Raw genomic sequence first — 539,660 nt, forward strand, 5'->3', positions numbered from 1 at the left:
TTTTCCCAAGAGGTCTTATGCTCTTTCAGAAATGAACCAACTGTGTCAAATACAACACGTGCAGTAGTTGTTGCTTCAAGAGGTTTGCAAAAAATAAACTCATCTTAAAAATCACCATCATTAATATACCTCACATAAACCAGTAACTGTGAACAGTTTGCAACGTCTGTAGATTCATCAAGGGGATGCTAAATATTGGAAGTGGGGCAGATTTAACTTCCTGGATTACCTGATCAAGAATATCAGCAGGCATGTCATCTATTCTTCTGCAGACAGTGTTGTTAGATAAGGAAATTGTACTCAATTTTGTAACAAATTTGTCTCTGATCATAATGTGAACAATGTCTTGGACTGCTGGCAACAGTAAATCTTCAGCAATGGTGTGAGGTTTCATCTGGAAATATGAAGTTTCAATGGCTGCTATGTTTTGTTTGTGGTACTTGCCACCAATGTCAAGTCTGGCTTTCTTGAGTCCATCAGCTTTGCTTCTGAAATAGTTAGTATCCTTTCTGGCAAAGCTCAGATGCTTGCTATCAAAATGTTATTTTAGTTTGTTCAGCTTCATATATTCAGCTCATAGAACTTCCCTACTGTAATTTTTTAGGTAAAACCATACTGTACAAAACCCTCACTATATTTTCTTTTATTAGCATTCTGCTCTAGATGATTCATTGTCATGGAATGGTTCACTAATGAAAATAATATAGAACAATAGCTTTAATAATACAAAAGATGATACATGGGATAGTTCAGTCAATACAGTTCATTAAAGTTTCCTGTGATTTACCATTCTCTGTGCTTTTTACATACCTGTTACTATCACAAGGGGGCAGTATTCCCATCAACCACAGCTGAATATAAAGAACAATCAGCATCCAGATTAAGTTCCCATGGTGAAGATATATATATATATTTGCAGTAGTTGATGATTTTACATTTACCCAGTAATTATAATTCATGAAGTGTCATTTTACCTCCAATACTGCTGCTTTCAATACAGCAGCTGCTTTCTACACAGTAGCTGCTCTCTACACATGTGTGATTGGTCCACATAAGTACATTATGGCACCAGCCCTGTCACATACACCTGTATTTGTATGGGATGTGTGTGATGGGGTTGGCGCGATGATGTTATCACGCCAGATACTCATATGTAGGCGTATCTTCATGTGGGCAGACCCACCTGGAGATGGGTAGAGGAGCAGTGTCTCAGTTTCTAAGACCACCGGAAATATGTTTTCCGATGGTCTTAGGCAACCCCTGTAAAAGGGTGGTTTGACTCCCAAAGGGGTTGTGACCCTCAGGCTGAGAACCACTGCGTTGAAGAGTTCTTCTGTAGCACATTTGTCCAACGCATTGTCATTTTCTTCCTTGACTACGGCTTCCATGTGCACTGATTGGGGATCCAAGTAAAACAGAATCCTTAACCACTTTGAATTTTTCTCAGCTTTACCTTCTTTAGCTGACTTTGAAATGTTCTGGTCAGTTCTTTTATTTAATCATTTTTCCCATTCTCTTTAGTTAGTCTATATTCAAGCGTAAGCTTCAGAGTACCTTCTGACATTCATTTTGGTCTTTTTAATGACCCCTTCCTCCTTCATGTATGTTATTCTCGATGTCATTCCACAACTTGTCTGGTTTTTAGTCATTAGTGTTCGGTGCATCAAGTCTGTTCTTGAGACAGTCTCTAACTTCAGTGGAATAGACTAATGGTTGTATTTTGGCTCTCGTGGACATGTTTTAACTTTCTTCAACTTCAATGTGAGCCTACATCAGAGCAATTGATGGTCTGTTCCGCTGTCAGTCACTGGCCTTGTTTTGGCTGATGCTGAGCTTCTCCATCATGTCTTCCCACATATGCACTCACTGATTCCTATGCTCTCCATCTAGCAAGGATCACACATGTAATAGCTGCATGTTGTTGAAAAATGATCATTTGCAATGATGAAATCACTGATACTAAAAAACCTATCCTGTGATTGTCAGCTTCATTTCTATCAACAACGCCCTATTTTTCCATCTACTGGTCATTCCTCTTTGTTTCTGACTTTCACATTGCAGTCATCAGTAATTATCTTTTTTTTTTACTTTTAAGTACTTCTATTTTTTTCTTTTATAAATCATTTTATTGGGGGCTCATACAACTCTTATCACAATCCACATATCCATCCATTGTGTCAAGCACATTTGTACACTTATTGTCCTCATCATTCTCAAAACATTTGCTTTCTACTTGAGGCTCTTCATTTTCCCCCTCTCCCCTCATAAAACCTTAATAATTTATCACTTTTTTCGTCATGTCTTACACTGTCCGACGTCTCCCTTCACCCACTTTTCTGTTGTCCGTCCCCCAGGGAGTGTGCTATATGAAGATTTCTGTAATCGGTTCTCCCTTTCTACCCCACCTTCCCTCCACCCTCCCGGTATCGCCACTGGTCACAAAGGGATCATCTGTCCTGGATTCCCTGTTTCCAGTTCCATCTGTACCAGTGTACATCCTCTGGTCTAGCTGGATTTGTAAGGTAGAATTGGGATTATGATAGTTATGGGAGGGGGGTGAGGAAGCATTTAGGAACTAGAGGAAAGTTGTATGTTTCATCGTTGCTACACTGCACCCTGACTGGCTCATCTCCTCTCCGTAACCTTCTGTAATCAATAATTATCATGCCTGAATGTAACATCCATTTCAGCCTGAAGAAGTTGGTAGAATGCATCACTTTCTTCATCATTGGTGTTAATATTTGGTGCATAAATTAGAAACCTTACAGTAGCTACTGAAAATACCTTTCACTTACAGGGACCCATTGCAGTGCTTTAAACAAGGGAGTGAAGTCATGCAAACAGGACTTTCCACAAACGACGTTCACTTCTGTTTGGAGGACACATTAGAGTAGGGTCTCAACATGTGGTTTCTGGGCCAGCAGCAGCAGCATCACGTAAGAATGTCAGCTGATCTATCCCAGACCTCCTGAATCAGACACTGTAGCAAGCTATGTGATACGCTCGAGTTTAAGAACCAGTATACTAAAGCCATACCAACACAGGTTACAGGTGCTTACATATATGAATGTGAAATCATTCCTCTAGGTCCTCTTTTGTTCTCAAAGCCTTTCTACATGCCAGAATCCACCAGCAATGCAGTTTAACTAGTTTTTAATCGGGACAGCGTGGCTTACTGGTAGAATTCTTGCCTTTCATGTAGGAGATTCAGGTTCAATTCCTGGACAGTGTACCTCATACACAGCTTTCATATATCTGCTAGTGGAAGCTTGTGTGTTACTACGAAATGAGCTTCACAGAGTTTCCAGACTAAAGAGAAACACTTGATGACCTACCTACAACCATTAGCTAAGGCCTTCCTGGAGAGCACAACGGTCCAATCCCTAGTCAACCACGGGGACGCTGCAGGGACGGGCAGCATTTTCTTCCAGTGCCCATGGGGTCATCGGGAATTGGGAACCGAGTTGACCGCACAACCACCACCACTGTGAGGCACTGTTCCAGGACCCTGGCGAGACGAAGCCCAAGGTCCAATGTCATGAGTTGGCAGAACAAGTTTACACCGGGTTTGGTGTGAGGCCCAACCCCAGACAGTTTTCAAATAGCTGCCCCCAAGTTAGGAGGGTGTAGAAATAAAGTGCCGATGTTCCCGGAGAAGGGCTGGGGGTGCTGGATGACCAGGAGCTTAGAAATTAAGGGGGGACACATTGGGAAGGAAAGTCCAGGAGTTACGAGGAACAATAGGAGGAGGAGGACTGTCGCCACAACAAGGCATCTCTTCTGCTTTCTCAGAGGTTGCCACTGCGTGGGTTACTCATCTCTTTCGCTCCTCTCTCCACCTTTCCCCCTTTTTCCTTTCCTCGCCCTCTTCCTTCTTCCCACTTCTGAGCATTCCTCAGCTTCCTGGGGACCCTTTGGTCAAGAACACAATACTTAATAACATGTTAAACACAATTTCTGGTGGGAGTTTACAAAGGAGAAAAGGAAAAAATGAAACAAAATGGGGCTGGTTCCCATAGCACTGCTCCCCATCCCCGGTGTGACAGATCATTTAACATTAGTAAGTTGCTTTCATGTACACAGCAGTACAGGGTACAGATTTCCTCTACCTCTTCTGCTTTATAACAGCGTTGCATACAGCCCAGAACATTCAAGGAAGTTCCTGGAATGCTGAGGGCCCAAGCCCATGCTGACCATTCAAAGTGGGTCATTCCACAGTGTCTTCCTCCCAGGTCCTAAGGATCTATCCTGAGCAGCATCTCTTGGGGAGTCAACTCCAGACTAATGTTTCCAGGGAGCTATGATAGGACAAAAGCATTTTTTCTCGAGTTGACCTAGCCTAGATATGGCAAAAATGGTTTGCACTCACCTACTAACCAAAAAGTTAGAGGTTCAAATCCACCTAGCAGGGCCATAGAAAGAAGCTTGGTCTTCTTATAGTCAAGAAAACCCTGCAGGACATTTCTACTTTGTAACCATAGGGGACGCCATGAGTTGGAATTGACTCGAAGGCAATGCATTGGTTGGTTGGTTGGATGGTTGGTTGGTTGGTTTTGTTCTTGGCAATAAGCTAATCCTTCAAATAAGGGGATTTGGAGAACATTGGAGAATGTGTTGTCACTGGAAGCGTCTGTCCTCTCTCCCACGGGAAGGCATGACTACCTTCTTAGACCAGTAAAGGGGAAAAAATACAAGGAGGACAAAACTTAAGTTAACCTGTTGTATAGTCTAAGGTAAAGTTTATCTTTCTGCATAAAATGAGCATGTTACCCCCTTTACTTTCAGAGACTACTTTTCCAAAGTTCTCATTCTTCTGATGTGTTTTGGAGCCATAGATGTAGCCTTTTACCCAGAAGCACCTCTGGTAGGTTCAGTCAGCACAAACCCCTCAAGCAATTTCTCACAAATGGCCAAAATGTAACTGCATTGTTCCTGATGGTTGAAGGTGACAGGTCGTGGCTAGAGGGCTTTGATGTATGCACAAGACTTTTCCTGAGGCAATCATGACACTCAGGGATTTTTTTCTAAATCATCTTATTGGGGCTCATGCAGCTCTTATCACAATATAGTATATGTCCATTGTGGTCAAGCACATTTGTACATTTGTTGCCATCATCATTTCCAAAACATTTGCTTTCTACTTGAGCCCTTGATATCAGCTCCTCTTCTCCCCACCTTTCCTTCCCCACCCTCCCTCTCTCACGAACTTTTGATAAATTTATAAATTGTTATTCTTTTTTCATATCTTATACTGACTGATGTCTCCCTTAACCTACTTTTCTGTTGTGCATCCCCCAGGGAGGGGGTTATATGTAGATCACTGTGATCGGTTCCCCCTTCCTCCCCTGACCTTCCCCTTCCCCTCCTGGTATCACTCCTCTAATTATTGGTCCTGAGGGGTTTATCTGTCCAGGATTCCCTGTGTTTCCAGCTCTTATCTGTACTCTTGTACATGCTCTGGTCTAGTCGGATTAGTAAGGTGGAATTGGGGTCATGATAGTGGCGGGGGAGGGGAGTATTAAAGAAGTAGAGGACAGTTGTATGTTTCATTGGTGCTACACTGCCCCCTGACTGGCTTGTCTATTCCTCGTGATCCTTCTGTAAAGGGATGTCCAATTGTCTACAGATGGGCTTTGGGTCTCCACTCTATACTCCCCTTCATTCACAGTGATATAATTTTTTTGTTCTGGATCTTTGATACCTGATACTTAATCCCATCAACACCTCAGGATCACACAGGCTGGTGTGCTGCCTCCATGTAGGCATTGTTGCTTCCCAGTCAGATGGCCGCTTGTTTGTCTTCAAGCCTTTAAGACTCCAGACACTATATCTTTTGCTAGCTGGCTACCATCAGCTTTCTTCACAACATTTGCTATGCACCCATTTTGTCTTCAGTGGTTGTGTCAGAAGGTGAGCATCATGGAATGCTGGGTTATTAAAACTAAGTGCTCATGCACTGAGGGAGGACTTGGGTAGAGGCCTAATACCCATCTGCTGCCTTGATACTCAACATATAAATATATGTACATAGATGTATTTCCCTATCATTGTATATAAATATGTTTACATATGTACATGCCTGTATTTAGACCTCTATAAATACGCTCTGCTTCCTAGTTCTTTCCTCTATTTCCTTGTACTTTCCTCATCCCACTATCATGTTCGACCTTCATTCAGATTTCAGTAATTCCTCTCGGTTACATTGCCCTTGATCAAGCCCTACCAGGCATCCTATGCCCTCCTCCTCATAGATTTTAGATCACGTGTTCTCTTGTCCCTGGGTTTGTTAACACCCACTTCATTTCCCTGCCTCCCCTGTATCATGTGCCCCTGGAACCATCAGTCCCGTTGTTTTCTCTTCCAGATTGTTTATCCCACCTATCTTAACTAGATAAACAAGCAGAGACAATAATAAGCACAAAAACAAGACAAAGCAAAGCAAAACAACAACAAACAAAAGAAAAGCCTATAAATAGTTCCAGGTCTGTTGACCTTTAGCATGTTTTCTGGTTATGTCTGATGGGTGCCATACACTGGCCCCAAAGTCTATTTTTGGTATTTTCTGGGGATGTCATTGCTTTGTTCCCCTTGCTACTCTGCGGCACGTCCTTAGGGTTTTGCCCCAGTGTCGTGGGCTCAGATCAGGCACAATTCCCACACTGTGCCCCAGTGCTTTCCCTCTTAGTGATGTGGGTCAGTGAGGGACATCTCACGGTGGGGCCAGCCCTACGGTTCTCTCTGAGCAGGAATATCAGCCTCGCGGCTTGGTGGGCCAGGATGTGTTCCACTCTCTTTCCCTCCCTCTTCATTTGCTCCTGTGTGCTCTGATCAGACCCGCACCTCTCCCTGAGCTGTAGCTTCAGTGCTGTCTTCTGTAGTGCATTCTTCTCAGAGGGGAGGGACGGTGTCCACGTAGTTCAGATTAGGGCCGGCCCCAGACACTTATGGATTTTAAAGATTAACTTCATTCCTTTGTAGTCACACAGGTTACACATTCAAGTGAAGTTCTACACAGCAACTCATGCACCTTTCAGCCCAGGCTGTAATAAACACATCATACATCTTCACAAAAGTTATGTCCACCACAGATTCTAAGAAATCCCTGCCTGGAAGACTGGTTGGGTACAGAGAGAACTTTTCAGCTTTAAGTGCTCCCTCTTAGTTTTCTACACGTAAAGAAGCCCCAGATGAGGCCTAGAGCCAAAGGACTTAGCCCAAAGTGACGCCAGGTAAGAAGTATCGCCCAGATGACAATGTGATGGTCAGCTCCATACAAGCCATTGCCCGGTTGCCTTAAGGTCAATTCCAACTCATGGTGACCCCAAGTGGGTCAGAGTAGAACCGTCCTCTATTGGGTTTTGATAACTCATGTTTTAGAAGGAGATTCTCAGGACTTTCTTCCAAGGTACCTCTGGGTGGACTTGAAACTTCAGGGTTTTTTCCTAGCTCTCAAACTGCTCGCTCCAGCCAGGGAGTCCATGCAACTGGCTGCCTATTCTGCAACGTCATGAGATCAAAGAGAAGGATGCAAAGGAAAGCCTTCCTGGACCTGCCCACACAGGTCTCCACAGATTTCAGCTAGGCCATCCCGAGGCAAGTTGCCCTTCCTCTGTCAAGATTCACTTATCATTGCCAGAGCTTTTCCGTACTGTCTTCGCATTAGACCAAAAGCTTCATGAAGACAAGCTACAGTTAGGCAGATAGTCATAGCGCAGAGTGGGTGCTGTCCAGCCCATGAGCCATATGAGGCCCATGAACTCATCAGTACCAGCTAACATGACATGGCCTCACCACAGAGACACAATTCTATCCATCACGCCTAGGGTGAGTCAATTACTCACATGTGACTAGTATGACCTGAAAATTATGCTAGACATACCCAAATGGCCTTTGGCAGAAAAAGAAGGTCCCTCACCCTTATGTTGGATGGATGGATGGATGGATGGATGGATGGATGGATGGATGAATGATAAAACAACTCTCAAACAAGGTTTTAGAGGTCTCTAGATCAATAGAGCCTCAATATAATGGGAAGCGATTAGAGAAGGGGTCAGGAAATCCAGAGCTACCTGGCTTGGGGAAATGTTGGGAGGTAAGGGAGATGAAACTGGAAGGTGGGTCAGGTTTGGGCAAGAGTGCTCTAAGAAGCTGGATTCTGGTCATTGTTTAGAATACGGGCCCCCGATAGCTCGCTGAGCAGAAAAGGTACCCAGCGAAGACAACACCAGTGACATAAATACCAGCAAGTCCCTCTCCACTAGCATTCAAGCTGCAGTATAAAATATCTGCATTACATTTATTTCTGTGCAAAGACATTTAACTTGGGGTGAAATGGGCAAACTTTCATTCCCATGGTTCCCTCCAGTAAATTAACCTTAACACCTCGTAAGGAATGGAAAGATTTTGCAATCGACCGTGAAAAGGTGGATGATTCCCAGAGGTGCTGCTTTAAGCTTGAAGGTCATTGCTCTGGGCCTCGGTTACTTGGTGGCCTGGGCACTGATGCAGAGCAATACGTGCAGCTGTGTGGGCGTAGGCCTTTGGTACAACATGCACGAGGCTTCCTGGGAGGTCCGCACGTCGTTCGCTGTAGCGGTGTGTGACTAATCCCCAGGGTCCGCTTGCGGATGTCTGGTTGCTAACACCGGTGTCTTCTCCACACAGGTTGAGGTCTTTCTCAGACCAGGAAAAAAAAAAGGAAGGAAAACTAACTTTCTATCCTTCCTTCTGGAGGTGGGAGAGAAGGAAGGTGGATGCTCTCTGTGTGGTCGGCTTTGAGTCAAGTAAACTCTAGCATGGCCATGCTCAGAAACAACAGGAAGACGATGCAAGGAAATAACAGCAGATAAGATGCCTTGCAGGGATTTGGGTGCACACACACACATGTACTCACAGACACCCTGTGTGTCCAACACTGTCAGCTGTCTCCAAGTTCAGGGACGTTCTGGGAAGTGAGGGCAGGGAAGCAGCCGTGCAAATCCCTCTTCACTTGTGGAAGTACGTGTTGACACATGCTCCTTCACGTGGCCTTTTGCCTTGGTTGTTTGGGTAAACAGCTTGAGAGATTTTCCTCTAAATCTTGAGGAAAACATTTGCCCTCGTTTCTAACCCCTGGGGGAGTTTTGACTGGCCCTGTGCTGCAGCCTGCCCTGTAATTGGGTCTACACCTTGCAGAGATAGGTCAATACCCCCATGCATGTGAAGCAACTGTGGGCGATGCAGAAGAGATGCCGCAGCCCACTAGGAAGCATCTATCTACAGCCTACCTTGAAGGGATGGACCCATTTGTGGCCACTACTGGGAGGGCTGGTGTCATAAAAGTCATTAAGAGGTGTGTACATAGAAGGAGTCTTCCCAAAGTTCATGGGAAGTTTGAAGTAAAAAATAAAGGAACTTCTCCATGGACTTTTAGGAGGCCTCGCGTATATACACGCAGCAGGTCCCACACATTCTTCAGACACAGGAAGAAGAAAGGTCGGCTTGGAAGAAAGGTCAGACACAGGAAGAAGAAAGGTCAGCTTGGAAGAGGGCTGGTGGTGACAGAAGGCAAGGTCAAGAGGAGCCTGTCCTGAGGGGCCAAGATGAGGCTAGTTGAGCCCCAAGGATCTGAGAGTGCGGCCCCCACACTGACGAACTTTGCCCATGTCCTTCCTAATCTAGATCTGGGTCGCAGCCTGCTGATCCCGACTTATCCCCTATTCCTTCATCATCCTCTTCACCGTGAGTATGGGTTGTGAGCTCTAAGAGAAGCTGCAGCCAATGGCCAAGTTCAAATGGAGGAGAGAGGGGTGCTGAGGGGCAGCAGTGACCTGTCAGAGAAAGGACGTCACAGCATGGTGGGAAAGGGAGGCATTTGACCGCTGTCTCACAGGAATTGGCCTTAGGCTGATTCTTAATTTGGAAGTGACTTATACAAACAGCCTTAGGCTGAGTCTTAATTCGGAATGTAACCAGAAAGCTGTGAGTTTAGCGGCAGTGGGCCCCTGGTTCGGGTCCTGGCTTTGCCCTTCACCTGGTACGGGGGTCCCCAACCTAGGGCCTGTTAGAGATCTGGCCGACTGCAGCATTTGTCACTGTTCAAGTTTATTGCTCGTTTGTTTTCATTTCCGGACCCCCTTCTTATGAGTCCACGTGCTCCAGACAGTGTTGCCGAGTATAACTTGCTGATGTTCTCATTCCTGGATGTCCCCGGCATCTGGAACACTGCGCCTTCCTGGGAGGAAGTGATGGGAAATTGCCTAAAGCGAGTGTGGAAAACATTGATGTGAACACGCTCCGTGGACTTGATAGGCGAGATCAGTGGGAAAATCGAAGATGGCCAAGTAAATAAAAGCTACCTAAAATCATGTACATAGAATTCAGAGCTCGATAGCGCCAATGTGGAACAGCTGATAGATCGCTGGGAAGGGGAAAGAAAACTGATCGATCGGGACTTTGGAAAAGCAGTGCAATGCTGAAGAGGAAACAAATAGCAATGAGGGAGGAGGAAAGATGTCAAAAAATCAAGTGTTTCCAGGGAGAGGGCGAGCCAAAGTTCTTTCCAGACAAAATCAGGGGCTTGAGGTACTTGAAAGCGTGGTCCCAACTTGGAGAAGCCGCGAGGTCCTTGCAGAGTAGATGAATGAAAAAAGAAGACTGCACAGAGAACTGGCACTAATTTTCCGACTAGAAACGCCGTTCCCATGGCGAGGGATAATCCAAGCGGTCCCGAAACTCCCACAGAGGAGTGGTCGCCACAACTCACAAAATGCCGATGCTGTCTTCTTGGTTGTTGGTAAAAATATTGTGATTGTGAATTTGTTGCTTCTAGATGTATTACATTTTGCTGTGAATTTATATGTCATGTTTTCAATCCTCAAAGACAAAGATCGGATTTACAAGGAGAGTGCTAACAAAAGGCAATGATAAGAATAGCTAAAACCGAGATGCTCGACTCGGGTTCAAACTGACTTTTGAGCCGTCGGAATGAGCCAGAAGCAAATCCACTTCCCTCTCCAGAAAGTGGGGGGAATAACACCTTTCAGGGCTTTGCAAGGGTACAGGGAGGGACGGTGTCTCGGGGCCCTCTATAAGCTGAAAATGGGCTATTTGGGGACACACAAAATTTGCAGCCACCAAAAAAGCTATGTTTTTATCACAAGGAAGTTGTCTTTTGTCATCCAGTCTTCTGTCCTTCCATCAAGTTTGAATAAAGGCATTTTCTCAGACTGGCAAAAACACGGGTTCGAGTGACCGCTTTTAATTGACTTTTTGGCATGTTCGAAGCTCTGAAAGCACTGAATAGTTCAAAAGCATTCAGGGGAAATATAAATTTGAGTCCCTTCACTCAGGTGGATGATTCTTTAAGGTTATAAGAAAACATGTGAATTCTCAAATAACCGAGAGGATACTGTAAAGAACTGTCGTCTCCGTTTATTCCTGAAGAGATGCCAGTCAGGGGTTCCTTGGTAGCCAGATGTAGCCTCTAGGCTTCCTACTACTTCCTCAGTTCTCCCAAGAACTGTAATTAGCTCACTCTCTCCAGCTTTATTTTATATGCAAGTGGAACAGATATTTTCCCTGTAGCCAGTTTTTCTTGCACCCTAGATTTCCAAATGCCACTGCCTGCATTGTGTGCAGTCTGAAGCACCTTCAGCAGCTCAGTACTTGCCCCCGGAGCCTCGAGATTCAGCCCCACCTGCTCACGTCCTGAAGACGAGGGCTAGCCCGCCAGGAGATTCAAAAGCAGAGGGTACCCAAGTGGCCTTGGCTTTTCTTTCCAGTTCACGAGAACAGCCACCTCCTCTTTCATCCAACTAAGAGCTGAGGGGCTGCTCCCGTTTTCCTTCCATTCGTGGAGAGAATGCATCCGGGCGTGAGCAAGCCCTCTGTGGCAGGGAGGAGAGTCGCGCACACACGGGTCCACCCAAAGATTAAACAATTAACCAATTTAAGGCAGACAACGTGGACATTTTCAGTCCCAAAATTGCCGTGAAAAACAACAACAAAAAACCCTCTGGGACTCAAAATAGGACGTGCATCCTGGAGGAGCTGAGTTTTAAAGGGTGAAAGGGGTGGCGTTGGTGAGGAGATGGCAACCGTAAGACCTTTGAAGCCCCACAGGCCACACGTGGTTACAGCAGGGATCATACTCAGTCGTGGCTTCCCAGAAAGGACTTCTGCCTAGCCAGGCCCTCTGTGGCAAACACTGTCGGGGTGGGGTGGCAGGGGGGGGGGGAGCAGAAGTTGGAACTTCAGTTCTCCCTCCAGCCTGAAGGAAATGCAATTCTTCTCCATTCAGGTTCATAAGAGGTTTGGGGTTTAAGTGTTTGGGGGCTACAGCCGGAAGCCATCAGCCGCTCTGAGGTGATCTCCATCACCCAACTAGAGGTGGGGGGCGGAGGGTGGCCGGCCAGAGACTCAGCATCCATGTATGTAATCTCAGAATCTTACACGGGGAGGAGCTGTATTTTTAACTCTCACTTAGTGGAGAAATGCCTCTCCTGTCTATGTCCGCCAATAACCCATTCCCTACTTCACGAGGCAGCTCCTTCCTTCGGTGGCAACTTCAATGACGAGCAAGTTCTTCTGACACGATTTGCCTCTGCTGAGCCTCGCTTGCCATTTTTAGCTCAGCCCCCATGTGTCACTGCTCACAATCAATGCACTTGTGAAGACCACTGTCTCTTGCTGCCAAAGCCTGGTCTACTCAGGGGTAAGCGACTCATACCTGTTAACTCTCCCTCACATCTGGAGGGGTTCCCACACCCCTCCTGAGACTGTCTACTCTCTTCGGACCTTTTCCTGTGTCAGAATCCCTCTGTAGATACTCTGAACACATTCAGAACTGAGCACATTCCCAGAGGGGAGGTCTCATCTAGGGAGGAATCCTGGCAGTGAAGATGCTACCCTAATCTGTGGTGCAGTTAATTCTCCTTCTGTCTTTCATTGATGTCCTTTCTCTCCATGATCATGTGTCTCCTCCAAAATGATTGGGTGGGGTTATGCAAATAAGGTGCTTGTGAACCACCAAGGGGATTGGACAGCTTGCTAATAATGCAGATAAGGTCCATAGAAGCCTGCGATTAAAATGAAACAAACTCTGTCATCTAGTTGGCTCCAACTCGCAGCAACGCTAGAAGACAGAGTAGACCTGCCCTTGTGGATCTCCGAGACTATGACTCCGTACGAGGGTAGAGACCTTACATTCTCCCCTCGCAAGGTTGGCATTAGGTCCTGTCGAGTGGGTTCTGATAGGTAGTGACCCTGTGTACAGCAGAACGAAACACTGCGTGGTCCTCTGCCATCCTGACAATTGTTAAGTTTGACCTCATTGAGGTGGCCATGGTGTCCATCCAGCTTGTCGAAGGCCTTCCTCCTTTTCCATGCCCTGTTACTTACCAAACATGATGACCCTCTCCAGGGACTGATCTCTCCTGACAACACATCCAAAGAATGTGAGATGAAGCCTCACCAGCCTCGCCTCTAAGGAGCACTTTGCCTGTGCTTCTTCTAAGGCAGCTTTGTTTGTTCTTTCGACAGTCTATGGGATTTTCACGATTCTTCTCCAACACAGCAATTCACATGCGTCGATTCTTCTTTGGTCTTCCTTATTCAATGTCTAACTTTCACATGCATGTTAGGCAGCTGAAAATACCATGGCTTGAGTCAGGCACGCCTCAGTCCCCAAAGTCACATCCTTGCTTTTCAACACTCTAGAAAGGTCCTGTGCAGCGGATTTATGCAGTACAATGCGTTCTTTGATCTCTCGACTGCTGCTTCCAAGAGAATGGATTGTGAATCCAAGCAAGAGAAAATCCTTCACAACTTCTATCTGTTCCCCATTTGCCATGATGTTACCTATTGGTCCAGTTGTGAAGATTGTGGTCTTCTCAACAGTGAGTTATAATTCATGCAACCCTTGATGTTCATCAGCAAGTGCTTCAAGTCCTCCTCACTTTCAGCAAACAAGGCTGTGTCATCTGCACACTGCAGGTTGTTCATAAGCCTTCCTCCCACCCTGATGCTGCAGTGTTCTTCAAATAATCCAGCTTCTCTGATGATTTGCTCACCTGCAGGGATGGGATCATGCAAATAAGGTCTGGGGAAGCCTCCTTAAGCCTGCGCAGCACGACCATCCTCCACAAGGTGCTGGCATGTTCTCTTCCATGGGGGCCGATCTCGGGTCATTTCTGACTCCAAGGCCCAGTCTCCTCACATTTGCCTTCCCTGTGACGCCTCTGAGGATATCTAGGTGGTACAAGCACTAGAGGAAAGGACTGGTGAACCACTTCTGTAAAGAAAACAGCCAAGAACACCATGGGATTGGGCTGCCCTGTAACAGATGGGATCCTGTAGACAGGAATTCTCAGTTTGGGGAATCCCTGCAAAACCCCCACGAGTTTCTCTTTTCTTGGGCTATCAGCAGAGCACCTGAAAAATCATCACTCCTTCCACTGACTTGACATTACTTGTCTGGCCACTAGTGGTGGGTCTTTTCCAAGAGTTCTCTTCTTCAATTAATTGAGTGTCCAAACCAGCGCGGCCTTTCGCTTTTGCTCTCAGCAGGGTAAACCCGATAGATGGCCACTGTTCTTCCTTTGGTTTGAAGACTGCCTTCAGAACACCCTGCCTCCATTATATGGAGCGGGTGCTCGGGCAGCCCAGACTCTGGCTTTTGGAGATGAAGCCGATGAACAGGTAGGGCCCTGCAGACTCGCTGCCTATAGAAACTGATCCTATGAGGTGTGAGTCTGCTCTTCTTTTGTATTCCCAGCGGTGCCTCAGATCAACTGTGACGTCAAAGCTGGGAAGATCGTTGATGCCGAGTTCATGGTGAAATGCCCAGCGGGATGCCAAGACCCCAAGTACCACGTGTACGGCACTGATGTGTACGCATCCTACTCCAGCGTGTGTGGTGCTGCAGTCCACAGGTGGGTCCCACAGAGCTACTTCAGGTCCACAGCCAGACTCTCCTGGCAGAGGGTGGAGAGGTAGCAAACAAAAGTTGACACAGTGAAGTGAGCATGCGGTGTTTCCACTGTCCACTCCTCTCTGGATGGGTGCCCAGAAGCTGTGCATGGCCTGGATCGTCCTTCACAGCATCCACAGAAAGGCTTGTTCACTTTGATGGGGGACGGAGGCGAATCCATGCCTTCACTGTGTGACAAGGAGACCTATGGTGTTTCGTATCTGTGTGTGCTGATCTATGCAAATACATGTACCTAAATACACGTGCATGCCCTTTACACAAGAGTCTGAGTTGAGCAAGGAAAACCTGGGGATGTGATTATGGGAGGTGGAAGGAATGTCGCAGCTCTGGCAAGGGTGTGGAGAGGAATGGGACCAGAGAAAGCGGTAGGAGGGCGGTAGGAGGGCAGTGGGGGGCACTGCTGGCTGGGATCTGGGAATGAAGACTGGAGTCATGGTATACTTCAGATAAAGTCACTGTCCAAGTGAAGTGAGGTAAAAGAGACCTTCACAAAATCATTACACCTCTTTGTAGTCAAAAGGCTGGGAAGCGCATCTGATTATAAGGCTGCTCTTGATGAACCAGCGAGTGCTCCTGTGTTCTCTCTATTTTACTCTCACAGAAGTGTCCTGTGCAGTAACAACTCCTACTATCCACACTGGAAGAGGAGGGGAGATTGAATAACCTTTCTAGATCCAGAGTATTAAACAGTATCAGAATGGGAACTCAATCCAAAGTCCTGCTTACTCCAGGGCCTGCACCTCTAACTCCTGTATCCTCACCCCCTTGAGGCGTGCCTCTGACTCCACCCTGGGGACCCAGGAGAAGGTGGCTGGACTCTCAGGAGGCTGCTGCCTTTTCCTTTTCTTTCCCTGCACCTTGGTCAGTGGCTTGTTCACCTGGACTTGTGCCAGTGACCGAGGAGGAGGTGTAAGGCTCAGTCCCTTTCAAAAGGACGAACGTCAGCAGCCTCTCTGAAATGTGGAGAATGGATGAAAAAATAAAATACAAAAAAGGTGAAAAATAAATATGTAAAATAAGGTCTGAGCATCACTAGTCCATTCTACAGACCTCCCCCCTCCTCCTCAAACCCCACAGGGACAAAGAGCTCACTGGCTCACCAACGGCAGCAGAAATCCTTAAGCTCTATTAAAGAGGAATAACGGAATATTAAAGAAACATGAGCGCACATACGATTTCCCAAGGCCAATCTCAATTAAAAATATTTATCTTTCACGCTGAGATCAATTTCATGCAAAAACGAAATAGGTGTCCAAGTCGATACCCACACATACGTGTACATGCCCTTTACACAAAATAGCCTCTCTCCTACTGTACACAGATGCATGTTCCCCACACCCTCTCAGGCACGCGTTCACACCTAGCCAGTTCCACCCACACAGTCATCACCATTGAGTCCATGTGGGCTCTCGAGTACAGGAGCTGACATCTGCTTCCCAGCATGAGCCCCCTTAAGATCACCTGTGCTTTTCCGCTTGTGATCCAAGACGGATGCCAGACGCTTCCTCTGGCGCTTGCTAGCTGTCCCTTGTCTTTCCATGTTTTCTGTGCAGGACAGAGACACGGGGATAAGTCTGCCCTTGCCCAAGATGTCAGCATGATGATGATGGCAATCACCCACCCCGTGACCCTTTCCCTCCAGCAGCATCACCCCTCTAGTGCTGTCAGGGCCCCATAGGGAATGGAATGAAACATCTGTTGCTAGAACGTATGTCCTGCCTTCCAGTCAAGAACCCTAATAACTCTGTACATAAGAACATAGTGCTTGGGTTCAGTGTAGCACCAGAGGACGGGTGGGGATGTTGACTTTGAAGCCATCAAAGTTGGGAAAGGTTTTATGACAGATCGAGACACGCTGCAGAAGGAAATAAGGGTACGGACAGGACTCAAGAACCCAGGGTTGGAGTGGAGGAAGAAGGATAGAGGGTCCTAGAAAGAGTCTGAATGCTTCCTGAATTACTGACTAATAGAGTGGGGGATTCTATCTGGGAAGAAGTATCACTGTCCACAGGGAGGATGATAGGGACATCTTATAGCAGCAGTTCTCAACCTTTGGGGGTTGAATGACCCTTTCACAGGGGTCTCCTGATTCATAACAGTAGAAAAATTACAGTTATGAAGTAGCAACAAAAATAAATGTTAAGGTTGGGGGTCACTACAACATTAGGAACTGTCTTAAAGGGTCGCAGCATTAGGAAGGTTGAGAACCACTGTCTTATAGGAAAATAGGTAAGCATTTCAGATACTATCAGTTTTGGTTTCCAAAAAGCAGGTTTTCAAATGACTAAGGAGACCAAGAAGCTTGACAAGAAAGCACCTGAGACACCTGTACTTTTTTCCTGACAGGACTCCCCGAACCTGGGAACAGGAGGTAGCATACTTTGCTTAGAACGTTGAATTCATGTAGATGAAATTATTTGATAGTCATACAATATACCATGCTCTGATGTTTAATAATGGGTGATTCCTTTTGGTTCTTCCAAACCAAAGAAACAATGAACGGAACAAAACAAAAAGAAACAATGAACATATTTGAGGTATCACATTTTCACTCGATATTATAACATGGCCAGGACCTGACTGAGAAATAGAACAACAGTTTCTCATATGCAAGTTCAAGTTGAAGCTGCAGAATAGGAAAACAAGTCAGTGAGACCCAAAATACAATCTGGAACATATCCGAACTAGATTTAGAGACTAACTCAAGCGCAGATTTGATACACTGAACGCTAATGACCAAAGATTAGACATGTGAGGGAGACAATCAACATCATACAGAAAGAAAGCAAAGGTCATTTGAAAGACAGGAAAGAAAGAAGAGTCCAAAGTGGATGTCAGAAGAGACCCTGCAGCTTGCTGTAGAATGTAGACTAGCTAAAGAGAGTGAAATAAATGATCATGTAAGAGGGCTGAACAGAAAACATCAAAGGGTACTTCAGGAAGACAAAGTAAAGAATTATAAGTTAGAAAGCCGAGAGGGAAAAACACACTCAGCATATCTCAAACAAGAAGAACTAAAGGGAAAAGTCAAGCTCTGAGTTGCAATATTAAATAATGCTTTGATACATGAAGCATCAAAAGAAGAGAGAAGAAACACACAGACCCGCTAAACTAAAAAGAATTGGTCAATGTCCAACCACTTCAAGAGCTAGCATATGATCCAGAGCCAATGAAGGTACTGGTGAAAAACCAGGGTCCAGAAATGAGCAAAATGCCAATAAAAGTGATGGAGGACAGAGCTAGGAGTCAAAGGGCATTCATGGAGGTCTAGACAAAGACATGTACATGCAAATATATATATATGAGGATGGGGAAATAGATCTATGTGTCTATATTTATGGTTTAGTATTAAGGTGCTCTACTCAAGCACTCCCTCAATGCATAAATACTTTCTTTTATTAAATTGGCACTCTACGATGCTCGCCCTCCAGACACAACTGCTGAAGCCAAAGCGGGTGAACAAGTAAATGTGGTGAAGAAAGCTGATGGTGCCTGGCTATCAAAAGAGATAGTGTCTGGGGTCTTAAAGGCTTGAAGGTGAACAAGCGGCCATCTAGCTCAGAAGCAACAAAGCCCACATGGAAGAAGCACACCAGCCTGAGTGATCACGTGGTCCCAAAGGGATCAGTTATCAGGCATCAAAGAACAAAAAATCATATCACTGGCTGCACACCTCCATGATACGATCGCCGAAGACAAACGGGTGCATAAGCAAATGTGGTGAAGAAAGCTGATGGTGCCCGCCTATCAAAAGAGATAGTGTCGGCCTTGGACTCAGCTTCAGGCTGTGGGTAGTGGCGCGCTCACCCCCCAGGTCTCTGAGGAGATCCGATTACCCTCTTTTCTATTGCCCTGAGTGGTGGGTGGGGGTGGGTAAGGTTCTTCTGGAAGAAGTGCCCCCTTAAAGGGACAGGAGCCTTTGCTGGGGTCCTACCTAGTCTGAGAACCTTGTGTGGGGCCCGGGGGGGGGGGGAAGGGTCGCTGTATTTACAGAGGCGAAACATTCCCCAGGGACCCGGGTGAGTGGGTGCGCAGACCAGGGGGCGGAGCACAAAGGTGACATTTGGAAAGTTCTTCATTTGGTCATAATTCAGTGTTTGATGGCACTAGCCTGAAAAAAAGGTTATTGGACCACGAAAAAATTACTTGAACCTTCAAAAAAAAGAGATAGTGTCTGGGGTCTTAAAAGCTTGAAGGTGAACAAGCGGCCATCTAGCTCAGAAGCAACAAAGCCTACATAGAAGAAGCACACCAGCCTGTGCGATCACGAGGTGCCAAAGGGACCAGGTATAAGGCATCATGCAAAAATATATATATATATACCATAGTGAATGAAGGGGGAAGTGCAGAGTGGAGACCCAAAGCCCATTTGTCGGCCACTGGAGATCCCCTCACAGAGGGGTTTAGGAGAGGAGATGGGTCAGTCAGAGTGCGATGTAGTGCCGATGAAGAACACAGCTTTCCCCCAGATCCTGGATGCTTCCTCCCCCCAACTACCATGATCCAAATTCTACCTTGCAGTACTGGATAGGGCAGAGGTTGTACACTGGTGCATATGGGAGCTGGAGGCACAGGGAATCCAAGGTGGATGATACCTTCAGGATCAGGGGTGTGAGGGGCAATACTGGGAGAGTGGAGGGTGAGTGGGTTGGAAAGGGGGAACCGATTACAAGGATCCACATGTGACCTCCTCCCTGGGAGATGGATGGCAGAGAAAGGCGTGGGGGGAGACTCCGGACAGGGCAAGATATGACAAAATAACAATCTATAAATTATCAAGGGCTCATGAGAGAGGGGGAAGGGAGGGGGGAAAAAAGAGGACTTGATGCAAAGGGCTTAGGTGGAGAGTTAATGCTCTGAAAATGATGAGGGCAAAGAATGTACAGATGTGCTTTATACAATTGATGTATGTATATGTATGGATGGTGATAAGAGTTGTATGAGTCCCTAGTAAAATGTAAAAAAAAAGTGTTTCAACACTGGACGCAATGCTGAAAACACGCACGAGGGCATGCCAATATGTCCAGAAGACTGCTACCTGGCCAATCAGCTGGAAGAGATCTATATGTGTGACCATTCCAAAGAAAGATGACTCAACAGAATGCTCAGACTCTCTAACAATATCCTTAATATCACATGCAAGTAAAATTTTTCTGATGATTCCACAAATGACTGCAGCAGTACATTGACAGGGAGCTGCCAGAAAGTATGCAAGATTCAGAAGAGGACACGCAATGATGGATGGGAATCAGGCTGACACCAGGTGGGTCTCGCCTGAAAGTAGAGAATACCAGAGAGATGTTTACTCGTGTTTATTAACTATGCAAAAGCATTTGACTGTGTGCAGCATAGCCAATTATAGATTAAAATGGGGGGGGTGATTCCAGAACACTTAATTGTACTCATGAGGAACCTATCCATAGACCAAGAGGATTATTTGAACAGAACAAGGATATCATATGGTATGAAATCAGGAAAGGAAATGTGTGTGTCAAAGTTGGATGCTTTCAGCATACTTATTCAATCTGTACGCTTAGTCAATGATCCCCAAAGCTGGATTATATGAAGAAGAATTCAGCATCAGAATTGGAGGAGAGTTCATGTATTAGACCGGAATGTCTAAAGAAAGAAATTCACCGATATTCATATAGATATAAGAAGGAGCTTTATATCAAGAAGTAATTGTATGTTAAGAAAATATCCCAGCCCGGTCCAGATCAAGTTCATAAGCCCGATATTAGCCCATACATCTGATACTACTCCACAAATCCCTCTTCAGACTCACACGCACATGCAATGATGCCAAAATCCAGAAAGATCACAGGCCAGTGGATGCAAAGTCTTGTGGATCCAGTAGTGGTGGAAGCATCTCCAGCACTCTCACATGTCTCAGCATGGCTCCATTTGGCTTGTCACTAGGAAGGAGAAACAGACATAGAGTGTGTGGTCTGCTCCCAGGGAGTAAGAGAGGAAATTCCCAGAATCCTCATGAGAAGGCCACGCCCACAGGAGGCATTATCAGGCTGTGACCTGATTGACAGACTAGACTCCACCCCTACACTTCTTGATCAAGGTGACATGAGATTACCTAACTACCCCACAGTTCATTAACAACCTTTAGGATGCAGGAGGCACAACCTTGCTTGCTGAAAGCAGAAGCACGTGTTGATTGCTGATGGATCACCTTGCTGACGCAAGGTTAGAGCCTTCAGTATGGATTACGACTCAATGTCAAGAAAACCCATGTAAAGAAACCCAAATGCATGCAACTGGACAGTGTCTTGATAAACAGCAGAAAGATGAAAATGGTCAGGATTTCATCTTACTTAGATCCACAATCAACATTCATGGAAGAAGCACTCAAGAAATCAAACGATGGACTAATCCAGGAGGAAGTGATGCTGGAGGCCACTGTGGGCTTCAGCACTGGGCAGGGAGGGCCCTTTAAGGAATGCAAGAAGTAGATGTGTGGTTTTGCTCGGTCAGGATGTGTGTTATTGTGGGTAGGTGTCGTCGGGTCAGTTCGCACTCACAGTGACCCTGTGTACAGCAGGAGGACACACTGCCAGCTCCTGTGCCATCCTCCATCGTTGTTCTGTTGGTGCCCTGGTTGCAGCCACCGTGTCAATCCATCCCGTCAAGGACCTTCCTCTTTTTCAGCTGTGCTTTCGCTTTACCGAGCATGATGTCCTTTTCCAGGGACTGGTTTCTGCTGATAATATGTTCAACGTACATGGACAAGCAGGACTTATAGGACAAAGGAGATCACACTGACGTACATGCTCCATAGTCCCATGGCTCTGAGCCCCCTCCTGTCAGAGGGATGGTACTAGGGCCTCTCTCAGGTCCTCTCCCTCCACAGGCATCATCTACCTCCTGGGGAGACCCTGGTGGGAGTCTCCCTTGCACTATATCTCCTGAAGTTCACCGCCCACTGCCCTCTCCAGGGCCCGTTCTTCTCCAGGATGATCTAAGAGGATGCACGTTCGCCAGCCAAACCACCCACAAAATGAGACTTCGCTCTGCCCCAACAGGAAAATCCCACGGGAACCCCACAGGTCGACATCTGTCCCTTTTCCAGAGCTCAAGTTTTCCAACTTACACAACCCTCACCAGATACCAGCCTCTGGTCCAGCTTAAGAGTTCTGTTGACCACCATTCCTTGAAGCCTGAGGAGCTCAGCATGACCCACCCTCCCCAATCAGAGCGGGAACTAGAGTGCTTCTGTCCACAACTCTTAAACGACGCACACACACGCACACACACGCACACATATACCTCCACAGGTGCAGGTCACCAGGGAATATAATTGCAGGGTCAAAATAATTACAAGTAACGGGAATCTGCGTCTTTCATATAAATGTGTGTATGTTCAGGCCAGTGGTGTGCTAGTAGAGTAACAACCAGCTCTCCCAAACGTTCATGGAAAAGATGAATTAAAAGATAATGGGTTCTCTGCTTGTCGGTTCCTTTTCACAACCATTTAGAAGGGTTCTTGTATGTGCATATTTTTGTGTGCATATATACCATTTCCCCGAAAACAAGAGTGTCATATTATTTTTGCTCCCAAAGATGCGCTAGGTCTTATTTTCAGGGGATGTCTTATTTTTCCATGAAGAAGAATACGGTACACATTTATTGTGTATTGTTTTATTAAAAGAGATCTCGCACTTCCTGTCTGCTCTGGCTGTGCTGTGGCCAACAGTGAGCTGCGCAGCGGCACCCACCGCTACGGTCCATTGTCCAGAGTTACGGTAGCTGCACGGGGCCTTATTTTGGGGGAGGTCTTATTTTCGGAGGGATGCCTTATATTTCAGTGCGAGGCAAAACTCTAAGTAGGTCTTATTTTGGGGGATGTCTTACTTTCAGGGAAACAGGCTATATATCAAGCTGAATTTCGAATTATATGCTGAACTGTTAAATAGGAGATTTTTATATATATACATACATATAGATGTAAATAAAGAAGGGAAAGTGGGTCCTGCTTTGCCAGCTTCTGTGGCACACAGGGGGAGAAAGGCAAAACTTTCTTCTCCCATCAAGAGTTCCCATCTCACAATCCCACAAGGGCCGTTCGATGCTGGCCTGAAGGATCATGATGCGTCAGCAGTGGCTCAAAGGCAGTGAGTGAGTAGTAAAGGACGCCTGGTGGCACCTCATGTCAGCATTGGACTGCTAATTGAAAGGTCAGCTTCGCCCAGAGAGAACGATGTCTGCTCCCGTGAAGATTTAGTATTGGAAGCCCTCTACAGGGTCTCTGTGGGTCGGAATCGGGTCAATGGCAGTGGGTTGGGTTTGGGTTTATTTGGTGGTAGGAATAATCAATCAATGTCAAGCTACCAAGGCGAAGCCCACCACTGGTACCACTCAAAGTTTAAGCCCTGGCTCTGCGAAGCTGGTGCTCAAAGTCCCCGCACCCCACTGGCAGACCTTCTTATACGAAAACAGAAACTATTGTCCTTTGAACACAAGAAATGTTGTCCCACCTAGGTGGGGGCCATTAACTGAGGAAGCCGGTTAGGAAATAATACAAGACCACAAAATCGGAGTGTCCACTGTGAGAAGATTCTCCAGTGTCGAGGGGGCGGTCACAGAGGGCTGGCAGAGGGCCTGTGTGTGACAAGGGACTGGGATCTGAGTGACACTTGAAGGCTGTGCCAACTCTCTGTGCAAGTTCTCCTGGGTGAACAGCAGCGGCAGGAGAGGTGGGCTAACTGGAATCCTGGGCCCTGCAGGGGAGTGGGACCAAGGCCACTGGAGATGGAGAATTGCAGGGAATTAAATGTATGTGGAGCCTCCACTGGAGAGCGGCGACACTGCAAAGCCCTCAGGAAGTAATGAGCAGTTACCACCAGAGGTGCCTGTGTTTTTTGAGCCCTAGGAGACAGCTGTGAATGAGTGGGACCGACACACGATTCGAGTCAATAAGATCTGTTTTCAAATCCCCGCTCTGCAATTTAGCAGCTCTACAGTCCTGGATGAATCATCTGAGAGCACTTTCTATGAAATGGGAATAACAATAATCCTTCCGCTCTGCAACTCGGAGATGTGCTGGGAGGCCCCCTTGAACTGCTGCAAGTGGGAATGCTTTTAAAGCAGTTAAGTGCTGTGTATGTCGAGACTTGTCATCGCCATCTTTCCTGCCATGTCATGGGAAGTTGAGTGTTGAAGATGTCGACTCACTGTGAAGGTGGGACGGTGGGATATAACAACCTTTGTTGCTAGGGGCGAGAAAGAAAGTGTTTTACATACTCTTTTAGCCCCTGAGCCATAAATTACCGAGATTCAAAGGAGTTATTTTAAGCACTAAGGTAATGAAATGATGAAAGTTATATTTAGAAAGTTATATTTATATTTAGAAAGGAGTCCCTGAAAAACACAAAGGGGAAGAAGGGGGTAAATCTCTTTAGAACATATCCCATCACACCAGGATGGGGAATCGTGTACAGTGCTGGACATGGAAGAAACTATTTCCATTCTGCAGGGGGCTCGTGTTCAGTGAGTTTAAGTTATCTATGTACCTTTCCTCCTGAGCCCCAGATAAAAGGAATAGAAACATTTTGCTTTCAAAATTGCTACCCTACCTTTCGAAATAACTGGAGTCATTGTGTGACTTTACAATACCAAATTGGAAATTGTGAAGAGAGCACTTTTACTTAAAAGTAACTGAGATTCCTAAAAACAAAAACAGATAAACAGAATTATCATCTAAATCGGCAATTCTCCTCTTCGAAACGTGCCCAAAAGACTTGAAAAAACAGACTTACATAGAGACTTGTTCCCCAGTGTCAAAATGTAGAGACAGACCAACTGTCAATAGACACAATGTGATAGCTCATCATAAACTATTGCTCAGCCAGAAAGAGAAACAGAATTCTGATGTGTGCTACATGAGAGATAAATCTTGACACCATTATGATAGGTTAAATTAACCAGACAAAAAGGACAAATATTTACAAATTCAAACCAATCCTAATCTGCATCTCACCACACTTCTTCAAAGAAATAGAAAAACTTCACCAACTTTATATGGAAAAGAAAGAACCCAGAAAAAATAAAACCCTATGAAAAAAAATTTTTTAAGTAAGAGAACTTTCACTCTTAAACTTTAAAACCTATTATATAGCCGTAGTAATCAACACAGCCTAGTACTGGAACAATGATAGATATGAGGGGGTACCCCCCCCCCAAAATTAAAATTTGTTTCAAAGCTATGTATTTAAATTTTTTAACAAAATAACTTTTATCACCTTCAAAATACTCTCCATTACACTTCATGCATTTGTCAAATCTGTGATTCCATTCTTGGAAACATTTTTAAAACTCATCTGTTTGAATGGCTGATGGCACCTCCTCATTTTTTTCTTCACTTCTTCCACATCGTCAAATTGCTGTCCTTTCATGTCCCTCTTCACTTGCAAAAACAAAAATAAATCACCCTGAGTGAGGTCAGGGGAGTAAGGTACATGGGGCAAGAGAGGAATGCTAGTTTTTGCACCAAAAAAAAAGGCTCACTGAGATGGCTGCGTGAGCACGTGCATTCTCGTTGTGGCAAAACCAGTCCCCCATCTGCCACGAATCAGGCCATTTTTGTTGCACACTGTTATGCAATCTTTTCAGAACCTCTAACTAGAAAGCTAGATAAACAATCTGGCCTGGTAGAAGGAACTCCAAATGCATTGTGTCCCTCACATCACAAAAACAAATGAGCATCGTCTTGATCTTTGATTTCACTTGACAAGCTTTTGGAAAGCAAGGTGATGAAGGTGTCTTTAACTGGCTTGATGGTTGTTTGCTTTGGGGTTGATGTTTGCTATAAGAATAGACCGTGTCTCATCACCAGTCATGACCTTAGGAAAAAGAGTCTGGTCACTTCAGAGTTGTTCTTTCAAAGCACAGCATGTTTCCAATCGAGACTCTTTTTCCTGGTTAGAGAGACCTGAGACACAAATTTCACAATGACCCTTCTCATTCCCAAATCTTCCGTTAAAATTCTCTGAACTGAGCTCCATCGTCCAGATAACTTCCCCATCTCTTCAACGGTCTGTTGTCGTTGGTCTTCGAGCACAAGTGCACACATTTTGTCAACATTTTTGTTCATTCGGGAAGTTGACAGATGTCCAGAATGAGGTGTGTCACCAATCAACATGTCCTTTTTTTGAAATGAGAAAACCACTGGTACACTTGAGTCTTTCCCATAGCGCTGTCCTTGTAAGCTGTGTTCAACATCACAACAGTGTCTGTGGCATTTTCCCTGAGCAGAAAACAAAATTTCACACCCACATGCAGTTCTCTTAAATCGGCCATCACAAAAAATGAGGTTTGAGGGAAACTGCTTTAAAAAAAAATTCACTGTGACCAGAGAGAACTTTCCCAGGCAATGCCACTGGGTGCGCTAACTCAGAGCCAATTGCTGGATGCTCGTCTAGCAGGAAAAATGGATTCTACGAAAGCTCTGCCCAGAAAGCTTTTTTCCATTTTTCAGGGGATACCCCCTCATATGAAGACCAATGGATTAGAATTAAGAACCCAGAAATACAACCAGGTGCCTTTAGACACCTAATCTTTGATAAAGGACTAAAACATATTAAATGAACAAGAGATAGCCTTTTCAACAAATGGTGCTGGAAAAACTGGATCTTCACCTGTAAAAGAATAAAGCAAGACCTAACACGATGTACAAAAATGAACTCAAGATGGATCAAAGACTTAAATATAAACCACACAATTATATACACCGACAATGAAAAAATGGGGACAAACTGTGGACTCCAACACAAGGTATAAAGATACTACTGAACATAATGAAGTATATCCACACAATAGAAGACAAAAATAAATACCTGGGACCTGCTAAAAATACTACATTTATGCACATCAAAGGACATCATCAGTTAAAAAGAACCCACAGCTTAGGGTGCAGGAAATAATAAGAATACATCAGATAGAGAGCTAATCTCAAAAATCTATTGACAACTACAGTGTCTTAACAAGAAAAGGAACGCAATCAAGAAATGGGCACAGGACCTGAATAGACAATTTACCAAAGACGACATCCAGGCCAGACAACAACCATAAGAAGAAATGTTCAAGTTCATTAGTAATAAGAGAAATGCCAATTAAAACTATAAGGTCCTCACACCTCACATGATCATTTTTATCAAAATTCAGTGAAACAGAACATAATAAATGCTGGAGAGGATTCAGAGGGACAGGACCGCTCTGACATTGCTGGTGGGGCTGGAGACTTGTCCAACCACTATGGGAATCAGTGTGGCAATTCCTTAAACAGATGCAAATACAAATGCCTTATGATCCAGTAGAAAAAGCATGGGAACAACCAAAACCCGTTATAGAGGAATGGATAATCAAACTCTGGCACGGTCATACAATGACTATTATGCACGCACTAAAAACAACCACAAGAGATGGACAGAACCAGAGAACATTGTGCTTAGCAAACTTAAGTCAATCTTACAAAGATAAATATTTAATGTCACCCTTGTTATAAGGAAAAATAAGAGAAGACACGTGGTTTTTGTACCAAAAGAGAAGACTTTGATGATGACCCGGAGGCCAGGGACAGGGCTGGGACCAGAGAGAGGGGAGGGATGGGATATTGAGGAGGGAGGGGAGAAAGGTGGAGGGAGTGGAGAGAGAGAGCTACATTTACAGAGAGCTTAACGGGAGATCGCTGCTGGTTTCAATTGTTGAGAGAAACTGTGTAACTACATAAAGTGTGTGCCTTTAAAAACCATAATAATAAAAATATAGATAAATAAACCCCTAACAACAATAATAAAATCCCTCCAGATTCCTAAATACTGGTCTGAGTGGTTAAAGGGGGTGGGGGTGGGGGCTGCAAAACTGAAATGGACTCGGGGTCTTTAGTGACAAACAAGTTCATTTCCAAAATAGGAAAAGAAAAATGTTCTAGGATCCTGCTTACATGAAATATTGCAAATCGGCAGGTGCGTAGAGAGCAGTCTAGTCACGCTTGTCGGGGCGCAGGCGAGGAGGAAACGGAAGGTGGGCCCTGAAGAGGTAGCGTATTTCTGTTAAGAGTGATGAAAACCTGGGAGAGAGAGAGAAGGGTAGGTGGCACGCAGGGTAACCGCAAGGACGCTGAAGTGAGCGGGTTAAAAAAATGGTTGAAATGGCAGATGCTTCTGGTATATGTCGTTCACTGCAACAAAAATAGCTTCCAATACAATTTCTAAGCAAAATAACTTTTTTAAATAAAGCTCGTGGGGGATGAGGAAACCAAGAGAATGATATTTGAGGCACGGAGACAGACAGCGAGATTCCTGGCTGATTGGAAAGGCATTTGACCTGGGAGCCCTGGTGTCAGCTGTGTCCCTGGAGGCGGCTGCAGGCTCGATGAGCCTTTTCTTAAGCTCACTGCCTCCTTTATCTCTAGGTAAAGATGAAGGCTGGTTCGCTGGCTTATTGATCATATCAAACAATATTGTTCTCTTCATTCTTAACCTTGTTTTCTCTCTCTCTTCCTAGTGGTGTGCTCGATCATTCTGGAGGGAAAATACTTGTTCGGAAAGTGGCTGGACAGTCGGGCTATAAAGGGAGTTATTCCAACGGTGTGCAGTCATTGTCCCTTCCCCGATGGAGAGCGTCCTTTGTCGTCTCAGGTAGTCCCACCTTCTAGAGAAACACGTTAAGCTCAGTTTGGGTTAAGTGACCTCACAGGACAAAATGTGTGGCAGTGTTGGTTCACGGCCCTCCTGGGTGCATAAAGATTGGAAGCACTCATTTTTCTGATAATTAGGATCATAGAGGAATGAATTGGAATTGTCAGTGACAAATCGCCTCAAGACCAAACCTGGAAATATGAGGGGGCTGCAAAAAGTTCGTGGAAAAATTCCATTATCTTTTAGTTACTTTTTCCCTGGAACTTTCTGAAGCCCCTCACACGAGGCGAAGTTGAAAAAGCATTGCTACCATGACTCCAGGTCATGCACACGTAGATGTTTTCCAAACAAAACATCTTTAACATAACCCTGCGGTCAGTGGGGGCTGCAGACACGTTGGCTCAGGGCTACACTCGTCCTGGTCAAGTAGGGAGCCTTCCAGAGCAAAGTCCAGTCCAAGCAGGGGCTGCTTCCGTTCAAGCCAGAGGAGGTCAACTCAAGAGTTTCCGGGCACTCTAAGGGGATCATCTTGGGAGACCTTCTCAAGAGACATCTGACGATCACGGGGGCTTACTCTGAAGAACTTTTAAGAAAATGGAAAATTGGAGTTCAGCTGAAAGCTCCTCATACTTTTGATGCGTCCACACTCGCCTGCCAGCGCAACCCAATGCCTTCAATGTCCCTCTAACCCTATCTTTTCCTCGCCCTAGCGTCTAGCTAAAGTTTACACCTCTTTTTTTTTCTTTTTTTACATTTTATTAGGGACTCATACAACTCTTATCACAATCCATACATATACATACATCAATTGTATAAAGCACATCCATACATTCCCTGCCCCAATCATTCTCAAAGCATTTGCTCTCCACTTAAGCCCTTTGCATCAGGTCCTCTTTTTATATCCCCTCCCTCCCTGCTACCCCTTCCCTCGTGTGCCCTTGGTAATTTATACATCGTTATTTTGTCATATCTTGCCCTATCCGGAGTCTCCCTTCACACCCTTCTCTGCTGTCCCTCTCCCAGGGAAGAGGTCACATGTGGATCCCTGTAATCAGTTCCCCCTTTCCAACCCACTCACCCTCCACTCTCCCAGCATCGCCCCTCACACCCTAGGTCCTGAAGGTATCATCTACCCTGGATTCCCTGTGCCTCCAGCTCCCATATGCACCAGTGTACAACCTCTGCCCTATCCAGCCCTGCAAGGTAGAATTTGGATCATGGTAGTTGGGGGGAAGAAGCATCCAGGATCTGGGGGAAAGCTGTGTTCTTCATCGGTAGTACCTCACACCCTGACTGACCCATCTCCTCTCCTAAACCCCTCTATGAGGGGATCTCCATTGGCCGACACTTGGGCCTTGGGTCTCCACTCTGCACTTCCCCCTTCATTCAATATATATATATATATATATATATATATATATATATATATATATATATATATATATATATATATATACACACACACATATATACATATATATATTTATACCTCTTTTTTTAACGTTTAAAAATGTATTATTCGTTGGGAGTTAATACCTATCATCCCATGGTTCAATCACGTCAAGCACAGGTGCACCATCGCTGCCACACTCCGTTTCCGAACATTCTTTTCCTTCCTGGACTCCTGGACGTCGTCTCCCTCCTCCCCCACCCACCACTGTTCACCTGTCCCCTGAAACCCTTATTCACCTTGCTGTCCCTGTAGGTTTATCAATCCTGGGTCTCATACACCAAAACACAGAAAAATCGATAACACAGCTCCGTGTGGGTGGGCTCCAATGACGTAACACCTCTGAGATACACCCTGATAAGAACAGAAAGCTTAGGCCTTGACCCTCCTATCTGCTGCAAGAAAACTCTGTGCAACATTAATCGAGATTCCAGCCAATTTTGCTGACATTCCAACAAGAGGAGATGTGTGATTCTCCTGAGAAGAAACCAGCTGCAGAAGGCCCTTTGAAACCAGGAAGGGAAGCGATCGGAATAGAGCAGGTCTTCCAATCTGGGGGGTTTTCCCATGCGCGTAGGCATCCCCACGCGCCATTGTTCCCCGAGCATCGCAGCTGCAATGCGACTGCAAGCAGACTTTTTCGAATTTTCTCAATTTGAGCAGTCCACATCGTTCTTCCTACCTGCCAGATTCTACCCTCCCACGGTGCAAATTTATCTGGTTTCTGTGTAAGTGTGTGTGGGGACAACACCACGGCATACGGATCTTTGCCTGTGATACCAAGCTCAGAACGAGGCCTTAGAAAATGCTAATGTCTAGAATAGGAATCTGTTGAGCACTGGAAGGAAGAAGGAGCATTTCCACATAGATCCTTATGAACTAAGTCCTGGCTAAAGTACAAGTGTCTCACTCTTTAAGTGCCTGCCTGCAAGTCTGGAATCCCAACTGAAGTCTGAAAAACAAATAATTTCATGAGCGTAGAGACATTCTGGGTTTTTCAAATGAAAATCAATTGCTGAGATTATTTCCTATAAAGTTCAACTCCCATCTCTCACCTCATTCCAATTAGAGATATGTAACCAACCATCCTGTCTGCCAATGAAAATAAACATTTGTGTTCCTCACATGGCTGGGGAGCACGGGGGCACCTCGGGGCCACTGAGGCACACGGCCCCGTTACACAGTGGCTGCTGGCCACCCAGTTTAATTGGAGTGTGCCAGAATCCTACTCGGAAGGCTCCCGCGCCCCCATGGCCTCCCTCCAGGGTCCTAGTTCCAATTGTTGCATGTCACTGAGCTCCCTCCATCGATGGCCGTAGCGAGCTGGGAAAACGGGAAAAGAACGCTGTCTGTTCTTTGGTCAGGGTGATCTGGCCCTGATGCAGGGACGGCTTCATCCTGCCACGTGTTTCAATTAGTGAGCTCACCTCCCTGTTCCTTCTGAATAGAAACAGTGTCATGGGATTCCAGTCAGGAGAAGAAGGACAAACACAGGGAAATGATGTCAGTGCTTTGCCCTGGTGATGAAGCGCGGCTGTGGGGACTTCGATGGATGTGTAACAGCCTCTAGTGCCGCAGGCTTGGGCCTGAGCCACGAGCCTGCTCCTCAGATAGGTCTGCAGAGGGTACCAATGGTGGGCACTGGACTATGTACCCTAACGGGTGGTAGTACTCAGGAGCCACCCTGAGTTGGGAGTCTCCATGGCAACAATGGAATCAGCTCCCCGGGTCATTTTAATGAGATGACAGGGACAAGCCCCCTCGTTGTCCCCATCCCTGCTTTGAATAGAGAGAAAGGAGCCCTGGTGACAACGTGGGTTACTCCTTGGGCTACAGTAGCAAGGTCAGCAGTTCAAAACCATCAGATGCTTCTCAGGAGAAAAATAAGACTTTCTATTCCCATAAAGATTTACAGTCTCAGAAACCCGATGGGGGCAGTTCTGCTCTGTGCTACAGGGTCACTATGAGTTGGAATCAACTCGATGGCAGTGAGTTCCATTTTCCCCAAAATAAAAATTGTGTCCCTCTTTGGTGATGTCGAAGGAGCCCTGGTACACTAGTGGGCTAGGAGTTGGGTCGCTATCCTGCAAGGTACCCTCAAACCCCAAAGAAAAGATGGGCTTTTCTGTGCCCATCAAGAGCTACTGTCTCGGAAACCCAAACAGGCAGTTCTGTAGGGCCCCTAGGAGTGGACATCGCCTTGATGGCACTGGGTTAGGTGATATATAGTTTTCAAACATTTTAGCTCCCTGCCCACTCCCCCACTAGCCTCTTAGAACTTGGTGTAAGGAGTTGAGTCATGTCATGGCCCATATTTTCTGAGTGAAGGAGCGGATCGAGAGCAGCAGGGACTGAGTCAGTTCATGGACGGCAAAATAGAAACAGAAACCTACATTTTCCTACTTCCAGTCCCAGACCCTACAACCTTGTTGCTCTGTCTGCTTCATGACTCTACTGCCAATAGGCTGTTCGGCAAAATCAGGGACCAGGTTCTGTTCCACAACCCTCCGCCCCCATGCCTCAGCTCCTCCCTGTCTCCCCTCAGGTCCCATCCTGTAACGGCATTGCCCCAGTGGACAGCGGAAATGCATATTCAACAGGGAGTGATTCCCCTCCTGTGGACTGGAACGATATCCATGTGTTCACTAAATATGATTTACTGCAAGCCATGAGGTGACCCCGGTGTGCTAGGGGGGGCAGTGCCTCCCAGGGCTGTCTTCTCGATGCTGAGTGTGCACTGGACAGAGGTGGACAGAGCCCAACAGTTTTTCATCAACAGTTGGAACAAACTTTGTTTCATCTCGTGGACGGCAAGCCCCAACACGTAGCACCACTTCTCTGGCTTCCTTGCTCTCTTAGCAATGGCTGTTTTTCTAAACAAGAATGACAGCCCTTTCTTCTGAGGCTCCTCAGGGGGATTCAAACCTCCGACTTCTCCATCAGCAGCCAAGCGGGTTAGCTGCTGCACCCGGGGTCTCCCCAGACGCCAAACTCCTCACCAAACAAATCAGCGCATCTCATTGCTGTGCTGTCCAGCACAGGGCAGTCCCGTCGTGACTTCCAGGCCAGGTGTGCCCCACAGTGTTTCTTGGCTGGCATCAAGACAGAAGCAGATCACTGGGATCTTTCTCCCACTGGGTGGGTTCAAACCAGCCACCTTTGGGTTCACAGCCAATTGCACCCTTCTGGTAAGCTCTAATCCAGGCCCCGAGAATCCAGCAGGGAACAAGTCAGGCTAACCACCTCACTGCCGAGGGCCTTGCCTACATCTTCTCCTTTCAAAACAAAGGTGATATCTCAGGCGACGTTTCAGGGCTAGAGGAAGATTTTGCAGACAGTAGGCTTCTCGGGCAACGCTTCCGGCCTGTCAGACTCGGTTGCCCCTTTAATCAGCCTTGACTACCTGCTAACTCTTTTTTCAATGCCTCCATTATTTCTCATGCTATGCATTACCATTCCTCCCACCTCTCGCTTTCTCTCTGGGGGCGTAACAAAGGTTATTATCCAGGCGAATCTATCTTGACTCCCTCCAGATTGCCTCAGCGTCACCGAATCCAAATAGCGCACACAGGATCAGAGAAAGACGCAGGTGGCCCTCCACCCCGTAGAGCCCCCTACCGCCATCGTTACAGGCCATGCCCAGGGACAAAAGCTCCATCACCTGAAAGCCGGGAGAAGCACTTTAGATTCACCTGGAGACTGCATGAGCTGTGCAAAGCCACACAGATGAGCATCTTAGCGGACGCAGCCTCGTGATGAGTAAAATAAAGGTGGCTGATCTTAGGCCGTTCTGAATCCCAGGGGTTATTGATTCCATTAGAATCTTAAAATGCGAGGACTCTGGGAAGGCAAAGCACCGCTCCGACTTTCTTACCATAATCAACAATTCAGCACGAGGGAGACTGGTGCGACTGAACTCAAGAGCGAGAGATTGCAAGGAGGGAGTCCACGGATCCATCTAAAATTTCTCGCTGTCGGAATAAATCATGTTCTTTCTTTTTTGCAGAAGGTAAACCCACAAAGGGTGTTACCTACCCATCGGCTCTTACATATTCATCAGCTAGAAGCCCCGCTGCCAAAGCAGGCAAGTACTGACGTGCGATGCCATCTCAATCCTGAGCGTTCGTGAACATTCAGTCTTACGTGGCCGGAGAGAGTGCAGAAATGAACATCTTCACTGGCCGGGCGCCTCCGGCTCCCGTGGTGCCGGGCCAGACTCCAGGAACGTGGGAACAGAAATCAGTGGGATCCAGAGGCTAGGGCTGGAGCGTGCCGGCTTCATCTTTGTTGTTTTTCCAATTTGGCGATTGACTCTGCCTTGGTGTCCTTTCGGTTGGGACAGACCGCTGCCTTGAACTTTATGGTAGGGTTTTTGTAGATGAGGACGCGACTGGAAGTGTGTGTGTCTGCCAAAAGGCAAAGGGCTGTCTCTACTTCGCTACGAAATGAAGGGAAGCTGAGGAGAGGATGTGGTCCGTGTGATAACGGCATTCCCTCCCAGGCCAACAGCTAAGCTGCATCACCCAGGCCAAAACCCACACCACCTGTGGGTTGCTGGTGCCGACACGGTTTTTATGGGACTCACAAAAGGGGGTGCAGGCAGACCTCGGGCAAGGCCAATGTCTTTGTTGTAGATTTCGGTGCAGAGGTGAGAACCGAGCTATGTTGTGTCTGTGGGGGTCCCATGGTTTCCCTCGTGGTCCAGAAGTGGGCGTTTGCTTTCTCATGGGATGTTGTGTGACTTTCTAGCACTTTGATGGGTCGATTTTTCGGGGGGAGGGGGTCAGAAACTAGTCATCTACTCTGGGGGCCTGGTGGTTATGCATGGGGCTGCTAACTGCAAAGTCAGCAGTTCCAAACCACCAGCCACTCCAAGGGAGAAAGATGAGGCTTTCTACTCCTGTAAAATGTTGCCGTCTCAGAAACCCACAGGGGTGGTTCTCCCCGCCTACAGGGTAGCTCTGAGTAGGAATCAGCTCGGTGTCAGTGAGTCCGGTTTTGAGTCTTGGACTTAGAACTACCTGGACCTGTTCCAGCTTACCTGCAAGACGGGCCCCTCTCGTCCTAGTGAATGACTCTCTTGAAGCACCCTACCTCTGGCTTGAGGCAGACAAAGTATGTAGGAAGAGAATGAAGCTCTCTCACCCTGAATTCTGCACGCCCCCCAAAGGGGCTCCTCTTTCTTCCGCTGGCTGAGCAGGTTGAGGGGAGGCGATGGCTGGGCCCCAATCAACGGGAATGGATGCTCTGCAAACTCTGGGGAGAGGGTCTGAGCTCGTTCGCAGGCAGTTCAGGGGACAGTGAGATGAGTTTCTTTATTCGGCCTTTTGCTTTGGTTCTTTGAGAAACAGCTTGAGAGTTGTTGTTTTTTTCTTTCCCATAAGCTCTGGGGAGCTACCTTTGCCTTAGTTTTCTACCCAGAGTTGTTGTTATTTTTGTCCCGGATGATTGACACATTCTGGGGAACCGCTAAACAACTTGGCTTGGTGCTTTTTGTCCGGCCCTGAGCAGCAGCCTGCCATGCGATGGTATGCACCTTGCTGGGATTGGTCAATAAGCCATGCAAATGAGGAGTCTGTGGCATATTGAGAGGGGCTCAGTCAATTCAGTTCACAGTCCTTTCGGGAGTGCCAAGCCTTGAGGTGGACAGCCTGTGTCCTTAAGCCGCCAGCCCCTCAGAGTTTGAGAAACCGAAGTGGGCAGAGAAGGGCGGAAGAAGAGAGGAGAAGCGGGAACGGGGAAGAGACAAGGAAGCCCCTCAAACCGCTGTAACTCGTCAGGAACTGGAACTGAAGACCCAGATGGGCCCTGAAGGGACTCAGTGGCAGAGCCTGGGGGGCCACACATCAAAGCTAAGGCTAGCCTGTGCTGGGTGGGGAAGGGCTGGGCACGGAGGACTCTGTCTTCCAGAGGCTGAGAGAGCTGTCCTGCCCTGAAGAAGAGAGACTTTGCCTATACACTTCCTGGCCCAGGTAGCCTGTTGATTCTGATTTCAAGTTGGACCCTGTTCCTTCATAAGACACTCAGCTCCAAGGGTGGTCTGCGGTTTCGGTGAGTTCCTTGCCATGCAGGATCAAACCCAGCAGAGACATGGAGAGTGCTGTGGGTGCCAGGATTGGTGAGAAAAGATTGGCAAGTGGAGGTTGTCTGATCTCCCCGTCCTGGGGATCAGCCTTGGGATGATCTTGACTCACATGATTCCCCCTGAAGTTAGACTGGTTCTGATGCTCGTGTTATTGCTACCACCATTGTATATTGGGAAACCCCTGCACATTCAGAAGAGGGGCACTGGGGCCTTCTGACTTTGTCTTTGAACCTTAGCTGGATGCTGGGCCAATAGGAAGAGCTTCCCATGGTCTCCTGTGACTATGGCTACCAACTTTCTCTGTGCTGGGAACTATGCTAAACAGCAACCTGGAGACCAAATACAGACAAGGAAGCTAACTCTTAGGTTTATAACGTGCCAAAGGGCATGGGTCTACAGGGCCCAAATAACACTCAAGCTGTGATGCATCACCCGAGAGCATCCACTAAAGTGGAGGGTGAGGTGTGGCAGAGATAGAAAATAAAGCAAAACACAATGCCACTGAGTCAACAGAGAACTGCACCCATGAGCTTTTCCAATTGTTACGAAGCAGACTGCCATCTCCTACAGGACAGGATAGACGTGCCCTGCGAGTTCCCGGGGCTTTCACTGCTTACGGGAGTAGAAAGCGCCTCTTTCTCCTGAGGAGCAGCTGGTGGTTTCAAACTGCCCACCTTGCAGATCGCAGCTCAACGCTGCGTAACCTGAGAGAGGTCCTACAAAAGAGAAGAGGCTCCGAGACAGAGAAGACAGCAGAGTTCGCAGAGCCAGCAGTTCGTTTGATGCTGCAGCTGCCAGCCAAGAAAGGTCTGGAGGCCCCCAGAAGCTGGACGAGATAAAAACAGGGCCTCCCCTGGAGCCTTTGGCGAGAGCATGGCCCTGCCAACACAGTGGATGGGGACCCCAAGCCTCCATAGCTATGAGACAATACATTTCTGCTCCTCTGAGCCACCAACGTGTGGTACTTTGTGACAGCAGCTTAAGAAACCAAAGCACGAGGGGCCTCGCCAATCTTCAAGCTAGAGTCTCACCGAGGAGCAAGTTTTCACCAATTCCAATGGAAAACCTCCAGCAAGCATCCAACACACACACACACACACACACACACACCCCGCTATTACTACTCTGCCTTAAATGTTGAGATCCCTTTAGAGAAGGCGGGCCAGCAGCTGTCAGGATTCAGTAGGTCCCTGGACAATCAATGCTTCCTGGTCTCCCCCAGAATGTGCATTAACAGGTAAATTAAGTCCATATGACCCCCAAAACATGACAACTCTCTTCCAGGGGAAATCATTCAGCTAAAGAAATCTGTGTGGTGCCCCTTGTCCGCTCCGCGGAAGACAGGCATTACCTGAGCTGTGACCGCTGCTCTCACAGAAGTTAGCAGCCGCCAGGCAACAGCTGGCATTTGGTTAGAGCCTAAAGCTTCTCCTTCCTGAATAAAAATAGACACCATATTTTTACACAAGCAACACACCTGGTATATACTCGCCCACCTCTTGCAATCCCTACATGTTCCTTTCACAAGCATAGAATACCAATATATTTTCACAGGTTGATGGCTTCCATTTCAATTTGCTTTCCTGTCCAATGGATTCAGTCTCTGTCTTGGTGCATGTTGGGTTCTCACAGTAGACCCTTGCCAGCCCACCTACCCTGGAGTGTGTAAGGCACCCCCTCCTCTCGGGTTTCTCCCCTACAATGCAAACCACTTTCCCCAGAGCAGGAGGAAATCACTTGTCTGCCCGGAAATTGCCCTCACCAGGGTGCTGGCCCCAGCCTAGAAGGGCCCTGTGTTTGTGCACCCTGGCTGGAGGTTGGGCCATTCAGGTGAGTGAGGCCTTGCACACTACACATGCACGTGCGTGCACACACACACACACACGCTACTACCAGCAGGCTGGCCACCCCTCTCAGGCCGTGTGAACCTCCCACCTGCAAAGAGATGTGCGAACTCAAGGTGGATCTGCGAACTGAGGGGTGCAAAGGTAGTCCAGAGACCTTGGTCTGACTGGATGCTCCGGGACCCCCATAGAGGTGAGAGCAGTGGGTGCTCATGCCAGCATCACCCTGCTGTCCAGCTCCACACGGGGCTGGCTCTGCAGGGTCAAGGTCAGCAGGGATGATGACCTCACCCACTGTAGGAGCAGCCGGCGCTCAGGCCAGCACAGCCCTCTGCCTAACCCTCTTGGGTGAGGTCCCTGGGCACACATCAGCTGCAAGGATATCACACACACACACACACACACACACACACACACACACACACACACACACACTCATTCACTCCAGTGACACGGCAACGTGCCCCAGAGCAAGCATACAGGCTGTTTCTTCTTTTCTGCTGGCCAGGGGGCTTCAGAATGACACTGCTGACCCCTTTGCCAGGGCTCACACCTTTCTTTCCTTCTTTCTTTTTTAAAATCATTTTATTGGGGGCTCATACAACTCTTATCAAAATCCATACACCCATCCATCGTGTCAAGCACATTTGTACATTTGTTGCCATGATCATTTTCAAAACATTTTCTTTCTACTTGAGCCCTTGGTATCAGCTTCTCATTTTCCCCTGCCTCCCCCACCTTCCCTCCCTCATGAACCCTTGATAATTTATAAATTATTATTTATTCATGTCTTACACTGACCAGTGGCTCCCTTTACCCACTTAGCTTATGCCTTTATTATACAAATATGAGCAGCAGTAACATTTTCAGACTGTTGAATGAGGCCAAAATGCCCTTCCGGAATGTCATGTGACAAATGGCGTTTATGAGGGGTGTGCTATGCCCAACCCCCCCTTTGACATCCATGGTTCAATCATTTCCAGCTGCGATCTATATGTAGTCTTTATGTAAATGAGCACACTGTCCACAAAAATTATTTTTAAAGTTTTAAGTTGGTTTGAAGAAATTCATAATCCCCTGGCGCCACTACAAGAAGGTGGACACATGTTGTTGGCAATTAGATCCCGACACGGTGATCCTGCACGTGTGTCAGGGTATGCTCCACAGCGGTTTCACTGAAAGCAAATGATTTGAGAATGATGAGGGCAACAAATTTACAAATGTGTTTGACACAATGGATGTATGTGTGGATTGTGATGAGTTTTACTAGCCCCCAGTAAAATGATTTAATTATTTTAAAAAAAGAATGCCAGTCTCAGAAACCCACAGGGGCAGTTCCACCCTGTCCTCTAGGGCAGTGAGTTGTTTTGCTTTGGTTTGGTTTTGTCAGGGCAGGTGATACCAGAAAGGACTTGTAGGTCAGATCTTTGTGCAGTGATTCAGCAGAAACGTCTTATTTTTTGTAGTAAAAAGAACCACACGGTTACTTCTAACAACAAAAAAAGCATGTTTTTGCCAACCAACACTAGACGGAAGAGGCTAAAGTTCTATGCTGATTTCCTTTTTGAACCTTCTGCTGTGCTCAGGCCCCAGCCGTCGTTATCACGCAGCTACGAGACGCCGGGAATCGCAGTTTCAGCCGCTCAGTTTACAAGCCTGCCCTGTTGCCTCTGTTGCGAAGCTGCTGTTTGGATAGTCCATGGGGTGCCAAGTTCCCCGGTGTTCCGGCTAACCTAGTGTGGTGGTTAGGATTTGAGACCCTACAGCAGTTCGTTTTCTGGGACATGACATGTAAAGGGAAATCACAAAAGCATTTCCCTCGGATACAAATGAGGCTGTCACTGATAATGTAACTCACGGTAGAAAAAGTGTATAACACAAATGGATTGCTGATGTCCATATTCTCTAAGAAATATTACATTAAGCAATTCAGAGCTATCTCGCATACTACTCTGTGATCAGGATGGACAAGAAACGTCTCTAAGGATCCGTACCGCGGGTACAGAGGAGGTGCGTGAGGGTGGGGGTGGGTGGCACTGGGTGAACCAAGCCTAGGGATGTCACCGGAATGGTCCCCAGCCAACTCGGTGACAACTGGTTTACCAAATGCCAGGCATGGTGCGGGCTGTAGACACGATCTTTAATTATGACAGCAGGCTGCCAAACAGGTGCTCCATCCCATTTTACTTTGAAAGCTCTGAAAGCTTTAGTGCCCAGGCTGGCAAAGGGTGGTACCAGGACACAGGCCTGCCACCGACTGTGGTTCTTAAATCAGACTGTATCCCCAGACCAACCTCTATGAGAGAGAGCCTGGCCTTTGCATGTTAACACGGCCCTCTGATTCTGAGGATGAGTCAGGTGTGCTAGCCTCTGACCCACCTGCTGCTGCTGCTGCTGCTGCTGCCGAGAAGGTGGCTGCTTAAGCGGCTCCTGACCACGTCCAACAAAGTACTGCGCTCAGAGCCTGAGGGAAGTGCCATAATTTTGGCCTGTGAAAATCTCTGAAGTGAGGCCATATGCCCATGGCTCTGAGATGATATAAAGAAACTGCTGGACTGACTTCAAATTGTTTGAGGAGAACTTCGCCCCGTGAATCACATCAAGGGTGTTATGTTCCAGAAAGATCCGGGAGCACGCGGAGTGGAGGGGTTTTCTGTCTCCCCTTTTACAGACAGTCTTAATCCATCACCAAGGAGAGAAGGCAGACAGAGCAACTCGTGGAAGCCTGGGGAAGACCAGAGAGGGGGCTTACGTTGGTCAAATCGATGATGTGCTTGAAAGCCTCGTGTTTTAAGCAAATAGCCCTACGGTGCCCCCCAGGATATTGAACCTGCTCTCTACCAAAGCGATCTTAGTAAAGGCAGGCTGGGTAGTCAAAAGCCTCAGAATGCATCACTGACATGAGAAAAAGACCAGTCAGATGGCCATTATCTAGAAAGCTAAAGCTAGAGGGGACAAAGATATCTAGTGTCTGCAAGTAGAAGCTTTTGTGCTTCGTATGCTGCGGTTTAATAATCTGCAAGTCGAATGTGTAATCGGCTTATTTATATATTGCTCTGCGAGTTAATAATTATAGCCCATTTCATAAAACCCACCAATGAGTGCAAAATGGCTTTGCCCCGTGTGGCGTAGGTTGAACCGGGGCCTGCGGCTCCCCAAAGAGGCATTAATGCCTCGTAGCATTTACTACACAGTACGACAGAGGAGAACTTTGGAGAAATTAGAAACTTCCCTAGGACTTGTTAGGCAAGCTCAATCCCTTTAAAGCCATGGAAATGTCATAAATCACACAGGTTCGGCTTTGCCGGAGGATGGTGCGAGAACTAGCTAAACCCTGGAGGTTGCTGGCAGCTCTGTAGTAATTGGTCTGACACAGTCCCCGGGCAGAGGTGAAAGCATCCTACTTGCTCGCAAGAAACAGGGTAAAGGAGGGAGCTGCTTCCTGCCTCAACTAATACTGCTAGCTCCAGGAGAGGCTGGAAGGGCTGAAGTCCAGTCCAGCCCATTCCCAGGGCTCAGTCTGCTGAGCTTCCTGGCAGTTCTGTAAGCCATACGCAGGGCACAGGGCCAGTGGGGGGAGTGGGGAAGTGCCAGGGCCAGGCAGGGCATCTGCACGCGTTTGGCTGGGAGGCCTTCCTAGGGCAGGGGTTCTGTCACGGTGCTCCAAGGTCCAGGAAGACAGTGCCCAGAGAGGCAGGGCCTTCTTCCCTCAGATACCAGCTCGCTGGGCCCACCCTTCCAAGGACCAAAACCACACCAGCCCTCGATGGCGTTACGGCAGGAGCTAGAATGCTGTGGTTGCTTGAAAAATGAGCCCCGAGAGATTTCTAGGTCTCGATCCCTGAGACCCACGAACGCCACCATGAGTGACAAAGGGGGCAAGAGGCTCTTTGCAGATGTGATTAATTAAGGATCTTGAGACAGAGGGATCGGCCAAGAAGACCACTGCAATGGTCCTTATCAGAGGGAGGCAGGAGGAGATCTTCACACACACACAGAAAATGCACAGTAACACACCCCTCCACACACACACACACACACACACACACACACACACCACACCACCCCCCCAGAAGCTGTTGAGTGGATTCGAGCTCATGGCAACTCTGTGTGTGTCCAAGTACTGGGCTCTGTAGGGTTTCCATGGCTAATTGTCCAGGAGCATAGACCCACCATTCTGAGGTTGCCCCCCAGCTAGACGCAAACCGCCAACCTTGTGGTGAGCAACCAGAGAACATTAGCCATTTGCCCCACCCAGACTAGGCCATTTTTGACCCAAACAGTAGAAACCCTATGGTGATGGAATACTGGTTTGGAGTTCTGTCAGATTAACTTGACAATGGATCCTGGGTCTCGTCTGGGTGATAGTTCTGAGCCGTGGTTTGAATAGGTGACTGTTCATTCATTTGGGTTGCTTCCTGGGGGTATGGCCCCATCCAGATGGGTTTTTGCTTTAGGGCAGGAACCACAGGTAGTCATCAGGATTTCATCCCACCCTACTCCTCCCCCCAGTGCCAAGCACAGATCTTTGCCCTTAGGTGGTGCTGGGGGCTAGGCAGAGTCAATGGTTCCAACCCACCAGCCGCTCCTTGGGCGAAAGATAGGGCTGGCTATAGAGCAATGGTTCTCAACCTTCCTCATGCTGCGACCCTTTCATACAGGTCCTCATGTGCTGGTGCCCCCAACCATAACATTATTTTCATTGCTACTTCACCACTGTCATTTTGCTACTTATGCATCGTCATGTAAATATCTGATAGGCAGGATGTATTTTCATTGTTACAATCAAACATAATTAAAGCAGAGTGATGAATCACAAAAACAATATAGAATTATATATTGTGAAATATTTATTTCTAATGACAAATTAAATTTTGTCTTGAAGCATGGTGTAGCATGGTTTGTTAACAGTCTTCACACCGGGTGCTCATATATGGGCATATCTGCATTTGGGCAGACCCACTTGGAGAAGGATAGAGGAGCGGTGTCTTGGTTCCTAAGACCATTGGAAATATGTGTTTTCTGATGGTCTTAGGTGACCCCTGTGAAAGGCCGGTCTACCCTCCAAGGGGTCGCGACCCGCAGGTTGAGAACCACTGCGCTACAGGGCATGGGCAGGAGTCCAGGGCAGTGGGTTTGGTTTGGGGTTTGGCATTCAAAACACAGGTCATTTGATTTTATTTCTAGCCCTGGTAGATCCCGTCAGCCGTTCTGTGACCCTAGTGTAATCCCGTTTCCTTACAGGTGAGACAACCGCACAGCCAGTCACCCCGACGCAGGTACCGACCGCCACTCCAGCTGAGACCGCCCCCACCCCCTTGCTCAAGCCACCCGAGCCTACTGCCTCAGCCACAAACGGCCCCAGACCACAGCCCCTGGGCCACAGGAGCCGAGAGCCAGGTCAGTGGGTACCCTGCGTGCTGTGTGCTGACACGGTGGAGCTTTTAGAGAAACATCTCGCTGGCAAGAGTGTAGGCAGCACCCTCCTCCCACCCTTGGAGGTGGGTGACTGGCGGGGAGGGGGGGGGGGGCACCTGAAGGCTGGGCCAGGGTGTGAGGCTGGTGTCCTCCCAGACTCCAGAGGTAAAGTTAAGCCTGAGACCCAGGACCCAGAGCCCCAGAGGGGAGCTAGGCACGCAAAAGGAGATCCTGGAAACCCAGAAGGTAAGGCTGCTGTTAGGGACCTTTCGAAGGAGGGATGTTACATAAGATGCTCCCGCTGTTAAACCCCCATTTGTCGCAGGGCTCACATCGAGCAGGAGTGGATTTCTCCAGAACCTGGTGTTTTGTTTTGCTTTGCTTTGCTTTGCTTGTTAAGTGACAAATGGCACCGGAAGTCTTCAAATATTAAAAATAAACAAAACCAGAAGAAGCCCTTTCCGAAATCCTACTTCGTTAAAATGATGAGCCCTCGTCTAATGGTTTCTGTCTTATCATTTGTCTCCATTTCTTAAATCGCAAAGTCCCATTTGTGCCATTGATCAAGTCTGCAGCAACCCGTCAGAGCTCATGGGATACCCCAATCTCAAGTTTCCAATTTCGAAGCTACCCGCGAGGTCTTCTGGGAAGGATGTAGAAAATCCCACAGTAAATTCCACGATTGGTAGCCCCGCTCATTATTTTCGAAATATTTCCCACGTGATCTCTGCATTACTTTTTTTTTAATTGAGGAGAAAATACGCAGGATTTGAGCCTTTCTGCCTCAGCTCCCTTCCCTGCCAACACCGGCCAGCCAACGAAGTCTCCATGATACCTCACAAATCTACAAGAATACCTCCCATGTGCCGGACATGTTAGTCTGCTCCAACCTCCTAACAACCCTTCAAAGTATACATATGACTTCTAATGTGGTCAAGCTACTGCACTGATACGGCGATCAGGTAGTAGACTGGTGTAGAAGAGCCTGGACAGAGTTTGGGGTTCTTCTCACCCAGTGGGTACCAGGCTCCCCCACAAGAGGCCTCCCTACCAGAAACCAACACCCCAGTCACCAGTGGAGTGTCACAGCCTCAAGGACCCAGCCATCAGAGAAAGATGGAGGAGGGGCAAATTAGAAGGTACCTGCAGTAGGCAGCACACGCTTCATTAATAACAACAAATAACATAATGCAGGTGTCAGACTGCGTGCAATTAAATTAATCCGACGAGATGGGATTTCTAAATATGATCCCATTTCACAGAGGACTCGTGGCAGAAACTATAATACAAAGGACCAAATCAAAATTACCATAAATATAAATGTATTTGGTTTGCTGAATGATATCACACACTCCTTTGCCATGCGATTCCTGGTTAATCCAGGCTAGTATGCATTTTTTTTAATTCTGATAAATACATCGGCAACAAAACATTTGCTGTTCCCAAAGTCTTCACAAGCACAGGTGAGTGGCATTAATTAGTCCCCTCATGTTGTTCAACCAAAGAACACCATCCCCTTCACACAACTCAGGTGAACATTGCCATCACATCGCACCTGGCAGCCAAGGAGACGAGTGAAGGGGGATTCTGGGTGGCCAGGTTACCAAGGGCTCTATAGGCAGAAGTTTCCTTTCACTTTGGGCTGCTAATCACAAAGTCGACTGCTAGCACTCACTAGTTGAGGCTTACTGCATCCATAAATTGCACCCACAGGGGCAATTCTACTCTCTCCATAGGGTCCCTGTGAGTCAGCATTGACTCAGTGGCATTGAGTTTTTGAGCTTGTTTCAGACTTTTAGAAGAACCCATGATTCTCTCCAAGATTTTTGCGTTTCTGAGCACGTCTCTGAAAGTTGCCTTCTCTTGTCTCTAGAGGATGTCAATTTCCATGTAACACCTATAATTAAACATGTGGTCTATTTGCTTGCTACACTGGGGGCTTTGAAATCCTCTTACACGTGGGGCCCGAGCTTGTGGAAAACCTCAAGAAACGTCAAGGAGGGGCTCCCACTCTGGCAAAGCTGCGTTATTGCTGGCGTGGGGACAGGGGCTTTGGACAGCAGCCTCCCGGCCGGCAAGCATTCCCTCTTCATCCCTGTCCAGCCCTGGCTTCCACCATGACCCGTGGGCTGCTGGCAAACACTCAGAGCAGGCTCTCCAGGCAGCACACACAGCGGTTGCTATGAAAGGAGCCAAAATGGGGACGGGAGGGACTTTTTAAGACCCGTGTGGCCTGCTCAAAGGGTTTTGTGCAGGCCTGGAGAGACGTGAGGACTGAGGTTCAGATACCTGTGTCTGCGTTGAATGCCAGCTTCACACACCATACGGTTGATCCCTGGCAAGTGGATCCCTCGCTGCTGCGGGAGCATATTCGCTGGCGTTGTGGGAGTGAGTCGCCAGAGCCAATTGTAGAACATTTACATCACCTGCAAAAGAAACCCTCCTCCCCATTAGCAATCACCATTTCTTCCCCACCCAACTTCCAGCCCCCATTCAACTGCTTTCACAAAGACCTAGGTCTTAACATGGGGGCCCTGGTGGTGTAGTGGGTAAGTGTTTGGCTACTAACCACCAGGTCAGAAGTTCAAAACGACTGGCCACTCTGCATGAGAAAGATGAGGGAGACTTTCCATTCCAGGACAGTCTCCAAAACAAGCAGGGACAGTTCTGCCCTCTCAATAAGGTCACGATGTGTTGCAATCACTTGGTGATGGTGAGGTTTTGGGGAGTCTTGACATATAACTATAGATTTCTTTTGTTATTTCAGCCCAACTACATTAAATGTTTGGTACTTAACTAACTTCTTTTTTTTCTTTCAAATGAGCTCAAAATATACTGCCAAATAAAGAGAACAATGTTCCCACTGGTGACAGACAAGTGAGTTGCAATTACTGCATTTATTAAGGTATTTTTCTATGACAGTAGTGAAAATGTTCTATAAATGGATGGAATTTGTGAGCAAAATCTACCTCATCTATCCATTGAGCACAATTATCAAGTGCTTACTCTGGTGTCAGGCACCATTCCAGGGAAGTAAGCTACATTAGGGACGCATTCCCCTAAGACCCCCACTTCAGATATCTGGCTGGAAGAGGCACGACACGTGTTTGGCATGTAGGGTCCATCTTCGTTCTACGCCGGGGTAAAGAGATACCTGTCGGGACCCAGCGTGGGTGGAAGTTGTTCACGGGAAAGTCAGAGTGTGTCGCAGGAAGAGACAGAGCTTCCCCCAGGCGTGAGCTGGAGCTGGTCTTCCATGGAAAGACCCCCCAAGAAAAAATGGGGCTGGACCCCAAGGCCACTCGGTGGCCCTTTGAGGCAACAAATAAGACAGAGAAGAACAAATCAAGATTAAGGGTGCGATAGCCAAGACTCAGAGCCACAGAGACCTCCCTGAGGGGCTGGAATAAGATTGTTCTTCATGGGAGGCACCAACGACCACAATGGCCACGGAGCTGAATCCCCATCAACGATGGCAGCCTGGAGGGCCAGAAAGGTGTCTAGGTAGTTGTATGAGCCCCTAATAAAATGATTAAAAATAAATAAATAAAAGATGCCTAGGCAAGAGTTCTGCCATCCTTATTTCCTAAACATTGACTTGGTAAGAGTTCTGGAAACGGTCCAGGTACAGAGCCAGCTGCAACTACCATGAGCTTAGAAGGTGGGGCAGCTTTACCCAGCCTTAGTTTCCTAGTCAAGTTCATTTCAGAGAGTGCCAGGGCTGACTAACAGACAACCTAACAGATAAATGGACCCGCCACCCAGAATAGGTCATCTGAGCGTCGCCTAGCAGCTTGGTGTGCGGTGACTCTGGTCTTCTCCCTACCCCCCACCATACTCTCCAACCCAAGGCAGTTAAGTAAGGTGAAACTTGGGACTGAATGCGAGACCGCCATCTCTAGTTGCCATTCTTCCACAGAGTTCCCCTTCTCAACCACAGAGATCTCATTGTGAGAGTGCGTCTTCCTTAGGGTGTCTGGGAGAAAACAATCAGACAAACATTGCTAAAGAACCAAAGGGAACGGTCATGATCAGTGAAAGCGCCTTGGCCCATTAAAGGTGCCAAGAGAGGTTCAACTTAACCCGGAATCAAATCAATGCAAATGAAACTATGAAGATTTCACTTTTCGCCAATTCAGATTGGAAAATGATACCGCATCATGCTGGCAAGACCCAGAATTCTCACATCCAGAAATATATCCTAGATCATTAGGAGCCAAAGATAAAAAAAAAAAAACAGAAAGAATGGGTACAGATGTGGTTCATAATAGAAAAATCCATAGAGGTAGTTTGTCCAGGGTTATAAGAACGGGTCATGAAATGACCGTACCAGTTGCTGCTGGGTTGACCTCAGCTCAAGGCGGCCCTGTATGTGTCAAAGTGCATTGGGGCTCCCCACGGTTTTCTGCTTTCGGAAGCAGGTCACCAGGGTCTTTTTTCCACACCTCCCCTCGGGATGCACTTAAACCTACCATGTTTCTAATAGCAGTCAAGTGCCTCAACCATTTGTAGCACCCAGAAACTCCAAAGAAATAACTGTGCAGCCCCTGAAATTCTAATGAATATGTGCACTTGGAAGAGTGGCCAGTAACAAAGTCACTAAGTCACAGCTGGCTTGGGCCCCGGTCTCATTGTAGTGATTGTGTATTAAACACGAGAATGTGTGCACAGAAAAGGGATACAAAAACGGAGACCAAAAGGATGTGCTTGTAACTGCTCGGTGTACTGCAGTTCACCCAAGCTTAATAACAAGGTCAGCAGTTTGAAACCACCAGCTGCTCTGCAGGAGAAAGCCGAGGCTTTCTGCTCCTGTCAAGATTTACGCTCTTGGACATCAAAAGAGGCAGTTCCACTCTACCTCAACGGGTCACTCTGAGTCAGAATCAACTCCAGGCAGTGACGTTGTTGTTGTTGTTGTTGTTTTGGTTCTATTGCTGTTCTTTCAACTGCTGGATAGAGGGGTTGCAGGCGATTTCTGATTGCTCCCCCTATCTACTTCCCCCCCACACACACACACACTGATCGTGTGTTTCAGTATAATTAGAGAAAACCTAAAACTATGTCTGTGTGCAAAGAATTGAGGCAAAGTCACAGGGGAACCATCATTTGATCGTAGATTAGACAATACTGAGAAATTGATATTCCCACGACCTCGCATCTCTCCTCCACAAAAGTCAGTTCTTTCTCGTGACTGGTTTCCACATGGCCCCCTTCCTCCAAAGGGGGCTTAGTGTTTATCCTTACAGAATCCCTATCGCCCTTCCTCCTTTTAAAAATCTTGCTGTGGAGAAACTGCCCAATAAATAATGATTGCTGGCGTGTATTTGGTTGTCTCACCGGGTGAGTAAGGCTAGCCCTTTGTGTGCCTTTAAAGACGACTGAAAGCCAGTGGTGCTGCCGTCCACGTCGTGCTAACACCGTTTAAGCAACTTGCTAAGTGTTAGGTGACGTTTCTATTGAAGGATTTCTGTAACCTCGTCAGCAGCACTGTGGAGAATTATCGTAAGAATAATGAAGTGTACAGAAACATGGCATTGTGGTGAAAGCTACGGACTGACAGTCGTGGAATACAAAGATTTTTTTACCTGGAATTTTCATGCAGTCTACTAAGTCCACTTCCCCACCCCCCTCCCCACCCCACGACCCCCATCGCAACATCTCCTCTGGGAAAGTTCAGACCGCCCAAGGACGAAGCTTCACCTTGCTTCTGACCTTGGCAATGTCTTGCTAGATTGGATCATGGAAAGCATGAGAACAGTTAGACAAGCATTCGTGTTCTGACCAGTCAAATGTTCTTGCAGATCTCTGGTCCACAGCCCCCTTCAGAAGCAGCCCAAACAGCCCCCGTGCCAACGCAGGTAAGGACCTGAACTCACCTTTCCAGCTACCAGATGAAGCCTCGGCTTATTTGCGTGGGCTTTGTGTTTCCAAGTAGCCATCTGACTTGAAAGTGGACAGAAAGCATTAAGCCATTCAGGCCGAGCAAAGGACCTGCCCTTACAGAGTCCGACCTGTCTAGAAATGTGTAAGGAAAGTAGAGAAGGTGTTAAATAAGCAAAGCTTTCACTGAATCTCAATTCCTTAAGGTGAGTTTGTGGGGTAGAATTCCTAGGCATTCGTAACCAGGCTCTTAAAATCTGGAAAGGGATGCCACCCCTAGGGTTTGCCCTGGAGGAACCTGACTCGGAGAGGGGAGGAGAATGGTAGCAGGGCCGGGAACAGGCAGAGCTGGCTTTGCTGGGGAGAAATAGGCCCTCGCTCCTCCAGGAGCGCTCCTGACCTTCCCTGGCTCTCCTTTCCGGATTTCTCGAGAACCGGAAGTGCAGGGGGATGAAACAAATGTCCCTTCTCTGGAACATGGTCAAGGCCTGCAGACAGTAAAGGGCAAGCGTAAGCAGGGTTGGGCCTGCACCACACACTGTGCGGTGGGTCTGCCCCGTGCTCAGACTGCTGGTGGTGGTAGCTGCTATCGAGCCACTGCGGGTCAGGATGATGGGCTCTACGTGTGCTCATTGGCTGACTTTTCAGAAGTGCATCGCCAGCTCTTTATTCTTTCTTTTCTTTACATACATCCTTTTGTTGGGGGCTCTTACAGCCCTTATAACAATCCATACATTAATTGTATCAAGCACATTTATACATATGTTGCCATCATTGTTTCCAAAACATTTTTTTGACTCCGCAGTTAGGTTTATTACTCATTCTCATCATGGAACAACATGTGATCAATGTAATTCTATCTTGCTTAAATGTCATATTTCTTAGACTGGGGGCACAGTGGTTACACATTGGGCTGTGATCGGCACAGTCTGCAGTTCGAAACCACCAGCCTCCGATAAAGAGGGAGAAAGAGGAGGCTTTCCTCTCCCTTAAAGAGTTACAATTTCGGAAACCCACAGGGACAGCACTTGTGCCTTGTGCTACAGGGTCACATAAGGTAACTTATTCTGCCTTATGTTGTGAGTCGGCGTCAACTCAGTGGCAATGAGTTTGGATGTTTCCGAAACATTTTCTTTCTATTTGAGCCCTTGTTATCAGCTCCTCTTTTTTTTCTTCCTCCCCCACCCTCCACCCTCATGAATGCTTGATAAATTATAGATTATTATTATTTTCATATCTTACACCTTCCCCTGTCTCCCTTCACCCACGTTTCTGTTGATTGCCCTGCCTGGAAGGAAAGTATAAGTCAATCATTGCAATCAGTCCCCCTTTCTCTCTCTTCTCCCCCCATACTCCCCCTACCCTCATGGTATCACTACTATTACTGTTCCGGAGGGGTTTATCTGTCCTGGATTCCATGTGTCAAGAGATCTTATCTGTACCAGTGTACATGCTCTAGTCTAGCCAGGTTTGTAAGGTAGAACTGGGGTCATGATAGTGGGGTGGGGGTGGGGAGGAAGCATTAAAAAACTAAAGAAATGTATGTTTCATTGGTACCCTGGATGGCTCCATTCCTTGTGATCCTTCTGTGAGGGGATGTCCAATTGTTTACAGATTGTTTGTTGCTTGGGTCTTCTGATACCTGATTTGTCAACACCTCATGATCATAGAGGCTGGTGTGCTTCTTCTATGTGGGCTTCGTTGCTTCCCTGCTAGTTGACTGCTTGATAAGTGGACTGTTTAACTTCAATCCTTTAAAACCCTAGATGCTATATCTTCTCATAGCTGGGTACTATCCCTTTTTCCTCACCACATTTGCTTATGCACCCATTTTGACTTCAGCAATCTTGTCGGGAAAGTGAGCATCACAGAATGCCAGGTTATTAGAACAAAATGTTCTTGTGTTGAGGGAGGACTTGAGTAGAGGCCTAGTGTCTGTCTGCTACCTTGATACCGTGTTAGTCTGTGTAGACTAGAGAAACAAATTCATAGACACTCATATGTGTATAATAAAGAGCTGTATATAAGGAGTAATTGTACATTAAGAAAACATCTCAGCCCAGTCCAGATCAAGTCCATAAATCAGACCTATATGTCTGATACCAATCTGTAAAGTCCTCTTCAGACTCACACAACATATGTTATGACGCCAAATGCAGGAAGATCACTGTCCAGTGGGTGGGAAGTCTTGTGGATCCAGTGGAGTTGTAAGCGTCTCAGCACTGGCAGGGGTCTTTATGTGGCTGCTCCAGCTCAGGGAACTAGCGTAGTTCCATGTGTCTCGTCAGTAGAGAGTCTCTCAGGGAGTGAATGTGTGTTCTGCCTCCAACGAGCTATTTTATCTCCTTAGCACCTCCAAATGAGGTCATCAAGCTGCAACCTGATTGACAGGTTAAACTCTACTCCTTCACTCTTAGGTCTCAAATTGACAATAGATCATGTAACTATCATGATACTTAACATATATGTACATAGACTTATATCCCTCTTGTTATAAATTAATATATTTACATATATACATGCCCATATTTATACTTCTATAAATGCCTTTTGCCTCCTAGTTCTTTCCTCTTTTTCCACTATCATGTTTGACCTTTATTTGTCTCTGAGTAACTCCTGTAGGCCATATTGCACTTGATCAAACCCCAAGGAGTCAAGGAGTTCTGGGTTTCTCCCTACTGATGAATGCTCATCTGATCTCCTTGTGGTTAAAGACTCCTAGATCTTCCTAAAACCAAACACCAATTTAGCGCAACTGGTCAAAAATGTCTGCCCTGAATGCTGCGCTATTTTAAGGACTATCTATCTGGTAGCAAAATGACTAAACATCGAGAGACTAGATACGAACCCTAGGGGTTTATATTAACGGGAAGGAGCAGCTCAGAAAGGGAGCGTTGAGAATGAGTGTACATCTCGAAGGAGGCAATCAGTAGCACTAAACTGTAGGAGTAGCAAGGGAGGATGAACTGGTGTGTGCTTGTCTGTATATATTCTCAAAAATAAGAACAGAATGATTGTTTTAAGAATTTAATGGGACAAAAGAAAGAAAAATAGTGGGAATAACCAGGGGTAGGAACTACCAAAGACGAACAGACCAATAAAGAGAGTCAAGGCAGACAGACATTTGATCCTGAATCTAGGCTGTTCTCTGTCCTTGTTTGGAATGAATTAGGTGCAAGTCAAAGGTAGTTGGTATTTTAATTCTCTGGGTTCTTTGTGGACACACTTTAAACAAATGAACAATGTATTGTCTTGATGCATATATTAAGAACGTTTAAAGTCTACACATAGGCAAAAAATAAAGAATCAACAATGGCAACACAAGAGAAAAAAATCCCTAGACATCAGGTTCTGTTTGCTTTGACACTAGATCTGGGGCAGGAGCTCCGTGGGGTCCCCTGGACCGGCCTAGCAGCTTCCACTCTCTTCCCAGGTGCATGTGTGCCAATGGACATGCTGTTGTCCCAGACAAAAGCGCTTACACCTCAGAAGTCGGTCAGGGCATGGGCTCTGGGGTCATCTGAGACCTCAGCAGGCCCATGGGACGACTCAAATGGCCAAGCAATGGACACTGTCTCCTTTCGTCCCCTCGGCCAGCCTTTCTGCCTCCTCTGCAAGCCCCCAAAGTGGACCCAACCACAGGGAGACCAGCTGATTGCCAAGGAAAACCTGAACTAGGGTCACTGTCCTCAGGAAGCAAAGTAAGAGAAGAAAGCAACTTGCTGGCTGCATGTAAATCCGCTGACCCTACGTACCATATTTTTACATAAAGAACACATGCACTGCACGGCTCTTTTACAAACCATGCAACCCCTCGCGTGCACTATGTGTGATATATGTGTGCATACGTGTTATTAACATGGGCATATTATATGGGAACATTTGGTCATCCCTTCAGGAATCCAGAGTCAAGATTCCTTGTGAGCTGCTTTCCAGAACTTTCTGGTGTGATGTCAGCTCAGATGCTTAAGGGACCACTGCCACTCAGGGCAGCTTGAGAGGCTCCTGCCTGAGAGGCCGGCACATCCACCTTGCCCATCACAGGCTCACTCACGTCTGGCATCAAGTGCAGATACCCAGCATCCCACACAAGTCAGGCACGACGAAGGAGCTGAGGCGTGTGGCAGCAACAAGGAAAATCGCCTGATCTCGGGTCCTGTTGGTTACTGCCTGACAACCTAGGTTTGTTACTAGGTTGTATTCAGCATTTAGTGACATTGCCCTTCTTTCTAGCCGTAACCATACCTCTGGGAGTCTTCGTTTCTTCTCCATGATCCTAAGGACTATCCCCTGTCTTGTTCACCCAGACAGGCGCTCCCAGCACTTTCTAAATCCTACCCACTTCTGCTGCTCCCGTCCCCTCCTCCCTCATTGCTGCTCCTCCTGTAAAGATGTACAGTCACTTCTGCAACGCTGAGTGCCTCCGGCCCTCCCCATCCACTCTCACAGCGCCTTCGTCTTGGGAGGACTCTCCTAGCCAGACGGTGCTAAACTTAGACTAGTCATGGGGTGTGCAGACATCCACCGATTATCCAGTCATCACCAGTTGATGCCAACTCTGGGTGAGCTCATGCATGCGAGCGAAACTACTCCATGGGGCGTTCAGGGCGATGACAATCTCAGAAGCAGATCAACAGGCCTTTGTGTTGGTGAACTTCTGGGTGAGGACTGAGCCATATGTCCCACCCAGGGATTTTGGTTGGCTCTGGATATAGATACAAGAGAAGAGCTCCTAGAGATGGCAGAAAGCCAATGTTCACCCTGTGTAAAGGACTAAAGGCAAATAGGACCATTAGAAAATCTTAGATATGGTTCAAAGAGTTCCCACGTCGATGGATGGGGCCATCGACTGGTGGTTATATATATATATATATATGTGTGTGTGTTTAAAATATCAGGAAAGTCACCAATTCCTCACCTATAACATTATCAGACCATAGACTTGCAAAGGGTTGTGTAAATTCTCATCTATTTAATCTCTTATGTCTAACACTATAGCTGGTAAGTTTGTCTGGTAAGGAATTTCCCAAAGCCTTCATTTTGTCCATCGTGCAAATGGGTAATGCCCTTAGCTGCTAACCAAAAGGTTGGAGATTCAAGTCCATCCAGAAGGGGGATTGGGAAAAGGGAGGCGATCTAAGACCCCCAACTCAGCAATGGAAAAGCCTATGGAGCATGGTTTACTTTGAGACATGTAGGTGGGAGAGAAACAGAGTTGGCTCAACAGCACTCATTTCCACTTGGTAGACAACATCACTAGACTTACTCATCTAGAACTTCAACCCACTATACCCAAATTGTCCACACTAGTGGTCCTGATTCTGTCCATAAGGCTTTCCATGGCTAATTCCTCAGAGTGGACAACCTATTCCTTCTGTGTAATCTCTTCTTAATCTGGAAACTCTGCCCAAACCCGACCCTTCTGGCATCTGAAATACCAGTGACATAACTTCCAGCATCTCAGCAACACACAAGCCACCACAGTATGACAAAATGACAGACAAGTGGTGCTGGACGTTGTGTGGTTCTCGTGTACAGAGGTTAGCTATGAGTCAGAACTGACTCTAGGATACTTAGCAACAACAACACAGTGGTCCCGATGCCCTGCACTGGGGATCTCTGTTGCACAAGGCCTCTTTGAAGCATGAAAGAGAAAGGTCACTTTGAAGACCAAGGGCACCTAGACCAAGCCATGGCATTTTCAATTGCCTCTGATGCGTGGGGAAGTGGGACATTGAATATAAAAGACTGAAGTCATATCCATTCATTTGCATCGTGGTACTGATAAAGGATACTAAAAATACTTCTTTGGGGACTTCCAAAAAAATAAACAAGTATGGCTTGGAAGAGGTCAAGTCAGAATTCTCCTTCGAAGTGAAGGTGGTGAGACTGCCTCACCTACTTTGGACAGAAGATGTCCCTAGAAAGGGACACCTTGCTTGGGAAAGTAGAGGGGCAGTGGAAAAGAGGAAGATCCTCCACAAGGCAGCCTGACACAGAGGCTGCTCAGATATAACAATTGTGAGGATGGCATAAGACCGGGTAGTGCTACATTCTGTCATACATAGGGTCGCTATGAGTCAGGACAGACTTGCCGTCACCTAACACCAACAGTGGTCCTCAGGAGGCCTGGGGGTGCAAGGTCAATGGTTCAAACCCACTTGCCGTGCCTTGAGAAAAAGAAGGAGGCTGTCTGCTTTCATGAAGATTTAGTCTTGAAAATCCTAAACATCAGTTCTACTCTGTCCTATAGCATCGCTTTGGGTCCTACTGAACTCAATGGCAATGGATTTGGGTTTGGGGTTTTTGTTTAGTGGTTCTTAGAGTGTCTTCCCAGGCCTCTTTTCGGACTGCCTCTCAGTCTTATCCACATCTCAAACTCACTGCCATCCAGTCCAGTCCGACTCATAGAGACCCTTACAGGACACAGTAAATCTGCCCCTGTGGGTTTCTGAGACAGTAGCTCTTACAGGAGTTGAAAGTTTCATCTTTCTCCCATCTTTCAAACTGCTGACCTTGTGGTTAGCCTGGGGCCAGATAAGTAGCCCACTACACCACCAGGGCTCCTTTCCCAGAGCTTGTCTGCCAGGGTCTGAGGTTCACCTCGGTCACACCCTCTGCACAGGTTTCTTGGCGTCAGTCTCTTCATCTGTACCATGAGCTCCTCGTGGCATCTACCTCGCAGGGTCAATGGCATAGTACTTGCTTGACCCAGAGTACGTTCTCAGTGACCGTTGGTGGTTCTGCTTTTTTTGCCATGGAAATTGTTCAGAACCAGCATTTCTTTTGACCCTCATCTCTGTGAAATGGCCAAGCAAGGATAATCACAAAGTAATTCGACTTTCTTTTTGCAGCATGTCTCATACTTTAGCATGTCTCATGGTGTTGTTGGGTAAGCATCGGGCTGCTAACCACAAGATCAGTGGTTCAAACCCACCAGCCGCTCTGCAGAAAGAAGACATAGCTACCTGCTCCTGTAAAGATGTGTAGCTTCAGAAACCCTGTGTAGGGTCGGTATGAGTAAGAAATCCACCGAGCCAGGGCACGGTTTGATTTGGGATCTACATTTTGAGAGGATTGTATAGACATTTGTTTCATTGGGGCTTCCTGGGATACTGAGGCAAAGTAGAGAGCACCGTGATGATCTATCTCAGTGTCACAGAGGGAAACACTGAGGGTCAGAGAAGGTGGGTGAGCCATCCTGGTCACCCAGCTGGAGATTAATAGACCCGGGACCAGTCTTCTGCCTTGTATGTATTTCCCCACACCACCCCATACTTCCCGACAATGGAATACAAGTGTTCTTGAATGTGCCCTTCCTATTACGACCAAGTCTAAGAAACACCAAGCCTCAACTGTGCACATATTTTCAACCTTGGCTTTTGGAGGAAAGTGATTAGGTCTGAGTGTGTCACACACAAAATGAAAGTGACACAAATAGAAGGACAGGAGGAAGAGGCTTGGAATTCCTGGATGTCAGGTCCTCGTTTCTTTTCGACTGAAGTATCAGAGCATCCAGGATTCCAGTTCTTCCGAACACTCCAGGGTGCTGAAACCCCAGGGTACAAACAGAGTGATGACCCCACCCCACCCCACCCTATCCCCACCCCTGCCAGCATGTCATTTGTTTAGGGTACAGAGCAATGTGCACAGCTTGACCAGTAAGTAGCAATCAAGTCATAAGGCTAAAAACACAAGATGCTTACACACATAAATCACAAATATTTTGCACTCAGGGACCAGCTTGCCCACACTGCTAACATTGTTCACAGAGAAATTGAGATCCACTAGCGGGTGGGCACGTGACGCACCCCAGACAATGCAAATGATTAATGCCTGAGCCAGACTAAACTCAAATCTCACCATTAATCTGAATGTGCAAGAGCAAGATTGTCTTTTTCTCCCCAAGAGCCGCGCATCTTAATCATGTGATGAAGAATATGTTAATTTTGGAAGCCAGCAAAGCTGATAGCCTTTGAGAAATGAGCATCGTTCATGCCCTGGGTCCTCTGAGCATAATGAAGAATCAAGACGGAAACTCAGGGCCCTTGTGATGTCCTTAGGACTCGTTGAAACATTTTCGTGCTAAATCTGAGTTCTCCCAGCCATGATGTCCCTAAAAGGATCGGGGATTTTGAATAGGAGGTGCTCCCTCTCTCCCACCCCTTGAAGATCATCAGCACTAGTTTCTTGTGATGATCTTAAACAGGTCGCTGCAAACAGGCTCCCGGTCGCCAGAGGTTTTTATTTATTGGCTTTTATTTCTTCCGATGGCAATGTTGTGGTGCCAATTCCCGCTGTGAGTGGCCTTAAAGAGACCCCCAAAGCTGGGATTCGACTCACACGAACAGCCTCTCTAAACACGAAGCCTTCATTCCTCGTTTCCTCTTGTCCTGGCGGGGGGCGAAGGACAGTGGCATTGGAGTTTGAGACTCTGGTGTTTGACTTACTTGGACTGCCCTCTTCCCCTCCATTCTACGCCCAGCCCCCAGCATCTGGTCTTCCTCCTCGTGGCCCACCCTGGCTCACTGACTTGGTCATCAGAGAGTTGGCTGTGAAGCTGCCTGTGCGGGCCACGGTGATGATTTATATGCGTGAGACAGGATTGCCTGACCCCAAGGTGTTCTAAGTTGTGCAGAGGGATCCTTGACAGTGGCAACGTGTATAATCTTCTCAGATAAGTAAACTGCAGCCCAAATAAGATAAGCCAATGGGGCCGAACGGGTTTTCTCCCACTCTGCCAGTCATACCCAGAGGGGTACTGTGTCTTTTGTAGGCTGACAGTAAATAGTCATGTCCGTGTCTTTTTCTGAGGAGGGGAGCAGTGTGCAGGAGTGGCCGGTTACTCTGGGAGGCAAAGCTGAGCTGGGTGTGAGTCCGCATGTCCCTTCCCCTCAGGCTCAGGCCAGATACTTCCCGTGCTTGTGAGTCACCCAAGTCTTACTGCTCTCCCCAGGATTCGTCCCAAAGGAAGAATCAAGCACACAGACCGTGGAGCCACTACCCCAGGGAGAGCCAAGTAAGTTCCCTGAAAACCAGAACCAGGGTGACTCTGACCTCCGTTCCATCCACCCTCACATCCTACCCAAGCCCACCGCTCTACTACATAGATCTATTGCTCTTTTCTCGGTCACCTTGTTCTAAGGGGAAAGGGACACTTTTGATGTGTGTGTGTGTGTGTGTGTGTGTGTGTGTCCGATTCATAAAACATCACTACAGCTGAAAGTGAAGGGGAACCGATGCATGCATGGATGAGATGACAGTCTTCCCTACAGGTGACACCGCGACAACAGAAAACAAGAATCCTCCAACACCAGGACAAACGGACAAAATATTGACCTTTTCAAAGATTCCATGTGACTCGGACCCTCAATCAATACCCCCGGAACCAGCACTCAGAGCTCCGACGAGGTACCAGTGGGGATGTCTGCGGCACAAGCTCTTCGCAGAGTGGTCAAGAGCAAAGATGCCACTTTGTAGACCGGGGTAGGGAATCACCTCATGTACATGGCAAAAGCGCGTGCCTTTGAATTAGGGGGCTGGCAAAGAACATTCAGTACACCACAGGCTTCCCGAACGACTAGCAAATCTCTTGTCAGAAGTACAGGAAAAACTCGCCCAAGAAGCAAGAACCCTGAACCTTTATTTTACCTGCTAGGGACATGTTCTGAGGAGGCGCCGGGCCCCGAAGAAGGACATCCAACCTCAGAGAGGGTCGGTGAGATGAAATGTATTGACCCACAGTGACCGCAACAATGGACTCCATTGTCAGGGTGGCCCAGGACCAACAGGGTTTCCTTCCCGGGTCCATGTCGTCGCTCCGAGTCAGAATCACCTCGACGGCCCGTAACAACGCCAGGGCAGAGCACGAGGCAGCAGGAGACAATGCGGGAAGACACGTAGGGGCAGGCACAGTGCTCAGTAAGAAAGGACGGTCACCAGCGCCAGGGTGTGAAATAGGACATGGAGAGAAATGGGGCCGATTCAAGCGACCTGGAGAAGAAAGGCTTGCAGGCTGGAGAGGAGGGTGAAAGCCGGGACCAGGTGAAGATCCTCGAGCATGGGGGCGCTCGTATTGGGAAGCAGCCTGGGCCCACAGAGCCCGTGGCTGTCTGGCAGCTCTCGTCCGGCATCGCCATCTAACTGCTGGGCGCTGTCCCGGGGTGACTTGTGCACCCAGGAAGACCTATTCCGTCGTCAGGCTGTCGCTATGAATGTGGCTAGATTTGGAAAGCGTGTCTTTGCAGAGACAAAGAGCTCAGTCAGCGTGCGGTCGGACTGGAGTTAGGGAGCCCTTCTGAGCGCTGCTGGCATCTGGATAAGAAGAGGAGAATAAACAGAAAGAGACGCAGGCGGAAGAGTCTCAAGTGAAGATGAGGCCGGGATTGGAGGGAGGCGGCCACAGGACGAGAGCTGTCCGGACGACAAAATAGAAGCGGTAAGAAAGCCTGTCCCCTAGCACTTTCAGAACGGACGTGGCCCTGTTGACACCGAGTCCAGACTTTCAGCTTCCTGGACGGTGAGAGAAGCCGCCTCGCTGGTTCTAAGCCCCCTTGTTGTTCTTGTTGGTAGGTGTCATCAAGTCCGATTCTACCCCCAGCGACCCCAAGCACAGCACCCCAAAACACAGCCTGGCCCTGCGCCTCTTCACAACGATTCTGTTGCTTGAGCCCATGGCTGCCTCCCCTGTGTCAGTCCATCACATTTAGGGTCTTCCTTCTTCCCGCTGCCCCTCCACTCTGCCGAGCACGATGTCCTTCTCCAGGGACTGGTCTCTCCTGACAACACGTCCAAAGTCTGTGAGATGAAGTCTCAGCCTCCTTGCCTCTAAGGAGCACTCTGGCCGTACTTTTTCCAAGACAGGGTTGTTTGTCCTTTGGGCCGTCCCTGGCAGTTAGAGTATTCTTTGCCAGCACCACAATTCAAACGTCTGGATTCTTCTCAGGTCGTCCTTGTTTGTCTCACTGGTTCCACAGCTCTGGGAAACGGATTCAGTTGTCCACTCAGTAGGGAAAGCCCCGCTGGAAATGGAGAGCTGAGACACAGTGTGATACAAGTGGACCGTGAGACCATGGAAAGGGAAGATAGGCAGGTAGTAGAAACTCAAAACCTCATTCCCATTGAATTGATGCCGACTCGCAGCCACCCTCTAGAACTGGGTTAGAACTGCCCCTGTGGGTTTCCGAGACTGTAACTCTTGGCAGAAGTAGAAAGTAATCCCAGAGGAAGAAGACAGAGGCCTGGAGCCTGAAGAATGTCAACACTAGGTAGGTGGGACAAATGATCCTGGAAGACACCATAAAAGAGGGTTCAGAGAAAACTAGGAAAACCAGAAAGGTGCCGGTCCCCACGAGCTCAGGGGAAGTACTCACAGACACCCCCAGAAGTCACTACAAGTCAGCCGACAACGGGCTGTTAGCCTCCACCCTGCTGCCTGTGAGAGTCCCCGGAAGAGTTTTTTTTAATTAGAAATGCCTAATTTCTGCCATCCTATACACAAGGTTTTCGGAAGCTGCTTCTTCCAAAGTGGGCAGGCAATTCCTTCTTTGTAGTAGTCAGTTCTTAGGCTGGAAGCTCCACTGAAACCTGTTCACAGTGGCTGACCCTGCCGGCATGTGAAATACCAGTGGCACTGCTTCCAGCATCAGAACAACACACAAACACACAAGCCACCACCGTACAACCTGACAGCCAGAATTGTGGTGCTGGTGTACAGGATTGAAAGTACGTGGACTGACTGCTAAAAGGACAAACAGATCTGTCTCGGAAGAAGTACGGCCAGAGGGCTCCTTAGAGGCCAGGAGGGTGCACGTTTGTCTTACAGTGAGACCAGATCTGACACACTCAGACATGTTGTCAGAGAGGCCCATCCCTGAGGGAGGAGTTTGATAAAGTAGAGGGGCAGTGAACAGAGGGAGGCTCCCAACGAGATGGGTGGACAATGTGGCTGCACCCAAGGGCCCCAGCATAGGAATAGTTGTGAGGACGGCGCAGGACGTGCCGTGTGTCTGTTGTCCCTGCGGTCGCTGTGGGTCAGACAGGACTCGATGACCCCAAACGACCACAGTTGTTTGCACCACGCACCTGCTGAGTTACTCAGACCTTGCTCTCCCGAGTCTGAAGTACGGGAGGACCGTGGGCTTCCCCTGGGAGCTTGGTAGAAAGGAAGCTCCCAGGCCCCAACCCCAAGCTGGTGAATCCAGGCAGGCACTGCAAAGGGCTGCCCAGGAGGTGCACAGGGCAGGCACGCCGCCCTCTTGGTTAAAGCTGCTTAAGGGACTGGGCTGGGTGGGAGTGTCTGAGAAATTAGCAGGGCCTACAGTGCTGGCTGGTAGTGCCGGGCCGCCCTGCGCTGATGTCTGGAATTGGCCCAGGTTACAGAAAACAAAGCCATTGAGACACGTGGTAGATCGATTGCTGTTGCCCTTCACCTTACCCTTTCTCCCTCATCTTCTATCCTCTGCCCTCTGTGACCTGAAAACACAGCTCCTGCGGAACGTATGCAACGTAGCTCAGTTCAGTGGGGGGGAGGGGGCTGCTGGCTTCAGATCTGCGTGTTTGCCCCTCAGTGGCCCCTCCCCAGACCGTGATTGTCAATGCATTCTGAGAAAAAGGGACAGGTGGGGTGGGTGGTGGGAGCCCCAGCGACCCCCACACCAGCCACCAGCCTAGGAAGAAAAGCGAGCTCAGCAATTGGAGGAAGGCCTCACTGTCTTAAAAGCTAACCACGAAATGAACGCCTGGATCCTAAACACAGTTCAAGAAACACGGGAAAAAGACGCTGCCTGTGAGGACCCAAGCAGAAGCAACAACATCCCTACCTTTTCTTTTTTGTTTCCCCAATCCCCTTTGGCCTTTACCCTAATTAACATTGTTCTTTAGCAAAAAGTTGTTTTCCTTTTTAAAGGCGACATCTGGAGGGCAAGCCCCTCTGCAGCGGTGCCCCTCGAACTTCCACGCGCACAGCCTCGCCCTCACCTGGATCTTGTTCAAACGCAGCTCGGGTTCTGTAGGTCTGGGTGGAGGGGCCGTCGACCTGGCTGGTCCACCTGGGCCGGGCGGCGGCTAGCCTCGAAGAGCACCACTGCCACCTGCCGGGCACAACTGACACGGCAAGCCGGGCCTGGGACCCAGTGCGTGTGCCCCTGGAGGACCACCTGGCGGAGTCAGCCCTCTGCGGAGATGCCCGCACCACAGCCGCAGCAGCGCCGGCGGCTTCTCTTCCCCTTTGTCTTTCCGTGGCATCTTCACAGTGCCCTTCCGGATTTTATTGGCTTCGTTCACTCCCCAGCTCGGATCCGGGAAGGGGGAGGTCGGTGGGGGCTTAGAATTAGAAGCTTGCAAGATCTGCTGATGAGCGCAGTTAGAAACACGTGTCCTGAGTGCGGCGGGAGGGGAGGGGGAGCGGCCAGGTGCTCCATCTCCCAGGGGCTGCAAAGCCGCTCCCTCACCTTTGCCAGGCAGTAAAGCACCTTCTCAGGTGGGACTCGTCTCTTGAATTGACCGATTCTGCGGTATTTCTTATCAATAAGTAATTCTCAGCAAGTCTCTGGCCTAAAACCTGGTGAACACGTGTCCATCTCTTGCTTTTGTTTATTAAAGGAAAAAAACAAAAATCACCCCTTCCTAAGGAGGCCTGCTCCTCTTGAGAATGGGTCAACTCAAATTGCACATGTGCAATGCCTGCGGGTGAGGAAAAGGGGGGGGGCGGGGCAAGGGGCAACCTGGTGACAGGGTAGGAGATCCAGGCTTGTCTGGTGCTTGTCCCCCCACTCCCTGAGGGTTGTGAGAGCCACCTGCCTCTTTTTTTACCCCAGCCCCCAAATTTCTAACTTGGCTCTCTCTTCTTTTTCCTCCAAACAATACCATTTTGAAATGTTTGCCTCTCAAGTGGAAACTGTTAAATAATTCATTGTCTTAGGTCTTGTGAATCAAACAGATGGACGGCTTACGAAAAGAGCGCCTTCTGATCAATGTTGAATAATCCGTTTGCTCTTACACGGAGATGCCATGAGTTCAAGAAGCAGAAGCCATGAAAAGGCTTTCTCTTCCCACCATATTTCCTATTAGCCTTCAATGGGTTAACTATAATGTGCAACACTCTTCCTCCCCGCCCCCACTTCTACCATAACCAACACTTATTCCCCAAGAGCCAGAAACCCCTTAGAAGATGGGGCCAAGTGCTGCCGGTGGTACCAAATTCAAAAGAAAGACAGGGGGCGAGAGGGCGGAGGTCTAAGATAGTGCCAACCAACAGGTACTGACATCGTCTAAGCCATGTGTGGAGGGACTCCTTGTTTCCACACCAGGAAAAGGAGGAGGAAGATGCGCTCTCCTTGTGCAATTCCACCACTCGGCAGCACTAGCCTCAAAGACTCTTTGCTACCTCTGTCCAGATCCCGCATATTCCAAAGAAGGTGGCTCGCAAAAGGCCATAGAGCCAGTGTCTCTATCGTGGTGGTGTCACCCAGCCCTGAGTCCACACAGAGTCTAAGCCTGGGAACATGTTCTGACCTTCCCAAGCTTGACTGGGCCATGCTGCGCCCGGAACCTGTCCTTGTGGCTGATCCCGAGAATTCACACGCAGCCCAGGAAGCCAGTGCTAGCCCGAGACTCTGGGACCATCGGAATGCCAGTCGGGGGTGTGGGTGAAGACCCAAAAGCGCGCGTGAATGCCCCGAGGGATCCAATGGGAGTGAGTGAGACTAACGGCGCCCTTGTCCGTCCCTCAGGCTGCAAGGTTGACTTGTCGTTTGTTATCGATGGGAGTTCGCGCATTGGCAATCGCCGATTCCAGATCCAGAAGCAGTTCCTAGCTGCCGTGGCCCAGGCTCTGGACCTGGGCCCTGCCGGTCCGCTGATGGGTGTTGTTCAGTACGGGTAAGTGGTTCATCCCGAGAGACGTTGCTCCCTTGGTTCCGTCCCATAAGCAACAGACCACACACTCTAGAACACAGGTGGGTGTTCTTCCTTCATGCAGAGGAAACTGAAGCGAGCTAGATGCCCTTTGAGGCTTCCAGAGAGAACCCATGGCCAGCGAGAGAGTCAATGCTAACACTTATAGACCTTTATTTAAAAACTTTTAAAAATCTCATTGGATTGGTTCTGACCCATATGACCATACAGGTCAGAGTAGAACAGTCCCAGGGAATTCCCTAGGCTGTGCTCTTTCTGGGACCAAACGGCCCCATCGTTCTCTCTCAAAGCAACTGGCGAACTTGAAGGAAGCCCTGGCCTTTGGTTAGTGGCCAAGTGCCTAACCACTGCACGAGCAGGGAAAGGACAAGCCATTGAACACTTGTAGGCGTTTGCACCTGTGGTTGGTAGAGAGGGTAGTTATTTGCGTGGGCATCAGGAGAACTGGGTTCAAATCCTAGCCCTGAGTCTAACACATGCCATGGCCTTGGACCAGGCCTTGCCCTCTATGATCAACACTTTCTCATCTACAGACAGAGAAGATTCAACCCCCTTTTGACCCTGACTGTAAAAACGATAACAAGTGTTTGAGGGGCTGTCCCATTTATAGATGAAAGGCCTCAGACACCCAGGGGGCTCTCTGACCGTTTTCTTTGGAATCCACTCCCTCTGCCAAAAGACGGGAAGCTTCAGTTGGCCACATAGCCACAGGCCTCTGTGCGGGCACTGGAGGCGTTCGCCAGGCCATGGGCAAGACTGGATGGGGAACGGGGTGGCTTGACAAGCAGCTGTCTGTGCCACGGACTGTCTCAGTTCATTTATTATTTTGTTTCTGGAAATTGGGGTCTTGTGTTGACATCCAGTTTTAACCTTCTTTTCTCCTACTTGGAAGTTTGAATTGATCTTATTACAGATATTAATAGGTTTCTTCCCCAAATGGCTATACAGATATTGGCAGGTAATTCAGGCAGGTGCAGGGTTATGAACAAAATCCCTTGCTACCGGTATCTTGAGGAATTTGTAAGTAAAAGAGAAAAGACTTTGAAGGCAATTTAGAATTGTTCATATGTAGCCTTGGGTTAGCAATGTGCTGCTCACGAGCGGTTAACATAACACTGCCACCAAGTCAATGATGAGTCCTTAGTGGCCCCCTGGGGGTAACCGTTTACGGGAACAGAGAGTCCAGTCTTTCTCCCTCAGAGCTGCTGGTGGTTTCAAACTGCCAAACATGCAGCTCACAACTCAATGCATAACCACTACGCCACCAGGGCTGCCAGCACTCAGAGGGAGAAAGAGGTATCTTTCTACTCTTGCAGAGAGGTACCATCTTGGAACCCCACAGGGACAGTTCTACTCTGCCTAAAGGGCTCTCTAGGAGTTGGACACAGCCTGATGACAGTGAGGGGGGCGGGGGTATGGTGTTGTTTAAATACCAGAAAAGAAGCCTTGGGGTGCTGTTGGGTAAGCATGGGACTGCTCACCGCAAGGTGGAAGTTCAAATCCCCCGGCTGCTCCTCAGGAGAAAGAAGGCAGTTTGGAATGTGTGTCTCTCCTGCAGTCCTGTCAATGCTCCCACCTTGCGAACCAAGTTCCTGAACAGACGAGAATGACCCTGTGGGCTTGGCTGCGCTGTCGTCCACGGGAAACAGATGGCCAGACTTGCTCTCCACACGGCTGCCGGTTGAGCGTGAACCGCCATGTTTTAGGTTAGGAGTTGAGAGCAAACCGTTCACACCATCCAGGAAGCCCTGCTGGTGTGGTGGTTACACATTGGGCTGATAACCACAAGGTCAGCAGTTCAAAACCACCACTTTGCAGGAGGAAGACAGCCTTAGAAACCCACAAGAGAGAAGGAAAGAGCGAGAACGAAAGAAACCCACGAGGGCAGTTCTACCCTGTCCTATAGGGTCACTATGAATTGGAACTCGATGGCAGTGGGTATTTGAGTTGTCAAGAGAAATAAACATCAAAATAAATAAAAGGGGGTGTTTCCCTAGGAGCTTAGAATATTTTTCATTTAGAACTAAATTCCAGGGACACAGCATTTTGTGGTGAAGAAAGTTAATAGATTATTCTGGTGAGGAAATTTAATAGATTAGTTTACAGACCCTGTAGATCGCCAAAGAGTCAATGCATAAAAAATAACCAATTGCGGAAAATGCTAACTCAATGTCAAATTATCTACCTTGAGGATTTTGATTTGAACTAGGAAAAAATATGTCATTGTTTTCTAGTTTTCAAAATGTCAGCCATTTTTACTCCTGTTAATTTTTTTAAAGACCTCAAACTGCTAGCAGCCTCTCTGGGAACGAAATCCTGGTGCTTGAGGACCAGTCGTCTCTGGTCAGTTTTATTTGGGGCTTCCAGCTGGGCGTGCTATCTTGTATTACAAGTAGCCATTCTGGAAGCTTGTGTACACCGAAGTGGATAGCATAATATGAAAATACGGTGATAAATATGTCACGGAAAAGAGAAATGGCGTGAGACTAGTGTTGTGTGCAGATGAGAGCATGGATTCAAGAGCAAATGTGCCAGGAAAGGACAGGCGATTCGGTAAAGACTGTCCCCGCCCCAGAGCGACAGCAACCCACTCTCTGGTATGAGGCCCGAAGCGGGAAGATTTCACCTTGGAGCTAGTACTCCGTCCACTTTCTAAGAATTCTTTTGCCAACCCAGCCAGGGTCCTTACTAATTTGAAGTGCTTCGGAGAAGAGAGAGAGAGAGAGAGAGAGAGAAAGTATTTTCCTTCTTTTGGGGCCCCTACAAGCTAATCCCTCCTGTGTGTGTGTGTGTGTGTGTGTGTGTGTGTGTGTTTCCCTTCATTTGGGGTCCCTACAAGCTAACCCCTCCCCTGTGGCCTCCTCTGACAACAGGGTAGCATGGAAAGCCCAATGATATGGGCACAGGACATCTGAGTTCTTCCCTGGCTCTGCCCTGTGACCTTAAGCTGGTCACTTCACCTCTCCCCAGAAGTGCAGTCGCGTGTAAAGGGGGCTGGACTGGATGCCGGGCTCGGTGTCCCCTAACTCAGTGGCAGACTCTGCATCCCCCTAAATGGACACAAGGCTAATAGACTAGGTGAGCCCCCCCTCCTTCTCCCCCACTCCCAACTTTCCTTCTGCCTCGGGGTTCCAATCCAGCTGATGACAGGCGAAGGCCCACACGCAGGTCATCCATCCATCTGTTGGGAATCAAACAGCCCCGAGGGCAGCGTCCGTGAAGCGCGAGGTTGGAGGGGAGACGTGCTTGTCCCGCAGAAACTGCTGTGGATGCCGGCTGCCCGGAGCCCTTCCCTGGCTGCGTCTCACCAGTCCTCTCTGTGTCCAGAGGTGAGATGAGCTATTTGTGGGGACTGGGCAGGAAAGGGCCAAGGTGCAGCAGCAGATGGCGTCTGGGAAAGGAGAAGCAGAGAGGACAGGTGCTTACTGGGTCGGGGACAGGGTCGGGGCCAGGTGTGTAAGACAATGCCCTGTCGTCCTGATCTGCACCATCTTCACAGTACTGCTTGGCTGTGTTGTGGGCACTGTGAATTCAAGTGTCTTCTAACCTAAGCAGCTTCCGCTTCCAGCCCTCTGTTGGACAAGGTTCTGTTTTGATGCGGGCGCGGGGGTGGGGGGGCGAGTGTGCTTCCAGGAGCTAATCTGTCATGTGCCTCTTCCTAGTCTGTCTCCGTCTGGGAGCTCCCCCGAAGGCTGCCCACCATAGGTGACCCAGCCACTCTTTGAAATAGAGTTTCCAGTCTCATGCTCCAGTGAGGGAGTGAGGCCATACAGAGAAACTTCCCAGCCCACCCCACCCCATCAAGAATGGGCACATGAAGGTGGGGCTTAGTGTGGGAAGAACCCAGCCAAGGGCCACAGGTTCAAAACCAGAATTCCCGCTTCCCCTCCTGCGGCTGCCCTCAATGGCCACTGATCCACCCACCACCCTGTGCCACCGGAAGGGCCCCTTCCTGGTTTTCCTCAGGAGGTACAGGCAGCCTAGCATTTAAAAGACCCATACTAAATGTTAAGGGGAAGTAAAAAGGAAATACAATTTTAAAATAGATGATGTTTTCATCTGGTTTACAAAATGCACTGTTCACTGCCCATCCTGACTACTAAGTGTCCTAGTCAGGGGGCAAGGACAGAGTCAGCCTTGCTCAAGTGCAAGGAGGTGTATGAGGAGGGGGTGCACACAGAGCTGACCCCACCTCCTTATTCTTCCCCTCCTCCTCCTCTCCCGGCTCTTCTTCCATCTCCACCCCTCTCTTCCCATCAGACCAGTGTCCTCTGGGCTCCTGCTCCTTCATCACTTTGTCTGGCCCTGAGGAGTGTCCATGTCTTTCCCAGACCAGCAGAACAGCTTCAACCGCTGTGGCCGTAGGAGCACTCTCCCAACAAGCCCACCTCTGCGAAAGCGGAGACTCATGACCCACCAAGCTGCCAGCCATTCAGCACCTATGACAGCAGCGTGCCTGCCGCCAGCCTCACACACCTACACCACGAGGGGCAGCCTCCATGCAGACTCAGACAGGCCGAGTGACTTTCCCAAGAACACACAGCTCAATGCAGGGCCCCCAGGGAGAGGGCAATACTGTTCTCGGGGTCATCGCCAGGGATCCCGTGGAATTGATTTCCAAGCTGAAAGAGGCTGCTGAGGATTTGGTTTCCCTGCCAAGAGCACACTGGGTCACTGAAGCCTTCCTGCAGAACGGAACGCAGTGCTTGTAGGAAAGGCTCAGGATGGAGCCCTGTCCCGCGTGCAGAGGTAAAGCTGCCCAGCCCACAGGCACCTCCCTGCACTCCGCACCCAGGGGAGCCCCAAAAGCAGAGCGCTCAGCCGCGGGAGCCCAAGGCAGAGCGCGCCAAGACTTAGGACCCTTAAAGCATTAAAGCATTCTCCAAGAGGCTCCCGCTCATCTGAGAGGTCATCACTCGGGACCTGCAGAATCAGGATCTGATTGTCACCAGATCCCAGGTGACCAGAGGCAGGGTTGCATGTGGGGAGCCCTGTGGCCCAGACGCCCACTTTGGCTCCCTCTCTGGGCTCTCTTACATGCTGATAGGTTGCTGGCTCTGGGATCAGCAGACTCCGGGTCTGTGGTTCCTCGCACAGGAAGAGGGGTTTGCTTGTTGGCAGGTAGGAGGGATTCAGGTTTCTAACTACACACATTTCTCACCTTAAAGAGAAGTCATAGCAGCCCCATGTCAACAAAGTAGGGTAGTTGACGTGGAGCCTCGGGGTGGCTTTGAATCGCCAACCTTGGGCATTATAATAGTTGAACACTGAGCCCTTTGCACCCACAAACTCGAGGGGTCTCCAGAAGTCAGAATCAGCACAACTACTGCTCACAACAAGAAGTTGGATTATAAGGCCATGCACCACCCCCCCATTCCCCCCACCACCACCATCTCTGGACTTTGGAAACGTGAGGACAGCTGGCACATCCCTGACAAGGACACTTACGTTGTGCGTAAGCTCAGACTCATGCTGAGCCCCTCAGCGATTGGTCCAGGCTACTGTGCACTGGGCTGTCCATAGCGGCCTCTGCCCTGTGGGGTCAGGGCCAGCATCCTTTCCAGTCAGAGCCAGGCGTTATCCTCAAGGGATGAGGCTGCCAGGCAGCTGACGCCTGGTGGCCTGTTCTTAGAGAGTGACTTGGAAATACTGTGACCCACCTTCCCTGCAAGAGCCACACCAGGACTCTGACCAACAGTCCAACCCTGGGCCAGACAGCAGGGAGAGATTCCGCGGTAGGGTCAGCAAAAGCCAACTCTAGCTTTCTCCCTGCTTCCATTTGGGAGCAAACACCTTGATATCAGTCTAGAATGGTCCTTGGGATGCCCAGGATGCTCCAGGAGGCCTGGCAACCCTAGAACATCCTCCTGGTCTCTCTCATAGATGACGTCTGTGAGTCACAGTCTAGCCGCAATGAACGGAAAACACTAACTACGGGCACTGATTGATGGTAGCCTTAGGTGATGACTTGTGGAAGATAAAAACCGTTTTTTAAAAAATAGTCTTGCTGCAGGGACTAGGAGGGGAGCCCTGGTGGTGTAGTGGTTACACATTGAGTTGCAATCTTCATGATCGACAGTTCAAAACCACCAGCAGCTCCAAGATAGAAAGACTGGGCTTTGTACTCCCATGAACAGTTAGTCTCGGAACCCCATGGTGGGGGGGGGGGATCGCTAGGGGGTCAGCACTGGCTCGATGGCAGGGAGTTTGGTTTGAGTGTGCGGGAAGCGAATATTGTATATTTTTCTGCCAGCTCACAAAGACATGAGCTGGGTTCATTCCATGTGACTGAAAGTGTTATAAGATAAAAAAAATCTGAGAGAGGGATAAAAAGGAGGAGCTGATGCAGGGGCTTACGTGGAGAGCAAATGTTTTGAGCATGATGAGGGCAATGAATGTACAGATGTGCTTTACACAATGGATGTATGTATGGATTGTGATAAGAGTTTTATGAGCCCCTAATAAAATGATTTTTAAAAATCTGACTTTCACCAGAAATTAGTAATGAATGGACCTCCGAAATCCTCTAGAATCCAGGGCTTTCCAAACTTTCCTGAGGAACAGAATTGCCTGCTATCCTGATTTTAAGGGGGTGGTGGAGCCAAAATCTATTCCAGAGCCTTAAGTATGCTCTTGAGGAACCTGAGCAGAGCCTTGCGAGGCAGTCACTAAAACAGAACAGGTGGATGCTGCGTGGAAGGAAACCAGGAAGAGTGCCCTCTCAACATATGTGTTCAAGCTTGTATGCTCAACAAATAAACCAAGAAACCAGGCGATACGAAGGACTACGTGGCGTCAGAATTGGAGGAAGGCAAATTAACAACCTGTGACATGTGGGTATCATAGCCTTGCTTGCTGAAAAGGAAGAAGACTTGAAGTACTTATTGATGAAAATCAAAGACGACAGCCTTCGATCTGAATCACATGTCAGCGTAAGGAAATTCCAAGCCCTCACAATCGGACCAATAAACAACAGCGCCCGAAACAGAAAAGTTGACGGTGCCAAGGACTTGATTGTTTCTTGGACCCACTGTCAATGCCCGTGGAAGCAGCAGTCGCAAAATTAAATGACACGTCACCCTGGGCACATATGCAGTGAAAGACCTCAGGAAGTGTTGAAAAGCAAGCAGGTCACTTTGAGGAAAAAGGTACACCTGAGCCAAGCCATGGTGTTTTCAGTGGCCTCATGTATGCACGAAAGTCGAGCAATGGACAAGGAAGAGCAGCGAAGAATTGATGCCTTTGAGTCCTGGTGTTGGCGAAGAATATTAAATATGCCATGGACTGTCAGAGAGTCAACAAATCTGTGTTGGAAGTACAGCCAGAATACGCCTTAGAAGCAACCTAGCTTTGGACTGGCCCTCCGGCAGGACTAGAGCATCCTGCTGGGTAAAGTAGACCAAAACCATAACCATCCAGTTGATTCCAGCTCACAGTGACCTTAAAGTACCTTATAGAACTGCCTCTGTTGGGTTTCCAAAACTGTCCATCTTCGCAAGAGTGGAAAGCCTCGTCTTCCTCCTGCAGAGCCACCTGGTGGTTCCAACCGCTGACCTTGCAGTTCACAGGCTGGCGTGGCACCCACTGCACCTCCGGGGCTCATGAGTATGTGTTTGGGAGAGTGGAAGATGTATTCCACCCAAAGGCAGAGGACCAGGCGGTACTTTGTTCTGTTGTAGGCATCGTCATCAACTCAATGACACCTAACAACAAAGGCAACAGGCCAGGTCTAAGGAATCATAATTTCTTCCAGGGAGAGGTTTGGTCACCTGTAACAGGTGATGCCAGTGACTTTTATTATCAAGCAGATCCTGGAAACCCTGACGATCTGCCCGACTCTCTTGCCCCAGTCCCCCCACGCCATCTTTGGAATCACCTGTTGTGTCCACATAGACATGGACACCTCAGACCCCTCTCTGACTCGCGGTCTTCTTGCTTCTTAAACGCTTACAGAGTAGCCATTTCCTATCACACAAATGTTCCCTTTTTGCATAAAGCCAAAGTCGGGCTCCCTGCAATTCATTAATACTAGCTCTTTTTCCAAACACAGAACAAGTTTATATTTTTTCCTGGAACTGTAAGGCTGTCTGTTTAGCCTCACCTCTTGCTTTCAAAGGAAACCTTGCTTTTAAAAACTGTGTTTCCATTTAATTTGTAATAAAATTATAAATGAAAAGTTTGCTTACAGGAAACTGTAGTGGCATAACTCTTTGAAGTGTGGAAATACCCTCCTTCGGTGAGAAGCACCCGATGAGGGTCTTAGGCCACCAGCCCATATCTCCTGGACAAGGACCCATGTAGCTATTTCCTCTGGGACCAAGTCTAAAGGCTTGCCATTCATCATTCATGTCTATGACTTAATTAAATTATCATTGGGCAAATATTTATTAAGTGTTTGCCACGTCCCAGCATTCTGCCATTTGCTGGGGCTGCTGACGTAAAATGCCATCTGACTGGTTTTATTTCAATGGCTTGTGAATCCCTTGGTGGGTGAGTGCCATGGCTGCGCCTCTAGTCCTAATTTTCGCCACTGGAAAGGGTCTCTGAGGTTCCCTGATCCAACCTTTCCATCTGTTTTAGAAATAAATAAAGGTGATAGAGAGTCCCTTCTTCAGGGCTTTCTGACCTTGTAAAGGGAAGCCACATTTTAAAAAGAAATAACATGAAATAAAATTAAAAGCAGCTATTCATTAGGTCTATGAATGACTACCTGTTTGCCTCAAAGGTGGATTCATATTCCTCTGGCGTAACGCACCTCTATGATGCAATTGTCTAGTGTGCCTTCAAGAGCTGGACAAGGGGAAGAAGAGAGGAGAACCGAGGCACCTGGAATGGTGATGCTGGTGAAGGACATTGACTGGGCCACGCGCCGTCAGAAGAGTTGTGGCCCCGTCATCGGAGAAGGGATAAAACCAGAATGCTCCATTGAAGTGAGAGCGAGGAGACTCCACCTTGCTCCCTTGGGACGTGTCATCAAGGACGGCCCATGGCTAGAAAAAGACATCCCGTTCAGTGGAGTTCAGAGCAGAAACAAAGACAACCTTGAAGAAGCTGGATGGGCCCAATCGCTTCCCACAGGTCGCAGAGCACAGAGATGCCACCAGACTAAGCAGTCGCTCTTTCTGTTGGGCGGAAGGCCCTGTGGGTGGCAGCTGGTTCGACAGTAGCTCACCAGAGGAGCATGAAGTGACCCAGGCAGAGGAAGCAGTGGTGCGGCGCTCAGGGGCCAAGTACTCAACTCCAAGAACGCTCCAAGACCATGGACATGGACACGTTCTTCCACTTACGTCTCCTACAGTAGCTTCTTACTCCCTGTCTGCTAGGCACCAGGAGTAGGAACGCGGGGTCTGGCGCGTGTTCTCAGGCAGAGTCTCTATAGTCTGGGACGGAGTCGGTCCCCAAAGTGAGCAGCGTTAGCACAGCGACCTGCACAGGACCCTGGCGAAGCTCTCTGCATTCAACCAGCTGACAGGGCAGATGTTCCACAGGAAACCTTCTTTCCCGTGAAAACTTTGAAAGGAAGCTTTAGTTAGCTAGATATACATAAATAGATACATTGAAACTATTTGTTGATGAGCCACCTTTAACTGATGATGAGCTATAAATCCTCAATAGTCATCAGACTCAGGAAATCTTGCAAAACAAGATCTAGCCTACAAATCATATCCAAATGTAGCTATATATTTTTAATGAATGTAAAATATTACAGTTAATGAAGTATATATATATATAATATTATGTTTTGGCAGACAATGATATAGTTGCTATTTTCGGTATTGGCTTTGCCCTGATGCTAACACCGAATGGTAGCCCTCTTCAGAAAAAGGGCACATGGTCACACGCCCCAGGGCAGGTCTGTGAGCAGAGGAGTCGCTGGAGTCCTGGTGACTCTGCCCTCTGGACACACTGGGAACCTATGAGGCAGGTTGTCGTCTGCCGAGAACCAGGGAGAAGACCAGCTAGGAAGCTCCCTCGGCAGCTTCGGAGAGAGACAATGAACGCTCACTGGTGGCCTCTCGGCTTCTCTTTCCACTAGGGGGAGCTGGGGAAGACACAAGAGAAACCAGAGAAGTAAGCCTGGTCTGGCCGGTGATTGATGAGGCTGGAGTCAAGAATGCACACTGCTTTTAGCACTCAGGTCCCTAAGTGGCTAAGGACATGACTAGTACTTGTCTTTATGAAAGTTATGTAGGCATTATTACAGTGGTTTGGTTTTTCCCATCCCTCACACATTAGCTTCCTGTGTATGCTAGGCATGTTATATGCATGTGCATAATATGCCTCTGGGCACATGATATGTGGAAAATACAGCAGTTCAAAGGTTGGTGGCTTGAAGTCACCCAGAGGTGCATTGGAAGAATGGCTGGGCAATTTGCTACTGAAGGTCACAGGCTTGAAACCTCGACGGGGCAATTCTCCTCTGCAGACATGGTGTCACCATGCACCAGAATCGATCCGAAGGTCGTGGACAACACTGAGGGTGGCTTGAAGAGTCAAAAGAGGGAAGACCAGAGGAAGTGATTCACTGTGCGGTGCAGGTGGAGGATAAATGACCTCCGTTTGGGGACTCCCAAACTTGACGTGTCTGCGTGACCCCCCTGGGTGCCACAAAGTGCCGTGGACATGGATGGGCACTATCTGGTGCATCTTGGGTGTTCAAGAGAGAGGACCAGACGTGTCCTGGCATGCAAGTGGTCCCTGAGCTCAGAGCGGGTGGGATTTCCGGGCGAAGTGCATACCTGAAGAAGAGCCGCATGATGGAGGCAGCACCGTAGGAACCCCCAGCATTTAGAGGAAGAGAGACACGTGAGAATGAAAATTCCTTGTTTTGCCAGACTGTAGGGGCCAGAGGAGTCCTGGGGGTGCCATAGATTAAGCATTGGAGTGCTAACCTTAAGGGCCGAAGTTCAAGCACACCAGCCATTCCAAGGGAGCAAGCGGAGGCTGTCTGCTCCCATAAAGATGTACAGCCTTGGAAACCCTAGGGCCAGTTCTACTCCAGCCAACAGGGTGCTTGGATCAGCTTTGGGTCGGCGCAAGTACGGTGGGGAAGAAAAGGCTGAATCAGGCACCGAGGTCGTTAGTGAAGCTGGAGTTGGGGGAGGTGGAGGCAGGATTTAAGCTTTCCAGACAATGAAAAGGGTGAGCAAGGGGACAAACCTGGGGAGGGGGGAGACCATCGCAGTTCATGTGACTAGATTATAGAATATGGTGGGGGAGGCAGAGAAGGAAAGGGAATGAGTGAGAACACATTCAAATGATAAATTGGGATGAAATGCCCAAATGACTTTGACATTGAAGTGGGAAGAGTAACCATGAGAGCCACTGACATCTTTTTTGAGCAAAGGAATTTGTGTGGTCAGGGCTAAATTTGAGGCAGAGCTCCTTAGGTGATGTACTTGAAACCGGCATTGTATTATATCACAGAGCCTCTGGTGATAGAGCCTCTGAGAAGTAATAGGGACAGGAGCTCGGGGTTGCCATAGAGACAGTGAGGCAGGAATAAAAGCAAGGGATGGAGAGGGTCTTCCTCACAGGTGGTTCTAGTGCAGTCAGGAAAGATGGGATCCAGGCCATGAGTGCGGTCGCTGGGCTGAGAGTGGGTCGTCGATGGGCATTGATCTGTAACATGTAAATGCACAGGCCCTTCAGTCACATGGGAACGAAAAGGCAGAGGCTGCCGACGGTGCTCGGTCTCTGTGTGACTCCTCCTCCCCGTCATCTGCTCTCTGACTGTGACTGCTGCGGCTGCCAGCTAATCTAAAATGCTCAGCTGTCTCGTCTGCATGGGCTGCTTTTAGGCTAGTCCTAGCCACAGACATATGTGGATTAAGACTCCTTGTAAAACAACAACCCCACTGCTCACCGCTGGACCAATCGGGACAGCGTGATGAATGGAGAAAGGGTGGCAGATGTCAAGGATTTTTGTCTTGGATCCACAATCAGCGCTCATGGAAGGCATTGAGAAGAGACTGAAAGGTGGCATGTATTCGATACGTGGGTTGTGCAAGACCTCTTTATAGTGTTGGGAAGCAGGGGTGTTCCTCTGAGGACTAAGGTGCCCTGAGCCAAGCCATGGGATTGTTCGTTGCCTCCTATGCATGTGAAAGTTGGGTCTTGAATAAAGAAGACCGAAGAAGAATTGATGTGTCTGAGTCGTGGTGCTGGAGAAGAATATCAGAAGTCCCATGGACTGCTAAAAGGACAAACGGGTCTGTCTGGGAAGAAGCTCCTTAGGGGCAGCATGGTAAGACTTCTTTACATCCTGCAGACATGCTGGCGGGAGGGCATCATGCTTGGTAACGTGGAGGGGGCAGCGTGGAAAAGGAAGACCCTCTACAGGCTGGATGGCACAGTGGCTGCAGCAATGGGCTCAGGCCTGGGAATGATGGTGAGGATGGCCCAGGAATGGGCAGTGTTTCGTTCTGCCGTGCAGAGGGTCTCTGTGGGTCGGAAGGGACTCGATGGCACCTCACCACGATACATAGAACCTGGTCTCAGAGTAATACAAACCTAAAGGTTGGCAGTTTGAACCCACCCAGGAATAGGAGCATGGAAGCAAGGCCTGGCAACCTGCTTACATAAATACGACAGACTAGAAACCCCCCTGGGTGCTGGGCAGCAGTCTGAGTCCGACCTGGGCAGTGTGATTGGCAGGGGGGGTGGGGCTTGGAACTCGGCTTTCATCTGGTGGACTGGATCCAGCTAAGATTTGATTGGGGTGGGGGTGGGTTTTGTGTGTGTGTGTGTGTGTGTGTATGTGTGTGTGTGTGTGTGTGTGTGTGTGTGTGTGTGTTTGTTTCAGCCTTTCCTGTCTTCCCTCCTCGCTTCTCTGGAAGCATGCCTTTGGTCATGCTGCTTCCATTTTTGTCCCAAAACGAGTTCCTCGAATGTACTCATAAACTGACGGGCTGCATGCAGCCCGTCCTTCAAGCCTCTTTACATTTCCTCTTCAAACTTAGATCACCTTGAGACGGCAGGAAAGACTACAGATACAGCGAGGGGGTGCTGGCTGGGAGGGAGGTGCCTGGGAAGCAGGTCATTTCTCCAGCTTATTTGCTCCAGCCCCTCCCCAGGCCGGGGGCAGTGGTTTTTCCCTGGTAGAATTTTGACCTTCCATGCTGGAGACTGGAGTTCAACTCGCAGCCAGTTCGCCTCATTCACAGCCAACAATCATGTGTCAGGGGAGCCAGGTGTGCTGCCAAATGCTGAACAGACATCAGCAGAGCATCTAGACCAGCGGTTCTCAACCTGTGGGTTGCTACCCTTTTGGGGGTGGAATAGCCCTTTCACAGGGGTCACCCAATTCACCACAGTAGCAAAATTAGTGATGAAGTAGCAACGAAAATAATGTTGTGGTTGGGGGTCACCGCCACATGAGGAACTGTCTGAAAGGGTGGCGGCATGAGGAAGGTTGAGAACTGCTGATCTAGACTAAAGCAGGCTGGGAAGGAAAGAATAGAGGCCAACTTCCGAAAACCAGCCACAGAAAATCCCAGGGGTCAGTCCTCAACACATCATGGGGCCAGCCCAGGCCCAGGCAGTGTTTCATTCCATCATGCATGTGTTTTCCATGTGTCGGGGGCCAAGATGACAGCAGCTAAGACGTCACCCACTCATCTTGTTCAGCCCTTGATAGACATGGATCCTCAGGCTAAGATCTGATGGTCTCGCCTGGTGTCAGGAGCCACAGGCTAAGGAAGACGAGGTGTTGCCTTGCCCTTGGCAATTCCAGTTCTAAGGGGAACACAGGCAATAGCTGGCAGCAGAAATTGTCCTCCTACAGAGCAGGGTCTGGGACAATCCAGGACGCGGGGCACTCAATAGGCAGGAACCTCATGTTTGCAAAGTCCCTCTTGATGGCCGTCCTGATGACTAACAGTACATTGGGCACTACATTTGTTTTTATCTAACTGAGGAAACTGAGGCTCAGAAAAGTGAAGGGACTTCCCCCGGGGCCGCACAGCTAAGAAGTGGCACCGTCAGAATTAGAACCCCCTGCTGCTGAGTTCTAAGTGCGCTGTCGTCTCTCAGTGCATACGATGAGGGAGACGCTGTTCTCCTCCTTCCTCCGTTAGGTCTGACAACCCGAAGCCACGCTGTTCATTCCGATTCATGGTGACCCTCAAGGACAGAGGAGAATTGCCCCGTTGGGTTTCCAGGGCTGTAAATCTTGAGAGAGGCAGACTGCCTCATCTTTCTCCCTCGGCACGGCTCGTAGGCATTTTTCAAGCCAGTTAGACTATGAAGCAGCTTCTATTCTATGTGTACACAAAAGAATTGACGATTGTTTTCATTTTTCTCCAAAAGTTGTAATTTCCCAGCTAATTTTTATTTCTTCCACTGGCTTCCAGAGATAACCCTGCGACCCAATTTAACCTCAAGGCTCACATGAATTCCAGAGATGTGAAAGCAGCCATCGAGAAAATGACCCCAAGAGGAGGGCTTTCTAATGTAGGTATGTGATCAGAACTCCGACGATTCTGTGTGCCGTGGTGGTTCTCTTTCTGTGCGGGTGTCTTGGGACATTCAGTATGTTTTTCTAGTGAGTTGCTGTCACGTTAATCCTGACTCATGAAACACAGCCCCATCTCCATGATGGGCTGGGGACTGAGCTCTTGTCAGCCATAGGGTTTCCATTGACTGATTTTCAGAAATACCCCTTCTTCCTAGTTCATCTTGGTCTGGAAGCTCTGCTAAAGCCTACTCTGCATTGTAACAACACATAAGCCTTCACTGTCCAGAAATCTAACCAGAATCTCATTCTGTAATTCTACCACTGTGTCGCCACTGCCCTCTAACACACTTGCAGTGTTACACGATCAACTTGAGACTATTAAGAGTGAAAGGGTGGAGTCTAGCCTGTCAATCAGATTGCAGCTTGATGATCTTAGTTAGAGGCCCAACAGAGATAAATAACTCACTGGAGGCCAGACACACTCACTTCCTGCAAGACATTCCTATTCGCAAGCCACATGGAGCTACGCTGATGCAGCCAGAGCCCTGGAGCTGGAGGAGCCACATGGAGACCCACGCCAGCACTGAGATGCTTCCACCATCACTGGTTCCACAAGACTCCACCCACTGGTCTGTGATCTTCCTGCATTCGGCATCATTGCATGGCTGTGTGAGTCTAAAGAGGAATTTATAGACTGGTATCAGACACATGGACTAATATCAGACTTATGATCTGGATGGGGCTGGGATGTTTTCTTAATGTACAACTGTTCTTTGATATAATGTTCTCTCTCACACGTAAATGAGTGTCTGTGAATTTGTTTCTCTAACACAACACTCTATGATGTCATGGTGGTGGTGGTGGTCATTAGGTGATGTCATGTTGCTTTCTACTCAGAATGGCCCCCTGTGACAGGGTAGGACTGTGCCATTGAGTTGTGTAGGCTGTAAATCCTTACAGGAGCAGGTTAGCAGGTCTTTCTTCCGCAGAATGTCAGGATGGTTTTGAACCACCGACCCCTCTGGTAACAGCCATGCATGTCATGGTTGCTCCGCCAGGGCTCTTTAACATTCTCTATGGGAGGGGAGAATAATAACCCATGAGAAATGACTCCTGTCGATACCCGTCTGCTCCCGAGAGTGTTGGCATCAGGACCACTGTAAGACCTGCTGAAGAGCCGCAGCCCCGCCTGGCTTTGGTGGGTGGCAGCATCTTCGGGACAAGCAGCACTGCTGTTGTGGCTCTTCCTGAGGGGCCCACAGCTGTCAGTTGTTGAGCTTTATGTTTGTCACCAGCTTCATCCGAGAAGCTGCCCAGTGTCCCTGGAGAGCCCTGCTCCCATCAAGTCCTGTTGCAGCACTGGCTGTGCATGGCGGCAATGCTCTGTTTCAGGTCGGGTCTTGGGGGTGACCAGAAGCCCACGATCTAGCCTCCGCAGAGCATATCCACACATTCCATCTGTTGGTTCACCCAGAAGTGACTAAGCGTTAGGAACCCACTCCAACTCAAGGCTGCCCAAGGGCCCATGCTGTTGAATTAACTTACAAATGATGCCTCCACGTTAGGGGTGCTGGAGGGGCTGATTGCCCCCTTGTCAAAGAATGGGTTCTTACCCTCAGAGTCCAGGGAAATGCAGATGTAAGTCACAGGTCCCACAGAGGTGAGACTAGAACTATCGGTGGGAGGCCATCCTGGAAGTTACCATCACACTGATGAATCCCCTCCGGGATTCAATGTACACCTCTGCAGTGACCGGGGTGTTCATCTCTGGCCAATAGAGGGCCTGCGCATCTTCATAATGTCAAATGACCGCTGGCCAGGCCCTCAGATCAATAGTCTCACGTCACCAACATGATTTCTGATTTGCCTTTGCCATCAGATCGAGCCTTACATCAGGGAGTTCCGGTGGGGCGCACAGGGAAAGACTTCAGAAGGCTTTCATTCTCTGACTAGAGTAATGGCGGGCCATAACCTAAGCAGATGTTCTCACTCCTGTCTTGATCAAGGTTTGCGTTCAGAAACAGAATCGACTCCAGCTGGCTTAAGCAGAAAGAGATTTATTTTAGAGCCCGAGTTTCCAGAGTGACTGAGATGCCTAAAGAAACAGCTTCTGAGCTAAGCTCTCAGAGAAGGCTTCCAAAAGCTCCCTGTAGAACCGGGACTTCCAAAGAAGCTGCTGCCTCTTGCAAGACCAGGAAGTCCTGTTCTCAACCCTTGCCAGCTCCTGAGCCTCGCTACCGCCAAGTCAGGAACCTGCCTTAGCTACGAAGTCACAGTGATCCGAGACCGCTGCTACAGCTGCCAGCTCCAGACCCGTCCCCTGCCTACTTCTTTTCACACCTACCAGTCAGGACTCCACATTCTTCCACCGCAACACCAGGCAAGCCAAACGCGGGCATCTCGCGAACACTCCTGCAGAGAAGTCCAAGACGCTACAGCTACCTTGTCAGCAGAACGAGCTGAAGCACGGATGTAGGCTCTGCCTTGCTTTGTCCTTCCAAATCACACGTGTGTGCATCTGTACACGGAATTAAAACAAGCCTATGAATGCTAGCTGCAAGGGAGTCTAGACAATGTGGTTTTCATACTCCCAGCTTTTGTTCTCAAGACCCACTGCCAGGTGCTTGGTGTATGCATTAGACATTCATCCATCATGGTCCTTCCACCTACTTCAGGGGTAGAGGGGTTGGTGGGGGGGTGAGCCTACATTTCCCTGTGCTCCGATACTGAGCCAGAGGGGATTGCTTGGTGCCCTGGGCCTTAAAGAAAATGATCCCTTCAGGAGATGAGTCAGTCATGGTGCGACGTAGCACCGATAAAGAATACAGCTTTCCTGCAGTTCCTAAATGCGTCCTCCCCCCGCCCCTCCCACTACCATGATCTGAATTCTACCTTGCAAGTCTGGATGGAGCAGAGAATGTACACTGGTGCAGATAGGAGCTGGAGGCACAGGGAATCCAGGGTGGATGATTCCTTCAGGACCAGGGGTGTGAGGGGTGATACTGGGAGGGTAGACGGTGAGTGGGTTGGAAAGGGGGAACTGATTACAAGGATCTACATGTGACCTCCTCCCTGGGGGACGGACAACAGAAAAGGGGGTGAAGGGAGACACCAGATAGGGCAAGATATGACAAAATAATAATTTATAAATTATCAAGGGCTCATGAGGAAGGGGGGAACAGGGAGGGAGGGGGAAAAAGAGGACCTGATGCAAAGGCCTTAAGTGGAGAGCAAATGCTTTGAAAATGATTAGGGCAAAGAATGTACAGATGCGCTTTATACAATTGATGTATGTATATGTATGGATTGTGATAAGAGTTGTGTGAAAGAAAATGATCCCTTCTCTGAGAAAGCCACTATCAGGGGCCAAGGTTTCTCGTTGGCAGCCAGGCTCTCTGTCACCAGTTCACACAGGTTCTCAGAGAGAGACATTTCTCTGACGGACCAGACTAGACTATCCTGGCCAACAGAGGCAGCGTGCGGACCCAAACCAGAAACGCAGAGTGTAATGACAGGAATCCTAACATCAGAAGAAGGGGAATCTTAATTGTATTTATTTATTTAGATTGAGGATTTCTTTGAGACCCTGGTGAAAGCGAAGGTCCTTCTACCCAGATACATACTTAGACACTGAAAGCATTGTGTATAATTCCTGGATGAGCAGATGCTCTGACCTGGCTCTCTCAGGCTCCCTCCATGCCCCGGGTCCACAGAGCCTGATGACGCTAAGGGAGCCAATTGTCCCAGTTTGCAAGGACAGAGACGTTTCAGTGCTAAAATTAGGCAAGTCCCAGTCACACCAGGACAGGAAGCTGCCCTAGTTAACTGAAATTTCCCTGAGGCCTTGGAAGCAGTGGGAAGTATACCCATGGGAAGGGTGTGTTGGAAGGCTTTGAAACACCACATAAGCAGTGCATTCAACTGAAGCAAAGTGTTGCTGTTGAACTTGAGGTCCCGTGGACTACCCGGGGCCGCACAGCCCACGCACAGCCCATGCACCTGGGGCGAGAGCACAGTCTCCCAGCTCTTGTGGACCCAGCTCTTCCCTGGTCAGACAGACATGTATACTTGATTCAGCACTGCAGTTGTGAGAAGAGACCACGGGCATCGACATAGCAGCCCCCGCTCCAGGCTCCCTCAGGCTGCAGTGCCCAGAGGCTAGGGTTTCGCCAAGGCAATCCCTCCCACCCCGTGGCCTTTGGAACAATGTGGGACTGACCACCTTCGGGGCTTAAGATGTGTGTCAGGCCGGATTAACCAGGAGACACTAATCCAGTGACACCTATATGTGTAAGAAAAAGCTTTAATCAAGAAGTAATTCTATATTGAGAGAACATCCAACTCAAATCCATACGTCGACACTAGTCCAGACTCACACAGTCTCATGCAATGATGCAGAATGTAGGAAGAGCACAGGTTGGGGAGTGCAAAGTCTTGTGGATCCAATGGTGTTTTGGGGCATCTCCATGGACTCTGGCAGCAACCAGGGTCAGCCAGCAGGAAGATAAAGGCAGGGGGGGGGGAGGTTCCCAGGACCCTCCTATGAGATGGTCACGCTCACATGGTCGTGACCTAAATGACAGGCTAAACTCCTCTCCTATACTTTGATATATCTTCAAGTTGACAGGAAATTATGTTAACTGCCACAAGATGGTTCCAGTCAACAGGCAGAGAAGGGTTCTTTGGTCCCTGCCTGCGCAAGTCACGTTCACGTGCTTGCTTTCTGGTCACCTCGATGTTGTTTTTTTAAAGAGACCATTAGAAGCCTTTAATGAACTCTTAAAATGAAACGAGGACTGGAGTGAATGCGTGTGGTTTCTTGGACGTCTTTGTGCTATAGTCAGCTCCTTCCCCATCTGGGTGGCAGGAGTGGGCCCCACCGCCTGGCTGGGTCACAGCTGTTCTGCCCCTGAAAAAGGGAGGCAGCAGACAGAGAGGCCGAAAGTACCTCAAGCTCACACATGAGTCTCCAGGCCAGCCACACTGCGGATCTGCACCGGTTAATAGAAAGAGTGCATAATGGCAATTCATGGACCGCCCAGTCCCACAGGTCCACACCTTAGCCATGAGATTGATGTCCCACCAGAGTCTCTGTGTGGCCATGTGTTGGTGCCTGGTCTGCATTTTCTGTATGGTCTCCTGTCCCCCAGCTTCCCCTCCGGCCCCAGGGAAGCAGAGTAACCTGAAAAGAGGTCAGAAGGTTAGAATTCTGCATGCTCAGGATGATGTAATTGAAGGAGAAGCAGCAGATAGAAGCAAGCCCAGTCACAACCCATCAGAATCCTACAGAAGCAGGGCAGCGAGGTCCATGCGCACAGGTTGGGCCCTACAGTTCCAAACAGTGTCACTTCTAGCACGTTTCCTCTTTCTCCCAGGCCGAGCGCTCTCCTTTGTGACCAAGCACTTCTTCTCAAAGGCCAATGGGAACCGGCACGGCGCTCCCAACGTGGCTGTGGTAATGGTGGACGGCTGGCCTACAGACAAAGTGGAGGAAGCTTCCAGACTTGCAAGAGAGTCAGGCATCAACATTTTCTTCATCACCATTGAAGGCGCCGTGGAAAATGAGAAGCAATACGTGATGGAGCCCAACTTTGCCAACAAGGTACGGATTTGCCCAGGGTCCGCTCTGCCTCCGGGGTCTTTGCACTTTGAAGAGCTGTACCACATTCAAAGTGGGGTTTCTCCTTCCTCCAAACATGGAATCCCTGTGTCGTGAAAGTGACTATCTACTTCCGGAAAAGCAGTCACTGAAAAGTCCTACGGAGTTCTACTCTGACCACATAGGATCACCAAGGGATGGGGTCAGATGACACTGGGTTGTGTTTGCCCACTTCTAGGCAGATAGGCCTCTGGCCACAGAGGTCAGGCTGGACCTGGAGTAACCTCTTCAAGCAAAGCTCCGTGCCCTCGTGGTAAATCAAGGCCAAGTGCTTTGGGAGCGTATTCCTCTCCCAGGCCCAGGGGAGCTAGGGTAGCACCCCTTCCCCACCAACACACACCCTCACAGTGGTAAACAGAAAGGGGTGGTTACGCTACTCCACAGCATTCAAATGCCACTCCCGGGTTCACTACAGATGCCTCTCAGGAGATGGGACCAGAACAGGTAGGACTGCGGCTTCCCACGCCCGCAGCATCAACGAGCTCAGCTTGTGTGCTTTCCAGGAGGCCACGCATTAACTTCCCCCGAAGAAAAAGTCCCAGCCTAAGAAAGGGAGGAAACCTCAGAGGTTCATCTTGGAGGCCCTTCCAGCTTTCATTGTCTCCATTTGCAAACTGAAGAGTGCTCAGCACCTCACACCCTATCCAACTACTGATGCCTCCTATCCATCCTCTTCCCCACCACTTCCTTCTGTCAGTCTTGAACCCTAACCGCCACTTCCTCAGGGCTCTGGGCTTGGCCCTCTGTTCTTCTCACTTGGCTTTCTCACCTCCCCCCACCCCACTTCTCTGGGTGTTCCTATTTTCACTTAAGAGATGGTGCCTACACCCTACACAGAGCCACCCCAGAATGCCTCATCAGCTGCTGAACCCTGAAATTCCTTCTTACACCCCTCTGCTCTTCCCAAGACCAATACTGGCCATTCCAGACTAGACATCTGGCTTCTTTCCCCAGTTCAATTCCAACTTCACAGTGACGGCCAACTTGGGTTTAGGAAGGGCTCCTCCCAGCTGATGGCCTCCTTCCTCCAAATCCATCCTGGTTTCCCATGGCACTCTGACCCAGGCCCGGGCCAACCCACTGGTCCCCTCCCTTCATGCCCACAGGCCCCACTCTCTCCCCCCATGACTTGCTTCAGCTGCTCGATGGGCAGCCTTCCCCATCCATTAGCTAGAACTCCGCTCTGCCTGCAGTGCCCATCTCAACACCATCTTGGCCACATAAAGTTGCCTGGACCCATTCAGTAGGTTTTCACAAGCCCACTGGAAAAGCGTTTCCGAGGAATGTTCTAATCAGCGGTTCTCAACTTGTGGGTCGTGACCCTTTGGGGGTTGAACGACCCTTTCCCAGGGGTCGCCTGATTCATAACAGTAGCAAAATTAGAGTTATGAAGTAGCAACAAAAATAATGTTATGGTTGGGGGGTCAACACCACATGAGGAACTGCATGAAAGGGTCACAGCCTTAGGGAGGTTGAGGATCACTCATCTGGTTTTCCACGGGGTTCCGGGGTGGCTCAGGTTCACCTATAGTCACAGGGCTTGGATTCTCTGTCTGCCTTGTGAGAGAGGCCAGCCCAGGAAGAACATGAGGAACCCAGCTACTTCCAGGAGCACCCCAAACAGGTTTCTCGCTGCTGATTTGCAAGTGCCGAAGGGAAGCATTGGTTGTGGTTGGGGATGAGGAGGAGACAGCACGTGGCTGGAGGGAATTTTTCCAGAGCAGCCCTGTAGCCCGCAGGGAGGGGTCCCCTCTGTGTGGAGGGCCACTAGTACTGCTCTCCATGCTCCTGGCGAGATTGCCGCAATAACCCCCCACCTCGACCCCGCTTATGACCTTGTCATAAGGGAATTAAACAGAGCCTCGGTCAGGAAGACACGGGAACTCAAATCTGCCTGCCTTAAAAACCTGAGCCCTGCCCTCTGGACAGCCCTGCCTGAAGGCAAAGGATTATGTGTTGACTTGACCCAGGCTTGTTCCAGATGGGGTGGAATGGAACCCTCTCCCCCAGGGGTGCCCACCTCTGTCCCCTGGTGGCTGGCCGCCAGTCCCAGGGTGAGGCAGGCCCAGCTGGGAAGCTGCAGTCTGCGATTGTCATCACCCTGTGGATTTGGGTATCAGGTGGCTTTTCACCAAGCCCCAGCTGAGGGAGTCCTGGGAGGGGGCTCTGCCCTGGTGAGTGCCTGATGGGGTGAACTGAGATGGAAAGGGGGTATTCGGAAACTCCAGGTTGAAAACAAGAGGACTGTGTGCTTCTTGGGCTGCCCTGGTTGTCCAGAGCTGGCAGCAGGCGGGCGTTGTCGTCCCAGGCCTGGTGATGGTCTTAGCCCCCTGTGTCTCCCCAGGCTGTGTGCAGAACGAACGGCTTCTACTCCCTCAAAGTGCAGAGCTGGTTCAGTCTGCACAAGACCGTGCAGCCCCTGGTAAAGCGGGTCTGCGACGCTGACCGGCTGGCCTGCAGCAAGACCTGCTTCAACTCGGCCGACATCGGCTTCGTCATCGACGGCTCCAGCAGCGTGGGCACCAGCAACTTCTACACAGTCCTCCAGTTCGTGGGCAACCTGAGCAAAGCGTTCGAGATCTCCGACACAGACACACGCATCGGGGCTGTGCAGTACACCTACGAGCAGCGGCTGGAGTTCGGGTTTGACCGGTACCGCAGCAAGCCCGACGTCCTGAACGCCATCAAGAGGGTGGGGTACTGGAGTGGAGGGACCAGCACGGGGGCGGCCATCAACTTCGCCTTGGAGCAGCTCTTCACCAAGTCCAAGGCCAACAAAAGGAAGCTCATGATCCTCATCACAGATGGGAGGTCCTATGACGATGTCCGGATACCAGCCCTGGCCGCCCACCAAAAGGGTAAGCTGGTGTCTCTGGGGCACCTAAGCCAATGGGATAAGGGAGGCGCTGCTGTTTTATGAGGGCCCTTGAGGGGGCAAACAGCTCATGCACTCGGCTGCCAACTGAAAGGTTGGACGTTCCAATCCACCAGAGACACTTGGAAGAAAGGCCTGGTGGTTTATGTGTAAACCATCAGCTTTCGAAAATCCTCTAGAACACAGCTCTATTCTAACACCCACAGGGTCTCTGGGAGTTGAAATAGACTCAAAGGTGATGATTGGCTTGAGGGCCACTTAGGATGATGTGCGAAACCATAGAGACATTAGGGGTACCACTCAGCCCAGCAAGGCACCCTGAACCATGACGACGGGGCGGACCAGTGGGGAGCAAGTTCATCTCCCAATGGGACATCAAAAGCCTATGGGTTGCCTGACACCCTACAGGAGCCCTGGGGACACAGGGGGGTAAGCGTTGGGCTACTAACCTCAAGGTGAGTGATTCAAACCCACCAACTGCTTCCTGATAGAAGGATGAGGCTCTTGGCTCCTATACAGATTTACAGACTCAGAATCCCCATGGAGAAGTTAACTCTGTCCTATAGCGTCTCCTATGAGTCGGAATCAATCCATAGGAGTGGGTTTATATCCTATAGGAGCTCCAGCAGCACAATGATGAAGCAACCAACCAAAAGGTTGACAGTTCAAACTCACTGCCATCGAGTCAACGCTGACTCATTGTGACCCCCTGCAGGACAAGGCAGAGCTGCCCCTGTGAGTTGCAAGACAACAACTCTCGATGGGAGTAGAAAGTCTTGTCTTTCTCCCAGGGAGCGGCTGGTAGTTGAGAACTGCCAACCTTGTAGCTAGCAGCCCAACTCCGCCACAGCCTTCTGTGAAGATTTAAAACTTTCAAGGCCTATAAGCCTCCCGGGCCAGTCTACTCTGTCCTATAGGGTTGTATGAATCTGAATTGCCTTGTTGCAAGGGTTTCAGTTAGTTTACCTCCTACATCCTGAGTCCTTTCACACGGAAGTGCGATGCTTTAAACAAGAATTTGATTCATACTAAAGAGTGTCCAATTGTGTTAGTCCACCTTAATGAAAAATACTACTTGTTAATAAGTGACTGTTATAAAAGATGCTGGGTCTGGATGACAACACTAAAAGAATTATTTTCAAAAACATTTCAAAGAAACATTTTCATATACAAATGCCTAAGAGGGCATCAGAAAGTTGGAAACTATGATAAATGAGCAAGACCTTTTTGAAATTTGTTTATAAAAAGTCACATGCATGTCCTTTGTGCAGACTCTACATAAGGTCACGGGGATTTGTTTGTTTCTTTCTTTCTGAAGCATCATAACATGCGAGCCCCATGTGACCCTAATCATAGTGTTGATGATAAAAGGACGGTGAGCGGTGCGTGCGTGGAGGCCAAGGGCCTACAGGACTTGCTTTCGCTCTTCTTCTCTGCCTGCATTTCATCTGGGCTATTTTGCAGCATTGTCTATATTACAAGTGGCTTGAAATTCATCCTGAAAGGAGGGGGCGTGAAATAAACCAGCCATCGTGCATCAGCAATGACCGTTTCTGGCACCCTGGATAACAAAACTCGGGTGCAGGCGGATGCTTCCTGTGGGCACATTCAGTTGAGTGGGGTGTCCTATGGCCACATGCCAACAGTCTCCACACCCCTTGGGCTCCCACCAGCAGTGTGATTGTGGTTGAGGACGCAGAAGCAAGCTGCCCAAAGTCCTAACATGAGTGGGGTTGGGTGCACGGGCCGGTTCTCGACAGCAAGCACTGGTCACTCCTGCTTTCCCCACACACCTACCTCTGCCTCATGGTCAGCTCTCCCGACACTTATTTTTCTAACTGGACCTCCTTTGGGATGCGCCCTCGGCCTGTCCCTGGCATGACCGGCAGGAGAATTAAAGGTAGAGAGCCTTGTCCAGGGAGCTATCAGCGATGTCATGATCTGGGAAAACCTGCAAGTCATGGGACCATTGGGTACAAATTTCCTGGAGCCAGGTTCCTGCTCCACCGACCACTAAGACTTGTCTGAAAGCCAGGGAGCATTCTGTCCCTGGGATCGTGGAAGTGGGGGCTGACAGCCGTCTGTCAGAATGGCCTGTCGAAGGCAGGCAGACACAAAGACCTGGAAGCTGCATTTCTAACCCTGCTTATGTTGTCTTTACTGGGGACAGCCTTGTCATCTCTGAGCCGAACAGCAGCCTGTCAGTCTGAGTCTACCCTGCAGTGAAGCCATCCCCAGCTCCCAAGCCTCATGGCAGCATTGTACAGCTACAGACCGGCCCTTCCCAATCTTGACCATGTTCGGAGGAAAGCCACTGGCGACGAGAAAAGTGGCTGGGGGATGGAATGCCGCTCACGGGCCACAGCTGAAAGCAGCTTTGCCCAGAAGCGTGTGGGCAGGTCTGGCTCTGCAGTCAACAGGAGAAATGCTGGAGTGTGGGAGGCATGTCCCGTGCCCAGTGGAGGCCATACCAGGCTCTGTCCTCTGCGTGAGCTGGAGTCAGAGGCAGGCTTTTGTTGACCAGTGGCCCCCGCTCAAATCCAGAACCATCCACTAAGAATGGATGCCTAAGCTGAGAAGCCCGGCCTCTCTGCCCTCCCTGTGACATCTATGGGGCCCTCCCTCCCGCCCTTTGCCTATTTTACAGTCCAGCACCTTCATTCCCATTGTCCTCTCTCCCATCCACACCAAGACACATTCAGGTCCCACCCCCACCCCCATCCTGAAAAATTCTCCTTAACCCCAAGGTGGTGTTGCTTTGGTTACCACCTGCCTCCTCCTCTTCACGGCCAAAGGACTAGCTGTACCTGCTGGGTATCTAAGGAGTCCTGCTGATATAGTGCTTACACATCGGGCTGTGATCCCCAAGGTCATCAGTTCAAAACCACTAGCAGCTCCATGGAATAAAAGACATGTTTTTTACTCCCTTCAAGAGTTACAGTCTCAGAAACCCACAGGGGCATTTCTACCTGGCCCTATAGGGTGTGAACTCGATGGCAGGGAGTTTGGTTTTTGGTTTGGCTAGGTGATGCGAGTGGTTTGCAATCGACTGCCAATCTCAAAGGCCATTGGTTCGAGCCCACCTAGTCTCTCCTTGGAAGAAAAGCTTGGCTTTACTGCTTGTGCAAAGAGTGCCCCGGAAGCCCGGTGAAGCAGTTCTACTCTGAAACACATGGGGGCGCCCTGCGTGGCAACTGACAACATGCCTGCCCTCTCCACATCTTCTTCACCTTCTCCTCCCAGCAGTTCCCTTGTTTTTGTCTCCACCGACCGACCACCTCTCCTGCCAAACTGCTCCGACCAAGGCCTGGGGTTGCAGTTTTTTTGCTTGTTTTCTTCCCTTCCTTCGTTGCTGTGGTTGTTAGGTACCATCAAGTCGGTTCTGATCCCATAGCCACCCCATGCACAGCAGAACACAGCCCTGCTTGGTCCTGTGCCATCCTCACAATTACCCCTTTGCTTTGCGCCCACTGTTGCAGCCACGGTCCATCACATTGTGGACCTTCCTCCTTTTTGATACCCTTTGACTTGACCGAGCATGATGTCCTTCTACAGGGACTGATCGCTCCAGAAACGATGTCCAAAATATGTAAGATAAAGTCTCACCGTCCTTGCCTCTCAGGAGCACTCTGGCTGTGCTTCTTCCAAGTCAGATCGGTTTGTCCTGCTAGCAGTCCAGGGTACTTCACATATTCTGCACCAGCACCTCAGTTCAAATGCATCGACTCTTCTTTGGTCTTCTTTATTTCAACGTCCTTTCCTTCAGTTTCTTTTAAATCCAGCAAAGACTTTTTTGATCTCCTCCTTTGTGCCCTCCCTGCAGCCTGTAGCCCTGCTGGCCACCCCTCACTGGAAGTGGTGGGGCAGGGGCTGCCTGGGCCACCAGCCCCCGGGGTACCTATGCAGGGTTCCTGCCCTGGAGGGGAGATTGGACACTGGTTTTGAAACCAAAGTAGATTTTCCAGCTCCTGTCAACCCTGTGAGGCAGAGTAGAGCTGCCCGGGACAATTTCCACCGCTGTAATCTGTACTACGGCGGACTGCCACGTCTTTCTGATGTGACCCATGGACCTTGTGGTTAGCAACCAAGCACTTCACCACTGCGCCCCAGTGACTTCTGGAGTCACCCTCAAACCCAAGGCGATTCTATTCCATTGTGGTCATTAGGCAGTTGTTGAACTGATTTCACTGAGACTAGCTGGGACCTGTCCCTAAGGGGTCCTCCCCGCTGCCTGCTCTAGGGGGTGGAATTCTTGTCCTGTGCTGACCCTCATCTGTCAGCTTCCCCTCCCCCACAGTGAGACTCTGAACCACGGGAGGCCGCAGGCTACCCGTTTTGTTCCTGCTGGCTCCTCCGTGAGCCGGTGCCTGAGTGGTGCAGGGGTGAGTGGATGGATGCAGGGATAAAGAATCGTACTGGAGCATGATTCTGGAGGCCCGTAGGGAAGCCTTTGGACATCTTTGGCTACACTTGTAGCCAGCGGCCCACCAAGCAAAGGAAGGCACTGCCTGCTTGGCAGTGCCCTTTCCTGAGGTCCCTTTGCCCTTGTCCCCGCAGGAATAATCACCTACGCGATTGGCGTTGCCTGGGCCGCGCAGGACGAGCTGGACGTCATCGCCACCCACCCTGCCAGGGACCACGCCTTCTTTGTGGACGAGTTCGACAACCTCTACAAATCCGTCCCCCGGATCCTCCAGAACATCTGTACAGAGTTCAACTCCCAGCCGAGAAACTGAGCTCCGCGCAGGTTGAGCACCAGCAGAGGCTGCCCCACCGAGTGTCCCCTGGACACCGCCCCCTTCCCGGCCACTCACCCTAGGTAGAGAGCCAGACGCGAGGCTGGAGGGCCAGGGGGTGCAGAGGCTCCCTCATTCTTCTTGGGTGAGGCCTCCTAGCCAGCGCTTTTCAAACTTCACACCCTGGAGTTAGAAAGAGGCCCGTCAATGTGTAGAAGCCCCATTTCAATGACACCCAATTGGGGGGGGTCTTCTGATGGTTGCTTTCAGAATAAATGCTGGGGGTAGAGTGCAGCACTCTGGCAAGTTTGCTTACGCAGAGCTTGTGTGACTTTTTCCTTGACTCGTAGAACTCTGTATGCGATCATCTTATGGGAGCTGCCTAATGAAATGTTTCCCAGGATCGCCTGTACTCCTGAGGGCGCTCCACCGGGTGGGAGGGGCACCCACCGTGTGTCCACCTCCACAGGGCCACAGAAAAGGTAGCGGCAGCAGAACCTCTCCTGACCCGCCTCCCTGTGCGCTTGCCTCGGTGCCCCTTGAGCTTGCCATGGGTTCGTCAACTTGAGCGTGTTTGGAGGTTGTAGCCCACCCAGATGTGCCTTGGTGCGCTGCCGGCATAGTGGTTAGGCTGCTAGCCACTAGGTCGGCAGTTCGAAACCACCAGCCCCTCCAAGGGAGCAAAGCAAGCCTTGGCTTTCTATCTACTCAGGTTAAGAGTTACCGTCACAGAAACCCACCGAGGGCAAGTCTGCCCTGTGCTATCAGTTGGCTCTGAGTCGGCATTGCCTCGAAGGCAGTGAGCTTAGTTTGGTTTTGGGAGATGCGCCTTGAAAGAGAGGCCTGGTGGTCTTCAGAAAGTGCAGCCGGTGTGAACCTGGTGGAGCACCTTTCTGGAACGCACAGGTGGTCGCCCTGCGTCATAGCCTACGCCACAGCCTCTGCTCATGGTCGCTGTCATCTGAACCCCAGGGGACTCACCACAGCACAGCACAGCACTCCAGGGCAGCTGGGGGGGAGGCCCTGAGGATGAAGCGGAGCGGTTTGAAAGGGGTGCTTTCTGTATCAGCTGCACATGTAGGGGATGTTGTGGACATTGCCCCCCAGGCTCCATCCTAGCACCGTCTCATCTGAGTTGCTAGGTCATGAAGCCTGGGGTTCGTGTTTTTCCAAACCCTCCCTGCGATTTTGAGAACCATGAACTACCCCACCCCGACCCCGAGGGTTGTTGGCGCTGAGATCTTTTCCGGGAGAGTTGCCCTTGGTGCCTGTTGTCCAGAGTCCCATCAGCTTAGCTTTTGCTTATTTGTTTGTTTTTATTCATTAACAGAATATTATGAGTGAAAATGGCCAGAAGGCGAGCCAGGATGGGTTTGCTTGCCCGCCAGCTTCTGCCCAGGGCGCACGTGAGCTACAGCACATGCGCAGTGGGGAAGCACTCCGAGAGTCACCGAAAGGATGCCCTGGAAAGTTTTCTTTTGTGAAAATGGACGTTGAAGGAGGCTCTTCTGCATGGAGGTGCTCACAGGGACCCCAGGAGTGCAGAGTAGAACCGTTGCAGGGGTTTCGAGGACCAAGAGCTTTCAGAAGCCGATCTCCAGGATGCACTTGAGGTCCCACTGACTGGGTTTAAACCACCGTCGTCCGGTTAGCAGCTAGGCACGTCAGCATTTGTGCTACTCGCAGACTACCCCCGACCCCCTCAATCAATACTTGAGATAAAATGTTTGTGTAAAGAACTGGAATTGAGGAGGGCATTCATCTGAAAGGCCTTTCCCTGAGTCTACCAAGCCATTCAGTACCCGGAGAGAGAGAGTATACTATCGATTTAAAACATCACAGCAACCAACAGTGTTAGCAATTTCAGATTGATTAGCCATAAAATCTACTTTGAAGGTAATTGCCAATAGTTTGGTTCAAAAACATCAGTATAGGAAAGCCATTTTTAAAGAGGAAATTCTTCAAAAATACCACACTATTAAGAATAGACACAGCTAGGAAACTCATTAAATAAATCCTAAGAATTATTGTGCCTATGTTTTTTAATGGACAGATTATATATTATATATGTATGTGTGTGTATATATATATATATATACATATATATAAACTCACTGATATCAAGTCAGTCCCAACACATAGTGACCCAACGGTTTTCAAGGCTTTGTAAATCTTTACGGGAACAGACAGCCTCATTTTTCTCCCATGGAACAGAGGGTGTATTTGATTTTCTGACCTTTTGATTAGCAATCCAATACTTACTCAACTTCGCCAAGTGTGATTCAGGTAAGTTATGTTCATTTGTTATTATTTTTTATTTTTGTGGAAAATCCTTTTATAGGGACTCATTTGTCATTAATTCAAAGAACCCGTGTAACTCAATGCTTCACTACCCACTGAAAGGTCAGCAGTTCAAATCCACCTGCCACCCTGTGGGAGAAAGAGGGGACAGTTGGCTTCCATGAAGACCACAGCTGGAAACCCTGTGGGACTACTCTGCTCCACAGTATTGCTATGAATCAGGTCTACTTCATGACAGTGGGTGTGGTTTCCTGTTTGGGGGTTATTAATTCACCAGTAGGTAAACAGGACCCTAAATAATACCATTTTAAGTATTTCAATGCCTCTTTTCACTTGAATTGTGTTGTTGAAGAAGAATATTGAAAGGACCATAGACTGCTAAAAGCACAAACCCATCTGTATGGGAAGAAGTAAGGCCAGAGTGCTCCTTAGAGGCAAGGATGGCAAGACCTGGTCTTACGTCCTTTGGACATGTTGTCAGGAGAGACCAGTCCTGGAGAGTGTGGTGTTTGGTAAAGTGGAGGAGCAGAGAAACAGAGGAAGGCCCTCGACAAGATGGCCTGACACAGTGGTTGCATCAATGGGCTCTGGCAGACAGAGGAGCAACTATGAGGATGGGGCAGGACCTTGCCGTGTTTCCTTCTACTGTGCATAGGTCGCTATGGGTCAGAGCCGACTCAATGGTCCCAAATAACATTTCACTCATAAAATTAACTGGATCTGGGAAATAACTTCTGTGGTAGCCCTAGAGATAGGTCTGCAGCTTTGAAGAGGTATGTTGTCTTCAAACAGGTCCATTGTCTGGTGCCCTCCACAGATACATCTGTGTATGCCGTGTGGGGGAAAGGATCACAGGGAGTGAGGTGGTGGAACTGCCCAGAGGCTCTCAGAGCATCCTCAGCCTTGTGTGACGCTCCATCACAAAGGCAGTGCCGGGAGTGAGGGGAGAGAGGAGAACTGAGGGGAGAGAGGAGAACAGTGAGCCAAGTACCCTTCTCGTCTGGGGAGTGAGAGAAAGTGACTGGAGGTTGGTAGGAGGCATCGGAGGACCTGGGGATGTGGGAAGAAGAAGGAAGAAGGAAGGGAGAGAGTGAGGACTGAGCAAAGCGTTCCAGTCCTGAACTGTGTGAGGGGAATGTCAGGTGATGATTCATTGTATGTCTCCACCTGGAGAGGCTCGGATGCCTGTTGGTTGCTGTGAAAGTATTTTGTGATGGGATTCACGTCCCAAACTGTTGGCTCAACACCCAAGTGGGTGGGCCTTGTCCAATCAGTTGGGAAAGTTGAAGAACAAAACGCAGGTTTCCTGGAGCAGGAACTCTGATTCAAGTCTCTGCTGTAGACACCCGGGCAGCTTCCCACCTGCCACTTGGACTACAGATCCCAGACTTGTTAATTGTCACCACCAAATGAGTCAGTTCTTTAAATACACACATGCAATCATGCATATATCATGTGTGTGTGTGTATTCTATTGGTTCCGTTTCCCTAGAGAACCCTGATGAATTCTGGTTGGAAGGCAGCAGCAAGAGACCATCAGATGTCAGTAAGGTGAAGGGGCAGGGGCTTCTGGGAGTATGCTGACAGTAGGTAGAGAGGATTTCTCTGAGACACCTGAGGTGGGGTGAGGTAGGGTCTGGGTCACATGGAGCAGTGCCGTTTAGGGATGAGAGTCCAGCTGATGTTAGGCCCGCCACCTCACTCGCTATGCCAACACAGATCTGGAAATCACCTTAGAGACAGCCTACGTCAACCATTCAAGTTGCAAAAGAGGAAAGTGAAGCAGCTACAGAGAAATCAACTGGAATTCAGATCTCAAATCTTGCAGCCTTTTACTGACTCAACTACTGGGCTCCACTCCCTCTGCACAGCGTCCTCGCTCTCACTCTGTCCTCTCTCTTCTCTTTGCTTCTCACTCTCGCCTCTTGCTCTCAGCCCTGCAGACTCTTCAGCCAGTTGACTAAGACGACTCTTGCCCTTCATTTCATCCAAAGGCTTCCCCACACCCTTTCTCCCCAGTGGCGTCTGGAACACAGACCAGGAGCCCTGGGCCTGCTTCTCTGGGCACCGTGATGTCTAAACTCTGTCTCTATTGATATGCCCTCCTTACAGGGCTAAGGTCCTCCTGAAAGGGTTCTTCGCTAAGGCGCAGCCTGTTGCCACAAAGCTTTGCTAGAAATTTCTAGTCCAATGGACAGCGGGTCCACATGGTTTTTGTTTCTCTGAGGTCTTTAAAGCCTTCGAAGCAGACATTTTTCCAAGCAAATTGCCCAACATCTATCTCCCAGGGGGCAGTGTGGATTTATGAAGAGGACAAGTTTCCTGCTTCCAAAGATCATCCAGCCAAAAAGAGGTGCTTCCATATAATTAGAATTGCGCTTTTAAATCAAAATCCTAATACCGCTCTCCCCCTAAACTTCCCCGTTGTCAAGTTGATCCCCACCTGAACCATAGCAACCCTGTAGGACAGAGTAGAATTTCCAGGGCTGTAAATCTACTTGGAAACGGGCTGGCACAGCTTGAGCGACTGCGGGGCTCAGATGGCTGAGCTTTTGGTTAATAGCTGGGTGTGTAACCACTGTTGCCACCAGGGCCCCTCCCCTTAGATTGCCAAAATGCAAATGTCGTTAAGTAGGAGATATGCTTGAAAGCTCAGCTTTAATTACTTTGAGGAATTCACAGTCCAATGGGAAACGGCATACAAATGAGCAATTAAAATGGGATAATTACTATCATGGGATGAGACAAGTGCCTGCCTGGAGATTGCAACAACCTCCTGGAAAACGAAACTAGAACAAACAAAACTATCAAGATAAAGCTTGACGATCGGCAAATGCTTGCTGTGCACCAGGCGGCTTGTCTGTTAGCTCACTCACCTCATGGAAAGATACTATTCTTCTTTGGCAGCTCATGCAGCTGGGGCATAAAGGTCAGGTCGTTTGTCCTAGGGGCTGCCCAGATGTGCCAGGCAAACTCACTGTCATCATGCTGACTCACAGTACCCACAGCAACCCTGCAGAACAGGGTCGAACTGCTCCTGAGGGAAAGGGAAGTCGAAAGCTGTGCCTTTCTCCCAAAGAGCCGCTGGTAGTTACAAACTGCTGACCTTGCAGTTTGCTTCCCCGCATGGAGCCCACCAGATCACCAGGGCCAGGAACCCAGCCCAGACCACCTGACTCCAGGGTCTGACCCTCGGCCACTCCCCAGCCAAGAAGGACGGTGTGTGAAGTTGACAGACTGGTGCTCGTTAGTAAGCTGGGATTTTAAACTCTGCATCTAGTTCCGCACGATGCACATTCAAACAAACCAAAAAGACCTCAGTAACATCCACTTGACTTGACTCATACATCTTTTGATATATATCTTTTGATAGCCGGGCACCATCTGCTTTCTTCACCACATTTGCTTATGCACTCATTTTGTCTTCAGTGATAGTGTCGGGAAGATGAGTATCAAAGAGTGACAGGTTAATTAGAACAAAGTGTTCTTGTGTCTTGGGAGGTCGTGAGTAGAGCCCCAAAGTCTGTCTGCTATCTTAATATATTTAACATATACATATATGTACATTGACATATACATATGTACATTCACCAAGACTGGGTGGCTTCAAACCATCAACACCTCAGTTAGTAGTCAAGTGCGGACCATTTGCACAAACCAGAGACCTCAAAGCACTGTGAGTCTTTCAAATATGCAGTGTAGACAGAGTCTGTCAAAGGCCCAGTGTAACCTCCACTTCTGCCCAGCATCCCTGATTCCTGATTCTGTGGACAGCCATTCTGTCCTCACTTAGGATGAGAGACATGGTCCTCTATATAGATCCCTGAGTACAGTGGACTCCCCTGTCCCCCTGCTAAACTCCTACTCATTCTTCAAGTCTTGGTCTCCGTGCCGCCGCCTCTCAGAGTCTTCCCTAACTTGCTCCAGATCAACAGGTTCTCTGGACACAGAATTACCACCCACTCATCTCCAGAGTCCTCCATGGTCCCTTCTCATCAGCAGCAAGCACAACCTCCGCACGCCTTCAAGGACGCAGCATGCAGGGAATGACCACTCTGAGTTGTAATGTTGAGAGAAAGTCTCTCCCCCTGCCCCACCCCAGGCTGATCCAGCCTTCAATGCCCTTCTGAGGTTCATGACCATAGGTTACAAGCTGCATTTCCCCTTTCTGTGAACGTTGCTGACTGTGTTAGTCTGGCTAGACTAGAGAAACAAATCCATGGACACACGTGTGTAATAAAAAGATGTACATACAAGAGCAATTGAACATTGAGAAAACCCAGTCCAGATCAACTCCATAAGTCTGATACTAGCCCATATTTCCAATATCAACCTATAAAGTCTACTTCAGACTCACGAAACACATGCAATGATGCCGAATGTAGAAGATCAAAGGCCAGTGGGTAGAAAGTCTTTGGATCCAGTGCCATTGGAAACATCTCAGTCTATGTCTGTTGTCAGCTGCTATCTCTCCCAGGGTGTGAGCAGAGAGTCTCCCACCTCCAAAGAGGATGTACCACATTTGTCAGAATTCCCAGGAGGCCATGCCCACACAGATGCCTCATTGGTTATGATCTGATTGACAAGCTAGACTCCACCCCTACACTCTTAATCCTCAAACTGACCATTATACATCTACCACACTGACTTTCCATCAACAAACATGCTTTAAGTCCCCATGATGTGTCAGACATTCTGATAAGCAGTGCGGTTCAAAGATGAGTAAGACCTGGTCCCTGGCTGAGGAGCTTCTGGGCTAGTGGGAGAGAGATACTCACAGAAAGATATAATAATGACAACACCTGCTCAATGTACAGATGGCAAACCGGCGTGCAAAGGCTTGCTGGGCTGGGTTTTCTGGGCAGCGCCCATGGTCACGGGGTAAAGAACAATGAGAAAGAGGTCTGGCAGTGTGAATTATCATGGAGTCACAAACCAGCACGATGGAGAAAGGACAAGAGCGTGCGGCGCAGACAGCACAGTCAACAATGAGCCCAGACAGAGAGGCAGGACCAGGCCACCGGAAGCTGAATGGGGGTCAGGTTTTCTTATCTTCAGCTCACAGTGGCTCGTGCTTGACAGGGACCACCAGCTGTCTATTGGTTTGTCACACAGTGATGGCTTGCTTGCTGCTATGAAGCTGGAAGCTCTGCCACCAGGATTTTCACATCTCAGCAAGGTCACCCAGGGTGGACAGGTGTCAGCAGCACTTCCACACTGAAACCCACTAGGGAGACAGACCCGGAGACCCGCTTCCCTGACATGAACCATTGAAAACCCAGGGGGTCACAACAGACTGCTGTCTGATGGAGTGCCGGAGGATGCGCCCCAGGCTGGCCACAGCCACCCTCCTGCACAAACCAGCCAGGGCGCAGATGCGCCAGACCAGGAATGTTCATACTGAGGGGCACGGGTTGCCAGGAGTCAAAGCCAACTAACACCGCCACAGGCCAAGGGAACAGAGGATGGCTGGAATGAAACTGCATAGTCGGGACAGCAGCAGTGTCTCGGCATTGGGAGCGGTGTCAGGACAGGAAACCAGGTAGCCTTGCCCCACTTCCACCCTCTCCAAAAGGGTCTCCCTCTGGAGCTAAGGAGCAGCTCTGGAGCCAGGGAACAGACGGGACCCAAGAGGCGGCCACCTTCAGCCCAGGCCACCAGCAGACCCAGCTGATGGCTACTGTGAGGAACTGGCATTTCAATCTTCCGATCTGATTTTGGACAGTGAGGTTGTCCTTTGAAGTTCTTCAAAGCATCCCGCTGTCCTGAACAAACGCTGCTGAGTGTCCGCCCATGTTCCTGCATTTGGGAAATGCAAGCTGGAACGCCCCTCAACCCGCTCGGTAGTCTCTCTGGGCTTGCAGTTCTCAACTTGTGGGTCGAGACCCCTTGGAGTTGGACGGCCTTTCATAGGGGTCGCCGGTTCATCACAGTAGCAACATGACAGTGATGAAGTAGCAACAACACTGATTTTATGGTTGGGGGGGGAGGGTCACCACAGCATGAGGAACTGTGTGAAAGGGTCATGGCATGAGGAAGGTTGGGAACCACTGGCTTAGACACTTCACCCCAGGTAGCTGGTGGCCATAGCACTCTGGCTCCTGTTCGCTTCTCTGGGCCCCAGGGGCTGCAAGATGTGGCTTATGTGCACACCCTGCAAGCATCCCGCACAGACTGTAGGGGCAGGTGTGACACGTCTGCGGCACACTCCTGTGTTGGCATGAGGGCACGAGGAACAAGAGCCATCCCTGGGGAAAGCAAGCACTGCTGAAAGAGCATACCCCCACAGGGGTGGCATTTTGTTTGTTTCTGAAAGCCCTTTCCTTTCAAACCACAGAACTCCAGCCCTCCAATCCAAACAGGAGCTGTGGGCGGTAAACTGCCCAAATAAGCAAATCTCATCCCCAGCTTGGCAGCTAAGACTCTCGTATTAAATAAATAAATAAATAAATAAAAACCACGGAAACTCCAGTTGAATAGCTCCTTTTTGCCGCAGCTCTGGGTCACATGGGGGTCAGGTGAGCGGGGTGTGTTCAGGTTGACAGTAAATTGGCATCTGGGCTCTCAACAAAGAGCCTTTACACACAAACCCCAAGCGTCAGGAAGCCATGGAAACGGTGGCGCAAAGAGCAAAACAAGACCCCCAACCAAGTCCACTGTCACTGGTCTGACATCTTCAGCACATCCTGTATCTTGGTATTAAGGGTATCGATTCACCCTCCCCCCAATTACCCTAACAATGCCCTTGCCATCCTAGCAAGAGGCCCCAACAGAACTGCTGTGTCGCAATTTCAAACCCCAGAGAACAGACAGGAGTCGAAAAGTAGAGAGTGTCTGAGTTAGGCACCAAGGAACCTAAATGAGCAGATGGAGTTTTCTAAAGGGTAACGTGGTGGTGGAACTTGGTTTTCTCCTAGGATAACTGCCGTCGTGAGCCAGGAACACTGTAGGGCGGGATTGTTCCAGCTCTTGTGACTTTAGTGTGGGGCCAGGTGCACCCAAGTGCACTTACTCTCTTGGGTGGAAAACTGGCCCTTTCCTCTAGATCCCACCTAGACAATCAGCCAAAGTCTCCAGAACTGGGCAGCCCCACCAGCAGGCCTGCTGTGGCAGGGCCTCACGCTTGGTCCCCAGCAGGTCTGGGACACCCAGAGGAGAGGCCCTGTAGTGCCCACTCTGCCCTGCTCAGGCAGTGTGACAGGCCTTTTTAGTGCTGAAGGGTGCTCTATTAGCCTTAAGTCCAAAGGCACTCAGCTCTTGCTCCCAATAAAGTGCCCAGAGGCATCCTACTCTGCAAGCAAGCCGCCTGGCCAAAGGCACTCGATTTGATTTGCTCCATAGGCCTGGAAGGTCACCACTCTGCGCCCTGGTTCTGCTGTTGCCACTCCTCTGCCAATCCTTTGGTGTCATGTCTTTCTGTCCCTGAATTGATGACGGATCTCAGAGTCCCAAGAGTGTGCGACACTCCTGGACCTTCATTCCTGAAGGCATATAATGAATAAAGACAAGACTCCAAAGCCGAGAGAGAGAGAGAGAGAGAGAGAGAGAGAGAGGCTAAAATTGATGTCTGCCATAGGAGACAGATGGGGTAGTGTCAACTTTCAAAGTTTGTACTTATCTATGTGGTCCCTGAATGGCTTGAGCTGTTGGCAGTCAGCCGTTTGTCTAAAGGTTGGTAGTTCAAATCCACAGACTTGCCAAAAAGGACCCGATGGTCTGCTTTCATAAATATTACAGCCAAGAAAAAAAACAATGGCATAATTTTATCCTGTATCACCTGGGGTTACCATAAATTGGAATCAATTGTTTGGTGTATTGGGTAAAGAATCCTCCTTCCATGTAGGAGAACCAGGTTCAATTCCCAGCCAATGCCCTTCATGCACAGGCACCCACCATCTGCCAGTGGTGGTTTGTAGGTTACTAAGATGCCAAACAACTTCAGTAGAGCTTCCAAGCGAGGCAGACTGTGAAGAAAAGCCTGGAAATCTACTTTTAAAATCAGGCCATGGAAACTCGATGGATCAGTGCTAGGCTGGGTTATCTAGAGAAACAAAGGCAGCGACACCGCATGTCTGAGGAAGAGCTTTCGATTGAGAAGTCATTTTAGATGCGGGAAAGTGAAGCGAGATGCAGGAAGATCACAGGATGACGGGGACGAAGTCACACGGAGGCAAGTTAGGCGGGACCATGGCAAGGCACCGACAGCTCCCAGGGTCAGCAACCCACAGAGCGTCAGCAAGCAGGGAGGTGTGAAGGGGCTGTATCTCTCTCATGAAAAGGCCGCACCATCCCCACACTTCCTACAGGTCGACTTAAAATCTGACCACCCAGGATGTTAGCAGTAAGTGGCACAGGCCTGGCAAACATTGTTCTTTCGTGCACACGGTGGCTGTGAGTCAGGCGCCTAATAACGGAAACCACACCAACGTGGTCTGAGGAGCAGAAGGCAGGGTCTCCAGGAAACAGACTTGGAGAATTCAAAGGACGCTTTGTTAGCTTGTTCTTCTGAGAATACCATTGCCTGCAAAATTCTCCAAAATAAGTCTCTTCATTTTCTGGGAAATATTAGTAATGGAGAAAATTAGTTTTGCTTTCATGTAACTTGTTTTCTAAATCACCTGGGAACATTCACATTATTACTTTCGAAACCTCATCTTTTTAAAGTGTTGCTCTTGGTTCCCAGGTCCAGAATTCTCCCTGGTAAAGTTTTCCTCCTCCGTCTACCATCATTCTCTTGGTTGCCTTTAAATTTTATTTATTTATTTATTGACATTACTTTTTTAATTTAAATCATTTTATTTGTGGCTCATACAGCTCTTACCACAAACCACCCATCCATCCATTGGGTCAAGCACATTTGTTCATATGTTGCCATCATCATTTTCAAAACATTTTCTTTCTACTTGAGCCCTTGGTTTATCAGCTCACTTCCCCCTCCCCACTCCCTCATGAACCCTTGATAATTCTTTTTTTTTTTTAATGACTTACACCAACCACTGCCTCCCTTTACTCACTTTTCTGTTGTCCGTCCCCCTGGGAGGGGGTTATATGTAGATCATTATGATCAGTTCCCTCTTTCTCCCCTTCCTCTCCTGGTATCACTACTCTCATTATTGGTCCTGAAGGGTGCCTTCACATTTTATTATACCAAATAAATCCATGATGATAATCCTACATCCATTATCACTACCTCCATTTTTATGGAGGGGGGAAGAAGAGACCCCAGGTTAAATAACCTGATCTAAGGTTGTGGAAAAGCAAGGATGTTACTTTGAGAACAAAAGGTGCGCCTGACCCAAGCCATGGTGTTTTCAGCCACCTCACATGCACGTGAAAGTTGGACTTTGAATAAGGAAGACCGCATAAGAATCAATGCATTCGATTCCTGGTGTTGGTGTAGGGATACTGAACGTACCATGGGCTTCCAAAAGAACAAGATGGACGCCACAGTGCTCCTAGGGGCCAGGATGGCGAAAATTCTCATGTAAATTGAACACGTATCAGGAGAGACTAGCCCTGGAGGAGGAGACCCTGCTTGGTAAAGTGGAAGGGCAGCGGAGAGAGGAAGATGCTCAACAGATGAACTGACACAGTGACTGCACCAGTGGGCTCGGACATGAGAACAATTTTAAGGATGAGGCAGGCCTGGGTAGTGGTTCTTTCCGTTACGCACAGGTCGCTGTGAGTCAGAACCAATTCAACTGCTCTGAACAAGATCATATATCTGATAAATAGCAATTTCAAAACCATCTGTGTTTCCAAAAACTCATTAAATATACACATATGTATGCTAAGCCATCTATATATTTTCTTTGAGGATTTTAAAAAACTCATTTAAAAATGGACTCTTTTCTTTCCTAATACTGAATTTTAAGAGTTCTTTATATATTACGTGGAAAAGTCCTTCATCGGATGTAAAAAATTTGCAAATTTCTTGTTATATTAATTTCTTAATAATCTTTTGAGAAATATTCTTATATTTTACAAAATCTAATATATACCAATGGCTTTTGTTTCTCTTAATACAAATTATGCCTTGGGAGTTGTATGTAATAAATAGTTTATTAATCTAAGGTCCCTAAGATTTCTTATTTCTTTCTATATGTTTTACATTTAAATATAGCATCTAATTTAAGATAATTTTTACGTATGGTGCTAAGTGGAAGCCAAGTGTCATTTGAGGCATATGGATATTCAGTTGTTCCAACACCATTGGTTAAAAAACCTATCCTCTCTCCATTGAATTGCCTTTATACCTTAATTAAAAAATCAATTGACTATATAACTCACTGCTGTAGAGTCAGTTCTGACTCAAAGCGACCCTAGATAAGGTGTCTGAGACTAAATATTTACAAGAGCAGCCAGTCTCTCCTTCTCCTGTGGAGCGACTGATGGGTTTGAACCCACAGACCTTTCCTTGCAACCTAACGTCTAACCCATAGAGCCACCCGGGCATATTTTTGGATTCTGTTCTCTTTCTCTGCTCTGTATCTGTATCTCTTCACCATTATTCTTTAACTTCACAGCAAATATTGAAGTAAGGCGGTATCAATCCATTTTGCTCTTTCACTCTGGCTCTTACCATCCTAGTGTCCTTGCCTTCTAGTCTCAAGGTGAGCACCCACTTGTGGACTTTGAAAGTAAAAGATGCTGTGATTCGTATTGCACGTGTGTTGCCTCTAAATCGACGTGGAAGTAATTACCGTTTTAACAGCACTGGGACTTCTCATCCAAGAACGAATTACCCATTTGCTTAAGTCTTTTCTTTTAATTGGCATTTTCTAGTTTTCAATGTACAAATCTGACACCTACTTTATGAGCTGGATATTGCTGTCTGGTAAGTGTCCAGCTGCGAACAGCAAGGCTGGCGTTTCAAACCCACTACCCTAGTCAGTCAGCAGGAAAAATCTGAAGCCATCGCTCCTGCAAAGATTTATAGTCTCTGCCGACAAAAAGGATCACTAAGGATTGGAACTGACATGATGGCAGGGCGTTGGAAATACATATTTCATGGTTTGGGAACTATTTTACACAATATTTTTGAACAATGATTTCTAACTAATCACCAAGTATAAGTATGATTACTGTTATATTGACCTTTCACTGTAACCTTGCTGGTTTGACAGGTTTTATTTATTTGATAGATTTGGGAAGGATTAATTTTTTGATGTAGACATTGTGTCCTCTGTGAATAGGGTTTTTATTTTCTTTGTTTCGAATCTGTATGTCCTTATTTCTTGTTCCTGCCTTGTGTTCTTTCCAACCTGTGTCTCTCTGTCTCTCTGTCCGTCTACTGGCATGATGTTTGTTTTCTATTTGTTCCACACATTTTCCTTACATTTCCCTCTTTGGGAGATTGTGGGTAATCTATTATTCCATGTATCGTCTTTTTTGGCCCTTTTCAAGAGTAGTTGTTTAATAGGAAACCTCTCCACCTTATCACATAGGAGCCCTGGGAGGGTAGTGGTTACAAGTTGGATGATCAGCATGGTTAGTAGTTTGAAACCACCAGCTGCTTTGCAGGCGAGACGGGGCTTTCTACTCCTGTAAACAGTCTCAGAAACCCATGGGGGGAACTGTGAGTCAGTCTTGACTCGATGGCAGTGAGTTTGGTTTTGATTTATACCTTATCACAATGTGTCTTCATCTACACGACTTCATCTTCAGTAAGGGAACCTTTCAATGTATGCTTCCATTCCACCTTTTGTTATTGTGGCCATCTATTTTACATCTACATTTATTTTATCTTTCTATATATTCTTATTGTTTGGACTGTCAATTATCTTTGAAACCAATTTTAAAAAAGGAAAAGTAACTTTGAATCATCCCTATTTACTACCTGTTTTAGCACCTTCCAGGAGTCCTGTAGCAGTGGTTACATGTTGGGCTGCTAACCAGAGGGTCAGCAGTTCAAAACCACCAGCCATCTCCAAGGGAGAAAGACAAGGCTTTGTACTTTTGTCAAGAGGTACAGTCTTGGAGGGCTGACACGCCAGAGGACTCGGGTCTCAGCATCCCGGTTACTTAACTCTCTCTGCCAGCGACTGTGAAAGTCATGACTTTCAGCGGAAAGGCTTTTCTTGTGTGAAAAATGAGCTTTTGCCCCATCATTCTCTTGAATCATCAGAAAAAAATGTCTAGCTCAACCAGGACAAGATGAACTTTTCCACCCTGAGCAACATCCAGGGCCCGTTTGCGCCCCGCAAGCTGCAGATGGAGCTCCCGGCAGTGTGGCAAGTCCAGCGCCTTCCCTTTCTGGCCAGATCCAGCCTCTCACTAGACAGCCGGAGGGGTGGCGATGAGACCCTGGCCTTCCAAGCCATCCTCAACGACCCTGTGCTGAGCAAGACCCTGGGGCAGCCGCACTGCAGGGTGCAGCACCAGCTGCATTCAGAGTGGGAAAAGGAAGCCCCCAGGAGCTGTTTTCCCCTGTCCTATATTGTTACGATGAGTAGGAACACGGGCGACGGACAGGAGGGGTTTGGGGGTTGGGTTTCGAGTCTGCGATCTTTGTATGGAGCCGGTTTCCGTCTGGTATCATGTTCCTTCTACCTGAAGGGCTTCCTTAACAAATTTGCTACTGCTTATATTTAGCTTTTCTATGTCTGAGAAAAGAATCTTTATTTTTCCTTTGTTTTGACAAATATTTCCCCACCCCACCCCCAGGGGCTAGCATGAATGCAGTTCCCCACTACCAATTATGCAGTCCAGTTTCCCACACTTGGGAAAATCGCAGGGATCAGCACACCCGCAGTGCAATGGGTGAGCCTCTCGCCCCGGGAAAACCACCTTCATGATCCGGTGTCTCCCCTGCCAGGTAAGTATGTTTTGACAAATATTTTTATTGAGTATTGCTAACTGGGTAAATTTTCGGCTTTGTTTTCTTTCAGGACTGTCAAGTTGCTAGCTGACTACCTGTTGGCTGTTTTCTAAGTAAAAATCAGATGTTATTTTTATCTTTGTTCCTCTGTATATGATGTTTATTATTCCTCCTAAGAGGTCATTTTTAATCTCAGGTACATTTTTCTCTGCAAAAATGTGGTTTGTATCCTCTCCTCTATCATCCATCTCTCTCTTGCACATGCACGTGCATTCTCAAACACACAACCTCACGTCCGCGACCACATCTATCAGTTCTAGCGCTTGTGTTCCATTTGGATCATTTTCAATCTATTCATTTCCTCCTCGTTTGGGATGCTTGATCATTGGGACTTGTAATATTGTGAATTTTACCTAGCTGAATATTGCTAGCTATTTCTGGGTGACACTTTGTTCCGGGTCACAGTTAAGTCACTTGGAAATTCTTGGATCTTTCTAAATCTTACGTTTAAGCTTTGTAAGACAGGTCCAGAGAAATCTTTAGTCTGGGACTGTTTCCCTTAGTTACCAGGCAACAATACTCTCCTGAATCCTCTATTTGTTAGGATTGTCCACTGTGCTTTGAGGTGATGGAACTATTCCTGGCCCTGTGTCTCACTGGAGAATTCTCCCACCTTCCGCCTTGGGGAAACTGCCCTCACCTCTGCTTATGCTTATTGGTGTTCTGCTAAAGGCTTCAGGAGGGGCCAGGTTGGCTCGTCAGAGTTCTCTTGTATTCTACCCGAAAAACCCTTGACTGCAGGGATTCTTCAAACTCCAACCTCCGACTCCTCAGCTCACAAAGACCTCTAGGCCAGTGGTTCTCAACCTGTGGGTCGTGACCCCTGGCGGAGGGGGTGGGTGGGTGGAATGACATATTCAGAGGTCACCCGATCCATAACAGTAGCAAAATTAGTTATGAAGTAGCAATGAAAATAATATGGTGGGGTCACCACAACATGAGGAACTGTATGAAAGGGTCGTGGCATTAGGAAGGTTGAGAACCACTGATTCTGACTAATAGCGACCCTATAGAACAGAGTAGACCTGCCTCTATGGGCTTCTGAAGCTGAAGAGAAGAAAGTCTCATCTTTCTCTGTGGAGCAGCTGCTGGTGGGTTTGAACAACTGGCCTTGTGATTAGCAGCCCAATGCACTACACCATCAACTATAGAATGAATGATTATTCTACATATTATATAGAATGATTAAATGCTGTATAATGGATTGTTATACAGCAGTGAAAAAGAACGATCTGTGACTGCATGCAACATGTGAATGAATCTCCCAAACATATATATATTGTGGATATACGCATACATAGAGAAGGGAATGTTGATCATAAGAAGAAGCCAGATATAAAAAAATACTGTATGATTTGATTGACAGGGACAAAGCTAACTGGTGGTGCTAAAGCCAGAAATGCAGTTTACCTTCACTGGGAGGCAGGAGGCGGCCAGTATCTGCAGTGAAGTCACTGGAGGGTTACAGTCTTCCCTTCTTTTCTGATTGCCTGTATATGCCCAAGGGTTCATGAAAACTCATCAACCTTACAAAAAGTTTGAGGAAAAAAGGAATTAAAATTAATGCAAGATTTACCAACGTTTGGAACCCCCTTCATCTGTAAACTTTCCTGTATATTAGACCCACTGCCATTTCTGACTCATAGCAACCCTGCATCGGGCTGCAGAGAGACTGTAAGTCTTCACAGGCATACAGTCTCATCTTTCTCCTGAGAAGTGCCTACTGGGTTTGAACTGTCAGCCTTGTGGTTAACAACAAATGCCCATCCCACAGCACCGCCAGTGCTCCTGGTATTTATGTTACGCTTGAATAAGTTTTTAGACAGTTACACTTGCTTCATAAAAAGAATCGGGGAGCTTGCTACCTTTTTCTAGTTTATCACTCACTGCTAATGAGCTGATTCTGACTCATAGTAGCCAATGGCAGAGAAGAACAGAGTAGCATGGGAAGTTGTGTCTCTCTGTGGCTGTAATACTTTGGGAGTAGAAAAACTCTTTCTCCAAGTGGCGGGTGGTTTCGAACTACTGACCTTGTAGTTAGCGGTCTAGTGCAAAACCCATTACTCCACCAGGGTTCCTTACTAGTTTAAATTTTTTCTTTTAAATAAGAGCTTCCTGAAATTAATTTTTAAAGGTGAGTTCGACTTTGGTGAACTTTCATAACCAAATCGACCCTTTCCTGCTAGTTCATAAAAAGGAATAGAACCAGTCAGTTTTGAGAAAACCCAATGAAGATGCCTTCAATGGGTTCAGGTGTTGCCCTCTCCTATCACAAGACTCCTGGCGGGCCTTGCTGGCCCTGGCTTGGCTGCTTTAAATTGTTGAGAAGGACCCAGGCTCCTACATTTCTTTTCTTCTCATATTTATTGGGTTTTCATCTCGTGGTTAGTCTCAAATGGCTTTCACAAAGCCAGTTAGTGTATCCAATATTTAGAATAAGGTGGAAAGCAGGGAGAGGACTAACCGGGACAGTTCTCCTTTCACGGGAGAAGGGAAACTTTCCAGAGGTTTTTTTGAGGGCACTCTCCTCAGAGCCCATTGGCCAGACCATTGGCCTCCTCTACATTTAAAGGATGTTGAGAAAATGAGTGTCTCCCACGTGAGCTAGAGTGAGCCAATGTGGTCACAACTGCCATGAAGAGGCATCTGTGTAGTCACTAATTTATGTTTTGCATTTATCTGATCTCCTCCTACACTGAAGATAAAAGGTAATGTTTATCATTTATAAACAGTGACTGAGTCCTTAATAGCTTCCCTCTCAAATCACCTCTGAACGCATTCCTCCCCAGGCTATCGTAACTCTAATCTTCTTATTTATTTTCCACTTTGGATTCACTTCCTAGACAGAGCCTGAGTTGGCCCCTAAGGTCATGCCTGTGTTCTGTCCATGGGTGCAGGGTTCTTACCTCCCCAAGGGGCTTCCCTGTCACACCTTAGGGAAGGCAGACTTGTTTTTTCCTGAAGAGACTGAAAAAACTGGAAAATATATAAAACATACCTTTAGGCATACATCTTTTGGATCAACTGGTACCATAATAACTCTCATGTGAAGAACAGACTTTTTTTGCTCTTTCAAAATTAAAAACCAATTGCTGTTTCTATGACGAGGCCTCTAAACAAAGTAAACTTTTGAAACAGGAAATAAATACAAGACTTTTCAGATATTCACCAACACATAGTCAGACCCAGAGAATACTCCCTGAGAGGGAGGCAAGTCATTAGCAGAGCTTGTCACCAAGAGAGGGTGGCCAGGACTCACTGAGGAGCAACCTGGCAGTCTAGAGCCATGGTTCTCAACCTTCCTCATGCCGTGACCCTTTAATACAGGGCCTCATGTGGTGGTGTCCCCAACCACAAAATTATTTTCATTGCTACTTCATCACTGTCATTTTGCTACTGCTATGAATCGAGTGAACTCTGTGAAAGGGGCATTCGACCACCAAAGGGGTTGGGACCCACAGGTTGAGAACTGCTGCTCTAGACCGTATCCTTTGATGAACATGTATAAAAAGAGCTGACTGGGCCCTTTGTTATGAATAATTTTACCTTTAGTAGATTCTGCCAATCAATTGGCAAAGCGTTTGAATCAATGTACACCTTCATGCCAGTGGGTGTGTTCTATTCCCCAATCCTTGTCAAACCTAAGTAATTTTTGCATCTAATAAGAAGAGTCCATATGCAAACACAATGGACTAATGGCAGTTATGAATATGCGTGCTAGGGTTCTAAATACTTACCTGGCAGGGGAGACACCGCATCACGAAGGTGGCTTTCCCAGGGCGAGCCTCACCCATTGCACTCCGGATGTGCTGACCCCCGCGATGTCCCCAAATGTGGGAAACTCGACTGCATAATCTGTGGTAGTGGGGGACTGCGTTCGCGCTGTCCCCTGGGGGAAAAAAGACTAGCGACTGGACCCCAGATCGAGGAGACGAGAAGAATATATGCTGACCAAGTGGACTTTATTTCAGAGATGGGAGAAGGCGCAGGGTCCAGAACCCTGTTCATGTAATTCAGCTAGTCAGCCGCTAACGGAGACACCAGGCCCATATCCCACAGTCAAATGAAGTCGTCCTTCCTCGGTATATTTACACAAAACAGAAGAGAACTTATTTACATAAGATACACAGTATTGCCCAAATTGCAACACAAATATTCCAAACACCCCCCAAACCCTTTCAATTAAATGCAGCTTTATTGCTCAATACTTTATTAGAAGATCTAGACAATAAGGATTCTTGGAAAGACTCTTTCCAGCCCTGAAAAAGACACGCGCTTTGTCTGTCGCTGTCAGCATTCTATTTTGATAAAACCCCAACAGACTCTGGGGCAAAACTGACAGAATGACTGAGAAAATTTCGTAAGGATAAACGATAAATGTGGCGTCTGCACGACAGATACAGCAGAAAGGAGAGGGTTTCTTCTTGCTGTAAGCTCCTGAACATGGACGTGGGGAAGAAACCCATTCACAATAATGACCACATGGCTAAGAAATAGGAATACATTTCCTAAAAGAGGCCTAAGAGTTTAATGAAGGAAACTCTTAAAACTTCTGAAACTTTTAAAGAAGATCTGTATAAACAAATTGCCACACTCTTAGATGGGAATTTCAAATTTCCCCAAAGTAATATGCAAATTTAACAGCATCCAAATAAGTCCCCCATAGGGCTGGTTTTCTGAAATCAGAGAAAATGATCACAAAATTCAAATGCCTGCGAGCAGCTAAGGAAGGTGGCAGACAGAGCAGTGGGCAGGGGTAGGTCTGGTGGGATGGGAAAGAGCATGCCTCACTATTCTCAAGCTACTGTGAGCACACATTAGAAACCCACCACCATTGAGTCCACGTGACACTGTCAAGCAGAAATAAACAAAACAGAGTATGAGCTTGAGAAATCCATCCGACTGCGATGGAATTGTAACCCACAGTGACGCTGGTGGGTCAGCTCACTGGGAAAGGACGGTGTTTGCTAACTGATGAGAATTGGTAACCCGTTTGGAAGAAAATCTTGGCACAGTGGGTCCATGTCCTCCATTCTACATAAAAACAAACTTCCAATTGTGTGAAGACGGAAAAGTTTCTTTAAAAATGTTGAGGTCTTTCTCGAAGGTTCTATATGCCACCCAGCGGGTGGAGCCTATTCTTAATCCGGACAGGATACTTTGAAATGTTTAGTTATAAATATCTGTATTTTATAAAATATCATATATATTTATAGTCAAAACAGCCTATATGTACCCTAGTTTTAGTTTATATAATACACAAAGGGTTCTTACAAAGTGGTTTTTAAAAAAGAGAAAGTGTCGACATCACGGAAGGATCTTCGTGGTGGGCCGGATTCTAAGACGGCCCCCACAGCCTTCCCCCTTTGGTATCCCTCCCCTGACGCTATCTGACAAGGCACAGGCATGCAGCCGACGCCCTCAGTGAGACTGATGGGCAGCCTCAACGTTGGGACCCTGGCTGGACCAGCCTGATACAGGCACCGAAACGCTTTGACCGCAGCCCATTTTCTCTGGGTGGTAGTGGAAGGGAAAGCAGAAAGATCTGAAGTTCGAGAAGAATTTGAAGCGCCCTTACTAGCTGTGCAGGAGCCCCCGTGGAATGGCAGGTTAAGCAGGGGAGACTACTAGCTGCAAGGTTGGAGGTTGAAATCCAACAGCTGCTCCTTGAAAGATGAGGTTGTTTAATCCTGTAACGATTTCATCTCGGAAACCACATCAGGGAGCAGTTCGACTCTGTCCTGTCGGTTTGCTGAGATGGAACCAACTTGATGGCAGTGGGTTTGGGGATGCTAACTTTGATGACGATACCAGGACTTGACAGCGGCTTTAAGAGTAAGCAACTCTCTACTGACAACCAGGCAGGAAACAAGGCCCTTCATTCGACTATCAAGTACAGAATTCTCACAACCACAACCATGAGCTGGGAAATCCAATCCTCCCCACAGCCTCCAAATAAGAGCCCAGTCTGGCTGGACCCTAAGGAGCCCTGGAGGCAGTGTGGGTTAGGTGTTGGGACCACAAGACCAACAGTTCACACCCACCCACTGCTCTGCAGGAGAAAACTGAGGCTGCCCGATCCTGTAAAGACTTACAGACTCAGAAACCCAGAGTCAGAACAGACTTGATGGCAGTGGGTTGTTTTTGGTTGATCCTTAGTTGAGAAACCCAATTTAGCCCACTTGGTGTTCTGATCTACAGAATTAGGAGGTAATAAATGGGGGCTGTTTGAGGTGGCTAAAACTGTCTTGTAATGCAGCCATAGACAATTAACACAACAGGCAATTCAGGTAGGAACCAAGACCTGTACATTCCTAAGGCAGAGAAGGCAGATGTATTGAGCGCTTACTTCTCACTCACTCTTTTCCTCCTGTTTTTTCTATTGCTAATGAGCATAAGCAGGAGCCCCCCCCCCCCCCCCCCCCCCCGCCATCTCCCAGCTTCTAGGAAACCCTATGGGGCAGTTCCATTGTCTTACAAGTCAGAATCAGCAATAGGAAACCAAGTGGGCACCATAGGAAGGTTTTCAGTTGTGTTGTGAACATTTACTTGTGGAAACGGACATTTACTGTTTCTGCTATTAAACACGCATACACATCTCCCTAATCCTCCCTGAGGGAATCATGGAACATCTTTCATTACTTCACTTATGTGCCCTTATGTGTGGCTTTTTAAAAAACTCAATATATTAATTTAAAAAAACTGTTGGCCCTCGAACGACACAGGTTTGAACTGTGTGGGACCCACTAAGACCTGACTTTTTTCCCCCTGTTGCTACTGCAGGGAGCTCAAGTATCTACTTCAATGCGGTGACCCTGATCATCTCCCCAGCAACGGCTGCCCCCTTCACTCCTTTCCCCCTCAACTGCAGAGGGGACCTGCCGAGAAGTGGAATGAAAGCTGCACTCTATCAGGTCAGGGAGTTGGTCGGTTTGTTGCTGGGTGCCAGTACCTGGACCCCTCAAAAGGCACTCCAAAAGTGGAATATTTTGTTTCCCATCTTTTCTTAGCGGCACCCGATTCCATTGTAAACTAAAAGTCATTTTCTCCTGAAACCTCTTCTAGAAGCCATCAGAAGTGTGAGAATCACATAAGAAGTCTGAGGTCAGGGAACCAGTAACAGTGGTTTGATGCGTATGACAGGTGTGAGATGCTGACAGGTGTGTTGTATTACCTCAAAGCCACTTACTTGGGCAGCTCAATTATCCTCAAATCATAGATGAGAAATAGATGTTAGCTTGTCCATAGTCTCAGAGATGGTGTCCTGTGTCCAGGTGTAGTTCCTGCTCAATGTATTCATCGCTCCAGCTCATTCATCTCTGCTGTGCTGCTCTTAGAGGAACCATGTGATAAAAACCATCTAATAAGAGACCATTGCTGTTATATCATAGGAGGGTAAGTCAGAGTATTGCTATGAAGCAGAAACCTTTATTTAAGAAAAATACCCAAATGTGAACCTATTGCTCCTCCACGTAGCCTCCGAGGTCTCTACACTTCTGAAGGTGTAGCGATGTTTCTTTCCATCTCACCTGCCTTGATAAACGTATGTGGTCGTTTCCTCCGTGTGAAAACAGCAGTTTTGGGAGCAGGACTCGGCGTTCCTTGAGCTGTGTAAATGAAAAGCTGGAAGCGACAAAACTAGGGCTGTCGGAGGAATGAATGAATCACTCGAGTGGATTTGGATACAGGGCAGAATAGACCTGCCCAGTGGACCACCTCATCTTTCTCTCACAGGGCATCTGGTGGTTCAACCTACTGACCTTGCTGCTAGCAGTCCGATGGGCAACCCACTGTCACCAGGGATCCGGGGGGGAGGGGGTACTTTCCCAATATAATTCTTATAGGACAGCCTTGGCTGCCCTTGAAGAATAAGCAGGTGCATGGCCCTCATGTGGGGTGGGAGGCAGGGCTTCTTCTTGTGGCCACTTATCTGGTCTTTCTCTCAAGGATGCAGTTTTCAATTTACTTAAGACTACTTCTTATAAGGTCCTATGATCATCCTATTAAGATGGCCTATTAAGATCTCACCATTGGAAGCCCACGCCCACACTTCTCTGCCTTGAATTTAACTGTCCACTTTGATGAGATTGTGCGAAGGCACCCTGACAAGGCTAGGGTCAGTGCATTACTGAGCGAGCTTGTCTGCAGCCATTCGCTGATCAGAGGCCTGCTTCGACACATTCTGTTTGGAATAAATCTGCACCAGTATGGACTGCAACTCGAAGAGCAGTACTTTTCACTTGCCCTCGTATGTTTACTATATTGAGTGTGTGAATTCATACGCACATAATTCATTAATGCTTTCATCTGTTAAGTGTAAATAGTTTGCCTCTACCTTTCTGTTTACCCCTAAAATGATTAAAGTGTTCGGGCAAAGCCACTGAACCCACCCAAGTCCTGGTGGAGTGGTGGCAGCAAGTGAAGCCAACACAGTCCATGGATTTCCACCAGTGAGAAGTTCCTCTTCCTCCTTGGAGAAAAGAACCAGAACCCAAACCCACTGCCCCAGAGCTTCTGAGACTGGACTTCTTTATCGAAGTAGGTGGCTGGAGGGCTTGAGTCACTGGCTCACGAGCAGCCCGTCATGTAATCCACAGCACCACCAGGACTCCTTTGGAGAGGGGAGCGAAGTCATAAACAGCAGGACCCTTTGAGCAAAAGGAAGCTGACCTAGACGGGGCCTAGACCATCAAGGTAGATCCCTGGAGGGATCTCAGGACTGGTTAAGCGCAAGGCCACCTACCAACGAGAGGCCCCCTCAGCTCCAAAGCAGGCCATACTACATGTGCACCAAGGACAGGACACTACTATGCACATTCTGTTGCCAACTGCAAGCTGTCCAAATCCCTCTGCAGTCAGGGCACAAGCCTGAGTCTTGGGATCAGTTCCACAGATCTACATGCCTTTGAGCATGCCCTCACAGGTTTGATGAGCTGGGTAAGTTTCAAGTTTTAAAAATGAGCCGACTGATCAGCTGTCAAATATTTATGGAGTAGCTTCTACTTGGAAATGTATCATAAAAAAAAAAAAGAAAGTTATCACGAAAGATGCTCAGGGAACACAAGGAAAACCACCATGGCCCCGCCTCAAGGATTGTAGACAGACAGAAGAAAACGATGAACCATAAACAGTTTTATTTTGGTTGGTAGGTGACAGGAGAGTGGTATTAAATATGCAAAACTGGGGTCTTGGAGGGAGAATCAAAACATTCGCAATAAAACTCACCACCGGCTGCTCCTAGGTTCAAAACACCCCTGGTTTTGAAAATACATAAACTTGAAAAATGCATCATCATTCTTATCGTCCCAAAGACTCTAAAAATCACACGAAGTAAGACCTTTACGTACTTGCAGATCTCACAGAGTGAAGGCAGGAAAGGGCCCAGATCCACCGTCAAGGTCAAACGTAAAACCGAGGCTGCCTCCAGAGACCAACAGTGGTTCCAATTCCCTTGAGCTGGAGCCCCCTGAGCATCTTACCACAATGAGAAAGAAGGAACCAATTTTTCTTGCCTATCAGGCAGACATCGAACCAGTAAAAGTCAAAGTGTTTTCAAGTTGGGAGATCCTTGTGACCCTAAGGTATACAGGGAATCTGAATAGATATTTAAAGTGTCCAAGTAAATGCATTTAGTTATTAAATGCTATTTAATGAAATTTGCATACTTTTCTAATCTGTGAATAGTAACTGGCAATATCTACCCTTAACTGTGATTTTCCACTTGTTAGCAGAGAAGCTCTTTCTAACATCGTTCACATGGAATACATGCTACCACGAAATGTTGCCTTCATCTCAACACGTATCAAATGTACAGGGCTCCGTGAGCCATGTATACTTCTGCCTCTCTAGTCAGTGAAATGCTGAGACGCCCCCCCCTGGGAAGGCAACCCTACATGGGAGCCGAGGATTGAGGGAAGGGAAGGGTGTTATTGGTAATCAACTGTCAAGATATGAGAGTAGAGATTTGGGGTCTTCTAAAATATACACTTCTACTGAATGAAGTCCGTCCTTCCAGACAGGATAATCTGAAATATGTAGATTCAAAAGCCTGTCGTGAAAGTGACAATCCCTTAAGCTCATTTGAAAAAGCTGAGTCAAAACCGGTAAAATGAACCTGTAAACATGATTTTTCCCCATGAGACTATCACTCAGCCACCTTGGGATTTCTTTCTTACGCCTCATCTTCATTCTGACATAATCGGATGATATAACAGACCTAAACCTCTATCAACACACAGAGTTCCCTGAATTAGAAAAGTACTTTTGTCCAGTCCAATACTTTATTTACCGGTGGGGCTGTAGGGTACAACTCTTTAATTGATGGGCCAATGACAGAGTTGGCAGGGGGAGATCTAGCTTTTTAGAGGACAGAAAGATCTCAGAGGTCACCTTTCCAGTTCACGGAAAACGGTGGCTGATGAGCCCAGGTACCACGTCGGGTGCTTTCCTTTCCTGGTGTGGCACATTTTCCACAAAGCCTCACCCAAGTTACTCAACATCCAGTGCCAACTTTCTGATAAAAATTATTTTTCTAAAAAAAAATTCATAGTTTTATGAAAAAATAATTTCCTTGGTCTCACTTCCAAGAGGCAGTGGTTGGATGCTAATAGTGTACTTTTCTCATTTGTGAATGATGGGCTCCCCTACAACCTTTATTTGATTCTCTATGAGGTCATTTGAAATCTTTAGTTTGAGAGCCTGGGACGTACATCGTGCCTCTTCTGAGGGCGCACAGATGGATACTAACGCTAAGACTCTAGTGCCATTGAACAGATGTTCTCCTGTGGGCTTTCCCTTGCCTCACTGGGTGAATGACCCTCCAGTGGGGCATCCGGGAGAAGGTGATGTGAAGGTAGCATCTGGACCAATGCACATGTAAGGTGAGTAGCTGAGTCAACCAGGTCAAGACTTTCCTGTGAAGTAGGCCCTTAGTAGGATACTGCATATTTTGTTCACTTAAATAAATCAGACAGTCTTTCAAATGTGACTAAAATCACCATTGCCTTTAGACTAATGCCAAGTAGGAATCAGGAGCTAAGAGTTTTATAGGATTTAAGAGATACTTAAAATGATTTGGCTGTATGAGCTCTTAATAAAATGATTTTAAAAACAAGGAAAAAATGATTTGGCTGTTTCATATTTTGATTGGTTTCGAAAAGCACATAAAAAATTTCTTTTAAATGGCATTTCAGAAAATGTAGATTCCATTCTTCAGAAGTGTAGCCTACATGTCTCTCTCTCTCTCATTAGAGTGTCCTGTTCATTGTAGCTGACAGGTGGAACCAAGTAACAAGCAGAGGGTTTGTCACTGTTTAAGGGTGCTTCCAGAATCCAGGTTTTGCTGAGGATACCCTAAGCACAGGACAATTCTGGGACCCCTCAAATCCTCAGTGGTCTTGGGGAACCCAAGGCAGGCCAGAATATCCAAGAGCACAGCTCTGAACCTTGGCTGATCTTAGACGGTCCATCGATCCAAGAATAACTTCCGGAGTCCTCTTGGCCTTCTGAACAGGGTCATGAGGGCGCTTCACGATGTTTGTGGAAAGAGTCCATTTTCTTTTAATTCCATTTTCTCCATGAGCTCTCTGAACTTCCCTCATAGGCTAAAATAACTCAAGTAAAAATGTCTCAGTTTTCACCAAGAGGCATTTCTGATACTATCAAAAAACGTGTGTCCACGCTTTGGAATGCAACACTCACCCATAGCAGCATATAAACCACCCGAGAAGAGACGGATTCCAGGTCAGCAGAGGAAGCTCCTTTCAGAGCCCATGTTGCATGGTGGCTTCAGATTGGAGGAAAGAAGAGGTGGGTTCTAGGCAGAGAAACTTGCTATGAAGAAGGCTTACGCTTGTCTGTGGAACAGCCAGATAGACTAACAGAGTAAAAGCACAGTAAATCTGTATGTGTGTGCAACACTTACAATTCTTTAACCGAAACACTTGAAAATATGAAACCGATCTGTCTCTAAAACTATCACTGATCCAATCTTATACCAGCCCCAAACCAACCTACTGTCATCAAGTTGATTCTGGCTCACAGTGGCTCCTACCTGGGGTTTCCCAGGCTCCACATCTTTGCAGAACCAGATCGCCCCAACCCTGTCAGATGGAGCACTTGGTGGGTTTAAACCGCTGACCGTGCAGTTAGCAGCCCGTTGCTTACCAGACCGCGCCACCATGGCTCTGGCTTTCCAAAGATCCCAACACTCCTTTTAACAGTAAACGCCCACTTTGCTTTAAATTGTTAATTATAGGGAGCTTACATCTACTTTGTTGACACAAAGACCTTTTTATCCAGCTGTTCCCTTCTACTCTGGCCCACCCCCACCCCATCTCACACACACCGAACCAGGTTATTGCAACCCTTTCATTACCCATGGTACGTATCGTAGCCACCTGTATTTTTCATCTCTGGAGTTGAGTGAGAAGCTGCTACCCCATTTACAGTGTAAGCCACTTCTGTAACGGCGCGAATCTGAAGAACCAGCCTCATGCCCTAACCTGACATTATAGGCCCCTCTGGACATCGTATCCAACTAACAGTATCAAAACCCTTATTGATGGGGGTGTGGGGAAGAGAGAGAGACGCCTTCTAGTACTGAACACATGGTTTCAACCAAAAATTCAGGGCAGAAAAGAAGTTGGTTTTGAATTGATTTCACTGCAAATCCACAGCTAGATTTCAAATCTGACAAATATTCCAATTCATGACACACCTATAGCACATCATCTATATTTGTACATTTTATTTAAAAACAAACAATACACTTTGAGCCACCAAAAAATGGATATCTTAATTAGCTTATCCAGACCCTGAATTTACAAAAGAAACTTCTTGCACCACAAAAATTAGCATTTGGATTAATTTACATTAGTTGACGACTAAATTTTAAAATACCTGAAAGATCAAACCATCTGGCCCAGGGCTCACCTACGTGGGTGGAGAAGGCGGGGGTGAGGAAAACGAGGTTCTTTAGGAAGGGAAACTGATGAAGTCCTAGGGTCCATTCTAGTACAATGAAGTCCGGAAGGCAGGAAATTATCAGGAGATTTCAGTATTACAAAGCGGTTCTTCCTAAGAGCAGGTTCTAAAGACCACAGAGTTGGAATGGGGACAGAGGAAGTAGCCTCATCTGGACCAGAAAGAAAGCATGTGGAGAAGGGGGGCTGCAATGCTTTACTCAAAAGAAGCAAACATCAGCTAAAGAATGAAATGAAAGGAGGAAAGGAGGGAGGGAGGGCATGTGGTAGATCCAAGCTTTTCTGATTGTGAGAATACCGAATTTAGCAGCTCTCTACAAGTCAATTAAAAATACCATTCTCCGAGACATTTTCAGAGAGGAGCTAACACACAACCAGGGAAAAATCATTCTACTTTAACAAGGCACTCACTGGTTCACAGCCTGTTATAGACCCAGGCAGACATTAGAGTTACTCTAAATTAAATGGAACGTTCTCATTTGCATCAGAGGGATAACAAACACGTGGTCCCAGTTAAATCAAACCTAAAGCTTGACTAGCAGAGATCCAGCACATTCCGACCCCTCAGCACCACTTCAGGAATACTGCTAGTGGAACCCAGAGGGCCTCTATTGGACCGCACATTTGCATTTTCAGATTTAAAAAAAGGTAGAACAAATGCAAAGGATCGGTTAAATACATTGTCATTCTGATGTCCTGTACAGACATAAAGACCCGTTGGATGAGGGTATGGCCAATTGACAAGCTTTGAATGGCAAGAGTAAAATGATTACAATGACTGGCTAATGACATAGGCTTGTTTTTAAGCACAGGTATGTGCATTTTCTCAACCTTCCCCTAAAGGGGAACTTTAGGGATGAATACATTTCATACATGTAATTTCTGTCAGCTATTACTTAGTAAAACCTGAATCCCAGTGTCAAACATTAAAGTACTACGATTATATAAATTACTAAACAAGTAACAGAGTAGTGGAGTAACCTCTGAGTAAATAAAATGAAGGGTTATGCACGTAATAGTTTTGAAATCGATTTCAATGGATACACTGCAGGAAATTATACCTAGAGCTCCTTTTCCATGCAAAAATTTTGGCTCTTTGTTGAAATTGTCACATAGACACACAACAATTTGAGATTAACTACCTTCACTATCAACAGTGATGGTTAATTTTAAGCAATCCTTTCCAAGGGAAACCAAAATTAATCCCTAGTCTTTTGATCTGATATGACATTAGGCCAATGAAACTTAGATAACAAAAACCTGAGAAAAGCACCAATATAGATTTTTAAATTGCATCCAACCATCATTTCAGGTGTCATACAGATTTGCTTCTGTTTAAACGGCAGCAATGACAAAGAGGTAGATATGAAAGATGCCATTTAAATACCTTTAAGACTACTTTTCAGGTGAAATTTCAGGTGTTTGATCTAAAAACAACTTTTAAAGGTGGAATCTTCATCATAGAATTTCATGATATACTCTTGTGTAAAGGAAAATACCTATGAAGTACTAAAAAGGTGAGCCTTAAAAAATTAGTTTAGCCGAAGTGGAGGAAGATTCCATAATTCTGGTGAACCAATTAATTTCTTCTTTGACCCAAACCTGACTAGAATGAAAGAATAGTTTTTGTTTTTCCTTACTGAAATTTCTAAGAATTCACATTCAAAATACTTGTATATGTGGTGCTCAGAAGAGCACCAAGACAGCGCATGGAATGTCCCCTGAAACCCTACAATTTGAGCAGACACATTGAAAAGACATTGGTGATCACAAATCAGGACCTTCACAGACTGACAAACACACCGCAGGGCACACACACTCACTCTCTCATCCCCGCCCACCCGCCACACAAACCCAGTCCTCATCCTCACTGTAAGGCTGCATTTGTGTTTTTTAAAGGCACCTCTCATTCTCTAGCTATTGCCTTTTAAAGATTCCTGTTTTGTTAAAAAGTCTGATGGAAATATTTCAATGGAAATCGATCAGTACTGAGAATGGAATATTTTTTGATTCACATTTGAATAGCCAGGTTTTCTTACATTCAGATTTTAATAAACTAGAATGACAGTCTTTAAAACAAGCATGCTAGCCTCTAGTGAATATAGTATGTACAGTAACTTGGACATTTGTAACTATATAGTATATTGCAAAAGCAAACAACACAACACTCACCATACTCATCATTATCCATTGTGTAGACTACCTCCCAAAACGAAAATACAAAACAGTAAGATGCACCTACGGTTTTATATATATATATATATAGTCTATATATCATATATATTTGTACAATATATATAATATATATTTATAAAATATACATACATTTTAGACATTTTCAAATAAATCTTCATAATTCTCTCCAAAAGAAATTTATAGCAAGAATACTGAAGGAATGAAAGTCAGATAAATGAAAAATTTACACAAAGCTCATTATCAATGATGCAGCTCAATTTCCCCTCTTTTAGTCATACTAAAATGATTATAAAAATCTAAATACTTTGCATAACTAATTATTTGTTTAATGGCAACAACTGTTAAACTTCTTTAATAGAAAAATACTGAAGGTCAGTGTATCACATGTGCTAAACAGGTGTCTATGGTCTGAGCAACACATGAGCTTCAGATGACAGCTGAGCAGGGAGAAGGGTGCGGCCAGCCCTCAGATATAGGCAGAGCACAGGAGAGCCAGGCAAGGGCCCCACAGCCTGCTGATTTCCACACTGCTCCAATACTGTGTCATCCAAAAGATCGACATCTCAAGCGCTATGAAAGCAGTTTCATGACTGTGTGACTCTTGACTTTGTTCATTTGGTAATTCGAACTTTCAGTAGGCGGCGGGGGAGGGGGGAGTCAGACACATGTAGATGCCACTATCTGATTGGAAGACAGCTTTGGCTCATTTCTAAGCTGGAACCATACTGCGCTAGTGGAGAAGACTCCCTCTCTTCATGCACAGTCTCCAATGGCACAGCACTGGCGTCTGCCCTCCAGTCTAGCTAGCTCGTGGTTATTCTCCATTTACTAACAGAAGGATTCCAACCACGAGACCTAAAATGGACAGGGAAAGAGAGAGCCTTAGCGGCATAAGCCAGGTAGGCACTGAAGACCTTGGAAGGTAATGAAAGCAGTAAACAGTCGAACAATAGCTTTAAGGCCATCCATCATAAAATACCAAATAAGGGCACCTGATTGCAATCTGCAACTGTTAGGTTAGTACCCTTCCTTCACTCTGTGAAGGACCAGAGGAAGGCAATATGGAATTCTACAGCTGGGTGGGAATGTAAACATTCACCTGACAGCTCTTGTCTAGGTCAACCCAATCGGTAATTCAGAAGTCTCTTGAGCCTACTGTTAACCAAGGTACAGATAAAATGAAATGATTTTTGTGTCACAATACTATAGCATGTCTGTACAACATTCAGGAAAATTAGCACAGGTGCTTAGCTTAAAAGCAATTTTGACTATATATAGCTAAGCATAAATTTTAAATAATTGGCAATTATTACCTACATCACCAAAATATGCCCAGAAGTGTCAAATGGATTATGTGGGGAGAGGAATGCAAGAATTATCTGAATGGGTTCAAACATTTAGGAATACAATTTTTTGCTTTATAAGTCTGGAAGCTTATTGCATGGAAAGTTGAGTATTAATCAGTTCTCTCTATCTTACAGATGGGTTTGTCCTCTTGGGCTAACACGAGAAAGAGCATGAGAAGAACAGAGTTATAAGGTTTGGCTCCGTGTGACAGGCCCAAGTTCAGACAGCAGGGTCAAAAATAAAAACCTAACAGGTGATCAGATGTGGGCCACAGACAAGGTGGGTTCAGGGAAGATATGCCCCTTCCCCACCCTTCACCCCAATATTGATTCACAGCTCATTAAAACATTTTACAATCCATTTAAAACACTGGGAGAGGGAATGAACCAGAACCTTTTAGTCAATGTTATATATTGAACTCTTTCACCTCAATTTCTAGGAACTTCATCTTCTTAGAGATATGAATAGAGGACTTGCTTTATTTTTTACTTCTGCAGAAGCAGCTGGCTGAGGTTAACCTTATTCTTTGGACTGCTAAAATAATTATGAACTCTTTTTGGAAAGTGTCAGATCATATGCATGTGAGAGACGAAGAATGAACAGGTCATCTGAAGCATGGTTGGTTATGTGGATGCTGATAAATACAGTTATCACCTAACTTAATTGTTTTCTTCAGTCATCAAAAGGTGGGACTTCACTGATATGACATAATCATTCTGGGACTATAAATATAACATGAACAAAAGGGAATTTTAAAATTAATAAAAATTATTATAAAGATATACCACTTTTCCTTAAGAATAAACAGACTCGCAAACCTGAATAAGTTAAATCCTTTAGTAAATGCAGACTGTATCAACTATTTCTCATGATGGTGAGTATCCGACAGCTAAACTTTAGAATGGTACCAAATCTATTTTCAAAAATGTAATATAGACATTTGCCTGCAAACTAAGTATTCGTTTAGTATTTCTGAATAATATTCTATTTAACATATTATTGCAGGTACCCGTCCACCCCCCACGAATAGGAAAAATGCCAGTTGTTTTATGTGAACTGCTGAAGGGTGAGCTAAATTGAAAACTCATTTTAACACTGCCTGGCCATTAGGCCAAAGGGGTTAGTACAGCAGATAAGGGAGATTACTGTGCCAACTACGTTTAACAAGTTTTCACAGGGGAGAAGTTTCCATTCTTTCTCTACTCGACCCCACTTGTCAAGCTCTTTAAATGATCACACACAGAGCGCCTTATTCACCCACATAGGAACAAACGGAACCCTTTCTTCGCCCGGGCTGGCCATGCGAAGGGGAACAACCTCCAGGTACAAGCATCTACTAGGGGGAAATTTTGAAGCCACTTCCAGGCTCACAGATTCAGCTGAGCTTGCAGCAACCTGACCACACCTTAGTTTTAGAAAACAGTATACGAATTGCAAAACTATACTTTAACAAATGTTTTCTGTGCTCCTTCAGCAGAACAAAAGGGCAGGCCGAGGTGTTTCTTGCCCTGGTTGTCTGTATCTCTTTGTGCAGTCGACGATTGGTAGAGAGCTAGAAGACGAAGAGGACGCCTGGTGTCATACAAAGACTTTAGCCAGTGCATCTGCCCCAGCACTGGCTATGTAGCATTTGGATGGGTGGAAAGCTACATCATGGATTGACTCCTCAAACTTTTTCCGATGAGCTGTGAACTCTTGGATACACGTCTTACTTTCTAGGTTCCATAAACGTATAGAACAGTCATGACCTATACAAAAAAACAAAAAAGGAAATTGAAAAGTAAGTAACCTTAACATAAAAACGATACAAGAAAACGAGTCATCTCTAGTTGGGTATACTTACTGCCAGACATCAGGTACAAGCCATTAGGGTCAACTGCTAAACTTGTAACAGCTTCTAGGTGGGCTACCATGGAGTGTATCAATTTGCCTTTTGGAGGGAGGAGAAAAACAACAAGTATTACTGTCTCCTAAGGACTTCCTTCCCTCATCCTACAGAGGTGCCAGCCAGCCTGTGAGGGTGGTTTTCCTGGTCACCCCACACTTAGTGCATCAACAGCTTTCCCATCAACTTCATCTACACATGCTTCCCTCCCACCTCTGCTCCTGGCAGAGAAAAAGGACAGAAGCTCTACTTGTGAATATATTTTTTGCCTTTTAAACTACAGTTGGGATAATCAGTAATTTGTTTACAAGTACCCCCTCAAGTCATGTTCATTAATTGGAACTTGGACATTATTAATCAGCTACTTTGCATGCTTTGGCTACAGGCAAATTATACAAGTTGTGGGAACAGAATTTAAAATCACAGAAAGAAGAGACTTAGAAATACAAAGGAACAGAGAAGAAAATCCAGCCACAAATTTATTGGAAACACTACATGGAAACGGATTAAAATATTAAATAGCTCATCTTTAATGCAACTAGGCAAAGCAAGCAAAAGTCAACAAAGCAAAAAGCCACTACCCATGTGAGCACACCTGCTATCAAGAGTGCTTTCCTCCCTGCCCAGCTTGGCAGCAGTTTCCTTTAGACTGGAGGCTGGGGAGGAGGCTACAGCCCAACCAAAATTGGGCAAGTCCCAGGGGCCAATTCAAATCAATCAGGACCAAATAGTATTACAACAGAAAGAAGTTTAGCCCATGGAAAAAAAAAAAAAAAGGAAAAAGAAACAAGCCAAATGACCCTGGGAATTTCCATCGTTAACAGTTGTTCAACTGTTCATTAATCAATTTTATATATATATATATATATATATATATATATACATATATATATATATATATCACATGCCTCTACTTTCCACCAATTTCCATCGTTAACAGTTGTTCAACTGTTCATTAATCAATTATATATATATATATATATATATATATATATATATATATATATATATATATATATATATATATATATATATATATCACATGCCTCTACTTTCCACCAAAATGGTATAGCAATAGATCATTTTATTTGTATTTGAAAGATACTTTATTGAGTCTCTAAAAAGAGTTTTGGCTCTAGGAACTAAATATAGCATCTACTCAACATTAACTAAACCAAGATGATTTGATATTCAATAAGGAAGCTAGCTCCCAGCTGGTTTAAACGAATGAACAGAAACTGAGTTGGCAGAGTATTTGTTTCTGTGCTCACTCCGACTTACCTAATGGGGTAACGGTTTTGCTTCAACAATAATTAATGTTTAATTTATCCTTACCTGTATTGTTATCAAAGAACTTGATGTGCCTGTCTTCATGAGCAGTGATGCTGATAGGAAGAGTGGGGTGACTGATGACTCTATTAATTTGGCAGGAAGTAGTGGCTGCTACAAAGGGAAAATGACAGAACACAAATGAGTAAAGCTTTCATTTGCTTACACAAAAGAGAAATGAGTAACCATATAATGGGTTGAAAAGTCAATGTGACTTTAATCCGCCTTCAGTTCCTTTATTGATTGCTTCCACACTCAGTATTAGGAAAGGAAGATCGCCTGTGCTACACTGACAACTCTAAAGATGCCTACGAAAATTCCCTGTTCCACTGCTGCTACCTCAGCATGCCTCCTACGGCTTAGCCCAGAGCCTGGGACATTTCTCTTTAGCCAACTGCTTCTGCTACTTTAATAAATTATTACTTACATGTAGGAATTCCCTCAGTTTAAATCTCAGCTATTTCTACATAGCTCGGATTCTTTTAACATAGAGGAATCATGTGAAAATGAACATGATGAGCGTCTTAACTCTTAAATTTGCCATTTCTCACTTTCTCCTCATAAAAGAAATGCTCATCATTGACAGTCCAACAGGTCTAGAATTTTAAAATAGTCAGCATCTCATCAACCAAACCAAACCCACTGCCATTCCGACAATGGCCAACTCAAGGCTACCCTGAAGGACGGAGTCGAACCGCTCTCTAGGGCTTCCAAGGACAGAACTCTTGACCAGAGCCGGGAACCTCCCCTTTCTCTTGGCTAGGTGGTGGCTCCAACTGCTGACACTTTGGTTAGCAGCTGAGGACTAACCCACAGCACGGCCAGGCCTCCATGCGTCCTACTAGCATCCTATATTAGCATAGTATTTAACAAGTGTTCCGTGAGATGTCAATTATGTGCATAATGAGGTTAATAGGTCACATCATGAGGCCCAAATTACACTGAATGAACAAAAATGCAGGGGAAAATGGTGACTTTTTACAAATCAGGTGGAAAAGCCAGTGCTTGTTTCTGGTTTTCTAACTCCACCCAACACATGGTGTTGTTATTAGCTGCACCTGAGTCAGCCCCAGCACCTGGAGCGCTGTGCACAATGGAATGCGACTGCCGTGCTCCACAGGTTCTCCCCAGTCAGTCTTCATCTAGAAGTCCTGCTGAACCGTGCTCACCGTCACAGGAAGATGAGTGGCAAACAAGTGGTGGCTGAGTGGAGCCTACACTGCTTTCCAACTAGATACCAGTCATTGTCAAAGCTAGTACACAAGTTCCATCCGGTTTTGTTCAAAAGGAACCCAATCATTTAAAACAAGGTCAACCAGGGACTGTGAGATTGTTTTTATAAGAAAAAGGTATACAAACAGTCCCAGAATGACAGCATATTGGAGCTACAATGAACCATACCTCTGGTGTGTACTTTTGCGAGGGGTGTTTTATAATCTTACCATTAGTAATAATGAGAGGTTCAGAGAGTTGGTAGAAAAAAAGGACAAGCTAATGGACTTGCGTACAGGGGAAGGCTCTACACAGAGAAGGGTGGTTAGAAAACAACAGTAACAGCAAGAGAACACACTGGGAGTTTGTCAGGTATTACAGACGATGGAGGCAAAGTCTGACATACAAAATCCGGAAACAGTGGAGATCTATGAGTAGAATTATACTGTACACATTCTCATCTGAAAAACATTTTTTAAATGAAGAGATATATCATAATATGATTACATATTTCAACCAAAAAATATTAACTTTCATATTTCTGAGTCTTTCATACACAAACAGCAAGTTCTAGGCATGCCTACTTCCCACAAAGAATTCTTACAGGGTAAGAGAAGAAAAGAAGTAACTGGGAAGAGGAAAAAGAATAAAGAAAACACTTAAAAGTGAGTGAGAGAGAGACAGGTACTGTATATACTCGTGTATTAAACCGAGTTTTTCAGCCCATTTTTATGCAGTATTTGTGGTAAAATTAGGTGCCTCAGGTAATATTCAGGTCGGCTTATACTCGAGTATATCCAGTACATAAAAACTCATTGCCTTAGAGTCAATTCTGATTCAGCTACCCTACAGGACAGAGCAGAAATGCCCCTGTGGGTTATGGGAGCAGAAAGCCTCCTCTTTCTCCTAAGAAGGTGAACGCAAATTGCTGACAGACGCATTCACTGTGTAACTGGTTCTCAGACTGAAGCTGCACTGTATGTGTGGGGGCCGCTGGCGGTGGTGCAGTGGTAGAATTCTTGCTCTCCTTCCATGCAGGAGGCACGGCAATACACTTGAGCATAGTCACCACCTGTCTGTCACTGAAGGCTTGTATTTTGTTACGATGCAGAACAGGTTTCTTCAAAGCTTCCAGATTAAGAAAGACTAGGAAAAGAAGCTGAACAATCTACAGTACTTCAGAAAAAATCAGCCAGTGAGACCTCTATTGGATCACCATGGTCCAACCTGCAACTCATCAAGGGGATGAGGCAGGACCTGGCAGCATTTCACCCTGCGAGCTGCTTTGAGACTCAGGATGCAGCAGCTGACCTCATCAGATGTGCAAGTGTGGTTTTATCAAGTGTGGATAAGGAAAGAAGGCAATGGCTAAAAAACCCCACAAAACCAAGAGACTCTAATGAATTCTTCAAAACTGGAGAAAGCATTTACTTTTGAATTTTTATAGTCAATAAGAATTGCAGATTTAACAAATGTACAAATGTGCTTGACACAATGGATGTATGTATGGATTGTGATTAGAGTTGTACAAGCCTCAATAAAATGATTTAATAAAAAATTATATTTATTTTTTTTTAAAGAATGGCAGATTTAGGATGCTCAAGTGGTAACCTTGATCTATATGCTCATCAGTATTGAACTTTGTCAACTTTTTATCACCAACAAGAAAAACTAAATTATGAGAAATGAAAAATAAAGTATTGAACCAAACAGACAATTTAAAAATTGGTCTACATACTTGTATCCAGGTTGGATTCCAAAGTAAGAATACGCTGCTGGGTTTCCATGTTAAAGATGCTTGTGTATCCTTTGCTGAATGATGCTACCATATGGCTAGGGTCACTGCTCACTAGATCCACAGAGGCAGGGATTCCTAATTCTAAAAGAATTCAGAACATATTCAAGAAGACTTTTAATTAGAGGAAGTATTTTTAAATGGCAGGAGTTTCTCAAGAAGTTAATAAGGCTTTCTATTAGAGCAGTGGTTCTCAACCTGTGGGTCACAACCCCATTTTTGGAGGGGGTGTCAAATGACTCTTTTACAGGAGTCGCCCGATTCCTCACAGTAGCAAAATTACAGTTCTGAAGCAGCAACAGAAATAATGTTATGGTTGGGGGGGGTCACATCAACATGAGGACCTGTATTAAAGGGTTGCGGCTTCAGGAAGCTTGAGAACCACTGCTCTAAACCATTTGACAGAGACTATTTTCCTGTATTACTTTTTAAACTTAACACATTTATTTGATCATCCTTTACATGTTCAACAGATTTTCTATCAGTAAACCAGCTAATGTATTCTAAGAATGCAAGTTAATTGTATTATCACCAGAAGAAAATCAGAAATTAAACCGAGATTATGGTCTAAAACCTAAGTGTCTTTATTTAAAATTCAAATAGGAAACACTTATAAACGATTTATACGTTTTACTCCTGCTAACCTGATTTGGGGCTTAGCATGACAGAGCAGGAGCCTTCATTTAAAACTCAGCTCTTACCAGGAATTCTAAGTCCTCAGAAATACAGCGCTTAACAAGTCACGCAAATATCAAGCGCAGAGAACTCATTAAAGCCTAGAGACAAGACATGATATCTGAAGATTAAGGAAGGTGTTTTAATTTATCACTCAAAATGTTATTTGGAACTTATTCATAAAAATTAAAAAGTCCTTAAAACATGGATTAATTGTAAAAACATTATAGTAAGAGAGAAAAAAACTGATACAAAAAACATTGCATTCTTCCATCTATATCAAGTTTTAGAGTAGACAAAAGGGATCTCTGCTGAAACGAGCACAGCAGTGGATGCAGCTGGACGCGGGGCTGGGGTGGCTAGAGGCAAGGACTGGCTGGGAAGCTCAGAGTGAGTGAAGGGAATGCTCTGTATCCTGACAGGTATGCGTTACAGAGGGGGCATACATTTGTCAAACTCACTGAAACATTTACTTAAAATATGGTCTCAATACATATTAATTATATCTTAATTTAAAAATATATGTACTCTTTTGCCAAATACTATCTATTTAAAATTATATATGCTGGAAATTCAAACAATCATACTTTTGTAGTTTAAAATTTTTTCCATATGAAACAGTAGGAGTTCATATAATTATGTACAGAATAAGACATTTTATAAAAGACTCGGGGGAGAGCAATGTACCTTGATTATCACTAAACACACTCAGGGCTGGGGCCGCCTCAGTCGTGCTCCACAAGCGCAAAGTGCCATCTGCTGAACAGGACAGTAAGCGCTGATGTGCTGCACTGTACGCCAAACCCCAGACTGCGTCTGTGTGGCCTCGCAGAGGGCCTCGTAAAACAGAAGGATCTGAACAAAGCAGCAAAAATCAGGAGGAAAAAAATAAGTCATAAATATAGTTAGATTCCACAGAAAATAAAAACATAAACAAAAGCCCTGGTACTGCATACAATATGCTTTCTCATGTCTTATTAATCATCTCAAAGACAGCATGATTAAAAACAAGACTTGGAAAAATAGACGCTAAAGTTAAAGAGCACTTTTCTTTTCCTCTCTTTAAAACTTAGGCATATCCTTCCCCTTGCTCTTACTATTCCGAAGGGTCAATCTTCCACTTGGATTTAAAATTAGCACGTTACCACAGATCATCTGAATTTACTCTTCCTCAGAGAAACTGCTGATTATATTCTCTCAGGAAGTGAACAGATCCTTCCCTCTTCTGAACTGTCTCCCTCGGGCCGCCGACCCTCCTCTGCCATGAGTGACAGGTATTCTGTGGAGCGGCATGTCGGTGACCAGAAACCTGCAGAGATTCCCGCAAGTCGCATACACAAATCACGGAGATGTGGAAGTCGTCCGAGCGTGCCATTTTACACAGTCTCATAATAAATCAAGCTGGAAACTTTGAGAAATTATTAACCCACACAAAGACTCTAGGAAGTAATACTCTCACCATGGTTCAGCGATGTTAGGTCTAAAACTGCCCCAGGTGTTGCTACTATCTTATTGTCTCAAACATATCCGTCAAGTATTTGTTGAAAACACACCATGTGTCAACATTATGCTAGGAGTTGGAGTCATACAGATGGGAAGCCGCTGTGATCCCTGTCCCCCAGAGCCCTGGAAGTGTACTGAAGAAGACAGTGTGCCTAGCGCAACCACAGAGACAGACGCCAAGGACCGAGGCACGTCACTGTAGAGACGCTACCTCTAGAGATGATAGCTGACATCAGGGAGCATCTTCCTGGCCAAGGAACAACAACAATAGCAGAAGGAAAAATAGTGTAAGCATGTTAGGGAAGATGATAGCAATCCAGCAGAAGTGAATGAGCTGAGTGAACTAGTTTGTGGTAGGATTCCTCTAACATGTTAAGGAACGTAACATGCTAGGAAAGCATCAGGGAGCCAACGAAGGGTTCCCCAAGAGCAGCAGGGTTGATTAAGCATTTCTAAGAGAAGGTAGCCGGCTGCAGTGCTGTAATGGGAAAGAGAGATGAGCAGAAGAGCAAGATGAAGCAAGGAGAAACTCCTAGAAGCCTGGGAGGATGAATGAGGACCCACGCTAGGGCAACAGTAAAGGGTCAAAGCAGGAGTAGATTCATGAAATAGCAACAAAAAAAACCCAAACACCTAGGTATTCTAATAGTCTATGAGTAAAGAAAACCAACTTGCTCTTGCAGCTTTCACCCAAACATGTCTAGTCTGAGTAGTAGGCACAATAGGGCATCAATGCTGACAGATTTCTACTCAAGTAATTCTGGTGGGGCCACCAACTAATAAAGAAATGAAGAGCACATAGAAACAAAAAATGGTGGGATATACTGACAAGAAAACATTCACTCTAAGATTTTCTGAATTGGTGCGAATCCTAATGAGAATATTATGAATCAACAACATGTATACCATGTACATGGATTAAACCTCCCAAAGAAAGTCGGAATCCTGAAAAATTAGTTAGGCCTCGATAAATGTCATTGTTTAGGTTAAGAAAGATAAAAAGATTCTGTGAAAGTTAGAAAAAAAAATTTATCCCAGTGTAATTTCAAAAGAGTCAACAGGAGACAAATTTTTAAAAAGATGAAATGGTTAGCAGTTTCACATCCAGCTAATAGATTTAGTTACTATAAGTATTTTAAAAATACCTCCTAGGTTAGGAAATTATATTTAAATGTTGTTCCCAGAGTATAGAAGGGTGATATAGAGGGAAGGCATATAAAATTAATAACTGGCAAATATGGGGATGAAACAGGACTGGCCAATGTTTCACCCTGTGGTGCAGAGGGTCGCGGAGTTGGAAGTAACCCACCTGCACCACCATTCGTGGGTTAGGAATCCCCGGGTGGTGCAAATGGTCTCTGCTCAACTACTAGACCAGAGGCTGGTGGTTCGAACACACCCAGAGACCCCACAAAAGACAGGCCTGGTGGATCTTCTTCCAGTCACAAGAGTCTTGAGAATTCAGTTCTTCTCTACTCACCTGGGGTCACCAAAAGTTGGAATCAACTCCAAAGCAACACGCCCGCCCTCAAATGTGCTTTGCAGACAATACAGTGAAAGGAACTTAGATGATATGGGAAAAGAATGAAATAGAAGACTTAAGTGTGAATGGGAGGAGTTATGGCCAATCAATATGCTCCTTCTAGCCAGAGTTCCTTCTGTGATTAATTCTGGACTTTATATACCTATGGGCACAATCCCATTTTGGAGGATATTCTCTACATGAGAAAAGGCATAGGACGGGGCTAAGACCTCACCTTGGCAGAGGGTGTAAATTAATCGGGTCAATCTATTCCCTTGAAGACATTTTTAAGATCCTACTGTGGAACCAGACCTGAACCACACTCTATGTTTCCTGGATGCCATCTTTAAGATTTCACCTTAGAACTGGGTGTAAACTTTTATTGTCCTTGACATACAATGGTGCTGCCACACAATTCTGCGCATTCATTCATTCACTACCTCACCTGGAAAGCCAGACCTCTATTTTCCTGACTGAACTCTGGTAAGAAAGAAGAAGACTCACTGTGGATTTAGGCCTCTGGACCTGGACTCTGCATGTAGCTTGCCTCTGCCTGACCCTTGGCTTTTGGATTGAATAGCCATCTACCACTGTGTCAGAAATTTTCCCAGAATTTTGTGAGGTTCTGTGGGATTATGCAGCAAATCGAAGAGCTCAGGGACACGAGGGAATATCTTCAAGTGGGGAGTGGGGAGGAAAGGGGGCTGAATAGCATCATGGAAGAATGGGACATTTGGGACGCCAATCTCCAACTCTTTGGGACTAATCTGGCATTAACTCTTCTAAAAGAGGTTATTACCACAATGGAGTCAAGAAAAAGCAGCCCTCTCACTGCACGTACCTGGAATTACTTATATGCTCAGGGGGTGGAGAGCAAAGTGGGTAAAGATGAAGACAGGCGAGAGAGATGGTTAACTAACAGAGCTCAGTCCCTAAGAGAGTAAGAGAATGAAGTCCTGAGCAAAATGGAGCGGAATAGTCTACAACAGAATGAGGGGCAATGTATCCTCAGAGAAAGTAGTCGAGGAAGCAAGCAATGGCCCAAAAGACAGCTAACTTACCAAGGAATGAAAGGAAGGGGTTGGCATTAGAGAAAGCAGCTGAGCCTGTTTTCTGCTGAAAGAGCAAGTCCTAATGAGAGCCAGGACTGTGTTCACTTTAGGAACATTCTCCAGGAAAATGTCTTTCACAAAATATGCTTATAAAATCAGTGTTAATTTTGGCTAGTTAATCTAATACTCATTAGGCTGCAAACCATATCAAAAGTTCGAAACCAAGGGAGAAATATAAGGCTTTCTGCTTCCATAAAAAGTTATAGTCTCATAAACTGCACGGGTAATTTTACTGTCCTATAGGATCATTAAATTTACTGTCCTATAGGATCACTGAGTCAGAATTGACTTGACAGCAGTGAATTATTATTATTATTACATTTTAATGGAAAATATGATCCTTTTATTTTTCACTAATATAAGAGAAAGCAAAAATACTGAATTCCTAAAAAGTCTTTGCCAAGGGAATTTATGGTAACAGCTGGCAAATCTGGGGAGAGAATAAAATATGTATTTATTTTTCATGGTATTGTTATCAAGATTAGAGGGCACTTCTTAAGTTTTGAGGGCTCTTAAACATTTTGGTGCCATGGACTTCAAAAGATCTGATTTGTATACAACCCTCCAAATTAATTGGGGAATGATGCCAGCACCTATTTGCCTTCAAAATTGCCTATACTAGTAAAGAAATATCAAAAGAGATTACCAAAAAATAACCAAATTCACTGCCATCAAGTCAAGTATGACTCACAGCAACCCTATAAGATGGGTAGAATTTCCCTTGTGAGTTTCCAAGACTGTGACTCTTTACAGTAGTAGAAAGCCCCATCTTTCTCCCGAGGAGTGGCTAGTGGTTTCGAACTGCTGACCTTGTGGTTAGCAGCTCAAGGCATAGCTCAATAAGTCAAGTAGTATACTGATACATAAAGTGAAGAAAATCATCAATCAAATCATCACTTCCCATCAGTAAGATTTAGGGACCTGCAGCTATTTCCTCAAGAAAAGCTAGTGTTTTCTTCATTCTTTTAGCATTATATATCATCTTGTTTCCCAGATACAGGAATTCTTTTTAACAAAATAAATGTGCGGTTCTCTTTTACAAATTTACCCTCAAAAATATAATTATAGGTTATATATGCTAGGAAAACACATACGACCAATTTTATTCTTGAGATCGTTGAGGTATCACATACCATAGGAGTCATAGGGGTCGATGTTGGGGTTAGTGGTGTTCCAGCCCTGGATCAGACCATCCGTCCCTCCACTGTAACACTGCTCGCCATTGTTGCTCATCACCACACATAGCACTGGACCTCTGAGAGAGAACAATCCATTTCTATCTGAGAATGTGACTTGTCAAGAAAAATAAGAATGGGTAACCATTCAAATAGTATCGTAACCTGTTTTTATGCAGAGAGTCTCAGAGAGGCCCAAACAGCAAAGTGCTCAACTATAAACAATACAGGCCAGTAATTTCAATCACCTAATATGCATGTGGAAGTTGAATGTTGACTAGGAAGAGACAAGAAAAATCAGTGCATTTGAATCATGGTGCTGACAACATTCAAAGTGCCATGGACTACCACAGAAAAAACAAATCGGTCTTGGAAGAAGTACCGCTAGAATGCTTCTTAGAAGCAAGGATGGCAAGACTCCATCACCTGTACTCTGGACATGTTATCAGGGGAGATCAAGCCCTGGAGAAGAACCCTGTGCTTGGTAGAGTCGAGGGCCTCCACAAATGAACTGGCAAAGCGGCTGCAACAACGGGGTCCATCCTAAGAGCCACCGTGCGGGTGGTACAGGAGTGGGAGGGGCTTCCTTCTGTTGTACACAGGGTTGCTATGAGTTGGGATCGACTCGAAGGCACGTAACAGCAACGGCAACACTAAAGAAAAGCCTGGCTACCTGCTTCTGAAAGATCAGCCTCGAAATGCCCATGAAGTACAGTTCTGTGCTACAACAAACGGGGCTGCTATGGTTGGAATTGACTTGACCGCAACTGATCTGTTTGTTATGATAAATAAAAAACACTATCAAGTATTGTTCAGTTTTCTTTCTCTGTTATATCAGAGGTTGGGAAACTATGGAATGTAGGTCAAATTCAAATGGTTTCTACACTTGTTAAACCAAAACAAACAAAAAAATCAAGGATATGTAATGGAGAATATGTGGCTTGCTAACTTTGGAGAAAACGATCTGACATTCAGAGCAAAGTAGGGAATCTTCTGAGCCAAATCAGTTGAATGGAAATACTCCTTAAGCGCAAATGGAAATAGGGAAAGTATGTACTACGTGATCATGATTAAACCGAAACTAAACCAGTAAGTTACAACATCAAATATTTAATCGAAGTATTTCAACCTTATTTCAAAGTTGCCAATATATACTCGTGTATAAGCCAAGTTTTCCAGCACATTTTTAATGCAGTTTTTGTGGCAAAATTAGGTGCCTCAGCTGATATTCGGGTCAGCTTATCCTCGAGTATATATGATATATATTTAAACATCATGCAAATAAAATCTAATTTCAGCAAGGATCCCTGTTTGACAGTGATAAGCCTATTTGCTAGTATTATCTGTCAGTTTCTCATATTTACACAATACTACATAAAAATATATAACATATAATACAAAAGTGAAAGAAAACAAAATACTATAGTTAGGCTGATTTATGGTTTTGTTGGATTAAAACAGAAAAAGCACATACTTACTTATGAGCCCTGAATGTATAGATAGGTTCTACATCAAGAGACGTACTCCTAAATCAGAAAGAAAAGAGAACTTTTACCACTCTATGTTTCAAGACTGTATATATGCCATAAATTATCTTTAAATATAAACATTATATGACAAAATAATAATTTATAAATTATCAAGGGTTCATAAGGGAGGGGGCAGGAAGAGGGAGAGGGAAAAATGAGGAGCTGATATCAAGGGCTCAAGTAGAAAGCAAATGTTTTGAGAATGATGATGGCAACAAATGTACAAATGTGCTTGACACAATGGATGTATGTGTGGATTGTGCTAAGAATTGCACGAGCCCACAATAAAATGATTTAAATATATATATAAACATTATGATGCCATAGCATGCCAGATTATTGGATGCCTAAAAAAGCTTACCCAACACCAATCATGTATGATTATGGCTTCAAAGAAACAAGACCCTTGTTTAGCAATAATACCTCGTTTTAGTGCCATGATCTGTCTCCCTTGGGGAATCAACATAGGCTTTGAAGAGAGAGTTCTGAATTCAATTTCCAGATCTAAGTGGCTAACTTTAAGCAAATTATTTTATCTTTCAGAACTTCATTCTGATTCTTTCATGTTCAAAACAAAACACAAAAGTAAGGTGACACCCAACACCTCACCAGGATTATATTAAATTCAACAAGTCAAACAGCTAGGACAGCTGTGCACAGACATTCACTACTCCCTCATCAACTATTTTCTAACCTGACATTTTGCATTTATGCCAACAGTGAAAAAACTACTCTTTATTTTGTACATTAACTATGTACAACTGGCAGTAAATAATGATGACGTGCAAGGCAAGAGGAACACTGGCTGTGATGGTTAAGAGCATGTGTCTACTTCCTGTCCCATGATTCTTAGTGGTTTGGCAGTTACGCCATGATATAATCTGGGCAGTACAATTTGACAGCCACTTGTCTGCAAGTTTGTCGCATGGGGGAGGGGGGGCTGGGATGGGGGGCGCTTGTGTGTTACTGTGTTTTAGCAGTGAGCAAATAATCAGAGATGTTAGATTATATGAATAAGAATGTGATAAAAGAATTGGAGGAAGGCTCATTATCAGTCTGCAATATGCAGATGACATAACCTTACTTGCTATGAGTGAGGAGACCTTTGAAGCCCTTTCAGTGCACATTACAACTCAATGTAAAGAAACTTAAATCCTCAGAACTGGACCAATAGGTGACATCATGATAAAGGAGAAAAGCTTGAAGTCGTCGAAGCTTTCGTCTTGCTTGGATTCACAATCAATGTTCATGGAAGCAGCAGTCTAGAGATCAGGGGCTGCATTACATTGGGTGAATCTGCTGTATACGACCTCTTCAGAGTGTTGAAAAGCAGAGACGTTACTTTGAAGATTAAGGTACCCCTGACCCAAGCCACAGCATTTTCAATGGCCTCATGTGATGGGAAAGGTGGACACTAAATAAGGAAGGCTGAAGAAAAATCAATGTATTTGGCCTATGGTGCTACAGAAGAACACTGTAGGTACCACAGACTGTCAAGAGAACAAACAAATCTGTGTTGGAAGAAGTGAGACCAGAAGTCACCTTAGATACTTTGTCTCATGCACTTTAGACATGTTATCATGCTTGGATATCATGCTTGGAAAAGTAGAGGAATAGCAAAAAAGAATACGGTCTTCAACAAGATGGATTAACATGATAAACTGAGAAAAAGTTGAAGCTGTCAAGGATTTTGTCTTACTTGGATCCACAATCAATGCTCATGGAAGCAGCAGTCAAAAGATCAAAAGATACATTGCATTAGGTAAACCTGCTGCATAAGACCTCTTTTTAGAGTACTGGAAAGATGTTACTTTGAAGACTAAGAAGTGCCTGACCTAAACCATGGTATTCTGTATTTTCAATTGTCTAATATGTATGTGAAAATTGAAAGCTGACTAAGGAAGATGAAAGAAGAATTGATGCATAGGAATTCTGATGCTTGGGAAGAATAATTAAAGTCCCATGTTCTGCTAAAAGGACAAACTGTTCTGACTTGGAAGAAGTATGGCCACAGTGCTCGTTAGAAACAAGGATGGTAAGACGTCACCTTACATCCTTCGGACAGATTGTCAGAAGAGACCAGTCCCTGGAGAAGGGCATCATCCTCAGCAAAGTGGAGGAGCAGTGAACAAAAGGCAGGCCCTGGACATCCTGGCTGCAACTGTAGGACACATGCTGAGGATGCCCAGAACCAGGTAGTGTTTAGCTTTGTTGTGCAAAGGTCGTGATAGGTCGGAACTGACTCGGTGGCACCTAACAATAACTGCTAATCACAATGAGGAAGAAAGACGTGACCGCCTGCTTCTCTAAGAGTACAGACTTTGAAACCCCAGGGGACAGTTCTCCGTCCTATAGGGGCACCATGAGTTAGAATTGACTCCCAGCAGTTGAATTGAGTTTGGTGAATTTTATATGTGGATAGTACAAAATTGTTAAAATGCTCAGTGTCTAACCTAAAGGTTGGAGGTTTGCGTCTCCCCAGAAGTACTTCAGAGAAAAAGCATGCTGGTCTAATTCCAATACATCAGCCAATGAAAACTCTAAAGAGCACAGTTCTCCCACACGCGCGAGGTCACCATGAGTCAATACTGACTAGACAGAAATTGATTTTACGTGTCTGCGGGTGGTGTAAACAGAGCACTCAGCTATTAATCAAAAGGTTGGCAGTCTAAGTCCATCCAGAAGTACCTCTGAAGAAAGGCCTGGCAATCTACTTCTAAAAAAATCAGTTCATGAAAGCCCTGCCGTGCACAGTTCTACTCTAACACTCATGATGTTGCCACAAGTTGCAGTGTCTCCATGGCAACTGGTACTGGTTTACAGTGGCTTAAATAAGCATTAAAGATCTTTAGAATGGCTAGGGAAGCACCCCACCCCACTCCACCCCATGCCCCCAAGCATGACAGCTATCGAACACACTGCAGAAAGACTGTGGGAGCCTAAGTGGCCCCAGAAGTTTGGGATTGGCCGAGAACCTTGGTGGTGACGTGGTTACTTATTGGACTGCTAATCTTAAGGTCAGCAATTTGAAACCAAGAGTGCCCTTCCTTGGGAGAAGGATGAAGCTTTCTACTCCTGTGAATCGTTACAGTGTCAGAAACCTACCTTCTAGGATTGCCATGAGTCAGGGTTGACTTGATGGCAGTGAGCTTGGTTTTTTGGGCTAACCTAAAGATTAGCTGTTCAAACATAGCCAGAAGCTCCATGGAATAAAGACCTGGAGAACAGTTGATATCTGCATCCAGAGACTGCATCCAAGAAAACCCTATGGGGCTAGTCTCTAACACATTTGGTTACCACGATCCAGGGACATATTTAAAATTTAATTTAAAAAACAAAACGCAAAACACCCCACTGCCATCAAGTTGATTCTGACTCATAGTGACCCTAAGATGGGGAAGAGTAGAAATGCTCATGTGAGTTTACATGACCGTAACTATTTACGGGGTAGAAAGCCTCATCTTTCTCTCAAGAAGCAGGGGGGGTTAGCAGTACAACTAGTAACCAGTACACCACAGGCCGAAATGTAAAAGAAGCTATTACCAACATATAGACTGTAAGCAGCATTCATAAGCTCTGGGAAAGCTGTCAGATGCTATAATTTCTCCACAAGCATCAATTTCTATCTAAAGATTAGATTATGAGTAAGAAGGAAAAAACTCTAAATTACGTTACACACACGAACAGGTGCACACACAGTGAGCACTGCTCTTTGCAGGTTACCAGGGGTAGGAGTGAAAGTCTTATCATTTGGTAGACAGTAAACATCAGTTATTTCTGGATATGGGAAAGTATGAACGATTTTGACCAAGGTAAAAGGAGGCACTGAGAAGCACGCAAGGATAAAGGACAATTACAGTAAACTCCATAACACACATTTTTGCAACAGTAAAAACAAACGTGTACATACTTAAAGGCATGTATGTTTGGGTGTGCTGCTTCTGCATTAACATAATAGATAATATAGCAAGTAAGGTACAGTTTCAGAGACCACCTAGACATATCCAAACACTTTTTGGTATTTGTTTACTGGGTGAAAGAGTTTGGGATCATAGTATAGTGGGAGAACTCAGTGACCTGACATAATATAGTGCAGAAAGACAAATCGAATCTCCTAGTTTGGTGACTAGTGTCTAGAGTCTTCCAGGCTTACAAATGGCCGTCTAATTGGTCTTCCTGCCTGAGGCAAGGAAAACATGAGAGCATCTAAAGACCCAAGAAACTAGTCTACTGGATGAATAGCCCACCAATCATTGCCGACTCTTACTGGAAACAAGAATGACTAGGAGGTGCCTGGCTACCACTATCAATTATTCTGACCAGGGACAAAACTGAAGGTCCCAGACAGAACAGGAGAAAAATGTATGACAAAATTTAAGTTCCTGAAAAAGATCAGACTGATAAGAAACTGGAGAAGTCTCCAAGATATCCGTTAACTGGGAACTGAGTAGTACCTTGTAGTCACCTCTCAGTCAAATGACTGACTGGCTCATAAAATGGAAACATCACCAGGAAGGAATGTGGTGCCTTCAACAATCAAGTACATGAGACCAAATGATCAGCACTTTCCCTAAAGCACTATGGGAAGTCAAGGAGAAACAGAGATGTTAGATATTGTCATCTAACATTCATGAGAATGCTGTCACACTGCAAAAACTGTAACCAATCTCGGGAAGTAATGTGTGCCAACTGTAAAATGTGAAACTATGTCAATTTTCACCTACTATATTTTGAAAAACAGAAATATTATGTAACAGTGAGATACAGATAATTAGGAGAGGAACAATTTTGGGGAAATTTAACAGTGAATACTAAAATAATTTTCTGGTGAAGAAAAATGTTAATTAAAAGTTTTAATAAAAATAAGCCATCCCTTTACTGGGCATATACCCAGATGAGGTAAGAAACAAACCAGGACCAGTCATATGCAGCTCATAACCAATGTTTATTGCAGCTCAATTCACAATCGGAAAGACTTGGAAACAACCTACATTTCCATCGGTAGATGAGTGGATCAGTAAACTCTGGCACGTACACACAATGGAGTACTATGCATCACTAAAAAGCACCGACGAGCACATGAAACACGTCTTTTCATGGGAAAAGTTGGAGGAAATTATGCTAAGTCAACCGTTACAAAAGGAGAAGTACAGCATGAGTCCCCTGAGGTAAGTGGAATCAGCACGATAGGTATTGAAGAAGCCACCTATATCACAACATTTGGGCTGTGACACAGGGAGTCAGGAGGAGGTTAGGCCAAACACAAGGAGGTACATGTCGGTCCAACACAAAAATGGGGATAAAAGGGAGGGGAGAGAGAAAGGGGGGGGGGCGAAAGTGAAATGATGATGGAGGGAGGAGGGCACTGACCCACCCAGGGGCAGAGTACTGGTCTTATCGACACAGAACTGGGAGTGGACATGCAGCCCCTACCGCGGTGCACCACACCATGAGGACACTGGCCACGTGGAAGAAAGCAGGGAAAGAGAGCTATAGGGCTGGCCCCAATCTGAGCCAAACGAACCCCCTCCCTGGAAGTGGGTGTGGCAGAGGACCTACAGGTTAGGAAGTGGGGCCAGCATGTCACCCACATGGAAGCAGACTAGGAGAGAGGAAGAGAGAGAGCTGGACTGGACACCGTGCTGGCACATCACGCCAGGATGATGACGTCCTTGCAGGGAGCTAATGGGACACAGAGGGGATTGGGTGGGTGACAACAGCTCGTGTCATATCCCCTTACTGGAGCAGACTGTAACAGAGGACATTTCCGGGGTCACATGGTAGGGAGGTAGTGCGAGCTGAACCCCCCACAGGAGAGCCAACCAAGAAGGGAGACTCCAGACCAGCCGCTGGAGCAAGGCAGAGCAATGAAGCCCCTGAAGAGCCCCCACGCGGGTGCTCCACGCCGGGAGGGGCAGCAATGGACAGTCATGAAGGTCAGCATACAGACCCTGGATTTTTGTATATTTCTTCTTATTTTCCTTTCTCCCTTTTCTTTTTCTTCTTATTTCTTGTTCTTTTCTCTTTTAATCTTCCTTGATTTCTTTTTTTTTAATCAGTTTGGGCTATGTCATAGTCAGTGTGCCTACCTATATAGGATAGGCACGGGAGGCATGCCCGAGGAGAGAGCACCAGGACCATCGGTCCTGGTAAGACCTGGAGGGTGAAGGTGGTGGGGAAATCAGGAGGTGAGCAGGCAGCACCATGGACAGGAGAACAACTGAGGTTTTGTGAAATCAATAACAAAGAGGAAATAGGGATCCGGGTGTTAGGGGCTGTCCGAGCAACAGCAAACTAGCTAAGGGGAGGTACCAGGAGGCGGAAATAAGGGGAAAGTGACAGTGGGGCAGGAAGAAGGTAAAAGGAAACAGAGGAAGGACCTAGGAAGCAAAGCAATGGATAGAGGTATAGTCGGTAGTGTACATATATAAATGTATTAATCCACAAAAATAGAGGTATCGACCTAAGTACATATATTTATATAGCAATACACTGAGGTAGGGGATGGACCAGGGTCTGTGTGCATAGCCTCCCTAAATACAAGAACACTCTGTTCTAACAAATCGGCAGTCTTGAGATGCTCACCCTACTGACACAGGTGCATAGGTAAATGTGGTGAAGAAGGCAGATGGTACCTGGCTATTAAAAGATATACTGTCTGGGGTCTTAAAGACTTGAAGCTACACAAGCCACCAGTCAGCAGAGAAGGAACAAGTCCACACAGAAGAAGCGCACCACCAGTGCGATCATGAGGAGTCACAGAGACTGGGTAACAGGGATCAGCAGACACATAACAAACAAACAAAAGCATATTTTTGAGAACGAGGTGGGGTGGAGCAGAGATTCAAAGCCCATCTGTAAACAATGGAACAAGTGCCCCACAGAGGGGCCACAGGGAAGGGATGAGTCAACCAGGGTGCAGTAAAACATCGATGAAATACACTACATTCCTCTGGTTCCTTGAGGCTTCCTAAGCCCCCACTACCATGACCCCCAGTGATGCTTCTCAATTCAGACCAGACTGGAACATGTACACAGGCATAGATAAGAGATGGGAGCTCACAACACACAGAATCCAGCAACAGGAGTGAAAATAGTGATATTAGAAGGGTAGGGGGAAGAGGAGGAGAGGAAGGGAGAAAGAGGGAACCGATTGCAATGATCGACACATAACCATCCACCCTTCTCCAGGGGGAAGAACAACAGAAAACATGAGGGGAAGGAAGACAGTGGTCAGTGTGAAATATGAAAATAACAACAATGTACAATCTATCAAGGGGTTATGAGGGTGGGAAGGAGGGGGGAAAAGAGGAGCCCCCAAGGGCTCAATAGAAAGTAAATGTCTAAAAAAGAATTAAGGCAACATATGTACAAATATGTCTGATGCAAGTGATGTATGGATTGTGACAAGAGTTGTAAGAGCCCCCCATAAAATAAAATACAATAAAACAACAGACATTCTTTAAAAAAATAAGGAGAATATGCTCACTTTTTGGCTGGGGCTGTTTTCTGTAAATTCCACATTTTTAACGTGTGGTCTTCTGATGCTGTTATCAAAACGGGCTCAACAGGGTGGAAAGCAAGGGCTCGGATGCCATCAAAGTGGCTTCTTAATGTAAACTTGGGATTCCAGGTTTTCCTCAGTGCATCCTTATTGTTTGCTATCTATTAAAGAAACAAAACAAAGACATCAATACATTTAATACAGGATAGGAAGAAAATGTCATCACTAAGTTGCTGATATGTCATTAAACCATCACACTATACAATTTGCAAAACAGGCAACATCAGAAAAATGTCAACCGTAGTCGTTTTTGATTATGAAAAGTGTTAATTAACATGAGAAGAGTTAACAGATTTCATCATAAACAGAGGGTCAAGTAATTTAATAATACAAAAAAACCATCCTTACTAGGATGACTTTAAAAAAAATACTTTTATTGGGGCTCTTACATCTCTTATCGCAATCCATACATACATCCACGTGTCAAGCACGTGTACATATGCCGCAATCATCATTTTCAAAGCATTCTCTTCTCACTTGAGCCTCTGATATCAGCTCCCCATTTCTTCCCCTCCCCCACACCTGCCCTCCCTCACAAACTCTTGATAAGTTATAGATGACTATTTTCATATCTTACATCGTTCTACATCACCCTTCACCCACTTTTCTGTTATTAGTGCCCCCGGGAGGGGGTTCTAGGTTGATCCTTGTGATCGATTCCCCCTTTCTCACCTCACGCTCCCCTGATCCTCCTGGTATCTCTACTCTCCTTGTTGGCCCTGAGGAGTTTGTCTATCCTGGATTCCCTGTGTTGCAGGCTCTTATCTGTAGCAGTGTGCATGCTCTGGTCTAATCCAATTTGTAAGGTAGAACTGAGGTCATGATAATGAGGTGAAGGAAATACCAAACAATTACAAGAAAGTTGAGTGTTTCATTGGGGCTGTACTGCACCCTGACGGGCTCATCTCTTCCCTGTGACCCCTCTGTGAGGGGACATCCAATTGTCTACAGATGGGCATTGGGTCTTCACTCCATGCCCCCACCCATTCACAATGGGTATGATTTTGTTCTGGGTCTTAGATGCCAGATACTTGACCCATTGACACCTCATGATCACACAGGCTGGTGTGCTTCTTCCATGTGGGCTTTGTTGCTTCTGAGCTAGATCATCGCCTGTTTATCTTAAGCCTTTAAGCCCCCAGACACTATATCTTTTGATAGCCGGGCACCATCAGCTTTCTTCACATTTGCTTATGCACACATTTTGTCTTCAGCAATTGTGTAGGGAAGGTGAGCAACTAGGATGACTTATTTTAACGGGCATATAATTTCAGTCACAGCAGCTATCATCTGGGTAAGCATTGTTAAAAATTGTTTCTTTAAAAAGTTAACTTTTAAAATTGAAAATTTTCCTGGTAAACTGAATGAAACTTATGCTGCTCCATTACTCCATTGGTGATTCCATCTCAACAACTAAGTCACTATTTGTTTCCATCTCAATTAATAGGAAACATAAAAAGGTAAATGAGTTTGACTTTACACTAGCACCACAGGTGAACCCATTATGTCCAAAGGCTAATTAATCACACCAGGTTTAAGCAAGAGAAAGAAAAGTGTAATACTCTAGAGCAGCAGTTCTCCACCTGTGGATCGCAATCCCTTTGGGGATCGAATGACCCTTTCACAGGGGTCACCCAATTCATAAAAGTAGCAAAATTACAGTGATGAAATAGTAATGACAATAATTTATGGTTGGGAGATCACCATGACATTAGGAACTGTATATTAAGGGGTTGTGGCATTAGGAAGGTTGAGAACCACTGCTCTAGAGAAATAGATATAGAATAACAAAACCAAGAATATTAATAACAGCTACTATTTTTAATAGCTACTATTATAATGATTATTTTTCAGCAGGGTACAGTGTAGCAACGATGAAACATACAACTTTCCTCTAGTTCTTAAATGCTTCCTCCCCGCCACTATCATGATCCCAATTCTACCTTACAAATCGGGCTAGATCAGAGGACGTACATTGGTACTGATAGAAACAGGAAGCACAGAGAATCCAGGACAGATGATCCCTTCAGGACCAGTGGTGAGAGTGGTGATACCAGAGGATGGAGGGAAGGTGGGGTAGAAAGGGGGAACCGATTATAAGGATCTATATATAACCTCCTCTCTGGGAGATGGACAACAAGAAAGTGGGTGAAGGGAGATATCAGACAGTGTAAGATATGACAAAGTAATAATGTATAAATTATCAAAGGTTCATGAGGGAGGGGGGAGGGAAGAGGAAGGGGGAAAATGAGGAGCTGATACCAATGGCTTAAGTAGAAAGTAAATGTTTTGAGAATAATAACGGCAACAAACATACAAATGCGTTTGACATACAATGGATGTACGTATGCACTGTGATAAGAACTGTATGCACCCCCAATAAAATGAGTCTAAAAAAGGGGCTAACCTCCAAATTTTATTAAAATTTTTCATCTTGATAAGAAAAATAGAAAATATCCAATTAAAAATGGGCACTACTTATAGAGGTATAGCTATAGGCATGTATATATGTAAATATATTTATTTATAATGAAAGGGTTAAAGGCCAGTGTGAATATATTTATATGTTTAAGTATTAAGATAGCAGACCAACTCTATTCAAGGCCTCTCAACACAAGAACACTTTGTTCTAATAACTCAGCACTCTTTGATACTTACCACCTTCCCTACATGATCACTGAAGACAAAATGTGTGCATAAGCAAATTTGGTGAAGAAAGTGGATGGTGCTTGGCTATCAAAAGATACAGTGTCTGGGGTCTTAAAGGTTTGCAGTTAAACTAGCAACCATCTAGCAGAGAAGCAAATAAGCCCATATGGAAGAATCATACCAGCCTGTGTGATAACGAGGTGTCGACAGGATCAGGTATCAAAAGATCCAAAACAAATAATTATATCAATGTGAATGAGGGGTTTGGAGTGGAGACCTAAAGCCCACATGTAGACAATTGAACATCCCTCCATAGAAGAGTTACAGGAAGGTACAATTCAACCTTGGTGAAGTATAGCACCAACAAAATACACATCATTCCTCTAGTTTCTGAATGCTTTCTCTCCCCCTCCCACCCCCCAACCCCCAACCATGACCTAGTTCTACCTTACAAATCTGGCTAGACGGGAATACACACATTAGTACAGATAAGAGCTCTCTCGACACATTGAATTCAGGACAGATAAAACCCTCAGGTACAGTAGTTGGAGTAGCGATATCATCAGGGTAGGGGGATTATGGGGCTGGGTGGGGTTAAGGGGGAGGAAGAGGAAACCCATCACAAAGTTAGATATATAGCCCACCCCCCAGAGGGGTGAAGAACAGAAATGTGGGTGAAGGGAGAACGGACAGTGTAAAATATAAAATAACAACAATAATTGATCAAAGATTCACGTGGGTGGGAAGTTCAGAGAGGGAGGGGGAAAAGGAGCTGATACCAAGGGCTCAAGTAGAAAGAAAATGTTTTGGAATGTTGATGGCAGCATATGTACAAGTGTGCTTTATACAACTGAATGATGGATCGTCATAAGATTAGTAAGCGCCCCAAAATGAATTATTAATAAAAAATAAAGACATTAAACACACACAAATGGGCACAAAACATGAACAATTTACCAAAGACAACATAGGAAGGGAAACAATAACCATATGAAGAAATGTTAGTGATCATTAGCAATGAGACAAATACAAACAACAACAACAACAACACTGAGCTGTTACCCCACACCTTCATTTTTGGCAAAATTCAATAAAACAGAAACTAATAAATGCTGGAGAGGATGCGGAAAGATAGGAACACTTTTTCATTGCTGGTGGGATGGAAGAATTGTAAAACCACTATGGGAATTAATATGGCACTTTCTTAAACAAATGCAAACACAAGTCTCTTCCAGCCCAGCAATCTCTCCACTGGCTATAGACTCTGACTCTAAAGAATAAAAATACAACATAAACAGACATATGCCCACCTATGTTTATTGCAGCTACCAAAACTGAACCATGAAGGAATAGATAAATAAGCTCTGGTATGTTCATACTATGGAATTTTATGCATCAATAAAAAACAATAACAACTCTTTTAAACACCACGAGATATGAGCAAACCTAGAGAACATTATGCTTAGCAAACCCAGTCAATCTTACAAAGATAAATATTTAATATTACCTTTGTTATAAGGAAAAACAAAGAAGAAACGTGGTTTATATACCAATAGACAGGACTTTGAATACTAATAGAGGACCAGGGATGAGAGTGGCAATAGGCAAAGGGGAAGGATGGGGGGAAGTAGTGAAAAATAAAAAAGAGAGAATTTAATAGGATATTGTTATTTATTTCATTTCTTGGCATGGGCTGTGCAATATATACATAGTATGCTTCTTTAAAAACCAAAAGCATCCTGCCTTTCAATGTGAGCTAGACCGGAGCATGTGCAGTTATAGTTAGGAGATAAGAGCTCACGACATACGAAGTTCAGGACCAGGAATGGGAGTAGCGGTTCCAGGAAGGTAAGGGGAAGATGCAGAGAGGAGGAGAGTAAGGGGGAACCGATCGCAATGATCCATACATAACCACCCCCTCCCCCCAAGGAGGACGAACAATAGAAACTGTGGGGGAAGGGAGACAGCAGTCAATATAAGATATGAAAATAATAATTCGTAATTTATCAAGAGATCACAAGAGGGGAAGGAGGGAAAAAAGAGGAGCTGATACCAAGGATTCAATAGAAAGTAAATGTTTAGAAAATAATGATGGCAACAAATATACAAATTTGCTTGGTACAACTGATGTATGGATTGTTCTAACAGCTGTAACAGCCCCCACTAAAATGACCTTAAAAAAAGAAAAGAAAGAGGTTGATCAGTGGAGTCAAAAGTCTTGTATAAGCTTAAAAGAACGCCCAAATCATTTAAAACACATCCCTCCAGATGGCTTTAAAAAATGGGGGAGGGTAAGAAGGTAAAATTGAAATAAATTTGGAGTCTTTGGTGACAAACAAGTTTATCTCAAACAAACTAAAATGTTGGGATGAAGTAATTTAGAGTAAAAGTGTCCTAAGGTCTTTGCATATTTTGAGAAAGATGTATGTGCCACGCCCTAGGGTAATCAGAGTGAGTATACAAACTTAAAGCAACAGGCAGGATGGGAAAGGGAATAATAAAAATGAATCAACCCCCAAATAGGCAAAACAGAGCTTATTTCAATTAAAAGGCTCTAGTAATTACAAATAAGGAAAACGTGGAGCAGAATAGGAGATGAAGTATGAATTGCACCTGGTCTTAAAGGACACACCGAAAAGACTGCTAATGGACAGAGCGCGGAGGGCTCAACTTTGGTTTTCTTATTATGACCAAGGTTTGCTGAGGCATCAACTCTGAACCTTTTATGAAATTCTTTCCCCAGGAACTACATTATATTTCAAACAACAAAAATGAAGTATTAAAAGACAGACGGCTTAAATGAAGAGATAAACCCTAAACCCCCATCAAATCCACTGCCATAGATCTGATCTGACTCATGCGACCCCATAAAGGGGAGAATAGAACTGCTCCCCAGGTTTTCGAAGATGATAAATCTTTCAGGGAGCTTCCAGCCTCATCTTTCTTTCAAGCAGCAGGTTAGTAGCCTAATGCTTAACCCACAGAACCATCAGGGCTAATGAAGAGATAAAATCACTGCCACAGAGTCAATACCGACTCACAGCTACCCTATAGGACAGGGTAGCTTCCAATATTAACTTTATGGGAATAGAAAACCCTGTCTTTCTCCCGCCAAATATACATATCTGAGCTATGAAATAAGTAACTACTATTATAAGAAAGCTTTTATTATATAGAAAATGTATTTTAAAAATTTATGCTTGTGATTAAATTAGCACAAGCATAAAAGTGCAAAGATTTCAATTTGGGCTCAAATAATTTATCAGTCAGCTTTAAGATCTGGAAAGCGCCCTGCTCATACTCATGCCTAGTAATAATTTAAATCACTTCTTGGCAAGATATTGATTTACTAAAGAAGTAAAATACACGGAGCCGCTGAGCAGGCAAAAATCTTCAACTAATCACTAGTACCCTGAAACAAACCAAAACCCAGACTTGGTAATAGAAAGCACAGCTTTCTCTTATCTAAAAGCAATGAACAAACTCTACTGATTGAAATGCAAGCATCAGTAAATTTTGACATTTTAATGTCTTCAACATGTGAAAAATGTTGTTTATTAAAGTCATGTTTTCCCAAAGTTTGCAAGGAAATCTGAGCCAAGTTCTTTTTATACCTGCAAATAAATTTTATCACTGCATTCTTTTTCTATAGAATCAACTCTCATTTTAAAAGCCAAACTAAAACAGAACAATAAAATGAAACTACAACAACAAAAGTAAGACTACCACTCACATCATAAGTTAGTGAATCTGCTTCATTGGCCACAGTGAGACCTGCCAGTTCTCCAAGTCCCAATTCACTTTCAAGGGCTTCATCTGCTCCCATGATGAATGACTTTCCCGAAGAAGGAGGGAATGTTAATGCTTCCACTACAGGAGGAAGATAAAAGAAACAAAACAAAAACAACAATTCATCTCATTCGCTTGTAGCAAATGTTCTTTATAAACAAATGCACATAAGATTTGATTGTTTGTAAACACAATAAAACTCAGCGAAGCAGAAAATCCTGAAGAATTGACAGCTTTTTCCTTATCTTAGCCACAACTTCAACCATCATCAAATTAGAAAAATAAGGTGTGAAACATCCAGCAGGCCATAGTCTTTTGTTTTACAGAAAAATACCACTAAAACAAATTTTAATGTTTGGTGCCATTTACTTAGGTAATTTCAATCAATTACTAAACATATGTAACAAGGGATTAACTCTACACTGCGGATCTCATTCAAAGTAAAACTGACTAATTCTACAAACTGGAAATTATAGAAAATTTCAAATGAAAATTGTTAGTTATAAAGCGTGCATATTTGAGGCAAAATTAACTTATTATTGGGTGCCCTTGAATCCGTTCCAACCCAAAGTGACCCATGCACAACAATATGAAACACTTCCTGGTCTTCCACCACCCTCACAAATTGCTCCTGTTTTTGAGTATTGAAGCCATTAAGTCAAACCAAGTCTCTGAGGGTCATTCCCCTCCTTCACCAAATAAGCATATGGTGTTAGAAGTCAAGATTACCTCCAGAAAGAGAAAAAGGCAAAGTGACTACAACGTAATAGAAGCAGGGCTTTTACAGCCCTTGTACTGATCTGTGTCTTGACATAGGCAGTGATGACAGGGTTAACTACACCAAACTAAAAACCAACCTCATGGCCATCGAAAAGATGCTGATGCATAGCAATTTTCTAGGGCCTGGGGTAGGTATACTGAGTGATAAAATTCACTGAGCTGTACTTTTAAGACTTGAGCACTTTTCTGGCTTTGCTGTTGTTAGGTACCATTAAGTCAGCTCTGACCCGCAGTGACACCATGCACAGCATGAGTAAACACTGCATGGTCCTGCACCATCCTCACAATTGTACCTGTGCCTGAGCCCATCAATGCAGCCACTGGGTCAATCCATCTCATCAAGGGTCTTCCTATTTTTCACCACCCCTCCACTTTACCAAACATGATGTCCTTCTTCAGGGACTGGTCTCTCCTGACAATATGTGCTCCAAAGTACACAAGACCAAGTCTTGCCATCTTTGACTTTAAGGAGCACTTTGGCCTAACTTCTTACAATACCTGAGGCTATTCTTTCAGCAGCCCATGGCACTTTCACAATTCTCCTACAGCACCACAATTCAAAAGTAATGATTCTTCTAGTCTTCCTGATTCAATGTTCAACTTTCACAGGGAGAACACCATGGCTTGAATCAGGAGCACCTTAGTGTTAAAGTTCTTAATTCTAAAAGGAGCCACATCCTTGCTCTCCAACACTCTAAAGTGGTCTTGTGCAGCGGATTTGCCTAATGCAGTAAGTCTTTTGCTCTCTTGACTGCTACTTCCATCAGCACTGATTGTGGGTCCAAGTAAAACAAAATCCTTGACAACTTCAATCTTTTCTCTGTTTATCATGATGCTACCAATTGGCCTGTTTGTGAGGGATTTGTCTTCCTTACATTGAGCTGTCATCCATACTGAAGGCTGCAATCCTTGAGCTTCATCAGCAGGTGCTTCAAGTCCTCTTTACTTTCAGCAGGCAAGGTCATCTGCATATCACAGATTGTTAATAAGCCTTCCTACAATCCTGATCCTACACTCTTCTTCATATACTCCAGCTTCTCTGATGATTTGCTGAGCATACAGATGGAACAAGTATGGCGAGAGGACACACACTGACGCACACCTTTCCAGATTTTAAACACGTACTGTTCTCTTGTTTTGTTTGATCCATGCCTTTTGATTTATGTACAACTTCCGAATAAAGACAATGAAGTGTTCCATCATGTCCCATTCTTCTCCAGGTGACCCACAGTGTATCATGGTCCACAGAGTGGAATGCCTTCACATAGTCAATGAAACACAAGGCAACATGTTTCTGGTATTCTCTGCTTTGAGCCAAGATCCATCTAACATTAGCAATGACATCCTTGTTCTGAATCCAGGCTGAACTTCTGGTACTTCTCTGTCAATGTACTTTTCTGTACATATGTCATACTTCACTTAAAAATGTTTATCTAAAATAAAAATGAGTATCCACTTAAATACTTTCAATAGCGTACCAACTGTGCTTTTGAGATGTCAGATTTAATTTGTGGTAAACTCGAACACTTTACTTTCTAACACTGAACATATCAATCCAATTCCTTCCATAACCATTATTCAAAAGTCATTAAAATGCCAACTTAAAATAATCTTTATTTAATTTGGTCAATAATGAAATGTTAACTTTATAAATGAAAATTTACCAATTACTTGAGGAGCCAGGATCAACTGGACTGCAAGTAACCACAAAAGCTTCTTAGTATGATCACTTCCTGGTATTAGCATATTATTCTTGTTAGAAACCATCAAGTCAGTTCTGACTCATAGTGACCTTGTGTACACAACACTGCCAGGTCTAGCACCATTCTCACAATTGTATGTTTCAGCCCACTGTTGCAGCCACTGTGTCAATCCACCTCACTTTCCAATGCTGTTATTTTTTATTGTTGACTTTCTACTTTACCAAAAATGATGTCCTTTTCCAGGAACTGGTGCCTCCTGATAACATGTTCAAATTACATACGACAGAGTCTAGTCATCCTCACTTCTAAGTGGCATCCGGCTGTACTTCAAAGCAGATGCTTTTTCTTCTAGCAGCCCATGTTATGTTTAGTCCTCTTCATCAACAACCATAATTCAAAGGCATTAAGATTTCTCTGGTCTTCCTTAGTCATCATCCAGTTTTCAAACATATATGAGGCTAATAAAAACACCCTAGCATGAGTGAGGCACCTTAGTCTTCATGGTAACATCTCTGCTTTTTAACACTATACAGAGGTCTTTTGAAGGAGATTTTCCCAATGCAATATGTCACTTCATTTCCTGACTGTTGCTTCCATGAGAACTGAATGGGGATGCAAGCAAAATGAAATCCTTGGTAACTTCAATATTTCCCTATTTATCATCTTAAGGAGCCCTGGTGACACAGTGGTTGACATGCTCAGCTGTGAATCAGCTACTAATCAAAAGGATGGTGTTTCAAACCCATCAGCTACTCATTGGGAGAAAGATGCAAGAGTCTGCTTCCAAAAGCTGTTAGGAGCCCTATGGAGTACTTCTACTCTGTCGTTCAGGGTTGCTATGAGTTGGAATCACTGGATGGCAATGGATTATCATGCTGTTCCTTACTGGTCCAGTTTCAAGGATTTCTTTGTCTGTTGAGGTGTAATCCATTCTGAAGAATGTATTCTTTGATGTGCATCAGTCCTTCAAGTCCCCTTCACTTTGAGCAAGCAAGGTTGTGCCATCTGCATATTACACATTGTCAATAAGGCTCCTTTCAATCCCGAAACCACCAGTGAATATTTCTAGCATTAGTCATTTGCAGAAATATTTCCAGTGGTTGTTGTCAATTCCTGGAGCCTTGTCTTTGCTTACGCCTTAAATACAGCTTAGACTTCGTCCTTTAATACGATGGGTTCTTGATCATATGCTGCCTCCTGAAATGTTTTAATGTCCACAGGTTCCTTTTGGTAAGGTGTGCATTCCTTCCCTACTTTTGGAGGGTCCTGTGTTGTTCTACATTTGGCCCATAGGGTCCTTCAATATTTCAAATGGAAGCTTAGATTTGTCTTCTTCTTCAGTTCTTGTAGCAATTCTTCCCTTGTGTTTTCCTAACTCCAAGTCTTTGCACACTTCACTATGTGAAGGTAAGTAAACGGTATTGCTGCCGGGGTTTCAGTTCATAATGTACATGGGTTTAATCCAACAAAACACTTTAAAACAGCTTTGTGATATGTGGATGCCTGGAGGTAAATTCAACAATACACTCATCTAGTCTCATGAGGAAGCCTTTAAAAAGAAAAAAAGAAAGAAGAGCCCAATCAAAACAAAGGCTTCTGAGGGGATGGTAGACCAATTAAATTTTAGGCAGATAGGTCTGCTCAGAAAATTATGGTGACTCACTCTTTCTTGGGATTTTTTCCAAGGGCCCAGGATGATCACGGGAACGTAAGTTTTAAGGACATTAAAAGTTGCACTGGTGGGGAAAAGTCTAGGAAATAGTTGTTGCAAGGAATTCTGCCCTCCCCGCCCCCACACTCCAGCAATACACCTGCTCATTCCTTAAAGGAGAACTTTCTTGGGAAACCCTATCCTCTCCCTTCCCCCATCCCTGATCTTGCCCCTTTAGACTCCCCTTTTTGTTTCCCAAATTCAAAGAAAACTGAAAAGGCACATGATCTGCATCCTTGGAAGATGCCAACCTATTGTTTTGACATGCTGTAAATGGAAGAGTGCAGAATTCTTCGGGGAAGAGCTAGAAAGGCAGAAATACCATCTTCCCAAGTATTTAAAACTTGGATGGAAGATATATTGAGAAACAATAGCTTTACATAGGAATGCTTTGTTCAACAAAGGTTTCTAAAATTTTGTAGCAGTATTCTGACTTGTAACACTATCTAATTTTCTTCTTGAGCTGCCCTCAAATAGCCCATGTAGTTCTTTTACTTTATCATTCTTCCGCAAATTTTAGCTGCTCTATTATGTTTAAGAGCAAATGTCAGTCTCTTCTGACCTCCATTTTGGTCTTTTCAGAATTGACCTTTGGCTGTCTTCTTGTATGATATCCTTGAATTGACTGGTGGTTGGTGCTCAAATTTTAGTAATAGTCCTATTAACTGTTCTTCCTTATAAACATATGGATTATTATCCTGTCACCAGGATAGATCTTGAAATGTTGTTTTTGACAACAAGTGTGATAACAGCCAACCAATTTCAGGCCTAGAGAGTTAAACAATGCTCTGTAATTTGGCTGCTTCTGAAGATGCCTTAGAACTTAATATTACAATTTCATATCTACTGGTAATTAAACAGTAAAAATCCACTGAAGTCAAGTAAATTCTGACACACAGCCACATTTACTTGGGGTGTCAGCTCTATAAATCTTTATGAAAGGAGACAGCTTGTCCTTCGGAGCACCTGGTGGGTTTGAGCTGCTGGACTTGTGGTTAGCAGCCCACCTTATACCACCTCACTCCACCACCAGACTCCTTCAGTTGACATTAGTGTTTGCTTATCAACAAAACTGGCCCTCATCAACATTTTACAAAAGCTACTTACTTGTGCCTCTTAAATGTGACATTGTCTTCTAAAATTTAAAATAGGTAATAAATATGCATGTGTGTGTGTGTGTGTGCGCGTGCACACAGGTTTATACACATACATAACCATGAACTATGCCCTTAAGTTCTAAAAAATACCTCATTAAGAACACACAGGCATAGAAGCTTTTTCTGGAAGTGGACTGGAGACCAAGGTAATGAAATATACAATTTATTTCTTAAGCGCTTTTTTTTTTTAACTTCTAAAAAATTTGCACTATGACAGGCTTAGGATCATGCTACAGACAGGAAAGTTGAGCATTCAATGTTTCAGTTTTAAGGTTCTTAAATGTGTTTTCTATCAAGGGCACTTATTGTGGCTTAAATAATGTTCAGGTCTCATTTAGTAAAAAGTACTTATCTTGGCTCTATTATTAGAATTCCGTACAATTTACATAGGACTCAAGATGAAATCGCTGATAAAATACCATTTTTAAGTTACGATAATACAAGAGAAGTTTCCCTCCTTTATCTAGAGCTGATCTTAGAATAAATGAAAATCCTGTTATCTATGAAAAATACTACCGAACAACATACCTATCGAGGATCATGATTTCCCATCTGTAATTCTCAAGGCGTGGGTCTACATAAAATGAGTTGAATGTCTAGATTCTAGAATGTAATGTGTTAATTCTTCATAATCTAAAAAACTCCAAGGACACTGCAACTCTAGCAAATAACTAAACTCTTAATGATTAAAAAAAACCCTGAAAAAGTATTCCAACTGTGACAAGCTATACATCAGAGTCCTACCCGTGTTTCTCTAAAAGTAACTGAATTAAAATGATGATTATTAAAATATGATTACTCTGTGGCTATTACAGTCCATACGCAAGTATAAGCTAACCCGAGTATCAGCCGAGGCACCGAATTTCACCACAAAAATGGCATTTAAAATGTGCTCCAAAACTCGGCTTATACATGAGCATGGACGTGTTCAAATATTTACATGAGTCTCAAAGTAGGCATTTATAAACAATTTTTTCAGTGTTGGCATATATAGGGTGTACCACACAGAATTAGAGGATATTCTAGAGTTTAGAATTGGTTTTTATGGCTTATAAACTTTTTCCAAGTCTTAAACATTGAAATTGGAATCAAACTGCCTTAAATCTATGAAAATTTATATTTTCTTAGAATATGTGTACTAAGAAACACTATGTAAATTAAACATTTGCAAAATAAAATTGTTTATAATCGAGTCCTTTCTAAAAACTGAATTTAGGTAAAGTATGTATCCAAGTGTTTGTGCTCCAACTGTGTGTGAAATACTTGCCTTCGTCTGCCCTATTTATTTCGTGCTCTGGAAGCCTGGAACTGCTGGGTCTGGAAGGTGAGCCCACAGATGGCTGCAATGAGGGAAGCTCATCTACATCTCTCAAATTAGCCAGCATGTCCTGTAGTTTTGACCTATTGGGCCCTAGCCCCAAAAAACAAAAAGGGAGAGGGAAGACAAAAAAAGAGAAATAGAATTATCTAGCCACATCAAAACTGTGCCATAAACCTTATTTATATTTGCCAACATTCACCTTTGATAATGGCACCATTATACTTTATTAAGCAGTAATTATTTTCAGAAGAAACTTTCATTTTCTGAAAAGAATTCTACATAGATTTTTAAAATTAAGTTAATAAAATTATATTATTTGCATGAAAAAGAATGCTTGTGTCCAATCTGGACCCTTAAAAGCAAGATTATTCTATAACCAAACCCTTGCATACTACTCTAAGCACAGATTATACAGATGGTGAAGCGATTGTGTGCTGAATTAAAGAGCATCCCTTTTTGCTTGCTTGTCTGTCTGTTTAAACTAAGCTGCATTCATTGCCTTACATCCTGAAGCTATGGTACCCGAGATGAAGTCTCATGCCCTGATGGTTACTTACCTGAGCTCTGATCCATCATTCTCCCACATCCCTGTTTTGACTGTTTTACATAGGATAGAGGCTGAAACAGATCTTCGGTAGTTTTTCCTGTTACAGGTTTAATTAAGAATGGGAAAAATCTTACCCATAGTCCATTATGGTTTTTTCCTATACTAGCAAAGAACACAGCTACTATCAAGTAATATTAACCAACATCTAGAAATACGTTGTCAAGACATTACGTTTGGTGTACACAATTTGACTGGAAATATTTCTTACAGGCCACATTAAAAAGACTCAAGTTTATCCAGTGACTGATAATTCAGTTAAAATATTTATGGTAATTTATAAATCAATGCTTTATAAAGCAAATCAAAGCTTTGGTTCGTTTGCTTTTAACACTTCTTTACTTGTTCCTAGACTGTTTTATCAAGATAACATGAACTAAAGATTACAAACTGTGCTGAGCTTCAACCTATATACAGGTCTTTCCATCTTCAATGAAAGATGTGCGATTTCAGCAAATGTGGCGAAGAAAGCTGATGGTGCCCGGCTATCGAAAGAGATAGTGTCTGGGGTCTTAAAGGCTTGAAAGTGAACAAGCAGCCATCTAGCTCAGAAGCAATAAAGCCCACATGGAAGAAGCACACCGGCCAGTGCGATCACGAGGTGCCAAAGGGACCAGGTATAAGGCATCATGCAAAAAAAAAAAGATTATATATGTATGTGTGTGTGTGTGTGTGTGTGTGTGTGTGTATATACCATAGTGAATGAAGGGGGAAGTGCAGAGTGGAGACCTGAGGCCCAAGTGTCGACCACTGGAGATCCCCTCACAGAGGGGTTTAGGAGAGGAGACGGGTCAGTTAGGGTGCGATGTAGTACCGACAAAGAACACAGCTTTCCCCCAGATCCTGGATGCTTCCTCCCAACTACCATGATCCGAATTCTACCTTGCAGGACTGGATAGGGCAGAGATTGTACACTGGTGCATATGGGAGCTGGAGGCACAGGGAATCCAGGGTGGATGATACCTTCAGGACCAGGGGTGTGAGGGACGAGGCTGGGAGAGTGGAGGGTGAGTGGGTTGGAAAGGGGGAACTGATTAAAAGGATCCACATGTTACCTCCTCCATGGGAGAGGACTCCGGATAGGGCAAGATATAACAAAATAACAATCTGTGGATTATCAAGGGCTCATGAGGGAGGGGGGAGCGGGGAGGGAGGGGAAAAAAAAGAGGACCTGATGCAGAGGGCTTAAGTGGAGAGCAAATGCTTTGAGAGTGATTAGGGCAAAGAATGTACGGATGTGCTTTATACAATTGATGTATGTATATGTGTGGATTGAGATAAGAGTTGTATGAGCCCCTAATAAAATGTAAAAAAAGAAAGAAAGAAAATGATTAGGGCAAAGAATGTACAGATATGCTTTATACAATTGATGTATGTATATGCATGGATTGTGATAGAGTTGTATGAGCCCCTAATAAAATGTTTAAAAAAGAAAGATGCGCGATTTCATGTACACCACCTGACACTAGCAGCTCTTTCCTTTACAAGACTTAAAAAAAAAAAGTGCTACGATATTGATTAAATCTCCTACACAGGGAATTCACTTGCTTCTATTAGTACACGTACTGTTCCAGTCAAATGGTGCAGTTCTAAGACTATAAATGTGAAATTCTAACTACAGCAATGCCTGATATTTGAAAAAAAGTGACTACTCAGTAGACTAGACGGATTCCGTTTAAGCCCTGGCTACCTTCCCATTCTCAAGGTCTTTTACACTACAAGCTCTTTTACAGTGTCGCATGATGACCAAAAATAATACATTAAATTTTATTTAATTAAATCCAGAAACACACATTCTCATGTATGATACAGTATTCATTTTCCTCAAAATTCCAATTTAAATATTTTATCATAGCTCTGAAAAGCCATGAGAAATCATTTCTCACTTTATCTGTTAAGATTCCTTTATTACATAGTATGTTAATAAAGGTTGATACTATTTAACACTAATAGTCACCTTTTTATCAATTCGAACTAAACACGTATAAATTCTACGATCCTTTAAGGTGTCAGTGTTTTACACTAAGTGCTATGCTACAAAGGAAGATCCTGACAGAAACTACTTGACTCTTTACAAAGAGCGAAGGCACACCCTTGCAACCCTTTGTAACTTTTAGACACAGTTCTCCACAAGCTAGGGCCTAGTCTCAATTTATAATTCTTTAATATCTCAGAGGATGAAATTCATTCCTGCCATAAAAAGGAGCTCCATGTTCATGATGTCAATGAGAGAGGAAGTTTACACAAGTTTACAGGGATGTTTGAAATTGTATTTTCATTTTCCATATTTACATAGGTCTACTGATAAACTTTTATGAACAAATTATATAATGAAAGCTAGGCATATATGATTCACAGGGCTAGAAATTTTACTTTGGTTTATTTTTGATGTAGCACACATTTGACCAAACAAAAAACAAGCTAATTCGTATGATTATACTTGAAAGGCTATGTATCTGCCTCTGTGCCCTGTATAGTATACAGCAGTGAGAGCTGATGAATTCTATGCTCTGAGGACCAAATATACTCAGGGGTAGAAATTACCTTTCTTTCTTCAAGAGCTAAAATAATAAGTACTAATTTTGGTGGATTGCCAGAGGCCCCAGCTAGATGAGATTTATATATTGGTAACAGTGAAATACCAATTTTGTAATGAAGCACACACTTAAAAAAATCAAGTTATAGCTATGTTTGAATGCATAGTCCAACACTATCTTAAGGCTTAGCATTTATTATTGGGATATAACTCCATAATCACATATAGGCTTTTTTTTTCGCCCAAAATTCATAATCAAGTAGCCGTTAATTTCAACCCCTGAGAACAGGTGAAAAAGGAAAGAGGTCAGGAGCAGAAAGAAAGAGAGTAAGTCCTTTTAGGAAAACATTGAAAAAAAATTGGGGATGTGAACACGGCAAGACTTATGATTTACAGATACAATGTTTTCCACTTACTCTTCACACCCTTTTTCCCCTTTCTCTCCTTTTTGTATTGCTCCTTGAGTTTGGTAATTACTCCCTGGTCCACATTCCAGGCTTCAGGCATGAGACACTGGTCTTCCTTTTCTAAACAGAGTGAAACAAATGAAACAGCCTTTTTCAATCAAATCATAAACATTTAAAGTCAGTTGGTTTCAATGAAGAAGCCACTATTTTCTTCATAGCATCACTCATTTAAAAAAGTTATTGGCTATTCATTAGCGATACAAATCACACAAAATACCACAGTTAAGAAACAATGATCAAACTTCTTTTTTAAGGTAATAGTGCTACATTTTTCTTGAAAGAGACAAAGGAAAATTATCTGAAGGATTTGGGTGATTTTTAGCAAATTATGTCAACTTTATCAACAAGAACCCTCAATTTTTTACTCTATATTCCAAATTCAAATACAATTTGTTGATAAAGAGAGATCATTTTTTATTATATGATAAGAGACTGTCAGGAAATGATATAAAGTCATTTTCAACACAGCTTTTATTTAAATTTTGGCATGTATTAATCAACAAATTAAAGTATTTTATAATAATAACAATATTTTATAAAGTTTATTGCTCAACTTTTGTTCAAAGTCTAACACAATTTAAGTGCTATGTTAGTTTGCAAACTACTAAAATGAACAGGAGATTGAGTTTATATTAGAAAAAAATTCAATAGCCAATTTTCATTACTGCAGAAGAAAATTCAAAAGTGTTTATACTATTAAAAATATCTATATATTATATAAGTGTGAGAGCCATGGTGACGGTAAAACATTGGTCCAATAACATAAAAAGGTCAATGGCTCAAACCCATCAGCTGTTTCACAGGAAACACATGAGGTAGTCTGCTTCCACAAAGATTTAGTCTCGGAAACACCATGGGACAATTCTACTCTCTGTCTTATGCGGTTGCTATGACTTAGAATCAACTCACCAGTTGTGGGTTTGTATTTTGGTTTGTTTAGTTCTGAATTCTGGCTTGAAGCCAAGACTCATGCATTCAATTGCTGGATCTACATTTGCATTAGAAAGTCTGACAGTCTGAAACTAAATGTGTACCAAGCTAAACTCCCCTTCTCCCTCTTTACCCAACCTGCTATACTCACAGGGGTCTCCATTTCAATTAATGGCAATTCCATACTTTCAACTGATCCAACTACATCTCACATAAAATATTTTATGAAATTGTTTCCTTTACCTTCCAATGACTTCTAGAATTTATTTCCCTGCATACCTCCTGCTATGACCTTGATTGCTTGCTGGAATTATGGTGATAACTGTCCATGTGCTTCCACCCCCACCACACCTCAACCCACTCAATCCATCAGTTCTACTCTAACAATAGTTATCCTGTGTAGTATAAACTCCACACAACAGCCAGAGGGGCATTTTTGATAAGAATCATATCTTGTATTCCTCTGTTCATACTTCCTTCCCCTAATGTCTCCCCAACTCACCAGTGGTCTAAATGGCCCTGTCAGAACCAAAATTTAAAACACCAAACCAACTGCCATTGAGGAGATTCCGATTTATAGCAGCCTTGTAAGACAGAGAAGAACTGTCTCGTATGATTCGCAAGGCTGTAATCTTTAAAGAAGCAGAATGCCACATCTTTCCCCTGCAGAGCAACTGGTGGGTTGAAATCACCAACCCTACAGTTAGCGACAGAGCACTGGCTCCTTAAATGGTCCTACATACTCTGGCTCTTTCTTATCACATTCCCCTAGAGAACTCAGTTCCAGACTCTGGCTTCACTGAATTCCTCAAGCATGCCAAGGCAGCTTATCTTTGGGCAATGATTCTAAGGCAAACACATCTATCAAACAACCTAGAAAGTATTTTTTGAGTAAATAAAAATGGCTTTAAGATACCATTGGGCTCAGAAGCAGCTAGTTCCTTACAAGTAAAGTTCCAACAAATGGAAATATACTAGTCATTTACTTAATATATCAACAGGAAGTCATTAAAAGAGTCACATCAAATACCCTGGCATTATAAATTATTTCTGATAAATGAAGAAAATTTGTATGTATTTTAAATTTTGAGACCACAACAGAAAATTTAGCCGCATAAACATAATCTCTCTTTCAGACACTCTGTTACTAGGATTGTTCGATATTTACACAGAATGAATATTTATTCCCTTGAGGTGATAACACATCATTTTCACTGTGAAGTGGTTAAGGTTGGCGAGAAGAAGGTAATAAAAAAATCCTTTTTCTGTATTGCTCATTAAGAATAACAGACATTTTCCACACACTTACTTGAAAGCATCTATATTGATCATTATAGAATGACCAAGAAACTTTTAAAAAAATTTAACATAAATGAGTAAAAATAAGTATTTCTTTGGGCTTTAGAATTCTGACTTTTATATTCCTTTGAAAATATGCAGAAATATGGTTTAAATTAATACCTATGTTTAAAATTAAAATTATTTAAAAGGCCTTAATTTTATGTGATAAAAATTACCAATACTAAATGAAATAATGTGTATTTTAATTTTATGAGATTTTACGAATCTAAATAACAATAAATAACTCTACAAAACTATTTTATATCATCCTATTATCTTAAGAGGAAAATATTTCAAATGCAAAACCATTGGTTCACTGTCTGAAAGCCCTGTAAGTGTTTAGAATCTTAAATGATATCAAAGTTATTAGTTGTATTATTTTTTTTTTTAAATCACTTGCCAAATACTGACTAGGTTATATTTGAGCAATCTACCAAAATGTTCTTAGGTTTCAAAAGTAAAAAAAAAAAAAAAAATCAATGTAAACTCTAAGTCTTACTCTAAATACTTTCATAAGCATTCTAATTTAGAGTACCAATATAATATTTAAGTACATAACCAAAATAGACATATATTTAAAATGAGAATCAAGATACTTTTATCAATCAATATTTTTCATATACACATCCAATTTTTTATACCAAAAATCCACTACTGTATGCATTTTACTTGGTTTATCATCCACTATCAGCTCTAACTCTTAAAAGTATAATATATTCTATATTTAAAGTAGTTGTTGAATGAAAGTTGATAAAAAATTCATGATAAAAAATTTACTTTCACACACTGTCAACGAGTTATCTTCGACGCAGGGCAGATAAGTATTTAATGTGGCTCTTCTGGCCAAAATCCTTAACTCCCACCAAAAGACTGTTCCCTGTGTGCGTCTGGCAAGAAGGTGGGGGAGACACTGAGGAGTCCCTACAATGCCATTCTGCTGAGCATACCTTGAGCTTGAGGAGGGCAAGGGATTTCATCACCAGCAAGATCTAGGAGTGGAGTGTGTCCGCTGGACCCAAGATCCCCATAGAGTGAACTCCTTGAATCCAGGCGACAGTAAAACATCAGAATGCTCAAGCAGCAGCAGAACCAGGAGCCAAAGCATGAACTAAGAATAGTGGACTTCTCAGCCCACAGAGGGAGGAAAGCTGAACACTTTCGGGCACGAAGCTCAGCTTGTGGAGTGGGTGCCTCTGGCCACTTAACCAGGATTGCTGGCATAGCTGAGGCATGGAAATGAAGCTGAGTGCCTTTGGGCCTGCTGGAGTGTGTGTCTCTGGGCACTTAAATTCAGGGAGCTTGGTTTGCTGGCCCAGAAAGCTTGAGCTGAATGCCTTCAGATTAAGGTTTACAGCTGAGGGGCATACCCTTTGAGCATCTATTAGCAATCTTGGAAAAACTATGTCACATGTCCTGATGAACAACTCTATCCAGAGCGTTTTTCCCTGGTGTTATAACCTGTTACCTTCCTTAAGAAACCCTGCAATCGTTCATTGTGTCTGAGAGTTATGTCTGACCATTTAATTGCATATTAGAACTTGGAGATCAGGTAGGGAATACTATTTATGAACAACACAATCTCTAGCAGCAACTTTAAAAACAAGACCCCGCCATAGTTTAACTTGATATATTTTAAGTTCTCAAAAATTAACAAAAGGATGCACATCTTATTGAAATTTAGAGGAAAAATAAATGTGAATTTGAATTTTCTCCTTAAGGCTATAGTAAATTTTAAATAAGGATTCCATACAGCTAGATCTATAATGATGTGAGTTTATACTGATGAGCAAATACTTTGCCCAGCTCTTTAATACAGCTCCTCATGTTATGGTGACCTCCCCAAACCATAAAGTTATTTTAATTGCTACTTCATAACAGTAATTTTGCTACTGTTATGAATTGGGCAAGCCCTGTGAAAGGGTCGTTGCACCCCCAAAGGGTCACAGCCCACAGCTTGAGAACTGCTGCTCTAAGGAAAAATCTCACCAGCAGATTTTAGTACATAATCAAATTTCCTTGGTAGAAGGGTAAACAGTTCAGTGACTTGTTAGTGGCAGAAAATAGGTAAAAAACAAACAAACCATTTCAAGCTAAAATCTAAAGATTGAAGGCTTAGTAAAGTAAGATGTAAGTAAGTCATATTCACCCTGGATGTGAGGATACTGCAGAAGCTTTGTACATGAAGTGTAAAATCTGCTCTGCTCTTAAAAAGCAGGGAGCAAACACCCATCTCTTTAATCTCAAAGGAACATTAAATTTCTTGTGCCTGTCTAAATATGTCTTAACGTAAGTTAATTTTAGATCTGCCCAGTTAAAAGCATGAAACCGGCAGTTAATACGTTAGTCACTAAATTAATGCCTGTTGAGTTGGGTACATAGCTGAAGAGAAACAAGGATTTATTTCATTCTTACTTTCCCCTAAAAAGTGTACGGTGTTGTTGCATGTTTAAAATACTAACTTATATTGGTACTTTGTGAGTAGAATAGAACTGCTCCTGTGGGTTTCCAAGACTAATTCTTTATGGGAGCTGAAAGCAAAAAGTTTTTTCCCAAGAGCAGCTGGTGGTTTCGAACTACAGGACATGGTAAACTTCCAACTTCAAAAACGAAGATGAAATAGTCTCCTTGTTTTGGGTTCAAAAACACTTGAAAACAACAAGTTATATCAGGCCATCAGCAGAACAGGATTGTGTAGTAGAACAATATTCCGGATGTGGGGAAAAAGCTCCATCAATTTCTTTAATGAATAAGGCATTCAAGCGTTTAAAGGTCACAGGTCAATAGGTTTTAAGCTAATTCCTGAGGAAAATTCTAAGAAATGATTGTTTTTGTCAATTCTCTGACTTTATCTGTCCTTAAAGTACACAGGAGGATAAACAAAGTTACAGAATTCTTAAACTCAAGAGAAAATTGTCTCACTAAAGAGAATGAAATCCCAAACTACCAAAAATTACACATTAGAATTTTTAACTACTACTTTATGCTTAAAATAGTAAATTGTTAAAATAACCTGAGGAAAATAATTCTACACCTTATACAAACTGATAAGACCAAACTAGAATAAATAACGATGACTTTCCAACTTGTAGTTCTTTTTTTTTGCACAAATTTTAACTATGATCTATTTAAAATTCTCTTATATTCTCAATCTCAATCTTCACAAAATTTAGATTTGCAAATTCTACTCTCTAGAAAGAAAACAAAATATAATACGTATATGAATTAAAATTATCTTCAGACATTATAGTGTGCATTAAAGAAGAAACAGTGTGGTAACTAGTTATGCGACATTCCTTACAATAGATACAAAGACACAAAACTAAGAAAGAGTCCGCGAGATGTTCCACATTGTATAGGACTTAAATATAAGTGGTAAGATGGAGCCCTGGTATGAGAGCAGCCGTCTGCTGACGAAATGAGCATCCCTGGGGATACCCATTGCTTTCCCTTACCCCAATCTGTTCCATCGCCAGCACTTCTAGATTCATGGTCACCTTCATCTGATGTAACCAAGAAGTCAAACTCCTTTAGGGCTTCTTTTGTATCTCTATCTTCACTGCTGTCAGGCAGTACTTTTTTCCTAACGATCTAGTGAAAAACATGTTAAATGAAACTATTAAGGTATATTGCAGATATACATTAAATAACGGAGATGGCACAGGACTGAGCGGCATTTCTTTTTTTTTATGCCCTTGGGTCTCTGAGTTGAAGCGGATTTGACAGTAACTAACAACACCACAACAATAACATAGCCCTTTACCTTTGCAAGGACAACACAATTCAATTATTCTCAGAAATGTAACTTTGCTCTATTAAATAGCTGTATACATATACAACTCAACGAAAAACAGTTTTTTTAAGGTGTGTTATACTTTAAAGCAGAACCTTAAACTTTGTTCAATGCCAGGTATGATGGCTTTTAATTCACTGAAGTCTACATTAGGATTATTGAGACAGTTTAAGATGTGAAAATACTTTATCATTTATTAAGAGGTCACAAGGGTGGGAGGATGGGGGAGACAGAGGGCAAAGAGGAGCTTATACCAAGGTCTTAGGTAGAAAGAAAATGTTTAGAAAATGATGGCAACATATGTGCTTGACACAATTGATGATGGATTGTTATAAAATCTGTAAGAGCCCACAATAAAATGATTTACATAAAAATTATTGAAATCTACCGATTTCCAAGTACACCTCAGACAGATGGAAAATGTCCCTTGATATACTGCATTACGAGGCTCACCAGCAAACTCACTTTTCTTGGATGTGGTGTGTGCAGTTTGCAGCTACTCTAATCTAACCAAAGGAAGAGACACTTCATAAAACATTGAAGATTTCTTGGAATAGAATTATGATGGAATTTAAGTCTAGTGCATCATAAAACCTAAAAATCACAATGGTACAAACTCAGAAAGTCTTGCATTAAGACTGACATGCAGTGGGTCTCCATCTTTTGCATTTCCATTATTTCTACTGTGCTACCTCGCATCATTTTCTCTAAGAGCTCTATGATCAGTTACTTTTCCTAAAGTGCTGACCTCTCCCATGTAAGCAAAGCCTCATTTTTATATAGTCAGGAGTAGGTGTGGACTTTTTGCTCTAGAGGCGCTTTGTGATTGACCTCCTGCCTTGTTCGTCACCTCCCAAATATTTCAGGAAAACCGGTTTGCCATGTCTTTAAATAAACAAACTCAATATCCTAATGTTTCAGGAGTTTGTTTCTTTACTGGATGCAAGTTAAGAATAGCCTTACCAAATCAAATTTTAACAAGGAATTGTATGAGCTGTTTGAAATTATAAAAGCTCAACAGACTTATAAGAGAAGACTAGAAGATCCGGAAACAGACCCTAGAACAGTGGTTCTCCACCTTCTTAATGCCACGACCCTTTAATATAGTTCCTCATGCTGTGGTGACCCCTCCCCCCCCAACCACAAAATTATTTTTGTTGCTACTTCATCACTGTCATTTTGCTACTGTTATGAATCGGGTGACCCTTGTGAAAGGGTTGTTAGACGCCCCCCAAAGGGGTCGTGACCCACAGGTTGAGAATCACCACCCTAGAGTAACAACTACCTGGCTTAGGTGGCCTTGTTACCAGGTTCCTAATATTACTTATTAACCATGGCACTTTTTATCAGAGATCCAATACAGTCTCAGGAATCCACAAAGTCAACTCTAGGAAGCCACTGCCAATAAATAGAACAGAGGTACCAATATATAAAACCTACCTTGATATACATAAAACTCAATAGGAGAAATGAGAAACTACTGATGCTGGATAAATCTAGTAATATTTAGAACCTTTCCAAAAATCAAGATAAACTTTCATGTTTACAACTTTTGCCAATATAGAAAATTTATTAAAGAAACAGAAAAGGGCAACATTAGCATAGTACATTATGAACAAAAGCCATGCTGAATGTGTAGTCTTTTTAAAGTATGTACATTCGTATGTAATTAACATGTTTTTCAAGGGAGCCAGATTAAGGCAAAGAAGTGTCTCTGGACGCTTATACCATCAGAAGATACTGATCCTCAGTCTCACAGTAATACAACAGCACTCACTGCCTGATGCACATTCTTCTACTCTAAAGCCTTCTTGCTCTTCCTTCCCCTAACCCTGATGGGACCGCAGAGCAATAATTCAGAGAGATACCCCAGCCACCACCACCACCATCTTACAGATGAAATGTCCTGGTTCTCCTTGCATGACAAAACAGGCTGGATGAATCCAGAAGTGTCTGGAATCTCAACTTGAAAATGTAAATGTATTTTCAGCATTCATTAGTACTAACTCTAGGCCTGAGTCCAAATGCTGGCTCTTAAAAAAGCAATTTGTTCCTAGGCCTCTTTTCCTCAGTAAAACATTACAAAGAATGGTGGTAAGTAAGAAAGATAAGGCAGCAAAGTTATTTGCACAGTACCTGAGATAACCATGAAGGGAAAGAATCAATATTCTTCTCCTTCCTGTTAGTTGATTATCAATAGCCCTTTAAAAACTTCTCAATACTAAGAAAGATAAACTAACTTCCATGTCCATATACTCCCTCCGCCTTGCCGCGCCCCATTTATGGCAGGGCAAGATGTGAATATATTTCTGGGGTGGTAATTATAGCAAAACAAAATCTCCAAGAAGGAAAATGACTTGGTAGTAGTTAGTATTAGAGGAAGGGGTTCCTAGTACAAGGATTATGCATGAAACTGTTAGTGACCTAATTGGGGCTATCCTTACTTTGGCTATAAATTTTTTAAAACAGTCAAGTTTATTTCAAGGTGGTGCTGAGATAATGTACTGCAATCAAAATTAACCAAAGATGGCCTTTGAGTTGGTCCTGGGTTGTTGGCTAATTCCTACAACAGAAGGCCTGCCTGCCTACAAGGCAAACTTTGGAGACATGCATTCATTTCACGCATAGTCAAACAAGCAGAGTTCTAGTTATCTAGAGCCTGTCTGCTCAGACTACACAACAACAGGCCACAAACTATCTGCTATCCACAGACTGGTAAAACCTGCTGGTATAAACACTACAAGCGGCTTCTGTTCTTCAAAGCTCCTCAGCCTACGGAGGACCCATTGTTGTTTGAAGGACAGACTCTAGGGCCTTTATGCACTCTCCTCCCCACCCCTCGCCCCTAGCTCCCTCCTAGGAGTTCCAGACCTTCTTCCCCTTCAGGTGGCTACTAGAGTACCTGTGCCTCAGGAGGGCCTCTAGCTATAAGGTACTACTTGCCCACGGTGGTAAAGGCAGACCTCCCAATAAAGAGCATGTTATACAACACTGCCATCTTGTGGACATCCTTTTTGTAATAAGTTGTGTACTCCAGTGGGGTCACTACAGGTATTTGAAATCAATGTCTATACCATGCATATTTTTTAATCAACTAAAATGGAAAACTATCTATATTAGTTAATTTGATAAAATCTAAAGCTATAAATCATACTTGCAATAACAGCTATTATTTACAGTAATGGGAAGAGAAGGGACTTATTTCAGAGAAATGCTACCCAAAAGAAAACTAAGCTAGGAACAGCAATATGAGGCACAACAGATTTTTAAAGCAAAAAGCTTTACCAGGGATATAGACACAAAATTCAATGATTTTTTAAAAATCTATATGGGAAGTAACAATTCTGAATCTTTCTGATTAGAAAGAACTTCACTCCATGAACCTGAGTTAATAAGTCTAACAACAAATGTATCCCTATATTTTTAGTTGCACGTTACTAAGTATTGCAGGATAGAAAGATGTGTGCACGTGCATGTGGCTCACATACATGCATGCACACTCCCCTATTGGTGTACATACACGCATATCTATTTATCTAGCAATAATGTAAGGGCTCTAGCCCTCCACATAGAAAAGGCAGTACCTGAAAAGTGAAAGAGCCTGAGACAATTTACAGGAAAAAAAATCAGCCGCTATGCACAAATAAATGACATAATAAGCACAAGAGGCTTAACATAATAAAACATTAACTAACAAATATTTTGTCTATGAGTCTGTCAAAAATCTAGTATAGTTGGGAATACAGGTAGAAAGATACTCCTGCACCTGGTACAAGAGTAAACTGGCACAACCTTTACGGAGAGCAATTTAGAAGGCTCTGGCCGCACTTACAGGGGTGTAATCACTGCTGTCCTTTGGCACCACCCAGTCTATTTCAACTCCCCAGGGCCCTATGGGAGCACAGCAGTGCCTATGTGCTTCGTGGCTGCACTCTAGTGGGACACACTGCCAGGTCTTTCTCCCACAGGGAAGCTGGCTGGGTTTACACAGCCAACCTTTTGTTAAGAATCCCAGAGCTTACCCACTAAACCACCAGGGCTTCTTGGAGACCATCTAGTAACTTACATACTCATTATCCTTATCGAGAACTGTATAGCTTGGGGATTTTTCTTGTACTCCAGTCAATTAAGACACATGCTGTCTCTTTGTCTGGATAAGGAAAACGAGCATAAAGTTCAAATAAAGCCCATGATGGGGATGAATCAGCAGATGCTTGCTATATGAATAGTGGTCTGGAGAAAAAAATCATCTTAAAAGTAATAATTCATTAAGTAGCAGATGGAGCTCAGGAACAGAGGGCATTGAGAACAGAGGACACTTAGCACTTGATAGTTAAACAAATCATTTTCATATATTCATGTAGTGTCTCAATTTGTTCCTCATAAAATACTCTGGGGATAAGATGGGTATTTTTTATACTATCCATTTTATAAATAGAAAACTAAGACTTAAATACAGACATTAGTGGCGGAACTGGGATTATAACACAATGCTTCTGAGGCTAAGTTTGGTTATTCTGTATTATCTTATTCTTCTCTTCCTCTAATTAAATAAATGTGGAGAAAGGAATGCCAGACATTTTCCTGAAAACAGCAAAGTATGTCCTCATATCTTATTTCAACAAGGGAGAAGGAAAGGGGATGGGATGGCAGAGGAGGTAAAAGGGAGAAGCAGCAATGTGGATGGATACCTCTTATTCCAGGACACAACTGTGGGAAAGTTTTAAAAACATCTCAACCACACAACAGAAGAACCCCAAACAATTATGAAGAAATCTAGTGAAAGATTTCTGAAAGCAGAGATGTTTGTAGAACGTGTCTTCCAAAGCATCCCTGACAAGACAGATAAACATGGCATCAAGAAGAGCTGAGGCCAGTCTCCATGAGACAGCACTCTGGGCCTGTCAGTTCTACTGTCTTCCCGCAGCCACTAACACTGCACTGTCACACCTTGTAGTGTTTGCCACAGTACCCAGACCTAGAAAATGTTGTCACTGTAAAGAATGACCAAAGAACAGCAGAGTAAGAACTTCAAAGAGAAAGCTGCTATCTTAAGAATATTATTAAATTAAATATCAATATTGAACACAAAGTTACCCCACATGAATTCAGGGGGGAGGGAAGGATATGAGAGGGGAAATTTAAGTTTTAGTGTGGATTACTTTTTAAGTACACATTCTATTCACTAAAAAAAAATTTATATTAGCCAAACTATCCAACTCACTGTTGAAGTATCAATGACGCTTTTTTCTCGTCCATCAATATCATCATCTTCATCTTCATCACTGAAATCTGCAGCTGCGCTTTCAAGGAATTTGAAATTATCCAGCACGGAGGCAGAATCTGTTAGCTCGGATTTTCTGGTTAAAACATGCACATCTTACTGGTTAATCATTTTTAACAACATTAAAAAATATTAATTCAAATGCCGTATCAACTTCTGTTTATATTGTGATTACGGTCTCCCAGAATCAAATGATGACTCCCAAGGACTTTGATTGGAAAGTTATAAGATGGCGATGGCAAAGCTCACTGCCACTGAGGCACTCCTGACTCACAGCAACCCCTGCGGGTTCCGAGACTGTCACTGTTTACAGGAGTAGCACACCTCGTCTTTTTCCAGAGGGGTGCTGGAGGTTTCAAACTGCCGACCATGCGGATCACAGCCCACCATGCAACCAGTTCACTCCCAGGCCTCTTACAGATAGACGGCAACAGCGAAAGTGGCAAATCTTTAAAGTATTGTGCAATCCGTGTCTTCCTGCAGTACACGATTCACCAACTCTAAACACATCAGTCTAAAGCAAATAATTTCTCCTTCTGACTCAGTATTATTTTGTTCTGCAAGTTGAACGTAATGTACTATTACATCTTTTTTTAACCTCACTGCAACTCTCCCTTTGACCTCTTACATAAGTTTCTAAACTAAAAGAAAATAACTAGTAAGCATGTTGCTTTCTCTGCAGCAATCTTCTATTTCTGAAGAGGTAAAAAAATGTTTTAAAATGGTACATGAAGATACTAAAAAATATATATTGGTCAAATTAATTTCTACAAGAGTTGCTCAATGTTGGTGCTGTTTACTGCTGAGTAATGGTTAATAAACCATTAATCGTCTTGGAAATAACTGCATTTTTAAAGATATAAGACTTGCATTTAGTTTCTTGGAAATAATTTCGAAAATAAGGAGTCCTGATGGTGCAACAGTTATGGGTTTGACTGCGACCCAAAGGCTGGCGTTTCAAACTGACTCGCCAGCTTCTCAGAGAAAGATGTAGCAATCCGCTCTCCTAACAATCACAGCCAGGAAACAACTCAGGACACTTCCACTCTGCCACATGGGGCCACGAGTCGGAAATGATTGGAAGGCACACACCAAAATTTAGTGGTCAGTTTCCTAGTGGCCAGAAGATGAAAATTTCTCCTGGTTCCTTAGCAAACGTTTTGGATAAGAAGGCACTGTCTTAAAAATTTAGTTACAAGTATAATACAAAAATTCAAGACAAATCATATGAAAACTACTCTTTTGTCTTTCCCAGCTCCATTCTCAGTTCCCACCTAAACATGACAGGTTCAGAATAGTACCCTATCAGTCTCTAAAGACTGAGAAGCCCAAACATGAAACAAGAATGATGTGCTGTGGAGGTGTTTATAAAGAGAGCCAGCCCTCAAGGTGAAAAACACAGCCAGAACAGTGCTCACATAGTCTCGATCTACGCAATGAAATAACTGATGTCTTACGTCTATAAAAATAAGTTAATTTAATCTTAATTAGTAATGAATTTAGGAAAGCTAAATGACAGCTTTGTTTTGTTTCACAAAAGTCACGGTTTTTCATCTTTATATTAATCTCATGACTTTAGTTCGCGTGCCTAATAGCAGGAATTATGCACTCACTGAAAATTTAACAGAGCTCAATTGATATTTTTCGAAGTATAAACACACTAAAATCAAGTCACATCATATTTGAACGTTCACAGAACCTTAGGCATTTGGCTAATTAAGAATTATACCAATTTGTTAATGGAGAAGAATCTCCTTACTGAACTATTCCTGTTCAGTCTAAAATGGATTATGTGTTATTGAACACCAAATGATCCAAATATAGTATCTCAAACAGCTACTGAATTTTTCACACTTAGTCTTTCAGTTGAAAAGATATATTTTAAAATATTTTAAAATCAGAGAACATATGAGTTACAGCATTATTTGACAAAACTGGCTTTTAGGTTTCACTTGTAAGGAATGAGATATTTGCATGATTTTTATGTCATCAACAGTGAAATTCCAGTTTTACGGACTTGTACTTAATTTTCAATCGAGGTACCTTATGAAGTTCTAGTAACTAAAATTTGTAGTATATATAAATTTTGAATAACAATTTTGCAAGTGAAAAATTATATTCTTAAAATTAAAACAACCAATATAACTGCTGTTGGGTAGAACTTGATTCCTTATGCATTTCCCTTTAATAAAATAAAATAAAATTTTTATATTACTATCTAAAAGTATGTAACACATAAAACAAAAATTGAATAAAAACTAAGTTATAGCCAAAATACTTTCCAGAAAAAATACTTACCCAATCATTCCTGTCTCTTTAACTTCAGCCTCTGTGCCATTTATAATCGAGTCCTGATTTTTGTCATCTTCCTTGTCGGTGACATCACTTGAAAATCCCAACAAAGCTCGTACTCGTTTGGATTTCACATCTAGGATAGTATCTGTGTAACCCACCTCTTGTAGGTACCTGTATGAAAACGATCCTTACAGTTCAGTCATACTGGCATCGACATTCTATAGTTCAAGATGTAAATAAATATTTATTTAGATTCCTAGCCTGTGTAAGATACTTAATAATACAGTACTGTGCCAGTGAGGCCTGCTAATAAATAACGTTCCAGCTGCAGATGGGGCTGTCTCTTGCAGTACCAGCCTCTTCAGTCACTGAGAAAAATCAAAGAACTCTACAATACACCATTCATTACATTTATCATTAGAAGTTGAGCCTAATTTACCTAATAGCACATTCTTTCCTCCTCTAGGCAGGATTGAAGAAAGCTCCCAGATTCTACTAAATTATTTTATAACCATATTCCAATATATAAAAATTATTTTTAATCTGCCCCTTCCCCTCCTGGTATCTTATACTCTCCTTATTGGTCCTGGGGTAGGGGGCTATCTGTCCTGGAGTCCGTGTTTCCAGCTCTAACCAGTACTGGTGTATATCCTCTGGGCTTGTCAGATTTGTAAAGTAGAATTGGGATGATGACAGTTGGGAGGCGGAAGCATTTAAGCACTAAAGGAAAGCTGTATGTTTCATCGTTACTACACTGCACCCTGACTGGGTCGTCTCCTTCCCATAACCCTTCTGTAAGGGGATGTCCAGCTGCCTATAGGCGGGCTTTGGATCTCCACTCTGCACTCCCCCTTATTCACAATGGTATGATTTTTTTGTTCTTTGATGCCTGATACCTAATCCTATCGGTACCTCATGATCACACAGGCTGGTGTGCTTCTTCCATGTGGACTTTGTTGCTTCTGAGTTAGATGGCTGCTTGTTTATCTTCAAGCCTTTACGACCCCAGACACTATCTTTTGATAGCCGGGCACCATCAGCTTTCTTCACCACATTTGCTTATGCACCACTTTGCCTTCAGCAATCATGTCAGGAAGGTGAGCATCATGGAATGCCAGCTTAATAAAACAAAGTGTTCTTTCATTGACTTGAGTAGAGGCTCTATGTGCATCTGCTACCTTAATACGATGTACATGCCTGTATTTAGACCTCCATAAATGCACTTTGCCTCCTAGCTCTTTCCTCTATTTCCTTTTACTTTCCTCTTGTCCCACTATCATGTTCAGCCTTGAAGGCTGAAATTTTACAGAAGTAGCTGGCCAGCCTTGACTTCCACAGAACTTCTGAGGGTTTGAAGGGCCAACCTTTTGGCTAATAGTATACTACATGAACTGCATTTAAAGTAGCTGGGTGTGAGGTGTGTTTGTATGCATGCATACGTGCTTATTTGATGCAGTGTTATGAGTATAGAGAGAGTACATTAACTTTTTATTAAGAGCTGCAGCCAGCTTAAAACATTTTTCTATAATAATAATTTATGAATGATGAAGGGTTCATACGTAGGGGGGAGTGGGGAGGGAGGGGAAAATGAGCAGCAGATATTAAGGGCTCAAGTAGAAGGCAAATGTTTTGAGAATGGTGATGGCAACAAATGTACATATGTTCTTGACACAATGGATGTATGTATGGATTGTGGTAAGAATTGTACGAGCCCCCAAAATGATTTTTTAAATGCATTTTTCTGCTACTTTTTAACTTTGATTTTTTAAAGCAAATCATTTTATTAGGGACTCTTACAACTTTTATAACAGTTCATACATTGCATCACGCAAATGTATTTGGACACAATGTATTTGGATGTTCAAATGTATTTGGACATAAGTTGCCATCATCATTTCCAAAAGATTTTCTTTCTATTTGATTGAGCTTTTGGTATCAGCTCCTCTCCTCCTCCCCCCCCGCCCACGCTACCACCATTGTGAACCCTTGATAATTTATAAATTATTTTTATTTTCTCTCTGCTTGTTTTACCTCTGTATTTTTATTTTCATATTTCACACCATCTGCTACCTCCCTTTACCCGTTTCTGTTATTTTTCCCCACCCCCAAAGTGGGGGGGTGTTGTATGTCAATCATTGCAATCAGTTACCCCTTTCTCACCCCCATTTCCCCCTACCCTCATGGTATCCCTACTCTCATTATTGGTCTGGAGGGGTTTCTCTCTACTGGAATCCGTGTGTCGAGACCAAGTCAGTGTACATGCTCTGTCTAGCTGGATTTGTAAGGCAGAACTGGGGTCATGATAATGCGGGAGTGGGTGGAGGGGTGGACAGGAGTATTAAAGAACTAGAGGAATGCTGTGTGTTTTGTCTTTAACTCTGATTCTGAACCTCATTTCCCCCTCTAAAATAATATGTGTATCTGGCAAACAAAAATTTCCTAAAATAGATCAAAAGTATCAATTACAGGAATATATAAGAGGCAAATGCTAATAATTGATGTGACTGACAAAGGTTAGACACTGACTACAAGTAGGCATCAAGTTCACTCACTTTAAAAAAAGACAAAGGTAGATAAACAAGCTAAAATTAATTTATTTCAACTTCTAGTTTTAATAGTTATTACAGATGAAATAGATCACACAAAGGTATGTAAAAGTGATGAAGTGTATCTTATCAAATAGTAACTTTTTTTCATTATTATCCAAATAAAAATGTGAGCACGTCAGTACCTGAGTTACCACATATTTGAGTTATGATGCACCACACTAACAACGATCTGTTTTTGTTTTGTTTTTTCCTTTTGCAGAGGGGCAGGTACATCTTATACTTTGCAATATGTACTGCATATAATATTGCAGCACATACTTTGCTGATGGTACCATTCTCACATGGCAATTAACAATGAAAACTCTTTGTAAATGGTGTTTTGACATCAGAACCGACTTCCAACGTAGTAGTCGGGACCCCACTGCAAGCCAGGTCTGAACAGAATCAGTTCTTGCACACTAATAGAAAGGTGCTACATTGATCTATTTTAAACAAATCATACTTGATAATTGACTTTGGCAGGAAAATCGGGTTACATATATATGCTTTCAAAACTGAGAGGCATGGAACTGCTGACATGATGGGGAAGCAGGCACGCATGCTCAACAGACCCTCAACATTAGAAACACGAAAGCTCCAATGAAGCTGACACGGATGACCCAAGCTTCACATCAATGCATAGGCAAAGCGGATGAACACCGACCAGGAAAAATTTCAAGAGTAGAACCAGATGGAGGAATTCTCAGTCTGATGCAGTCTAACATCTGGGGCATTGGTAAATAGCTTGGCACACTGATGGCTGGCAATGAGAGGTCCCCTCACACATCCTGGTAACCCCAAAGCCCCACTCATCCAGGGGCCAGGGACACCTCAAATGCAGGCTCCACCCCAAATAGCAAATGCTCTACCTGAGGTCAGAGCCTGGTGCACCCCTCCCCTGACTCCAAAGGCGTTTGAATTCCCTCTTCTTAGCTCAGTATGGATTGTGATAAAAGTTGTAGGAGTCCCTAATAAAATGTTTTTTAAAAAAACAAAACCAACATGAAGCTGGTTCTTTGAAAGGAATTTTAAAACTTTAAAACCACTACGAAATCTACCAAAACAAAAGAAGATTAAAATAGACAATAAGGATTAAAATGGGTAAAGTCTAAAAAGAACAAATGGGAGGGGAAAGGAAAATAGAATACTGTGAAGTACTGCACTTCAACAAATTTGAAAACTTAAGAGAAATGAACTACTCACCTAAAGTAAGACAGACTTTAGTAAAAAAATGTGAGCAGATTCATAAAATCTTAACAGACATTAAAAAACAAAAAAAAAAGTCTAGGCTCAGAGTGGTCACTGGTGATTGCTAACAAACATTCAGAGAAGAGCTGCTACTAATCCTAATCATACTACCCTAGAATATGGAAAAAAGTGATGTGGTAGTCCGTTTGAGACTATCAAGAGTAAAGGGGTGGAGTTTAGCCTGTCAATCAGGTCGCAGCTTGATAACCTCATTTGGAAGTGCTAAGGAGATAAATTTGAGTAATAATTGTACTGACTTCACTTCCTTGTAAATGGATACTATGCTATTGAGAGACACATACTTCAAAATAGATCTTGAAATGTTTGTAGCAATGAATGTGATGCCACTCCTTCTGAATTTATTATTCCCATAATAGTAACATTGACAGCTAATCATTCTTTGAAAATATCATTATGATAACCATGTCTTATAAAAATAAAACTAAATTAAATAGATCAGCACACTAGGAAAATTACCTATTCATTAAGAAAAGCAAATTTAAGAATGAAGTGAGGGCATTAATGAAAAATCCAATTAAAATCAGCAGAGTCCCATTCCCTTCAAAGTTTTTTAAGACCAAAGAAAAGATAAGAGAAAATGATGTTAGCCTCTCCCCATACTCAAAAGAAGTGACTGATGCACATCCATAGTCTAAACCAGACCACAGGTTTAGATGGTTTCCATGCAAACACCCCAAAAAATAAACACCCATTTCTATTTATAAGAACAACAAAATGGTAGCAAATTTCATTTACTCACGCAAAGATATGAATCCCAGTTACAACATGATATGCAAGGCCCAGAACAGAGCTGGTGAATGGGACCGGCTCAACACGTGATGCCTGAGTCCACCCTAGCTTTACTTTCTCTTTATGGCCTCAAGTACACATCGTAAATTTGTTAACTCAAGAACTCCTTCAACCTTTTAAAAATAGAAAGCTAAAAAACATAACACAAACAGCAAAGAAGCATTAACTGGAATTATATAAAAATATATGCATATTCATGTATAAAAGATGCAAAGCCTGACTTGAGGGTATAGAATTCTTTCAACTATAAATGTAAAGGTAAAATAAAATTTGAACTCTTAAAATTTTACTGTTCTTGATGAAGCTAAAACTATGAAGAGAAAATGGGTTCTTCATCATTCTTATTAATACTTAATATCAAATAAATTCCGCCACAGGAGAAAAATGTTTAAAATGGAAAAGGAACAGTAACTCATTTAAGGTTTTCATCGAAGCAATATGTTAATGAGTACCAAAATTATTCTACTGAGCTAGAAACACAAAATAATCTCCTATTTTTTTTCCTCGTCAATTTATAATTAAAATTTGGGATACTTACTGTCTAAGCAGTTGGCGACCTTGTTTCCACATTAGCTGGCTGTTTTGTTGTGGCTGCACCTCAGTTTCATTACCTTCATCTAGAAAACATTAAATCAAAATAAAATTGGCTTGTTTTACATTTTAAAGGGTATCTCAAGACCTAAGAAATTGCAGATAAAAATTTATATGAATATGTAAAATTGAAACTGTAAGTGGTACTTTAGGTCGCTGTAAATTCTGTTTTAATCTTTAATTTCTATCATAAAACACTAATATAAAATTGGTTATTGTTTCCAGATCTCCCAAGTAGCAGAAGTAAAATGACAACCTCTTTAGTTAGCCCAAGAATTTTCCTGCAAGAGGAGATTTAACTGAATCGCAACATAAAATAAGCTAAGTTGAAGTATAAAGATGCACCCATATCTGAGCTAGAGCAAAATACCCAGAAATGTTGGTTAAGAAAGGTAGCTTGCTAAAGGGTCATATGAATAAGAAATAGATTTCCTTAAAAAAATCTAAAATGATAATCCAAAACTGTTGCTGTTGAGTCAATTAATTACTCCACATAGCAACCCAAAAGAAAAGACCAGGGAGGAAGAGAGAGTGGAGCACATCCTGTCCGCCAAGCCTTGAGGAGGATATCCCGGCTCAGAGCAGCCAATCCACACAGAAGACCATATGGCCGGCCCCACTGAGGCATGACATCCCTCACTGACCCATAGCCCTACAGTGGACAACACTGGAGACACAGTGTGGGAATTGCACCCAATATGATCCATCACACCGAGGAAAAATAATAAGGGCATGCAACAGAACAGCAAGGGCAGCAAACAACAAAGTCCTCAGGGAATACCAAAAATAGGCTTTGGGGCCAGAACTTGGCACCCCATCAGACTTGACCAGAAAACACGCCTAAAGGCCAACAAACAGTCCTTTAACTACAGGCTTTTCTTTGTTGTTGTTGTTTGCCATTGACTTTTTGTTTTCTTTTGTTGCTTTGTTTTGCTCTGTCTTGTTTTTGTGCATGTTATTATCTCCTCAAGTCTATCTAAATAGCTAGGCTGGATGAACAATCTGGAGTAGAAAACAGCGGGACCAACGAGGGACATGGGAAAGGAGGAGGTGGGGGTAAAGGAAATGGTGTTAACAAACCCAGGAACAATGGAACAACAAGTGATCCAAATCGGTGGTGAGGAGGTGTAGGAGGCCTGGTAGGGCATGATCAAGGGTAATGTAACCGAGAGGAATTACTGAAACCCAAATGAAGGCTGAGCAGGATAGTAGGACAAGAGAAAAGTGAAAGGAAATAGAGGAAAAAACTAGGAGGCAAAGGGCATTTATAGAGGTCTAAATAAAGGTAAGTACATATGTACATACATTTATATATGGTGACAGAGAAATAGATCTATGTGCATATTATTTATAGGTTTAGCATTTTAAGGGAGCAGATGGACATTGAGCCTCTACTCAAGTACTCCGTCAATGCAAGAACACTTTGTTCTATTAAACTGGCATTCTATGATGCTCACCTTACCAACAAGATCGCTGAAGACAAATGTGTGCATAAGAAAATGTGGTGAAGAAAATTGATGGAGCCAAGCTATCAAAAGATATAGCATCTAGGGTCTTAAAGGCTTGAAGGTAAACAAGTGGTCATCTAGCTCAGAAGCAACAAAGCCCACATGGAAGAAGCACACCAACCTGTGTGATCATGAGGTGTCAAAGAGCTCAGGTATCAGGCACCAAAGAACAAAAAATCAAATCATTGTGAATGAGGATGGAGTACAGATTGGGGACCCAAGACCCATCTGTAGGCAACTGGACATCCCCTTACAGAAGAGTCACGTGGAGGAGACACGTCAGTCAGGGTGCAGTGTAGCAATGATGAAACATAAATGTTTTGAAAATGATGATGGCAACAAATGTACAAATGTGCTTGACACAATGGATGTATGTATGGATTGTGATAAGAGTTGTATGAGCCCCCAATAAAATGATTTTTTTTAATTTTAGGGGACATTTTTCTAAGCATTTCCAGAATTAAAAAAAAAAACCCTACCAAATCATATTAAATAACATATAAGATGTCACACACTACTACTAACAGATAGTGTTCACAGACAGGGCTATAGCATGAGACTGCCATGCTGAGTGTGGTTCCCAGGAAAGTTGCTTAACAAGGCTGCTCTCCTACTTGGGGTGCAGGCTGTGTAAAATGAACACTGAATGCTAGTTTTATTTTCTGCCTTTTCCCGTAAAAGCAAAATCCCCTTCAGATTTCTTTAGGTAGTGAAAATAGGTACTGCAATGTATGCCTTTAATTAAAACAAAGGTATTGCAAAGTGAACTTTTAAAAAGCAGGGGGGAAAGCAAACAAAGTAAAAAAAAAATCAGGGGATTACTGCAATTGCATTCTCTTTGCCTTTCCCAAGGCTACTGAATGTACCGGTGCCTCTATCTAAACCGAAAATATTGAAGCTGTCAAAATGGTTCCATTTTCCTTAGATGCATAATTAACACCAAGGGAAGCAGTAATCAACAAGTCCTACTATGTGTTCTGTAAAAGACTATGGCAAAGTGAGAAGAAACACAGATGTCACTTTTAGAACTCAGGTATGCCTGATACAAGTCAGGGTATTTTTAATCACCCCACCCCAAATGCATGTGGAAGATGGACAACAATCAATGCTTTACAATTATAGTGCTGTCAAAGGAGATGAAGTATATCATAGACTACCAGAAGAATAAACAAATGTCTGGAAAGAAGTACAGCCAGTGTGCTTCTTTGAAGAGAGATGGTGAGACTTTCTCATGAACTTTGAAAAATGTTGTCAAGAGGGACTGAACCATGGAGAAGAACATCATGCTTGATAAAGCAGTAGAGCAGGAGAAAAGATGGATGGACACAATGAGCTGAAACACAATGGTCAGGATGATGCTGGACCGTGTACTGATTTGTTCTACTACACATTTAGTCACAGAGTCAGAACCAACGCAGTAGCATCAAACAACATAAAAACTCAAACTATAGACCCTCCACTTTTCAAATCCTTCTATTTCTTAGTCAATTAGTCTTCCTGCTCACCACCATTATTTCTAATTCTGTTACTGTCCTTAAACCTCTCACCTACCTCCCACATAAACCCATCACATGGACTTTCATTTAAAATGTACCAACAAACTACATTTATTTCTTACAATGTCTTTTTGTACTAAGGAAAGATATACTGTTCCTGCCATTCTTAAGCTACATTCAAAATTAATTCTCTAATACTTCTCGAGGTATTTTCCGATTTTGTCAATGTCCATTCTCTCCCTGTTAGAAGTAACACAGCGCACCTGCAGTGTTGCACTATTTCTCTGAGCACATGTCCTCTCAGCTATGATTCTGGAACTCCCCTCTCCACAATCTACTTTCGTAAAAGTGTCTGCATGCAGTGCTCCTTTCCTGCCCATGTCACTTTAACTGCCCTCAGCTGCTTAGAACAAAGTTTTCAGTGACCTATGTGTCACTATATTATGGACATACTTTCCAGTTGTCTGGACCGTCATTAATAGTGCTAAACTATTCTTCAGTTCCGAGAAGTCCCTCTTTTCTTGCTTTCCACTAGCCATAGTTTCCTCCTATTACCAAGACAATCCTTATCAGAATCCTTTTCAGATTTGTCTTCCACCAGTACCATGTACACTTGAGTATAAGCCTACCCAAGTATCAGGCAAAGCACCTACTTTTACCACAAAAACTGCATTAAAAATGTGCCGGAACAATTCACAATCGCAAACACTTGGAAACGGCCTAAGTTTCCATGGAATGGATGAGTGCATCAGTAAGCTCTGGCACATACACATAATGAAGCACTGTGCAGCACTGAAAAGCACAGACGATCACGTGAAACACGTTGCTTCATGGGAAGAGCTGGAAGGAATCATGTTAAGCGAGGTAAGCCAAACTCAAAAAGGACAGGTATAACATGAGTCCCCTGAGGTAAGTACAATCAGCATGCCAGGAATAGAAGAATAAACACCTATCTTGCAATAAACAGGTGGAAGCATAGATAGTTGGAAAGAGAGCAGGCCACACCTAGGGAGGTACATGAGAGTCCAACATAAAGAAGGGGAAGGGGGGCAGGTGGAGGGAGAAGCGGGGTGGGGAGAATCCGAGTGGATGGCCTGAGGGGAACAGGGCACTAACCCACCCAGGGGAAGAGTATTGGTTGTGTCCCCACAGAACTGGAACCTGCATACAGACCTCACCATGACAGGCTAAACCAGGAGGGTAACATAACGTACGGAGGAATCCACAAAGAGACTGGACCATATGCCGGCCCCAACCAGAATTAGCCTTACCTCCACCATCGAAGGGAGTACCACAGAAAAAGAAAATAGATCGTCTGGTGTGGAAAAGGAACTGACCTACCACACCACACCCAGAAGGAAGTTGAAGCAAAGGAAGGAGGAAGAACGGAGCAGAACACACCTGGGCCCACCAAGCTCAGAGGATGACAGCCGGCTCAAAGGGCCCAATGTACAGAGAGGACCATATAGCAGGCCCCACGAGATGCGACATCCTGCACTGGCTCATGGCCCTACAGGGGACAGCACCGGAGAAACAATGGGGGATGTGCAACTGAGCTGACCCCACTACACTGAGGCAAAACACTGGGGGCGTGCAATGAAGCGGCAGGGGAAGCAGAGCAAGGAAGCCCCAAAGATGGTGGTGGGGGGGGATGATCTTATCATCATGAGTGAGGGGAGCTCATGATGGGGACCCAAGGCCCATCTACAGACAACTGGACATCCCTTGCAGAGGCGTAGTAGGGAGATGAGTCACTCAAGGTTCAGTGTAGCAATAATGAAACTCACAACCTTCCTCTAGTTCTTAAACGCTCCCTCCCCTCAACTATCATGATCCCAGTTCTACCTTGCAAACCTGGTTAGACCAGAGGATGTACAGCGGTAAAGATGGGATCTGGAAACACAGGGAATCTAGGACAGATGAACCCCTAAGGACCAACGGTGAGAGGGGTGATACCGGGAGGCAGGAAAGGTAGAAAGGGGGAACCAATCACAGGGATTTACATATAACCTCTCTGGGGGATGGGCAACAGGAAAGTGTGTGAAGGCAGATGCCGGGCAGTGTAAGATAAGATAAAATAATAATTTATAAATTATTAAGGGTTCATGAGGTAGGGGGAGCAGGGAGGGAGAGAGAGGGAAAAATGGAAAATGAGGAGCTGATTCCAGGAACACAAGGGGAAGGCGAATTTTGAGAATGATGAGGGCAATGAATATATAGTGTGCTTTACACAATTGATGTATGTATGGATTGTTATGAGTTGTATAAACCCCAATAAAATGATTCAAAAAACAACAACAACACACACACACAAAACGTGCCAGAAAAACTCGACTTATACACGAGTATCTACGGTATTTAAAAAACTGCTATTCCTCAGAGATTTTTAGTTCTTCCCCTCCTCACTCTGCAGCATAAGATCCCCGAGTGATCTCTTCCACTCCCATGACTGATTACCAGAGGTGGCTGCTGATAAAGACTTGCACATCTATAATGTGTGAACTGTAATACCTAGACCTCCACACCCAAATGTCCAAAAGTGAATCCACCACCTTCCAAACCCACTACAGTCCAGTTGCTTAAGCTAAAAATTCGGGTATCATCTTTCATTCTTCCTTCTTTTTCACTACCCCAAATATCTACCCAAGGTCTACTTCTTACAGATTTTACTTCTTAAGTATTTCCTGAATATGCCTACTTCTCTTTGACTCCTCTGGTACACAGCTCTGTCAAGTACCTTTCCTCATTTACAGATGACTGTACCAGTCCTCTAACCAGTCGCTCCATCTTCAGTTTTTTCCACACACACTATAATGTGACCTAAGATCAAATTTGATCAAAACAGTCCTGATAAAAAACATTCAAGAATAGTTTATGGGGCAGTGAGTTGAAGCCAATGGTGGTGAAACAATATGGGAAGAGTGAAATGTGACACATGAGAAGACTTTAATGTCACTGACCTGGTACATGGACAAATTATCGAATGGGTGTATAATTAATTATATATATTTTCACCAAAAATAAAATATATATTTAAAAAATCATTTTATTTGGGGCTTACACAACTCTTACCACAATCAATACATACATCCATTGTGTCAAGCACATTTATACATTTGTTGCCATCATCATTCTCAAAACATTTGCTTTCAACTTGAGCCCTTGATATTAACTCCTCATTTTCCCCCTCCCTCTCCACTCCCTCATGAACCCTTGATAATTTATAAATTATTATTATTTTGTCATATCTTACACTATCCGACGTCTCCCTTCACCCACTTTTCTGTTGTCCATCCCTCAGGGAGGAGGTTATATGTAGAACCTTGTAATCGGTACCCCCCCCCAAAATATTTTTAAGAAGAAACTCAACTACCTTCTCATCACTCTTAGTTTAATACAATCTGAAATCCTTAACTTGTTTTAAAAGGTCCTCTACCATCTGCCCTGCCCATCCTCCACTTCTCCAGCTCTACAAACCTTCCTTCCCTGTCTTACTCTATTATTCAGTTTCTCAAATGCACCAAACTCACCCCAAAAGATCTGCAAGATCATTTCCTCTAATTCTCCTTCTACAAATATTTATTGCAGTACACTGAACCCAGGCTAATTTCTACTTGTCCTTCATTTGACAACTGGAATATCACATCCGCCAAGAAGCTTCCTTGATCACTCGAACAAGTCAGGCTTCCCAACAATTGTGCTCTGTAATACCCCGTACCTCCCCCATTTTATACTTTATAGTAAGTACTTAATTGTTTATGTTTCCTATGAAAATCCACTGCATTTATGAGTGAATCTGATAAATAGTATATATAAAAAATGTGTGGGATTAAAGAATTAGAGAGTAGTTGAGATGGAAAGATCATTGTTGCTCGTGTTTAGGTGCTGTAGAGTAGGTTCCAACTCATAGTGACCCTATATACGAAATGGGGAAAAAAGTCTCGGCTGGGCAGAGCTCTTGTGGTACGTGTTTCCCCTCGCTAAACAAGCACTGAACGACTCAGTGAGTTAGCGCATCCACTGGCACCATCTGGGAAGTTTCTGGCCATGGTGAATTTTTTCCTGAAAGCAGTTTCACTCGAACCTCATTGTTTTGTGATGGCTGATTTCAGAGACCAGCATTCGGCTATGAAATTTTGTTACTCGCTCAGGAAAAATGCCACAGAAGTTGTTGTGATATTGAATAAAGCTTACAAGGTTAGCGCTTTGGGAAAAACTCAAGTGTATGAGTAGTTTTCTTGTTCAAAAAAGGTGAAGTGTCAAGTGAGGATAAACCTTGTTCTGGACGTCCGTCAACTTTCTGAATGGACAAAAATGTTGGCTCGTAATACATTTGGAGTTCATTCCACTTGCTCAGATTGTTAATCAAGCTTTCTATTTACAGATTCTGAAAAGATGGCCTAACAGTGTGTGACAAAAAAGGCCTGATTTCTTGTAGGCGGGGGACTGGATTTTCCACCATGATAATGCACCTGCTCACATAGCAAAACACAGCATGCCTCTTTTGGCAAAACACAGCATGCCTCTCTTGCCTCATGCACTTGACCTGCCTGATCTCTCTCTGTGCGACTTTTGTTTTCGCCAATGAAGCAGGATATGAAAGGACAGTGATTTGACAACACAGAAGATATGAAGGAAAAAACAGCCATCCAAACAAATGACTTTGGAAAAAGTTTTCAAGAACTGAATCACAGAATTTCACAAATGTATTAAGTGTAATGGAGAGTACTTTGAAGGTGATAAGGTTGTTTTGTAAAAAAGAAAAAAATTTAAATACAGAACTTTTGGAGGAAAAAAATCCCATTTTGGGGGGGTGGTACCCCTTGTAGAACAGAACGAACCACCACCCAGTCCTACGCCATCCTCACAATTATTCTTATGTTTGAAGCCAATCATTGCAACCACGGTGTTAGTTCATCTTGTTCACACTCTTCTTTTTCAATGCTTCTCTACCAAGCATGACGTCCAGCGACTGGTCTCTCCTGACAACACATCCAAAACATGTGAGACAAAGACTCATCACCCTTGCCTCTAAGAAACATTCTAACTGACTTATTTATTCTTTTGGCAGTCCATGGTACTTTCAATATTCTTTGCCAGCACCACAATTGAAGCACATAAATGTTTCAGTTTTCCATATTCAATGTGGAACTTTCACATGCCTATGAGGCAATTAATTGTAAATACCATGGCTTTGGTTAGGTACACCTTCGTCCTCAAAGTAACATCCTTGCTTTTCAAGTCTTATGCAACAGATTTACCCAAGGCAATGTGTCAATTCATCTACTGACTACTGTTTCCATGATAGTGGATACAGGCAAGACAAAAGTTCTCATGACCTCAGTCTTTTCACCATTTAGCATGATGTTACCTACAGGATTTTGGTCTTCTTTACACTGAGTTGTAATACATACTGAAGGCTGCAATCTTTGATCTTCATCAGCAAGTGCTTCAAGTACCCCTCATTTAGCAAGCAAGCAAGCCATCTGCATACAGCCAAATTATTCTTCACGTAATCCAATTTCTCTGATTTGCTCAACGTACAGATTGAATAAGTAATGGTGAGAGGATAAAATCTTGATGCACACATTTCCTGATTTTGAACCATGCAGTATTCCCTTGTTCCACTCCCATAACTGCCTCTTGATTCTGTCATGTTCCGAATATTCATAATGAAGTGTTCTGGAATTCCCATTCTTCTCAAAGCTATCCAGTTTGTTATGATTCACATTGTAGAATGCCTTTGCAAGATGGAATGATGTTACATACTAATTAGGTATCAAATACTAAGAAAATATACCTGTGAGTTACAAATTATCCTGAGTTTATAGATAAGAAATGGAATAAGTTCATAAAGATTAGGTAATATCACAAGGACCTAAAGGATCAGGATAGTCAGACTCTTATCTGACTTTAAAGTCCCTGCTCTTCCTATTGAGCCACATTATTCTAAAAATTAAACCAACTTTTTATGTAAAATTATTGATTAAAATCATGCCTCTAAATCTGAGATACTTTCAGAATTTATTTTAACAAAAGCCTAAAATGTGTATGTTTTTTAAAATTTACTTAGGTATATCACAAATTTCAGGAACTCCCACCAAGTTAAATGATAGGACCATGGAAAATCTAATTTTAAAAGGGTGGGAGTGAGCAATTTAGATAGTTTGATAGAGTACGACATCTTAGCAATGCAATATTCAGATGTAAAAATTATTGAAAACCTTACTACTTAAGTTGAATTACAAACTGGCAGAACAGTCAGAACCCAATTTAGAAATTACTTTCATACACTGTCAAATATAGAATAAGTATGGTAAAACTGGAAGGGTATATATTTTAGAGTCATGTGGATCTAGATTTAGCTCCATATTTCATCACTTAACAGTGACCTTGGGCAAGCATATCCACTTCTCTGAGATTATATTTTACATACATAAAGTGAGAATAATACTATCTTTATTGAATGACTATTTTTAAAAAATTAAAGATAACATACACAGTTTTTGGCATGAAACAGGTATCGAATAAATTATGTAGATGACAGTTAACAATTTTGACACTGGAACTTAATCTACTTTTTGCCCAAAACCATCTTTCTGCAATATGATAAAGGATTTTGAACAGTTTTCTTTACTTTTCTCTTACGTCAGATTCTTACAGTTTTTGTTAAGCTTAAAGGGACCTAGTTAATACATCAAATTTAAAACCTAATTAATATGGAAGCACATTATCAGTTAATCCATGTTGACAAATCTTCAGGTTTTATGAAGCATTAAATGCCACCAACAATGTAACTCAGATAATGCTCAGTGTTTTCCTTGCTCTCCCATCACCTTTGTGGGAAATGCGTGTTTTTGATACTTGCTTTGCTACTAGAGGTATTTGTACATTATAAAGATAATCATTTTCTTTACTAACAAAGATAATAGCTTCCTTATCATATAGATTATATTAGTGATTGTTTATTAAATTTTCAAATTTCTATATGCTTCATTTATGCCAACAAAAACTAAACATAAAATACCTCAATGTACTATAACCTATAATTGAACTTTGGGAGTAAGTTAGTAAATTCATTTTTAGTAGCACTTCAAAGATCACAGATATTACTTAGGTGGAATCTAAATTGTCTATAATTTTTAATGCTCAGAAACTAATATAGCCACTTAGCTATAAATAAATAAATAAATAAATAAATAAATAAATAAATAGATAAATAAATAAATGGATAGATAGATAAATGGAATGTTAATATTTTCACTATGCCCAGCCCTTACATTTTTCATTCTTTTTTCCGTCGGCTTTAAAATTTGTGGAATTTTTAATTCTCAATTCTCAAACTAAAGTGGTGAAAAAAGTGTGGAATAAATTAAAATAGTCCTTAGGCATGTAAACAAACAAACAAGGGAAAAACACAAATTAAGAATACATGCAAATATATGAGAAAAACAGAGAAAATGTGAATTCTCAACTACAACTCTAGTAGAAACACAGGTGGGATTTCACTATGTATATGTATCATCCTTGATATCGTAAAAAATGACAAAGTTGCCTGAAAGGAATCAACTTTACACACATAGACTTTATCACTTTAAAACTAGCCTTCACCCTCCCTCTTAGGATCACTGTCCAAACACTGCTCTCTAGAAGCCACACACTCCCTCACACAGACACATATTAATCATCTTCCTAGTTCTCACTCTCAGGACTTCATTGGGGAGATGTACTTTGGACTGCACATCTCAAAGTCCCATTAATGCTGAGGAGTCCCAGCTAAGTCAAGAAGATTTGGGTACATGCTACTGTATGAATTCTGATCCACCCAGTAAATGGGGAACATCAGCAAAAAACAATGAACTAAAAGAAAAGGGAAAGGCAGGGAAGTGAAGAAAGATACCAAATAACATTAAATAACTAGCCCCAAAAGATAACTAGACTAGAAAAACATAGCATGCAAACAATTAGAAATTAACCTTCAGTTGTAAATATTGTTGCTACAAAATTCTAGATCTTGTTACTTCTTATCACTTTTACTTAGCTTACCAGAATCATAGCTTGGCGGCTTCATATCACCCTGGTTCAATTCCGTCCCATATTTCAACTTGTGGTATTTGGCTCTAACAAAAAAAAATGAGAAAACACAAATCACCTTAAAATACATTTCAATGAACTTTAAGGTAAGCAATTGGGATACTCCAATAGGCAGTAGTCCTAAAAATTTCAAAGGTTCCAAATCATCTATGATGTCAAAATCATAATACAAGTCTCATAACACAGGAGTGATACGCCTCTTTCTGTAATTAGAAAGGAACCACAGAAGTTTCTTGCTTTTGCTAATTCAAATTTGCCTGGTGACTGCCAAAGCAGAACCAGTGGAAAGGTTTGTATAGTGAGATAAACTTGTGAAAGCCTACACTTTCTCAAAACATCTATAGTATCACGTATCTTGTCAAGTCTAAAATTATGATTCAACAAGTAAACACACTAGTGAACAATTCAAGGAGGCAAAAAATAAAACATCCCAAATCATCAATGTTGAATAAGGTTTTTTTAAAAAAAAACAAAGAAATCCTTTACTCAAGGAGAACTGTAAAAAGGAAATATTATCTACTTTCTTTTAAAAATTCTGAGAGTATTATAATTTCTATATAACTTTAACCATTTCAGATTTATTCATCTGGATCCAGAAAGTTAAATTGAAAAGGTTAACTAAATATGGCCACTTGTCAATATATTTGTACACTGTTTGCTTCCCACAAAATATTTAAGGCCACATACAATTGGCATTAAAGGCGCCCTGGTGAAGTGGTTACACACTGCGCTAAACACAGATAAGCAGTTCCAAGCCAACAGCTGCTCCTCAGGAGATGGAGGAGGTTTTCCACTCCTGTGAAAAGTTAGTTACAGTCTCAGAAACTCACAAGGGCAGTTTCAAGGTCACTATGAGTCAGAACTGATGAATGCACACACACACACACACACACACACACAATAAAGCACTTAGTGGTGCAGTGGGTAAGCACTGGACTGCTCAAAAGTCAACCACTGAGGGAGCAGGGCGTTGCAGCCTGTGCTTCATAGAGACTTGTGATCTTGGAGACCCTCTGAGACCGCACAGGGTCTTGGGGTCTAGCACTTGGAGACCCTCTGAGACCGCACAGGGTCTTGGGGTCTAGCACTTGGAGACCCTATGAGACCGCACAGGGTCTTGGGGTCTAGCACTTGGAGACCCTCTGAGACCGCACAGGGTCTTGGGGTCTAGCACTTGGAGACCCTATGAGACCGCACAGGGTCTTGGGGTCTAGCACTTGGAGACCTTCTCTACCCCCCAGGGTCACTGTCAGTCAGAATGGAGTTTCAAAGGTAAGAAAAATGACTACTCAAGGCACTAAGAGCTGGACAGTCATAATAGTAATGGCAAAAACAATTAGAAAAACCAAAGTAATGAAGAAGGAAGAAAAGAGGTACATAGTCAAGTTTGAAAGTTGCTTTTTCTTCATAAAAAAGAACCATTAGAGGGCATCCCAAAATGTTTTTATAAGAAGTTAATTTTTTAAATTACTTGTTCAAATATGTAAAATCCTGTAATACTTCATGAAATTCTATCTAATGATAGTAACTACTTTGTATTTGCAACTGAAAAATGAAAGAAGTTGAAGAAAACCTATAAAGGTGAAAAGCGGCTCAGTTTGCAGAAGGCTGTGGATGACTGGGAACGCCCAAAACCCTTCAGCAGAGGCCCCATGCAGATTAAGGCACTGAAGAATCCCCTTTGACTAAGGACCAGACAGAGTCCATTGTAGGGGGATTACTGCAGTCGTATGTAGGTCAAAAAGTGAAGTCACAGGATCTCCCTCTGGATCCAATGTATAATTTTTCTAGTTTTTACTTTGTTTTCAGTCTTGATTGAGGTTTTCCTCTTTCATTCAGTCACTGCTGTTGAGCCACTTGTGTTTTGGTTTGTTGTGTGTGTGTGTGTGTGTGTGTGTGTGTGTGTGTCTTGTTTTGATTTGTATGTTTTTCTGTGTATGAAACCCAGGAATGTAAACTTACAGAGATAACAGACTCTCAGGGACCTAGGCAAGGGAGACTGGTAGGGAAGTGGAATGCTAATAACGAGTACAAGGAAAGAGAAGTGTCCTGGAGCTGAATGTGGTGGTACTGAATCAGGAGTTATTAAGGAAAGAGAAGTGTCCTGGAGCTGAGTGTGGTGGTACTGAGTCAGGAGCTATTAAGGAAAGAGAAGTGTCCTGGAGCTGAATGTGGTGGTACTGAGTCAGGAGCTATTAAGGAAAGAGAAGTGTCCTGGAGCTGAATGTGGTGGTACTGAGTCAGGAGCTATTAAGGAAAGAGAAGTGTCCTGGAGCTGAATGTGGTGGTACTGAATCAGGAGTTATTAAGGAAAGAGAAGTGTCCTGGAGCTGAATGTGGTGGTACTGAGTCAGGAGTTATGAAGGAAAGAGAAGTGTCCTGGAGCTGAATGTGGTGGTACTGAGTCAGGAGCTATTAAGGAAAGAGAAGTGTCCTGGAGCTGAATGTGGTGGTACTGAGTCAGGAGTTATTAAGGAAAGAGAAGTGTCCTGGAGCTGAATGTGGTGGTACTGAGTCAGGAGTTATGAAGGAAAGAGAAGTGTCCTGGAGCTGAATGTGGTGGTACTGAGTCAGGAGCTATTAAGGAAAGAGAAGTGTCCTGGAGCTGAATGTGGTGGTACTGAGTCAGGAGTTATTACCGTTAGCATTCTCTTCATTATTTTTTTATTTAAAAATCGTTTTATTGGGGGCTCTTGAACGGCTCTTCTAAAAATCCATACATCAATTGTATGAAGCACATTTGTACATATGTTGCCATCAGCATTTTAAAAACATTTTCTTTCTACATGAGCCCTTGGTATCAGTTCCTCTCCTCACCGCCCCACCCCCAAAGCTGTAAATTTTTATGGGAGCAGACAGCTTTATATTTCTCCCTTGGAGAAGCTCAAAGATTCAAACCGCTAACCTTCAAGTTAGCAGTCCAACATGTAAGCCACCAGGGACGATACACAGACTACAGTTAATAAAGTTTCTTTAGGGATAAGAAATCAATGAACTGGGGCAGAAGGGAAACTTTTTCTTTGTACTGCTTGATTAATTTACCAGTAGTAGATATTTATTCTTTAAGATAAACTTTCACTAAATATCTCCGGTCTAAGTTATCTAGACCATCTTTTTCTCTATTCTCAGTGCCTCTTTTTATTAATATAGATTTTATCACCAGACTGAACATTCCCTAATCTATTTCAATGCGTTTATGATAATGTTGATTTATAGACATAAATTTGGCTTGTAGTCCTTAGAAAATAAAGTTTTCAATGTAATTTTCAATCTTCATTATTTTCCAGAAACGTCCTTCATCTACCATAACACAATATAACATAATATCCTAGACATCCAAATAGCAATTGAAAACAACTAATCTAATGCTTTTTAAATAAAAGTAGCAATAAATTTTTATAGTTAATTTTTATAGATTATTTTTATATATGTCAAAGAAGAGAATTTCCAAATACAAATAGAGCATTCTAGTAGCCTTAGGAAAAATTACAAAGCTAATAAAAAAAGAGAATACAAATAATCTATATAAGAAATGTAACAAAAATAATATACTATGAAATTACACTCATTAATATTTTAGACAAAGACAAAATATGTAATGAACTACAGTGTTTACTACTAGTTTTGTGGACTAACATCAGGGTCTCACTACTGAACTTTTAAACTCAGTGAAAAAGGTTTCATTTGCAGAATCCTCCTCAAGTATCCCTTTTGAAGTCAATTTGCTAAAAATCTCTTTTCTGGCATATCGCTTTCCATTAAGTCAACACTTCAATTCACTGTGTGACCAACATTGTTTTGTTCTCTATCCTTAATTGTGACTGCAGGAAATGAGTAAATCTAATAATTCTGATACATATAGCTGGACTTCCCGGCTGACCCCCAAATTATGTAATTGTAATATACTAAATAAATTTCATTCCAATTTTGTTCCAAAACCTAGTATTACAGGTAATATGATAGGAATATAATATAGTATTCAAATCACTTTTTAAAAATCATTTTATTGGGGGCTCAAACAACTCTTATCACAATCCATGGTATGTCAAGCACATTTGTATATTTGTTGTCTTCATCATTCCCAAAACATTTGCTTTCTACTTGAGCCCTTGGTATCAGCTTCTCAGTTTTTCCCTTCCCTCCCCGTTCCCATCTCCCTCATGAAACCTTGATGATTTATAAATTATTATTATTTTGTCATATCTTACACTGTCTGATGTCTCCCTTCACCCTCAAATCACCTTTTAAAGCGTCAATGCTAAAAGTAATTTGATTCAATTCAATACACTGTTATTGATTCCGAAGATATGCTAGGCACTGTACTGCCTACTGACAATAACCTGAAGTGTGTAATTAGTCAGGGTAGAAGCAAGAGGATTCCTAAGGGACAGAGGTATAAATAAATAACTATGGCACACTCTGATCAGAGCCTAAGAGTTATCGTATTGATATTAGGAGTGCAGATAAGGGATTATCTAATTCTGACCAAGGTGGTGTCACATGAGAATTTAGCCAACCTTCAAAAAGCCAGTAGAAGTTTTCCAATCAGATAAATGGATTAATGGAGAGAGGATTTTTATCAAAAAGGCCATCAGAAAAGGAGCATCATTAGACAGCAGGTCAGAGAAGCACATTCAGTCCCTGAGTTTTATGGAAATACTGCAGGAGGGGATGACAATTAGGTTGTTATAGCAATGAAGATACATAATAAATGGAAAACCAAAAAAATTGCTTTAAAGAAATGGAAAATCATGGGCGAAAAATTTCGGATTTTTATTTTATACAGTATTTGTGGTTCCTTAGTACAAGAGTTGCGAAATAAACCTCAAAATATACATGGAGTATTCTTTAAAATGTTTTGTGTATATTTATTTTGTAAATTGTGTCACGCTTTAAAGAATGCTTTGATAAATTCACTGCTAGGTGAGTGACCCTTCTGTAATGTTAAAGATCAACTCAAGTTTTATTAAACTGTGGATCTTAAAGTTGGCTAATTTTTAAAAATCTAAAAGAAAACCCCATCAACAACAACAACAAATAAAAACTATGGCCTAGTGAGATGTAGTTAATGACGATTGCCTTTCTAGCCATAATTCCTTGTGGGATGTATTATAATTCTATAACTCTATGGTTTTGGCTATAATATCGTTTTGGATGGCATTCCCCGCTATGCTAATAGATTAAAGTTGGATTAAGTCTCCAATTTAGTAGAGGCTGAGAACCAAGTGACAATCCTTTGCTTCCTGCTGAAAGACAAAAATCACATCTCTATCAAAGCCATTCCTCTGTGTCCTAAAAGCCATCTCAGAAGCACAGGGAGATATCCTCAGGACCATCAGCAGTGTAGCACATTCAAGATATCTCTGAGTGGCAGAGACGGAGATCAGAGGCTGTAAGCACAGATACCATGGGACAGAGCAAAGGAGGCAGGTGGAGACCAGAGGCCAAGACAAGGAGGCCATGAGGCAGAGCAGAGCGTGGGCTTCCTGGTCCATAGAGGCAGCAGCCAAGAGACCAGGTGGCTGAGAGGCTAAAGACCAAAGAGAGGTGTGGACCAATGACTGCATCCTTAGTGTTTCCTGGTTTGTGGTGACCTATCAACTTCCCTAATAAGCCACCATAATTGTGTTACCTATGAGTTCTGTGTAGTCACTGCAACCAATTATTAAACTCAGCTAAGATGTAATACGCTATGGGAAAAAGGGTTGGAAACAGAACTGGTAAAGGATGATACAGGTTATCTACCTCATGGCAATAGGGAAGCAGGAGGAAGCCAGATATGGCCCCTCTTGATGTTTTCCCATATGGTAATTAAAAACCATAATCCTTAAGTGTTTGTAGGTAAAATGACAAGATACCTAAAATTTGCTTTATGTGGGTCAAGATGAAATAAGACAGTTCTGTTAACTGTTGAAGCCAGAAGATGGACACAAAAGGAATCATTATACTAGTCTCTATCTCTGTTTGAAAATGTCCCTTAATTAAAAAAAGTAATAATTATTTCCAGTAAGGCACTGGAAAAATGATTTCTATTATAAAGAACTGAATAAAATGTTTAGATCTCCAAGCCACAAGGAAATGCCTCCTTATTCCATAGTTCACTGAATTTAAATAGTGCAAACTACATCAAGAACAATCCTAACAATTCTATGAACTTCAAAGGGACGTGGAATCAAGGATTCCTTTCCAGAAATATCTCATTCAGCAGAACGCACTGCCATGGAGTCAATGCCGATGCAGAACAACCATATAGGGCAAGGGACAGCTGCCTGTGAGGGTTTCTACCCCTGTGAACTCTTGTCTTGTTGCTGAAATATCCCATTAGTGGGGGGTGGAGTCTTCCTTGAATCTGCCAATTTCTTATCTCTCCTGTCCTTCAAACAAATCTTTAAAGAATTAGTGACTATCTCTGCCTCCACTTTACGCCTTCTTATCCCTCAATCCCTGGGATCTGGTTTCTGTTCCTACTGCCTCCCCGAAGCTACTCTGACCATCCATACCAAGCTCCCAACTATTAAATCCACTCGATTCTTTGCAGTAAACAACTTGTGGTACTTGGGATCTGTTATATAACTCTGTTGAATTCCCTCTTTAGCTTGCATCTAAAATACTACTTTCCTTCCTCCTCTATGTACTCCTTTGTCAGTTCTTCCTGTTTCCCCCCCTCAAATATTGCTTCTCTGGTGGCTCTTGCTAGTTCTCGCTTCTGCAGAATTGCTGTACTTTATCTGTGTTTCATTTGATAACTACAGAAGTCTCTCATGACCTTCTCAAAACTCACTGCCATCAAGTCAATGCTGACTCATAGTGACCTCCTGTGAGTTTCCAAGACTTTAACTGTTTATGGGAGTAGAAAGCCCAGTTTTTCTCTCTCGGAGCTTCCAACCTTAGAGATTGAAGCCCAATGCATACATAGCCACTACACCACCAGAGCTCCTTTAAGCCAGAAACCCAAGATTCATTCATGAAATTGAATCATAGCTTAATGATAGGTCTGCAACTATTCACAATTACTCAGTTTCTAAGCCTTGGGGCCTGGTATATAGTAATTTTAAATAGTTGCTAAAATTAATGAAATTATTCGCTTTGCTTGGTTATAGGTCTATAATTTGTTGTTGTTGGGTGCTGTTGAGTCAGCTCCTTTAGCCATCTCAAAATATTCACAAATTACATACTTTAAGTCTTTTTCTCCCATCTCTCCTTCTGTATGCAACCTTCAGTCAATTGTTCCAACCATTTAAAAAAAACAGCTGCTGTCAACACTGATACACAACAGCCCCATATATGAAACAGTAAAACTGCTCCATGGGGTTTCCACTGACCCATGCTTCAAAAGTGGACCACCAGGTCTTTGTTCCAACGTACCCCTGGTGGACTCCAATTGCCAATCTTTTGGTTAGCCGCTGAACACTAAGGTGTGAAAATACTACCTTTGGTCACTAAAAGGTTACTAGTAATTTGTTTTCAATCTTTTCTACCACTTGAATCTTGCCTGGGAAGGTGGATATAATTCTAATAAGGTGTCTATCAATACCTATTTCTCCTGGAATATAGCCTCTAGATCCTTAGAATTTCCTGAATGACTTTAGTACCATTATTATTCTTGAGAGGTCCCTAGGACTACCTCTGATAGCTTCTGCCAACCAAGTGACTCATAGTGTGTCCCTTGACAGTGTATGTTAATAAGATGACTGATAATGAAGGCTGGTCATCCCAGAAAGACATACCATGTGATTAGAGGGGGTTGGATACTGAATTAAATCATATGGTCGATGATCTGATTAATCATGCAGGTGTAATAAAACTCCAATAAAGTCTCTAGACACAGAAGCCTGGGCGAGCTTCTTGGCTTGGCAGCATTTGTCACATTTGTCACACATCAGTGTGCTGGGGAATGACACATTCTGACTCAAGGAAGCTCCTAAACCTCTCCTGTGAGTCACTCTCTTTGGCTGGTTCTGATTTCCATCTTTTTTTTTTCTTTCTATAATGAAACTGTAATTATAAGCAGAGCACTTTCCTGAGTTCTGTAAGTCATTCTAATATAGTATCAAGCCAGAGAGGCTAGCATAAAACTCCAAATCCATATAGGGAGCTGGTCAGAAGCTGATGTGTACGTGAAGGCAATGTGAGTCCTAAACCTGTGTAGTCTGCCGTAATCTAGGTAGTTGAGCACTTCCAAAAGTCTCTGTATTTTATATTCATCAGTATTGCTGCCTATGAAATTTATCAGTTTTGTAAGCAGCTTATTCACAAACTCCAAATGTTTGAGAAAAATATGGTAAGCAATCCTTAAAAATCAAGCATAAAAGCAAAATAAAAACTGTTATATCACCTAGCAAGTATTTAACTACCTACAACAAACAAAAAACTGTCTCAGGTTGCTAACAAAAAATACAAAGACTACTGAGTTAAAGCATATATATTTAAATCATCTGATGATTGCCCAAACTCTCATGACTTGATTTCCTTTAACTACAACTCATGGTTACTTAGATGGGTAACTTCTACTTTAGCAAGACAGAAGGAAGAACGAGCTTCTAGAGAGACAAAAAGAACTTAAAACAAAGTAACAAAACATACAAAAATAGTCTATAAGAAGAATCTCATCTTACATGGCCAAAGCAAATCCCCCCAAATTAATAAATAAATAATAAAAATGTATCTAGTTGAGCAGTAATAGGTGATAAAGAAAACAATAATCATTATATTTATTTCCTTTGCAATTTAACCACTATTTCAGTGCTGTTAGGAAAAAAAAGACATTCATATTTCATAAGTATTCCTTCTGATGAAAGGGCACAGTAGGGAAAAAACTATGAAAACATTTAAAATTCCTATCAATAAATTATTATTACTAAACTACTCATAATGAAATATATTATGACCACCTAAAAAATAGTTACAACAGAAGCTCTGTCCTGAATTAAACCATTTACACTATTAAAATTCCCATTTGTTTAAAGACTGACAGAAAAATTACTCAGTGACTGCAAACACACTACTTTCCATTCTACTAACTCACCTTTCCTGTTTAAGAGCATATTCCAGCATTTTGATCCTTCTCACCAAATCCTTCTTCAGATTTTCTTGACCTTTCCTTTCTCCTTGAAGAAAGGCAATCTGAGCCTGAGTAGAAAAAAGAAAGACAAAATTCAGCCTAACTCAAATGAATTTTAAAACAAAAACGTCTGTCGAGGAATGAACCTGTAAAGGGTAGTATAAAAAAGTGTTGTTAAATACAGAAAGAATGCCTTTCTTTCTGTCACAAATGTATATGGAAAACTGGAAGAAAAATGCACATGAAGTTTAAATGTGAAAGAGCACCTATATGCATTCTACTTTAGACTAGAAATGTTATACTGTGTCATCATATCCTCTACGTCTATAGTAAAAAATGAAGGCAAGCACAGACTAAGCAAGGTGGGCAGTACTCGCTTCCTCGGATGTTTGTCTTTTGCGGCCTTGAGGGCAGTTACTGCAAGAGGGAACTGATGAAAAGGGCAAAAATAAAGCCACGCATTCATATAATCCCTTTAATAATTCTCAGATTTTCACCACATGGATTTCTTGTTTTGATTGGGTTCATTCTAGACCTCCCATGCTGTTTTAAATAAATTTATCTGCAGGGGAAAATGCAACTGGAAAAGGAAAAAGCAGAGCAACAACCCTCCATCCATGTCAGATCCCTCAAAAGAATTATTTTTCAAACTCTTATTTTAACATAAACTGTAAAATTCTTTCTCCAGTAAAACCGAGAGGTTAGGAAAAAGGTCCTTTCCAGAATCATGAAAGCAGGCACTCAAAATAGAAATATCTCACATCTCAGGAATCTAAGCTATATTACACACTCTAACTTATTAAAGTAACTCTCACACCTTGAAGGAGGCTAGGTGTCCTCAAGTTGGTTCAGATTCATAAGGAGACCCTCTTCTAACGAAAGGCATGTACATATGTAGACATATTTATATATGAGGATGTGAAAATAGATCTATGTGCATATACCTATATGTTTAGTATTAAAGTAGCAGATGGACATTGGGCCTCCACTCAAGTACTCCCTCAATGCAAGAATACTTTATTCTATTAAACTGGCATTTCATGATGCTCATCTTCCAGACACAATCAATGAAGACAAAGCAGTGCATAAGCAAATGTAGCAAAGAAAGCTGATGGTGCATAGCTATAAAAAGATATAGTGTCTGGGGACTTAAAAGCAAACAAGTGGTCATCTAGCTCAGAAGCAACAAAGCACATGGAAGAAGCACACCAGCCTACATGATCACGAGGTGCCGAAGTAATCAGTTATTAGGGATTAAAGAACAAAAAAAATTGTATCATTGTGTGATCACCTCCACGATACAATAGCTGAAGACAAATGGGTGCATAAGAAAATGTGGCGAAGAAAGCTGATGGTGCCCAGCTATCAAAAGATATAGTGTCTGGATTTTTTTTTTAACAATTTATAAGGGGCTCATACAACTCTTATCACAGTCCATAAATATACATACATCAATTGTATAAAGCACATCTGTACATTCTTTGCCCTAATCATTTTCTTTTTTTTCTCCTCTTTTCTTTTTTTACATTTTATTAGGGACTCATACAACTCTTATCACAATCCATACATATACATACATCAATTGTATAAAGCACATCCATACATTCCCTGCCCCAATCATTCTCAAAGCATTTGCTCTCTACTTAAGCCCTTTGAATCAGGTCCTCTTTTTTTCCCCCTCCCTCCCCTCTCCCCGCTCCCTCATGTACCCTTGGTAATTTATACATCGTTATTTTGTCATATCTTGCCCTATCCGGAGTCTCCCTTCACCCCCTTCTCTGCCGTCCCTCTCCCAGGGAAGAGGTCACATGTGGATCCTTATAATCAGTTCCCCCTTTCCAACCCACTCACCCTCTACTCTCCCAGCATCGGCCCTCACACCCTTGGTCCTGAAGGTATCATCCACCCTGGATTCCCTGTGCCTCCAGCCCTCATATGTACCAGTGTACAGCCTCTGCCCTATCCAGCCCTGCAAGGTAGAATTCGGATCATGGTAGTTGGTGGGAGGAAGCATCCAGGATCTGGGGGAAAGCTGTGTTCTTCATCGGTACTACCTCGCACCCTAATTAACCCATCTCCTCTCCTAAACCCCTCTATGAGGGGATCTCCATTGGCCGAGTGTCTGGATTCTTAAAGGCTTGAAGGTAAACAAGAAGCCATCTAGCTCAGAAGCAACAAAGCTCACATGGAAGAAGCACACCAACTTGTGCGATCACGAAGTGTCGAAGGGATCAGGTTTCAGGCATCAAAGAACAAAACATCATATCGTTGTGAATGACGGAGAGTGAGAAGTGGAGATGAGTCAGTCAGGGTACAGTGTAGCAACAATGAAACATACAACTTTCCCCTAGTTCCTAAATGCTTTCTCCCCCCCACTATCATAATCCCAAGTCTACCTTACAAATCAGGTTAGACCAAAAGATCTACACTGGTACAGACAGGAACTGGAAACACAGGGAATCCAGGGTGGATGATCCCTTCAGGACCAGTGGTGAGAGTGGCGATACCGGGAGGGTGGAGGGAGGGTGGGTTGGAAAGGGGAACCGATTACAAGGATCTACATATAACCTCCTCCCTGGGGGACGGACAACAGAAAGTGGGTGACGGGTGACGTTGGACAGTGTAAGAAGATATGACAAAATAATAATTTATAAATTATCAAGGGTTCATGAGTGGGGGGGAGCAGGGAGGGAAGGGGGAAAAAGCACAAGGAGCTAATGCCAGAAGCTTAAGTGGAGAGCAAATGTTTTGAGAATGATGAGGGCAATGGATGTACAAATGTGCTTTACACAATTGAGGTATGGATTGTGATAAGAGTTGTATGAGTCCCCAATAAAATTTTATATGTGTGTGTATATATATAGAGAGAGAGAGAGAAAGAGAGAGAGAGAGAGAAACCCTCTATATAGCAGAATGTGACCAGTCCCGGTCCTGCAATCATAGCTGTTTGAACCCATTTGTTTGTAGCTACTGCTGTATCGATCAAACTCATAAGGATCTTCCTGACCCAGGTCATGGTATTTTCATCAGCAAAATGTCTCATATTTGCCGATTTGCATGCTGAGCAAATCATCAGAGAAGCTGGATTATCTGAAGAAGAACGTATCGTGTTTGAAAGAATGCTTATTTACAACCTTCCATATGCACAGGTACCACAACTTTACAACCTTCCATATGCACAGGTACCACAACTTTGTTGGTGAAAGTAAGGAGGGCTTGAAGCACTTGCTGGTGAACATCAAGGATTTCAGCCTTCGATATGGATTACAACTTAATGTAAAGAAAACCAAAATCGGGGAAAGTTAGCTGGGGGCGCTCCCTCTTCCCTGGTAGCTGAGTGGTACTATTCTTGCCCTCTACTGTAAGACGCCAGGGTTTGACTCCCGAGTAATATAAACTCTTGACATACTTTGCCCTCCACCAAAAAAATTTTTTTTAAAAAGAAAAGAAAATCAAAATCCCCACAAAGGTAATATCGTGAGAAAACAATTTGGGCTAACTGCCAAGGTCAGCAGTTTGAAACCACCAGCTGCTCAGAGGGAGAAAGAAGGGCTATCTACTCCCATCAACAGTTAAACATTTCAAAAACTCACAGTAGTAGTTCTACCCTGTACTCTAGAGTCACTATTAGTCAACATCAACTCAATAGCAGCGAGTTATTCAAAATAACTGAAATCATATAAAGGTATATTAAAAAAGAGAAAAATATACAAAATACCAATTTGGGATGGATAGTTTTCACATGTTTCTCAGTCAGTTGTAAGAGAGGGAGAGAGCACATATTTGTAGGAACAATAATGTCTACTTTGCAGTCCAGGGCATATATAAACTTCATTAAAACACAGATCACTTTCAAAAATTAAAACTCAATTTTTTAAGTTCCTGGGATATATTCTAAACAGTAGTGTTAGAAATAAAAAATAATTTCAAAATCAGAAATGTAAAGTTAGCAAATATGAAGATTTAAAATTTAATAGAAACTTTACTAATTTAAGACCCATCTTCATCTTTATAAACAATTTAAGAGAAATTATGTGAAAGCTAAAAGTCAACAGCATGGTTGACTTAAGCTAAGAAATAATGTATAATAGAGACTCAATAATCTGATTTAAAGCTTAATGCCTTTTAAAGCAACTATTCCCTCGGAAAACCTTTGGATTGTATTCTGTCACAAATCTAGGCTGCTGGTATCCTTGCATCTATCTACTCAGATGGCATTCCCTAGCTTATAATTATTGCCCTTAGTCCTCTCTCCTAAAGATGGTGTCACCACTTGGCATGACATTACAAACAAGGGTTAAAATATAATTACCATCCATTTCAATCCAGAGTCCGGTACTAGATAGAAACAGCCAATCCACCTTCCCCTTATAAGAAATAAGGGCATGGGCACTAAATAATTAAAAGTGTTTCTTAAAGACCAGTAACTAATTAATGACAGGACAACCCAATGCCTCTATTTTTAGCAATCTACACCACTAATTCTCAAACTCTGGCACCAGAATCATTAGGAGGGCTTGTTAGAACAGACTGCTGGACATGACGCTCAAGAGACTCTGATTCAGTATGCCTGGGCTACTACCTATGAATCTGTATATCTCACAAGTACCTAAACAATGCCAATGTTACTGACAGGAGAACCACTCACCTGCATACACCACCTATAATACGGTCAGAAGGGCAAAAACAAAGCCATCCCAGAGTACACTATAAGCATGGTGTTCTACATAGGTTCTCACACTGACAGGCAAGTACATACTAGTTTGACTCTCTTCCAAATTCCTCATTATGACTCTACTTTTAGCAATCTCCTGAGGAAATAAATTCACCAACATTTTTCCATTCAGTCATGTGCCTGGGATTTAAATAGCTGCTGCCTACCTCTGTCTACACTGCTGTTAAGGGAACTAAACGACCAAGTCCATGGAACTAAAACCCCATTCCACTGAGTCGATGCCTAGAAATCATAGGGTTTTTAAGGCCACAAATCCCTATGAAAGCATATTAACTCATCAATTTCTTCCATAGATTGGCTGTTGGTTTAAAACTATTGACCTTTAGGTTAGTCACTCAACTCGTCCCTAATCAAGTCCCTATTCACAGTGCATTGCCACTCTATTAAGGGTATGAGATAAACACACATGTACACAAAAATGCTAAGATACAGCAGTAGGGTCTTTTGATAAACAAGCATTTAAAGTGTCCTTAAAATAAAATTTAAAAAATAACAAAAATAAAGTGTCCTTGAAAAATATTCACATTCATTCACTCAACAATATTAACCAAGTACCTACTTTGAGCTAGGTATGGGCACTGGGTCTAAATTAATGATACGTAAAGCAGAGGTCAGAATCTAGTGGATGGAAAAAATAGGTTGCATACAACAAACGTGTATCAGCAGCATGTGCTTTATATGACTAGAAGCAAGAACACCGTTTCACGCAAAAGCAGTAAATGTAGAAATGACAGAAATAAAATACAATGGGATGCCTATTTAACCCTGGAGTACAGACTGATGTTCAGCTAATGAATCTGTTTTAATCTATCTGCAGCTTGTTGAACTTTAAAGTAGTGAGATTCCTGAAATAACACTCATCAATAAAACATCATTCTACTAATTCACCTGTAATTCTTTTTCAGAAACAGTAAGGACCGTTTTCAAGATAACACTGCAAGAAACAGAAAGGAGTCCTAATGCAGCAGTAGCTAAAAGCACTCCACTGCTAACCAAGAAAAGGAGGAAGTTTGGCCACACCAGCTGTTCTATGGTAGAAAGATATTAGTTTGCTTCCATAAAAACGGGCAGCTTTGTGAAGCCTGTCTGTAATTCTACTGTGTCCTATAAGATGACAGCAGTGGTTTGGCTTACTGGTATAGGAGATAGTGGTGTATCCGTTCACAATGCAGGCTCTCCGTCACTAAACACATGATTTCAAATATGAGCACAGACTGCTCATTTGAAGGACTACGTTAATTATACCTCTGCTCTCTGCTTACAGTAACATAAATAAGTGTATATTGGTAAATCTGTAAGTCTTAATGAAAGTTCTGGCCCCAGTCAGTTCCTGATGTTTGCTCAAATAGTGAGTGAGTTAGTTTATTGTCCCAAACAGGCTGATAAACATGTGGGGTTAATTGAAGGGTAGAGAAATAAATGGTTCATTGAGCCTCGCCTTTCGAGTTCTCGGGTCTCTTGCTTTCTGACAGTCGGACCAGGGTGCAGCTGCCTTACCCAGTTCCCTGCTTTAGCTGGCAAGGCTCACTTCCTGCAAGACATCCCCAAGGAGAAGCCACATGGATCTACTCCAATGCAGCTTCGGGTGCTGGAGCAGCTGTGTGGCGACCCCTGCCAGCGCTGGGATGCTTACACATTCATTGATTTGGCTTTCTTCCTGCAGTCGGCATCATTGTGTCTGTTTTGTGAGATGAAGGAGGATTCTGTGGATTGGTGTTGGACATATGATTTAATGTTGGACTTGTGGGCTTGGGCAGGAATGGGCTGGGATGGATGTTTCCTTGATAAGCACTTAACCTTTCTATAAAACTCTCCCTTACACATGAGTTTCTGTGGATTTGTTTCTCTAAAGTACCCAGACTAACACAAATGGCTAGAAGGTTTGGTTTAAAAATTCACACACAAAAACTATACCAGCAAGGTGGAGCTGTCATGGTGACTTCATCACTCATGTCAAAAGGGATCCTGAAGAAGAGTGTCTATTTCATAGGGTCTAAGCCCAGTGTCTATTTCAATGACACTGAAGGATACGTCCATCAAAGCAGGGCTAGTTTGAAAAGGCAGCTACAAGACCAAGATGGCCCAGATGGCCTGAAGGGGCAAGTAGAGCAGGAACAAGTATGGGCAAGAAAGCAGGAAAAGGAGGTGCCCATTCCAGAACACCAAGCAGGCATCCCCAGCTCCACACCAACCAGAGGTTTTCTTTCCTCAAGCACTCGTCATCAGGGGAGAGTGGGCCAGGCTCTCCCACACAGCCGTAGCTTCTTTCCTCATTACCTCCTATCTCCCACTCAGGGCTACGAGGTGACCCCAGTGCTGTGTACTCAGTAGGAGAGAATTCCTCAGAGACCAGCCCGGCCCCCTACATAGTCAAGGACCCAAGCTCCAACACTAGTACTACCATGGTGCAAGCCAGCCTGCAGCATCGCACTGTCACCACTTACTCCTCCAGCATTCCCCACCACCACTGTCAGGACATGGGGTCCAGGCCTTCTCCACTGAGCTTCACTTGTCACCTCCTCTAGGCAGGCAACTCTCATGGCCCAAGAGTGCAAAGCTACCTTGTCACCCCTGCTTAAGAAAGAGCAGTCAACCAAGAAAACCAGCAGCTACACTTGCCACTTCTGAGAAGTTAGCCATGTCTCATGAGCATAGCCTTGTTTAACCCACATTGAGCAAGAAGGAACTACCACCATGGACGTGAAATCTCTAGGGAGAGGGTGCTACCAGACAAGAAGGTGCGGCAGCCTGTTCCCTCATGTGACCTGGGCACCCTCCAGCAAGACCAGGTTGAACAGAAAGCAACTGTACAAGCAAGAAACCACCCAAGGTAGATTCCTCAGAAGATGACACATATAAGGAGTCTGAAAAGACATCAGCCTAACGCAGAAGTACTTCAGAATCCATCCCTCACAGGAGCTGGGATGGGGAAGAGGATTCTTTCATGCTCAGGGCCCAATCAGGCCTACTGATTAGGTCTCACTAGAGCCACTCAGAATGGAGGGTCCCAATGCTCCATCCCACTCACCCCACCCCTTGAAATGGCTTGAGCCTGAAAACTTCTGAGGAGGCTGTCAACAGCTTTACACCAGCTTCCAGCCTAGGCGGTTAGATTCACCCAGGCTTTCCCAATGTAAGGCAGCTGAAGGTCCAGCACCTCTACATGCAAGCATGGACAGCACTTCACCTCAGCTGTTCAGGACTCATCCCCATCAGTTGCTATGTTGCTTCCTTTACCACCAAGGCACCAAGCCCATTTCAAGGTACCTCCACATTTCTTACTGAGGACCCTGACAGGGCTTCTTCAAGCAGAAAGGCAACAACAAGAGCTGGGCTACTCAAGCCCTGGATCTGGAAACCGTAGCAGCAGCACACTGAAAGTGGAGGGGAGGACAAAGCCAGCCAGTGGCTGTGGACTAGCCATTCATCTTCTCCTAAACTCCGAACCATACCTACCTGCCTATGCAAGTTTGTGTCCTCAAGTAGTAAAAAATGGTGCTGGAGCCACTCACTCCTGGGCATCACCAAAGTGCCTCAAAACTAAGGTGACAGTAGGCAGGACTGCCCACACACCCAGGAGCCCAACCTGAGACTGCTGTGGAAAGGCCAAGAACTGGGGAGCTCTAGAAAGCATCAGGATTTGGCAAGGGCACCTTCTTAATACAAAAGAAACAAATTATACATGCATACACTCCTGTAGCCTACTCTACAAGCTAATAATCCGTCCAACTGCAGTAACAAGTTTACTTCCCCTGATGAACAGTTTTTGCACAAGTGGGAGCACTTGCTCAATCAGCTTAATTCTTTTGGTTTGTTTTTTGTATAGAGCATTTGGTGAACTTACATTCATAGTTCCAAGATGGTACCAAATTAGATACTTTGTTCTTTTGCTGGTGAAGACCAATTATTTTCTTAGTCCTCAAATTTGTCTTCACTTCTAACCCTGCTGCTACCAATTTGGCTCTTTCAGGGTGAGGGGAAGCTTCCCCCACACACCACTGGTGATAGAGAAACTCGTTTTTTGTCTTTATAATCCTTGTAATACATTTCCTTGGTGTTAATCTGGGCTCATCCTTTGGGTCCAAACCTTTTGCCTCACCATTCTCTTTGGAGTGGTTTTCATAGTGGAAATCATGACTATTAACTCTAGAGATGTCAAGATTGTTCCACACTCTATCCAAGGGAGCTCTTCCCTTGGTCATACCTTATTTTCTCACTTCTCTGCGGTGTGTGAACTATGAGGGTGGCACAGAAGGTTAAGCACTGGACTACTGATTGAAAGATTGGGAGTTTGAACCCACCGAGAAGTACCTCAGAAAGAAGGCCTGGTAACCTGCTTCCAAAAGGTGAGAAGACACACACCAAAATGGGAGAAGTGCATCCTAAGTGTTTCTGACCCTGAAACTATAAACTTCCCTAATAAGCCCATAATCATGCATATCGACTGTGAGTTGTGTGTGGGCATTGCAATGAATTATCAAGTCAAGCAGAGTGGAGTGTGCAGTGGGAGACAGCTGGTGTCAGAATTAAGTAAAGAAGAAAGAGTGTGGAGGCATAACTAACCCCTGCTTCATAGGAACCAGTCTTGGGCTAATGCTGAGTTTGATTTTTCTTCCCCCTGTGACATCAGATACCACCTCTTCCCCTTCTAAGTTTTTGGATTGGGCCTTTTTTTTGCCCCCTGCTACAGCAATGACATGAGCAATCACTTATTCTAATGACACAGGCCACATAATTATAAGAGCAGTACGGGGGGAGGGGAAAAAAAGAGGACCTGATGTAAAGGGCTTAAGTGGAGAGTAAATGCTTTGAAAATGATGAGGGCAATGAATGTACAGAGGTGCTTTACACAATTGATGTATGTACGGATTATGATAAGAGTTGTATGAGTCCCTTATAAAAATGTTTTTTTTTAAGTATGGTATTACAGAAGAAATATATACTCACCAAAAAACAAACTGTATTCTGTAAAATATGAACCTTGACTAAGTAAATTAATTACTTATTTGGTTCCCATTAAAATAATCCTATAAATATCCTGATTATATGAATAAAGATCAAATTTATGCAACATATGCAACAGATCTTAACAGAACACTATGTACAGATGAGTGATTAATCAACAATCTTTCAATATGATGGCAAAACCAACAGAAAAGAGATGCTCTTAAAATATATATTTAAGCAATTAGAGCAGCCAGTCCACAGAGGACCGCATGGCCAGCCCCACTATGAGACATGACGTCCCTCACTGACCCATGGCCCTGCAGGGAATGCTGAAGGTGGACTTTGGGGCCAGGGTGGGGTGCCCCAACAGACTGGACTGGAAAACACTCATATATATATCCTTTAACTAACTACATATATATATATATACATATATATATATAAATTAAGATGAAGTGAAGATGGGCAGATGTTCTCCAAATTCTGGGTTCCAGGGAAAGCTAGATTAATTGGTTGGTTATCTGACAGTTATTTGGTTTTGAGTATTTTTTTACTATTGCACCAGCCCCATAAATACCCTCCTGTTTCAGATTATAGACTTCCTCTTCCTCCTTCCTGTTAATACATCAGCTACCACAACCTCCTTTTCATTTTACTACCACATTTTCAAACTCTAAATAATAAAAGATACTTTGATCAAAACAGCAGAGTCCAGAACAAGCCATGGAAGAGAAAAATAATTTCGGTTTAAAAACAAGGGGCTAGGGGAGGGGGGAAGAGAAGCTGTACAGAAAGGGAACAATCTTGATGCTAAGAAGTACTTACATTTGTAAATTAAAAAAAAAATCACACGAAATAGTGTATATGAATCAGTCTAACATTTTAGTACGCAAAATGTTTTTTTTTCCTTTTCCCTATTTAAAAGCAAGTCTTAATTACACTTAAATGAGAGACACTACAGGCTTTCCCAAGGAGTCTTGGAGGACTAACGGGCTATATATCATGTTGCTAAGCACAGGTCAGTAGTGTTCACCCACCAGACGCTCCATGGGACAAAGATGAGACTGCTCCCGTAATGACGGAAAGTCGGAAACCCTAAGGCGGAGTTCTACTCTGTCCTACAAGTTCACTGAGTAGGAACTGACTTGACGCGATTAACAGGGAATAGTCCTTCCTAGAGCTGACCTAAGACAGTCTTGATGCCAACCCCATTAATAAATAATAAAACTGCTGCTTGTATACCTATATGTTTTGGTATGTGATTTCAAAAGGAAAAAAAGTAAAGAGAGAAAGCACTAATTTGTACCAAGAGAAACAATGTATACCTAGAATATACACAGAAATTGGCGGGAAGGGATTTAAATCAAGCATGAAACCCCACAAGTCAACAACAAAAAGAGACAAAGCATCCCATTAAAAAGTAAGTAAAAGGCTTGTATTACATTTCTCCAAAGAATATGTACAAAGAGTCGAAACACACAAAGAAGTTCAGCATGACTGTTCATTCAACCCAAGGAAAATCTACTGCCACGGAGCTGATTCCAACCCACAGCAGCCCTGTGGCACAGAGTAGAGCTACAATGAAGTAAAATGCCACTGATCGAAAAAGGGGAAAATAGTAAATGCTAGCAAGGATTACACTGCTAATATAATGAAAAATGGAACCAAAACAGTTTCTGAGTAAAATCAGCACAGTGTCTCCTCAAAAATAACAAACCCATTACTCTACAAGCCAGCAATCAAACTTAGATAGCCAAGAGACCTCACAGAGTGACAAGCACAGACATATGTGCACTTTTATTCACGGCAGCACTACTCACCATAGCTAAAAAACACCTACGTACCCATCAATGAACAACTAGATAAACAAAATATGGCACCTACATATAATGGAATACTGTGCAACAATAAAGAATGAGGTCTCAAAATATTTTATAACTTGGCAAAAACAAAGACTCAAGAAAAACGTAGGCTACAGGACTAAAAGTCGACATAAACCAAGGTCTCATGGACCAGGAAACCAGAAGAAACAGATGATGCCCAGTTAAAACTATCCGATTCTGAGGCAGGCTAGATAAAAAAGCAAGTTAATGCCCTGCTGATTTTTGCCATCAAGGTGGACAGGGAACTCCTTGTAAGCAGCAGGAAACACAAGCCAAAGAGTTCCAAACGAGTTTTCAGGCTAGAGATGTACTTGACAATCTTAGCTTTTTAAAACGCCAAAAGGAAAAAAAAGTAGTTTCAATTGTGTGTTTCTTTTATCAATGTTTAGAGCAGTGGTTCTCAATCTGAAGTAGCAAGGAAAATAATTTGTGGTTGGGGGGTCACCAATAACATGAAACATGAGGAACTATATTAAAGGGTCGTGGCATTAGGAAGATTGAGAACCACTGGTTTGGAGGATAAGATCCAGCAAATATGCCTTTCTGTAATTTAATTCATCACATAAAAGTGTTATTTTAAATAATACTTCTAACAAATACAAATCCTAATAGCATCATCTTACCCTATTCTACAGGTATCAAGATTTATTTAGCTTTGATAGGTTAAAACTTCAATAGATTTACTATATTGAAGCTTTCACAGATTCCTGTTTTCTGTTAAATTGTAATATTAATCTAAGAAGTTAACAAAAATAGTTGATGCTGCTGTCGATGCCATAGAGCCAGTTCTAATTCTAGAGCAACCTCACATAAAACATAACAAAAAGCTCCCTTAGTTCTACCCGATCCTCACAATTACTGCTAAATTTGAGCCCATTGTTGAGCCACTGGTAGATCTCCCATTTCCCCCCAGTTTTTCACTGACTAGTTTACCATGTATGATGAAACTTGCTCCTGCTGGCATGTCCAAGGCTTGGAAGATGAATCTCACCTCACCCCTTGCCTCTAAGCAACATTCTGAGTGTATATCCTCCAAGATACACTTGTTTGGCAGTCACTGGTATACTCAATATGACGGGACTTTGAAAAGCTCATGGAAAACTTCAGTGAAAAGATGACAGAATTTTTCCATGAACTTCTTGAAGCCTAGTCTCAGAAACCCACCAGGGAAGTCCAACTCTGTAGTCTAGGGTTGCTATGAGTCAGAATTGACTTGGCACACTTAAGTTGATTTTTTATACGTTCCCCCCCCCAGTTAAGTTTTTAAGGAGTATTTTTGCCAACAACACAATTAAATTGTGTCTGTGTTTCTTTGGTCTTCATTTTACATTTTCCAGCTTTCACATACATATAAGGTGACACCCTCATCATTAAACTGACATCTTTGCTTTTTAACACTTTAAAGATCTTTGATAGATTTGCTCAATACATCGTTTGATTTCTTTGCTGCTGCTTCTCCAGGTATTAATGGTTGGTTAAGATTAAATCCTTGACAAATTCATTTTCTTCGCCATGTATCATGCTGTTGCTCACTGGCCCAGCTATGAGGAATTTTATTTTATATCCCTAAGTAATCCATAGTGAAGGTGGTAGTCTTTGACCTCATCAGTAAGTGCTTCAAGTCCTCCTCGCTTCCAGCAGCTAAGGTTGTGTCCTCTATATACCTCACGTTTTAATAAATCTCCCTCTAATCCTTATGCCGTATTCTTCTTCATATAATCCAGTTTCTCAGATTATATATTCAGCAAGCACAGTGACCGACAAAGTGAAGGTGCTGTGACCTTTTCCAATCTGAATCATACCATATCCCTTTACTCTGCAACTACCTCTTGATCTCGGTAGAAGTTCCACATAAGAACAGTGAAGTGTTCTGGGATGTCCATTCTTTCCAATGTTTCCTATAATTTGTTATGATCCACAGAGATTAATGCCATCACAAAGCGGGTAAAACATAAGTAAACATCTTTCTGCTTATCCTCAGCTTCCGGCTAAGATTCATCTGACATCACCAATGATACCAATAGTCATGAACCCCTGGGAGTTGCGTACCAATATATGACAGCAAGTTTTTAAAAAATTATCTTCTGCAAAATTTTGGTAGCATGTGATACTGATATTGTTAATCATTTTCACAACCTGTTGGATCATTTTCTTTGAAATGGGTACTACAAGTGACAATATGGATCAGGACAATCATTCTGGAAAGCAATCTGTATACTTAAAGTAAGTTTCTACATACAAAGGAACCAGAAATTCTAAATACTAATCAACATTTCAAAGAAACGCTCACAAAGTTCTATAAGGAAACGTACACAAAGATATTTATCACAGCATTGTTGTAGTGATGAGGGGATGAAAGAAACCTGTGAGAGGCCATTGTTTGGGGAACAAAAATAGTGCACCACACAAATTAAGAACAATGGACAACATATACAGGTAAACCTTTAAAAAAAACATAAGACAAATTGATAATTTTTATTTTTTAAATTAAAAATATGTATCCAGAAGAAAAGCAATAATGTTTTGTAAAAACACACAAAGAAAAATGCATGGAGAATATAATAGGAACAAAAATGCATAGGTAAACTAAACAAGAAAAGGATTATGTGGAAGTTAGTGGTGACTATATGCCATGAACTGAGTGAGAAACATGAGAAATCAGATCTCTGAACTGAAGCTCAAAATAAAATTTATAAAAATAATGACTATTTTAAAATGCAAGCACATCCTGAATAAAATGTTAAAAAATAAAACTATAACTGATTATATTCAACATCTGTTACTGCTAGCATCTTTTTAAAAAGAATCTATATGTAAACTTAACATGCTAAACAGTTTAATTCTTAGAAACCAACAACAAATACTACACTTAAGTGCTAAACAAAATTTCCATTTAGATTTTGAAAGTCCTGGAGCGCACAAAGTTCCAGAGTTGGTAGCCAATATTAGAAAAAAGAGAAGTATAAATTTGGGCATTGTTGCCATTGATGCTTTTTCTACCTAAAAGATCCACACAGTAGAAAGAATAAGATTTTTCTTAAGAGTGACCAGATGATTCAACATGTGCACGTGCACATGTACACACACTTCTCCATGTATTTGAAATTACCAGTTAAAACTTAGAGTAAAAGAATTTCATGCACACTAGCAATAACACCTATAAAATCTTAAGTTTATCCCATTATTTCCTAAGTACATTATGGACTGTAGTTAAAGAATATAAGAGAAACCTGGGTTGAGATTCTTAAAACACAGACATATAATATACACATATATACATATACCAATTACCACCAAGTTAAATAAATGCAAGATGAATAAAAATTCCAAGTGTGGATTTATTTTACATGTACAAACATAAAATGTGAAATGACACACTAAATTGTGAGTAACATCTATTTCTATAAATTCTATTAAATTTGAAAGCGCTGTAGAGAGGAAGAGGTGTGTGTGTGTGTGTGTGTGTGTGTGTGTGTGTGTGTGTGTGTGTGTGTGTGTGATGGAAAGTGTTTAGATCGCCTCTGGGAATGTCGTTTAGTCTTTGCTGGACAATACCGGAGGTTCATGAATAGGGGAAAGGCTGGGCTAAGAGGGATGAAGAGATCAAGATGCCTGATACTGACAAAGACGTGATGTAATTTATCACGGCCAAATGGTGAGGCTGATAAAAGTCTGAAATCCGAGTTTGAGATGGAGCTACCCCTAGTTCGTGACCATGCAGCTCTGGCAGCATCTCTTCTTCTGGACACAGAAGCTCCTTGCTATTATCCCCTCTTAGGCCTTAACCCTGTGTCTTTCTTGGCTGCAATATATTGGAAATAAGTATGGCATGCTCTCCATGAATTCTATGAGTTTTTCTGCAAACTAATACACTGAAATCCAGCAGGACTGACATCTACCTGCTTGACAGTCTCAAAAAAGGGGTTCCTGTGTAGGCTCTGGCCCAGAGAAAGGGCTGCATGAGCAGCTGGCAATGAGGATGGAAAAATTGGGAGACGAGCACTGGACTGGATTCATGCTGATGTCTATCTCACAGCTGCAATGGAAGGAGGATTTGCCCACTGTGCCCCTGGCTTATTTGCACAGAGACCTTTGAACGTTGCATATGTATACCTGACATTTTGTAAGTATGGGGCTTCAAAAGCTCTTGAGAAATTCTTCCATGAATTTTTTTTAAGATTACCTCATACAACTATTTTTTCTTATGCTAATCACTTCTTCGATGTAAAAATTAGTTTCTAAATATAAAATCTAAATTTAACTCTGAATTCTAATACAAATTAAAACTTCCTTTATGTAAAAAAAAAAGAATTATGGTTTCTAGTCAGTGATCCATGACCAAACTGTGCTTCTGCAATTTGCATTATATCAAACTTAAAAAACACATTTTTTAAAGGTCAGAATAAAATTAACAGTGAGTATAATGAAGAAGAAAGTATTTTAAAACTGATTGTGGTAAAGATTATACAACTCTTCTTGATATGACTAAACGATTAAATTGTATAATATGTGGATGGAGTTGCCAATGAAACTGGTTTTTTAAAAAGTATAGTCTTTCATTAAGGATATATTTTATTAAAATGAACTTTTATTAATAACTATCAAACTTTCAACTACCATAATACAATCATTTCCTGATAAACATTAATATGCAAACCTAGGTCAAAACGTTATTTGTCAAACCCTGGAATGAAAATTATTCCCTGATGATGTCACCTTTAAATTAACTAACAGTTACCCATGCTACACCAGGCTTCAAGACAAAATTTCATTTATTAGTAATTAGAAATAATTAGTTCACATTATTAAAAAAATTAACTAACAGTTTAGCTCCCCAAATAAAAATTGCCACCCTTGAATATTGAATCTGTTTTTTTTAATCTATATTTCTGTATAAGACCAAACTATTTTAAAACATAGATGATAAAGTTAGTTGCAGGGGGAAATTAAGTAAACAGTGAAACAACTAGAATAGAAATAACAGAATGTTCACACAATATGACAGATATAACCAATGACAGTGATTGTTATGTTTAGAAACTGGGCGGGGTAGAGGGGAAGGGTGGAAATAGGGTTTGCTGTATTATTTTCATCACAAATTAAATTACCTTTTTATAAAGGTAAATTTTTAAATGTTAATATAACTTTTTATTCATATAATCTAATATATATATATATATATGAAATGGGATAGATTGGGCATATATTTTTAAAAATAATTAAAATATATTCATTTAAACACTTAATTATATCTACAAATTCTTGCCTTTTTAAAGTCACTGAATAGTGTTTATTTATCTTTACTAGCCCAGAACTATCATCAAATGGAGCTCTATGGCATTCCCCAAGATCAGCCGTTCGAAACCATCAGTGGTTCCTAGGTCCCATAAATAGTCTCAGAAACTCACGGGGGCAGTTCTACCCTGTCCTATAGGGTGGCTATGAGTCACTACTGACTCAGTGGCAGTGAGTTTCTTTCATCATTAGATACACTTATTATTCAACTATATCATATAAAAATTCACAATACTGCTGATTTACTTCCAAAAAGTTAGCCACTGACACAGTGCTACGGAACACAGTTCTAGCCTGACATACAAGGAGTTGCCACAGGTCCAAACGGACGTTAACAGTAGAATTTTGGTGTATGTTTTAGTAATGCCCCGACCCCAACATTTTTAACCCACAATGACACCTCTTCTATGAGTCTTCGGTAACTTTGGTATTTCCCTATTTTAGCCTCTTTGTGCTTATTCTCACTTAGTTGGCTAGCTATAGGATCTAGAAAGAATAACTTCATAATAAAAAACACATAGAAAATTTCACTCGCAATTCTAAAAATAAGGCATTTCTACTTTATTGTTTAAAAAAGTTTGACTATCACAATATATTAGCAAGACAATATAAAAAGGCTCTTCAAAAAGTTCATAGAAAATTCATATAAGTACTGCACATAAATTTTTGTTTCTTGTGTTTTTTTGCATCTAGATAAATGTGTACTAAATCGTTAAAACATGCTTGAAGGATTCTTGTTTGAAGCACTAAAGAACCCTTACCAGAGAGGCTGGTGGTTTCAAACTGCTCACCATGTTGACTACAGCCCAACTCATAACCACAATGCCACCAGAGCTTCTTAATAAATGGATAACTTGTTTTAAGAAGGGACAGATGGTCATACGCATCACTTTCGGAAGGAACAATTCATCTTGTTCATGCCCTAACAGAAGAGGACCAACGATTAACAGGAGAAACAACAGCCCAAACTCACAGACCTCTCAATTGGTTCAGCGTCCACAATTTTGACTGAAAAATGAAAAGTTGTTCAAACTTCCTGCTTGATGGGTACAAAAACTATTGTACCCCGATTAACTGTAGACAAGTGTAGAGCTTTCAGTGGAATCTTTAAGTAAGTGGGGATCAAGATCATGATCGATTACTTCAGCGAAATGTCAAAGGAAATGAAACGTTATTGGCCTTATCAATACGATCCTAAAGCCAAAGCAATGGTTAACAAGAGGTGGAAGTGGTATAGTTTTAAAATAAAAAGTGGACCAGTCAAAAGCAGGTCAGACAACAAAATTTTGAGGTGCTCAAGGTATTCTGCTTGCTGACTTTCTGAAGGGTCAAAGTATAACATCTGCTTATTATGATTTTGAGAGTGTTTTGAGAAAGTAAGCCAATGCTTGGGGGAAGAATGAAAAATTTTAAAAAGCCCAAGAAAGCTTTGCCAAATCATCTTTTTCCGCCCTGACAGTGATCTTGCTCATTCTCAACAACAAAATTTGGGGGAACTTCCATGGCAAACCATCAGATACATATCTTATAGTCCTGATTTGTCTCTTGACTTCTTTTCTGGTTCCTACTCTTAAAATATCTTTAAGAGGTTTCCATTGTGTACTGGCATCATTAAATCCCCAGGACCCTCAGTTCTTTAGGGGTGGGCTAAATGCTGCTATTGCTTACAAAAAGTGTCTTGAACTTGATGGATGTTTAGAAATTTGTATTTTTACCTTTTAATTCCATTTTCTCGCAAAATTTCAACTTAACTGGAAAAGTAATAACTATATGTTCTTTAACATAAGACACACCCCCACAAGGAATATTCAATTAGTTGTCTATTTAGAAGGAACTAGAAACTTGTATAAAATTGAAGACTTGGACTTTAGAAAAAGGGAAAAAAATTACACGACTCTGCTATGAAGACCTCTAAAAACATGACACCAAAGGGATTTCCTGGAGTTAGCGTTTAGCACAGAAAGAAAGGGAAAAAAAGGAAAAATAAGTAGATAAAACCTATATCAAAACTCAAGCATTATTAGCCGCAGCTAATAGCAAGCAACAATTAAGAAGTCAGCTGTGGTCCTAAGTGAGCTGTCAGACTAACTGGGCGGAGCCCAGGCAATGCTCTCTACAATAGAATGCAGACATTTGTCCTGAAAGACTCTTCCTCGTGGAAGTCGTAAACCAGAATGAGCTAGCAGCAAAATATACCAGCATATTCGCTATATAACAGGAACTATAAATATCAAAGCTGTCTGAACACAGGACATGCTTATTAAGGACACAGTTTAACAGGGAGACACGATATACACATGCAGACACATATTAATACTTATTCTGCAACAATAGCCATTTATTAGGGATCTACCATGTGTTCAGAAAAATAAGGAAGATCCTTGAGAAGATGGGTTGGCACAGTGACTGCAGCAAAGGACTCAGAGAACAACTGTGAGGACGGCGCAGGACCAGGGGGCATATTGTTCTATTGTGCACTGGGTAGCTTTCAGTCAGAATTGACTCAACCGGTACTTAAGAACAACACTATGTTCTCCAGGAGCCCTGGTACACAATTAGGAGCCTAGTAAGCTCCCAATTGCAAGGTCAACAGTTCAAATACACTAAGAAAAAGATGAGGCTGCCTACTCCCATAAAATTTAAAGTCTCAGAAACCCAAAGAGGCAATTCTGGGTATTATAGGGTTATAATGGATCAGAATCGACTTAGTGACAATGGTTTTGGTTTCTGAAGCCAGTCACTGCACTGGACCTTAGGGAAATAAAAATGCTTTGAGCATTAGCCATTAAAACCAAAACCATTGCCACCACATACATACAGACAGACAGACATGCACATATTCACCAGACAGGTTCGAAATACTGATCCTGATGTTCATAGCCCAATGACACGTTTACATACTATGCCACCTGCCTGAACATTAGCCATTCAAGAGATGCAAATCAAAACCACATGAGATACCATTTCACTCCCACTACATGACTAAGATCAAATAAATAAATACAGACAATATCATGTTGGTGAGGACATAGAGAAATCAGAATCCTTATCCACTTCTGGTGGGAAGGCAAAATGGTACAGTTATTGTGAAAAAGTGTTCCTCAAAAGAGAGAAAAATATTGTACAGAACTACCCTATGACTCAGCAATTCTCTTAGGTATATAACCAAAAAAAAAAAAATCAAGCATTGCTTGTACACCAAGGTTCACTGCATCACCATTTACAATAGCCAAAAGGTGGAAACAACCTAAAACAAATGCCCATCAAGAGCTGAATGGATGAGGGAGGGGGTAGTAAAGGGGAGCTACTATCAAGGAGTTCAAGAAGGAAGTGAACAGGTAGAAACTGATTGTGGTAGCAATCGTAAAATACTGCTTGATGTGATTGAACTATGGAATCATATGATATCTCTATTAGCTCCTAATGAAATGGATTTTTTAGATGGGGGTAAATTTTATGTACAAAAAAAAGAGAGAGATAAATAAATAAAATACGACACATACAATGGGATACTACAAAGCCAGTAGAAAAAACAAAATCTTGATACATGCTACAATGTGGGATGGAGCTAAAACACATAATTCTGCAAGAATTAAGGCAGGAACAAAAGCACAAATGTTTTGTGATCTCACTTAATAAAAGTCAAGAAGAGGTAATTATATACAAAGTTTATCCATGGTTTCCTAAAGGCAGAAAGGAGGAGGAAGGAGGCATACCATGGTGAGTAAAGGTAGGGTTACAACAGTCATTTAATTTCATTGCTATCAATAAAGTGCACATCTGTAAGAAGATGCACTGTCAAAAGTTGTGTGATACATATATTTACAACAAAATGATGAGGCAATAACCCGCTGAGACTTTTTTTAAACATCATTTTATTCGGGGGAGGGCTTTTACAACTTATTATAATCCATACATCAATTGTACCAGGCATATTTGTACGTGTGTTGCCAGCATTCTTTTCTAGACATTTACTTTCTTTTTTTTTTTTTTTTGCAGCGACATTTACTTTCTATTGAGCCCTTGGAATAAGGCTTCCCTGCCACCTGCTGGGACTCGTATGGATAACCCAAAACACTCATGGGATTTGTTTCGTGATTTAGCTCACAGGTTCCCAAATTTATCTGGTCTACCATCTCTTTTCCAGGAAAAAAAAATTACTGAGCATCCCCCTAGAAATAAAATGTGTAGATTTTCTTGTGCAGCCCCTCTGGATGGTTCCAAAACCCTCCAGGAAGTGATATTTTGGGAAACCATGATTTGGAGTAATATGGTCCCGGTTTCATGGGACATCCAAGTTAACTGGCTTAATAACAAGTTTAGCACTGGTGTTCTACTTCCTAGCATGGTACCAGGGCCCTAGAAACTTACAGGCAGCCATCTAAGGCACTACAATTAGTGTGCATTCTCCTGAAATGCAACGACAGTTGGAAATAGCAATTGGATATAAAAGGTATGGTTAATTACCTCCTTTGCCATGAGACCAGAAGAACTGGATAATGCCTGGGTGTCATTACTGAAATTTTGAACAAAATTTAAAAGGGAAAAATGCTGAATAGAATTTAAAATTCTCATTACCTCTGGATTTTCTAGAGTTATTGGGCAGGGTAGAACCCTGAAACTTTTGACCTGAGATAATCTTCAAACCTTAAAACAAAAAAATCAATCCAGTAACCGAGAGGAATTACTGAAACCCAAATGAAGGCTGAACATGATAGTGGGACAAGAGGAAAGTCAAAGGAAATAGAGGAAAGAACTAGGAGGCAAAGGGCATTAATAGAGGTCTTAATACAGGCATGTACGTATGTAAATATATTTATGTATGACAATGGGGTAATAGCTCTATATACATATTTATAACTTAATATTAAGGTAGCAAATGGACATTGGACCTCTACTCAAGTACTCCCTCAATACAAGAACACTGTTCTATTAAACTGGTATTCCATGATGCTCACCCTCCCAACACAATCACTGAAAACAAAGCGGGTGCATAAGCAAATGTGGTGAAGAAAGCTGATGGTGTCAGCTATCAAAAGATACAATGTCTGGGGTCTTAAAGGCTTGAAGATAAACAAGCGATGATCTAGCTCAGAAGCAACAAACTTCACATGGAAGAAGCACACCAGCCTGTGTGATCAGGGGGTGTCAATGGGATCAAGTATCAGGCATCAAAGACCCAGAACAAAAAATCCTATCACAGTGAATGAGGGGGAGTGCGAAGTGGAGATCCAATGCCCATCTGTACCATCTGTAGACAATTGGACATCCCTACAGAAGGGTCACAAGGAAGAGACGAGCCAGTCAGGGTACAGTAAGCACCAAATACTACCTTACAAATCTGGCTATACCAGACCACATACAGGTAAGAGCTCACAAAGACAGATAAACCACTCAAGGCCAATACCAGGAGGGAAAGGGGAAGGTGGGGGGAGAGAGGGGAAACCGATCACAATGATCTACATAAAACCCTCTCCCAGGAGGATGGACAACAGAAAAGTGGGTGAAATGAGGCAGTGGTCGGTGTAAGACATGAAAAAAAAAATTATAAACTATCAAGGATTCATGAGAGAGGGAGGGGGAAATGAGCTGATATCAAGGGCTCAAGTAGAAAGAAAATGTTTTGAAAATGATGGCAACATATGTACAAACGTGCTTGACATAATGGTTGTATGTATGAATTGTAATAAGAGTTGTAAGTGCCCCCAATAAAAATATTTTTTTAATTGCTGTCAAATGAGATGGAAGTAAAACAATTATAAGACTGGGAAAACATCATAAAACCCTAGGTTTGAATTCAGTGTACTTCACTTGAGGAAAGCCAAACCACTTAAGGAGAACCAAACCTGGAAATCATAAACAATGCTTTATCATTGTAGTATACTTGAGAATGACAACACAGAACCTCAATGAGCAATCTGAAAAAAAAGAACAAAGAGGGGTGGGGTGGAGTGAAGAGGGTTTAGTCTGACAAATGACTACCATTTAAATATCTTTAACTTCAACTATTCAGGGTAGCATTTTAATTATCTTTTTCACTTTTATCTGATCAACTTCTGGCAAACTGGTCTGGATGGTGTCAGAAAGCAATGTCTCTGTCTTATGTGTATAAACGGTTGGAGGAGTATGAAGAAGTAAGACTTGTGTTTGGCGGTGGGAAAAGTTTCCCAGAAAAAATAAACTGAATCTTGGAATATTATTATAAGTACCCCAGGAAGACAACGGTGAAGGAAACATCTTAATACTACCCAGAGCATGAAAGAACACAAAAAATTCAAAATATTCCCTCCTTCTTTTGTATGCCTATCACTCAAGAGGCAAATTACTAACCTTTCACCTCTGTCCTCAAATTTCTCATTTATAAATTGGAGAATGATTAATAATACCAGTTTTTAAAATAGTGTAATAGATAACATATAAAGTGCGTGGCATTCAATTTGGCACATGGTAAGTGCTTAATAAATGAAACTTTTTATTTCTGGAGAATAAAAAGAGAAGAGAAGAAACCACAGATAACAAGCAGGATTAAATTACTGGGACCATGGATAGCCTCTTCCTCTATTAACCCTGCTCCTGACGTCCAAGAGGATGCTGACCCAGATCCCCAGCTTCCTCCTCCTGCTCCCTCCTTTGAGCTTTATGGGAATCTACATTCCTCAGGACCGGGTTTTGGTTATACCTATAATTTAGTCTCCTTTGCTCACTGCTTAACCTTCTTATTTGAGAAGTACAAACAAAAGAAAACAAAATATTGAGAACAAGCACTAAACTGAGTTGTAATTTTCCATCGGGTGACACTGGTCTCACCCAGGTGGAATTTGACGTTCTGTTTATTTCTCTGAACTAGATAGACTGGTATTGGGATCCAATTTCTGTCACATGCAAATGGGTGTTAATGGAACCTGTGTGTACAGTGATGAAGCATGTCTCCTGGTCCTTTCATGATATTCCTATAATGCAGGCATGCCAAGAAATCATGTGCCACACCCAAAGGGCCTATTTCGGCCAACCTTCTTCCAGCCTTCCCCAAACTCACCTGTAATTCCAGGGCTCTCACGCCCTTATTTTTCTACCCTCCTTATTTCCAAACAAAATACCTACACTTTTAAAATCTTTTGTCATACTGTTTCCAGCCAACTCTACAATAAAGTTTCCTTTTTACATATTAGTATCTTCTGATATTCTATTACCTTGTACATATTAGGTACGTTTATCATAAAATTAAACAATAATAGTAAGTTGGCCAAAGAAAATTATCTTACTTCTTCAAACAACTTTCTGTATAAAAAGCTAAAGCATGGTTGACACATTATTCTGCTGTCTTTTTTTAAATTTTTCATTGTGGATTAGGCGAACATTCACAGAGCTGACCATGGTTTTATATTCATACACATGCTCATTAACTTATCAATTGCAGATAGAAAGAAAATGTTTTGGAAATGTTGACAGCAACTATTTACAAGTGCGCTTAATACAATAGAATGATGGCTGTTATAAGATTTGTAAAGACCCTCCCACTAAAATGATTGATAATAAAAAAGAAAACCTATCTATTGCAATTCCCTTAATATAACATCATTGCTTTAACACAGTGTAGGCAAAATGGAAAAGTTAATAATAACCTAATTACCAAAACACTACACAAACTGTGATACATGATCAATAAACAAACTATATTATGGCCAACCTCAGAGTAAACTACAAAAAGCTCCAAGTTTGCAGGTGTTTTTAACAGGTAAATAAACAGTTGATTGCAGTATTCTCAAGACAAAAATAAATTAGAGTAAGCTACAGTGATACACTTAACATTTTCAACAGTTTATTTTGTTGTTGAGATTATACACAGCAGAACATCCATTAAATCAACAATGTCTACACATATAACTCAGTGACACTTGTCACATTCTTCAACTTGTACAATCATTCTCACCATCTTTTTGTAAGTTGTTCCTTCCCCATTAGTATACACTGTTAATCACCTCTGAAGGAGAAATTATTACACTTTCCTATCCTTTATAATTATTTGAAAAAATTGTTCCACTTTAACAAAAGCTTGAAAATAGGTTACGAAGCACTATTTACTCTAAATATGTGTATAATGCATACTTACACAGCCATGCACTGCTCAACATCCAGCATGTTCTGTGCATTAAGACGTTATGTATTAGGGCATTGTGTGAACACCATATTCTACACAAGCAGTCTCTGGATTACAAATACATTCTGTTCCTAAATCTGTCTTCTTAACCATATCTTCTACGTCAAAACAGTCAGATCGTTTGCGTCAGTCACATGTTTTCTCTTATTACTGTACCTTGTCTATGCATAAAAAGCATTAAAGAAATACTTCTTTCCTTAACACAGTAATAATAATAATGTTTCAATCACATTACAAAGTAACGCCCATTTGGTATTATGAACCATTTTACGTACTTTGCCTTTTTAATATAATAGGCTTTCAGGGGTTCCTATCCCACAGCAACAGTGGGATGCTGCTCAATGAGTCCCAAAGACTATACTGTAATTCACATGGCTCCTTCATTCAGAAGCAGCGACACTGAGTATGGATCAATAAAGGACAAGGTGGTACGCAGACTTATGCACAGGTCTGCATAGCAAGTTTAACCTAAACGAATAGTAGAGTTCTAAACAAAATCTATACCAATGCACCAAATGACAAGTTCTTCCATTTCTCTGAATTTCACTGATAAGTAAAAGATGTGACTAAAGTTCAAGGTCCCTTTGGAAGTCTACCAGAATGAATAAGGTGTGCGTCTGTGTCCCTCAGTCTAGATCCTATAATTAAAAGTTTGGAAATGTGGAATACAGGAATACATGCTTTAAGAGTTTAGGTAACTGAGTGCCATGTCCCGCTCTACTGTCTGCCTCTGCATCCTCCCCATCTACTGTCTCTTTTCCTCTTCCCAAACACCAACTCACTGCCATGGAGTCAAACTGTAACTAACTGTTTAGTTCACTCTTTCTCCTTGGTAGCTGCTGGGGGTTTCAAACTGGCAACCATACAGAAAGATTACAACCCAACTTCTTTTACCCCATATTCTTTCAACTTCTCTCTCTTGCCTTAAGTTTTTCCTTCAAACTCCAAATTTCCTCTATTATTAAGTGCCTCCAGTTCTCAGAGCTTATAGCTATTACCATCTACTACTCTCAACTATGGTGTTCCCCTACCTCCCAATCCAGCCTGCACGTAATCCACATTAAACCTGATTTTTGAAGTCACTATTAATGGGGCCAAAGAGCCTAAGTAGCTACTAGGCCACATGATCACTTAAACTGGTCTGACCTTCTATTAGTAAATAAATGATACACTCAAATATACAATGCCCTTAGAAATTCCAATCGACAAGAGAAAACTACTTATCAGGCATACTTTATATTTTATAAGATTACAACTACTTTGATAAATAAAAAGAAACCCAGAAAGAATATAAATAGGAGGTAATGTAGCTGTGACTCGGAGGCCCACAGTATTCACTGCCAAAGTATGATGCTCCACAGACTATTTTGTCAAGTCAGCCACCAAGACAAGAAACTCTAGAGATTCCAAAGGCAGTTTTATTCCAAAGGCAGTGTATTTTTAATGGTCCAGAATTAAAACCCCAAACCAAAACTCACTGCAAGAAGCTCTTTACAGGATCACAAAGCCATTGATCTCCTGGGAAACAGCTGATAGTTTTGAACTGCTAACTTCGCAACCAGCAGCCTAATGTATAAACCACTATCCCACCAAGGCCCCTAGTATGGAATACATGATCCAAATTAGGAAAAACGGAAACCTACGGGAATAAGAAAAATACAAGTGTCCTTAAAAAATTGTCCAACTAGAAAAAATATGAACTTCCGCTCTGGCTGCCTTACAGGAGTCAAGACAAAAATCAGAGAGACCAGGGCCTGTTCATTCAGGGCTTATTAGCTGCCATCCCACTGGGACCAACTAGGGTGTTGTCAGTGCTATACTGCATGTTTTGCAAAACTCCAAAAGGCATATATCCTCAATGCAAAGGTGAAGCAGAGGTATACTGGCCCTCATATGTACTCAAAGCAACATTCATGTCAGTTAAAAAAAAATAACTCACTGCTAGCAAGTCAATGCTAACTTACTGCGACCCTACAGGGCAGGGTAGAAATGCCTCTGTGGGGTTCCAAGACTAAAACTCCTTAGGGAGTTGAAAGCCTAATCTTTGAACTGCTGACTTTTCCCTTAGAAGTCTAAAGCATAACCATTGCACCGGCAGGGCTCCTTGGGTGGTCTAAAAAGCCTCAAGCACGGCATTTGCTTTACAGTGTTTCTTGGACTGAATGATAATGCCTCCAGACAAATACAGGAAGCAAATGCAAAACCCTTCCTGAGACCATTTAAGATCTCAGATTATTTTTATAAAAAAATATTGTCAAGGACAGAGAGCAGCACACAAAGAAACATCATCCAGCACACAAAGAAACAAGTCATCTTGACCAAGAACCAACCAGCACACACAGCAGACCAGACATGGGCTTTCAAGACTCCCAACTACTGCAAGGAAAGAAACATCAACTGCAAACTACATTTCCTAGAGTTAAAGCAGTGGTTCTCAACCTTCCTAATCCCGTGACCCTTTAATACAGTTCCTCATATTGTGGTGACCCCCCCAACCATAAAATTATTCTTGTTGCTACTTCTTAACTGTAATTTTGCTACTGTTGTGAATCGGGTGACCCCTGTGAAAGGGTCTTTGGACCCCCAAATGGGGTCACAACCCACAGGTTGAGAACCACTGGCTTAAAGTATCATTTATGACGCTGAAAATAGCTATAGGGAAACAAAAACTATAAATAAAAGGACCCAACAGATTTGAAAAGAAACCAAACTGAACCTTAATAATAAAATTGAAAACTTCTTGACTGGCATTAAAAGATTAGATTCAACTACAGAGAAAACTAATGGACTGGAATATGAATCCAAATTAATCTCCCAAAATGAAGGAAGCATAAAGGGATAAAAAACTGAAAAATACAGAACATATTAAAGGAGAAGGTGTAAGATACAAGTAATCAAAGCCCCCAAAGGAGAAGAAAGACAATCTAATAGGGAAGAAATCTAAAGAGATAATTTTACAGAGTTCACAAGACAAAGATCCATTAATTCAAGGCCTGTGTAACAGGGTCCCCAACAAAATCTATATTCTCAACTGTAAATGGTGATGGTTGAACAATATGATGAACTTATTTGATGACACCAAACTATAGATGTGAATATTGTTCAGATGGTAATTATTTACCTACATATTTCCCATAACAATAAAAAGTTCATATTCTGAGACACAATAAAACTACAGCACACCATAAACAAGGAAAGAAATCTTCCACATGTAGCCAATAAGTAGAAGTACTTGTAAAACATATGCCTTGATAGTCATAGTAAATATTTATGCTACTGGCTTATGTATGCATAGCACTGTGCTGAACTTTCCGCCCAAAACATTTACTGTGTCACACTATAAACTTCAACTCGCAGGCTGGAGCATACAACCTCATGTTTCATGCACCACTTGAGTGTTCTAGTGCTGTTTAATTTTCTTTCAAAAATATACCTTGAAGCGCATGCAGCCTCCCACTCCAGGGCAGCAGCAAAAAGAAAAGGTGAAGTAATGATTTGGAAGTGAAACAAATGGTTACTATAGAGCCAAGCTAAACCAAACTCGTTGTCATCTACCACGGAGTCAATGCTGACTCAGAGCGACCCCTTGTGGTTTTCCAAGACTGTAACTGTTTATAGGAGTAGAAAGCCCCGTCTTTCTCCTGTGGAGCTGCTGGTAGTTTTGAATTGTTGGCCAATTACAGCCCAATGTGTAACCATTATACCAGAAGGGCTCCAAACTGTTTAAACACTTAGGTGGAAAATCAGTGAGCACTGTTGCTGGATATTTAAGCGTGTAGCACTTCACAATCACAGTGATCCTCAAAATCATAAGATTCATCAAGCTGTTAAGATTAGGTCTATTGAAATCTACAAGACTAATTAATGAACACATACCTAGGTCAGATATGGAGAAATTGCTAAGGGCATGGATTGAGGATCCAAGGCAAAAGCAAATATCTCTTAACACATTGAAGATTTCTATTAGACATGAACTTGTTTGAGATGCTTAAAGAAAAAGCAACAAGACAAGATTACATTCAAATCATATAACATCCTATTTCAAAGAACATATTATGGATCTTAAGTTATTGTATACTTAGATATATGGAACCATGTAGATATAAGCTATAGGGGAAGACTTTTTAAAATTTGTGGAAAAATGGAATTAGAAGATAAAGTTTTTCCATGAACTTTATGAAGCCCTCTCATAATATTAATGACACGGCCCTAATGCCTATGAGTCTGTCTGAATTGGTCTAGGGTAGAGGCCTAACAACAGGTATTTTAAAAGTTCCCCCTGATTATTCTAACACATTCTAAAGTCAAGAAACACTGAACTAAAGTAACCGATTGTAGGGTAGGAGGTTAAAAGGGCAAAACCTCTATAACCTTCCCAGAGTATAATGAAAGACAGTAAACTTTCAAGTATGTAAACACTCAGCTGCTAAACAACGTTGTTGGTTCGATATCGCCCAGAAGCTCCTCTGGCACTGCTCCTGTAAAGATTTAGGCCTAGAAAACCCCACAGGGTAGTTCTATTTGGTCACATGGGGTTGCTATGAGTCAAAACTGACTTACCCATACACAACAGGAATAGAATGAAAATTGAACCTGTACACAATTACACCGTACAACAATGGGCTCTCCTGCTCAAGTTTCACAACTGATTTAAAAGGACCAAGGAAGTCCAAGATTCATTCTCTCTCTCCCTCTCTATAAAATTTGTAACTCAAGAAGTCAAAGTAAGTTTAAAGTACATACAAAAGAGCAGGCCCGTGTTTGGAGGTGTTGTCAAATCAACTCCAACTCATCTAATAATTAGGTTTCCTTGGCTGTAACCCTTATGGAAGCATATGGGAGCAGCTGGGCGGGCTAGGCAACCAGCCTCTCCGTTACCAGCCGAGAGCTCAGCCAGGTTCCTTCAGCAGCCACACAGTGAAGTATTAGGGAAAGCAAGTACAGTTATCCCTTGTTTTACTGCACTTTGCACATACTGAGTTTTTTACAAATGGAGGGTTTGTGACAATTCTGCATCAGTCAAAGTCTACAATGCCTTTCTTCCCACAGCATGAGCTCACTTCATGTTTCCATCACATTTTGATGATTCTTATATTTCAATTTTTTTCATAAAGCTACGGTATACTTTTTAACAGACCACAGTAGAGTGAAAATATAACTTGCATGTGCAGTAAGAAAGCAAAAAAGGTATGTGACTCATTATATTGCACAGTTCATTTTACTGTGGTGGTCTGGAACCCAATGTATAGTATCTCCAATGTGATGGCTATACATTTAAAGAATATCATCAATGTTTAAACATCCCTTAGTACCACTGTCAAACCACTGGTCCCAGAGTACTTACATGCCCTAGCTTAGAAGTGTTCCTAACTGCAGATTATCCTTCTCTCTGGGGTAAAGGAAATGGAAATGAGAGTACCAATTTACCATCATGTACTTTCTACCATATATTTACTCAGGACTTACTTTGTGTTACATACTAGGTCTCTGATAGATACTTTTAAATACCTCATTTCTACTCAGGTCTACTCCATACTGCTTCTTACTAGAATCATAAATAACAGTTATAAGAAACAGTAACCTCACACTTAAGTTGTTTCCTCTGTCCATTTTAAGATTCAGGGAATCTTCTCAACAGTCCTACGGGACTGCTGTCAAACACTTTTGCGTAATCTTTTGAGTCCCTCTCTCAAATCGCACATCCCACCAGTCACCATTATCTCAGGATGGAACTAATAAACCAGCTTCCCAAATGGTCTTCCAGCTTCTTCTACCTTTGTCTCACCTTCAGCTCAGTTCTGAAACTTTTCAAAAAGGCCCCTTTTAAAGTCCATGTCACTCTTTGGCCCAAAGCATTCATGAATCCGCATCTTGCTGACTAGTCAGCAAATCCTTACAATGTCCATCTCTCTTACATCGTTTCCTACTCTTCTCCAGTCACACTTGCATCATTGTTCTCCCTCAAATATCCCAGCATGTTCCCCTGAAGGCTCTTTCCTCAAGTGTCACCGTGTCTCAGTAATGTCTTTCCTCTCCATCATCTCAAGCACCCCTTATCGCCCTCACCCTGCCTGATCATGGCATTCATTACCAGCTAAGGTTTGAAGTGCTTATTTATCACTGTCTCCTTGCCTCAGGATTTAAGTTCAGGAGGGTTGGGCCTATTTTGCTCATTTTTGTATCTCCAACACCTAGATCAGGATCTGGCATAAGCAAGATAACCAGGTATTTGATCGCTTCTCGGCCTTTTGGCTAAAATCAAGTGCAGGATAAAGAAGCATTTGTAGAATAAAAGAATGAATTAATAATATAAAAATGTAGATCTACAAATACTCCTGTACATAGCCTCAACATTATATGCCTATGCTTTACAATCACATTACTGTTTCACACAATTCTAGAATTTTCAGATAAAGCAATCTCTCTCTCCCCAACATACACTACAAAATCTAGAGTGTGTGTGGCTGTGTGTTCATTTAAATGCTTGCTTTCCTATATCCATAATGGGTCAATAATTATTTAATTCAAGCATTAGCCTCTCATTACCTCTGATATATTTTCCCCATTTACTCTTATCCAATGTTGTTCTCTATTACACTATTCTCAGAAAATCCGCTCCCTCAAATGATAGACACTCTGATTCTACTCTTCTGTTTACATTCTACCACTCCAACTACACTGTTTACTTTAGAGCATCTACTATAACATCTCACATACAATTCCATCTTCAATTCATCCCTTCAAACCTCAAGCTCAGTAATATTCTTGGTCACTCTTCTCCTGTGAATGATGTACACACTTTCATCTGTTTGTGGTGGTTGGCTGGGGAGAGGGAGGAGAGGCAGAGTAGCAGTCAAATGTTAAAAGGCTCTATTAAAAATAACTAAGATGAACAATTCTGGAAAAAAAAGTTTTCTACTCCTGTAAAGAGTTACAACCTTGGAAGTCCACAAGGGTAGCTCTTCACTGTCCTATAGGGTTTCTATGAGCCAGAAGTGACTCGATGGCAGTGAGTTTGGTTTTTTGTTTTTTGTAAGAAGGTGCAAGTAAGATGACAAAGATGCTTTCAGCAAAATGTGACAGGTCTCTTACTTTCAAGATCTGAAGGAGGCAGGAAGTACTGATAGCTAGGCAGGCTGGACCAGGTAAGTGGATGAAAGCTTGAATGGCCTTTCACAACTCTGCCCTGACAACATGAAAGAGCAGGACTGACAGGTTCCCAAAGGGACAAATTAGCCTTAATCTTAAAGTTATTCTTGTTGACTCTGATGTTAAGGACTTGAGAAGAGCTTTAAAAATTAAGACACCAGCTGATGCGTATTTCATTACAATCCAGTCACTCTTTTATATCCTATTGTTTTCCTAGGAAAATTCCAAAGGCAAAAGAAAAATTAGAAGAAATGCTCAAATTTAGTGATGTTCAGAACTTTAAAAAGAAACATTTTCAATTACACTAATGAGGGGAATTCAAACCAGACACCTGCCAATTTTCCCTCACAAAAATACATAGTATGAACTTACTCTGTTTGAAAAACATGACACCTTTACATTTTTTCCCTGCAGAGGTTTTAATTTAATTTGATATTTAAATAGACTTCTGTCATTTGATCTCAAATCAAAAGATACCATAAAAGTTGTACTCTTAATATAGGATGGACATCATGGGTGAAACTACTGAAGTATAACATGACATAAACAACCCAAGAAGACAGATAATATATAATGAAAATACAGACATATACCAAAATACATTGACTTTGATGCATTGATTCATAGTGAAAAGGCAGAATAGAACTGCCCCTGTGGGTTTCTAGGATGGTAAACCTTTATGGGAGCCAGACAGCCTCATCTTGCTCCAGTGGAGTGTCTGGTGGGTTCAAACTGCTGACTCTATGGTTAGCAGTCCAACATATGAGAGTCCAAAGCAGGAAACATTAACTCCACCATGGGATTTGAAAAAGTCCTCTAAAGGATGTTTAAAAGACGGGAAGATTAAAATAGGTGACAACATAAGTAAAACTTAGTCCAGTGTGACAGTATCTATGCATTGGGATTCAGAGAAGAGAATCTTTCCAGGAATTTTTTGAAGGCCTCTCCTATACGCACAATCATACACTCACACATTTTACACAACTTTTTGTAGCCCCTGTGTCTATGTACACACACACACACACACACACAGTATTTTTGTTTGCCTTTTAAGACTTGCCTTCACCACAGGTAAATTGACAAATTCAAACACGGGAAGAGGAGAAAAGGTGAGAGGGTAGAGTAGGCTGGAAGTTCCCTTAAGTTCAGTTTTCTTGCTTGTTTTGACCAAATGAGTCTGGCTTATCCCACATAACCTGAACTGGAGAAAAAAACAAAGTAAAAATTTAAAGAACTGTAGGCAACAATGATTTTCTTCAACATCAAAGTTAAATCTTGCCTTTAATGCTTCCTTGAAGTCTGAAATCCACAGGTTCATGTTTAGATTGTATTGCTCAAAAAAAAATGATGATACGAGTTTTCAAATCTGCTGAACATTTATACTGTCAGATTCATTACTGAGGGAAAAAATGACAACTATTAGGAGACTAAAAACTGTAGTGATGAAAAAGTTGTCAAGACTAGTGATCAATAAACACATGCTGAAATAAATACAAAAAGGAAAAATAAATAAATTAAAATTACCAAAAGGCCAAAGAGGTGAAAGATTTCCTCAAGGCCACAGCAGCCAGAATAGCCTGTCTCTTCTTCCCAGAGCAACGTCCACTACAAACCCAAGAAGCCAATTCCAACACGTGCCTTTATTCAACAGATTTCTCCCTTTCCTTTCTAAATGCCCAAGAAAATGCAGGCTACCAAAAAAAGTGTCAGGCTGGGTGGCACTTTATCCTCAAGGGTTTGCCCAACCAACATGTAGTTTGTAAATACACAGAATTAGCCAGAAAGCAGGCAGGAACAGCCATTCATAGTTCCTTAAGCTCCTGGTGAAAAAAAAGGAATGTATCCCTTGGAAGTCCCAAGACCAACCACTGAACACCAACTCAGAGTGGCCTGTGAAGTGTCAGCCTCACTTTCAATCTTCTAAGGGGCCCCAACAGTCCCTCCCTGCATATACTTTGTATCTTGCAGACTCTGTACTGGAGGGCAAGTAACAACTTTTCGCTGCAAAGTCAGGTAACTAACTTTAAAGTGACTTTCGTATTTTTAAAGCACAAAACACCGAACATAAAATTCGCCCTTGGAAAAGTTTTAAGAGCTGGAGAACAGCAATCATCTCTCCGTCTGATTATCTAATGCCTTCCTTTAAAACCCAGGAATCCGAAATACCTCAAGGAATCGCGGGGGAGGGATGAGGGGGTGGAGCAGAAGCATTTACATATATGAAAAAAGAGAGTGGGTATTTCTCATAACGCTCTTTTGCCTCACCTCAGCTTCTCCCCTAAAGTGAAGGGCCCTCGCACATAACTTCTGGTGCCTTTCCCTTCAGAGAGAAAAGCCAACTGCCAGCATCTCTGGCTGGAAATGGTCCCTGACACAGGATGGGACACACCGTAGCAGAGGATGGTTTGCTCCGCGTCTCTCAAAACTACTGTCAGTTCCATAAATGCACTGAAGGGTGGGCCTAGGAGGCAGGATGCTAAGAGCTCGAATCAGACCGAGTTGGAGAATGGGCAGGGGGAGGTGAAAGGGAGCGGGACTCGCGGGTAAACAACGCACCCGGGGCGAGCGTGGGAACGGGGTCACGGAAGTGGGGTGGGCGACGGGCAGAGGTGCGAGCAGGACGAGGAGGAGGAGGCGCGGGAGGACCGCGGGGTGGGCGGGAGCAATGGGAAGGGGGCTGAGCGAGAGGAGAGGAGGGGTGGGGGGGAGCCGGAGCCGGAGCCAGGGCCGGGGCCTGGGCGGGAGGGGGCGAAGAGGCGGGATGGAGAGGGCCAGGCCGGGAGGGTCTTTACCTGCAGCTCCGCCCGCTCCACCTCCCACTGGGCTCGCTCCACCTCGAAGCGGGCCCACTCGTGCTGCAGGAAGTGCAGGATCCCCGGGAGGCTGTACTGGGCTCGGGCCGCCCCCGCCGCAGCCGCCCCGTCGCCCGCCGCGGAAGCCTCCGCCAGAGGCCCGAGCCCCTTGGCACCGCCGGCGCCCGGGTGGTTGTTGCTGAAGAAGACGCCAGGACCCGCCTGCTCGTCCATGGCGGCCGTAGAAGCCCGGGGAGCTGCCCAGGCGCCCAGCAGTGGAGGCAACGGCGGCGGCGGCGGCGGCAGCAGTGCCTCCTCCTCCCTCCGCCGCTCCCCGCCCACACCCCAGTCAGCAGGGAGCAGCAGCAGCCTGGGCGCGGGGGCCGGTTTAGCCCGTGACGGGCCGGGAAATGGGTCAACTGCGGCGCGCGGGCGGCGCAAGGCTTCCTGGGAAATGTAGTCGTGGGGCGTGGCGCAGGGAGCGCGCGGCCAAAGCGGCCTATCAGGTTGCGGCTCGGCCGGGGCGTGGCCGCCGCCCCGCCCCCGGCCCGCCCGCCAGCGCAATTGGGGGGCCGAGCGCCGCCGGGCGCGCCAGTTTCCTCTTGGGTCAGGGCTGGGCGCAGGCTGGCAGGTCTCCAGTCTCACTCTCACGCGGAAGTTCTAGGGCGGGTGCTCCCTGTTGCAAACACACATCCACACACGGAAGTTATCACGCCAAAAATACCAGCCCGAGTTGCACATCGTTGAGGGCTTCCTGGTCGTTTGTTAAGAAACAAGCTCAAAGTGAGCCACTCTAGTCCTGTGCCCAGACTATTGTTCTCCACCCAGCCGACTGGTCGGTCCACCCCCTTCCACTCTGACTTCGGAGTTTTGCTGACCCTACACTCTCTTCCACTCTCTTCTGCCCATCTGCACTTCGCTATCGCTTTTGCCTTCCTTGTTCATCCCGGGGTTCAAATCAGCTTCCTGATCTAGTTTCACTTAAACTCTAGTTAATGCTGCACTACTCAACGAAGCAGCTTTCTGCTTCTCCCAAATTCTGGTTAGTTGACACTTCCCCTGAGAAAACGACTCTTCCGGAGTCCTATAACAGTTTCAGATATCCAGATTTCTCTAACACTTTGTTCTCCTTTTCCGACCTTAATCCCGTACAATTTGCCACGCCATTCCAAAAGTACAAACACCCACCCCCCTGCCATGAAGCCCATCCCTAAAGGGTGCCTAGAACTGCGCCCTAGGGTCTCTGAGACTGTAAATCTTTATGAGGGCAGCCGGCCTCCTCTTCCTCACTACATCCACACTGGAGTGAGGAGAAAAGGCAGGCTTCCTGTCAGCAAGGGAAGATTGGCATATGTACAAATAACTCTCACCGAACATTAGTTACACTAACCAACGTTCCTTTCTGCTCCCACGGGCTGCCTTAGGTATCCAGGTATCTCTTTTATCACGTGCCCGGTTCCTGGCGTATTCCCGCATTCATCTGCAAGTTGGCAATAGTACTACCCTGCTAAAGACCCACAGATTCCTTTGCTTTTAAGTTCCTCCTTAATGCTTTCCATCGCCAAAGTCTCTGATATTATGTGACTAAAATTCATACTAGATCAATAAGAAAGACCCTTTTAAAAATAACAAATAAACTGGAACTCAGCCCAATTTTGTCACCCCAACAAAGTTATGTGTAATTCTTTTGTGTGGCAAAATAAAAGTCTCGGATATGAGACCTGATGAGCATGAGGCAGAAAAAAAGTGTAAAGTTATAGGCTGGTGTAAGGGAAGGACATCCTGTCCCTGTCCTCTCCTCCACCCCTTCCACAGTAGTGGGGGGAAAGGACAGGAAACACATTGTATTTATTCGGGTTGCAAATAAAGATGGCAAGCTCTCCTCTTCACAGTTATTCCATGTTTCTCTGCTTTATGAATTTGGTCTTTATTATGATAAAAGATGTTTCCAAACCTGGCAAAATTCCTCATGCCATAAATTATTTTGACTTTTAGTGTCCTTTGAGATAGAGGCCAAGCCTCTCATTTTACAGCTCAAGACATTAAAACCCAGAAAGTTACGAGACGGGTCCACAATGAGCCCTTCTGTTAGTGGCACAGCCAAAACTGGGACCCAGATTTCCTGCTATTCTAGCTATCTTCTCATTAACTCATTGCCCCCTTTTGTGTTCCTCAGACCTACCAGAGGACAAAGGGGACAATTATGCAACCAGGGCATGTTTTGTCATCTGGGTGACTTAAGTGATCTAAGAATTTTATATGTTGGAAGTTTTTTCTCCTCTAACATGCCTGACAATTCCTGTAAATCAGTTCATAACATCATCAGATAGATAACATGGACTCTGACACAAATATAAAAGCATTCTTCCCATCTATATTTAGTGACATTATTGCTTAGAATACTCTTATACCTTTTTGATTTTTAAGAATTTAGGATCAAAACTATATTTAGATGGTGCCATGAACATTACTTTTGCCAAAGACATTCATTTAATGTACCAAAACATTAAAAACCGTCAAATTATGATGAAATCATAAAAAAATTTACTTTTCTTTCTCCAAATTTTTCCATAATGTGGACTTTTTCTTAAATTAAAAGGCAAAAAAAAGCATAACTTTAAAAAAGGTCTTCCCTTACAGTTCTTTTGCCCTGGCATGCTTTAAGAAAATCATATCCCCCTATGCTCAGTCAGAGAAGCACTAATGTCACACTGGTTAAGAGTTCAGTTGCAATTTAAAGGTTGACAGTTCAAATCTGTGGGAGAAGATGTGGCAGTCTGCTTAAGATTTACAGCCTTGGAAATCCCATGGTGCAACTCTAGTTTGTCCTATTGGGTTTTATTAAACAGCCTCAAACCATAAATACGAAGTAATAATGGTTTTGTTATGGATTTTTTGTCCTTCTGTGCTTTTCAAATATTCGATATTCAGTAGGAATCACATTTTTTAACAAACACTCTGTGGAGGTACTATGGATTAAACTGTGTACTGCTCCAAACAGGTGTTTTAAAATCCTAAACCCTGTACCTGTGATTATAGTCCTATTTGCAAATGGATTTTCTTGGGACAGTATTAGCGCTGGATGTTTCTGAAATCAATCTCTTTTGAGATAAAAAACATTAAACAAGCAAGCAGAGATGACTGAAGAGAAAGGCAAGCCAACAAAAATCCCCTGGAGCAGAAGCTCAAAGGAGACAATGACCTTTCCTAAGAGCCAGCACCCTGAATTCAGACTGCGATCATCCTAAACTGTGAGAAAATAATGTTCTGTTGGTTAAAGCCACCCATTTGTGGTGTTTCTGCTGAAACAGCAGTGGAGAACTACTCCAGGAACTGTAGCAGAAAGCTTCGCAATTGTTACACAACTGTCACAAACTGAATCACCACCCAGATCACAAAAAGCAGCATTACTAGCATCCAGCAGCCTCTGGTCTATGTGTCTTCCCAGTCAGGACAGCCAGAATGACTCATTGTGGAGGGAGGTGGGGAAACCGTTCCAGAAAAAGGTGAATGACTGGAAAGGACATGGTGTTGGTAATCAGAATCAAAGTGTGTTTGTTGTTTTGATTGCAATCTAATCTTTCTGGGATGGTTCTTAATTTTTTTTCCTCTTTCATAAAGGAGCCCCATAGTGCCATTGGGTTAGTATCAGACTGCTGCTAATTGCAAGCTCAGTGCGGAATCCTTACAAGGCTGTCTACTCCCATGAAGATTCACAGCCTCTGCAGCCCAACTCTGAGTCACCCTGTAAGGCAGATTGGAACTGCCAGGTGGGTTTGGGAGGCTATAAAGCTTTACAGGAGGAGAGAGTCTTAGCTTTCTTGAGTTAGCTGCCTAAGTCATTACCACTACACAACCAGAGTGCCTTTGGATGAGAGAAAATGTGTAAATCCCCTAGCACAATAATGTTTGACATAAGTAAACTGAAAAAGGAGAGCTATTATTAACGTAACCGGATTCACAATGGATACGATACGGCTCTGGCAATATTAGAGAATTCCAAAATATTTATTCAATAGTTAAAATAAATCTCTAAGTAAACAACTTGTTCCCTATGTCTAAACATTTAGGCCTCACAGCTCAATGTTACTGATTTCTTGATTTTTTTAAAAACCTTATGGTCAATAAAGTAGGAGGAAAAAATGGTAAAATGTTAATAGACCGTGTAGATAATGGAGAGTTTATTATTTGGGGTTTTTGCGTGTATGCTTTTATGGGGATGAGGATTATAGTTCCACATAATGGCAAATCCTTTGCTTTCATCTTCTTCACTAAAATGAATTATTTTTCCAAATTTCCTAACATGAAGTTATTTTGAGCCTTTGACTTTTGAACTGCTCAGAGAAAAGGCTTCAGACAAAACATCAGTGGGGGTGGGAGGGAGGGAAAAAGAGCTGCTACTAAGGGCTCAAATAGAAATTAAATGATGGCAATATGTGTACAAATATGCTTGACACTGTTGATGTACGGAATGTTAAAAGACCTGTAAGAGCCCCCCAATAAAATGATTTAAAATATATAGAGAGAATTTAACAAACAAAACTTTAGTAGGACACTTCGAGATATGTGCTCAGAAATGGGAGTCATTTGACTGATCAGAGGTCTCCTTTTGGCTGACGAGAGCTTTATGGAGCAGGAAAATGAACTATCCTGTTTATCTACCTTTTCTATTATCTGCCCACTCCCTTCTCTCTCCCACCCCTGCTTGCTGCCTATCCAGCTTCAGGTAGCTAGCTCATCATGGCTTCTACCTGGCCTCAAGCTCCAACCAGATTTGACGTCTGGGAATGGCTGGTCTCAAAACAGTCAATAACAAGTTGCAAAATAATGAAATTACATTACCTAAAGTGTTCCTTGGAGACCAAGAATTATCACTATATCATAGTCTTCTTTGGATGGAAAAATTTGCTTCCATTATTTATTCCTATGACTTGTTTTTTTTTTAGAAGAGAAGAGTTGATCTTAGGGAATTCATTTCTTTAGATTGTTAAAAATGTTTAAATTAAATTTCATTTAAATTAGTAAACTTTGTGATTCAACCAAATTACACTTAATATTACCATTGAGAATTCAATTTCACTTTGTAGCAGATATTTAAAGAACGAAAGAGTTCAAATCTGAAGTCAGGAGGCTTTGACAAGTCTGAATCTCTAGCACAAGAGAAGACTACCATTGTGGTACATCTGTGAAGCTGGAGCAAGGCATCAACTTAAGTTTCTGTTCTGCTAAAAGATAAAATTTGTTTTTGAGTAAGCCTTCTTTCCCTAAACTCTCCATCCTCAACTTCTACACTTCTCTTAATTTTTCCAGTTGCAGGGGCAGTAAACTCTTTAACGTGAGTCTTCCAGACAGTCTTTAACTCCCACCAAATGAGCTTTCCCTGCATGGGTCTGGTAAGGTTGGGGAAGATACTGGTTGGAGTCATCTGTGAGTAATTATGAATTGCATTCCCTGGAGTGCCATCATGCTGTGGACAAAATGAGCCCTGTGAGCAGCAGGAGGAATCTCATTACCAGCAAGAGCCAGGAGTGAAACGTATCATCTGGACCCATGATCCCCGTGCAGTGAACCTCCTGGATCCAGATGACAGCTGTACCATCAGAGGAACAGCAGCAGAACCAGGAGCCAGAGCATGGAACAGAGAGGTGGACTGTCCAACCCACTGAGCAAGTTGAGTACTTCTGTGTAGGAGAGTGATTTTTGGAGTGGGGTGTCTCTGGCACTTAGGGGGGAAGTTGGACTTGCTGACTGACAGAAGTGGAGCTGAGTGCCTTCGGGCTGAGCCTCACTGGAGTTGGTTGCATCTGGGCACTTAATTTAGGGAGCTGGGTTTGCTGATCGTTTGGGAATTTTATTAGCAGATCTGAAAGAGCTTTGCAACATCCAATTTCACCAGGAGCATTTCCCACTGGTCTGACAACTTGTAAACTTCCATAATAAGCCCTTTAATCATGAATCTGGTCCGTGAGTTCTGTGTAGCCATTGCAATAGATATTAGACTCCTAGGAGGTAAAATAGAGAACACTAATTAAGTCATTACACCAGTGAATGAATTAGATCTTTTGCTTGTAATAACCATGCGGCTCCTTTTCTAGGGAACTCAATTGCATTTAAAACAATTAAGGCAATCATTATTATATAAAAGTCATTGTCTGTGGAGAACAAAAACACCTTTACATATTGGCTGGCCCTTCCGACTGCTGTGCACCTGAGACGGAGTTTCCAGGTGAGGCATCCTTCCCAACAGAACACCGACACTCCATCTTACCTAGGCTTACAATGCCTGGCATGATACTTCCCCCAAACTCCTATCTGAAGTTCTTTATACAGACACTTGGTGTGATTCCAAAATAATTCAGATAGGATACATAGTTTTTTATAAACATGGGGTTGGGGCAGGATGTCTGGGCATTGTGCCAAAAAAAGAAACCCAAGAGAAATGAATGAAGTGAAACAGGTCCAGTACATTTTGTTTCATTTTTGAAGACGAATGCTTTCCATCTTTTTTAATACAGAATTTAACCTACTTTGTATGTGCTTCTGCTCTCCCTCTATTCTGCAGAACTTCAGTATGCACTGCTGTCCGTAAGTGCTAACTATAGCACTGGCAGCTAGTCTTTGTAATGGAGAATTCTATCAGCAGCCCTGTTATCTCTCGTCCCAGATTCCCCCAGCTGTAACCCATGAAGTAACAAAGTAGGAGTGGCCAGAAGCAACTCTCACCCTTTCCTATGAATGAGCTCATAGCTAGCATGATGACCGATCAGCTGATTCAAGCTCAAAGATGTAATACATAAAAATCATTATAAAAAGTCAACTTTTTTTTTTAGTAAGACAATTTTAACAACACTGTTATAGGAAAGTGTTGGAATACTAGTCACAAAGTTGGCAGTTTAAAACTACGAGCGGCTCTACAGGAAAAAGATGAGGCTCTCTGATCCTGTCAAAATGTATAGCCTTCAAAATCCTATAGACTGCTGGGTCAGTAGGAGTCACAATGGACTTGATGGCACGAGGTTTGGATCGTCTTGTCATGAGGGAGGCTTCAAAACGTGCTGTATTTTTTAAAATCATTTTATTGGGGGCTTGTACAACTCTTATCACAATCCATACATCCACTGTGTCAAGCACATTTATATATTTGTTGCTATCATTCTCAAAACATTTGCTTTCTACTTGAGCCCTTGGTATCAACTCATTTTGCCTGCCCTCCCTCATGAACCCTTGATAACTTATAAATTATTATTTTGTCATGTCTTACACTGTCTGACCTCTCCCTTCACCCACTTTTCTCTTGTCTATCCCCCAAGGAGGGGGGGCTGCTACATGTAGATCCTTGTAATCAATTCCCCCATCCTACCTCACCTTGCCTCCACTCTCCCGGTATCGCCACTCTCATCACTGGTCCTGAGGGCTTCATCGGTCCAGGATTCAGTTTCCAGTTCCTGTCTGTGCCAGTGTGCCTCTGGTCTAGCCTGATTTGTAAGGTAGAATTGGGATCATGATAGTGGGTGGGGGTGAAGGGAAAAGAATTTAGGAACTAGAGGAAAGTTGTATGTTTGTTTCATTGCTACACTGCATTCTGACTTGCTCATCTCTTCCCCATGATCTTTCTGTAAGGGGATGTCCAGTTGCCTACAGATGGGTCTTGGCTCCCCACTCTGCACTCCCCCTTATCCACAATGATATTATTTTTGTTCTTTGATGCCTGATACCTGATCCCTTTGACACCTTGTGATCACATGGGCTGGTGTGTTTCTTCCATGTGGGCTTTGTTGCTTCTGAGCTAGATGGCCGCTTGTTTACCTTTAACCACCTTGGCAGTAATTGCAAGTAGGGCTCGGGGTGAAAGTTAACTATCAGAAGTGGTAACCCTGAGCCATGGGGTTACACTGCAGAGACGTCCCTTAACGAAATTACTGACATAATTAGATCGCCAGGGAGGTTAAGACCCCAGTTACTATACCTTTTGATAGCCAGGCTCCATCAGCTTTCTTCACCACCTTTGCTAATAAGAAATGCATTCTTATGGGGCACTACCATTTTTTCACAACTCTCTCAAGGACTCCTCTTCAATCTTTGAGGAACTTATTTGTAACGCTTACCTATTGGTGCAAGCCTATCTGATTCCACAGCTGAGGAAAATATCCACCTTCCCTACCCCATCTTGTTATGTGTTTATTAATAGTATGGTAAAATATGTATCAAATTACTATCCTAACCAATCTTAATGAAATTCAGTGCATCAACCACAATCTCCACGCTGTGAAACCATCCCCACTATCCATTCCCCAATTTTTAAAATCTAATATTCCATTGTATTATTCCACTGGTCTCATGTTCCTATAGCAACACTACACTGTTTTGATCATGGTAGTCTTATTTTGAAATCAAGAAGTCAGCCCGACTACTTTATTCTTACCACAACTGCTTCCCCTCTTCAGCACCCCTCAGAATTCTATACAAACCTGAAAACAGGGGTCCCTTTGGACTTTGGTACTTTTCTGTCACCAGGTTGTACAAGCACTCGGATTTGCCAGGGACCTTGCTTTATCTTAGCTGAAGCTGATGCTCAGACTCAGTTCTTCTTCCCTCACCTACACACACCGGAGTCCCACAACGTGTAGGAAAGAGGACTGTCATTTTCCTTGTTTGAGAAAGTGTATTTTTATGAACAACAGCTCAAACTGCATTAAGCTTCCCACCATAATGATTTAGAGTTATCTGAAACACCATTATTTTAAAGTTTTGGTATATAAAAATATTTGTGGAAACTTAAGGGCATTCCAGGCATTTACTTGGCAGAGAGAAAAGACCTAGTTTCATTTTCGTGCATTTACTTCAGAAATGATCACTTTCCAAAATTCAGCAATTTGTATCAAAGTTCAAGTATGTACTTTAAAAATAAATAAATCATTTTATTGGGGGCTCATACAACTCTTATCACAATCCATTCATACATCCATTGTGTCAAGCATGTTTGTACATTTGTTGCCATCATTTTCAAAACATTTTCTTTCTATTCGAGCCCTTTGTATCAGCTCATTTCCCCTCCCTTCCTCCCTCATGAACCCTTGATCATTTATTATTTTTCCATATCGCACACTGACCACTGTTTCTCTACCCACTTCTCTGTTGCCCATCCCCTGGAAAGCCTGTCCTTCTATAGCCCCACTAGGGAATTAATCCTAAGAAAACAATCGACAAAGCATTTTTAAAAAGTCAAATGCACCATTTTAATAAAATGTTGAAATAATAAAAATATAGGGTAATGACTATATCCCTAATAGGACACTCCCAATTAATAACATCAACATCTCATTGCAGGATGATCACAACCAGAGACTCATATTAACAGCAGTTTAGTCAGGACGGTAGCTTACGACAATTTTAATGAATGTACACTTGATGATGAAATATTATTGATTTATTACAAGATATAAAATTGACTTTTCTATTTCCTCTGATTGTACTTTTACACATTTTAGTTTTACAAATTAAACAAGGAGAGAGATTCTTTCCTATGTAACTGCAAAAGGATTGAGAAGAAGCTGCCAAGGCCAAATTTGTCCACTTAAATGTCCATGAATTATTTGACGAATACAGGGGAGGAGCAGAGAGAGTATTTTTTTTATGAGAAAAACAGTGGCCAAAATGGAAAATACATGAGTTCAAATGGAAAATGCAGCAGAGAATTACCGATAAGGGATAAAAGCTGTGAATAAATTCCTCTGAAGAAAAAAATAATGCATTTGTACCTGCATGATTTTCACATTATTTCCTTAGTGACAGAACCAAAGAGTCAGTTGAGGGTAATTTTTCTAAATTATGATGGATGTGAAGTTCTGACAAGTGAGTTCTATGATATTCATAAACGATCATTTCTCAAGCTTTTATTTGCTGTGAGAGGTAGAAATGAGCTTGTAATAATTAGATCAGGCTTTCAAAATAATCCGCCTGATAGAAAGCATTCAAGCAGGAACTTTATGTATAGTTGCTCTCCGTCAGAAACGGCACCTAGAGCTCATCCCAATGGAGGAGGAGTGTGTGAGGCATCCTAGTTCATAGAATTACCCTCCTTCAAAACTTACACTAACCATTCTGGGTTGTATTAGTGAGGGGAATAATGAGGACAGTGTCTATTACAGTGAGTGGCACGTAACAGTGATAAGATACCAACTCAAATTGATATTAAGAAGCTGCACTATTCTAGTTGCGTCATTTAAATCATATGCTTTTACTTGATATTGTGATGGTTAAGGTTATGTGTCTTGGCTCCTGGCTGGGCCATCAATCTCGGCGGTTTGACAGATCTTATATAAGCATCTTCCAATTTCTCTAACAGGAACAGCCAAACGGTTGAACAGGGAGTTTCCTTGGGGAGTGTGGCCTGTATCCAACACCTATGAATCAACTGGCAATGCTCACTCGATACCACATCGAACTCATCCTCCGCTGACCTGCAACTCTTGGAACATGAGCAAATCTTCTGCTGTCTGACCTGCAGGTTTGGGGTTGTCAGTCTGCAGCCATGTGAATCAGGAGACACCCCAGCCTGATGGTGTTGTTGGTAAGTGCCATCATGTCACTTCCCAAAGTGACCCTTTGAACAACAGAACGAAACCTGTCCAGCCCTGCGCCGTCTTCATAACTATTCTTGTGTTCAAGCTCATTGTGGCAGCGCTGCGTCAATCCATCGTTTTGAAGGTCTTCCTCTTTGTCACCCTCCTTCCACTTCACCGAGCACGCTGTCCTTCTCCAGGGACTGGTCTCTCCTGACAACACGTCCAAACCACGTAAGGCGAAGTCTCACCAGCCTTGCCTCGAAGGAGCACTCTGGATGGCTTAGCACCAAGACAGATTTGTTTATTCTCTTGGAAGTCTTTGGTACTTTCAATATTCACTGCCAGTACCATAATTCAAATATACGGATTCACCTTCAGTCTTCCTTACTCAATGTCCAGCTTCCACATGCAAATGAGGAGAGTGAGAATATTATGGCTTCGGTCAGGTGCTCTTATTCCTCAAAGTAACATCCTTTTTAAAAAAAATCGTTTTATTAGGGGCTCACACAACTCTTATCACAATCCATACATACATCAACTGTGTAAAGCACATCTGTACATTCATTGCCCTCATCATTTTCAAAACCTTTGCTCTCCACTTAAGCCCTTTGCATCAGGGCCTCTTTTTCCCCCTCCCAACCGCGCTCCCCCTCCCTCATGAGCCCTTGATAATTTATAGATTATTATTTTGTCATATCTTGCCCTATCCGGCGTCTCCCTTCACCCCCTTTTCTGTTGTCCGTCCCCCAGGGAGGAGGTCACATGTAGATCCTTGTAATCGGTTCCCTTTCCAACCCACTCAACCTCTACCCTCCCAGTATCGCCCCTCACAGCCCTGGTCCTGAAGGGATCATCCGCCCTGGACTCCCTGTGCCTCCAGCTCCTATCTGCACCAGTGTACAACCTCTGCTCTATTCAGACTTGCAAGGTAGAATTCAGATCATGGTAGTTGGGCAGGAGGAAGCATTTAGGAACTGGAGGAAAGCTGTGTTCCTCATCCGTGCTACATCGCACCCTGACTGACTCATCCTTCCTTTTTAACACTTGAAAGAGGTCTTGTGTAGCAGGTTTGCTCACCGCAGTGCATCTTTGGATCACTTGGCTGCTGCTTCCATGAGCACTGATTGTACCCAAGGAAGAGAATATCCTAGACCTCTTCAATCTTTTCTCCATTATCATGCTACTCTTGGTCCAGTTGTGAGGATTCTGGTCATCTTCACAGAGCTGTAAACCATCCTGAAGGCTGCGACCCCTGATCTTCATCAGCAAACGTCTCAGGTCCTCATTGCTTGCAGCAGGCAAGTCTCTGCCATCTGTTTATCAGAGGTTGTCAACAAGCCTTCCTCAATTCCGATTGCCGAATTCTTTTCATATAACCCAGTTTCTCTAGTTATATGTATTATATCTCAAGAATGCTAACTAATAAACTAGACGGTAAAATAATTTTACCCTTGGACAGAAAAGTGACATGTTTTTCACAATATAGCCTAATATTTGTGACAAAAATATTGTGCTTAAAATTTGCTAAGCAATGTGACAATTGTTAATTTGTCATTATTTTCCAAATAAGCAATTGTCATTTGATATGGTGACTTTCTCATTGCAGACTATTGAGAACAAAAAACAAACCCATTGCTGCTAAGTGAATTCTGACTCCCAGAGACGCTATACAGGGTTCCCAAGTCGTGCATTTTTACATGAGTAGATGGTCTCATCTTTCTCCCAAGGAGCATGAATGGCTTTGAACTGCCTACCTGTGCCCACCAAATGCTCACCCGATACCCCTACCAGGGTTCTTTAGCAGCACAACTATATGTATGTATGTATATATATATATATATATATATGAAAATAAACCATATCTCCCTGCCATTGAGTTGATTCCAACTCACAGTGACCCAATATAAACGTAAATACAGTTAAGTCTAATTCATTTGTATATGTGTTGCAATTAGCTTGAATATCTTATACACAGTAGCACTCAATAAATATTTGATAATCTAAACTATTATAACCAGAACTTTGGGCTCTATAATTATAAAGCATAACTGAGGCCAAATTTTGGCCACTGAAAAAAAGTAGAACATTATGCCACATTTGAAACACTTTAATGGAACTTTAAATGAGAGTTACAACTCAATTAACAACTAAACTGTACACCAGAATAATTTATCGATTAAATATGACAGTAAAAAGATCCATCAGAAAAGTATGCACATCTAAGAAAATGTTGTGACTTCTTTTATATTATATCCAACACAAAACAGAGATTTGTTGTTCTCCTGGTAACTTCAAAATTTACCTTCTGCTTCTTTTCCAAAGAAAAATTTTCCTGACAGCTGTTGAATTTTGACCTATGTTTTCCTGACAATATCAACAGATTGTTCAATGATATAATTATGTTTTCCTATGTCTCAATGCCTAACAAATAAATTAATGAATAAAAGAGAAACCTCATTAGAAGAAAGATGAAAACAAGTTTACCACATGATACAAATCATTACTCTTCAAAATCAGTAAGTAGTGTGTGAGCATTATTTCATTTAGCATACTTAAAAGCATTATATCAGCAAAATATCAAAAAATAGATCCACAGCAAGGACTACTACAGCGGCTATCACTAGCTAGCTACTAGCTAACGAGGCACAGAGACTGAATGGGAGAGAACATTAAAAAAAACTTGTTTTCAGCTTAATGGTGGGAGCAGAGTGTGTGGCAGGGACTGGCTGCCGGGCAGCGGCTTTTGCCTTGCTGGCTTGGCTTGCCCGAACTGCGGTTTCCAGGCGTACTTTCAACTCGGGAGCAGCTCCCATTACTGTCTTGAAGGCATGTGGATACAGAGGTCCAATATGCATTAAGTTCTGGAGGGCAAACTCATGGAGATCTTTGGAAGTTGCACTTGCTGAGGCAAAAGAATTTTCATCTAGCAGGTATGAGATCAATGTTGGAACCAAAAGAGCAAGTAACTGAACTCCTGCAAATAAAAAAAAAATTTTTAATCATGTATGAAGAAGCTGAAAATTACAACAAAATGTAATTTTAAAAGTAGGCAATTGTAATCGTAGTCTGATAAAAACAAGTAGACATGTACAATTTACAAAGAGGCTTCAAAAAGTGTGTGGACAAAAGAATTGAAAAGAGGACGGATATTTTCCATGGACTCTTTGGCGCTCAAGGAGAACTCATACCAAAAAAACCCACCCAACCACGCCACAGAATCAATTCCAAGTCACAGTGACCCTGTGTAGGGTTATGCGGATGCCGATCTTAATGGGAGTGGAGGCTCATGCTTTTCTCACGGAGCAGCTAGTAGGTCTGAACTGCAGACCCAGAGGTTAGCGGTTCAAAGCTTACCCAGCATTGCCACAAGGACTCCTTTTGTTTGTTTTTTGTAAAATATAAATCATTTTATTGGGGGCTCTTACAGCTCTTATCACCATCCATTCATCCATCCACCCATCCATCCACCCATTGTGTCAAGCACATTTGTACATATGTTGCCATCATCATTTTCAAAATATTTTCTTTCTATTTGAGTCCTTGGAATCAGATCATTTCCCCCTTCCCCCTCCCTCCCTCCCTCCCTCATAAACCCTTGATAATTTATATATTTTTTTCATGTCTTATACTGACTGCTGTCTCCCTTCACTCACTTTTCTGTTGTCCATCACCCTCGAAAGGGGTTATATGTAGATCATTGATTGGTTCCTCCATTCCTCCCTCACCTGCCCCTTCCCCTCCTGGTATCACTACTCTCATTATTGGTCTTGTGGTGTTTATCTGTCCTGCCATCAGAGCTCCAACATAAGAGTCATATAATATTAAATATTTACTAGATGGCCAAGCTATGTTAGAGCTGGAGACAAGGTTTGTGAATATTGTATAATTCAAAATTACAATGATTTTAAAATAATAGCTGACAGGTTTAAAAGGAATAAAACGCTCCTAGATTGTCATCTCGGAGAAGGTATTTTGAGAGAAGGATTATACAATGTAAAGGACATTCCAGGATAAGGAGGTTGCATTAGGGCTAGACACCCACAGAGTTTCTATTCACCAGTATGCATCTCTCTACTCTCACTGCCACTGAGGACAGAGTAGAACTGCCCCCGACACTCCACGACTGTAACTTTTCAAGGGAACGGAAAGTTTCTTCTTTCTCCTTTGGAGCTGCTGGTGTTTTCAAACTGCCGAACTTAGGATTGCAGCCCAATGGATAGCCGCTACTCCACCAGGGCTCTTATCAGGTACCTGCAACTAGGTACTTCCTTCTCTCTCCATAGAGATGCACTCCAAAAACCGCCCATTTCATCACTCCCAAAACCAACAGTAAGAAAAATAATTCTTCTTGGGGACTGAGCATGGTAGTAGGGCAGGAGGAAAGTCAAGGGAGATAGAGGAAAGAGCTAGGAGTCAAGGGGCATTTATGGAGGTCTAGACAAAGACATGTACATGCGAATATATATATGAGGAGAGGGAGATAGATCTATGTGTCTATATTTATAGGTTTAGTATTAAGGTGGCAATAGGACCTTGGGCCTCTACTCAAGCACTCCCTGAATGCATGAGTACTTTCTTTTATTAAATTGCACTCTACAATGCTCACGCTCCCGACACAACTGCTGAAGCCAAAGCAGGTGGACAAAGCTGATGGTGCCCGGCTATCAAAAGAGATAGTGTCTGGGGTTTTAAAGGCTTGAAGATAAACAAGCGGCCATCTAGCTCAGAAGCAACAAAGCCCACATGGAAGAAGCACACCGGCCAGTGCGATCACGAGGTGCCAAAGGGACCAGGTATCAGGCATCAAAGAACAAAAAATCATGTAATTGGCTGCACACCTCCATGATACGATCGCCGAAGACAAATGGGTGCATAAGCAAATGTGGCTAAGAAAGCTGATGATGCCTGGCTATCGAAAGAGATAGTGTCTGGTGTCTTCAAGGCTTGAAGGTGAACAAGCGGCCATCTAGCTCAGAAGCAATAAAGCCCACATGGAAGAAGCACACCAGCCGGTGCGATCATGAGGTGCCAAAGGGACCAGGTATAAGGCATCAAGCAAAAAAAAAAAAAAAAGAATATACATATATCATAGTGAATGAAGGGGGAAGCGTAGAGTGGAGACCCAAGGCCCATTTGTTGGCCACTGGAGATCGGGGTTTAGGAGAGGAGATGGGTCAGTCAGGGTGCGATGTAGTGCCGATGAAGAACACAGCTTTCCCCCAGATCCTGAATGCTTCCTCCCCCCAACTACCATGATCTGAATTCTACCTTGCAGGACTGGATAGGGCAGAGGTTGTACACTGGTGCATATGGGAGCTGGAGGCACAGGGAATCCAGGGTGAACGATACCTTCAGGACCAGGGGTGTGAGGGGTGATACTGGGAGAGTGGAGGGTGAGTGGGTTAGAAAGGGGGAACTGATTACAAGGATCCACATGTGACCTCCTCCCTGGGAGATGGACGGCAGAGAAGGGGGCGAAGGGAGACTCCGGATAGGGCAAGATATGACAAAACAACAATCTACAAATTATCAAGGGCTCATGAGGGCGGGGGAAGCGAGGAGGGAGGGAAAAAAAAGAGGCCCTGATGCAAAGGGCTTACGAGGAGAGCAAATGCTTTGAAAATTATTAGGGCAAAGAATGTACGAATGTGCTTTATACAATTGATGTATGCATATGTATGGATTGTGATAAGAGTTGTATGAGCCCCTAATAAAATGTAAAAAAAAATTCCTCGAAAGTAACGGACTACAGTACATAAAATTTAAGGAGGTTGAGGTGAGGGGAGACACATGTCAACCTCGTACAAATTTCAAGTCTTTAAAACTGACTATTTGAAGGCTTACTCTCCTTTTCCTAGTCATTTTATTCCTGCCCACATTAACATATCCATTCTAAAATATATAAGTGCCATTAAAGACGCTATTTTACTAAAACCCTAACCTTCATACATAATTCTGTGTTTTGTTTTTTTAATCATTTTACTGGGGGCTCTTACAGCTCTTACAACATTCCATACATCAATTGTTTCAAGCATATTTGTACATTTGTTGCCATCATCATTTTCTAAACATTTTACTTTCTATTTGAGCCCTTGGGATCAGCTCCTCTTTTCCCCTCCCGCGTTCCTCTATATTCAAAGTTGAAAACAATGTTGTCTTCACTTTAACATGCACTGAGTTTTGTAGAATGGCCACAGATAAAATCAAAGCCACAGTGGTAGGAGGCCCAGAGCATCTGAACCAGGATGAGGGACTTAACATTCACAAAGGAGCCCAAAGGGCACCATCAGGTAAGTGTTGGTCTGCTAACCTCGGGGTTGGCGGTTCAACCCATCAGGAGCTCCTCCGGAGAAAGGCGAGGCTGCTTGCACCTGTCAAGGTTTATAGCCTCGGAAACTCTCTAGAGCGCTGATCCGGAGTCAGGATTGACTCGCTGGCAGTAGGTCTTGTTTTGTTTGGGGGGAATGTCACCAAGGACAATGATAATCAGTAAACCACCACCTCCACCCGACCCTACATGGACTGCCTCTCTTCTGTTCCTGCTGCTTTTCCTCTACAACACCTAATAAAATCTGAATTTCACTACCATATATTTAAGGTTGACCCAGGTTCATCAACTTTACAGCCATACAAACATGTTTTAGATATATGGCTATATAATTGATATAAAAACTTCCATCTAGGTAGCACAGATACAGACATATCTATTGGAGCGAGGCAGTTTTATGTCTGTTTTCTCCCATTAGAATGTAAGTTCCATGCAATCAACAGTTTGTGTTTTATTTCAGGCTGAATCTTCATTGCCTAGAATAAGAGCTGGTGATGCAGTAGGCAATCAATAAGTGTTTGTTGAATGAATCAACAAACAAATCATTTCCCATGGAAACTACTCTAGAGTTTCCAAGTAATTAAATTTTTTATTCTTCTCCCTATTCCCACACTCCATCAAATTTTCAGAAGAAAGAAGCTAACAAGTTCATATTTTGAAAGTCCCAAGAAAATCCTCTGATTTAGCTCATTTTTTCTAAAATAGAATAATAGTACTGTAAACAACTTTCTTTTTTTAAGTTTTGACATATAAGTCATTTACCATAAAACTCAATGTCTTGACTATATTAAGGAGTGGTGCAGTCATCCCCATGATCAATTCTAGGACATTTCCTTCACTTTGTACTCATTATGATATGTAGGTGCTATTGTTATCAGCTCCCCGTTCCCCTCCAACCTCCTCTGCCATAAAGAACCCTAGGAAACTACTATTCCAGTGACTGTCTCTATAGGTTTGCCTATCTTAGATTTCACATAAAGGATATCACACTCCCACGACCACCAAGAAAAAGGGGAACTAACTTTCATAATGCAAAATCACATTGAATTATTAAATAAGTAGGAAATAATTTTCAGAACACTGAGTTAAAAGAGGATTCCAACAGCCGGTTAAAAAATACCAGTCAATCTCAGCTAGTTTCAGCTCTCCTAGATGTCACTGTGCTACATAATTCGTGGTCTCTGTACAGAATGATTTTGTTACCCAGTTAAAAAGAGTACACAGCACAGAACAATTAGAGAAGTAGGTGCTAAAAACCTATAGTTAGCAATTGAGAGAACGTTCAAGAAAAGACACTGCAAAGCTGAGCAAGTCTTAGTTTTAATATTAAAAAAGGTAACTGCCTACTTGACATCTCAAAAGTCTTAGTATATTACACAACATCTGCCAACTGAGAGCAAGACTGTTTGCAATGAAGCAACTGTGACGGTGTCACTGCTGAGCTGCCTCATTAATATCTAATGTCCCAACTGGTCTGGTCATTAGACCAATATTCGGTTATTTTGTACTTGAAAGTAATAGATTCTTAATTGGAGTGGGGTCATTTCATGGCTACTGTTGAAGTCTAAGATTAAACCTTTTAATTTCACAAAAAATATGTAAGTATATTACTAAAATTAAAAAAGTCACACAATGCGGATTTTATGTTTTCTAAGTATAAGACTTCCTTTTCTAAGTATAAGACTATCCTCCTGCGAAGTTTAATTCTAAATTAGGGCACCTGTTCAGAAATTGTTCCCAAGGAATAACACGACTCAAATATTTTCAGTATCTACTTTGCAAAGTTCAAAGTTAAGTTCAATGCTGGGATTTTTAAAAAATTAAGATTTGGTCATTAGATTGAGTTACCAAATATATATATAGGCTATCACATGGCCGTACAAATATTACGGAGTGAATCTAGTCAGCAAGTTCTACTGGTTGTTTTTCTAATGTGATGGTCACTAGCACAGTTTTGGATCACTACTTGTTTATGGGAATTATTGCAGCAACTTTAAAATTTTTCTATGACTTTTGCTTTTTCTTGTAGGTTTTTTTGGTTTTGTTTTTGAAGAAAAAATGTATCTTTTTATAGGGAAACAAACCAACTGAATGCACCATCACATGGACAGCAATCTGGCAGTCTACATTAAAGCCTTTTGAAAGGTGTGCTTCCTCTGACTTAAGTCGTGTCACTTGTAGAAACTGATCTGATAGAAATAACAAGAGTGCACAAGGATTTCTATTCTGCAAAAGGATGCTCTCTCACCTCCAAGTTTTTCTGATCTTTAACCACTGAAAACAGCTTAAACATAGCACACAAGTTTTAAAGGTGTAATCTCTTTGCAACAATGAAAGATTATATTTTAGACACAAATATTAGACTACAATGAAACGAAAACCGAAGCAAAAACCAATAAGAAGTAGGTAGTTTGCCATAGAAGCCTCAAATTGATGGGATGTATGGAGTAGCTAGGGTTTTTTTCCCCAGTAAATAAAAACATCTTGAAATATTTTTAATAATAATGTTTGGTAATAATACTAATCCAGTTGTTTTTTAATAAAATTTTCAGATCTCTACTATGAAGACTAAAAGGTGTTTAAAAAAAAATCTATTAAACATTCACATTTTTTCTAATTCTTTCCCCCAAGTTTTATTCATTTACTTTTTAAAAGATAATTTTATTGGGGGCTCTTACAGCTCTTATAACAATCCATATATCAATTGCATCAAGTGTATTTGTACATATGTTGCCTTCATCATTTTCTAAACATTTACTTTCTACTTGTTTTTTCTAGTTCTTAAAGAAATTAAAACTTGAAGAAAGCTGATGGTGCCTGGCTACCAAAAGAGATAGTGACTGGGGTCTTAAAGGCTTGAAGATAAACAAGCAGCCATCTAGCTCAGAAGCAACAAAGCCCACATGCAAGAAAACACCAACCTGTGTGATTGCGTGGTCCCGAAGGGATCAGTTATCAGGCATCAAAGAACAAAAAATCATATCATTGGCTGCACACCTCCATGATACTATCGCTGAAGACAAACGGGTGCATAAGCAAATGTGGCGAAGAAAGCTGATGGTGCCCGGCTATCGAAAGAGATAGTGTCTGGGGTCTTAAAGGCTTAAAGGTGAACAAGCGGCCATCTAGCTCAGAAGCAATGAAGCCCACATGGAAGAAGCACACCAGCCTGTATGATCATGAGGTGCCACAGGGACCAGGTATAAGGCATCATACAAAGAAAAAAGAATATATACACACACACACAGTGGTGTGTGTATATATATATATATATATATATATATATATATATATATATGGATATATACCATAGTGAATGAAGGGGGAAGTGCAGAGTGGAGAACCAAGGCCCAAGTGTCAGCCACTGGAGATCCCCTCATAGAGGGGTTTAGGAGGAGATGGGTCAGTCAGGGTGCGATGTAGTATTGATGAAGAACACAGCTTTCCCCCAGATCCTGGATGCTTCCTCCCCCCAACTACCATGATCTGAATTCTACCTTGCAGGACTGGATAGGGCAGAGGTTGTACACTGGTGTATATGGGAGCTGGAGGCACAGGGAATCCAGGGTGGATGATACCTTCAGGACCAGGGGTGTGAGGGGCGATGCTGGGAGAGTGGAGGGTGAGTGGGTTGGAAAGGGAGAACTGATTACAAGGATCCACATGTGACCTCCTCCCTGGGAGATGGACGGCAGAGAAGGGGGGAAGGGAGACTCCGGATAGGGCAAGATATGACAAAATAACGATGTATAAATTACCAAGGGCACATGAGGGAGGGGGGAGCGGGGAGGGAGGGGGAAAAAAAAGAGGACCTGATGCAAAGGGCTTAAGTAGAGAGCAAATGCTTTGAGAATGATTGGGGCAGGGAATGTGCAGATTTGCTTTATACAATTGATGTATGTATATGTATGGATTGTGAGAAGAGTTGTATGAGCCCCTAATAAAATGTTTAAAAAAAAAAGAAATTAAAACTAATTCTAAAAATTAGGTGTGCTGAAAGTTATTAGCAATCAATTTCAACTCCCTGCTTAGAAAACTAAATAAATATCAACTCATAATGTTATGTTAGAAATATGAAAGTACAAAAACATTACACTACAAATATTAACTACTTCTTAGTGACTTTACTGTTGCAAAGCCTAATATCAAATGAGATGTGTTTAAAAAGTAGATTTAACATTCCAATTTTGGATTATTCGCTTTTTATGAGAAGCACTTACTGTTCTGTTCTTCGCCAAGAGCAACCAAGGTCTCAAGAACTTTGATCCCTTCCTGCACAGCCACAAGTTCAGTGTTACAGGTTGGTTTGTTTCTTTCAACAGCTTTTAGCTTTTCCACCACAATTGGAGCTAATGAGTGGATATAGGGAGTTGAAAGGGCACGATTGGAATGCTGGAAGACTGAGAGGAGAAGCTGGTAACATTTAGCTTGAACCTACATAAGAAAAACAGTTTATTAATATGTATCATACTTATTTGCTCTACAGCACATTGCATGTCAATATGTTCTGAAAAGGGGTGAGACTATAGAGTGAAAATAGAAATGTGTAATACGTTAATGCCATTTGAAACTCACAGAAATCCAGTAGAATGATTAAAATTTCAATCAGCTAATTAACACTAACTGAAGAGCAATTAAACAAATAAGTATAATTCCAGTTGCCAAATTGTCACAGTTTTATAATTTGTACAGTTCTACAGTGTGGAAGAAATTAAAAGCCAGAAATTCTAATGTCTGTTTGTAGTTCTTCCTTTGATTTTAACAATTAATTTACAATATCCTTTCCCTTTCAGGAAGTTACTATTTGAATGCTCTCAAAGAACACTGCATTGCTAGATATCTCAAACCAGCGTGGGGTCCTGGGGAATGGTTGTTTACACCAAGTTAAGCATGTCAGGTGTAGAAAAACAAGTCTCATGGGCTCCATTTTAGATGGGAAAGACATGGCATGAATAATGACAAGATCAAAACTGAATAAATGAACAAAAGAAGGTCTATCAACATCTAGACAATTAACAGCATAAAAACATCTTGGTGCTTGGTAGAGAGGACTGGTCAAAGCCAGCTAGACACCAGGAATATTTAGGGAGTATTTTAGAAATACAGACCCCTGGGCCATGAGGTCCTAAACTGCTTCTTTTTCTGACATGCAGTCAGGTTTGAGAACCAGTAGACTTAGACATAGGAAGGCCATCAGACAGTTAAAAGAAAAAAAGAGTTTCCAATAGGTTCATTAAGGTAAACAGTGACATAAAATTCTTTCAGGCCTTTCATGCCATTTAAGTACACACAATTACACATTTACCTTAAAGTCTCTAACAAAATGGCCCAGGATTTATCAAAAATTGTAGATACTATATAACTTCTGCATATATCTATGAAAAAACACAAATGCCAAAGCCATAAAACCAAACTTAATGCTATTGAATCAATTCTGATTCACAGGGACCCTTTTATCAGGTTTCTGAAACTATACATTTTAAAGGAACACACAGACTCAACTTTCTCTGGGGGTGCAGCTGGTGGGACTGAACTACTGGTGTGGGGAGCTCAACCCTTACCCAACAGCACCACCAGGTTTCACTTCTCTCACAAAGAGGTTGCCAAATTAACCAAGTCAGAATAAACAGACTTTAAGCTAAAGTGTATGGAAAATAGATATTAAAATAAATTGATAAAAGTATTCACAGAGTGTGGTAGTTACATAATATGGTGTCATTTTGGGACTTGAGAGGATTAAGAATAAGAATAAAGGGGTTGGATCTAGTCTGTCAATTGGGTCATAGCCAATGAGGCCTGCATGTGGACATGGACTTCTGAGAATTCTGGGAAATCTGGAATTTTCCTCTCTGGAGGTAGGAGACACTCCTCTTTCACTGCCCACTCCCTGGAAGACACTGCAGCTGACAAGACACATGGACCTATGCTAGTGACCTGAGCTGAAGAAGCCACATGGATCTACCCTGATGCAACCAGACCTCTGAAGCCAGAGAAGCCACGTAGAGACCCCTGCCAGCACTGAGATGCTTACAATGCCACTGGATCCTAAGACTTTCTACCCACTGGCCTGTGATAGTCCTGCATTCAGTGCCATTTTTATGTTTCTTGAGTCTGAAGAGGACTTTATAGGCTGGTATCAGACATACGGGCTAATATCCGACTTATGGGCTTGGACTAGACAGGGATGTTTTCTTAATATTCAGTTACTCTTGTGTATGAACCTCTTTCTTATATACCCATGAGTGTCCATGGATTTGTTCCTCTAGTCTACCTGGACTATGACAGAGCGCGACACTTCTCAAATGAAGAAGGGTAACTTTTTGTAGTTATTGAAGCTGCTGTACGTCCTTGGGAAAACAGAGGTCATTAATATATTATGACTAGAAATAATTTTTGCTGTACTTTATTTTTATTACTAATATTTTAAGATTTGCCAACAGTTGGTATAAAATAAGCCCTCCATTAAATTTTATTTTAAAATAATTCAATTGTAAAATGTCCTGTAAACTTTACTTTGAATGCAAAGTGTATGCAATCTTCAACAAGAATCTTAACTACTATAACTCAGAAAATAAGAATGATTATTTAACATGCAAGTTACCTTTCATACAAATTATTCTGCAAAAATGCCATCTCCAACTGATCAGTTTTACCAAAAATGAAACTTCAATATTTATAAACCTCTACTGATTTTATTATTTTTCTGTTATAAACTATAATTATGCTAAGCTTGAAAAATATAATGTATTAAACAATTTTTATAATCATTCACTATACCAACATCTGAAGATCACAATAGACCCTTCAGAGGAGGTATTGTTATTATCTCTCTTTACAAATTGGTAACTTGAACTCAGGTTGCTTAGTATATGTTAGCGATGGAACTCAAACCCAGACAAAATGATTGGCTTCCACACACTGTCTTCTCCCTAAAAGATTATAAAATAATCCACTAGCTCTACATTTCTAATCATGAAAGGACAGGAGAGGAGAAGAAAAAAACAAGGGCAGTGCTGTCAGCCATGCAAACAGATAAGTTTGAAAGTGTTTCCAAGAATGGAATCATGGATTTGACAAATGTATTAAGTGTCATGGAGGGTACTTTGAACGTGATAAGGTTATTTTGTAAAAAAATTAAATTCATAGCTTTGTGGGGGGAATACCAGTTTTTTGGGGGTACCTCCTTATATATCTGCATTTAATTTTTTCAGGCTGTAACTTACCCATGGATCACATGAATTTAAAGCTGTTTTGAATCTGTTCAGGCAGCCATTCTGTAAAGACTGGACTCCTATTATTTCACTACTAGCAGACCACAGGAAGAGTGCGATTGCTGTTAGCAGGCTGACTTCATCAGGCACAGAATCTTCTGAAAATGAAAAGTGAAAGCAATGTATGGTGTCAAAAGTGATGTGGCATTTCAATCTTGAACAGCAAACCTCCCACCTCTATGCCGATCACCTCGAGCAGTGTCCTCAATGTGCGACAGTCCGTAAACAAGTAAATGAAAAGAATTCATTATGTTGGTGAAATAGGGGTTCTTAAGCGGCCATCTAGCTCAGAAGCAAATAAGCCCACATGGAAGAAGCACACCGGCCAGGGCGATCACGAGGTGCCCAAGGGACCAGGTATAAGGCATCATGCAAAAAAAAAAAAAGATATAAGTGTGTGTATGTATGTGTATATATGTGTATATGTATATATATGTATATATATATCATATTAAATGAAGGGGGAAGTGCAGAGTGGAGACCCAAGGCCCAAGTGTCGACCAATGGAGATCCCCTCATAGAGGGGTTTAGGAGAGGAGATGGGTTAATTAGGGTGTGAGGTAGTATCGATGAAGAACACAGCTTTCCCCCGGATCCTGGATGCTTCCTCCCCCCAACTACCATGATCCGAATTCTACCTTGCAGGGCTGGATAGGACAGAGGCTGTACACTGGTGCATATGAGGGTTGGAGGTACAGGGAATCCAGGGTGGATGATACCTTCAGGACCAAGGGTGTGAGGGACGATGCTGGGAGAGTGGAGGGTGAGTGGGTTGGAAAGGGGGAACTGATTACAAGGATCCACATGTGACCTCTTCCCTGGGAGAGGGACAGCAGAGAAGGGGGGAAGGGAGACTCCGGATAGGGCAAGATATGACAAAACAACGATGTATAAATTACCAAGGGCATATGAGGGAGGGGGGAATGGGGAGGGAGGAGGGGGAAAAAAAGAGGACCTGATGCAAGGGGCTTAAGTGGAGAGCAAATGCCTTGAGAATGATTGGGGCAGGGAATGTATGGATGCGCTTTATACAATTGATGTATGTATATGTATGGATTGTGGTAAGAGTTGTATGAGTCCCTAATAAAATGTAAAGGAAGAAAAGAGAAAAAAATGATTATGGCAAAGACTGTACAGATGTGCTTTATACAATTGATGTATGTATATATATATGAACTGTGAAAAGAATTGTATGAGCCCCAATAAATTGTTAAAATTAAAAAAAAAAAAAAAAGAAATAGGGGTTCTTAATTGGAAGTCCCTGTACCTTAAACCCTTTCTTCTTGCATTACTAAAGATATATAAATTTTAAAATATTTTTCTTTCAGGCAAAAATCCTAATAAGAACTCTAATATCATGAAACTTACTTAAAAGTAATTTAATTTTTTTAATGTATAGATATACAAAATTTCAAGCATTTGTCTTTTAATGAAGTTACATGACTGTAAGATATTCCAATTAATCTAGAAACCCATAGTACATTTTGTCAGTGATATGGGTGCTGTGGGTCTGTTCTGACTGTAATAAACATAAGTCATAAAGGGAGGGCAACGAGGAAGTACCTCTTTCAGGCAGCTGTCAGCTAATAAATGTAACTAGAAGAAATAGCTGCAGAAAACAATCATTCTGAAGCCATCGTAGCAATGATAGTTCTGGCAAGAAATATCAATGGAGGCTAAAACCACGGAGTGAACCGTTGTTAGGGAACAGGCACAGTTTAAGATATCTCTCTACAGATCATTTATTAATTTTGAAAATCCCCAAACATGAGTCTAAATGCTAACCACAAACAATAAAACCAAGGGCACTTAGAATCAACAATACAGAGAGGGGTATGTAAGTCCTATCTGAAAAGCAGGAGTAAACGATTTCTGTTAATTGCAGTAGTCTTCTGACACACTCAATTAAATAATTAATTAACAACAAACATCTAATAAAAATGCTTAAGCCCCAGTTAGGTTACCTGGTTGAGAATATTCGAGTATGCATGCAAGAGTGCTACGAATTAGAGCGGTCCACTGCTTCTGAGTGTCTTCATTTTTGGCCATTGGAAGTGTCACAATACTTTTAATTCCTTGAAGAGCTGCACTGACTGGTGGAGGAACCTGATTATCCGCAGACTTTAGTGCGGTATCTTTCAGTATTCTTGCGATTAAAAACAGAATCGTGGGCAGGATTGTCATACATCCTGAAATGTAAACAAATTCAATTACCTCATAACCAGATCAGTTTCCATATTACAGTTGTTTCCACTGCTTATTTTTTTGAAATTTAGTTTGATCTAATATGATTTTCCTGTTTTCCCCACAAAATTTACATTGCTGTTAGTATAATTCAGTAAGTGAAAATGGAGCAAGTTATTAAAAGACATCTTTCTCTTTTCCCACCTAGCCCTGTTACTGCTTCTAATATTTATGTATTCACTATTTCATGTCCTTCCTGATGAAAATGGGAAAAGGAGAAGAAAAACCATGTACTTTGAGAACTACATGGGTGACTCAGTGGATCTCATAGGTGTTTTAAGAAATGCCACCAGTCACCAGCATACTAAAGCCAGCCTAGTCAGGCCAGGAAAATGAAAAGTCAATTAAGGTACGCTAGTGAAAGGAGAGAATCCTCGGATTCACTGAAATGATTTGAAGTCACCGACTTCGACGTCTCTGTGAAGGAAGGGCTCTCTTTCGCATTCTCAAACGCCCTCACTGCAGGCTCTGTCCACAGGAGGGAGTCCGCTATTTTCATACATGTGGGAGCACTGGTGGTGGTGAGGGGACGAGTTGGGCTGCTAATTGTAAGGTCACCAGTTCAAAACCCAACCACTCGCTGCTCCTCGGGAGAAAGAAGGGGCTTTCTACCCCCAGCCAGAGCCACAGTCTCAGAGCAGTTCCATCCTGTGCTCTGGGGCTGCTACGCGGGGCGGCATCAAGGTGACAGCAGTGAGTTTTGATTTTTGAGGGGAACTGAGTCAACTTGGTGGAAACTACAATAACAGCAGAGTAACTCTCTGAGCTAGACAGGGATTCCTTGTCTGGAGTTGAAATTTACCATAAAGCTACTGATAAAAAAAGGAAAGTATATTTTTCTAACAGGTCCGTATCTGTTGAGAGCTCTTATGTCTGAACTTAGTGATGCTACTATCTTCCCCCAAATTAAAGTTTCTCTTTCTGAACTTTGTTTGACGTACATCTGAAAAGAGGTCCTTAGGTTTCTGGTGTTCTATCTACATTTTCAATCTTTGCTGGAGCATAATGGTAAACAAACCCCTTTTTAAAAGCCAACGTGTCATTTCACATTTGAGATTTAAGAAGAAAAGAAACCACAGCAGTACATAGAACCCAGGGGAGTTCATCTTCTACGGTAGGAAAAGGCGCTTCCAAAAACGGACCAGTACTTTACCAGCAGGAGAACAGAGGGATGGTAAGTCGGAGAGGATGGTGACCGTGGCTGCCACCAAGCGAGCACTTTCATCTGAGAGTCGAGTTTTGGTGGCCAGGTGGCTAGGAGAGTCGGACATCTTGGCACTGAGGTGAGGCATATGCCGCACTAAAATAAACATCAGCAGCTCCATGGTTGCAAAGACAAGGGATTTTCCAGGAACAAGGCCACCGGTGTCACCTCCTTCACCTAATACAGGACAGGTCTCTTTTTCCATATCATCTTCATCTTGCATAAACAAAAAAAGTTTGATGAAATACCAAATAGTAGATGAAACAGCAAACTATAGCAGTCCCAGACTATAAATATACAACCCATAGTCACAAACCTATTTAAAAGTTCAAGTACATATAATGATTTGTAATAATAAACAGAGGCTGCTTTGAAATGACTATTATTATTACTATATTATGTTGTTAAAGAGAGTTTCAGTATATCTGGAAGTATTTAATTTTTTTAATGCAGAAAGGTACATATTATACCAAGTAGACATTTTACCATTTGATTGATGTTAAACAAGAACCATATCTCATTATTCTGACTTATGTACAAATTCAACTTAAAGACTTTTTCATAATGGGAGAAATACTTAAACGTCTATTTGAAACTTTCTTTCAAAAAAATTAAAATAAATGTCTTTCTAATGCCATATGATTTTCTCAGTTTCGCAGCCTTACACGCATTCTGTGTATTGACTGCTCCTTAAAACTGATGGACAATTCATTTTTACTTGGAGCCCCGGTAGCATAGTGGGTACACAATGGGCTGCTAACTGCAAGGTCAGTGGTTCAAAACCACCAGCTGTTCTATAGAATTACAGTCTCGGAAACCCACAGGGGCAGCTCTATCCTGTTCTATAGGGTCACTAGAAGTCAGTATTGACTTACTGGTAGTAATTTTTTTTAGCACACATGCACACAAACAAAAAAAACAAGGAAGTTTCAAAAAGTTCATGGGCAATTTTTCCACACCTCCTCATATATGTGGAAGGACCGCTGGTGGCGTAGTGGTTATGCACTGGCTGCAAGCTACAAGGTCAGCAGTTTGAAACCACCAGTCACTCTATGAAAGACGAGGCTTTCTACTACCGTAAAGAGCTACAATCTTGGAAATTGGAAACTCACAAGGGCAGTTCTACTCTGTCCTATAATAGGGTCACTAGGAGTCAGTATTGACTTGATTACAATGAATTTGGGTTTTTTGTTTCAGATATAAGTATGTTCGTGTGAGTACTTCATAAATGAAACCAAACATTTCAGGTTGAACCACATGACACTGGCATGCTTGATCATGAAAAATAGGCAACTGTTGTCATTTTCATTTGGTTCATCCAGTGTTAGGGATATCAACTTCAAATCTTCTAAATTCAAATTTGAAAAGAAAATCCTCTTAGTACTGGTATTTTAAAAAATTTTTAAAGGGCTCCTGCCAAAGTTAGTGTAATTTTCTAGTGCTTACTTAGCGTGTTTCTTTTATCTTGCAAATAATCCTGAGCTGCTCTCACTATTTGTTGTACGACCCCAGTAACCAGCAGCTGGATGCACGGTGGATTCCAGGTCAACAGCAGGCGATGCAGAACACTCAGCAACTCAACGCCAATGAGCTATAAATTAATACAGGTAAATTCAACTCACTTCACTCTCAGAGGTCAAGTTTATGTTATCAAAATCTGAGAAAATACGGCTGTAAAAAACTGTTAGGTAAGGTGAATATTCAAACAAGAACTACTGCATTTTACATTATATTACTGTATCTCATCACCATGAGAAATGTTCACATTTTATCATAACTTAGAGGAAGAAGCAAAGGGCTTCAGCTATCGTTTACATATTTCAGTAAGTTCTACATTCCAATTGACTCATTCCCTTGATTCCTTTCTTCTACTTGGACTGACCCGTTTTGCTAGAGCCCAAAGCCACTAAGTTTATAATTACCAGCCTACAAGAGTTTTGTCTACCATGATTTTAGCATTTCTTTAATTGCCTCTCCTAGACACCGCAGTAACACTCCAAACTTTCACTATCCACAGCCAGTCAGTCAGTCCACCATCAGCAAACCCATTCAATGAGGCTTCTCTTGAAAGTCTGCCACCGCCTCTCTCTGTTCTCGTTTGCTGCTTGTCCTCCCTCTCCCGTCATCTCCACTGCTGACTTCTCTCCCTTTTCTCACATTTTAAATGCTATTTACTCCCAGGGGTCCAATGCTGGCCCACTTTTTTTTTCATTCGGGTTTCTTAGGTGTGTGTACTTGCTAGTTCTCTTGAATTATGAAAGGAACCTCACCACTGACCTTCCCTCTTCCTTCTCATCTCTTAATAATTAATCTCTATGGTTGGTAACATGATCTTTCTGAAACAGAGTTAATCATGTCATTCTTCTATTTAAACATTTCCAATGATGTCGCATGGACGTGGCATGAAAACAAAAGCTAAACACAACAACCCAACATTATGATTTGCTCTTCGGTCTAGCCTCATCTCCTAACACGCCCCACGTGTTCAATACGACTCTGCCATCGCACTATTCTAATGCCTCTAAAACTTGCTATGTTTCCTTTTATTTCCTTTCCTTGTATTTGCCGCTCTCCCTGCTAAGAGCCCATTCCTCTTGGGCTCCACCACCACTGCTCCAGAGAGCTCATCGTCTACCTTCCACGGTAATTCTGACGCTCCTCCTCTCTATGCCGAGTCTACCTTTCTGTACAGCAGACACGGCATTTATCATACTGCATTCGTTTCCTAGTCCGGTGCAGCTTCAGACCATCTTGGCTATCTATAGCCCTAGATAACGTGATGCAGAACAGGCACAGAGTAAAAGATGTGAGGTGAACAAGTACAATTTAGGAAGTTAAAATAATAGGATCCAATTCAGAAAAAGCATTGTAGTTTAATACAGTACACGAATAAATAAAGCATCATTTAATTTAAAAAAATCAACATCACTAACTTAAGAGAAAAAAAGGATCTGAGATAGTAAGTTAAAACCAAAACAACAGATTTAAAAAAATAGTAGCTTGCCGGCATTCATAGATTACATTTGACAGGTTTAACTATTTGAAAACCTCTCTGATGATTCTTGCGGGAATTTCTGTGAGCCTCAGGTATAAGTCAGAGTAGCTCAGTGAGTGAATTTTGCATTGTAATTGTATCACCTGCTTTGTTTTTAATTTTTTGTTTTGGTCAACACTGTATGCAAAAGTAATTGCAATATAATGCATGAAAGAAATTTTGTTTTATATCTGTTTCTTTGTGTTTTTTTGAAGAGTTACCCAAAGTGGTATGAAGTAGTCATAATGGTGTCCAAAGAATTGATTAGTAATATGAAAATAAAATAATTTCTAAATTAAAAAGCAAAACAAATTCAGTGCTTAACTGGTTCTGTAACAAGAATAAAGTCCTTAAGTATTCCATACAGAAATGAGAAAGAGTAATTCATAAATGATTCTTTAGATGAGTATTTGAGTCAATGTGAAAATGTTTCATTTAAGAAATAAAACTTTAAAAAAAAGAATTAAAACTTGAGACATAATCTCCACCCCACTCCCCAGGTGAACAGAAACATGGGTGAAAGGAGACAGCAGTTAGTTAAGATATGAAAAAAAGTAACAATTTATAATTTATCAAGGGGCTCACGAAGGTGGAGGGGGAGGGAGAGAAAAAAGAGGAGCTGATACCAAGGTTTCAAATAGAAATTACACGTGCTAATGAACAAATCAGAGACGATATAGTCACTAATTGAGTACTGCCCGGCCATTCACCAGTCAGTGTCAGCTCCTACAGAAAGCCCGAATCCTGAATCCTGAGCATGTCATATAAAAGTTACTTTATGTGAGAGAACAGTCTTAAAATAAATGTGATTAAAACCATATACAATTCATTACAAAATACAGATATTGTACCTGGTCTTCTGCAATATGGATTCGAGCATATGGAGAGTCCAATAAGGTGTGCAAGGCCTGTAGACATGCCGTCACGTGTTCAATTGGCTCCTCGGGTCTTGGGGAACAAAGAAACTGTATACTCACACCTGCAAGGTATAAGATCAAAACACGAGTTTGTCAGTAGAAAACACTTTATGCTGCTTCAATATAATTTCTCCCTTATTTTTCTAAAAAACTACTTTAACAAGTACAGTACAGAATTTATTAATGGCTTAAAATACAGTCTTAAATAATTTCCAAATGAGTCATCCAAACTCAACAAAAGTTGAAGCCTTGCAATTAGGTTAAAAATAAATGGGAAGATATAAATTTTCAGAAATGATGCCTCTTAAAATGCCTTAACATGACATGCATACCTAAAATCAGGTGCATCCTGTCTTTGTTAATTTCTGGCAAAGCCTTTGCAATGGGCATTGCTACAGATGCCGGGTTTAAAATGACAGGTGTGGGCCGTTTTTGTGAAGCAGACATTGCTGCTGCGTCTGCTGGCTCTGCGCATGTGAACCCGGTGCTATTTAACCAAAGGGCCACTGCATGGAGAATGGGAGCCCAGGAATTCCGGTAGTGAAGTCGAGCAGTGTCAATCGTCTCAGGGGTATAAAATGCTCCACCTGCAACACAATTAAAAACATGAGTTTCTATTACAGGTGCTCGCTCACTGAGCAACAACGTAACTTAAGAATAGCTGTTACACACAAAAAGCAAGGTGGCCAAAGAGCTTCTTGACTTGCAAGGTGAGTATGCTAGAGAGCACGTGTCTCATACTCTAGAAAGGATACCTACGTGGCGCGCTTCTGAATTTGTACCGGGGCCACTGTGCGTTGGCACTACCGGCTGCACAGCACCTAACAGCAAACCTTGTCCCTGAAGCTGCTCAACTGGATGGAGTCTTGCCTCTTTCTCACTGATGCTCAGGGCCCAGCCTTGCCTCTGCTCCTGTTCGTGCCACTGAGTATGCACCACCTCTTCCTACGGGGTTGTCACAAGCTCTCACTGTTGCCAGCCGCTCCTGGAGACGCTATCGTCTTCTCTTTCTACCGCTCCCAAGGACATCTGTCTCCTTTCTCTTTTCCTCCTCTTTTGCTATTCTTCCCTACTTCTTTACCCAGTACTGACGCCTCATTTCTCCGTGCTGTTACGATGAATGAAGAAAGGTAACGAGAGGGAGCTCCCTTTTTCAAAAGTATTATTACATAGGGAAAGAAATGAAGTTTTCTGTTTGAAAAAAAATACTGGATTGATCATGTATCTTGTAAATGTGAAAAAATGTTAATACAATTCTCATAGGAAATACAAACCCAAATACATTTATAAAGGCACTTTAGAACCACAATTCATTGGGAGAGAAGAAATAACCCATGTTGACCAACATGAATTTATTCATTGTAGTTATGCATAATGACCATAGCTTAGAATATCCTAGTTTCTATAACAGTGTAACACTTTTCCTTGGGTTAATTAATAATCTCATGCTGTACCTTCAATCTACCAATTTAAAATGGAGGACAAGTTTTTTATAAACAATGTAAAAAAAATTTTCAAGGCCATAGAAATATAAAATGTCATTTGCTGGTACATTTGCTGCTTGCCTCACCCAAGTGCACTTTAATTACTACTTTGAATGCCATAAAAGCAAAGCCCTGAATGTAAGACTTACCATCGGGGGGGAGTTGACTAGCAAATTCAGCTGGTAGTGTCAAAAGCGCATAATCTTTTAATGCCGCCAACCATAGGCGGCTGAGGGTTGGCAGTTCAGGCTGTACGAGTGTTATTAAACTATCTGGTGGCAGTTCATCAATGGTACCATAGTCATCTTCATCCTCATCAGTATTTTTAGCAGCTTTTTTTGGTTTTGACTCAGCTTCCTTTTTAATATTCATAGCAACCACATACACCTAGTAGGATTTCAGGAGGAGAAAATGGCAAGGCGTTACATTAAAATGGAGCTATTCGAAGCGGCCATAATTATATAGCTTCATCCAAAGAGGTAACTTATCATGATAACCACACCAGAATAATTCCACGTAACTTGGAGAGAACATTTTTGTTTTTGCTAATGTGACTTCTGATCTTTCCTCTCACAGCATATTCCTTGAGAAGTCTTCTCTGATTTTTTTCTAATTTCACTAGTTCAACTTTACAAAGGCCTCTGAAGTACTCAGTTTATTGTGCCAACCTGGCCGATAAACATGTGGGGTTAATTGAAGGGCAGAGGGATAAATGGCTCGGTGAGCCTCACCTTTCTAGTTCTTGGGTCTTTTGTTTTCTGATGGTCGGACCATTGTGCAGCTGCCTTAGCCAGTTCCCTGCTTCAGCTGGCAAGGCTCACTTCCTGCAAGACATCCCTGAGGAGAAGCCACCTGGACCTACCCTGATGCAGTCCTGGCTGCTGGAGCAGTTGTGTGGAGACCCCTGCCAGTGCTGAAATGCTTACACGCTCATTGATTCGGCTTTCCTCCTGCAGTTGGCATCACTGTGTGTTTTGTGAGATGGAGGAGGATTTTGTGGATCGGTGTCAGACATATGGGCTAATGTTGGACTTGTAGGCTTGGCAGCACTGGGTTGGGATGTTTTCTTGATGTGCACTTAACCTTTATATAAAACTCTCTCTTATACATGAGTTTCTGTGGATTTGTTTCTCTAAAGAACCCAGACTAACACAGTCTCTTTTGTATGTTTTATTTCTACCATGGGGTATAGCCTCCACTTTCCTAGAGTTATTAGACACCATTAGTCAGCAGTCAAGGAAAAAGGTTGGTGGGAGGGGTGGGGAAAACATGCCAAAGCCATAAATAGCTTTCTAAATCCCCTTTAATATAGTTCTAAAAAGATATCTAGAAACTTAGCATTTACAACAAATATAAGAGCCAAGAATATTACTTGCTGTTCAAACATATGCATGTTATGTTATTGGTATCTATTTCTCCCTGGTTTTGGAATCAAAAGAAATATAACAGTAGTTTTCCTAACATAATTTTAAAGAGTTTTCTTTGAGTTATAGTGGTTGATTTTTATTTATTTTTTGGTCTGTGTGCATGCATTTAGGCTGTGGCAACTAACACACAAATGATCAAAGAGTAGGGAGGATAAAGGGGACTAGATAACAATCAGGAGAAAGCAGTTTTCCCAATACCCGGGGTTATCTACACTCTATCTAATGCTTGGCAAAGTAGCGAGGCAGTGACAGAGAGGTAGGCCCTCAACAAGATGGACTAGCACAGTAGCTGCAACAAACAGTGGTGCAAACATGAGAACGGTGTGAGGATGGCCCGGGACCAGGCGGAGTTTCATTTTGTTCTACCTAGGGTCTGACTCACAGCACCTAATCAAGCAGCCCTAGTGGCATAGTGGGCTGCGAAACCACAAGGTCAGCAGTTTGAAACCAGCAGTCACTCTTCAGGAAAAGTAAAGATTTACAGACTTGGAAACCCACAAGTGTAGTTGTATAGTGTCATAATGAGTTGAAATGGACTCACTGGCAGTGAATTTGTTTTCTGTTTTAATGAGGTAGTCTATCAATATAGAAATTTCTTGGCAATAGGACATACTTATCTTGATTCCTTTGCTGATTATGACACAGTAAAGGCATATAATAATTGAACTCTAGACAATGACTATTGGAGTCTGAGTGAATCTTCACTTGTGAATAAAAATGTGTCCTACCCAAATCCAAAAGACACGTGGAAACAATTAGCACAAATGGACTCTGAAAGCATTCGTCTCCACAACCTTGAGACCAGAGAAAAAAGCTGGTAGCCAGCTTCTACCACAGCTGCCCTGAAAACGGTCCGAGCAGAAGGTCTTGGCCAGAGAGGGAGAAGAATGTGCAAGAGCACCCAACGTAATAGCAGAGACAAGGCTGATGTGTCGTGTAACAGACTGGTGGGGCCACCAAGGCTGGGGTCTTCCCCTTCAGGGCTGGAATTGACTTCACCTCCGAATCAAAATAATCCACCATTTAAGATCAACAGAATATCATTTACCCAAGGGTAAAGTTCAAAGAGTTAGGAAAGAAAGAGGAATAAAACCCGGAAACATGGAGGAAGTTGGATCCGAGACGGCTCGCTGAGGGGCTGCAGTAATTGAGCTGAATGAGCATGTATACAAAGTGTTGAATCTAAAACGATGGTCTGCTCTATACATTTTCACCTAATTCACAAGTTTACAAAAATCCTATAAATGATGTCTTCACTCAGTGTCTAGGCACCCCATGGTTTAAAGAATAAATGAGTTTCAAGGAGCATCCAAGACGAAAGGGTCTAACGCTTTTAAGAATGATAAAGGTAAGACAATGTTCAAGGGCAAAAAGTGTTCACCTGTTCGGAGACAACGGAGATGAATGGGAATTCCGGGCAAGGGCATACAAAGAGAACAGAACCTCCAGGAGACCACCATATAGCCCATCTCCATCTAGAATCCAACATGCCAGCAACACGTACCAGGACAACACGGTCTCAGATGGAAAAGAGGACAGGATAGAAACCCTCCACTCAAACGCAGTACACTGATATGAAGGAAGATAGGCAAAGACCCAAAACACAAAACAGAATATGGCAACCATGAAGCCAGAGATTGTAATAATCACTTTGAATACAAATGGGCTCAATTCATATGTTAAAAGAAAGAGGCTGGAGGATTGGATTAGAAAACATAACCCATCAATCTGCTGCCTGCAAGAGACACACCTTAAGCAAGCAGACAAGCATATGCTGAGAATAAAGGGCTGGCAGAAAGTTTACCAAGCAAATGGTAACTCCAAGAAGGCAGGAGTGGCTATCTTAATCTCCGACAAAATGGATCTCAAGATCCAAAACATAAAAAGAGACAAAGAGGGACATTACATAATGCTCAAAGGCTCAGTAAACCAGGAAGCAATAAGCATACTGAATATTTACGCACCTAATAATGGTGCGGCAAATTTCGTCAAACAAACTATTAAAAAAATGACAGAAGAAATCACGGAAACAACAATAATAGTGGGGGACTTCAACACTCCACTATCAGAGAAAGACAGGTCACAGGGAAAGAAGCTCAGCAAAGAGGCCAGAGAGCTAAACAATGTAATTAGGCAACAGGGCCTGATAGACATCTATAGAGCCTTTCATCCAAAAGCAAAAGGTTTCACATTCTTCTCCAATCCACACGGATCTTTCTCAAGAATAGATCACATGCTGGGGCACAAGGCCAGCCTGAGTAAATTCAAACACATAGATATTATCCAGACGTCTTTCTCAGACCACCATGCCATAAAGCTGGAGATTAATAGAAGGGCACCCAGAAAAGCAAGGGCCACCAATTGGAGAATAAACAACGATCTCCTGCGACATGAATGGGTTAAGGTCCAGATCAGAGAGGATATCAGGAAATTTCTAGAAACTAATGAGAACGAGCATACAACATATCAAAACTTATGGGACACTGCAAAGGCAGTTATCAGAGGTAGCTTGATATCACTGAATGCATACATGAAAAAAGAAGAAAGGCGTATGACAGATATGTTAACACAAAACCTCCAACAACTAGAACAGAGTCAACAGAACTACCCCTCCAATAGCAAGAGAAAAGAAATAATAAAAATCAGGGCGGAGTTAAACCAGTGGGAAGACAAAAGAACAATGCAAAGGATTAACGCAACTAGAAGCTGGTTTTATGAACGAATTAATAAAATTGACACTCCCCTGGCAAAGCTTACCAAAGATAGAAAGGAACAATCATCAATAGCCAGGATGAGGGATGAATCGGGGGCAATAACAACAGACCCCAATGAGATAAAAAGGATAATCACAAAGTACTATGAAGGTTTGTATTCTAATGAATTCAGAAACCTGGAAGACATGGATAAATATTTAGAAAAACAATCTATCCCTAGATTATCTGAGACAGAGATCAAGAACCTCAACAAACCCATAGCGAAGGAAGAAATAGAGAGTGTCATCAAAAACCTACCAAGGAAAAAGGCCCCAGGGCCAGATGGCTACACAGCAGAATTTTACCAAACATTCAGGGAAGAGCTGACACCGATCCTCCACAAAGTATTCCATAACATAGAAAAGAACGGCAAGCTCCCAAACTCATTTTACGAAGCCAGCATTACTTTGATACCCAAACAGGGAAAAGACCCCACAAGCGTAGAGAATTATAGACCAATATCTCTAATGAACATAGATGCAAAAATCCTTAACAAAATATTGGCCAATAGAATACAAAGGAACATCAAACATATCATTCACCACGACCAAGTAGGATTCATCCCAGCGATGCAGGGATGGTTTAACATCCGAAAATCCATAAATATCATATACCACATCGAGAAGAAAAAGGATAAAAACCATATGATAATATCCATAGATGCAGAAAAAGCATTTGACAACATCCAGCATCCATTCCTAATCAAAACACTCATGAAGATAGGATTGGAAGGTAAGTTCCTCAAGCTCATACAAGCTATCTATGAAAGACCAACAGCCAACATCATAGTCAATGGAGAAAAGACAAGAACAATACCACTGAAAAAGGGTACAAGACAAGGATGCCCCCTGTCCCCTCTTCTATTCAATATCGTTTTGGAGGTTCTGGCTAACAACATAAGACAGCGGAAGGACATCAAAGGGATCCAGTTGGGAGAGGAGGAGGTGAAACTATCGTTATTTGCAGATGACATGATCCTATACATTGAAGACCCCCAAAACTCCACAGTTGGAATACTTACAGCAATAGAGGAATACGGAAGAGTAGCAGGATACAAGATCAATAAACAGAAGTCGGTAGGGTTTCTATACACATCGGACAGGGCCATGGAAGAGGCGATTAAGAGGGAAGTACCCTTCACAGTAGCCAAGAACAAACTGAAATACCTAGGAATATACTTAACAAAAAATACCAAAGACCTATATAAGCATAATTATAAAACCCTATTACAGGAAACCAAAAGTGACCTTCACAAATGGATGAAGCTCCCCTGCTCATGGTTAGGTAGGCTGAACATAGTAAAGATGACAGTTCTTCCTAAAGCACTCTACAAGTTCAATGCTATACCAATCCAATTACCATCAACCTTCTTCAAAGAATTGGAAAAACTGACCACCAACTTCATATGGAGAGGGAAGAAACCCAGAATTAGCAGAGAACTCCTCAAGAAGAAGGACACAATTGGAGGACTCGCCCTACCTGATTTTAATGCCTACTACACAGCTACAGTGGTCAAAACAGCATGGTACTGGCACAATGATAGACACTCAGACCAGTGGAAAAGAATAGAAAGCCCAGGAGTAAAATCATCAGCATATAGACAACTGATCTTCGACAAGGGTCCCAAAAACGTCAAGTGGGAAGCAAATGCCCTCTTTAATAAGTGGTGCTGGAAACAATGGATATCCACATGTAGAAAGTTGAAACAAGACGTCTACCTCACCCCATGCACAAGAATACACTCAAGGTGGATCACAGATCTAGAAGTCAAACCCCAAACCATCAGGACCATTAAGGAGGGAATCGGGACTAATCTCAGAGCACTGGCCCAGGGAGCACATAGGCTCACTGCAACAGGGAAGGGGACACACACAGGTGATCTGGAAATCGACAAATGGGATCTAATAAGAATAAAACACCTGTGCACCTCGAAAGACTTTGCCAAGAGGGTGACAAGGCAACCCACAGACTGGGAGAAGATTTTTAGTAATGACACGTCAGACAAAGGGCTCATTACTAAAATCTACAACACCATCATGACCTGCAAAAAGAGGAAAACAGTTAACCCCCTAAGGAAGTGGGCAAAAGAAATGAGAAGAACTTTCACTAGAGAGGAGATCAATATGGCCAATAAATATATGAGAAAGTGCTCGAAGTCCCTTGCCATAAGAGAAATGCAAATCAAAACAACCATGAGATACCACCTAACACCCCTCAGGATAGCTCAGATCAGTAAATCAGAGAGCAACAAGTGTTGGAGGGGCTGTGGTGAAGTAGGAACCCTCCTCCACAGCTGGTGGTCGTGCAGATTTGTACAGCCACTGTGGAAAGCAATCTGGCGATACCTAAAGAAAATGGAAATTGATCTACCTTACGACCCAGCCATCCCTCTACTGGGCATATACCCGGTTGAAGCAGCAAATAAAACACGACCAGTCATATGCGCTCCAATGTTTATTGCGGCACAATTCACAATAGCAAAGACTTGGAAACAGCCTAAGTTTCCATCGATAGACGAGTGGATTAGCAAACTTTGGCACATACACACAATGGAGTATTATGCAGCACTAAAAAGCACCGATGAGCACATGAAACACGTTATTTCATGGGAAGAGCTGGAAGGAATTATGTTAAGCGAGGTAAGCCAGACCCAAAGGGACAGGTACAACATGAGTCCACTGAGGTAAGTACAATCAGCATGACAGAAATGGGGCATTAATCCACCCAAGGGGAGGGTATGGTTTATATCTCCACAGGGAAAGTGGGACCAGACTTCAACCCAGTGTCGCAAGGTGTGAATGCAATATCCCGGAGTGGAGGACGGAACCGGTGGAGAGGTCTGGGAGGCTGGCCCCAGCACCATAAATTAAGTGGATTCCTGCCCCTCCCCCGAAAAGAACTTGTTCCAAAGGACGACATTGACCCTGCAGCTATGGGAGATGGACATATTTGATCAGAGCACACGGGAGCAGATGAAGGGGCAGGAGGAGAGAGTGGAGCACAGCCTGGCCCACCAGGCCGTGATGATGATGTTCCTGAGTAGAGCAGTCAGTCCACAGAGAGAACAACATGGCTGGCCCTACTATGAGACATGATGCCCCTCAGTGACTAAGGGCGATACAGGGGACAGCACCGGAGACACAGTGTGGGAATTGCACCTGACCTGATCCCACCACACCGAGGCAATGCACTGGGGGAGTGCAGCGGAACAGCAAGGGAATGGAGTGGCAAGGTCCCCAGGGAATGCTGAAAGCGGACTTTGGGGCCAGGGCGTGGTGCCCCAACAGACTGGACTGGAAAACGCTCCTAAGGGCCAGCAAAGATCCCTGAACTAACTACAAGCTTTTCTCTTGGGAACTGTTTTGTTCTGTTCTTTTTCAGTGGTTTGTTTTGGTTGTATTGTTGTCTGGTTGTATACTGTCGCTTTGTGTTCCTCTGTCTAGTTTTCGTGCATGTTAGTGACCCCACAGGTCTGTCTGAATAGGACAGGCTGGATGAACTATCTGGATGAAAAACAACGGGACCGACAGTTCCGGGGGGACTTGGGGTGGGGGGTAGGGGGGGTAAGGAAGTGGTGTTAACAAACCCAGGGACAAGGGAAAAACATGGGACCCCAAAGGGTAGAGAAGGGGGAGTGGCAGGCCTGATGGGAAATGATCAAGGGTAAGGTTGCTTAGAGAAGAGGTATACTCTAGCCCAGGGGGCGATGAAGCATGGTAGTAGGGCAGGAGGAAGGTCAAGGGAGATGGAGGAAAGAGCTAGGAGTCAAAGGGCATTCATGGAGGTCTAGACAAAGAGATGTACATGCATATATATATAGGAGGTTGGGGAAATAGATCTTTGTGTCGATATTTATAGGTCAAGTATTAAGGTGGCGGAAGGACCTTGGGCCTCTACTCAAACACTCCCTCTATGCATGAATACCTTCTTTTATTAAATTGGAACTCTATGATGCTCACTCTCCCGACACAACGGCTGGAGCCAAAGTGTGTGAACAAGTAAATGTGGTGAAGAAAGCTGATGGTGCCCGGCTATCAAAAGAGATAGTGACTGGGGTCTTAAAGGCTTGAAGATAAACAAGCGGCCATCTAGCTCAGAAGCAACAAAGTCCACATGGAAGAACACACCAGCCTGTGTGATCGAGTGGTCCCAAAGGGATCAGTTACCAGGCATCAAAGAACAAAAAATCATATCATTGACTGCACACCTCCATGATAGGATCGCTGAAGACAAATGGGTGCACAAGCAAATGTGGTGAAGAAAGCTGATGGTGCCCGGCTATCAAAAGAGATAGTGTCTGGGGTCTTAAAGGCTTGAAGGTGAACAAGCGGCCATCTCGCTCAGAAACAAATAAGCCCACATGGAAGAAGCACACCGGCCAGTGCGATCACGAGGTGCCCAAGGGACCAGATATAAGGCATCATGCAAAAAAAAAAAAAGATATGTGTGTGTATGTATGTGTATATATGTGTATATGTATATATGTATGTGTATATATATATTATATTAAATGAAGGGGGAAGTGCAGAGTGGAGACCCAAGGCCCAAGTGTCGGCCAATGGAGATCCCCTCATAGAGGGGCTTAGGAGAGGAGATGGGTTAACTAGGGTGTGAGGTAGTATTGATGAAGAACACAGCTTTCCCCCAGATCCTGGATGCTTCCTCCCCCCAACTACCATGATCCGAATTCTACCTTGCAGGGCTGGATAGGACAGAGGCTGTACACTGGTACATATGAGGGTTGGAGGTACAGGGAATCCAGGGTGGATGATACCTTCAGGACCAAGGGTGTGAGGGACGATGCTGGGAGAGTGGAGGGTGAGTGGGTTGGAAAGGGGGAACTGATTACAAGGATCCACATGTGACCTCTTCCCTGGGAGAGGGACAGCAGAGAAGGGGGGAAGGGAGACCCCGAATAGGGCAATATATGACAAAATAACGAGGTATGAATTACCAAGGGCATATGAGGGAGGGGGGAAAGGGGAGGGAGGGGCGGGGGGGAAAAGAGGACCTGATGCAAGGGGCTTAAGTGGAGAGCAAATGCCTTGAGAATGATTGGGGCAGGGAATGTATGGATGTGCTTTATACAATTGATGTACGTATATGTATGGATTGTGGTAAGAGTTGTTGGAGTCCCTAATAAAATGTAAAAGAAGAAAAGAGAAAAAAAAATGATTAGGGCAAAGACTGTACAGATGTGCTTTATACAATTGATGTATGTATATGTATGAACTGTGTAAAGAATTGTATCAGCCCCAATAAATTGTTAAAAAAAAAAAAAAAAAGAAAAATAAGCACAATGAAAGAAAATAAAGAAAGTCCAAACCTAATGGTACTACCCCTATGTAGGACTGTGATCCTTGTTAACATGGTACAGATGCATGTCTTTCATGTACAGCCCTTTAAACAATCATGTATGCATGCCATTTTCAACTTGATACTCCATTCCTTTAACATATTGTCATAAACATTTAAACTGTATGTTTAGGCTACTTCCATATGGTTCTTGTTTTTATGAAAAATAACAATCACAATATACATCCTTATAATAGAATCATCATGCATATCCTCAACTATTCCTAAGATGAACTGTTCAAGGATTTAGAGAGTGTCTTAATAAACACCAACCTTTAGAGGAAGTTTTACTCATATCATTAGCTTAAAAATCATATGACTTTAACTGGAGAATGCTTTATATTTCTTTTTCCTCCACAGGCTTATGGCTTTGCTTACTCGTTGTGGATTATCAATCCAAACATTTGCCTAGGATTAGTATTTTAGAATAATTATTCTAAAAATAAATACAAGGGTAGATGAGGACAGAGAAGACTGACGGCGGAGAAACAAAGTAGGATGCAGTTGCACGGACTAGGTGACAGAGGAAGCCTTGAACAAAGGCATCAGCAATGAGGAAGCGTTTATCTACAGATGCATAAAAGGTCATGGTGATCCATTCCTCGGTTTTAAAAAGTTTCTATGCTTGAAAGATTCCATTTTCATATTTAGAATAAAGAGATTTACATATACACACATACATACATACATATTATATAGGGATATAAAGACCCTTAGAAGTATACATAGATACAGCGATATACCCTGAAACATTAATAATATGGGGGGGTCACAAAAATTAATGGAGAAATTATTGTTTTTTAATTCCATTTTTCCTCAGTTTTTTTAAAGACCCCCCGCAGTTATCTCTAGGCTGCTGGCATCGTGGTATGTGATGGAGTGCTAACTACAAAGTCATCAGTTTGAAACCACCAGCCTCTCCACAGGAGAAAGACAGAGCTTCCTAATCCTGTAAAGAGTTACAGCCTCAGAAACTCTCAAGGAGAGTTTGATGTTGTCCTATAGAGTCACTATGAGTTTTCACCGACTCAATGGCAGTGAGTTTAGTTTTGGGTTTTTGTAGTTATCTCTGTAGTCATACTAGAAGATAAGACGAGCTTCATTTATCCCCTTCTATATTCTGGATTTGTAGAACAAGCATAGATATTTTATGATCAGCACAAACACTCTGTTTTCAAAGATGAATTACAGTAAGTAAAACAGACTGGAATCAAGTTACGTACTAGACACAAGAGGCCTGGCTGCTAAGATTCCCAAGCCACTGCTAAGCAGTTCAAAACCATCAGCTACTCCACAGGAGAAAGATGAAGCTTTCTACTCCCATAAACAATTACAGTCTTGGAAACCCACAGGGACAGTTCTACCCTGTCCTACAAGGTTGCTATGTGTTAGAATCAACTCAATGGCACCGAGTTGGTTTGTTTGTGAGACATAAGATGAGGAGGCATGAGCAAGAAAAACTAGTTAAGATGGACACGCAGGGTCTGGTCTAATGGGAACTCCATGGCACAGTTCCACTCATGGGCCACCAGGTATCAGAATCAATGTGGTGGTAACTGTCAAAGTTGAGTTTTATGTCAACAGGGCTAGGCCAGAATTCTAAGCAGTTGAGGTCTCTCCCATGATGGAAGCTAACAGAATGTAAACAACTCCCTGAGGGGGGCTGCCGCAAATAGCCAAGCAGCTCTATGTGAAGCCTAGTGTGGCGTGTAAGCCCTTACTCAGGTCACAGTCGATGTGGCTACTTTACAGCTATAAATAGATGCTGTAGAGAACTTTTTAACTTCTTGCTGGTCTAGGTCCTGGAACTAGCTCATTGGCCTCCAGTTCCCGAGACTTAAGTCAATCCCACCATATGGTACAAAGACCCTCGGAGCCATCATAGCCTAACATCCAACTTATCGTGGACTTAGCTGCCTCTGCACCTACCAGTTGTGGTCTTCCTGCTTCGACATCTTGCTTCCCAGTTTGTTAGCTCCAGCAGCTACGCAATCAGGAAAAGCACTCAGAGGATATCTGATGCAAGAACGTGAACTGGACTTAACATGCTTCTACAACTTTATGAACCACTTATTTGATATAAATTTGATATATTTGATATAAATTTCTTTTGTATCACACACACACACACACACACACACACAACCACATACTAGTTTGCTATTCTAGAGAAGCCAACCTAACACAGCAACTAATAAGAGGGGGAAAAATGACTAGGTCTTGCTCTCAAGTAAGAGAAAAGACATTGAATAAACAATCAATATATTTCATGACTGCAACACTATGCTTAAAAATAATGTCCCTGGGAAGTCAGAGATATAGGAGTGCTTAGGTAATAGGTATTGTGTGGGTCCATTTGTTACGGTAAAAAGAATGAAAACAGACTCTTATTTTAGACACGTTGTGTGTGAAGCTCTTATGCATGACCTATTAAACAGCTGAAAATCTAGGACTGAAGTTTACGACAGGAGTCTAAATGAGGATGCAGATTTACAAATTTAAACGTGCAAGTGGGGTGTGGATGAGACTGCCCATAGACTAATGAAGAGTGAAAAAAGGGGCAGAAAAACATTACTATATAAAGAACAGGCAGAGAAAGAGAACCCAGCCAGCGAGACTGGGAATAAACAACCTGCAGGAATACATAGAAATGAGAGCAGTATTTCCGAAGTCCATGAACAGAACTTCTAGGATATTTATAGCGAGGTCAGATAAAACAGATGAGAAAGGTGTCTAGCGATTTGGATACTTATGTTCCTGGTGACTTTACTGGGAGAAATTTAAAACAGGACAGTAAGTGTAAAGCTAGGGTATAGGGGAACCGAGCCGTGAGTAACTGAATAGTTGAGCTAGGTAAGATCATGAAACTCTTATCAATAAGGCTAGATTGGAGAAGAGAGAGAAGTTGGCAGGAGGGTTGAAGAGTCAGGGAAGAAAGTAGACAAGGAGAGGGGACATTACAGGTACGGCAAGGGAGAAAACTGATAGCTCTGAAGTTTGCAGAGTCTCCTCTTCACCCTAATGTCTGGCTCACATCTACTCTCATCCTCCAGATCTCAGGTTACAGGTCAATATCTCCACAGAGCTGGCTCTGAACCCCTAAACTTTTACAGTGACTCTACTATATGTTCCAAAGAGGTAGCACAGTTGGGTTAAGTTCTGAACTGCTAACCACAAGATTGGAAGTTCAACCCCCCTGGTGACTCCACAGAAGAAAGAAGTGGCTATCTGCTGCTATAAAGATTTATCACCACTAAAACCCTGTACAGGGTCATGATGAGTCAGAGTCACCATGATAACAGTGGGTTTGGCTTAATACAATATTAAGAGCTGAATTTGAAGTGCAAATCATTAAACTATAGTACCAAGAGGACAAACCAAGATGGTGGACCATTCATACTCTACAAAAAAGACAAAAGAAACCAAGTGAAAGGATACAGATGACAATCTTAGAATCCAGAGCTTCGAAGAAAAAATTAAGGAAGTAACTATATGAAAACAGTGAACAGGGGCACTGACAGAGTGGCAAATTACAAACTAGCCCACCACAACATGGCCATTTTGAACTACTGCCATCAGTGTCGACTGGGAGAAAAATCAGATCACTGGCTCTGCTCACCTAGGGCTACATGGACACTGACATCAGTCACTGGCTGCTAGACAAGTGTAATCTCCCCTCTTTACTCTATACAGTCTCCTGGTTACCAGAAATGTGACAGTCCTCCCATCTCCATAAACCTGGTAATAGTCAAACTTTCCCTCTTACTACAAGTGCTTTTCTTTCTTTTTCCCTGGTGTGATAGTTAGGTTTACTGTGCCAACCCGGCCAATAGAAACATGTGGAATCAATCAGGTCTGTTTGATTGGAGGGTGGAGATAAATGGCTCTGCAAGGGCCAACCCCCTCTCTCTTGCTCTATGGTGATCAGAGCGGTGCTGAAGCATACTGTTGCTTCAGCTATTTCTCTGCCTCAACCAGCGAGCTACACTACCTGTGGGCCGAGCCAACCCACGAATCCTGTCACTAGATCTTGAGGCTCCTTCAACACCTGTTTCACCACGCTGCTTGTGCGCACACTGCTTGCGCTTGAGGCTGGTAGAGCCCGTCGCCTTGCAACACTTGTGTTCCTATCCCATCCAGGCTGTTTCACTAAGCTCCCAAGCTACTGACTGCTGATGACCCACCCTGTGGTTTGCTTGTTTGTGGGCAGACTCCGCCTGCCTTGCTGGAGGAGGGACTCAATTGTCTGCTTCCTTGACCTTGGCCCTGGCAGCCCATGTGAATCGAAGGACTCTCAGTATATTAACTATTCCATGGAAGTGAGTTGAACTGAAACCTCTGTGCTGCTGTGTGGACTAATTAGCTGTTATATTCCTTCTCAGTGTATAAGACAAAAAGTCAGGGTGAAGCAAACCAATATATCATTGTAGTAGTTACAAAATCTGGTATCAATTTGAGAGGATGACAAGTGTAGGGGTAGAGTATGGCCTATCAATTAAGATATAACCAAAAAGGCCTATGTGTGGGCATGTCCTTCCTCTAAGCATTCTGGGAATTCCTGAATTTCATGTTTGGAGACAGGAGAGATTCTCTTTATCTCTACTCACTCCTTTGGAGATTCTCTACTGAAAAGCTGACTCCCTGTGAGAGATCCTTGAGAAGAAGCCACATGGACCTATCCTGATGCAGCCAGAAGCCAGGACCTGGAGAAGCCACGTAGAGACTCCTGCCAGCACTGAGATGCTTACAATGCCACTGGATCCAATGACTTTCTACCCACTGGCCTGTGATCGTCCTGCACTCGGTGTCATTGCATGTATTTCATGAGTCAGAAGAGGACTTTATAGATTGGCATTGGACTTATGGGTTTGGAATGGACTGGGTTGGGAGGCTTTCTTAATGTACAATTAACCTTTATATAAAACTCTCTCTTATACACATAAGTTTCTATGGATTTGTTTCTCTAGTCTACCTGGACTAACACAATAATGAACAAATTAATACACCCCATCACCAAAATGTCTTAGAGAAAATTAACAACTTGAAATCTCACACACACACACACACACACACACACACACACACACACACACGATGGCTAAAGCAAGTGATCAAAATTGAGGACCCAAAACATTTTAAAGCATTATATTTAGACCTTTGAAGAGATAATGAAAAGATCAAGAAAAATATAGATAATATAAAGGTAATCATTGAAAAAAATCAAGGAAAACACAGAAAAAAACTCTAAAAGAATTCAGGAAACTATACAAAATAAATTGAAGTTGAGAGATAGTCATAAAGGTCAACAGACAGACTAGGAATTAGGTATGCTTTTTTGGTGTTTCACATTCCACGGGCAAAGGATTGGAATTGAATTAACAAAAGACAGAATTAGTGAATTTGAAATACATCTCTTAATATTTCTCTCTTACAAGAACAAACAGGAAAAAAATTTAATATTAAGAAAGCCTAAAAATCATGTGGGGTACATTTATAGGATAACATAGATGTAATCAGAATTTCCAAACAGGAAGAGAAAAAGAAAGAAAAGGCAAATAAAGAAAGAAAGAAACTGAAGTGATAAATGTCAAAGATTTACGCACTCTAATAAAGACAAAAAGAAAAATCTTCTAAAAACTCACTTAATCACAAATGGATATATCCCAAGTGAAATCCCCAAGCCATATCATGTCAAACTTTCCAAAACCAAGGAAAAAATCAAAATTAATTATCTACAAAGGAGAACAAATAAGACTAAGCACTAATTTCTCAGCAGGAACCATGCAAGCCAGAAAACAAATACTAAATGCTAAAACAGGAGCCACAAAGTAAATGGTAAGTCTGTAAACACAATCAGCTCAGCACAAAGAAACTATCAGTAGAACAACAACAACAAAAAACCAAAACAAAAATGTTGCAAAATGACAACAGAAATTTTATGCCTAGTGGTAATATGACTGGATATAAGTGAATTAAATGTCCCTGTAACAGACAGACAGTAACAGGATAAAGAAGAAAACAGGCCCTTCAATCTACAAGAAGCACATTTTTTAAATATAAAAATAATTTGAGAATCAAAGAACAGAAAAGAAACAACGTGGCAGGTGCCTAACTTCAGGTCAGCGAGACGTCATGTAAGGCGCTGTGCCTTCCATTAAGAGGGCCCTGGGAACCTCCCCTCCTCCCTCCCTCTGCCTTCCCCTTCCTGCTGGCTGGCCCTGGCTGCTCCCAGAGCCCTAGAGCCCTGAGATGTTGCCATCACCATTGGAGCCACACAACTTTGCCCCACAGACCTGTGACCCCCTGCATTCTGCATCACTGTATGTAGCTGCAGGAGTCTGAAGAGCGGCTCATGGACTAGTATCGGACTCATGGACCTAAGTTGAACTGGGCTGGGATGCTTTCTTGATACATAATTACTTCTCGAGATCAAGCTCTTTCTTATGAGTGTAACTGGATTTGTTTCTCTGGTCAACCCAGCCTAACCCACATACCAAACAAACAACAATGAGAAAAGTATAGGAGACTAATATTAAATTGTGATAAAATACATGTTAAGGAAAATACCCAGCATAAGAGACAAGAAAAGATTTATAATGGTTAAAGGGTCAATATTAGAAAAGGATATAACAATAATATCTATTTATCCAATGAAAGATATAAATATAAATAAATCAAACTTTAATAGAATTGAAGATTAAAAGTTAACTCCATAAAAGCAGTTTTTTGTTGTTTTATAAATACAAAATGAATATCTATTTTGCTAAAATCCCTTAAAGTAACGATCCTTTAAAAAATTACTATTTTTATTATTACTATTATTTTTAAATCATTTTATTGGGGTCTTGTACAATTCTTATCACAGACCATACATACCATCCGTTGTTGTCAAGCACATTGGATGTCAACATCTCAACAACAAAAGGCACACCCCTAAAAAGAGTGAGGGGCCACAAGCACACACATCACCAAAGAGGACACTAAGGTAGGCAACAAAGAAATGTTCGAGATCATAAGGAATTAATCTAAGCAACAGTAAGATGCTTTACTACCACAGCATTAATAGCAAATTTAAAACAAAACAAAGAAATAAAAGCAAATGCCGGCAAGTTTTGAGACCAAAACTAGAGGCAACCCAACTGCTACTACGGAGCACTCTGACAGGGCTATCAGAAGGTCCTGGACAGAAGAGGAGTAAAGGTGTAATCACACTTGCAAACACACAAGCACCATCTCCTGGTCTGCTAGGGACTTGTAGAACCCCTAGCACGACGTTCCCTTAGGTACTCTTCAGACCTGGAACTGAACTCAACCCTGGGGCTCCACTTTTAGGCCAGCAATAGACAGATCTATATGGTGAACAATCACACCAGGGAGGTTTGCACTTTAAAAAAAAACAACCCAATAAAACTATTTAAAAAACCTAAAACAGCCCTAAACCCCTAAGAGATCGAAAGAGCAGCAGTTGCTCAGGGGTAAAGGACGGGAAATAAGGACAAATTAAGATAGTACATACAAGTGCATACTACATTGTGGGGATTGTAATCAATGTCAAATGTATATGAACTGGTAAATGAAAAACCAACGGTCTCTGCAAATTTCCAGCCAACTCACAATAAAAAGCATATATACATGTACACACACACACACACACACACACATTTGTGTGCCCTTCTATCTACTAACCTACCTACCACACTCACGGCCATCGAGCGAGTCAGCGGTGACTCACAGGGACCCTGCAGGACAAGCAGAGCTGCTCCTTTTCGTTTCCCAGGCTACAGCTCTTACAGGAGCAGAAGGCTCATCTTGCTCATGCAAAGAGGATGACGGGCCTAAGCTACTGCATTTGTGACTTGCAGACTAACTCGTAACCCCCTATGCCACCAGGGTTCTCTATACATGTAGAATGCCAAGTTACACAAAATTAAGAAATTAGTAGAAAATAAAAACATGAACTAATTTACTTATAAGTGCTTTTTATCTACAACTTTAAGGCAATTGTTTATCTTCTATGAGCGTCAGACATAATACTTGACCCTTTTATATTCATTTCCTTGAAACAGTGGTTCTCAACCCTGTGGGTTGCGACCCCTTTGGGTGTCCAACGACCCTTTCACAGGTCAAAAGACACAAATATTTCATAATATATAATACATATTGTTTTGTGATTAGTCACTATGCTTTAATTATGTTTAATTATGTTCAACATGTAACAATGAAAATATATCCTGCATATCAGATATTTACATTATAATTCACAACAGTAGCAAAATGACAGTGATGAAGTAGCAACGAAAATAATTTTATGTTTGGGGTCACCACAACATCAGGAACTGTATTAAAGGGTCGCGGCATTAGGAAGGTTGAGAACCACTCCCTTAGAAGATATTATTTCTATTTTGTATTGAGGAAATGTAGGCTCTAAAAGATCAAATCATTTGACCAAAATCATACAGATGATAAATGTGAGAGACGGAAATTATTCTCATGCCTCTGACTCAGCATTTAATATTTTTTACACTGAACTACAACAAACCCCCTAGTAGGTAAATCAAGTACATCATTCAAGTCAGCAGAGAACTAACTGACTGACAAATGATCTAATGATCGTCAAGCTGTAAGTCGGTCTCTACATTTTGGGAAATGCATCAATATAAAGGAGAGCAATTTTGTAATCTATGTAAAACAAAAGCAACATCAAACCCTACTAAGTTAGTTAACATCTCATTGCAATAGGTAGGAGTTTTGTACAGTCTCTTTCTGTTTTATTATATTCTGCTTTCATTGTGATTGAGGTCTCCCTGCTTTATCTAGTCATTGCTGCTGGCCTTCTTGTTTGCTTCCTGTTCGTGTTTTGCATGATTTCCTGTAAATAAAATCTAGGACAGGTGAATCTATAGAGACAGTAACTGGATAAATAATTACGTAATTGGGGGATTTAAGGGAGTAGCAACGAGTACAAGAATGAAACATTTTGAAATTGATTATGGTGATAATTGTACAATTCTTAATACGATTGAACAATTAAATTGTATGAATGTGAAGTTAAAAATATAGGTAAGAATAAGTTTTAGCTAAAAACTTAGACATGTGTAAAATCAACAGAGCATTTGTATTAATTTCAAAGTGAGAAGAGGCATATTATTGTAAGCTTTCTCATCACAGGCTTGAGATAAAATTAGAGATCTGCACCAAATTGAGGAAAACATTCATTTTGTCAAGAATTATCCATTTTAACAATAAAAAACACTATTTTACTTGTGTAAGCTTAATCTAATTTAAAAATTAAAGAAAGCTAACTTTTCATAGTATCTTTAGTAAGCTCTACGTTTTTCCATTTATTCTTTTGCTTAAAAATAAATAAAAGGTGCTCTTTAAATTATATTGACATGCTTGGAAACAACATTTCCCTATCTAGTGAGAACTGGCTACTGGTACCATGGAAACAGGGATTTGAGGAAGTGGGTTTATAGACAAAGGAATAAAGAGCTACTCAAAAAACCCGAGAGTAAATTACAAAATTGTGAAAGTTAACTTGGAGAAATATTTAGAAGGGTGAATTTACATCAATATAATGATATGAAAGGAACCGTGAGAATGAAAGAGGCAAAACCACCTATTAAACCAAAAAATCTAGCTAGCAGTCTTGAGTATTGATAAGAATCATCAATATAATCAAATTGAAGGTTCTTGGCATAAAAGATTTTCTGATATTTATTTTTGGGAATTTCCTTGACTAAGTTCCAAATGGTAAGCAAAGATCCCTTTTTAAATATAAAGGCTTTCTGAAAGTTAAAGAATTTTTAAAGGTTTAAAAAGAGTGTTTTAAGCCATCAATGCAGATGTAAGTCAATGATAAAGAGCCAATAGGAAATTTCACAAAGCAACCAGCATTAAAGGTTCATTTTTTTATAAAGCAAAAGTCAGTCAACAAAAAAATGTTGCCCACATGAGGAAAGAAACACTGTCTGGGGAACGGAGAACTGGTTGGGGTTACCTCTGCCCACGCTTTGAGAACAGCCAATTTTTCCATGGTTGTGGCGCTCTCACGGTACAGTTGGCTGGAAGATCCCTTTCCAGCCTGAGCTTTGTCCAGAGAAGACACCAGCAGATTGTGCACTCGACGGAGGTCATTGAGATCACTGACAACTCCACTTCCGATCCATGTACTACAGACCTAGGCAAAGAGAAATTTTAAAAACAACTGTGTATCTATTTACACACATACACACACAATTACATTGTAGATAAGAGAGTGGGGCAGAGATGTTTTCTTTTAGAGGAAAAAAACCCCAAACTATACAATGTAATAAACCGAAAAATCCCAACATCATGCTTTCATATTAATTTGTAAATAACAAATCAACAGTGACTACTTTATTAATGAAATATAAGGATTTTATTACATTCCTACATGAAAAAAACAAAAACAAAACACATGTTCACCATGTTTCAAACACTTAATTAAACAAAAAAATTTAACCACAAAGAATTTACTCTCAAAATAAGTTCAGTTTGAATAATTCTTAAATTCAGGAAAATTTATGAATACTTACCACAGGCTAAGGATTATGCTAGGTGCTATGGGAATATTTCCCAGAGGTGACAACCTTGAAAAGCCGATGGAGTATCTCTACTTTGTATCCATAAGGTTGAGTCAGAATCAACTCAATGGCAACTAACAGCAGCATGGGATATACATAAATACACACATATATATACACTTTTTTCATGCTGTTGTTAGTTAACATATAGTTTGAAACACAGAAAAAAAAATTTTAAGTACACAGAAAAATTCCAGTTTCTGCATCCAAGGAAGGGAACAGATATTAAGTGATCCCAGATGATGAATTTTTATTACTGCGACAATCACAGCAAGAGAAACAAAGGGTTGAAATATTAGGTGTCTACCAAGGAACAAAAACAATCATGTGTGATCACCTTCCTCACACAATCGCTGAAGATGAAGGTGTGCATAAGCAAGAGTGGTGAAGAAGGCTGATGGTGCCCGGCTACTGAGAGATATAGCGTCTGGGGACTTAAAGGCTTGAAAGCAAACAAGCGGCCATCTAGCCCAGAAGCAACAAAGCCCATATGGAAGCAGCACACTAACATAGGTGATCGTGAAGGGCAGAGGAGACCAGGTCTCAAACAACAAAGGTGGGGTGGTGGTGGGAATAACATCACCGTGAATGAGGGGGAGTGTGTGATGGGGACCCAATGTCCATCTGTAGGCAGCTGGACATCCCTTCCAGAGGGGTAGTGGGGAGGAGATGAGTCACTCAGGGTTCAGTGTAGCAACAATGAAACTCAAAACCTTCCTCTAGTTCCTGAACGCTTCCTCCCCTCCCAATTATCATGGCCCCTTGCAGACCTGGTTAGACCAGAGGATGTACAGCGGTGCAGTGGGGATCTGGAAACACAGGGAATCTAGGACAGATGAACCCCTCAACGCCAGCGGTGGGAGTGGCGACACCAGGAGGGAAGGGGGTGTAGAAAGGGAGAACCGATCTCGGAGACCTATGTGTAACCTCCTCTCTGGGAGATGGGCAATGGGGAGGCGGGTGAGGGGAGACGCCGGGGAGTGTAAGATAAGATATAATAATTATTTATAAACTATCAAGGGACCAGGGGGAAGGGGGTAGCGGGGAGGGAGGGGGAGGGTGAAAAAAAAGGGAAACCGAACTGATTCCAGGCACCCAAGTGGAAGGTGAATTATGAGAATGACGAGTGCAACGAATGTATAAGGATGCTTTGCTCAATAGATGTATGTACAGATTGTGATAAGAGCTTTTTACTTTTCGGCCGGAACCGCCATCTTGCAGTGATCTGCCAAAATGACGAACACCAAGGGAAAGAGGAGAGGCACCCGCTACATGTTCTCCAGGCCCTTCAGGAAGCATGGCGTCGTTCCCCTGGCCACGTACATGCGAATCTACAAGGAAGGTGACATTGTGGACATCAAGGGCACGGGCACTGTTCAGAAAGGGATGCCACACAAATGCTACCACGGCAAAACCGGACGTGTCTACAACGTGACCCAGCAGGCTGTCGGCATTATAGTGAACAAGCAAGTCAAGGGCAAGATCCTCGCCAAGAGAATCAACGTGCACATTGAGCTCATTAAGCACTCGAAGAGCCGGGACAGCTTCCTGAAGCGCGTGAAGGAGAACGACCAGAAGAAGAAGGAGGCCAAGGAGAAGGGCACCTGGGTGCAGCTGAAGTGCCAGCCTGCCCCTCCACGAGAGGCCCACTTTGTGCGGACCAACGGGAAGCAGCCCGAGCTGCTGGAGCCCATCCCCTATGAGTTCATGGCCTAGTCTGAAATAAAGCTGCCCTGGAAAAGGGGGGGGGGGGGGGAAGAGCTTTATGAGCCCCAATAAAAAGATTTATTAATTAAAAAAAAAGAAATATTAGGTGTCTAAATGTATAGATATGGAGGAGTTACATGCCGAAGAGATGTGGTTAGGATCAAATTAGAGCAGAATTAAATTTCATGTGAATTAAATCCAGACTTTATTCTGTAGACAGTCATCAGTTTCCAAGGCTCTGAGCAGCAGGGTATTATTAGGACTGGACTGTGAAGTGAGTGCTCCAGTATTTATAGAGAGGAACGAATGGGCACGGACAGTAAGCTATGTGTTCACCTAAGTGATGAATACTGTGTGACTGAGATGATATGGATTTATCTGGGAGCAGAATAAAAAGGCATCTGAAAGAGATTTGGAACTAGAAATCACAGGATTTGAAAGTCAATTAGATATTTTTAGGGGGTGAAGGCAGGGAGTTATAACTAAAAGAGCAGAACCAAAGATTGCCAAGTTTTTATTGCAAAGCTTTTGATGTTAAAAGGAAGGGTGGTATGAAGCACCTGTTGATTTGAGTATTTTGACATATTGAGTTCAAAGTAAGACATGTATGGTACATATTTTAGCAGGCAGTTAGAAACTTGAGTTTGGCTATGAGAAGCAAAGTCAAGGGTAACTACGTATACAGACCTGAGACTCTGCTATACAAAACAAATGCAATGCTGCTAGAGAAGGTGGGAGGTGGGGGTGGGGGTGGGGAGGGTGGACCTGAACCAAGAGAATATAGTTATACTAAAGGACAGGTAGAATGTAGTCATTTGATTTTTATGTCAACTTGACTTGGCTTCAAAGTATAAGGCTGGAGTCTAATATGTCAACCAGGAGGCCTCTTAATGCCTGGGAGATGTAGCCTTCTTCTAAGGGAGAAACAGGGAATTTGTCTTTCTCTTTCTCTCTCCCCTTCCCCTTTCTGCGGGCCTGCAACCACGTGAGTCTGAAGAGGGCCGCCCCTGGTTTCCATTGGACTAATGGACTTGGGTTGGACTGGGCTAGGATGCCTTCTGGGTATGGTACTATTTTTCTTGAAATAAAGTTCTTTCTTGTGCACTGAATGTCGTGATTTTGTTTCTTGAGACAACCCAGGCTAACACATGGAATAATAATTAAACTGAAACTGAAATGAAAAAAAACGCCAACACAAATGGAAGAACAGCCAAGTGTGGTAATATTAGAGCCAAGGAAAGACAGCCAGGGAGGAATGCTTCGATAGTCAACTTTACTAACAAGCCCCACTTTCTTATCTGAAATCCTTGAGCCAAGAAATGTTTTAAAATCCACAACTTTTTGTAAAACAACAACCTCCTTATGAAATATGCCAAGCAAGATGTGAGGCAACGCTTCATAATTCACGCATGAATATTTCTGTAACGAAGTGTATTAAGAATAATACTATTCAAGAGATTAATCAATACTACCATCTCATTCAGGTCAGGTTCTGCAGTCCAATGAACTATGAAAAAATTTCGGGTTTTCAGAGTCGGCATTTGCCTCCTCCTCCACCCCTCGATTGTCAAAGGACAGTTAGTGGTTTTGTGTTCCCATGTAAAACTTAAAACCGGCGAATAAGTATTTATGTAAGCCATTTTTTTCTCTTACAATCTTATTCCCAACCAATCCAACTCTATAAACTGAAGTTGGGGAAAGGAATAAAACTTCTCTTAAGGCTCTCTGGCAGCTCATGGCTACAAAAGGGGCTGCTAACTACAAGGTCACAACCATCAGCCACTCCGCGGGAGAAAGAGGAGGCTCCCTACGAACGTTTACAGTCTGGGAAACCCAAAGGGGCAGCTCTAGTCCATCCTCCAGGGTTGCTATGGGTCAGAATGGACTCAATGGCAGGGAGCTTGAATTTGAGTAACTGATTATTGTTATCAGAACAATGTTGAAGATATGATCAAATCTAGACTGAAAGGACGCTAAATGTAAGAGTGATAAGGAAAAGGTGTTATTCATAAGAAAACTACATCCAATATATTTAAAATATTTGATAAATAGTTGAGTAGAAGTATAACTCTAAAAGTTACAGAAATCTGTAAAGATTCAGGATTTGGCACTAAGTTTGCCTTGTAAAAATCCAAGAACTTTCCCACTTTAAAGAAACTGAGATCGGAAATGGCTGATTGCGTAACAGCACAGAGTGGAGCCATATCTGATCTCCTCTGACTTCCCTATTGCCAGGAGGCAAGACTCAGACCCGCTTTCACCTTCTTTATCCTATTCTGACACCAACTATCCCTCTCACAGCACTCTCGATCTATGCTGGGTTCCAGAACTCAAAGAAAAGACTACACAGAACTCACAGATAATAATTGGAGGTTTTTAGGAAAGTTAATAGGTTATCACAAGTCAGGATCAGTAAGTAGTAAGGCTACAATAATTGGTCCCCAGCAACATCTTGCCTCAGCCTCTGGTCAAGTATTTCTTTGATTCTCGGTCTCTCAGTCATGTGGTTCCCTTGACCTCTGCCTCCCTGGAAACCCACTTGTCACTTTGCCTCACAGTCCCACAGTCTTGACAGTGCACCTCGGTTCTGTCTCATGGTTTCTGATCTTGGCCTGTCTCAAAGCCTCAGTGCCACAGCCTCTGGTGCCTCTGGTCTCTGCCCCCGTCACATCAGCTATCTCAAACGTGCTCTTCTGACGGTGCTGGGATAGATAGCTCTCTGTGTCAGAGGTGGCTCTTCTACACACAGAGGTATGACTTTGAAGGAGGTGTGGTTTTTATCTTTTAGTAGACCACGGCCCCAGGGAAACAAAGGGTCTGATGTGGAAACCCACAGGGGCAGTTCTACCCGAACTTACAGTCACTATGAGTTGGAATCAAGGCAATGACAGTGAGATTGGTTTAAATCCTGGCCTTAGTCGAAGGTGTGAACCAAGACTGTAATTCTTTAAAGGAGCAGAGAGCCTCTAAAGGAGTGGCTGGTGGTTTTACACCACTGATCTTGTGGTTAGCAGCATAATGTGCAATCAAACCTTAATCCTGTCTATTATTAGTACTACACAGAACTCCCGCCAAGAGAATCTAAGATTCTAGCATTAGGCCTGGAGACTGGAATACATTTATAATGCAAGGAATTATGTCTAGAAGAAACATGAATTAACTGCATCTCACAGATAGTAGGTTTGTGTTCTGAAGAGAGAGAAAGCAGCCCTGTTATCAGAAAATCTTAAAAAGAGGCCTTGGCAGCTGTCCTCAGCTGGAGACATAACTTTCCTACCTAGAAGACAGAACTATAGAAGACAGCACTGAAGAACCAGAAAATGGGTGCATACCTAATGTGGTCAAGAAAGTTGGTGCCCAGCTCTTAAAAGAAACAGTGCCTGGGGTCATAAAGGCTTGAAGTTAAACAAGCACGAGGTGTCAACGGGAATAGGTATCAGAAATTCAAAGACAAGTAATCAAATTGATGCGAAGAAGCATAGATAAAATGGAGACCCCAAACCCAACTGTAAGATAATTGGACATTCCCTCACAAAAGGGCCACACAGAAGGGATGTCCAGGGTGCAATATAATACTGATGCAACACCTAACTATTGTCTAGTTCTTTAATATTTTCTGCCCCCTACTATTATGATCCTAGTTTAACCTCATTAATGTTGTTAAACCTGTGTATGTTCGTTTGCACAATTCAGATCATTTGATACATGGAATCAAAGATAGATAAAACCTTCAGAAATAGTAATAGGAGCAACGATTCCCTGAGGGTACAGGAAGAGGGGGAACAAGGGGGAGCCAACCGCAGTGATGACTGTACAACACCACTCGACGGAATGAACAACAGAATTGTAGGTGAACAGATACATAGGAAGGTGTACTATAAAGCAAAATACTAATACTAATAATATATAATATAATAATAAGGGTTCCTGAGCATAGGGGAGGTGAAGGAGGGAATAAAGGGGAACTGATATCAAAGAGAGTTTAAGAAAAAAATGTTTTGAAAATGATGATGGGAGAAATTGTTCAATCATGCTTGATCTAATTGAATAATAGATTGTTATATCTGTAAGAGCCCCACATAAAATGATTTTTTAAAAAAGAGAGACTTTGGCCTGATATCAAAAGATTGGTGAACAAATGCACATTTCTAAAGTTTAGGCTGAAGTAAGATTTTGAAGGTAAACATTAAGTTTATGATTCTGACCCTTATTTAGGATATTTTTATTAGTTCATTGATTCCTGTTCGCTATTGGCTGCATCTGAGAGTGTCTACTGTGATGGCAGATTTGCCATGTCTAAAGGGTCACGCTTCTGGGAAATTCTTTCTTGCAGCAAATAAATTGGATGTCATGCTACCCTGTTTCCCTAGTCGTTGCCTTCCTTTCCTGTCAAGCTAGGAACCTGCAACCCTCTACTTCACCTGTTTCTTTCTAGCAACAGGCGAGGGAAGTGCAAATTTAAGCTTGCCAGTAGAAAAAAGGAATCCTCTTAGAGAAAAGGCATCTGGAGACAACAAGAAACTATAAAAGTTTGAGGCAAGTTCAATAGCAGGAAACGCGCATCCCACTCATCTACAAGAACCTGAATTCGAACAGGCCACTTTTCTAATTATCAGGTGTGAGAAACAGAAAGATTTCTCACAAGTTGTGTCTCCCAATATGTGCCAAATTTAGCTGCTTGCGACATGTGGCAAATGATTATACATTTGGAGATCAACAAAAGTAGGTCAGAGGTTATTCTCCCTAAGGACTATCAGCCATCTAGAGCAAGCAGACTGTATAGTCTGTCCCACCCAAAGTAGGGCTCACTCCCTTCTGACAAGGATAGTAGTAGATTGTTTCCCTGTAGGAGACCCCAGGGAGGTCAAGTCCACTCAAGGGTGACCAAGGTTAGGTTGCCATACTGAGTCTAGGGGCTGCCTGCCCATCTTGTCATCTTGGTGCCAAAAGACCCAGGACCGACAGAAGGGTCCTCTGTGCTGCCCTGGCCTTCCTCTGGTCGGTAAGCAGCCCCACCCCATTTTCAACCTCTCACAGAGAAGATTGTGTGTTTCAATACTGGGTCCTGAAACAATATCTGAATACACCCACTCCTCACTTACTAACGTGGTGTAGTGCAGTGAATTTGGTGTAGTGCAGTGAATTACTTAATGTGGTTCTTCTAGCCAGACCCCCTGTAACTTCTACCAAATGATGCTTTCCTGACGGGCAGGATGGTAAAATAGTAATATGAATAAGAAAAAGTAGAGGAAGTCGCTGCTAGGATTCAGTTACGAGTGATTCTTCATGGGGATAATTGTGGTTGCTATTCTACAGGGTACAACTTGAGCTATTTCAAAAGCAGGAAGTGGGGAAACACAAGACCAGCAAACAAGTGCCAGGAAGGAAGTTTGCCCTCTGGACCTCGAGATCCTTGCCCACTGAACCTTCTTGATCCAGAAGAAATAGCTTTGAGACCGATGGAAGGGCAGCAGAGTTGCAACCATAGAACCAGGAGCCAGGACAAGAGACAGAGCAGTACACTTCTCAGGCCACAGAGCAAGAAACGCTGAATGCTTTGGGGCACGAAGCTGGTTTGTGGAGTGAGGTGCCTCTGGAGCTGGAGCTGAGTGGCTTTGGGGCATTTACTGGCAGCCCTAAGCGTGCCTAGTAACAATTCCTGAGCAGGGCAGAGACCAGGCCAAGAGGTTAAGGGCCAAGAGAGAAAAGAGTTTTGGGTATATCTGAGAAGAGACTGGAAAATTGTATCCTGAGCATTTGTAATCTGTACTTTCTAATGAACTCTGCACTTGTGAGCATTTTCTGTGAGTTCCATGTGACCATTACAATGAACTATCAAACAACTAAAAAGTAGAGTGATATGGGAGACAGAACACTAAGAGTCACGAGCCCTGTGGAAGGGGCTGCTTGTGTCATACCTTGTCGGAAGGATGGAGGGTGAGGCATGTCTGGCCTCTGCCGCATGGCAATCAGCCTTGCGAGCCAGAGGTTAGATGGGCCCCAGTGAAGTTTACGTCACACGGTTAAGTTCTGAAAACAAGGAGCTATTTGGAACTGGTGTTATACAAGCGTAGAGGTCCACTCCATTTTCCATAAACCCCCAACTAGCTGTCATCCGCATGCCTTGGGATGCACACGGCACTGTGGACCCCCTTCCCTACTGTACCATCCCACCATCATGGAGCTCATGGGGGTTGAAGGTCATGGTAGTGGTGATCAGGTATTTCCTGCTACACACTACCACCTGCCACCAACCCCCAGGAGGGAACCTGCCTGTCTTCCACCTAATACCTCCTGTCACCTGCAGGGAACCCATTTGTCTCTGTCTGGCCCAAGCCCACAGCCTTTGGAGCCTCCTTCATTGCCCTGCTCCCGACCAGTCACCCCAGTTACTCTCACCCAGCCTCAGGTATATCCTGGAGCATAGCCTTTGGCCTGGCTGCAGCTTCACATGGGGCCTGGGCCACTGAAGGTATCATGTGATCTTTTTTTCCAAGTTATTGTAAATACAAAATGTTGGATAATGAGAGAATTGAGAAGTGCAAATTTGGTATATACTTATTTACTGATATATGACTGAGATGTTAAGTGTTTATGTGTTACTATCCCTAACAAATGGCATATTTTAACCCTACAGTTTATATTTCAAGTGCCATGATCCACATCTAAACTGCTACCTTTTAAGACTCTGAGTCCCTTATATCTCTGGGTCTGCAGTTGGTGGAAGGAGTTAATTTCTCTAAAAACTTCAATTAAAGTAGCAGACTTCAGTGAAATAAATATTAGTAATAGATGAGGTAAATACTTTCAGCTATAGTGAGGGGTTGGGGAGAGGTCATAATTTTAAATCTCTCAGGTCATATTAACACTTGATCATAGATCCTAAACAGCAATGTTGGATCAATCCCGTACTCCAGAAAACTGGGAATGAATGAAAGTTACTTTTCTTTTGCCTTTAGATAAGCAGAGTACAGTTTTCTGAAAAATTATAGCATAATGCATTAATTATTTTTCAGGATGAAGCATATGAAAAAGAGAAACCTATCAGAATATACATGCATTTTAAGGTTTTATAATTCCACAGATGCAATAAAATGAGAATAATTCTGTAGGATTAATTTGCAATGGAATTTCCATATTAGAAATCTCTCTTGGACTCATTTAACATCTAGAAATTACTAGAACCTTCACAACCTGTGGTTTAAAAATTTATTTCATAATTGAAATTAGAATACATGTTTTAATTATTACAGATATTGAAATCTTGTAACTATTACTTTAGCCACTCTTTTAAGATTTCCTGTCTGTTCACTTCTGCATAAAATCAGAGTTATCTACCTCAAAGCCATGTCCTTAGTTATGACAAAAAAGGGAATGTGATCAACAGTTATTACTGTATCATATGTTGCAGAATAAACAGGCTAACTCCCACTGTTATACTTCTAAGATTACAAACAACTAAGAAGTGAATTTTTAAGAGAACAATTTTGCTTCTTACCTGGCAAGCTTTTGCTATTATGTCTGATGGAGTATCTTGTGAAAAAGCTGGTCTTAGAGCGGCTCCCACCTACAACAATGAAACACAAGCATTTTCTTTTTTAAAGATACGTAATAATCATAAAGCTTTGTGTGTCTGGAGATGAAAACACACAAAACACATTCTTTTTCCTTTCTGTTTTGTCACCTCTCCCTTATCTTTCTTTTCAGTCACAAAAAATTCAACCAAACCATTTTGCTTGTGCTCTCAGGCGGTTATCCATATCAAATCTCTCTGTACTCTACCCCAAATACGCAATCAATCTGTGTCTTTCCCTTTTTGTTTCATGGTAACAACAACAACAATAAATCCTATTATCAGAGATACCAAAAAATCGCTCTTCTACCCCTTATGTTTTTGGTCTCTATTTTTTTCTAAATATATTTCTAATAGCATTTACTTCATAAGTGAATAAAACAATTCAATCAATTTCTTTAAATAACTGAGTAGTACTAACACTTCATATAGCTACTCACTAAAAGACCATAGAAATAATTTTTTACCTCAAAAAGGAATTATTAAAGAGAAAGTTGCTTTAAAAAAAACAAACTAAAATGCAGATACTCCTAGTGAAGGATGAGCTTCAAATGGAAATAAGTCAACTTCAGCCATAGATTCTTAAGTTACAAATTTATTATCTATGAACTAAATAAAGGAACTACTCATTACCATTGAGTTCATTCTAAGTAGTAGCCACTCTATAGGACAAAGATTTTTAATGTTTTAAATTATCACAGGAACAGATTGACACATCTTTCTCTATAAAGTGCCCGATGGCCTCTAACTATGAACCTTTTGGTTAACAGAAAAGCACTTATGAGTACTTACAATTGAGCCATCAGGGCTACCCAATAAAGGAATTAAATGTTGTCGCTTTTATACTAGTGATCAAGTAAAGCAAATCAATAGTGGTGGGGAATAGATGAACAGACCTTTCTCTGGCTTAAAAAGTAGGCAACAATAACAACAAGGGAGTCTGCACTGCACCCTGTACTGAAGGACAAAGAACACAGAGATATAGCTGAATGTTCTAAGGTTGATAACGATTCTGTGGTTACTTTAAGAGGATGTTCTTATCACTTATAAGTACTGATTGAGTGTTGAAGGGTGAAAGTACACATTGTTGTTGTTGTTGTTAGGTGGAGTTGAGTCAGCTCCTATTCACAGGGACCTAATGCACAACAAAAGGAAGCGCTGCCCAGTCCTGTGCCATCTTTACAGTTGTTCCTGTCTGAGCCCACTGCTGCAGCCACTGTGTCAATCTATCTTGCCAAGGGTTTCCCTCAAGCAAAGTGTCCTTTTCCTGGGAATGGTCTTTCTGGATAAATGTCACTTTGTCCTGTTGGTGGTCCATGGCACTTTCCATATTCTTCACCAACATCACCATGGTTCATACGCACTGACTGTTATTCAGCTTACCTTATTCGATGTTCCACTTTCACATGTATGAGGGGGCACCCCCCAAAAACTAACAGAAAAAAATCTCAGCTGGGCAGAGCTTTTGTAGTATGCACTTTCCCCACTAGGTGAGCATCGAGCAACTCACTCTGAATTAGTGCACCCAGTGGCTTCACCTGGGAAGGTTCTCTCTGGTCATAGTGATTTTTCATAAAAGCTGTTTTGTTTTTTTAAAAAAACACGTCATTTTTTGGTGATGGTTGATTTAAAAGAAAGCATGCGACTGTGAACTTTTGTGATGTGATGTTGAACACAGCTTGTAAGGACAACATGATAGGAAAAACTCAAGTGTACGAGTGGTTTTCTCACTTCAGAAAAGATGAAATGTCGATTGATGACAAACTTCATTCTGGATGTCCCTCAAGTTCCTGAGAATGAAAATGTCAACAAAATTATGCACTTGTCTTGGAGCTCATTTCAGCGAATTTTAATGGAAAATTTGGGAATGAGAATGGTCGGTGCAAAATTTTTGCCTTAGGCTCCGGCTGACCATGAAAAAGAACCACTAGAAACATGTGACTTGCTTTGAAAGAACAGCTGCGAAGGGATCCAGACTTTTTCCCAAGGTCATTACTGGTGACAAGACATGGTGCTACTCTTACGACACTGAAAGCAACATCCATCAAGCCAGTGGAAGATGCTACCATCATCACACCCGAAACAGCTTATCAAGTAAAATCAAAGATCAAGACGATGCTCATTTGTTCTTTTGATGTGAGGTGGATGGTGCATTTGGAGTGCATTCCACCAGGTCAGACTGTTAATCAAGCTGCTTTCTAATTAGAGATTCTGAAGATTGTGTAACAGAGTGTGACAAAAAAGGCCTGATTTGTGGCAGACGGGACACTGGTTTTGCCACTACAACAATCCACCTAGTCATACAACCATCTCAGTGTGCCAGTTTTTGGCAAAAACAGTAGGCCTCTCTTGCCCCACAAACCTTACCTACCTGATCTTGCTCTGTGAAACTTCTTTTTGTTTCTGTGAATGCAGAGGGTAATGAAACGACAGAAGAAATAAATAAGAGAGGTGCTGTAAGCCATTCAAACAGATGAGTTTGAAAAATGTTTCCAAGAATGAAATCACAGATTTGACAAATGTATTAAATGTAATGGAGAGTACTTTGAAGGTGACATGGTTGTTTTATTAAAAAAACTGAAATACACAGCTTTGTGGGGGGGGTGTTGGTTTTTTGGGTACCCCTTTTTATATGAGGTGCTGAAAATACCATGGCAAAAAAATCAAAAAGAAAATACCTCGCGGGGAGAAGAAGAGCCAGTCAGGGTGCGATGTAGCAACAATGAGACATACAACTTTCCTCTAGTTCCTAAATGCTTCTTCCTCTCCCACTATGATGATCCCAATTCTACCTTACAAATCTGGCTAGACCAGAGAATGCACACTGGTACAGATAGGAACTGGAAACACAGGGAATCCAGGGCGGATACCTTTAGGACCAGTGGTGTGAGTGGTAATACTGGGAGGGTAGAGAGAGGGTGGGTTGGAAATGAGGAAGCGATTACAAGGATCTACACATGATCTCCTCCCTGGGGGACGGACAACAGAAAAGTGGGTGAGGGAGACAGACGTTGGACAGGGCAAGATATGACAAAATAATAATTTGTAAATTATCAAGGGTTCATGAGGGAGGGGAAAATAAGAAGCTGATGCCAGGGGCTTAAGTGGAAAGCGGATGTTTTGAGAATGATAAGGGCAATGAATGTACAAATGTGCTTTACACACGATGGATGTATGGACTGTGATAAGAGTTGTATGAGCCCCTAATAAAACAATTTAAAAAAAGAAAATACTATGGCTTGGGTCAGGTGTAACCGAGTCTGTTCCTAGTCAACACTTTGAAGAGGCCCTGCGCAGCAGATTCACCCGATGCAGTGCATCCTCTGATGTCCTGACCACTGCTTCCACGGCCTTGCTGTGGATCCTATCAGGATGAAATTCTTGCCCCCTTTCATCTTTCTCATGATATTACCTACTGATCCCATTGTGAGGATTTTAGTTTCCTTTACACTGAGTTATGATCCATACTGAAGGCTGTTATCCTTGATCTTCATCAGCAAATGCTTCAAGTCCTCCTCACTGTCAGCAAACGAGGGTATGTCATCTGAATATTGCAAGTTGTTGGTAAGCCTTCCTTCAATCCTGATGATGCATTCTTCTTCATACAACCCAGTTTCTGTGATTATTTGCTCAGCACACAGATTGAATAAATATGCTGAGAGGATCAACTGCGATGCATACCTTCTTGATTTTAAATTACACATGTTTAATCTACATTTAAATGGTATGGTTAGTCTTCTGTTCAGTGTTGTAGGGAAAAAAAGTTTGTGTATCAAGAAAGAGAAAATATAATGATAAAACACAGAGTCTGAGTCCCTGGGTAAAGGTGGTATTAGTTTTTTGTATTATTGTTACTTTTCTGTATTTTTAAAATTCTTTCTAATAAAAAGTTTTAACATCATAGTCCTGTATCCTGAACAAATAATTGCACACAGGTTTTCTAGAGCCACATGGGCTAGCTTCTTCACCTGTCCAAGTATATTTCAGTTTAGAATGAAATTTTTAAAAATCATTTGAAGATATCTAATTTGATGAGTAAAAAATTTAACTGCTTTTATGAAAAGTTCATTTATCTTTCAGTATGTTAAGAGCAATTCTTTTATTATTTTTCAAATGTTTATCAAGTCTGGTCATATAAAAATATTAACACCAAATCCACAACACTCTTTTAAAAGGTCCTTTTATCGTTTAAGTGGCATGGTTAACTAGCTAAACACAAGACTGGGAAGCCTACACAGGATTTCTATTCCAGTTTATCTCTATTATGCTATCACAACTTAAAAAGAGCGACAAGAGGCTTAAGACCACTCTCTCTTCAACTGTACGCTGACTGAAACTGTGTAGCTGACAATCTACTAAAGCTCTATCTCCTATGGCAATGAGTAGATAGCAGCTCCAAATACATTCTTGCAGAAAGTCTTTGCTCCTTTAACGGTGGCTGGAAGATCACCTTTAAGCCTCTAAACAAAACAGAGCAACTCACATTAGCTTGATACTGCTCCAGAATCACATGACCGGGAAATTCTGGCTCAGGCACAGAGGCGAATTTCTTGATAATATCTTCCAGCGCTTGGAGACCAGCCATCCGCAGCTGGTTGCTGTGATCAGTGGCAGCCATGAATGCCATCCGAATCAGGTCAGAGAGGTGAAGTACCAACAGGTCCTCTAGAAATAAACACGGAAGGGAAACAGGAGATATTTGCCAAAAATAGGTGTCATAACGTAAAAATACAAAACCCTAACCAAGTATCTAATAGACGCCATTATAATCCACGTATTTATTGTGTTTAAAAATAAAGCTACACTTCCAAGATACCTTTCATATAATTCTTTTAAGAACACTGTGAAACCTTTAAACAAGATGGCGATGTAGATGAAGTTACACGCTGCCTAGGGACACCTAAAGTAACTTAATTACCTTTCTCCAACCTAGTGTTCTAAGGACAGGGTGGACATATTTTTCTACAAAGAATGGACAGCACATACTTTTGACTTTGCAGGACACATGGTTTCTACAATAACTCTGTTATTTATAGCAGGAAAGCAGCCATGGACGATTCACATACAAATGAGCATAGCTACCAATAAAACTTTATTTAAAACAATAGGCAGTGAATCAGACTTGAACTGCAGACTACAGTTTTCCAACATCTACTTTAGAAGAACTTAGATTTGTCGTTTGAAATTTAAACCCACACACCAGGAGAAAATGGCTTTTATGAACATCACATACAGAAAAGATGCGGCAAACTGAGAACTGGGAAGACAGTGTCCTGTGGACAAATTCTCCTCGCTCAGATTTTAAGGAGTCTGGGAGGCCGAGACTCTCACGGAGGGAGGCCTTCATGCCCATGAGTTAGAGATACATCCCAGTCACAACCACCTAATAAAGGTTATTCCCCATAATGGACCCCTGTAACGATGCCAGCTTTAAGGTGCTGCTTGCAAGCACGTGGTTGTTACTGTATATGTAGAAGGTGTGCTTTCTGCTTGAAGGCTGTCAGCCTGCAGGTTGTCTGCCACCAAGCGCAATGAACCCTATTCCCTGTCCCACCCTAAGTCAGGCCTATCCCCTCTGATAAGGATCATGGACTGCTCTCCTGGAGAAGGGCTCAGGGACACTTGAAGCCAAGCCAGCTCAGAGATGATCAATGCTAGGCCACCATCTGAACTCTAGAACCCGCCCATCTTGTCACAGATATCTGCTGTTACAGCTACATCCCTAGCCTGACCCCTTTCTGTCCCGTGTATACCTCTAACACAACCCCTTCCTGTTACATATGTGTGGGACTTGGCTTCCATGCTGGAGACACAGAAGTTCGTGAGAGAATACAGGCACCCCTCACTCTGGCTCCGGTTGCCATGGAAGAGGTAAGCACTTGTACGGCTTCTATGTTCCTTTAATTTACCCTTCAATTACACAACTGCCCCTTGGGCCCATTTGGTTGTGGCAGCTAGTCCCCCACGAAAAGGGAAATCTTTTTTCTTTTAGCCCTGTTGTAAAGGTGGTACTGGGTCTTGCCTAACACACCTCAAAGCAAGCCTTGGCAGAATTACAAGTAATCAAATTCTATCCCAGAAGAAAGTTCAACACTACTTAAAGGAACACACCAAAATCCAGCACTAACATAACATTTTCAAAGTCTGCAATCTAGTATAAAAAAATTTTTTAAAGCATGCATGCAAAGAATTAGGAAAATAATTCTCACAATGAGAGGGGGAAACACACACAAAAAAACAAAGAATAGAAAAAGGACCAAAAATGAAAGTCTGAATCACCAGACAGGGGCTTTAGCCAGCTACTATTATACACGTATTCAAAAAGGAAAAGTAAATGCATGAGTACAATGAGGAGCTCAAAACAGAAAAATGATTTTAAAATTACGAGAGGTGAAAAAATTAAAATATGAAATAAAAATACACTGGATAAGATTAACTAATGGCAATTACATATTTGTTTGGGCCGGGTCTGGACCATGCAGCAGCCTCCCCTAGCTCCCCTGAAAGATCGCCTGCTGGACTGTGCGGTCCCTTCCCCCTGCCTCCAAGGCCAGAGCTGGACTGTGCAGTCCCTGCCTCCAGCATTCCAAGGAGCTTATCTCTCCAGGCCGGGTCTGTACAGCCCCTTTCCTCAGCGTTCCAGAACGATTTACTCACAGACCACATCCTGACTCAGACCCTATAACTGCAGCCCAGAAGGCCCTCCTTCCCTTATCAGTACCTACGTCCTGGGCTCAAGCTCTGTATGGGTCCCACTGCCTCACTGCCAGGCACAATTTCCCTGACCTAACTCATTGGGTCTCGGAAACTGCCTGGGGGTTCAAGATGTCTCCGTCCTTCCCTGCTCTCCCTTCCTTCCTGGGAGTTCTTTCCCTGCCTCAATAAAGCCTTTCTCAACTTCACATTCCTGGCTGAATTCTATCTCTGTTCCACGTCTCCGTCTCCAACCTCTCGTCTTGGTGCTGAAAGACCCAGGACCCAGCCTTCCTCTGGCCGGTACACAGCCCCGTCCTCCGCTTTCAACCTCTCAATACTGAAGAAGAAAAGATCAGTGGACTTAAAAAAATATTAATGGACATTGGTATTTGAATTTGCCAAGGTCAAGGAACCAAAGGCTTTTAAAGTAGTGGCAATTAATTCTATGACTCATACACAAACAGTTGATCTCCAAGCAGTTTCTATTTCCACAGACCAATTTGTGGTGCTGGTGGCCACATCAGGATTATGAAATATTATCTTCAAAATCTTCAAGTGCTTACCTAAAATACTGCTTTTGGAATGTAAAATTTAAAAGAAATATCTTTTGACTTGAAAGTGAGGGCAAGAAGAAGAAAAAATATTTGGCTAGAAGTCCTCACTTTATCCTCTGTGGAAGCATTAACTGAGAAAATAAAAAATAAACTATCAATAATACTAAATATAAAATGATAGCCAGAATTGGGGATTTCCAAGGGAGAAGAAACTGAGTTAAAATGGATATATTCATATGCTAACTCACAGTATGTAAAATAAATATAACCTCCATTATAAATAAAAATACTCATTCTTCTGCTTACATACTGTCTCCCAATTCAGAGTGTTACATTGGATCAATCTACAAAATCCAAAACGACTGTCCCTGCAATTGTCTCTGGGACAAAAATGATGCCTTCTTCAGTCATCGAAATGCTGTCATGTCTTTATAATCTCTACCGCCAAGACTGTTCACGTCAGAGAAAAAAAAGCCTCTGAAAACCTTATAATTAAAGGCAAACCATTCTGAAAGACAGGGCCAGAAGATGATTATAGCTGAGGAAGAACTCCCTTCTCAAAGTATAGTCCACTATAATGACGGGGATCGAGTATGTCTGTGGAAGTAAAGGCTTCGGCACCTTCATTTGCTGATGGCGCATGACTGACCCAAAAGAAGAAGAAACTGTGGCAAACATCAATTAATAATCAGAATCTTAGAATGTATGGAGTACCAGTCAGAAAATTTGAAGTTGTCGAAAATGAAACGGAAAGCATAAAGATCAATATCCAATGTGTTAGTGCGTTAGAATGTTAGAATATCCTATGGTTAGCCTGCTGGGAGTCACAGATTCAAAAGGAAAGACATTACATTCATAATCAAAAAGGACATTGCCCTGGGAAGGGAAGTCATGCTGGGTGAAGTAGCCGGAGAGCAAAAAGGACGCAGGCCTTTGACGAGCTGGACTGATACAATGGCTGCCAAAGCAGGCTCAAACCTAACAACTGTGAGGGTGGACTGGGAAATGTCACGCGCTGTTGCACACCGGGGTCACTATGCGCCAGGTTCAACGCAATGGTACCGAAGCACAACAGCAGCAACAACAATCTATAACTTTCCTCAAATCAGGGTGCCTCTCTCTTTTATAAATCCAAGGAGAAAAAAAAATCCAAGGAGAAGAACGAACCCCTGGAAGAAATGAGAGTGGGGAAAGGATGCTGGGCAGAAAGGAACTGGGAATTAGTAAACCCCCAAGCCCACTGTCATAGGCGCTATTCTGATTCTTAGTGACCCTATGTGGGTTTCTTAAGCAATCAATCTTTACGAAAGCAGACAGCTTCAATGCTCTGCTATGGAAATGATGGGTGGGTTCAAACCATTGACCTTGCAGTTCAACATTTATCCCTAAGGGGCGTTTATGTACTCTAGGAGTAGGAGTTCCCTCCAACTAAAGCACAGTAGGGAGGGAGAGGAGGAGGATGCAGGAAGATCCTGGATAACACATCCATTGCATGATTTCCTAATTTTCACATACCCTGTCAGAATCTGAATGACAAGTGAGACAAAGCATGACAGGTGGGGCGCTGTTCTATCAGCTTATTGTGCAGCTGCAGGTGTGAAAACCCTAAAAAAAAGACAGAGCATAAGCAGGCCACACCTCCCCTAAAATATACAACACCCACATGCTGAACAAGTTCCAAATGTGGAGAACACTCTCCTCTTTTGAGGTCATATGAGTAAATATGGAATACAAGGGAAACGTCTGGTGACTCAGAGAAAAGGTAGCCTCTGAAAACAGTTTTCTTTTTTTTTGAAAACAGTTTTCTATACAAACTAAAATAAAAATTTTGAAAATCATCTAGTGTCCTCATTAAGTTACAATAAAGTCATGGTTCCCTTGGAATAAGAAATTAACCATAAAAAATGAAAAGGATATAACGGAGGTGAGAGAAATACAGAAAATGATAGAAAACCTGAAAACACACAAGTAGGCTTGAGATCCACAAGGAGGCAGAAAAGAGTAAACAACGATCAATCATATTCAGAAAACTTGTGACGATCTCTGAGAATGCAAGTACAAGGAACACACACACACACACACACACAACCCTTAAATACAATGAAGGCAAGCCAACAGACGGATTTTCATTACCCCTTCACTGTGGTATGCACATCTATGCTTCCACTCCTTTACAAGTTCTCTTATTCCCTCTGCTTACACCACTGTTCCTGTCCAAATCCCTGACACCGGGGAGTTTGCTCCTTTCCGTGGCAAGGGGCCTTTACAGACATGAGCAAGAGTCTGTACTGAGAGCCTCTGAGCCCTGGTGGCAGAGGGGATTATGAGCTGGGCAGCTCCGCTGGGCCTTGTCGGGAGGAAGATGAGGCTTTCTGCTCCTGTAAAGATTTACAGTCTCCGAAGCCCACGCTGCAGTTCCACCCTGTCCTTCTGGGTCACTCTTACCAGGAACCGACTCGTTGGCAGTGGGTTGGTTTTAGTTTTACTGAGATAAAGAATTATATTATCTGAGTGAGCCCAATTTAATGACTTATTTAAAAGCAGAAAACCTTTGCTAACCTAAGTCAGAGAGAAAGAAATGTGACAGTGCTAACATAAAGATAGAGGAATACTATGACTGGCAATATTATTCTGGGGCAGATCTAGAGCTGGGAAAGACATGAAGATGGAGCGCTCCTCAGGGCCTTAGAGAGGCGTGCAGAACTGCCAGTACCTTGACTTCAGTCCACTGAGCCACAGGGTGGACTGCAGACCTACAGAATAATAACACAGTCAATGCGTTTTGTTGAAGTCACAAACGGGTGGTAGTTTATTACAATAGCTATGGAAAACAAATACAGATTGTGGTGTTACTCTGACAGCTATCCAAAATTGGGCACGTAGTTTTGGAACTGAGCAGGGGTTAGAGACAAGAATTTTGAGAAGCCTAATAGAAAAGGTTTAGATTACCTTGAAGCGATTTAATAGAAATAATGGATGCTACTAATCCTATCAGTGAGGAGCTTGTGAAGTATAAACTATCTTTAAAGAATGCCTGCCATGAACTATGGATGTTAAAGGTGATGCTGGGGAGGTTCAGAGGAAGCGAGGGGCACATTACTGAAAGGGTGTACTTGTTAGAGAGCAGCGGAGAGCTAACTGGAATGGTGCCAGGCAGTTACATGAAAGTAGAACCCATCAGTGAGAGTACTGGACACTTGGCTAAGGAAACTTCCAACAACAGCCTGGAGTATACTGGTTTTGACTGGTTAATTTCTTAGCATAAAAGGAAAGAGATAAATCAATGGGAAAACGGATTTTTGTATTTCTTAAAAAAAAAAAGACAACAGGAATTGTGATTTGAGAAATTCTCGGCCTATCTAGATTACAAACTCATTGTCATAGAGTTAATTCTGACTGACAGTGATAGGTCAGAGTAACACTGCTCTTGAGGGTTTCTGAGACTGGAACTCTTTACAGGAGTAGAAAGTCTCATCTTTTTCCATAGAGCAACTGGTGGTTTTGAACAGCTAACCTGGTGATCAGCAGCCAGGAGAAATCTACACCACTAACAGTTATTCCTTTTCACATTTTCCCTTGCCTTTCATCCTATTGTCTGTCCCACCACTATGTTTTGGGAGCATATAACTAGAGGACTGTACCCCAGAATGAACCAGATGTGACTTGTATGTCTTAGTTGATTAAATGTAGGGTTTTTGAGGTGATGAGACTTTAGACTTTAAATCGGTGCTGTAATAATAGGCTGACACTTAGAGCAACAATCTAATATAATCTAACCTAGTCACTTGAGACCTTAAAAGCTGATCTTCCTGGCTTCCAGTCAGAGAGAGAATGCTAAATTGACAAGGATCACAGAGTCACCATGTCTGGCTTTGAGGGGAGGAGGGGGTAACAGGCAGGGAATGCAGACAGGCACTAGAAGGGGAGAAAGAACAGGCTCCTCTTAGTTATCTAATGTTGTAATATAAATCCTACACGTGGAGCACTGCAAAGAGCAGAATGCATTTCTCACAATCCAGAAAGCTATAAATTCCTTCGCTGATAGGGCCTCATTAACACAACAATGAAAACAAGACTATACCCACAGACATAAAACCAAGTCCACGCCTCCTCAATAACCCAGTGCTGAGGGGCATCACTGGAGACACAGTGTGGGTATGGTGCCCCGTATGACACACACACCATCCCCGGCACACCATAGCAAAACACAGAGGGAGCACAACACAGCAGCAAGGGGAGCAAAGCAACGAAGTCCCGAGGAATCCTGAAAAGAGACTGGAATTGGCGGGCACGTCACCAGATCCTACTGGAAAGCAATCAGAAGGGTCAGCACACAGACCTGGAAGTCTTTATAAGCTTTTCTCTCTTTTCCCCTCGTGTCTATCCACAAAAGAGGCAGGATAACCAATCCTGAGGAGAAAATAAGGGGGCTGGTAGCTCCGGTGGAGGACATGGGTAAGGAGGAGGTGGGAGAAAAGGTGGGGGGAGGAATAAGCCCAAGGATGAGGGGACAAGAGATCGAAAATCAATGGTGAGGAGGGTGTCGACTGCTTGGTGGGGTCTGCTCAAGTGCCATGCAGCCGAGAGAAAGTACTGAGAGCGAAATGAAGGTTGAACATGACAGTGGGGCAGGAGGAAAGTAAAAAGAAATAAGAAAGAACTAGGAGGCAAAAGACGTTTATAGAGGTACAAATATAGGCACACACATATGTAATATATAAATCTATTAATAGGGATATAGGTCTATGAACATATATTTAAATGCTAAGTATCAAGTAGGAGACAAGCATCAGGTCTCGACTCAAGTACTCATTCTGTGATGCTCCCCTTCCTGAAACAATTGCTGAGGTCAAAATGGGTGCATAAGCAAATGTGGTGAAGAAAGCTGATAGTGCCCAGCTATTAAAGATATAGCATCTGGGGTCTTAAACACTTGAAGTTAAACAAGCAGCCACCTAGCAGAGAAGCAATAAGCCAACATTGAAAAAGCATATCAGCCTGTGTGATCATGAAGTGTCCACAGGATCAGGTATCAGGAGTCAGAAAGACCCAAAACAAACAACTATATTGATGCAAATGATGAGGATTGGAAAGGAGACCCAAAACCCAATTGGACATTCCCTCATGGAAGGGTAACAAGAAAGGAACCAGTCAGACAGGATGCAGCATAGCACCAAAAGAACACACAACATTCCTCTAGTTCTCTAATGCTTCCCCCAGCTCTACCTTATAAATCCAACTAGACCAGAGCATGTACACTGACTAGCACAGATAAGAGCTCTCAACACATGGAATCCAGGCAGATAAACCCCTCAGGAACAGAATGGGAGCCACGATACCATGAGGTTCCGGGGAGAAGGCAGAGAAACAGGAACTGACTACAATGATTGGCATGTTAAAGCCAGCCCCAGCCAACCGCCCCCGCCCGGGGGGTGGGGGGGGGATGATAAACAACAGAAACGTAGGCAAAGGGAGACAGCGAATGGTGTAAGATATGAAAATAATAATAATTTATCAGGGGTCCATGAGAGGGGAGGGAGGGAAAAAAGAAGCTAATACAAGGGCTCAAGCAGAAAGAAAATGTTTTGAAAATGATGGCAACATCTGTACAAATGTGTTTGATACAAGTGATGTATGGATATAAGAGCTCCAATAAAATGATTTCTTAATTTAAAAAAATCCACTGCCAAGAAGTTGATTTTCACTCACAGTGACCCTATAGGGCAACCTAGCACAGCCCCTTTGGGTTTTCAAACTACAGCTACATCTTTAAGGAAGCAGAAAGTCTCCTCTTCCTACTGTGCAGTAAGTAGATGATGAGTTCAGACCGTTGACCTTAATGCCTTGCCAAGAGATAACCTACTTTGCCACTAGGACTTCTGAGCCACAGGTACACCCCAGCCCCACTGCCATACAGTCGACTGCAACTCAGAGCAACCCTATATAGTTTCTAAAGCTGTAAATCTTTATGAGAGGAGAAATCCTCATCTTTCCCCCTCGAAGCAGCTGGTAAGTTTGAACTACTGACCCGTGGTTAGCAGCCCAATGCATAGCCCACTACCCCACCAGGGCTCCTTATATACATGCCTAGCAGTAAATTCTAACACATAATTTGGAGGGGCACAATTCACACCCTAACCCCCCTAAAGCCTCTAGAAGAAAAGAAAGCAGCCCCGACGTGTGACACCTTGGCTTTAGTGCAGTGAGACTTGTGCACCACAGAACCAGAGGGTAACAAATGGATTCTGCATGTAGATACAGTTTCTGGTGATTTGTTGCAGTAGCAATGAGAAACTGCTGCAATCATCCTCTCCGTTTCTGCGACGAAAACCTTTTATCTTTGAAATCCAGTTTTAACACCCTCTTTTCTATTTATTTATTTTCATTTTATTGGGGGCTCTTACAACTCTTATCAAAATCCATACATCCATCCATTGTGTCAAGCACATTTGTTGCAATCATCATTCTCAAAACATTTGCTTTCTACTTGAGCCCTTGGTATCTGTTCATTTCCCCCCTACCTCCCTGTTCCCCGCTCCCTAATGAACCCTTAATAATTTAAAAATTATTATTATTTTGTCATATGTCACACTGTCCAATTACCCTCTTTTCTGCTGTCCATTCCTGAGGGAAGAGGTTATATGTAGATCCTTGTAATTTTCTACCCCACTTTCCCTCCACCCTCCCGGTATTGCCACTCTCACTACTGGTCCTGAAGGGATCATCTGTCCTGGATTCCCTGTATTTCCAGTTCCAATTTGTACCAGTGAACATCCTCTGGTCTAGCCAAATTTGTAAAGTAGAATTGGGATCATGATAGTGGGAGAGGAGGAAGTATTTAGGAACTAGAGGCAAGTTGTGTTTCATCGTTGCTATACTACACCCTGACTAGCTCATGTCCTCCCCATGACCCCCTGCATGGGGATGTCCAATTGCCTACAGATGGGCCTTGGGACTCCAGTCTACACTCCCCTTCATTCACCATATGATTTTTTGTTCTTTAATGCCTGATACCTCATCCCTTCAACACCTCGTGATCACACAGGTTGGTGTGCTTCTTCCGTGTGGGCTTTGTTGCTTCTGAGCTAGATGGCCACTTGTTTACATTCAAGCCTTTAAGACCCCAGACACTATATCTTTTGATAGCCAGGCACCATCAGCCTTTTTCCCCACATTTGCTTCTGCACCTGCTTTGCCTTCAGTGATCATGTTGGAAAGGTGAGCATCATGGAATGCCAATTTAATAGAACAAAGTATTCTTGTATTGAGGGAGTACTTGAGTGGAGGCCCAACGTCCATCTGCTACCTTAATATTTAACCTGTAAGAATATGCACATAGATCTATTTCCCCATCCTCATATATAAATACATTTACATATGTACATGCCTGTATTTAGACCTCTATAAATGCCCTTTGTGTCCTAGTTCTTTCCTCTATTTCCTTTGACTTTCCGCTTGTCCCGCCATCATGTGTTCAGCCTTCACTTGGGTTTCAGCAACTCCTCTCAGTTACAATGCCCTTGGTCAATCTCTCCCAGGCCTCCTACACCCTCCTTGCCACTGATTTTGGATCACTTGTTGTTCCCTTGTCCCTCGGTTGGTTAACACTACTTCCTTTCCCCCACCTCCCATGTCCCCACAGAACCACCGGTCTGTTGTTTTCTCCTCCAGATTGTTTATCCAGTCTTTCTTAACTAGATGTCTGTTTGTTGACTTATAGGACTATTTTCCAAAGTTTATTTTTGGTACTCCTTCGGGACTTCTTTACTCTGCTCCCCTTGCTGTTCTGTTACATGCCCTTAGTGTTTTGTCTCGGTGTGGTGGGGTCAGAACGGGCACAATTCCTATACTGTGTCTCCAGTGTTGTCCCCTGTAGGGCTATGGGTTAGGGCGGGATATTGTGTCTCATAGTGGGCTGGCCATATGGTCCTCTCTGTGCATTGGCTGCTCTGAGCCGGGATATTGTCCTCAGGACTTTTTGGGCCAGGATTAAAAATCCTCTTTTCTATGTGGTCTACCTCAGGTCTTCAGGAAATGAATATTCCTTTAAATTTTTTTCCAAATTACCCTATCACACCATTATTGGAACATACTATATTTTACTTTTTAAATAGTCTTATTAACATATAATTCCATATTTAAGAATATTAAAGAGTTGTGAATTCATCATCCAATTATATAACATTTTTTTCATTTTTATATCCATTATTATTAGCTCCCCATTTCTCCTCAATCGCCCGTTATAACCATAAACAAACATTAATCTAGTTGTTCTCTCTATAGATTTCCATATCCTGAGTTTCATAAAAAGAAAATAATTCAGATGAAAACAAAAACAGCAACTACACCAGAATAAAACACAGAAGTCGTTCAATCCAAAAGACAGCAGAATGTAAAAAAACTAGGATGAAATGGGTTAAAAGGAAAACAAATGGCAAGATGTTAAGTTTTAACCAAGCAGTATCTGCACTAATCTATATCCCAATGCATGCTGTCAAGGGGAAAGGCTATTCATATCCTTAGTGAACGTGCCAGGGACTTCAATGAAGACTTAGCTCATGTGGGACCCTGCAAATGGATCTGGGTCTTTCACTGTCATTCAGAGCCTTCTGCAAACTGGGTGCTCAGAGTTTAAGCTCTGATACAGTCTTCTCCTCTGATACTGGATTTTATTGTTACTAATTACTTATTCATGTTGGTTAGTGTACTTCTTGTGTAAAGATTTAGCTGACACCTCACTTAAAATGGCTTATTGTTTTAAGACAAGCTTTTAAGACCCCAAACGCTAAGTTTTCTGATAGCCAGGCACCACATGATTGCTTCAGTGATCTCTTCATGAGGCCAAGTATTGACTAGGGCCATGTCATAGAATTAATTATTCATAGATTAGGGCTCTCAATTAAGTGAGAGCTCAAAATTTACCCATGTATCTATGGTTTATATATGTCCCTGGTCAACTTCAGAGTCAGCATTACCATGGTATTGGGGAATATTATAAATAAGTCCCATAGGTAATATGGTTATCCTATTAATACTACCATCAATTTCGCCAATGTTGCTATTCACATAATAATTTTATGAATGGTAAGTCAGACTCTATCTTCCACACTATAAATTTTTCAAAAACATAGCTTGTGTTTCTTTCTTATTTATAGCCATAATTTTAGCAAAGAATGACCACAACCAACCCAGCGGGCTACAGATGCAATTCTTCTGAATCAGTGTCCCTACAGGGCAGAGGAAAATTGCCCCGCAGGGTTTTCAAACTGGTAAATCTTGACTGAAGCAGATTGTCCCAGCTATCTCCTGAGCAGCAGCTAGTGGGTTTGAAAGCTTTTAGTCAGTACTTGAATGCTTACACACCAGAGCTCCTCATGACAAATGACAGGATTCAGTGCACATTTGCTGAATAAGGGCATAAAGACACGATGTACAAGATTTATTCTGTTTTCCTGATACCCTATATTTAGATTCCCGGAGACATAGAGGCTTTCTGCTCCCACAAGCTTGGAAACCCAGGGGCAATTCTACTGTCTTACAGGGTTGCCATGAGTTGGAATTCACTTGGTGGCAGTGAGCTTATACTGACTCACACTTTGTACATGATATTCACCTGACTTTCATTTACTTGTAATCTGTTTGAGAACTCCACTGCTCTCTCTATACACAACAAAATAACCTGAAAGAAAATTTTCATTTTTGTCTGTAGTTATCTAAAAAATGACAGGATGATGAAAAAAAAGTATAGAACAGGAAACTGTTACTATTCCACCTCTCTCATTTCTCTGGTTTCTTCAACTGTAAAATGAAGATACTGGATTTCATCATGTCTGCACATCTCCTGTATCAGATGCAGGAGCTATGTGAGATAGAAAGCTGATAAAATATAAGCAGCAGTGAGTTACTAACAAATAATTTTCACCTTTTAAAAAACACCCGATGGCATTTCTGAAGCCTGAGCATTGTAAATCTGGCCTAGCATTCATGAAATCTGCCATTCTCCATGGCTGACATAGATCACCCACTTAAGAGTTTGTCCATCTCTTTTACACTGAAGGCTAAAATTGGGACAGAGTTCTACGAAAAGATACTTCAGTGTTATCCTAATGACAAATTTTTATATATGTACATACACACAAAGCACCAACTTCTTCAAGCTATCTTCCAAATAGGGATCAAAGAGTGTGACGGATGGAATGCAGGTAGATGGGAGAAGAACTACGGTAACAGGGAATTGAAATAACTGAAAGGAACCACTTGGAGCACGTCTTAAAGAGGGAACATACTGCAAACTTAGCAAACGCAGTGGAAAAAAGAAGTGCTGATTCTGAGTTTACTTGTTGGGTTTCGCAGTTTGGCGGAGCGCGCCATGGCGAGGTCGAAGTGAGCCTGGTCTGCATGCTCACACAGACTGAAGATCCGGCACAGGCAGTCCGCAGCAAACACCCGCGTGGCCCAGCGAGGCGCCACGAAGGGCTTTGACTGGTCGTCCTCGCCCAGCGAGGTGAACATGGAGTCATCATCCGTCTCGTCCTTCTTCTCGCCCTCGTCGTCTTTTCCACCACTTAGCAGGGTAGCGGCGCTCATGTCTGTGGCCCAAAGATAAGCACAGTGCAGCAGTCACGCTCCAGTAAAAACACGCTTCACAATGGCACTAACATCAAAAGATGGCTCATTTTAAAAAGATGCCATTCTCGTTCTCTCAAAGTCAGTACAAGTGTCCATGAGTTTACTATTGTTGTTTAAATAATCTAGCACCAAGAAAGGATAAAATGAAAGTGTTATTTTACCCTAGGTTTGTTTCCTGTATTATGCACTTTTTGATTTGTTTTGTAATCTACGTAACGGGATTTTATATACAAAAATTGAGTTTCACCTTAGCTATTTTTATAAAACATACAGGAAGTTCAATCGTTTATAACTTAACCTTTAACAGTTTTACAAAGATTTAAGGTTCAAAATTACTAGTATATTTAAATGTAAACTCAAATTTATGCATATGTATCTACTCATATATAAATTGAAATAAAACCATTTTCATTATTTTAAGAACAGATTTAATACATTACATACATACCACTAGAAGCTGCCAGGACATCTTTACACAGCATTAGCCAATGGGACAGTTTTTCTATTGCCAGTGATGAAAGCATATGGCCCAAAGTGTCATGAATATCGGAACATAGTTTTCTGTCTGTCTCTCGGTCCAGCATTCCGAAAAGCAGTCCTTCCAGACCCGTTTCTGTTATGTTAACACCCTGGTGTCGATAATGGATATCACTCCGAGACCCAACCCCGGGTGCGAAAGGACTGGCAGCTGAAAAGGAATTTTTACAAATGAAAACAGATGAGGCTTTATTGTATACTATAGATAACAATTATGATAATCATTATAATTCACAAAAGAAACAAAACTAATTATATATATGAATTTTGAGATCTTTTTCAAAAGGTAAATGTAAATACTATCAAATTCTCCAATATACTAATTGAAATACCCAATCCTAGTTGCTATCAAAAGCACACATTTCAAACCTACAGAAGCTATTCTCCCTACATGTTAAACCCATTCGTACCATGGCTTGGAAATGGGAGAATAGATTCCCCTTAAACTGCAAGTCAGCAGGTGTTTCTTTAGCAAAATTCAGATAAAGTGTTCTTCTTTACTTATAAACTCACAGGAAATTGTGATTAACAATGATCTTCTTCACTTATTAACTCACAAGGAAATACCTTCAAAACTGAGTTTTGTTAAAGTTTCTGAACTAAAACATAGGAAAGCTGAGCACTACACAAATACTGAAGAGCTAAATATCCCTTAACTTTTTATTCCTGGTACCACTACTGTCATTTCAGGGCAATCAATACACCTGATGTAATGAAAAGAAAAGCCACAGCAGGTTAAAGACCTCAGGAACATCTCATTGACACTGTGTTGCATTAATCAGTAGCTGCCCTTTTTGCAAACTGCGTCTGCGGCTGTCCTGAACCAGAAGGGTTTCCTGTTGAAGCTGCGGTAACTTCTCTGACTGTGCATCACTGCTCGTTCCGGGGTAGATCGTGACAGTCCCTCTAAGGCATTCGGGACAACTGTCTCAGAGTAACCTGCAGCTTTCCTGAAAACAACTCTCTCTCTCCTGCAAAGAACTGCAGCCCTTTTCTGCCGAATTTCCAGAACCTTCTGCTAACGTATCTACCAATTCCACCACCAGATCCATAACTGCCACCATAAGGACTGCCTGAGCTTCGTCCACCAAAGATACGCCATTCATGGGTCCATAATTTGATTATATTGTCCACTATAATTTCCCAAATCATTATAGTTCTTCTACCATCAGTTACAACCACCAAATTTTCTTCCTTCTTTGTAACCATTATATCCTCTACCACCACCACATCTACCACCTTGGTACATCATACCCACCACCATAGCCCCCTTCTATGACTAGAATCACCTCCAAATCCATAGATCCCCATCACCTCCTCCATAACTACCTCTACTGCCGCCACCTCCACCCCCATACATAGCCTCCTCTTCCACCAAAGCTCTCACCGTGGCCAACGTTCCCTCTCCCACCTCCAAAGTTTCTTCCTTAAAGTTACCAGATCCACCTCCACGACTGCTCTGTGATCCAGCGGACTATAGATCTCATTTTGAGAGGGCCTTTACACTTCACAATTATGCCCATTAATAGTGCTGTATTTCTGAACAACAATTTTATCAACTGTCTCATGATCACCCCAAGTTGCAAAAGCAAACCCTCTTGTTCCCACTCCACCTATCCTCCCATGACTTCTATGGTTTCAATCTTGCCACACTTTTCAAAGCAGTATCTCCAATTATATTCTTCTTTGTCTTCTTTTAAGCCAATGACAAAAAAAATTATTCACTGTTAAATGCGCACCAGGCTTTACAGAATCCTCTCCTAACACAGTACTCTTTGGTTCCATTACACGCCATCAAGCTTGTGTAGCTGGGCACACATTGCTGCCTCCACCTCTCTAATGCAAGAGAAGTCACAAACCAATGCCTCTGGAAAGGTTTGTTTGGGCGTCTCTCATCACCACACAATCTGTGAGTGTGCCCCATTTCTTAAAATGTTCTATGAGACTACTGTCCGTGGTTTCAAAGCTCAGGCTCAGTCCACCAATACACAATTTCCGCAACTGCTCGGGTTCCTCTGGCTCATGATTGTACATTCTGACACCAGCCTCGTCTCTTCCAACTCAGGTTCAACATGAGACTGAAGAAGACTATAGTTATATATACATATATATTTGACACGATATGGTCTCCAGTTTACTTATCTTTATGATTAACATTTAATCTGACAATAAAGTAAGCTCCTGATGTTCTTCACCCCATACTTATTAGTGTTATTTTACACAATTCTCCAGAGAATGCTCAATAAGTCTATATTTGACTAAAAAAGTACGTTAGGAAGGAAACTAAGAGGAGCACAGAGCTACAGACAACAAAGGCACACAGTGTTGCACACAGTCCGCAATATCAGGAATAGCAAGCAACAACCTGTGAGTGCACACACAGGCAGATAGGCAAGCGGCACAGGTGTCAATAAGCAAATGGTACTATACTATGACTATATATATCCCACGTCCCACAAAAAACAACCTCAAACTGCCTCTGTGGGTTTGAAGCTGCACATCTTTAAGAGAACGGAAAGTCTTACCCTTCTCTTAAGGAGTGACTGCTGGGTTTGAACTGCTGACCATGTGACCTACTACTCTACTAAGCTATTTCTAATATGTATTTGTATGTGCTATAAAAACATCCACATATATCTGTATAGCAGGCAGTCCGGGTGGCAGAGTAGGGGCAGGGGCAGGGGCAGCAAGGTTTTGAATGTGGCTCTACTAGCCAAAGTCTCTAATTCCCTCCAAATGACCTTTCCCTGAATGAGTTTCTCTTCTGAGAAGCAGGAAGAGGAGGGGGAATCTCATTATCAGCAAGAGCCAGGAGTCAAGTGCATCCTCTGGACCTGAGATGCCTGTGCAGCGAACCACCTGGATCCCGATGACAGCAGTAGTATCAGAGGAGCAGCAACAGAACCATGAGTCAGAGCATGGCATAGGGTGATGGACTTCTCCACCCACAGAGCAAGTAAAGATGAGTGTTTTGTGCAGGAGGCTGGCTTGCTCAGTGGGGTGCTTCTGGGCACTTAATGGTCGAGGAAGGTGGACTTGCTGACCCAGGGCAGTAGAGCTAAGTACTTTTCAATTGAAGCTTACTATATTGGGGTGTCTCTGGGCATTAATTAAGGGAGCTGGGTGTGCTGACCTGGGGAGGTTAGCTGAACGCCTTCAGGTTGAGACTTAATAGCAGAGTGGGAATGGGGCATTTGTTAGCAAACATGAGAACCTTGTAACATGCCCTGATAAGGAACTCAACCCTGAGCATTTCTCACTTGCATTACCACTTGTTAACTTTCTTAATAAACCCTTTAATCATAAACATTGTCTGTAGTTCTGTGTAGACATTGCAGTGGATCGATATTAGAACCTAGATATAGAGACTATTAATTAAGACATTACATGTTGGTTCACCACAGGTCAGCAGTTTGAAACCACCTGCTGCTCCAAGTGGAGAAAGATCAAACTTTCTACTCCCAGAGCGAGTTACAATCTGGGAAACCCACAGGAGCTGTTTTACTCTGTCCAATAAGGTCGCGAGCAGTCAGAATCAACTCAATGGCAATGGGAGAGCAAACAGGGGCAAAGTTATGACAAAGTCTTTGCTATAACTAAACACCTTAAGAGCATTAGTTACTGGGCTCTGGGGCTTAGGACCACAGTCTTGGGAAATAGCCAAGTTAACTGGTATCACGTTGTTCACAATGTCAAGGTTCTATAGCCTACTGTGTTAACAACTGGGATCTTACAAAATACAGTATCCACTACCTTGAGACAGAAGAACTACGTGGTGCCAAGCTACCACTACTGACACTACCGTCAGGGACAAGAGAGGACCTAGATAGAAGGGGATGAAAATGTAGAACAAAATTCAATATCATAACAAAGGTCTGATAGAGACTGGTGGGGCTACCTACACTAGGGCCCTTAGACATCCTTCAAGCCTGGAACTGAACCCACTCACGGAGATCACCTTGCAGACAAACAACTGCCGACCTTGAAAGTGAACAGTAACACGTGGCAGGAAGTAACTTTCAGAGCAATTAACAATATCAACAAAAGGGGGCAGTGTTTACTCCAAAACAAAGCTCCTAAGGCAAGAAAAGAAGAGGAGCCAGGAAGAAGTGGGACAATTCCTCTTACACTGGAGAGTACAGCTGGTAAGAAACAAATGTACATAAAGTGTTGAATGGAAAACTAATTGGCCCAAACCACACCCGCACACCCACACCCCAAGGATGATGAGGACAAACTTACTGGCGCCACTGCTCTCTTTGTCCCCAGCGTTTTTAGCTAGGCTCATGGCGTATTCACACACTTCTGCCGCCTCTCTTTGCGCAAGTTGCCGGAGACATGCCACAGCTGCCCGTCGAAGTAACAAGTGGGAACTACATAAGTGAACCTGTAACCAATAAGAATTTAAGGGAGGAGAAATTGAAGCTAATTCTTTAATGCCACTGGCCTAATGAATATGCAGTATTTACTCGTGTAGAAAGTTCATTGTGCAAGTCCACCAGTTTAAAACTGCCAAAATAAGGCTTTGCGGAAGATAATAGTAATAAAAAATTTAGTAGCCAAAACAGGTGTCCCAAGATCTGAGCATTTAAGTCTGTATAATATACTTAAAAAATATGCAACAGGATCGGACAGATGATGCCTTCAGGACTAGTGGTGGAATGGCAATTTCGGAAGGATGGAGGGAGGGTGGGTGGAAAGGAGGAACCGATTACAGGGATCTACATATAACCTCCTCCCTGGGGGACAGACAACAGAAAAGTAGGTGAAGGGAGACGTTGGACAGGGCAAGATATGACAAAATAATAATTTATAAATTATCACGGGTTCATGAGGGAGAAGGGGACGGGGAGGGAAAGGGAAAAATAGGCTGATGTCAGGGGCTTACTTAGGTGGAGAGCAAATATTTTGAGGATGAGGGTAACGAATGTGCTTTATTATTTGATGTATGTATGGATTGTGATAAGAGTTGTATGAGCCCCCAATAAAATGGTGAATAAATAAATGCTATGTTTAAAACACAAATAAATAAATAAAATTCAGCAGAATTTCTTGACTCCTTATTTTATACATGGTTCTTACTAACCCTTGAGATCTACACTTTAAGAGGTCAGGTAGTAAAAATGGTAACTTAAAAGTTTGGGGGCAGAGAGCTGCTGTGAGCAGGGAAAGTGACTGCAGAAATCATTCAAAACAACAAAGACCCTCACAGACTCCTAGCCACGCTGTAGGACGGGGTAGAATTGTCCCTGTAAGTTTCCGAGACTGTAGCTCTTTATGGAGTACAAAGTCTCATCTGGCGCCCCGAAGGGTATTAGTTCAAAACAAAAACCAAGCAAAGAAAAACACGGGAAAGATTTACAAAATTGGGATCATAATATGAGCATTTGTTTCTTTTTTCCTCAAAAGTCCCGGACAGCATCATACATGCACCAGCATATCAGAAGCTGCATAATGGGAGGGTGGGTGCAAAGAGAGAACTGATTACAAGGATCTACATATAACCACTTCCCTGGGGGATGGACAACAGATAAGTGGGTGAAAAGAGATGCCAGACAGTGCAGGACATAACAAAATAATAATAATTTATAAACTATCAAGGGTTCATGCGGGGGGAGCAAGGAGGGAGGGGGAAAAATGAGGAGCTGATATCAAGGGCTCAAGTAGAAAACAAATGTTTTTAAAATGCTGAGGGCAATAAATGTACAAATGTGCTTGACACAATGGATAGATGTATGGATTGTGATAAGAGTTATATAAGCGCCTGATAAAATGATATTAAAAAATTAAAAAGAAGGTGCATAACACATAATGGTTAAGGACTCATGCACCAAACTGAGTTTGAATTCTGGCTCAGTCACTTCTGTGTGAACTTAGATAAGTTGCTAAAACTACCCACACCTTGATCCTTTCATATCCAACATGCTAGAATAAAAATAGGTTCTTACCAGTGAAATGCTTAAAAATGGTGTCTGACATGTGGTAATTGCTCAGTAAATGTTAGCTGCTATCATTTTATAGACCTAATCCATAAGGAAATATTAAATTGCGTTTCATGTGCTGCTCTTTTAAGCAAGGAAGTGAATAATACATTCTTGAAAGGAACCCAATTCAGAAAATGATTGTGGGCCAAAGGATTTGAGGACTCAAGAGGGATATTTTGCATTACTGACAAATTAAGATATGGTGATCTCCTCACTCCTTAACATTGCTTAAGTCAGCTGCCATCACGCCAGTTTCTCACGTGTCAGGAAGTGCCCTATGGCTTATCTCTTCAGAAGGAGATCACTTGCTTCTGAGCGTCTCTGGGTAAGCAGGGGCTCCTTACCAATTCTAGATTGTACATTTTAATGAAATTAATAAATAATTTAGAATTCAAGTTATATTTCCATAATTTATAACTTACAAAACTAACATTTATAATAGTGCTACCACCATACAAATTCGAATACTATTATATCATTTGGTGACTCTGACTACTTCATACATTTTCTGATGAAATCACATTTCTTTTGAGTAAGGTAATCTGTAAACCAAAAGATTGACGGTATGCATTTATCCCAAACATACTTGGAATAAAGTTCTGGTAAACAACTTCCAAATCCAAAATTAGTCATAACAAGTCAACAGAGTATTGTCCTAGCCTGACAAACACATGAGGGGGAACTGACTCGACAGCAACTATTTTTCTTTCATTTAAAAAAAATCATTTTATTGGGGGCTCATACAGCTCTTATCACAATACATACGTACATCCATTGTGTCAAGCATATTTGTACATTTGTTCCCATCATCATTTTCAAAACATTTTCTTTCTTCTTGAGTCCTTGGTATCAGCGCCTCATTTTTTTCCCCTCCGCCACTTCATCTTACATACTTTGGACATGAGTCAGGAGAGACCATTTTCTGGAGAAGTCGATCATGCTTGGTAGAGAAGGGCAGCACCAAAGAGCAAGGCCCTGGACAAGGTGAGTGACAGTGGCTGCAACCACGGCTCCAACAAGAACACTTGTGAGCCTGGGGCAATGCCAGACAGCACCTGATTGCCACTGCACCTGCTGAACAACGACTCTCCTAATGGTCATTTCTGCTGACAACTATTGAATAGATATGAACATAAAATTATAAAAATATTATGTCATTAAGTACACTCGTGTGGGGGCTATTTTTAGTTTATGTCAATAGATCTGGTCAGTGCAGAGAGCTTGAGGACCTTAGTCAATGTGGAAACAAGATAACAGCTTGCATGGCCCTTTTTCTCACTTTGTAACCTGCCACATCATTTCCTTCCACCAGTTGCATACCCTCTCATTTCAGAATAGTGCGTGAACAAACCCTGCAAAAAAACCTCTGATACTCTGCTAACCAAATCAGCTTGGAGACGTTATAGATTGCACAATGCATGCAAAATGTTTTGTACCTCCTATGGCTTATGGATAAATTCCACTAAGATAAAAACAAACAAATAAACTTGCGTTACTTTGTTACCAGATGCTCTAAACTATGTCTCATCTGATAACTGCCATCAAGCTGATTAGTGACCCTATGGAGGATAATGAAGATCTGGTCCCTAAGACTTCTGAGGCTGGATTTTTTAAAAATTGTTTTATGAGGTTATAGTTCTTTATTTTGATTTTTTTATTTTCATGCCTTTTGGGGGTCATATCTGAAAAAAAACATTATTAAGAATGGGTCGTCCCCCTTCCTTTTTCTTTTAATAATTTTTTTTGAGGCTGGATTTTTATGGGCACATTCAGCCTCATTTTCCTCCTGTGGAGTGGGTTTGAATCTCCGACCTTGTGATTATCAGCCCAATTATACTTAAGAAGAAAAAAAGGGAGAGAGGAACCAGACAACCTGAGGGGTGCCTTCATCACATTTGTCACATTTGTCTGTATAAACTATATCATGTAACAAGTTCATCCTGCTCAAGAGATGTTACCTATGAGCTGAGACTTAACTCAGATCAAGGCTTTGGTAGGATGCTACGGTTTTGTTGCAGAATACAATTTAGTGAATACAACTTTGTTGCTGCTAGGTTCCATTGAATTGGTTCCAATTTAGAGTGAACAGAATGAAACACTGCCCAGGCCTATCCCATCCTCCCAATTGTTGTTATGTCTGAGCCCACTGTTGACAAACCATCCGCTGAGGATCGTTTAGTTGACTGCATTCTTTGTGGATGTTCTCTGAAGACATTTCCTATGTACCTGGTTTCTACCCTGTTCGCCTCGATGGTCCAAGCTGATTTAGATCCCACTGGTCCAGTGTAAAACAGCAGCCATTCTTGTTGACAATGCTAAAAATACCATTGATCTAATACCTAAATTTTCAGTTCCTCCACCTCAACCTGGAAAACGACCTCCTTCTACCTCAACAATAATATCGCATGGCTACATCAATAAGGCCTTGCTTTCTTCTTATGTATCAACCCTTAATCCAAAGGAGGCATCCTGGTGGTGCCTGCTGCTACCCAAAACTAGAGCTGTTTGGACCCACTTTCCTAAGGAGAAAAAGACCTGGTGCTCTGCTCCCAGGAAGGGAGTAGCTGGGATAATGCCTATGAGACAGTTCTCTGCCCTACAGGATCGCTCTGAGTTAGAATCGACAGGCTAGCACCTAACCACAATGGAAGATCCACATGAGATCTCACAATCTAAGATCTTAGCATTATTTTTAACACGTTTATCCTGCTGCAATTTAATCTAATTTGCTTGGCCCAAGTCCAACTATGGATATATCAAAATCTGGTTGCTTAATTCTTGCACCCAAGTGTTTGGGTACTTGAGAAAAAGTTGACATAATTATTCCTATGCATAAAGGTTGAAGTAAAAAAAAAAAAGGTTGAAGTCAAGAATTTCATTCTACCTGGATTAAAAATGTCTGGAAAAAGAACACTTAAGAAAACAAACGACAAACTATCACAAAGGGGGAATCTGCTGCCAGGACCTCTTTCCAAAGCTTCAGGTCAAATAACTGACTACATGTATACAATCAGGTTCATAATTTCACTCTTCCTAACTTTCTTCCTCCTCCAGTGGTCCCAATGTCAGGAAATGGATCACTATACTTGCGCCGCAGACGTCTTCTTGTCACACTACAATCAGTTTAGCAGTAAAATCTTTGTCAAACCTTCTTCCTAAATATCAACCATATTCATTTACTTTTCCCAAGTCCATTGCAATCAACTTACAGCAAGCTACTGTCATCTCCTGGCTGATCACAGTAATTCTCACCCTGTAAAGCCCATTTCCCCACTCTATAATATGAATGAAATTTAAAAAGTGCAAATCTGACCATAGATTCTTCTGTAGAATCCTTTCTAATGGCTTCTCATCATAAAATAAAGTGCTCAAAGGTTTAATATATGTTTAATAGAAAGTCCCGTATGAACTGTCACCTGGTGAATTGTCCAGCCTTGGCTTGGGCCACTCTGCAATACTCGGACTTTTCCAGCTTTAAACACAATAACTAATCAATTCCTTAAATATCACACTACTTTCTGTCTCAGGGTCTTCCAAGTCTTCCTCCCCAGCACCCAAATGCTGTCCATTCTACTACTATGCCATTTTCAGAGCTAACCCCAATCTATCCTGCAGCTCACACCATCACGACTGTAAAAAAACAAAAATACTGTTGACACTTTTATAGGAACAGTTACAGATTCCCTTAATTTTCGCTTTACTTTTTCTTAATTTACACAGACTCTAAGTACATCACCAATTAGTGGACCAGGGCTACTAATAAGACCCAGAAGCTTGTGGAAGCTTTAACATCTTATGTACCTCCTTTCTGATGCCCCTGAAATAACTACCAATTTCAGGGAAATCTTTTCTGACTACCTAGACTGTAATAGACCCCTGTTACCCGCTCTCTTCGAGTCCATGGCCTTTTCTAGCACGTACTTTGTAAATAATTACTTTGTCCACATCCCTCATAAATTATAAACTTTAATGTGACAGATTTCTGCTCTTATGTCATCCACAAATATTTCCCAGCATTTTGCATGATGCCTGACAAATGAATATTATAGTGATAGCAACTAATCTGCACAAGTGGTTAATCAAGATGTAGATAATAAAAATATAAGAGAAGACTAAATATTTGATGCATTCCTCACCAAGAAATATAAAGGGGTTTTTAAAGTTGGTGGAAATTTTCCATCTTATTTTCTAAAGAGCTATTTGAAACTCTAGTTTTTCAAAGTCTATTTTAAGAGGTTAAAAAGAAAATCGGTAACTAAAAATGGTGACTCAGTGACACTGAGTTGAAACTCTAGAATGCACAATCCAGGACATACTTTTTGGGGAGTTTGTTTTAGTTGGTCATTTGGGAGACAAATTTGGGGACTTTCTACCCCAATCAATGAATAAAGCAGTTTTATACTTACACAGAGACTAGGAACAAGACTAGATAGATTGACATGTCTTGGCGCGAACATGTGAAGCTGCTGAAGGCAGGAGATGGCCGCGGCCTGAACCAGAGAGTCTGAATGGTCCTGGGTTATTGCACAACCCACCAAACAAGAGGAACGGATTGTAGAAATTATCGCTCCGTTTCCTAGAAGCAAAATAGAGGGGAAAAAAGTAAAATACAACTATTTTATTATTAAAACAATATTCCTAGAAAACAATTACCTCCTTAAAGACCTCTAATTATTAATCAGATAGCTACAAAAATAAAAAACACACAAGGTCCACAACAGTGGTTTGAAAATACAACTGTCTTTGAATGTTAATAATGCAACTTTCTTAGATTTAGGTAGGCTGACATTTATTCTTTCAAACTTGTCATTGTTTTATACTCAGGATCCAATGATTTCTTATTCTGTGGTCAATCAACATAACTCTATTATTATATGACAGCTTCATTGATATTACTTATGCTATCCTTCATCTATGGCTAGATAGAAAGGATTTAAGGTTGCTATCAATATAAAACAAAACCATTTTATATGGATTTCAAGATTAAGCAAGGATAAACACCCATGCTTAACCAATGGTATGCTTCTTCTGCCCATAGCCCTCAGACATTCACAGACAGAAAAAGCAGCCTTACTTTATCAAAAAGGTGACACCGACACAGAAATGTGTGTTTTCTTGGCACATTTCTTTAGCTTAAATAAATGTCTGGCCATCTGGAAGCAACAGAGCTACATAGCTCTGGCTCTGACCACCCATTCCGTCTATATGAAATAGGAAATGTTTCTTAATCTCTCTTGGCGTCTGCACTTCATCTCTGGAGTGGGGATATCACCGATCTCTGTCGCAATGGCAATTAAACGAGGTGATGTATGTGACGGTCTGACCCACAGAAAGCACTGATAAACGATGAGTGCAAGGGGGTGTTTGCAGGGGGGAAGAAAATGCTGACATATTCTACATATTAAAAATACACATATTTGCTGATGTGACTATCTACTATAACCATTAACCAACTGACTTCACTGGAACTGAGTGGTAAGGAGTCCTGGTGCGAAGTAGTTATGGGACGTGCTCCTCCTACCTTTCACTTTGAAACCACGAGCTGCTCCGCAGCCCAGGGACCAGGCTTTCTACTCCTGTAGAGTTACAGTCTCAGAAAACCAGAGCTGTCCTAGCCCGTCCTATCAGGCCACTCAAATCAAAGTCTCAGGAATCAACTTGAGTGAGTGGTGAGAACATGGACTTCAGACTTAATCCTACTTACTAGCCAAGCCATTCATTAGTTGTATAAAGGCAAGTTATTTATCTTCTCTGATTTTGCTTCTTCACACAAAAAAGGAACTCTTATCTACCTTACAGTAGTGGTTTTTCAGACTATGTTCCTGATCCTTAAAATTCCAAAGTAAAAAAGGGGGGGAAAGTCTGGAGAAATAAATGGACAGTATTTCAGTATTTCATGTCAAAGGACCTTCAACTTTATCTTTTTTTCACCAGACTCCCAAGTAAGAGTTCCTTAGAAATGTCTTGTGTGTTCAATTCACAGGGGTACTGTCAGGATTAAATAAATGGCATGTGTAAAAAACAATGTGCCAGGACTTGTATAAATTGCAAGCATTATTAATACATAATTATTAAGTGGTATGATAGTGATGTTGAGTAAATGGAAAGACAGTAATTAACTATCTCGTTACTTTAATTTAAAACACATTTACTTACCTTGCAATTCGGGGCCAACTGTGGTTATTATTGCGCCCAAGCATCTACCCAAACACTGATGAACTTCTGTGTGTGAAGGTGGAACTGTCAACAACAAGGTCAGAACCAGAGATAACGTCGGTTCCACATAACCCCGATACATGGGGCCACTAGAATCCACTATCAACGCAAGTGAATGAAGAGACCAGGTCTGGAATAAAATATAATTTTCTTTTAGTTCTAAGGAACAATTCACAGATCCTGGATTGATTTTTATAAAAAGACTCAACACTTAGTAAATACTAAGATCTTAGTTTGTAATCAATAATCTAGAGGTACATTAAAAATACTCCTTAAGAAATAAGCAACTGGTATGCAAATTTGATGATTTAAGTTTCTCTGTAGCATGGCTTTGAGTGTCACAAATAAAAATTTTTTTTTTACAAATAAAATTTTAACAATGAATTAATTTCCTCCTATCATAATATTCCTGTATTTCACGCTTCCAAAAAACAGTGACTTAAACAACAAGCTTTTGAGCTAGTGGATGCTATAGACATCAAGTACAAGGGGGTATCCCTCCCAGTGGAATTTTTTTTCTCAAAGCTATGTATTTAAAACAATCTTATCACCTTCAAAGTACTCGCCTTTACACTTAATACATTTGACAAATGTGCAATTCCATTCTTGGAAATATTTTTCAAACTCATCTGTTTGGATGGCTGACAGCACCTCCGTTTTTTCCTTCATCTCTTACACATTGTCAAAAAGAAGTTGCACAAAGTGAGGTAAGGTGAGTCAGATGCATGGGGCAAGAGAGACAGACTGTTTGTTTCCAAAACTGGCGCACTGTGATGGCTGCATGAGCAGGTGCATTGGTGTGGTGGCAAAACCAGTCCCGTCGGCCACAAACCAGGCCTTTTTCGTTGCATACTGTTATGCAATCTTTTCAGAACCAATAAAGAGAAAGCTTGATTAACAGTCGGAGCTGGTGGAATGAACTGCAAATGTAGGAGTTGACGTTTTCATCTGTTCAGGAAGTTGACAGACATCCAGAATGAGGTTATCAATCGACATTTCACCTTTCTTGAAATGAGAATGCCCGATTTCCCCCACAGTGCTGTCCTTCTAAGGCTGTGTCCAACATCACAACAGCTTCTGTGGCCTTTTTCCCAAGCAGGAAACAATTCACAACCACACGTTGTTTTCTTAAATTGGCCATCACAAAAATCGAGGTTCGAGGGAAACTGCTTTTACCAAAAAATGCACTGTTACCAGAAAGAACTTTCCTAGGTGACACGACTGGGTGCACTAACTCAGAGCGAGTGGCTTGATGTTCCCCTAAGCAGGTAAAGTGCATACTACGAAAGCTCCACTCTGCCCGGTGCAATTCCGTTTTTTGGCGGGTACCCCCTTTTATGCCCCTGCTGCCTGTATTGCTGGAGTGTGGCTAGGAAACTAGCTGGAGATAAAATGACCATGACAACGCTCTGCGCCCATATCCCAGAGCAACGGCATTTACACAGGGACTTACAAAGCGCAGCACTCATTTCTGTTCACAAAATCCAGAGTAATGTTACTGGTTAACGTAATAAGTTTTAACCAAAACTGACTCCAGAACAACATACTGGACTCAGCACAGGCTTGAGAGAACAGAAAGAACTTCACATCGCTCATATTCAGCTACAAAATTAGACTATGATTACACAAAAGTATCACTAAATAGAAATATTAAAATGTAAAGCTATTATTTCTCACCATATCCTCCATCCCAGTCTATATACTCTTAAAAATTATTGGCATATTATTTCACATGGCATAAGATAGTTCAATCATATTAATAAGAGTTGTACAACCGACTACACCATCAACTTTAAAACATTTACTTCCTTCTTGTACCTATCGTCATTAGCTCCCCTACACCCCACAACCTTCCCCACCATACCACCGCAAGAAACCACCCATGCAGTCCCTGTCTCTGGACCTCTATCCATCCTGGATTTCATCCTGGATTTCACTGTACTCTGCAAGACAGCAAGAATGTTCATATTCCTGGTCTGTGGTCAGAGGGAATTCACTGGAGGCTCAATCTATGTGTGGATTTTGGGTCCCCACCATCATCCACAGCCTTCTGATGGTCTAGATGTTCACAATTTAAGCTCTGATATCATGCTCTCCTTTATGTTAGGATTTTATCAGGTTTATACACTTCTGAAGGGATGTTTTCCATCTCTAATCCTTGCTTGAAAACTCCTGTTCTTGCCACTAAGTGGGGCGTCAACTAAGGCTACATAGAAGCAGCACACCAGCCTGTGTGATCTAAATATGACAATAACAAGATCCAAATATGAAGAAGGGAAAAGTAACAGAGCTTAAATTGTGAACACCCAATTTATAGAAGGTTATGGAGGGCAAGGGAGCCCCAAATCCATCTGCAGAGTATCTAGTCAGATGAAACTTCGGGCAGATCCCCTCTGGCCACAAGCAGGACACTCCAACAGCTTTACTTTCAGACAGAGATCACGGTAAAACTTGGTCACGGTAGCTCCAAATATGCTATGATGGGACGCTTGGTCACCTGACCTCCCTCGACCCAATTTCAATTTGTTCTAGGCTTATATATTTCTTGCTTGTTCCACAAAATAAAGTTCTTCTCTGGCTTTTTAAATATTACGGATGCTCTTTTCTTTCTTACTCCTTATTTTTATTTTTATCTTGATTTTTTCCCCCTTCTTTCTGTTTCACTTTGTTTTTGATTCTGTGCTAGGTTTCCCCGTTGATGAAGCACAGGAATAGATGCACAGAGAAATAACTGGTGGAATGGTTTATGGGGAATGTGAGGGTGGGGAGGGTGAGGGGAGTTAGGGAGCACACAATGAATGGATGAGGAGAGAGAGAGCACTAGAATTGTGATGATGTATGTACAACCCTTTTTAAAGCACTTTAACTATGGGGATGTGTGAGGTATGAATTTTATATCAGTAAGTCTATTTTTTTTATCTGTGCTCTGTGATTTACAGGATGGCGGAATACCAGTTAGAGAGTAGATAGGTCAATAAAGGGAGGAAGGTGACCCTCGGAATAATCAAGCATAATCAAAATAGGAATGAAAGGAGGGAAAAAGAGAGCCCTTTTACTTTGAGGGGACTGCAGCTAATGTCACAAAAATAAAGTGTGTGTAACTGAGTGACGGGGAAAGTACCTTGCTCTATAAGCTTTCACCTGATCCACAATAAAATGTTTTTTTTTTAAACCACACCCAGAGGGTAGGGAGGGCAAAAAGAGGAGCTGAAACAGGGGCTCAATAGAAAGTAAATGTCTAGAAAACAAAGATGGCAACATATGTACAAATATGCCTGATATAATTGATGCATGGCTTGTTTAAGAGTCCCCAATAAAATGACTTTTTAATAAAAAAAGAATACCACTATCAAAAAACACACCAAGTCACAAGGCCCATAAGTCATGATACTCATACATAAGCCACTGTATTTTAGAAATGTGGAACATGCATACCATGGGGGAAAAATGTTTACCATTAAAGTTTTACTCCTGGATACTCAGAATTTAAACAAAGCATTTGTACGTCTGTTTCTTTAACTCTTACCTTTGATTTCCTAAGAAGCTTATTTTCAAATTTTTATCAAAAGTGAATAAAAATTAAGAAGCTAGTATTTACTAAAATTTAATTTAAAATATCAATCTACCATTAACATCATGCACATCACCAGAAAACAGAAAAGTAAAATACATTAATAAATTAACAGAATAAGAATGTGTGCCAGGAATAGCACCCCCAACTATCATTCAAAGTGGTAAAAGAAAAAGTCATTTGGGAGGGGGGGGGGAGCTACAAATCTTTTTTTTTTTAATAATTTTATTAGGGGCTCATGCAACTCTTATCACAATCCATACATACATCAATTGTGTAAAGCACATTTGTACATTCTTTGCCTCATCATTCTCAAAACATTTGCTCGCCACTTAAGCCTCTGTCATCAGCTCATTTTTCCTCTCCCTCCCCACTTCCCCCTCCCTCATGAACCCTTGATAATTTAAAAATTATTATTTTGTCATATCTTGCACTGTCCGACATCTCCCTTCACCTACTGTCTGTCCCCCATGGAGGAGGTTATATGTAGAGCCTTGTAATCAGTTCCCTCTTTCCACCCCACCCTCCCTCCACCCTCCCAGTATCACCACTCTCACCACTGGTCCAGAAGGGGTCATCCGCCCTGGATTCCCTGTGTTTCCAGTTCCTATCTGTATCAGTGTACATCCTCTGGTCTAGCCAGATTAGTAAGGCAGAATTGGGATCAGATAGTGGGGGTGCGGGGGGAAGGATTTAGGAACTAGAGAAAAGTTGTGTGCTTCATCGTTGCTACACTGCACCCCGCGGCCCTTCTGTAAGGGGATATACAGTTACCTACAGATGGGCCTTGGGCCTCCAGCCCGCACTCCCCCTCATTCACAATATGATTTTTTGTTCTTTGATGTTGATACCTGACCCCTTCAACACCTCGTGATTGCACAGGCTGGTGTGCTTCTTCCATGTGGGCTTTGTTGCTTCTGAGCTAGATGGCCACTTGTTTACCTTTAACCCTTTAAGACCCCAGACGCTGTATCTTTTGACAGCCGGGCACCATCAGCTTTCTTCACCACATTTGCTTATGCACTCGCTTTGTCTTCAGCGATTTTGTCGGAAAGGTGAGCACCAGTTTAATAGAACAAAGTATTCTTGCATTGAAGAAATACTTGAGTGGAGGCCCAATGTTCATGTGCTACTTTAATACTAAACTTATAAATATATGCACATAGATCTATTTCTACATCCTCATATGTAAATAAATTTACATATGTACATGCCTATATTTAGACCTCCACAAATGTCCTTTGCCTCCTTGCTCTTTCCTCTATTTCCTTTGACTTTCCTCTTGTCCCACTATCATGTTCTGCCTTCATTTGGGTTATAGTAATTCCTCTTGGTTACATTGCCCTTGGTCACGCCCTTCCAGACCTCCTACACCCTCCTCACCACCTATTTGGATCAGTTGTTGTTCCCTTGTCCCTGGGTTTGTTACCACCACTACCTTTTCCCCCACCTCCCCCTCTCCCATGTTCCCCAGGAACTGTCCGTCCCGTTGTTTTCTCCTCCAGATTGCTCATCCAGCCTATCATATTTAGACAGACCTGCGGAGACAATAACATGCACAAAAACAAGACAAAGCAAAACCAAACAACAAATTAAAACAAAACAACAAGCCAATGACAAAAAAAAAAGGAAGAAAAGCTTGTAGTTAGTTCAAGGACTGTTTATTAGCCGTTAGGCGTGTTTTCCAGTTGAGTCTGCTGGAGCGCCAAGCTCTGTCCCTAAAGTCTATTTTTGGTATTCCATGGGTACTTTATTGTTCTGTTCCCTTTGCTGTTCCCCTTAGTGTTTTGCCTCATTGTGTTGGGATCAGATCGGGTGGAATTCCCACACTGTGTCTCCAATGTTGTCCCCTGTAGGTCTATGGGTCAGTGAGGGATGTGGTGTCTCATAGTGGGGCTGGCCATACGGTCCTCTATGTGGATTGGTTGCTCTGAGCGGGAATATCGTCCTCCAGGGTTGGTAGGCTAGGATGTGCTCCTCTCTCTCATCCTCCCTTCATTTGCTCCTGTGTCCTCTGATCAGACATGTCCCACTCCCAGAGCTTTCCTCTGAAATAAATTTTTCTGGGAGGAGGGGCAGGTGTCCACATAGTTGAGATTGGGGTCAGCCCCTCAAAAAATCCCTTTTCAAATAGTTAGGAATTCATGAAAATTATCATTCAGGGAATCTTCCCAAGAAAATCATTACTGGAGGAAGACATCCAATCAAATGAAAATGAGAAAAATATCTCAGAATCAAGTTGAGGGCACAGGACATGGTGTATGAAACCTACCAGGCTGGACCTCTCTGAGAAAGATGGTCTGAAAATAGCAGGTGAGAGCTGGAGGTCAGCCACTCTACCAATTAAACAGGCCCACCTCCTGACAAAAGGTCTAGCAAGGCTGGCTCCTGGGAGAACATAGGGTTTCTCCAAAATACCTGGTTGCAGGCCATTTCCTCCTTTCTAGAATTTAAAATGTGGATGTGGTTATCCTGGGCATTACTAACTGAAAGCTAGAATTTAACATTTGCCGAAGAGAACAGATTAAAGCAGACTTGCTACAACTAACAGATATATTGAGCAGCAATCTCTCGATCGTGTGTGTGAGTGAATTTAGCTTCACATTCAATACTTTAGAATGAAATACTGCCCAGTCCTGTGCCATCCTCCCAACTGTTATGTTTGAATCCATTGCTGCAGCCACCGTGTCAATTCATCATTGAGGATCTTCTTTCTCACTGTCCTACTTTACCAGGTATGATGTCCTTTTCCACAGACTGGTCCTAAGTATGTGAGATAAAGTATCCCCATCATCTCTTTAAGGAGCATGCTCTGCCTGTACATCTTCCAAGACAGATTTGTATAGTCTTCTGGCCATCCATTGTCTGATTATTCAACATTCTTCACCAGAATTCAAATATACATCAATTCTTCTTTGGTCTCCCGCACACACTGTCTGGCTTCATATGCATATGAAGCAATTGAAAATGCATGGTTAGGAGCAGCCCTGGTGGTGTAGTGGTTATGCGTTGGGATGCTAACTGCAAAGTCAGCTGTTCAAAACCACTTGCTGCTCAGTAGGAGACAGAAAATAACAGATGGTTTAGGTAAGGCACAACTTAGCTCTCAAAGTGATGTTTTCACGACTTAATACTGTGAAAAAGCCAAAAACACTGTGAAGAGTGTCATTTGCAGATCTGTTGAATAGAATATGTCATTTGACGTACTGACCCACGCTTTTGTGGGTTATTATGGCTCTAAGTAAAATCCTAGATAGCGTCAGTACTTTTTATGTTTATTGTGATTTGTCTTATTGACCAGTTGTGAGAATTTCTGTCATATGTTGAAGTTTTATCCATATTGAAAGCTGTCGTCTTTGAGCATCGTCAGTAAGTGCTTCATGTCCTCTTGGCATTCAGCAAGCAAAGTTCTATCACCTGCATTTGGAAGGTTCTCTTCTGATCCTGATGCCAACTTCTTCACATCGCCCAGTTTATTGGATTATTTGCTCAGCATACAGAATGAATAGGTACGGTGAAAGGATACATGCCTGACTCAAAGTTTTCCTGATTCTAAGCCACACAGCCTCCCCTTGTGCTGTTCAAACAACTGCCTGTTGGTCTATGTGCAGGTTCTGCACGAGTACAGAAAAGTACTCCAGTATTCGCATTCTTTCCAATGTTATCGATAATGTGCTATCCACATAGTCGGATGTCTTTGCAGTCAATAACCGTTAACGACATCTTTCTGGTGTTCTCTGCTTTCAGCCAAGATCTTTCTGTCATCAGCAGTTATAGCCCTTGTTCTACACCCTCTTCTATATCCAGCTTGAATTTCTGTGGTTCTGTATCAATGAACTGCTGCAACAATTTTTTAGTTATCTCCAGTAAAATTGTACTGAATGTGGTACTAACGACACTATCCTAGAATGTTCATATTCTGTTAGATCACCTTTATTTGGAATAGCAGGTAAAAGAATTTTTTCTGTCATCTCGCCAGGTAGCTATCTCCCCAAATGTCTTGGCATAGATAAATGATAGCTCACAGTGTTGCATCCACTTCTTGAAACATTTCAATTGGCATTCCATCAGGCCACGCAGCCTTGATTTTTCCAGTACAACTATGGCTTCTCCTTTCAATACCATTCATTCTTGGTCATATCCTGACCAGTAGCAGATTGCAATCTGGAAGTGCCACTGACACCTACCATGGCTCATCCTGCGAGTATCTGAAATAACAGGGGCATAGCTTCCAACATTAAAGCATTATGCAAGCCATCACAGTATGAGTGGTGGGAAGAGATATTAAAGACAAACTTAATCACACTTGTGCTATTCTTGCACAAATATAAAATGAAATCATCACTTTGAGGCAATTGATTTAAATTATAGTAAAATGTCTTCTCATGTAAAAAGAACTATGTAGCACAGTTACTTGTGGAAATATAGGTTTAAAAACCAAAGCACAAAGTATGAGAAAAGATGAATTATAAGGGAAAAACTTAGTGCCTACTCTGACACAAGGGAAGAGAGCACAAGTTCTTCGGATGAATCATTTTAAGTTGTGAGGTTTTTTTTCCTTCAGACTACTCTGAAAGAGACCTGGGGGTACAGTGGCTACAGAGATCAACGGTTCAAACCAACTAGCCACTCCTCAAAAGAAAGCCAGGGAGATCTGCTTCCATAAAGATTATAGGCTATCATCTGAAGCCAAAGGAGGGGATCGTATCAGAGCCTACATTGTGAGATTCTGGTTTGCAGAAGGCTGTGGATGACAGTGAAAACCCAAGACACAGTGTGAGATCATCTATACAAGAAATAGAGTCTCCAGTGATTCCCTCTAACTGTAATAGAGGGATGGGAATACCCTGGTACCAAACAGAATGCACTGGAGAGATGTCTCTAGGAGATCCAAATGAGAAACCTGACTGATGGGCAAAACATTGTCACTTGCTCTCCCCCAGCCCTCCCACCCCCCTCTGCTACATGTTGGGCCTGATCTGGTTTTCAATATTTTCTGTGGGGTTTTTGTTATTGTTTTTCCTTTATGGGGTTATCTCTTATGTACTTTGGCACCTGCAATAGCACTCTTGAATTTTTTTCCTTCTGTTTTACAGTATATGAAATGCAGGACTGATGAACACAGAGAGACAGCAAGTAGAACAGGGATGTTGGCAGGGACGTGGAGGAGCGGGGTGCTGAAGGAGAGCTGACAGCAAGGAGTTCAAAAGGGAAGAGAATGTTTGGAAACTGATTGTGGTAGCAAGTGTACAATACTGCTTGATGCGCTAGAACTCTGAACTGATATAATATCTCCATTAGCTCTCAATAAAATGGTTTTGAGGGGGAAACATTATTATTATCACTACTATTAAAGATGTATTAGTTGTTTGTTTGTTTTTTAAAAAAAAGGCTACAGGCCAGGAAACTGTAGTACGGACAGTGCTACTCTGTCCTATAGGGTCGAGGTGGGTCAGCGTTGACTTGATGACAGTGGGTTTGGTTTGGATTTTAGTAGAGAGAGCATAGTTCCTCTTTGGGGAAAGAATTACTTGCTTTTTGTTTTTAATTAAGCCTTTTGAATATATTATACTTTGCAGAGTTGAAGAACTTAACCAAAAAATCAAAGGCAAACTAAGCTGATGTATTAGAAACATCTGGTAGATGTCTTTATCTAATCAAAAAGGACTCAGCTATTAATAAGCTAATAGCATGTAATAACTGTGATTACCACTTGTCTGTCAGTGTGTCCAGAGTGGTGGCTTACACATTTTTAATATGCTGGAAACTCTGCCATGTGCATTTCAAACCCCAGCAGAGTTACTCATGGAGGACACGTTTCAGTGGAGTTTCTGCACTAGTCAATGGGATTCACAGTGATGTCATCACACTGGTCTCTTCTCCCAGCCTGTGAGTCCCAGCATCACCCTCGCACCTTGAAGGCTGTGGCCTGCATGCTTCAGACTTCTGAAAAAGTTTGTCTGCGTCAGTGGTCCTCAATCTTCCTAATGCTGTGACCCTTTCATACAGTTCCTCATGTTGGGGTGAACCCCAACCATAAAATTATTTCCGTTGTTACTTCGTAACTGTAATTTTGCTACTTGTGTGAATTATAATGCAAATATCTGATATGCCGGATATATTTTCATTGTTACATATTAAACATAATCAAAGCATAGTGATTAATCACAAAACAATATGTAATTATATATTGTGGAATATTATTGTGTTTTCCGATGGTCTTAGGCAACCCCTGTGAAAGGGCCGTCAACCGCCAAAAGGGTCGCGACCCACAGGTCTACATGAAGTGGCAAATCAAAAGTGTAGAATGTTTTCAACATATAAAGATGCATATCCTCATTCTGCATAAAAAATGTTTAAGAAAAAATAAAACAAAATTTGAAATATGCATCTGAAGACTTAAACAATGACTTAAATCTGAGCTAAGTTATCAGCAGGGAAAAAGGTAGTTATTAAAATAACAATGAACAATCTACTAAAGACAAGAGAGAACAAAAGTAAAATGAGAAAACAAGCACAAATTATAATAAAAATTTAAATTATAATTAGAAGCACATGAATAGGTTAAATTCTTAAGATAATAAAGCTTAGGTTTAAAAAAATCCCGTTATATGATTTTTAATAATAAGACAAAGAATCACAGAGATCTTAAGGAATTTTTTCTAACAGCTTATCAGAATCATTACTATTCTATAGATCAAATAATTCTCCAGAAAGTTATTTTAAAGTTTCACAATTTAAAAGTGTAGCGACATTGTACCTGGACTTCAGGGGATGTCCCATCTTGTGCGAGAGCCAACAAAATGCTGACACTCGTCTTCAGGTGCTGTCCTGAGCCGATACCCCCAACGTATCGATGCAAACAACCAAGAGCCAAGGAATGACCGGTCCTAGAGACAACATCTCGAGCTGATTTCAACCTGCAACACAGTTTATGCTTCAGGGACTGATTTTTCTATTTCTTTGTGGCAACTCAACTCAACACCAATTTTTGAATTATATACTAAGAGGAATTTATTCTAGGAATTAGCAAAAATTATAATCACAATTATTTCTTTCTACCCATTCTTTAAATCCTAACAAGAAAAGATACTCAATTTAAAATAGATGGTTGAAGCCATACATTTTACTGAATAAATCCAAATTCAATTTCAGAGAAATTTAATGATGCAACTATAACTTCCAATTTTCAATATTTTTAACTTTATTTAATTTTTCTTGAGAATTTGAGAGCTAATTAAAAGTTAATGTTACAATTTTGAAATAAAAATATTTATATTAACAGTTACAATGGAGATTTTTATTACATAATCCTTATAAAATATTTTTAGCTTTTACTTAAGAAATTACTGAAAGTTATTATTTGAATCTCATTAAAGTGGGCCAGCACTTTTGGTCTGTGAAATATGTTAAAAATTCAAAAATATGGGAGAGGAAATAGATTTTAAAATAAGTTTAAGGAGTTATGCTTATGTACAAAAACTATTTCAAATGCACATTTTTATTAATATACACAATATGCAACCATCACATCATCACTATGTAGAACAGGATTGACCAATAGTAATATTAATGTGAGGCATATCTGTGATTAGAAAATTCCTAGTCAAATTGGGGAAAAAGGGAAGGGGACCAGTAAAATTTATCTTAATAAATTTTATGTGACCTAGTAATTCAAAGTATTAACATTTTAAGATTTTATCAATATGAAAAATTATCAGCATGACATTCTCATAAATACATTTTTTAATGCTAAATCTTCAAAACCTAATACATATTATGTAGCTACAGCCTATCTCAATTTGAATAAAGCAAATTTAATCTGCAAGTCACAAATTGCTAGTGGCAACCATACTGGCTGCACAGATATATTTCCATCATCCACAAGAGTTTCCCTTGCAGCCATGTCTCCCCATCTCCCAACTCCCTGAAGAAGACCTGTCTTCTTGTACTACAATTTTACCTTTTATATCATATAAATGCAATCAGTCTCGTGTGCTAAGTCTTTTCACTAGGTATGTTACTTCTGAGATTGATGCATTTTATTGCATCAGTAGTTTGCTGTTTCTTTTAAACAGTTGGGTGTTACTCCATTTATCCTCCCCAAAATTTATTTTATCCATTCACTAGATGATGATTGGATGCAAAGAAATGCTTTCCAGTTTGGGGCTATATGTAAATTTGCGATGACATACACATACAAGTGTTTGTATGTATAGATTTCTCTTGGGTTAAATATCTGTATTGAATTGCTGGGTGATGTTGTAAATATATGTTTAAATTTATTTAAACATACGAAACTACCAAACCTACTTTCCAGAGGGCTGTGCCATGTTGCTTCTCGAGTAGAAATGCATGAAAGTGTGAGTTACCCCATGTCTGTGCCACCAGTGTTTGCATTCTTTTTAGATGGAGCTAGTAAAGCCAGCATAGCGGGATTTATTGCTGCATTCTAATTTGCACTTCCCTGATGACCAATGAGGAGTTAAAAAGGACTGGGTGGCAATTGCTTTTGTTTATTTTAAGTTGGCAAAATGTCTATCCAAATGTTTTCTAGTTTAAAACATGTACTTTCCTTATAACACTGTCATCCAAACACCAAAATGTTTAAATTTGGTAAATTTTTTAACTTAAAATTCTCACATTCAGGCTTTTTCATACTATCTAGGAAATCCTTACATAATTCAAGATAAGAATAAATCTTCACCCCCCCCCCCCCGGGAAACCTAATTTGACTATCTCTGCTTTTCACTGGAAATGTCTAGACCATTCGGAGTTAACGTAATTATTAGTATAGTTGGGTTTGACTCTGTCGTATTGCTATTTGTGTTCTATTTGTCCCCTCTGAACTTTAATCCTGCCCCATATCTTGTTCTATCTTCTTTTATAGTCCGTATTATTTTAATTTTTAAATCTCAACTTTTAGTATCCTAGAAGCACAGTGCGTAAACATACGACTTCTAGTTGAAAATTCATTCCACACTGTTTAAGGCACATATTACTCCACTGCGACTAGAAGGAAAAAAGTCATGTATACAACAAAAACAAAACAAAAAAAAGCATGCATATATTTTAAATATTTATCTAACTTAAATTAATTATTTAATTCATATTTACCTAGGAATGTAAAGATTTAAATGAGCAAACCTCTAAGACTTATTTTGAATAACAGAAGTTATTCAAAGAAAGAAAATATTAAATTTTAAGTAAAAAAAACAGTGATTAATAAGCAAGCACAAGTACAGTAACCACTGAAAAATAAGGGGGAAAAAAAATCACTAAAAGCACTTGAAGTAACAAGGGCACCTAGAAAGCAACTTTAATTCTACTTTTCAAAACTATTCTAATACTTGACAAGTCAAGCAGGGCCATCCTTCTCAATCTCAGCAAAGAAAACAGTCACAACATCAAAACATGACCAAAATTCATCACCAAGACTCTGGGTGGCCAGTTTGACTCACGTAAAAAGAAGAAAACAGCAAATACATTACAGAACACATATCAACACATGCAGCAATGAATCGTGTATATTAAGTTTCTCATGAGCAATATTCCAACACCTATGTTCTTGGATAGGTGATCTTTATCTAATCTCTCTAGTTAGAAAACAGATATTATTGTATCAATGTAGCAGTCATTTTGAGGAGTGAAGGCAGGTAAGAACCAATCTGATCTGTAAATTCTAAGGCCTTCTACAGACTAAAACTGTCTCCATTTGTTACTTCTCAAAAGATAACATTTTACCAGACTAAAAAGTAATGTCAATTTTCAGAGAAACAATCTTCTGTTCAATAAGGCAAGTAATCTAACGAACAAAACATATTTCTTTGAAGTCTTAAAGTGTTTTTCAATTTTCCTGGAAACAAACTCAGCCAGCAGATATTTTAATTTTGGGTGTATTGTGAAATTTAAGCTGTTCTCTTAAGTTAGAATGGTTTACAGCAATGTTTCTCAACTAGTTAAGTCCCTTGGGAGTACTAGGACGATCCCCGGGGGGGGGGGGGGGGGGGGGGAGGGCACAAAAGAAAATACCTACACTTTATTCTGGATTACGGACAATTGTTCAAAAGTTTTTAATTGCCAGAGGGACCCGGAGTTAAAATATTTTCAGAAAGGTGGTGTTAGGGAATCTATGGCATACAGAAATAATTCCAAGTCAATGTTGTCTTAATACTAAGATACATAACTTTAATTAGCAAATATAGCTAACCAATCTTTTTTTAGGTGATTTTTGGCTTTTTACAGACATGCATTATATCAGTAATAATGTTGATAAAAAGTAGTCTGAAATAAAAAGGATATAGGAATCCAAAGCTTCTTTCGAATAGTATCAGATTCCATCAACCCTTAAGTAATCATAGATTATTTTTAAATGCATTTTTATTTCATACAGCAACTGTGACAATTATTGTCTCAATTTCTCATAGGTTAAAATGTGGATGTGGGTGAAGACTAACTTAAAATCTATTCATTTCAGATCAATATCAATTATTTGAAAAAGCTAATGAAAATGAGCTTATAGTACTTACAAACTATTAGCTACCTATATGTAAGTGAAATGTCCTTATGTTTTACCAGAAAGAACATTAAAAATCAATTCAACATATCCCTTATACTTAAAAAAAAAATGTTACCGTCCAAGAATTTTCCAAAAAGCACACATCTAAGCCAAACTCAACCTCACTGTCTCAAATCGATTCCGAATCACACCAACTCTACAGGACGCGGCAGAACTGCCCTTGGGGGTTTCCAAGACTGTAACTCTTAACAGAAGCAGAAAGCTTCAACCTTCTCCTAACCTGTAGTTAGCAGTCCAACACAACTCACTCTGCCACTTACTCGACCGATTATTAAGAGAGGTTATAAGCCACCAAATATCAGGTATTTAGCACATCGTTAGCAAAAGGTGATTTCAGAATCAATGGCAAATATTGGAAAGAGCAAAGTTAATCAAGTACTAGAAGACAGCAGAAGAGTAAGCACCTTGGCTGCTTAAACATACTTTCTGTGATTTAAACAATATACTGGGGTATTATCCGAAAGCCAACCAAACTGCCATCATGTGGAGACAAAGAAATCTATCCTTAGATCTGTAGGAGTACAGAAAATTCCTCTTTCTTCAGAATTATTTTATAACCACTACTCCCCATTTTCTTCCTCTCTCAAACATGATTAAGTTGTAATTTGGTCTAATTAATATCTAAAATATATTATACTCAAGAATGATAATTCACATTACAGCGCCAGTTCTTGGTCGTTTGGGATTCTCAACTTCTCTACTTAAGTAGCTAATTAACAATGAGCAGTTACTAATAACTGTATCCTATCAGTTTGTTCATATTTACTGCTAGTGGTTAGAAAAAGTGACTTATTCCAAAAAAGTGAGTCACGAGCACAAAGAACTGGTGGAGGGAGAACAGGACAGAAAAAGCAAGGTGAGGGAATGAATAGGTGACTTCAGAGGCCTCATGAAGGAATATGCTCGCTGACAGGCGTCCTCGTTAACCTTCTTCCCAATACCTTCAGGAACATTCCAGAGCCAAATACAAAAGTACCCACAGTAAAAATAACACACAGATGCTGACTTTCTCAGATAGCTGAGTTTATTCAATCACTTAATTAAAATGTGAGATTATGAAAAATGTCAACTACTATTAATTGCTTGCTATACAATGTGGAAAACAAGTGGCCCTGTTACTAATCACTGGTTACTTATGACATCATTACATCATTGCCTATGTGAGCAACTTAGCTGCGACACCGGCCCACTTACTTGTCAAAGCTATATTGTGCCATTCTAGCAATGAAGGTTGCTTCTCCAACCACCTGAGCCATTCTCCCCAGGGCTTCTCCTGCTGCGCACCGTAAGATGGGGTTTGGGTTGTCCAGCGCCCCCATCACCAGGGTGAGAGCAGATTTACGAACCTCCTCAGGGCCTAACGTACTTTTGTTTTCAGCTAAGCCCTACGTTAAAAATAAATACATAAAGAGACAATTTAGAACTAATAAAAACTGTGCAACAATCACCACAAATACAGAGATATCTTCCGACATTTCTTCATGAATGCAAAAACCTTCACGTGACTTTACGAGGCTTAGCATCAATACCTACCAAATTGATTAGAGTCATTTTCCAAAATATGATTTCAGAATATAATATATAATGTAGTCATAACCTAATTGGTTCAAAAGCTAACAATCCCAGGAGGTGCCTCAATCCCAAACAGCTGGTTTTCCATTTACTGTTCCCTTAATATAGTAACAAGGTTTCACTTCTATAACCAATATCTTTTTCCCACTGTGGTTAAATGTGACTTAAGATCCATTCATCTAAAAAATTGTTCTTGCTGTCATTTTATTTTGAAACAGTAATATCTTATCCTAGTTTAGCAGAATAATATTTTTAAATTTTCAAGTATAACATAGAAAGCTACATAGTATACAATGCATGAACTCTGTAAAAAAAGTGATATAATTATCATTCCACTTTGCACAAGTGGAAACTGAGACTTAAAAAAAAACCTTGAAGGAATCACACTAGACAAAAACCCAGTGAGTAGCTAAGCAAGAGCACAATGTCTAAATACAGTCTTCTGACTAGAAAGAACAACTTCTCAGCTATGACTTAAGGTCTTAGCTGTAAGTCAAACTTGAGCTTTGGCTCATTAACCTTCAGTAGCAATATAAGATCTTTTTAGTCAAGCACCTTTGAAGATTCTGAAAGTACTGGCTGGGATTTATAAAACTGAAAGAGTCAAATCAAAACATAAACTTTAACATAATTACAAAAATCTATATATTTAATAACAATGAGCCAAATGTAAAGTTTCTAATAACTTCAACTAACACTAAAAACAGAGTTTTCAAGTGATAAACAGGGAAACATTAGCAATAGACTATCTACCCAATAAACAAAACAAAAACCCCAAAATCACTGCCATTGAGTCGATTGTGACCTACAGCAACCCTATAGGGCAGTGTGGACCTGCCCCTGGGGAACTTCCTGAGATTGTAACTTTTTACAGGAGTAGAGTCTCATCTTTCTCCTGCAGAACTGCTGGTGGTTTCAAACTGCCAACCTTACAGGCAGCCACCTAATGTGTAACCACTACACCACCAGAACCCCTAACAGACTGAACAGAACTGACTTATTAACAGCATCAGTTAAAAACTTATTCCAGAATATTATCATTCACAGTAAATATACCTTTAGTGCACTCAGGACAGCAGTAAATATGTTAAGCTGCACAGCCTGTTGGCGGACACCTTTGGCTTGCTTGACACATTCAGCAAAGTGATCCAACATTTGCAATCTAAAAGTAAGAATAAGGAGTACATTAACTATATATTTTCCTTTAAATATAGCTCAAAGGTCAACGATCACTAGAATACAAACTAACTGTGTAGCAAATAATGTCCTACACTGCCTCTTTCCTAGTTCATTCTCACAGCTGGTCCAGACTAGCTCTTACACTGCTAAGTCAATACATGGGCAAGCAGTCACTAACTGGTAAAAGAACAAGAGATCAGAAAATTAAGTTTCAATGAGTAAAATAAGATCGTAATTCCAATGTTCTTCCCAATGAAAGCTTGTTCCTAGAAAAGCACCCTACAGTCAAGAAGTGCTCAAGGTTTTTAAATAGAAATGACAATGATATGCATGAAAGACTTGGGGAATAAAGAAGTTGCTTCTCCCCACTCACCCCCACTCCCCCACCCTCCTACACACCTTTTACTTAAATTGCTCACACAGGGAAAAAACAGGACTTCATGTTCTATCCTTGGAAACTGGGAGATTTTTTTAAAAGTTTTATCTTGAGACATGTTTTTAAATGCACAAACCCTGAAGTGACGTGTTTTTTTATATTATCTTAAATGTTAAATGAGATAGTTCACAGGAAAAGAACAGTAGGGCGTATAGGAGCACGCATGTTGTCTATGCATGCATAGCTGTGGGCATCTGTGCATGCACATTTGTATGTGCTGCATGTATTCTCCTGTATCTCACAGAGCAGACAATCCAAACATCACACCACAGATCTGAAGATACCTAGGACAACTGCCGTAACAGTTAATAAGACAATTTCTAGATCCTGATTTGGTGAGTAACTTAAGCCTCTGGGCAGTCATGTAAAATACAACTACTGGTCTCTCCCCATCCAGGGCAAAGGAGAGTGAAGGAAACAAAGACTCTGGACGAATGAAGAAAAGAAAAGACACAGGACCAATGATCCACATGAAGCACAGCTTCCTCTAGCCTGAGAACAGAACTAGACAGACTAGACAGTGCCTGGCTACTACAACCGACCACTCTCACTGAATGGGGTCACAGAAAATGATGCTGGACACCTCGGTTTCATAAAAATAGGCCGTATTTACTGGACTGACGGGGAACTGGAGAAACCTTGAGACTACTGCCCGAACACCGCACAACCTGAAACTGAAGCCACGCCTGGTGGTCGCCATTTAGCCAAAAAATAGTTTGGTCTATAAATAAGTAGTCACAACTTAGAACAATCAATTATAGAAAACCAAATGGACAACATTTGTCCCAAAGTAAAGATAGAAGGCAATGAGGGGCAGGGAAATTAGAGGGACAGGAACTGGACATAGGGGAGGGCTGGCACATTGTAGGGATAGAATCAATGCCACAGAACTATTTGCATATGACTCTTAAGTAGAAAACTAAATGTATGGTACTTTCACCTAAAACAAAATAGAATATTTCTTTTAAATAAGCATGCTAAAATACTGTATATACTCTTGCAAACGCCCTGATTTTCAACACATTTTAATGCAGTTTTTGGGGTGTAATTAGGTACTCGGCTGATATTTGGGTCAGCTGATATTCGAGTATATACGGTAGGTGCTTTACGAGATTCTTCATCTTCAATATACTTTGATTTTCTGTGTCAACAAAATATGCTTAGATATCTCGGTAAAATTTTTATTTATTTTTTTCCCGCACTTTAAAATCAATTAGTCAAGTAACTAATGTGTTTAAAGATATGTTGTCCTTTATATCCAAACACAATGTTTTGAAGTTATATTTTGTAAAACTTTTGAGTCGCCTGTGAAAGTCTTGCATTAATTCATCTTCACTCTTCTTTTGAGAAAATCACCAAAAATTAACAAAAGGCTCAAGTTAGGCCTAGTCTATCAGGGCACAGAATGCTGAAAACTAAATTGCTTATGTTAGGAAAATATCAGTTACTGTAAGTTAATCTCTTCAGTCCCAGACTTATATTATCTTAGATGTTATCAGGAATTTTGGGGACTATTGTTTAGTAACTCACTTTATCACAGAGCTGACTGAGGCAGGAAAATCCACGGTTTGAAAATATGTTTAAAATCATCTGAGTGACTTTATACTAACCGATGTTTATAAGAAACATGAGGAAATACTACACCAAAAAGAGCCACAGACGCATCGATGACGGAGACGCCGAGAGGGAGCGGACCGGGGACGGCTTCTCCAGCAGGTATTCGTAAATAAATGGAGGATGGGTCATGTTCCAGAGCCCCACTTCCGGACGCACTGTTTGGCTGGAGCTACAAAGGAAGGACAGAGAAGCTTTCAACCCTACTGTAGGTCATTCGTTTTACTATGTACGAGGAGAGAGGAATGGCAAGAAAAGGAGAAAAAAACACAAAACAAGAGGATCTGAATATTTCAAAAGAAATAAAATATAATGCATTAAAATAAGAGCCATCAATAATACCATATACAATCGTTAATAATTTATATGAAAATGACAATCATTTCCCACATGGCTAACAGGGATAAAATAACCAGTTCCATTGCCCCCCTTTTAAAAATTCTATATTAAATATTTATAACGTTGGCTTGAATGCACAATCACAGTAATTCCTTTTTACTAGTATGCTTTTCATTTCAGCTAACACAATCCTTTTTTTAACACTATCTTTAAGTGTCTCAGAAAGCTAAACTGAAAATCAAGTCCTAAATCTAGAATGTTTTCATATTAAATGACACTTATGTACGATGATCATTGTTTTAGATTAAGCAAGTATTTTGTTATATATACATAAGCTTACTGACTATAAACCATATATTTTCTCATTATTCACCTTAATGAATAAGCAAAGCAATATCTGGAATATTTAAATCCACTTTCAAAGTGTGTAAAAAACAATGTAATCAGTGGGGCAAAGAAAAAATTCTAAATTTTCCACTTCCTCCCCCCACTCTTCTCTAACTTATCGTCAAAACACAAGTAACCAAGAAGCTAGAGACCACTGATTTTGTGATAACCACCGCCGTTTATCTGAATACAAAGAGTACTGATAAAGACTATTCCACTTCTCTCATCATTTCACCATTCACCTGGCACTACCGTTAAGAACAGGAGCCAGGGGTGGAGTGGGTTACAGGCAGGGCTGCTGCAGCAAAGCTGGACATGGGAGAAAGATGGGGCTCTCTGTCCCATACGGAGTTTCAGTCTGGGAAACCCACAAGGGTCAGTCTACTCTGGTCGACAGGGTTACCCTAAGTCAGAAACACCCAGGTGCCAGTGGGGTGAGTTTCTTTAAGAAAGCTAAAAGAAAATTAAACCTTAAATCTCTACTGTTTCTTGTGGACAGACAATATGTAAAAGGACCATTGTTTCAGAGCAGGGCAGCATTTCACTTCCCTGTAAGGTTTACTACCTGGTCTTCAATCGATTTATGATCGGTTTCCTGAAGCCAGGAGCCAAGGAGAACACTGTCGTCGTAATGGCACAGGGATCTGAGGAGGGATGTGGTCGTGTTGGCAGAGTTGTCAGTCAAAGTGAATTCTGCTACCAGTTCTCTAAGAAGTGCATTGAAAGATCCTACAAGGAAGAACTTCCAATCAGATCCAAAAGAAAAAGTCTTTAAAAATGACAATCATTCCTCAAATGGTCAACAGGAATAAAATAATTAAATTCTTTTTTTCCTTAAAAATTTTTCATATTAAGTATAATGAAGGTTTTAATGCAGAATTAAAGGTAATTCCTTTTGTTATGATTGTATTTTCCATTTTAGTCCAAATTATTTAAAGTAACCAAAATCTCAAATAGCAGGAAAGATCGTTCATATTAAAAATATTCAACGTGACATCATTTATTGCCCAACAATGTACAAACACTGAACCAGAACATAGCAAAACGTTTGGTCCTGGCTATGGCTGTACTGGAGATACATCAATGGTTTATCATAATTTTGATATTGTATATATTTGATTTCCTCAAACTACATTATTATTCTCCATCCAGATTCTAAAATTATTGCTTGTACTATGAGAGGGCTTTAAAGAGGTTGTGAAAAAAGGTCCTCGTCTTTCGATTATATTTTTCCACCCCCTTTTAAAAGCCCCCTTGTATATAGGAAACTGATTAGGAATAATAATAATAGAATTGATTAGGACAATGATAAACAAACTGAAGATGAACAAGCTGGGTTTGAATCCAAGCTCTCACGTTGACTATGCCTGGAATAAGCTACTTTTCCTGTTTGAAAATTTTCATCTACAAATCTATAATAAGCTTGATTGCTTCAAAAGGTTGTGTTTACAGTCAACGGTGCTAGTCCACGTCCAGGGCTTAGAACAATGCCTGAAACGCACTGAATAACTACAATAGATCATGTAACAAATGGAACAATCAGAATAAAAATTAATGTAGGATGTTAAGTTTTATAAGTAGTAAGGATTGTAAGTTATCTAGTTTTAAAACTGAGGACTAATTTTAAAGTTTGAATGGTTGACCAACGTCAATGAGAGATAACGGGCTCTTTGTTGGATACTATATATGAAGACGTCACACAGCTGCTTCCCTGTGTGCATAAGCCAGCCAGTGACAAATCCTTAATCAGAACTCTGTAAAACTCTGGAGATACAGAAAGGCATACTGGAAGAATGACTATCAGGTACTACACGTTCCGTTTACCTTCGTAAGTTCTGGGAGGTAACAAAGCCAAGATGTCATAAAGTCTTAAACGGACCATCGCTGCACTGGCTTTCAGATGCGCTCCGTGGGCTTTAATTACTGACGGGATGCTGAAATACGGAAAGAGGAGTTGCTTTCAGCTCATCAGAACACGCACCGCTGGAAAAAATGCTTTCAATGTGACGACACACTGCTAGAATACACCAAAACTAGAGCGCTTTCACTTTATTTACTTTTTATTAACTTTACTGGTAGCAACACAAATTCTTTAAAATACAATTATGTATAGGTAGACATGAGGAGTCCTGGTGGCACAGTGGTTATGAGTGGAGCTGCAATATGAATCGTCAGCACTTCAAAACCACCAGCCCTCTCCAAGACAGAAGGACGGACTTCTACCCCACTGGTTCTCAAGCACCAGCCCTCTCCGAGACAGCAGGACGGAACTTCTACCCCAGTGGTTGCCCTCTCCGAGACAAAGGACGGAACTTCTACCCCAGCGGTTCTCAACTTTCCTAATGCCACGACCCTTTAATTCAGTTCCTCTTGTTGCGGTGACCCCCAAACCATAAAATTACTTTCATTGCTACTTCATAAGTGTAATTTTGCTACTGTTATGAATTATAATGTAAGTATTTGATGTGGAGTATGTATTTTCATTGTTACAAATAATGAAAGCATTGTGATTAATCACAAAACATTACATAATTATATATTGTTGAAATATTTTTTCTAATGACAAATCAATGAAATTTTGTCTTGAAGCATAGTGTAGCATGGGTAACAGTCTTCACGCCAGGTACTCATATGTGGGCGTATCTGCATGTGGGCAGACCTGCCTGGAGACGGATAGAAGAGAGGTGTCTCAGTTTCTAAGACCATCGAACATATGTGATTTCTGATCGGCTTAGGTGACCCCTGTGAAAGGCTCATTCCACCCCCAAACGGGTTGCGATCCACATGTTGAGAACCACTGTTCTACCCTGTCTGTCAGTTAGAACCGACTTCATAGCAGTGAGTTTTGTTTCCCTTATAAGTATATATGGTGCCCTGGTGACGCACTTGGTTAAGCACTAGGCTCTTAACCTCAAGGTCAGCTGTTCTCACCCAGCAGCAGTTCTGTGGGAGAAAAATGAAGCTATCTGTTCCTATAATGAGTCATGGTGAGTCTCAGAAACACTAAGTAGACTTCTACTCTGACTTAAAGGCTTACTATGAGATAGAATCAGCTCAACGGCAATGGGTGTGCTCCTGGTCATAGATGGGAAGGCTTCAGAAAGTTCATGGAGAAACTGAATTGAAAGACACAATCTTCCCATGACCTTTTTGAAACTCTGTGTGTGCATGTGTATAGACACACATATACATATAGCTAACTGATCTTCACAAAGGATGTAAAGACTATTCAGTGAGAAAAAACAGTCTTTCAACAAATGCTTCAGGAACAACTTGAAAACAAATGACAAAGGAATGAAGTTAGACTGGTAACCTAACACAATGTATGAACTAAAATTAAAATAGATCAACAATCTCAGTGTAACAACTACATAACTATATAACTCTTAGAATTAAGAAAACATAGAGCAAATTTTCATGATTTTTGGCAAAGAATTCTTAAGTACATTACCAAAAGCACAAGCTTCAAAAGAAACACACACACACACACACACACACACACACACACACACACTGAACTCCATGAAAATTTAAAACTTCAGTACTTCAGAGGAGACCAGAGAGTGAAAAGCAATAGGAGAAAATACTTGTAAAATATTTATCTAATGAGGAATGTACACCTAGACTACATAAAGAACTCTCTCAACTCAGTAGTAAAGACAAATCGCCCAATTAAATTCTGGGCAAGGAAACTAAATAAACACTGCTCATAAGAAGGGGGAAAAGGGCAGCCTAAGCACATAAAAAGATGAAAGCATCATTCATCATCATCAAAGAAATGCAAATCAAAAGCACAAGGGAGATACTACCTCACACCACCCAAGACAGAATCAGAAAATCACGCCACAAGTGTTGGTGAAAATGTGGAGAAACCATTTCACTCACAGACTACTAGTGAAAATGCAAACTGGTGCAGCCGCTTTGGAAAAAAGTCTGGCAATTCCCAAATAAGAACATCGTTTATCTTATGACCCAGCAATTCGACTTCGGAATATACCCAAGAAAAATAAAAACATGATGGGGCAACCAAAAATAAAATGGAAAAAGCTCTGCTGGGCTGGCAGAGATTTCAGAGTGCAGTCTTCCTGCTAGGGGAGCATCGAGCAACTTACTCTGAGGGAGTTCACCCAGTGGCCTCACCTGGTCAAGGTGAATTTCTTCATAAAAGCAGTTTCACTCAAACCTCATTTTTTGTGACGGCTAATAAAAGAGAAAACAGCGTGCAGCTGTGAAATTTTGTTTCCTGCTTGGGAAAAATGCTGCAGAAACGGTTGTGATGTTGAACACAGCTTTACAAAGACAGCACTATGTGAAAGCCTCAAGTCTCCTCATTTCAAGGAAGGTGAAATGTCCATTGATAACAAACCATTCTGGACGTCTGTCAACATCCTGAACAGATGAAAATGTTGACAGAATTTGTGCCCTTGTGCGTATGGACCGACAACAGACCATTGAAGAGATGGGGAGTTATCTGGACTATCTGTGAGCTTGTTTCAGTTCATTTCAATGGAAGATTTGGGGATGAGAAGGGTCACTGTGAAATTTGCGCCTCGGGTTCTAACTGTCTAGCACAAAGAGCTTCGAGTGGAAACGTGATGTGCTTTGAAAGAACAGCTCCAAAATGACCTAGACTTTTTCCCCAGGGTCATTACTGGTGACGAGATATAGTGCAATTCTTACGACCCCTACGGCAAACATCAATCAAGCCAGTGGAAGCTGCCATCATCATCTCGCCCAAAAACAACATGCCAAGTGAAATCAAAGATTAAGATGATGCTCATTTGTTTTTTTGATGTGAGGGGGACAGTAGTGAGTGCATTTGAAGTTCACTATACCAGGTCAGGCGGTTAATCAAGCTTTCTATTTAGAGGTTCTGAAAAGACTGCCTAACAGTGTGCGACAAAAAAGGCCTGGTTTGTGGCAGACGGGGGACGGGTTCTGCCACCATGACGATGCACCTGCTCTTGCAGCCATCTCAGTGCACTCGTTTTTGGCAAAACACAGCATGCCTCTCTTGCCCCACACACCTGACCTGGCTCCATGCTACTTCTTTTTGTTTCCGCGAATGAAGAGGGACATGAAAGGACAGCGATTTGAGGACGTAGAAGAGGTGAAGAAAATAAACTGAGGGAGGTGCTGTCAGCCATCCAAACAGATGAGTTTGAAAAATGTTTCCAAGAGTGGAATCGCAGATTTGACAAATGTATTTAGTGTAATGGAGAGTACTTTGAAGGTGATAAGTTTGTTGTGTAGAAAAAAATTTAAATACATAGCTTGAAAAAAAATTGTGGTTTATTCTGGAATAAATAACCCCTTGTATAATCATACAAAAATCTGTACCTGAAAGCTTATAGCATCGTAATTCACAATACTGTTAAGATAGAAACAACCCAAATGTCCATCAAGAAAACAGGAAAAGAAAATGTGGCATATTCGGCCAAGAGAGTATTATTTGACCGTAAGAGGAAGTGAAGTACTGAGACAAGCTCAACATGGACGGGCTTGGGAAAAGCAATGCTAATTGAAAGACGCCCGTGCAGTTACAGGACTACATGTACCATAACATTCCGTAGTTCATATGAAAGCCCAGAGAAGGGAAATCAACCAGAGAGAAGATAGTTTGTGGGTGCTCATCTGATGGCCGAGTGGCTCCGCGCTAGACTGCTAACCGCACAGGGAGCAGTCTGAAACCACCAGCTGCTCCACAGAAGTACTCCTGTGGAGGATTACCGTCTCGGAACCCACAGGGCAGTTCTAGCTTATCTATGGGATCGCAGTGAGGTTTACGGCGGAGAGAGGGAGTTTCACAGGGCCACGAGTTTAAGAGGATGAAATGTGCCCACACTGATTTTAGTAATGGTTGCACCTATCTGTGAATATACTAAAAACCAGTGAAGTGTATATTTTAAATGAGAGACTTTTATGAGGTATGAATTGTTTTTCAATAAAGCTACTAACAAAAACACTTAATTTCAACCCACTTCTTTACTGTCATTTTTCAGTCACTTTATATTTAAAAAGTTTCAACTAAAAAGGAGAGGAAGGGGGGGGAAGAGGACGTGGGTAGTAGGGAACCCATGAGAAGGGTGTTTATTATGTCTCCACAGGAAAGATAGGGACCAGACCTCAACCTGGTGCGCCAAGCCATGAGGGCAACACACCAGCACGAAGCAGCAACTGACAGAGAGGTCAGCGGGGCCAGCTCCAATCCCAGCGATGTGGACCCCTTCCCAGAAGACTGCACTAGAGGACAGCACTAAAGAGACAGCGGGGGGAGAGTGGTAGGTCTGCCCAGGTCACACGGAAGCAAACCGACAGAGAGAGAGAGAGAGAGAGAGAGAGAGAGAGACAACCTGGCCCACTACACCCTGAGGAAGACACTCCTGCTTGGAGCAGCCAAGGCACCACAAGACATGACGTCCCCTCACTGACCAATAGTGCTGCAAAGGACAGCACTGGAGAAACAGTGGAGGAATTGTGCCTAGTCTGACTACCCCACCCCCCGCTGCCACTGGGGCGAAACACGAAGGGAACGCAACCAAGAAGCAAGTGGAGCAAAGCAAAAAAGAGGTCCCAGAGGAATCCCAAAAATAAGACTTGAAGGGAAGGGCTTGGCACCTCATCATAAATCAATCAGAAAACATAGATATGGGTCAGCAGACAGACCTGGAACTATTTAAAGGCCTATTTCTTCTTCTTTTTTTCCAATGTCTATCTCTATTATAGGTAAGATAAACAATCCCGAGGAGAAAACAACAGGACAAACAGTTCCAGGGGAAAGAATGGGGAGCCAACAAACCTAGGGACAAGGGAACAAGTGATCTAAAAATTGATGGCGAGGAAGGTGTAGAATGGCTCGTGGGGTTTGCTCAAGTACAATGTAGCTGAGAGGTATTACTGAGAGCCGAATGACAGTCAAACATCATAGTGGGGCAGGAGGAAAGTAAAAGGAAATAGAGGAAAGAACTAGAAAGCAAAAGACATTTATAGAGGTATAAATATAGGCATGTGTGGTAGTTACATAACCTGGTGTCAATTTGAGAGGATTACAAGTAAAGGGGTGGAGTCTGACCTGTCAAGCAAGATATAGCCAATGAGGCCTCTGTGTGGACATGACCTTCTCCTGCGGATTCTGGGAACTCCTGTAGTTCCTCCTTGGAGGCGGGATACACTTCTCTCTCTCTGCTTACTCCCTTGGAGGCTCTCTACTGACAAGACCCTCCCTTCAAGACATCCCTGAGGAGAAGCCACATGGACCTACCCTGATGCAACCAGACCTCTGGAGCAGAGAAACCACTTAGAGATCCCTGCCAGCGCTGAGATGCTTACAATGCCACTGGATCCTTCTAAGAAGACTTCAAACCCACTGACCTGTGATCTCCCTGCATTCAGCATCATTGCATGTGTTCAATAGTCTGAAGAGGACTTTATAGATCAGTAATAGACATATGGGCTAATTGGACTTATAGACTAGATTTGGACTGGGCTGGGATGCTTTCTCAATATTCAATTGCTCTTTCTCATTCACATGAGTCTCTATGAATTTGTTTCTCTAGCTTACCCAGACTAATAAATATATAACAATAGGAATATGTACATATATTTATGTGTTAAGTATTAAGGTTGCAGACAGACATTGGGCCTCTACTCAAGTACTCCCTCAACGCAAGAACACGTTCTAATAATCTGACATTCTGTGATGCTCATCTTCCCAACATAATCGCTGAAGTCAAAATGGATGCATAAGCAAATGTGGTGAAAAAACCTGACGGTGCTCAGCTATTAGAAGATATAGCGTCTGGGGTCTTGGAGGTTCAGAGATAAACAAGTGGCCATCTAGCTCAGAAGCAATAAAGCCCACATGGAAGAAGCACACCAGCCTGTGTGTCCACGAGGTGCTGACGGGAGCGGGTAACGTGCATCAGAATACCCTAAACAACAATCATATCAATACAAAAGAAGGGGGTTGAACAAAATTATACCCAATGTGAAAGGTTGGGCGGGGCATGGAGTGGAGACCCAATGCCCATCTATAGACTTGGACATCCCCTAACAGAGGGGTCACAGGGAATAGATGAGCCAGTCAGGGTGCAGTACAGCACTGATGAAACACACAACTTTCCTCTAGTTCTTTGGTGCTTCCTCCCCCCGCCACTATCATGACTTCAATTCTACCTTAAAATCGGATTAGACCAGAGCATGCACACTGCTACAGGGACACCACAACACAGGGAATCCGGGATAGATAGACCCCTCAGGGACAACAAGGAGACTGGAGTTACCAGGAAGATTAGGGAGGGGGCAGGGGGAAGGAGGGAATCGATCACAAGGATGAACCTAGAACCCCTCCCAGAGGGACAAATAACAGAAAAGTGGATGAAGGGCAATAGAAGATGGTATAGGATATGGAAATAATATGAGAGAAGGTGTGGTGGAGGGAGGGGGAAGAAATGGGGAGCTGATATCAGGGGCTCAAGTGGGAAGAGAATGCTTTGAAAATGATGATGGCAGCATATGTGCAAAGGTGTTTGACACACTGGAGGAATGTATGGATTGTGATAAGAGATGGAAGAGCTCCCAATAAAAGTATTAAAAAAAAAAAAGAGCGGGTCGGAGTGGAAACCCAAAGCCCATCTGTCACAAGGAAGGGAAGAGCCAGCCAGGGTATAGTATAGCACCTATGAAACACACAACATTCCTCTACTTCTTTAGTGCTTCCCCACCCCATTACCCTGACCCCAGTTCTATCTTACAAATGTGGCTAGACCAGAGCAAGTACACTGGTACTGATAAGAGCTCTCAACACATGAAATCCAGGACAGATAAAGCCCTCAGGAACAATAATGGGAGTAGCGATACCATGAAGATAGGGGGGGATGTGTTGGGAGAAAGGGGAAACTGATCACAATGATCGATATGTAACACCTCCCCACAATGAACAACAGAAATGTAGGTGAAGGGAGATAGCAGAGTGTTTGATATGAAAATAATAATAATTTATCAAGGGTTCACAAGGGTGGGAGGGTGGAGGAGAGGGGAAAAGAGGAGCTGATACCAAGGGCTCAAGTAGAAAGAAATGATGATGGCAACATCTGTACAAATGTGCTTGATACAACTGATGTATGGATTGTTATAAGAGCTCCCAATAAAATGATTTATTAAAAATAAATTTAAACTATGTCATCACTGCTTACTTACTGTGACATCATAGTCATGGCGCATTCGATAGGGGTCATCAGCTTTCTGATCACGTCTTCAGTCAGGAGCTCAGGACAATGTGCAACAAAACTCCTCATCGCTAGACAAAAGTTTCAAAAGGACAATTTGGGAGCAGCACTTGTGAGGATGCAGAACTTTATCAAATTAGACAAATACAAAGGTACCTACAGTTTTCCAATTGTTGTAAAATGTAAGGTTCTGAAACCCAGTCAAGCAAAAAGCCAAAAGCCAAACCAACTACAACTGTGAAGAAAAGTCATTACAAAAGGAAACAGCAGGAATTGGGGACCAGGGGGAGGGAGAGTAACTAGTAGGGAGATTGCTGGGGTAGGAATTCGGAGGACATTAAGTCCAAAGTAATTTAGATGACTACAAAAAGAGCCATTTCTAGCAGAATCAAGAGTGAGTGAACAGTCCAATGGAAAGAATCTCTTACTGGTTCTCTAACAAGGGAGCTGACAGTAACAGCTCCTGGGTATGTAGGCAGCAAAACTGACATCTCACCCTGGCACCCATCTGGGTAAGAACCCATCTCTCTCCCTTCGTTTAGAAAAAGCAGCCCTTTCACTCTGAGGTAGAACAGGGCCATGCAGTATAATTCTAGTTCCCAAGAGAAGCAAAACTAGAGTCCTTCCTGTAAGTTGTTGACTCCCTAACAACAACTTCATCCATAATTGCCACAGTGCTGATGTCTGAAAAAAAGAGCTCCATCTTTAAGGATTGAGAATGATGGGATTAAAGGGCTGGCTTTCCACTACAAAGATGAGCTATCATTTTTCTTTACATACTCATTGCTGGTGGGAGCCACTCCTATTGCCCTTGCTTTTCTACAACAGAATGAAGCACTGCCCCATCCATTCCCATCCTCACAACTGTTCTGTTGGAGCGCCCCGTTACAGTCATTGTGTCAACCCATTCCTTCAAAGAGCTTCATCTTTTTCATGGACCCTCTACCAAGCTTGATGGCCTTTTCTAGGACCAGTCTCTTCTGACAGCAAGTCCACGGGATGCTATTCTGCTAGGAGGCACTCTGGCAGCACTTCCTCCAAGACAAATCTGCCTGTGCGTCTGGGAGTCCACAGTATTTCGATGCTCTCTGCCAACATCAGATTTCAAACACATCCACTGTTCTGTGGTCTTCCTTATCCAATATCCAACTTTCACATGCATACGAGGCTACTAAAAATACCATGGTTTGGGGTAAAGCGCACCTTAGTCCTAAAAAGACACTTTTGCTCTTGAAGACTTTAGGGAAGTTTTGTGCAGCGAATTTGATGGGTGTAGTGTGTCATTTGATTTTCTGACAGCTGCCTTTTTAAGTATTGACTGTAGATCCAAGTACCATGATATTTTTGACAACTCCCATCTTTTCTCATTAGATTGTATAACCTAGTGCTTCTTCCACAAGTGGAAGGCTGCAATAAGAAAATTAAGAGGCTAGTTCCCTCCTTCCCACCAACTCAAATCACTTCGCAAAACCTCAGCTTCTGTTTGAATAGAATTAGTAAACTGGAATGGATTATTCAGTTTCTGACCATCTCTAAGAACTCATTTATCATCACAAATTAAGACAAAGGAGCCCAAGTAGTACAATAGTTAAGTGCCAACTGGTAATTGACACATTGGCAATTCAAGCCCAGTCAGTGATCTGCACCTTACAGTTAACCGCCTAGAAAACCCTGTGGGGCAGATTGCTATCACACTGGGTTGCTATGGGCTGAAAATGGACTTGATGGCACCCAAGAACAACCCTAAAATAATCATATGAAGTAGTAAATTCCCGTCACTTTATAAATATTTTTAAAACACCAATATTCTTACCACATAAAGCTCCAGCACGCCCTTCTAACGTCACCTGCCAGGTGAAAGAATCTCCTCTGGCTTTCTCAGCCTCCAGCTCCTTTAGAGAGCGAGGGAAAACATTCCGCCACAGTAACAACATCTTAGGTAGATGGTAACGAACCACTGAAGGTCCTAAACAAGAAAAGGAGCACACAGCCAAAGAAATAACGCACACATTACAAAAGCCAGCGGAAACGAGACGCCCCCCACCCTGTACGTCCACTTCAACATGATCTGTCATTTCATGCTATCACTGAAATGGGCTTTATTTCCAAAATGTTTTTATACAGTAAATAAAAAAATCACTTCTACTGGCTTAAAATAAACGTGAAAATGTATCAATATTTTCAGCACCCAACGTGTCTTTATCACCCCACTAAAATCACAACACTTGTGTTCACTTTGGGGATTAAAATGCCCCCCAGATGCCCCTCTCTTTTGATGAGCACTGAGCTCACCAGGTCGAGGGCAGTGCAGGACCAGGCAGTGTCTTATTCTGTTTATACACAAGAGTCGCTGTGAGTCAGCACCAATTGGAAGGCCCCACCAATAAGAACAATCACATAGATGGCTATTCTGAAAGCAAAGGGCGAAATTCTGGAGTGAACTTTTTCATTAAATGCACTTAACCAACAATGGCCAAGGGAGAAAAATCACAATCTAATGACGGGAGGGTAAAGACCAACATCTTCACCATTTTACAACTTAACTGGAAGTCTAGAACATGAGGTTAAAGAACTTTTCAACTGAATTTGCCTTGCGGTCTACTGAGAGCTAGACAGTGTCGAGAATCCCGTTCAAACACGAGGATACCTAAAGTCATCAGTGCTCCGAGTAAAAGCCAGCCCGCCTGGGTGCGCTGCAGAGAGAGCCGGCTGTTTTGTGCCGCAGTCCGTAAGAGGTCTTCAGCAATACTTACTACCATCTGCAAGAGAAGCGCAGAATTGGATGTTCCATTAAATAAGCTAAATAATTCAACTGAGCTAGCACACAGCATTCAGAATTGCACTAGCCTACATTACCAATTACTATGACTATTACTGAATTACCCTATATTAAAAATTTATTGAATTTCCATCATGCATATGCCATGAAGCCTACCTAGTTCATGGCACGTACAATCTTAGAAAAACGGCATAAAGGAATGGTCAGTTAGAGAAGACAGTATGGGATTAAATGACAAACAGTGCAGATGGAGAAGTGGTCTGCAGACGGAAGGTTTACCATACACTGAATGGTTTGGAGAGATTCATCTTAAGAGATGAAAATTAAACTTGGCCATAAACAAAATACATGTTTGATGCAGGTGAATAAGAAAGCAGAAGTAGCCCAAAGGGAAGAAATTCACAGGAGCCAAGGGATGGAGCTGAAACAAGCACGGGATGCAAGCAGACAAGCCCTCCGACAGGAGCAGAGGGAATCCTGAGAGAAGAGGGAGAATGACAGCAGAGATCACATGCGTTCTCCGAGTCTTGGATAAGCCCTGAGGATCTCGGTGTGCAAATCAGCAACAGGAACACAGTGAGGCAGCAGTGAGCCAGAGGGAGACGGAAGCCGATCCCAGCAGCAGCCTGGGAGCTGAAGGAATGAACAGGCCTGGATCTTGGATCCCAAAAGTAATGACAATTTTAAAATCTTGCTGTGTAAAGTTACAAATCTTATTTCTATAAAGCTTTTAAGTTCTTGAGAAGAAAATGACTAAAGCAGGTTCAGGTAAGCCCTCTGCTGTTGTATGCCATCTGGGCGACTCCCATCCACAGCCCCCACAGAGGACAGAGTCGCACTCCCGTGTAGGAATCCCTAGAGCAGGGGTTCTCAACCTCCCTAATGCGCGACCCTTTCATGCAGGTCCTCATGTGGTGGTAGCCCCAACCATAACATTATTTTCATTGCTACTTCATCACGGTCATTTTGCTACGGTTATGAATCAGGCGACCCCTGTGAAAGGGTCATTTGACCCCCAAAGGAGTCATGAACCACAGGTTAAGAACCACTGCCCTAGATGGCAATCTTCCCGGGAGCGGATCCTCCTTCGCAGTTACAGGCGGGTTCAGACTGCAGACCTTTTGGGTAGCAGCCAGGCACCTACTTATTGTCCCTCCAGGGCTTCTCTGAGCTATTTTACTTCCCTCAATTATGGAAGAACGGGGAGATCAATCAAATTCACTTATTAAATCATCCTGTTTGTAGTAAGTATTATCAAAATGCTAATATGACCATTGACAATAGCGTATTCTAGTGATGCTGCCCCCTGGGCAGGCGGGGGGGCGGGGTGTGCGTGAATGATCCAGAGAGGCTGCAAAAGCAGATACCCACACTTTATTGTAGATTATGGGCGGGTACTAATTTTTTTCTGAAAAGGGATGGTAGGCAAAATAAGATTGGGAACCTGTGGTATATTCTGTTAACAGCTTTTAAATAGTCATGTTATTGGGGTTTCATTATTTTGGTTAAAAGTCATTTAATTGTATTAAAACACCCTGCCATCAAGTTGATGCCAACTCCCGACGACCCTACAGGGCTAGGTAAAATTGCTCCTGTGAGTTTCCGAGACTGTCACTCTTTACGAGAGTAGAAAGCCCCGTCTTCCCCTGTGGAGCGGCTGGTGGTCCTGAACTGCGGACCTTTTAGTTAGCAGTCCAACTCAGAGCCAGGGCACCACCAGGGTAGGTAACATAAAGTTTTAGACATACAATCCAGTAACATTACACTCAGAAGACAAGTGTACGCTATTTTATGGCACTTTACTGCACTGTGCAGATAGCACTGTTTAAAAAACAAATTCAAGGTCTGTGGCAACCCTGTTTAGTGCCAGGTCTGCTGGCACCATCTTTGCGATGAAGTATGAGTTCACTTCTTATCCCTGTGTCGCATTTTGGTAATTCTCACAATATTTCAAATGTTTAAATAATGATACTGCATACTTGATGGACTATAATCAGTCATTATACAATTAGTACAAACCTGACTTCCAACTGCACTTAATCTTACTGCCATGAGTTGACGGCAACTCATAGCAACCCTCTAGGGCAGGGTAGAACTGCCCGTCTGAGGCTCTGACTATGGGAGTAGAAAACCCCATCTTTCTCCCACGGGGGATTTCAACCGTGCACTTTCCAGATCATAGCCCAACGTGTAACCATTATGCCACCAGAGTTCCTCCCAAATGCACTGGGAAACCAAAAACTTGATGACTCGCTTTACAGCAATAAGCGCTTTATTGTGGTAGTCTGGAATCGAACTGCAAAAACTCCAATATCCATTAACAGGCACAATGGTTGGATTTAAACTTGGGTGTCTGGCATGTAGGGCAAGACTTCTACCACTGAGCTAGTGTTTGCTTTGGGTAGCTTAGTGAGATGCAGTCAAGTACTTAATATGGCCCTTCTAGCCATAATCCCGCTAATGATGCAAATCCTAGCCTCTACACGTGTGGTTATAATCCCATTTTGAAGAGAGGTCTGTTATGCTGACAGACAGGATTAAGGTGGGATGGTCAGCATCTCCATTTTACTAGAGGCTGGAACTCAAGTCACCATCCTTGGTTTCCTTGGGGAAAAGTAATTCAACTTCACTCCCATGAGTTAACTCGGACTCCAAGTGTGACACTATGTGACAGAGGAGAACTGCTCCTCTGGTTTCCAAGGCTATAAATCTTTTTTTTAATTTTAATCATTTTACTGGGGGCTCGTACAACTCTTATCACAATCCATACATCAATTGAATCAGGCATTTTGTACATATGTTGCCCTCATTCTTCACTAGACAGTTACGGTTTCCTCTTTCTGGCTGGTGAGTTCGAACTGCTAACCTTGTGGTCAGTCATCATCTAATGTGTAATGTGCCACATCACCAAGGCTCCTTTCCCTCGGGGAAAGAAGTTAAAAACAACAGCTCGATCAAAGCCATTTTTTTTTCTGTGACCTCTTCTTACTGGTTGAGCATTCACAGAAGCAGAAGCACTGTCTTAACTGTGGGACATTTTTGTTCTGGGTGTGGCTGGCCTCTCCTGGCCTCCAGAACAGGAGTGGCGGCCTATCACCTGCCCTGCTTTCACCAGCTCGTGGGACCCTGTGGATGAGAAAGAGCCTCCAGATGAATGTTTGAACTTCGGATTTCGGAATTACCAGCACACACATCCAGGCGGGTCATTTCCTGAACAACTGCATGAGTTCTGTGAGACGGGACTGCAGAACTCCAGGGTAGGAGGGGACAGACCGAGGGGAGGTGTGCTGGTTGATGTCATGGCCAATGGAGCGGTATAGCATTTGGGAAAGGACATTGGGAGCATCTCTAATCTCCACCTCCGTGTGGCTACTCTTGTATTAATTTTTCTAAAAGAAAACACACTTAGCAATGCAAAATTTAGCCCTAAAGGCTTAGAGGAAAACTTTTTTTTTTAAGGGAAAAACTCTTAATATTTCAATAATATAATATGTGCTCGGGTCTAAATTAAATTTAAACTACAGATAATGCCCATTAATCCTATATCAGAATTAAATGTCAAATTTAGTAACACTCTTGTCATTTGATGACCGATACATAAAACTCACAGCTCAGACTGCAGAACTTGAAGAATGTAATCAATGGCACTGAATTATACATGAAGAAATTGTTGACTGTGTGCTCGGGAGTATGAACTGGTCTATACTCTCTACAAGCATTTACAAACCTACAGTCTCGGGCATACCTTTCCTTTGGCATGAGGAATGCCCAAGGGACACTGATGAACTCCACCTAACAGAGCAGCCATTGCAAAACTGTAGCCACTAACAGCTTCAGGTGAGGTCTTCAGGTTGTTGAGCCGTTCTGCACACCTGTCTAGAAATGGTGTCAGCTGGAAAGGCAAGGCCACGGCCACACAGCGCAAACACCACGCGGCTGCGAGCCGAGCTGCCATACTTGGATGAAGAAGCACTGAAGTCACAGTCTCCAAAAGTCCTAAAAGGGAAAAGCTCAAAATCACCACTCTCTAATGAAGTCAGAGGGTTTCGCGGACTAAAAGTCCGGGGATAAGACCACGATGAAAATCACAATCACGCTTGTTTCACACACCGTTTCACAACAGTGAAAAAACACACATTGCTCATGAACACATATTACCTTCATGAAGTATTGATTAACAGTACAATTATAGCTAGTAAAATATGAATGCTAACGCAAAATTGAGTCTTCAGTAAATATTAGTAAATGATGAGACATAAAGTCACCATGACTCTTTTGATTTGGCTCCCAACACTTTCAGGATTTAGTTCAGTATTCACGATCACAAACAAAACAAACAAACAACACCACCAATGTCACTAAATCAATACTGACTCATAACGACACAATGCAAGGCTTCTGAGGCGACAGTATACCAGGAGCAGAAAGCCCCATCTTTTTTCCAAGGAGCAGCCTGTGGGTTTCAATCGCCAATCTTGAGATTAGCATTCTGACTTTGACCTGACAGCACCACCAGGGCTCCTTATTCACTACCACAGAACAACAACAGCAACCAAAAAAAACCCAAAACAAATACACTGCCAGCACATTGATTCCAACTCACACCAACCCTATAGAAAAGGGTAGAGCCCCCCAGTTTGGGTTTCTGCGGCTATACGGGAGCAGAGAGACTGGTGGCTTCGAACTTTTGACCTTGTAGTAAGCAGAGTCCGATGCTGTCAGGCTCCTTTGGACATCACAGTGCATATTAACTAAAATTCAACTTTCAGCAAAGGATGACTAATGATGATAATAAGCAGCAATCAATGATGACTAGCAATCAATCATTAGATGTCTAACGATGAGACTAAGCAGCAATCAATCAGGAATTAAATATCAATTATCCCCATGATTTTTTAAAACAGCAAAAAGTAGTCCAGCTAATGAATCATACCTATAGAGGTTTCCTGAATAAGAGGGGATGCGGTGGCATTCAGGCTCTGCACCAGGCTCCCCAGCTCCTGCAAGGCGCAGACCATCACGTGCTGGCTGGCTGCAATATCGGCTGCTGCAGATTTGTTTTCGTTACTCGTGTCGTTCACTACTGCTTCTACAAGCACAGAACAATGCACCATGGTGAATGAAAGTGTGAAACAATTTTTTTAGGTGGGTCAGGGAAGGTTTATTCAGTTTATGTTTCTAAATCATGCCAATTGATTCCTGAGCATTAAACAGCAGTTATTTCTCATCAGAAAACGTGTCTGGGAAAACCAACACTTAAGTGAGAAAAAATAGTGTCATACTAAGGTACTGTGTCTGCATCAGTTACATTCTAAAGTATAGTGTCATATATAATTTACCTGAGTATGCAAGATGCAACAAAGTACAATGTATATAAAAGTTCAGGCTGTGCATCAAAGTCCACATAGAATAAGCACACCAGCCTGTGTGATCACAAGGTCCCGAAGGGATTGGGTATCAGGCATCAAAGAACAAAAATCATATCACTGTGTGCCCACCTCCCTAATACGATCGCAGAAGACAAATGGGTGTATAAGCAAAAGTGGTGAAGAAAGCTGACGGTGCCCGGCTATCAAAAGCTATAGTGTCTGGGGTCTTAAAGGCTTGAAGGTAAACAAGCGGCCATCTAGCTCAGAAGCAACAAAGCCCACAAGAAAAAAGCACACTAGCCTGTGTGATCACGAGGTGTAGAAGGGATGAGGTATCAGGAATCAAAGAACAAAAAATCAAATAATTGTGAATGAGGGGGAGTACAGATTGGGGACCCGAGACCCATCTGTGGGCAACTGGACATTCCCTTACAGAAAGGTCTCAGGGAGGAGATGAGCCAGTCAGGGTGCAGTGTAGCAACGATGAAACATCCAACTTTCCTCTAGTTCCTAAACGTTTCCTCCTCCCCGCCACTGTCAGGGGAGGGAGCACAGACTAAGGGCTGGGGGAATGAGGGGCCTGAACTATTGAATACAGAGTTGATGATCTGAAATGTAAATCCCCCTACCTAATTCACAATTAAAAAAAATTTTTTTAAAGCTTCGTAGCTAAAAAAAGTAGCACATTTGTCTCTAAAATGACAAGCGCCAAGTAAGAAATAAATTTAAATCCATTACTTAAAGATAGCAACCCAAAGTGCTGCTATACAGCAAGAGGATTATAAAATCTGCCCAAAACATAACAAACTAAATTCACTGCCATCGATCTGATTCCTATTCATAGTGATCCCATAAGACAGTGATTCTGTAGGTTTCTAAGACTATAACTCTGTACAGGAGGAAGAAAATCTTGTAGGTACCCGAAATAAACCAGAAAACCCTATCTTATAAGCATGCTACCCAATTCCTGAAAATTTTGATTTCACAGTAATTGTGTAGTTACAATAACAAAGGAGAATACACAATAAATGCTTATTAAAACACAATCTACAAAATAACAATTGTCACCTGAAATACTGTGCTCCTTTTAGAAAAAAATCTACCTGAGACCAAATGTCAACACTTACTTTAAAGCAAAGATGACAGAAGGCAAGGGACCAGGGCAACTAGATTACAGGAAATGAAACAAATAGAATGTAAACACTGAGCAATTCACACACTGTGTAAAAGGTGACCAGTGTCACTGAACAAATTATGTTGAAATTTGGTAAACTTTCATCCAAAGCATAACAAAATATTGTTTCAGAAAATACAGTCTAGAAAGACATAGACTAATCAGATTTGCATCGCATTTATTAAGAACAACAATAAAGGACTAATACAACTAAGACAATCAATAACATATTATTTTCAATTCTTACCTACTGCTTTCATTTGTTTTCCAATAGCTTGGCAAATTTCTTTGGCAGCTGCTATCTGGGCTTTTTCGCCTAGTAAACTGCCCACAGTGGCTCTTAAGATAAAAGAGACACATCGTCTTGAGTACACGGCCTCTACATGTGTTTGTGTTGCCCGAGGATGAGAAACAAGATCAAGTACATGGGACAAGAATGTAGCAAAGCTACGCTCCAACCACTGACCACCTAAAGTTGTTACAAAGACAACATAAGCCTACAAAGAGAATAAGAAACAACTTCAGATACATTTCTATAAATGCATTACAGTTAGCTAAAGGAACTAAAAACTGTTGACAACATGCAAAATAATTTCTATAAGATAAATATAAGTTATGATGGAAATACTTGCAACAATAAAATGTATATTATGAGGGGCTCCAAAAACTTCATTAAAACTTTGAATTACAGGATAATAGAACGTTCCACCACTTTTGACGCTCCTTTATATTTCTTTAAAAACAGAACATGTAAAATTTGAGACCTTAGAAATTCCCGCATCGAAACTACTGGCAGAATTATCTTTGACTAAACAGCACTTACATAAAAAAACTAAGAAACTGGTAAGAGAGGGAGGAAATAGCTAAATTCACTTTGAGAATCACAAATTGAACAGGTTATAGAAATAAAACTAATCTTAACATCCCAAATCAACAATGTCCTATGACGATAAAATATTTATGACTTTTTTCTGTAGGAAAAAATAAATGGCTTCCTTTATCCAAACTTGTTTCAGGGGCAAAGTTGGGTAAATTTTACTAAGGTCATAAAGAACCACTGCATCCTTTTATATAGAGAGAAGCAGTACATTTTGTATTAATTATCACCTGAAATTCTATTTCCAAGTGAGATTTAATCTTGTGGCAGTAACTGGTCATTGATAGCAATGCAATCCAGTCACAAGGATTGTGGGAGAACACAAAACTCCTCATGCCTCAAGCTTCCCGAGTATAGTTCAATGAAATCAAATTGTTTTACACATTATCATTTCCAAGTAAAATTTGAGAAAACTTCATGGGATTTTAATGTATGGTCAATGTAAGCATTTAAACATCAAACCTTTTTCTATCAGCATGCCATCTGGAGTTTGAATATAATTCGTTCATTGGATAGAAGGAATGTGTTGAAAGACAGACAATGTAAACAGTTTGTAGATGTGTGGTGAGTATCTATTGATAGTCCTCCATGAAATCTCATTAAATGATACGAATAAAATTATCTGATATATAGGTATATATGACCAACCTGTGTAACTCCAACTCTCACTTCACGATTAACTGACCCTCCAACTTTCAGCATTTCTCCACCACTCTTTAAGAAACCCGACCCTCCACGCAGGAATCCTGTGGCCATGAGTTCTAAGACTTCATCTAACGTTGCTCGCTTCACATTCTGGCGCATTACTTTCAGGGAGAAAGGAAACTTTATAAGCCAATGTATTTCAAAGCAGATTTGGTGTTATTAATTAAATCTTATTTTCTAATAATAGACAGTTTGAAAAGTCAAGTAATTCTTCGTAAGGGCAGGTTCTCTGGCTATCAAAATAACATCCGTCGGAGAGAATTTTGAAAATAGAGAGGGATATAAGGAAAGCAAACATGCAAAACTCCACAACCCAGACAGGCAGAACCTCTATGAACGTCTGCGATGCTTCTTTCTGCCGTTTTCCTCTGTGCAATACTAATTTGTATGAATACACAAACCTTTGTGTCGTGATCTAAAAAATGAGACTTTGCTTGCTTTAAATTTTGCTCGAGGACTAAAGTAAAAACAGAGATGGGACATGCTCCTATACTCACAAGCTAAAGTCTTCACTCTCGAGTTTAGGGTAAAGCGACTGTGATGAAAGAGGTCACTGGGCACAGGTATGAAGGGAGTGGGGAGCGCTGTCCCCCCTCCTCTTACACCTGAAGAGTTAGATGGTGCCATTGACAATTGTTCTGACCAGGGAGAAAATGTAGAACAGAGTTTTTACTTTTAATTCCTTAGAAAAAAAAATCCAGGCTTATTGAACTGGCAGATATTAGAAACCCCCCTGAAACTGCTGTCCTGGGATTTCCTTTAAACTTGGAAATGAAGCCATGCTCAGAGGTCATGTCTCAGTCAAAATAGACTGGCTCATAAACTTTTTGGTGAGAAATAGTTATCACTTTTGAGTACTATGCGCTTTTAACTAATCATCTATATTCGACCAAATATTTAGTATCTACCCTAAAGCAAAAATGATAGGTAAGGATGGCAGATGGAGGTGACAGGTATACTAGATTAAGGGAAACAGAACCAGATGGAAATCATGAGAATATTGGCATTCTGTGAAAAATGTAATCAGTGTCAGTGAACAATATGTATTCTCCCTCCTATTTCCATCAAGTCAATTCCGATTCAAAGTGGCCCTGTAGAAGACAAAGTAGAACTGCTTCTTGGGGTTTCTAAGGCTATACAGCTTTACAGAAGCAGACAGCCTCATCTTTCTCGCACAGAAAGACTGGTGGGCTTGAACCACTAACCATGACATTAGTAGCTCGATGCTTAACTCACAGCACTGAAACTGCTCAATAGGAACTATTTTACTGTGTAAACTTTTAGTAATACAATAAAATAAAGAATAAAACAACAAAAGGTAACCCAAAAAAGGTGATGCTAAATAAGTAAATACTTGTTTGTTTGTTATTACAAAGGAAATACTTGTTTTGTTTCAAAGTTTTATACCAAATAACCTTTTATATTTTCTAAGCCAAAAGATGAAAAACCTTATTATAAGTTTTAAATCTGCATTTGCATGATGTGTGGGCAATTTAGGTAGAAAATATAATGTATGTGCTTTTTAATATTATATTTTCAACTAAATATTGAGTTCTATGATCATACTACATTGAATATCCACTGCTGACCTTTTGAACCATTACTAATCTTTCATTTTGAGAATAGCTAATAGCAGTTTCCATCCCTGGTAGAACTTTGTAATTTAGGAACCCCTTTCTCATACAGCACCAAATAAATCTGTACAGGGAAGTATAAAGCATGGTTGAAAGAAATGGAATTGTGCCCCTCCCAAAATACATATTGCAATTCCTAACCTCTATGCCTGTGGTCACAATGCCATTTGGGTTATCATTATTATTAACGAGGCAAGATTAAGACAGTGTGTCTTGAGCTGATCAATTCTGTGACACAAACAAGATTAAATAAGCAAGCAAGGGAAGAGAGAAGAGACAGAAAATTGCTAAGGAGACATGAATACTCACTCCCCAGAAGCAACCGTTCAACGAAACCAGGACCGTACTGGAGAATCAAAACAGAGACAAACCTGTTCCCTTGAGCCAGTACTGAATTCAGACTTCAAGAGTCCAAAGCCAATTTCTCTGTCTTAACAGTGCTTCTGTGACAGCAGCACTTGATAACTAAGGCAGGGACTGGATAAGGACCTAGGCTTCGGAATTTAAGTACCTGCGCTTAAATTTCAGCTGACATGACTAGAAAACAAATTAAACAATATTTCTAAGTCTCAATTTCTTCATCAAAAAAATGAGAAAAGCAACAGCATTTATAATTCAAGGGAGCTCTGTGAGGATTACAGCAAACAATTCTGGAACACGTTTCATGCAGGGCCTGACACATAGGCAGCACTTTAAAATATCACCATCATCATCATCATCAATTGAACCCAGCACATTGATCTAAATAATTCTTATTAAAGAGGAGAAAATTAAAGCTCAAAAAATCTAGGTAGGGTTTCCCTACTAATAAATAGGAAGCCTGGGACTTGCATCTGCAACATGTTTCTGTTATCTGGGAATGCGGTAAAGAAGGGGACACAGCAGAGTGCGGCTCACGCAGCCATTCTCACAACTCTCCACACCTCTGTGACGCCAAGGCACCTGCAAAAACCAATTCGGCTAATCGCAATGACCACAAAGGAAGAAAGAACATTTGGATGGTGCTATACATGGGGATCTCCTCACCAGAGAATGAACTCTCAAAGCCTATCATGTACTAGATTCCAAGCCCTTGAACCTTATACAAAACCATTTGATAAATCTCATTTGCTTACATGTGGAGCATAATTGTCACATTTTCTCTCTACATTTTCAATATAAACAATGTCTTGACAATAAAGAAAAGTATCATTTGGATATTTTATTATATGAAAAAGGTAGATGAATAAACCTAATAATTTAAATTCCTTAAAATGACCTGTTTATGCATAGTAATGAATTTACAAGAAAACATCCCACAGATTTTCAACTACGGTATTTCGTGTGCGCTATTGAGGGGTTGCAAATAGCATTACCTGTTGCCTGCTTTGGCATCAGTGCTGTTGCCATAACTGCTCCTAAGAGTTTAGACACCGCCACCCGGACTCCGTAATTGGAGTTTTCTAAAGCCTTAAAGCAGAGAGTGGCTATATTTTCCAGCTCAGCAGTCCACATGAATACAGCTTCATTCTGCAGCTCTAGTAGACACTGGAATTAAAAATAAGAAATGAATTACATTCGAGAATGTCCACATCTGAAAACAGAGAGACAGGAACCTGGTCCACTCATCTACCAGGAACTACTAAATACTTGGGGAAAGAATGAAGATTTTGGACATTAGGCAATGAAGCATAATTATTTCCGGGAGATGAGAGCAAACAAAGTGAGCATCATGGTCATTCTAATCTTTGACCTTGAACTTCCCGTACTTAGGGAGGAACTGATAACATTAAACACTTACATTAGGCTAAAAACCAGACCACGGCCATCTAGTCAATTCTGACTCATTATTCCCTCTAAGACAAAGTACCCCCTTTGGGACAGAGCAAAAGCAGGGCTCATATAGCTAGTGGATAAGAGATATATACACCAAAAAAGGAAAACATCTTAACCCAACATCTCTAGCAATTAGAGGAAAAAAAGCTGTACAGAGCCGAAATAAAACAAAACTAAAAAACAATAAAAGTCTTAGAGAAAAGGCTGGTTTTTTGAAAGGATTGACAAAATAACAAACCACTGCAAATCTAACAACGGAATAGAAGGTGCAAATAACATACTGAACTGAAAGGACAACTGTCACACCCGAGCCAAGTGAAACGCAGAGGACTAATAACAGAATACGATGAAGCATGTACTCCAACAGAGTTAAAGACCTAGGACAGGTTAATCCATTTCTAGAAAAGCACTACCTACCTATCTCTCATGGACAGGAGTAAAAAGGTGAACACACTCATATCAAAAGGAAAAAATTATCAGGTTTTTAAAAACTCCTAAGTCAGGATCCTGAGATTCATACCAGGTATGCAAGGATGGTTCAACATTAGAAAACCATTCAATGTAATCCATCATAAAACTTAAACAGGGAAAAAGAATTTCATAACCCGATCGATTCAGGAAAGGCATTAGACAAAATCCAACACCAATTCCTGATAAAATCACTCAACAAAATAAGAAGAGAAATCCCTCAATACAACAGAGGACATATTTACAAAACCAACAGCCAACATTACGCTCCACAGAGAGAAACTGAAAGTGATGAATGGGAACTAAACAAGGTTGTCCTTCATCATCCTCTTATTTAATATTCTGCTAGAAGTCTTAGCCAGAGCTAGAAGGCAAGGAAGGAACTTCAAAATTAGCAAAGAAGTAAAACTCTATTTGTAAACGATGTGACCCTGTAGATAGAAAATCACTAGACTTGACCCACCCCACCCCCGCCAAAAGAAAAAATCGTGAAACTAATGGAAAGATTCAGTGAAGTGGCAGGGTACAATTTCAATATACAGAAAACAGTCATATTCCTTTACACTAACATAGGAAACTTAAAAATATTAAAAGCTTATCTAAAATTCCACTCTGCCCTTGAGAAGACTAAACATGTAGATAAATTTGATAAATGTAGTCAAGACTGATCAGGGGAAAGAAAAGAGATGAGGCGAATTTTCCAAATGAAAACTGAGAAAGCCCCATCACTTCAGATCCAACAGACATTAAGAGTAATAAAGGAGTTCCATGAACAAGAGCAGTCTTAACAGCATATGGGGCTGCACACTGTTTGGCTACCTACAAGGTCAGAGGTTGGAGCCGACCAGGCGCCCCACAGAAGAAAGAAGAGGCTGTCTACTCCTGTGAAGATTTAAACTCTCAGAAACCCAAAAGTGTAGTTCCACTCTGCCTACAGGGTCATTATGAGACGGATTCACATTTTTGGCAGTCCGTTTTGGTATAATGAACAAGTTTATGCCAATATGGACAAATTTCTTGACATACTATCAAATCTCACTCAAGAAGAAAGAGATAAGCTGAACATCTAGTACCTATTAAAAAGCTAAGTCTATAGTTAAAATACTTGTGCAATTTATTGTTAATACCTCTGTTTTTTAAAGCATATTACATCCTAAAAATTGCAATAATTGCCCACACTAATATTAAGAAGCCCTGGTGGTGTGGTGGGTTAGTCATAGGGTTGGTTAATCAAAAGGTCAGCAGTTCAAACCCACCAGGGGCTCCACAGGAAAAAAAGAGGCTTTCTGCTCCTGTAAAGATACACATCTTCAGAAACCCACAGGGGCAGCTCTACTCTGTTCTGTGAGTCAGCATTGATTCGATAATGATGGGTTACACAATATTTGATAGTATTTACATTCACATATAGATCATTTTATGTGGCTATTTGTTTTATAATTTAGTAGGCAAAAATGCAACTAAGTTTGAAATAAGCTATAATTTTATGCTACTTGTAAAATGAACACTTTTGCATGCTCGCTCACTCACTCACTCACTCACTGCCAGAGAGTCAATCAATTCATCAAAGACTGCAGATAATAAAAATTCCTTACCAGAAAGAAAGGGTCTCTTCTGTTAAAATCACAATGAATTCAAAATAAAACCATATTTTCATTAAAAGGAAGCCATATGTGTTTTTAACCTATGTGTCATCATATTTTAAAACTTTAAGAGCGGAGAATGATCATGGACTATTTCCGAGCACGCAGATTAAGAGCAGTATTATAAACTGGCTGAGTACTGACCTTGGCTACAGCACATCTAACGGCCATTGACCTGTCAGTCAAGAGGGACCTGGCGTTCTTGTAAATATCACGATGGGAGGAAGCTGCAGCACCACCCAGTCCATTGAGAACTTTCTGCAAACTCATTAAGATTTCACTTCGCCCTTGAGACTAAACATGTACATAAAACAAATCTAAAAAGTGTTGTAAAACAAATGTCATATTTAAAAATGCACATACTTACAGAAATTCCCTGAGCTTAATGATTTTAGGTCTAGATTATAAATAACCCATAGTGAATAAATACTAAAAACTTAAGCATATACTCTAGAAAGTAACTAAAAGGTAAAACTAATTATTAAGTTCAATGAAATAAATAGCTTTCTGAGAAATGAGATTATGTTAAATACATATATTCCAAAAATAAACAAACAAACTTCTACATGACATACTGAGGTGCAATAATATAAGAAAGCATCCACATCACATTCCAAGAGTCAAAATCTTCAGAATTTGAAAGATTAAGAAAAATCAGTTGAGTGACATAAGCCATCTAGAAGAAACACAAGGAAATATTCAACACATTTAAAAACAGAGGGACTCCTAAATTTACTTGAGGGTAAAGTGTAAGAATAGAATGTAATGGGCAACATAAAATGGGGCATGTGAGCATTTTAAATTACCCCGCTCCTTACTAAGCTGTGAATCCCAGAGTGACAGAGGAAAGAGAAGCACATGAGCACATTGGTAACTGACGTGTCATTCTTGCCACAAGCAAAATCAATTTTTTGTAAAACTTACCTCTGCGCTTTTCAGAGACTTCAGTAGATTGTTGACTGTTTCTGGAAAAGCGCTGCCTAACATCCTCCCCATTTTTTCATAAAATGCTCCCACACACGCCACAGCAGCCCTGAGGGAAGCAATAATTCCACTGGTCACTCTCCAAGGTAACACACTTTCATTACACTTTCTCACCTTCAAAAGTCCATTTGTATCGTCTATGTCACATTTTACTGTAATCCCTTAATTAATTTCCAAAAACACCTGTTCTTTATCACTGTAATAACTACTACTCAAAAACCCCAAACCAAACTCACTGACATCAAGTCGATGCCCACTCAGTGACCACAGTCCAGTACAGGACCGCCCCTGTGGGTTTCCAAGGCAGTAACTCTTTATGGGAGTGGAAAGTCCCATCTTTCTCCTGATAAATACTATAAAAGTAATAAAACTAGTCTTTTTTTTTTTCAAAACCAGCTTATTAGGAGCTAATACAGATCCCGTATCATTCCACAGTTCAGTCACATCAAGCAGTGTTGCACAGTTGCCACCACAAAGAGTTTCAAAGCATACTTTTCCTTCCTGAACTCCTTGACATCGGCTCCCTTTTACCCCCACCCTCACCACCTCCATGAACCTGTCCAGAAAACTCTTATTCTACGTGCTGCCTCTATAGAATCATCAATTCTGGGGTTCATGTACAGAAAGACATATCACAATAATTCAAAAGGGTGACCCCAATGACATAACACGTCTGAGCTAAACTCCAATATGAACAAATGCAAAAAATACAGAAAATGCTGAAAATCTTATCAGGCCTGGTGTGCATCAGAGGGGGAATCGAACGACAAGGTTGCAACTATAAAACTGTATTCTTGCTAAGAACACAACATAAGTTTATAAGTAAATAATAATTTGTATCCATCCTTGAGAAAAGACGTCCAAGGCTTCCTTTTATGAAGACTTCTCAAATATGACCTATTTGATTGGGCGGTGTGCAAAAGTTATATAACACACCATTTGTGTAAAACTGGCAGCAGTAGGCAACGTGCAACCAAACACACTGCCACTGAGTCGATACGGATACACAGTGGCCTATCTGATAGAGCAGAACTGCCCCTGTGGGTTTCCAAGATTTTAACTCTCTATGGGCTTCGGGAGGCAGGAAGAAGAACACAAGAGCTCATGCTGTAGGATCTGGCAGACCTGTGTAAGTCCTAGAACTTGCCACTTAATTGTTATGTGATTTGAACACGCCACTCAGAGGCTGAGAAGTCAAGTACATTGAGTTCAGCATGGTTGAGGTAACCAATAGTAGATTTAAGAAGACCACCCCTTCACTGCACCGTAACTGAGGATTTGCTTACATGATTCAATTACAAGATGCATTCCTATAGCTGTCTCCCCAACATTTGTTCCAAATGTGTCTCCTCTCGACTCCAACTACACATAGAGTAGGATCTGGATTAACCCCTTGATCTACGGGTCAACTACTCAATCCTACCATTATAGCAGGAAAGCAGCTACCACAAAATAAGTGTGTCTACATCCCCAAAACAACTTTGTTCACCAAAAAAGGGCAGCAAACTAGATTTGGCGTAGGAGCTACAGTTTGTCCCCCCTCAATCCCATTCCCTAGAAACACTTTTTTTTCCCCCAAGAATATTATCTTCAACTTTACTAAAAGGCCCATCTGGACTGAAGATTGCTGGCAGCATACTAATTCTTGGTAATTTGCTGAAAATCCTAATGGAGAGCTGAGCATGTATGGAAGCAGAGCTCTTTTCCCAGAACTACTCAGGAGCCTCTTTTTTAAACACCAAGTGCATGCCCCGCTTCCATGAACTTGGGGGTCTTAATGGGCAGCAGTCCCTTAAGAGAAGTGACCCTGAAAGAACAAATAACCTTCAAAGTAACTACTTACAATTTCGTTGGTAAGTAGGCAGCCGTGTCATCTTTACTTCTGATAATGTCGTTACATTTATCAAGTGTTTGAAAAACAGTGAAAGTATCCCCAATGCTGTAAAGGGCTGCGAGATTTTTAGCTAACAGTTTCCGGGTGGGTGGTCCAGGCGAACTACTTATTAATCCAGTTAATTGTTCAACAAGTTTTTTCTGTTTTTCCTTTACATCAGTCTGTTAATTAAAAAAGAGAGGGGGAGAAAAGCATTATCATATTATCTTTCTCTTTAATGTACAGTGTAGTGCACTGGTTAAGCATTTGGCTGCTAACTAAGGAGCTGCCGGTTCAAACTTACCCAGCGGCTCCACAGGGAAAACCTAGAGCTCTTCTTCCATAAAAATCACAGCCAACAAACTTACTGGGAGCAGTTGTACTTTGTCACGTGGAGTTGCAGAAAATTGACTCAACGGCAACCAACAACATCCTTTGATTTTTCACTTAGTCGATATACAAAAATACCTAACATCTTAGAACAGCCATTAGTTAAAATCTACTGATTGTATTAGGCACAAAATCATTAAAGAGAATTTTCAAGATAAGAAAGAGCTCCAATAATGATGGAACCATTCTTTTTCCTAAATATTCTTCATATCCTTCCAAGGTAAAAAAGTTACCTGCTATAGAAAAGGGGCTACTCTGGATCAGTTGATATCACCTTATAAAAGCAAAGTCAGTAGTTCATAAAGCTACAGGTCAGCAAAGGAAAATGAAAGAAGTTCTGAAGTGCCGTGGGCAACAACAAAAAAATAACCACCCAATTCTATCAATAATAAATATTCAGTATTCATTCAGTTTTCCAAGATTCCTTGAGCATATAATATATACCATATGCTAATCTAGGCAGTGAGACACAACAGCTAACAAAACAGAGCCGCTGCCTTCATGAAATTTACATTCTAGTGGGGAGTTTTACCCATGTATGCAACTGAATTGTTTGAGTGCATGCTTATTTTATAAACACTAGTAAAGAAAGCCCTCTGAAAATAAACTAAGGTGTAAGTTATGATCTAGAAGAATTTTTTTAGACAGAAACAAGTGCAAAGGTCTTTGAGGTGGGAGTATGGTTAGTGTGCTTGAGGACAGCCAGGTGGCCAGTCTGACTGGAGCAGAGCAAGAGGAAGTCACAGGAGATGATGTCAGGCATTAGAAGGGTCAGATCACATAGAACTTTGTACTTTTTCTTGACGAGAGTTTGAAGCAGAGTAATGGTTATTATTTAAAGCTTGCATGGGCTCATTCTGGCTATTAAGAAATACAGAGATCATAAGAACATTAGAGGATCAGAGCAGTAGGTCCAATACCCTAATAATAAGACATCTTAAAACAGTGGTTCTCAGCCTTCTTAAAGCTGCGACTCTTTAATACAGTTCCTCATGTTGTGGTGACCCCCCCCAACCATAAAATGATTTTCGTTGCTACATCACTGTAATTTTGCTACTGTTAGGAATTGGGCAACCTCTATGAACGGGACGGTTGACCCCCAAAGGGGTTGTGACCCACAGGTTGAGAACCACTGTCTTAAAAGCAGGCCACAGGGGATAAAAGCAAAAGACAAAACAAGGGAAGAAATCAAATAAGTAAACTTAAGAACACTTCTCAGAAACAGCGAGGGTAAGGGTCCATCTTTAAGAGGTCTAGCACAATGGGGAAACAGCCCCCCAATAACATCTCTTGGAATTTCACAACACTGACCACAAGGGAGCCCAGGTGGTGAAAATCATGAAGAGCTTCGTTGCTAAATTGAAAGGTCAGAGGTTCGAGCTGACCTGTCTGTCTGCAAGGGAAAGATGTGGGGAAAAAAAAAAAAGAGGATCTGATGCAAAGGGCTTAAGTGGAGAGCAAATGCTTTGAGAAAGATTGGGGCAGGGAATGTATGGATGTGCTTTATACAATTGATGTATGTATATGTATGGATTGTGATAAGAGTTGTATGAGTCCCTAATAAAATGTAAAAAAAGAAAAGAGGAGGAAAAAAAAGAAAATGATTAGGGCAAAGAATGTACAGATGTGCTTTATACAATTGATGTATGTATATGTATGGACTGTGATAAGAGTTGTATGAGCCCCTAATAAAATGTTTAAATAAAAAAAAAGGGAAAGATGTGGCAGTCGGCTTCCCTAAGATTGGTGGTACAACACGGATGTGATTATTAAATCCTCCTTTACAATAGTAAGAATAGGCACTGCCTATAATTTAAGAAAGAAGGTTTAAGAGCTTGGCTGCTAATTTAGATTCAAACCTACCAGGGGCTCAGAGGGAGACAAGGGCCCGCAATGTGCTTCCATAAAGATTACAGCGTAAGAAACCCTACGGGCCATTCTGCTTGCTCATAATGGACAGCTACCAGTTGGAATTAACTCAATGGCAATCAATTAAAAATTAAACCATAGTCATCTAGTTATTTTATTTAGCGGATGGAAATAACTGAAAAATAATCTTTAAGAGTGGAAGTTATTTGCTTCTTCTTACAGAAAATGAAGTGGGAGGAGAGTCGAGATTCCTTGCTTTTGGAAAGAGGTTTTAAACCCTTTTTGCATGTATAATTTCAATTTTGAAACTAATGTTTTGGAAGCATGAGAAACAAAGGTTAGGTGAAGGAGGCAAATACTGACAACTGTTTTAAAGAATTTCACTAATGTCAGGGAAATTAAACATTAGACATAAGAGGATAGAAGAATGAAGCAATGGATTCCTATTCTTTTGTTGATTTGTTTTGAAGCTGGGAGATACGGTAGCATATCCGTGCCTGAAGGGACTTCCTGATTGAGAAGGGGTAATGGTGCAAAAGCTCAACAATGGACGAAATAAACCCACATCGGAGAAGTCAGGATGGCGGCTACACGTGGCCGTTAGAGATGGAGAGGGTCCATGAAGGAGGATTTTGTATTTCCAGTGGTGTTCTATTTCTCGCCGTGCGGGGTGGATCCTCTTTCTGATCACTCACCAAATGACAGATTTCTGATTTGTTTTTCTATTTACACATTATACTTCAAGTTCAAAGGTTTTGAGAAGAAGGGGAAATGGAATCTCGCGGACAAATGGAGAGGGTGATCTTCAGCAGCAGCACGAGGTCAGCCAGAAAACCAGGAGAAAAGGCAGGATGGATATACACGCAAGGAGCTACACATGTAAGAAGAGGAACAGATCCTGTGTGGGGCGCGTGTGGCAAGTCCTCTGCAGGCAGCCTTTTCATGGGGAAAAAGGAAGCAAAGCCCCATCAACTGCAAAGGACACACGTTGAAGGGACTGCTAGAGCATGAAGGAGAGAAAAGCAGGTGTGAAACAGTTTGCTAGCAAACTAAGCAACTCTAGACATAGTAGGATTCCTAACTGTAGGTGATGGAGTGCAGGTAACGGACCATCAGTAACATCCTCCCGTTTCTCCTGCAGTCAGAGACAGGGAACAGGAATTGAACTGGATTTACAAGAAGGGTTTTGCCACCCAAATGGGCAGACTAGAAATTTCTAGGAGCAGATTCTCAAGTTCCCTACGTGTCCTGCAAACAGAATGGCTACTTTTACAAATCATAAACACACAATAGTCTTTATTATGATTAAAGCAAGAAAGCAATATCGTACCTTGTTGGCAGCAACCAAAACTTTATCAAGAAATCGCAGCCATTCAAAGATAAAAACCGGTCTCTTTGCTTCCGTGATTTGAGCCAAAGCATCCTCATTCAACAGCAAACTGTGTGCTAACTCCATTATTGGTGAAGTTTTAAGTTCACACCTTAAATATGAAAGATTAAACAAAAATGCTCATGAGGGCTTTTTGAACGTCAAACGGTGAGCTTAATGAAACGAAACCACTAACAAATGAAATGAAACAAAGCCTAAAAATGTAAAGTGAAACGGAAGCAAGCAGCCCATGCTCGGTGAGGAGGAAAAATAAAGTAAAAGGAACATGAAAATAAATGTTGCAAACAAGGCATCATTCCAGAAGCAACATGTCATTCACCCACACTCCGTTAAGGGGAACACCGGCACCATCAGGCCTGACAACCCACCCCGCCTGGTCTTGTCCATAGCTCGTGCCTGCTGCACCTGGCCCAGGCGGACGTTCAAGTCCCTGTGCCAGCATAAAGGTCCCACACGGGATGTCTTCCTGGAGGCGGCCAGGGTCCTCTGCGGAGCCGCAGTCACAGGGCGGGCGGGCGGCCGGGCGGCCGGGAATACAGCCGGCCGAAGCCCAGCGCCGCAGGCTAGTTCACTCGGCTACTCCGAGGATCGTCGCTCCGCGCGGGCCCGGCCCAGATGACCAGGGCTGTCAGCTCCAGGACGGGGGTGCAGGGAACCGAGCCGGCAAGCCCCCCGCCCCCTCAAAAGGGACGACGCTCACATGACGGGCTCGCATGTCTTCCCCGCCCCCTCTGGAAATATACAGGGGGGCAGGGGTGTGTCAGCGTGTGAAACGTGCGCGCTTTGGTGGCGAATTGGGTTGACCTCACCTCCTCGTCTGGCAGGGGATCAAGCGGGGCTGCCGGGCCCGCAGAGCCGCCTAGGGACCCCGTCACCCCGCCTCCAGGACGCCCGCCAGCAGGAAACGGAGCGACGGCGCGTGCGCGGAAAGTGGGTGGGGGTGTTGCTCTGCGCAGGCGCACTACCCCCGTCTTCCTAGCCCCGCCTGCGCAACTTCAGCGCCCGGAAACCGCGCGGTCCAGGGCCCTGGCGGTGCGCGCATGCGCAGTGCGCGCTTCACGCCGGCGGGCCTGGTGGTCGAGCTGTCAGGTAAGGTGGCGGGGGGAGGGGAAGGGGGGAGCTAAAGTCTTTAGAGGATGGTGAAAGCCGGGTGTGCGTCGCTTGTAACCGGGCCGCCACACCCTCGCCTACACTCCCACCCGAGGGCGGTCGGGTCGATGGGAAACGCAGCCAGGGAACGAGCGGAGAGGAAGGTATCCGCGGTCCCCGTCCGGGCGTACTTGGGAACGGGGCGTTTCTTGTCTCCTTGCGGCTCTCGACGAATTAGGCAAAGTCCCCTCCACTTAGGCATTTCTCCACGTGAAGGGATTCGCAAACGGCATATGTCTAAGACAGCATTACTGTTGCTACCTTCCTGTCCAAAGCAAAAACCCCGTTCATGCCATCTTCCCACTCTCAAAATTGTGGAATACCATTCTTTCAGGTATTCTGGCCAAGAATAGTAGACTAATCCTTAGCGTAGCTCTTTGACACCCACCTACAATCATCAGCAAGCCTGTTAGCTCTGTCGTCAGAATGCACCAGAGTGGTCCAAGCCATCCCCATCATGGCGTGGTTTAGCCGTGTGAAGTATCTCCTTAGGCTTGATGGCATTGGATGATGCCATAGTATAGTGTACCGATTACATTGAAGCTCTGAAAACCCGAACCCCCATCCAGGTCTGGGGTACTCAGCAGAGGAAGCAGAGCGTGGCTGCCCCAGACTTGTGGAAGTGGTGTCATTGGGACCTTGGAGGGAGTGGTGGGTGCCCAATGAAAAGGGACCCAGAATCACCATATATCTTGATCCCTCCCTCGCAGCAACATGACAGGTTTGGAGCTGTTGGGTAGGGGGCTGAACTTGGAAGAACTGTTCCAGGAAGTTTCCCTCTGGTACCAACCTCCAGGCTTAGGTTCCACAGCTCCATCCATTGGGAGATCCAGCTGTGTGGAGCACAACTCATGGGCTGCAGCTCCTGGTGAAGCTGTACTTGCATTAGGCTCTTCATACCGTAGTCATGCATATCCTAGGTACAAGCAGATGGAATATGAGCCCCTCCTGAACTCTAGTTCCAATCCAAGAACAGTTAGTTCTGATAACATTGACCCTGCTCAATACTCATGAAGTGATCACTGAAGATAAGGTGCTACACCACAGTGTGGTGAAGAGAGCAGATGGTGCTCAGGTATCCATTTAAATGGTTTCCGGGGTCTTAAATGCTTGTATTCACACAAGCAGCCATCTAAGCGAGGAGTCAACCAAGTCCACATAGAAGAAGCACACCAGCTGTGGGATCCAAAAACAATAACAAAATCCAAATATGACAAAGGGAAAAATATCAGAACTGAAATTGCGAACACCCAATTTGTAGAAGGCTACAGAGGACAGTGGGAGCCCAAACCCAGCTGCAGAGGACCTAGCCTGATTAAGCCGCCGGCAGATTCCCACAAGATTCTTCTAGGTGTGAATATTTCTTGCTTGTTCCATGACAAAATTTCTTCCCTGTCCTCTTAAGTATTCGCAGTGGTCTTTTCTTTCTTACCCTCTAACTGTATTTTTATCTGTGTATTCTATCTTCACTTTATTTTTTGTTTTTGTTTTTACTGTTTCTGTTGGGTTTCCTAGTAGCAATGCACAGGTGGAACAGAGGCATAGGGATGAGTACTCATGGAAGGGAAGATAGGGGAGGTAGGGGAGGGGGGTGAGGGAGAAAACAGTGTATGTGGGAGGAGGGATGAAACTGATGATGATTACACAATTCATTTAAAACGTGATTTAACCATGGGGGCGTGTTCTAAAATTGATTGTGATAATTGTACAACTCTCTTTTTTTAAAAATCATTTTATTGGGGGCTCTAACAGCTCTTTTAACAATCCATACATTCATTGTTTCAAGGACATTTGTACATATGTTGCCATCATTCTTTTTGAAACATTTTTTTCTACTTGAGCCCTTGGTATCAGCTCATTTTGTTGTTTGTCACGAGCTGCAGCGGGGTGGTGCACATCTATCATTGCAATCAGTTCCCTCTTTCTCCCCCTACATTCCTCCTACCTTAATGGCATGGCCACTCCCATAATGTTCCTGAAGGGTTTACCTGTGCTGGGTTCTGTGGTTCCGGAGATCTTATCTGTACCAGTGTACGTGCTCTGGTCTACCCAGATTTGTAAGATAGATCTGGGCTCACGATAGTGGGGTGGTGGTGGTGGTGGTGGCAGGGGAGCATTAAAGAACTAGAGGAATGCTGTATGTTTCATTGGTGCTATACTGCACCCTGGCTAGCTCATCCCTTCCTTGTGACCCTTTGTGAGAGAATGTCCAGTTGTCTACAGATGGGCTTTGGGTTGCTACTCAGATCCCCCTTGTTCGCATCAATATGATTGTCTGGGGTCTTCTGGTGCCTGATACCTGATCCTGTGGACACCTTGTGATCACACAGCTGGTATGCTTCTTCCATGTGGGCTTTGTTGCTTCCTAGCTAGATGGCCCTTGTTTATCTTCAAGCCTTTAAGACCCAGATGCTATATCTTTTAGTAGCTGGACACCATCAGCTTTCTTCACCACATTTGCGCATACACCCATTTTGTTTCAGCGATCGTGTCAGGAAGGTGAGCATAACAGAAAGACAGTTTATTAGAACAAAGTGTTCTTACATTGAGGGAGTACTTGAGTAGAGGCCCAATGTCCGTCGGCTACCTTAATACTTTACCTATGAATATATGTACATAGACCTATATCCCTATCATTATATATAAATATATTTATATATGTACATGCCTGTATTTATGTCTCTGTAATTGTCCTTTGCCTCCTAGTTCTTTCCTCTATTTCCTTTTACTTTCCTCCGGTCCCACTAACATGTTTGACCTTCATTCAGCTCTCAATAATTCCTCTCAGCGACATTGCACTTGATCAAACCCCACCAGGCACTCTACACCCTCCTTCCTATCACTTGTTTTTCCCTTGTTCCTGGGTTTGTTGACTGCCCCCTTCCTTTCTCCCACCTTCTAGTCTTCCCCCGTCCTCCCGGAACCATCGGTTCCATTGTTTTCTCCTTGGGATTGCTTATCCTTCCTGTCTTATATAAATAGACATGGTAGTGGCAGGGGAGAGCCTAGAACGTGTTCCAGGTCTGTTGTGTTCTGATCGAGTCAGCTGAAGTGGCAAAGCCTGCCCCAAAGTCTATTTGGGGGATTCCTCGAGGACTGCATTGCTTTGCACCCCTTGCTGCTCTGTTGTGCTCCCTTCCTGTTTCGACCCTATGTGGGAGGGTCAGGCTGGGCAGTTCCATCACTGTGTCTCCTGTGTTGTCCCCGGTAGCACTGTGGGTCAGTGAAGGAGTGTCGTGTCTCGTGGTGGAGTTGGCCCTATGGCTCTCTCTATGTGTTGGCTTTTCCAAGCAGGAATAACATCTTTGGGACTTGGTGGGCCAGGGTTAGTTTCTCTCTCTCTCTCTCTCTCTCTCTGTGTGTGTGTGTGTGTGTGTGTGTGTGTGTGTGTTCGGATCAGCCCCGCCCCTCTTCCCGAACTGTATCTTCAGTGGTGTTCTCTGTGGTGTGTTCTTCTGGGGAGGGGGTCCACATAGCTGGGATTGGGACCAGCCGCAGACCTCTCTTTTAGTTCGCTGCTTCATGCTGGTATGTTGCCTTCAAGGCTTGGTGTACCAGGTTGAGGTCTGGTCCCTCTCTCTCTTTCCTGTGGAGGTATAAACAATACCTTCCCCATGTGTGGTTAGTGCCTTGTTCCCCACCCACCCATGTCCTCTTTTTTTTTCCTTTTCCCTTCCCTTTTAGTTGACTGCCGTATGTATCCCCAGGCAAAACCCAACTCCTGCCATCAAGTCCACTCTATTCTACGGGGTCCAAGGCTGTCATTGCTCATGAAGCCGACCGAGCCATCTTTCTCTGAGCACGTAATCACTGCACTGCCAGGCTCCTTTCTTGCAGCCGTACTGATTTTTCACTCTTAAATGGGATACAAGTGTGTGGTGTACTAGATTAGGGCTAGACCATTACATGTAAAAGTTCGATTATTAAGTTGAATCTGAGGTATAGAGACAGTGGGTAAATGAATGCAAAATGGTGCTCTCAGGCATACTCATACCATTTTCATTTATCATATGATGAAAAGAGAAGTAGCTTAAGTGAAACTGGAAAGTCTAAGGATGCACCCATGGCTAATGAAACAAAGCAACGTCATAGACGGGGGAACAACTAGGGAATTAAAAGCAACAACTAAGAGGACATAGAGATCCTGGGGGTGTTGGACCAACAGCAATTTAGCTGAGAGGAATTACCAAAGAGACAGAAGAAGGGCAAGTGTGATGGTGGGGCAGGAGGAAGAGAAAGGGAAACAGGAAATATCTAGGAAGCAAAACTATGGATAGAGGTATAAACATAAGTGTGTACATGCGTAAATATATTAATTCATAAAATAAAAAACTGCAAAGGAAAGGCATAAAGCCATTGCCATAATAGAACAGTGACTGCTGCTAGACTGGAAGGAGAGGCTGGGATTGGGGAAGGGATGCGGCGCGTGTGCATGCTGTAGTGAAGATCACAGCCCAGGCTAAGTCATCTGAAAGCGTGCGTGGGACTAGGATCCCAGAAGTGGCTCACAGCTGGGAGTGAGCATTGGCAGGAGTCCTCCAGTCATCAACAAAGATGTTTCTCCAGCTAGAAGGGTGGATGCCCTCACTACAGGCCAGCGGCCTCCCTCTAAGTACAGGCTCTAAGAGCACAGAGTGAAAACATCCGTGAATTCCATTATCAAGACGCAGAAGTCATACTCCATCACTTCCACAATGTCTTCTTGGTTAAACAGGTCAACTCAAGGGGTCTGCTGAGAGACATGAGAACCAAGAGGCTAGAATTACTGAGCTCCGTCTTATAGGTTCCCACACGGTTGCAAGAATATCTCCCTCATCAATTCATTAACATCTGTTTTATATGCTTTTCTCTATTTATAATGTCTTAAGTTGAAGTCCAGGCGGTACAGTGGTTACTCATGGGACTTCAATCTGCCTGACTAGCAGTTCTAAACCACCCGCTGCTCGGGAGACAGACTGACTGGGCTTTCTACTCCCATCGACAGGTACAGTCTCAGAAACCCACAGGGGTTGGCTGTGAGTCATTAACTCGATGGCAACGAGTTTGACCTTAGTTTGGCATTACCAGGTAAATCTTAGACTGCTAGCCACAAGTCAGCAGTTCAAACCCACAACCACTTCACAGGAGACAGATGTGTGTGCCTGCTGCCTTTAAAATGCCAACCTCCGAAGCTTTATGTAGAGTCACTACAATTTGGGGACAGTGGCTAGTTATCTTGGAAAGAGCTGTGGAGGCATTGCCAGGTAACGTCATAGAGGTATTATGTAATACACAGATCACAAAATGGAGGGTGATTACAGAATACAGAAAATTATGACGCAGCCAAGCTGACATTTTGGAGGACACAATTTTTAATTATTATTATCATTATTTTAGCTAATAAGACATGGTGACTCAGGGAAAAGGGTATGCTCTTATTAAAAACATTGAAGTCCCATCTTGCCTCAGTATAGCCAAACATTCTCTTTTAAAATGCTTGATGTTTGTGACACAATGCTAGATGGGGAATCTAGTCCGCGGGGCTTATGGACTCGTCAAGAAGGTAAACATTAAGAAATTTAAAAATCAATCCAGGAATACATTTGTATCCAGCATAATTGTTCTACTCTTTGTTTCGGCTGACAGAACCCTACTCACATAAGCTGAAATCAAGAGGAAACGTTTTAGGCCACATAGCAGAGAAGGATGCTCCTCACAGCCTCACAGAAAGCTGCAGGCATCCGAAACGGAATCGAGGGCTGGAGACTCATTGCTTTGGGCCTTACTTTGTCCATTGCTTCCTGTCTTTTGTTTAGCATCATTCTGCAGACAGGGTGGCCATTTGCAGCCCAGCTTCTCGCACTGTCCGCTCAGAAGGCTGGTGAGCGGGGCGTTTTTCTCACACTCCGTGTATTCATATCACGTCGGGAAAGGGATACATGTGTAGGTACCTTACTTGGACCATGCTTTCCCTGTTGCTGGGACATAAAACCAAAAAAACTGAACCAACTGCCATCAAATTGATTCTGGAGAACAGAGTAGAATTGCTAAGATTTTCAAGATTATAAATCTCTTTGGGAGCAGACATCCTCAGCTTTCCCCCTCAGAGTAGCTGGTGGATTTGAACTTGCTGGCCTCACAGCTAGCAGCCCACTGCTTTACCCATCAAGGTCCCAGGGCTCCTTTGCTGGGTGTAGTGTATTATACTTGACCACCGGTGTGAGGAAGTGGCACAGACAGTTAAGCGCTCGGCTACTGACCCCGCGGGTGACAGTTTGGGTCCCCCTATTGATGCCTTGGAAGAAATCTTGATGATCCCTTTCTGCATGATCACAGCTACTGAAACCCTATGCGGGGCGCTACGACTCGAACCCACCCTCGAAGTCGCCAGCAGTCAGAATGGGCTTGATGGCAACTGATTTTTTGATTGGTGACTGGGGAAGAATACAGAACTGTTCTGGATGGAATGCTGCCCCTCAAAAATGGGGGTTGCAATCCTGACCTCACTTGGTGGCATAGTAGTCCATGGGCTGCCACCCGCAGGGTCAGCAGTTCGAAACCATGAGCTGCTCGTCAAGAGAAAGACAAAGCTTTCTACTCCTGTAAAGAGTTACAGCTTCTGAAACCCCAGGGCACGTCTTCCCTGTCCGGTAGGGTCGCTGTGAGGCGGAATGGCTTCCATGGCGGTGAGTGTGGTTTTGTTGGGTTTTGTCCGTGTGGATAGAATCTCATCTGGGGTGCGTTAGTATGGCAATAAGGCCATATCATGGGAGGGGTTGTTTTAAGCCACTCACTTTTGAGGTCTTAAAGAAGCAGAATACGGACAGAGAAGAAAGCGAGCAGGAAATGTGAAAAGATTGATGCTGAGGAACTCCATGATGAAAGGATTTTCCCCCAGAGCCGAGAGAGTCTTCCCCTGGAGATAAACCAAACCCACCGCCACTGAGCCGAGAGACCCTTCTCCTGGAGATAAACCAGACACACCTCCACTGAGCCGAGAGAGCCTTTCCCCGGAGATAAACCAAACCCACTGCCACTGAGCCTAGAGAGCCTTCCCCCGGAGATAAACCAAACCCACTGACACTGAGCCAAGAGAGCCTTCCCCCGGAGATAAACCAAACCCACTGCCACTGAGCCGAGAGAGCCTTCCCCCAGAGATAAACCAAACCCACTGCCACTGAGCCGAGAGAGCCTTCCCCCGGAGATAAACCAAACCCACTGACACTGAGCCGAGAGAGCCTTCCCCCAGAGATAAACCAAACCCACTGTCACTGTGCTGACTCATAGTACTGCCCTATGGGTTTCCGAGACTGTAACTCTGCCAGAGTAGAAAGGCCTGTCTTTCTTCCAAGAAGCATCTGCTGATTGCGAACTGCTGACCTTGTGGGTCACAGCCCAACACACACATACCACTACACCTCCAGGGTTTCTTCCCTAGAAACAGCATGTTGAATTTGGCCTTGAAGCTACTGAAATTGTGCAAGAATCCACCCACATGTGTTTCTGTTATAGCAGCTGTAGATAACTAAGCCATCAGACCCACAAGGAAGGAGAGGGCTGGGCTCCCAAAGGAAAAGATGCTGGGCAGGAGCAAAAACAAAACTACAGGAAACACACTTTTGTGTCTAGCAACCGGACCTGCTGAATTGGCATCACATGAGACCCTGTTAGAAATGCAGAATCTTAGACTACTGTCCAGAATTAGAGGCTGCATTTTGACAAGGTTTGGGGCCAACTTTATTTAATCATTTTATTGGGGGCTCATACATCTCTTATCACCATCCATCCATCCATTGTGTTAAGAACATTTGTGCATTTGTTGCCATCATCATTCTCAAGACATTTGCTTTCTACTTGAACCCTTGGTATCAGCTCATTTTCCCTCTTCTGTGCCGCCCCCTTCCCTCATGAGCCCTTGATAATTTATAAATTATTATCTTGTCATGTCTTACACTGTCCGACGTCTCCCTTCACCCCCTTTTCTATTGTCCCCCAGGGAGGGGATTATATGTAGATCCTTTTAATTGGTTCCCCCTTTCTAGCTCACATTCCCCTTCCTCTCCTGGTATCGTCACTCTCAGCACTGGTCCTGAAGTGATCATCTGTCTGGATTCCTTGTTTCCAGTTGCTGTCTGTACCAATGTACATCCTCTGGTCTAGCCGGATTTGTAAGGTAGAATTGGGATCATGATAATTGAGGGGAGGAAGCATTAAAGAATGAGAGGATTTTGATAAGAGTTGTATGAGCCCCTAATAAATGTTTTTAAAAAAAAAGAAGAAGAAGAACTAGAGGAAAGTTGTATGTTTCATGATTGCTACACTGCACCCTGACTGGCTCGTCTCCTTGGTTTGGGGGCAATTTTTATGTGGTGAAGTTTGAGAATCCCTGAGCTTCATAATTATTTAATGTCATTAAAACCAAACCCACTGCCCCTGGATTGATTCAAACTCACAGGGTCCCAATAGGACAGAGTAGAACTGTCCCTGTGGGTTTCTGGGACTAAAATTCTTTAGGGGAGCAGACAGCCTCATCTTCCTCCCCAGGTGAGGTTAGTGGGTTTAAACTGCTGACCTTGAAGTTAACTCTAGCCCATACACACCAGTACACCAAGGCAACTTTTATCTCACTTCCACCGAGTCAATTCCTACCCCAACGGCTCTGTAGAACTGTCCCTGTGAGTTTCCAAGACTGTAACTCTTTATGGAAGTAAAAAGCCTGGTCTTTATTCCTTTGAGGGATAATAATTATATAATTTTAACTATTTTAAATGAAAACTTCCCCAAAGTATTTCTACATAAAAGAAGTATTCCTGCTTCGAGGTCCAAATGAGCAGGTAAAACATAAAATTCTTAGGAACTTGAGAGAAAAGCTTGGCGTGCTCAGGACAAGATTGTGTAGAGGAAGGCGGTCTAGGCCTGGGAAGAAGGGGCTGTGTTAGGTTCAGAGAACACTGAGAAAACATGGTGGCTTGAATACTGAATGCTAAAGGAGAGTTGGGGGGGTGGGGTGGAGGTTCCAGGCTGTGAAGAACTTTCATATTATAGTAGCATGACTGCTTCGCCATGGTCTACCCTGTGAAGTTTACTGAAGAGGCTGAAAACAGAAGGAGCATGACCTGATGTGTGCTTCAGAAAGCTGCTCTGCGGAAAGTGTAGAGGACGGACTGGAAGCGGAGAGGCCGAGGCAGCAAGACCGCCTAGGAAGCCGTAGGAATCGTTGCGGGAGGGAGAAGTACCTGGACTTAAGCCGTGTCTGCAGCTGCATAACACCATGAGTGAGGGAATGGTGTTATGGAAAAAGAACTGACGAGTTGGTAATAGACCAGGATGTAGGATATAGTGTTGACATTCTAAAAAGACCAAACCCACTGCCATTGAATTCATTTCCGCTCACAGCAACACTATCGGACGGGGTAGAACTGCCCCTGTGGGCTTCCAACCCTGACCTTTATGGAAGCTGACCACCACCTCTGACTCTTTCGGAGAGTCTGGTGAGTTCAACCAGCCTTCAGTGAACAGCTTAACCATTGCACTACCAGGATTCTTTTGTGGGGACAGTCCTTTGTAGAAGTTGAGGGGATGCAGGAGGCTCTAGGAGTGGTAATGAATCATTTGGGAAGTTGAATTCAAGAGTTCTTTAGATAAAGATGACCAGATGACGCTTGTGTTTGTAGTCGAACTCTAGAGAAAGGCCATGGCCTTGAAAGGTGCATTTTGGTTTACATGGGAAAGAATGTAATTGTTACTCTACTTGGTTTGTAGATACCGGTGTCTTATGAAGTTGAACATGGCAGAAGAAGAGGACTACATGTCTGATTCCTTTATTAATGTCCAGTAAGTGAATAGACCCACCTCGTGTCCTGTGTGGATTTTTTACATATAGTCGTATAAGGATTGTAAGTGTAAAGTTAGAGTTAATCTCACTGTCTTATAGAAATATCAAATAAGAGCCCCTTCCTCCCTTTCGAAGGTACCATTTCTCTCCTGCGTGTTATCCTATTTGGCCCCTTCTCCCAAGGAAACACATCCTTCTCTCTCATCTTAGTGTCCCTTCTAGCTGCTTTTTGATTTTACTCTTTATTATTGTCAGCCTCCTAGAAGACTTCGTCTACGCTTGCTACTTCTCATTTCTTCAGCGCTGCATTTTTAGTTTCCTGGAATCAGGCACCAAGCCTCCTAGAACAGATATTTTATGAGAACACAGATCATATCCTAATGTTGTCGCACTCAGTGGTCTTTTCCCAGTTCTTCATATCCTTGGCATGGCCGCAGAGTTTGACCCGCTTTTTTCTGTTTAAAGTTTCCCCTCGTTTCCCCCTAATCCCATACCCATTCTTTCTGACCGTGTTGACACATTTTTTTTTGCCCTGCAAAGTAGTCTATTTGCCGTCATAAAGAAAGTAGTCTTGACTTACAGCAGCATTTCTGCTCAGATGTCTTTACTGTCATTAATGAGAGCAAACGTGGGCACAGAGGTAGCAGAGAAGGGTCAATTCATGTCAAGTGAGCAAGCGGCAGAGGACTGAGAACATGCCAGGTGCTTGTGTGCAATCATCTTCTCCATTATTGTTCAGGGAGGATATCAGACCAGGATTACCAATGCTGAGACAGATCCGAGAAGCCCGTCGAAAAGAAGAAAGACAACAAGAAGCTAATTTGAAAAATCGGCAGAAGAGTTTAAAAGAAGAAGAAAAAGAAAAACGTGACATTGGGCTAAAGAATACCCTAGGTTGTGAAAACAAAGGGTTTGCTCTGCTCCAGAAGATGGGATATAAAAGTGGCCAGGCTCTTGGCAAGAGTGGTAAGTCACATTTGAAAGTAGATAGATAGTTCTGCCCACCAAGATGTGATTTATTGGTGGGTACCAGAATGGCTTAGTCAGTTACGCTGTGAGCTGCTAACTGCCGGGTCAGCAGTTCAAACCCACCAGTTACTCTGTGTGAGAAAGATGAGGCTTCCTGCCCTTCAGAAAGCCTAAAGTGTAGTTTTACTCTGTCCTGTAGGCTTGCCATGAGTCAGAATTGATCCGATGGCAGTGGATCCTGGGTACCACAGATCCAAATTTCTTCTGTTCTTCAGCTTTGTCAAGAACAAGCCTTTTGAGTCCTGCCACCTTCCTGCCTCTGATTTAGATACTGTGTTTATCATCGAGATGGACAGGCTCTGCCTTAGAAGCAGTAACCACAGGAATAGACATGGCTTGCTCTGAGCGCAGCAGCTAAAAATGGTGACAATTGATGGGTTGAAAAAATCTTAGAGATAGTGAAGCAACATCAGGGATCATGGTGGGACTCTGCTCTGCTTGCAGTAGCTGTCTTGAGTGACCACTCAGTTGGAGAAGTTTAGTGTTCATCTCTTTAGGTAGTAAAACTGATCGTTAAGATGTAGAGACCCTATTTTAGCTTCTGTAAGTGGCATTTTCTTTCCTTCAGGTCCTTGTTTTCATCACTTTATTTTCCACCTAGAAAGCCTTCGCTTTCCCTGGGGGTTTTGTCCTTTTAGACCAACAACATCAAAGCTTTCCGTTCTTAAGCCTCCCCCTTCAGGAGTCCTTGGTGGATGGAGTGGTGAAGCTACTAACTGAGCAGTTGCTAGTTTGAATGCACCCCGAGGCACCTGGGAGACAGACCTAGCAATCCACTTTCAAAATATACAAAACCACACTCACTGGTCTCAAGGCAATTTCAACTCACAGGAACCTAAAGAAAGAGTAGAACTTCCCCCTAAGACTTCCAAGGTGGTGAATATTTCCTGGGGCAACTGCCACATTTTTCCTTTGGAGCCGGTGGTGGGTTCAAGCCACTGACCTTGCAGTTAGCAGCCAATCACATTAACCACAGTGCAGCCAAGGTGAAAGATTACAGCCTTGAAAATCCCACTGAATCCTTTCACTGTGCACACACAGGGTTGCTATGGCCAGAATCTACTGGACAGCAGCTAGCAACAACAAAGCCACTCATTCAGGTGACATAGTGAGTAAGGATGCCCAAGACTGGCAGCATTGTCTTCTCTTATATCTAGTGTCACTGTTAGTGAGCACTGACTCAGTGGCAGCTAGTAACAACGGCAGCAAAGCATTTAGAAGGCAACAGAAGGGAGGAGGTGGGGGGTGATGGGGAGTCAACACCAAGGGTACAAGAAGGAAGAAAATATTCCAAAGTTGATTGTGGTGATGCATGTACAACCCTTTGTTTACTAATGTGATTGAATTGTTTGATTGCATTATTTGTTAATTATATCTCAATAAAACTTTTTTAAAAGGCTAATAGGTGGAATATACCAACGACCTATATTTGTGGGCAACTAAGGGAATCTTAAAGGGTGGGAGGAAATGTTCACAGAAAAATAGAATGAAAAGATAGCAGCTATTTTCAGTCACATTGACATTTTGGGATATCTAGGGAAGGACCACTTTTCTGGAGTAGTCCCACAACTGGTGACCCATGGAAGTAAACACCCCCAAGCAAAAGTAAAGTGGCTGTGGTTGTGGCAAGGAGACTAAAAATAAGAAAATTAAGGGTTCAAAAGAAGGCAAGAGAGGTAACTGATTATCGATAGAGTTTTCCATTTTCCTCAGCTTCGTTTTAAAATCTGGAGGCAGTGTCATTTGCAGAAGGCCATGGATGACAGTGAACACCCAAATCCATTTGCAGAGCCCATACTTTAACACGCCTCCGCTGAATTCCCTCTGACCATTGACCAAGAATGTGAACAGTCTTGCCCCCAGCCCTCACCAGCCCAAGGCCATATCCCGTGGGGCGTGCCTGGGTGTGACTCAATCCCTGACTGCCTTTGTGTGGTTCCGGTCTCAGTCTTGTAAATTCTTCTTGTAACTAATAACCCTGTTATGGCCCTGTTCCCACTAAGATAATCCTGTGTGTAACTAGGATGTGTTTATGTGCCTCTAACCATGTATTTATGACAGTTTCTCTGACCTCCCATGTTCCTCTTAAAGCTCTGTTTATCAGCAAACCCTTGGACATCAAGACCTCGTGCTAATGATCTCACTCATCTGGATAATGTCTTTGTCTTGTCCTTATTCTGTTTAAGACATAATAAATGTTCTTTAAAAAAAAAAAACAACCTGAAGAGGGGATTTGTAGAAAATGTAGAATTACGTGATAGTTTGAAAGAGGAATTTCTAGTTTCTGTTTTCTCTCTTGTTTTTTAATGTTAAAAGTCTTCTGTATAATTCGCATGTCACACTATTCAAAACTTTTAAAAAATTGAAAGAGTTGTGTGTTTTCCCCTTTTTAGGAGATGGTATTGTTGAACCTATTCCACTCCACATCAAAACAGGTATGCAATTCTTTTTGTGCACTATGTTACCTTTAACTTTGGTTGTAAACATTGGGCAAGTTTTATATTTTAATATCAGCAGTAACTCTTGCTAAGCTTTCCCCTTTATATTTGCTTAATATAAACTTTTTTTAATGATGCTAAGGTTATAGCTGTTATCATAGAAAGCCCTCAGTAAAAGTTTCTTGGATAAATTTCTAAAAACTTTAGTGGTTGTAAAATAAAATTTAAATAATTAAAAAATGGGCAATCTTCCTATCCACTTAAAGCACAATGTTTTGTCCATTGAAATATGAAACAAATGCATTAATAGGTTTTTTTTAATAATTGGATGAATTCACGAGAGAAAATGCTTTGTTTGTACATATTTACATAAAAGTGTCATGGTTGTTGCTGTTTTCCTGATGAAAAATCAATTAAATGTCCAATTTGTATAGTATTACTATCATATTAGATGAGGTTAATGATCTTTGTAAAAACTATGTGACTTTTGGTTTTAATCTGAGTATTTTCTCTTATCACTGTCGAATAGTTTTGAATGATTTTATGTAGAGGAGAATTGCGTTTCATTTGTAACTAACTTAGTTGTAAGTTGAGGTATAACATCAGTAAGATTCTCATCAGTTTCCGATTTGAACAGGGAAAAGTGGCCTTGGCCATGAAGCATTACTAAAGCGGAAAGCAGAGGAAAACTTAGAAAGGTACAAAAGAAAGGTTCACATGAGAAACCAAGACCAAGAAAGAGCTGCAGAACAGTTTCGGTAAATGTTTGTCTCTGAGCTGCCTCCTTTCATCTCTTCCTTCTTGGGGCACATTGCTGGTACACAGGTGGTGGTGGTGGTGGTGATTAGGTGCCAGCAAGTAGGTTCTGGCCCGTAGCAACTCGGCGTGCAACAGAACAAAGCATACTGCCAAGTCCTGCACCTTCCTCACAACGATTGTTAGGTTTGAGCTCGTTGCTCTACCCACTGTGTCAGTCCTTATCACTGAGGGTCTCCCGATTTCTTATTGACTCTTCGTAGGTCGATAAGATGACTAAAGAGCTCCTGTCGATGGTATGTGTACACCTTTCCCCCCTTTTAATTAGAATGCGACTTAAAACTAAGCAAGATGAAATGAAGTTAGAGGGAGACCTTAGAAGAAGCCAGCGGGCCTGTCAGCAGTTGGATACCCAGAAGGTAAGCCTTTTATCCACTTTCACTTTGGCAAATCGTTTTAGCACCCTGTATGATTTCCCGTCAGCCATTTGTCTGCCAGTTTGTCATTCTGTCGTGGCTCACATGTTGCTGTGACGCTGAAGCTACGTCATCAGTATTTCAAATACCAGGAGAGTCAACCAAGCTGAACAGATTTCAGCAGCGCTTCTAGACTAAGAATAGACTTTGAAGAAGGAATTGGCTGTCCACTTCGGGGCAGTTATCCACTGTAAACCTTATAAATAGCAGTGGTACATTGTCTGATATACTAAAGTCTTATGAATAACTACAAAACAAGGTCAGATATAGTATTGGAAGGTACTCGAAAAGGAGATGTGATCTACAAACAGTTGTACTGAAGGAAGAAGTCCAAGCGGCACTGAAGGCGTTAGCAGGAAACAAAGCCTAGGGATTGATGGAATGCCAACTGAAGTGTTCCAACAAGCTGATGACGCCCTGGAAGCACTCACTCGCCTCTGCTAGCAATCTGGCAGGCAGCTACTAGGCCAAATGACCGGGAGAGATCCATCGTGGAAACTGATTTCAAAGAAAGGTGACCAACTGAGTGTGAATGATATCACTTATAGCATATGCAAGTAAAAACGTGCTGACGATTGTCGAACAAGGATTACTGTAGTACATTGACAGGAAACTGCCGGAAATTCAAACCAGATTTAACAGGGAACAAGGAATCTCCTTACTGACATCAGGTAGATCTTGACTGAAAGCAAAGAGACCAGAGAAGTGCTTGCTTGTGTTTTATTGCCTGTGCAAAGACTGTGTTTAGCATTGAGAAGAGGAGCTCCAGAACAAGGGAATGCAGGAAAGTGGTGTTCCAGGGTTACATCTTCCCGCCATGTTATTCCATCTGTATCTGAGCAAATCATATGAGGAGGTGAAAGAGCGTGTCATCAAGGTTGGAGGAAGGCTTATTAACAACCCGTGATATGCAGCTGACAGAAACGAGCTTCCTAAGATCGAGGAGCACTTGAGGCACTTGCTGATGAAGATCAGAGTACTCCAGCCTTCAGTAGGGATTGCAACTCAGTGTAAAGAAAACCAAAATCCACACAACTGGACCAATAGATAACATCATGGTGAATGGAGAAAAAGATTGAGGTCAAGGATTTTACCTTGCTTCAATCCACAGTCTGAGCTCAAGGATGCAGCAGTCAAGAAATCAAACAGTGTATTGCTTGGGCACATCTGCTGCACAAGACCTCTCTAAAGTGTTGAAGAGCCAGGATGTCACTGTGAAGACTAAGATGCACTTCACTCACGCCATGGTATTTTTCAGCTGTGTCATATGCATATTAAAGTTGGACACTGATTAAGGAAGACTGAAGAAGCATCAATACATTTGAATTCTGGTGCTGGTAAAGAATACACCAGCCAACTCACGTTTTGGTCTCTTGAATGTTAGACAATTGTATGTACCTTTGCCTTGCTGATTCCAGAACTGGTACCAGTTTCCCCTATCAGCTCTTATTTGAGACTATATGCCATATCCCACTCTTCACTCTGCTTGCCCAGAAAAACTCAGGTAGCTAGCTAGCCTGAGAGAGAGGACGTGCACACTGGTTATATTTAAAGTAGTTTGTGTTGGGCTACATATTTAGGTCAAGAAATACTTCACATGGTGTTCTTTGATCCAAACATGTATTTGGAGTTCCCCAAGTATCACTTCACCCGTATTAGGAATTGAATAGCAGGCAGTTCCCTTTTGATTTCAAGGGGCCAGAAAGAAGAGTTATTGTACAATAGATATGGGGCCCTGGTGGCGCAGTGGGTTATGGGTTGGCTTCTAACCTCAAGGCCAGCTATTTGAACCCACGCGTGACTCTGCAAGAGGAAGACGAGACTCTGCTCCCTGAAAAGATTTGCAGCCTCAGAAACCCACAGAAGGTCCAGTCCCTCCTACGGGGCCGCTGTGAGTCATCATCGACGGACTGTTAATGGGTTTGGTACAATAAATAGAGATTCAAAGGTTCTAAAACCCAAAATGGGTCTGTCAGAGTTCAAACTCCTACATTAAAATTACAATTTTATGAGATATCTTTTTATAAGATGGAACAACTTCTCTCCACCTGTACACAGAAGCTCTTAAAAGACATGTTAAAAAAAAAAGAAGCTCTTAAAAGAAAAGTTAGAATTTTTCTTTCAAATGCTTAGAGTCAACCTCACCACTGAAATATTTAGCATGAATTATCCATTAATTTCTATATATTAAAATGCTTTCTGAAGTGTTAACGGCATAATTTGAGAAAGAAAACACCGTCCATATAAGTGCTTTTTCAGTTTTTATCTTCCAGTCTTCTCAAGCTGTGGTCAGGCGTCAGAGGATCTGATTTGGAGTCTCTCTATATCGCACAACCTCCTGTACCAAGAGGAAAAACCTGCTGCCGTCTAATTGGTTCTTACTCATAGGAACCCTATAGGGCAGAGAAGAATGGCCGCTTTGGGTTTTCAGAGTTTAAATCTTGTAAAGGCTACACAGTGACTGGTGGGTTTGAACCACTGAACTTATGATTGGCAACTCAATGAGTAACCAACTAGCCACCATGAGTCCATAGATAGCTTCTCTTGGAAGTCCCTTAATGCCTAATTCTTTCCAACTATTTTTACCGTTTTTATTTTGTAATTTATGGGTCTGAATTCTTCTCATATTTAAAACTAGGACCACAAATTAATAAATTACTGTAATAGCTGAAAATATAGAGGAGCACCATATCTAACAAACTAGAGCGAATAGAGTCTATGCAATGCAATTTTCTGAATCAGCACCCCAAGTAACCCCAAGAATAAAACACGAAGAAAAAAACATTTTTGTTGGGCTATGATACTGAATTTACCATGAACTGTCAAAAGAACCAAAAAACCTGCCTTGAATGAAGTTCAACCAGAACTCCTACATTTCCCATGATTTAGACATGTTATCAGGAGAGACCAGTCCCTGGAAAAGGACAGCATCCTTGGTAAAGTTGTGGGGCAGAAAAAGAGGAAGACCCTTGACAAAATGAATTGACAAAGTGGCTGCAACACTGGAGCCAAACGTAAGATCAGGCATTAAGATGGCACAGGAGCAAACTGTTTTGTTCATTTACAGGTGGAGTCGCTATGAGCAGAACCCACGTGATGGTACCTAACAGCAACTCACGAAAGTCAGGACTTAGCCTCACCTTAGTCCTGTGACTGCGAACTCCCTCCACAGTGGGATGAGAGCCACAGGCGTATAGCCCAGAGTTACATCACATAAGGAATGATGGCTAGAAGAGCCATATCAATTGACTATATTTTAGGTTTGAGCCCCTGACCTTACGGGTTATAACCCAACACTTAACCTACAGTGCTACATGTCAGAATGAACCTGTCTTGTCAACCGTGCTTGGCTGTGTTTAACGGAGACCAATTCTGTGTTTTCAGAATATTCAGGTTCCCAGGGAAGCATGGTACTGGTTGAAGCCTGGAGAGGAGTGTGAGGAAGAGGAAGAAGAAGAAACAGAGCAAGATGAAGATGAATATAACAGCGCAGATTTAGGCGTATGTTTTGGCAACCATTCCAGTATAACCAGTGTTTTCAGTCTAGGCACTACAGACATTTGGGGCCAGATCATTTTTTGGTGAAGGTCTGTCCTGTGCATTGTTGACCACTTCGTAGCATCCTGGCCTCTACCCATTAGGTACCAGTGGCACCTCCACCCACTCTTGACAACCACAAAGGTTTCCCGACATTGCCAAATCTCCTCGGAGGGGGAATCACCCCTGGGACCCCTGATTTGTGGCTTATTTTATAAGACCCAAATCAAAACTCACATAGTTTTTTACCTTTACCTTCAGTTAGCTCTCTCATTTCGACTTAGATTTAAATAATGAGTTACTTGAAAGTTTCAGTTATTTTAACTTATACCTGTTAAACTTCTAGAGAGTCTAATTTCAAGCAATCAAAAGAGGCAATACAATACAAATTAACAAATCTACAGAAAATCGTGATTATGAAGAAAGGAATAGACGTTCCTAGTTCCTGGTATCTAAAACTTTGTAGAAAGCATTTATAATTTGAAAAGCATTTGCTCCTCTTAACTTGGAGACCTTTGATAAGAACTTGACCGAAAAAGCAGTGGACACCCTGATGCCCACTTGGGAGAGGTGGATTCCTTGAAGCAGGAGAGCCATTACCGGCCACTGGTTACATGGAGCCAGCCATACAACTGTTGCCTCTGGCAGACCCGAGGAAGGCTCAGGGTGGCTAGGAAATGGGACGCATTGTTGTGGTGTATGACTGTCTCCAATAACTGATTGAGAGAGCGACAGAAAACTGTGGCCTTCAGGTTAATAAGCGAGCAGGCCTGCTCCAGCAGCACCTGTGGGCAGTCTGTCTGATGCTGGAGTTCCTGCCTCTGCAGGCCTGGGTGCTTGGCCCTGCGTGTCTGAGACCAGCTCTCGCTAGGAGTCATCTGCTACATCGATGAGAGCGGCTCCACAACCTGCCTTAGTGGGTGCTGGACTAGGGGGTTCTTGTGCCGGATAACTTCCTTACAACTAGTCGGCGGCTCCTTGTTGCCCCAAGGTTGGGACGTCTGAAAAGTAACATGTCACTGTGTCCCTTTCCTCGGGACCTTTTACAGCGATTCTTACGATTTCAAGGAGCTTCCAGCTCCTTGTTCAGCTGTACGTGTTTGCAAGCTGCATTACTAACTGTCCAAGCGAACCAGTGAAGGCTTTTTGCTAAAAAGGTAAACATTTCAGTCAGATCAGACCATTCAACTGTTCTTTCCCCTCAGTCTATTGGAAAATTGAGACCCTTCTTTGTCCACCAGATATAAGTAGATGGAAAGCAGATATAGCGAGTGAAAAAACCTGGGCAAGCCCATGTTTTGTTATCTTCATGGTAACACGGTAAGTGTTTTGTTTTTAAAGATTCAGGTGTAAACTAGTAGGTTTGGATGTAAACTACCCTCCTCTGGATAAAACAATGGTTACCTTAAGCCTTAATATATTTATTAAACTACTTTATAGGCCAAAATTACATATATATATATATATATATATATGGCCTTGGCTTAGTTCAGCATGCTTTAAAGACTTCAAAAAGCCATGGTTCTTGTCACCATAAACTTTTCATGTGTTTGTGTCTTCTATCTAGGTACTGGAAAAGTTACAAATATTAACGAGTTATTTAAGAGAAGAACATCTGTATTGTATTTGGTGTGGGACAGCCTATGAAGGTAAGAAGATACTTCAGATTTTTTTCAGATATTTTTGATGGCTAGTTTTGAATTTTTAGAAAATTGACATTTTCCAATAGGAAATGGACCTGTCTCCCTGTATGTAGGCAGCAGTTTGGGAGGAACAAATGTCTCAAAGAATAGCAGTCTTAGAAACCATTGAAACTTTCTTAAGGCTGCTTCTAACTTTCCAGAAACCAAGTGTACAGAAGAGACATCTTGTCTTCTACATCAAAAGAAACAGTTGTAGAATATCTCCACATGAATTTTTTTCATGCTTTTTGTTTTTGTTTAAAAGCTCTTCAGCAACAGATGGTTGAAAAAATGCATTGAGTTAAGAATAATTTTTATATAATTGGATAGAATATTGCCCCCTAACTTTAACAATGAAAATATAACCCATTTTGGCTTGTGTTTTGAATTATATGGGGGAAATGGTTTACATTTTAATTGTGTGGAGAGGGAGTAGTTTAAACTTGCCAAATATCTTATGGGGTCACGTGCTTCCCCTGTTCATACATCTACCCAGGCTGCCTTGTCTTTAAGGACTGTGGACTGTGTATAGTGTGGATGTTGTGGTTATTGTTGCTTTTTATCTTCTCCTGGTTTAATAAGTAGCAAACAGGAAATCAGTGATACAATGTTACACTGAAAACAATTTTCTAAGAATAGTTTATTATAAAAATTTTATTAATCTTTTGTTTTCCTCACGTACATTGCAGATAAAGAAGACCTATCTTCAAATTGCCCTGGACCAACTTCTGCAGATCACGACTAAAAATATTCCTAATAAAGTGGAGCCTAAAAAATGTTCATGTTTTCTCAAGTAAATAGCATTAGAATTCCCAGGTTTTTATGCCAGTATGGAAAGAGGACCTTTACACAGATAGGAACTGGAAACAGGGAATCCAGGACAGGTGAACCCCTCAGGACCAGTGGGAGTGGTGATATCGGGAGGGTGGAGGGAAGGTGAGGGAGAAAGTGGGAACCGATTACAAGGTCTACATGTAACCTCCTCCCTGTGGGACGGACAGCAGAGAAGTGGGTGAGGGGAGATGTTGAATGATGTAAGATATGACAAAATAATAATAATTTATAAATTACCAAGGGTTCAGGGGGAGAGGGGAAAAAATGAGGAGTTGATACCAGTTTTGAGAAATGATGATGACAACTTATATACAAATGTACTTGACACAATCAATGTATGGATTATGATTAGAGTTGTAGGAACCCCTAATGATAAAACTCAATCAATAAATAAAATAAAGACTGGCATACCTGGAAAAAAAAAGAGGGCCTTTCATAAAAGGTTTCATTCATTTTCGTAATTTAACCTTATAAACTCATTGCCATTGAATTGATTCCAACTCAAAGTGAGCCTATGTAGGGTTTCTCAGACTGTATGGGAGCAGACCTCCATCTCTCCCTCCTGAGGAGTGGCTGGTGGGTTTGAACTGCCCACCTTGTGATTAGCTGCCGAGTGCATAGCCCACAGTACCATTCACTTGAGGAAAATCTTGGGATGCTCTTTTAGAACAAGTATCAACATGGCCAATCACAATAGATGACTTACTGAGATCTGGTCTAAGGACACCAGTCGGTGGTCTTCTTCCTCACTTTACATGGAACAAATTGAGTTATAAGGCACTCGAGTCGAGGGAAATCCATGTATCAGGTGTTTTAGCTGAACTAGAGAATAAGGTGGTCTTGCTTTGCAGCTGGGCTCTCTGGCACTTCTCCCAGGTTGGAGGGAGCAGCAGCAGAGCCAAAGCTCCTCAGTGTGCCTACTAGTGCTATAGGTTAAATGTAGTGCCCCATCCTTCTTGGAGAGAGTTGCACAACCAGCTTTGACCCCACCTGTGCAATATACAACTCACCTTTCCGTAGCTCTGAGCCAGAGAACCCTTCCCGCTTCCTTTTTATTAGGAACAGTACACGGAGGAACAGCCCAAGGGCGTCTTCACTTGAACAGGTTAAAGTAGTATGGCTTGGATGAGCCTCTAACCTAATTCACTTGCTCTCAACAAGATGTAGATGACCAGCTTGGGCCTCACTACCTGTGGTCCTGAGATGAAGCAGAGATTGAGAACCACCAACTGTCAGAAAATGAGTCCTTACTTTTATGGCTAAAGATACGAAAAATTATTGTTTATATGATTAGACATATTGCTTGATATTTACATCGCAAGTATCAAAATTTCAACATGTATTTTTAAAAATAAAACTTTTATCAGTGGCTAAAACAAAATATCTTTTTCTTTAATTACAATAGTCCTTTTCCTATCATTTCAGCTAACTCCTACATTCAGTCGGTCCCGAAGCCACGCGGATTGTTTTACATGGAGCAGAGTTCCATGGGAACCGGCTCCCTTTTCTCAACAACTTGAGACAAGCCACCTGCCCAAGGGTCTAGACCAGGGGTCCTCAAACTACGGCCCCCGCGGGCCACATGCGGCCCGCCGAGGACATTTATCTGGCCCGCCGGGTGTTTTTGCCCTGTGTTTTTTTCAACTTCAAAATAAAATATGTGCAGTGTATATAGGAATTTGTTCATAGTTTTTTAACTATAGTCCGGCCCTCCACCGGTCTGAGAGACAGTGAACTGGCCCCTATTTAAAAAGTTTGAGGAGCCCTGGTCTAGACTATTTCAGACCAGTTCCTGAAGAATTGTGCTGATAATATAAGAATTACGTGGATGGAACCCATGACTCCACCAAGGTCCTGGTCCTCGTTTGACGAGCTCTGACTGCACCAGGTTGGCCTTAGAATGTGGCAGATTGTCCCTCCATGCTTGGCCATTCACAGTTACACGTGCAGACTCTTCTAGCCCGGCAGGACTTCCTAACTCGAAAATAATGACACTGAGAGGAGCCGAATGGCTGGAAAGAATTTTGCTGTAATCTGCGTGAAATCTGAAACTTTTATTTTTACATGAACTTGAAATTTTCACCAAGTATCACTTGACATTTATTAGGAACTGAATAGCAGTTACAATTTATCTTAAAAGGGGGCTAGAAATAAGAATTAAGGTACAAAAAATTCAATAGTGTAGTGGGTTATGAAAATCTGAACTTTAAAACAGTTCATTTTAACACTTCGTTAATTTAGCTTGCCACTGAGAAGCAGGATATACATTTTAATGTACCAAATCATAGTACCTTACACACATTTGTGTCAAGAGTTATTTGGCAAACATTAGTAGAAATTGGAAAAGGCGCGCTGTTGTTTATTATTAAGCAACTTTTACAAAATGAAGGGTAGCACCTTCTTAACACTTCTTTTTATTGCCGACTAATTCAAACTGTCAGTCCCTGTTCTGGGTAGGGCATTTTGTTTGATAACTTGGGAGATGCAGAAACAAGAGAATCTATCCCTGCTTCCTAGGATATCATAATTAGGGAAATTGCCTAAAAGGAACAGTGATTCGGGATGCAGAGGAAATGCCGAGTAGAAGATGAGAGCCATGTTCCGAGAGTATGTGAGATTTCCAAAAGTTCATGGGGAAATAGAAGTAAAAGGAATGGAAATGCCCTTGAACTTTCTGAAGTCCCCTTTAATGGTTTGTCAGAGGCTCAAACAAGGATCTGTTAAGAACATTATACACTTTATATTTACTCTTCTCTAAGGTCTCATCTAGCTCTGAAATCTTAACAGTCTTTATAAAAAGCTGCATGTTATTTTAGTGCCTGGGCGGAGCAAACGCTACTAGCTTTTGCTTGGCTAGCCCCTGAAAGGCTGCAATCGGAACCTGCACAGAGGCCTCTCAGAAAGGCCTGGCCGGCTGTTTCCAGCAGCCCCCAGCCAGAAGAACCCTGCGGAGGGCAATTCGACTCTGCAACGCAGAGGCCACCACGAGTTGGAACCAACTCGACGGCAAATGGGTTGGTTTCATTTATTTTTAATCGACGCCTTGAAACCATCGACTGGCGAAGGGTTTCTGTGGACTTCCGGGACGTCCAACCCCCGACTGAGAATCCTAAACCCGAGCTGCTCAACCTTGGCATATTGACATTTTGGGCTGGCTGGTTCTTGGTTTTGGAGACCCATCCTGTGCCTTGTCAGATGAGCAGCAGCATCCCTCGCCCCACCCTTCTGAGGCCAGTAGCATACCTGAAGGGCATGAGTGATGGAGAAACCTCCCAAGTGAAACCTCAGTGTCTTCAGACAATGCCTAATGTCCTGTGGGGCCAACCCTCCCCGTTGAGAACCATGGCTTACAACATAGCTGCATGCTTTTAGTGCATCACCGTCACTCGGGGGCTTGTGAAAACATGACTGGGTTCACTCCTCCAGTTTCTACTTCAGTAGGTTTGAGCTGGGGACTACAATTTTACCTTTCTGACAAGTCCCAAAGGAGTCCTGGTGGCATAATGGTTACACATTGGGTTGCTATTCTTAAGGTCACCAGTTCGAAACCACCAGTCACTTGAGGAAGAAAGATGGAGCTTTCTCCTTCCATAAATAGTTACAGCCTCAGAAATTCACAGGCAGTTCTACCTTGACCTACAAGGTCACTATGAGTCAGCCTCAACTTAATGGCAGTGAGTTTGGCTTTTAGTTGTTGTTCTTAAACAAGTCCCAGCCTATGCTGGTGCTTCCGGTCCGGAGATCACGCTACGAACCACTGACGCACAGCACTAGCTCTCAACCAGGGCGGATTGGGGGCAGATAGCGGGATGCCGCTCAACATCCTACAATGCGCAAGACAACCACCAGCTCCAAATCCAAAAACGCCACTGTTGAGGAGCCCTGGCCTATAGTAAGAAGCCACTTCTTGATACCAAATAATTGCAGATCACAGCCCCCTGGCGAGGCTGCTACCAAGACACGCATACTTGAAAGATAAAAGGACAGAAAACAATAGCACATGTCAAAACATAGTAACTCGGTTTGTGAAACACCGAGGTAAATAGATAGATACGTGGGTAGTTGGCGAGTAGAGAAAGACAGCTGATTCTCATTAATCATGGCAGTGGTAGTGAGCGAATACTAAGCCCTTCCTCCTAAGTCGAGAAACAAGGTTAGGGGCTTGTGAAGCCCTGGTCATATATTATTAAAGACACTTTATTTAATGGGGCACATTAAGACCCTTGAATGTATCTGTGAGAATTCATTAAGCTTATCTAATGCATGGCATTTTCTCTGTAAGGCAATTACTTAGGTAAACCAGATAGCACATCAGCCTTAAGCTTGGGAGTCATTTTAAATAGCAGCATCACCCCCCAAAAAGGGAAAAGGTAGCACTAGGCAGACCACAGGAGGCCTGGCGGCATAGGTCAGCAGTTTGAAACCCTTAGCCGCTCGCAGAGAGGAAAAGGAGGCTTTTTACTCCTATAAAGTGTTCCAGTCTCAGAAACCCACAGGGGCAGGCCTACGCTCCCCTACAGGGTCTCTGTGAGTCGGAACGGACTCGATGGCCGTGGTTCGAGCGCCAGACCACACAAAGCGTACAAAGAAGAAGGCAGAGCACTGCCTTGTTTGACCTCAGATGTCAGCGACTGAAATGTCCCCGGGCTCTGGGCATGCCTGAGGACAACGGGGAGAGCAATTACAAGCACCGAGTGTGGGCTAGGGAAAAGGCGACTTTGCAGATAGGTAGTCTGTGAATCATAAGGATTCACTAGAAATTGCAAACCCATCCACAGAGTTGCAATATTAAGAGTTGTTTGGTTTTCTCCCACCCAGTAGTCAAAGAAGTGTGGGGTGAAGGCAGAGAAACCAATCTTCTCAAGGGGTGTGTAGTAGACTGATTAAGGGCCCCCACAGGCCTCCAGGCCTTAATGCTACAGAAAAAGTTATCCTAGATTGCCTACGGTGGCCTAACTGAAATCACACGCTCCTTTCTAAGGGACAGAGGGTAATTTGAATACACTCACCCACTGCTGAAGATTTCAACCCACAGTGACTCCGTAGGACAGAGTATAGCTGCTCCATAGAACTTCCGAGGCCATCCGAAGAAAGGCAATTGAACAAGGGACAATGCAGGAAGAATGAGGCCACACACCAAGGAATGAAAACTGGCACCAAAAGTTAGAAAAGGAAAGGAAATGGGTATCGGATTCTCTGCTAAAACCTCCAGAGGGCGCACGACCCTGCCCACTTAGACCTTTAAAAAAAAAAAAACAACCCATCTGACCATCTGCCATTAAGTTGGTTCCAACTTGTGGTAAGCCCCGGGTGCATCAGAATAGAACTGTGCTCCACTGGGATTTCAGTGACTGGTTTTTCAGAAGCAATCACCAGGCCTGCCTTCTAAGATGCCTCTGGGGGATTCGAACCTCCACCCTTCCAGTTAGCAGCCAAGTCTGTTAACCTTTTACACTACAAAGCACTCCTGACTCTAGGCCAGTGAAATTGTGTTTGGGTTTCTGGCTTCCAGAGGATAGATATGTGTTCTTTTAAGCCACTACTATTACGATGACTGGATAGAAAAATAGTACAGGTCTCAACCAAATTAATCCCCAAATTCATCTATCTTTGAGAGATTTTATTTGCCTTCTAGCGTGACTTACTACGGTTGTTAATTAGAATTTAAGCCAATCGTGGGGCTTAAGCAGTACGTCTGTCAATGCTGGTTCCTTCATGTGTGACCAGTCTGAGAAAATGTCGGCTCAGGCCATAATCACAGATACAGAGTCACCAACATTCAGTGCTAGCTGGGCCTTTGGATAGAAGAGCAACATCTGAATGGAGATATGCACCATATTCTATCCCTCTGACTCAGTGGTCCTCAACCTTCCTCAGGCCACGGCCCCTTAATACAGTTCTTCATGTTGTGGTGACCCCCCCAACCATAAAATTATTTTTGTTGCTACTTCATAACTGTAATTTTGCGACTGTTAAGAATCGGGCAACCCCTGTGAAAGGGCCGTTCGACTTGCAAAGGTGTTGCGACCCACAGGTTGAGAACCGCTCTTCTAACTAATACTCTTTCCCTTGCCAGTTCCCTGGATTCAACTACCACCATTTCTCCTAAGCTCCTATTCTGCATTTCTCACAGTTTGCCCTACATCATCTGCAATTAATTAATTCAACATCTCCAAAATGAAATTCATTATCTTGGGGTGTGAGGGGCGATACTGGGAGAGTAGAGGGTGAGTGGGTTGGAAAGGGGGAACTGATTACAAGGATCCACATGTGACCTCCTCCCTGGGAGATGGACGGCAGAGAAGGAGAGGAAGGGAGACTCCGGATAGGGCAAGATATGACAAAATAACAATCTATAAATTATCAAGGGTTCATGAGGGAGGGGGAGCTGGGAGGGAGGGGAAAAAAAGAGGACCTGACGCAGAGGGGTTAAGTGGAGAGCAAATGCTTTGAAAATGATTAGGGCAAAGAATGTACGGATGTGCTTTATACAATTGATGTATGTATATGTATGGATTGTGATAAGAGTTCTTTGAGCTCCTAATAAAATGTAAAAAAAAGAAAAAAGAAATTCAATATCTTACCTCCCAAATATACTCTGTTCCCCTGTGCTCTATCTCCTTAAATGGCATCTTTTACCTGCCAGTTGGCTAGACCTAGCTATAATTCATTCCTTTTCACTGCCATATAGTATTCCAATGTGTGACATACAATGTACAAATGCATCCAATTCTTAATGGCCATTAGGGAGGTTTCCATTCCTTTATTATAAGCAGGTTCTGTGACCATCCCTATAAGGAGGGAGGTATAAGTGGAAGTGATGGTTTTAAGCCTCTATGTCTCACCAATTATACTAGATAATGCCAAATTGTTTTCCAAAAAGATTTCAATATCCCTTCTCTTTTTATGGGCTTCATAGTTTCCCAGTTGGATTGTAATCCAATTAAAGCAAAGAATGTCTTAAATTTCTTCGTCTAGAAATAGTAGACATTCAATAAATGTTTAAGATTTGTTCATTAATTGATATAAGAAAATACATTAAAGTTTCCCCATCTTCAGAATACAAAGAAAGTCAAAGGTGAGGATGTTTTTTTTAATGCAACTTTAGTGAAAAATTGAACGAAAAAAAATGAAACCAAATGTCAATTTCTCTCGATACGTTCTAGCAGATTTTAGATCATGAAAGGGAAATGGTAGCGGAAGAGGATCCTGTTTCAGAGGGACTCTAACACGTTTTGTGTCTCCTTTCTGCTGGGGAATTCTTCCACTCTCTCAAGGTCTTCAGTATTTCAGGTGCTGTCAGCCGACTTTTGGGTTCTGGTGAGAGTAGTTTTCGTAGAAGGTCTTCCTGTAAAGATAATAAAAATTGATTCTAAGAAATAGAGCACCGAAGTGAAGAGAATTCTGATGACTTTCAAATGCGTACTTACTTCCTTGTCATCAAATACATTTGGGAACACACCTTTCCTTAGATCACTAAAAATCTGAAAATAAAAATAGATATAGGAAGTAGGCAACTATTATCTTCAGAGGAAAAACAAACGTAGGAATCACACGAGACTAGGGAATACTCTTAACTCTGGCAACTTCAGGAAATTCTCCACAGTCTAGAAGCAAGCAAGACTCTCTCTCCCCAGCCCACGTCACTCCCACCCCTGACATTACCAAGGGTTAGCTGCATCTCGGGTCTTTTCTCCCATCATCCTTTTCAGAACTCTGTCCTATAGGCACTTCATCATTCCTACTTTACAGAGCAGGAGGCTAGTTCTCCAAGTGAATCTTCCCTGGGTTTCAGAGCTCCATCTCCAGTTACTTTCAGAGAGTAGCCCTGGTGGAAAAATGCCTAAGAGCTGAGCTGTTAACTCAAAGGTTGGTTGTTCAAACCCACCCTGCAACTGCAGAAGAAAGACCTGCTGCCTGCTGCTGTAGAGATTACAGCCAAGAAAGTCCCTGGGGACAGTTCTGGGGTCACTCAGAGTTGGAAAGGACTTCGCGCCACCTAACAACAGCACTGCTACTAGTGCTTCCATGTGCCTGCAAAAGAAGATCTATATTCTTTTCTCAAAGCTACAGATCTTAGAATTTAGATTCTTTCTCTATATTCTTTTGTCTCAGCCTATCTTTCTAGCCCTCCTGACCACCCTTCCCTTGTCCCTCATATGTTCCAACAAAATCACACTGCCTGCTGTCTCCAAACATATCCAGCGGGGTCCTCTCTGTTCGCATCATCTTCCTCTGTTGGACCACTGGACGTCCACTGATCCTTCAAAGCCCAGCTTTATTGACCTCCAGGAAACCTACATCCCTACAGCTGCCAAGCTCTCTCCTCTAGCTGCTTCCAGAACACTTCGCATATGTTCTTCCTACCTGGGGAACGTGCTCCCTGAGCACAAGCCCAAGTCCCTTCTAGACCTCAGTATAGTGTCGTACACAAAGCAGGCAGCCGCTGAGAGCGTCCTGACGGACTTGAATAGCAAGAAGCAGCTGTTGTTTTATGGGCGGTAGGCCCCTCCCAGCGAAGAGCAGCCTCTGAGGAAGGCCTTCATGCTCGCGCTCGGTCAAGGGGAGGGGCAGCGAAAAAGAGGAAGGCCCGCCAAGAGCTGGATTGACACCGTGGTTGTACCAATGGGCTCAAGCAGAGGAAGACTTGTGTGGATGGCGGTGTGCATCAGGCCGCTATGGCTCGAAACCCACTCGACAGCAGTGAGCACCACCCCACCAAGTGACTGCAGAACTTGAACCAGACGAGCCACCTGTTTGATTTGCAGTTGGGAATGTCCAGGCCCGTCCTCACACAGGGACACGGACTTTCTGCTGGAGCACTTTGAAACTAAGGGTCAATCGTTTGGGCTCCTTCATTCTTTTTTCTTTTTCAATTTATTTTGTTTGGTTTGGTCTATTTTCTTTAATTGAGATTATTTACCTTAACTGCTTCCTGGAAAGTAGGGCATATATAAAGAAGTTCAGCAAGAATTAGCCCCAGGGCAAAGATGTCTACTTCATTTCCATATTGTGAAGAACTCTGCAGAGAGCAAGACATATCGACATGGGTCACTCACTCAATATAAATACACATGCGTTCTGAAGCCAAAAAGCATTTCACCAAAATATATTAAGTCCCACTACGATGCATGTGTGGATCGTAAGCGTGCCAGATGAGCCGAGCACATTTTGAAATTGAAGATATTATAACCTACTTTATTCTGCCACAGTGATGACATAGTTTGGGACTGAAGAGGGAAAGTAAGATAAAGCCGCAGACACCGGAAATAGGTCCATGTATGTGTGCAAGTTTTAATAGAGAACAGAATAGCATTTTAAACCACGGACTATTTAACACACGATGAGATAACTGTAAGTCCATCTGGGAAGACTCATGTTGTATGTTCCTTCTTCATACATATCAAGAACTAAATTCTAGCTAAACTAGATACTAGCAGAGAACACAAATTATGTTACGTGTTGCGGTAGAAGTTGCCTGTAAAATGAAAACAAGAATCCAAGCAGTCATATGTCTATCTATATGGATAAACATGACCACTTAGAAGCTTCTGTGCCTCAATGACATGAAATACCAAGAAGTAACAACCAGGGAAGAGAATTCTGTAACAGCGTTAACACATACGGGACCAAACCCCCCAAAATACTCGTACATGCCGTGGCTGTTAACCACAAGGTCAGCAGTCTAAAACCCACTGAGAAAGAGGAGGCGCTCTACCTCCATAAAGGGGTACAGTCTTGGAGACCCACAGACGCCATTCTACCTCATCTTATCAAGGCACTAAAAAAAGGCCTGGAAAAAGCAACGTTTGGGAGCTAGTAATTCCAGCCTTTGAAATTCACTTCCACCTCTTACTTGCCAATTATTTTGAGCAAGTTATTTAATGTTTGCCCCCCTTAATTTCTTCCCTGGTAAAATGGAATATTAACACCTAACTTGGAGAATATTTACATGGATACAATAAAGTATGTGAAGTACCCAGCAAAGTATTAAGCTGACAGGAAAACTCTCTTGTCTGAGTGCAGATGAATAAAGAGCAGGTTGTTTGTGAGCTCCACCATCCAAGGTGCTAAAGCAAAGAGGCTCTGTGACTCTCCTCCCGAACACCCGAACAAGCTGTCGTCACAAAGCTACGTCGTTGTGTAAGCACCGCAGGATTGTATAATGTTGGATGGCAACCAGTGCAATGGAATCTACTGCTTTTCTTCCTCACTACTATTTCCTTTTTTAACCACACGAGTTACATCTGTTGTTAAAGATTTAGAAAATGTAACTAAGCAGAAAGGAAATAGAATCAACTGTGACTTAAAAAAAAAGACTTGGTATCAACGCTGTGACAGCATGTGCATGAGAATTAAGCAAATCAGGCAAAAGCTATGAAGACAATTAGTAGGCAAAAAATAGTACATAAATAGATGAAAAAAAGGGTCCACTTCACTCAAAATCAGAAAAATGCAAACTAGCGAGTCAGATATTCATTCTTCAGTTTTGCCGGATAATATCCTAGTTTGATCGGGAAGAGCACCTGCACTTTGGTGGGAGAATGTATGAGAATCACTTTTCTTGGGTGGCCACTTGGGAGCATTTATCAAGTTTGAAACGTACTGGCCCTTCTCAGTAATTTCAGATCATGGCTAAGAACGAAGAATTTATACTACAAAAAAAAAGAAAGAAGGATGCTTACTATAACAAGAAGAAGAATGTAAGTTTAAGAGGTGGAAAGAACCTCAAAAATAAATTCCCATCAATAAGAATGTGGTTAAAGAATTGATGGTAGGTCTGCAGTCTGGAATGCAGTGCAGCGGGTAAAAAAAATAGACTCTTTGCAGGAATGATGGAAAGATTACAATACAACACTGAGTGGAAGGAGTCACAACATAAGAGTGCGGTATTAGAGAATGTGCGTGTGTGTATGTAAAAATGTGTATGCACATATCTTTGTTCATATGTCTTGATTCACAGAAAATGAGCCCCCAAGGGGAAACAACAAATTCGGAAGAAGAGTAAAAGTGGAGAGGAATGAGACATTTCCCACTTTTAGTCTATAGACATCTGACCTCTCTTAATTTCATAAAATAAGAATGATTTGTTTTCACTATTAGAAAAAAAGCAGTCCAAAATACACAGGGAAAAGGACTGGGGCGGCACCTGTTCTGGGCTCATGTAACGGAGCGTTCCCCTCTCAGCCGTTCGCTGTTCATAGGTTTCCATGGATGTGACAAGTCCAAAGTCTCCGATCTTTATTTGATTTGTATGTACTAAAAATATGTTACCTGGCTAAAGAAAGAAAAATATATTTATTGTACACATACCCATTTGACATACTTTCCTCATATACCTGAATCGCATTTAGCAATAACCTATTTTCTATGAACTTACAAGTCGATTTCTCACTCCACCTTTCCTATAGAACCTGACACAGACCATCGGCCCAAGCCAGGGAATTTCAGATGATGGGTCTTTACAACAGCAGCTGAAGAAAGGGAGGAACTTATTAGCTGACAGCAGACAAGGCTGTGGGGCAGAGCTACTTTCAAATTTCTAAAGAGCTGTCTAGGGGAAAGTAGATTGAATTTGTATGGCGCCAGACTATGGATCTGGGATTAAACCAAGCCAGCCAAAGCCACTGCCAGTGTATGAGTTGATTCCAACTCACAGGTCCTATAAGACGGAGGAGACGGCTCCCTAAGGTCTCTGAGACAGTAAACTATGGGGGGGGAATGGGGGGATGGTAGCCTCATCTTTCTCCTCCATTGTGCCACCGTGGCTGCTGAACCTGGTACACAAGGGTGGAAAAACAGATTTGTTTTTACACATCCTATTATTCTAATAGAGGCAGTCAGGGCCCAATGACCAAATAGTCTCTTTACATGGGGAAAGCCTGGGTTTGATTCCTGGCCAGGGCACCACCTGTGTGTCAGTGGCAGGCAGCAAGCCTGCTTTGGATACTGCATAGACTTCCAAGGTGACACAAACGGTAAATGTTCGGCTACTAACTGAAAGGCTGATGGTTTAAAGCCACCCAGAGTTACCTCACTAGGGGACAGTTCCACTCCGCACACCTGGGATCGCTTTGAGTCGGAATCAACTAGCAAATATGCTGCTAAGCGGCTGTGCCTGTGGTGCTTCCAGATTACAGTGGACTAGGAAGAAATGCCTGGCAATCTAGTTCTGAAAATGGCAAATGATCAGTCCGTAGGTGACCACGGTCCGACCCACACCTGGTCGGCTTTCTGTTCCATTGGGCATGGAGGCCAATGCCATGGTAACCACCAACAACAGTGACACTTCACGAGCAGTGGTTCAAAGCAGAGGAGTAAAAGAACTCCCCGTCCCGGAAAGCACACAAGGTGAGCTTAGCCCTTCATTCCCTTGGTGGGATGCTGTCAGTAGGAGCCCAGGAGCTGAGAGCCAGGGTAGAGGTTCTCTGACCGGGTGCATTCTCAGCAGTGCTGCAGAATACCTTGTCCGGACCTGCTGTGTGCTTCCATTATCCCACGTTTGCCAGACCTGTGACAGGGGAACACACACAAGCCCTCCACCTCTGCTGGAAGCTGATCACTAGCACCAACATATTTTTTCCATGTAATTATTTAAGAAGAAAAAGTGGGGAGCGAGGGGGGTGAAGAGCTGATGCAGCCGATGCTGGCTTCCTTCAAGAGACACCTTCCGTGCAGTGCTGCGCTACACACACACAGGTGACAGGGCAACAGTTAGGAGGAGAGCTAGTCAAGAGACTAAAACTGAAGAGGACAGAGGCCAGAAAAGGCTGCCAAAGGAGCTTCCAAGGAGTCCGTTACCTGACAACAGGTAAACGCTGCCATCCTGCAGTAACTCAGAGGGATGAGTAGCTGCTTGGTCGACGCGCAGGTTGAACAGGTGTTGGCAGCAGCGTGGGAGTCTACCCGGGAATATGCCTAGAGGTTTACAAAGGGTGCTTGTGCCTGTGTAATTTACCTTTGCTGCAAATATATTCATGAATGTGGTAGAGCACAGAAGGCAAGTTATGAACACTTCTTAGATATAACAAAATGCCTTGAATGAATCACTGGGCCTGGGGGCTCAGGACCATAGTCTTGGGGGACACCCAGGTCAACTGGCAGAAAAAAGTTCACACAGACAATGCTCCACATCCCACTTGGGTGAGTAGCAGATGGATCTTAAAAGCTCACGAGTGACCTTCTAAGTTGCTGCTATTGGCTTCTCTCCAGCTACAACAGCAGTTCTCAACCTGTGGGTTGTGACTCCTTTTGGGGTTGAACAAAACATAACAGTAGCAAAATGACAGTGATGAAGTAGCAATGAAAATAATGTTCTGGTTGGGGGGTCCCCACCACATGAGGAACTGTAGTAAAGGGTCACGGCATGAGGAAGGTTGAGAACCACTGATGTAGAGGAAAGACGAATTATGGACAGACACATGGAAAAAATTAGTCTGGTTGACTAGTGAGCCAACTCGACATCCCCCTCCTAGGAAACCTGGTCTCTTTCATAGTGTTAAGTTCTGCCCCTCACTTTGACAAAGGGAGTCAAAGTGAGGGGCAGAACTTAACACTATGAAAGAGACCAGGTTTCCTAGTTGGATAGAGACTGCCGGAATCTCCAAGATTATGGCTCATAGCCACCTTTTAGGTCTGCAACTGGGCTCAGTTTTCAGTCAAACAGTGGACACGAGGTGATACAGGGAACAATAACAGCAGCCTGGTAAGCACACCTCAGAATTACCACCTCCTTGGGGTAAAAGAGGCAGAATTTCCCCAAGCACCATGTTCACAGGGTTAGGAAAGAGGAAAGTGGAAATAGGAAACAGAAGCAACAGCATAAGGGCTAGGGCATTGAGGGGATTGCGAAAATGGAAACAAAATGTGTATGAATCACTGAATGTAAAACTGCCGACCTGCTCTAACCCTTCGCCCAATTCACAATAAAAGGCTTAAAAAGTGAATGGGGGGAAAAAGTGAAGGTGGGTGGGGATGGTTTGTGAAGACGTTAGCCTGAGAGGGCCCAGGTAGAAATTGGTAGTAAGATTAGAATTCAATTAGCAGAATGGATTCTGAAGCCGTTAACACGGTAGAAAGGGGTAGATGTGCACCAAGCCAGTATGGAGAAAAAGAAACCATGTACTCTCCTACAGGGGAGGAGTAAGTTCGGTTTGCACTTGACAATGCTTGTCCCATCTAAAGACCGAGACTGACAGACAGGAGGTTGAACTGATGTCTAAGTATCTCAGCAGGCAACGATGGCAAGATGCTGTCTCATCTATGTTGTTAGGGGACCGGTCCCTGGAGAAGGACATCATGCTTGGTACAGTAGAGGGGCAGCAAAAAAAAAAAAAAGGCCCGCGACAAGATGGACTGACACAGTGGCAGCAACAAAAGACTCAAACCGAAGGATACTTGTGAAGATAACACAGGGCAGCGCTTCATTCTACTGTTGGAATTGACTCGATGGCACCTAACAACAGGTATACAAACTAGACAAGACTTTAGTGAAAATATCAGATTGTTTCTCTGTAATCCATCTTTTTTTTCATTTTAATATCACATTTTGAATCATCAGTTATAATTAGGTAAACTATGAGGCTGTAGAGCACAAACAATGGGTAAGAACTGTAGACAGGAGACACAAGAACAAGGACTGATCCTCAAAACTGAAACTGAAGTTGACCAAGGGACCTGGACCTCTTAGGAAATGGACTCTCCAACAGAGGAGCTGCCACAAACAGTAAGCCCTCACGCCAGAACCCCGTGTCCATGTCTCTCACCAGTACCCTTGGGCTAGTTCTAAGAATCTAACATCAAGAGGTAAACACATTATGTTAAAAAAAACATACTGCCAATGAGGCAACTGTGATACATTAGTCACCCTATGACCTGTCTTAGGTTCAGCACCTACTATGTTCATGGGAGGTTGTTTTTTTTTTGTTTGTTTGTTTTTTACCTCAAGGACCGATTTTGCTTTATTTCTCACACCTGGCTGTTTTAGACAGGTGAGATAAAGAGATAGCCAAGAGGCATGAAAATGAGATGCTTCTGCCTAGCGGAGAACTAGGCAGCTCTAGAATGATCAGGCCAGACTAGCAAAGGAAGCGGTGGCCAGAGGAGCCAGGTGGCTGAATGGTCTCTGGAAGAAAACATGAGCCCTTCATGGTTCAGGGATCAGAGTTCACCTGGCCAGTTTGTGATGGGAGTTGGGTACCACAAACTAGCCAGGTGGAGTGTGGGTGGGAGACTATAAAAAGCTGCTTGGTCTCTCTTCTTTGCTTTCGATGAGAAGACAAAATGAGAACACTGCTCAGTAAGACCGTGAAAGAAACTAGGAAACCCAAAGAAATGAAACCACTAAAATAGTGGTTCTCAACCTGTGGGTCGCGACCCTCTGGTGGGTGGAACAACCCTTTCTCAGAGGTCGGCTGATTCATAACAGTAGCAAAATTACAGTGATGAAGTAGCAACGAATATAATATTATCATTGGTGGGTCACTACAACATGAGGAACTGTATTAAAGGGTCAGGGCATGAGGAAGGTTCAGAACCACTGCACTAAAGGATGATACAATGTTCTAAGTTTCAGATTATTGAGACTTTTCAATCATGAAGCAGAGAGATCTAAAAACATACTGGAGCCTGGGCACAGTAACAGTGACTGCTCTCAAGAATAATGGCTGAGAGTTTGGGAGATTCATGTTCCCAAATCCACAGCCAAATTCAAGTGGCTGCAGAGGTCAGGATGGAGCAGCCTGTTGGCTGGACCAGCCACAATGTGTTCAGGACTCTGATGATCCTGCTCGATGGAAACATGGTCGAATGAGTCTTTGTGTAGGGCTCGCCAGAGTGGTTCTATGGAATGGGATTTGGGGCAAGTTCTAGACCCATTCTAACCTCAGACCATCAATCCTTTCTAAATCCTAAAACTAGAGAAGAGAGGGATTCAGTTATGCACAGTGTAATGCACAGTGATTTTATCCAATGAATTTGGCATTTGTCTTTGGTTCCTGAGAGATAACATCTATATACCCTGAGACTTTCTCAAGAGAATGGAACCTCTGTTATGCTCACGGTCCACACTACATATGTAAGCACCTGTCATTTTTATGATAATAAAACTATATTTGTAGTATCGGGCTTTCCTGCATTTGTGAGGTTTTAGCGAAGTACTGAGCCAGGGGCAGGGAAGCCCCAGTTTTGTAGCTGGCAGGTCAGATGTGAGGGGCACCTGGGACCTCCCCAAGTATGGCTGCTGTGGGGAGAGGTCAAACGCTTACAGACATCATCCCCAGGGCAGTTAGTCAACCAGACTATATGGCAGGCCTCACTCCCTGCTACTGGGGACAATAGATTATTCCTCCTTGAGGCCTGAGACCAAGCGTTCACACCCTATTGATAATGGTTCCTATGGAGATCTAGGGAATAGGTCAAAGTTAGGCCGCCATCCTGAACCTAGGATCTGCCCATCTTGTCACATGTATAACCCCATTTCCTCCCCTTCCTATTGCATGTATGTCCCTAGACCACCCCTTCCCATTACTGTATTGCCTATAGTACAGCCCCTTACTGTGACATATGTCCTCACCTGTAATTAGGGGGCTTGCACATCCCCAGAGACTATAAAAGGGGCCGGGGCTACCATTAAACTCTCTCTCTCCCTCCACGTGGACCATCATGTGGGGCAGAGGTGAGCATGCTACTATGAAACGTGTCTGACTCCCATTTATTTCAATACTTCTATCTCTCATGCTCTCTATAACTTTACTATGATCTTTACTTATTATCGCTGTATAATTGCACCTACCGGACCCGTAATGATGTGTTAGGGGCTGGCTTCCCCTGACAGGCTGCCATCTGAAGTCTGAACCAGCTATCTAAAGGACTGTACTCTTAAGCTTTTGGGATCTGACCCGGCTCTGCTGGTTAGGGTCAGCGGAAGAAGAAGTGCATCTGGAAATTTAGATTTAAAGTTAGGTGGCGTACACCAGAGAAGGCACCCACACAGACACCAACATACAGACTACAATTAGGAAATCACATTCACAAACTCCTAGCCAAGTACAGTTCCCATTTACCTTAAGGTCTCTATGAATTAACTGCTTTGAATGTATATAATTCACTCCTGTTGTTATTTGCTTAAAGAAGTTCAAAACCAAATCTTTGTCCGATTTCTTGCCTCTTTTGTCATTAATCCACTTTTCCAATGTCCCTTTATCACAGTATTCCATTTGGATAAATAGGCACTTGGTCTTCGAACTGGATATAAAAATCACAATATGTTAAAAATAGCAGTAAAAAATTATAAAACAAATGAGCGCTCTTTTATTAAATTATGCCTATCATCTTACAAACCGAAGACACGTGTCAAACAGAAATCAACATATAATACATTTATACGTATCAAAATATAATAAGCCATTGTTAACTAAATGGGGAGAATTCAGAAATCCAAAGCTGTCACTGTTGTTGGCTGCTCGCAAGTAGGTTTGGACTCACCGAGACCCTATGTCACACAGAAAGAAACGCCGCCGGGCCTGAGTCATCCTTACCGTTGTTCTTGTGTTTTAGTCTATTGTTACAGCTACTGGGTCAAACCATCTTGAGGGCCTTCCTCTTCTCACCGCCCCTTTACTTTACCAAGTGCAATGTCCTTCTCCAAGGACTGGCCTCTCCCGACAACATGTCCAAGTCTGTGAGATGAAGTCTTGCCAGCTTTGCTCTAAGGAGCATGCCTGCTAGACTCCTTCCAAGGCAGACTTGTTTCTTATTTTGGCCATTCATGGTAATTTCGATATTCTTCTCCAGCACCATAATTCAAATGCTGTGATTCTTCTTCAGTCTTGCTTATTCAATGTTCAACTTTCTTTAAAATCATTTTATTAGGGGCTCATACAACTCCTATCACAATCCATACATACATCAATTGTGTAAAGCACATTTGTACATTCATTGCCCTCATCATTCTCAAAACATCCGCTCTCCACTTAAGCCCCTGGCATCAGCTCTTCATTTTCCCCTCCCTCCCTGGCGCCCCCTCCCTCATGAACCCTTGATAATTTATAAGTTATTATTTTGTCATATCTTACACTTCCTGACGTCTCCCTTCACCCATTTTTCTGTTGTCCGTCCCCCAGGGAGGAGGTCACATGTAGATCCTTGTAACCGTTCCCCCCTTTCTACCCCACCTTCCCTCCACCCTCCCGGTATCGCCACTCTCACCACTCGTCCTGAAGGGATCATCTGTCCTGGATTCCCTGTGTTTCCAGTTCCTATCTGTACCAGTGTACAGACTCTAGTCTAGCCAGATTTATAAGGTAGAATTGGGATCATGATAGTGGAGGTGGGGTGTGGAAGGAAGCATTTAGGAACTAGAGGAAAGTTGTACGTTTCATCATTGCTACACTGCACCCTGACTGACTTGTCTCCTCCCCACGACCTTTCTGTAAGGGGATGTCCAATTGCCTACAGTTGGGCTTTGAGTCTCTTCTCCGCAATCCCCCTACTTCACAATGATATGATTTTTTGTTCTTTGATGCCTGATACCTGATCCCTTCGACTCCTCGTGATAACACAGGCTGGTATGCTTCTTCCATGTGGGCTTTGTTGCTTCTGAGCTAGATGGTCGCTTGTTTACCTTCAAGCCTTTAAGACCCCATACTCTATATCTTTTGATAGCCGAGCTCCATCAGCTTTCTTCATCACATTTTATGCACCTGCTTTACCTTCAGTGATTGTGTTGAGAAGTTGAGCATCATGGAATGCCAGTTTAATAGAATCAATGTTCAACTTTTTCACAAGCATATGAGGCGACTGACAACACTATGGCTAGGTGCACCTTAGTCCTCAGAGTAAGATTCTTGCTTTTCAACACTTTGCAAGACTATTTGTCTTTGTCATTTATAAAGTACCAACCTGTCCAGACTTAGATACCAAAGGTCCTTGGTGATCTTTTTGATTCATATTTATTTTCCATTTACCTTATAGTCTCTATGAATGAATTATTTTAAACGAACATACTCTACTCCTGTGGTTATTTGTTCAAATGAATTCAAAGCCATATCCTTGATAGAAATAAGAGCATTGATACAATCAAAGTGCAGGAAACCCCAAACCCCAAATCCTTATTGCATAAACTACATTTGAAACAGACTTCAAGTCACTGTTGACCTGCTGAATTTTTCATCTAGAGGTGAAAAAAACTAGTTTGATGCGATACTGGCCCTATGGGATGATGGTCTAATAGGAGGTCAAAGGAAAACAAATCCCAAACAACAAAACAAGTGTAGATACACTCCAAGAAGTGCCAACAAATTGCTGTGGGATAAAAGCCAGAGAACTGCCTTTGCTAATCATATTTTAGAGTTTTCTCTGAACTAAATTGATCTCACTGTTAATTCATATTCTTTGAACATGTTGGCTAGAAAATGGGAAGAGGTAGCCAAGAGTTTGCTAAAAGCTGAAGTCCTCTATGCTGATGGCTAAATTCTGAAGCAAGGATAAAGTTCTCAACTACATGATGTAGGTGGTTGTTTCCTGGGCCACAATAACTAGACAGGACCCCAAATGTATTCAGGGTTTCCATGAAAAGACTGTCCCCAATAAATACAGGGTGATGCTCAAGGACAGAATCTGTCTCTCAGAACCTCCAGGCCTTATTATGACAACACCCATCATTGCCTTAAAAACCATTTCCCCACCTGCCACCCCGCCATGATGGTGTGATTACATTTGAGAAAACCCTTTCTTACACCCCTCCAATCAGAGATCTGAGTGAAGGGCAGTCAAGAACGGAGAACTCTTAGAAGCAGCAACTAACACAGGTTAAACTTTTCCTTACAAGATTCACATACTACACTGAAACAGGGGCTCCTGATCAAATTAAGCATTGAACAACCAAGTCAGAAGGGCAAACCCTGAGGTTTTGTCAAAAGCTGAGGACACAAAAAATGTTTTGTTTGGTTTTTGTTAATTTAATATATATATTTCATATCATTCCATAGTTCAATCACATCAAGGAGAATTGTACAATTGTTACCAACATCCGTTTCCAAACATTCTTTTTCTACAAGGCTTCTTGACATCATCTTCCCTTCACCATCCCCCCTCCACTATTGTTTCCCCTGCCCACCCCCAAAACCCTTATTCTACTTTTCTACTGCTGCCTCTATAGGGTAATCAATGCTGGATATCACATATTTAAAAAAAAACAACATATAACACAACTTCAAGAGGGTGACATGACACCCCTGAAACACACCCTAATATGAACCCCAAAAAACTCAACCAAAAAATACAGAAAATTTTGGAAACCAGAGCAGGTCCAGCCTGCACCATAGGGGGATTTAAAGCAAGGTTGAAGCAAGGACTTGTTCGTCGTCTCCTTACCTGCGGAATGGAGCAGGAATTGTGCCTCTCAGCATGGTTGAAGTTATGACATGTGATCATTAATAGTCACAGCCAATGACCCACATGTAGGGAATGACCCTTTCCTTCTGTCCCCTGATGGCTGGGACACCCTGAGGGGTGGTGCTTTTCCTTACCTTGAGGTATTTAAGCTGTCCATTGTAGCATAATCATATCCATCCCAGCAATGATGGTAGTGAACAATGTTTACATGATTAAGATTCGCAAGTGCTTTTACTTCACGCTCTGCTTTCCTATCAAAAGAAGTGGAAAAGTAAATCCATTGGTATGCATTCCCAGAAAGCAACTACAAACTACCCCAGGTACAAGAAAACATCTATCTCGATTAGCTCGTTAAGACAGTCCCTGTGACAAGAGGAAAGTCAAAGGAAAGAGAGGAAAGAGCTAGGTGGCAAAGGATATTTATAGAGGTCTAAATAAAGGCATGTACATATCAAATATATTTATATATGAGGATGTGGAAATAGATCTATGTGCATATATGTATAGGTTTAGTATTTAGTAGCAGATGGACATTGGACCTCTACTCAAGTACTCCCTCAATGCAAGAATACTTTGTTCTATTAAACTGGCATTTCATGATGCTCACCTTCCCAACACAATCACTGAAGACAAAGCGGGTGCATAAGCAAATGTGGCGAAAAAAGCTTATGGTGCCTGGCTATCAAAAGATGTAGAGTCTGGGGTCTTAAAGGCTTGAAGGTAAACAAGTGGCCATCTAGCTCAGAAGCAACAAAGCCTACATGGAAGAAGCACACTGAGGGAATCATGTCCACAGAGAAAAAAATGGAGGCTTTATGGTACATGGTGGGAGCTTTCCAGTACCACGAATCAAGGGCCAAGGCAAATCCATGCTAAATAAAGCAGATACATTTTATGTCAAGGTGCCTTGAATTCAGACGGCTAGCTCTCTAAACTGTGGGATTACGCTTCTGTTTGCGAAGGCCCTCCCCGCATGGTTTTTCTGTCAGAGCAGCACCAGCTAAAGAAGACAAAGCATGAATTCTTCTGTGAGTTTTCAAAAATACAAGGATGTGTTGAGAGAACCGTTGTGGGATGAGTCAAAATGGACTGGAGGCCAACGGGGCTGTTTTCTGGTACGTAGCCATCACCAGCTGAAATACAGCCAGAATGGACTTGATGGCAGTGAGTTTGTCCGTTTGTTGCTTTGGGTGGCTCATTATTCACAAGCCCACCATACGTTACGGAGTAGGGTGTTGAGTGAATTTGCTGTTGTTTGAACACCATGTTATATCCAAGAGAGAGGCTTGAAGGAAGGCCACCAGGTGGTCAGGACCTGTTTCAAGGGAGTGTGTGCAAACCACGGAGAGCCTGCTAGGTCGCCACCACGTCTCCCAGCTGTACTGCCCGCTGCAGCAGCCAGCCTGGCCTTGGGGTCTCCTTTGGCTCTCTGGCTTCTTTTTCCCATCACACACAACGGGCTATAAATGGCCTCCTCCCCTGTTAGGCAGCTGCAGTGGTAAGAAGACCTGCCTCCTTTGAAAACCTCACACCCAGTCTCCCTACTGCCCTCCCCTCCCTATTCTCCGCCTTCTCAAGTCATCCAGCTGGTGGCTCTAGAAGTATCTGCAAGGCCCTTGCATGGAGAGTTAGTGCAAGACAAGATTGTCCCTACTAAACAAAGAAAATCCATTCAATCCCATTCTCCAATCGAGATTTCCGAACTCTATTATAGTCTTTTGGGATTACGGCTGTATATACAATTGGATGTCGCCCAATGAAAGTTAAACAACATATACCTATTGTTTATTGATTCCTTTATAGAACCCTCATATTTCATGGTTGCCCTCATATTTCGTGGTTGCAAATTAACAACCAATCACCATTTGTCTATTATTGGAACATTCTCTTTGCTCTAATTTTTCATTGTTATAACCCACGTGTGATTTCTATCCTTTGTCATAGCTTTTTCCATAATTTAGATAATGTCCATAGAATAGGTTCCCAGTTGGGAGACCTCTGGGCCAAAGAATACAGATATATTTATGACTCTAAGTTAATACTTCCCATTTTGTTTTATTTAGTGTTTTAAAGTTTTATTGGCAAATAATTCACATATCATACAATTAAATAGTTCAATATTTCTCGTTTCAAAAGTGTGCTAATTTACAAAGCCAGCAGAAATGGGCAGATCTTGCACCCTTACCAACACTGAGAATTATCCTTTTTTTTTTTTTAAGTTGCTAGTGATGGAAGAAGCAACAGTGCTTCATTCCTGTGAAGTAAAACAATGAAGAAGGACAAGAAATATTGCTGTTAATATATAACATGTGGGGAGGTCAGATGTTTACAGATATCCCTGAAGGCAATCGCTGCCAGACTGCTCTCACCCACCATAGGGTGGGCCTGCTCCCTGCTGCTGGAGATAATGGATTACTTCTCCCTGAAGCTTGTAACCATTAGCTTGGTTCCTGTAGGTGGGGTTTACACCCTACCGCCAATGGTTCTTATGGAGATCCAGCTGCCATCCTGACTCTAGGATCTGCCCATCTTGCCACATGTGTACCCCTAATCCCTCCTCTTCCTATTGTGTGGATACCCTTAGATCACCCCCTACCATTACTGTATTACCTGTAGCACAACCCCTTCCTGTGACTTATGTCTTCACCTGTAATTAGGGGGGTTGCATGTTCCCAGAGAATATAAAAGCCTTGGTTAGCATTAAAGATTCTCTCTCTCCCTCCACGTGGACCACCAAGCAGGGCTGAAGTGAGCATGTTACCATGTATTGTCTCTGACTCTATGTATTTCAATATTTCTCTTCTATCTCTCATGCCCTCTATAACTTTACTATAATCTTTACTTATTATCGCTGTACAATTGCGCCTACTGGACCTGTAATGATGCGTTAGGGACTGGCTTCCACTGGCAAGACACAGCATGTGTCAATTCAACATTTTTCAGGTACACAATTCAGTGAACTTAGTGGCATGAACCATGTAATGCCACCACTAACCACAAATGTTGTCAGATTTCTTCCCGCCATAAACAAAGATGCACCAGCTTCTAAATAGGCCAGCCTTCCCCTCCCAAAGTCTTGTTTAGAGGGTATCGGTTATTTCATTTGCAAGGTGTTGGACAAGGGACAAAGATGGACAGTAAAGAATACCTAGGCCTTCCTGACTACTTCTCCTTGGCTCTGATCATTTGCCTTAGACAGGTCATTGTTTCAGCTCCTCTAGTCACTGAGGAGCAGTCTGGCCAAGTCAGACAGCTAACAACTGAAGCAACAAACCAGAGTGGTCAAATGGGGAACATGGACTTCCAGACTTCCTTCCTGCGTGTTTCTCTCCCTGTAGGAAGGAAGGCAGATCATACAAACTGAACATGGAAGCAGAGGGTTATCGTGGGAACACAGTGGACTGATGGTCAAAGGATGAGTTCTAGATCGTCACTGTGTGACTGTAGTGGTTTCCAAAGGTCGTCGCCATCATCAGTTCCCTCCCTGCCTGTAGGCACCTGCCACTCCTCCAGTCAAGAAGTCGAGTCTGTTTGCCCTTACTAACTTGTTTAGCCAATAGAATGGGGAGGGGGTGAAGTTATGGGATTTCTAAGGCTGGGTCAAAAGAAGCCTTGCTATTTCTTCTCAATCTCTTGAACAATCCCTTTCAGGACATACCCACTACTTTGGGAGAACCCATGTAGATGCGCTGTGGTTAATGGTCCCCATTGAATTTCCAACTCACAGCCAGTATCAGTTGCCTGCCAGGTAAGAGCTCTCTCCCTTGAACATCCAGCCTATTCATCCGACCTTGTTCTACCTTGAACAAGAGCCTACAGATGACTCTCGACTCCAAATGCAAGGCAGTCTCCCGAGGAGAATTGCCCAGATGAACCCAACCAATCCATAGACCCATGAATAATAATACTAATAATAAATTGCTTAAGGCAACTCCATTGCTGGGTATTATGCAGCAATAGATAACCAGCACAATGGCCAACTTGCTTTTCACATAGACAAATCAATCCACATCTTGGCTCTAAGTCTCCTAACATGTAACATGAGATTAGAAGCTCTCAGCAGTCACATTCAACCATACAAGGGGGTTTCGAGATGTTGGCGAAAAAATTCCCTGATGCTTCAACGTTTTCACACAAACTTTCTAAAGACCCCTCTCTCCCTGCCCTGTGAGCCTGTAGCTTCTCTTCACCAAGACAGCTTGAAACCCAGGATCTGCAGCAGGTCCGTTTTCTACGGAAATAGCCAGGGCTCAACAAGCTGCTTACACAGGACGCCAATCTCCTGATGTTAAAACGAACAATTTAAGGAGGACCAGGAAGAATTTAAAAAGAATGTTACAAGGAAATAGAGAGGAGAGGAACGTTAGGAAAAGTCACATCTCCTGGGGGGAGAAAAAAACAATTACTACTTACTCATCACTATATTTAACACGTTTAATAACGTAAGTCTTCTGATCAATTCTGTGTTTGGCTTTGAAAACTTGGCCATAACCACCTGAGCCGATTGATTCTATTTCAGTAAAATCCTTCACAAACCTTCAACAATAAATAGCACATGTTACTTTGAGGTGCAAATCCCACCATGACCACCCCTCTTCTCTTGCATATCATTTGTCAACTGGAATATGTAACACACACGATAAGAGTATCCACATCACAGAACCTCTTGAAACACAGGGGCTAGAAGGCAGACCCTCTTTTCTTTCTTTCTTTTGGATCATTTTATTGAGGGCTCTTACAATGCTTATTACAATCCATACATCAATTGTATCAGGCATATTTGTACATATGTTGCCATCATTCTTTTCTAGACAGTTACTTTCTATGGAACCCTTGGTATCAGCTTTTTTTTCCCCCTCCTTTCCCCCCGACCCTCCTGACCCCTTGATTGATTATAAATTATTATTATTTTCATATCTCCCATTGACCACCATTTCCCTTCCCCCCATGGTTTCCATTGTTCTTCCCCCTGGAGGGGTGTGTGTGGTTGTGTGTTAATCACTGTGATCAGTTGCCCCTTCTTCTCCTCCTTCCCCCACTTCCCCTTTTCCATCTGGTATTTCTCTTCCCATTCCTGCTCCTGGGTTGTGTGTGTGTGTTGTGAGCTCATATCTCTTACCTACACCTGTGTTCATGCTCCGGTCTAGTCCGAAGTGAGAGGCATCACTGGGGTCATGGTAGTGGGGGATGAGGAAGCCTCAAGGAACCAGAGGCATATTGTGTTTTATTGGTGCTTTACTGCACCCTGGTTGACTCCTCCCTTCTCTGAGACCCTGGCAGACCCTCCTTTCTACTTCCCACGGAGAGTCTAACACAGAAGACGATGGGTGTGACAGTCAACTCTTGGCTATACAAAAGCCAGGAGAGTGTGTCTTACCATAAGAGTAAAACACTGTCGAAAGAATTGCCTTGTTACATTCCATGGCTAGTTGAGTCTGCATAGGTTTATACTAGGATAGCTGGTAGTGTAGTAGTTACATGTTGGGCTGTAATCTGTAAGGTTCACAGTTCGAAACCACCAGCTGCTCTGTAGGAGAAGATGGGGATGTCTACTCTTGTTAAGAATTAGTCTTGGACATAAATGGGTGCATAAGCAAATGTGATGAAGAAAGCTGACTGTGCCTGGCTATCAAAAGAAATAGCATCTGGAGTCTTAAAGGCTTGAAGGTAAACAAGCAACCATGTAGCTCAGAAGCAACAAAGCCCACATGGAAGAAGCACACCAGCTTGTGTGATCATGAGGTGTAGAAGGGATCAGGTATCAGGCATCAAAGAATAAAAAATTAAATCATTGTGAATGAGGGGGAGTGCAGATTGAGGACCCAAGACCCATCTGTAGGTAACTGGCCATCTCCTAACAGAAGGGTCTCGGGGAGGAGAAGAGCCAGTCAGGGTGCAGTGTAGCAACGAAGAAACATACAACTTTCCTCTAGTTCCTAAATGCTTCCTCTCCCCATCCCCCGCCCCAACTATCATGATCCCAATTCTACCTTACAAATTTGGCTAGACCTGAGGATGTACCCTGGTACAGATAGGAACTGGAAACACAGGGAATCCAGGACAGATGATCCCTTCAGGACCAGTGGTGAGGTGGGGTGGAAAGGGGGGACCGATTACAAGGATCTACACATAACCTTCTCCCTGTGGGATCAACAATAGAAAAGTGGGTGAAGGGAGATGTTGGACAGTGTAAGATATGACAAAATAATAATAATTTATTAATTGTCAAGGGTTCATGAAGGAGGTGGTAGAGGGAGGGGGGAAATGAGGAGCTGATCCCAAGTGCTCAAGTAGAAAGCAAATGTTTTGAGAATGATGATGACAACAAATGTTCAAATGTGCTTGACACAATGGATGGATGTATGGATTGTGATAAGGGTTGTATGAGCCCCCAATAAAATGAGTAAAATATAATAAAAACAAACATACAAAAAAAGAATTAGTCTTGGAAATTCACAGGGGCAGTTCTAGCCTGTCCTATTTGGTTGCTAAGAGTTGTATTCAGATCAATGGCAGTGACTGTGTTTTTGAGGGTTACAATGACCTCATTTCCCCCTTCCCTTCACACCCCACACTCCATATGAAGCCCTGTCGATTCTTACTTTGAAGCAACCCTCTGTGTTATGTCCACTCTTCTCTATTGCCAACAGCTCACCCATCCAACCTTCTACCACCTACTCCTGCTTTACTTTCCTGACTGGACACCCCACTTTCCTGACAATCCATGATCTACAGAGCAACTAGAGTTATTTTTTTTAAAGACCCAAAGCCCACAGACTTAGTCTGGTCATGTCACTCTGTTACCAATATCTCCCAATAACTTGCCTTTACACTGAGCAAGAAAATGCTTCCCTATAAGCTACCGCAAGACTTAGGCGAGCCTCCCCTCAGGCGCTCACCACACTCCCGGCACACAGCCTTCTCTCTGCTTCTTCAATAGCCAGTGAGCTTTTCCACTATTAACTCTCCCCCTCGTGCCCTTCCTTTCCCTGACCACTCACCCTCCTCCCTTTACTGCACTAACTCTTCCCCAGCCTTCCCCACAGATCAACCCTAGAGAAATCTTGTCGCACCCCTCGTTCAAAATCCAGGAGTCTGTCTTGTTGCAGGTTCCTACCATCCCTTCACTGCAACTTCACAGCCCAACCAACAAATCAGTCATGTCGTTGCATTTGTAATGTTAGTTGTTCTTGCAAAAGTCTCCACAGAGCAGGAACTGTTCCCCTCTATTCCAGCTGTGACCCCATTGCCTACCATAGCACCAGGCATGCACTGGATGCTTAATAAAGATTTGATGCTTTACTGTTTTTAAAACTTGCACTGAATGCCCAACCCTGCTACATATAGGTTTTCTTTTTATTTATTGTTTATTTTTCAGATATTTCATTTAAAGGCAAACACAAGCTACAGCAGAGAAATCCTGTATTCGAGTGAAATCTGATCTCAAACTAGGAACCAAAACAGACATTTGAACCATTCTGATTCCTGCCACGGTTCAAGGTCTGGAAGGTTCAAGGTCTGGAGCTCTGTACCTTCAACCTCCCTCTCTCGCTCTGAGATTGCTTGTCACATATATATTTTGGAAACCATTGGTTTACAATGTGTTTATTTTTAGTATTAGAGATTTTCATTGAAACCCACATAGGCACCATAGATCTACATTTACCACACCCCATTTAGGAAAGAGGAAAACCATCAACAAGATGGCTGGACACAGCGGTTGCAACAATGGGCCTAGAATGTATCAACGATTTTTAAGGATGGTGACATTGTATTGTACCTAAGGTCACAATGAGCTGTAACTGCCTCAAAGGCACCTAACAAGCCTTACTGTTCTAAAAGAAAGCACGCTTTCATGGCTCAAGTGGAAATATCATTTAACCAGCCTAAGGTGGTGTAGTGGTTACGTGTTTGACTGCGGTCTGCATGGTCGTCAGTTCAAAACCATCAGCAACCTCACGTGAGAAAGACTGGACTTTCTATTCCTGTAAACAGTTACCGCCTCCGAAACCCACGGGGGTCGCTATGAGTCCGCGTTGACTCCATGGCAGGGAGTTTGGGGTGTTTTTAAGAGGGGTTTCGAGTTAGAATCACTTGACTGGGCAATGACTCAATGGCAGTGAGTGAATATATAATAGACCCTGAGAAACTTTTGCCAAACAAGCATATCTTTAAATAAAGCTTATTTTATATACCCTCTTACCTGGAGTCAACAGTATACTTTGATTCTGCCTTGAAGAAATTAAATGCAGGTGCCAAATTTCTAAAAAAAATAAAATAAATAAGCAAAGAAGGTAAAACTCAAATAGCACTGAAATGAGACACAGCTCGACAAGCTGAAAGGCGGCGGTCTGGACCCCACAGGCCCAGTGACCTGCTTCGAAAGGTCATAGCCTACAGAGCCGTTATTCCGCTCTGCCGAATCACTCTGACAGCACGGCTAATAACAAGGACAACACCATGCCTTGCAGTTGGCCTTTTACATTTTGAATCAACTAGTAGCCTTGTGGTGTAGTAGCTCAGTGCTTGGCTTCTAATCAGGAGGTGGGTGGTTCAAGCACACCAGCTGCTCTGCAGGAGAAAAATTTGGCAGTCTGCTTCTACCTCGGAAACCCTAGGGGACAGATCTTACTGTGTCCTTTAGGGTCAAGACAGGACCACTCTGAGTCAGAATAGACGAGAGGTCAATGGGTTTGTATTGGAATGATGTGATTTAGGATCCACTTGCCCTTGAGCTGATTTTAACCCACGGCCACTCTCTGTGTGTCAGAGTAGAATTGTGCTCTGTAAGCTTTGTTCGTGGCTGATTTCTGCGGAAGTAGATCACTGGGTTTTCCCCCCCGAGGCCTTTCTGGGAGCTCCAATGCAGGGTAGCAGCTGAGCACGATCACTGTGCACCACCCAGGGTTAAGAGGGAAACAGCCTACAAGATGACAGGTCCACTGCTATCAGTACATTCCAACTCAGGGCCACCTCCTGGGTTTCAGAGGAGAGCCACTGCAAGGGATTTTCTTGGCTCTTATCATCATGGAAGATGCCTGTCTTCAAACTACTCCCCTTTAGGTTAGTAGGCAAGCACCGGCCATCTGAGTCCCCAACGCTGAGTCGAAAACAGGCAAATCGGTTGCAGATCATTCTTTTCTTTAGGAACCCACACACCCATGATTCTCCTCTGGGCGCTAATCATCCTCCTTCCTTTCCTGGTGCTGCCCCTCCTTAACTCATCCTGGTGGGTGTGCCCCTGGTCTCCCCCCAGACGCGACACCCGACGATGTCCACGTCCTTACACCAGTCTTTTCGTCGTAGTTCATTCCTTTGGAATTCATTCCCTATTGGCGGTGAGCTACCTGTAAGCATAGGTTCAACCACTGACTGAGTTGAATCTACCCCTGTCGGCATCGCCCCTGTAACCACACGTCTTTCTTCACCCTCTCCACTCTCTCACCCAAACACCGTTAGCTCTGCCTGCTCAGGCCATGCCGACTCATCCTTTACAGCGTCTCTTCCCAGTTCTCTTCCCCCCATTTCATCGCCACAGTAGCAAGGGCTGCGGGTAGGACCCTCTCACATACAGCTCTCTTCTTGCCACCACTCATTGCTCAGTAACCATCATGCTTCTTCACCGGGTCTACCTGCTGCTCAGACACACCGGTGGCGCAAAAGGGCATCTCCTGCTGTCTCACACTCATTTCTACCTGTCTGCTGGCTTGCTTTTCTCTTCAGCTATGAAACCAACTTGCCGTTAACTTGAATAATATTTGGTTAACTTGAATAATATTTGGTTAATTTGAATAATATTTGGTCTTCCTTTACAAGTTCCTGAGTTATTATGCCATTTCTACCCCACTTCTTTGTCTGCAAGACCCTGCACTGATTTTGCCCACAGCTGTGTGTCCCAGAGTTCTCAGCTCACTTCCTCTGTCTTATGCGCCTGGCCTATAGGACTGCTATGCATCGGCATCGACTCAATGGCAGGGAGTTTGGTCTTTTGGGCTTTACCCATTGGATGTCCTTGCCCAGTTACGCTAGCAACACTCACAGTGTTTCATGTCTGCCGTGCAGCGCATGTGTGCATCCAAAGATTTCTCCGCATATCTACAAGTATTTGTTGAGCTTTAGCTTTCGGTGAGCCTCAACCATGTTCTCTACTGACTCTGAAATTCCAGTCAAATAATGGTAGATAAAAACTATTTTCAGAAGAGAGAGCACATGGTATTCTACCAATACTGAAACCTTAATAACTAAGATGGACAGAACAAGTCTGACATGAAACCTCATTTCAAAATCCGTTCCGTGCGTAACAATACTACTCACCTCTGGACCTTCTTTTGATGATTTCTGATACTGCTCTATAGCAAAAGAGAAAGGACATTTTAGTTTCAGGTGATTAAACCAATCGAATCAGTTTGCTAAGGAAGTTGCCTTCTTTAACTTCAAGCTGGTTCTCTAAGCATATGTCTGTACATAAGATGAACAGCTTCACCAATCCTGCTTCGTGGGCTACTTGGCAGTGTCCTTATCTATTAGAAAAACTGGCAGACATGGCAGAAAAGACCAGTTTTTTTTTAAATGGGAATTGTAAGATCAATTCTAGCAAAGAAAGCACTGGTTCTCCAGGAAGTATGCATTCTGTGAAGGGTCCAGTGATCCAAAGGGCCGGAGGATCTCAGAAAAGCGTGCATCAGAATCACCCACAGAGCTCATGATGACAGTGATCTGGCTTGTCATAACCCATTAGGGGTTTATGACTTGATGGCCAGGTGAAAAGAGCAATAGTGGAATTTTGATTTTTTTTCTAGCACAAATGAATCATTTAATTTTAATATTTAGTACAAAAGCGGGGAGGGCTTTTCTTGATAGCCCTAAGAAAGAATAAAGCATCTTCACTCATTGCACCTCACTGTTCTTCACTTACATTCATTCCTTTGAGTTCTAGTAGGCACTGGGGTTTTTCCACAATGAAACCATGTTGACCAGAGAACACAGCTAAAATAGCCTTGGCTTTTACACCTGCCTACTTCAGCAGTGCACTGCACCTACATGAGGGAATTTCCCAAAGTACCTGGAAGAATTCCATTCTATTTGTGTGTCATTTGTCCATCAATTTTTTTTGAAGCTCCCTCATCGTATGGTTAATTTAGGCATTATCCTCTTTTTTAAAAAGACATTGTCCTCTTACTAGACCACGTGTTTTCCGGTTTTTCCTCTAACAATAGAAAAACGTGCAACAACGCGACAAAGAACATTCTCCTACACGTTGTCTTTTCCACACATGCAACGGTCTCAAGAAGACGTCACCCTAGAAGTGGGACTGCTCAGCTATATGGCAGGCACACCCTCAGCTTCAGCACATATTGTCAAATTGTCCTCCAAAGTGGTTGCCCCAATTTGTACTGGCATGGCAAGACATACATTATTATTTTTTTATTCTCTTGTTCTAAAACATATATAACATAAACTTTGCCTCTTGAGCCATTTTTAGGGTACAGTTCAGAAATTACATTCACTATCTAGGATGAATTTTTTCACCAGCCCTATAGAAGGCTATCAGTATCAATACCCAGGGACAGTGAGTTCCTACTGTTCTCTCCTCTCAGTCACTGGTAACCACAATGAACTTTTATCGACTCACATGCTACCCCAGATATTTATATAAGTGGGATCACACAGTATTTGTCCTTTTGAGTCTGCCTTACTTCACTCAGCATTCCGTTTTTAGGGTTGATCATGCCATGACATGGATCAGAACTTTATTTCTCTTTGCGATTCTATCCATATTTCACTGTATGACGATATCACAGTTTCCTTGTCTGCTCACATGTCAGTGGGCATGCGGGTTGTTGCCACCATCTGGTTGCTATAAAGCGGGCTGCCATGACATGGGTGTTCAAGGATTTCTCTGAGTTCGCCGTTCAATTCATTCGGGTATACAACTAGGAATTGCAGGGTCTTCTAGATCAATGTTGATCTTTCTGAGAAACTGCCAACTTGTTTCCTTTTAAGATTCAAATTTTTCCCATCGGATGAGTCAGAAATGGCATCTGATTTGTTCTTTGGTCACTTTCCTGATTACTAGTAAAGTGCAGCAGAAGGGCAGCGAAAACGAGGGAGGCCCTCGATAAGAGATGACCCGAAGGCCTCTAAATATTGCTCATTAGGAAGAATGGCAAAAATATGAAAGCCATGCTGGGGTCCTGGGGATCCAAAGATGAAACTATGTTGGGTCCTGCAGAGCATTTCGGAATGAGGAAATGCAAAGGAAGACTGCGCAGGGAGCTCAGAGACGGATACTGTACCAAGGAAGAGGAAGCTTGGCTTTTAAAACTGTCGCTGCTACACTTTTGCTCTGATCCGTTTGTCCATATTCCATTTTCGAATGCTGACTCTGAGGAGCTAGAAGAAAAGGACATTGCTATTAGGTGATGGATTTTGTCCATGTTGGTATATGAATCAGTCACTTCTTTTTCTACCTTTTCCTTTAACATGGCACATTGGATTGAAAATGGTCCCCGGGAAGGCACTTGGGTTTGCTTCCTATCACAGACGCTGATGCACACTTACAAGGATCTGTCTGGAGAAGAAAAGCTACTGGAGTGACTGGATGCATTCAGGTCACACCCCGAGGACAGCGAGTCGGTTTTCTGAAGAGTTAAATGGAACAATATTAATTTTCCATATTGGTTCAGGCTCTATGACCTAGCTACCAAATTTATTTCCCCAAACTTCCCAAATTTACAGCACTGAACAAGGATAAGGTGAATACTTTTTTGGGGGGGGTAGATATTTGATCTAGGGTTAAGAAACAACCCTGAGTGGAAGGGTAGCCTAAGGGTGGAGACCTAATAAGGTGTCAATTTGGTGCAGAGGAAAACAATCTCACAAAAGAGAGAGGGGTAAAAAATGGGGTGTATAAGACAAGTAAAGGGAACGGTTGATAGACTGCTAAAGCTGTAGAAGATAAAAGTGATCTGATCTATATTGGGTTATGCATGAGGCTGCGTGCTACAAGGTCATTGATCTAAAACTATCAACTGCTCTGAGGGATAAAGATGAGCTTTCTACTCGTGTAAAGAGCTCCGGTCTCAGAGACCCACAGGGGCCATCCTCCCCTGTTCTAGAAGGTCACTATGAGTTAGAATCTACTCAGTGTCACTGAGAATTCAGAATAAAAAATTAATAGCCTAAAAATTAAACCCAAAGGTAGTACATACCGCTAAGTTCTTTTCTGCTTTGATTTCATTATGTGCAATTTTAGCAGCAAGTTGTTTTGCTTCCTGTTTAGTAGAACCGGAACCAATACCATATGTTCTCTGCCCGATTTTGCATTTATAATGAAACCTAAGGGAACTGATAGAGAATACTTATCACTATAGTAAATTTAACTAACGACGGGAAGAATTCGCATCTTAACACAGGCCTGAGGACAACATTACTTTAATAGTACATTTATCAGTTAAACCTCCAGTAAGATGGCTAACTAATGTGTCTGAATAATCAGTATTGGCTGATAGCTCAATTTGCATTTTTCATGTAACTTCTCAATCCACTGTGTTGTTGAAAGATCTGATACAAAGGCATTGAGTGCATCTAAATGGAATTTTAAAAATAAAAACACCTTACTGTGAAAGACTATGTATGCTCCAACAAATTTGAAAATGTAGGTGAAATGGACATACTTCTAGAAATTCACTGTCTACCCAAATTAACACAGATCGATATAGAAAACCACAATAAACACAAACCAAAAGAAATATATTAGGTCATTAAAAATCTTTCAACAAAAATAATCCAGGGCCAGATGGCTACACTGGAGTCTACCAAGCATTTAGAGAAGAGTTGGCACCAAATTGGCAGAAATTATTCTAGAATATAGAAACCAAACAGCAAACTCCTGAACTCATTTTATGGAGCGAACATAACCCCAAATACCAAAACTAGACCAAGACACTATCAAGATGAAAACCACAGACCAACATTCCTCATGGATACAGATGCGAAGATTCTCAGCAAAATACAAGCCAATAGAATCCAACAACAAAAAGTGCACTGTGAGCAAATGAGATTCCTACCAGGCATGCAAGGTGGTTCGTATTAGAAAAACAATCAATGCAATCCACCACATAAACAAATCAAAAGATTAGAACCATACAATTATATCCACTGATGTAGAAAACGCATTTGACAATATCTAACAATTCCACATAAAAACACTCAGCAAAATAGGAATAGAAGGAAAACTTCTCAATAAAATAAAGACAATGTACAAAAAAACAACAGTCGACATCTTGCTCAATGGGGAGAAGCTGAAGGCATTTTCCGTTTGAATGAGCTGTGCTCCACGTTTTGAACCCCAGATTTGGAAAGAAGAAGCAAAACTCTCACTATTTGAAGAGGATTTGATTTTATGTGTAGAAGATCTCAAAGACTCAAAAAAATTTGGAAATAATCAAAAGATTCAGCAACATAGTAGGATACAAGATTAAGACACACACAAAAATATCTATCTGAGCTCTGGATACTATTCTGAAGAGAGCACTGAGCAGAATTCACGAGAACAATAACCACACAAAAATTAAGTACTTAGGAATAAACTCAATCAGAGAAACAAAGACTTGCACAAAGAAAGTGACAGAACATTACAATAAGAAACCAAAAAGGCTTACATAAATGGAAGAATATCTCATGCTCATGAATATGAAGGTTTAATATTGTGAAAATGTCAATACGACTCAAAGCAATGTACACATACAATGCAATTCCTATCCAGAGCCCAACTCCATTCTTTAAAGAACTGGAAAAACTAATCACTAACTTGATACGGAGAGGGAAGAGACCCAAATATTTCACCACATACCTTAAGCAGGGACCCTCGTCCTCTCTCAGATCTCCCGCAGACTAAGTCATCCAGATGCAACGCAGAAATAAAGGAGAACCCCGATTTGATCAATTATAGGATATGAGTATCAAGGCTTGAGCAATTAAGCATTTTAATATTTTCATGGCAAAGATGTTCAATTGTTTGTAAGTCATAAAATTTTCCACGCAGAAGATACAGAAAAGGAATATAAGTAGTTCTGGAAAAGCAGCCATCAGGATAAGTCTGCTTTCTGAGTACTGCTGAGATTGGAGAACACAGAAGGAAAAGCCCATCTCACCTGTTGACGTCAGACTCCTTCAATTCGGCCTTGCAACATGGTTCATAATTGACTGAGAGTCCTTCTTTCTGAGAAATTCTATTGATAATACCTATAAAATTCCCTTCTGAAATGTCTGTTGACGGCAGTGATAGAGAACTAGTGACCTACAAGGAAAACAGTCTTGCTTACTACAAATGGCAACAAAGATTCAACTATTGTATTTTTAAACACAATTACTAAATGAGCAATATAAGAAGACAACTTAGATTTATATATTTCCCTCTTAAATACTTCAGGTATACATATAAGTACAAATATTGTCCCACACTCAAAACTATCCACCAGGAAAATTTTAACAATAGGAAAGAAGTTACTTTTTCTTAAGGTTCACTTTTTTAAAAACCCATTTGTTTTTCTATGCAAAAGTGTAATTTTAGTGTTCAATTTCATCTCCAAAGTCCCATCATATATTTTCCTTCTGTTCTATATTCCGTATAATTCTATTGGTATAATGTAACCTTTCTAATTCTCAAAAATGGGTAAAGGAGATTTAGTTACACAGAAATCTAGGATCTTTGGGAACTGATATCAAGGAAATCAAAAAGGAAGAAAATGGTTTGAAACCGGTTGGATTAGCAATTGTACACCACTGCTTGATGTGATTGAACTATGGACTGGTATGATATCTGTACAAGCTCCCAATGAAATGGTTTTGGGGGGAAAAAAAAGAAGAGAAAAAAATCTGGGATCTCAATTTAACAGGAAAGAATAGATCTGAACCTTATCCCTGCCAAATCTAACAAAAACTTGTCCAACGTTTGCCTATGTTAACTATATAAATTTCTATCTTTTTATTGTTTTCTTTCAACTTCTTTTTTGCGGGGGAGGGGTGAAAAGTATTTTGTTTGCTTGTTGTTTGTTTCCTATTGACCCAATTTTCTAGCTCATTATGACTTATGAGTTTGTGATTCTGCTTGATTTTTGAAAATGTTTAGTAAATCAGTGCTTCCTAAAGTGGGTGATACTACTCCGTGGGGCTCAATGGAATGAACCAACGGGGCTGCAAGAAGCAGGAACCTACATTTTATCCTGCGTTATGGGTGATAGTACAAAAGTTTCTCCTTGCCAGGGTAACACTGAGTAATTTTTTTCCCTCTGGAAAGGAAGCAGTAGGCCAAATAATTCCGGAAACTATGAACTAAAGGGATAACATGGCAAGTAAGATTTTTCAGGGCAGTATCTTCAGAGCTAAAATTTCCCCAACTTTCAATACATAAAACCAACCCCTCTTGTCTCACATGTAAATTATTTCACAGCTCATGTTTTAGCTGCTTCTCTACTGCCTCCTAGCTCTAACTGTTTGTGGTGTAGTGGGCTACTTGCTAAATTGCTAACCTCAAGGTCAGCAAATTGAAACCACCACCTCCTCCACTGGCTGTCCATTCCTGTAAAGACCTAGTCTCAGACACGCACAGGGGCAATTCTCTCTCCTGCAGGGTCACTATGAGGTGGAATGGTCTTGATGGCAGTGAGTTTTGAGTTTTGAGAGCCAACCTGAGTTTTCATTTGTCTGTTTCTTCACTTTACGTAGTCTCCTACTGTGGGCTTCTCTCTTCCTACCTGTAGTTTAGCCCTTTCACAAACATCAGTCTTGTTCACAGTGATTCTATACATTCCTGTACCTACTGGGTTGGCTTACTCTGCAGCCGGGTCTTCCTGCATTTCAGAAAGATTTTGTGTTGAGATAGCTTCAGATTTTTCCCCCCTGTACTATTTGCTCTGTTCTCTCTTTTTTTTTTAATTTAAAAATCATTTTATTGGGGGCTCATACATCTCATCACAATCCATACATACATCCATTGTGTCAAGCACATTTGTACATTGGTTTCCGTCATCATTCTCAAAACATTTGCTTTCTGTTTGAGCCCTTGGTATGAGCTCATTTTTTTAAAATCTTTTTATTGGGGCTCATAAGGCTCTTATCACAATCTGTACATACATCAATTGAGCAAAGCACCCTTATACATTCGTTGCACTCGTCATTCTCATAATTCACCTTCCACTTGGGTTCCTGGAATCAGCTCGGTTTCCCTTTTTTTCCCCCCATCCCCCTCCCTCCCCGATCCCACCCCTGGTCCCTTGATAGTTTATAAATAATTATTATATCTTATCTTACACTCCCCAGCGTCTCCCCTCACCCGCCTCCCCATTGCCCATCTCCCAGAGAGGAGGTTACACATAGGTCTCCGAGATCGGTTCTCCCTTTCTACACGCCCTTCCCTCCTGGTGTCGCCACTCCCACCGCTGGTGTTGAGGGGTTCGTCTGTCCTAGATTCCCTGTGCCTCCAGATCCCCACTGCACCGCTGTACATCCTCTGGTATAACCAGGTTCGCAAGGCAAGGTAGAATTGGGGTCATGATGACTGGGAGGGGAGGAAGCGTTCAGGAACTAGAGGAAGGTTTTGAGTTTCATTGTTGCTACACTGAACCCTGAGTGGCCCATCTCCTCCACACTACCCCTCTGGAAGGGGTGTCCAGCTGTCTACAGGTGGGCATTGGGTCCCCATCACACACTCTCCCTCTTTCACGGTGATGTGATTCCCACCACCACCCCACCTTACGCGCTCGATCTCGTCTGCTCTGTTCTCTTTAGGAGCACCAATGATGGGCATGTTGGTTCTCCATTACGAGCCATCCATCTCATTCATTTATCTTCCATCCGCTTGCATCTCTTTGTCCTTTTCCACTGCACTCTCTTCATTGGGCGAAGGCGACTCCTGGCAGAACATCGCAGCTCATTTCTCCCTGCTTCCATCCCATAACTTCGTTGGAACGCTGGACTATTCTAGAACTGGACTTCCAAACAGTAAATGCAATAGCTGCCAGCATGCTAACCAGGCACGGCCCAGTTTTGCCCACTCTGTCATACCTCCCCTAACTCAGTGTTTGGCGGAGAGAGGGTTGGAAGGGTATGGGGAGAGACTAAATGTCCGGATGTAAAGGAACTTGTCAAGGCTTTACTTTGCTGGTGGGCATTTCTTCACAGAGAAAAAAATATAAAACATATTTCTGAGTTCCCATTTATGAGATTTTTTTTTCATTAAAAAAGCTTGTTACCTGATTTTCTTTGTTAAGCATGTCAAAGGCAATTTTGGCTGCATGATTTTTTGCTTCTTTCTTTGTTTTCCCTTCAGCTCCTGGAAATTCTCTGCCATCTATTACAACTTGAATTGTAAACCTGATCACAAAGTAAATATTTACAAAATATTATAAAATGCATACATTATCTAAGGACAAGTCCTCTAAGCACCATGGCCTCTTATGGCTAAACTTGAAGGTCAAAATCATTATCGAGAACAGTGAGTAAAACATCTATATTCTTGATGCATGGAAAGGCATCTCCCCTCTTACTTCTTGGGAGTTCTCTGAAATTACCAATTTATGTCAAGGGGACTCTCATGTCTCTTAAGCCACTCCAGTAAGGAGCTAAAGTATTTGGCTTCAAAATTGTACCCGAGTGTTGACCCTTCCCTGAGTTCATATTTTATAAAGACACATCCTCCTGCCCAGCAACTTACCTTAAGTCATGGGGAGGTCCTTCGTGAGACATTTCATGATAGGTAAGTGCCACGTTATTCTTCTGACGATATTTGTTGAGTTCTTCCATGTAGAACCCTGGTGAAAGATTGCTAGCCATTTCCACCTCTCCAGCAGCCTAGGCAGAAGAGATGTTTGATTGAAGTGACTGTCACAGAATCACAGGACATAGTTCATCTGATTTTCCCAACTCAGCTGAGCAGATGGCAGCAGGCGGGGGTGGGTGGGTGGGATGGTGGGGGCAGAAGGGGGGGGAGGAAGAATCTCTTTCTAGGATTCATTTTAGCACTATATAAATATTCAGAAGAAATGTTCCTATGAAAATAACTCACCCACTTCCTCATTCTGTGGACTGCAGAATTAAGGTAACTTCTCCAAAATTTCTACTTTCAAAGCTCAAGTGGCCCAAGAACAAAGGGCCTCCTTCGTTGGAACGCTCCTACCCCCTGTCAAATACTACTTTTTGTCAACCTATCTGAGAAGGTAGAAAGGCTGCAGCATTAGAATTTCTTGTTCTGAGCAGGGAAAAAATTAGAAAGACATACATTAAGTGACCTCTCTGACATCCTGAAGGATGTAGCTGTAAAGGAACAGATGGTCCATAAAATCCCAAGCATCCTTCCTTGGAATTTGCGGAAGTCAATTGCAGAACAATCGACTCAGTTTATGGGATTCACTGGACCAAGCCCATAGCCATCGATGATTTAAATTATCACCAAATTTGAAAGATCTAGAGAATTTTACAGGATAGGCACAGCTAAGAGATGACTGACGGGCACTGAATGTGCCCTGGTGCCACTGTGAGCTTGGCATTAGGCTGCAACCTGTAGCTTGGTGGTTTAAACCAACTGGTCACTCCGAGGGTGAAACATGAGGCTGGTTGCCTGTTTCCCCTAAACATCTACATTCTGGAAACCCCGTGTGTGGGACTGTGAATCCACTCGGTGGCAATGTTCTTTCAGGAGCGCACTGGCCCAACGTTCGAAGCTCTGCCAGTTGGATGTGGGCCTGGGCCTGTGCCCCCCTCCACTGCTCAGCTCCTCCAACACAGGGCTGACTATGTCCGGTACCCCACACGGGGACTGCCTTGGAACTAAGATCTGCCTTGCTCCTGCCACAAACTGGAATATTCCTTCTTCCAAAGCCTGATCTTTGTTCAAATCTGTGTGCCTTCTCTCCTCCCCCACTTTCCACGATCACTTTTCAACCTTTGCCCTGCTCCTCATAGGAGCTTGGTGGGGTAGCAGTTCACAAGGTCAGTAGTTCAAAAACAACCAGCAAGAGAAAGATGAGGTTTTCTATTCCTATAAAGAATTACAGTCCCAGACACCCGGAGGGGCAGTGCTAGCCTACCCTATAGGTTCTTACAGTGGATCATAACAAACTAGGAACAACCTTGAAAGGGATGGGAATTCCAGAGCACTTCGTTCACATGGAAGTGAACAAAATAATGGGAATTCCAGCGCACATGGATCAAGAGGCATTTGTGTGAACAGAACAAGGAAACGCTACAGTGTTTAAAATCAGGAAAAGTGTGTGTCAAGGTTGTACCTTCTCACCATACTTCTTCAATCGGTGTGCTGAGCAAATCATCAGAGAAGCTGCGTTATGTGAAGAAAACCGTGGCATCAGGATTGGGGGAAGGCTCACTGACAACCTGCGATAAGCAGATGCTACAACCTTGCTTGCTGAAAATGAGGAGGACTTGAAGCACTTGTTACGAAGGTCAAAATCCTCACAACTGGACCAATAGGGAACATCATGATAAATGGCAAAACAGTTGAAGTTAGCAAGGATTTGCCTTGCTTGGATCCACAATCAATGATACAGAAGCAGCTGTAGAGAGACACATTTCGCTGGGTAAATCTGCTGCACAAGGACCTCTTTAGAGTGTGGACAACTTCCTTCACCAGGCCCGAGGGACCCCAATGTGAACGTCGCCACCTGATGTCTCAGAGCACAGTGTGCCTGCATCTGCTCACACGCAAGGATGTTATTTTGAGGACTGAGGTGCACCTGACCCAAACCATGGTATTTTCCACTGCCTGATATGTATGTGAAAGTTGGATATCGGATAAGGAAGACCGAAGAAGAATTGATGCATGTGAATTCTGGTGCTGGCTAAGGATATTGAAAGGATCCTGGGCTGCCCAAATGACAATCTGATCTTTCTGAAAAAGAACTCCTCCCAGAGTGCTCCTTAGAGGCAAGGCTGGTGAGACGCCCTCTTAGAGACTTTGGACATATTGTCAGGAGAGACCAGTCCCTAGAGAAAGGTGTCATGCTTGGTAAAGTGGAGGGGCAGCAAAAAAAAAAAAAAAAGAAAAAAAGGAAAGACCTCAAGGAGATGGATTCACACACAGTGGCTGCAACAACGGGTTCCGGCATAGGACAATTGTAAGGATGGTGCAGGACCTGGCAGTGTTTGGATGTGGTCACTATGGGTCGGAACCGACCGAATAACACCTAACCACAACAACATGGGGTCACTGTGAGTTGGAATTGAGTCAATGGCAGAGAGTTTAGTTTGGAGTGTGCTCCTCTTAACAACTCCTACTTGCCTCTCAGCTGATGATGACCTGGGCTCCTCCCCCACGAACAAAATAGAAACTGCCTCCCTCTAAGGACAACTTCCTCCACCAGGTCCAAGGGACCACAATGTCAATGTTGCCACCTGGTGTCTTAGAGCCCAGCGTGCCTGCATCTGCTCGCATCCTCTCCCCGTTCTATCCTGTTACAGATTCCTGCTTCCTCTCCTGCTCAAAGTCAGTGGACCCCCCCTACCCCCGATCCCACCCCTTCCCACCCCACTCAGGCACTGCCATCTACTACGGTCTGCCCATCAGCATGCAAACCTCCCCCATTTCACCCAACTTGAAAACAAAATCCAAGGAACAAACAATAGCAACAAAGCAACCTCGCGAGAAGCACCACCGCCACCTTGCTTCTCAACACCAGTGCTCTCTGGCTCTCACAGGTAGCAGTCAAATTTCTCCACCGAGTGATGTTAGATCACTCCTCAGCCCTCTCTAACTGGCTTTTGGCCTATCACAGCGGTTCTTAACCTGTGGGTCGCGACCCCTTTGGGGGGGGTTGAATGACCCTTTCACATGGGGCGCCCATTCATAACAGTAGCAAAATCATAGTTATGAAGTAGCAAGGAAGATAATGTTCTGGTTGGGGGGGTCACCACCACATGAGGAACTGCATGAAAGGGTGGCGACATTCGGAAGGCTGAGCACCTATCACTTTCTCTAAACAGCTCCTGAGTTACACCGCCAGTGGCCTCTATGGCCTATTTCCAACACCCCTCGCCTAGGATTCATCTTTTCAAGAAGAGAGGTGGCCCCTTATTTTGTCTAGAAGGGCTCTTTTGGTTTTCTGTCTTTCCTGGTCATTTTTTTCTAATCCTCTTGAACGTAGTCTTCTTAGCTTCTAAATGCCATAACTCAGTCCAAGACTCGATTCTCTTTACTCTGTACATTCTCCTTACGGTGATTTCTTTCAGGGCCACAATTTTAATGGTCACCCACATGCCATTAACCCTAAAACTACATAGGCAATCTGGCCCTTTCCCTGGGTTTCTGATCCCTCTCTCCAATATCCCCACCTGATTCACCAATATTGAACACACTTTACAGTAGACACGCCCAAAACTTCATGTGTGATCTCCTTCCAAGCGGTTCAGAATTTCCTTTACTAGAAAATGGTTCCACTAACTATCCAAATGTGCCTTGAAAGAAGTACAGCCAGAGTGTGCCTTAGAAGCCAGGATGGCGAGACGTGGTCTTACACACTTTGGACATGTCAAGAGAAACAAGTCCCTGGAGCAGGACTGCATGCCGGGTAAAGTAGAGGGACAGCGAGAAAGAGGCAGGCCCTCGATGAGATAGACTGACACTGTGACTGCAAGAAGGGGCTCAAGCACAGGAACAATTGGGAGGATGGCGTGGGACTCGGCAGTGTTTCTTTATCACGCTGTGCATAGTGTCACTATGGGTCTGAACTGACTCTATGGCTCCGAACACCCATCCATGTCTGAAAGGCACACATCTGGGAGGCATTGGTGATGGCTAATTGTATGGATAAACCTAACGAGGCTATTGTGCCCAGTTGTTGAGTTAAACACTAGTCTAGATGTTGCCGTAAAAGTATTTTGTAAATGGACTTCACATCCGCCATCAGTTGACTTTATAAAGGAGGTAATTTCATGTGATGGGCCTTAGCCAATCAATGGAAGGCCTTAAGAACAGCAACTTAGGTTTCCCAGAGAAGAAGGAATCTGCTCTGGAGAGTGGAACATACAAGTCCTGCCCGAATTTCCAGTCTGCTGATTTGTCCTAGCGATTTGGGACTCATGACTGGAACACCAATTCTTGCCTGTGTTTCCAGCCAGCTAGTTTCAGACCTTCCAGGCTCCCCAATGTTGTGTGCCAATACTTTAAAATAAATCCTATGTATCGCGTATCCTTCTATTTGGGTGTTTCTCTGGAGAAACCTGCCACAACACCCAGCATAACTGATGTCTCCTCGTCCGACTTCTACTCCATAACCAAATCCTGCCACTTCCAACTTGTTCTACTTCCCAATGATGCCTACTGTTCCCCTCCTGGTTCAAGCCATCACCATCGCACTCCTGCGCTCCTGCAAGAACCTGAGCGCCAGATTTTCACAGCCACTTCAATTCCCTCTCCTCCACAGTCATTGTGATTTCTAAAAACTATTAATTAAGCAGATTCTACAAGACAGCATAACTACTCTTGTCAAGGTGACCAGTGGCCTCGCCATCACTACCTCCAGGGGTCAATTCTCAGTATGGTGTCATAGTGGTTACAAGCCGGGCTGCTCTCCAAAAGATCGGCAGTTCAAAACAACCAGCATCTCCTCAGGAGGAAGATGGAGCTTTCTCCTCCCCTACTATGAGTCTGCGTCGAATCAGTAGCAATGAGTTTGCTTGACCAATAACCAGTGCCCGGCTCCGTGGCTCTTTCTTTTCTTCTTCTCCTTCCTTGGTTTGGACTTCTAGGACATCACACTTGCCTAGGACTCCTTCCACCTTCCTCTTTCCTCAGGGTGGGAGCATTGAAATACTCTAACTGGGAGGTTGACCAGTTCCACCGGATATAAAAGCATCAGGAAAATGAATGCCACGGCCGAGGAAGAAGAGCCACAGTGGAGTGACTGTGAGACCCCTGGTTGAAGTGGCGAAGTGGCAAAGGCACCGGAGGCGGCAGCACTTGAGACCATCCGACAGAGCAGGGGCGTCTCTCCGAGATTGTGAGGCAGGCCACAGAAAGAGGGAAGCACAGTACCTTCTGGCAGGAGGCTGGCTTGCAGAGTGGGGTGTCCTTTCAGATAAGGGACTTTGTAACAAGTGTCCCAGCAGGGCAGAGGTCAAGGGACCAAGGAGCTGAGAGGCTGAGGACTGTGCCTCCCAGCATTGAGAAGAAGCCCTGTGGACAAGGGACATATCCTTAATCTTTTCTGAACTTGACTTGTGGGTCACCTTTCTATTTCCCTAATAACAACCGCGGCCCCACCCCCACCCCCATTCATGAGTATTGCCGGTGACTTCTGTGTGGCCATTGCCATCGATTATCAAACCCAGCAGAGAAGTAGGATGCCACGGATGGGCAGTTGGTGTGAGACCGGTAAAGGAGATTGGATGGCGGAGGCCCGTCTGGTTTCGCCGCCTCGCAGGCATCGCGCTTTGGCAACTGTCCAGGTGAGTTCTCCTCTCCCCAGGGGTAGCCAGAGGAGGTCGGACAGTGGCTGGGCATTGCCATTTTGCTCGTCCCTCTTCCTCACGTCCCGAAGTTCTCGGCGCCTACCATCTCTGCCAGCAGACCGAAACCCTAACAGGCTGAGCCCCCTACAGGCTGAGAGTGCTTTGGGTCTTCAGGTTCAAATAATTAAGTTCAAGAGCAAGACAATGATTTACCCAAGGCTCAGTGGCAGCAGAGGGTACATGGTACTAAAGACAAGAATCAGGTGTCTCATGGTGACATCCAAAAGAGCATTGATAACGTTCCATTCATTTAAGAAATACTTAGAGACCATCTATTTTCTATTAGGCACTAAGATTATGACAGTGAACGAAACACCTACGACCCCGAGGCACAGACAACACCTTTAAAATGAGTGTCGCAGCGGGTTCAGCGCCAAATGAAGCAGGGTAAGGGAAACAGGCAGAATAAGGGGTCCGGGGAGAGCAAGTGAGAATAAAAGGGGCAGGGGGCTCGGGGAAGAGGAAGGGCAGGTGTGCCCAGAAGGCCGCTCTGATAAGGCTGGGCACTGGAGCCTTGGCTGGAGGGCCGAGTGGGTGGCCCAGGCTGGCATGGGGGCGGGGAAGAGGCTGAGCTTTTCCGGAAGAAGAAGAAGCCCAGCGGCCAGACTCCCAGGCAGCGGTGAGAGCTAGAAGGCTGCGCGGACCGAGCCGGGGACCGTGTTGGCAGGCCCTGACAAGGTCTGCACATCGGATCCCGGGGAAGCTGGTGCGGAGAACTGAGCAGGTGTGAGTGGTCGTGGTGCTGAGAAGCGGGGGCCCACCGAGATTTCCACACCCCCCCGTGGATTATTCACTCATCCGTGGGCAATTCGGACCTCCTTCTCTTTCTCATCCGTCTGTCCGTCCCGTCCACGGGCCACGCCGCCTCTCCCCGCCCCCTCCCCCAGCCCAGCGTCACTTACTGGGACAAAAATGCTGCCCGCGAAGAAAAGAGTTTGCAGCTCCCCATACGGTCCGCTGCAGACTTAGCGAAGCTCCCGAGGGCGGGGGCCAATCTCCCAATTCCCCCCCGCCCCCTCCACCAGGTAAAGCGCGCGCGGGGCCGTCTCTCAACCCCCCTGCACCCCGCGTTGACAAACGCATAGATCGCCTGCCCGTCCCAGCCCGGCTGCCTCCGCCAGGCGCCCCCGCGCTTCGGGGACCCCGGGTCTGGGTCTGCGCTGGTCCGGGCACGCAGGATGGGCGCGCCCCCGGCCGCTGCCCCGGCCCAGCCTGCCCGCCACCGGCCGGACCAGCTCACTCACCCGCCGCCGCCGCCGCTGTGAGCCGGCCCGCTGCCGGGTCGGCGCCGCTGCCTCTCGGTTTCGTTTTCCCCTCGGACTCCGCCTTCTGCGCGGGCCGCCCGGCCTCCCTGCCCGCACATGCCCGCGTCGGTCCTGGGGTGGGGAAATGGGCGCCTCCACCCCGCCGGCCGCCCGGTGCGGGCAGGAAGCCCAAGGCCCCTAGTCGCCGGCGGCTGGCCAAGCGCTCGCTGAGCCGAGCTTCGTGATCCGGGGAAGGTCCCGCGAGCCCGTTAGGGTTCTCACGGCAAAGTCGGGGGTTCAAACCCACCCACCGGGCAATCCCGGACGAAAGAGGAGGCCGTCTGATTAAAGATCTGCAGAGTTGGGAACCCTACGTAGATGGCATCTCTGGACGACGGAAAAAGGGGTATACCACATGGTGGACTCTAGATTGCCACCCCAAATTCAGGGACAGGAGACCTGGCAAACTACTCCCAGAAAGACTGCAGCCAAGAAACCCCAAGGGGACAGGTCTGTTCTGTCATCTAGGGTCGTTATGAGCAGGAGTAGCGGATTCTGCTCAAAGACACACTAGCCAGTTCCAACAAGCGACCATTTGTACAAACCACCAGCTGGCCCCCAGCCATCCTCACAATTGCTCTGGTGTTAGCCCATCGTTGCAGGCACTGTGTCAATCCCTCTTGTCGAGGGATTCTTTGTCACTGCCCCTGTACTTCATCAAACATGATGTCCTTCTCCAGTCAGTATACTGAGCAAATAATCCAAGAAACTGGACTCACTCAGGAAATTTTAATAACAATGGCCTTCCACATGCAAATAACACAACCTTGCTTTGCCAGGTGAACTTGAAGCACTTGTTGACGAGAATCAAAGATCGCAGCCTTCGATATGGATCACAACTCAATGCAAAGAAAACAAAACTCACAACTGGGAAAAAAAGGCATTATCCATGGAGAAAAGACTCGTCATTTTACTTGGATCCACAGTTAATGCTCGTGGAAGCAGCAGTCAGGAAATCAAATAATGGGAAATTTGGGGCACAAGACACCTTTAGTGATGAGCAAGGAGGTTGCCTTGAGGGTGAAGGTGAACCTAATCCAAGCCATGATATTCTTGAGTTACTTCATCTGGATGTGAAAGTTGGACAATGAATAAAGAAGACCACATAAGAATGGATCATCATGGTGCTGTCAAAGAACCATGGACTGTCAGAAGAACAAACAAATATGTATGGAGACTTCATCTCCCATGCTTTGGCCATGTTAACCGGAGAGACTCATTCCTGGAAAAGGGCATCATGCTTGGTAAAGTAGAGGGGTGGAGAACAAGAGGAAGAGCCTTAAGGAAATGGATTGACACCGGGGCTGTAACAAAGGGCTCAAACTTAACAGTAGTGATCACACCGGACTGGGCAGTCGTTCCGTACTGTACACAGAGTATGTATGGGTTGGTTGTCAACTAACGCTAGCCTCACCAACAAGGGAATATCGTTTTCCCAAGTATGCAATGGAATCAGGGAAGAGCCTGAGACTGAGAGGGACGCTTGGGGTTTCTCCTAGTAATTCCACATTCATCATCAATGTCAATTCAAGTCTTCAGCTGTCCAACACAGATTGGATTGTTAAGGAAGGTCTCAGGTCCTTCAGCATTGAAGGATTTTATCACTCCACTAGCTGGCTAGCTTTCCGAGGGCAAGAGGAACATAGCAGAGAGAAGCTGTAGACATCAACTATGGGCTCAGAATCATTTGTAGAACAAAGGACTATAGAAGTTATGCATGTTTGTTTCCTTGATGTGTGTACTAATGAATTTGTTATTATTTGTCCCATTTCTTTTATGAAGATTTGTTGGTTGTGGGTAATTTTATAAAAATAACTTTTAAGATAGAGTGTCTTCTGGTAGGCTTTCTATTGAAATAGAAAAGGAGTATCACATGGCAAAAAGCATGTAGCTTTATGGGGAGAGGGGAGCCTTGATTTCATTTGGGAGGGCAAACTAAGAGGGGAGCATATCGTTGTTGCTTGCTTGAAAGATTATTGGTTGGAGTGGGCTATGCTAGATATTGTTAACACTTATCTAGTTTCCTTTCTCATTTCCTCTGTAGCTCCTCATCATCTAGATTATAATATATAAAACTATATTTTCTATCATTTTGTGGGGTTAATGGTCTGCATGTAATTTGCCAACGACGAGCAGTGGCAGAAGATTTGGAAGACAGAAGAGAGGAGAAGGCCATCTTCTGACAGCGCAAGCTGACAAGCAAACTGTCATGCCCAGGGACATTTGCAGGGACTCAAATCCAGCCCCTTAGTCAATTGCCACGGACACGGGACATCCATGGAGGTCGTAGTGGCAGCTATCGCGGGAGCCTTCTGGTTTCTATTCCTCCAGTCCAACGATTACAGAAGTACTAATTTCCGATGAGGGGACTCCTGATGGTGTAGTGGTTATGAGTTAGGCTGCTAACGGCAAGGTCAGCAGTTTGAAACCACCCGCCAGTCCGAGGGAGAAAGATGAGGCTTTCTCCTTCTGTAACTAGGCCCAGCCTCAGAAACTCGCAGGGGCAGTTCTACATTGCCCCGAGGGTGGCTATGAGTCAGAATTGATTCATGGGAGTGAGCTTTGTTTTGTTTCCCCCAGGAATTTCCTACTAAATCTGTTTGACATCCCTCAGGTGTGTTTTTGTTTCCTAGGTTGCTGTTGGAAGCCCCCAGTGAGTGCATTCAGATTCGTGGTGACACCAAGTGTTACAGGGGCGGAGGGCTCTCTCGGTGCTGTTTAGCTGGCATCTTAGCGAAAGATCTACAGGCTATTTCTTCTAAGGTACCACTGGGTGGGTTGGCAGCCAAAGGCAAATCATTTGCTCACCTAGGGACGGCCTGGTTTCCTGTCCTGAACACAAAGTAAGACATCTGAGAAACCCCCTGCAAAAGGAGGCTGCACGGAGGGATTAGATTTGGGAAGGGAGTATTAAGAACCACTTCCTTATTGAGCCCTGGATAGAGCGACGCCTGAAGCTACACCCACCTCGGACTGTTCATTTAAAGCGTCCCTCCTCCTGTTTCCCCCCGTACCCCAATTTGGGCTCGATTTCTGTTGATGACCTCAAAACCATTTTAACTGCTCTGATATACTAAAAGACCCTTGGGGGGGGGATAATCTCTTCATTTATTAATGCATTCCACAAATATTTATTTACTGTGTGCATCATTTTGCTGGAAATACAAAGCACAAAAATGACTCCATATGTTTGTTTATAAGAAATGAACTTTGGGGGTGGGGTGGGGGGGTAAGGAAGTGGTGTTAACAAACCCAGGGACAAGGGAAAAACATGAGACCCCAAATGGTAGAGAGGGGGCAGTGGGAGGCCTGGTGGGAAATGATCAAGGGTAAGGTTGCTTAGAGAAGAGGTATACTCTAGCCCAGGTGGCGACGAAGCATGGTAGTAGGGCAGGAGGAAAGTCAAGGGAGATGGAGGAAAGAGCTAGGAGTCAAAGGGCATTTATGGAGGTCTAGACAAAGACATGTACACGCAAATATATATAGGAGGATGGGGAAATAGATCTATGTGTCTATATTTATAGGTCAAGTATTAAGGTGGTGGAAGGCCCTTGGGCCTCTACTCAAACACTCCCTCAATGCATGAATACCTTCTTTTATTAAATTGGAACTCTATGATGCTCACTCTCCCGACACAACTGCTGGAGTCAAAGTGGGTGAACAAGTAAATGTGGTGAAGAAAGCTGATGGTGCCCGGCTATCAAAAGAGATAGTGACTGGGGTCTTAAAGGCTTGAAGATAAACAAGCGGCCATCTAGCTCAGAAGCAACAAAGTCCACATGGAAGAACACACCAGCCTGTGTGATCGAGTGGTCCCAAAGGGATCAGTTACCAGGCATCAAAGAACAAAAAATCATATCATTGGCTGTACACCTCCATGATAGGATCGCTGAAGACAAATGGGTGCATAAGCAAACGTGGTGAAGAAAGCTGATGGTGCCCTGCTATCAAAAGAGATAGTGTCTGGGGTCTTAAAGGCTTGAAGGTGAACAAGCGGCCATCTAGCTCAGAAGCAAATAAGCCCACATGGAAGAAGCACACCGGCCAGTGCGATCACGAGGTGCCAAGGGACCAGGTATAAGGCATCATGCAAAAAAAAAAAAGATATGTGTGTGTTTGTATGTGTATATATGTATATGTATATATGTATATATATGTATATATATGTATATATATATATATATATACCATATTAAATGAAGGGGGAAGTGCAGAGTGAAGACCCAAGACCCAAGTGTCGGCCAATGGAGATCCCCTCATAGAGGGGTTTAGGAGAGGAGATGGGTTAATTAGGGTGTAAGGTAGTACCGATGAAGAACACAGCTTTCCCCCAGATCCTGGATGCTTCCTCCCCCTAACTACCATGATCCGAATTCTACCTTGCAGGGCTGGATAGGACAGAGGCTGTACACTGGTACATATGAGGGCTGGAGGTACAGGGAATCCAGGGTGGATGATACCTTCAGGACCAAGGGTGTGAGGGACGATGCTGGGAGAGTGGAGGGTGAGTGGGTTGGAAAGGGGGAACTGATTACAAGGATCCACATGTGACCTCTTCCCTGGGAGAGGGACAGCAGAGAAGGGGGGAAGGGAGACTCCGGATAGGGCAAGATATGACAAAATAACGATGTATAAATTACCAAGGGCACATGAGGGAGGGGAGAAAGGGGAGGGAGGGGAAAAAAAAAAGAGGACCTGATGCAAGGGGCTTAAGTGGAGAGCAAATGCCTTGAGAATGATTGGGGCAGGGAATGTATGGATGTGCTTTATACAATTGATGTATGTATATGTATGGATGGTGATAAGAGTTGTATGAGTCCCTAATAAAATGTGAAAAAAGAAAAGAGGAGGAAAAAAAATGATTAGGGCAAAGACTGTACAGATGTGCTTTATACAATTGATGTATGTATATGTATGAATTGTGATAAGAATTGTATGAGCCCCAATAAATTGTTAAAAAAAAAAAAAGAAATGAACTTCTACGGGAAGGGGAGCAATTTCTAAAGGAAGATCATTTGGACACTGTGTAGACAGACAGACAGACAAGTAGGTGGATAGAGATAGTGTGACGGTCGGGGAGAATATCCAGGAAGGTTCTTTCTCTTTTTTTTAAATTAAATTTTAAAACATTTAATTTATTTATTTGGTTCTTTCTCTTATCCAGTAAGACTAGTACGACAAGCGAATGATTCAATAGAAGAACATAGCGTTTTTCAGGAAATAGAAAGAAACCGCTCTCTCTCCAGTGAGTTATTTCTGCACCTGGACTTCCTAAAAAATCAAAACAAACAACTTGAGAGTTGCCTGGACAGATAATGTGATTACTTCGACTAGCCCATTTTCCCCAGATATGGAATGAAAAAGCACACTCAGTCACTCTTCTTGCTGACAGTGTTCTTTTGGATTCATTCTGATATGATTTAGCAGGAGTACTTCCGAGATCCCTCCAGTCTCAAGCGACAGAGCAAGTGAACAGAAGCATCTTTGTTAACTGTCCAAGATGGCCTTGCTAGATGATCAGTATGGCTAGTGACCCACCGTCCATCCACAGGTTTGCTCATCCATCTCACAAAATGCACAGGGGTGAACCACAAAATGCACAGGGGTAAACCAACTAAGCAGATGCAGACACACGAATCTTGTGTGTGTGTTAAATACAATTCCCTTATAGTGTAGCAGATGAAAATCCATCCCTGCTGTTCCTGTGTTGGGAGATTGCTGAGGGTCAGCATTATTTGGTACCGTGTCTCTCCTGGCTCTTTGCTTTCAAATACTGCCGATGAATTTATTTGCTTCGCTCACTTCTAAGGTCTTGTTTATCTTCCTTCAGTCCACACATGTACATGGTTAGGAAATCATTATCGGTTTATTTATATTGATATGGTGGGTGGACCCGAAGTAAGACCGTTAACTTATCAAATTCTCAGTTCATTTATGTTTGCCCATTTCCAAGGATGTGTTCGGGGATTTTCCAGGGGCCAAGGATCCCCCATCTGATGGAAGGTGGAAGGATGAACACATTTCCTGTTCTTACGATTCTCATTTTTATAATGGGAGGAGTGGATGAGATGCTGACAAAGTTTCTTCCAGGTATGACTTTCTTTAATTCGACTTTAAATAATCTCACCACAACAGGATGCAGATCAGGATGTGAATCTCATTTTAATGGCAGAGGCAAAGCCCACCTAACTCATAACATTTTAAAAATTGCTTTAACCTTGGGGATGGTGGTGATTGCCTTAAAAATTTCGGGTCTTCTCTCCATTTATTGACATTTAAATGACAAAATATTTCAAACATGGGGGGGAAACTGTAGAGGTGAACCTAACGAACATTTCAAACGCCTCCCCCTGCTGTTTCTTGGGCACATCCCTGGTGCCCATCAGCAATGTCTGATCACCCTTCCTTCTCACTGTCTCCATGTGGCTTCCATCACATCACGTCTCCTACGGGCTGCTACCTCTCAGTCATCTTTGCTGGCTCTTCTCCCGCCCGCCCTCTGACTGCTCAAGGCTCCGTGACTCAACCTTTGGGCTCCTTTTCTTTGGTTAAATCTCTTTGTTGCTTTCACCCAGTTTTGAGGATTTAAATCCTGTCTGTGGTGGCGGTGGTTGGTTGTGCTGTCCAGTTGACTCTGACTCATAGACACCCGTGGACAACAGAAGGAAAGGTTCTCAGGGCCAGTGTCGTCTTGACCATCGGTATCTGTGTCCATCATGGCAACCATAGTGTGTTGAATGCCTTCAACCTAGGGGCTCATATGTCAGCACCACACTTGAATATCTACATCTATCTATAAAATTTTTCCTTTTCCCCTATCATTTTATTGGGGGGTTCTTACAGCTCTTATAACAATCCATACATCCATTGTGTCAAGCACATTAGCACGTATATTGCCATCATCCTCTTCAGAACATTTCCTTTTTACTTGAGCCCTTGGAATTAGCTCACTTTTTCCTTCCCTCTCCCCCCTTCCCACCTCATGAACCCTTGATAAATTATAAATGATTACTTTCATATCTTACACCATCTGCTGTCTCCCATCACCCATGTTTCTGTTGTTCATCACCCTGGGTGTGTGGGGGGCGGGGGTGTTATACTTCATTCATTGTGATCAATTCCCCCTTTCTCCCACCTTCTCCCTACCCTCCTGGTATCACTACTCCCAGTATTGTTCCTGGGGGGTTTATCTATCCTGGATTCCCTGTGTCCAGAGCTGTATCTGTACCAGTGTACATGCTCTGGTCTAACCAGATTTGTAAGGTAGAACTGGGGTCATGATAGTGGGGGGAAGAATTAGAGGAGTGTTTTGTTTCATTGGTGCTATACTGCACCCTGGCTGGCTCATCCCTTCCTTGTGACCCTTCTGTGAGGGATGTCCAATTGTCTACAGGTGGGCTTTGTGTCTCCACACTGCCCGCCCTGCCCCTCCCCCTCATTCTCATCCATATGATTGCTTGGCCTAACAATATTTTATTGTGATCCAAAGACGTTCCTTGGCTAATTTTCAGAAGTAGATACACAGATCTTTCTCCCTTAATGTCCCCCCTCCCCCGCCCAAAACTCACTGCTATCAAGGCAATTCCAATTCATAGCCTACAGGAGAGGGTAGAACTGTTCTTGTGGGTTTCCAAGAGTGTAACTCTTTATAGGAGTGGAAAGCCTCATCTTCCTCCTGAGGAGCAGCTGATGGTTTTGAACTGTTGACCTTGTGGTTAGCAGTCCAACACTTAACCACTATGCCACCAGGATTCCTGCCTTTCTCCCTAGTCTGACTTGATCTGGAAACTGTCCACCGTGAATAACCCCGATGGTATTTGAAATACCGGCGGTATAGTTGCCAGCATTAGATCCACACAGGAGCCACCACAATACAGTAAACTAATAAACACGGAATGCGCATATTATTTCCATGCTGAGAACTTGCAAATTTATAGCCAAGGTCATTCTGCTAAATTCCAGATTCATATATTTAACTTTCTTTTCAGCATTTTCACTCTGTGACAGTTATGGATGGAATTCTCTACTTCTAAAATACTATGTTTTGAAGTCCTAATTGTAAATGTGAATGTGATCCATCCTGTTTGGCTTTTCTTTTGTTATGTTAATAAGGTCACAACAGTGTAGGGTGGATCTTATACCTAATATTTTTATCTAAAACCAAACCAAACTCACTGCCATCCAGGCAATGAGTCAATGCTGACTCATAGTAACCCCCCCCCCCCCCAAGTCTTTCTCCGGAAGCAGCTGCTGGTGGTTTCGAACTGCTGGCACTAGGATCACAACTCAACTTGTAAACAGTTACCAACAGGGTTCCTAATAATTTTATAAAAGACAAAAATAGTCGCAGACACACCAGGGAAAGACGTTCTAAGGAAATAAATTGGGGCGTTTCAGGGCTCACCTCCTCTGTTTACTTCGCTCAGTACATCATTCTCTGTTTCCAGAGTTTGAAGACCGCTGCTGCAGAGATTTTGTCCAGTTTTCTAATTGTTGTGGTGAAAGGATAATCCCCATAGCAGCTCATCTTTCATTTCCAGATGCCTCTCACTTTCTTTTCATCTATATATTTCCCAATTATACATCTTCCTCATGACATATTTATTGGCCATCTGATTTTTCCCTTTTATAAATTTTCTATCTATATCCTTTAGCTTATTTTTCAATTGTTTCCTTTCTTGTATAATGATTGATTTATAATTATTCTTATACTGTATATAATTATTTGTAATTATTAGTGATAATAATTTAAATTATTTATTATTCTTATTTTTTTGGTAGTATAGATGTAAGTTTTTGTTTAGTATCTTCTTCCAGTCTATGTTATATCATGTCACCCATCTCATTTATTTTCACTTTTGAAATGGTTCATTTTTTACCAAAGTGTTAAATCAGTGGTTCTCAACCTGTGGGTTGATCCCTTTGGGGGTCAGATGACTCTTCCACAGGGGTTGCCTGATTCATGACAGTAGCAAAATTACAGTGATGAAGTAGCAATGAAAATAATTTGATGGTTGGGGGTCACCACAACATGATTTATTAAAGGGTCTTGGTGTTAGGAAGGTTGAGAACCACTGTGTTAAATGGTAATGTCCTGTGGGAGTATAAAAGAAGCCCTGGTGTCGTAGTGGTTACACTTTGAGCTGCAAAACCACAAGGTCAGCTGTTCAACACCACCAGCCATTCTAAGGGGCAAAGACGGGACTTTCTACTCCCTTATAAGGTTTTAACATGAGAAATTCACAGGAGCAGTTCTACTCTGTCCTACAAGGTTGTTATGAGTTGAAACTGACTCTATGGCAGTGAGTTTGTATGTTTATACCCATGAATACATATAACTTTGAAATAAGTTAAATACATGAAATAAGGTATTTACCTTTGCTGCAGATATATCCAGGCATATGGTGGAGCATACAGGCAGGGGGTGGGGGGGGGGGAGTAATGAAAAGCTCTTAGATACAACCAAAAGCCTCAAGGAAATGGGTCACAGGGCCTTTGGACTCAAGGCTACAGTCCTGGAGGAAACCATGGACAATTAGCATAACATAGTCCATCCACAAAGATAATGTTCTAGTTCTTTCTTTGGTGAGTCATGGCTGATGTATTAAAAACTCACTAGTGGCCACGGAAGGTCACCTGCGATGCCACTCTGGTCTCTCCCTGTCTGGGAGAAAGAAGGGTGAAGAAAGCAAAGACCCATGGATACAATTAGTTCAGCGAACCAGTGGACCATTCCAAGGTTCGATCTAGGACCATACATTCTCCTAGATGGTGCCTGGCTACAGGCAATTATTCGGAAAGGGATCACATCAGAACCTGGCCAAAAATATGGAACAAAGCTCAAAATCATAATAAACGAGGCTTACTGATTTGATAGAGACTGGTAGAACCTCCTAGATTTGCGGCGTAGTTGCCTTCCAGGTCTGGAACCATGCAGCTCAAATTTCCGCTAAACCACAGACAGGTCTATCACGGGAACAAGTGAGGTTCTCACATCTTAAAATAACTACTCGTGTGAGATCAAAAGGGCAACGTTTACCCAAGGCCCAAGTTCAGAAGGGCTAGGAAGGAAGAATAGACACAGAAACACAGGGAGGAAGCAGGACAAGTGATCTTATATCGTAGAGATTGCGCTGTAACAAAAACAAAACGTGTATGAATTCTTGAATGTAAAACTGATGGTCTACTCTGGAACCTCCACTCAATTCACACTAAAAAGTTAAATGAAGAAAGCACCTGCATTGTGAAAAGGATAATCTGTAGCACTGAATATCTGAGTAAAAATGATTGAATGGGGACCTAACCTGCTATATCAACCTTCACTGAAAGCACAAGCAAACCTTATTTTTTTAAAAATGCAATGTAGGCAAATCTAGAAAGTGTTTCCTTTTAGTTTGTGCGTTTTGTTTCTTGTCTGTCCCACGTGACGGTCCGAAAATACGTTTGCGTCTACTTTTTAAAGATCTGTGTTTCTTTTCAAAGGCCTAGCCAACCAACTGTCATGGAGTTGATTCTTGCACATAGAATCAACTTGTGAGCAGAGAGGACCTGCCCCCCAGAGTTTTCAAAGCTGCAATCTTTTGGAAGAACCTAAGTAGGTCTTTTCTTCGATGTGCTTCTGGGTGAGTTCAAACTGCCAACCTTTCAGTCAATAGCCGAGTGCTTTAATCACTTATCATCGTGAATGAGGGGGGTACGTGATGGGGACCCAATGTCCATCTGTAGACATCCCTTGCAGAGGGGTAGTGGGGAGGAGATGAGTCACTCAGGGTTCAGTGTAGCAACAATGAAACTCAAAACCTTCCTCTAGTTCTTGAACGCTTCCTCCCCCCCAATTATCACGATCCCAGTTCTACCTTGTGGACCTGGTTAGACCGAGGATGCACAGCGGTGCAGTAGGGATCTGGAAACACAGGGAATCTAGGACGGATGAACCCCTCAGGACCAGCGGTGGGAGTGGCAACACCAGGAGGGAAGGGGTGTACAAAGGGATCTCGGGGATATACATGTAACCTCCTCTCTGGGGGATGGGCAACAGGAAAGTGGGTGAGGGGAGACACCGGGCAGTGTAAGATAGGATAGAATAATAATTTATAAGTTATTAAGGGTTCGTGAGGGAGGGGGGAGTGGGGAGGGAGGGGGAGGGAAAAAAGGAAAATGAGCTGATTCCAGGAACCCAAGCGGAAGGTGAATTTGGAGAATGATGAGGGCAACAAAAATATAAGGGTGCTTTACTCGATTGATGTATGTATGGATTGTGATAAGAGTTGTATGAGCCCCAATAAAATGATTTATTTTTAAAAAACCACACACACACACAATTAAATTTTGTGATTGATGTAAAAACAAGGATCTGATTATATCTTATCATAGCCAACTGTCTATGTATCAAAGGTTGAAGAGCTTAATATCTTCTAAGTTATACAATGTCACCTGTCATATTTCAAGTTCACTACATATGTGGCTGATATGGAGACTGTTTTATTCCCTTCGTCTATTTGTCTTCTCCTGCATCAGTGAAATGGAAGAAGACATTAGCAACTCCAAGTCTCTTTGTTAGCAGTAAGTCTTCCAAATGTCAGCAACTGATTCTTTGTTCTTCTAATTCTTTCAAGTCAGCACCTAATCCTGTCTCTGATTTTTCTCTGGTCGATTTTCTATTTGGTTTTGGTCTGTGAAGAATCTGCTTATCTAGTTGGGCCTATTCATTTAGAGGATTTAAAAACAAACAAACTTTTAAAAATTTTTGACATTAAAAAAAAAACAAAACATTTTTTTTTGACATTTTAAGGAGAGGTTTTTTTAAGGTTATCTAAGTCACCATTCTATCTGTGATGGTTAGGTTTATTGTGCCAACTAGGTTTCTGTAGGAACATGTGATGGAGTTTAATCAGGTCACAGCTGGATTGGAGGGCAACTGAGATAAATGCTTTCTAAGGCCAGCCTCCATCTCTCTTTGTCCCTGGTGATCAGCCCAGTATGCCACTGCTTGAGCTAGTCTCTTGCCTCAACTGTGTGCTGCACTACCTGTGGGCCAAGTCAACCTGTGCATCTGCTAGAGTTTGAGACTCCATGGGGCCTGCTTTGATAAGTGCTGGTGCTACTGAGTGTTGCTTCCCATCTTGCCTTCTGCTGCCTGCGGGCTGACTCTGCTTGTCTTGACTGAGGGCAGATTCTGCTGTTTGCTTCCTTGACCTTGGACCAGCAGTCAGCATGAATTGATGGACTTTCAGTATATTAACTGTTCCACAAAAGTGAGTTGAACTGAGGCCTCTGTATTGTTGTGTGGACTAATTAGTTGTTATATTACTTCGCACTTGTTATAAACCTATCTAGTGTATATTGATGTATCTATCTATCTCATCATAAATATACATATATAAAATCATAAGTGTCCTGGTTTTGTTTCTCTAGAGGACCCCACCTAATGATCGCTTCATGAGTGCACATATCAAGGATAGCCATGTCATAAAATGAATTGTTCTTATATTTTGGCTAGAATTAAGTGTGAGCCCAAAACTCATTGGAAAATGAATTATGATAAAACTAGGTTAAAAATCTAAGACCTTATCACTTGCTCTCCCCTTCGGCCCATTTTAAAGTTTCTGGTTTTTCATATTTTCTGTCTTCTTTGCAATTGGGGTTTTTTGCTCTATTTTATTTTGTTACTGTTGTTGGCTCTTTTTACTCTTGTTTTGTGGCTTTGTATGTTTTTCAGTATATGAAATCCAGGATGGATGAAACTATAAAGACCATAACTGGATTAGTGGTTCCCTGTGGGTGTACAGGGGAAGTTGGGGGGGAAATAGGGAGTTAATAACAAGGAGTACAAGAAACAAGAACATATTCTATAATTGTGGTAATGATTTTACAACTTCTGGATACTACTGAACTATTGAATTGTATATTTAGATTATGTCCCAATAAAAATGTTTATTTAAAAATCAGATTTTATTATATAAGTGTTGCTAAGATGAAATGTTATTTATTCTATTATCATTACTTAATAATGTTATTGAGTAGTTAATCATTCTGATTGAGTTATTTTGAAGGATAAGAAAATCCTGGGCCTCCGGCTGTGCCCAGACTCAGGCCTGACAATATGATTCATACTTTAATCTGGCTCCTAGGGAGGTGCCTACCAAGCACTCTTTGAATTTTTCATCCATTTCCTGGTTCTGAGCTTCATGGAACAGATTTTTCCAATCACCAACTTCTCCTGTAACACACAGACAAAAAGTAGACCCAGACAGCTAGTTGAGGATTTCTTCTTGATTTGAAAAATAAAGCATAATACCCTCTTTGTTATAACCAAGGAAATGTTCTTTTAATAAGAACATGTTCTATCCCTGATAAATGATAGCTGTTGTTATTGTTGTGATACCGCTATACCTTTATGCCTTTATGAGATACATAAACTACAGAAAATCAGCAGTTGCTAACCTACATTAGTCTAAGTCTCTGTAAGAATGTAAAATGCCTTACTAAATAACAAAACTCACCTGTGTCCGAGACAACTGGTTGCCCTATCTAACAGTCATTTCCTTCGTGGACCCATATTAACACATTTCTAATAGGAACTGTGGGGTGACCTGGCAAACTTTGAAAAACAAAAAAACAGAATCACATTTCCCAGCCATCCCTGCAAAAGAGGATGGATGAGCCGTTCCGCACAGCTTGAAAGGGGCTCGTCTAGGATTCTGCTCTTTGTCTGTTCCCCTTTTACACACCTGGATTTTGAAAGTCACGGTGGAGCTCCAGCTGCTATATCACCAGAAGGTGACAAGTAGAAAGATAGATGTAATCTCAAAATGATACTGTGAAGCTGTGTCTCGGCTCTGAACTTCAGACTTCTCTTGCGGGTTCAGGAAAATAAAGCCCTGTCTAGTTTAACCCAGTATTATCTGGATTGTCTAGTACACACTGACAAATTCATTCTCTGACTCAGCACCCCAGAAACGAATTCAACGTTACCTTTGCGGAACAGGAATGGGCCAACCGCGCCGTGTGTTTCCTGGGACTTGGCTCGAATTGCTTGGAAGGTGCTCTGGGCTGCGATAGTTTCAACCTGCTCCCCTGTTACAGGGAAGCCAAGGAACGCAGCGATTTGTTTTATTCCAGAGGCCAAATTCTGGAAACAAAATGTCGAAGGATAAACTTCTTGCTTTGGGGCTTTGTGGGAAACAGAAAAGTTATCCCCCAGGTTGCTCCCCCATAATATATGCCAACCCTATGGTGCTGTTTGCCAACACATAGTCACTGACTACACACGTGGAGATCAACTGCTTGAAGGTTATCAGGCATCTAGAGAATCAGACACTATAGTCTGTCCCATGCTAAGTAGAACCCACTCCTTCTGATAAGGATTATTCCCCTGAAGGAAAGACACCCAAGGTCGAGTCAACTTTGGGAAGATCAAGGTTAGGCTGTCATCTTGATTCTAGAGCCTGTCTATCTTGTTACGCGTCCACAGGCATGCCTCTTACACAACCCCTTCCTGTTATGCATGTGGTTACCTGTAATTAAGGGGGCTTGCATGTCCCTAGAGTGTATATAAGCCCTGCTCAGAAATATATCCTCTCTCTGCACGGACCTGGCTCCTGAGGTCATGGAGGTCCCAGAGGTGAGCACCAGTATGCTTTATCTTGTCTAATGTTTCTTTCATATTACCCCTCAATTACACAGCGACCCCCGTGGACTCGTTCAATTGTGGAGGCTGGTGCTCTGAGCAAAGATAGGCTTGTTACGCAATGTTTGTATAACAAAAAAAGCAGTGAGTCTAACTTCTTGAAAATTTTGTCTGTTTTCTCTCTTTTATATTTCCTTTGAAGTGTCAGTATTTGGGGGATCTCTTTAAGATACTCTGTATTAATTTTAATTGCTAGTTTCAATTTATGGTTCTTGCCGGATCACAGAATTCAGGAAATAAGTAATGGTCATAAGCAATAGTTAGTAGGTAGATTTGATCCCGGGTGATGTCCACTTATTAAAGAGTACCAGTGCTAGCAGGCTGCACCATGGAGAGGGGAACAACTGGGGTGTTGGTGTCAACAACAAGGAGGAGATAGGGATCTGAGGGGGGTGGGTGTTGGAGCAACAGTAAACTAAGAGGAGGTACCAACAGGAGTAAATAAGGGGATAGTGACAGTGGGGCAGGCGGAAGGTAAAAGGAAACAAAGCAATGGAGATAGGTATAAATATAGAGGTGTACATACAAACACATTAATTCACAAAAACAGAGGTATCAGCCCATGTACATATATTTATACATCAATACATTGAGGTAGGGGATGGACTTCGGGCCTCTGGTCATACCCTCCCTCAATACAAGAACACTTTGTTCTAACCAATCGGCAGTCTGAGATGTTCACCCTTCTGACACAATCCCTGAAGACAAAACGGGTACATAAGCAAATGTGGTGAACAGGGCGGATGGTGCCCGGCTATTAAAATATATAGCATCTGGGGTCTTAAAGACTTGAAGTTACTGAAACCACCATTCAGCAGTGAAGCAACAAGTCCACATGGAAGAAGCACACCACCAGTGTGATCATGAGGAGTCATAGGGACTGCGTAATAGGCATCAACCGACACATAACAAGCAAAAACATATTGTTCAGAACAAGGGGGTCTGGAGCAGAGATTCAAAGCCCATCTTTAGACAATGGAACAATCTCCCCACAGAGGGGCCACAGGGAAGGGATGAGTCATCAAGGTGCACTAAAGCATCGATGAAACACACTATATTCCTCTGGTTCCTTGAGGCTTCTTCACTCCCCACTACCGTGACCCCAGTGCTGCTTCTCAATTCAGACTAGACCGGAACATGTACACAGGTATGGATAAGAGATGGGAGCTCACGACACACAGAATCCAGGAACAGCAGTGGGAATAGTGATACCAGAAGGCTAGGGGTAAGAGGGGGAGAGGAAGGGAAAAAGGGGGAACTGATCGCAATGATCGACATATAACCATACACCCTTCTCCAGGGGGAAGAACAACAGAAAACATGAGGGAAGGGAGACAGCGATTGACGTGAGAGATGAAAATAATAACAATGTACAATCTATCAAGGGGTTAGGAGAGTGGGGAGGGGAGGGAAGGGGGAGAGAGAGGAGCTGATACCAAGGGTTGAATAGAAAGTAACTGTCTAGAAAAGAAACATATATACAAACATGCCTGATTCAATTGATGCATGGATTGTGATGAGTTGTACAAATCCCCAATAAAATGATTTTAATAAAAGTACCAGTGCTGAGGAAATGTATTCATATGTGTTCAAATGCTCTTTTCTTCTGCATTCTATTTATTGCTAATCTTGGGATCCATCAAGGATGTTTATATTTTAAAATCATAAATGCTAGAAAGAATCTTAACATACACCTTGCCAATGATCGAACCTAAACAATACCTCTGCCAACTGGGGAGAGACATGAAGCTGAATTCTTTTGGGGGAAAGTATGGCGTGCTTGTTTGCTACAGATCCTCTCAGAGACTTCCCTACATCTGTGCACAGTGCGAACCTCTAAAGGAGGCTGCATCACACAGCAGCTCCCCAATGTACTGAAGCAAGCAATCCCTGGAATTCTATGATGCGCATGTTTTAGAAAAACTATTCTAGGCTAGAAGGAAAAAGACTAAGTTTGTATCTTTTCACAGAAGTACAGTCTAGATTAAGCAGAGGAGTGGATTAAATTGCAGTTTTTTATACATTTATTCTGAGAGGTTGGTGTTAAAAATTCAATTAAATTAGGAGTTGTTGACACAATCCCTACTCTTACATATTTTTAAAATTGCGGTTCTAGAACTCTGGTTTCCCTCCTGCCCCACTGACTTCCCCTCTCGTGGTCTCTTGCTGATTCCTCTTCTTTCCCGATATTCTTTATATTGAAAAGCTATGGGGTTTAGTTCTTGGACTTCTCTCTCTATTTGCCTACACGAAAGGGTTCCAATTCATGACTTCAAATACCATGTATGTACCCATGATTCAAACAATCTCTATCAACAACCTAGAATCCTCTTTGCCAAACTTTCATACCTAAATGCCTACTTAACCTCTTTATTTAAATAACTAATAAGCAACACAGATTTAATTTGTCCCAAACCAGCCCCATGGTCCTCCTTACAATCCTACTCCACCTGCTGCCTTCTCCTATCCTGATGACATGCCAACTCAGCACTTCCAATTGGCCACGTCAGTAATGCAGTCTTATTTAAGGTTATTCTTCCGCTCACTGAGGAGCCCTGATAGTCTAGTGGTTACACATTGGACTCTCAACTCTAAGGTCAGTTGTTCAAAACCATTAGCCATTCCAAGGGAGAAAGATGGGGCTTTCTACTCCAGCAGAGTTAGTTTCAGAAATTCACCGCGGCAGTTCCACCCTGTGCTATAGGATCTCTGTGAATCAGCATTGACTCTGTATCAGCGATTTTGATTTTTGTTTTTTCTTTCGCCATCCCACATCCGATCCAGCAGCAAATTCTATTGACTCTTCTTCCAAACTATATCTTGAATTCAGCCACTTTCTGTCACCTTCACTGTTGACCCCACATCACAGTCTCAGCCTTCAATGAAATAGCCTCTTCCCAGGTCTCCCCGCACCATCCTTGCTCTCTCCAGTCTATTCTCACAAACAACCAGAGTGGCCCTATTAAACATGCGTCAGCTCTTATCACTCCTGCTGGGATCCTCTACTGGCTCTCCGATTCACTTAGAAGAAAAGATGGACTAGTTCAATGGCCTGCGGCACCATTCCTCACCCTCCATCCCAACCTCTTACCTCTCTTTTGACTGCCTATTCCCTCCCCACACCGCCACCTGGCCTCAGATCAGCCCTACTGGCCCAACCACATGTGCCTCCTTCCTGGTCCTAACAGCACCAGGCACATGCTTACCTCACTAGCAAGTGGTTCCCTTGGTCTAGAATGTTCTCTGCTCAGTGAACTACTTGGCTTGTGCCCTCATCTCCTTCAGGTGTTTGCTCCAATGGGGTCTCCTCAGGAAGGCTCCCCCGACTATTTTATTTTACACCAGCCCTTGTCTAGCACGCCTACCCTGGGTCCCTGGCCTCCAGTTCTACTGGATTCCCCCAACATACTCTGTGACGTTTTATTAACGATGTCTATTATTTATTGTTCTTTCACCATCCTTTAAAGCTGGACTGTAAGCTTCACCAGGGCAGGGAACTTTTTTCTGGTCTGTTTATGATATATTACACGGGCCTAGTACAAAGCTAAGTAATCACACAATGAATATTTGTTACACGATTAAAGTTTAGGGGGAAAATAACATTACATGGAAAAATCAACTCACAACTAAAGGTATGTTCAGTTAAATCTCGATAGAAACCTACCCGGTATTTTTCCATAACTGATAAGGACTCTCTACTATAAAGGGAAGGAGCCCTGGTGCCGCAGAGGTTATGCATTAGGCTACTAATTGCAAGGTCCACCATTAGAAACCCCCATTCGTGCCAAGGGAGAAAGCATCCCCAAACAGAAAGACAGGGCTCCCATCTCTTATAAGCAGGGTCAGTTATACCCTGTCTTGTAGGGTCACTGTGAGTTAGCACCGACTCTATGGCAGCAAGTTGTCTGAGTCATCATAAAAGAACAATAAATCCATGATTGCTAGTAATGAGTTGCTAACCATTATTTAATTCTGGTTAAATAAACACACTTATACATTGTTTGATTTTATACATTGTCTGAATTACATGTCTGGACTCTTCTGTTTTAAAAAAACTGAACACAGTGCTTGTTCATATAACCAGGCCTTATAACTAAATGTTCTATGTCATAGTCTATAACAAACTCTTCAATAAAAATAATCTTACCTCTTTCAGGTCTTCATATAATATAAATTTAACATTTGCATCCTCGATATGTTTATTCCAATTAATTGCAAAATCAAAATAGCTTCCCCAAGAAACTAAAAGCACAGGGAAGAAAAAAAAATACAACTCCTTAAGAAATTTTAAATCAGCGAGAGTAAAAATGATAGATGGGAGGGTTTAAAGAAAAAAGATAGATGGTTAGTCTATGCTTTACAATACAAATGCATATGATACATACATGTATATGCTCCAACTAGATAAGATTATAAGTCATAACAATCCTGCTCCCAAAGACCTGACTTAAACCAGTCCCATTGCAAATTTCTACCCTTTTTTAACTTTTCCAAAAAATTCCATAAATAATAGCAAAATTATGCTGTAAAAATTATTCAGTGGAAAAGGATGAGACATTCCTGAATGTTTAGAATATCAAATAATGAATGATAATAAAAATAATAATGCCAGAAAGAAATGATAAGACATGTTACTTAGTCCAGTAGGGGAGCTATATATTGATCTCTAATTTTCACTTCTGTGATAGCCATATTAAAAGAAGAAAAGGAACAGGTGAAATAACTTTAATATTTTAAAACCAATATATGAAGGGAACACCGCCCAATCCTGCCCCATCCTCACAATTGTTATGTTGGAGCTCATCGTTGCAGCCTCTGTGTCAGCCATCCTGTGGTGGTCCTTCCTCCTTTCCGCTCCCCTTCGACTTTCCCAAGTTGGAGAACCTTTTCCAGAGACTGGTCTCTCGTGATAACATGTCCAAAACACATACGGTAGTTACATAACTTCGTGTCAACTTGAAGTGTAGGGGTGGAGTTTAGCCTGTCAATCAGGTCACAGCCTGATGGGGCCTTCTTGTGGGTATGGCCTTCTCATAAGGAGGGCCCTGGGCACCTCCCTCTCTCTCTCACTGCCTTCACTTTCCTGCTAGACAGCCACTCTGAGATGTGCCAGAGCCCTGTGATGAACTGCACCATTGGATCCATGGGACTTTGCACCCACCAGCCTGTGATGCCTGCATTCTGCATCACTGAATGTGGCTGCATAGGTTTGAAGAGAGACTTACGGAATGGTATCGGATTTATGTTCTTGAGTTGGCCTGGGTCGGGATGTTTTCTTGGTACATAATGGCCTCTTGATATAAAGCTCCTTCTTACGCATATATGAGTGTCACTGGATTTGTTTCTCTAGTTACATAATCTCCTGTCAATTTGCGAGGAAGTGGAGTCTAGCCTGTCAATCAAGTTGCAGCTTGATGACCTCATTTGGAGGCACTACAGAGATAAATAGCTCACTGGAGCTCCGATACACTCACACTCTCTGCTTCTTATTTTTTGCTGAGAAGCCACATGGAGATACACTGATGGAGCCAGAGCCCTGGAGCTGGAGGAGCCATGTGGAGACCCAGGCCAGTGCTGAGACTGGTATTGGAAATATGGGCTAATATCAGACTTAGGGACTTGATCTGGACTGGGTTGGGATGTTTTCTTAATATACAATTCCTCTTTGATAAAAAGCTCTCTCTTATACATGTATGAGTGTCTGGATTTGTTTCTCTAGTCAACCCAGACTAACACATTATGGTACCCTGTAAGTGAGAGTGGGGTGCTAGAGAAACAAACCATAAAGATGGAGAGGGAATACTTGTTTGACCTCTGCCTCCTGGTAGTTCTTCTTGCGCTAGGCAGAGGTCAGATATGTCCATGCAGTTTACTGGGTTGTTTTCTGTAAAGAATCTGCGAAGTTAAACTTTGTATCATTTTCTTTGGTTGTTGTCTTTGGTTATTCCTGTTTGAAATGACGGAAATGAATGTTGTTCATGTTTATTTTGAGCTCAGGGGTAAAAATCGCCCCTTGAATTTTTCAGACACTAGGCTGCTTAGTGAAAATGGCTGACAGGTCAAAATGGCTGACAGAAGGTCCTGCCCTGGCTTGAGGCAATGCAGCCAGTGGCCTAAGGCCATATTTTGTATCAATAGAATAGATAAGGATTAAGATAAGGTAGATATAGGTTGTAATTGACTGCTTTAAGAATTGAGTTTAGGATCTGGCTGTACTAGGTTATTATTTTTTTCTTCTGCTTATTGGTATTGATATACTGATTGACAGAAATGATTATTGGGGAGTATGACAATAGAGAGCTTGTAAGCCCGCTTGCCTTCAGTCATTAATTTGAATCTTTAGATGGGTTAGGACATGCCTGCAAAGAAGGCTCTGAAAAGTTAAGCCCCACCCAGTGTCTTGAATGCTCCGGAAATTTTAAGGTAAAAGAGACTTACCTAGGGGGCTGTTGCCAGACTGAAGGAAAACAAAACAAAACAAAAAAAACAAAAAAACAAAAAACGGATCTCTTTGGATTTTTGAATTTTGAAAGAGTGGTTTTCGTCAGAAGCTGGAAAAAATGTGGAGCCATAAAGGAACTCTCCTCTTTAGGGCTGAATTGTTTAAGGGAGCCTATGGGCAGGCTGAATGTTTGCTACGTGACCACCTGGATCCACTTATCGAGTGGAAGTGGGAGAAATGCAGAAATAAAGAGGAGTGGAGTCTGGCCACTGATACCCATGAACCTAATTCACAGGGACTAGAGGAGAAGAAGAGAGCAGGGTTGACAGATATGAAGTTCATGACCTAGCACAAGGGGGCTAGGGTTGTTGAGAATTTGTGATGGGCCCATGGTCTAAAGGCAAGGCAGCCAATGGGCACCCTGGTGGGGCTAAGTGAGGCGTCCCACAGTGAGGTGACCAGAACCTGACCAGATGAAGAGATTTTTGAGCCTATGAACTGGTGCACATTGCTGGTGACTTTCTGGATGGCTGGGCTTGTTTTGACTTTGCTTATAGATGGGACTCACAAGGTTCCAGCAGGAAAGAAGATTCTTCACAGTGGCTTAACAAAGTACATGAAACAAACTCTGGCCATCCTTGCCTCTAGGAGCATTATGATTAATATAAACAGTTACTGAAGAAACACTGTACATTCTTTTTTTCCTTTTAAGACTTTGAAAGTCAGTAAGCATTTTAGACTTTCAGAGCAGCTCATGTTGGATGTTAAATCTCATCAGAAATACAAGATGTGTACTTTGTTCTCATAAAACTTTAGAGTTGAAGAAAGATTCACTACCCCACTTGCTCCCAATTTAAATGCTTTATGGATTAATTTAATTTGAATACTAAATTTTAAATGAAAAGAAATAACATTTAAAATGTACTCCTCAATTACAAGTCACTTTTCAAGTATAGAATTGCTACATATAACCCCAAAGAAATCAAACACATAGAGACCCTAATTGACAGGGAAGAATTTCCCATCTGGGCTTGTAACTCCACTGATGGAGTTGAACTACTGACCTTGCCAAAGCAGCCAAGGTGTAAGGCTATCAGCACTCATGACTACCATGTTGCACAATGAAGATCTAAACAGTAATTAGCTTTGCTGCTTGTTAGCTATATAACTTTGAGCAACTTCCTAAATATCTCTTTACCTTAGAATCCTTATCTGTAAAATGTTATTGTTATGAGAATAACCTGAAACATGCATGTGGGAAGAAATCCGTCTTGGAAGAAGTACAATCAGAATGCCCCTTAGAAGAGCATTTGGACATGTTATCAAGAGGGACCAGTCCCTGGGGAAGGGCAGTGAAAACGTGGAAGCCCCTCAATGAGATGGATTGACACAGTGGCTACAACCATGGCCTTAAACAAAGCAACCCCTGTGAGTGTGGCACAGAACAGGGTAGTGTTTTGTTCTGTTGTACAGAGGAACCCTGAGTCAGAGCCCACCCAACTGTACCTAATAGCAGTAACAGTGAGACAGCAACGCACCCTGCTCCTTTAAGGTCACCTTATGCTGCCCTGTACAGACTCAACAGAGCCACTAATAAGAAGAGGTGTTCATTCATTTCTGGCTACCTCGACCATCGTGTTAAAGTCAAAACCACTTAAAAGCTGTGGGGGCTTGGGAAAGTGTTTTAACTTGTCTGGTTCGGTTTCTCATCGGTACAGTGTGGCTAGTGCTGCCTTTCTCATCCTTTGTTACGAGTCTTAAACGAAACCACATGAATACAACCCTTAGTTTACTGCCTGAACCATTCCTAGCCACTGGAAAAATCATAGTTATCAGCAACCAGAGGTTAAACTTTGACACAGTCTAACAACGAAAGTGCGTGCTTATTCTCTTTGTAGCAAATGCACGTCACAGGTATAAATGCTCAGTGTCACGGTCTTACCGTTTATGCTCTTCGTTCTTCTCACTGTCTCCTCTAAAGACTTGAGAGACGTTAATTAGAAATGCTCTTCATTGTAATATGCCTCTTTGTCCCATGTCTGTTCTATGGCCACTCAATACTCAGTCAACATGTGAGTGATCTAAGTCATCTCTACAAACAGCGTTCTGTTTTAATCGTTTAGTACGTGGAGATAGTGGTGCTACAAAATCCAGCTTAAATGCGACACTTTGGTACTTGGGTGCTGAAATCTTTTTAACCCCAAGCCATGTTGGAATCTTCAAAGTGATGGGGTCATCTGCTGATGTAAGACTAATTTTCTTACTAGCATTATTATCAGTCATACCTTGTCCTTTCATGAACTGCTTGAAAAATTCATCCCAAGAGCCATAGCTTGGAATATCAGGCACGTCGTTATGGAAATGGAAAAAAGACACCGCTGTATCTTTGGGGTTTCGAAATAACACGAGCATCTAAGGAGGAAACAAACGTCGCTTATTTGGATGTATGTTTTGAGCTTTGAAAAAGTGAAAGGGTGAGCAATGTCCTTGTGCCCTCTCCTATGAGACATAGTTTTATTTGCACGAGGGGGCTCCACAAAGAACATACCAGTATCACTTCTCGGCCTTTTGGCTAAGGTCAAGTGCAAGAACATGCCATTATCTTTGCATTCCATTTCTTCCCGCACAAACTCTTTGGAGCCGTTCATATTCATAGGTAGGAAAAGGATGGCAGTAAGAAATGGGGGAACCGGCGTTGACAGATGAGGACCCCGGAGAATAGGATGCAGGAAAATAAAATTGATATTGTAGCAGAGAACTTCAGCTGATGAGTTTAGAAGGTAAAAGGGATGTCCAGGAGACTGAACAGAAAGAAATCCAAGAACACACTCGCCGGCAACAGTCCCCCGAGCGTGATCTGCAAGGCTAAGCCCACGAAATTGAGTGGAAATGGCAAGATACTGACTGCTAGGGACGATGGAAGTAATTCTTAAATGTTGGTGAGAAAGATTAGAGAACGGACAAGTTTAGTTTGGGGTGTCCAAAGTAGCCTGTTTATGGGAGCTGTGCACGTAACATGTCCTCTGTCTTCTCTGAGGAGGAAGCGTGAAGTAGACATTGTAAAGGGTCCACCGCATCCCCAGAGACCCAGGAGGTGGTAGGGGCCTAGTGGCTGCTCCAGATGAGGTTAGACTTCCTGACCTTGGATTTGCACTTCATGGAGCGAGCGAAACTGGGAGGATATGCTATTAAGTACAGTTAATGACATCTGAGGTATCGGAGAGAGGGCACCAAGGTTAGAGGGCTAGAAATTCAGAAGAAAGTCATTTCACTTTCAGAAAGGAGAAAATAAAAGATGTGGATTTTGCAAAAATAAAAACTTATGATCCTGGCTTTCATTTTAGGAGGATTTTCTGGAAAGGGCTAAATAGGTGGTTTGAGGCGACATAAAAGTGGAAGCGGCCGTCAACAGGTGGCGCTGTGGTTGCTCTAAGAACAAGTCACTGCTGATTAACAAAAGGTTGTGAGGGGCATGAAGTCTGGATTAGTAGATTGTTACTTAGGATTTCTTGTGAAATTTAAAGACATTCAAAATGACCAGGCACAGATATGAAAACATGCTAAGTAATTCATATACAATTCATGGATATTTTAATGACATTTCTTCCATCCTGGCTTCACTATAGTGAATTTGTTAGTAAGTGATCCAGGTGAAGACATAAAATGTACAGTTATTAAATTTGTATTGGACACAAAGCTAGGAGGGAAGAATTGGAATTCTAAAACATCGTGAGAGTCAAAAGCCAGGAGCTGACAGGATACCTCTGAATGGCGTTACATATTGGAGGTGGGCGTGGGCTGATACTGTGTGTGCAGATCTAAAAATCATCTCCACTCTCTAAATATGTTTATTTGGAGTTTCTTTTCTATTTTCATCTATATTTGAGATGCTGATTACCATTCCCTGGTTACCTGGGCTTGTAGAAAATTTTAGTTGTACAAAGATACAAATTTAAACTGTGGGGACCAAGAGGCTGGTGGATGGATGAAATCCCAGAGTCACAGCTCTGTGTCTCCTTTCTTGTCCCTGTACAGGAGCATGACACAAAAAGAGACAGGCGCTGGCCAAAAGCCTGCCTGCTCCAAATTTATGAGTTGTCATAGCCTGGTTGCTAACAGAGTCATTAATAGACAGAGTCACCTAGAATTTGTGGTTACACTTAATTGCATTTAATAGGGGACATTATGTTACCGCGGTATTTTTACTTATAGAAATTCTCAAATGTGTCAGAACAAGGAAGACCTAATTCACAGAGCTGCCCAAAGCTGGCCTGGTGCGTGAGGAGCTCCCTCAGTACTGGAGGCCTGCGGTTATAATTCAGACAGCCAATTAGTGGAATTCAAGCAGCTGATGGGGCCTAGATGGACAACCATTGAGGTATTTTCTAGTTCTAGACACAGAGAATTCCGTCACTTCCTAAGGAGCCCTGCTGGTGCGGCATAGCACTTACGCATTAGGCTGCGAAATGCAAAGTCGGCAGTTTGAAACTACCAGCTGCTCCTCAGGAGAAAGATGAGGTTTTCTACTCAGGTAAATATTTAGTCTCAGAAACGCCTAGGAGGCCGTTCGACTCAGTCAAAGTTGGGCACTAGGAGTCAGAATCAACTTGATGCTAATGAGCGCACTTCCCTTGCCTCTTCCTTCACCATTGTGGGCATGTGAACTGTTCTTACCCACCTGGTCCTTCTTTGCTATTATTGCATTCTCTGCACCACTGGCTCCACTGCCAAGAGTTGGGTGTTTTGGGTGTGTTTTTTCCCTCTCATTTTTATTAGTAGCATTCAAGTCTTTAAAAATTGATTTTGATTTATTGTAATCCATTTCTTCAGCAAGAAAAGAGGCACCAAGACATTTAAAATGGAGAAAAAGACCAAAGCAAAAAGACAAAACCCAAAGCCATTGTCATTTAGTTGATCCAGACTCACAGGGACCCCACAGGATAGAGTAGACCTGCCCCCAATGATTCCAAGGCTATAGATCTTTAGGGAAGTGGATTGTCCCTCTTTCTCTCAAGGAGTGGGGAAGCCAAGTGACTCATTCAACTCACTGTGATGGAATCAAGGCTGACTCAAATAGTGACCTCCTGTGAGTTTTTCAGACTATAACTGTTTATGGGAGTAGAAAGCCCAGTCTTTCTCCAGGGGAGCTGCCAGTGGTTTCAAACTGCTGACCATGCAGATCACAGCCCATTGCAGAACCACTACACCAGCAGTGTAGTAACAGAAAGCATAAAGAATTGGGAAAAACTTAGTAATTATAGGAAGTGTATCGGTTAATATATACTAATACTGATTAATGAAACAAACGTTTAGAACAAATGATAAAGCTAGCCAAATCGCCTACAATTGTGTGTGCACGTCATAAAGTTTGATAGGACCTGCAGAACTCAAAACATAATAGTTTCAGACTCAGGAAGCTATCTCCAGGAAGAGTCCAAGGAACAATGTTTACTCTTTTTAGGAGGTTGGAGTCTCTTGTTAAACTCCCTGAAGTATCCTGTGTGGTTCTGGAATGTGTTCGTTACAAAATAGGTTGTAAAGATGTTTTACTCCTGAGTGCTTGCTAGGTGCATTTGGTTGGAGTGAAACTGTAACAAATACTCCTGAAGAGAGAAACACCACCACCACCAAACAAACCAAACGCAGGGCCATGGAGTCAATTCTGACTCATGAGCATGGTAGGGCTGGGTGGGAGTGGCCCTGTGGGTTTCCAAGACCATCACTCTTCCCGGGAGCAGACAGCCTCATCTTTCTCCAGAGGAGAGAGCTGGTGGCTTCAAACTGCTGACCTTGCAGTGGTCAGCAGCCCAGCTCCTAGCCATGATGCCCACCAGGGCTTCTAAGAACAACAAAAGAACTACTAACCCCCCTACCCCATTACAATTCTATCACACCACGCAGAGAGCCAATAGCTAGACAGACAAATTTCAGATCGGAACGCCAGTAGGAAGAGACACTCACCTTGACATTATTCTTGAGAATGGACCCAGGTAGCTTGTCGTAATGGAGATGAGTCGCCAAAATTCTTGGTGATGGAAACTCTTTCATTCTCTTAAAAACACACACAGTAAGGTGGAAGTACATACGGAGATAAACCAGTTGCTGACAAGTCTGCACATATGCATGGCCCTCTCGGTATACTGTGCTCCATAGGGTCTTCAATGACTACAAGCTTTTGGAAGCAAATTGCCAGGCTTTTCTTCTGCTGGGCCAACTGGGTGGACTTGAACTCAAAACCTTTTGACTGAGGTTCAAGCACATTAGAGATTTCCACCAACCTGGAACTCTTTATTTATAGATAAAGTTACACAAAATAGCTCTTAGCTTTGAATCCGAGTGGAAATTTCAGACTTTACTGTGCCTCCCCCTCCTCTATTTTTTCTTTATTTCTGCTTTCCTTAGGCAGACGAGAAATGGAGGATTGTAAATAAACAAACAGTTAAGCTCTCTCTCTTGAATTTCATTGTTGGATCCTGCTTACCATTCCCCAACCTTAATTGTCATTTAAAAAACTGTGCCTTTCCTCATTATCATCCTGAACATATTTTCTCCAAGGCAGTTCGTAATTTGCCATTTGCTCTTTTAATTAATTTGAATCTCTTCTCAATCCAAGGACTTTTGCAGAAATACCTGTCTTGCCATAGCTCCTACAAATGCATTTTTAGATTAAAAACAAACAAACAAACAGCAAAAACTCCATGCAATGCACTGTCCCAATAGAACCTAAAAGTCCAGGGACTCACTTAAATGTCTGAAAAATATTTTATGAAATTCCTATTAGTATAAATACTCTGTGTTGAGTTTTTTCTCAGCATCAATTTCCAGTGATAATTTAAAAATGAAATTATTTAATCCATTGGGGCAAAAAACCTAGATTTTTAGGATACAGTATATGAATCAGGAGTCAATCTTTCAGCCCCACCTTGTGGAGATCACTACTGGCCATCTGGTCACATCAAGGGATAAGTAGGATACTTAGACATTTATAGGATTATTCTGTGAAAACTCAGCGGAAAATCCAATTCAAGCAAAGGGACAAACATAAGACTTTAAAAATTAAAAATTAAAGATTGAAATCAATGCTGTGAGCCCATGTGGTAGTTAGTAGTAATCCCATCTGATCCACATTGAATTGCATTGTTCCGTTTTTGAAGTATTTTGACATTCACCCACACCAATCCTCTCAAGTCAATGTGTAACCACCATTTTAGGGATTAGGACACAGGTTTTGGAGGCGCTAAGCGTGCTGTCCAAAACCACTCAGGTGGTAATTTTCAGATTAAGTGTGTTCTTTATTTTAAGATTAAGAGTATCCTTTCCATTAAACTGCACTGCCACAAATCACACAAGGAGATTTGAGAAGCGGTAACGTTCTTCAAAGAGATAGAAAACCATTGAATAAGGTAATGGGAGTTGACTGGAACAAAACTTGATCAATATGTAACGTATGTGGAAAGAGATGCTAGAGCCAACCCATGAACAACACTGGTCTTGATACTAATTTTCCTGCAGTTGCCGTGCTCTCACGTGTGCAGGCTGCAACGGCTCCACGGGTTTTCAAGGCTGGGACCGGTCAGAAGTAGATGGTCAGGCCTGTCTTCTGAAGTGTCTCTGGGAGGGCTCGAACCACCAACCATTTGATTAGCGGTTGAGTGATGTGCCTGGTGTAAGGAAATGTATGCAATCTCGAAGAGAATTCTGTAAAGTGGATAACTAACTCTTAAGTGAATCACATCCCACTGGTTCCCATTTTTAAATGAGAGACTCCACATGGAAGAAGCACATCAGTCTGTGTGATCATGAGGTGCCAATGGGAAGAGGTAGCAGAAGTTCAAAAACAAGCAACCAAATCGATGTGAAAGGGGCAAGGATATAGTGGAGATCCAAAACCCACATTCCCTCTCAGAAGGGCCACATGGAAGAGATGAAAAATCCAGGGTGCGGTATACCACTGAGGAACTACATAACTACCTTCTAGTTCTTTTATATTTCCTCCTCCTCCTATATATTTTTCATTTGTTTTATCTCATTAATCATGTTAGATTAATGTATGTTCATTTGTGTATTTAAGATTGTTCAGTACGTGAAAGCCAAGTCAGATGACCCTTCAGAAACAGTAACAGGAGTAATAGTTCCCTGGGGGATGGGGAGGGAGTGGGGTAGGAAGGGAGGAATAGGGAGCCGATAGCATTGATGACTGTAGAACCACACTCAGTGGGATCGAACAACAGAATTGTAGTGAATGGATATACTGGATCATGTATGATATGGAGGAAAAAACCAAACCTTTCATAGGGGGGAAAAATAAGGGTTCCTGGGGAGGGGATTATGGGAAGCTGATGTCAAAGAGTTCAAGAAGAAAGCAAATGTTTTGAAACTGATTGCGGTAGCAATTGTACAATACTGCCGCATGTGATTGAACTATGGATTGTTATGATATCTGTAAGAGCTCCCAATAAAATGATTACAAATTTTAAAAAGACACATTGCAAGTGTCTTTGTCCCTGGTATAAAGAAATTACCCTTTAAAAGGAACAAATGAAGACAAAGATATTTCTGAAAATTCTGGATATCCATAACCTCAAAACGCATTACACTGTATAGTGGTCAAACATTTTCCCCCCAGAGACCCTTGAGCTAGGATCCTTTGCCTTACTCACTTTGCACTACATAGCAACGTTAATTTGATGCTTTTAAGAAGCCCTGGTCGCACCTTTGGGTGACTGTTGGACTGCTAACCGAAAGGTCTGCCTTTCGAATTTATCAGCCGCTTCAAGGGAGAACGTTGGGGGCTGTCTCCTCCTGTAAAGATGGACTGCCTCAAAAACCCTATGTAGGGTCAGCAAGGGGTCGGTATGAGTCTCAACTCACAACTAGACCAATAGGTAACATCATGATAAAGAAAAGATTACAGGTGTCAGAGATTTCCTCTTGCTTCCAGTCCATGCTCATGGAAGCAGCAGTCAAGAAATCAAAGGACACATTGCATTGGGTAAACCTGCTGCACAGGACATCTTCAAAGTGGTGAAGAGCCAGGATGTGACTTTGAGGATTGAGGTGCACCTTCCCCAAGCCCTGGTATTTTTCACTCACCTCCGATGCATGTGAAAGTTGGACCTTGAATAAGGAAGACCAAAGAAGAATGGATGCCTTTGAATTGTGCTATTCAAATACCCAGGCATTTCAAGAATATTGAAAGGACGCTGGACTACCGAAAGAGCAAGCCAATCTGTTTTGGAAGAAGTACAACCAGAATGCTTCTTAGAGGCAAGGATGGCAAGACTTTGTTTCATGTACTTTGGATGTGTTATCAGGAGAGAAAAAGATAGCATGTTTGGTAAAAAAAGGATTTCGTGTTTGGTGAAGTGGAGGGGCAGCAGAAAAGAAGAAGGCCTTCAACGAGATGGATTGACATACTGGCTCAACAGTAGGCTCTGACATGAGGACCATGTTGAGGGTGGTGCAGGGCCAGGTGTTACATGGTTCTATTGAACATCGGGTCATTATGAGTCGGAATTGACTAGATGGCACCTAACAACAACAATATGAGTTAGAATCAACCCAGCAGCAGTGTGAAATCTTGTGTGATTTGCTGCCGTTAGAGGGTCTATGGGGCTTTGAGAAATCTTCTGAAATTTTTGGCTAAATTTCTGAATTCCTTAGTAGGAAAGACAACATTGAATCCCATAGTTGGAGGTAAGAGCTAGGATGCCACGACCCAGAGATGAAGCAACACATTCTTCCAAAGGTATTTGGTGAAGCGGGAAGAATTCTGGACTGGGAAGAGTGATACCAGGTTTTTCTTGAGGAGAAAAAGAGGCTCCAAGATTATTGGTTGCTTAAGCTCGGGACTGAGTGCTGCCCTGTCAAAACTTTGAATCGCAATAAAAACACTTCTCTTTGTCAGTAAGCAACAGCACAGGAAACTGCCACTCATATTCCAAAGTATTGTTTGAAGTCAGTTGTTTGGGAATTAAAATCATTGTTGGAGAAGAATGCTACAAATAATGTAAAATGGGGGTACACCAGTCTACTGAAGCCTACTTCAATCATAAGATGGAATTCTTGATCTCAGCAATTGGTAACAACACACACACACACACACACACAGACCAGAGTCACTGCCGCCGAGTTGATTCCGACTCCTAGAGGCCCCATAGACCAGGGTAGAACAGACCCTGTGGGTTTCAGAAACCATTACTCTTCACAAGAGTAGAAATCCTTGCCTTTCTCCCACTGGTGGTTTTGCACTGCTGTCCTTGAGGGTAGCAGCCCAATGAACAATGGTGAGGTGAGCATGACCCATGACTCATTATGTATGATGTTTTTAAAAGGGAAGCTAGAAAACTGGGCAAATGCCAACATCCTTTAAAATATAATGTTAAACACTTTCTTGGCAAGAAAAAGTCATACAGTGGCCTCGGTAGGAGAAGTTAATGGGACTTCCATTGGTCCATTAATTTCTTACCTCCCGACATCTCTCCTTGCCTACCTGTTAGTCTTTTGGGATTTTTAGCACATAAATGGGTCACTGGATCAGACTTCAAATATTGTTTTAAAAGGGAGATGGAAGGGGAGGTGGTGGGAGAGAAGAGAAGAAAACGTAGGTTCAAATCGTGGCTTGGTGATTTGGGGCACAGGTAAGGCCCTGGCTACTAACTGAAAGGTTGGGGACTCAACCCTCCCCCAGGGGAGCCTCAGAAGAAAGGCTTCGTGACCTGCCTCCCAAACAGGTGAGCTTTGAGACGCCCGTGTTCTGGGACAGAATTCTACTCTGCACACAGAGCTCACCTCGAGTCAGAATCAACCTGGTGGCAACTCCTGGCTTTGTTTTCATTTGTACCTTGAGCGAGTCACATACTGCTTGATCTTCTGCAACATGATAATAAGCTTATTTTGAGATCAAAGATAATACCTAAAATGGGCAGGGAGTATGGTGAACACATAACAAATTTGTCGTAATTATTCATTGATTACTAGTTCATTCTTCTAAACCCAAAGGTAAAGAATCCCCCAAATGGAAGCATTCGTTCTATGATACCTGGTCCTGTTTTGTACTAACTTGTACTAACCTGGTACTTCTCTGGGTCTCCGCATTCAAGAACTGGGAATTCTGGACATTGATACTTGCTTTTGGAAACAGCCATGATTAACTCACTGACAATATGGAGAAGCCAATTAGAACCTGTGAGAGAAATCAGAAAATTCAAGGGACTCATTAAAGGGTCATGATAGAAAGAGAGCATGGTTCTTTAGCATCTACATTATAAGGTTAAACTCTACAGCCATTACTTGAGGTGTACAAAGGTTTCCTCTGCATTTAAAATAAGCCGGCTCTGGGGTAGGAGGTAGCAGAGGAACGCACAGATTCTTGTGGAAACAACATTTACTAACATTCCACTAACCCCCATTTCTCTGATTTCTCTTTAGCAAGAGACCATGCTCCATCTCTTTCTTTGTTCAAATAGTCCCTCCCAGGGAGAAAGTTGAGGTTTTCTACTCTCATGGAGTTACAGTCTCAGAAACCCACTGGGCAGTCCCATCCTGTCCTACAGAATCACTATGAGTCGGCAGCAGTTCCACGGCAGTGAATGAAAACCAGGTTATTTAGAATCATAGTGCCTTATCTTCCACTGATGAGAGGTCTTTGTAAACTTGCTTTGGGAAACTGAAGGATTAACATTTGATGCTGAAAAAAAATCCTAACGTAGAAATTGTCATATAAATTACAGGCACTACCAAGTTTTTGTCTTCAGTCAAAACCAGTCTCCGTTGTGACCAATGGCAACTGGACTTCCCTACAGCCTGTCTCTGCTTTCTACCGCCATCACCGTCGGCCACCCTGCCGTTCTTCACACACACACACACACACACACACACACACACACACACACACCTCCCTGAACATGCTGGAGCTTTTAAATCGGGCAGCTCTAGCAATGAGCAACTGCTAACTCCTGCAGACATTAACTGACCGCCTCCTACCCTCGTCTTATCCCCTCGCTACCCCAGCACGATGCCAAAATGCCCTGGTATGAAATGATGTGCTATTTACCACACTTTGGATAAGATGCAAGCACTATGTCATCGCTTCTGGCTTCAAAGGAGTCCAAGGCTTGGAAAGTTTCTGAGGTGCACATGGTGACTGGGTAAGGAGTCCCCTGATAGGTGAAAAATAGACGGGAAAGTTCCGTTTCTTTTGATTTTTCCAAAGCGTAATCGATGTACTCAATAAATTTGGAGCCCTCGGCCATGTTGACTGCTTCTTTACAGCCTCTGTGGATGCTCGGGGCGGTCACTGCTTATACAGGAGCGCCTCAGCCGTGCAGTGAGGGGCTCCTCCCCCTCACATGGGAACTCCTCCCCCCCACCCCTTTTGCATATCCTCTTAGGGCAAAAGAGCTGAACAGGTGCAAAAAGGGCTGAGGGTTGGGGAATATTAACCCAGTCAGTGGCTGATTACATTGCCATTGTCAGCAAATCTCCCAAGGGCAAGGAAGAATGCAGTCTCTTCAGAGCCACAGATGACACGATGTTTAATTGAATGCGGCATAGCATTTCCTCTTAGGGAAAAGCTGATCCCTGTAGGAAAGCTTAGCAAGCTCCTTGGCTCTGTAAGACACTCTTCCCCAGGTGAAAGCCGTGCACATGGACCCATGGGACAAGGATGCACTGAGGATGCGGGGTGACGCAGCGGGGTGGAAAAGAGCTTGGGGACGTGAGTACCTGAAGCTTGCGGTTTGTCCTTTACTGGTTGGCTAGAGTTAGAAGTCCAGATCTGAAGCTGACGCTCAACCACATCACTCACTGGCTGTATTACTCTGATCCTAATCATATTCCTCCCAAAGCCTTTGTCACTTTGTCACATGATGTTGGCTGCTCTTCCTCACCTTTTTTAATGACTGAGCTGCTGTGTGGCTCAGAAAAGACACTTTGTAAAGGGGAGCACACAATGCAACGGTGTCTCCAGCTCTTGGGCTTCAGTTCCTTTCCGGTCAAGCCCCTCCCGAGGGAGAGAAGCACTCTGTGCGACGGGATCCTCCCCCAGTACCCATGCTCCTTTCCCCTTTGAAAAAGGTGGGTCACAAGCCCCTGCCTTCCTTGTAACTTGGTGTGACCTTGAGTTTTAGGGGCCAAAAGAGACTCCAAATGCCAAATATAATTTAGGACACATTTATTAAGTAGTAAACAGGAAAAGACAAGACAAAGACACATGATCCAGATGAGGGAGACCATTAGCATGAGATCATAAAGGATCTAAGGGTTTAGAGAACATTTGCGTTTTAAATAGGACATGGAAGGACAAAGGAAACTCACATAAGCATAATCGGTGGGAGATCAAGACATCGTAGTTATGGGTGGGAATATAGAGTTGGGAATGGGACTGTGATCGGAACATGCGCAGCATGCTAGACAGAAGAGTTTACAAGATTGGTCCAGGGCCTTCTGATCAAGGCAGTCAGGGCAAGACCAGGTGACCCCAGTATGGCAATCCCCATCAAGGATACACTCCTTGTCAGGAGTCTGGGAGACTAGCCTCCCTGGGCTGGCCAGGAAGGTGGTGGTAATCCACTTTCTAATACACTCTGAGGGCCAGACAATTCCCATCCCTGTTTCATGGTCAGAAAGAATTCCATGGTGGCTAAAACCAAGTGAGGACTCCGCAAGGGGACTGTATGCAATTTATAGTTTATAGTTTATATCCTGCATGGCGACATGATGTTGGTAAGTCAGGATTGTTAACTTTCAGCAAAATACCATTCCAGGGAACCAATGACATATAGGAAATCTGGCTCACTGGGCAGCATTGAAAATAGTCACTCTCCTACGACTCATCTTGTATAAAAGAACAACAATTGTTTATTTTCTTTGACCCACTGAATTCTGGGAGTCTTTTTTTGTTAGAGCAGTTTAGCTTATATGCTAACTAATATACTTTCTGGGTCAAAATTAATTCATTCTATTTGGTCTTTTCTTAAGTCAAATTTACATGAACATAAACTGCACTTTCCCCCTCTATCTCTCCTATTCTGTTTTCCAAATTCTTCTTCTCATTCTTCTTCTCTGCAGCCCTCTGTAACTTGCACCACGTTACTGAGACGACGCAAATAGGGCCTGTACCACAGAGGGGGATTGGTTAGGGTTAGTTGCCTCTTTCCCAGCTAAAAGGATTAGCCATCTCAGAGGCAGAAACAGCAAGGATCCCAGGACCATCTAGGAAGAAAGGTTACCCATGGATCACAGTCGAGATCACTGCCTGGAATGATGGAGGCTGAGACTAGAGGCACCAGAGACTAGCATGGAGACCATAGGACTGAGCAAAGGAACCAAGTCAAGACCAGAGGCTGAAGCAAAGGGACCATGAGACAGAGCAGAGGAGCAGCACCAGATTGTGAGCGACTGTGAGGCACAGCAGCAGGTTGGCTTCCTGAACCAATGAAGCAGAAGGCAAAGGACCACATTGCTAAGAGTCACAAGACTGGAGATAAGCTTGGTTATTGGCTGAGGAGAGATGTTATTGTGGACCAATGAGTGTATCCTTATTGTTTCCAGATCCTGGCTGGTAACCAGTTCACTTCCCTATGAGCCCCCTTTGTGAGTATTGTCTGTGAGTTCTGTGTGGCCTTGGCAACGGATGATGGGACAGGAGAAAAGTAGAATGCACGGGAGGAACGGCTGGTATCAGAGCCAGGCATGGAAGGGTGGAGGCTGGAACCCTGTCTGATCTCCGCCTTATGGATTCTCCTTCTGCCTGTAGCCAGATGATGTCAGATATCACTTCATGGCTTACTCAGAGCTAAACATTAGGACTAAAGCCATAGCATTCTCCGAAGAAAACATGGGGATACATATTTGGCAACTAGTTTTCTTTTGCTTCTAATAAATCACTTTATTGGGATCTCTTACATATAACAATCCACATCCATTTCTATCAAGCAGACATGCACAGTTGTTGGCATCAATTTCTTCTTGAGCCTTTTGATATTTAGCTCCTCTTTTTCCCTCCCTCCCCCACTCTGCCACCCATGAACCCTTAATATATTATGTATTGTTATTATTATTTATACATATCTTACACCACCCGTTCTATCCCTTCACCTACTATCCTAATATCTGTCCCCCTCGAGGGGGATTATTCTGCCATAATTGCTGTCTGTTTCCCCTTCCCCCACTTGTTCCCCCTTTCCTACCCCTGTCCTCCTGGAATTGCTACTCCCATTACAGCTTCTATCCCGAGTTCCCTATACTGAAAGCTGTCATTTGTGGCAGCTAGTTTTTGACAATGAATTTTTAGCTATAACACCAAAAGACAAGCAACAGTAAGCAAATTAGATAAACTAGACTTCATCAGAATGAAATGCTTCTATTTATCAAAGGATTTCATCAACAGAGTGAAGAAGCAACTTATAGAATGAGAGAAAACATTTGGCAACCATATCTTTAAAAAGCGTTTCATATGAAAAAAATAAAAAGAATTTATGGAACTCAACAACAAAAAGGTACCTGATTAAAATATAGGCAAAACAGACTTGAATAGACATTTCACTGAAGAAGATATACAAAGGGGCCATGAGGTTATTGAAAGACACTCAGAGTCATTAGGCATTAGGAAAATGCAAATCACAACACAATGAGACACTTCATATTCAATAGGATGAATATTATTAGGGAGCTGGAAAATAACTGGGGTTTGGAGGATGTGAAGAAACTGGAATCCCATCTGGTGGGAATATAAACTAGTATAGTCACTGTAGGATAATTTGGCAGTTTTCCAAAACTTGAACAGAATTACCATATAACCTAGGAATTCCATGCCCAGGTATAAACTCGAGTATAAGCCAACCAGAATATCAGCCGAGGAGCCCAATTTTACCACGAAAACTGCATTAAAAATGTGCCGAAAAACTCGACTTATACACGAGTATATACGGAACCTTACAGAATTGAAAGCAGGAACAAAACCAAATACTTGTACTCCGATGTTCACAGTAACATTATTCACAGTAGTCGGAAAGTGAAAATATTCTAAATGTTGATCAAAGAATTAATGGATAAAAAAGTGATATATCTGAACTATGAAATATAGTTCCATGACAAAAAGAAATTATTCTCTGAAGCATGCTACTATGTGGAAGAAGTCAAGACACCAAAGGACAAATATATGATCTTATTTACATGAAATACCTAGGATAGGCATATGCATAAAATCAAATTTTATATGTGGCTACAGGAAGCTGGAAGGAGGCAGACATGAGAGTTTTTTTTTTTTTAAGTATTGAGTTGCTATCCAAGGTGGTGGAAAACATTTGGAAATGCAGAGTAGTGATGGTTCTACATTTGATGAATGCAATTAATGATGAGGAATTGTACACTTAAAAATGTTGATGTGGAAAACGTGTCTATGTACATATGTATGTATGTATTTATTTCAGGCTGGATTCAGAAGAGGCTGTGGAACAAGGGATGTCATTGCTAAGGTCAGATGGATCTTGGCTCAAGCAGAGAATATGAGAAATGTTTATTTTTGTGTTATTAACCATGCCAAGGCATTTATCTGTTTGGATCATGACAAATTATGGATGACCTTGAGAAGAGTGGGAATCCCAGAATACATCCTTGTGCTCATGTGGAACTTGTGCATGGATCAAGAGGCCCTTGTGTGAACAGAACAAGGGCAGACTGCCTGGTTTAAAATCAGGAAAGGTGTGCATCAGTGTGTGACCTCTCACCACACTTATTCAGTTGATCTGCTGCGCAAATCATCAGAGAAGCTGGATTATATGAAGAAGAATGTGGAATCTGGATTGGAGGAACGTTTATGAACAACCTGAGATAAGCAGATGACACAATTTTGCCTACTGAAAGTACGGAGGGCTTGTGAAGCACTTGCTGAGGCAGATCAAGGATTAAAGCCTTCAGTATGGATTTGAACTCAATGTAAGGAAGACCCAGATCATCACCACTGAACCAGCACACAACATCTTGATAAATGGACAAAAGGCTGAAGTTATCAAGGATTCTGTCTTTCTTGTATCCACATTCAATGCTCATGGAAGCAGCACAGACAAGAGATCAACAGATGCGTCGCACTGGGTAAATTTGCTGCATGAGACCTCTTTGGAGTGTTGAAAAGCAGGGATGTTACTTTGAGGACTAAGATGTACCTAACCCAGCAATGGTATTTTCAATGGCCTCATATGCCTTTGAAAGTTGAATATAGAATAAGGAAGGCCAGTAGTTAAATTGTGGTGCTGGTGAAGAATACTGAAAATTCCGTGTAGGACAAACTAGTCTGCCTTGGAAGGAGTCTGGCTAGCGTGCTCCTTAGGGGCAAGGATGGCTGGCGAGACTTGTCTGACATATTTTGGACACATTGTCAGGAGAGACCAGTCACCATGCTTGGCAAGGTCGAGGGGCAGCAAAGAAGAGGAAAGGTCTTCGGGAAATAGATGGACACAATGGCTTCAACAACGGGACCCATTGGGACGCTGGCCCAAGACGGGCCAGGAATGGGTCATAACTGATTCAAGGGCACCTAACAACTTAATGTATTACTACAATAAACTGAAAAGTTGACGGCAGAAATATCTGAAGGTCTTAATGTCCTCATATTTCCATGTAGCATCCCACTTGAGTATCTTATTATCCTATAAATAATGAACGATAATCACTGTACTTATAAAAGTGTAAGCGATAATCTGCCTACCCACCAATAAAAAAGGGTTTCATGGCATTGTCCACTACACTATAAAGAGTTTTCTATTTCCTCTGGTAAGGTAGAGTTTATGGCACTAATTCAAAAGTTGTTGTTTGCGTGCTCCTTGTTGGAGAAAACGTTTAAAAAGGCAGTGTGCTTAATCCTGTTTTGACACCAATGCTGTAATTATAGAAGGATCAGTGGGCGGGTGGGGGTGTAACACAGAATCTGATGCTTGTTAGCCTCTGAAGGCGTAGGTCAGCCTGCTCTGACAGTTCCACATACTCAACTCGTCATTGCCCAGATTGATGGAGGGGAACAGTGGCACACCGTCTTGCAAGACAACCTGTACTGCGTGATGTACTCGCGTGGTCCTGCCTTTGAACGCAGGCGAGTCTCGTGCTTTGTGATGTCCCATCCCCCCTTCTATTCCGTGTACCTCACCTCATGCCTAGAATAGACCTCATCGCCTCACTTCTGCCTGGTATGTCAGTGTACTGGAAGCTCTTTAAAAATTCTTTCCTTAAAATTAAGGAGATGATTACACTTGATCTTCTTGTAATAATAATTCTATTTTAAATCATAATTGCAGATGTCAATAAAATTTACATTAAAATAATTTTAATGATGCATATTGTAAGTAAATAATATTTTTTAGGGTTAGACTTATTGTTAGTTGCTATCTCATTTGACTTAGAGGGCAAGAAAATCAAAACAAATGATCCACAAAAATGCAGGATGACTCAAGTGAGACTTAGGAGCATAAGACTGAATGGTGAGTATTGACACAGAGGCTGGTTTTGAGCAAGGTGAGCTGGCCCCTCCTGCACCATCTTTATCTCGATGGTCGGTAGTGTGGTGCCTCTTGATGATTATGTATTTTCTCCTCTTTGGGATGAAAAGCAATACATTCGTGTTAGTCTGGGTTGACTAGAGAAACAAATCCAGAGACACTGTGTCCTGCCTCCAGGGAGGAAGACAAGATCTGAACATCCTCAAGAGAAGGTCATGACCACACAGAGGCCTCACTGGCTATGACCTGATTGACAGGCTAGATTCTACCCTTTCACAAGTTAACAGGAGAGTATGTACCTGACACAAAATTCTTGTGCTCATAATTGAACTTTATCCTTGGATTTTCATGTAGGGAGAGAAGTATATAACCTCTCTGTAATTTTAGAGTTTATGAAAACCTGGCCTATCCTTCAGAAGTCAAAACCTAGGAAGGCAGGGCTGGATTTTACGCGACAGTGGCAGCTGGAAGCATTTGGGATTCAAGACACTTTATCTGGTGACCAATTGATGCTAACTAGAGTGCTACTATAGGACAGGGTGGAACTTCCCCGACAGGGTTTCCAAGTCTGTACTCCTTACAGAAACACAGCCACCTTTCTCTGAGTAACTGGAGGGTTTGATCTACCAACTTGGATGTTAGTTGAGTACTTTATGGGATTAGAAAGTCTTATCTTTCTCCCTCAGAGCCACTGGTGGCTTCAAATTGTTGACCTTGGGTTAGCAGGCCAGCCTGTAACCCACCAGCCCACCACAGCTCTCCTCAGGAAAGAACAGTCTCTGGAAAAGAGCGCTATGCTCAGTAAAGTAGAAGGGCCGTGAGAAAGAGGAGAGTTCTCAGGGAGATGGATTGACACTGTGGTTGCAATGGTGGGCTCAAACGAACAAGTGTGAGGCTGGTGGAGGGTGGGACAGTGTTTTATTCTGTTGTACACAGGATCACAATAGGTCGGAATTGACTCGATGGCACCTAATCACAACAACTGCCCTTCTCCTGGGATACACATCTGAAAACGGGCAGCCTAGCTCCTAGATATTTGTTAATGTGGAGATCCCTCCAGCCTCCACACCTGTGACTTCTCCGTAGAACCAAGCCATTGGTCAGCTTCTGTGTTTGGGGGATGAGGCAGCAAGGGCAGCAAGGAGCCCGTCCTCCTGTCTACTCACATCCTTTGGCGTCAGGACAGGATGGAAATGAACAGCCTTGGTAGAAGCCTGAAGCTGGAAGCATGACAGAGGATATAATGGATTTTTTAGGTGGGGCTTGAACTTTGCCTTCTGGGCTTGGGACTTGGGCACGTTAGTTATCCGCTCCTTCAGTTATACAGGGAGCCCTTATTGTGGCTATGTGTGAGAATCCATGCTACTTTAAAATCAGACAGAAACGTTTCTCCCACATGGCCAACACCTCTTTTTCTCTGCTTCAAACCTTTGAATGAACCAGTCTGGCATAGTCTCCATTAAAGTCTACAGGGTTTCTTTTTTTTTTAAATCATTTTATTGGGGGCTCGTACAACTCTTATCATAATCCATATACCCATCCATGTGTCAAGCACATTTGTACATTTGTTGCCATCATCATTCTCAAAACATTTTCTTTCTACTTGAGCCCTTGGTATCAGCTACTCATTTTCCCCCTCCCTCATGAACTCTTGATAATTTATAAATTTTTATTATTTTGTCATGTCTTACACTGTCTGACACTCTATAGGGGTATTTTTGGTTTCTTTTGTCCTATAATTTCCTGGATGGCCAAATGGCCCTCAATTCACACACAGAACATGTTTGTGAAATCTAGGCTATATGACACCTGGGTTTGGTTACTGAGAAGTTACTCAAGTTCTACACGACACTGAGAAACCAAATCATGGATTTCAACCGAGGGTTACTTCAGAATAGACCAGCTCCTTAGGGTTTTATTAGGTGCCTCAGTAGCACACTGGGTTAAGCACTGGCCTGCTGGATTCTCAGGAGGAGCCCTGGTAGTCACTTGCAAGGTTGTTCATCACAAGGTCAGCAGTTTAAATCCACCAGCCAATTTGGGGAGAAAGTTGCAGACTTCTGCTCCCACAGAGAGTCACAGCTTCAGAACCCACAGGAGCAGTTTTCCTCTGCCTCCGGGGTCCCCGGGAGGCAGCCTGACTCCGTGGCAGTGAGAGAGGGGTTCTCAATAGACAGCCCCCGCTCTTTAAGTGCTTTATACACATGCACTCTCAAGAGGCAACGACTGCATTTGCATGTCATTTTTTTCAGCTTTCAAAAAAATAAAGGTTCTTCATCCGGTTAGAATATTTTTTGAAACATTTGAGCATCTTTTCTCATCCTGCTACCTTTAAGAGTGAGGATTCTGTACTTCAAAGTGGTTTCTTTGGTACTGGTAGCATAGTGGTTATGTGTGTTGGGCTGCTAACCTCAAGGTCAGCAGTTTGAAATCACCAGCAGCTCTGCAAGGGAAAGAGGGGCTTTCTACTTGTGTAGAGTTACAGTCTCAGAAACCCACAGGGGCAGTTCTACTCTGTCCTAGACGGTCATTGAGTTGGAATTGACTTGATGGCAGTGAGTGATTTCGATTATTTGGTGTACCAAATGGTTGCTTTTAATAAGGGAAACATTTAATGGGTATGAATCTTTGAATGTGAATGAAGCTAGAGAGAGAGCTGATGCCTGGACTGTAAGCGACAGCCTTCACAGAGTGACGTCTGGGCACAGGGTTCTGAAGTGCTGAGAACAATAGGATATTACAGTAAACAAAAAGAGAAACCCCAAAACAACAGTAACAAACCCCAAAAAGTGACATATACTGTTGCTGTTGTTAGGCGGGATTAAGTGGGTTGTGACCCACAGTGACCCTCTGCACAACGGAAACACTGCCCTGTGTGGCACCCTCACCACGAGGTTCCTATGCTGAGCTCGTTGTTGAAGCCATGTGTCAATCTGTTTCATTAAGGGGCTTCCTCTTTTTGCTGCCCCTCTACTTCACCAAGCGTGGTGTCCTTCTCCAGGGACTGCTTTCCTAACAACATGTCCAAAGTATGTAAGACAAAGTCTCACCATCCTTGCCTCGAAGGAGGACCCTGGCCAGACTTCTTCCAAGACAGACTTGTTTCGTCTGTCCATAGTACTTTCGATATTTTTCACCAGCACCACGATTTGACTACTGACCCTCCTTATTCTATATTCAACTTCCAAAGGCATATGAGGCCATTGAAAATATGTGGCTCAGAGTCAGCGTGCGGTGTAGCAACAATGAAACATACAATTTTCCTCTAATTCTTAAATGCTTCCCACCCTCCACTATCATGATCCCAATTCTACCTTACAAATCTGGCTAGACCAGAGGATGTACACTGGTACAGATAGGAACCGAAAACACAGGGAATCCAGGACAGAAGATCCTTTCAGGACCAGTAGTGAGAGTGGTGATACCAGAGGGTGGAGGGAAGGTGGGGTAGAAAGGGGGAATGGATTATAAGGATCTACATATAACCTCCTCTCTGGGAGATGGACAATAGAAAAGTGGGTGAAAGGAGATGTCAGAAGTGTATGATGTCTGACAAAATAATCATAATTTATAAATTATCAAGGGTTCATCGGGGATGGGGGAGCAGGGAGGGAGGGGCAAAAATGAGGAGCTGATACCAAGGGCTTAAATGGAGAGCAAATATTTTGAGAATGATGAGGGCAACAAATGTACAAATGTGCTTTACACAATTGATGTATGTATGGATTGTGATAAGAGTTGTCTGAGCCCCCAATAAAATGATTAAAAAAATATCTGGCTTGGTTAGGTACACCTTAGTCCTCAAAGTAACATTCTTGCTTTTCAATACCCCAAAGAGGTCTCATGCAGCAGATTTACCCAGTGCAATGCATCTGTTGATCTCGACTGCTGCTTCCACGAACACTTGACTGTGGATATAAACAAGACAGAATCCTTGATAACTTCAACCTTCTTTCCATTTATCATGATGTTGTGTACTGGTTCTTGGTGAGGATCTTCCTTACATTGAGTTGTAATACACACTGAAAGCTGCAATCCTTGATCTTCATCAGCAAGTGCTTCAAGCCCTCCGCACTTTCAGTAAGCAAAGTTGTGTCGTCGCATATCTCAGGTTGTTCATAAACCTTCCTCCAATCCAGAGGCCACATTCTTCATATAATCCAGCTTCTCTGATGATTTGCTTAGCATATCGGTTGAATAAGTATGGTGAGAGGATACAACTCAATGCACACCTTTCCTGAGGTTAAATCATGCCGCATCCCCTTGCTCTGTTCACAGAACTGCCTCTTGATCATGTGCAAGTTCTGCATGGGCACATGAAGTGCTTTGGAATTCCCATTATTCTCAAGGTAATCCATAGTTTGTTATGATCCACACAGGTGAATGCCTTTGCACAATCAATAAAACATAAGTAAACATCTTTCTGGTATTTTCTGCTTTCAGTCAAGATTCATCTGCATCAGCAATAATTTCCCTTGCTCCATGGCCTCTTCTGAATCCGACCTGAACCTCTGACAATTTCTTGGCAATGAACTGCTGCAACCACTATTGGATGATCTTTAATGAAATTTTACTTGCAGGTGATATCAATGACACTGTTCTATAGTTTGAGCATTCTTCTTTTTTTTAATTAAACGCTTTTTTTCATGAAATGTTTAAAATTTATTTATTATTAATTGGGAGTTAATCCATATATCATATCATATATTGTCAAGAAGAATTGTACAATTGCTACCACAATCATTTTCTAAACATTTTTTCCTTCCTAGACTCCTTTTTACTTATTTATATCATTTTATTGGGGGCTCACACAACTCTTATCACAATCCATACATACATCAATTGTGTAAAGCACATTTTACATTCATTGCCCTCATCATTCCCCAAACACTTTCTCTCCACTTAAGCCCCTGGCATTAGTTCCTCATTTTTGCCCCAACCTCCCCACTCCCCCTCCCTCATGAGCCCTTGATAATTTATTATTATTTTGTCATATCTTGTACTGTCCGACATGTTCCTTCACCCACTTTTCTGTTGTCTGTCCCTCAGAGAGGAGGTTACATGCAGATCCTTGTAATCAGTTCCCTCTTTCCACCCCACCCTCCCTCCACTCTCTCGATGTTGCCCCTCTCACCACTGGTCCTGAAGGGATCATCCGCCCTGGATTCCCTGTGTTTCCAGTTCCTATCTGTACCAGTGTACATCCTCTGGTCTAGCCAGATTTGCAAGGTAGAATTGGGATCATGATAGTGTGGAGGGAGGAAGAATTTTGAAACTAGAGGAAAGTTGTATGTTTCCTCGTTGCTATACTGCACCCTGACTGGCTTGTCTCCTCCCCGCGACCCTCCATAAGGGGATGCCCAATTGCCTACAGATGGGCTTTGGTTCTCCACTCTGCATTTCCCCTCATTCACAATGATATGATTTTTTTGTTCTTTGATGTCTGAAACCTGATCTCTTCGACACCTCATGATCACACAGGCTGGTGTGCTTCTTCCATATGGGCTTTGTTGCTTCTGAGCTAGATGGCCACTTGTTTACCTTCAAGCTTTTAAGACCCCAGACCCTATATCTTTTGATAGCTGGGCACCATCAGCTTTCTTCACCACATTTGCTTATGCACCCGCTTGTCTTCAGCGATTGTGTTGGGAAGGTGAGCATCATAGAATGGCAATTTAATAGGACAAAGTATTATTGCATTGAGGGAGAACAGTTTGAGCATTCTGTTGTGTCACTTTTCTTTGGACTGGGCACAAATATGGATCTCTTCCAGTCAATTGGCTAGGCTGTTAATCAGGATATGGCCAATGAGATCTGTGTGTGTGGGCCTGGCCTTCCCCTAAGATTCTGGGAAATGCTGAAATTTCCTCCTTGGAGGTGGGAGGCTCTCTGCACACACCCTGGAGGACATAGCAACTGACAAGACACAAGGACTCACCCTGATGCAACCAGACCTCTGAAGCTGGAGAAGCCATGTAGAGACCCCTGCCAGCACTGCAATGCTTACAACGCCACTGGATTCAAAGCCTTTCTCCCACTGGTCTGTGACTGTCCTGCATTCGGCATCATTGCATGTGTTTCATGAGTCTGAACAGGACTTTAAAGATTGGTATCGGACATATGGGCTAGTATCGGACTTATGGACTGGACTGGGTGGGGATGCTTTCTCAATGTTCAATTCCTCTTGTATATAAATTTCTTATACACGTGTGTGTCCATGGATTTGTTTCTCTAGTCTACCCAGACTAACACAACCAGTAAGTTCTTTCAGGGCTTCAGTAGTTTGTTGAAACTTTTCATTGGGTATTCCACCAATTCCTGGAGGCTTGTTTTTGACTAGTACTTTCCGTGGGACTTGAACTTCTTCCGTCAGCACCACTGGTTCTTGCTCATATGCTATTGCCTTAAATTGTAGATGGTTGATGAGTTCTTTTTGGCTTAGTGACTGTGCATTCTTTCCATCTTCGTTGGATATATCTGCATCGTTTAATATTTTGCTCATAGAATCTTTCAACATTTCATCTTCAAGTTTGAATATTTTCTTAAATTGCTTCAGTTGAAGATATGCTCAGTATGTTCTTCCTTTATCATTTTCTAAATATTTCACATTTCATCATATTTCACTTTTTCTTCTCAAGCTCCCCTTTGACTTTTCTATTCAGCTCTTTGACTTCATCTTTTCTTCCATCTGCTTTAGCCAGTCCAGGATCAAGAGCAGGTTTCCGAGTGTCTCCTGACATCCACTTTGATCTTCTCCTTCTTCCTGTCTTCTTAATGACTTTTTGCTTTCTTCATGAATGATGCTTTTGATGTTCTCCCACAACTCATCATGTCTTCTGTCAGAAGTTTTCAGTGTATTAAATCTGTTCTTGAAATCAGGTGGGATAGACTCCAGGTCGTATTTTGGCTATCACGAACTTCTTTTCACTTTCTTCAGCTTACATTATGGGTAATTGATGGTCTTTTCCATAATTAGTCCTTGACCTGGTTTTAGGTGCTGACATTGAGATTCTCCAGCCTCTCAATTCCCAAATATGTTGTCAATTTGATTTCTGCGTATCCCATTTGGAGAAGTCCATATGTATAGTTGTCTTTTGTGTTGTCAAAAAAAGGTATTTGCTATGAACAAGTCATAGGCTTTACAACATGCCATCATATCAGCTCCAGCTTTGTGTCTGTCACCAAGTCCATATTTTCCAACGACTATTCTTTCCTGTAATGGTGCCGGGCAAAAAGTTTACGAAAAAGGAGAGAGAGAGAGAGAGAGAGAGAGAGAGAGAGAGAGAGAGAGAGAGAGAGAGAGAGAGAGAGAATGGAGCTTCAGGCTAGAGACCGTTTCTAAAGAGTAGACAGAAGAGATCACGAGACGGTGTAAAGTTCCTTAGTTCAGAGTATACCAGAAGCACCGCAAGGTGTGCGACAGTAATTGAGAACCTGCTTTTGGAGTCCTGGGTTCAGCTTGCAGCTCTGCATCAACAGCCAGGGGCCAGGACGGTGAAACCGTAAGCCTCCCTGCAAAGTGCGATACTCACAGCACCTCGCACGTGGATTGTTGGGAGGACTACAGGCACTGAGCCCGGCAGCCGGCGATCGCGATGGCCATCTAACCAGGACATGGTAAATGGTCATCACATCACGTGGGCGAGGCAGAACTCCTCCCACCCTTTCGCGCGCGCATGCGCAGACCTTCCCGCACGTTCGTGCCGCAGGTAAGCTAGCGGCACCTGGCCTGGCGCGGGCGGCCGGGTTTGAGGCTTCCCCAGAAGGAGGGGTGGGACCGGTTTACCTCCAGAGTTTGGGGTCACGGGAACGCCACCGGGCTTTTTCAGCTCGCCGCAGTGGCCGCGCCGCAGGTCGAGCGTTTCCGGGCCGCCGCGCGCCCTGGGCCGGGGGAGCGGTGCTGGGCGTCCCGGGCCTGGGCGGAGCGTCCTTCTGCGCAGCCGCGGGGGCGGGTCGGTGGAGCCCGTGGGTCCCGGGGCGCTCCGGGGCTCCAGGCGACGTCGAGACCCCAGAATCCGTGTAGCTTGGAGGGGGGTGAGGGGTGGAGGTGGGGTCAGGAGTCCGAGGTGGGCCGGGCACGTGGCTCGGGCCCGGGCTTGGCTCTTCGACCGTGGGAACCAGATGAAAGTGTTGATTCAGCCTGGGGACGGAATGGCAAGAAACCTTGTTCTCGAAGATCCAGACTCTCAGGCTCCGTCCTTCCTGAAGCCCTGTGAATTTCACCCTGGGCGCTGCCGAGCCGTGTACCCAGCCCGCAGAGAGCAGCCCTGCGCACGGCTTCAGATACGGGCCTGCAGACACGGCCTTGCCCCGTGGATTGCAAGCTCGCGGAATGCAAGCCCGAGCTCCCCGCCGGGATGCCAACCCCAGTACTCGCAGCGCTCTGTGACCTTGAGCCATCTAGAGAGCGGCTTCATTCAAAACTACTACTTAGTTTGGAAGGGGCTTGTCTGGTGGTTGTCCCTCTTGCCGCAAGGTAGTAAACCTCACTTCTCTGGAAGACAGGAATGTAAGATCTAGAGTAAATTTGAAAAATTTTGATCTGTGTTTATCTAAATATATTTAATATGTGAGATAGTAGGTAAATTATGCAACATGCTTTAGATTTTATTCTGTGAATCCTCAGCCTCACAAGTACCCTTTGTAGAATTTAACTCCATTCCTTAATCTGTGGATCAGCCCGTCCACAGACAGTTTTTGCTTGTGTGCACCCCGTCTAGTCTGCCTTTGTCCTGTCAGGCTTGTCCAGCACTGTAGGAAGCAGAGCATCTGCACCTCTTGGTCTCATCGAAGCTGATACTGCTGCCTTTCCCCTCTTTTTTTTCTTCCTTCCTTTTCTTTGAGTTAAGAATAATAACGTTTTAATCTTTTGGTCCCCAGGGTGATCAAATGTTCAAAATGAGAAAAGTGGGATTTGGGGAGGGAAGGAACGAACCCCTAGTAATGATAGTAGGATAATCCCAATTTAGGGCGTTTAATTACCTCCATTCTCAGGCTTTTTGAGAAGAGTTCCGAAGCAGATGGCGTATACACACCTGACTGTGGGCCGACCGTGCGGAGTGCAGTGTTAGAGACCGCACCTCTGCACACAGGACGTGCCTTTGTGTAGCAGGGTGCACGCAGGCTGATGGCATCCTGCTCTCGACTTTTAGGACATTGTGATACAAGGTAGAACTTTGGGCTCTGTTTTCTTATGATACAGGCCTTTCCCCGGGTTTACCTTTTAGAGAACAGAATAAAGACGGAAGGCCCTTTCCTTCTCTAGCTTCTTTGATACAGTAGAGGCAGGGAATGAAGAACTAAGCTGGCTGGAGTTCTGGGCTTTTCCTTGATGGGTCAAGTGAAAGGGTGGAGGGCCAGGTCAGTTTTTCGCATGTGACCAATGGCCTTTGTTTGTAAAAAACAGGTGGGTGCCCGTTAGATAGCAGATGCATAGGGCGCCAACCCTAGAAGTGCCGAGGGAGACTCAGGAATGTGCATTTTGAAGTAGGTCCTTGAGTGATGCAATTAATGTTTGGGACACAGGTCAGCAGCTCCTAGGGGACAAGAGCCAGTTTACTGCACAGCCTTGTAGCTTCAGCGTTTACCGAGGTGTTTGGCACATAATTCGGTAACTAAGTATTCTGTAGATAAAGAAAAGCCCCAGCCGGTAAGAAAAATGCACCACTTAGAATACGCTTTCCTTCCAAGGAGATTCCACAAGCTTTCACTGGTGGGCTGTCACAACACTGTGGGATAAAGCTAGACAGATGCCACCACACTCTTGGAACAGAAGGAAAAGGGTCTTGACTTATGGGCTCACCAGAGTAGGTCCATTACAGGTTCTGAAATGACGGAGTGAATGTTAGAAGAAGAAAAAAAGTACAGAACCCTTATTTAGCAACAAACCATTGGCATATGAAACTAAAAACAAAATTTAAAGTTCCTGTGTATAAATCTGAAAAAAGGTAGTATCTGCATGCATGAACTGCAGTGGGCTGATAAAATATGTTATTAAATGGGGGATTATTTTGTGTTCATGAACTGAATAACTGTATTGTTTAAAATGTGAGTTCTGTGCAATTAGATCTCTCAATCTAGCGCGCACACAAAGTGAAAGATAACTGAAAGGAGAGGGGCGGGCGCGGGAAAGAATGATGTTAGAAGAACTGAGAAGTAGTTTTAGACATAATCTGGTTTAATCTTTTCATTTTACACACAGGAAACCAGACCTAGCAGATTATCGTGGTTAGGAGTCTAGTTAGATAGCCTTGGCTGTATGCTGCCTTGATCATTTGGGAATTTTGACTTTAGGTGAAGTGTTTAGTCTCTCTGGGCATCAATTTTCTCATGGTAAAATATCACATGAGATGGCATTGTTGGCGGCTTATGTGAGTACATGTAGAACATGAAGCAGAGTGTCTGGTACAGTACCGTGATTTGTGCAGTGAACGATGCATTGAGCTTAATGGCAAGGTGGTGGTGGTGAGGCTGACTCACAAAATGATTAAGTTCAGTGATGTCTTTATTATGTTACCTTGAGCCATTTGTCCAGAATTAGGCAGGATCTGAGATCTGCTTTATTTGCAAGCTAACTAGTTAGCTTGCTGGCGTCATGGAGGCAGGTAGAAGACCCCATAGTGATGGGTTTAGACAACAGAGTTATTATGCAATAGCAGCAGCCAGCCGAGCGTCAGTTTTCCTATCAGTTTTGCAAACTCCTTTCCCCCGTGGGAACTGAAGACCACTGTACACTCAGGCAGGAAGCCCTGTGCTTTCATAGTGGACAGATAGCATGCCTGCCCTTTGCTCTGATGGCAGACATTGTGTCTCTTACAAGGCTGTGAGCAAACTTGCGCTTTGCTCAGGAGGATTTTCTTCCAACAGTGATTGTCTTCCAACATATGTCAGCACAGAGGTCTAATTCAGCCAGACTCACTGCCATCGAATTGATGCCACTCGTAGCGACCCTATAGGACAGGAGAGGGTCTGTGAGTGTCTGAGGCTGTAACTGTTTACAGGGCTAGAAAGCCCGCCTTTCCCCAGGGGAGCGGCTGGTGGTTTTGAACTTCAGATCTTGTGGATCAGTCCAACGTGAAGCCACTATGCCCCCAGGGCTCCTCATAATGTGGACAGTGGACAGTGACTTAAACCAGGGCCAGGGGTAGGAGGGCCTGCGGTCTAGGTCTTGCCCATTAAAACCAAAAGCAAACCCCCTGCCACGGAGTCATTTCTGGCGCAGAGCAACCCTGCAGGCCTGAGAACTGCGCCAGGGCGTGCGCTGTCCGTCTTTCCTGAGCAGCTGGCGTGTTTGCACCTCCAGCCTGTGCTCAGCAGCCCAGTTCCTTGCCAGGAGGTCTCCTGGAGATCGGGTTTTAATGCTTTGTTCCCTTAAAAAGCGATTGAACATTTCTTCCACCATTCTTAGTCTTAGATCTGCTTTTACAACTTAGCTTCTTCATTAAAAACAAAAATTCCTTCTTGAATTTCATTTCCTCTCTTGTATCTTTGGTTCTCTTCTGCCCCTCAGGCATACTTATCACTGTATCTCAGCTCACTGCCAGTGGTCCGATTCTGACTGACTGACCCTACAGGACATGGTAGATCTACTATGGGTTTCTGAGGCTGTAACTCTCTGCGGGAGTAGAAAGCCTCATCTTTCTCTTGCAGGGAGCTGCTGCTAGTTTCCAGCTCCAGACCTCGATGTTAAGCAGCCTAATGTGTAACTATGCCACGGGGCCTCATCACTATATAATTGAAAATTTGTGTGGCCTGTTTAATACAGCTAAATTGTAGTAATTTCAGGGACTTATTTCCATATAAAGGAACCCTGGTGGCTCATTTGTGTAAGCGTTGAACTGCAAACCACATGGTTAGTGGTTTCAACCCACCAGCAGCTCTGAGGGAGAAACAGGAGGCTCTTGGCTCTCTTAAAGATTTGCAGCCCCAAAAGCCTGAGTCACAATCCACCTGACAGCAGTGGACTATTTCCAGATTACCATGCAGATTGTGGGGCTGAGTGGACATTATCTTTATAGATGCGATGTTAAAGATTTGAATATGCTAATTCAGGTTTACTTGTATCTCATTGGTTTACATTTAGGATGGCCCACCCTATGAAACCACTGGCAAAGAAGATCTTTAGAGGAGTCTTAGTAGCTGAAATTGCAGGTGTTTTTGGCGCTTACTTTTTGTTTAATAAAATGAACACAAGCCAAGGTAATCACTCCATTTACCCTATTTCATAGATGTGTCCGTTTGCAGTGTAAGTGGTATTTGGGCAACAGTTGCTTTTAGATTCAGTGGGCACTTTTATGGATATAAATTAAGATGACACTTCCCTTTTTAAGAAAATTACTTCATGGGAAAAACATTTGTTAAAGCATCCTACTGCCATGAATTAATTGTAAAGAATTTAAAGCTGTGTCAGTGACATAACAGAAATAATCAATTGTACAGTTAAAAAATATTCCTTAATGTCATATTATTCTGAATAATTAAAGAGAAAGGAAAAAAAAGTCAGGTTTGCAGACCAGGGGCAACATTTCCCCTTTGGGGATCACCCTGGTGGAGCGAGAACCCGCAAGTCCCCGGGGCCGGCTTAGTTTGGGAGCACAGCCAGAAGAAACTTGGCCGCACTATTACACTAAATTTCATTTCTGAGAAAGCAAAAGCTACCCGTTTTCTCCCTCCTGCGAGCACTAAAATCCCATCCTGTGCTTCTGACCATCACTGAGAGCTGTAACGTGGAGACACTTTAGTATCAAGGCTTTCAAATTTTTATTAGCACGAATTGCTTTTGCTTCTTCCCAAACTAGGAAGATCGTAGACTGGACGAGGTGGTAGCTCTAGAAGATAGTTCTGTCTTACTACCCTCTAGTACAAATTTCTCATCCATATTGTTGATAATATAGACCTTGAAGCTAGCCTTAAACTGTGGCTCTTTGTGTCAATCTAATGAATTTCTGATGTCTAATTTTGTATTTTTTTTAATCTCAGATTTCAGACAAACAATGAACAAGAAATTTCCTTTCATCTTGGAAGGTACATTTTTAAAAAAATAAAAAGTTTTCAGGTAACCTAGAAATCCTGTTTGATAGGTTGATCTCTAATACCAGCCCTGTTTTCACTTGAGACAATGTGGTGGAGAAAACATTCTCTGTAGCTAGAGCTGATAGGATTCTGCGTTCAAGTGCTAAGAAGATAGCCTTTGAGAGGAGGCATGTGCGGGACGGTGTTGGAAAGAAGGCATTGCTTCACCTAAGAACTAGTCTTACACTTGCCAGCATCTTCCGAGTTAGTTTAAGGTTCCTGTAGTTACTTAGGACTGCACCTTGGTACAAGAAACACTACTCAGTAAAGTCAACCCTTAGTAAAGCCGTGCGAGAGCTTGTACTTTCAATATCTTGGGTCATCTTTTTCATTTGACTATGTGGAAGCATGAAAAGCTGGATTTAATTGTACCAGTATTTTTACTTTATAAATGGTACCTGTTTTTATTTATAGTTTATTACAAATCCATTGAACAATCTGGAATGTATGGAATCAGAGAGCAAGATCAAGAAAAATGGCTAAATAGTAAAAGTTAGCAGTAAGTACAATTTTAATTTCTATGAACACTATTTCCTTTGCTCTTTAGTTTTTGAGTGGTTCTCGGCCTCTTCTTGAAGTTTTTCTTTTTTCTGATGATGCTTTTCACGTCTCTGTTGTGAAGCCAGTCGTCACGGTCAGACTCCCACTTAAGCTGCTTGAAACCTTTGGGAGAAAGAAGAGCCATGAGCCCACTGCGCTGTAGGTGACGGGCTGTCCCACAGAACCTCTGCTGCCTGGGGACTCCTGGCTGCCCCGGGGTTCTGTCTGACCACCACACAATCCACTGCTCCGTGGCTTTTCTTCTGTATCATTTCTTGGCCCAGACTCACGTTTTATGAGTAAAAGACTAGGATAGGAAAGGGATCAAGGATTTGGAGATTTACACCCCGAGCACTTGTACTGTCGAAAGAGTACAAGCCAGTCACAATCAGCATCAGAAATGACACTGTCCTTACTTGGCCTTCTCACACAACATTGTTGTTCAAAGGCAACGCTGATCGGAGCCACGGAGTCGGCTCCCACTCACAGTGACCCTGTGAACTGCAGAATGAAACACTGCCTGCTCCTGCGCCATCCCCTCAAGGATTCGCAGGTTGGAGCCCATTGTTGCAGCCACTGGGTCAATCCATTCTATCGAAGGCCTTTTTTGGGGGCGGTCCCTCTACTTTACCAAAGACGATGTCCTTTTCTAGGATGACAGGCAGCCCTACGTTCATTTTGATCCTAGCTTCTGCTCAGCTAGGACACAGGTTATAAAGTACTATAAGAAAGGTCTTTCAAGAATGTATTTACTTTTTCAGAAGTTCTAAGTCAAGGAAAATGAAAAAACTCAGCCGTTCGAGTACTTACTTGCATTATCTCTGTTAGCCATGGCATTCATGCCAATACTGTCAAACTTAGATCCCATGTTTTCATCCAATAGATGTCCAAACTTGGGGGTGAAAGAGAGAGAGAGAGATTAGAAAGTTTTAAGCAATATGGACGAGTTAACATATTAAAGCACTCACATTAACCTTACCTCTTCAGCAGATACAAATAGACTAGAGTTGTCGAACCTTCTTTTCTTTTTTTGCCTTGGTCCTGGGGGTTAAGAAAAAGGGGTGGGGTGTAAGTCCAGATTTTTCAATCATAATGTTAATGACTTACGGGGAAATACTTGGTTTAAAAATCGACATCAGCAGTTATCCTCTAGCCCCATCAAACAGTTGACACTTGGAGGCAGAGATGTAGGTCGGGAGTGCGTATCAGCACGGCGGTTCAAGTGCGTGGCTGCATCCGCAGGATGGCGGCTGGAAGGCACTCTGGAGAATGCCCTGGAAGGGATTCCACGAGGCCGCAGCTCTGCTTTGCCCACAGCGCACCATGAGGTGGGACTGAAACCACTGGCTGGTAGGGTACAGTTCTTTTTTCAAGTTCACATCCAAGCAGAGCTACTCAGATGACTACAGCGTCTCCTTGTCTTTCAGGTTCGGCCACTGATCAAGATTTACCCATAAAAGAGCATCATAGTTTCAGAGTGAAATCCTAACGCTCCCATGATGGGTCTGGGCATATTTACAGCAAGATGCAAACTTCAACTACATTGAGAGGTGCTATTCTTTGAATTAACTTTCTGACGGTATATTGTTATAAATGAAGTTTTGGCTATACTAAAAATAAAAGTGTTTTGAAAACATACAGATAGTAAAATCTGTACTGGTAATACTCACTTTAAGGTATACATATTCAAAATCACATCATCAGAAAGCTAACACAGAAACACTGCTTTTTTCGATTCCTGGCATCAATCGAGCCTCTGTGCTAAAGAGCAGTTTCTCTGAATCCTTACGGGCCCACTGCCCGCGGATCTGAGTGCATATGCTGCCACACGTGGAGTACGTTACAGAGTGGTTGAACTACCACCACAGCCCATTCTAGAACATTGCCAGCATTCAAAAATAGCTCCCATCGCCAGTTTTTGAAACCCGGGTAGTGTAATGGGTTACACATTGGGCTGCTAATCACAAGGTCAGTAGTTTGAAACCACTAGCTGCTCCTTGGGGGAAAAAAATGAGGAATTTAGAAACATTCACCTTTTGAAATGATAATGAACAGTGTCTTTCACATGGAAGAATATTTTAGGTTTAAAAGAGATTAAAGCTATTTTCTCACCTTCAAATGACCCAGCAAAGTCAAAATCGTTCACACCTTTCCTCTTGTGTCTCTTGGTGTTGACTTTGGAGTGCCCCTCCTCCTCCAGTTCTGTGAAGAGTAGCAGCGAAACAGTAATGCGTGACCTACAGACCGTCTACGGTACTCCCCGTAATGCGTGACCTACAGACCGTCTACGGTACTCCCCGTAATGCGTGACCTACAGACCGTCTACGGTACTCCCCGTAATGCGTGACCTACAGACCGTCTACGGTACTCCCCGTAATGCGTGACCTACAGACCGTCTACGGTACTCCCCGTAATGCATGACCTACAGACCGTCTACGGTACTCCCCGTAATGCGTGACCTACAGACCGTCTACGGTACTCCCCGTAATGCGTGACCTACAGACCGTCTACGGTACTCCCCGTAATGCGTGACCTACAGACCGTCTACGGTACTCCCCGTAATGTGTGACCTACAGACCGTCTACGGTACTCCCCGTAATGCGTGACCTACAGACCGTCTACAGTACTCCCCGTAATGCGTGACCTACAGACCGTCTACGGTACTCCCCGTAATGCGTGACCTACAGACAGTCTACGGTACTCCCCGGGCTTCGCAGTTCCGTGAGCACAGGTGTTGAGGCTGAGGGAGGCCAAGGTCTTACGAATAACTACTGACATCTTGCCATATTTTGCACATGTTCACCAGCTAGACACGTGAACAAGACCAAATAATATGAGGGGGGACTTTAAAAAGTTCATGCAAAAATGAAATTAAAAGAAAGATTTGTCTGGACAAACTTCTGTATAAAACTCTAAGAAACTTCTTTAAAAAGGTAAAAAGAAAAAAAGGAACTTCTGCTGTCTTCTATCTAGGAAGCAGGCTATTGGGCAAGGGTGTGTGTACATGGAGACACCTGAAAGGGTAGATTAAGTCGAAGGGCACAATTCTGGATGTTACTAATTTACAACAGTAAGATAAAATGTATACCTTGATTTATGTTATAAAGTGATGAGGAATAGTAATTTAAAAAAACTTCTTCCAGATTTTAATGTTAAGCTGAATATAAACCAGACACTGCGATGAGGCAATTCTGACTCACAGCGACCCTACAGAACAGGGTAAACCTGGCCCTGTGAGTTTCTGAGACTATAACTCTTTATGGAAGTAAAAAAGGGCCCCATCTTACTCCTGTGGAGCGGCTGGTGGTTTTGAACTGCTGACCTTGCAGTTAGCAGCCCATTGCATAACCAGTACACCATGGGAGCTCCTCAATCTGAACACAAAGGGCCATGTTCAAAAGCAAAACCTTTTTAACAGAAACACTAGCCTAAGTTGAGGAAGAAAGGAAAACAAGTTTATTACTACCCGATAGCTTGTTTCTGTCTTATAATTTAAAAATGCTTACCCGGAATGCCTTCACTGTCACCATCTAATACATCCATGAATGTTCCTCCGTCTTCATCAATTTCTGCAAATTCTTCATTCATACTCCCCAAAGAAACCTCGTCATCATCCAGGTTACCTAAGTCATCATCACTCCCTTCTGAATCTTCATCCTCTGGGTTATCTTTAACTCCCTTTGTTTTCTTTTTCACATTGCTAACAAAACAAACACAAACATGGTAACGAAACCGGAGCTGCTATCAACTCAGTTCTGACCCATTTTGACCCTATTGGACGGAGCAGAACTGCCCTACGGGGTTTCTAAGGCTGAGAATCTTCATGGAAGCAGACTGCCTCATCTTTCTCCTGTGGGGTGCGGTGAGTTCAAATCACCAACCGTCTGTAAGCACTGGGCCACCAGGGAGTACTAGGTAATGTTAGCGAGGGCACTTTTCCAAGACGTACAGACCAGGAGCCTTATCCCAAGTGAAACTTCTGCATCCATTTCCCTACATTATTTGGATACATTTTCCCTACAAATCCCAATTCTCTGGTCTTAATGTTGTGGGGGACAGTGGGAATGGTGGAAACCAAGTCTGTTGCACGTCACAGTAAAGAGAACCCTGGAGAAGTTCATTACCCAGCAAAGTCAAGGTCGTCCTTTCCAGAGGTGAAACAATTATCATCTTCAAACGTGTCTGTCAGAGAATATACAGATTGTTAACTAAGGCAACAAACAAGACGACCACATACCTTATATCTGAATCTATTATTCTAATAGTTTTAATTGTGCTATTGATCACAAGTGAGCACCACAATGATACGGGACTGTTGCTAACTTTATATTAATGTTTATAAGACTGTGGATGTACTGACTTTAATCGAGTTCCCAAAGTAATAGGAATTCCAATTAAATGCAGCCTTTGTATAGAAATAATAAACTGCAAACATTTAGCAGCTACCGTTCTTTTTACGCTATTGAGTCTTTAAGTAGGTTTAGTATAATATGCAATAAAAAATGAAATGAAATGTCCACCCCTGCAGGGCACATGGTTTTTGAGTTCATTTGTTGTTCAGTGCCATGGAGTTGGTGCCGATGAGGAGCAAGCCTATGTACAACCGAAGCGACCACCACCCTGTCCGGCACTACCCTGGCAGCTGTTTCTGTGCTTGAGCCTAGTACCGTGGCCACCGTGTCACTCCATGTGGCCAAGGGCCTTCCTTCTTCACGGCTTCTCTGCCAAGATTTAGTTTATTTAGTCTCAGTGAAGTTTTCTACCTCTACGGGTTATAATCTGCTGAAAAAATAGATTACTGACAACTAATACAAGATTAGAAACAGCAAAAACGAGGGAGTATTAATTGAAAGGCCTAATGGCCCACGTGGACCACTGCTGCCTGGCCCACAGCTGGAGTCTCCTGTAGTGACTTCACAGTGCAGACTAAAAAAGACCAGTGTCAGGTGTCAAAGAGACTCGAGGAACCTCTAGTTTATTGTCTTAAGAGAACCTGATGACACTCCCAGATGCCATGTTTCAGCTAATTAACAGATGGCTCTATAAAATCAATAGGGAAGGAGGGGGAGAGGGGGTAAAAAAGGAGCGGATACCAAGGGCTCAAGTAGAAAGAAAATGTTTTGAAAACAATGATGGCACCATATGTACAAATGTGCTTGATACAACTGCTGTATGGATTGTTAAAAGAGCCCCCAGTAAAATGATTTATTTTAAAAAAATCCAATAGTACAGGGGGAGAATGTGCTCCATAGCAGGATCAATCCTATGAAACTAAAAGGGCAACACGTGCCCAAAGCGAGGGGAGGCGGGATCGGCAGAGTGAAGGAGTGGAGTGGAACTCGGAGGAGAAGGGAGTGCTGACACAGGACCAACGCCACAGGACAGGCGGGTGTGGTTACTGAATGGACAGTGAATGTGCTGCGGACGTTTCCTTCAGAATACAAGCCAACGTTCTAAAGAGAAAAATCAATAAAAATGGATTCGGCTTTTTGACCCTTAGAACTCCATAGAAAGTTTTCTGACAAGAACTATTCAAAGCACAATCCTCAGGACCAAACGTGGGCAAGTTCTTATGCATCATAAAAACACCTCGTTACTCTTCATTTTAATGTTCCAATTATTCTAAGCTATGTGATAGCAAAAAAAAAAAAAAGAAAGTCAGGTCACTTCTAATACTAATGTTCCATGGTCTGTAAGCAATTACTTTTAAAGAAAGTGAAGTATTAACAAAAACAAATTACCAATCATTTCCTCAAATTCATCATCGTCCACATCTTCTATACTTTCTTCATCTGCATGCCGGTTTTGTTTTTCTTTAATACTAGCGACTTTCTTATAATACCTAAAATAAAGAATATGCAATGTATCTGGTAGTTGAACTAGGCCAATTTTACTATCACCAAAGCATTTACGGCCAGCGAAACAAATCACTATTGTATAAGCTATTAAGCAGATTCAATTGGATCTAAAAGACTAAAAACTGAAAGAAAAAATCCCGACTAAAAACTGTATTTATTGTACAAAAAGTGGTTGTGAATCCAATGTTATAAAATGTAAAGTGCAGTAAATATCAGAGATTCGCATATCTTAAAACTAGTTCTTCATTAAAACAAACTCATTTTAACCAAAATAGCATAGTAAAAGATGTTATCTAACAAATAATTTTAAAGGAAACATTTTTTTATTTTAACTGCTCCCCAAATAAAACTCCAGGAAGCATATCACCTGTAGAAAAACACTTCATCCACTGGTATTTGGCTTTCTTCTTTTGCAAGGAATTCTTTACTGTTTACTAAGAAGAGAGATTAAAATGACATTTTAATTTATTTCATCCTTTTTGTTGTCCAAGACAGCATGAACAAATACAGAACGCTTGCAATTCTACAGTCCCGGGGCAACATCCTCCTCTAGTGTAAAGGACAACGCCTGGTACAAGCAAAACCAACCGTCTGAAACACTGTATTGGCTACAATGGTCGACAGTGGAGAAGGCAAAGCTCTCAGTTCACGCACATTGACAAAAATACCCCCCCAAAACAGGACCTGTCTTTCACTGGGATCCGTAAAAAAACCAAGCTGAGGCAGTTACTGAGTTGACTCACTCATGACTCCAGCTGCATTACAGCAGAACTGTCGCTCTCTAAGGATTTCAGTTGCTTTTTTCAGAAATTGACGGGGAGACCTTCCTTCCCAAGTACGCCTGAACGCCCATCACCAATGATCTGGTTCCCAGTGGAGTGCTTAACCCAGGACTCCATCTTTAACCTACAGATTCTCTTGCTCTTAAAATGAACGAGTGGATTTGTACAGTCTAATGTAACTCTAGGAGCTCTGGTGGGCACACCGGTTCTAATTCCGAGGTCGGTGGTTCGAACACCCCCCACAGATGTGACACCCTGCTTCCCTAAAGATGGTTAGCCTACAGGCAGTTCTGCTCTGCCTTACAGAGCGGCTTGAGTTAAAGTTGACTTGCTGGCAACGGATTTGGTTTTAGTGGAGTTTCACGCTGGAGCCTGAAAGGGGTGGGGGTGGGGAGGAATTGGAATCTGGTTTGAAAAGAAATGTCTATACTGACTAGAAAAATAGTGAATTAGCTCCACAAGACGAGTATCACATTCAAATACCTGTAGCAATAGAAAAAATTATCTTTAAATCCCATTTTCCAGGAAATTTTTGAAGGCCTCTATTACTTTCTGGTACTGGCTTGCAGTTTCAGACGTACGAGCTGTGTACTCACCGGCAAGACTACGAATATCCTTCATGAACGGCTTCCTTTTGGGCTGCATCACAACACTGTCTGTGTTTTCTGAAATGCAAAAGCAATGGAGTAGAACCACGTAGCAGGATGCTGGTGTTATTTAAGTAGATCGACAACAAATGCCAAATAACTCCATCGAAGCATACCTTTGCCTTTGTGTGGCTTTGGGTTTCGGTACACAAACCGGTCCAAGAATCTCATTAGTGTAAAATCCTGCAGGGGGTCCCCTGGATACTGAACATCATTTCCCTGAGGAGGAGGGGATGAGGTTTACGAACGTGAGTTATTTTTGTGCATCTAGACACGAAAGTGAAACGCACGAGCTTCTAGGGGGCAGTGGAAGCTGTGGGCGGGGGCCCATCGGCCAGTCTCACTCAGAGCAGCCCCGTGTCTAACCCTGGTCCTCACAACCCCTCCCACGTGGAGCCCGCGGACGCAGTCACTGTGTCGAGGCATCTTCTTTTCTCACCGACCTCCTACTATACCAAGCATGAAGTCCTTCTCCAAGGACTGGTCTCTCAAATAGCAATACATGACCCTTCCAATGCAGGCTTATACATGGTTTTTTAATTAAAAATAACCAAACACCCAAACCCACTGCCATTGAGTCGATTTCAGCTCATATTAGCTCTCTGTAGGGTTTCCATGCTGTCCGTCTGTATGGGAGCAGTCTCACCTGTCTACCTCGGAGGAGCCAGGAGGTTTAAACCATCCACTTGGACGTTAGCAGTCCACTGCTTACCCGACAGAGCAACGGGGCTCCTACAAGTAAACACACCCACACGTGCACTGCTATACATGGCATGGGTGCACTCCCTGCTGGCCCCATCAAAAGGTACATCCTAACCAGGTTCCAAGCAGCATCTGAACAAGAGGAGGGCCGTCTTTTTCAGGAGAAAAGTCAGAAGGTGCTGTGGTTTCTAACACCCGGAACGGCCAATAATCTTAGCGCGAGAAGGATCATCTGCCACTCGGTACAAGGGAACTTCAAAAAGTTTGGGGAAAATGCAATTAAAAGATGGAATTTTCCCATCAACTTTTTAAAGCCCCTTCATCTTAAATAGCTACAGCTTATTTAAGAAAGTAGTAGTAAAATGCATCTATGATTCTACTTGGTGATACAAAATTATACGGTCATTTATTACCCAAGTTAGTTTACTTTAGATTTTGTTATTGCTTATTTTCACGACATTTGGGCTCACCTGGAGGATAGTCTTGGCGAAAAGGGCCACAGAGGGATGAAAATGCTCAGACAGCTAGAAAGGAAAATGGGGCAATGTCAGCACTCCCAGTGTCAACTTTCAGTCTGATTACAAAGGACTTCGGAAAAGTCAAAGAATTCAAATTTACAAAGTGAATATGGATATTGGACCACAACTTACTAAGGACCCCTACGGCTATGAGATTTATTTAAAATGGAAACAGTATTCAGAATTGCTTAAAATAATAAACTGGTGGGTAAAAATGTTTTATAAAAAATAATTTTTAAGACAAAAACACAAGAGTAGCATTATTTTACAATTTTGCTAATGTCATTAATGTCTGGTATTTGACTGTATCTGCTCTTATTATTCCATGTTATGTGAGTTAAGTGGCTGTAGGAAAGCTGGCTTTACACAAATAGGTAGTTAGACAAAGCTGGATTTCTCACAGCTTTTCAGAGCGTGAACGTGGGTATAGCCTTTAATACTCTTTAAACAGCAAAGTCCAACAATTACTTGCAATAGGAATCGGAAGCCCTATCATTCAACATATGGTATGTATTACTTACAACCCATTGACCTTTTACCATCTACGATTCAGTAAAACACTAGATGTTTGGTTTCACACATAACAAAAAGCTAGCTAATGCCATCACTGACTTGATCAGAAAGCCCCGAACTATAAGGAGTCCAAAGCTCCGTGGTGGCCTCAAATTGTCTAAAGTTCTAATCTTGGCTTGAGACTGAAGTTTACCACTGGCAACAAGTACTGTTATTTGTTTTCCTGGGAGCACTAGGCTCACTTCACTCGTTTTCCAGAAGCCATCTCCAAATAGCCACATCTGAATAATGAACCCAGAGTGAGGACATGTAGGGAACATGTCATAACGTTCTTTCATGACAGCATATAGCCGGGCCTACAACGACCGCACACGTGCTCTTCCTGAGACGACCTGCCTACGTAGGTAGGCAGAGCCGCAGGGTGCTGACTTGCTACATAACACACAGTAGATGAATGTTTACAAAGTGAACATGCATATTTTATTGCTCAAATTTTAAAAATCAACAACTGTTCCTGCTCCACCATCCTTTACATATTCCCCTCCATGAGACCACATGGTGGTCTCTACCCTAGCAGTACCAGTGTCGTTTGGTGCAGACACGAGCGGCTCTACTCCTCGTTTTGTCTGCTCCACTAAAGCCACGACAACACAGCGAAGAGGACAGTAGGCCTCGGTATGACTGTGAACTGCAGACTCACTGAATGGGTATCAGGGACCCCTGGGGTCTGGGACCACAGTTTGCGAACAGCAGCATGGGAATGTATTTTAAAAACACAGAAAGATGACTCGAAGTAAGAGTTGCTTTGATGAATGTTAAAAGTGATGGTCTATTTGCCATAAAAACCTACTGACATAAGACTTTCCAGAGGCATCTACCCTGTAAAGTAAAAATCATCTGTCCTACAGAGATATTAGACGTGATGATCTCCCTCCTGAAGACATCCCATAGCCAGGCAGTTTGGATTTTGTATATTCAGCAAAATATACACCACATACAGTGTTTTCAATCAAAGGTGGGAACTGAATGACAACTTAAATTTGATGGATTAAAGCATCACAGCTTTGAGAAATAATTGTTTTCTTATAAAAAATTGACCGATATATACGACATCAACTTATGTGCTAAAGGCAGAACGACAACTACATGGCACAGGCAATGCGAAATTGTTTTACCTTTTTGAGTTCCCAAAGACTTGAATGTTCAGCTCCACAGAACAAAGGGTTCCTACTGAATGGATCGTATGTATTTAATTGTTTACCACCTGAGGGAAAGGGGAAAGGAGAAGCCATTTTACAGATGTTGTATTCCTAGCCCAAGAAGTCATAAACCCCCCAACACTACATATACCTTCCAACCTATTAGCCAGGTATCCCACACAGATTGAAAACAAGACAAGCTTCCCAAGAACCACTCGGTTTCTAGCATTTGCACCTAGACAAACTGACTGCTTGTTCATCCCAAACACGAAAAACTCCTTTGAAAAACAGCTCCTTTTGTCAAGTAGGAACAAAAATGGCTCCTGCACGGGGTAAGGCATTCATGTTACGGTGGCAGGAACCTGAAGATGTTAGGAGTCTGAAGTCTTTCAGAGTTTAAGTTTCAACGTGCTCCAAAATAGTCAGTCGGCCTCATTCTCAGGCTAAGACTTCAGAACACATGACGGATTCTTTAAACAACTTTCCTGGCGAATACCAGATCATCTGTGCTTCATACACCAGCTAAACTCTAGAAGATTCACAAATCTAACCAAGAGCCACACAAGTTTGAAGAAATGGGTCTGACATCACAACTTCTTCATCCTTAAGGTTCGTGTTTTGTTTGTTTATTTTTCAAATAGCCTCAAGCGAAAAGGCTGCATTTCTAAGACTTCTTTAACTCCAACATCGTGTTAATAGATGTAACACACACTGTGTAGGGATGCAAAACCACTCCAAGTGGCTCTTTATCCTTATGAGGTTTGTAGAGGGTGAATGCACTGATTATCTAAAAATCCTGTAATCTAAATTAAAGAGGAAAACTACTTTACCTTTCAAATTATCAAAGTGTACCCAGGAAGCGGGCTTTGGTGTCTTAGTTTCCACATCACTTTCAGACACAGTTTCCCGTGTCTCAACCTTTTTGACGGTGTCTGTTTCTTTGTCTGCATCAGTGAATTTTTCATTGTCTTCGTCGTCATCTCCTATGTCAACAAAATTTTCTTCCCCATCAGACTCCTAACAAAACAGTGGTTCATAAATCTGGATTAACTGAAGGTTATAAATCGGTATTTAACTAAGTGATGCAAAGTTTAGAAGGTTTACTTATTGATCTTCTGGTAAAATATAAAATTCCACTCAAAACAGTGGTCATTGTGAGATTTAGAACAAAAGATGAGACCATATTCTGATCTCTAAATATGACCAAGTAAAACTTTGAGCCAAGAACACCTGAAACCTTGGGACTCTCCTGTTTTAAATGACCAGTCTCAAATTTGATAACTTGAAAACATTTAATAGAACGTTCAATAATAGCCTTATTAGGCAGTTGCTGTTATCAATTCCATTTTACACTGGAGGAAACACTTAAAAAGAACCATCAGTGTACAACTGTCTCTAACTATATGCATGTGTACATGCAGTTTAACGGAGAGGCTGGAGGTTCAAGTCGACTTTAAGGTAGTTCAGAAGAAAGGACTAGAGATGCACTTCCACAGTATCAGCCACTGAAAGGCCCACGGAACACAGCTGTCCTTGGGGTTAGCATGGGTCAGAACCGACCTTCCGCAACTCGCAGACCTCATAGCTGCCAGTGCAGTTTATCAGCACTAGAGGAGCCAAGTGTCACACCCCGCTGGTGAAGTGGGCAAATGGGACTACAATCTAGGTCTGTCCGACTTACAACACATGTCTACATGATAATGACAAGGAACTAAGTAAATTAGCCACTAAAACAGAAAAACAAGCAAAAAACTGTGTTTTAAATCCACAAACTAAAAAGTTCTAAAATATACCGGATGATCATCTAGTTGACTTCTCAAAGTTGGCTTTGCTTTAAGGATCTCAGAAACCAGATATAAAGCTCCACATATGAATGGCGGCATCTGTTCACAAGTGACCTGAAGTAACCTCTTGAGGAAAGCCTTCACCCGGCGCAACACAATGTCAGCTTTCAGAGACTTGTAGACAAGGTTAAGGAACATGGCTTGCTTGGAACATGACAGCAATCCTGGATCCAACATCTTCCTGTAAAAAACCCAACAAGATCACATGTTTATCCATATACTCACCTTCCTGACACGATTGAAGACAAAATGGGTGCACAAGCAAATGTGAAGAAAGTGGATGGTGCCTAGCTATTAAAGATTTAGCATTTGGGGTCTTAAAGGCTTGTAGTTAAATAAGTGGCCATCTAGTAAGGAAGCAACAAAGCCCACATGGAAGAAGCACGCCAGCCTGGGTGATCATGAGGTGTCGACAGGAAGAGGTATCAGAAGTACAAAAACAAGCAACCAAATTGATATGAAGGGGCGTGGATGTAGTGAAGACCCAAAACTCACAGGAAAGATAATTGGACAGTCCCTCGCAGAAGAGCCACTTGGGATGATTAAATCCAGGGTGTGGTATAGCACTGAGGAACCACATAACTATCCTCTAGTTCTTTAACATTTCCTCCCCTTACTATTATATCTTTTGTTTTACCTCAATTATCATGAGGTAAATCTGCATATGTTCATTTGTATATTTAAGATTATTCAGTACATGAAAGCTAAGACAGATAATCCTTCAGAAACAGTAGTAACTGGAGTAATGGATCCCTGAGGGTACGGGGAGAGGGGGGAATAGGGAACGGATAGCAAAATCCACTAGATGGGATCGAACAACAGAATTGTATAGGAATGGATATATTGGCTTGTGTAAGACATGCCCCCCCCAAAATTATAGGGGGAACATTTTTTAATGATTCCTGGGGGGTTAGGGGTAGGGTCGGAGAGGGAAGGGACAAAGGAGAGCTGATTATCAAGGAGTTGATTGATGTGACTGAACTATGGAATGTTATGATAGCTAAAGAGCTCCCAATAAAATGATTTAACATTAAAAAAAGTTTATTCCTAAACATTCTCCACAGCAGTGCACCCATATAATGCAATCAATGATGCACTTTCATCTTACTTAGGATAACTTCCCTGTTTGTTAAGTCAAGACCATTGCTTCCCTAACAATGGAAATTAATGATCAGAACTGAATGATGACGGTACCAGAAAAATCCAGGTGCAAGAGGGATCCAGGTTTGTGGTTCCCATTCAGTTTTCCACATGCAAGAGTAGTCCCTAAACCAGTGTGAGAACCAATCTGTGAGCACAGCACTGGGCTACAAGATGTGCGGTCTACTGCCCCCAGGTGGTTCAAATGAAGAGGAACAGGCAATGTAAACATTAAGGTGGGAGGTCAGAGAATCTTAGTCCAGTCCACTAATTATACAGTATCTTTTCCACACATGCTCTTGTCTTGCCCACAATGCTTTGCCCCAAGATTTCAGCCTTGCAAATGCCCCTGGGGTAGTTTTGCTCTAACCTCTAGGACAGCGGTTTTCCACCTGTGGGTCGCAACCCCTTTGGGGGTGAATGATCCTTTCACAGGGGTTGCCCAACTCCTAACAGTAGCAAATCATAGTTATGAAGAAGCAACGAAAATAACTTTATGGTTAGGGGACGGTCACCACAACACGAGGAACTGTACTAAAGGGTCGTGGCATTAGGAAGGCGCAGAACCGCTGCTTTAAGGAAACACATCTGTGCAAGCGCTTGTCACACAGTAGAGAACCTAGGAAGGTCCCCTTCCTCATGGAAGGTAGACCGTTGTGTTAGGCAGTTGTGATGTTAAAACAGGTTTAAAAAATACATCTGTTTACCACAAAAGATTTGGAACATCTAAAATTTCGATACTGTTATTACCAGCTGTGTGGGCAGATCAGTATCGGAATACACTCAGACTGCTCCTTAGAAGCAGCTTGACAAGACTGTCACTGACTTGGTTTGGAAGCTACCAGGAAAGAAGTCTGAGGGGCAGTGAAAAGTGAGCCCGCAAGGAGAGGGCTGAACACAACAGGCAACAATGGACTCCCACCGTACCAGCGACCCGAAGCTGGCTAGGCCTGGCTAACACTGCACGGTTACACCTCAATGGCCACTAACAACCTTTCAAAGATACAAAGATGACAAGATCTTTATGTATTTTCTATTGCTTCAAAAAGAATCACGGAAATGTCTTTGAGCCCCTCTCCCTTTTCCCCCCAGCAGATCAGTGAGGGTACTGCAATGTCACGCATTTCAAAGCTAATAGACAGGCATTTGCTCCCTAGCTTGGCATTCCTTGCTTTGACCTTGCACCAATGACAGCACCAATGAACTTGCACCAATGACAGCGCCAATGAACTAGAGCGCTGTAGTCTAACAGACAGGATGTAATCATACCTAGCAACCAGGACAGCAGCCAACCCTCGCAGTACTTTTGGGCTCCACTGGGGGCACAGATGAGTGCTGGCCCTCTAACCTAAGGGCCGGCAGTTTGAACCCACCAGAAGCTCCTCGGGAGTAAAGATGTGCAGTCAACCTCCAAACACACCAAACTCGCTGTCCAGTGGCTTCTGACTCACAGTGACCCTATCGACGGCAGAGACCACTCGGGTGGGTTTCTAAGGACACCTCTTCACGGGAGCAGAAAGCCATGGCCGACGGTTTTTCACTCCTGACCTTGAGTTGAGCAGCCCAACAGGTAACCCACGAGGCCGCTTAGGAAACACTGTGGGGCAGTCTGACTGTGTCCTACTGTATTGCTTATTTAGTCAACACTGAGCGGACGGAAGAGAGTTGGGAATTTTTAGGCACTGTTTAGCCCTGAGCTTTAGATTGGCTTTCTAATCCCCGTAAAGAGTCAGTCTCTGAAACTCACAGGGGCAGTTCCACCCTGTCCTATAGTCACTATGAGTCGGCATTGACTCAACAGCAGTAGGTCTGATTTTGAGTTTAGCACTGAACGCACTTATAAAGTTTTTATGAATTAGTAATGTACATTCAGCCATGACTCTATTCAAGTCCCCACTCTGCCCTTACTAGCCGTGTAACTGAACGCGTGTCAGAATCTTCCTGGCGGCCTAGGAGAAAGGTGGTTTCTCTCTGCTTTGCAGACAAAGGAAGCAGGCTGAAAGCAAGACTACTTCAACCAATATGGTTTCAACGACGAGAGTCATCTGTGCAAGAAACTAGTGGTGGGGACACAAACCCAGAAGTGTGGCTTAAAGCCAATATATTAACCTCTATCAATTACAGCTTCTCACAAAATGTATGCACACAAAACTAAAGCCATGGATTAGGGGGAAATATCAAGTTCTAGAACATAGCATGGTAGATTCCAAACTGTTCAATAAAGCTCTGTAAAAACCTTAATTTCAATGCTAAAATATAAATGTCAAATTGCAACCCCAATACTTCCTATGTAAAGTGCTTTTTTGCTTATTGTTTGTCTTCTCCAATGGGAATGTAAGCACTTCTGTGAGAGTCACTTTTGTTCACCATTCTATACACTGAGCACTTGAGCAGGCCCAGGGCACCATCCGCACTGAAAACATAGCTGCTGAATGAACGAATGAGTGCTTGTTGGAGGACAGGAGGGAGGAGACACAGGGCAATTTCACCAACACCTGCAGTTTCATTTCTTTAATACCACAAATGAATCCAAAACACATATAGCAAAATGTTAAATTTTGGTGGTAAGATATGGATACTTATTATTTTCTATTTTCCTGTATGCTAACAACTTAAGAAAAAACTAAACCCAGTCCCCAAACACCACCACCGTATCTTTAAAGGATCTAACATACATGCAAAGGGGCTGAATGGTTAACTGCTGGTGCAAGGGGCTGAGGAAATGAAGTTCCAATTTTCAAGCTCTCATCTTATATACTGCACCTGTTTCACTAACCAGCTGCTGTCACAGCGACTTCAGTCCACAGTGACCCCACGTGTCGGAATAGAGCTGTGCTCCATGGGGTTCTTGATGACAGCTTTTGGGGAGAGTAGATTGCCAGGCCTTTCTTCCAAGGCACCTCTACAGGGACTGCAACCTCTAACTTTTCAGTTAGCTGTCAATGCCAAGTATGTTAACAATTTGCAAAAAAAACCCCATAACAACAAAAAACCAGTTTGCAGGACCTCGAGTGCCCTAGATCAGGTTGTCACTGACATTCACCTACAGGAACTCACCATGTACTCACCTGTACAAGGCTGCATAGTATCGGTCTGATATTGTCTGTTGAGAATTCATTACTTGGAACAGCAACATCAAAGCTTGCACGCTGGTATTGAAATTTACCATATGCAGCACTCTAAACAGTGTATCCAACTGCTCCTGGACTTTTTCGTCACCAGTCTGGGAGTAAGGGTATGCCCTATTCACTCCTGTTAAAAGGGCACTGAGCATTTTTGACTCAAGATCCTTTTTCTTGATACAAGTTCGAAAGAAACAAAAATAGAGTGTAATTAGCTTGTTAGCCAATTCACTTTCATCATGGGAGAGGGTCATTTGATTTAAAAAACAAATTGCATAATATTGGGCTTTAGGGCTGATATTTGAACGAAAGAGTAGCCTTTCTACTTCACTACACACAACCCCTTTCATATTGGGATGTTTAGCAAGCAGGGTCTCTAATAGATGGGAGGCCTTTGTGGCTATTCGGTTCTGAGGATCTCCCAGCTTATTTACCACCTGCACGAGAAGAGCCTTTTCTTCCTCCGGCTTGTTGCAAAGAAGCTCATGAGCCACTGTGAGAGCCCGGGTTTTGGTGGCTACCAGTGAATCGTGGCTTAACGTTTCCAAGGTGTGCACAAATTCAGCCACCAAGTGTTTCAGCTGGTGCTCAAAATACCACAAGATCAGCCGTCTGTCCCTCGAGTCCTTGTTGCCACTGGACAGCTCTTCGAGTTTGCCAAAAGGATGCTGGCTGAAAATCCGTAGCTTTCGAGTGTCTGGCAAAAGGTCTGTAATGAGTAACTCCTTGAAAGTATCCAAAGCCATGAGGCAATGCTGTTTGCTGCCCTTCTTTTTAACGAGGTTCAGGAGGGTTTCCACAAATTGGAGCGTGTGAACGGCGTCATCCTGAATAAGAAGGATCATGGCAGCCATCCTGTCACCCAGCGTCCCCGAAGACACTATTGCCTTCATCCAGGTAGAGGAGCCTCCCTTTTGATTATTCGTCTTGCTTTTGAATAAGTGGATTTCATGCTCATACAACTTCTGAGCCAGGGCTTTGTACTTAGACACAGCGTCCCGAGGCTGGGGTTCCAGCGAGTATTCACTGCTGCCCTCCAGGTCATACCACTTGCCTCCGGGTTTGAGCAGCAGCGCCTGTCTCTCAAAAAACTCAAAGATGTCCTGCTGCTTCTCTTTCTTTCTGTGCGATACGGTGCTGGTGGTCCCCTGAGGAAGCTGTTCAGGTTTCTTCATTTGGGGTGTACGTTCTAAGGCAGTTCCCTTTTTATCGCCTGCTTTAGAAACTCTTGCTTCTTTTTTGCCGGACCTTTCTTTTTCAGCTGGTTCATCATCATCTTCAATCAAGCATGTTTTTGCATACTTGGCCAAACTGAGATTCTGAATGAATGTTTCTAGTTCACCTTGCTGAAGATCATCAATTGCCCCCTTTTTGCCTCCATCCAACAATTCCTCATTCTCATCCAAAGTAGCCAGCATCAAGTAATCTTGCTGTATAAAAACATAAAGAAGTTAATATATTATACACCTACCAGGTAAGTTAAAACCTCAGACATTAATGTGGATCTTTAATCTTTGCAATCAATTAAATTGAGTCACCATGGTATTGCTTGGACTCCCAGCTTACACCAGAATAAATGCCTGATGGGCCAGAGACTTAAATGTGACAAGTGATGCCAGAATATAATAAAACATTTATTTCTGTGTAGGAAAAATCTTTTCAAACTTTGCATAAAACTCAACAGTCACAAAACAAAGGATTGGTAAATAATTTCTCTCACATAAAACATAGATACAAATACAAATTTCAGTTTGCATTACAGTAATTGGGCTTCATACACCTTCATAAGAAAGTTCCTATATACCAATGAAGGAATACCAATACCTGAGCAGAAAATTGTACAGAGGGTGTGAACTCTTTATTGGAAAAAAAATGATTCTTTCAAAATAACAAGATGTTCAGTCTTACTGATATTTTGAAAATCAACATTTAAACAATGACACATATGCTTCTTAATGTACCAAATTTAGAAAAATAAAAAGATGACCCCCAGTACTGGATGAGGATGGGGGCAGCACACTGTTGGTGGGAGTGTAAAGCAACACCACCCCTTGGGACTGCAGTGGAAATCACAAGGAACATATCCCCTGAACCAACTGTTTTACCTCTGCAAAGCGGTCTTAAAGACACCCTAACAAATGGGAGAAAAAGCATGTCTCAGGTTATTTATTGTAGCATGATTTTAAAAAAATCATTTTATTGGGGGCTCGTACAACACTTAGCACAACCCATCCATCCATCCATTGTGTCAAGCACATTTGTTGCCATCATCATTTTCAAAATATTTGCTTTCTACTTGAGCCCTTGGTTTCAGCTTCTCATTCCCCCCCACAGCATGATTTTTAATAGCAAGCCTGGCATCAACTTATTGATCCAGAATAAGGGACTGGCGTAATAAACTACGTTAGGACAAACAGAATGGTTTATGCAGCCACAAACTGAAACCTAGACAGTACCAACAACAAAGATACAAAATAGCCTATGTGTAATATGGTACAATTTGGATAACTAGTAACATTTATAACCTTTGTGTTAGTATAATATATATATTATAACCTTTGTATTAGTATCTATATTAGGGGGCGTTTCAAAAAGCTTGTGGAAAAGTTTCAGTATAGTTTAATTCCGTTCCCCATGAACTTTTGAACCCCCTTCATATGTATGTGTACACACATGCACATATAACTTGCCTGCCAGTTCAAAGAATATCCTCAGAAGACATATGACACCTGTAAGTTACTACTTCCTGGAAGGAAAAAAAAGATAGCTGGAAGGAGGCTGGGAAAGAAGTCTTTCGCCAAGAACTCTCCCCCCCCTTTTAAAGTTTGTGACTGGTGTGGATGGCGCCCCAATACAAAGCACAGTGGGTTCTGTCCCTAAAGGTTGTATTTAATCCAGTCTCAAAGTAAAATAGTTTCTTTAAACAACAGCAATTCCTGCCGTGTATTTGCTCAAAATCTTCCAATGGCTTCTCACCTGCGAGCAACTTTGCTTTCCTAGTTCTCTGACCTCAGTTCTTACTACCCTCCCCTTACCTTTCTTCCTCTGTCTCAATCATAACAAGTTCCCTGTTTATGGCACCGGTCAGGCACACTCCCCCCAGCCATCTCCTCCTTTCTGCACTCAAACCAAACGCCAAGCTCAACGGCTTTGGAGTGGATCCCAATTCACAGAGACGCTATAGGACAGGAAGAACTGCCCCTTTGGGGTTCCGAGACTGTCCACCTTTACAGGAGTAGGCAGTCTCATCTTTCTCCCGCGGGGCCGCCGGGCTCAGTGGCTGACCCTTTATACCACCAAGGCATCCGTAGTCTGTTTTCTGTGTCTCTTTTTTGAAAACGTGAATTCCAAGACAACATACGATTTTCTCAAGCGTAGAGTAAGCCTGGAACAAAACTTAATAGCAACACCAATTCAAAATATCGATTTCAAATACTGATCTCCCGTGATCAGGGCGAGGATGTGCTGGCGTGATGCTACACCACCGTCGAGAAAATGAGTATCGCCTGGTGACACCCTAAGAAAAAGTCAAACTGAAACGACTTTCCGGCTAAGAGCTCTGGAAAACAGGGTTGCGGGAAGCGCACCCCTCAAGGGCCGAGGCTGGAATTCAGGTCCCGGTCCTCTCCGTCTCCAGCCCGGGGAGCCTCACCTTGGTGCCTCCAAGCCGTAGCACTTCTTCCAGGGAGAACCCGCCCTCGGCCTCCTCGTCGTCTTCCTCATCGTCCTCGTCCGGATCGTCCACCGCCTCCTCGGGGCCCCAGGGCCGGCGGGCGTGAAACTCCAAAGGCTTCTTAGGCGCAGCCATGGCGAGGCGAGCACGCGCGCACTCTGCGGAGCGGACTTCCGCGCGCAGGGATGACGCACTTCCGACCGGGGGCGGGGCACTTTCCGCTCCCGGAAGTGACTGCAGTCCCGCCCCCAGGCGCCGAGCAGCGAGCCGCGTTGCCTGCCGTTCGGCATGGGGGTCCTGCGGGGCGCCGGCGCGGGCCCACTCTGCGCCGCGGCGCGCACGGGTAGGCGGCGGCCGGGGAGCCCGGGCCCGCGGTGCGTGTCGCCCTCGGGGAAGCGCGCTCGGGGCGGCGCCGTGGCCCCCGAGCGCTCCTGGAGGTCGCGCGCCCAAGTTGGGATCCTTGGCCCATGTCAGCGCTCCGATTGCTCATGGGTTCTGTGTGCTGCTGTCTTTTCCTAGTCATTCCCCGCCTTTGGAGAGGCCGACGCTTCAGCTCCGGCGAAGAGCCGGCCGAAAACAGCCGGGTGACTCCGATGCTGCGGCATCTCACGTACAAAATCAAGTCCACTGGCCCCATCACTGTGGCCGAGTACATGAAGGAAGCCTTGACCAACCCCGCCAAGGTAGGGGCCCGGGGCCGGAGAACCCGAGTTCTAGGGTGTGCGACGCGTGGGCTGCCCGAAGCAGAGTAGTGGAGTCCGGGGGTCCCCACCGTGAACCGTGGGGTACTTTCCCCTGGGAAGCCTGGGGATGGAGCATCTCCACGGGGTTGGATCCCTTTGGTGGGCCACTGCCGTGGAAGTATTTTGTGTGCTGCTCCCTAAAACGGGATGGTGAGATTTTTGGACCTATCAGGAAAGAATAGCCCCTGACGGCGGCAGAGGGTCAGGGACAAAGAGGAAGACCCCCCCAAGATGGACTGACACAGTGCCTGCAACAAAGGGCTCAAACATAACAATTGTGAGGATGGAACAGTGTTTAATTCTGTTGTCCGAAGAACGTCGGGTCGCCACCAGTCAGAACTTCACAGCAGTGTGTGGGGAGCGGATTGCAGAGGAAAAGAGCAGGTTTAGAGATGGGAAAATGGGAGTGCCGGGCCTATTTGACGTCTAACTTTATGAGGAAGGAGAATCGAGATCAACCACCCGTAAGGCTGATTTCCATGAGGTGAAGAGCAGCCGGAGGGTCTGTCTCCAATCTATACCAGTTCTGGCCCAGCTCGCTCTTCCAGGGCACTCATTGTCCGCCGGGCTGGACAGTGTTGCAGTGGCCACACAACCACCCACTCGATGATGAAGTCTGTGAGGGAAGTAGCCGGTTACAATTCAGAAATAACTTGGGGTTTAATTTTTCCACCAAGACAGCCTCTTCTTGCCCTCTGCTGCTGGGTCCTCAAAAGACCCTCACTGCCACCTAGTTGACGCCAACACAGTCACCCTGGGCCCTGCTCGGGGTCTTCTCTGAGTCTCACAAAGCCCTTCAGTTCTGTAGCCAAGTGCTCTGAGACATCCCACTCTGCCAGCAAGCCTCTGCCCGGACCTGCTTAGCACTCTTGCTGCCTGGGATGGGGAGTCCGCTTGTGCTGTTTCCCCGGGCATGTGCTGCTGGTTTCCTGATGCACTTGATTGTGAAAGTGCCTTGCCCGTAGTTGTCTCCTGGGTCTAGGAGGTGCCTACACATTCCATGCCCAGGTCTTTTTTTTTTTTTTTTAAGTGATAGTGAAGTTGCCATTTTCTGCCTGTGGGATAAAAGCCTGATGGAATGGCAAAACTGACCAACCCTGCTGTTGGGGTTACTGACTCTATTTGCCCTGTTCTCCCCTCCCCCCCACGAGGGTATCAGGGGCCTTATTTGTATTATTAGCAAGGTTTCACTCCCCAGCGGGCCACAAACGGCTGATTTGCACAGTCCCACCCAGGCATTTTGTGGCATCACGAGGGACCTAGAAGGATCATCTGAGAGCAATCCAGGTGGAATGTGCATCAGGAGCTGCAGGCACATTGTGCGCTTAATGACATAAGTGGATATAGTGGGCAGTTGCCTATCAGAGTCCAGAGCTTGGGAGAGAGATTGGATGTGCTTATATAAATTTAGGGATTATCAGCAGATAGATGGTGTTTAAAGCCACGGGACCTGGGAGCTCATATTTAGAGGAAAGAAGGATTTCTAGGGTAAGCCTTGAGGTGTTCAACCACTAACATGTAAAGTAGAGCTCTTCACTTGGGGATCCTTGAATAGAGATCAGGAATCTTAAGAGGGTCTTGTTATTGCACCTCTATTTTCATTAGTGTGTAATTGAAATAGAGCGTTTCTTCTCTTAGGGACATAGGCCACAACTGCTAGCAACACGCGCCTTTGTCATCTGTGGGAATCCTTGCTACTGTCAGATCACACCCCAAGCCCAGGCAAACCCACTGCCACCAGGTTGATTCCAGCTCTTGGCGACAAACACTAGCTGGCAGAGAAGAACCACATCTGTAGCATGGCTAATGCTTTGTGTCTTCGTAGGAACAGAAAGTCTCCATTTTCTCCTATGGAGCAGGTGAGGTGAGGTGAGGTAGATAAAGGGGCCTGAGGAATGTAGCACATTTCTTCACAGATAATTCCTCAGTGCTTCTTGAAGGTTCGGTGTTACCTAACAGATGGGAAATAAAGTTGAGTAAGACAGTCCTTACACCCAGATAACTTTGCCCATGGATGAAGACCAGACGTGCACGAGGGCGTCAGAAAGTTCATTGGAAAATTCCATTATCTTTTCATCCTAGTTTTCCACAAACTTATAAGCACAGGACCATAAAGAGTGCTGGGTTTGGTCTGAGGCTGGAGGCCAAGGTCAGTGAAGGCTTTGCAGCTGCCTGGCGTTTGCACAGATTCAAAGGACGAGCATCCGATTGGCAGGGAAGACTGGAAAGGGAGCTTATACAGAAGAGAACATAATCTCATGGTTAATGTGTTTTCACAAAGCGAGCTTTTCCACGGAATCAACACGCAGATCAAGACAGGAAACAGGACCTGCAAGCAGGGTCAAAGTGAGGCAGAAAGTGTGAAGAAGGGGAGGGGAGGTTGGAGGTGTGGGCAGGGTCTGCAGAGCTGGGGGTGGGGCCTGGGGATGGTGGTAGTTGCTTTCCATTGTTTTACAAAAGGACAATGTTTCCTGATGACATGTAAGTAACCACGCTGTGTTTGTCTTGCTTATTTAGAGGAGGGGATGCCTTACTAAAAACTCATTTATTCCTAGTGTATGTAAGATTTTGAGTAGTGGGGGGGGAGGTGTTCAGAAAAACCTTGTGAGGAAATTAATTGTTTGTTCCATTTTCTTTTTTTACTTAGGGCTACTATGTACACCGGGACATGTTAGGGGAAAAAGGAGATTTCATTACTTCACCTGAAATAAGTCAGATCTTTGGGGAGGTAATGTTCGGTGTAAACTATGAAAGAAACCCTCGTATTGTAAACCTTTGAGAACAGATCCAGTTATATTGTTCTCTCCTTTGTTTTCTGGCTGTTGTGTGTGTGTGATTCATCAAACCTTTTAATGTTACCGTAGTTTATGTACGGAAGGGGGAGAGAGGCAGCAGGAGGAGATTGGAGAAGATGTGTAAAGTCTCAATGAAGGAAATGAGATGGGGGACAGGAGGAAGAGGAGAGTATGATGAAATATGAGACTGGAAGCACAAAGGCCAAAGGGAAGGTGAAGAAAGAGGGAGCGCATCAATGATAAAAAGAGATGGTAGAAGAAGAATGCTGATAAATGTGTAAAATCAAGATGAGCCCTAAAGAGGGCAACCAGGCTGCAGCCATAGCTACGTTGAAGTCTCCATTAAGGAACTTGGAGTTTTGAGGGGATTCTAGTTCATTTATTTTCATCTCTGTGCTTGACCGCTTTAGAAGTCGAAAGTGGTACATGGGAGAAAGTAGGATCTTAGTATTGAAAATCACTAATTACACTGAAAAAGGAAAACCATACTCTCTGCCGTAGAATTGGCTCCACCTCCTAAAGAACTGCCCGGCCAGTTCCCGAGCGAACTCTGCTGGAGTCAAACGTGCTGCTCTCTCCCAGTTCTACCGCAGAGCCATGTAAAGCTATGAATATGACAAAATGATGTATTTCCCATTTGTTGACTTCCAAATGATAGCACCTGTCAGTGATGCCTTCTGGTCTGTGTTCAAGGGACCTCTGATAGCATAGGTTGACTTCTAACCAGTGTGGTGGTTACTAGGTATTCTTAGTGGTGTTTGTTGTGACATAGTGCCAGTTACATCTCTGTGTGTGTGTGTGACTGTGTGTGTACAGACATATTAAGTAATGTACCTCGTAGATGCTTACAAACATTTTCCATTGCACATATAAGGCAGATTTATGTGGGCTATTATCTTGTGGTATACTTTATAATACTCTGATTTTTCCCTTTTCACAGCTGCTAGGGATATGGTTCGTTAGTGAATGGATGGCCACTGGGAGAAACTCCGCTTTCCAGCTGGTGGAACTGGGCCCAGGTAGGGGAACCCTCACTGGAGACATTTTGAGGGTAGGTAATATAAGAATGCCTTGAGGTGTCAGTAAGACGGGCCCACCTACTTCTGTCTGTAAAAGTCACAAATTTCTTTGGCTTGCAGTGCTGCCTCCTTGGTCTCCTGTCTCTTGGCTAAAATGTCATGTCAGAATGCCACACTTGTTGTCTGCAAGCTTAGAAACGGGGGGGGGGAGGATACATTTGCCTTCTGAGTTGGAGGAGAGAATTTTAATGACACAGAAAGTAGGAACTGAAGGGAAAAGAACTGCATAAAAATTCAGAGCCTGTGGTTTCATAGATTCCATAAAGAAATACAAGGAGAGTGGGAAGGTGCCTGTCAAACTTAACAACCAACAAAGACCTAGTAATTTGAACGTATAAAGGACCGCTTTCAAGCAATCGGATAATAAATAGCTAAATAAACGGGGCTTTCAGAAAGTTGGAATTCCAAATGGCCAATAAAAACAAAAAATACTTAGCTTCATTGGTGAGCAAGATCATGAAAATTAAAATCACAGGGAGACCCCACTGCACTCTCACTGTACTGTATTAGGGACAATTAGAAAGCCTGGCTACAGCAAGAAATGGTGAGGATAGGAGGTGTGAAGCAGTGGGAACTTTCATAAACTTGTTTGCAAGAAGGTTAATTTGGTAGAACCTCTTTGAAAAGTGATTGGACGTTACCCACTAACATCAATGTTACATATACTGCGTGACCCAGTTCTTTCACGGATAAACGTGCCATAGGAAAATTGGTGCATATCTACATCAGGGGACACATACAAGAATGTGGCAGCATTATTTAGAATAACAAAAACTAGAAAACAACCCAAGGACCTACGAGTGGGGGGATGGATAAATACAATGTGTTGTAGTCGTGTAAACAGAAAGCCAAACTCACTGCCGTTGAGTTGAGGCCAACTCGCCGCCACCTAGAGACTCCCTCGTTACGGGAGTAGAAAGCCAGCCCGTCTTTCTCCTCAGAGTGGCTGGTGGATTTGAGACTTGAGCCCGTTGTTAGCAGCCCATCAGCAGAACTGTGAAAATGTAATAAAACGTGGAATATGAATTGGAGTGAAAAATAGTTTACAGAAGACTTCCTATTACAGCGTATTTGTATAAATTAAAGTTAAACCAGCGTGTAGTAATATGTTTGGTGCTGCAAATATAGTCAGTCACAAATGAAAGAAAAGCCAGCTTCAAGTTCAGCATGGTGATACTTGAGGATGGAGAAGTCACAGGACGTTAAAAAGAAGGGCATGCCCATCTCTGTAACCAGGGAGCAAGTATTCTTCTGTGTATTATTTTTCTATCAAGCGACCTAATATAAAAACATTAAAAGGGGACATATTAGTTGTAATAGATAATAAATAATGCTAGTAAGCATTTTAATTTATTTTGTAAACCTGGCAATTCAGTGTAAAATAAAAATTCAATTGTGGTTTCCCGATGTTTACAGATAATGAATTCAAGACTTAAAAAAACAACAACAAAAAAGGAATTTGTAGATATCTGACAAATAAGAATCCTGATTAGATTGTATATAAGAAAAACATGAACCACTGATTAAAGTTTTCAGGGCCCTGTATCTCTTTTAACTGACAAGGCCTTTAAATAGAAAATCTTTAATAAAAATAGAAAATACTTAACAAGTAGGATTTCCTTGTTCTGAGTCATTTAAAAATCAAACCCACTCCCTTTAAAGTGTTTGAAGGATAGTTTACTAATTTCAAGCCAAGACCGTTAAAGCAAGTAGCCAAAGGAATGTCTCATCCTGCTTTTTAGTCGAACTGTATGTAAATTTCATCCCCTCGGATAAGCATTTTTACATTTGTGGATTCCATGCAAAGCTGCACTTGGGCAGACCGTCTCGTCCATGGCCGTCTGCAGGTGCGCCTCCCTGAAGTCGCGGAGCGCACCAGGAAAGCGAAGTCCGTTGAAAGTAATGTTGACGTGCTTTGTGCTCTGAGTTGTTGCATTAAATAGTGATACTAGCATGTTCTTCAGCTGTGTGTCTTTTCCCAGCTCCTTTCCTCTCACGCTTAATAGCAGTCGTTTTCTAGAGTTAGAAAAATGTGATAGAATCCCAGACTTGAACTGTCAAGTAATTAGTCCCATTCCAATTTGATTCCCTATGGATATACTTTAATCATCTAAAAATAAAACCACCCCACAGCCAATGAGTCAACACTGACTCATGTGACCCTATAGGACAGAGTCGACTGCCCCTCCCTGTGGGTTTCTGAGACTGTAATTCTTTACGGGAGCAGAAAGCCTCTTCTTTCTCCCACAGAACAGCTGGTGCTTTTGAACTGCTGACCTGGAGGTTAGCAGTCCATCTCAGAGGAGGCTATTTCGTAAATGTATCAACTTTATAAGATCAAGGCAGTATGCATATCGTTGGTCTCTTTTTTTAGACTTATCTGAATAATTTTTATTGGGTGCTCAATTGTTAGTTGTTAATTCTAATTGTCATCGTTAGAAAACCAAATTGTATGCTGCTCATTTCTTACATAGGCAATACTTTGTAACTCTCTAATAGGTTATGGTTCTCATAAACTGCTCGTGAGGGGCTTGTCTGAAGAAACTATCTCTCTCAAATCAAATCTTACTTCTAGGGTATGAGCACATTATTGAGAGTAAATGATCAGAAACCTGAACATCCATTCAACACACTGTATTTTGCTGATGGTTTTCTTCTTCCTTCACTCAGGTGTTCAGCCAGCTCGGGTCCGTGCTGAAAAACACTGACATTTCAGTCCATCTTGTAGAGGTGAGCTCAAAATTAAGTGAGATCCAAGCAGCGGCGCTGACGGAAGAGAAGGCCCTCCTGGAGCAAACCGAGGGGTCCCCGGTGTACATGAAAGGGGTTACAAAGGCTGGGGTTCCCGTTTCCTGGTACCGAGATCTGCAAGACGTTCCACAGGGTAATTGTGTTGCATGAATGAATGCAAGAATTTTTATCACAGCGCCTCACAGTAGTGAGAGGTGGTCACTGGCTTTTACAGCAACGTAATCATGACTGCCTCAATTTGTACCCACAGACAATAGCTGTCTATTTTCTAGAAAAGAGCAGTCAGTGTGTTAGCAAATAAAATTGCTTAATGTTAAGGAAGCAATGTATGTCATGTCATTTCCCAAAAGACACACCCAAACCCCAAGCCCAGCATGTACATCTGTTGTGCGGTGGGTAGATTTCCCCACAGGTGCAGTCGCACTGCTGAAGCAGCCTGGCAGGAGCGGCGAAGGAGGGAGAGCTGCTCGCCCAGTGGAGCGGAATTATCTGAGCTCTCAGAAATGTTTCTTTGCCCGAAAGAGAGAAGAAGTGGTGATAAGATCCCCAAACAAGGCAGGAAGTGAATGCGAGTCCCAGCCCATCCCCTAAGTGTGCAAGGCCTCAGGCATCCGCACGTCAGCCTTCTCTGGATTTTATGAAGTTCAGATCCCCTCCCAGGCTAAGGAACTTGAATTCTGACTTATTTCTGGCCTTATAATGTGACTAAACAAATACATCAGGTGTTTTGGTTCTCTGACCCTAACATATGGAAAATGAGAAGAGTAATATTTGTTCCCAAATAAATTTTGCAGAATAGATTTTACGTAAAGAGGTTTGAGGATTCTCTGGCAGTAAGGCTTAGGGAAGCATTATGTTCCAATATTGAAGAAATAGGCTTTTTTTTCTCTCCTCACAGTTAAATGTTCAAATAATGAACTGCCTTCGCAATGCTGAAATGCTTTTTTCTGTTTTTAAATAGGTTACAGCTTTTATCTTGCCCACGAATTTTTTGATGTTCTTCCTGTGCATAAGTTTCAGGTACTGATGGGGGGGGGGAATCAAGATTATCAGTGAATAACGAAGGCTTTATTTTGTAAGACTGGACATTCAGTGGTATGTAATGGCACTGACATTTAATTAAATGAATGTTATAGATGTTATTCTTAGCTATAGGTGGCATTTTGATGTATATAAATAATTGAAAAACAAAAATGAACTATTTATGGGGAACTCTGTTGAGATAAAGCAGCACGTAGTCTTCGTGACATAGTGGTTACATTGTGGGCGAATTGCAAGTTAGCTTGAAGCCGTCGGCTGCTCCGAGGGAGAAGGTATGAGGCTTTCTACCCCTGGACAGACTGACAAACAGGCTCAGGGACTGACATGTACAGCTCTACCCTGTCCTGGAGGGTCACTGAGAGATGGCAACTTGATGGCAGCGAGTTTGGTTTATATGGCTGTAGTATAATAAATTTTTAATCCAAAGATTAACCTTTTCTTCATTCTTTCCGTTAGAGCTAATGTATGTGTATTGCATTAACTTCTAATGCTGAGACAAGCCTCATGATTAGGTAGCAGTTGGTTGTCTTTGAAAAGCTTCCGATGATTTTCCCCATCTGTTTTCCATTCTTGGAAGCCTCCCTGCTTCTGAATTCCGTACTTTCCCGTCATTCCATCTCTGTTACTGCTTTTCACTGAGAACCCAACTGGTAGCCTGCACTTGTTCATCTTCTCATCTCGGTCACAGGAAGTGAATTCATGTTCTTAACCTTGGGTAGTAAAGTGCTTAGTGTCAGTTATATGTTAGCTACATCTCTTATTTGTGGTAAGAAGAGAAAGCTGACAGGCATTTGAGGCACAGGCAATTTGGGGAGCAAATGAGCACAAATGAGTTTTTATGTGGTGTTTGTATTTAGAAAACACCACAAGGGTGGCGAGAAGTGTTCATTGATATCGACCCGCAAGTTCCTGATAAACTGAGGTTTGTTTTGGCGCCCAGTGCCACTCCTGCGGAAGCCTTCATTCAGGTAGGCATACCTTTCCCTTCTCATTATCTTTGATTGCTAACAGACTCTCTAAGGTCAGATTTACAGAGTTCCTATTTTAGAGTTTATTTGCAGAAGGATGAGCCATGATGGGCCCCTTGTTACTGGTGGGCAGGACAGAGGCCCTCGGCTTGCACTTAGCAAGGTGACCGTAAGCCATCACCGGTTGGGCTGCTAACCACAGGGTAGCAACTGTGACCCACCAGCCACTCCCTGGGAGAACGACCAGGCTGGCTGCTTCCATAAAGATTCACAGTCATGGAAACCCACTGGGGTAGTTCTGTCCCTCCATAGAAGTCACAGCTGACACGGGGGAAGTTAAGAAAGCTAGCAAATATCTACTTACCTAGTCTCTCATTGGCTTGTTTAGTTTCCTCTCTTAAAATGGGGACAGTACCATCGACAGAAAGAGTTTTGGTCCGTGACAGTGTATTGTGCAGAAGCAAGGACAGTACCAGCTAGCATGTATTGAATGCCATGTCTCTGCTCAGTGCTACTACGTTTGTATTACTCTGGGTTTTCTCACTCACTCCTCCATACACTGGGTGGGCTGCATCTACAGCATGCTTTTGTCCCTATGTGTCCCCCTTTTTAATTTGCTACTGCTTTCTGTTGACCCCAAGTCATGGTCACCAGCCTGTCAATCTTGGGCTTGTGTTGAAAGGTTCAAAGCAAAGCCAAACAGAAAATTCCTGTGCTTGTCAGGAATGCCCAAGTTAGAGGTGGCTGCTTCTTCTTCCTTGTTCCAGCTCAGGGAAAAGATTTCTACTTTCTGACCCTTCGCTCAAAACATCTTGCCTCAGAAGTGATCACTTTTAAAAGTCTTAACAGCTTTTAAAACCAAATCTAGGGTGATAAGAGTTGTATGAGCCCCTAATAAAATGTTAAAAAAAAAGTATGGCTAACTGAGAAAAAAAAACCCCACCAAATCTAGGAATAAAGCTTATTATTTTGATGTGAGAATTTCAGCTGAGGCACTTGGGAACATTTCTATATACTCCATTTTCTGGGTCTCAAATTGCACTTGGGAAACCAGTTCATACAGCTATCCAGGGTTACCGTACGTTGCTTTTCACTCAGGAATCAGTGGTGACAATCCCGCTTGTCTGAGTGGGGCGGGGCGGGTGTAGACAGAAATGTCAGGGCAGGTGGCCTCTCCATTTTCAGTTGGGTCGTACAAGACAGTGAAAGTTAATGGATGATTAACTAATGAAGAAAAGGAATCTCACGTTTTCAGTCATATGCAGTCAGGACAGAGGGCTCCGTAACATCCTTGCTTAACAAGGTCTGGTATGTCGGTACAGTGTGTTTCTGCCCCTCATTCTCCCAGCAGCGTTTGAGTGCCTATGCTCCAGGCACTGTTTTTTTTTTTTAAATCATTTTATTGAGAGCTCATACAACTCCAATCACAATCCACACATACATTCATTGTGTCCAGCACATTGGTACATTTGTTGCCTCATCATTCTCAAAACATTTGCTTCAGGCATCGTTTTTTAGGGAGGCAGAAATCCATATTTTCATTGAAATGTCTTAATGTTCTATCTTACTTTCTTGGGTTATAATATCCATTTGTAATATTCTATAAAAATCATGATTAAAGGTTTATTAAGGATGTTTTTGTAATACCAGGGAGAAATGCTTAGGATAGTTGTTTACAGGGACATGTTAAAAACTTCCCGTCTGCTGACAAATGCCCAAAGGAGCATACCACTCTGGCTCAGCAAACCCAGCTCCCAGAATCAAGTCCCCAGAGGTGCCCCCCACTCTAGTAAGCCTCAGCCTGAGAAGGCACTCAGCTCCACCTCCACGAGTCTGCAGGTCCACCTTCCCAATTAAGTGCCTGGTGGCACTCACTGCAAGCCAGCCTCACTCAGTTTTAACTTGCTCTACGACTTGAGAAATCTACTACTCTGTACCCTGCGTCTGCTGCTGCTCCTAATGTGGAAGCTCTTATCTGGACCCAGAAGGTTCCCTTCAGAGGAATCCTGTGTCTGGAGGACACACTCTATCCGATTCTTGCTGTGCTGGTAACGTGGTCCCTCCTCTTGCTTCTCAGAGGGCTCATTTTATATACACCCGGAGGCCATGCCAGCAAACCCTGTTCCCAAGTACTTACACGTGAATCCTATCAGTATCTTTCCCCCACCTTCTTTAGACCTATGCAGAGCAACGTTGTTTGGTGGGATTTAGAGACTGACTAGAAAAGCCATATTAAATAATTCACTGCCCCTGCATGCATGTTTACAATCCAGGGGGAATATACAGGCCTCGCCCCCACTCATTCCCCCCTTTATGAAACTTCACTTTATGGTGCCATGCTGTGAGCTGAGAGGCCGTGTACAGCCTGAGCTGTGTGAGTGGCGCCCCCAAGCTCCTTCCCCAGGAACTACACTTAATATCTCAGCATCACAGCTCTGCTAGGGGCCTGCAAAAAAAAAAACGCTTGTGGGAAAATAGAGCAAAAAAGATACTGGAATTTCCGTGACTGTGTTGAAGCCCCTGGTATGCTAGTGTCATTTTAGGTTGTATGTGTTACATCTGATTTGGTAGGCTATTTTGGGGGCTGTCAGAATGCTCTGTCATTTTTCCCCATATAATTGAGTGGTAATTGCTTCTTCATTTTATGCCATTTCACTCTACAAGAGGAGTTTTCGGAACCCTGTACTTTCAGATAGTGGAGCAAACCTGTATCATAGACAGACTGGGCGGCTTCAGAGTTCTTGAGAAAATTCCATTATCTTTTAATTCATCAACCTTTTGAAGCCCCTGGTGTATATGACTAATGACATAAAAGTAATTATTTCTGTACATAGATAATGTGCTTGGCCTTCTGGGAATGTGAAAGGGATGAACAAAATATTGTGAACGGAGCAGATGGTAGTACAGAACCAAAGGGTTCCGAATGACAACCATGGTGCCACGTAGTTTGGTACAGAGAACGTATATACTGAGAAGAAATATATTTTTATCAGAATCTAGAAATGCTCACTGTAGAAAACCCTCCCCCCACCCCAAAAAAAGGTTTTGAGATTGTCGTAGCAATGGTCCAATACTGCTTGATGTGACTGAACTATGGAATGATGTGATCTCTGTATTATCTCCCAATCACATGTGGGTTTTTTTGGGGTGAAATGTCTCGGGAGAGTCGTTGAGTGCTCTTTTGTTTTGTTTCTTCATCTGCCCCGTTGCCAGGGTGATGAGGCCAGGGAGCATGTGGAAGTGTGCCCTGAGGCCGGCGTGATCGTTCAGGAGCTCGCCCAGCGCATCTCCCTGAGCGGAGGGGCGGCTCTCATCGCAGATTACGGCCATGACGGATCGAAGACCGACACTTTCCGAGTACGCTCACGCCACTAACTTGTGCTTGTCTGTTAGAGTGTAAGCGCGTCTAAGATCTTTATCTTATCTTTGGTTTCTGTGATAGCATTGCTCCCTTCCATTATTTTATAGGTAAGATTCACGCTGCTGAGAGCCCTGGTGCTACAGTGGTTTTGTGTTGGGCTGCTAATCGTAAGGCGGCAGTTTGAAACCACCAGCTGCCACAAGGGAAAACCGACTAAGCTTTCTACTTCCCATAGAGTTACAAGCTCGGAAACTCCTACGGGCAGTTCTGCCTTGTCCGCTAGGGGCACTGTGAGTCAGTGTCAACTTAATGGCAGGGAGGGTTTTTGCTTCGTTTTCGATTTTTGGTTTTTCAAAATAATATTACTAGATTTACCTTTAAGGTGCCCTGGTGGCAGCACAGTGACGTGCTCAGCTGCTGGAAGGTTGGCTCCGTGGGAGAAAGCCTGGGCCAGCAGCTCCTGGGAAGATTATAGCCGAGGGAATCTTAAGGAGCCCTACTTTGTCACACAGGGTGACTCTGGAGTGGAAATGTTACCATGCCTGCACCCAGCAACAACTAGAGTTTATGTCCTAACCCGAAACCCGCGTCAGACGGGTTTGCAGAGACGCTAGCAGCAGGGGAAGGCAGGGTTCCGCAGATACACTAACAAAGTGTTTGCACACAGTTCAGAGCTGCGGCCGGTGGAGGCTGGGAGGCTGAGTGCAGGTCCTGGGAAGGTGATGGACGCTGCCCTTGCTGCTCAGAGCTTGTTGCAAACAAATGCTGAATGTCAGTCGTCCTTTTTCTATGAAAATGCCCATTCAGATTGCTTTCAGCTGGCAAAAACAGGTACTAAATCAGGGCTTTGTAAAGGTGAAATGATATAAAACTAACCTTTTGAAAAGCAGTGGATACTTGGAATGAAACGGGGAGATTTTCTTAAACTTGTTCTTTCCCTTAATTTTTTTGGATGTCTTTGCAGATTTAATCTAATTACTAAAGAAAACCATTCAAACATCCTACTTTCAATTTTTAAGCCTTCATAAGCATTCTTATAATCTTTACATATGATTGCTTTGTCTAATACACTTTAATGAAAAGACTGACTCTTCAGTAGATGCCATTAGTCATGTTCTCGATCTACCATTCTCAGTCTCTACGTTACTGTATCTAAGAGTAAGCTGAAGAGTTTGTTTAAAATGCAGTTTCCTAGACTCACTTGGTTGCAGGGGGAGAGTCTACCAACAATGCCAGGTGATTCTGGTGCCACCAACTGCAGGTCCACTGTGTTAAATAGACACTACGTGGGTTCTGATGACCCAAATCCATCGGCAGAAGTAGGTCTCCTTCAATCCATCACTAAAGGAGCTCTGGTTGTGTATTGGTTATGAGTTGGCCTGTGATCTGTATGGTCGGCAGTTCACAATTGCCCGCAGCTCCGAGGGAGAAAGACTGGCCTTTCTACTCCCTTAAATATTATAGTCTCAGAAACCCACAGTGGGGTTGCTTTGCATCAGCACTGACTCAATGGCAGCGAGTTTGACTTTGGAACCATCACCAAGAGCACCGTTGTTTTATGGCCATGTCAAGGACCACATCTTCAGGCATGCCAACATGGCACTTTTATTTTGGGGTTTGTACAAAGGAGCTAGTTCAAAGGAAGGGTGTGAACACCAGTGCTGTAAGCTGTATTTATTCCAGTAGAAAGTAGTAATGTAGCATTTCTTTAATCTTGATGGCAAGCTTAGAAGGACAGAAACTCAAAATTTCCTTAAATTATGTTCAAGGGCTTCTGTGGTCACAAGCTCCACGATGTCTTGACTGCTCCAGGAACGGCAGACCTGACAGCCGATGTGGACTTCAGTTACCTGCGCAGAATGGCACAGGGAAAAGTGGCCTCACTGGGACCCATTCAGCAACAAATGTTTTTAAAAAATATGGGTATTGATGTTCGGCTGAAGGTAATGGCTTACTTTACTATCCCCGGGTATTTTAATTTCATTGTACTTACAATCTTTTTTATGTGAGGCTCACCTGGGCCACAGAGGCATCCCAGGCTTTTCTGCAGTGTCTGGTTTGGTGTAAGTGGTAAGCCTAGGGGTTCATTGCATCTCCGTGGGGAGTAAATTAAGACCCCAAATAGTGTTTGTTAAGAAAACGTGGCTAAATTTGTTTTTTTGTGAATTTTGTAACTCTTGGGGATATTTGTCTAAACTGCAAATTTCCAACCACCCCCAGTTTTTCCCAGCACCCCAGAGGATTCTGAGGCAGGTGATTAGTCACATTTCATAGTCATTAATATTGTTGCATATTACTAGAAATCCACTTGTGTCGTTTTGCTAAGAATTCTCTCTCTCCAGGTTCTCTTAGGTAACTCGGATGAGCCAAGTACAAGGCAGCAGTTACTTCGAGGGTATGATATGTTAATGAACCCCAAGCAGATGGGAGAAAGATTTAACTTTTTTGCCATGGTACCGCACCAGAGACTTCCTGACAGAAACTATCAGAAGAATGCACAAGAATCAAAACCCTCTCCTGTGCCTGTGGCTGGGTTTGATGAACTTGTTTGGCGGTGACACCTTGAACTTTTCACCTCCTCTGCAGTCTGCTAATCAAAATAAAGGGAATGCAATCAGATGTGCCTGTAAATAAGCATTAAGTTTTTTCTATTCACTGCCTGTACAGATGATACAATATGTTGGTAAGTGCTACAACTTCATTCCCATAGTGACCCCATGCTGGTGCTGCATGTCTTCCATCGCCACTCTGTTGGCGCCCATTGTTGAGACCGCTGTGTCAGTCACCTCATTGAGGGGCCTGTTCTCTTTTCAGCTGACTCTCTGCCAAGGATGATGCCCTTGTGCACGGACTGGTCTTTCTTGGTAACATGCCAAAACTTGTAAGACCAAGCCATGCTGGATTCTAAGGAACATTCTGGCTTCCAACTGCTTCCAACCAACACCATAATTCAAATGTATCCATTCTTTTCTGACCTCTCTTAATCACTGTCCAACTTTCACATGCATCTGAGCCAGTTGAAAGTACCATGCACACCTTAGTCCTCAGAGTGAAAAAGTCTGGTGCAGATTTGTCCAATGCAGAATACTGTTTGATTTCTTAACTGCTGCTTCCATAGGTATTGATTGTAGACAACTTCATTCTTTTGTCGTGTTATTGGTCCAGTTGTGAACACTTTGTTTTCTATACGTCGAGTTGCAATCCATATTGAAGGGTGTAGTGTTTGATTTTCACTAATAAATATCTCAGGTCCTCTTCGCTTTCACCAAGTCAGGTTAATTGCAGGTTGTTTCCTCTAAACCTAAAGCCACATTCTTCAGATAATCCAAATTCTTAAAAGAAAACATAGTCCCCACATCAATTACACAGCCACAGTAATCAAAACAGCTTGGCTATTTTACAATGATAGATACATAGGCCAATAGAACAGAATAGAAAACCCAGAAATAAATTCATCTACCGACAGGCCAGTGAATTCGACAAAGGACCGAAAAAACTCAAAAACCATAAAATGGGAAAGAGCCTCTTCTATAAATGATGCCGGCAAAATTGGATTCTCCATCTGCAGAAGAAGGAAACAGGACCTATTCCTTGCCTAAAACACAAAAACAAAATCAGAGGGATCAGAGACCTATATGTAAATCTCAGAGCTATAATGACCAATGAGGAAACAGACTAGGGGCCTATTACAGAGCACAGATATACTATCACATACAACAAATGAAGCACACAGAAGACAAACTAGATGACTCAAACTCATTGCTATTGAGCTGATGTCCAAGAAATAAGGTACAACTAACCCTGTGAGTTTTCGAGGCTGTATCTCTACAAGGGTAGAAAGGGGCCCCATCTGTCTCCTGTGAAGCAGCTGGTGGTTTCAAACTGCCAACCTTGGGGTTAGTAGCCCCACCTGCTGAAGACAACTTGGGCACAGCAAAGACTTCATGAAGAGTACAAAGCGCTCATGAACAGAAAAATCTTTAGCAACAACACAACAGACAAGGGACTAATTTCTAAAATTATAGAAATCTGCAATACCTCAAAATCCAACTGTAAAGAGAATAAGACATGAAAAGGCAGTTCATGAAAAGACGTTCAAATAGCTCATACCTGAAAAAATGCTCCAGGAGTTTCAAATCAAAACAATGAGATAGTACTTTATACAAATAACCCAAAAGAGAAACACAACTGCTGGACAGGGTGCAGAGAGAAAGGAATGCTTATACACTGCTGATTGGCTTATAACATGAACTGCCATGGTGGAAAGTTTTCTGTGCTAACCTCCAGCAGGATCCTGGCTTAGTATATACCCCATAGAAGTAAGAACAACACAAACATATACTCTTCCATGCTTACCACAGCCTAGAACACAATAGCAAGAAGCTGGAAATGACCCATTCATTAGTAATAAACTAGAGAGAACCTAAATGGACATTCAGAATTTGATGACATAGAACTATCGCTTTATCATTCTATAGAATGCGGTAGATCCGTCATTCTGTGATGCTCACCTCAACACAATTGCTGAAGACAAAATGGGTGCACATAAGCAAATGTGAAGGATGTGGTTAAGAAAGCAGATGGTGCCTGGCTATCAAAAGATATAACATCCGGGGTCTTAGAGGCTTGAAGATAAAGAAGTGGCCGTCTAGCTGAGAAGCCACAGAGCCCCCATGGAAAAAGCACACCAGCCTGTGTGATCATGAGGTGTCAGTGGGATCAGGAATCAGGCATCAAAGACCCAGAACAAATAATCATCAGTGTGAATGAGGGTGAGTGTAGAGTGGAGACCCAATGCCCACCTGCAGACAATTGGACATCTCCTTACAGAATGGTCACAAGGAAGATACAAGCCAGTCAGGGGAAGTATAGCATAAATGAAATATACATCTTCTAGTTCTTTAATGCTTCCTCCCCTCCACTATCATGATCTCAGTCCTACCTTACAAATCTGGCTAGACCAGAGCATGTACCTAGTAAAGATTAAGAACTGGAAACACAAGGAATCCAGACAAATAAACCCCCCAGGACCAATAATGAGAGTAGTGATACCAGGAGGGGAAGGGAAAGGTGGGGGGAGAAAAGAGGAACCAATCACATATAACCCCTTCCCACAAGGGACGGGCAACAGTAAAGTGGG

General features: G+C 42.9%; 9 protein-coding genes, 2 non-coding genes and 1 pseudogene across 22 annotated transcripts; 6 read left to right on the top strand and 6 right to left on the bottom strand.

Moving 5' to 3' along the window:
* The first annotated feature begins 13,156 nt into the window (after positions 1 to 13,156).
* Positions 13,157 to 91,938, top strand: VIT (vitrin). The gene is given in 12 exon segments (XM_075536075.1): positions 13,157 to 13,172; positions 14,756 to 14,912; positions 28,484 to 28,617; positions 34,074 to 34,277; positions 43,241 to 43,396; positions 49,216 to 49,272; positions 58,251 to 58,313; positions 64,027 to 64,174; positions 78,565 to 78,668; positions 84,044 to 84,270; positions 86,672 to 87,185; positions 91,760 to 91,938. Coding segments are annotated over 12 exon segments (1,959 nt in total).
* Positions 91,939 to 106,901: 14,963 nt separating this feature from the next.
* Positions 106,902 to 107,063, bottom strand: LOC142431267 (U1 spliceosomal RNA). Its single transcript, XR_012780799.1, has one exon. It is a non-coding gene; the product is annotated as a U1 spliceosomal RNA (small nuclear RNA).
* Positions 107,064 to 110,847: 3,784 nt separating this feature from the next.
* Positions 110,848 to 111,010, top strand: LOC142431256 (U1 spliceosomal RNA). Its single transcript, XR_012780789.1, has one exon. It is a non-coding gene; the product is annotated as a U1 spliceosomal RNA (small nuclear RNA).
* Positions 111,011 to 119,481: 8,471 nt separating this feature from the next.
* Positions 119,482 to 236,018, bottom strand: STRN (striatin). Of its 2 annotated transcripts, XM_075535754.1 has the most exons (19): positions 235,658 to 236,018; positions 200,663 to 200,766; positions 191,590 to 191,663; positions 180,487 to 180,565; positions 175,306 to 175,473; positions 172,948 to 173,083; positions 167,386 to 167,521; positions 161,612 to 161,722; positions 158,613 to 158,699; positions 158,002 to 158,145; positions 151,328 to 151,464; positions 144,871 to 145,046; positions 137,331 to 137,378; positions 135,811 to 135,932; positions 131,228 to 131,395; positions 129,809 to 129,949; positions 126,865 to 126,972; positions 125,488 to 125,574; positions 119,482 to 125,392 (listed from the first exon to the last, which is right to left on the bottom strand). In XM_075535754.1, the coding sequence occupies exons 1-19, from the start codon at positions 235,889 to 235,891 to the stop codon at positions 125,223 to 125,225; spliced, it is 2,430 nt and encodes an 809-aa protein (XP_075391869.1). In that variant the 5' UTR covers positions 235,892 to 236,018; the 3' UTR covers positions 119,482 to 125,222. The 2 variants fall into 2 exon arrangements, with proteins under 2 accessions (XP_075391869.1, XP_075391870.1); XM_075535755.1 differs by lacking the exon at positions 158,613 to 158,699 and having other exon boundaries at positions 119,483 to 125,392; positions 235,658 to 236,015.
* Positions 236,019 to 244,586: 8,568 nt separating this feature from the next.
* On the bottom strand, positions 244,587 to 381,557 carry HEATR5B (HEAT repeat containing 5B). 2 transcript variants are annotated; one of them, XM_075535810.1, is made up of 36 exons: positions 381,426 to 381,557; positions 380,557 to 380,707; positions 376,938 to 377,149; positions 375,035 to 375,143; positions 374,255 to 374,404; positions 371,540 to 371,711; positions 368,494 to 368,651; positions 367,216 to 367,465; positions 365,359 to 365,514; positions 364,171 to 364,421; positions 360,294 to 360,405; positions 359,460 to 359,612; positions 357,618 to 357,717; positions 350,244 to 350,353; positions 348,985 to 349,148; positions 347,690 to 347,865; positions 345,521 to 345,626; positions 344,087 to 344,277; positions 339,074 to 339,233; positions 328,683 to 328,872; positions 326,933 to 327,102; positions 320,785 to 320,929; positions 316,454 to 316,693; positions 315,714 to 315,965; positions 302,610 to 302,791; positions 298,052 to 298,120; positions 288,240 to 288,419; positions 268,854 to 269,091; positions 267,553 to 267,807; positions 267,155 to 267,282; positions 264,716 to 264,860; positions 263,219 to 263,485; positions 261,786 to 262,010; positions 259,774 to 259,919; positions 256,771 to 256,984; positions 244,587 to 249,196 (listed from the first exon to the last, which is right to left on the bottom strand). In XM_075535810.1, exons 2-36 carry the CDS (start codon positions 380,680 to 380,682, stop codon positions 248,892 to 248,894), a joined length of 6,207 nt encoding a protein of 2,068 aa, XP_075391925.1. In that variant the 5' UTR covers positions 380,683 to 380,707; positions 381,426 to 381,557; the 3' UTR covers positions 244,587 to 248,891. The 2 variants fall into 2 exon arrangements, with proteins under 2 accessions (XP_075391925.1, XP_075391924.1); XM_075535809.1 differs by lacking the exon at positions 381,426 to 381,557 and adding an exon at positions 380,985 to 381,309.
* LOC142430616 (large ribosomal subunit protein eL21 pseudogene) lies at positions 290,042 to 290,582 on the top strand (annotated as a pseudogene).
* A 21-nt stretch (positions 381,558 to 381,578) lies between the features above and the next one.
* On the top strand, positions 381,579 to 403,666 carry GPATCH11 (G-patch domain containing 11). The gene is made up of 9 exons (XM_075535811.1): positions 381,579 to 381,705; positions 391,507 to 391,578; positions 392,319 to 392,545; positions 395,002 to 395,043; positions 395,684 to 395,804; positions 396,131 to 396,221; positions 399,663 to 399,779; positions 401,383 to 401,464; positions 402,187 to 403,666. Exons 2-9 carry the CDS (start codon positions 391,520 to 391,522, stop codon positions 402,240 to 402,242), a joined length of 795 nt encoding a protein of 264 aa, XP_075391926.1. The 5' UTR covers positions 381,579 to 381,705; positions 391,507 to 391,519; the 3' UTR covers positions 402,243 to 403,666.
* A 5,413-nt stretch (positions 403,667 to 409,079) lies between these two features.
* On the bottom strand, positions 409,080 to 448,679 carry EIF2AK2 (eukaryotic translation initiation factor 2 alpha kinase 2). 3 transcript variants are annotated; one of them, XM_075535317.1, is made up of 17 exons: positions 448,492 to 448,679; positions 446,772 to 446,912; positions 441,441 to 441,577; positions 440,980 to 441,100; positions 437,881 to 438,026; positions 435,937 to 436,072; positions 435,287 to 435,366; positions 435,022 to 435,118; positions 433,040 to 433,074; positions 430,929 to 430,988; positions 427,139 to 427,261; positions 422,860 to 422,976; positions 419,395 to 419,575; positions 413,481 to 413,609; positions 411,255 to 411,353; positions 409,762 to 409,815; positions 409,080 to 409,679 (listed from the first exon to the last, which is right to left on the bottom strand). In XM_075535317.1, the coding sequence occupies exons 3-17, from the start codon at positions 441,557 to 441,559 to the stop codon at positions 409,557 to 409,559; spliced, it is 1,620 nt and encodes a 539-aa protein (XP_075391432.1). In that variant the 5' UTR covers positions 441,560 to 441,577; positions 446,772 to 446,912; positions 448,492 to 448,679; the 3' UTR covers positions 409,080 to 409,556. The 3 variants fall into 3 exon arrangements, with proteins under 3 accessions (XP_075391432.1, XP_075391431.1, XP_075391433.1); XM_075535316.1 differs by lacking the exon at positions 446,772 to 446,912; XM_075535318.1 differs by lacking the exons at positions 446,772 to 446,912; positions 448,492 to 448,679 and adding an exon at positions 446,254 to 446,639.
* An 11,208-nt stretch (positions 448,680 to 459,887) lies between these two features.
* Positions 459,888 to 481,936, bottom strand: SULT6B1 (sulfotransferase family 6B member 1). The gene is made up of 7 exons (XM_075535319.1): positions 481,738 to 481,936; positions 480,755 to 480,867; positions 475,644 to 475,733; positions 471,968 to 472,094; positions 467,388 to 467,482; positions 462,526 to 462,682; positions 459,888 to 461,770 (listed from the first exon to the last, which is right to left on the bottom strand). Exons 1-7 carry the CDS (start codon positions 481,934 to 481,936, stop codon positions 461,640 to 461,642), a joined length of 912 nt encoding a protein of 303 aa, XP_075391434.1. The 3' UTR covers positions 459,888 to 461,639.
* A 13,865-nt stretch (positions 481,937 to 495,801) lies between these two features.
* CEBPZOS (CEBPZ opposite strand) lies at positions 495,802 to 503,419 on the top strand. Of its 5 annotated transcripts, XR_012780630.1 has the most exons (6): positions 496,231 to 496,649; positions 500,256 to 500,371; positions 501,152 to 501,196; positions 501,659 to 501,743; positions 503,027 to 503,112; positions 503,212 to 503,419. XR_012780630.1 is itself a non-coding variant. In XM_075535324.1 (5 exons), the coding sequence occupies exons 2-4, from the start codon at positions 500,257 to 500,259 to the stop codon at positions 501,739 to 501,741; spliced, it is 243 nt and encodes an 80-aa protein (XP_075391439.1). In that variant the 5' UTR covers positions 495,802 to 495,882; position 500,256; the 3' UTR covers positions 501,742 to 501,743; positions 503,212 to 503,419. The 5 variants fall into 5 exon arrangements, 4 of the variants coding, with proteins under 4 accessions (XP_075391439.1, XP_075391437.1, XP_075391435.1 ...); XM_075535324.1 differs by lacking the exons at positions 496,231 to 496,649; positions 503,027 to 503,112 and adding an exon at positions 495,802 to 495,882; XM_075535320.1 differs by lacking the exon at positions 503,027 to 503,112 and having other exon boundaries at positions 496,236 to 496,649.
* CEBPZ (CCAAT enhancer binding protein zeta) lies at positions 501,616 to 521,952 on the bottom strand. Of its 3 annotated transcripts, XM_075535315.1 has the most exons (17): positions 521,762 to 521,901; positions 520,800 to 520,855; positions 518,056 to 519,539; positions 513,797 to 514,028; positions 512,834 to 513,020; positions 511,980 to 512,068; positions 510,244 to 510,297; positions 509,188 to 509,290; positions 509,021 to 509,089; positions 508,010 to 508,076; positions 507,526 to 507,626; positions 505,909 to 505,966; positions 505,291 to 505,484; positions 503,897 to 503,986; positions 502,764 to 502,825; positions 502,595 to 502,676; positions 501,617 to 501,907 (listed from the first exon to the last, which is right to left on the bottom strand). In XM_075535315.1, exons 3-17 carry the CDS (start codon positions 519,525 to 519,527, stop codon positions 501,756 to 501,758), a joined length of 3,012 nt encoding a protein of 1,003 aa, XP_075391430.1. In that variant the 5' UTR covers positions 519,528 to 519,539; positions 520,800 to 520,855; positions 521,762 to 521,901; the 3' UTR covers positions 501,617 to 501,755. The 3 variants fall into 3 exon arrangements, with proteins under 3 accessions (XP_075391429.1, XP_075391430.1, XP_075391428.1); XM_075535313.1 differs by lacking the exon at positions 520,800 to 520,855 and having other exon boundaries at positions 521,762 to 521,951; XM_075535314.1 differs by lacking the exons at positions 503,897 to 503,986; positions 520,800 to 520,855 and having other exon boundaries at positions 501,616 to 501,907; positions 521,762 to 521,952.
* A 52-nt stretch (positions 521,953 to 522,004) lies between these two features.
* On the top strand, positions 522,005 to 537,154 carry NDUFAF7 (NADH:ubiquinone oxidoreductase complex assembly factor 7). Of its 2 annotated transcripts, XM_075535692.1 has the most exons (10): positions 522,005 to 522,125; positions 522,302 to 522,465; positions 525,173 to 525,253; positions 526,261 to 526,371; positions 529,070 to 529,283; positions 530,112 to 530,170; positions 531,049 to 531,159; positions 534,373 to 534,516; positions 536,290 to 536,463; positions 536,863 to 537,154. In XM_075535692.1, the coding sequence occupies exons 1-10, from the start codon at positions 522,071 to 522,073 to the stop codon at positions 537,076 to 537,078; spliced, it is 1,329 nt and encodes a 442-aa protein (XP_075391807.1). In that variant the 5' UTR covers positions 522,005 to 522,070; the 3' UTR covers positions 537,079 to 537,154. The 2 variants fall into 2 exon arrangements, with proteins under 2 accessions (XP_075391807.1, XP_075391808.1); XM_075535693.1 differs by lacking the exons at positions 522,005 to 522,125; positions 522,302 to 522,465 and adding an exon at positions 523,895 to 524,384.
* The last annotated feature ends 2,506 nt before the right edge of the window (positions 537,155 to 539,660 follow it).

This window comes from Tenrec ecaudatus, chromosome 17, assembly GCF_050624435.1.
Source record: "Tenrec ecaudatus isolate mTenEca1 chromosome 17, mTenEca1.hap1, whole genome shotgun sequence".
Classification (NCBI taxonomy): Eukaryota; Metazoa; Chordata; class Mammalia; order Afrosoricida; family Tenrecidae; genus Tenrec; species Tenrec ecaudatus.

Excerpts from the sequence above, each read along its gene's own strand:
- STRN (XM_075535754.1), bottom strand. The coding sequence starts at position 235,891 with ATGGACGAGCAGGCGGGTCCTGGCGTCTTCTTCAGCAACAACCACCCG. Across the intron at positions 191,664-200,662 it reads TATGCTCTTAAACAGGAAAG|AGCCAAATACCACAAGTTGA; the intron begins GTGAGTTAGTAG and ends TTTTTTTGTTAG. Across the intron at positions 126,973-129,808 it reads GGAATCCAACCTGGATACAA|CAGCCACTACTTCCTGCCAA; the intron begins GTATGTAGACCA and ends TTCCCTTTGTAG.
- HEATR5B (XM_075535809.1), bottom strand. The coding sequence starts at position 381,058 with ATGCTGGCACAGGGACTTGAACGTCCGCCTGGGCCAGGTGCAGCAGGC. Across the intron at positions 375,144-376,937 it reads GCCTACTTACCAACGAAATT|GGCTGCTGTGGCGTGTGTGG; the intron begins GTAAGTAGTTAC and ends TGCTTCCCTCAG. Across the intron at positions 357,718-359,459 it reads GCGTGCTGGAGCTTTATGTG|CGATGAGGAGTTTTGTTGCA; the intron begins GTAAGAATATTG and ends ACTTTTGTCTAG.
- GPATCH11 (XM_075535811.1), top strand. The coding sequence starts at position 391,520 with ATGAAGTTGAACATGGCAGAAGAAGAGGACTACATGTCTGATTCCTTT. Across the intron at positions 392,546-395,001 it reads CCAGGCTCTTGGCAAGAGTG|GAGATGGTATTGTTGAACCT; the intron begins GTAAGTCACATT and ends TCCCCTTTTTAG. Across the intron at positions 401,465-402,186 it reads GTGTGGGACAGCCTATGAAG|ATAAAGAAGACCTATCTTCA; the intron begins GTAAGAAGATAC and ends CGTACATTGCAG.
- EIF2AK2 (XM_075535316.1), bottom strand. The coding sequence starts at position 441,559 with ATGGCTAGCAATCTTTCACCAGGGTTCTACATGGAAGAACTCAACAAA. Across the intron at positions 438,027-440,979 it reads TGCTTAACAAAGAAAATCAG|GTCACTAGTTCTCTATCACT; the intron begins GTAACAAGCTTT and ends TTTTCCTTGTAG. Across the intron at positions 433,075-435,021 it reads GCCAAGCTTCCTCTTCCTTG|AGCAGTATCAGAAATCATCA; the intron begins GTACAGTATCCG and ends CTTTTGCTATAG.
- SULT6B1 (XM_075535319.1), bottom strand. The coding sequence starts at position 481,936 with ATGGCCGAGGGCTCCAAATTTATTGAGTACATCGATTACGCTTTGGAA. Across the intron at positions 475,734-480,754 it reads GAGACCCAGAGAAGTACCAG|AGAATGAAAGAGTTTCCATC; the intron begins GTTAGTACAAGT and ends TGTGTTTTTAAG. Across the intron at positions 462,683-467,387 it reads TATATGAAGACCTGAAAGAG|AATTTGGCCTCTGGAATAAA; the intron begins GTAAGATTATTT and ends TTTTGTTTCCAG.
- CEBPZOS (XM_075535322.1), top strand. The coding sequence starts at position 496,531 with ATGCCAACCCCAGTACTCGCAGCGCTCTGTGACCTTGAGCCATCTAGA. Across the intron at positions 496,650-500,255 it reads GTTGTCCCTCTTGCCGCAAG|GATGGCCCACCCTATGAAAC; the intron begins GTAGTAAACCTC and ends GTTTACATTTAG. Across the intron at positions 500,372-501,151 it reads TAAAATGAACACAAGCCAAG|ATTTCAGACAAACAATGAAC; the intron begins GTAATCACTCCA and ends TTTTAATCTCAG.
- CEBPZ (XM_075535313.1), bottom strand. The coding sequence starts at position 521,917 with ATGGCTGCGCCTAAGAAGCCTTTGGAGTTTCACGCCCGCCGGCCCTGG. Across the intron at positions 502,677-502,763 it reads TATTTGTATCTGCTGAAGAG|TTTGGACATCTATTGGATGA; the intron begins GTAAGGTTAATG and ends TTCACCCCCAAG. Across the intron at positions 501,908-502,594 it reads GGCTAACAGAGATAATGCAA|GTTTCAAGCAGCTTAAGTGG; the intron begins GTAAGTACTCGA and ends TTTCTCCCAAAG.
- NDUFAF7 (XM_075535692.1), top strand. The coding sequence starts at position 522,071 with ATGGGGGTCCTGCGGGGCGCCGGCGCGGGCCCACTCTGCGCCGCGGCG. Across the intron at positions 534,517-536,289 it reads CGAAGACCGACACTTTCCGA|GGCTTCTGTGGTCACAAGCT; the intron begins GTACGCTCACGC and ends ATTATGTTCAAG. Across the intron at positions 536,464-536,862 it reads GTATTGATGTTCGGCTGAAG|GTTCTCTTAGGTAACTCGGA; the intron begins GTAATGGCTTAC and ends CTCTCTCTCCAG.